We start from the raw sequence: 576,716 nt of genomic DNA, 5'->3' as shown, positions 1-576,716 counted from the left end.
ATTCTGATGTTAGCTGTTCTCCCACTGTCAATACAAAGCATTGCTGATACCATACCTCCCTACAAAAGCAGGAAAAACCCAAATCAAAAGCACAAGTTATACAGTTGTCATAGATGTAAGTTAATCCTCGAAAAACTGTTTTGAAATTTTCATGGAGAAGATAGTGGGAAAAAGTCCATAATAATAATTCCAATCCATCAGAGTAGAAAGAGGGTTTACATTGTAAAAAAAAATCAAATCTGTATGCAGGAACATTGAGTGAAATTGTCCTTTTCCAATTCTCATACAAAGCCCTGTAGTGTTTGTTCTCCAGTTAACAAAACAGAAACAAAAATTGTCACAAAGGGTTTATGAAGACCTGTCTTGTCTCAGTCAAAACTAAGGAAATCCTGCTGCTCCAAATGGATTCAGAAAGAGGATTTGTGCCCACCTTTAAGACATAGGTACCCAAGCACTGAGCTGTGGGGGCGCTGACCTAGCATGGCATTTTTACAACACTGAAACACATCAGAGAGGACATCTGACACCGGCAGATCTGGACAATGCCTTCTGAGGTGGACCTTCAAAATGAAGAGTTTCAAGTACTTATTTTGCTCTTAACAAGTTGGTTCACATGTTTCTGAAACACAGTCTGAACTAGAACACACTGTCAGTCATCTCAACACTGCATTTTTTATTATTAACTGACAAGATAATTTGCTTCAAAAATACCTGGCACTCAGACAGAAAAAAAAATGCTCTGGCTTCAATTATACCACACAACACTGCTCAATATCATAAAAAAAGGGCTAAAGAGACACTTGAGAAGGAACAAAATTAGAAGATGAACTCAACCTACAATTACCACAACACATTTTGATATATATTTTCAACCCAGCACATGCTATAGGGGAAAACATACCCATAATATGCATTTTTTTTAAGTGCAGTAAAATGTCAGTGCCTTTTAAATATTTCAAAACTATCCTGCAAGTTCCAATAATATTCTGAAAATTGAAACATATTCTTAAATTCTATTTTAGACTTGAAAAAGAATACTTTTTTATACAGATTTCCTCAAACCAAGAAAAGCATGTAGATTTTCCAGATATGACAAACTAAATGCATTTTAAAGCCTAGATTGTTACTGAAACCTCTAAAAAACCCGAGCTGGCACAAATCACATGGCCAAGATATTACTCCTTTTTTTATTTTTTGAAATCCTTCTGTATATCAGATATGGTTATTTTTATAATGAAAAATCTCATCTTTCCATGGTAGTTTCATTCTTTATTCCCTGTATTTATCTAAGAACAAAATCTATGCAGTGAGTAGTGAACAGCCTTTAATGTGCCATGCAGTCACTCTAGTCATACAGTCCCCAAACAAGTGAAACAACTGCTTCCTTTATATAGCCCACAAATTCTCTGTTTGGTTGTAAAATAGTCTCCACACACTTGTTTCCTTCCCCTGATCATAACATTAATTGGTCTAAAGCCTCACTTGCAGCTGGGGCTTCAAATACCATTATACCTAAGAATACTAATCAGATGTTTATTGCAATAGTAGATGCATTTAATTTACTGCACAAACCATGTGATTAAACTGCTGTGATTATATTTCTATTTAAAGCTTTCCTACTGTCTTTTTTAAGCTGGAGAATGCTTTTCCAGACACAAGATTAGGGTAAAGTTACAGTGATTTTTTTTCTGTCATTGTCACCTCAACCTACTCAGTATTTCCTGATCTGATTGCATAACTGGTTAGAAAAACAGATGGGCCCAAGTTTAGAAATACTGCTGAAAAGGTGAATATTTAGACATGCCAGTCATTATGTGGAAGGCATACTTCCACCCACCTTCACATATATGCAGGAACATATCTTCCCAGAAACATTAAGAAGATGAGAAACAGAATGAAGCATTGATGGAAGCATTTTTATCAACCAGAACAGACAGACTTATTCTTTTTAAAAATTTCCTTAAGATACGTTATGTTACATGGGGAAAGTACTAAGCTAGAGGAAAAATCTTCACTGCCCATACCACTATCCACAGTAGCTCTCTTCTGCAGCAATCTGCTGCAGCAAATATCTGTCTGGGGTGAGATAATGCTGGCTGGAGAGGGATGCCCTACACACACAAAAAAAAAAAACAAAACCAAAAACAAAAAAAAAGGCACCAGAAATGTAGGAGCCTACTGCTTAAAGGACTAATTCAGCCTTTTCAAACCTCTATGGGTTTTGCTGTCCAAGTGTCCTTTGGGAATCAGACAGCCAGTTTCCTTTAGATCATTACATGTGGGAAAAGGCCACAAAAAATTTAATGCAAACTGTTTCCATGGAAGGCTGAGATTAAGATCCTTCAAGAAACTGGGAAATTTGGACTATTTAGATTGATTGTTAATGACCACTGTTCCAAGTAAACACGTTGATTTAAAATGTGCTTGATAAAGTTTAACAAGATAAGCAGTTGGGTATCAGAAACAAAAAATAAATTACACAGCTTTCAGCTAATTTCTTTTGCTAGAGTTTTGGTAAAAATAACGTGAATTCCTTGAGAGAAATTAAAAATGAGAAAATAATTACACATAATTAAGATTTCATTATCTTAGCAAGGCACTCAGGATTATAACAAAAAAATTTCAGATTGTGTAACACAAATCTCTCTGTAGTGCCTATCAAAATACCCCAGAAGAAATATTTTAGGAGTATCTCCAAAACGCTACCAATTAACACCAAACACCTAAAACAAGCAGTTTCAGTAAGGTCACCATTTTTCACTTGTTCTAGTGCACTTTCCATGAAATCTCCTCAAATTATTTTGCAAGCACCTATATATTTTTGAAGTAGCTCCTATATGCTCACTATGCTGGTCTCCAGTTACTGCTGCTGACCAGTAAGAACAATTAGTAAAGAGAAAAAAGTCCTGCACTGTAAGACTTGCATTCAAAAGCAAAACACACGTGAATGATTACAAGCTCAGCTTGGCCTCATGCTTTAATGCCACCATAATTTTCTTAAGCACACAAGTTTCCTCTTGAAATTATGCAATTAATTTCTAGGCTTTCTCAAACCATAAAAAAGTATATTTTCTAGAATTAATTGAGGCCTGATACAGAGACAGGCATGACCCTTTACTTCAGATGTCTTTTCTGGCATACATTTAAAGCCTTTTTTAGTCTTACATTCTAGTCTATTCTAGTAGTTTGGGATTTTTTTCATTTTTAACAAAATAAATCAACATTTAATCAAATGTTTCAGTATTATCTACCAATACATTACATCAAAGTAGAGTCTCCAAACAAAGTAGTCCTTTGTTCCATCCACTAAAAAGCCTTTGAGAAGAAGCCTGAACTTCCTTGGGTAAAATTTTGCTTTAATCCCCATTTAAGGACCAGCTTTCCCTGTAGAAACAGGAGTTAACTATTAAGGGTTTTGATGTTTGTATCTGATACACCTGCAAGACTTCTGAGCTTCCTTCAAAGCTGGGGTCACTGATGAAAAAAAAAAAAAAAAAAAAAAACCCAACAACAAAACAACAACAGTATGTGTTGACTTTTGTGCAAAGGCTGTTTTTCCAAAGAAAGCAGAACTTGGGTCCAGTCTAATGGCCCTGTCAGCTTTCCACATGAGTAAAGAACTCAGCACCCTGCCAAGTAACATGGTGACAACAGGTCACCTTTTCTGCAAGATTTCCTCTACCTTCTCTTAATTAGCAGGGGATAATCTGGCAATATGTTGTGCTCCTTGCTCTTTCTCAGGTCCTTCAGGAAAATGGAGACCCAATACTTTGAATTATCTCTTTTTTAAAGCTTTCTGTCTTCCTTAAAGACCACTCCACATTTCTCAAGAAACCGCAAAGCAGATACTGTGTGTTAATAGGAAATAATGATGGCAGCTAGAGAATTTAATGGAAACGTACACAAGAAAAGTGAGGTCTGGGACAAGCCCTGGTCTGCAATGGTCTGTTTCAACAAAAGAAATGGGCCAGCAAAATAATATACATTGACTTCATGCTATTGTTTCTTCTACTTGTGAAATTGCTATACCCCTGTTTATGCTCTTCACAAAAGAGAAAGCAAGAAATTTCCTAGAAGACAGAACATTAATTATTATTTCTCTTCCACTTCTCTGCACTGCTAGTTACACAGAGAAAATGATAATGCTTCAGTAATATTCCCCACAATATGTCACATTAACATATCAATATGATATACTGGTATCACCCAACAAAAATGCCATGTTCCTCATTTGCTTATGAATTAGGTTATGCTCACTAGTATTTAAATGGGACATACACATACTATATCATTAGATACAGATTTTTATTTTTTTTACCCACAAAGCTGTAGTTAGATACACAAACTTATCAAGAAAACTTATTTCAGGCATTCCCATGTAAAATTACTAATCTTTCTCAGTATATAATGGGGTTTTTATTTTTTCTTCATTTCAAATCAGAGTAATATGAATATTGATACAGGAAAATAAACTAAATTTATTTAGACCTTGAGACCAGGGTCTGTCAGATATTTTTTATAATATTTCCAGACTGACTAGTAAAAAATATTACCCAAAATGTAATTGATTCAATTAAACTCCCCCTTAGAAAAAGGGGTTTTTATCTACAGAGAAAACCTTCTCATCAAGACCAGGGAAGGCAAGTCTTAGGGTTACACGTAGGAATGTGAGTTTTATCACATCACAGACGAAGGCTATAATCACATAACCAGTAGTAGCTCTTCAAAGGCATTCCTTGAAATGCTATTAAGAGACTAGAACTGCTATTTTTTAAAGTAATCAATGGGCTAAGCCATAGATTATGCCCCAAAACCAGTTTTAGTGATAGTCAGCAGGATCACACGCACATGGAAGACATGATCACATTGTGGGTTCACACAAATTAAGCAGCTTCAGATGGAAAAACTAAGACAAAACTTTCAAAGAATACCAGTAATTTGGTACTGAAGCCCCTTGTCAGAGACATGGAAAGCTCTGTAGAGCCTTTGCCATGACAGTGCCAGATGATATTTTAATTTCTATATTCTCAAAGATTTACCTCTGACTAGCTTCCATCTCGCCTAAAGGTGCTCTTGAAAGAGCTTAAAAATATTGAGTCCCCCTGAGACAGTATAAAAGCCAATCTCAAAAATTTTCAACTGCTTTGGCAGAGAATATTTAGCTTTTACATGTTTTGCACTATACTTAAATTGAAAAAATATCTCTCACAACTACTGTAGTGGAAAAAGGCAAATAAATTAGGAAGTTAGGCTTCATTTCATGTAGTTAGGATAAGCTCTGTATTTCTTTGTGTATATTTATATTCACTGTAAAAGCAAAAATGCTTCTCTCCATTGGTAGCATTGATTTCAATATTTTGTATTTGAAGGGCTCTAGTAAATACAAAAGTGATAGTGAATAAAGTGGAAAAAGATTTAGTACTCCAGACTGAGAGAAGAAACTTGCTATTGTGAGTAAAATGTTGATTGCTTAAGCCAATAAATGCTCTGTAATTCAAGTGTAATCACTAGATAACCCTTTTTAAAAAAAAAAAAGTTTTTTTTTTTCTGCTGTCTGATTTAACCTCAGCTGGCAACTTATGTATAGCACACAGCCTCTCACTCCCACCCAAGGAAAGGGGAAAGAGAAATAAAAGGACGAGACTCAGAAGCCTAGTGGGTTGAGTAGTTCAATAATTACAAAGAAAAAAGAAAGAAAAACAATTAACAATTGTTCACCACCATTTGAATGACGCCCAGCTGATTCCTTTCCCTGTCTTTATAAATGTTGAGAAATGACTCCTTAAGGTATGGAACATGCCTTTGGTCAGTTGAGGTCATCTCTCCCAGCTGTGTCACCTCCCAACACCTTATGCACCTGCCTGCTGCTGGCTGAGGAGGGATGAGAAGCAGAAAAGACAGTAACTAAAACATCTCTTATCAACCCTCTATTCAGCATGAATCCAAGACAGTTCATAACAGCTACAGTGAAGAAAATGAATTCTATCCCAGCCAAAACAAGCACACCTGCAAACTACTGCTCATAAGCTTTTTTAAATAACTTGAATTAATATATTTCTCCCTATAGAGAGGTTAAAGGATTTATAATTTATGTCCCTGTTCAGCAAGTCATTAAGGCAAAACCAATAAAAAGGGTTGTTTTCCTAATTTGGTAAATCAGATTATTTTAACATATTATTCATTATTTTGTCTTCTACCACAAAAGCTTATGATTTCTTAAAGAAATCTTACATTAAATCTTCACAACTTTTGTAGTGATGAGAAAGGGTTGACTGGAAAAGGAAAATGTGGACTGAGAAATGATGACAACTATGACAATGCCTTAAGGTTCCTGATGTGCAGGAATGCTGCTGAATGGCACTGAGCTAATTGCTCACCGTGGTTTGAGAGCTCTGAGTGAAGGATAAGTCACTTACTCATAGGCAGACAGTGTTGCTAGCTTTATTTCCAGAGTTTTTTCAAGTAAATTATTTGAATATAAATCTTAGCTTATCTATTGTTCTGTAACTTGATAGGAATTTATGATTATTGTATTATGCACAAGGCATATTAACTCAGTAACACTCAAAGTTGTTTGACTTAGGATATTGGATATATTCTTCTGCGGAACCTGAAAGGCCCAATCTACAAAATTTACAGGGGTAATTTCAGGTTCAAAACAGAGGAGCATAGCCAGCTGGTAGCAAGCCTGCAAAAGGAAAATATTTGTTTTTCTAAAAAAAATAATTGTACAGCAGAAATCAGGAGAGTTTGAGATTGCACTAGATCCTACTTGTCATGTAGCTGACATGAGGATCCAAGATCCGCAATGGATGTTCTTTAGAGAAAGATGATCTTGACAAGAACTCATATTTGGGGCATATGAATATGCAAAGAATCATCTACTTTGATTTAAAATAGAAATGTTTTAGAGGGAGAAAAATAAAGAATGGTGTACATCTTCTTATATTTTCCCTATGAATATGTGTCCCCATTCTGTCAAGTTTAGCTTGCAAAATTCCACTGGATTAAAATTCCACATGAGGTTACCAGTGAAATGAAGTTTACTGTTGTTAAAATTTTCAAGGGTAGGGAAGAAAGGCAAGGAGGAGAGGCAAAGTGGGGGAGCACAACTTCATTTCATTCAGTGTCAGAGATAGAAAATGTTTGCCTTTTTAAAGACTTTGCTTTTATTGATGTAATTGATCACTATTTATGTGCCTTCACTAAAATCAATCTCACAACTATGGCATTTTGATTCTTTATTTGCTTTTGACCAACAGCATTAATTTAAACAGCCCAATAAAAAGATAGACAATTTTTCTCATGGGATGTGTTTAGATTTTAGATAAAGCAGTCAGCAAAGATATTAAAGATTGATTTATAATATCCACCTTCTAAAACACCATTTAGGAATCTAAGTACGCAATTATAAATTCCAAAGGTACAGAAATCAAGCAGTTCTTACAAACTTCAGTTGCTGACACTTGTAAATATGGTGATTGTTTGTATAAGAGTGAAATAACCTGTGTTCAGGGACTGAAAACCCCTATAGTTTGAGTGTTTCTTGCACTGAAGTCCACCACCATCTTTGCCTTATTTCAAGAGTTTAGCTGTCACTGATTCATTCTGCAAAATTCAAAGATGGAATTTTCACAAAGGTTGGGGAAACTTTCATGCATTAGAAATATCTTGTGTTCATTAAATAACCCTAACCAAAATTATTCTAAATCACTGAAGGTTTATGTCAAATCCTGTGCATATCTTTCATGCAATAAAAGATTTTTATGAATGTCCTTTCTCAACATGTGAAGAACCATTCATAAGATTCAATAGTGTTAAAAATAAACATGGTGAAGAAAACAAATGTTTCTGTGGTTCCCTAGTGACTTTATCTTTTTGATCAATGATGCAACCCTGTGAAAAGACATAAGGACTATCAACAAAAGCTGCTCTTCTGACAGCACATTCTCCTGATATGCACACCTGCTGAAGGCAATAACACTAAAAAAGTTCTTTATGAGAACTTCCAAAATAACAAGCAGTTGCAAGCAGCTTCCCCTCCACATGCCCTGTCTTCTTCCAATGCTGTGGCAAGATATGGTGAGCAGCCTGCAGGCCCAGAAAAGAAATGTGGATCCTGGACATCTTGCGCATACAATCCAGGTGACATTTCTAACTTCTGCTCTTTTCTAGAGCCATTCTCAGTTTGAGACTAAAACATGGTTTGATGAAATTATGAGAGTTTGACCCCTTGCTCTGCTATCCCCTCTAAAGAGGGACCTTTTTTTTATCATTGCCTTGTATGCCCAGACTTGGCCCCCTGCCCATGACTGATCAGCACTCTCTGTAGCACACAGCCTCCTAGCTGGGTACATGAGGAGCTGGTAACCTAGAAGAGCAAAATATAGTTTTCTGAACACGGTCTTTTGTTTCTTACAGGGTTTTATCATAGAAAATTGTGTTTAAAGTCAGTAGCAAAGCAAGGCACCACTGACAGAGAATACAGAAGCAGTTTTTTTTTTACTGTCAGTCACTGACTTCAACCCTGTATTCCAGATGGAGTGGCCAGATGAGCAAGCAGGATCTATTCCATTCAGACCCTGGGTAGCCTTCACCCTTTACTATTTTAAGACAGACCACTTCACTTTACCTAGGTAGAGAAGCACCCACAGACACCACAGCTCAGTGTTTTTTTGTTAACCATCTGTGTACGACTACATGGTCACTTCCCAGACTTGGGATGCAAGACCTTGAATTTAGTTATTAACCTAAAGTGGTAGTGATAAATTATGGGTTGCCTTTCTGTAAGAACAAATAGCTTTCTTTCTTTTTGCAGTGGAACAAAGCAGCCAGAAGGCCACCAAAAGAATCTTCTCTCTGTTGTGTCAGCCAAGATTTGCCAACCTCCAGCTGGAACACGTCTGCCCATACAAAACTGGGCATGACAAGAATGGGATTCCAAGAGGTAATATTAACTCATGTACCTCAAACCTGAGCATGCAAAATGACCCCATCCATCATTATGCAATGTTCTTCCACTTCTTTGTATCCTAATGCAACGGGGTGGACACGTGTAATTCCTAGTATGTGCACATCCAAATCAGCGATAGCTAATTTTAATATTGTTAGTTTCTTTTGAGGTTTTGAATCTGTGGAAAAAAAATGTCTTTAAGTATTATTTTAAAATAATTATAATCTGCTCCTTTTCTTTGCTTTTTGCTATTGACTCTTTCCATTCACCTAAGTGAGAACATCTAAGTAATGGTAAAACTCAAGATTATCATAAGGGACTGCTAGACCTGGGTAATCATGTCATCTAATGGATGTCTGCACAAAGACTTGGCTGTATTGTAGACTAAGTCAGTATTTTCAGTTCTTACATTTCTACTTTTAATTTTGAAAAATGTATTTCCTGAAGAAAAAAAACATCAGAGCAAGGGAGTAGAAGTTACAAAAAAAAAAAAATCATTGCTTTACATTGAAATTTTGAAGGAGGAAAATTTCAATTTCTAAACATAAGGAGGAAAGGAGAAATCCAGGGGTGGAAGAAGCCAACAATAAAACCCCAACAAGAACAAAATAGCTCGGTACATGCATGAAAAAGAGGAAAGAAAAATCAAGGCATGTGCCCTTTTCATCCTGTGCATACCCATAAATATGGTGCTTTTTTGCTTTTTTTGGAATCTTCTAAACCTCACATATCTGCTGAGCTTCATCTCTGGCCTTTGAAACAGGGAGTTCAGCTGAATTCTGCTTGCATGGCAATATTTTAAACAGGATTCCAGGGTGCTGCAAAAAAACCTGTAAATGCTAAAATCTGCTTAAAACTAGGGAACTGTAAGCGTGTACAACTTCAGATATTGCAATCTGCTTTGGCTGAGTGCCCCATTTAGGTGCCTGTATAGTACCATAGTCCAGAATGGCAACCCCAATCCACAGTGCTTACATACCTGTATTCCTGCAGTACTCATAGCCTTTGCTATTACTCTCACCGCTCTGAATCCTGCTTTGCTAGGATGCATTACACTGCATTTCACCTGCAGAATTTTTGTTACAGGCGCAGTAGGAGATACAAAACAAGGCACAAAAATAGGGCAGATAACAGAAATGCTTCTTGCAAATGGGGAAAAATGCAGTAGGGAAATAATTTAGATTCAAGAGATAAGACTTGTATTGCCATTTTTTTCAGGATTTACTGTGGGAGCACAAAATATAGAAACTTGGATTCAGACACAGCACAAGTTCCACTGGAATAGAACGCTAATTAACTAACCATGAATTATTCAACATAATTTAGACAAGTATCCTGAAGGGGCATATATCACATAAGGATGCTTTAATGTGCCATTTCTCACTCTGTGCCTAGAAAGGTCAACAGGGCACCATATTAGCATGGAATTACTTGACAATATGACTTTTGATTATTTTGATTGCAGCTGCTTCCCAGCACTACAATTTAGGCATATTTTTACAGAATTCTGCAACAGATAAATCATTATTCTAATTGTACATTCATATATTTCAAAAATTTACTTTCTGCTTTTCCACGCATCTCATTCCCAACTAGCAGAATCAGGCTGAAAGCAATTAGATGATGTTGCCAACCACCTGGTCTGCTAACAGGTCGATCAACATTAGATACAAATCTAAGCTGCTTAACATTCTTCAACAGGAACAAAAGTTGTGTGGATCAAATAATCTCTGCCAGTCAATCTAATGGCTGGCCATTTGCTTCAAAGACTTTCGTATTATGGAAAACTACTATTATGGGTCCCATAAATTGAGATGCACGGGATGACCTGGTGGGTGACACCATGCTACAAACAGAATAAAAAAATTACCCCCCAAAAAATACAGAATTTTCATTTCTGAAAATTAGCCTGCTGTTAGCCCAACTGTCCTGCTGTTAGTAAAGCTGTGCACCAGCTCAGTAAGGGGGACCCAAAACCTCTTTCATTCAAACAGTATCCTTACACAGTTCCTGTTTATCACCCTCAGTACCAGGGGGAAAAAATAATCCTGTGCTCCACTTCAAAAGTAGATCATGGCCTGACTACATGCTGGGCTTTTGGATGAAATTCCCCTTTCACATCTAGATAGAAAAAGCCAATATCTTGACCAATAAAATTCTGGGTAAGATGTAAATGCTAAACATGGTAAGGGGTACTATGAGGAGGGGAAAAAAGAAAGAAGAAATACAGTATTTGAAAATAAGTAGCAGTGAAAGAATTGCTGGATGTTCTCCATGTCACCTTCGTTTTAATTTAAGCATATTGTTCTTGGTTCCTTATATACATAGCTGATCGATAAAAAGTGGTCTATCAGGGAAGCTTTATCTATGCACACTTCAAAGACTGTCAGGTTTAAAAGAAAAGTGAGAGTTATACTGCTCCATCTAGGTAAACAACAGATTAAGTTCAGCAGTTCCAATTTCAAGATTTTTAGTTTATTCATGAGGAAATATCTTGAAATCACACACACAAACAATTCCCCTCTCAAATAAATAAATGAAAACCCATTATAAAAAATGAAAACACAGCAGTGCTATCCCTTGCTCTAGAGCATTTGTTACAGAAGTGAGACTGTTGGTGAGCATTCCCTTATGGTTATTGCTGATATACCCTTGAAGAGCTATGAGCCAAGAAGCCATCTAGCCACATCAGCAGACAGCAGTGCTCACAGTGACAGAGGCTGGCTTCACACTGGATTTCCAGAGCACCAGTACAGTGCCATATCAATGCCTTCCAAACAGGACAGGGCTTTTGTGCCAGGGCAACACCAGTAGCCTTGGCTCACGTCTCTCAGCCTTAGAAAGCAAACACTCCACATTCATATTGTCCCCATAGGGAAAAATACAGCAAACCATCTTTCATTGATGCTTTACACACAGCTGATAATAGACAAAAACAAAATAATTCTTTTCTCATGCTTACAAAGCCTTTAGAGTTCTTACCTCCAAAGTGCACATTATGCTGTAAACCAGTAACTGTGTAGCCCAATACTTGCTAGCAAGATGAGGCAGCAGTGGAAGAGAAAGCATGAAAGATAATGATTAATATCTCAATTATTTGGAGGCAAAGCCCATAAAGCATGGAGTGCTTTAATTAGTCTGTAGAAATAGGGAGCCTCCATTCAGAAAACTTCCACTATGTTGTTATGTGGTAACCAAATAAAGCTGATCTCTCTCTTCAAAGACTCCAGCCTTAGATGTGTGCATGTATGTATATATGTACATATACACAGCCAGATAATTTCTGCTCAAACAAATATTGATTTTGTGCTTTAAAGTGTCACTCAGAGCAGAAACTCTGTGGAGAATAGTGCATTAATAGCCCCCAGCAAGCTGGCATCCAGAATAATTGTATCCTGTTTGTTAGCACATTTTCTTTTTCACCAAATGCTATGTCTTGGGAGACTTTGTCAGTCTGATATTAAATAAGTGCTTCTAATCAAGGAATCACAAATGAGTTTGCGCAAACAGCTTTGCCATACTTTTTTCTTCTAGGATGCAAAGAATATATTTTTTTAATCAAATAAGCGCACAGATGTCCCTGAGCAAGCAAAAGGAATAGCATTTTCCCCACTCCTTTTTAGAAACCACAGGGATTAGCATAACCACATCAGCAAAGCAAGACTCATGGCAAAGTTATAATGTGAAATGACAAGAGAGGAGCATAAGCTGTGTTACCACTGCGGGCATCTCTCTGCTGTAGCTGAAATGGATTTGGCCACAAAAAAAAAAAAAAGTAGAAAGCAGAAAAAGGAAAAAGTTAGGAGGCAAGAGAAGTCAATGAATTTTCATAGCATTCAAGTCTCCATTAACTGTATCTGTATTAAATGAACACACATGAATCTGCTTTCCCTTTGGGGATATAAATAACAGGAAAGATGGGATTCACTTCAACTAACATAACTAAACAAACAGAGAACATGAGAAATATGAGACCAGAGTACAGAAATGTACTTTTTCAGACTTTCAAACTATTAACAATATTCTTACTGTGTTGTTTTGGGTTTTTTTTTTTTTTAATTAGATCAGTTAGTACTTGTTTGAAAGGATGATGAACATTCTGTGAACATGATGTGTGTTTGCTTAGCCTCCTCCCTCACAAAAAGAAAAATTGACAGCTGTTCTTCAACATGGATGCTGTGGAAATATCAATTACTTCTAATTACAGAAAACTTAAATGACTAAAATTTTACTTTCCCCCTTGTTTTTTCAAGAGTACTTCCACAGCATTCACCAGAATTTTTCCAGCTTCTTAAAGCAAAATTAGGTGTGTTTTACAAAGAAGTTGACTGCAAGTGCTGGGAAAAAATTAGGTCAATGTTGAATTTCTTTACAATATTTACTCTTGAAAATTGTTCTATGCTATTGGTAAGTAACTGTGTGATTTTTCATACAATCTGCTTTTTTTATTTTGTTAAGAAAAGAATTGGAAATATCTCAATTAAGATTCACTATTTCAATTCTGAGTTGTCTAACCTTTTCACATAATTTTGTGAAAGAAACATTAATCTCCTGGCGAGTTACACTAAAAGAAAATGACAACTGAAGTTACTGAATAACAGAATTTTCCTTACTCTCTTTTTATTGCAGCTAATATGCTATGGAGGCTACAATGTAAAATTAATTATAGCAAAGGAAAGGAATTTAAAAAAAAAACTAAAATTCAGTATTTTACAAATAAAACTAAAGGCAACCCACTTAGATGTAAGATGCAAGAGGAGAGACCTTTCTGTTGATTTACCAAATTTGCATATCTGTCAAGTTTAAGCTTCCTAAAGTTCCCTAGCTAAAAGATTATTCAATTGTACTACCTGGAAAAAATATGGTAGCTCTTAAAAATTAAGCTGTCACTATATTTCTTTTCAGTTTCTCCCCCAGTGACTGAATAGTCAAATTCTAACCTCAGTTATGGAGATGGAAATGAGGGTGAAAATCTATCTTTATAACAGCTGCTACATTTCATTTCAATATGTAGCCATGCATTTTTTCCAGGGTATTTTTTTTTTAGAAATTACTTTACATTATGTATGTTATGCACTCCATGAATCAGTTCAAGCTCTATTTTGATAAGTCATCAAAAGATGCTTTTAGATCTATATATAAACAAAAAGTTCAAATTATAATAATAATCATCAGCAGCTTGTCTTACCTATCTAATTTATTAATTAATAACTGCAATTACAATGCATAAACGGGAAAAAAAAAGTGGTTTAAATCTGAATAGAATATGGTTCTCAATGGAATGAGCATGTACAGGAAGAACATTTACCTCTGTGCCTAAGCCATCATAGCTGCCAAGACTCACACCAGGACTACATGAAAGCGCAGACACAACAAAGGCTTAGCAGATGTAAAAAAGTCCCCACACAATGGAAAGCATCAAACCAAACCACAAAGCAAACTACAGAAGGTTAAGTAAAAGTTCAGTCTTCCAAGAAACTGATATTCAGCATAACACAGAGCAACATAAATAGTTCCCAAGATGTTCAGCAATCAATGATGGAAAACGTACCTGCTTAGCCAGAATTTCTTTGACTTTTCTCACAAAACTCAGAGTTTCAGAGCTCCAAACCCCTTGAGAATCTCCACCCTATAGTCAGGGAACACTACGTGATTATTGTGTCACAAGCTGACTTTTCACAAGCTCAAGGAGACCTTCCCACACTCAGTTCATGTCATGAAGGTTAGGAGATGCTCACCTGGCAGAACCCTTCCACAACTGCTGAACTGATTGTTAATGTCTGCTTTTCTTCCTCATATCTGCTATTCTCAGTCTCTTTCCTTTAGATTCCCTGGCTACTTGGCCCATCACCAGGCCACCCTAGCTGTCCCTGTGTTCATTGCTGAAAACAAGTATGGCAGTGTGATGTGACAAAGTTGTATCTCCTACCCAGCCTTACTTCCCCCTGTGGAATCAGCTGGGGAGGGAGAAGTGGTGCAGATGCTCCTTCTTCCACCTGCAGCAACTTTCTTTCATTTAGTATAAAGTAAATTGTTTAAAATATGGATAGATTCAGAGAGAAAGCAGATTCATTTCTCACTGGGAAAAACAGCAAGTTACTACATTGTTTATTTTCTGATTTATCAAGAAGCAAAACATACCTGCTTCCACGACTATAAAAATTCAAGGGAAAAATAAACAACCCTCAGTCCTCTCTATTTATGGTACAACCATAATGGGTAAAAATGCTTAAAGAGGATTACCAAAATAGTATGGATAGGTGAAGATCTCTTGTTGGTAAGTCAATATTGGAGAACAGTCCCCCCAAACCACTCAAAAACTTAAGGAGAAGTGATGCTGTGCTTGCATACATCACTGTTTTACACTGCCAGCTACCCATTATATGGGAAGGCAGGTCATCTTCACAAAAAAAAAAAAAAAATCTTTTCCATACTTTTGACCCCAGATATATTCCACTAAAGGCAGAAGAGGGGGAAATCCACAGAGTGGAACTTTAGGATGAGTTGGCTGCAGGGTGCTTAAACTCAGAAAGACCCTGCTTTTCTCATGAGTCAGCAAAGTGTATTTGAAAGCAGACATTAATAAAAATCTGCACGAGCATGGAAGCAAAAGAGAGGGTGGAAAACAAAGGTGTACCAGAAAGACTGAAGATGTGAGCAAAGATACGCTTTCCAATCTGTAGCAAGCCCTTCATTAAATTTCAAGTGCTTGAGCCATTCTTCACACATCTCAAAACCACATGTTCCCACACTCTTAGCTTTTGATTATAAATACAACTTTCACATTTTCCTAATGTCGAGTAGCTATTGCTTTAGGCAAAGTAGTACTTAACAGCATTCTTGAGTGAGTGAAATTTAGGGTAAGGGGAAAAATCATCTCTATTTTTTTTAAATTTCCAGCCCTGTTTAGAGTAAACATCAGTTGTCTCATCAGCTGCTATTATGACAAAGAACGTACTCCAAGTGCACAGATGTGGATCCTGGGAACAAATTAGGCCTAAAAGATTTTTTCTTCTTCTTTTCATAAAAAGAACTAAAAGACTGAATTATGTGCTGATTTTAATAACAAACAATATTGGATGACATTTTTTACTTAAAGTGAAATTTCTTCCCAACTGTTATTATTTCAGCCTGAGTTTTTTCAAAAGCATTAACCCATTAGTAACTGCTATATCTTCAAGCTGAGTTGAAGTGTAAGAGAGCATATATATGACTTGATTGAATCTAAAGTACTTCCATCACACCCTCTGAGGAGTTTTAAAAATAGTTTTCAAATGTATATTCTGCAGATAGTCTGATTTGCTCTAGTTGTTTCCGCCTAAACTCTACAGAGGAAAAGGAAGTGCTATAGCCAGCCTTAAAAAGCTTATGTATATTGACAGCTGGATATCACAGCCTGACACGAAGGGCTGTCAAAGGTAATAATTATTTTCTGAACACAGTCAATATATTGCTTTAGTTCTGAAACAACAGCCAACGCTATTTTCTGCATATAGGAAACTAAACTATTTATTGCAGGTATCACAGAGGTAAAAGACTTACAGAAATCGTGGTTTGTTTCCATTTTTGCCCAGGAAGTTTTTGGCCAATCCTTCACTCCTTTATCACCTATAGTTTGCTAATTGCTCGCCCGTATCAGCAGCCCCAAAAGTAATAGAAATTTAAAGACCCTAATTCATGAAAACCCCACAAATTTGCAACTACTTCTACTCAAATCAGATTCTTTTATCTCTGGGGCTCAAACACTGGGCTTGTTCATATTAAAGTATATGGCCTTTATCAGAGACAGGAAGGCTTATGGATACCAGTATTTTCTGTGGAAATCTGCACAAGAGGTTTATCTCTGAACAGCGTTTGAAAAGAGGAGTGAACTGATCAAAGCCTGATGAATATCAGAGCATAAAAGGAAGGCAATAGAGGGGAGGGGAAAATACACAGGCGGTGTGGAAGCACGACGAGAAATTAAATGGAAGTACATCCTAATTGAATCTCCCAAATTCCCAAGTTCACAACCTTATAATAAAAGTAAATACAATTAATATTTGATTAGTATTGTTATAATAATAAATATAGTGATAAAATATTATTCTAAACTAACAATAAAACAAAAAAATCACTACTTCTCACTGATCTTCCATTCCCACCCTCTCCCAGCACTCCTAAAGCACTCACAAGTGCATAAATTGTCTGTTAAGATGAGCTATTCTTATGCCTTTGGCTATGGCAAACAGATTTGCAATCAAAACAGAGCTGCTTATTCAAAAAAGCAGGAAATGATTCTTTGTCCCCCTGCTTTGCTTGGGCTTGGATACAACTGGTGAATGAATGCATTTTCTGAATGAAAAGTTACATACTGTTTGACTGAAGTCGATAATTATATCATAATATTAAAGTAGTTAATAAATGCAGAGCCTTATGTAACTATTATATATTATACACATTTATAAAGCATGACAAGTGTTTCCACACTAGCTATTGCAATCTCTCTTACTGTAGCTCAATTCCCACAACAAGGAAAAGATTTATAAAAGAATGTGTTTACATGATATTTCTCATTCCCGAGCAGGATGCAGCCAGGGTTTTTGATGCTTTTCTATCTGCCAAAATCCAGCAAATCTATGAATTAGTATTTTCCATATTTCTTAGGTATTCCTTTTCCACACAGTCCTTTCCCAAGTAAAGTACAATTAAACTGTTGAAAAATGCATAGCTCTCAACAACACTGGAGATGGCTTCCCTAAACAGCATGCTTCTACAACTTTTACTCCCTATATTTCAAAATATTCTGAGTATTCTGTCCAACCAGATGTTTGTTTACAAAAATGCACCATGTAGCAATCTCTGCTTATCACATCAAAGGAAATTTTGGGACATTGGATAAGTCATTGTATCAAGAATAATTTTAAGAAAAACTAATTTTTGGAATATTTTTAATCCCTTAAATGTGAAACAGCACAGTCCTTACATGTTCTTTTTTAGTCATTTGGTGGCAGTATTTGCAAAGCATATTCAAAGATTTTCTGCTATGTGAAAATACCATCTTTAACTTCTTATTCAGCACTCACACTATAAAATCCACTCTTGCTTTGCCCAATAAAGCCATATTTTGTACCAGTAAATTAAAAAATGTAAAACACAAATGGTTTTGCAGACAGTAGTGTCAAGGATCAAAATTAACCACAATTCCTTTGTGTTCTGTTAGATTGCTTTAAAGATATTGTCTTGCAAAACTGGCAGATCCAGCACCAAACACAACTTCTCATCCACTTCCCCAGGGGTCTCCTTCCTGCGCCATTCTCCCCAGACACCAAAAGCAAAATGCTGTCCTGCTGAGAGGTGTTTAACTAACTGCACTTCCTATTTTCAGAAGCATCTGTGGGTTCCATTTCTTTTTTCTGCAAACTATCTCAGAACTTTACAGTAAACAGGAAACAATCCCAGTGTTACTCTGAAATTCAAAAATATCAACACAGCCTTGACTTCTGTCCAAATGAGGTATGCATAGCATACACATCACAATAATAAGCATGTATAGGTAAATGTTTGTATAAAATTTTAATAAATTTTAAATCTAGAGCAATAAGAAGTTGCTAGCAAAATAATTTATAAACAGATATAATACACCAGGATTTGAGAAACTCAAAATAATTTAAACTAGAGCTTGAAAAGATCAAATTTATTCAAACTCGCATAAGTCAAATTTAAATATGTGCCGGTTTCTGCAAGTCTCACTGAGAAACACTTAGTGAGAACTCTTCCAAGTTCAAGATGACAGCTTTCCCATTCCTGTGCGATGAAACATATCTATAGATTCACCTAAACTGTGAGGAAAAATTCCAATATAACATACTGTAAGTTTAGGAAGTCCCTGTTAAAGCAGCAAGAACAGGAAAGGTCAAAAGCATTTTAGTTTTACCAACAGACACACCAACATGTAAACATTCACCCTAACAAAAACAAAGCCTCATAAGCTTATGAGTCTAAAAAGATGCTAGTAAAGCTATTGCAGAGCAGTAACATGAAACTTTATCACAACAGGATTCTTTTTAAACAAACTACCTATTTAGCAGTATAATTTAACTGCAGCATTGTAATCCCAGATTGTACCAGTTTGTTATTTCACTGCATAAAAAAGTGGTACTTTCACAACTTAAATAGAACACTGCCAGCTTCAGTGGCACTTGTCACTGCACATAAATATTAGTCCAAATTTAAAAAAGAAAATAGAAATTTCAACACAAGAAAACAAACAGCAGCAAACAACCAAGGAATAATCTCTCTGCCTTATACACATATTGAGACCCTGTAGAAATTGTTAATGATGATCATTCCTGCTTCTCAATAAATATAGCCCTTGAGAACAACTGCGTCACCTTAAGACAAGCTCCATCATTATCATCTTCATCTGCAGAAGCGTACCACACCCACTGAACATTGAATTCCATTTTTATTTTCACCTGGTCTCAATATTCTTTTTCCTTTTACATTCAGGATATGGATACATTAGTTAGAAGCTATGACACTTCAAAACATGGCAAGCAAGGAACTAGGGGTCACCCTAGAAGCACTTCTTTAGTTTTGTTTCCCATACAGAGCAGGTCTGACAGACCTATGTCTAACCAAGGAAGGGCTGTCTGCACACTCTTTCTAACAGCACCTTCAGGTGGCACTTCTTTGCATCTTCTCAACAGGCACAGGGTTGTGCCTCAAGGAGTTGGGGTATCAGCTGTGGATCCCTCATTATCATTCAGCAATCCTCCCAGCAGAGCAAACTCGAGAGTTCACTGGCTCTGAGAGATGTCCCAGGCAGAGGGGTCTCTGTTACTGTGGTCTGGGAGAGCTCTGAGGGTCTCACTTTGGGCTGCATTTTTGTAGAGCCACAAGAGAGGTGGCTTTAGTCATAAGAATCTTGCATCCTGGCCACAATTCAGGTCAGAAACTTTCTCTCAAAATTTGATAATGAAAATATTATCCCACTTGGGGTGTCACTTGGGCAAGCAGAAAAAGCTTCCAAGGCTGTCCGTAAAAATCCAGGCTCTCATTAGTTCCCGGGAACAGACAGTGTTTCTGATGAGCTCCAGAGGGGCTTAGCCCAGGTGCAATTCATCATGGCCAAGATCTAAAGAGCATTTCTCAATTGCAGTGCAGCTGAGGGTAGGTGAAAATGCACCACCAGAGGAGCAAAGCCAGTCATTCAAAAACAATGAGAAGCCAGAAATTAGATTACATTGTAGGGGCTATGTTTGTACCCATGGAAGGCAGATTCTAAGGAAAGAGCTAACAAATCTGGTGTAAGACTGGACACTTCTTCAGTAGTGGGAATGGATTTTAAGTCAGCAAAAAGAAGCACAAAAGGAGCAACTAACAAGCAGCAAGTTGAAAAGCCCAGAGTAACACTTTTTTGATAAGGACAGCACATCATTACCACCAAAAAGTATAGCTAAAGTGGTGTTCAACAGCACACACAGCTCTGGCAAACAATTTGACAGTCAACTCAGAACAAGTATAATGTAAGATTCTTTGTACATAAATCCCCCCTAATAACCATTTTCTTCCAGAATATGGTTCTTTCCCTCAGCTGGCCACCTGTGCAGCCACTTTCATTGTATTTCTGAATCCAAAAGAAAAACTTGGGGCCATATTCTTAAAGCCTCAAAGACCAGGCATTTTCTGTCACCTCTGAGGCTGCTCTGTATCTTATTCATTAGAAAAATTCATTTATCAAATCACATCTAAGTATTTGCAGATACCATAGGCTGTTGCCTTGAGAGTCTATAGTTGTACTCTCAGTCTTTAAATCCATTGTGAAGCACTAAACAGCTGTTTCTCATTTATTTAGTATAATCCATTTACATATGTGTTATGGAAAATCCCACCACTCAATGTAAAATCCATAGGATATTTTATATTTAAATACTGTTTTCTAAACCATCTATGAGTGCACTTATGCAAATAATAATCCTTGTATCACCTAATGTCTCAGTTCAAAAAACACAGAGGCACGTGCTAACTACTGAAAGCTCTGAGGAAGAATCCAGAGGTGGGCAGACTCTGACTGTGAGATAAGAACATTCAATTTGCAGGAAGCTTTTTGAAACATCATTTTTCTTAATTAATTATTAAAACTTTCTGGGTTCATTGCTTTCTTTCTTTGGAGAAGAGGTGATGACTATTAACTCCAGAAAAAAATTTATATGGAATTCTGTCCTTCTAAACAGATTTCTTCCCTTAAATATATTCATTTTCCCGTAACTACAGAAACCCATTTTAAAGGTACATTATGATATCATTTTGACTTACAAGCATAGCATGAGCATTCCTTTGAATTTCAGGGGCAATACTCATCTTTTATTTCAATTAAAATTACTCTCAGACATGACATATTTTTATATACATAAATTAAAAGACAACACAAAGCAACTTCATGAACTGCAATAATGTTGCAAACAACATGTCAAAACCACCAAAATTAAGACTGCTGGAACCATTAAAAGCCAATTTCTGTTTCACAGCCAACAAATACAGCCCCATCAAATAAAATTTAAAATTTCTGGCTATGCTTGGCTCATGTATGTCTTTCTCATTCTAATTGGGTTTCTCTCATTTCCTTCCTCTTGACCTCGAAAAATAGGTATTTACTACCTCTGTGAAATGCAGGAAAATGTCGTCATTTTCAATGACCTACAATTTTCAGTGACTTGCTACATTGATGCCTTCAAAAATTCATCACTTTCTGTAAATTTCCAACATTTAGTCATGATCCAATTTTCTTTGTAAATTAAATATCAGTCTGTCTTTAACATAAGCTGTAAAAAGTAATTTTCTTGCACAATTTCTAATGAGTTAAACTCTGTCTATAGATTAAAAAAATAAAATGCACAAGTCATCATTCCCAGCTTGTGTAAATCAATACATACTTGATAAGCAGTCATTTATGATATATTTTGGTCATTATTTTGACCTGATGGAATAGTCTGCTGCTTAGATTCAATAACAAATGTCAGGCTCAAGTTCCTTTATCAAAAAGTTGAATTTAAATTTGGATCTCGACCAAAGAACCTCTATAGATCTATAGATTTCATTCAACTGAAATCATTCTATGATTTAAATTATATTCTACTTAGTAGAGAATATTCTTTGTATTTCTTTCTTAAGTCACTTTGAAGACTATTGATTGAAGTATTTCTCATGAGATCAATTTTGATTCAATAAGGCTATTTGAAATGTTTCACGTTGAAAAACAAGACCAACTCTGAGGCCATTTAGTTTTGAAAGGTATGTTAAATATTCAGGCCATTAGTTAAGGATAACCCAAAAGATTTTAAACAGATGTTATGAAATCTATAATATTCCACTTTAGCACTCAGAAGAGATGACACAATATAGAACAAGAAAAAAGTTTATGTGAGAAATACATACTAAGATCCATTTCAGATGCACTAATGCATATTTCAGTGTAATCTGAATTACATAAATTCCTCACAGACTTCTAGATTCTTGGAGAAAAACATGCTTTCCTGCTGACATCTACATGAAGCATTTTGATGGACACGAATCCTTTGAGTGCAGAGCCTCCCATATTAGACCAGTAAAATGTCCAAATACAAAGTTTAAAACCTCTAAGCTAAAGCTAATTGATGTAGCAAAAAAACCCAAACAAACACAAAAACTCCATCCAAACTGAGTATTCAATTATTCAATCACATCTAACTTTCTTTATGAATTAAAAATAAAACCAGCAAAAATTTACTTGGCTTTACAAGATTCATTAAATAAAAAGAAACTATAAAGTTTGAAACATAGTTTCTTTGGCTAGATAAACTGAAATGTATGGAGTCTTTTAGTAAATGCTTTTTTGTTTATTAGAAATAAAGAAAAAAATTTAAACATCCCACTAATTTTCAAGTCTTTATGAAAAATACTAGTATTTCACAAAGTCTGACAATTTTTTCCTCAGAAGCAACACTCCTCAGATCACAGGATTATGGAGGTTGGAAAGACCTCAGGAGACATCTACTCCAAACTTATGCTCAATACATGCTTAAAAATACTTAAAGTAGAGCACATGACAGCATACTTTCCTGTAAATATATTGGCACTATTCAAAATTCAGCTGCAGAAATATATCCTAAGAAGAGCAGGTCTTCACCTTAAAGCTTCTTATGCAGCTCGACACCAAGGACAGGAATAGTTGCACCAACACCACTCACAAGATTTAAGGGGGGAAGTTAGTCCACAGGGACAAGGAACAGGGGAGAAAAAGAAAAAGGAAGCCTGGACACTTATAACATAACTCTGTTTGCTTTTCACTAAAGCTTCAAAAGAAAGGGAATCATTCCAGCTAAAATTGGGAACAGTACACATTTATACATGACTTAGGTAACTGTAGGAAAAGGCATGAGTCTTAAAGGACCTCGAACTTCAAAATATTTTATACAGTGCCCCATATTAAGCTTAGTTCTGACAGTATTGCTGCAAGTGAACTGCACTTCATTCCAATTCCTAAAATGCAATTCTAAGGTATTATTTAGGTAAGGTATTAACAGCATCATTTTCTACTACATAAAAATAATCTCCATAATAATGTATAGAAACATAGATTAGATGATTTTTCATTTTGAGAAGTTGTGTGCATATGAGAGGAGAAAATTAGATATTTTAAATAATGTGTTTGTTCAAGCCAGCAACTGCTCTTTTTAGAGAATTTCCCACTGTGCATATATTGCACAGTTCTCTTAAGCAGACTAATTATCTAGGCCCTGGTTTTTTAAACAAAGTGGTCACCAGAGGAAAGAGTGAAGACATGAGAGTGCCATCATCATTACACTTAGTCCAAAAAATGTGAGAATTATTTACAGTTCTCTTTATCTATGCTAAAAAGCAACAGAGCACGGTATCCTTCGAATAGAAGTGTAGTTCAAAGAATTCAAATTAATTTATTTATATGAAATTAATATTTTTCTCAAATCTGTAGCATTTCAGATATTTGATATCATCATAGAATTTAAGTATTATTAGTAGAAGCCTTTAATTAAATTCTCTCAATAAAAATTAAATTAAAACTTTTATTATTTCTTCATGTTTTCTTGTGTTGTGCATCATCGACATACCGGGGGGGGGTTGCAATCCCCTTTAGTAGAGAAAAAATAAAATGGCAATAGAATGACACTGTAATTAAAACATGATCTACACTGAAAGATTGTTTTTATGATGATACTTTAATTTTACTCGGAATCCAATCTGTTTTAATGTTTCTATCATCTCAGTTTCCTGGAAACAGATATAAATGTGAAGGCAAGCTCAAGATGAGGAACTACCGCACCTGGAGTGGTGCTTAAAAGCAATTGACTATGAAGAACTGAAAAGAAGTGAAATTTAAAACATTTTTCTTATTTTCGTGAACTAGCCAAGATTATTCACACACACTTAGAAACAATGACTACCTCAAGAACTGAACAGGAGTTATTTCTCTGGGGAAAAAACAAACTCAGTGAGCAAGCATATCCCCTCTCACTGGGAGAGGTAGCACTTACCTAGAGGAAAGTTGCTGTAATGGTGACTTGATCCTACAAGCACGACCTTTGGGTACAGCTGAGGAAGCACAGCCAGTGGCCTCCTAAAGGAAGTTATCCTGCTGGTCTCTCCTCAGTCTCCAAGCAGCTTCAAGTTGGTTCAGGAGGTTTTTAACCTCCTCTTCAAATGCTTCCAGAAAAGCCCTAGGCTGCCTACCTCTTCATGCCAATTAAACAACTCACAACTCCCAGAAGAAAACAGCAACCCAAAGGCACCAAAGACATCTCATTTATATGTAGCTACCATCACAAGCACCTGGGAAAAGGTTGCCATAAGTACTGACAGCTGTGTAAGTAGGAGGGCTCAGTATGGCTGTTGAAAGAGAATCTGGCTCTAATTCTGAAAACCTGGCAGCTGTTTGTCCCAGAGAAGGACTAACAGGCCAGTTGATGGCCAGATGGAAAAAGTTAGGAGACAATCTAGCAGACTGACACAGGCAGCTTGTGATTTAATACTAGAACACGGAAGCCCATCAAAATTGTTCCAAATGGGGTCTTTATTTTTGTTTTAATCTCATTGTTTTGGCAAAGCCTTCACGTCACAATAATGCAGGCATTTCTCCTCACCATTTGCCTCTTGCTGAAGGCCATCTACTGCATGGTGGCCTTGTGGTCCCAAAAGCTGCAGGACTTCCAGGAAGACATCACACCTGGAGCAGTGAATTGCTGAATTTTTCCCATGGATGTCTGAACTAGGGCTGTCTGTGTGTAGTGCCAGAGAATTCTTTGTCTTCTAAAGATTGTTAACAGGCAGGAAATACAGCTCTGAGCACGCTGCCAGCATAAAAGAAAATATAGTTGGAAACTTAGCACCATAAGAAAGAAACTAGTAAATAGATTGCTATTGTTCTAACAGAGGTGGCAACCTATATGACAAATGGCAAGAAAAATGGGTGGAAGCAGATGCAATTTTTAGGGTGATATGCCTAAAATATTCCAAGTTCATTTACAATGCACTAATGGAAAAGAATGCACATTCAAACCTCAGAGAAGCTATTTGGGGTTTTGTTTAGGAAGATGAATGAAATCTGCCGTGTTGGCAGTATAGCATGATAGATCTTGCTACAGTGGCTCTGACTGTGCACTCAGAGTGTAGTTTGATTTCCAGCTAGATTTCTCTGTTTTATGCACAAGTTTAATAGTACAATTTAATGTACTACTACTACTACAATTTAAAATCTTGCTTTTCAGTTCTAGGCAAACCTGATTTTATGACTGCACAGTGTTTGCCTGCTATCCTGGAAGAGAGCTACATTCCCTAAAGGAGGAGATTATGACTACACATATAAGCCATTACAACAAGAAACATGGGGTGAAAATAGTCTGAAAAATAGCAGAGGACAAGCTGTTGTCAGCATTGCCTAAGAGTGACCCTCCCTCTGGAGGGATGATCCTTAATGATCATAATTAGAAAAAAAATGTTCCTTCATGAATAAAGTAAGGAAAAATAAAGAATTTTAGTATCTTGAATTAAGAATGGACATTTCCAGCTTCACCAAGTAAGGGCTCAAGTTTTAGAGCCATATATTACACAGAGAATATAATATGACTTTTTATTATGATAACAAAATACTGCCCATAGTTCAAATAATTAGTGAAACAATTTGACAATACTTTGAAAGATTCAGAATCAGCACACGTTACCTAAAGACAAGCTGAAAGATTTTAAAAACTGGGATCATTACAATTACCAGGAAAGGTTAATTTTCTGTTTTCTGCATATTCTCAAGCCCACAGACTTTCAAAGCATAGCATTTCCATACTTCAGATGATCAGAACAGTGTTGAACCTTTAACTGGAATCAATAAACCCACATGAAAAAGTCAGCCAGAATCCTTTACTGAGACCCATTTCTCTTATTTAATAGCTTTTATTTCCACAACTGCTACTGTATTTTTCTGCTATTTTCCCCTACAACACTGATTTTAAAAAGTGGTACCTAGGGGCAGAAAGATTAGAAAAGCAGATGGCTTTGAAAATGAAAGGGTAGCCTACAAAAATAGACAAGGCAAACAGCATTGGGAAAAAATATGACTGAGTTTAAAAGAGGAATCTATAACTGAAAGGAATCTAGAGAAAAGGACATAGAATGATTACAAATAAGAACATAAGGGAACAGCTGAAATTAATCAGATAAACCATTCTCATGGTCAGGATAATAATAGGATTTGCTATCAGTTTAAGTGTCTCAGCTGAGAATTTAATTTCATTACAATTAATTTTTAAAAAATTTTTCAGATTGGAAGTCTAATAAATGTCAATTAGTGCTCTTTTTTTAGAGCTCTTTTTATCAGTACTTTTTATATGCACATGTAAAATCAGAACCTAAGATTAATTCTTTTGTTGTAATTAAAAATTAAGGCATGATACTCAAAATACCTTTTTTTTTCCCACCCCTCTACCTCCCCCTAACTCTAATATGTAGCTACCTGTAGAATAAAAATTATCAACAATCACTGCCTAGTATAGATTTTTGCTGTTCACATCCAGCTGAATAGTTCATTCTACATTCTACCAACTAAATTGTCTGTTTAGCAGGAATAGTAATTTACACCTAGAATTTTGTAAGTATTTCCTGATTATCTTTCCTGATAAATCAGTGATATATTGAACACCAAACAATGAGAAGATACATAACTCACAATCATATTAAGTCTATTATTCCACTGCAGGTATAACATATTGGCATAGTCATTAAAATAGACTACTGCAGAACTTAACTAACTTTTTTAAAGGCATAAAAAATCCCTCAACAAAAATACTCTCCCTGGTTTGGGGTTTTTTCCAGACTTGTGCAGAAAACAGTTGTTTATTTTTTCCTAGGTAAAGCAAATTAATGTCTACAGTTTTCAACAACTCAGATAAGGGTTAAGCTTGTTTTAGAAAAACAAAGCTCCTAACTGACTTTCTAATGTAATTTACTTCATGTTTATTCCATGAGTACTGGAAGTTTGAACTGTTTTAGTACACGAGATAAGAAGGTCTTAAGGAAGGATATGTATCGTGTTGAAGCAGTAAATGACAAATTGTCCTTTTCCTTTTAATGGTACTGTTTTCAAACAATTCTTTTTTAGTGTTCAGTGTTGATATGAAGGAAAGTCTTAAAATGCTCTGGGTGTTCCTGCTGTTTAATCAGCTGTACTTGTGGCATGACTCACAGTCTGACTGCTACTGAGGTGTTTGTCCTTCACCCAAATTATTCACTAGATGACACTCTTGTATTACAGTACACCCCTTTGCTGTGCAAGACATCAAATGGACTCCTTATGAGAACATAAATTTTAATGAAAATAACTAAAGAAAATGTTTTATATTTTCATGAAATGCTTTGTAGAGAACAATTCATATTTACAAGTAAATATAAAAACCAAATTTTAAAAATATTTTAATAAGCAGGTACTACTAGAAAGCAGTCTTAAAGCAACTGTGCTTTTGTCTGAAGCTGAGATGTTGTGCTCAAGACAAAATAATGAGAATTTTTCTTCATTTTTTCCCATTAAATTATTGCACATATCTCTTTGTAGATTCAAAGTATTGTGAGAGATTTTGCAAGATTGAGTCACTATTTTTGTATATGGCCTGAAGTAAAAAGCAAAGAACAAATTAGAAGTAACTTCTTTGAACAAAGATCATTTCTTTCACCTAATTACATTGGAAGACTGAATTAATGAATACTGTTACATTTTTTTTTCCTCATTTCTACTCTGATGGGTTGGGATTCAAAGAGTTTGTCTGGTAACTTACAAGAACATCTTCAACAGAAAGGTGAACTAAATGCCTTCATCGGTTCAGGTTTATTTCTTCAGCCACTTTTCCAGTCCCCCTACGTGTTGCTGGATGTGAAGATGTAGAACAGATCCATCATACTTAATTTTCTCACATGAAGAAGGCTTGTGAAATTAGGAACAGCCAGTGCTGTTCATGTGGTATTAGAACACATGAGAATATAGTGCCCCTCTAAATTTTTAGCATGTGTACAATTTGCAAAAATGTTCCAGGTAAGATATCTACTGTTCTAGACCTTATCTAGCACAGATAGTGCTAGACAAGTGGTCTACTGTAGAATCTACTGTGAAGATTAAGTTATCATATCTCAGCAAGGACCAGCAGCAATTTTGTACCTGTAGGAATAGTATCGCCTGCATATAGTGCTCCTAATCTTGGAGTTTAACAGAATGCATTTTACTCCTTCAAATAAATCTGCTCTAAAACTTCCTTTCTGCAGAGAAGATCATGCTAAACAAAGTTTAGACCTTTGTTGTCTTTGTACAATGTGTTTGTGAGTATACATGAGCATAAGTTTTTGGTACTATACCTCTTTCTAACATGTGCGCAATGCCACTATTTTCTCATTTACTCAAGAGTGAGACTCAATGGTCCTTGTGGGTCCCTCACAACTCAGAATATTCTGTGAATCTGTGAAGATATCTCAGAAAACTAGTTTACATGTATGCCTCCATGAAGACTAAAATTCTTTTTTGCACTACCATATATCCAGTTTTCAAACAGAAAATATCAGCTTGGTTGTCCTGGTTCCAGCCAAGACAGAGTGAAGTTTTTGTACCAGCCATGAGAGGCAGAGCTGGAGCCATGTGGGCATGGCCAGGTTGTGTTTTTTACCATCTCAGGTCATTCCAGGGGTGGGGGTAAGGGACACTTATTTCTGAGAAAGCCATAGTGGGAGGGGAAAGCTGATTGCTGTTGTTCATTGTCACCTGAAGTCTGCAGTGAGCATTTTTACATGTGAATCACCCTCTCTTTTTATGTACTTCTGCCATTAATAATGTCACTGTTAATGTTGTAGCTCATTTCTGTTTCCAGTAAATTGTTCTTACCTGAACCCATGACCTCTGCCTTTTGTGCTTTCTGTGGGAGTAGGCAGGGACTCCTGGGTTTTGGGGTTCTTTTAGTGGTAGCACTAATTTGGGGAATACCATTTCTAAACCAAAAAATTAGGGTAGAAATATTTTACATGTTCAAGTCATATACCAAGTTGCAAGAAGTTCATTTGAAGCATTTCCCAAGCTATCTACTAGTATGTAAATGTTTCCAGCTCATGATACATCATGAGTTACATGACCTACTTAAAAAAAAAAAATAAATCAAGGATTGGTTTCAATGTTTTAAAATAACTGTGGTTTTCAAAACACTTATTAATACTTGAATTTTAAAAAAATCATATTATTACTGATTTTCAGTCAATAAAGCCCCAGTTCAGATGGTTGATATAGTTTGAAGTGAAATTTGTCCTTCTAAATATTTTAGGGGTTTCTTTCTACTTCTAAGCACATCATCCGCTCCATGCACTTCTGCAGGTCTGTTGTCAACACCGGTGCTCAAACTGCTCAATCTATTTTCCACCTTCTGAAAGCTGGTCCTCTTATCCTTCATTCCTGGTGGACAATTACTGTCAAAAAAAAAGGCAGAAAAACCTTCAGCAGAAAGGTATTTGACACTTGTGTGGAAAAACTGAAAACATTAAACCGCATAAAAGGAGAGACGCAGATGGCAGGAGAAGCAGCTGGAAGCATGGTTCATTTCTCCTGCTTTGTTAGGTCAATTAGATTATGTGAGTATGTGCCAGGTAATGGGCTTTTTCCCTGAGCCAGTGCAGTTTTCAATCAACCATCCTCCTCCAAGATACTTAATTATACATGTCAAGGATGTATGATTTTAAAGACAGCTCTCAGGTTGACAGTGCAAGCAGCTGTCTCAGTGATTCAGAAACCAGCAAAAATGTTGCTGATAACTAGGCATTAGAAAAGGCCCATACCAAATCTGCTATTAAAATTAAAGTTTGTAGCACCAAACTGTGAGAAAGAAAAGCTGATATACATCTACATTTATTCAGAAGAAGAGGACAAAAACAGGAATATTTTTAAGCTATAAGGAAAGCCAGCAGAGAAGATAACCCAGGTATCTTTAGATTCCAATGCCTGCAGTAAGAGTCAGCAGTTTGAGACAAAACCACTACTGACAGGTCTCACAATGACTTTTGGGTTTCTATATTAAATTACTCTGCTCTATAAAGTGTTGATTTTTAAGAAATATAGTTTGCTAACTAAGAGTTACTAATTTCATAATTACACTTCTCCCACACTGGTACACACTTAATCAGCAGGAAAGAGAACAGCCAAAGAGTAATGAAAACTCATAGACATTTTTACAATTAAAGCATACACCAGTAATTAATATGTGTACAAACATGAAATGTCACATCTTATAATGAGAGTTGTAGTCAGTGCTGTGAATTTTAAATGCTACTTGATGATTACTACCATAAGAAAGATGGAGAAGGACTTTTCACAAGAGCATGTAGTGACCGGAAAGGAGGAATAACTTCAAACAGAAAAAGAGTAGGTTTAAGATTTGAGGAAGAAACTTTTTATTGTAAGGTTGGCACAGGTTGCCCAGAGAAGTTCTGGATACCCCATCCCTGCAAGTGTTTAAGACCTTGTTGGATGGGGCTCTGAGCAACCTGGTCGAGTAAAAGTTGTCCCTTGGAACTAATGGTCTTTAAAGTCCCTTCAAACTCAGGCTATTCTAAAATTTTATGACAGATTCCTAGTAATATATTTCCTATTGGAGTATGCTTTTCTGAGAATTTCAAATGGAATGTATATATAAATCAGTGTTCATTCCTTAGTTATATCAGTCAAAGCTAAAAATTTTTACATAGGTGGCTCCCTAAGTAGCTCTTCAGGCACAAAAAAACTGTCCCACGGAAAAAAAACCCAAGATTATTAAATGAAAGTCTACAATTTTATCACAGCTGAGTTTCTGTATTAAAAAAAAAAAAAAAAAGCTGAGTAATGATATGGAATTCAATCCATAATGCTCAAATTCTACAAGAGCATGGTATAGGTAACTGCATGCTCTCAGAACCAGATTTATTTAATTTCTATGTTTGCATCATCAGCTAAGGGATGCAAGAAGGAAAAAAAGTCCATATATTACATTTTTGGAATGATATACTGACCACTAATCTGCCAGCCTTGAAGTCAGCAACATTTTATGAGTAATAACAAGAAATTCACCTCATGTATTGCTAGGCCACTCTGAAAGAGTGAAACTGGAGGGAGCAGCTGGTTGCATCAGGAGCATGTTCTGCTCTTTTCATCTCACCTGTGCCTCCAATGTGTGCAGCTTTCTCCCACTGCCTTGTTCTAGCTCAGGAGGAAACAAGTAATAGCAGGATATTACAGAGCTTATAGAGAGGAGGAGACCACAGCACTAGGCAGCTGCAGTTTTCTCCCTTTTGAATTCCACTTCACAGCTTCCCAGAGGAGTTCTGCTGAATCCAGACCCAGGCGTACAAAGTTAGTCTGGACTTTACCACAGTCTGCATCCAAATGATGTGTTTCAACTGCTGTTTAAAACAAAACACCACAACAAAACAGCAACAAAATAAGAAGAATCAAAGCATTTTCTATTAGGAATCCTGAGCCCAGTAACAAGTCAGATGCATGACTGGTCCTCAGAGATGTTTTTCTGTATTGTGTTAGCACAACATTTAATGAAAAAGAAAAAAGTGAACTGCAAATATCAAGCACCAGGACTGAAGAGGCAGGACTAATTGAGCCACATCAATTTTTCTGGAAGGGAAAGTTGTACAGAACCACTAGTGAATTACATTTTTACTGTCTCCAATGTTATGGCTCTTCCCAAGTAAAGTTCTATGATGAACATTTCTTCTTTCTTCTAGGAATTACATGGTCTGAAAAAACAATGAGGTAGCCATGGGGTTTTTCTGCAGATGTGCTGCTCTCCAAAGGCCACTTGAGACTTTCCTATTCTTATCTGAGATGCCAGCAGGTGTCTAATCACACTGAAATAACTCACTTATGAAAGGCTGTTAGCATAAGATGACTGCCCAGAGGCTCTTCACACCAGCTCTTGGAATGATGCTGTGAAACAACAGCTGTCCATGGTGCAGCTTGGTAAACTTATTTAAATTAGTCACCATATTGTTGTGACAGTAAATTGAAGGTAAAACTTTTCAAAATCACACGAGTGCACAATCCTATGGAACCAGCAATTATATTGTCGAAGAACTCACAGTAATTTTGGCAGTCTGAGCTTGTTACCAATTATAAACTTGAAAGAAAGAAAGACCACAAAACTTTTATTCAAGTCATATCAGTACCTGAGAAATATTTACAACTCTCCTTACCCCTACCACTACCTGTCAGTGTGTGCTTTGATGCCATTTATTAATGTTGAAAACTCAAATGAGGCAGAAATCCAGAATAGTATCTAAAATAGCATCAGTATCTTTCATTTCAAAAATACAATTTAATGATACATAATCCATCCAAACATTCCCAGCTGAACAATACCAGTAGCTTTATTCAGTCTTGAAAAGTAGTGACTCTTTCTGCTATCTTCATTCCCAGATGATCAATAAAGTAATGAAAGCCATTTGAAATCCTGTTTCACTGAAATAGAGATATTATAGCAAGTGAATTAATTATCATCTCCAAAAATAAAATCTTTACTGAAAACAAAGTTCAGTAACGTCGGTCCAGCAAATCACAAAACCATGCCAATAGGTTCTATTAAAATTTGCAGCTTTTTAGAAAAACAGAGACTTTTCAGGCTTGAGAATTCTGAATGACAAAAGTCTCTTGATTAGGGAATACTATTTTTTTACAGAGGAACTTGCAGCTATTTAAAAAAACAAAATATGATGCTTGTTTATTTGGGATATATATATAATTAAAATAATTCACCAGCATTTTTTTAAAAAAACATAGGCAAGGAGATCATAACTACACAACTCATGTCAGAATGTTTTCCTCACTTCAGAAAACATGGGTAATCAAGACTCTGTTTGGCTCCTATTCCTTTCATCACTCATGAGTTGCTCAATCCTGAGATGAGCTCAGTTGGCTAGAACAGAGTGCTAGTGATGCCAAGGTTGTGGTTTTGATCCCTGTATGGGCTGTTAGCTTAAGAGTTGGACTCAGTAATCCTTGTGTGTCCCTTCCAACTCAGAATATTCTGTGATTCAGAAGAAAATAACAGTAAGTCCTGTCTTGAAGACCACTGCTCATGAAAAAGCCTGCAGACGACAAAGGGAATAATTCACACAAATACATGGTCAGAGTTTGTTTCTGTCATATATGCATTCAAGAAACATAAATCTGCTGCTTTGAAGCAGGCCCTGTCAGCTTACACCTGGCTGGATATAAGACAGCTGAGGTGTAAAAAATTATGAACTCATCATTGGACTTTGTAAATCAAAACACTTATGCAGTGGCCATCTTACCTCTTCTGTGTGATGGTGTGAAACAGCCAAGCTAAATGGGGGCATCAAAATCTTTTCAAGTAACTCCAAATTCTGTCTGGAAAATACCAGAGGATGCCTTTTTCTCATTCCATCCTTCTCATTACTGTACACAGCATGGAGAACCCACCCCACTGTGATATGTACAACACAAACAGCACAGCGAAAGGTGATACTCTAAGAAATCTGCTGAATTATTTATGTGGTGAATGATGTGTATAAACTATTCCTTGGTCTGGGTACACTCTATATAAGTTAAATATAGGATGTCTGCTTTATAGAGAGTTGAATATTAACTGACTTTGGACTGAGATCTTGATAGTACAAGGAGTACTCTCTTGTAAAATTAGATGGAAAATTATTACAAAAACATTTATTTATAAAAATATATATGTATGTATATTAACAAATATCTGGCTTGTGTTTCAGTGTTACAAAATATTACAAAGAAAGAAACACATCTGTTAAATCTATTTTCTGATTCACAAGGAATTAAAAAGGTAGAACTACAGTGTGAAATGCTCCAAACAATTAGCCTGTGAAGTGCTCCAAGGCTTTTAATGCTTTTTCCCTGAAGTACTAAAAGGTTGTTTTTCTTTTGTGAATGTGATTTCAGAGAGGAACAATGTACATTAATTAACATAAAAACACGTTGTTCAGTGTTCACAGCTCTCCTAAAATCCGCTCTTTACATCTGGTGCTGAATATACCCTTTAATGTAATATACCCTTTAATATTTAAAAGATTTGACATCCACTGGAGGCTTATCATTCATTTCATGAACTCTACTTAGGATCTAAGCAGGTCATATGAGACCTGGCATCCTAACAAGGTCTCATCTTGAAAATACTTATGATGAATGGTACTGAATAATTCTCTTCTGGAAAGGCTCTGATCACAGCACTTGTAAGTATTATCAGGCCTGATCTATCAGCTGGATTTTAAAGTAGCTATTTCATTTTGTTTTCTTGATTGTCTTAACTTTAACCAGGATTCTTGGCCTAACTCATTTCCACACACAGCTGCACAAAATCTTGTGCCAACAAAAGAAAAGTGGTGGCACAGAAGTGGGGCTAAAGTAAGTGCTTCTTTTAGCTGCAGTACATACTTAGGCTGCTTGAGAGGCTTCCTAGCTGCCTTACCAAAATAGCACTAACCTTTCTGAAGTGAGAATAGGCTAAAAACCTTTATTTTCTTGGACAGTAGTTCCATTATCTCAAAAAAATAAGACAGAGCAGGAGCAGCACCAGGACAACAAATGGCAGCTGCAGCTTATTGCCCGCTCTCCAGACTGCTGGTCTGCCAAGCAAGCCAGAGAGGGAACAGACTGAAGGCAGCAGAGCAGCACTCCAGCAGCCCAGGGGGAGATGGGGGAGATACACTCCCACATTTTTAACTGCAGTGGAAGCACTAAGATAAACTTGGAGTAAACTGTTTGAAATATAAATAAGCTTCAGGTTTTTAATCAGGGTCTGCTGTAGTCTGAAGGTAAGTGTCACCATGATATTTTATGAAAATCCCTTTGCCAGGATTTTTTTCTCCTGGGAAGCTGAGAAGCCTCAGAGGGACATAAAAACAATAATTACCTGCTGTTGTGGAGTGCAACAGGTGCATCTTTGATTGGTCCATGTGAGTTGTTTCTTAAAGACCAATCATTGGTCCAGCTGTCTCGGGGCTCTGAGCAGTCACGAGCTTTTGTTGTTCATTCCATTCTATTCCTTTCTAGCTTTCTGATGTATTCTTTCTCTCTATTCTTTAGTATAGCGTTTTTAATATATCATAATATAAGAAATCAGCCTTCTGAAACATGGAGTCAAGATTCTCATCTCTTCCCTCATCCTGGGGACCCTCGAACACAACCACAGCTAAGGGCAGCTGGATGGTTACTAGAGTCCAAAAGGAAAGACATCTTACTGTGTTTTGTTACAGTTATTGTGAATATGTATTTGCTATATGTCTATAGCTTTCAAAAGTACTCTAACTGGGATAGTGAGAGAAGTGCTAAAGAAGTAAAATAATTTAAGTAAATGTTTTAGATTAGATAAGTATAGCTCTCCAAAGTTGTTAGTAATTTCTAATAAACAAAACTTGATTAAGAAAATACAAAACTGAATGTAGCACAGCTCATATCAAGCTATAAATCATAGCTAAGCAGGGTTAGCAAAAGACCCCTACAACTGAACATCTATTTATTTTCCATATTTTCATATTTATGTAAAAATATTTTCATATATTTATTTTCTATATTGGCAAAAGCTTTCCGAAATAGGAAAAGTTAAACATGCTAGCAGAATGACTTTCCATATATAACAGAATGACTTCCTGTTGTGGAAGTGTTGACTAAAATAAAATCTTGAAGGTATTTCTTGAAAGCTAATGTATGGAGCCCAAAAATTTCACCAGCCTTATGATATAGATTATAATGAAAATTCAATGTACAACATGGTTTAAGATATTTCTCATGAGTGAAAACACTGTGAAGTCCTAAGGGATTCAGTCTCCTCTATAATTCAACTATTAAACTTGAACAAATTATAATTGCTACTGTGAGACACATCAAAGAGAGTCAGTAATTTTATACTCTTATGTTAGTTTTAGTTTATCTTTGAAAAAAAGTGAAGGTTTTGAGGGGCACTTTTGTTGGAGCCAAAAGCTTAGTCTAGAAGAGGACCACTGAGTACCAGTAAAGCAAAATGCCAACGCCAGTGACACAGTATTTCCACTGAACTCTGATGAGACAAAGTAGGAAGAATTCCTTTTTTTGTGCCATGCTGGCTTACCCTTTAGCAGGTGGAGAATAAGCTACTTCATCCAAAATAGTCAGCCAAATAGCTATTTGCATGATTACAGAGAATTGTCTCATTAAAGCGTCAGTGCCCAGATTATCAAGTCTCTTTCCCCTCTTTTTTATTTTTGGCAGAAAATACATATGTGACTGGCATCATTAAAAGTCTAAAGAATGCTGTTTGGAACAACTGATGGAAACTATTTTCTTTGAGACAAGCACAGTTGAAAAGCATACTTTATCTGGTAACCCTTTTATTAAGGTTTCAGAATGTAGAGACAAGAGGATTTCCAAAAGACCTCAGAGTAAAAGGACTGGTGTAGAGAACTCACTCAATAAAAGCCCATACTAAACTCATTCTGTCTAGTGTTTGAGTTCTAATGTGAGTCACCAAGACATCCTCTTTGTATGGGTTACAAAATTGGGTTACAAAATATTTCAGTCAACATAAACATGCTTTAAGCTAACAATCACCTCAGAAAAACAATGAGTATAGCGAAAAAAGAAACAGATGCATCCATATTTCTGGTACTTCAAGCAATTTTCTAGTCAAATCTATAGTTAGTTTTATCAACACCTTCCAGATCTATAATTTCTATCAGAAGAAAGAACATTACTGATTTTCACTGTTAAATTGCCTTCCATGGCTGTTTTGACTTGAAGATGGAGTTATCTCCACTACAATGAATTCCTGGCTGCTCTTTAAGTGAAAAATTTTTTTATTCTGTGACGGAGATGTTTCGCAACGCAACACGTAATTCAAAAGTAGACTTTCCTAAAGTAAAGTGAAGCCCTCTGTGGATTCCTTCATACTTTGTTCTCATGTTAGAAGTTCCCTCTAAAAAAAAATGAAATGCCAGCCAAGTTACTTCTCCAGCTTTGATTCAGAAAGAGGGAATCAATCACCTTCCTAAAAATTCTCTTAATTGTAAACAGATTCTTTAAAGACCTCAGACAACCTATTTATGAAAAAAATTTGCTTAGTATTTAAAAATGCTTTGGTTCAATCATCAAGGTCCTAAATAAGAATGAGGTAACTCTAAGTGTAAATTTATGAACAATTGTCATTGCCAATTCCAGAACTTCTATTGACACATTTTCCAAACACCTACTACAAAGACTAATTTACGGAAAAGCATACCATTCATTACTTATCAACTACCTGAAACAAACAGCTGTATTAAAGCTCTTCAATGAGATGCTTGCAGCTCCTCCTAAGCTGTTCTTAGGGGGAAAAGTGCAATAAAGAGAAATGCTTATCTTGGCCTTGGAATTCCAATCAAAACCCACTCACTATTTCCCTCCAGAGCTTTTGGAAAAAAACTCTATTGTTTCATGGCACAGATCACAGTAATAAACCTTATGCTAAGGATTTTAAAACCACCAAAACTGTAAAATCAAGAAGTGAAATTCTTCTTAACACATATTTTTCCTTGACCACCATCTGTATAAATCAGCATTGTCCTATAACCAGCATAATACAGTCAAGTGAAAATAATGTTCCATTTTATCATCCATGAATGCATATTTTTAATAAGTCTTCACAGCAAAAATACAGATTCATGCTTAGTAAAGAACACAAATAAAAAGATTCAAAATATTTGTTTTAATAAAAATAGTGGTTTTTATTCAACTTTTTTGTTTCATTGTTTAAACAGAAAAGAAACTTATACACTTTCAAAATTAGTGGTTCCATTCTGATTCCACTGAAAACAGAGTTGTTTGGCATTGTGTTACATGAATAGCCATGAATACTGAATACAAGTATACTGAAAAATATAATTCCTAGCTTTGAAGTCCAGTTTTACAGACTTTTTTAATATACATTTCTATCACTTAAAGTTAGCTCATGGATACTTTAATATGCAGAATGCACATGAGGTTCTGATCCTTTTTGCACGATCATCAGAATGATGAGTAATACTGAATTTGTGGGATTAGAAGTGAGTCTAGAAAAAGTACTACTTACACAGCACTCCAAACAGAAGAACTACTCAGCATTAAGATTCTTATTGCAAAGCAAAAGAGCTGTTGAGGAATTAGCAGTGGGAAATGATAACTCTGTAAAATATATCCTGTAAATTGATATGAGAAATGCAGCATGCCTGTGATATACTCTCAATAGCTATACTCTGGAAACATTATTTAAAAGAACGTATTTGCACTACTTGTACAGACTGCTATTTTATTTCTTAAGTACTCAAGTTGAATTTTAGGTTCTTTCGTTCTTTAAAAAAATGAAAAAATAAAGGAAGCAAAATACTTGTCAAACCTGTTGTCATTCATTAAGCTCTTAAAACAGGAAAAGGAGAATACTGTAAAATTTAGTATTTTTCGCAGGGCGATCACTCCTAACTTCTAAATAAACTTAAATGTCCCAACACATTCTTCCACCAAACTTTTAAATATGAGCTTTCCAAAAAGTAATTATTTTGCATACACCAAAAATCCATTTTCTTTATATACTAACTGGTATATTATATTCAGTTATACTGATTTTTTTTGCCTGCAAAATGTAGAGCATTCTTTTAGAACTATTTTCCTTACATTAGTTATATATATTACTTACAACTTATAAAAAATACATTTTAAAAACAGAAAACAAAAAAGAGTTTGACCTGTATACATTTTTCAAGATACAAAAGACCAAGCATAACACAATTTTTTAAAGCAAATCAGGTTAAAATGTGCATCTAGAATATGCATAAATTGCTGTTTCTCCATTTAACCCAGCATATTCACTTACTTACTTTCCCAATCAGTCTGAACAGTAAATAAAAGGTAACAGACAGAACTTCAATATGTATGCAGAACAAAGTATCTTAAATGTTTGAAGAGCTTTACATTGTACATTCTCCTAGAATATGTGTTCTTCAGAGTAAAAAAGTTCTTATACAAGTGTGGTTTGTGATAAATTTCTATTTAAATTTTAGATGAGAAACACATGAATATTAAGGAAAATTCTTTACTAGTAGATTAATACTCAGCGTGTACAATGGTAATCCAGTTTTACTGCATAACATTTATTCTTATATTTGCTCAATTTCTATAATTAGCTAAAAGATGCTTAGAGTCAATTTCACACTGTTGTGTTCAGAAAATGTACATATTTTCAGCTTTGATCAGATTCAATAGTCTTCACACAGTTTGTATTTATCTTTCTAAACTATCAAGTGAATTACTTTCAACTTTTTAGAAAACAATCAAAACAGCTTTTATCTTCTCCATTTCATCATCTGTGAAAATATGAGTATTTTCTTAATTAAGAAAAGTACCTGTTAAAAAATCTAATTGCAGATGGAAAGACAAATGTTTGGTAAGGAAAGGTTCCAGAAACTGTTAAAATACTTACTTCTGTAATGCTTTGGCAGATGGATAAGATGATTGAAAATTTTTGAATCAATTATTGCTTCTTTGACGCATAAATTGCCTTATTAATTGCTAATTGCTCTGTATAGAAGAATTCTCCCTTCTTTTTTTCTTATATTTATTTGTTGGGTCCCAAAAGATTAATGTTTTTTCATTACTCTCAAAGGATCCATTATCAAAAATCAAACCATGTGACTGGAGAATTATTTGTCTTAATGCAATGCACTTCTTGAAAATAAATCAAAAAGTAGATTTTTTTACACCTGGATATGTCCCTGGTGTGGAGTAGGCATATAGGAAGGCTTACCTTTTATGAGAACACATTTTCAATTTTCGTTTTTTTTCTGAAAAACAATCTATTATATTCTTAGTGATAACACAAGGCTTTTGCCACACAAAGATAGACATATATATATATATATATATATATATATATATATATACACACACATATATTTCTATAGGATGAGATTTCCGTCATAATCAAAACAAGGATGTTTTACCTGTTATTTCCTTAATTTCCTTAGAAGCTTTTCTAAGATTTTTTTCCTGAGTCAACACTATTTTTGCCACTAATATAAAGCACAGCACCTTGCATAAAGAAAGTAACTTTCTATAAAGAAAATTAAGCCCATCCTGGGAACTAGTTTTCTTAATGGAATTATAGCATCTTACTCTCACACTTCTGATCTACACAGAGCATGTAAGACAAATGACTAAAAAACCCCTGTTTTTTTAAAAATTCAGCTCAAGCACTCTTCATCAATCTTTTATGGTGCTGATAATATGAGCATAAGATCTTTATTTTGTGTTTCTTGCTTTGCTCCAGACAAGATCTTTCATTTTCAAGGAGTGACCCTGATTGAGTACCTATGTGTGCAGTCCTTGCCCTAGGCAAACAGAGAATCCGCTCCTTGAGTGTGCTCTACCACGGGTGCCTAAAGCCTTCATTCTACACGACTTTCAGAAGCACTGAACACATCAATAGCATACTGTCCCCAAACCACCAGAGACTCCTGCATTTAAAGTGTGCTGAGCCTGCACAGACACTGCTACGGAAAACTCCCTGTCCAACCATCCAGGATCCACTCTGGCATGACCTGAGCTGGGATGGAAGCACCTTCCCAGCTACACTCCCAAACTCACCAGCTCAACACTGGGTTTTCCCAGCAGGCTCTCAAATGTCTCTACCCCTAAAACAATTTAATCTTGGTGCAATAACAAAGTAACAGCTCAAGCTGGGTGCCTTAAGGACCCCAAACAAAGGAGCCCTTGGGATTTTATACCCTCTCAGTGCAAGCACAGGAGGGTCTGGGTGTCCCCAGCTCCTGCTGCCCCTGGGTGTCCGGTCACTGGCCACAGATCCCTGCTCCCTTTGTTGTGCAAAGGGGCAGAGCTCCTGCCGGCCAGGAATCAAGCTCCAGCTGGTACTGCAGCTGCACACCGAGCTATCTGCACTACAGGGATTCCTCAACATTTCCACAGAGTTTGGGAAGGACCCTTCTCCAGGCACTGCCAAAGTAAGTGGTCTTACCGCTGTCCTTCCACTGAAAACGAACTTGAGTTAAATGATAACATATATAGTCTGTGTTCCTTCACAGTGACCTTACTCAACCACTTCCTCTTGCATTTCAGAAAAAAAAAGAAATAAGGACTTTCCTTTAAAATAATTTTTTTAAAAATGGATCATCATGCTATTAAACTAAACAAAGAACTGTTCTTTTAGATATTATGTGGGTGGCTAACCTAGTTATAATTCCTGAAAGGCCTGCATATGTGAATTTGTAATCTAAACTCCTTGAAAATTAGTCCATTTTCTGTGGAGTAATTGTTTCCATTAAGGAAATTGCTGTCTTAAACATGGAAAGAGCCAATACCTCTAATGGGTATTATTTCATGAAAACTTTTCTTTTTATTGAAGTCTTTTTTAAAAGTCTCTATAGAAAAAAAATAATTTCCTGCAACATATCTTCCAGATTTATAGAACAGGAATACATATCAATCAATACAACAGACATCTCTTTTTCTTTTAAAGTAATGGATTAGTTTAGGGAAAAGCCATTTGCCTCCTTCTCTCAAGACTGACACCTCAGGAAATTCTACTTGATTTTTTTTCTATTAAAAGAGGAAATAAATGGGATAATAGCAAGAATATTTGTCATAACAATTTTCGAAGTTTAGCAAAGTAAATTATATTTATTGTCTAAATAATCTGTACACCAGCTCACAGAGACATCACATGCCTAGAATGGTATATGGTAAACACACGACTCAAGCCTAATGTACTCACGCTATGACATCAACTAGAAAGACCACTGTATCCTGGTGGAAAAAATAAAAGTATTGCTGAAATAGCTGAACAATTTAATTATTTCCTAAAAAACATCTGCTGTATATCAATTCACAGCATTCTTTCCTGACCCACCAACAAAATCAGTGTAAGAGATCAAAGACTGAAAACTGCAAAAACAAACAGTGAAACACTAGAGTAACAGTAAAATGAGGCAAAACTTCAAACGGTACCAGTAGTAAAAGTTGTCTTAAAGCCATAAATGGTATTAAACTAACATAATATTTTATAAAGTCTACATTTAAAATATGCATGCAAACAATGCAAGGACTATGGAAGGAGGTTATGACTGCTGCTCTTCCAGGCCAGTTATACTTTCATATTACTGATAAATTTACTACCTGCAGTTTTGCTTTCAAAAGCACATTTCTTCTGATTTTAGTGCATCACTTAAATTTTATACTTTCAGGAATATTTGCAATAAGACATTACATCTGAATGGAAATGAATACTATCTGGATTTTATTACATTTGCCTCCAATTTTCATTATTTTACTTTAGTCAGGGTTGCTCTTGCCCACTTCAATAAAGTTTGCTTCGATACCTCCTTGATATCAATTAGATTGGATACTTCTGACACCTCAGATATATTTTATTATCTCAGCTCTGATTCACTGGTCCATATAGTAGCATTTTCCTTAATATTAATAAATTTAACAGAATCTAAAACCTCCAAAACACTCTGAGACAGTTCTGGATTCTGTTCCACTAGCTGTTTCCTGCCTACATTCATAAATAGTGTTTTATGTGTCTCTTGAATGTGAAGTAATGTTCAAAGTCAGTAATTAGTAGTGCAGTCTGGCCACACACTAATCTCTCTACAGGGATATAATCCTAAATAAAATTAATCAGTGAATCATAAGACCTGTTTTGTAGCCAAGATTTTATGCCGTACTTAAGGATCTATAAAATGAAAAAATAAAAATTATTAAGATTTTTGACCTCTTTTGGGTTCTAGTGTTTGCTAACATTGTTGTTTCTATTGATCTCCCACTGAGGATGAGATAATGAAAAACAGCCCCAGCAGCGACTACCAAGCCCTTTGATGAAGTACACGTTGGACCAGAACATAATTTGTCTGGATGGCAGCAGAGCTTATCTTGTTGCCAATTTGTAAAATGCACCAGAAGCTTTGGCACCTGTTCAGACCTGTAGTTATGCAAACAGCACAGGGTGTCTGCAGAGTGCTGTGGGAAGCCAAGGAAAGGAGTCTGCAAACAGAATTGTCTGCTTGTCTCCCCACCTTTTTGTCAGTAGGAGTTTCTGAGCAGGGCCATATGTTATGGGGGTCTGCCAACCATTTTTCTAACCCTAGGACCAAAGGTTCAATTTGGACTTGCTTGACTCCCACTGGGATAATAGTCTGGGAACTGCCTGAGGATAGATCTGCCCAATGCAATGGAACTATCTGAGCCAATATCTACTTTACAGATCTAGCTCCAAAAGCTGACCAAGCTCTCATCCATATGATATTATCTTGCTAAAATAAACATTAAAAAGTCCTATAGGAGGTTCTGATTCCCACATGTGAGTTTAACAAACAGCCCTTTCTCTATGAAGAAAGAAAGCCCTCTGGAAACTCTCATGTAAACACATTGGTCTTCCATTTATCTGGTAGATCAAGTATTAAATTAATATATTTAACATTTGCCAGAATAGGAACAGGAAAATCCTAGTCTGCTTCTCCAGGTGAATATCCTAATTACTAGGTGGGGGTTTCTTGCTAATTCTTGAATTTACTTGATCTGTGCAGAAAGAAGCAGTTTCCTCATGAAGAACAGAGGAATACCCAGCCTTGTCCCAGAATGTCATTTGACTCAGTAGTAGCGTTTATTCCTATAAATAGGGAAGCGAGTTCAAAATCCAGTAAAGTAAGCCTGTGTCTCAAAAGTGGTTAAATAATAAGGCAACACTACAGGGAGTTTTAAGGGGTTTGCTTTTTTAATCAACCAATTGTTTTGATGCTGAACTAATAATTGTGTTCTGGGACTATAGGTCACAGGACTTCTTGGAGTTTGGCCATCCATTCTCTATTGAGAATTGAGAACTTTTCGTTCTTAATTATTTTGTGAGGCTTAAATAGTTTACCAATTTTGCATGTAGACAAGTATTCTCCTCACTTGTAATACCTGTTTCTTTACCTATCCATTCTTTATCCATTTCCTGTCCTGTTTCCCTGTTGTAAGACCTTTATGTACAAGAATTCCTGCTATGAGGCTTCAGACCTATTTTGTATTTTCTGAAACAATAGCATCAAAATATTCTTGCCTTAAATGGACAGGAGGTCCCATTAAGGAGGGACAGGGACTCTATGAGTACCAGAATTCTTTTTCCTCCGAATTCAAGCAACCACTTTGCATTTAGTTTTTACCTCTTTTTAAAGTAGAAAAAGTGTTAATTTCTAATACATTAAAAAAAAAAAAAGGAAAAACAGCTTTAAAATTTATTAAAATGCAACAAACAATCCCCCCTGCCTTTGTTACTTCAAGTCCACCTTGAAGAAAAGGGTGTAAGCATTCAATTTTCATTTAATTTCTTATTTCCATTCAGGACAACACCATCATCTGTGAAAGCCGTGAGACTGTCAAATACATATAAATTAGATCTGAATCTCCTTTTTTTTTTCAACAGTAAATGCCCTGAATATGTCATTAACCACTGTGCATCATCAACTACACCAGCAATTTGTAACTATTCCCTCATGTGAGGTAAGAAGCACGAGGGTACTTTATATCATTGATGTCAATGACTAACTCAGTTTCCTCTGTAATTCTGTCAGCTATGTCATGTCAGCTTTTGAATAAAGCCTCCGCTATAATTAACTGGCTTCCTAGGGTGAAATCAGAGTTTTAGTCAATATTGCTTAAGTTTAAACAATAGCTCTTGAATTCTGTATAGCACCTGTCACTGTACCGTCTTTGAAATGCTTAACAAAGGTGCTCAGTCTTTTTCAACAGCCATTAGGAAGAAAAGCCAGCGTAGGTGGCAGCCTGTATTATCATATTCCAGATAATTGCCTTTCTGTATGCAATTTTCCTCCTAGCTGTTTTGCATGCAGTTATTATGAACCCATTGCATTCTGATAGCACCCAGATGCTCAAATTGAAATCACAAACCCTTTTGTTAAGAGACTGTACAAAATATTCCTAAACTAATTTCTGTCCTCAAGAGTTTGGATTCTAAACACACAGAGCAGAATAACAAACTCATATAAATGGAAAAATATCCTCACAGAATGAGAAGGATAATTTCAAATGTCGCACTTACTAATAATCACAATGCTCAGCAGTAACTCATTTCAGTTTTGGCTCCTACTTTCTGACCTTACTATGATAATATTTTAATGATAGTTAATGACAATTTTGCAACTGACCTCAAAGAAATTATGATTTTACTTTATGAATCCAGATTCTGTAGAAATCAGATATGTGTGATGATAATATTTTAATGCTGACTAATGTCCTAAAGCACTATTTCACAGACTTTATTAAAATGCTCCCAGTAGGTGGTTATAACCCGCATTCTTCATTTCTTGTTTTTTTCTTCACATCTTTTGTTCTGTGGTAGGGCTTGAAATGAAATCTAACACTAAGTCATTTAGGAATTATCCTTAAAAGCAGAACAGGTTATTGGTTATGTCATCATGCTTCACACATACTGAAAAATCTTACCTGATGACTGTAAAAAAGTTATATCTGATGATAAGTTACATTCAGTGTCTATAGGAAAAGAACTCTATATCTTCCAAGACTGATACCAGTTGATGGCTCACCCTTGCACAGAAGCAAAGAAAAAAAATAGATCTACATTAATAACCACTGAAAATTTGGGGTAAAAAATAAAGACAATTGTTATTATTTCTTTTCAAAAATGGAACCAGAGTATTTGGAAATTGATACAGAACTATCTTTCACTCATTATTGATATCTAAATTACATTAAATATTACACAGTAATAATGAATATGATTATTTTAAATTCGCTCAGTTAAAAATATGTATCAAGTCCAGTAAGCATCTAGAAAAAAAACCCCAACTGTTTAGTGCATCTGTGCTTTACAAATAATTGAGCATATTTTACCTGACAGATCTTGAACTAGAAAGTTCTTAATAGTGGGTATTGCTTTATATCTCAAACAAAAAGAAAAACACTATACCCCAGTGCATCATCATGGAGAGAGACCGTAAATTGCTCTTTGCCAGATCTATACAATTATGCTGATTTGTAGCACTAAGTACTCCAGGGACAGTTTCCCAAATATACAATTCAATGAACGATATGAGAAACAAATCAGCTATGAAACATGAGATTGTTATTTGGAGAACTGAAGAAGATTTTTTTTACAAAGATACTTTTAATAAATTGCAGTTGCTGCTTATTTGTCAATCCACTGACTAAAGTTAAAAAAGCTTCTTGTGATTAATCATGCCAAAAGTACATCTGCTTGAATAAGTGTTCCTGTACATATTTTTATTCTCATTCACTGGGCATTCCTTTTTTACAGTTTTGGTATGTTATAGAACCTCAGTAAGGACTGAGCATTTGCATAACTGCTTTCCTGAACAGACTCATTTGGCATGATTTATTGACATAGAAGCTTTAATAGAAACCACCATGAATTCATACAGGAGAAATAAATGCAAAACCAATTAAGCACTCATCAAAATGGACCATTTTCATATTTTATGCCCCAAAGGGCTGCGGGAAACAAATGAGAATCTTCTTCCCAAAACTATGCAGGGTGTCTTTTACTTCACAGAACCAAATTACCATAGCTGTTTTTCCATTTTAATGATCTCTCTTTTTATTTTAGTGTGAAATATGTGATAACACCTAGATTTCATATAAATCTATATTACTACTATCTCTTTGTATTTAAGATAAACTAATAGAAAAATATATATACTAATAGATAAACATAAACATCCATTTCATTTCAATAGGTCATCAAATCATTTTATGTTCAGAGGTCAAGAAGATTTGTTTAATTAATTTGACTTTGCTTATTTTGCCTTCCTACTTCAAAAAGGCTTATATAAAGTCTTATATTAAAGAAAAAAAATTCTACGTCTCATGACATGACATAAATCATATGCTCCTCACTGAAACAAAATATTTCAAAAGCTTAATTTCAAAATATGTTATTCGGGATTTCTAAAGTGAACCTTTTTCTGTCATTATGGAATATTTTTTTTAAAATTTATCCTGATTTTTAACATAAATTATATTTTTATTCATGGTACCGGACATGAGGAAATGTCATTTATTTTCCATAGGTAGCAAGAAATCAGGTGGCAAGATATTAAAATGCAGAGCTATGATAATTCAATTTACTGTGTTTATGACAGTTGAAAAAAACACACATTCCTGTTTGGAATACCACACTAATTTTTATCTTTGCAAGTTAGGATTTGTCATTTTTGATTGACTGATTTTGTTTTGGAAGAACACACTGATTGGCATATCACATAGCTACTCAACAGCATGGGACACTTGGATATGGGAGATCTTAGATACATAAAACTGCTTTTGTGTGATGTTTACTCATCTTTATCTATCCTGTCTCGTTTCATTAAGGCCTGCACACAGAACAAGTGCAGATTTCATGCCTTCTGAAATGCTGGTACTTGGGCTGCCATGGCAATTTTACGCTTTAAAAAGATGAAAACCTGCGCTGTAATAGTAGGAACATTTATTTTCTAAAAGTTATATAAATATGACTAGGAATGTTAGAGAACTGCAACCAGGTAAGTCCCAGTATCAACCCAGACTGGGGGATGAATCGATTGAGAGCATCCCTGCTGAGAGGACTTGGGGGTGCTTCTGGTGGATGAAAGGCTGGACATGACTCAGCCATGTGAACTCACAGCCGAGAAAGACAAAGGTGTCCTGTGTTGCATCCAAAGCAGTGTGGGCAGCAGGGGAAGGAGGGCACTCTGCCCCTCTGCTCTGCTTAGGCCCCATCTGCAGTGCTGCGTCCAGCTCTGGGATGCCCAGCACAGGAAGGGCTGGAGTGAGTCCAGAGGCCATGAAGATGAACACCATTTCAATGAACACAGGCAGAGAGAATCAGGCTTGTTCAGCCTGGTGAACAAAAGGCTCCTGGGAGACCTTATAATAGCCTTTCAGTACCTAAAGGGGCCCTCCAAGGAAGATGGTGACAAAGATTTTACCACGGCCTCTTGCAACAGGGCAAGGGGTAATGGTATTAAACTGAAGGAGGTTTAATTTTGATTATGTATAAGAAAGAAGTTAGATTGTTTGGTTTTGGTTTGTTTTTTTTTTTTAATGAGGTTGGAAACACACTAGGACAAATTGTCCCAGAATGTGGTAGATGGTCCATTTCTGGAAACATTCAAGGTTAGGGTCTCTGAGAGTCTAGTTGGGGATGTTCCTGTTCATTGAAGGGGAGTTCGACTTGATGACATTTAAAAGGCCTCTTCCAACACAAGCTAATTTATGATTCCATAACAACTACAGAAAACTATATTAAGATCTTATTATGCACCAAAAACTATGACAACCTTCCCACTCACAAATGCAACATGTGGGGAAAAAAAATTCAACCCTAACCTGGAAACAGGTGGGATATGAACAACATCAACTCCAATATTGTTTAAGGCAGGCAATTCTCACAAAATGAGGAGGACAAACAAGCCCACAGTCAGTAGAGTTACATTACTACTCCAGATTGCAAAACTCTGCATGAAGTCTGCAGATTTGCATATCAAAATACAAAAGCTCATTGATTTAGTTTGTCATACTCCATATCACAGGTCATTAGATCTCAATCATGTATCTCTCTGTTCATCTGCAGTAATTGGTGTTTAATTAAGGGAAAATTTTGAGAAAACAATCCAATTTGGCTTTGGCACATTTACTACAAGAAGTATGAGGGAGGCAGTTGCATCCTCCTCCTCCCCAAACAAGCAGGATTTCAGCTGGAAGACATGCAGAATATCCTACATTATTACTCCTTACGGCCATGCTGAGGACTTTAGAGATGGTTAATTTAGCAACCCTATGGTAATTTTTTCCATCATTTAATTATCATCATTGTTAAAAAGTGGTCCCAAATTTCTGATGCAAGTATCTGTGGCTCAGCTAGCAGGCTCTAATTACATCTTTCCCTGCTGAATTTAGGTGCTTTTTGTTAACCACTATATACTCATATGTTGCAATCAAGTGACATCCCAATTTTATTTCAGATAAAGTGAACGGATTGAGCTCAGTTCCTCACAGCAAGATACTTTCTAATCATAGGAATGTGTCAATAGTTTTTTTTCTTCATCTGCCCCAGTTTTTCAACATTCTTTTTAAATTATGGATTTCATGAGCAGTATCTCAGTGCTATATATGAAGATCTAAGACTTCTTAATTTTTTTCAGATTCAAAGATTTCATTAGTCCCTTTTTTTCTACCAGACTGAATTGTGTGAAAGAATTTGGAATGAGTTCTGCTCTTTCCAAAAAAAATGTTCAGTGTGGGGATAAGTGAAAAAAAATTCTGCAGATTCAGGAAGGTAATAACTAATTAGACAATTCAAGAGTCAGGCAATCTGCAGAATGAGCCAATGAACCATGATTAAACATCATTAAACATCAATTCTTGACTGAAAACCATATCTTCCCAGAGTATATTTTTCAAAAAAAGTTATTACAGAAGGAATGCTACAAGTAATTTCCAACGTTAGCACACAGTGTACCTTATGGAATCACAGAATATCTTGAGTTGGAAAGAAACCAGAGGAATCATCAAGTCCAGCTCTTAGCTCTGCATAGGACTGCCCCAAGAGTCGCACCATGTGCCTGAGAGCCTTGTCCAAATGCTTACTGAATTCTGTCAGCTTTGGTGCTGTGACCACTTCCCTAGGGAGCTGTTCCAGTGCACATTCTCAAAGAACCTTTTCCTAATACCCTAAACCTAAACCTCCCCTGACACAGCTTCAGGCTACTCCCTTGGGTCCTGTCACTGGCCACCACAGAGAAGAGATCAGTGCATCTCCCTCCACTTCCCCTCCTGAGGAAGCATTTTAAGTGCTTAGACTGTTTTCTGAACTATTTCTAATATTTTAAATAAAATATTTTTGTAGCATCCACTTGATATTTTTTCATCTACTTTTACTTTTTTCTTTACTAATTACTGTGAAGTTTCAAATATCAGTATGCTGTTACTGTATTTTATGAATCACAAAGTCCAGCGTCTGGAAAGGAACACAAGAGATAAACTAGTCAATAAGCCCTTCCAAAGGCAGGATCTATTGAAAACAATCCTTCAAAATCCTAGACAAAATATTTATTTAAGATACTTAATGGACTATCATAAGGATTGAGGAGATTTTCTGAAAAGTCTTACTTTTTCATCATATTTATTTTGACAATGCCTTGGCTCCGTTAGCATTATATACAAAGCACTGAGAGAACTAATTCTTCCTTTTCTCTTCTCCATTGCTTTTTTTTTTTACACATTAATTTCCCCTGCTTTTATGACATCCTACAGTTTTAGAAGCTTGTTAGAATTATGCTTTGCTTATGCAGATCTGCCTATACCCAAAATGAAAATGTCTGGAACTGAGCTGTTACAGCTAAATAGTTAGAGCTGGCTAGAGGCACTTCAGCATCCTTGTGAACTCAGCACTGCTGAGAGTTACAGAGCATTTAGCAGCCTTAATGTAGCTGTCCATGAGATTTTCATCTGCATCAACCTTTCACTGACTTTTCACTGAAGTAAGCTGCCAAAACCGTTTTTTTTTCCTGAGAAGATATATTATATAATTTATATGTACCTCATAAAATCAGATTATGACTTAAAGCTTCCAAATGAAACTTATATAAGAAAAAATATCCTGACCAAGCAAAAGGTTTTGAAAAGGAAAAATGGCACATATTTCTTGAAGACACAAAAGGTGAGATAATTTCATGGGGTTTGGTTTTTCTTCTGGGTTTGTTTGTTTGTTTTACATTTCCATTTGTCAACCCAAACTGAAAAGCTGGTTCAGAAGTCATATGGGATATGAGATCATTTTTAACTCATCATGTGTCCCTCCCAAAGACAGACTGCTGATATCATCAATATTAGTTCTAAGGTTTTGTTCCTTTTTCAAAGTAGATATTTCATTCTGACCTTGCTTTGTTAGGCTCTGTGGGGGATGAATTGAACATGACCCTAGGATTTTAAATGGAAAATCAGATCTTATTAGGTTCTCTATTTTTGAAATTTGAAGACATACATATTCATGTGGCTGATATTATCAGAGCTTAGAAATACTTTGCAAATGAGTTCCAGTTCTGTATAAACTTGAATGCACAGGCTTAGGAGTCTCTGAATTTGTACGTAAGAGTTTCGCACAAAACCAATAGAGGTATGCCTCTGTGTACATCTTGTTTGTAATATTAACAGCATGTTAGAGAAACAAACATAATAATACATCTACCCTAAAAAGTATCTTCAAAGGCTTTTTCTGTGGTTTAAATGCATGCAAATGGAAGGGATCAGTTACCACTACTCAGCAACAGGCTTGGTTGCAGCTGATCACATCAAAATGTTAATTTCTGCACAGTGAAGTGTTGTCTGGATTTTCTGCTAGGAAAACCTGAGTAACACAGCTTAGTATTCATGCATATCCACACACAAAAGGATTTGTAGCAGAAAATCTCTGGATGCTTTAATCCTCAATTACTTTTACTGCAAAAGAGAGAAAAAAAATAAACTCAGAAAATACTGTAAAGGAAAGAAGTAGAGAGGGAGCCTATGGAAAATATTGAAGATTATTCTAAATTCTATGAACTAGAAGGGAAAATGATTGGTTGTATTTGAATTTCTTTACTTTAAAGGTACACTGATACTCCTTTGGAAGTTTTACAGAATGCCTCACAGGCCAGAATGAATACCAAAATTCAGAGTATCTTGTAAAGACATTTCATTTTGACAATGTGTGTAATTTTCTTCTAACTCGCTCTTTATAATAGTCATTTCCTGGCTTTTGATGAACACTAGTTTAACTGACATCTTTTTTCTTTGCATGAAAATATATATGATATTATTCTAGAATAGTGGAATAGATGAATTTTCTCCATTATTTTTTCCCTTATAACCTTCTTAACCCAGAATAACTTGTTCATTTTACAAGTCCCATTAAATGTACATTTCTGCTTTTGATTTGAAAGCTATTGACTTAACTAACTATTGCTAATGGAGTCTTCTTAATAGCAACACAAAAACATGAATAAATTGCCAACAAATGGAATTCTTCTTTGCATGGAAGATGAGACTATCTTTACCCTTCTTAAACTCACCTGGGTTTGCATCAAAGGCAACTGGGCAGTGGGCGGTGAGTCAGGACCAATGAACCAAAGAGCTCTGCAGGTGGGGAGAGGATCAAGGGTTGATTTGAACACATGATGTGGGTGATTGACAAGCAGTCTCTCAAGCACTTGTGCTTGAATTGCCAGGTTCTCCTGAAATTAAGGCAATACTGTTAGCCACTAATGAAATTCAGAGTCATTAGCAACAGAAGGAAAAGTCTGAGAAAACAAAATCTATGGCTAGCACACAAGAACAAGAGAAGTAGAGAGATCTCTGAAATTATGGTGACATTCAGGGTAACTATATGTTTCAGCAAACATACAAAATGAGGTTGCACACTACAGGGGAGTTCACTTTCACCAAGATCTCTGTGAGAACTTTTCTATAATTAACAAAATAAGTTACAGCAAGTCAACCTCCAAGCAGCTTTACAGTCTTTCAACTTGCTGCATTTTAAAAAAACCAGCCAATGTTCAGTTAAGTTTGATTTAGTGACACTTTAATTCAAACAAGTTCTTTGAAGAATTTTCTTCTTGTTTTGATACGTATTTGAAGTATTTCATCAAAAAACTCTCTGGGAGCTTGTCATGTTAGCTGGGAATAACACGGAGTTACTTGACAGTGCCCAATCAGACCATTATTATCAAATTTGCTCTTAAACACTAGGGCAACAAGGGGAACAGACTAAAGCCAAAATCTAATCCTTAAAAGGGGTGCAATTAAAATTGCCACAATATGGTTAATTTCCAGTATTCCCCAATTTATTTACTGTGTACTTTAAGTACTGTGTATTTTCCCTATGTGCTCTGTTACACATATGGGAATATACTTAATTTGAATCTGTTATTCTCTATATATTAACAATATTTTTCTGATTCTCTGTTTTAGGATTTGTTACGGTGTTCAGCGCTGTTGTATTACAGTGATGGATACTTCTCTAACCCAGCAAAGCAATGAACCCTTAAGAAGTGATTCATCTTACTTATGTCACTCAGCATGTGTGCTGTGGTGGTGTTAGCTATCCTGAACACATCCAGGACTGAAATCTAGCCAACTAAGATGTCTAAAATTAAAAGTCCTGTGATGGTTTACTTTCATAACTTGCTCATGTAAATTCTGCACACACTATAGTGCCCTGTTTCGCTCTCTGTTTCATCAGTTGAACAATCAGCTAATTGGTAAAGGCATGTCAAAACCAACACCATTAAAGAGCCAATGAGACCTGCTGACCCCTGTAACAGCCAGGAATCTTTGAACATTTCTCTGGGACTCAGATTTAGTGAAGCAGTAACAGTGCATGAGAGGTTGGCACTAGCGTAAGTCACGTCAACATGGACTGAGCTGCATAAATGGAAGAAAAAGGAAAACATAAAAATTTCTCACCTAATTCCAGCTTCCCCAGCCCACAGACAAGAGAAACGACATAATACAATTTCACACACTTTACACTAGATCAGACTTGGAGAACGTTACTGAGGACTCCACATTTTTGTGAGAACCTTCCTCAGCCTCCAGGCCTTGTGAGCGGTCTTTACTGGCATTCACTGCTGCAAAGGTTTTGAAATGTTAATAAAAAAATCTTGTTTGATCTCAAAGAGTATCTGGAGTTCAGTAAATTCCCCAATCCCCACTCCCATGTGGGCCTACAGCAAAGCAAAGCACACCTTTCTCAAAAAGTTACATTACTTGAAGTGTGTGGGAGAATTACCAGAGAGCCCTAAAGCTTCAGGCACCAACAGGTGTATATATCAGAGATAGAACAGAAGTTTTAAATATCTCTTTAGTTTGACTAAATTAAGCTAAATGCCTTTTAGTTTATCAGCATGCTCTTCCTGGTAATTGCATTTTGTTTTCTTCTCCTCCAACAGCGATTTCTTCCAGGAAAAAAAAGTAGCCCCTCAGGAGCTGTACCTTCTCTCGTCTTTTTCTAACTCCATGCCTATCCTTTTCCTCCAGTCCCTCAACACTCTGAGTTTCTTAGAGACCATAAAAAGCAGTGTTACAAACAGGCAGGCATCCCAGCAGTAAAAATAAGCTGTGATCAGAGCATTTTTGACAGCAGGAATATGACAGAGGAGGGAGGCTAGCATACACTCATACAAAACTCTGCAGGAATTGTATCTGAAGAAAAATGAAAAGTGATCCTGCGCCCTTTTCAATGTGGTGATCATGTCAGAAACACCTGGGATATCAAACTTCCTTAGAGAAATGAAGCTTTCAAGATCCAGTGTTTGGAGGTCACCCATCAGTGCTCCTAAGCCAGGTACCCCACTTGTTCAAATGTGACTGCAAGATGTCTGTGATACCTATACTGTTAAGACCCAAAGAATGGAGGTTCTTGATACAAAGGATTCACACCCAATAAAAGGATTACATCTCTCATACTTCTCATGTTAAGCTAGATGTGTATTTTTACATTTGGGGAGAGTTATAAGATCTCACGGATATGAGAAGAATGCTCGTCCTATAGGTTTGTTTCCTTATTAGTGATTTTGAATTTAGTAGCCAATTTTCTGCAAATGCCATAGAATATTAAACACTAAGTCTGCAAATTTTCCTATTAAAAAATAAAGAGAACTTTTCTATAAAAATTTTAAAATGTAGAAATCTTGTCACTCAGTTCCCTTTCCTTTGGAATAAGTTTATGGTAAATCAAAATAGGATAATAAAATCATACTCTGTAAATCCATTAAGCTGATAATTTACAAAACTATTTCCCAGCTTTTTCTTTTTTTTTTCCTTGATACAATGTACCTCAGCTTTCATCTAGGAAAGAACTCATATTCTGCAAAAGTACCAAAGTTGCAAGTATCAGATTTTTCCTTTCCTCCTTTTTTTTTTTTTTTTTGTAAAGACATTTTAGTATTGCCTTTCTTGTCTTTGTTTTCAAACCTAACAAAGGCAACTAGTTTATAAATTCATTATTATACTTATTATGGAATTGTTAATTTTTTAGCATATTAACACACTTTGTTCATACCAGCAAACTCTGTCTGGAAATTAAGAAACCACTAAAAATAAAGTCAAGATATCAAGTTCATCTTCTGGTAAAAGACAGGAAAGTTGCATCTTTCTTCATCATATAAACAGAACAAAAATATTGCAAACACAATGACATCTATCTTGAATAGTCATACTGAAAATGCTGTTCCTCTTGCAAAATTAATTTTTTAAGCAAGTGAAGGTATTATTTTTAGTATCTCACACGCTACTCATCTAATTGATCCAACCAATGATAATCACAGCCCATCTGCTTCCTTCAAACTCCCTTTCAAGGGTATCTGCACACTTCAGCTGCACTATGCCACAGTTACTAAGGCAACCAGTGTGCGAAGCAGGCAGAAGCTGTGCTTATTCACATTAAAATATTCTCCTGCCAGAAAAACCCTACAAAATGATGTATATCAAAAGCTACACATTTACATGCAAGAAATGTATATGAAAGAACTTTGGAGGAGGGGGAAATGCATGCCCTATTTTTATTTCTTTCTTTTCATTCTTTTTGAAAATACTTTTATGTTTGTGGAATAAGGAAGTAGAGATTTCATATGACACAAGAAAAATAGGAATTATCTGGGGCAAGGTTTGAAGATTTCCAAGTGTGCAGTAGATATGGAAGTTGCTTCCTCAAAGTCCCTGCTATGTAAGTCTGAAGCAATGACACAGATTTATGTTCATAGGTATAGTTCCTCACATGCTCACTGGGTGATGCCAGCTTGGACTGCCCTGTGACTGTCAGGCTACTCCATATTGTGTGACCTGAGAGTCCCTTCCCAGTCCCAGGTCTGGATGATTTTGAGCCTGGGGGTGGGAGGAAAAGCCCCATCCCTTTTCTCATGTTCGTTTTTTCTCAGAAAAGCATGACAGGTACTTTTTATCTAAATATTTTGCCATTTTTCTTATGCTAAATTTATCCAGAAGTGAAATTCTTCAGAGGAGACAACAAATACAAGGGTTGTAAAAGGCTTGAGAGGGTACTAGATAGAATCAGAAGATTTGCAGAACAGAAAATCAATTCTATGTCCTTCAGCAATATTCGGAAAAAGTTCTGCCCTGATCTCTAATCCATTGCAACATAACAAATACAAAACCTATCCCTCTCTTACTGCTTTCACCAAATGCAAAACCAATTAGAATCCTGTGGAGGAATAAAGCCTCTGGGGTTATTGCAGGCGAATAATATGTTTTGATGAGTTAGCTGAAATATTAATGTACCAGAAATAATCACATTGCACACTGAAGGCTGAGACACTAATTGTATCTTGCATCTTTATACACAGCTGACACTATTTAAAAAGGCAAATAGCACAGCTTTGAGGAGGCAAAATCCTTTACTGGGAAAATAGAAAACATCTTCCAATTTGAATGGGGCTGCTAGGATACCTCACCTTTGGAATTGTCCCTCCTATAGTGAAATGTTAGCAGTTTTGTTCAGAGCTAGACAGAAATTTTCCTGTGAAATGAAGTTTATCAGAAGTGGTAGATTATTGAGTTCCAGATTATTCATCTGATTGGCCATGTTTCTTCATCTGTGTCCCATTTGAAAGTTTTATTCTGCTTTAAGCACCAAGGAGAAGATTTTCTTGCCTGCTTCCAAATTATTCATACAAGCCTCCTTTTGTGGTTGGTAGAGAAATTGACAGTTATAGACAAAAATTTATCTGCATAAATTTATTTAGTTTTATCAGTGTCAGGGAAGTGGAGTTACAGCCTACTCTTCACTGTTTCTCTCCTCTGATTGTAACAGAAGCATAGACATCTGCCCAAGAACAGACATCTCTATTTCATCAGGCAAATCATCCTCCCCTTAAGATCATGATCTACTGTCTTAGTATATTCCTGACCTCAGAAAATTATTAGTCTGGGCAATATCAAATTACCTTCTCAGTTATAGGGAACTTGTATATTTGAGAATATACTTAGTGGAAGCCATGCAGTGAAGGACAAAAATATCACCTAATCTGACCTTGTATCAATGAAGCAGAGAAAGACTCAAGACTGTATTTGCTATACTGAACCTTAGGAACCTGGCAACCAGTTGCAATTCTGATTTACATCCCAAAATTTAGGAACGCCATGGTCAAATTAACACACCTAGTGTACACAGCCAGTTGTGCCCCAACTCACTTTTTTTCCTTGCAAAGCCAATCTAATCCAGACTTGAGAACAAGGATCAATATTATACAGGCCTTCCAGAATCAGGAATTATTTTAATGTAAAAGAAAGAGAAAAAAATCACATTTTTCCCAGAGATAACTATGGAAACCCATGGATAAACATATTATATTATTAGGTGTTGCAGCATTTTCCTAAGCATAAAGATGCAACACAGTAAAAGAACAAAAAATTTCTAATACCTGGTATAACTTTTTCTTGATGTGTGTTGTTAGATTCACTGAAAAGAAGTGTTTATTCTGTGCCATGTGAAAGATTTACATGCTCCAAGCTTTCAGTTCCCACTTCCCATGTGATTTCTGCTCAGATCAATCAGATACCTCTGGAATCTCCTTGCATCTTTCACTTGCATTCCAGGCTTTTTTGAAGTGAGCAAGGATCAGATTGGATGATTCTGTAAATGCTTTAAGTTACAAAACCTAAGGTATAAATACATTTTTCTTAAATATTGTAGAGTGACACACAGTCCTGACTAGCACAGCCCCAGGGAAACAAGAATACAGTTTATCTGCACTTAGATTACAGTCTTAGCATAAGTGCAGCCTCTTGCCTCATCAGATTTCTGCCACCAACTAAACCAACTTTGTCATCCAATTGATGGCATTTGATACAGCTAGGTTAGCTCTGGGGGAGCTGTCCCAGCACTATTGTAGCTCAGGGTAGAGCAGATTAATCCTAACTAGTTGCCTTACCAGTCAAGCTCAGAATGATAGAAAGGTGCCAGAAAGTTCTCTTTCTGTGAGCCAAGCAGAATTCTGACCCAGCAAAGTTTCTAGTCCACAATAATTGCTATATATCTGAGTTTTCACTTGCAGAGGCTGAAGTGTTGAAAAGCAATGAACATTTTGTAGCTTGCCTGTGTGAAGAAGCAGGATGAAAGCACTTAGAGCTCAAAAATTCAATACAGTGTCACCTTACAGCTGCAAATGATAGGACTGGAGAAGCCGTGCTGCAGCTACGGCTTCTGGTAAAAGAAGGAAAGTTCCTATCATTCCTATCATTCCTATCATTCCTATCAATAGCTCTCATAGGCTTCTAGTAGTAGTAGATGGATACATTGATTAAGATGACTCGACTGCCTCTTGCATCAGTGGTTCCAGTTGAGATGGCTGCTTACATAAGCTGGATGAAAAAAGTTAATCTGCTGGGCAATGTGAGAGTACATCAACAGCAATCAAACAAAAGTAAGAGAAACTAGACTGAAAACAGCAAGTTTTGCTGACTGAAAGCTGACTGCAAGCAAGCAGTGCATGAGAGCATTATTCTTCTACGTATTTTAAAAATGGAGAAGGAAATAATTTCCCACTGGATACATATTTTGGAGTGTAATTTGTATTTTTGTACAAGCATGATAATTACCATTATAGATTGCACACAAGCTTGGTGGACATCACATAATTATCTCCTTAAAAAGTAAACAAAAATCTGCTAAACTGCAACCACAGCCCTTTAGGTTTCTATAAATACTGTAATAACAGCAGAAGTTCATTTAAACAAATATAGCTGGCTATCTGCAGTTACTGTTGTTTCAAAGCTTTCATTGTGGAAACACAGTTCAAAAAGTTGCACCCACATGCACACACTGAAAACACAGCCATTATATGCACTAATAGATGTGACTTTTGAATATTCTAAAGGAATTTTCTCAAGCAAAAAAACCAGGCCTACAATTATTTCATAAACCAGACTAAGCCTGTGCTTTGAGCTCTACATAAGCTATGTAAAGCTATGAGCTTTACATAGCCAGTTGCTATGTCCAAGCCCATCATGAAATGTTTTTGACTCAGATAGCTGCTCTTCTTCCACACATCTCTCTTGTTTCTAGGGGCAAACCACTCTTCCCCAAGGGCAACCCATTTTCCCTTTGATGATGTAGTTCCACTTTGCAGAGTATTGTATAAGTGGATCTAAGTCTTTCTATTCCTTAGCATCTCTCTTTATTCCTGTTTTCTAAAATATTGTATGTGATGTCAGAGAGTTGCAAGCTTAAGATGTCATTGCAATGGTTCCCATTATTATTGGTCAGAAAGTGGGCACTGGAAAAGCCAGACTTACATCAGACTCCTAAGTCCAAGCAATTTTTGGGTAATACTGATACATTGTGAAGGGAGCACTAGTGCAGTCATATGAGATGTGCAACATAAAAGAAAATGAACATAAGAAATTAGCAATCTTGTGATATTTTCAAAGAAAAAACAAGTTACTTCATATCATCTCAAGTTGATAACCAATGACATTAGCTGCTTAATTAATCACAGGGTGATTTTGATCCTGTGACTCCTGTTACTTCTGTGTATAGCGTTTGCTAACAGTGTTTCTGCATCTATTCAAATTGAAGTGTTACCTGCTCTTTATGGGGGGAAAAAAGCCCACAGCTCAACAAACCTGTGTGCCATCTTGCACACCTCTGTACTTTGTGTATAAATAAAGTGATGCTATAAAAGAAATTCAAAAGATAGCAAATTTGAATATTCATACATTTTTATCTCTTTCGTTTCTTTTACTGCATGTATGAAAACATGCATGCTTATTTGCTCTTTGATTTATAGCTGTGAAGAGCTAGCTCAATGACTCACTGCTCCCACGCAGTAAAATCTACGTTCTTTATGTCTCTGTCGCACCACACATGCAGACACCAGCCAACATGTACAGAAGCTGCATCCATCTATTTTCTTGTATATGAAACTGATCTGTGCATGCCGAGTGGCTATATAGCCCAAGATGTCCAAGGTGTTATTTAACATCTCAGGAAATCTCAGCCAAATCTCAGGCTGCAGTTTTCCTTCCAGCATCCAGAAAATATCCCATAGCCTATACTTATTTAAGAGATGCTTCTGTGAAAAATAGGACAGATAAAAAAATATTGCAGTCTTCTTACATGTCTGGAACAATAATTGGAAGTAAATTTTGAAAAGAGAGAAAGAAGTAACAGCTTAGTTCAGAGCTACTATGTAGATTTCCAGGTGAAAAAAATTTATATAAAATGGACAAAAAAGTGACCAAAGCTGATGAAAATCAGACTTAGTGGAAAGAAATTGAGCAATAAAAAAAGAGAATCAGAGAAATAACATGTTTCTGAGGTTAAACAGTTTCCTGTGGGAAACAAGAACCAAATTATTGACACACAAACAAATACACCTAAAATTATCGTTTGAGTCCTTTATAAGCATAATTTTAACAAATGAAATTCATTAAAGTTACATTTTGGTAAACTTCCTAGGTCATCATAAAATTACTGATGGAACCTAAAAAAACCCAACTCTTTATTTTCAATTTGGAGAAAATCTGTATTGAAAATCATATTTCAGAGCAAAGACTCAAATTAAAGTGTTACTTCACTTCACTTAAAAGTTTCTAAAATATAAATTGGGTGCATGTGGAGACTTTTATCTCTCGTCAGCCAAAATAACATTGCAATGTTGACATGAATTCACAAAATATTTTGCTTGACACCAATGTTTCCATCAACATAAACTGTACTTTTCTAACAAGAGAAGATCATTTTGACCAAGGAAAAAAGCTTGACCTCCATGAGATGATCTGTAACTTGTTGAAAACAAAACTATGACACTTTCCAGTTTTCTGCTAAGATGTCATTCTCATCTAATTCTTGGCAACTGCACATCTCAGACATAAGAGACATATTGACCTCAATACAACAATCTTGCTTGGAATTGATAAGAGCATGTGTATTCAGACCAAGAACACATCCTAGAAGGTGCTTCAGGGTTGACAATCAAGACTCTTTCATAATCCAGCAATAAAATCGAGTGTCAATATTTTTAATCAAGCCAGAATCACAAATTTTTATAAGACACAATGCTAAAAATAAAAGCAGAGGTTCCGTCAGCGAGTTTGGCTTCAGCTGAACATCCAAGAATATCTAAAATGTCTCCAGATACTCAAGAATGTTTTCAAAGTTTTCTATGAAAAGCTAGCTATAATTCATATACAAAATGATCAGCAAAACAACCATGCAAGTATAAAACACAGATAAATGAATTGCAAAATTTATTAAGTTTTTTTAATAATAACTTATCCCCAGTAGAAGAAAGGGTAGATGACAAGAAAAAGAAAATAACTCAGAAGATAGAAAGCTCTGAATATGCTAGTCTCAGCTGACAATTACTGCTTTGGTTCAGTAATGACTCTAAAAAATTACCTTTATCTCAAGGGTTAGAGATTTCGTTCACAATTATTTATAACTCTTTATAACAGATGTCTCTGAATAATTCTTTAATTCTTTATAACAGATGCCTCTGAATATTTTGCTGTCATTACTGCATGGCTAGACAATAAATTTGTGAGACTCTGCTGCCTTTTCACAGTTAGGGTCCATAATACTAAGAAATTAATTATCTCCATTTGTACTAGACAACACTATTATTACAGATTTTCAACTATAACTCAGTACAACATATAATGATGAACAAGAAGCTCAGAGGAACTTTATAGATGTATATATCTCAACCGCTTCTATGATATTTTATGTCCTAGACAAATTGGAACATGATTATCTTCCTAAGAAATGTATATTATTAAGTCAGAATATTCTTCAGGCATGTCAGCAGCTCTTTCCTATTAACATAATTTCAAGTCCTGGAAGCATTGCATCTGACTCCAGGGTTTCTTTCAGAGTGGGAGTTGAAAGCAAATTTCCAGAAATAACACAGGGCAGATGGATTTGAAGCTGTTTAAAAGTCATTGCTACAATTAATTTTTTTTAATATATAATTTTAAGAAAATCAATATATTAGAAATAAAGTAACTTGATAATGAAGTACATGTCCCTAATTATTTCTGTAGTTTACACACTCTGTAACTGTATGTATATATATGTGTGTGTGTGTGTGTGTGTGTGTGTGTGTAAAATATATCTAGCTTCCAGAAGAAAAATGAAGTTTAAAAAGAAATAAGTTATAGCATCTTTTCTCAGAACAGCCTGACTTCTATTGTTGATCTGCTTGCAAGAGTACTCATATAAGGCATAATTTTAACAGCAAATTTTTATGTGAACAGGATCAATTCTTACCTTCAGCTCAGTACAGTTCAGAAGTTCGTTAGCTTTACAGATACTGATGATGAAAACCTTCACTATCACTTTTGAATATAGGTTGTCATAGACTAAGATCATGTCTATACACCAATGAGTAAAAGTGAATGCTTGGTTAAAAGTATTAAATAATTTTCAATAATATTTATCAACTGAAAATAAAAGAAACTATTTCTTATTAAGTAGTACATGAACATTCCAGTAACTGAACTGGAGTAAATATATGTAAATCTATTCAGAGTAATTTAAACAGGCTGAGGAGGAGGTTCCCTCTTTGAGAAGAGCCTGATCCTCTAATAAGAGTTACTAAGTGAACATTCAAAAGATCTTTATGTCCTTCATTGTCCTTCACATCAGTAATGAGGGTCTGCTCTCCACTGCTGAAAGAAGAGCTGGCAGCTCTATAGCAATTCCTTTTATGTGGGAAGCACACCTTTCAAAAAATCTGAAGGAACAGAAAATTCAGTACACGTGTGCCCTCAGAGCTCACCAGGTGTAGGCTGCTCTCTTGCTCTCCTCTGAACAAGGATTTGGCTCAGTTAAGAGTTTGTTTTATATATATAGTGTCTGTATTGAGTTTCAAAGTCTGCATTTGTGACCTTTCAAAATGACACTGCAAAATTAAAGTAAAATTTTTTTCTCTAGTACGTGTGGTCTACAATTGGAAAAAAATTTGGGAAAGGACTTTGTTCTTAAAGTTAGTGCAGTAACTATTGTTACTGACAATCAATTTGAAAACATCCACTTTCTGGAACAAATGTAAATTGAAAAAAAAATCAAAGACAATCACTTTGCATAAGCGATTTTGGCCATTTCTTTTGCACGTTAAGGGACTATAGAGATTTTTACATTGTTTCTATATTAAGTACATGGGATATGAAGAGAAGCAAAGTGTAGAATGACCTAAATAATTAAACACATCTATAGACAGGCAACCCCTGCTAACATTCTGCAGTGTTTTCACCTGGTTAATCATTTGCTTATTCTAAGTACATGTTCACAAGCCAGTTTGATTAAAACCAGTCAATAAATATGTTTCCATATGTGTTCTTAAAATATTCTGTTGAACTTTCAAGCTCTCACATGAAAGTGAAGGAAAAGGTGAAGAAAAAAAGGGCTGGTAAACCTTGTGTAACCCACACCTACAATCAGGGAAAATTACCAAAATTGCCAACATTGTTGTCACACCATAAGTGAATGTGCAGGAGAAGTATTAATGACAAACAACAACAGCTTCTCCAGAAAAATTGCTAGTCCTGCCACCAAGAAAGATGAGCCACAGTATCATTTTTGTCATAAATAACCACAGACTTGTTTAATGGCAACACATTTGTAGCACTGTTTGGAGTCTCTGCAATGACCTTTTACATGGCATCTCACACAATATTGCCTGTTGCTGTGCTGCTTAAGCATGCTGGGAATCAATATGGTTAGCAATAGCAATTGCAATGAGCGTGCATTATGAGTAATATTTTACTGCCAAAAGAATCAGCAATCATAATTTGTGCTTGTGTTAATTATATTTCGACTATGACTGGTACATAACTAGGTCAGAAAAATAGTCTGCAGCTTATATTTAGTAAACAAAATCATTTTAAATCCTTTCATTCAATACAGAATACAAAGCAGAGATTCTGGTGGGAGGGCCTTTTGACTCACATTTCCCTTTAAAGATTTAGCCCAGACTAGAGAAAAGTTAACAGTGTTTTGAATTAGTCTGAAGATGTTTAGAAGTGCCTCAGACAAGGATGCTTGAAGGGAAGCAGCTCTTTCAAGGACTTCCTGCAAATACACTTTTGAAAAGGCTGTCAAAAATCGTATACACACTATCACAAAGTCCTACAGCTGCACTTACACTTCCTTACAAATTAGCTATCAACTGCCACTTTGCAATAGTAACTTGTCCAAAAAGAGGTAAAAAACCCAAACATACTAGAGGAGAAACTAGGGGTATGATATGTTTAGAAAAACCTCACGTAATTCCCAATTTTTATGTGCAATTTTGCACTGCGTATCTATATGAATCTGTGTGTTTAGATTCATCATGCCATTTGCAAATTATCAATAAAACAATAGTGTGTTTTGTCCAGATGTGCACATGTCACTTGGCAGTTAAACAGTGCTTCCAGAAAAGTTCAGGCCTAAGTGATATTTCTTGGAAAAATATTCAGGCTTGACTTCCCCCCTATTCTTCAGACAGAATAAATTCTTTTAACACAAAGATTATCTCAGCTCAACAGGAAGTGCTCGTGCTGTAGCCCCGCCTTTTGAATGGTACCTGGTGAAGACCATTTCCATCTGTGCTATCAATTAACTGCTGTAAAACCAGACCTCAGTGACTGGAAGGGCAGTTCAGCAGTAAGAAACAAAGTTTGCTGCTCAGTGAAGCAGGTGTGCTGAAGGTGACTGCTCCTACAGACAGCCATGCCTGGACAGTGATGATCTAGACTATTGTTTACATGGAGCCTTTCCCCTCTAATTTGATTTACCGTAAGGTTTATTGTCCTTAAGGAGTGATTATGCCAGCAGCTCCTCTTTATCATCAATATTTGAAAGCTTTTCTAACTATTCTTGCACAAATTACAAGACATAGATGTTAAAATGCATATGAAGTAACTTTTGCCCCCTTTTGCCTTAGCAAATTCTTTCTATTAGTGATAGAGTTATTGAAATACTAAACATGAAGTTGAACTCCTGTTAAGCCTCTTATAAGGGAGTATATCTCATAATAGCGGGAACAAAAATAAGAAAAACCCCTGAAATTAATTTAAAAGATTCCACAAAAACAAACAAACAAACAAAAACTCAAACAAAAACCAAACCAAACCAAAACCCAAAAACAAACAAACAAAAAACCACCAAGCAACCACAACAGCAGTGGGTAGAAAATAATGAAAACATCCAGACTTTGCATAGTCATAGAGTGGCAACAGTTAATTTATTTTTCACTCAGCAAGCTCTGGCAGCTATGTGGTTTCATCCTTTGGAAAAAAAAAAAAAAAAAGACAAAATAAAGGACCTGAGACACTGGAGTGAGCATCCAGCAAAATAGAACTTCTGCTTCCATTTTTCAACTTTAAGCCTTTTACACAAAACATTCATATAATTTATGAGCTAACACCTTTCAGCAGAGGAGAAAGGAAGAAAAAAATAATAATTCTTCTTGGCTAGTTGTTGTCATTGACAACTCAATTTATATCTGATGCAATGATGGAAAAATGTCATAAGTCATGCCATTAGTCTGTCATTAATAAACAGTTTGCCTCATTATTTTACAGTTTCTTCAGGCTAACAACACATTGATATAGTGTGTTTTCCCACTCTGAAAGTAGTATTAAAAATGCATCAGTGGAAAAGCACTCGAGAAAAGAAAAAGACAACGACATCTTCTATGTTCTATTTCACGGGTTTTTTCAGTTCACCTTGAAATTCATCCACTAAGAAGTACATCCTAAAAACTTGCTGAAAAAAAATTTATTGCAAACCTAAGGACAGCTTGTATACCTGAACTCAATAACTTTGTTGTGTCTCATTCTATGCAGCAATTCTCTTTGAGATCCTCGTGCCTGACCAATCCTTAAGTATTCGATGGTATCTATCCCAGTACAGAACATCTCTACAAGCACACTGTTCACGTGCATCTGCTGTACATAAAGCCACACATGGACAAATATTTAGTTTTAATCCTCTTAATTTTTTTCTGCAAGCTTAAAAGCAAATAAGTAGTCAGAGAAATTAACCTAATTCTCCTGTAAAGTTAATAGTTTTCATCTAATCACCTTATGTTCTGGAATTCTTCCCGCCTTTAAAGTTCCATAGATTATAACTGTAGGTTATCATCTTAGATACACCAGGACATAGGAAAGTTGAGGTTAGACACAAACAAAATCAAGCTCCTACCAACTACACTTCGAGATATTCTATGGCATTCTGCAGAAAAATGAAAAGCAAGGCTGAGCCACTCATCACAGAGATTCAAGTAACATTACCAATGCTATGCTTTTCTTTCTCTTCCTAAGTCCCTGCACTGTTACTCAGCCCACAACATCATTATTAAGGTAATTCATTGGTACAACTCTGTACTTACACTGCATGCTGTCTTTCAATAAAAGCAAATGTAAAAGCAATGACAAATTGCACTCAGCAAATAATTTTTTTTAAATTACTGGCTCCTGATTTCTGTAGCTTTTGAACACAGCTCCTTCGACAGTCTAAGAAGTCAAGGCAGCCATCAACATTTAATTTAAACATTGAGGGGTTGTAACCCCAGGAAAACCTTGGCAGTCTGTACAAGTTCCAAGAGCTCATAAGTGAAACAGGTAAAAAAATTATTTTTGGGAGGAAGCTATGATAAACCATCTGCTTTAAAACAATAGAATAAAGATAGTCTGCAATAAAGCAGACTATCCAAAAAAGTGTAAAGAATATCCCAAAACTGGTCAATTGCATTCAGCAGCAATATAAGGAGCTGTTTATAAGATGTATCAGAGGCAGAAAGACACCTAATACCTGTTTCAGTTTCCTGATAGGAGATAGAAGTACCTGGCTTGAATGGAAGTTACCTAGACTTGTTGGGGAAGATTAAGCTGTGAGCTCAACAATTACAAGGAAAGACCCTTCCTGCTTTAAGAAGACATCTTACTCTCTAATTCTTTTTTACTTTATCCCAAAAGCCAAGAATATCATTGCTTTGATAATATATCATGGGCAAGAGAAACTATACATAGACTTCTTCCTCCTGTTTTTTAATCCCATCTGTGAGAGACAGATATCCGTTTGGCTGAGGAGGTTAATTTGTTTCTGAAAATGCTTCTGAGCCTTGTTATTCAGCTACTAGCTTTTGGCAGCCAAGAAAAAGCAGCAGAAGAATGTGAATTTTACAGAATTTTATAATATTAAAAACTGCCTCTTTTGTTTGGGTCAAGGATCTAAAATTTGTACAGAAAAGGGAATAGAACCTGAAAATTCAGGGCAGTAAGTAGATTTCTTTAGATCAGTTTTCTTGAACTATTCTTTATTCTATGCTGGCAATCTACTTTTTGCCTCTGGCAATCCCAGGAGATTTCCAACACCTGGAAAAGGCCAGCTTGTTTGCCACACACAAGTTTTTAAGAGAACCTGAAGGAGGTGAACCAGCCACAGCTGCCAGGGCTGTTCAGCAGCAGAGGTCCTGGAGCTCCCACGGTCTGCAACATTGCCCCACTCTAAGACAAAAGCATATGTCCAAGGCAATATTCAGAAATTTCTCACCTTCTACCTCAGCAAGAGACAAACACAGGAAACATGCCACCAGTAGGTCCAATGGAACCTGCAGAGCTGCCTATGAAAATTGCCACTGCAGTCCCACAGAGACACATTATTTACTGCCCAGCAGATACTTCCTTTCCCCTTTCTGCCTTCTGCTCTAGTTCCAGTACATGAGGAGGCATGTCCTCACACTTTTTTGGAACTTTCTTAAAGTCATTCCCAAAGTGGCTTATTAAGTATTTCCTTCAATGTAAGAAGAAAACCTAAACAGAGATCTGCAAATACACCTTCTTCTGGGAATGACAAAGGAGGCAGAGTCACAAAACAAGTAAACACCTTGGATACTGTAGGAAAATATATGATTTATGGAAATAGTTTATCTTAAAATAAAGTGATTTCCCCTAATTTAAAAAAGGAAAACTTATATGCTCATAGTCTTCTTTACCAAAATAGAAGGAATATGCACGGGGTAGAGGTGAGAGTAAGGACAAAAGGAAAACAAACAAGATGTCTATGTATGCCCAACAATTCTAGGAAAAATATATTTTTACCTGTATTTGACTACACTGTTTTGTTGTCAAATATTTCACCATAATAATACAGTTTTCTTACTTTTATTTTTTTCCTCTCTAATCAAACAAAACTATGTTATTAAAAAGTAATGACTGCAGAAGATGACCATGGCCAGAGACTCCAGACAAATCTGAAAAACACTGTAAACCAAAAACATTATAGAGAAGAAGAGTAAGTTATTTTGATCAAAATATCAGACCTACAAGGGAAGTTAACAGAAGTCATTATAAGCATGATTGCCTCCAGAGACTGGGAAAGGTCATAAATGTTCCTCAGAGCAGTTTACCATGAAGTAAAATATGTATTTAATGATTTTGTGTGTATAAAGAAATTTAAAAAACTATCTAAAAGAAATATAGAATTCCAAAATGTTTTGGTTTGAAAGGAGCCATTCAAATTCATCCAGTCCCACCCCCCTGCCATGATCAGGGACACCTTTCACTAGACCAGGTTGCTCAGTGCCCCATCCAACCCGAGCTTCAGTGAGGAAGTGTCTACCACCTCTCTGGGCAACCTGTTCCAGTGCCTCACCACACCCTTAGCAGAGAATTTCTGATGCTAAAGGAAAAGAGATTTTGAGAAATGTAAGGAGACAGAGAAAGCTGAGCAGAAAGGAGCCCACAAACCAGCCTCTTTGCCCTGTCACCACCTCATTCATCCTGGCAGTGAATATTTCACATACAAGCTGAAAAGATTGTTATGTTACCCTGGGATTGCAATCTCAGCCCCTCAGACAAAGGTGCCTAGGAGCAGAAGGAGCTGGCACTTTTAAAAGCAGGATAGTTTTAAGGCAGATCTGTCTAAACAGCAAAAGGTTAAAAGGGCTGAGACCTGGGACATCGTGTTCCCAGGACAAAAATAGGCACTTACAGCAGCCATCCTAGCATTTCAAGGGGGATCCTCAACCCATCTGGTAAACCTATCCACTCTGGGGTTCTTGTGCAATCCTCAAAGCAGAGAGGAGAAGGGAAGGGCAGCTAAACAAAAGAATTCAAAAGAAAGAAAGGCTGTGCTCAGAACTGACTGTACTTCAAAAATCCTTTGTCAAATTGAAGATTTTGCTGTAAACCATTTCAGCCTTGGTGAACCAGCCTTTACAGATTTTCACTTTTCCTCTAGTGAAGTTTTCACTGGTTTTTGCTAGCCAAAATATCTCAAGCTAATATGCTTAACCTTACCTAGTAAAAAACAAAAGGTTGTTGAAAGGTATTTTTGTAGCTTCAAAAAAACCAGCAAAATGATCTGTCCTATTGGAAGCATCTAGAGGGAGCAAATGGCAGTTCCCCTTTAAAGTCTTCACAAAGGTATTAATGTAAACACTTCTTCACTTATGGTACCTCTGCTCTCCCCCAGCACCCCAATGCAGCAGGTGGTCTAGCTCAGCTATGTACATATAGCAATACAGCTTCAAATTCCTCTGCCTTTAGTGAAGTTTAACCTAAGTTGCACTGTTGCCAGGAGGAACCGGGTCAATGACGTGGGAGTATATGGTCATATTGCAAATATCTGTCTAATTTTTGTTGCCCTAAATGTTGTTTTGTGTCCTCTCAATTCTCCAGCCACATCGCAGAGGATGAAGCAACACATCATTTTCCACTCAAGTAACCTTGGTTATTTGGGAATTGAGATTGATTTTCCTGATTTTGTACTATGAAGATGCAGTGTGGGCCTGCTGTACTACAGTATGAGGTGGCATCAGGCACAAAGGCATTTGATGTTTTATAGCAGCAGTTGTGAACTGCAGAGCTGGCAGCTTCAGGAGCACAATGTAACATGCTGCTCAGGGAGATAAGAAATCTTCCTCTAGCCTATAGATCCAAAGTATTCTTTACAGGCACTTCTACCTGTTGCAAAGAGTATTTTTCATTTCTTTCTGTTGTGTTAGTACTTTTGCTGGTTTGATTAGAATGGTTTCTATGTTTGCATCTATCAGATCTGCTTAGTGAATAGTTTGGTACTCACAGAAACAATTCAATAAAACAAAGAAAGTTTACTCTGGCTCACTCTGGCTCTTTCCATTTGCAAGACAGATGGGTCAGAAGGACAGTGAACGCACCGTTGAATCAAGAAGACATCAGTAGAACAGCTCATTTTATTTTTATTTAGTAGAAAAGTTTATTTTTGCCTATGCTAAGAGAAAAAAAAAGTTCTTACTCTGATTGTTATACATTTCCTTTATGGATCAGTGAAAATTCTATAAAAAACACTGGCTATAATATATTTTATCTTCCTTTCACTAAGGCTAATCTTTACACCAGCTGGTATAGAACATTCAGTTAATGTTTTCTATCAGTGACTTTTTCTGAAAACACTTTCATTTGAGAGATTTTTAGACATTTGTGATAGTCACTAGAAAAGGCCATATCTTCTGTTTCCTAAAAAGCCTTCTTCATAAAAGGTTCCCCCTAATGGTGAGAGAGGTAAGAGAAAATGGTCTAATTCCTATTTCATTGAGGTACACCTGGAGAAATTTGCTTAGCTTCTCAATAGGAAATATGGTTAGCTTGTCAAAAACACACCTGCATTAGGCCTTAAACTTTTGTATATAAATCAGTTAGAAGGAGCAGTTACATGGAATGGAAGAGATGGGAAATTCATTTAGTAAACAGGAAAAGGTGTCAGCAGGAATTAGTAAATCCCTTAATGAGAACTGGAAGTCTGTACTCTGGTATTTTGAACAAATAAAGCAGTTTCAGCAAAGGAGAAGATTTCAAACTAAAGGAGAGATGTTTGATGCTTAATGAAAAAAAAATGCAGTTGCATTAACTTCCACATTTAGAATGCAACTGTGAACTCTGTTAGCAGTTCCTCTACAAATGTCTACAAATAGTGTACTTCAGCTGAATAATGATGACCCAAATCAAGTAAGCATCACACCGTGTCTTTATCACTTTTGAAATCGACTGATCAGAATATATTTTTGATTTTGTAAATTGAAATCTGTTGCAATAAATGTAACATCTTTCCATCTCAGGAAAAAAAAAATTTGTCTTGCACTTTATTTTTGCTAGGCAGTCACTGCTAGGCCACTGTCACTGTCAATTGCCTTTACAGAGCAAGGAAAAGGGGATCTTTTCTAACCTGGTTTTCACTCTTTTTACTTGAAACCACCACATTCCCCATTATCTCATAAATATGTGTTGGTTAATGGCATAATTTATTTTAAATTTTCAGAATTGAAAATAATATTTCACAAATTTCAGACCTCAATTTTTGGAAATTATCCATATACAATTTCTGTGACCATGTTCAGATGACATATACATATGATTAGTCTATGATATAATATCAAGTTGAATTATAAGGAAAGATTGAGACAGCAGTTCTCCAATGGGGAAATAAAAGATTCAAATAGAAGTATAAAAATCCAATTTTAAAGCAAGCATCAATGGTCCTGCCCAAGTGACTCAGATCATGTTTAAATTTCAAGACTGCTTGAAGAAATAACCCTCTATAGATTTTTCATTGCCATTAAATGAGAAATTTTTGTAATTATCTGAAACATATATCAATATATATCATATAGGTCTTTCATGTTATTTTGGTACCAAAAATCATGGGACATTTCTCGCAAATCATGTAAGTCCTTTACACCTGGAGAGAAAATTTCTGCCCATATATTAATTTTAAAGATGCCAGTTAAGGCAGAAGTATTCATATGTGTGAGATGAAATAAAATCATAGTAAAATATTAAGAACCTCCTGTAAGTATCATTGGGCTTCAAGTGAAATTTAATATGTTTTTTCTCCTAAAAATTAATATATTAATATTTTTCAATCAAAATTAAGTCTGATATGAATCCTCTCACACTGATATCACCTCATATCATCAGGATTTATGAGGAATTACACGTTAGTCCTATGCATAGCATTTGAATAAAATATCTTTCCATACAGCTTAGGTTCCATTTTGAAATATTTCACATCTGTCTGGTATTATTAAGATTGGAATTTTGATTAAAATACATCAACTTATTTTTGTTTACATTGTTAGTATATAAGTTTGGTCTTTGAGAAATGTATAAACCTCTCTAATCTGATTTCCAAACCTAGGAGCTTTCAGTAGGGTTCACCAATTTCATAAATCCCATTTCATAGAAAGTTATCCAAACCTGAATGCTGGAAATTAAACTGCTTACTTTGAAAACATTAAAAATTAATTATTTTTAAGTGCAACAGTAACTTGCTTACAGCTTAGCATTAATGGGCCATTCTCAAAGTTGTAGGTGAACTTGAAATGAACTGTTAGCACAAATGGCTGAGCTGAGGAGAGACACAGGCTATCTTCAGATAAGGGCTGAGCCAAGGCTGGCCCAGGTGGGAAGATAGGAACAATTAATAACCTGTCCATGTAGACATGGAGGAAGAATCCTAAGAGGCGTTAGAAGACCCCAGACCACAAATCATCATTACACCAAGAGGCACATGCCAAGCAGATGATGACTGGGTGCACGTACCAAGAGGGTATATATTGTTCAGGGAACTTCTCCAGAAGCACCCATCTACAGCTGGCTTGCAATTAAACATTACCCTACACAATTAATTTCTAATATTCAATAAAAAAATTGATTAAATCCCAAAAAAACTAAATAAAAATGAATGGTCCTTATATACACTAACAGCCTTTAAATGCTTACAAGAGGAATTTTGTCCTCTTAGTGCTTTGAGAGGCAATCAAAAGCTTCTTTTTCTCTTTAATTACTGTCTTTTCATCCTTTCCAGGAACACAAAATTAGCAAAATGTCTACATCCTATTGAAGCAATGAGACAAATTATTTTCTACATACTAAAGTGTTTTGACCTTAGATAGGAAGCCTATAACATCTCCAAGGAAACACTAAGTTGAAATCTAAACTTCAATTAAAATTATATTTGAGGGTAATTATTTGGGCCACAAAATGTAATTTGCTTTATCACTGGCCATTACTCTTTCAAAGCTGTAGTTACCGTGCCCAGTGGCCTCAATCAAAATCTATTTGTGTACCTGCCTTGCTTTGAAGCTCTAGCTGGATGGATAGTCTTCATTACCTGGTAGGTTATAGATGTGTTCAGCTGCTCTGCTGTAGTTTCTGCTGGCAGAGGGCACTACAGCCCAAAAGTAAATCTCTTTCAGTGTACTTCTGGTTGCAGACTAAGGTTCTTTGGGAATTCCATGCCTTGAAATGGTTTATGTGAAGGTCACAGTCTTTCATTATTTTTTGAATAGAGAAAACTAAATATTAATCACTTATGCTAAAATGCTTACTATCCTTTAATTTTTTTTTAAATAAAAATACATTAAAGAACACCTGAGAGACACTTGTTGGTGTGTTTGTAAAAGGAAGAGAGCCTCACTTTCAAACCTCTAAAAGTTTGCCATATTGCAATTCTGAGTGGTCTTTCAATGGCAAGAAGGTGTCAGTATTTGTGAGCTTCATGCTCAGGGACTTGACAGTAGTGTAAAGAAGGTTTCAGATAATAAAATATGAATATAGGAGGGTAGGGAGGGACTGTAGGAAGCAAAAAAAAGAAAAAAAAATTGCAGAGTCTTATCAAGAGTTCATCCTGGTGAAACCTAGCAGGAATACCCCAAAACCAAGACAGGAGAAAGCTAGCTATTTGCAATGCCAGCAAGATTCAGAGCCTGAGTTTAGTCCCTACCTTTTCAATTAGTATCACCACCACAAAGGTTTATCCTAGGAGTTTAATAGGATGATGTAAATATTGCAGTAGACAAATAGTATATTTTAAAGTAGAAATGCATTCTGATGCGAAATCAAGGTGTTCACACTTGGTAATAACTCAGAAAAACTTTGGCAAGTCATTGTTCATTCTGCTCCTCCGCCTACACTTTCAAAAAAAAACCAAAAAACAACAACAGGTATTTAAAACTAAACTTCCTGCTACTTTTTGTTAACCAAAGATGGCAACAAACGACCCTTTGGCTGCTCAGAAATAACCTCTTCGGTTAGTCACTTGAGTTAACATTGTTCCATAAACAATGGTTTCTTATATAGCAGTCACCAACAGGCAGGAAGGTAGAGAAAAGACACAGATCTGTTGGAGCATGTCCAGAGGAAGGTGCTCAGAAGGCTGGAACATGTCTCCTGTGAAGCTGGGCTGAGAGAACTTCAGTTGAGCAGTCTGGTGAAAAGAAGGTTCATGGCAGCCTAAAGGTGGCATAAAAGAAAGATGGAGACAACATTCAGCAGGGCCTGTTGCAGCAGAGCAAGGAGTAACAGTTAAAGTAAAGGGGATAGATTTGATCAGCTCTGAGGAAGAAGTTTTTTAAGAATAACTGCACAGTGAGGTGGTGGATGCTCCATCCCTGGGAATGGTTGAATGGGGTTCTGAGCAATTGGATATAGATGATGATATCCCTGCTCGTGGCAGGAGGCTTGGACTTGGTAACCTTTAAAGGTCCCTTCCAACTCAGACTATTCTGTGATTCTATGACATTTTCTAACTCTGTAGAGTGACTGGAGAAAAAAGGAATTTTAAAAAAAATTAAAAGGAAGGGAAAAATAAGAAACCACTTAGAGAAACGTACAAGTTTACACAGCATAAGAATATTACCAGAAGGCAAAATATTGTTATTATAGAAAATCTCCCTAGTGGTATAGCTAGAATGGTTGTTTTAACAGTCTAGTCCCTAAAAATTTCTGGTGCTGTAGTAGAAAAGTTATGAATTTAATGTACAGCACTATTACTTATTTTTATATTACACCAGTATACTGGTGAAAATACTGCACCTTAGAGGAATGCTACAGCTGAGATCCCATATGAGAACAATATTACCACGAACAGAAAATATTTGCTAGGAAATCCTTATTTACAGGGGAATTTGCTGTGCTTAGCTGGAGAGAATTCTTGAACCTGATTTACTTACAGGGTATGTGGTTCTGTTGGCAACTATTGACTAGGGAATAGACAGATACACTGAATTTTCTAAGTATTATTTTTTGGTTTGAAACAAAAAGGCTTTTTTTCCTTCAGGCATTTCTCTCAGGAATCATTCCTCTGCCATTCCTTTTGCAAGATAAGTGGTATATGTATGATCTGTTACTCTGAAGGCTTTTAAAAGGAACACTATTTCTACTGCTTGGGCATTGGGCTGCTGTTTTGGTTTGGGGGTTTTTTGTTTGGGTTTTGTTTGTTTGGTTGGTTTTGGGTTTCTTTTTTTGTCTTGGGGTTTTGGTGACTTTGTTATTGTTTTGTTTTTATGTAATTTGAAAGAATAACTTTATCAGAGCAAACAAAACACTTCATCACTACCTCTGGAGGGGCCTTAAGATTGCTGACAAACAACACCGTAACAAGCATCTATAAATACTAGAGGTCACTTTTTAAAAAGAAGCAGACGTACCAATATATGATGCATACAGAGTAGGCTGATAGATAGAAGGCAGCTGCTAACAGTCTCTAGCAATATCCCAGGTAACAAAGCCAAGGTTTTTCAGCACTTTTCCTAAACGTTCACTCTACTCCAAGTAGAGTATTCAAAATTAGTAAAATATTTTAATGAGATGCAAGCTAAAATAAATCATCATCTATATCAGAAATACCACATGAAAAAATGTCCACATTACCTTATTAAATATGTCAAAAAAGTTAGCTAAAATCACCTGGTTTGGTAAACAAACTTGGTTGCATATCCAGTCTCTCATGTGAGGGCTGGGAAGGGCAAGGAAAGGGGTGGAAGAGAGAAGAAGGGAAGGGAAAAAAAACCAACCATCATTAAAAAAAACCCCAAACAAATCACACAATGAAAGCTTTGGGAAAAAAAAAATGTGATTGGTAAAAAACAAATAAGCTTGGAAAGGGAGCAGTTTCATTTTACCAATGAGATATTTAGTCATTCATCTTCCTTTAGTCCACTAGAGCTAGACCAAAAAGATATATGAATATTCAATCACATATTAATTACTTCATTTGCATATATCAGTACTTAAATAATGTTTTCAACCACCAGACTTTGTCCATCAAGCACATTTTGGCATATTGAAATAAAGGAGTATATTAGAAGAGCCTTATTCTTTCAAGCAAATATGATTAAAATTGCACTAATACAATAACAGATAATAGGCAGGATCTTTATGATTAAAATTAAGTTCTCTAGTTCTCCCAAAGTTATATGAAAAATAAAAAGAAAAAAAACACACAGAAAACCCACAAACAAATAACCAATGTGTCTAACTGCTCTGCAACCTAGTCTAGCAGAAGGAATCCCATGGCAGGGATGATAGAACTAGATGATCTTTAAGGTCCCTTTCAACCCAAACCAATCTATGATTTGTTGGTGGGGTGTTCTTTTAAGTAAAATATTACATGCCCAAACAGAAATACCATTCAATTTCAGGTGTGTGTGATTTCTGCAGTGACAAGCCTTGCTGGAACTTGTTTGTGTTAGTAGCATGAATTGCCACCACCAAAAGCAAAAGGCTAAAACAGAAAACGATACTGCACAAGAAAATATTTTATGTGCATCTCTCTCAGACAATCTTCACAACTCCCCTGCAGTTAGGTCCCTCTTATTCATTACTACTATGAAGAACTATAAAAAATAGATTGATTTCAAGCAAGACAATTTGCCTTACTATCACCTTCGACTCCCAACTTGTCCCTCCTTGCAAAGCAGCCTATGCCTGCTGCTCCCAAACACATTCAATTTCATAAACAGCTCAGGAATTATTTTAGAAACTGCTTATTAAAAAGCAGGATACCATACTCTTCAACACATGGTTATCTCTCTATTCTTTCCTCTGTGCTCTAGTTCCAGCTTGAGTATGAAGTACCTATCAATACAAATGCACCTTAAAAAGTCCAAACACAGATTGGTACTTGTCTTTTCATGGTGGCAGCATATAGCAGAATAGCTTCTAGCCATCACTGAGTCACACTGACCTTCAGTTACACAATGACCTATGAGCTTCTTACATTTTTAATAGGAAAAAAAAAAACCACCCAATTCCAGTGGCCATTTAGCTGCAAGTTACAAAATCCTTTTAGCATTTGGGAGTTTTATGTTTTTCTCTCCAAGAGGTTAAGAAATGGCAATAGGAATCAAACCACTGTTTGGAAGTTGATTGTACGGGGTGGGATTATGCAAACAAAAAAAAATGTGACTTGTTTACATATACACAAATATGCATATGTGTGAGTGTGTATCAGATGAAAAAAACTTACCTACAAAAAGTACCACTTCAATTTCAAAGGCAATTTCAATTTCTCTGAGGAAATTAGTGTGAATTTTCTGCTATAGTTGCTTATTATTTTAATAATTTAACACCTAAAGCTTTCAAGCAACAGACACCATAGGACTTTAAGAAATGAAGAAAAAAATTAAGCAGAAGATCAGAAGAAAGGATGGGAAAACCAAAATTATAAAGAGAACACCAGTAATGTTTGACATATAAGGCAAGAATCCACGGAGTTTTTCCTGCCATTCATGCACTGTATGACCTGCTTTATTATCTCACATCATCTCCTGACCCTTATGAGTTGGATTCCAAAAAACTGCTCTGGTTTAGGTACTATTAATTGGTTTTCTATAGGATTTACCCATAAGTTCATAATTATACAAGAGATCTCTAAAATAACTTAAAACATTGTTAAATATAGAAATAGAAGATCCTTCTGTACTTCAAATCCATTAGCAGGTATTTCTCTTATAAAGTTCTTTTTTGCTTTTAAATTTGACAGGTACTGTCATAACAGCTTGGAAAGCATTAGCAACCTTTGAATTATGATGTTTCATTTCTATAGTAAGTTGTTTACCTGGGTGGCTGAAAAATATAAACTTTCCTTTTTATTTAGAAGAATGACTCTCAATAAAAGTGTTGCTTTGCAACAAATGGTGTATTTTGCAGCTGACTTCCTCCGTAGGAAGAGCGCCTGCAGCATCAGCCCCATGTCAAGCTGATAAGTGCAGAGTTACGAGCCTGCTAAAGGTTCTCTCTGGCCAGTTTTATACAAGCAAACATAAGGAAGAAATGTCAGTGGGAAAGATTTAGGCAGACTTTTAACATAGGCAATTTGTGTGATAACAACACATTGTCATCAGAACGTGAGGCTGAGTCCTTCCCGAGGGCAGCAGTGCCACCAGCCCTCCCAACACAGCTCCCAAGCCTCTCGGGGTGCCCTGGGTAGCTCCTTAGCTCTCTATCTGCACTCCTTAGCTAGTTCCAGGGTTCCAGTTTGTGACCCAAATGATCATGCCAAGAAAACTCTAATGAGGAAAAAGAGTTTGCATAACCACACACTTAACGTGACAACATTAACTCTCATGGAAATCCACTAATAGCTACCACCTTCCCTGGTAGAGCTACAGCACGTCTTTTCTTATTCTTGTATTAAAGCTTCCCCTGGCACTGTGTCAGCATCCTGAATACAGGCAAAAACTGCTGCAGTGTCCCAGAGCTCGAGAGGGAATGATGAGTGCTGAGGGAAGGCAGATGCACTTCCCAGCCCCAGACATTAAGGTCACTGCTAACTCAGTCCAGGGTGGGCAAGTTTTAGGACCAGAAAGTGAAACCAGCTTTCCCACACACACCAGCTCAAAAATGCTTTCTTGTCACAATGTTGTGTCAACTCAGAAAATTTTAATCTGTTTTGGATATGTATATGTGAACAAGTGTACTAGAATGCATCTGAGATTGAGATTTCTTGTTTTATAATTTGAGAGGTTGATGTATTTACTCAAAGAACTACTGGTAAGTAAGCTGTTAGAGAATCTGTTTTGTATCAGTGACAGAACATAAATGAGACTCCTTAATATAAGTATATATAAGCACATATATAATTTATATTTATGTAAATTTAAATTACCAGTTCATAAGCTGACAGGAAGTTTTTGAAGTGACTAATGTTCTTTGATTCCAGTCCAAAGTCTTTCATGTTAAAATATTATGAATCTTTGATTCAATGAATGTGCTGTTGGGTTATTAAATTTTAGTATATTTGGTATTAGAAATAGATGAAGGATTTCTACATCAAGAAATTTAAAATTAATTTGTAAGTGCTGGGTATTTTAACTAAGAATAGTTGCACATTATTATTCTAACATTTTCTCTTTTAGAGGTCTGAGTCAAGTCTCAACTACTGCATTTGTGGCATAAATCAACCAAGAAAATATTCCTCAGAGTTCAGCTTAAAAATAAAGCTACTTTGCAATCCGACACACAGACTGTAGGTCAGAATTCAGTGTTTCCACCAAATAAAACCTTCTTCTGTCAGTGCAAGAGACAAACTTCGGTCACGGCACAGCTTTAAGAGAAAAGCTGCAACTGCTTTTCCTTCATTTAGAGCACGTACAAATGCAGAGCAGACATGGCTTTGGCGGTAGAAGACTCTATGTATGTATTTCACATGGTTTAGCCTCAAAGTTCTTATTTGGTGAATATGAGAAAGAAGTAAGTGTGCAGGGCTGCTGTGGTGCTGCTGCTAGCTGCACGTTTCTGGTTTTTTACACCGTACTCTCATCTGGGTGATAAATTATGGTTGAAGAAAACACAAACCAGACAGGAGACATACCTGCTTCTCAGGAGACCTCTTTGGCTGATATAAGTACAGGAAATCACAGATGGCCACTTTAATCAAATCTGTCCTTCCTGTCAATTTAAAGAGAAAGTTATGACTCCCTAAATAATGAAAATATCCTGTTTTACACTGATAAACAATCACAGATGTGAATGCTTGTTTTTGTATTCAGCACATTCACCTGGAAAAGATCTAATCATTGCAAAATACCATGGACCTTCGAAAGCAAATAAGCTTTTCTAATCACACTGTGGATGCCAGATGAAATAAGTGATTATAACATGCTAGGAGAATATTTATCTGTTCTATAAACCCTGGAAAGGCTAGAAAATCAATGTATTGGAGACACCCATACTCTTCTGAAAACACCTATACTGGAAAAGTAACTGATTAGAACCACAAGACATTTAAATTCATTGCAGATGGTCAAAATATCTTTTTCTAAGATTATTGTCTTTCCTCATTTTTTTATGAAATTGATAAAAATCATTATGTTTGCTTGATCTCAGGGTGTTCATATTTATTTTTCCATGCATGAGAAAATTTGAAACCAACAAAATAAACTAATATCAAGATGAAGACATAATTGATTACTGTCAGATGTTTGTCCCTTCTGATTTTCAATCCTACAACAAAAAAATTCTGTTATTGTGATGGACATAACTTCATAAGTGAAGGAGGAAAATAATTTTCCATTTGTTATTTTTTGTCTAGAAGGACAAGATTTTAAACAAAATTAAAAAGAAATTGTTTTATCTTTCAAGGGAATAAGCACTTGCATTTTCGTACTGGATGTCTTTTTAATGCTGTTACACAAATCTCTGAGGTTTCATAAGCCAAATTCCAAGATTTTAGCAATAAAATCTAAAGAAAATAAAGATAAGGTTCTCTTAAAAATAGCTGTACAAATTTTCAGATCTGAATGTTCAACATGTACCTATCGGGTTCTTTAGAAAATTACTTGACAGTGGGAAAAAAAAATCAAAACCACAGAGAACTATTCCTATTTAAACCCAAATTAAGCTTGGAAATAAAGCTGTACTCCTTGTAAAATGTTAAAAAGCTTTTCCAATAAGAAAGGATTACAGCTTTTCTTTTTTTTACATGATTTCTAAATTAATATAATACAAAAAAGTCAAATATGACAAGAGTTGTCTATGGTATAACACTTGGAATGCAAATAATTATCTATAGTGGCTAAGTCATTGGAGTTTTCTTTCATTTGACTTTTTAAAGTCAAATATAAGCATTTTAAATGTGCTAGCATATGTTGAAGACAGACACCAATTAAGTAAAAATGCAAAAGCAAACAAAAAAGCTTCAGGCTTACCAACAGGATCTGCTGTAAAAATAGGATTAAACAAAGGCAAAAGCAACCAATGCAGTTGTACTAAGAACAAAAGTTAAAAGAAGTGCCAGACTGCTAATATTGCACAGCTCCATCATTATTTTCTTCTTAATCTACCACTGCAATCGTTACATTTCCAAAGATATAAAAATAATACAAAAAAAGCAATCTCTCTAGTTCCAAATGGACAGCATGTTCTGAAAGAATACAATCTATTCAGCCTGTTAGTTGACCTGCAGCAACATTGCTGGCATGAATGAGAAGGGACTCAGCTGGATCCCACTATTTCTAACATTTTCCTCTTTGGATGGTTCAAAGAGTAGAAAGAACAGTACCTAAGATTGAATCTGACATTTTCGATCAAGAAGGGAGAGGACCATGCATTTCAGCACAACTTTAAATAACACTGTAAATACTTTGCAACCTTGAGTTGGAAAGAGAAGAAATCCTGAGTCCTGCCCCAGAACCTTACTGTATGCCCAATCTATTTTTCAAGTTGGATGTACTGGCAGTGACCACATCCACTCAATGTTTGGCCCTTTCTAACAAGGTAAAGGGCTAAATGCCTAGAAAATAAAGATGAAGAGAGCAGCAAAGTAGAAGTCAAATACCAGAACAGAGTAGAAATCTTATAAAATAAGATTATAAAATAACCTTATAAAAATAACTTATAAAATAAACATAAGGAAATTGCATAATTCAGGTCTCTCAACCAACTTTTGCAGATGGCCTCAGAGACAGCAATAATAAGAAAGCATAATTTGACCCAGTTTTTGTAAAACTAATAAATTATGATAACTATAGCTAAGAAAACCACAGAGAGAGGTGGTTAAATGTTTTTTCTTACCTAAAAGGAGGCTTCTAAAGTTTAACTGTTCTTTTTTAAACCATTGCAAACTGCAGCCATCAGGCTTTGGATTCCCATGTTCCTGCTGTAACATATATGTTATATGGAATATATAGCTGGCTTTCATCCATGCTGTGCCTTGTTATTTTATCATCTACCCAGGATAAATAATCAAGAGGGTCATAAAGCCAAATAGTATCTTCCTTTATCACAGAGTTCAGCAAGATGACAGGCAAGGCTAGGGAATTTTTTTTAGATATGAAGACTATAAATATTTAAATTTGGTGGATTTATAATTTAAAAAGCAAAGACCATTAGAAACCATGCTGTTGGAGAGACTAATTTCCTCTTTTTTGCTTTATAGACCTTGATTTCATTCCAAAGCCTACTGATTTATTTTACATCTAAATGTATTTCAATCAAACATCTGGAAAATGTAACTATACTTCATTAAAATCTGTAAATATATTTCTCCAGGATTCAGTACTTTGAAAGAAATCTCAAGAAATTTATCTTGTTTTTTCTGTTGAGCATATATTCTAGGTTCTTCTGTATTAGTCTAATAGTTTATGTTAGAACATGGTGAAAAATAATCAGAGAACATAATTTCAAAGACTTTTTTTTTGTTCACTCCTCTATCATTAGTTCCTAGATTCTTTATTTTTAAACAAATTTAGACAGTTTTCAATTAATGACATGCATATTTTCCCCTTAAATTTAATTCAAATTGGTATTTAACATGCACTCAGTATTCTTAATTATTTTAGTCATCAGTTTTTTAATCTACTGCTAACTAGATCTCATCTATTGTGTCGCAGAGAAGATGCTGCTTACAAACAGTGCAATGTAGCACAAAGTTTTGAAACAAGACAGCAAGTGACTGAGTCAGCTCTAGAATAACTGCAAGAAATGCTTTTGCACATTCTCAGGCTTTGATGGTAAACCATGAGACAGATGTACAATTGCAGCACTTAGAGATAGAGGCCTGCCTTTTTTGGTAAGTGGTGCTTCAACAGGAGGCTGTGTAGCAGAATCTGATAACAAACAAAGAGGCATTTAAAGCTCTTAAACACACCAAATCCAGTTGTTCTGGACATTTCCGTTCCTAACAGTTATTATCGTTAATGATCTGTAATATTTTTTCCTCAAGTTGTCCTAAAGGATATTTTCTATTTGACTTTTTAATCAAAGTTAGCTGCATTTCCCTTCTGTACTCAATCATAGGAGTGTTTGTTCAGAACCAATATACTTTATCATCTTTCCAGACCATTTTAATACTGCAGATGCCGACACTAAAACATCACTTTAAAGCATTTCTCACTCTTAGTCATCGCCTTATGAGAAACAAGTATATTTTACTATTTAAAAAGTCTGTATTACTGTCTACACACACATAACAAACATGCCTGGATGTCTCTTAGAATTTCTAAGGAGTCGATATATATAGATACAGCCAACACATACAGTATTGTATCCTTGGTTATAGAACATCTGAGCACCTCACACTGTTTACATGCCACGAGGTCACCTTGGGAGCTCTCACATATTAATGAAGATTGGGAAACAAGGGAAAAAAGTTGATTTTGCCACCAATCTATTTTAGACAATAGTGATCAAAATACGCCTTACAACCCAGTGTTGCATTTTAATCACTGATGTTAAACTGATCCATTCTTTGCACACCTTAATATGTAAAGGCAAAATTAAAAAAAAAAAAAACAACAAAATAAACCCAAAAACATACAACCAACTACCTATGACCCTGTTTAATACCTTTTCTTTTAAAAAATAAGACAGAATGTTTCAGTGCAAGAGCACAGACTTTTCTGGTTCTTAAAACTGCTGACAAAAGAGCAAACTTCTGCTGTCAGTAGAAACTATCCCTTGAAGTATGACTAGAGACTACAGAATGGTAAGAACTTTTCTCTCTACACTGCCATAATGAATAGGGAAACAACTAAACCTCCTGACATCTAAAATAACAAGGCACAAGTCAAGTTGTACCGACTGTGAAACTTTGTGATGCCTCGAAGCAACACATAAAATTCAGCTCTGCACTAGTGGTGAACTTTTAGTACTTGTCATATCAGAGTGGAACCAGCAGGCTTTTGATTACTTACTTGTCTCCACACAACCTCTTTTTTTCTTACATTTTTAAAGGCTGAGCCTGCTCATCTGCATGCAGCTGCAATTGCCTGAATTATTCCAGCTTTAAGCTTCAATTTTTACACCCCTGTTCACAGCCCATAATCTTGGTGCGACTCAGTTCCCTCAAAATGGTTACAGATTACTCAGTAGTACATAAATGGAACTGGCGGAAGAACTGTGAACCCAAAAAAATCTCAAAAATTAAACTGCAAAAAGGAGAAAACATGATCCTGTGACTTAGAAAATGTGTCAGCTATAAACACATTGGAATAAAATTAACTTAGAAACCTCAGGAGAAATAAATGTTCACAAATTATCTCAGCAAATACAACCACACTTGATTCGTCTTACCAAGGTGAGCAGATGAGAAGTTGTTTTGTTTTTCTTTTTAAGAAATAATGTGCCCTTCAGGCACTGCTTCTGAAATAATGGTACAGTTTAAAACCTGACGAGATTACATAAAACTAACATTGCTCGTAATAACTGTGTTTTAAATTAAAAGTCTGATAGCTCAAGAGCTGTTGGGCTGCAAATGAAGGCTTGTTCCTGTAAAGAGTGATCTTTGAGGGAGTCCTTGGTTTCTGTTTTCCTGAAGCAGTATGTGCACACAATCTGGTCCCTGTTGGTGCAAACCCCTCTTCCTCCGCAGCTTCTGGCACACGAAACTGTACTTCTGTCTCTCATCCAAGCTGTGTATTTACACATCATTTTGAAACTTTTTCCTCTCTTTTTTCCTTTCTTTTGATCACTTATTTAAATGTCTTGCCCTCTCTTTCGATTGTGTTATATACAGTTCAAACTTTAGTTCTCTTAAATGCTGCAGAGCGGGTTTTTTGCTAATGAAGTTTACTATTGGTTACCAAAATCAGTATATAATTCTCTTGACTTAATGAGTTTTGGGTTAGGTTTTCAGTTCTGTAAAAGCCCCAGCATACTCGGAATCCTTTTGGTCCTCCTGTATTTAAGTGGAATGGTTTGGTAAACATGTAATCAGAAGGCCCTCATCAGTTTTCAGATGCCATGACTTGGATAAAATCCCTGTACCAGCTATTTCAGTTTTATTAGCTTTGAGAGCACAGTTTGCAACCCTTGCAAAAACAAAACAACAAAAAAAAAAAAAAAAAAACACCAAAAAACAAACACAAAACAAAAACCCACAGAAGTTTTTCAAAGGTTTTTTGAAGTGAGTTATAGCGGACATAAAATCACTGAGTTAGGTCAGTGGATTCTGCGGTGACTATTACCAACAACAAACCAGACTCAAAATACGAAAAGCTCTTGGTTATCAGAAAGAAAAGAAAATCATTCAAAGACAACAAGTGTCAAACAACCACTAAATATATACCGACCCCTGCTTAAATCTTTTACACAAACACACTTTTTTATGACTAGTGAACATAGGACAAAAATAACCTGGGTCAAAACACAGCTGCTAATCTGCAAGAAAAGCCAACACGTCCTCTCCAGGACTAAGACTGTTGCTGAGATGATAAAGGAAGCCTGCCCTACTAACTCTGAACTCTGCAGATGTAGCACAAGTTTTGCTTATCAGAGTAAAACAAGCCTTACAGCACCAATAAATCAAATTTCCATATATTGTGGCTTAACCTTGCCAGGCAGCTAAGCATCACACAGTTGTGTCCATAAATAGATTTGGTATCATGAAATTACCTTTTGAAGTAACACATATAAAAGATTGAAATAGAACAGATCGGAGCTTGTTAGACAAAGAAATAAATGTTAAAAAATGTTTAATAATTTTTTAAAATTTTGTGGTAGAAAAGTATGGTTCCAAAGTTAAAATATAACAGTCGTGAATCACTTAAGCAGAATCATTGTGATGTCACATCCCTAATTCCTGACAAATGTGCAGTGCATTTTCCCTAGGTGTCTGCAAAATGGTCTAACGGGAATTTAAAGAGCTTCAAATTTAGAAAAGGTTACTTTCTTCCAACTAAGAAAGTGAACAAGAGTCACATAACAAAATGTGAAAATATCAGGTAATAGACATAAAGCAGTTTCATTGCACAGGCATTTTATAGATACAGGCATTCTTTTTGCAGAACCCTAAGACAAGATGCACAAAAAGAAACAAGCAGATACAATCCCTTTGGACCTTGAAATTCCTTCTGACAGGGTCCTTGGAAAAAAGGGTTTAAGCCATAATTAAGCCATTAATAGCCATATAGTAAGAATTATGGCTCACACTCTAGTCAGGCAAAAAGAATGATAAACAGCACTATAAAAAGAAAAAACAGCATTTTGTACCAGAGATAAAGACTGAGCTAGTTTGGTTCAAGTTTTTTACAATACGAACATACAAGAGACTAAATTTAAAGATGGACATTATTAGATGATTAGGTAGAAAAACAACACCTGGTATTTTTAACCATTCCAAAAAGATTTAATTCAACAACATGGTTGAAAGTACAATAAATTCAATTTAATTCAACTTATTAAAAAAAGCCCTATAATATATAAAACAAGAATGGTTTTACAATGACTGTAGATGACGTGTGTCACGTGAAGTATCACACGTTGTGAAGGAGAAAATTAAAAGTTATATGGATGTAAAGCAATATTTTAAACTGAGTTATCAAAGTTGCTCTAGTATCCTGAATACTTCCTACATTTTATCTTTTGTCTGAAAAAATTGTTCAGAAGCTGTTGAAGAAAAAATTTGAAAATCAACCACTCTGGGAAAACATGCAGTTCAAATTTTAAATTCTTTGCCTGAGGAAAATGTATCTCTTTTTCTCAGTGCTATGTACTAAGATCTATTGTACATTAATGCTGCTGAGCATTCTGATGTACTGAATATTGGAGCACTCGAGGCGTGACTGTCGTGAAAGAAGAATGGCATAGATCAAAACAAAAACTGGGGTACTCTATTGTTTTCTAAAGACTCAGGTTTGTGTCTTTGCTTATTTCTTCCTCTCATCTTTAATATCCCGTAAGAACACTAAAGGAAATGTAATCAAATTATGTGAAAACAGAAGGAGGCTACAGGATCATAGCTGGAAACTACAGCTCTTACTGCATCATAAGTCAAAGTCCTCTGTCCAGGTTTGCTTCTCACTCAATGTCCTTTGAACACCAAGGATTTCAGTAGAAAATAAGAAATTCAACTAATGGACTTCTTGGTACAGCATATTTGTTTTTCCAGGGTAGCATAATTTTACATTTTACATTTTATTAATAAGTTTTAACCTCAAAGTTCAATTTTAATTAATTAAATGGGGGGGCAAGCCGGGTGACTTTCATCCCTTCAATTGCAGCTTTAATTTAATCCTTTAAAAGCAAGTGTAAACATCAAACCTAAAATATAATTGTTCTACCAGTAACAGCTAAACTGAACATAATAACCTGCAGTCCAAATAACCTTGAAAGCACAGAATGCAATTTGAGCTTTAATACAACTATGTGCATGTGTAAGCAGTCTTAACTTCTTCTGCTCTACAAATTATTATTTATCTTCCCATTAAGAAGCATAATAAATCTCCAGGACAGCAAGCTTTGAAGATTCAGTTTTCTCTGGAAATTTTAATCCATGACAAAACATTTCAAAAAGTACAATAATTTACATTTAATCAGGTGTAGTTCTTTCCATTCTTCAGTTTTAAAATAGTAATATAAAAGATTTCCACTCCTCAATTCCTACAGTGTATTCCTCTTTGTCACAATAAATGGCAAAGCTACAGTTGTTCCTTCTCACAGGGCTCTGCTCTGTATCCATGTAGCACCATTAGCAGGCTCTCTTAGGTTATTATAGTAGTTATTGATACCAATTATTGACATGTGAAACATTGATTACAAAGTAGAATTTAACAGAAAACTTCATTCCACAGAAGGCTTTGATGTTAGGTACACTTTTCTTCATAAAGTAGGGTAAAAAGCAGCTTCAAACAAGACCCCCATCCATTCCAGATACAGGCTAGCTAATAATGGGTGATGGAAATGTGGGTAAAGAGTAAAGTCTCTGAGAATTGTTTGGTGAAACAAAGTAAACACTAACATAAACATAATAAAACAGTGATATGCCCCTTAAATTTGTGTTCTATTTTATCACCCTAATTGGGCACAGGCCTCTAAAGCACTGCCAAGGAACTTTGTTTCATAAACTGTTGAAATTACTGCCTGCTTTAACCTCTGCTAGCAAGATGTTTTGGGAATAACAAAATCCATTGCATATTAATTCACTACGCCATTACACAGACGCCAGCATTTTGCCACCAACGTATGTTAGAAAAGTTCAGCTTCAAGTTCAAAAACTTCCTTTTCAGTTATCAGAGAAAATAAAGGTTTTCCACAATATTTTCATATATCTTATATTCCAAAAAGAAATGTTGCATATACAATGTGGTGGGATTCAGTCCACTTCATGCAGTTTCCCATGCACCAAAGCCTACCTAACTCTCCAAAGTAGGGTGCAATTTCTGATGTGCTTGGAGGAAGGAGGAGTGGTTGTATAAACCTACTCATCAGTTTCCAGGGTGTTTCATTAGAGCATTTTATCTTTGAAATGCTGCCAAGCTGCTTACCTATCACCAAAGGAAAATGTACTATGACTCAAAATCTCTGGTCTCAAAAAGGCAGCAAACAAATTTATAATAAATTTCTATTACATTTGCAGCAGGAAAAGGGGCAGGGTTCTGTGAGTTAAAAGGCTTATCCACTCATACACTCTTTGATTCTGTTTTTTAAAGTAAATCATGTAGTAAATATTTTATGGTCTATATATCTCTGAAAAATCACCTGCAGGAATGTTGTGTTTTGCAGCCACATCCCTTTGGCAATTCTGCATCTGGGGAAGATTTCTGTTTACACTGAATTTATTTTTACTATTGCTGAAGGTCAAAACTGCAGAAAATGTACCTTAAATCACAGTTTGAAATATCTGAATCTGGTGGAAGCAATCGGGGTACCTAAAGCTGCTTAAATGCATAACATAGTGTGGTAAATAGTACTTTATATCTTATTTAAACATTTACTTTCATAGATAGAGCAAATGGAAGGAAAAAATCCCCCCAAATATAAAGTTATACAGAAAGAGAAAAATGGAAAATTTTGGGATTGAAAGAATTTTTAGGCTTATATAAACTATATTAATTTATACATTTGCTGTGAAAATTAAGTTTTTTCCTTTTTCTCTTTATTATAAAACATCTACATTCCTATAAAAGGAAGTAATGATAACCTTAAATAAAACTTCCACTATTTGAAATGGAATTATATTACACACATAAATTGTTTATGATATGACAAGTACTTAAAGAGCTGAAAATACCTACCAGGACATGCTAAAAAAAAAAAAAAAGTGATTTTATAATTATTTCAGTTGTCTTGTGCAGTCACAAATACAGATTATCAGTAAGCAACTATCAGGACGCTATTAAAGTTAATAATTTTTCAAGACCACCTATATTTGCAGATTACTTTTGGGGTTTTTCACAGCTCCAAATCATGTTGGCAATTTTCATTCAAAGTTCATAAACTCTCTCTGGAAGCACCTTCCCTGAAAAACTGTCTCACATTATAAAATTAGAACATATTAGAGGTGAAACCTGGAGCACCAGACCACATTTCAGCTTGTTTGTCTCACCCTGGTCATTTGGGCTGTAAAGAGAAGCCTAAACCAGGAAGATCCAAAGGGGCAAGAGGCAATGCACAAAATGCTGCACCTAGACAACTACAGAAACCTAAATTTGTTAGGTCTGGTGTGTAATACCTAAGAACTTCTGACACAGGAAGAAACACATATCTGTATTTCATACAGATTGAATGCATTTCTGCAATTACATGGATAGGACCATTCTGCCACCTTTGACTTTTGGAAGGTGAATATATGCCTTACTTAAAGTAAATTTACAATGTAAACATATATAAGGCTGAATTTGTTCACAAGTATTTCATGTGTTAGTTACCTGTAGTGAGATTCCAAGTCAAGGTAAAAGAGGTATTTTCTCTGTAAAAAAAAAAAAAAAAAATCAGTTGACATTTTTTGTTCTTCATTTCAGAATATTGATTATTTATATACCAGAAAATATCAGCAAAAGCTTACTTTTTCATAATCCTGAGCAGAAAGAGGAAAAAAAATATGCTAAAAATCCCATGAGGTTATGACTAATAACTCCACTCTCCATATATAACAGTACTTTCAAGCAGAAAAGATAGATTTTCTCAAATTCTCTGCTCAAATTGTAGGGCCAAGACAACAGAATGAATTCCCCTATTGCAGCTGAGACAGTACAGACCTCATTCCAAGTGCAAGGCTTGTTCCCTTGAATTGCCACCTCACACGCCATGCAGACTATAGGTACATAAATCACATCTGCCAAAGGAAAACAGTAAATAAAAAAGCTCTATCAAAACAAGGCATTTCATTTTACATTCCCTACGTGACAAAGAAAAAATAATAATAAAAATAAAGGCCTCATGGCAGATGCTGGCACATTACTAAATGACGATTAAAATATACCATATTTTTAATGGAATATGATAATGAGTAAAACAGAAATAAGACTAATAAGAAATAGAAGATCGATGGACACCATCCCTGTGGGTCCAACCTGGTTTCTAGATGTAAGAGAAATTATTAAAAATCATTGTTGTTTTCACTGATCATTTGCATGGTTCAAACTTTCAGGAGAAATAAAAGTAGAGTCAGCCAGAGATAAGGTTTGTACGGTAATGAACATTTCATAAATAGCCGGTGTGCTTTTCTTTTGCAGTGAGCTTCCCTCAAAATCAAGGGAACCTCATTGCTTACAAGAAATACACTGCCTAGTGCTTCTAACTGGGACATGTAAGACTGTACTCCAAAATGAATTCATATAAACAGTGTGCATTGTGGTATATATGTATTTAAAAAAATTTGTCATGGTCCCTTTGTTGGTAGTTGAAGCACAGGCTAAAAGAGCCAACTCAGAATCCAATGTGAGCAATGTCTTTGATTTTTCAAATTAAAAAATCAATATATTGAGTTTGCAGAGTTCCCATTAATAGAATAAAGATCAAAGAGACCCATTGGGGCAAGACTGGCATTAAACCATGTTCACATTCTCATACAAAATTACTTCACAGAATGGGCAACCCTTTGAATAACCTCCTCAATTTCAGTTCAAGCCTGTAAGAGAAAATTCTATTTCTAAATGTTTATTTAAAGTAAATAGAATAATTGTACAATAGCAAGGATTAGTCTTTTATTTCACATGTGTGACATGTGAAGGCTTTTTAAAAGGTGAAATATTACTATTTCTATTAACAATTTGAGTTTATATCTCTAGGTGGGGATTTTGTTATTAATCAATAACATGGCTAAACCATAAGCAGGTTTTGTGGGTAACAACTTCAATTGTTTCTATAACAAAAACAATCACTATTCTCTTCCCCTTTCATAGGAATTAAGAGTTGTAAAAATGTTAGTTAGCTAAAGGTTTCCCCAAAAGGTCAATGGAAGAAGCAGCTAGAAAAGCCAAGAGATACATTTTGCTTTCTGCTTGTGCCCTGAGTCGTGTTTTTACTTCTGTCATTCAACAACAGAAGCTCACAGCAGGTTTTCTAAAAGCCCCAGATGAAATTTAGTAGGGTGACTTTATTTGGGCAGCTCCACGTGGAGAGCTGATTGACAGGCACAGTACTCGCTCTGCAGGGCAGGTGGCAAAGGCCATTAGTGCCTGCTTTCCTTCACACTGCCCTTCCACAGCAGCACCCCTGGCTTCTGCCTCCAATTAGTCCATAAATAAATTATTGATCTGTAACTTCTAAGTTCACACTGCTTTCTAGCCTTGAAACCTCATTGTTCTCAAATATGTGCTAGGGATCACTAAGTTTGTAGAGTAACAAAAAAAAAGATACTGTATATAAATCCAGACATTTTTTACGATACCTGTGTCAATTCAGCACTCTCCTGTCCAGATTTAAACCAAGAAATTATTGAGCAGTTTTTGTATGAAATGTGTTTTCCATCTCTTGACCAAGGAGTTACAAATAATAGAAAAGCAAATCACAGTTGTGCAAATGCTCATGATGAATTTTAATTTGCCAATAACAACAACCATTATATACTTGATATCTACAGGAACAACACAATGTCTATTTGGCTAAGAAAATTCTACAACATTCTAGCCAAATATCAGTTTTATTGTAACTCACTGGGAAAGGTGGCCCAGGAAAGGTCCCAGATCAAGGACAAGAGCACCAGATTAAGGTAAAATATAAATGATTAAATGACTGCAAATTACAGCCAAAATATCTGTGTATGTAACATACACAGAAGAATAATATCTATATACACAATTACATTTAATTTCCCTATATAATATTACATTAACATCTACAAATACAGAGAAATTGTCTATGGAAAAATATATGTGGTCTGTATACGGAGTATGTATAGAAATATTGTGCATTTAGAAAATAAATATATATATAACAGAATACAAATATTACAGAAATACATATAACAGAATACATATATAATATACATCTAACAGAAATGCATATAACATATATATAACAGAAATACATATAACATATCTAGAAATATATATATTATAATGTTTCTGTATATAAAGAAAACATAAGCAAAAATAATTTTAAAAAATTATGAAATAAAAAATAATGCACAACAGAAATTTGACAAATAGACATCATCAGATAACAGCAGAGAAGAAGAAAATGTGATACAAGACTGCACTGCATCAGTATCACAAATCAAATTTGAATCTGTAAATCTGGAGAGGTTTCCAGATCAAGGAACAAGGTAACATTTAAGTTGCATAGTTATTTCTATCATTTTTCATCATTCCAATTTTTAATTCTCTTCCTATCATTTTGCACTTTTAATAGAGCAAATAATTTCACTTTCTTTCTTTCCTGTTTTTTTACGCATTTTTAGTACATAGTTTGATTTCTAAGCCCAGCCATCACTTCAGTTACTTTTTAAAAATACTTTGTGCTTAGTTATTTTAGGTATAAAAATTATAAAAACCAAAATTATTATCCTTTTTATATTTTGTGAAATGTCATTAAAAAACCAATAATCAGTCTCAACCAATTTAATATTCCTCAGCACTTCTGGGTCATAAAAGTCATTTCCCTGACTTCCTTTGTTTAGTGCAACCTAGCTGTTCTCACAATAAATGCAAATATTCAAAATCCCTTGTTTGTTGTTCTGCATTTTCTTCTTCTTACTCATGTAGCTATCTTTTTCTAGAATCTACAATTCTGTGCAAAAATTACCTAAACAAACTAAGCATTTATATAATCTTGATCTGCATAAGCTGTACTTGGCTACTTTTCATTACTATTGCCCTACTTCAGAAGGTTTTTTAAGTATTCAAGCAGTGACAGCAGTGTTTATAGCCAGATATCTTTTTCCTGAAAGAATATAATGACTTTTGCATAAATCTATTTTCCATTCAAACATATAAACAAGAAGCTAGTGCTCAAAAAAGGCATCACTTGAAATATTCCAGGGCTTTGCAATCAAAAGTTCCTGGACTCTTTTTGTGCTTCAGAGACAAAATGTTGGAACATTCATCCTAAGTCATTAATAGAGGTTGCTGGTATTTTGTAGATACAGCTGTATTACCCCTGTTTTGAACTTTTTGGAACATATTCAAACTTAATGAAAGCTGTATTTTTTTCTCACTATTCTGATTGTAAACAACTTCAGATGATTCTTTCAACAGAAAGCATCTGGCCACTTCTGAGAGACAAATAACTCTTTTAGTCCTTCCCCAGACTGTTCCTTCCACAGTGCCTGCTCTAAAAATGCTATAGGTAACAATGCTGAAGAAAGAAGCAAAGCAAGACAGGCAACATCACTCTTGGCAAGGTGAGTGCAGGAAGGCACCAGGTAAATGGGGAAAAGAACAAGAAAATAAAGTGGGACCATCACAAAAGGGTGTAGGTCAGGGGGCTGAAAAGTGAGGAGGATGAAAGCAGCAGGCTGATGTCCTCCTCTGAAAGGAGAGAATAAGACTTGAAATTGTGCTATGTGAAAGGAAAGGGAAAGGGAAAGGGAAAGGGAAAGGGAAAGGGAAAGGGAGGAAGGCATACGATTATTTGTGATGACATACAACCAACTTATTCCCAATTATACTGCTTATTCTTGCTAATGACACCTAAATAAAAAAACCAAACTCAAAACAAAAAACTCAATGAGGTTGTGAGTTAGAGCCTATTAATTTTCAGTATTTTACTCATCCTGCCAACATTCTTTCCTGGTCACAAAATACACTGGAAGACTGCAACGTTGTACAGAATCATATATTTGCAAGTTTTGTGCTCAACTGAGTTGTACTCAATTGATAGCACATTCATATGCTCTTTAGATCATTCAGGGACAAAAGCACAACATTTGTCACATCAAGACACAAGACTATCAACTTCTAAGGAGACAAAAACTCAGATTTTTGGCCAGCACTACTAAATGTCATTTTTAAACACAGCTGAAAGTCCTGCCCAGACAGTCTGTAAGTTCTTGTGAAGCCAAGGCTTAGTGACATGACTTAAACGGGATCAGAGTGAACCTGAATTTACCTCCAATTTTGAAGCATAAGTAGAAGACTGAACCTCAGTAACCACTTGCTCAAATTGAGAAAGCAGAGGACAAAGTATTACTTTTCCTTTTGTTTGGACTATAACAATACTTTTACACTCAGTCCCTCAAGAATTGTTCAATTTCTTAAACACTTAGAGGACTAAAGCCTAAATATCTTTCTCTAGGATGCCATAACTTCAAAATTCAGTGTTATATTTTAAGTGCAGAATTACTACAGCCAGGATTGTAGTAAATTGGTCTTTGACAGGTTGCTTTCAGTCTCATTTAATTGTAACTATAGCAACAGAGTTCTGCAATTATCAATCGTGAGTTCTATCGAAACAAATAAAGATATAATCTGCCTTAAGCCTTTTATTACATCTGCATAATTTAGAGCTAATCACAAGAAATTTAAAGGGATATTTGCATTATTAAATTTTCAATCACGTAATGATATTGATATTTAGGTAGATGCTTAACTGCAGTCTGAAAATACATTACAAGCAGAGATAAGTGTCTCAGTCTGAATAGGCACTGCAAAAGTTTCACCACTGGGAGGAATCTGAACCTATGAAAATTACTTCAGTTTTGGTTAAGAACCTGTATGACAAATATGGGGAAGAAGAGTAATACAGGTTGTGTTACTATGCAAAATCAAAGTTTCTAAAGCAGTCAGTTGTGAAAAAGCTGTATTAGCTGCAGTATTCTTAATAGGCTACTGGTGATAAACACTGTGATATTTTAAGTTATTGCTAATGACTTAGTCTTGTACTTAACAAATTTTATAATACTCAAGAAACTATCAAATATTGTTGCTATAGGTCAAAATTTTACCTTTCAAAATGCATCTATTGAATCCAAACTCTCATGCTTGTTATCTAAAATTTTACTTTGACTTCTGCTTGTGACTGCATGACCTTGCTCATTTATTGTCCTGGAATCTATAAAAGGCTCCATAGGATGAAAAATGCACACTTATTGCTAAGTTTTCAAAGATGCTTCCTAGCTGTGATGTGCAGAAGTATTTTTTTAATCTCTGTATCTTCTCATTACTTGTAGCTCTGTAAATACATATATACTGAGAAGTATAAGTTTCACCACTGAAAAATATTAGTGCCTTAAGCAAAAAAATTCAGATAAAATTTAAAAGATCATCACCTAACAGGACATTGTTTTTCAGAGATTAAAAAAAGCATCTGGTTTGAGGATCTTGAATTCTTGACAGTTTCTTGGAGAAAAACAGAGCTTCCATGTAGTCTGTCTGTTTCTCTGATGCTGAAAACTGAATACCAAAAGTCTAAGTTAACATCTGGGGTATGTTCCAAAGATGCAAATCTTTATTACATGCAATTCCAAGCTAACTTTAACCATCCTATCTTGGATATTAAAAGGAGTACAGATGAAGGTACCAGAGCCTGCAAAGTGACTGCCACAAACCCACTCAGCTGAAGTCCTCACCACCTAGACTGTTGCTGAAATTACAATATGATTTTAAAGTTGGTATAATTTAGAGTTGAGCCTCTTTTAAAACAGAGCTTTTTATTTTATCTATGCTGCATTCATATCTGCCCATTCAATTACATATTGAGGAAGAAAACTTCATTAACAGAGAGAGGTGATATTCAACCATCCTTCAACATTTCAGCTTCAAGTGAAAACCACGGCTTTGTTTCCTTCCTCTCTAACATTGTGAAAATTGGAGAAACACACACAACAGGATAAGCACAATTTTTAGCAGGTCTTATCCATACATGCTGTTATAGAGACCGTAGGTCTTTTGAATGATTTAGAGACATTCTCTTGCTGAAGAACTGCCCCATTTGCTGCTAGAAAGCACGCAGTATTCAAGGCACAACTGAAAACATTGTTGATCTGAGTGCATGACTAACAGCAGTGGCTGTTGACACAACTCATCCTTTCAGAAAGGTGTATGGTTGTTAAGAAATAAATTCACCTTGCACTTTTATTGATCTTTTTACCCTTTGCTGCTTGCAATTCCACCTAATAAATGGCTATAAGTAATTGTTAAGGGAACATCAAGGCTTCTGTTTCCTGTCAGGTACATTTAGTTAAACGCACAAAACATGAAAGCTTTAGAAAAGGATGGAAGACATCAAGCCAGAAAGAAAATTTTAAAATTTCTTTGATAAAAAAAATCATTCAAGTACTTCTTGTCAAGACACAACAGCACCTGTTACTCCTGAACTCGTTCAATATCTAGCCCACCAATACAGTTGAACCCAGTTATTGCTGTATTATATATTAGTGCTGCCATATCACTAATACTTTAGCTGAAAAATTTCAAGGTAAAGACTTCATCACAATTAAAACACAAGCCTCAGGGCAATTCACCCAAAGAAATAGTTTCAAAAGTAATTGGTTGGCCACCACAATCTTAATACACTCTACATCTGCAGACCCATTTTAGAGCTTCATGACATTTTCACTGTGTTGAAAATCTTTTAGCTAGTTTTGATTGCTAGCTTGATTTCCTAGGATTAAAAGTATAGAAATATTAAGGATTTTATTCAGTATTTCCCACCAATTCCAGTTCCTTGAGTTTCCACTTGATATTGAAATTAAGCAATCAGCACAGGTCTAGAGAAGAGAGTGAGAGTGAGAAAGAAAAAGAAAGAAAAAAGAGAAGAAAGAAATGGAGAAAGGGAGAGAGAAAGGGAGAAAGGGCAAAAGAGAAAAAGAGAGAGAAAAGGAGAGAGAGAGAGAGAGAAGGAGAGAGAGAGGGAGAGACTCAACACAAACACCTAGAAACTTACTTGCACATTTATTTAATCTTCCCTTGGTTCCCATATCTGCTTTGTAATATATTTTAATTGACATAAATCTGTGTCTCAAATGCACGTGGTTCAGCTTCATTAAAATATTGCAACAGTGACAGAGAAATACAACAGCCTATATAGTCTGCTGTTGTATTGAATTAAATTAACTTTCAGTTTTAGTCTTCTTTACCATTATTTACTTTATTTCAGAAACACAACATTTAGGACAAAGGGCCTTCTGTGATCAAGAGTGCAGATTCCTAGGAATTCCAAACATGAAGCAAGAGTGGACCATGTAATAGAAAGCTGCCAGAAGTCTGCCTTGGGGACATGGTGGAAGGCCCATGATAACACATATATCCATTTCATAGTATTGCATGGAAGTCTCAAAGCATCTTCCAGTGAAATTAGATTCCCCATTTCAGTGATGACCTGAGGGGAAAAAAATAAACATTGTGTTGCACATATAAACTGAAGGATGGAGCCAGTCCCCAAACAGGCATATTTAAAAGTTGCAGGAAGAGAATACTGATCCTTAATATGTTTTCACTATCTTTAAATTCCAATTCCACAGAGTTTTCATAAATTGAGAGTTAGGAGCTTTATTAGATTTGTTTTCAAATGAAAAGTTCTCATGATTTTTGAATCATAAATATTTCACAATATTTATTCATAATATTATCCTTTTTCGCCATGAGGTGTTCATATTAACTTTTTTTCCCTTCTCCCCCCTGCTTATGGCATTGAATCTCATTTTAAAATAGCTCTTATACAGCCATAAACATTATTAAAGCAGGCCTTTTGCACATATATTGAAATTTATTTTTTGTGCAGTTGTATGTATTAACCCACATTAAAAAAACATTGCATAATCACTCTTAAAATGAAGACTTTGAGATAGTCAGAACTAAGCCTCAGCGTACATTTGCAGACTTTGTTGCATGTGTAACAGCTAAAGCTATGACACAGATGTAAAGGAAATGTCAAATACTTTTTAAATCATAGTAACAATAGTATCAAACAGCATTTCTACCCAAGGTAAACTGAGCAGAACTTTTTATTGGATGGCACTGATACTTTGATAATCTTTCTGTTTTGAACTGGAAAATATGAATCTTATGACAAAAATCAGTCATGCCTTTAACTGAAATGAAAAAAAAAATCACTTCTTATACTTTCACCTGACAAACACAGCATATCTTACAAAATGGTTCACCAAAAAGTACCGGGGAAAGAAAAAGCTACAGCCTAAAGAAAATCAGAAAAATTATATTTTGGGTATGAGCAGATAAAAGAGAGAAATCAAGGTACAAAACAATCATTGGTATCTCAAGGCTGACTAGTTCATTCTCACATACTAAAAATTAAGACCACAGTTGATTAAAAAAATTCTTAACCCTCTCCAAAAGTTTCTTCCAATTCATGAATATTACAGAGATTCTTTAGCAAGCTCAATGAAAGGGATTATCTTCTTGCTAATGTCAAGAACTTCATTTTTTTTTTCATCTGAAACTGAAATAGGTATGACAGGTATAACATTTGACTCTCAGATATGTTCATAGTCAGGTAAACAGACCTTGGCAATGCTAAGAGGTTTTGGGGTATACCCAAAAATTATTGTGAATTAGGGTGTGCTCATACTAAAACACAAGTCTAAGTATTCAAGTCATGGAAGGTAAGCCAGTATCACAGTACATTGTCAGATGATCATACTTAATGTACTGTATAGGTCAGGTGGAATCGGAGTGGGAAGACTCCTCAGTGGCCCAGCAAAGCTGAATTTAAGAAATGCTGCACCGGATACATCCCGTAAGCCATACTAAAAGAACAGACTAGACGCTCTTCTGGCATGCCTTCAAGACCTTCCATCACAGCATCCCAGACCCAGCAGGCTTAGTGAATGTTTGTGTCTGTTCCTAGACAAGGCAATTTACTGCCTGTGCGGGATGGACACACAGACAGCAAATGAGTCTAGGTCAGTGGGCAGCACCACAGCGGAGGGCACCACGAAACCCTACACGATCATTCTGTGGTGGCCAGCTCCCATGCAACTCAAAAGGATTTCCACAGTGGAACTGGAACTTTCAAAACCAAAATGCCACTAAAGCTGCTTTGTTCTCAAGGTAAGTTCTCCTCCAGACGGAAGGCAACCTTTCACCAAGAAACACAACATTGTGAGTCTTAGGATGGCATTTGGACTGTATGGATCTGAGGTGTTTCCACCCTGAGCTTAAATGTAAGTAGCAGTAAAGGGAAAGATGTTCCAATATTATGTTATTTAAAAAACACATTTTCCCTTCCTTTTTTTTTTTTTTTTGACATGGTTCTGGTAAGGCTGCAGGATAAGACATCCAAGGTTTACAAAGATTTTTATCAACATAAAATTCACATATGTCTATTGTATTACTAATAAAAAAGTATAATTACAGTTTTTCAATTTTGCCCAAGTAATAGAAATCCATTTACAAGTGCTGATTTTTATACTGACATCACTTATAGTGACTAAATTTGGAATAAGTGGATAGAGCACATTTTCAGTCCTCTGAGAAAGGATTAATAATTCTCTTCTATTAACAAATCATCATTTAATTAAGCACAAATAAAGATAACAGCATACATTTTCATGAAGAATTTGCAGACTTAGAATTCTCCAAGGGTTGTCTAAACCTTACAAATATTGAATCCAATAGCTTGAGAAGTGGGGTATGTAACCCTAGTATTTAAAATTAACAAGTAAGTGATAAAGTCATTTAAATATTTGTCACTTGGAAAGCTTTCCTGAACAGCCCTGCTAGACGACAAATTAAGACTATTTTACACTAAGAAAATAAGGCATAACTGACAATATTGTACAGACCTCGTATAGATGATGACCTGGAAATATTTTCTGAAAAAAATACAAAAACAATATCTATATGATTCTTCATATGATCACACTTTGCTGTTTCATCTGTGTGAGCATTCAGGTAACTGTACATATGTCCATGGATCCACATATCTGTGTTTACAGTTCCATTAATAGCTTATAAAAATTGCAACTTCAAAGTAATTTTTTAAACATCATATTTAATATGAACTCCTTCTAGATATAGATTGCAATGGTAAAAAAAATCAAAACAGCAGGCAGAAAAATAAAATTATATATATATAAACTTTCCTACCAATTCCTTAAAATTCCCTTCTCTGTACAGAATTCCATTGTGTCATGCCACCTGGAAGATAACATCTCATTTTAGAAACATCCCAACCTTCTTCTGTAATAGTCCCTATTCTCTGAAATGTTTGAAAATAATTCAGAAGAATTCAAAGTAGTTGTCTTATATACATTGCAAAAACTATTTCTTGCCTCAGTCACAAAACAAGCAGTGTCACATATTTTTTAGCTAGAGGGCTCTTTTTCTTGTCATGAAATAAATTTACATTTATTAGCTCTAGTAGTAAATAAACTGGTGACTGCTGTGCCTTGCCAAAACAAATTCCTCCACATCTCTGTCAGCAGTCATTTTTAAATCCAGGAAAACATGTTTTTAAGCTGGGAAATACATGACACCTGAGTACATGGGGGATTTTTCAGTCCCTTGGCTCTTCAGGAAGCAATCTGTCAGTGTAAATATTATCACACAATTTTCTCAACAAATTGCTTTGCCATCCAAAAAGATCCAATCTCTTATCACTTCTTTGGGAAAGGGAGGTCTCTAAGTTTGTCACAATACAAATAAGTACTTTTGTTTTGCCTCTGCTACTTGGATTTGTGCAAGTTTTATAGGCCAGCAAAAGTAAATTACTTCAATAAAAAATTTAGAGAAGAAAGGAAAAAACCACAAAACCCCCACAGTGAACTATGCTATTTCCTAAGCTGAGGTGCTCAGTACTAAATGTCACTTTTTTAGAGGTGTCTGCACAGAAAAGGGAAAGAAACACTAAGCTGCGACACGTATGAAAGGTGTTATTGCAATTTTTATAATATCATATCAAACCTTAAACTTCCATCCTTCATCTTGCTTGCTTTAGCTCTATACTACGACACCATTTTTACAACTGTTGCTGAAATTAGTACCCAGGCTTCAACAGATTCTCCCATGAACAGAAATCGCTGCTTGGGAATTAGAGGAGACCAACATTAATTGCAAAAAAATTCTGAATAAAAGTAATAAAGTAATAACAAGCCTACTAAAACTATGTATTTCCCAGCAAAAATACTAGATACCACGGGACAAAAAAATAATTCAATAACACATGAAAATATGAGTAACCCTGAAATATTTCTTCATGTATATATAATATACTACCTTCTAGAAACAGCAAAATCTAAGAAGGTACAGGAAGCAGAATGCCAAGACCAAACTCATATGTCTTTACCTTTTTTTTTTTAATCTTCAGGATGAAGGAGAAATTTGACAAGATAATGCAAGCATATTCTTGACTTCTATTTTTTTGTTGCAGCCCATTTTTCTGTGATGTCTGAATTATATATTCGTGATAATATTCAGAAAGTGTTAGCAAAATAAATAGATCAAATCAATTCATCTTCATTTTTATTACATAAAATTGAATACTACATTTGAAGAAACACCACTTGTTAATGAAGGCTGTGTACAAGAAAGCACTCTCAGAAGTTTAGCCTTGTTTTTCACTATTTTCCACATCCCACCTGCACACACACCACCTGCATTACTCTTTGATTTTAGGATTCAGCCAAGTGGCAACCTGAGTGGTTTCTGCAGCTTTAAACAAAATCATGACTCCCTGCTGAGAAGCAGCCTGACACAACAGTCTTATATCAACTGTGACCCATGCTGCAGACACTTTGGCACATCCATAGAAGAAACTGGGGTGCAACTGGCAGAGTAATTGAGAGGTTTGCTGGTTCAGTTGCTTTTGCTTGAGGGCAGGGTATATTCAACTGAAAAAGGAATTGATAACATGCACTTGAAAAGTTCAGTGAGGGAACACAGATTTTAAGAAGCATGATGCTAAAAACATGGATTTATTTAATGATCTTACTTGCAAATCAACTGTCTGAAAATTTAACGCGCCCATTTCTTCATGCCACACAGTAATTATTCCACTCAGCAGTTAGAGGCCTTGAGAAATTTACTCTGTGAAACAGAACATAAAATCTGGATGTAATTAAATCAATTAAGAACAAAAACAAAACAAATCTCTAAAAACATACTCTTTCTATTTAAAAAGAATCTCCTGAGGAGCATCAGCATTTCATTGCAAAACCACTTTCTTACTGCAATTTAAAAATACTCTATGAAATTTCTTCTTTCAGAGTAAGATTTTCTCCCCAATTTCACACCTCATAAATAATGCGAGAAAATTTCTTCTCCTTAATCCTTCAGACTCCCAAGCAGTTACCAAACCATCTCTGCTTTACTTCTAACATTTTCTTGATGAGAATTATAGGCACATGAAATGCATTTGCACTCCATTTAATGCCTCCAGTGATTCAAGAGGTAATTTTAAATACCAAGCCACAACTATATTAGATAGTTTTAGATAATTCAGAGCCCTCTTTTGTGTTATTTCAAACAATTTCATCACTCACTGCAAAGCATTAGAAGAAATAATAACAAATGACAAAGTCTGTGCCTGAGGGATTTTATGTGGGCTTGATGACTTCATTGTCATTAGTTTCTGTTAGAGAATAAACACGGCACAACAAACTGATGCCTCTTTAAGAATTATAACTACCGTAACTGTTTTGTTGTGGAGAATAAAATAGACACAACATTCATTTTGTCATTAGATATATACCACAACTCAAATTTACATAGAAATGTATTAATAGAATTTAGGGTCAGACATTCATTTCTCCTGCAGAATCAAGCTAAATTAACCAATATATTTGATAAGCGCTTTGGCTTTGTCTCTATTACTTGGACATGTGCGCGTCTGGTCTTCTATCCTGACCAGAAGAAGCTTCCAGAAGTCTTCCCTGAAGACAGACAACAATGGGAAAAGGGCAAAAGGTTAATTAAAAATTCAGTTGTATCAGACAGTGAATTCTGGGTATGAATAGTGAATATGTATGTGTGTGAGAGAGGGAGAAAGAGGAATTAACAGATTCAGGACATTGCTGAGAATTCAAAAGAACTTCCTTAGTGCCCTTCTCAATACCCTATAATCAGCTGTAATCAGCTTGAAGTTTGTTTCACTAACATTCCCTTTCCTACTCTCCTACTGGCCTGAAAAAGCAATGGAAGATTTTGTGTGTGCAGAGAAATTATTCATTTGTGGGAGCAGTACTGAATATAAGAGAGACTTTTTGATATCTTCAAATCTTTATCGTGTCATTTTAACATCATGTGTGATTAAACATTACATGTATCGATGTCATTTATTTGCATGGATGGAAACTCCGTGGCCCCATAATTTCAGCTTCATTTGTACTGAGAACTCTTACATTATTTCCCATTCTGCTACAAACTGACTTTTTCATTCAAATACAGATTATGTTTTATGAAGCAAATAGATAAAAGCCACCTCATAGATCCTTTTATTTCCCCTGCTCAACTCCAGCAAGCTGCTATTGGAAGGTGATAATCCAGAGCAACTTTTAATGATTCATAATCTGAGCCTTTGCTCCAATCAAGTGTGAATAGGAACCAAAGAATACAGAGAAAAAAAATCAAGAAAAGCACTGTCAACAATTAGCCAAGTCTGTACTACATGTTATCTTTTGCTATTAAAATGAATACTAAGGTGAAATTAGTGAAATTTGCGAAGGGTAATTTGGTTATTATAGGCAGTCCATTCAAGTACAACAAAAATTATTTGCTGTTTCTTTCAGATTTTAAAATTGTAAGAACTCTTCCTATGGGTTAATGAAAGATCAGTATTAATAAAAAATATCAAGCTGGATTCTTCTCTCAGAAAGTTCGCTTTATCTGCCAAAATAATGTTTATGTCAACTCTAAACCTTGTTATTACCAGTGACTTTCTGACCTGTTGATTACAGGCTCTCACAATCTGTCACACTATTATTTTTCTGATTCCAGAATACTCCACAAAGAATGGAGGTTCAAGACAAAATCGACCTTAAATCTGCTGTGAAAGGGTTTCAGCATCACTTATTTCCAGAAGACAAATGTGAATGTATTTTCATTGTGCTTTGAGAAAATGCATTAGTGCAATTCTTTTTTTGCCTCTCTCAAAAAACCAAATATTTTTTTAAAATAAGTCACATCATGAAGGGAGTGAAAAAACAGATAAAATGAAATCATTTAGAGGTATTCACTCTACTAGTTGGTATAATCTTCCTATAAAAGGGTTGAATTTGGGTGGATATTGTTCGGTAGTTGAAAAATAATCTCCAACATATTACAGTTTTCTAGCTGAAAAAAGATGTTTGGGCAAAATTTTAAGGGTTTTTTTGCTTGTCCAGTAGCATATAAAAACATGAGAAAATATTCGTCTTCTGGGTGCTATAAACTGAGGGTAAAATTTAAAAAGAAATGACATTCTACAGAAAGTCTCAGGAAGAAGGAACATAAAAAATCTAATTTGAAAAACATCTCTTTGGTATTTTATATTGGTGCATAACGCTCAGAATACTAGTGAGAACTAGATGTTTAAATACCTATGAGAAACGGGCTTAAGTGCCTTCTTCCCTTCCTAATTGTATTAGTAACTTTTTTTAACCAACAATATTTTCCTACTGTTTTTAAAATAAGAACAGTAGAGACCTGACCTCCTCCTCCTTTTAGTGTTTTAAGATCTAATTTCAATGGTGTTTCATTCAGATCAGTAGAGACCTGACCTCCTTATTCTAGCCTTTTTTTTAGAGCAGGATTTCCAACAATTTTTAGTTCTGCTCTGTGGAAAGCAGCAAGTCCTATTTCTATACCTACTATTACTGAAGCTTGAATGGTGGGTGAATAGGTTCCTCCCACTGTTAATTACTTGGGGCACATCTCTGAAGAGGTGATCTGGCTGCTTACTGACCTCAGGATCTACATGTTAGATCTTGCACATTGCTTGGTAGTGAGTGCCATGACTCCTTATTAATAATTCCAGCTCTTGAAACAACATGGGACCCCCTGAGAACAATTCTTGGCCTACCTTTAGGCAGCCACTCCTCCTTCTCCCAGGACAGCCTGGCTGCTTGTGCCTTCCCATCACCCAGGAAGTCTCCCAGCCACCTCCAGGGCTTAGAGTAAGCCACCATATTCCTGTTTGTTTAACTTGCACATGACTAGAAGCAAGCTGGCAGAACTTAGGAGATCAGGATGTTGAGAATAGAGAGGTAATATTGGAGAATGACAGGAAAATTATTCTGTCTGACCTGTCTTATTCTAAAGCAGAAGGTTGGCATCTGCCTTAAAGTAAAACAAAGATCTTCACTTAAGTTGAACATAAAGACTTTGTCCACAGAGTCTGATAATTTCTGAAGTTTGTTATACTTTCAAAGTCCAACAGAAATGGAATTAAGGTAAAGCCTTAATTAAACAGGATTGTCTTTCACATCCTTGAGGCACACAGAGTAAAGCTTCATAAATATCTTAAAGTTTTCTTAATTACAAAAAAATACCTTTCTTCACCATGTTGTAAAATGTGGGCAGTTATTTGGGATATCATTCTTGGTATAAAATATGTGGCCTTGCTTACACTGATCATAATTTAAATTATCCTTTTATGTTGTAGTCAAGTAAATATATACTGATGGCTGCACCACATTCCAGTTTTGTACTACACCATCAATAAACAACTTATGGAATATATTCTCAAAACTGATTCTCTAAAAAGAGGTGGCAACTGGAAAAAAAATCATCAACACTACGAGGACTCAACTAAGATAGGACTGCTAGAGCATGTGACAGTTTCTGTGTTCAGGTTTGTTCTATGAGGTCCACAGCACACCACCTAAGACTGGGGGCATCTAAACCAGAACTTATTTATGAGTTCATGTCATTTAGGAAAGAACTGAGATTATAGATATATTTGCTGGCCATACAATACTGACATTTCTGACAGTTCAGACTTCCTTTTGAAGCGTCAAAGAAGCATTACCTGTTAAACATTAATATACCTGAAAATTGAGAAAAATCAATACACCTACAGCAAGAAATACCCTCCTGTGCATCAGAAATTGGAACTTACTGTTAGAAATATTCCAGATAATTGCATTACTATACAAGCATATCTTCTAATTGGAACTTAACTTTGCAGTCTGGGAGCTCTGACAGAAAATCTGCCTTCTAGGGTCAAAGCAACATGAAATTGAGCAGATCTGAGTATTTTACAGCTCTGTAAGCATACTCATTCTCTAAATTTCTTGAAGTGGAAAAGGATACTATTGGTGGTGTTAGATTTGTCCCCTAGTGCTGCAGATACTTAGCATCAAAATTTTAACACTTTACTGATAGCAGGATTGCAAAAAGAGTAATTCAGTGAAGTATAAAGCTAATTGTTCTAAAAATATCCTAGGATGTATCAATAAGTCATCTACAGATGTGTAATGGATATCCTACATAGATGCAATTAATTGAATTCTGCAGATGAGGAAAAGGACAATAAAGATTCCGGAGAATCCCAAAGTATCCTGAGATGGAAGGGATCCACAGGGATCATCGAGTCCAACTCCCAGTCCTACAAAGGCTACTCCAAAAAGTCACACCATGTGCCTGAGAGCATTGTCCAATACTTCTTGAACTCAGGCAGACTTGGTGCGTGACCACTTCCCTGGGGAGCCTGTTCCAGCACAAAATGCTATTTGCAAAGAAATATTGAAATGTAAGAATATACAAAAGTCTCAACTTCTGTTTTGCGAAAAAAACGATGCCAGTATAAAAAGAAAGCCATTGTTTCACACCCTCAATAAGGTGGCTTAAAGATTTTTAAAGATACGGGAATCTAATACATAGAAAAACATAACAAAAACAATTACTTGGAGAGCATTTCTGAAACTGACTTTGCTAGACTTAAACGAAAACATAAACAATTTTAAGGATTTTTTTTTCAAAAAGAAGGTACAACCCTAATCTCAAGTTTGATCAAAGCTGCAGAACAAAAATCTCACAGGAATAGATTATGTTGGAAGATTTGCATACATAAAATTCAGTGAAACTAAGTGGTTTTGTTACTTTTTCAATATATCAGCACTACAATAGACAAAAAAATTAAAATCACCACTTCTCACCCACTGAAAAAAACACATTTGAGTTTGCCACTACAGATTTCTTAATTTTGGAATGAATCCATGGAGTACTCATATCCATAACTTTAGTTTTAACTTTTTGGAAGGTTGTATGGTATTTTTAACATCCACCTCAAGCTTAGAAATGACCATTGTTTTGTAAGAGCCTGAAAGAAAGCAAAGCTATAACATTATTCTCTCAAGTCTTTGGAGAAATTTGTTTCCCAGCATCTAGTAATAAGCAGTAATGAGCTCCAACCCAACCCAAAATGCATTTCCTCATAGCCTTCAGTTCACAGGATGGCAATCAAAAACAGAGGTGGGTTTACAGGCTGTTATTCAAAGGTACCAGGAGATTCATCACTGATCTATAAACATGAAATGCATGAGTCTAGTGAGTAGACCCTTGACATAATACTTAAGCCTTCTTCAAAAACACCCTGGAAACTGAGTTCATGTAGCTGATTGACAAGGATAAAACCCAAAAAATAAACCATTAGCAAGATAAGTAATTTAGCACTAAACTGAAGAAAATCAAAAAGACCCCATAGCAATAATCTGACAAACTCGCAAAACAAATTGAAAATCTTTTATGCAACTATAAAAAGTCCGCCAAAGCATAGACTTTTGAATTTGTTAAAAATTTAAATAAGTCTCTAGGAAACATCTCACAGAGCAATATTCATTACTTTGAAATTAATCTAAAGAGACAATAAAAAAAAGATAATTTGGTTACAGACTGCCATCTGAACAGACCGGTGTATAACAGCTGAAATTAGAAAGTTCATTGCTATTGATGATGATGTGTCAAGTCTCCACAATGTTGTATACATCAAACATTAGGAAACGCATGGTAAAGCATGCATTTTTCTGATTAGGAATATAGGAAACAAGCTAAGCAGATACCCAGCAGCATCTAGAGTAAGTTTACAAGGAAAGAGGCCATTAACAAAGACCCCTAATAATTATCTTGAATTATTGACAGTAATGCCTCTAAAATACATTCCTGCTGCTCTCTAATAGATTCAGTTCTGAAGTTCTTTAATTCAATATTATGCCTTAACTTTTAAGGGGCACTGGAGAGGTCTAACATGGTTTTTAATTACTTAAGACTCTAGAGCTTACAAAAAATTTAGTTTTCTACATTTCTCAACATAGCATGAGGACAAAAGTTAATTAGCTGACTACATTTTCTGATTATCATGAAAAAGCATATGCTGCAGTCTCCAAACAGTTTCCTCTTAGTACATAAAGTTTAAATTTAAATTACTTTTATTTATATTGGGTATTTCCTATCTCTTTTTCCTCCTAACCACACAGGACTCTCATTTGCTGTGTTAGTACCAGTTCTGCAATTTTAAGATTTTTTTTTTTCTTAAACTAAGCATTTATCATCTTGGACTATTTGCTCCTCTTTCACTGGATTTTTTTTCTGCAGAATTTACATGCCATCTCTGCCATGGTAATTTTATATTGTATATAGAAAAAATATAACACAGCATGCATAAGTTTTTACCTGCTGACATGAATTTTTTGTTTGAATGCTGCAGATGAATTGGGCCTTAATGGAGAACTGTTCAGATGCATCACTGTTTGTTAATATAATTTAAAAATATTATAATGACATTTCATACTATTGTATACAATTCTTTTAATAATAAATATATAATAATTAATAATAAAATTATTACTGATATTATAGTTGTTTCTTTCCTCCTGCAGGTGGCACTGACAGTACCTGGTCCAAGACTGAAGAGTCCAAATACATTTTATGCATCATGAGGCAGAACACATTTTTCTGTAACAGCCACTACCATTACCCCACTCAAAAAAATTGTGCTCATATGGGGCATGGTTCTACCCTGCACCTCTGGACTCTCACAAGACAAAATTAGTACCTTAAACAGAAGAAACAAAAATCAGTTGTGAATATAGGGCAAGAAACAATTACTAACAGTTATTATTAGTCTTGAAAGGATCCATCAGAAAACATAGGAAGAGGAATGGTGTTTCTTCAGTGCTGCATCCTGCTCAGGCTTCAACAGGCCACATGAGTTAATGGAAGGGTCCATGGTGATCGACAGAAAAACAGAAGTTTGTCAACTTTTAGCTAAATCAAAATGTTTGAGTGGCAGATTCTTGTTAAGGGTAATTGTAATACTGCATTCACTGCTCTCAGCCTAGGTATTTTGGGGTTTTCCTCTTTTATAATCAGAATTTGAATCCTGGCTCAAACTTTACTACTGCTGGAAGTACATGGGTTTTTATACATAGCTGTTCATCCTCTGATAATGAGTTTTCTATGTTTAATCGTCTATGCTACACAAGAATTTATTTATGGAAATTGACAATTTACATCTGGTCCATTTGCTGAAATCTTCCTTCAGCTCTTGCCATCCTGGTTCACAATATTTTTCTATATAAATTGAAATATGGTAGATATTAGAACAAAATTACTCAGTGATATGAATATTGTTTGTGAAAATATGACATTATAGGGATTATTTATGATAATTCTGTCCTTACCTAAACCTGGCATGGCAGATCTTTTCTTAAACTCTGTATCAGCACTGAGACGCAGAATTGTTTCTCTGGCTTTTATTTTGTAGTATATCCAACAATAACAATTTTTTTCATACTGACTCTGGTAAGTGAGCCCAGGCCAAGACAACCCCCAGGATACTGAAGTGGCTCACCAGCAGTCATTTACTCAGCCTGAAATCTTCCTTTTCCCCAGCACTTTCTGATGTGATAAGTTCTCATCGATATCATTCACTTAATGAAATTCAGCAGTTCATTTTCACCTCCTGGATTTTCTTACCACTTGCTACAGGTAGCTCAAAGGCTTTACCCAAACTGCCTTATGGAGAGGGAAACCCAGGCTACAAGCATGCTGTCCCCAGTGTTGCCACTCTTCAGAACTGGCAACCTGTGGAGATGACTGATGTAAAAACAATGCACAGCACTTGGCCTGGTCTCCTCAAGGTTTTACCTAATGTCATTACATCCCCAAAAACAGCAAGATTTTTTTTTCTCCTAAGTATGTAACATAATATTGAGACAGCACTGCATTTACTATCATAGTTTGGAAGTTTGGGGTTTTTTTAATGGATATTATTAAAATGTTAATGTATTATTTATCCTTATTGTCAAAGTTAGTGATAAGATTATTCTACAGCTATAGAATTGAAAAAGAGACATTAAGAAAAACTCTGCAAGGAAATCAAAAACACATTATGTCTGAAAAAGTATAGTCCATGGAGTAATTTGACTGTGATATTTTTCACTTTGAACCTTGATTATACCTACAGTCACCATCACTAAAATAAGAAACTCCTTGAACATTAATGCTGCTAATCCTAGCCTATATCAACTCTCCAACTGGAAAACTTACCATAAAGAGACAAGGAAAAAGTACTCTGCACATAGACTGTAAGGGTGGTGAGGCACTGGAACAACTGGACCAGAGAAGTTACAGATGTCCCAAGCCACAGAAGTGTTTTAGGCCAGGTCAGATGAGGCTCTGAGAAACCTGGTCTAGTGGAAGGTGTCCTTGCCCATGGCAGAGGGGTTGGAACAAGACAATCTTTAAGGTCCCTTCCAATCCAGGACATGCTATGATTCTATGATTAGCCGGTATTCAGACAAACAGAACAGAGATTATTAAAGAAAAGTGAAAGCCTTGCAAGTTTCCTAAAAGATGGCTGAATTTTTTAGACTATTTCACTGATACGGCAATTTTATTATCTGGGGGGATAGGGTGTTTTTTTGGGTTTGTTGGATTTTTTTATGCTAGCTTTTTAAAAATTCTTCTCTGTAACCCAATAGTTATTTTTAAAAAATGAACAAAATAACAATCTATCCCTTTCATTTAAACCCTTTAGGTTTAAATAGGCTGACCAATAGATTCATCTTACTATGATCATAAAACTTTGCTATGTTGCTTATCCTGTGTTGCAGAGCAGAAAATCTGCATGCCTATAAAAGTTTTGGCCAATTTACTACTCCAAGAAATACAGTAGGAAAAATATGTAGCATGCATGATGTGCTTCAGATTCTTAGAGATACTGAACTCTCTGAAGTACCTGATTTATTCTCCAGGTTCTTGAAATACAGATTATCTACACAATAACAAAATTACTTCAAGGACTAATATGCAATACATGCCACACCCTTGTGACAGAGCACTGGACCTGAATACTTGCCTCCTCTGTTAAATACATCCTCCAAAATGGAAATGCATATCCACAGTTGACTGAAATGTTAAATACTCATTTCAGTCTTCATCCAAGACTTAATTAAACAAATATTTATGGTACTAGAAATGTGTAGTACACAGAGTCTCCCAAGACTTCCTATGAGGAAAATTCTAATAAAATAGGTCATAGAGAAGTATAAAAGGAGAAGGATAGAGGCTTTAACAGACTATAACTTCCAGAGCTATCAGATGTTGCCATTCTACAGTATTAAAATGTTCCCATGCTGATATTTTAACAGTAGCTTGAAAGGAAAAAAAATCTCTAAGATGACAGATCAATTGTGCAGCAAAACTAAGTCATGTTATATAAAGATATCCAATCTCTTTTTATCACTGAGATTTTTTTCTTTGTGATGTTAACATATGGCTTTCCTTGATGCCAAGAAACAGACAATAAAAAGAAGCCTTTGTTCTTGAGCAGCACCTTTGTTCTTCCCAAGCCTTAGCAACTGTTCATGGATACAGTAAGGGTAAAATAAGGGAAAATATTTAGTATGGATGGACTCTGTATTTCTTACCTGATTCCAGATTTAGTTTCTTATCTGACAGTAACTCATAGTGCTGGAACTGTTAAATACTGCCCCTAGTGACAAAATATCTAATAGGAAAAGGCACCTTCCCTTTTTGTTCTTTATTTCAGACCACATCTCTTGACCTGAGCACATTTTCTGCAAGCATGAAAGATGTAAATTTTTTTATGAATTTTTCGTGGTGAGCAAGCTCTGTTAAGCAGCTAGATTAAATATAGAACATGAAACTTCTTTGACAGGTTTTACTGAGCAAGGAAAGAGCACAGTTCCACTAAGGAAAAGCAGAATGAGACCAGAACACTGTGCTATAGCAGCCACAGCTGAGGAGGGCACCTGATGACATTTCTCAGTTCTCAGGTTTGGGTGTCGTGTTGCCATGTCCAAACAGCGTATGAGGACAACATATGGGATAAAACAAATTCTCCCACGCACAATAGATTTCTCATGTGGAAATCCTCAATCAGAAGTCATGGGACACTTCAGCAGGTCCCCAGGGCAGGGCAGGGCAATTCAAAGAGGATGGAGAAAGTGGAGGTTTCAGCCAAGGGGAACATCTGCCACAGAGCTAATCTTTGTGCATCAGAGCATTCTACATTTTCCTATCCATACTTTGGCATGAAAGCTTGGGTTTGTGTCTCACAAAAACCTATATTATTATTTTACATCAGATTTTTTTTTGCACAAATCTACTTTTGACAAAATGTGCTAACCAAAATAGCCCACCAAAAATTACTTGGATTGCAAGGTCAAAGCACATGTTAAAATTGAGGCAATTTTACACAGAAGCAAGTGTTGGGGTAGCTAATTCTTCATTACTTGAGATTTTTGCATCAAAGCCAGATATTATGGCTATGTCAAATCTTATAGGCATTGTAAGTGCTATGGAAATTATTTGAAAAATTGTTCTACTCTGTGTGATGCCATAAATCAGAGCAGGATCTAAGAACAGGCATTTCATGTTTCAGAGCACCTTGATTTAATTGTGCAACATAAATTCTTAACTAGCTCTTTTTTAGGAAAGGTACTCAATGATTTATATTTCTCACACAATGAATATGACTTTGTCATTATAAATATGTTTTTTAGTTTTAAGTGACAAAATTCCAAATTAGGTGACCTGTAGCCCAAGAAATTGCTTTGTTTACTTTCTATAGATAAATTATTTCCATCTCTCTCTCTCTCTCATTTCATGAGAGTATTGTGATTTTCTTCTATTAGTACAATTCAAGCAATAATTAACTTATTCTTCTTAGGATGAAAACAAATACTAAATTCAAGTTTATCAACAACATACTTAGCTTGCTATAATAAATTCTTTGATTACTAGAAATGTTAAGGGTGTCTGTTACATTTCCAGTTCATTTACACTAGCTAGCTTAGGATCTCAGATGTCATGTTGAAGACATACTAATGCTCTTCTTCTACACATAACAATAAAAATTGATATTTAAATCAGTGTTTCTTCACTTTACGGATTTTTGGATGACCCCAGCTATGGGATGGTCACTGCCTGAAAGCTTCAGACTCAGTTTTGATATTTCCAGCAGAAAGAGTTATTTCATATTACACCAAGGAGATTAAGAAGCCAATTCATAGCCTTCAAAGAGAAAAAGCCACTTACATTAATCTTAAATAGCTTTAGATCAGACTCATAATTTAGGTATGTGCTGAGGCTTTAAGGAGTGTGACTTTTTAAGAAGCTTCTCATTTTAGTTCCATGAGGACCACGGGCGTATAACATATACAACATTTTGAATCAATTCAGTCTCAGGTCATCTTTCTAAAGAACTGTGTTTTTGCTCTCATGAAGATATAGTTTAAAGATATGGTCATGTCTACTGATGCAAATTGCAAGTAGGCAACAACTGTTACAAGAGGATCCTCAGCTGTTGAATTTCTTTCACTATGATCTTAACTTCAGCAAATTATTTAATTTTTTTATTGTGAAGTTATGCTTCTTCCTGAAAGCACCTTATATTTGCAGAAGACAGATTTCTGTTGAGACTCTGGTTCTGAAAAGGCTTGTGAAGAACAAGGTGGTGTCAGCTGAGCACCGTGCAAAGCCTTAAAAGGAGCAACAGGAAAGACAGCTTGGGATGGACTCACGCTCAGCAACCCTTTATTTTACTACTAAAACATTTTTCAAGCACAGAAACACATGATTATTCTGCACTGCTTCTGGTTACACTGCCAGTGCAGATGCTTATATACACTGCAGTGGAGTTTGAAAACATGGATCATGACAGAAGATACTGTCCTCCTATGGAAAGCACCCAGCGTGTCTGCAATCCCATCACTTCTAGCAGGACATCCACCCACATTATCACTAACTGCAAAGGCTATACAACCAAACTTCTCCCCAGCACAAAGTGCCACTCCCACATCTCACCTGCCCAGCCTGCAGCCCTCCATCCCAGCACTCCATCCTGGGATGCATTCCACCAAGTCTCATCAGTGCTGGTGATGCTGATGATGTTATAGTTCTGGGAACTGACCAAACCTTCCAGTTCATCCTGTTTCTCATGCTCCATGTGTTGGAGTAAAAGCATTTCAGATGTGGCTCTGAACCATTTAAAGGCATTCAGGTCTGCTCCTCAAAAAAAAAAAAAAAATTAAAAAATTAAAAAGAAATTAAAAAAACAAAAACAAAACTGGCAGAATCCAAATCTCACAGTGATCTTCTTCAATCTTCCTGCTTGTTTGTAGCCACCTCAGAACACAAAATGGATCCTTAGGAAACATCATTATGGAATCACCTACGAAAACAAAGCTTCTCACATCTTTCCTTATGAAAAGCATTTTATTTTCTATATTATTTTATTTTGCACCTTAATTATAAATGGCTTAAATGCTATTTTTAATAGTGTTGAACTGCCCCCTGCAGCTGAATCAGAGGTAAAACATGTACATAAAATTTTGTATCATGACTCATAACCTATGTCTAAGGGTTCATGAAACCAGGCTCAGTCTTCTAGATCTCAAACTGTCTGAAAAATAAGCTGATGGGAGCTTCATGAGCAAAAGGCCTAGAATACTGAAGTGATGTTTATTGAAAGACTGACGTTTTTGAAAAAATTGTGAGTACTTGTCTTTTCCTTTTCAGGAACAAAAGGGAAACTTTTTGTTAGGAGACCAAAAAAGTTTGGGTTTCGCTATTTACTTTTTGATCCTGTGAGATCACAGGATTAAGAAAACATTCAGAACAACCTATACAAACATGTTCACCTGCAAAAATAAGAACAGTCTAGCTGGCACCTTCCCGAAGCAAATTCTTGTCCAAGAACTGAGTGACTGAACATATTGGGGTTTGGCTTATGCTATAGATAAAAGACCAAGTGTCTCCAACTGAAGCAGTTGCTTTTTCTTCTGGCTCAACATGGATAGTATATTAGAATTATCCTTCCTACTCACTTGGATTTAGTGCCATTCACAATATTATGTAAATTGTGATTCACTATTCTACATTCTGAATAAATACCAAATAAATGCCATTTTCTGTGAAAAAAGATTATAAAATTTACCAGACAAGAAGTAAAAGTTGTCACAGGATTGATTAGAGTGGGGGCACAATGGTTAAACTGTTCTCAGACACTTTGATCAGTACTAATGTCTAGTTAAGAAATCACACACATGCCTTCATGAAAAAAGGACAAGGTTAAATAATGAACATTTCAAACTAAACACTGCCTTATTTGCCAGTGATAACAAGGGGTAATGAATGATGCATCCACAAAGACGGAAATTTCCATTTTCTGCCTCTGCAAAAGTGCCTGCAAAACCATAAGTGAAATTCAAAAAATAATTCCAATCATACCTTGAATTTAATATATTGGGCTACATCTTTCAAACAATAATATCTAACTATGCTGAATCAACACCTGCACAGCAACAGCAAGAGGGGAAATATTGGCACTTACAGTTCCAGTCAGCAAGTGTAAAGGAGTCAGGTACCTTGGTAACAGTGGTGAAAGTAATCTTTAAAATTTCATCCATTTAATTCCTCAGGGAGAGAACTCTTAGTGAGCTAAAGCTGCTGATAAAAATGATAGCACAGCACCTATAGTCCCTGTTCAATATAAAAACGTAATAAAAAAATTTTCAGAATTATTAAAAACTATAGAGAAGTTCTGAAAAAAGTTTGTTTTTCAGTTGTTGTTGTGATGATTAATTAGATTTGAAGGTTAGCACCGAATACTTGTTACTTAGAAGACCCTGGAAGGTATTATTCCTATGATACTGTACTGCTGAATTCTAGCCTTAGTTTGGGATAGGTTTCAATTCTTATTTAATTTCCTTGAAATATTGGCATTTCGGTAGAATTATAAAAATAAAAACCCAAAACAAACAAAAATCACAGTTTGAGAAAACAGCTTTGTTTTGATTTATAAAGTTAATTTCCAAGTCAAATAACTTATACACTTTAAAATTTGATAAAATCTATGAATAGGATGGTTTATAACGTACTAGATATAGTGCATCCATATTTATAAATACAGTCAGCTGTGTCAACCATTCTTGCCAGGTCTCATTGGACACCAGTGACAAGTGATGTCCCTCAGGGGTCCAAACTGGGACCAGTGGCATTTAATATCTTCATTACTGACATGATAGATGACGGGATCAAATGCACTGTCGGAAAAGCTGCAGATGACACCAAGCTCTGAGGGGTGCAGATGACACTCCTGAAGGATGGGACACCACCCACGAGGACCTGGACAAGCTCAAGAACTGGGCCCATGGCAATCTCATGAGGTTTAGCAAGACAAAATGTAAGGCACTGCATCTGGGTCAGGGCAGCCCCTGATATCAACACAGGCTTTGGAGCGAACAGATTGAGAGCAGCCCTGCTGAGAAGGACTTGGGTGGTGTGGCTGGAGCAGTTGCCGCTGAAGACTGAGGCACAGAGTCATTAAGGACCTCAGCTTTCTCTTTTCCAGGTCTCCCGTTTCCTTCTGGAGAGGAAGGAAATTATCCTTCAGACATTATCCCTAGGCTTTTTTTGCTTGCAACATATCTATAAAAGCCCTTCCAGTTACCATTAAATCCCTAGCCAGACTCAATTGTAACTGAGCCTTGGCTTTCCTTACCTTGTTCCTAGCTTCCCATACAAGTTCACTGTATTCCTCTTGGAACACCTGTCTTTGTTGCCACTTCCTGAAAGACACGAACCAGCAATGTGCACTTGCAGCTCAGAAACCCAATCAGGTCCTGGGCTGCATCCAAAGCAGTGTGGCCAGCCAGGCAAGGAAGGGGACTGTCCCCTCTGCCCCACTCTGATGAGCCCACATCTGCAGTGTTGCATCCAGCTCTGGGGTCCCCAGCACAGGACAGACACCGACCTGTAGGAGCAGGTCCAGAGGAAGGCCCCAAGTGGACTAGAGGGATGGAGTATGTCTCCATTGAGGAAAGGTTGAGAGAATTTGGTTTGTTCAGCTTGGAAAAAAATGCTTAAAGGTGACCTAATTGCAGCCTTCCAGTACCTGAAGGGTGCCTGCAAGAAAGATGGAGAGAGACTATTTACACTTGTCCTGTAGTGACAGGACAAGAGGGAATGGCTTCAAACTAAAAAACAACAGGTTTAGATTAGATATTGGGAAGAAGTTCTTTAGGTGGTAAGGCACTGAAACAGGTGGACCAAGAAAAGCTATGGATGCTCCACTCCCTGGAGGCGTTCAAGGCCAGGTTGGTTGGAGCTCTGAGAAACCTGGAATAGTGGAAGGTGTCCCTGCCCATGGCAGGGGATTGAAAGCAGATAATCCTTAAGGTCCCTTCCAACCCAGGAATTCTATGATTCTATGATTTATGTATTCCAGGAAGTGGTTAAGAAAGTGCAAATACTCTAGAGACCACACATATGGGAAAAATGTTAAAAATAACACTGTGCAATGAATTTTACTGCTGAATTTTGAATGACATTAATACTACATTGCAACATGCAATTACACTTATTACATGTGCAGAGGTGGTACATTCAAATGTCCATAAATTTAACTTTAGCCTTATGACTACCATTTGCACTTGCTTTCATGACATCTTTTAATAACATTTCATTTTAATAATAATACTTCTTGAGTCTATAGATTCCTAACAGCACAATCATGCACATTTTTGCTGAGCTGTGAGTAAAAGTTGTCTGAAAGAACTTTTTTCTGTCCATCTGCTTAAAAGACAGCCCCTCTCCAGACCTGGTATCCATGAGAAAGCATGGGAAGAGAGAAAAGCTGAACCCTGAGGGGTAGTGGAGAAAAAGGTCAGAATGGTTTCTTTCTCTGCACTCTTCCCCAAATTGCTTAAAACCGCCTCCAGTTCGTGAGCAGAAACTTCTAGTTTTTCTCCATGATTGCTGTCTCAGGGATAAAGGTGATGAAATGAAGACCTCTTTCTTGAAAAGGGGCTGCTATGGCTGACAGAGCTAGAGATTCTGATGTCGTGAGAAAGCCGCCAGCTCAAGTCGAAAGAATTCGACTCACAAATACTTTGAAAGCCGTAACTGCAGCTTGCTGGTATCACTTAAAGAAAGCATCCTTTGGGAATTCAGCGCTTACGAACAAGCAGAGTATGAATAATGTCATTGCCACTTGTAACAGAGAGCAAATCCCAGTGAATCAACTATATGGGAACCAAAATATCACAGTGACAGGCACTTCAGAACTACATCATAATGCCTCTTTTGTAAATATGATGGGTTATATCTTAACCCTATTGAAATGAAAGCTCACCAAAAAATCAAAGAACAGCGTAGCGTAGCTTCTAAGGGAAGTAAATTGTTCAAAGGCTCATCTTCCCAGCAGTGTCAGGATTCTTCTCATATCCTCTGACCTTCTGAGCACCCCTGAATAATTCAGTCACCTCTCAGCCCCACCTATGAACGCTCTCTCGGCCTGAAGCTGTGCTCTAAAAGGTTGCTTCTTGTAACACAATGAAGGTCAGCAGCTGCTACGGACTCAAATGCTGCTGCTATATTACATCCAACTGCAACAGCAAGTGTACTGTATTCTGTCTTCAGAGAGATGGGACTTCCGTTGCTGTTGTAGTCCTTTAAACACCATCTTCATTCCATTTAGGATTCCAAGTGATATAAATAAAGAAAGAAAGAATTTTTTAGGCAAGAAATTGCCTAAAAAATTAGAAACCAAGAAAGGACTAATAAATCTAACCACCTGGATGGCAGCATGCCACAAAATGATGCAAAGCATTCTGAATTATAGAAGAAAAGCAGGAAATTAAAGAAAAAAAATCACTAAGGCTTGCAAATAAAAGCTATTTGGAATCATCTCAGCTTCCAAACAAGTGATAAGTTAATTGCTATAAAACCCAGGTAAAGGTAATCAAAAATTCACAGTTTTACCTTCCAGCACTGAACACACAATCTAGGTGCTCTTAGAACAATGCCAAACTCATAGAAGCAGGCAAGAAATAGCATCTTACCAAATACATAGGCTACTGACCAAGGCTACTGAGTAGACTCAGAAGGGAGGACGGAGCCAGGCTCTTCTCAGAGCTGCCAGGCTAGAGGACTAGAAAAGCAGACAGGAACTGATGCACAGGAAGTTCCAGCTGAACATGAGGAGGAACTTCATTACTATCCAAGTGACCACACACTGGGACAGATTGTCCAGAGAGGCTGTGGACTTTCCCTCACTGGAGATACTCCAGAGCTGTCTGGATGCAAGCCTGTGGCACACTCTCTGAGATGACCCTGCTTGAGCACTGTAGTCCCTTCCAACCCTATCCATTCTGTGAGGACAATTTCAGGAATCCATAAGTCACGGCAAAAACATCCTATGGAAAACACAAAACATATTTAAAAAGCAAACCGACCCTCTGACACTACATCTTGAGGCCATGCAAAGCTGTGGAAGGATTCAGCTCAAACATCTACGTAAGAGTGATGCTCCTGCATTTATCATACTCATGAAGCCACAAGTGAGCTCCTGAACAGAAATTACCCACTATTATTTCACACATTTTTTCACAGGCATCTGTGAGAAACTAATCTTGTAGAGGATCCTTCTTTTGCCAGATCTTCTTCATGATCTACACCACAGTCGTCATTATGGAACATTTCTCATGCCTAAATCTGATGTCTGCTATATCATAAACTCACTCAGAAAGGAAAACTGGGCTACATATTTTGGAAAACAAGCACAAAATACTACATGGTAGTTACAGTCCAAAGGAGCAGAAAAGCAGAATTACATTTGGCCCAGATTAAGTGAATAGTGATTCTCTTGGCATGAACTATAAAGGAGATTATTTTCAGCAACAGGGAATCAGTCTGATAACTGCTGATTTTCTTTTACAGGGGTCCACCCAAATACATGTCAATGACCATCTACAGGGCCCTTAGAGGTAGCACAATAAAACACCTACATACACAAAATTTCAGTCCATAAACTTATAGATAAACTTGAATAACAGGGTGTTGTTTGCATGGCAAACATGATTAAAATAAAGAAGACACAAATCATAGATTAAGAAGTTCAGAGAAGAAAAACTCATAACACCTTGGAAAGGGTGGGGCAGGAATTACCTTGGTAGGATTAAAAATCTGTCTCAAAAATATTAACTATATTATTAACTTTTTTCAAGTCCTTTATTGCTCAAACTTAACGTTAATATAAGTTTATTTTTTAACCATCTCATCAGAAAGGCACTTTGTTCTGGCAAAGTCCCAAGACTTGTCACTGTAATGAAAGCCATTTTACCAGTACAATATTTATTGTTATTCCTTGAAATTATTTCTTTGATACCTTTTTAAGGTATCATTGTCTTCTGAAAGGTAGCTGAGTTTATTATGCACAGGATTATATTCAGATGTTATATGTACAGCTTCATCAGATACATAAATGGTCCACAGCTCCTCTTCTGCAAATACCCAGGAGCATCTTAGACAGCTTCTCTTTATCTTTTTAAAATTCTTTTAACATCTCTGTGCACCTGTCCAAGGTAAAAAATTATTTTTTCTTACCTTTTCAGTTTTATCTATTTAACTAAAGCATATTACAATGACTCTCTGCATTTCAAATCTCTGTGTTCTCAGGTAAGGATTCTATTTTTTTTCCCTTTAAGAGCTTTCTTCAGCCTTCTGCTCTGCTTCATCCCTTTGATCTTTTGTTTGTTTTATATCTACAGGAGTCTTTTAAGGGCAGGAGGATTTTTTTTGTGTGTGTATGGAGGATTTTTCCTCAACTCTGGTTTACCTGACAAAGATCTTATCTGAGATTACCAATCTATGCATCTCAGTGCAGTAAATGACACCATTACCAAACCGAGTAAGCAAAAATAGTCTTCCTTTACTTTCACTTTGTTTACAAAGGTGAGTTAACATAAAATATGCTCATTTTTCAAACAGATTTTACTTTGACTCAAAAAACTGACTTAACACACTTTTCAAAGCCATCAGAGCACTGACTTTTCTCAACAAAATCCAAACTGATGTCTCTTGCATCATGCAGAGTTTTGACTGCACTCAGAGCTACTGACCATGTGACTTCACCAAAGAGTAGTAACAGTAGAGAAAATAAAAATGCATATTTTGAAGTTACGGTTCTGGCTTAGAACACATATTGCAACTACTTAGATAATTATGATAAGATAATAAGGTAACAAGTCTTGAATATTGCATGAAAACTCAAAAGATATTTAAGTAAACTGAAAATAGCTTATTTTCTTTGTTTTCCTCATGATACCAGTATCTACCTCCCAGTTGTGGTGATTTGGTTCTGCCTCATAGATATTTGCTTTTGGATATAAGTACTGAATACAATAGGCACAACAAATTTCAATATATATTTTGGAAATTTTTTCTTCTATCCCATTTCTCTTCTCTTACTAACACTTGAAGCTATGTTGCTCCCAGTCTTTTCCGTATGAAGCAGTAGAGTTAATACACCTAGTAAATTTTAATCTATATTACTCCCTATAGTTTAAACACAGAGCTAATATGCAAACCCAGTTCCTTTTCAGAAGAAAGCAAAATTACATGTTGTGTCAGGCATATTGCCCAGTATTATTTTATTTCTAAATAAGATAATAATAAAAATAAGATCATATAAACTTCTTCTTCCATGAGGAATAATAACAGTAATAACAATGCATTCAATCTTATTTCCCAGAAGTCTATATCTACAATCAAAGATGCAGTTCGGTGTATAGAAATCCCCAAAGCTGCCACTCCAGAGAGCCATATGTCAAGACAAAAAAATCTGGTCTGTTTTTATTACTTGTTACCACCTCTCCTGGTCCTCTGTGGTTTCTCTGGCTCTAACCCTACATGCATTAATGCTTTCCTGATTCACTCCTTGCTCTATGCTAGGCCAGCACAAGCATTGATACACTTATGCATGAGTTAGATGGGGCACTAAGGAAGCTGAAAAAGATTTCTAGCAGCACAAAATGGCATGTAATACTAGAATTGCCCCTGAAAAGCCATAGGCCAAATTTCGTCATAGAAATTTTCATCATAGAAGAATGAAGGGTTTCTTTTTAAGGTTTCTTTGGTAGTTTCTGGTTGGTTGGTATGGTTTTTTAGTAGGTTGTTTTATTTATTTTGTTTTTATGGCTCTCTCTGTTGCTTTGAGGGTTTTTTTATAATTTGTTTTTTTTTAACTGAGTCTTGCTTTTGTTTAGACCAAAATCTTGCCTATGGCACTTTCAAGCTTACCTATACTTACACCATTCTTTTTTCAGTTTGTTAGCACTTTAATCCTCCTTCTTTAAGTCACTTTGTTCAGCAGCTTCTACCAAGTGCCAAGAGACTCCACAAACCAGGATACACAAAGTTCAGAAGAACACAGCAATTATTTACTTACCAACTCACACAAGAGATGCCAAGGTGTAACAAGCAATGTCCAGAAGTTAATTTGCTCTCCATTTTCGTGGCAGTCATCACTCAGTGGAAAACAACTGATCTCCCCAGAATGGGATAATCCTCAATTTTACTGAGTCATCAAGTTCTAATTCCCTGCTTCTTCTCTTAGTATTTAATAACTTTTCTTATCAGTGTTTTTCCTCTTTCATTCTTTCAGGATTAAAATAATTCACATTTTAATAATTTTCAGAATAGAGCTAAAACAACATCACATTGCTCTGCGGCACCAAACAACTTCAACCAGAACGATCAGGGGGTTGGGGTATCTATTGTTCAGGCATCTCAAGCCCTTGTAAAAGTGCTTCTTCTCCCTAGGATGAAACGGGAATTTGTTATAAGGTTCATACAAACAACTCTAATCCACTCCTGAACATCCAGCTGAACTTAATCACAGCACAAGCAGACATTTCCAAAATAGTCTGGCCTCAGTGCTGGTGCTGCCTTTTGGAGTGTGGAAGAGCTCTTCCTTCCATGGAACTAAGTGCCAGTGCAGGCAAGAAAGAGGAGAGCAGTCACACACAGAGGGAACCTCACACAAATCCAGCACACACAAAGCCTGTCAAACTAATAGGCAGAACATGGCAGAAGATTTTAAATTTTTTTCTCAACCAGAATTTTCCATCTGTCAACACTGAAAATCTCTGCATTAAGTTCCTGGAGGCCTCTGATGGAGCCAGGTAACTTTGCCACACAGCTGCTTCAGGGCCTGCCACCTCCTCTGCCCCATTATTGGCCACAAAACAAACTCTGAGCAGTACACGTGGTTTTCAGAGCTTCCAAGTTCTTTCAGAATATTGTCCCAGGAATTTGTCCAAATGATACTTTTTCAATAGATGCATCCATTTTGACAGATTGGTATTTTCAGATACAAACCACCAATCTCCACTTTTAAATACACATTTTAAAATAAGGTTTTATACATTTTGTTAGATATATACTACATAGAGATATATTATTATATGTAGATATTTATTACATATATCTCAAAAAATATATCTAAGACATACATACATATATTTTTGGTATAGAGAAAACAAATGTTTCCTTTATCTAAAAACAAATTTTGCCATCCTTGCAAGTCAAAACTATGTTTGTGTGCATATGCACATATGTATGTGGATATGACTAAGAGCTACCCAACATAAATCTAGACAGAAGTCAGGCCCTTAAACATTCTTGAGGTGATCTTGCTCATCCCTCTGGTTCTGGCCTGTACTCTTGACTTCCCATGTCCACAGAAGTACTAAGTCACAAACTGGACTACTGAGCTTATCAATCTAAAACCAAATACCACCCTAGTACAAACACCTGTCTGCTTACCGAAAACATACCTTAGATACTAGTTCTAGTTTCTTGTTTTGTCATTACAGGAAAACAGTGGCTCATACTGAGGTACTACAATATTTAAAATGGATTGCAGTGTTTTTTTAATACATTGCATAACTCTGGTGAGACTATGCAGGCTTTTCCCTTTTGAAAGGGTTATTTCTTCTGATTCTGAACCAAAAGGCACCTCATAATTATTCAGCCCACTAAAATGCAAATAGCAAAGATGGGCAAACATAAATGAAAGGGTTTACAAGCAATACAAACTCTGTAATAAATGAAAAATGGACAAGTATCTTTTTAGAATAGTAAACCATGTGACCAATTTTCTATGCATCATTTTTCAGCTTAAGCGTATTCTGAAGCATTTATTCATAATGCTCATATAATGATGATGCTTCCAATTTTCACCTTTGAGAAGTGAAGGTGATCTGTAGCCATTGTATTTAAAGGCTATCAAAGATAGCAGTCTGACATTATGCTCTAACAAAGCTCATTGCTTTCTGTTTTAGCCACATCAAAACTACTCAGCATTAAGCCTTAAGAGCTAGATGCTATTAGTACTTGGACAATTTGTGAGTGCTAACAGAAATTTAAAACATCAGTGTTGGTTGATGGTTATTGTGCTTACAGCTAACAAGCTCTTTAATGCACTCCATTCAAAATCCATTTCCACTTTCTTGTCTTCTGCACAAAAGACATTTGCATACAAAACATTTGTAGTGTGTTCTGTAATTTGTATTTATTAGCCTACACAAGTAAGAATTCAAGAGGTACTAGCAAATAAAGATTACTCACAAGTATGTGCTGTCAGTTGCTTTTGATTTTATTCAAAATAGTACAAGTATCTGATCTCTCAGTCATATTCAACTTCCTTAGGCCTTGTTCAGATAACCCATAGAGAAAATCTGTTAATTCTTTTGGACTGGATTTAAGTAGAGATCCCTTTCTTTTGTGTTTTTATCTCATATATTATTGTTTCAGAAAATTATTTCCATACCAGAGGAGGGAGGAAGGACTTCTTGAAAGAATAAAAACACTGAAGTTTGATTCTGATTCTGTTGCATACAAAGAAAATTCTAATAAACATAAAGGGATGCAAAATTTCATGCTAAGTAATGAGCAACATCAGGAATGGGTTTTTGTAGCTCTCTTTCCTTGCTGAAATTTTGAAGTGTTTTACTTACATGTCAAAGTATGTGTTTAACTTACTGTCTTTGGCTTCTGCATGATATTGTAAGTGAAGATAAGAAAATACTTGACAACTGGTGTTTTTAAAAATTGAGATTACTTGATCATCAATAGATACTGTAGTTACACCTGGAAGTTATTAAATTGCTTCTTGAGTTTTAAAAAACTACTCCTTTTTAACCATGATTTTAATGGAATTTGAAATGGCACTAATACATGCCAAAAGAATTCAATGTAGGAAACAAATTATGATAGAGAAATTAAACTAATCACTTTAAAGGTGCAGAAGTCAAGTTAAAGCTCCAGATTATTATTTTTTTAATCACTAACATTTGACAGTGCTAATAATTTAAAAAAAAAAAAATCTAGTACAACAAAATTGTGGTTTCATTATAAAGATCTGTGAACTTTGAAAACTTCCAAACCAAACATCATCTACTTTCATAGAATCATAAAACGGTTTGGGTTGGAAGGGACCTTTAACGGTCACCTAGTTCAACTCCCCTGCCACGGGCAGGGACATCTTGACCGATATAGGGACATCTTTAACGTGATTCTCAGAACCCTATCCAAACTGGCCTTCAATGTTTCCAAGCATTGGGCATCCACAGCTTGTCTGGGCAACCCATTCCAGTGTTTCAGCACCCCCATCATAAAACATTCCCTCTTTACATTTAGTCTGAATCTACATTCCTTTAGTTTAAAACCCTTAGCCCTTGTCCTATTGCTACAGGCCCTAACTAAATAGCCTCTGATTATCTTTCTTTTAAGATCTCTTTAGGTGCTGAAAGGCTGCAATAAGGTCACCCTGGAACCTTGTTTTCTCCAGGTTGAACTACTCAAAGTTCTCACCCTGTCTTCATAGGAGAGGTGCTCCAGCCCTCTAAACATCTTAGCATCTCTCCTCTAGACCCACTCCCAAAAGGTCCTTGCCCTTCAACATAGTATGGGAAGCTGCATTATCATCCAGATCCCTCATGATCTTTTGTCTTACAAGTAGGTCTGCTTTTCAGCTGGTTTAGAAAACTGATCCCATTGAAACATGACCACTTATTTTTAGAAGAAATACAGTAGCATAGTGGACAAGCAACAACCACCTTTTCAGTGCATTTTTACATCCACTTAACCATTCATTAAACGTAGCCTGAAAACTAAAAAAAAAGAAAATTAAAATGCAGTCAGGCAGAGCTCCTGTATGACAGTAAAACCCTTATGTGACAACATATCACATGGAGCAGACAATGAATTACCTCAAAGTGACTTGACAGGAGCGTGGATTCCTCTATCTGTCATTTGCACAGGGAAAACACAGGGCACAGCCATCCTATTGTCACAGGTAAAGCACGGAAAATAACAGATTCTCCCAAAAAATAAGTGTTTTCTCTGACTCAAAAGATAATTTAAATTAGCATTTGACTTAACACAATGCAATGGAATAACAGCATTAACATGCTCAATTACTTTGATTCAGCAGCCTTCATGTAACTGCCTAAGCAGCACTAACTTAACAATTTTCTGTCTGCTGCTAAGCTAGCATGAAGCAGGTAAAATTACAGTAGTTCTGAATAACTAACAACTATTTAAACTTATATACTCACATATATAATTATTAATGATAATTTAATATTTACTAAACACATGTACTATAAATTTTTATATTAGATATACATGCAACATTTTCCTTATATTGATACTAAAACTGTTGCCTGGAAATAAAACATTAGATGATAATTAAGACACTATAAAAAAAAACAACTTCCTTGATTAAAAGATTTGCCTCCAAAGATTACTTCTTAAAATTAGAATGTAAACAAGACATAAAACATAGTTTCAAAGATTTTCTATGTCTCCTTTTAAATTACATTATAAGCTAGCTCAGTCAGTCATAATTACTGTTTACTCTTGTCCTCTATTCTGAGAATGAAGAACATCACAACCTAACTGGATTAGCTATTGACCACCTGTAAGAAGGCAGCCACTTGTCTAGGGTTTTGGCTCAAAAGAAAAAAATATTAAAAAATAAAACCACAAGAAAAAAAAACACTAACTAAAAACATTTTATGCTCATTTCTATGATATTCTTGCATTGCACAGAAGGGTAAAAATGGGACTTTAAAAGTTTCTTAACTGGTTTAGACTCATGAGCCTGAGGTAGGAGAATCCTAGTGTCTGACCCTGAGTTCTCCCTGAAATGCAAACTGAACTCCTCTCAAGATCCAAAGTTCAATGCTTTCCAGACATCCATACTAGACTAATTGATTTTGCCTGAAATTCCTTTTCTAAACAAAAAATGCTAATCCAGTCACAGAGGAGAGGAGAAACTAACCTAACTTATGCCTAACTAGAACCACCTCTTCTCTAAAATGACAATCCCTCTATGGTTAATCATAATGAAGTCATCATACAGCATGCTACATATTCCACCAAAACAACTTCAAACTAAATAAAAAATACTTTGCTGAGAAATAAGTATCTTTATAAATGCTATACCTTTTTTACCACTGCTTCTCCAGTGCAAGAAATGGCTTATTTTCTTGAGATTCATGGTGGCAATTAGATAATCTGAATGTTCTACACTGTCACATCCATACGTGCCTCAAATTTGGAGGGTATGATAATCCTCTTCCTGCTAAGGTCAACAAGTCTTTCTTCTTCCACTACATTGGAATTGCAAAATGAAACAGCAAACAGGATTCTCTGCTCCCAGACAAAGGAGCATCATGACCTACATAACTTACCCAAGGCTGTATTTTCCTCTAGGGAACAATTACTGTTTCCATCTCAAACTCCGATATCATCACTTCATCATCTTATGCTGGAAGGATGGAAATTGTTTATGTCCAAGGGTCAGAATGGTGCTGAGAGCAAAAATGAGGTACACCATAAAGAGAGTATAACCTGTATATATGGGATATATTCCAAGGGGAACACCAAACATGCAGTAACCAAATACAGAGTACAGAGTATCAATGCACGTGGTACTGTACCTCTTTTGGATACAGTAGTGGCAAAGATGAGTGTTGCAGAGTGTCAAAGAGTAGGAAAAAATATACACCGCTCTGTTCACATCCCTGCAGAAAGCATTTACCAAGACAAAGGTCAAGTGCATCACTATGTGACAATGCCAAGCTGTGGAGACTGCAAGGTATCATAAATAAATGTAAAACTATGAATTAAACATATCACAGTGAAGAGTATAATCAAGAAATTAGACCAGACCATTATTTCTGCTAAAAGTGCTCACAAAAATGTAATTTAATAAAGATTTGCTTCTATATAAAGGGGCATACTGTTACACAGGACAGCCCAGGAAAGGTACAATTGAGAGTGAAGATCCAGTAGACAGGTATAACAACCTTAACAGTCTAGGTATAATTTTCAATTGCAAATTGAAAGCCTCCCTGAGGTTAAACATTCACATAAACGAGTCAACTGGAATGTCACAGAATATACTCTTTTCCTGGGTCTACACTGAAGAAAATACTTCGGTTTTTTTGCAGGTTTCACATGCATGCAATTCTCACAAAATAGACTTGAGACCACCTAATTTACATACTAAAAAAATTGAGTAAATAGTATTAAACAGTTAGCATTCTTCTTCTCTTCAAAGAAAATATTAGCTGTACTCTTCCAAAAGACAGACCTTCATAACAACTAATTCTGGTATCAAGCAGCAGTTTCATTCTGATGATTAAAAAGTTTCTAGATTTTTGTTTCCTACTTCCTATAGCAGGAAACTGAGAGTGAAATATTCCTACTTAGAATGCAAAGCAATAGTCTTTGAGACTTAATATAAGCAAAATTAAGACGCTTCATAACTATAATTGATCCCATAATAGTTTCAACCTTTTGCAGGGCAAGTTATTTTCTGCCCATGTACTCGCAACTACTCAGATGGGCACAGAAGAGTCAGAGAGAAGATTCTGTGTCCAAGTTCAAAGCCGGAGTGTGGACAGGGCTCACTCCCACCCCTCTGTGTAACTGGCTGGATTTCTGCTAATAAATAGCAAGCATTGTGCACTAAGCAAGGCCAGACTGGACAGGGCTGTCGTCTATGGGAAGGTGTCCCTGCCCACTGCAGAAGGATTGGACCCAGACAGTCTTTAGTAACCCCCTCCATTCCAAACCATGCTGTGATTCATAATTTCCACCCAATTCAGACCTCAGCAGCCAAACAGCAAATCCAAATAAAGCATTTTCGCAAAACATTGCCTAAAAAATGCAGAGCATCAGATTCACAGGAAAATCAACAATATTATTCTTCCATAGTTTCAACAGATTTCATTTAGGGCAAGTGAAGGCCACCCCACATTCAGTAATTCTGAATAAGTCATATAGTGATTATGATAAAGAAAGATCATTATTCATGCTTTCCAAATTATGTATTTGCCTTGACAGGTAAACTGTTCTGTAAAAGCCTTGTCATCATTGGCAGTGTTTTCCATTTTTTCACCTGTCACTATAACAAATTTATTACCAACTGTTTTGTGCAGATTCATCAATCCTCTAAATCAGATTATGAGCATCACTAAATTCACTAGGCAAGAATAACTGACTTTACCTTTGCATTGCAAAGAAATAGAAAATGGAACCTGGAAACATCTAAATATAACCTACAAAAAAATCTGCTTATTTCTTATTTTCATCTGCATGTCATTAATATGCATCTTGGCATGAGTGCCTTGCATTATTAAAAAGGTCTCATCTAAGGGAAAAATCCCGACTTTAGAGAACATCTGTTAGAAATAACTCTCAGGGGTTTTTTTTTGTTGTTGCATTAAAAAAAAAATGGGTAGGTATTATTTGATAACATTCTCAAAATAAACTGTACAATACAAAATGCTTTACTTTACCCCCTAAGGGAAAATGACAGCAACTAAGACTCTCATTAGCATTAGTTTCCAAACAACTAATAAAGGAACAATTCTTCAATTCATCTTACATCCAGTGAAATTGAAGCACTCATTATTTTCTGCAGCAAGTCCAACTTTTAGAACAGCATGATAATTTGTTTATAAAAATCTGAGGTACAATGAAAGAATACAATAGCATAAATGAAAAGCTAGGCTTCCCAAAAACCAGTAATTCAGGCTAGGCTATTCATGTCTCTTAGCATCTAGAGACAAAAAAAAAATCTCTGGTGAGAAAACAGAACTCCAGAACAATGACAGTAATGAAAAGATTAGTTTGGGCTTGGATGGATTTGACCGACCACCTGGTCCACCTCTCCACTCAAAGCCTTTGGGCATTACATCCCACAGGCCATTGTCCAAAGTCAAATTCTGAATCCCTCAAGGACTGGAGATCACCATCTTTCTAAGCAATCTATGGCAGTATGGGCTTCCCTGCTTCCCACACCACTTGTCAGAGTTTTTCTTTAAGAAACCTGTTTGTCCTTTTGCTGTTCACCTCCAAGATTAGCCCATCCCCTTCCTGCTGCTGACTCTTGTCTAAATTAAAGACCAGCAAAAGTACCACTTTTTTTTATAAACTTAAGAGGAATGCTGTCAAATGTGTGATTACGTTCTCCATTTCCCATGTTATCAGTCACAGTAAATAATACAGACCAATAGTTTCCTGCATCCATACTTCTATTTGTAAACTTCAGCCCTTTGAAAAATCAGGGCAAATCTTCCCCTAAGCCTCTCTTTTCCTCAAGTCTCTCCCCTCCATCCCATGCCTTAAGCTTTCTCTGGAAAGCAGTTCATGAAGAAATACCACAAAAAAGGGGAATAACTAAAAATATTACAGTAGTGGCAGAGCTCTATTACAGCTTTCCAGGTCAAATGTGAGAACAGACAACAGGAGTCAGAAATAGAGAAATTTTCAACTACTAGAAAATATTATTTTCTATACTTTCTCTAGCAGAAAATACTTACATTTGACCAATCACAGCCTAAAGCCTAGCAATCAGGCAAGTGCACACAAAAACAGTATTGCAGTTAACAACCAAAAATTAGTAAAATGCCTTAGATTGCAGCATATTTGTCAAACTACACTCTGTAACCCAGCTTTATAATGGGCTTTGCTACATGCAAAAATATTGTTATGGGGAAGGAGAACACATCTTCATTTAAAAATCTTAACAGCCTAATCAAAGAATTATTAGTACAGATCTAATTATTGCAGTAGAAGGTGAACATTACTATACATAAAAAAACACCAGTTGCAATTGTAGTAATAATTCGGACTGTTGTACCTGCACTTCCTAGTACCTCACTCCTGTTCTTGGTGTTAACTCTTCAAATGCCCCTTTGGATCTTGAGGCTGATGATATTTGTGCCAGGGACATACAGCAAGGCCACTGGCATCCCAAGTCCAAGTGGGATGTTGGCAGTTCCTTTCTCTTTACTACATAATTGACTTGAAAACACTTATACATTTGGTAATTCACTCGTAACATCTCTATCATTGTACCATCCCTTATCACTGGGAATGGTCATGTCTGGGTTACTGCTGAGACAAACAGAAATGCAGCCCCTTCTCCTTTCCCCTGAAACATTTACAACAAACTAGAACCGGGCATTCTTTTTACTACAAAAAAAAAAAAAAAATAACATGAATGTCTGGAATGCTGCTCTTCTGAAACTATTTGTTGCCACTGCAGAGTACCTTAACCTTAGCTTGCCATAAACTGACATCTACATAACCTTCTCAGCTGCACACCCATGAAACAGTAGTTCTAGATATATCAAAGAATATTATTGCTCAAATATATTATAGCAAACTTTCAAGTCCGAAATTATATTTTAGTTCTGAGTTGCACCATCTTAGACAAGGGGGTTCCTTCCTCTCTGCATTAAATTTTTTTTTCATTCTTAAAGCTATTAGGAATTAAAGTCTAAACAACACCTGCACAGCTTACTTAAGACTTTACATATTTCAAGTAATAAGGTCAAAGCGAGTTTGAGAATAGAAATACATACACACTTTTATCGGTTCAAGGTGACTGTACTGGTAAAGATTCAAAAATTGTCACAACTAGTAATGACTTCAGTTGAAAAATAATCCCTAAGATGACTATCCCACAAGTTTAAACAGTTTTCCTCCTGTTTAAAAAACATTGATGCATTGTAAGGTCTTCCCTCCTAGTCAGGCAGAGTCACTTCCGTAGAAACTAGGGAAGTGCAACTGTAGGACCAGCTCTTTGGACAGGTGGCAGCTCTTCCAAGTGTTCCTTGGTTAAGAACTTCACCTCCCTCCCAGAAAAAGCTGGGAGAATTGATGAACCTCATAATTTCAGAGGACAAAATAGCAATCTGGTGCACTTACAAATTTAAACAAGGGAGTTCTGAAATAGCTTTCTCTCCAACAGACCTGATGATTTCTTCCTAGAAAGGCTGACTGCACACTCTAGTAGGTATTTATGAGCATCTCTGTATTAGGAGCGAGAGAAGCTAGAGCCAAGCCAGAGAAATTACGCTGGTTTTAGATTCTCAATTAAATGCAAAACATGCCATGAATAGGCTGATCTTCCACAACCATTCCCACAACACTGAATGTGACACAGCAAGTCAGCCACTGGTCCAGCTCAGATCTAGGTACTCGAGATATTTTTAAAAAAAGAACCATCCAGATGTAGTCTTTTAGTTAATATGAAATTAGTGAAGTATTGAAAGCTGGGTAGTGGTTTATGCTTTATATATAGTGAAAAACCTAGCTCAAAATTTACATGTCAGATTTTCAGTTCCCATGTAGGTTTCAAAATATACAGAAATTGAGAAAAATGTTTTAGCATAGCAATACACCACCATTCTGAAAATATTATAATATTGTCTATGTGAAATACCTTCATTGATACTTAACAGTAGTTATATAAACTGTTACATTTATTACAAAATAGATTTCCACCACTACATACCAATCTCCATAAGGTTTTTATTTATCATCTTTAAAGCAGCAGATATTATAAAAATAAACTATTACTCAATATTCAATTACTTTTATCATATAAATTTCTTTTTGGAAACAAAAAAAAAACATACATAGAAAAAAATAATTTCCTACAGATGTCCCACAAAGCACAAAACTCTGCATTTGTTCTACCGCTGCAGTAAAAGAAGGCATCTCCAAAATAAGGGAATGCAGTCCTGGCAGACTGTTCTTTCTCCCTGTAAACTGCAGTGCTCCACACGGACCCGTATGGAATCTCAGTAAGGCCTGAACTGAGGAGGATGGCTGTCTGGAGGAGGAGGTGGTGGCGGTGGTGGCGGTGGTGGTGGAAGAAATGAGTAGGATGAATTGTGCATGTTTGGGCCTGTCCACATCATATTCATATTTGAAGGTGGAGGGTGGAATTGATGCCAATCACTGACATAACCAAAATCTGGAGGAGGAAAGCCATACTGTTGCATCATTGGATTTTCTCTTCCGTGAGGTGGTGGAAACGCTGGTGGTTCCTGGTGTGTCCTCCAGTCTGAAAAGTATGGCGGTGGCGGTCTTACTTGTGGTCTGAAAAACCCTCGAGGGCCTGATGGAGGAGGAAACAGACCCCTGGAGAACCCTCTGCCACGGTATCCCCTTGAGTAACTTGAAGCAGGCTGTTGCACTGAGTGATGAAATTCGTTATTCTCACCTAAACAAACATAAGAAACCCCCCCACACACAGCTGTAATATTATTCTGGAAAGATCAGGTTTAGTCTTCACAAATCTTTCAAGCTGAAGTCAATGAAATTAGTAAAGTAATCTTATCAACAATTAATACTGGCAACTAATACATGAAGAATAAAATAAGGGCAGCTAATCTACTGTTTAGTAACTAATCTTGATTGATAGAAGTAATATAAAAAGGATGATCCTGAGAGTTGCAAACTCAGTCTTTTAAAAAGAAATTTCATCTTCTTTCCCTCTAGACTTTCTATTTGTATAAATGCATCTCAGGAAATTTTGAGTATTTTGGGAGCTTTTAAAACAAGATTTTAGAACAACACATTTTAAAACTAAAGACAAGTCAACACTGCATTACACTGAAGGGGTATCCAGCTTTCAGTCCCAATTTGGTATGACAGCATAGACACAACACACAATAAATTATTCAAGCTCACATTAATAAAATTAACTTACTCTAGAAGGACAGTCTCTACCTCTAGCCAATTAGCTTTCAGCATTAATCTTTCTAAGACAAATTCTTCCTTGTACAACTCACTCTTAAGCAAACATTTAATGTTCATAACAAAAAGGATTTTATGGCTGGGAGCAGCAAGGTATTCAGGAATGTAACACCGCATAAAATCACTGAAATTTAAAAACCTGGGTGAAACTCACCCTTGGCACTAGACTACATAGATTTTCAAAGGTGAAAATGTTTTTAAGTCTGGAAAGGTAGTTGGATACCAGAACTTCTACTCATTTCCAGGGGGGGATTAGGAGTAAAGATTCCTTTCGTACAAGCAGGCCTCCTGGAAGCACTGAAGTAAAGTACTTGAATAAGTGTTTTTGTTCTTTCATGTGTACTGTAACTACTGTAACAAGGAACAATTTTAACATATTCATGTAAGTCTTTATCTGAGACCGACTTTGTGCCTCAATTTGTGACATATATCGTTGCTGTTGAATTCTACAGCCAAAACAAATTGCACACAACTTCTATGTGCACCATTTTATTTACAAAAAACCCACAGCAAATCAAAACCTGTCTTCCTTGACAGAGTACAGCAGTTCCTCCTGCTGCATTCTCAGTTATGGAACAGCCATAGTAACAGTAACATCCAGTAACAGCCTCAGCAAAACCTAGGCAAAGGCAGGTCTGCAATAAACTGGCAGAACAAGGATGTGGTGGAAAACACACGTATGCTGGATTAACAGAAAAAAAAACCATCAGTAATTAAGAGAAAGTGCAGCACAATTCAGATCCATCTCTTAAGGGAAAAAAAAACTGTCAAAACCATAGGGCAAAAGCAAGTTCAAGAAAGACTGTGGCTTTATTTGATTGATACAAGGGAGGATTGCACTGCACAAAACGTATTAAAGGACAGCTACTGATCTCCCAGATCAAGAGAAAAGGGTTTCAGCAGGGCACAATGCATATTAGCTTTACAAAGGAAGAGCAGCAAGCTCACAGGAGTCTGAGAAATTCAATGGGGGAAGCACCATGCGGCAGATAACTGAAGCAATCTGGTAAGTTAGCAGTAGAAGAAGGTAAGGAATGACAGTCATATATAAAGGGAGAGGTATAAAAAGCATGCACCCAAAGCAGACCAATGAGAACAGAAAAAGAGGAATGAAATATGAATTATTCAAACAAAATGGCAATCAAAAATCAAAGTTTTGTCAGTAGAGAGGCATGAGAGAAGAGAAAATTTGATTATGGTAAACAGAGCACAGCTGCAAGCATGCACCTGGAACAGATACAACAGCAGGAGAAATGAGAGTAAAGAAGGCTCTCTTCATATTATGAAGATCTATATTCATCACAATTCATATTATGAAAATCTATACACAGCTTTGTTCATCTAATGACTGCATTAGGTAAACAGAAAGGTTCTCAGCAGGCTACAAAATAAGAGTTATTTAGAAGAGTATCTATAGGTCATGGGTGAGGAAGAGCTTCCATTTAGACAGAGTAAATTCTTCATCTAAGACCTGTATCTCCTCCCTTGATTGCAAAAAAGTAGATTTCCAAAAACTGCACACAGCCTTCCTCTGTCTTCTCCCAGCACTCAAAGGTTTTAGATGAACCCCAGTCCAAATGGTGGCATCTGTTCAGAATCCTCACTGTGTGTCAATCAACACTGTTCTAAGAGCCTTTGACTTTCCCCTGACAATTGCTCTGCTGCTACACCACCTCCCTTCCACAGGGCTTCCATTTCAACAGAATAAAATCTAATTTTAGTTCTAAAATAATAAACATAGAATGTGGCCACAAACTCAAATGTAACTTGAAAAAGTACAGAATTACTATTAACTGTAGAAAAACTCAATCACTAAGATAGTTATAAATGGGCATTCCAAACTTAGATTAACAGACAAAAGCATTCACTCACTTGGTGGAAGTGTTTCTGATCGGACTTTCTTCCTTCCTTGACTTAGAGGTTTCTTTTTCTTCTGTTTTGCCTCTCTTTCTTCTTCATCATCACTGAAATCCAAAACCTGGTAAGAAAAACAAAATCAGCTAGCTTCTCAGCACAAGAAAAAAATTAACACACCAAAAATTTATCATAACACAATTGATGCATGACTCAATTATCCTTTCTAATTTTCCTGAAAAGAGCAACATTCCAGTGCTGAACACAAATGTTTGATTGCCTAGATGATAGTAAGAAAAGAAGCTGGCTGAATAAAAGCTTTCAAAGATTAACTGCAGATAAAATGAATTAAAAAATGAATTTTTAAAATAAATAAAAATTAACTTGGCAACCAATACATAATTCAGCATCAAAACTACATTAAAAAATCTCTACTCTAAAACTGTCACTACACTGAAATTTTCTGCAGTATATTTAATAATACTTCCTGTTGAATTTAAAATAGCAATGTTATTCCAAAGAAATTTTCAGCTTTGAGGAATGTTGTCATTTACAACAGATTCAATGTCCCTGCAATGTTTTCTTCTTGATACACAAAGTTTTGCTACCTTTTGAATTCTAGCTTACATGACTAAGGATAAGTTATCAGGGACCAGGAAGAAATCTATCAGCATTAATTAGTTCCCTGAAAAAGAGCTCTTACAACTTAAAAGGGGTAAGATTCGTTCCTACCCCTACTTCCCAATTCTGAAAGTATGCTGCTTAGTTCTATCTATCACACACACAGAGCATGGATCTCAAAAACACTGCACCAAAACAGTGCTTCAAAAGCCTCACAGAAGTTAATTTTAATACAGTTATTTCTTCTACTACATAACTAGATGACATATTCAAAAAAGCTGTAAGAACTACAGCAAGATGATGTATACCATGAAGTAAAATCTTTCACTGACTCCTGCTTTTTAGAAGAACTCCAGTACACCATACTCCAGTGATGCAGAAATAATGAACAGCAAATTGAACAAATTATGCTCAAATTATTTGAGCAAATAATGAACACCTTTTACTGCTACCTAATTTCCATGTAACATCCCACAGAAGCCACCCCACAGAAAAACTGCAGTTATCTGCTGCTGCCAGCCTTGCAGCATACAGACCACATTTTGTCATCCTCTGACCCTAAAGACAGAGCTAGGAGAGATTGCATTAGTGACTCTACAAATAAGCTGGGCTAGTTAAAAGCCTGCCAAAAAGGAATGTTTACCATATAACTAGAAGTAGCAAGTAAGAAAAGCCTACCATAGATTAATTTAACATTCATACAAAAATGAAGCTTCACACTATCAGAAAAAGAAGTGACTCCAACAATTGCACACAGCTTACTACAGGGACTGGCAAGAAATCAGCTGCAATCTGAGGTCTCTAAAAGGGTCTGCCTCTAAGAGACAATTTCAAGCATCAGCAGCATAAAATTTGATCTGCACCCCTATCAGCAGCTATTACCTTCACAGTAAAAGCTACTTTCTATCAGCCCATCAACTCTCACAGCTTGGGATAGCATGGTATAAACTCTAACTGCTAGAACTAACTAAAGATTATTCTAATTGAGGATTACAAGATGTTAGATGTGGTTTTTTTCCCAAACAGAGCACACAGTCAGAAGAGTGTCCACCCTTGTCATCACTGACTTTTTTCAAGCTTCCTTTGTTCCTTCCTATAGTGAGGTACAGCAAATTTAAATTAAGGAAAATCTTAAAGAAAAAACAAACAACTTTGGAAAAGGCAATGAATCTCTACCTGCAGATCTGACTGACTGTACTTGGCCAATAAAATTTCATGGGTTCCTACAAACTCACATTACCTATCTACAAACTAATCTCTTGAACAGGTTTTATAACATGACTGAAGAACAGAAGAGCTCAAAATTAGCCAATAAGCCCATCTGGTATCATCACCACGAGAAAACGGCAGAACAAAAGCAAGTTAAGACTAACCAGAAGTCTCAAAGTACAGTCTTTCAAAGCTCAATGGATAACATACCTACAGTCCAATTCTTATACAACACTTCTAATTCTCAGATTATGATTCTCTGTGAGATTATGTCTCTACAAGAAAGGAAGGCAATTTACAGTCAGAACTGACAGACAAGCACTCTTTGAGAGAAGTTAGCACCACACGGCTCTGTTTCATTTACAGGAAACAAAAACTGTACTTCAAAAGGCATCATCCTCACTCAGTACTGTGGAAAAAGCAACATTCCAAGTTGACAGACTGATAAATCCTTACAGGATCTTTGAGCCCAGAAAAGATCATGTTACTACATCTCTCCTTCAAGCCAGAACAACTATCCTGGAATAAGGACTGTGAATGAAAAATTTAATACTGTCCCTAACAGCATCCTCCTGGACAAGTTGTCCAGCGCTGGATGAGCAGATTCATGGTGCAACGGGTGAAGAATTGCTTGAACGGCAGAGCTCCTCAGAGCTCAGCTCCAGGGCCAGTTCTGTTTAATGTATCTATCTATGATCTGGATGCAGCATTTAGAAGCTGCATGAGCAAGTCTGCTGATATCAAACTGCCATCATCTCTCTTGAGGGACAGGAGGCCTTGCAAAAGGATCTAGGTGGATTGAGGCCCTGGGCAATGATTAATGGGATGAAATGTAATGAGTCCAAATAATGCACACCTAGGATGAAGTAACACCATGCTTAAGTCTAAACTGGGAGAGGAGTGGCAGGAGAGCAGCCCTGCCAAGAGGGATCTGGGGGTGCTGGTCAGCAGCAGCTCAGTGTGGGTCAGCAAGGTGTGCCCTGGAACCCAGAGGCCAAAGCCCCATCCTGGGGTGCATCAAGCACAGCATGAGCAGACAACCAACAGAGGTGACTGTCCCACTGCGTTCAGCCTTGGGGGCCTCACCCAGAGTGGTGTCTGCAGTTCTGGGGCCCACACATCAAGAATGTCAAAGTCGTTGGTTGCATCCAGAGGAAGGAAACAAAGATGGTGACAGCACTGGAAGTCATGTCCTGTGAAGAGCAGCTAAGGACCCTAGACTTGCCTCATTTGGTGGAAAGGAGGCTGAGAGGCAACCTCATTGCTCTCTGCAGCTTCCTGAGGAAGGGGAGAAAGAGGTGCTGATCTCTTCTACCTGGTATGCAGTAACAGGATGAGTAGGAAGGTCCAAAGCTGTACCAGGGAGGTCCAGACTGGAAATAATGAAGAAATTCTTTATTGAGAGGGTCATCAAACACTGCTAGAGACTTCTTAAAGAGGTGGCTGACATCCTGAGCCTGGCAGTATTTAATAGGCATTTGGACAATGCTTTTGACAACACACATCAGCTTACGCTTCAGCATCAGCCTTGAACTTGTCAGCCCTGACTGCTCTAGGTTCTTCCAACTGAAATAGTCTATTTCGTTCCATCCTAAAAATCAGTTAGAACACTGGAGAAACAAAACCAAACCGTTACCCCCTACCAAAAAAAACCCAAATCCCACAAAACACCCTTTCCTACCAAATTATAGAATGAGAAGCATATATTACATAGAAGAGAATTATGCTAAAAAGGCAAGCATTTGGAAGATTCAAAACAAGTAGACAGATCTCTTTAGAATACTATGGTGGACAGAAGGCTTCTAGGAATTTCAACTACTTTGTGTATGTTTAAAGTAGAAATTGCAAGGAAAAGTGATTTAACTGTTGTGATATAAAACTACCAGCCTTGTGATTCTTATTAAATACTCACAAAATGTATAGCTAGAGTGGAGTTAAGGACCACTGACAGAAAGTCACTGAAGAACTATTTACAGATCCTATAGCAAACAATGTCAATGGTCACAAGAAGCTGCTAATTCTACATGACCCTGTATGATGGCCTTTTTTATGGAAGAAAAATTTCCATTTCCTCCCATGGAACTCTTGTTTTATAACAGCAAACTGTAGGGTAAGCTTACTGCGAAGCCGTTTAAGGAATGCAACAGAGATGTCAAGTTAATTTGGAAGAACAGACAGCTTAAATGTCCAAGTAGTAAGTTTGCAGAGTACTATGCTTGTGGCCAATTGAAGACAAAGCTGCAGTGAAAGAATGCAGGGACAAAAATTTCCTAGCAGAAGCAAAATTATTAGGGAAGGTAAAAGCACTGCTACCTGAAGTTAAACATTCAGGTTGTCAAATATGTTCTTGAAGGACTAGAGGAACTGAAGATACACATTTTTGCCAGCTGCCAAAAAGCAAGCAGAGAGACAGGTAGTTCTCTACATTCACTATGAGACCTCTCCAAGGTCCACGATCCTTTCTTTCAGTGAAGAGGTACACTCAAGTCTTGCCTCCATAAAAAAATAAGCTCGCTAATTACTTGCTCTGCACAGAATATTTTCCACATATGACTTGTGTAAAAACAGTAAACAAAAAGAAACCCTCTATAGTTACTTCAGGTGGTGGTTCTTGGTCATTCTTCCAAGATGCATCTGAACCTTTTTCCCTGAAAGAAAAAAAACACAAAACACGAATTAGACAATCCAGATAAAGGAAGGCTAGCATCTTCTATAAGTTATCATAACAGAAGCTTCCACTTTTCAGAGTTACTTTGTTTTTAATATTGTTTATAAGCAAACAGTAACATATAGGTTAACTCAGGGCTTCACTACTCTTGAAAAATCTTCCTGCTTCAAGCGATGACCGAACATTTCAGTCAAACATCCTAACGCTAAGTTTTAGTCAATATTCTCTACACAAATCCTTTTAAACCTGAACTGAGGTAGTTCACTGCAACTTTCTAATGCTAACTGTTGACTACAATCTCAAGCATTCTTATTCTTCTGGTTTCAGAACATGTATGTTCAGTTAAAAAGAACCTACTCAGTCAGTAGGACACATGAACTCATTCAGCGGGACACAGGCTTTCAGTATAACTACAGCAAAGTAAATTCAGAACCAAAAGACCCTCAGTGCTTGGCTTACAATCTTATTAAGACAGTGTTAGCGAGATAACTAGGTTTCACCTTTTAATTTTTTGTAAACATAAAATTAAATTGCAAGGCAAAAGACATTTAAAGACACAAAAACTCAATTGTCTTTCCTGACAAGCACCAAAAATAAATTTGGATTAGTCTAATTCAGTTAACCCACTGCAAAGTCCTTCACTAAAGATCAAGTAATTTCTTTGATTAGCAAAGAATTTGTGAAACATATTTAAATTACATTGCCAATAGTCTGTTGAAGGTTTTTTCCATGCTGCTCTCAAATTTTATGTGTTTTGGTCTGAAATGTCAAGGTACAATCCTTATCTATGCAGAAAAACTATAAAACAGTGCAATACTGAAAATTTTTACTTGCAAAATGGAACCACACAGCTAAAAACATCTATGTGTTCAGTGTAAAATGCCTTCAGTCATTGCTCTAATAACCGAAAGATTTTAATGTATTCATCAAGTCAGCAACTACAAAACAACTTGTATTCATCAAGTAGCAGTAACTACAAAAAACTACATAACCATCGGCACCAGCAGCCTGTACTTCAGAGGTGCTTAGTCACACTCATGAGAGCACTGGCAAGTCATCTGGAGGTACCTTGTGCCTCAATCCCTAACTATAAAACTATGAAGTTCAACATGTACTTTTGAGACTATGAGTAAAAAGGAAGGCAAGGAAGACATTTTTAAGTCCAATTAGAAGAAAACATTACAGGGAGGAACATAAGGATTCTATACAAGTTATTTCTCAGCTGCAGAAAACTTATTATTACGAACTGAACTGTTTCTTCCTTTCATCTTGTTATTTTGGAGCAATACATGCCTGCCAGAAATACCAGAGCTCACAAGAATTGCCAAGACCTGCGGTCATTCAGCAGTATGTAACATCACTGACTGCAAACTTTAAACCATTCAAGGTCAGGCAGCTTATCTCACTGTCCCAAAGCAGCCTTCCTCATTTCAGCAAACAAAAACTGCTTTTCATGCTCCAAGGTATTTAATATCTTCTGCAAAGAACAATATAGTAATTCTTTTGACTTGTGAAGTTGCATACTGTAAGACCTTGAAGTCTAACAAAAGGTAATTCAGAGAAATCATGAAAATACATGAGCTTTTTCAGAACTGGGTTTCAGACAATACAACACAAGCCTATCTTTAGCAACAAATTATTTTGCATTCAGAAAGTTTTACACTACACTTTCACTTATTTTTCTATAAAGTGTAAGGCTTATTCATAGTACTGCAACTTTGTACAATGCAAGCAGATTGCATTTCAGATTTCAGAAAAAGCTTCAAACTCAGAATTTCTTTCAGATCTTAATCTTGATTCCTTTCTTTTCCAAAGAACCATCACAGTTTTGAAACTCTAAGCCTGTAATACTCCACAATCTGGTCTGCACACAGACAAATTAAGAAAAAGCGGAAAAAATTATTTGTTATCAAATTTGCCATCTACTAAGGTGCAAAAGTCTTCTAGTGGATCACTGACCAAAACTTGACTTTTCTACAATTCACGTCACATTCTTATAGCATTGAAGTGTCTTCATACAGCATTACAGCACAATTCAGAAATCAGAAATTCTTCATCCGTTTTTAATGAAAACTATTTCGTCAAAAGGCAGCCTCAATAGAACCAAATGGTTCATACAAGCTTAAGTAACGGGACTGACAAAACCCAGAAATAAATTACTGTTTTAGTGTACTGTAACTTAAGTCACACTACTCATCCTAATCAAGACAAGAAACAATGTCTGAAGCACTGTTCAGCTGTGCTGGTAAGCCTTGGAAGTCTCAAGTATCTTACCCAGGTTTCTACCACCTATGACAATGAAGTACTACCAAATGAAAAATGGTTTCTCAAACTATTTCCAAAGCATGAAACAAAGTAAAACACAAGTTTCCCATCTCAGATGCTGAGTACAGCACACAGTTATTGATGCAGCAAGCAGATGATTAGAGTCTGTGCACTTTACAGTGCTAAGCAACAAAGTTTAATAGCGCAAATCAAAGACCAGCTGGCATCAAAATGCTGCAGAAAAACAAACACGCGTCAGAGCAAGAAAGTGATCTATTTTGGTCCTCACTGAAGGGAAGAAAATATGCTTGTTGCTTGCACAGAAATGAGGAAGTTAAAAAAAAAAGACTCCTGCAGGTCTCACTAAAGAAAAGAACTATTCAGTATGAATCCTGGCACAGCTGTAATGAATGCAGATAATTAACCAACCCCTGAGAACTAATCCTAATAAACAGAAACTAAGTCACTTGTATGACAAAAGATATCTAACCTATAGTTATTTCAGATGATTGCTCATCAATAATTAGAACATTAATATCTAGCTGTCATTTATTATGTTTTATTTCTTAGTCTGTATCTTTGAGTACACTTTCCTCTAAATGGCATCAAGTCCTATTTATGCATGATACTTTCCTCAGTCAGACTGGGATACACAAACACTGCTGAGAAGTTTCTGAACATCATACTACATTGTCACTCAAATCCCTCCTCTCTTGCAAATTTAGAGGGTAATTTTTATCTAGAATTGTTATCCTCCAATTGTGAAATAGATTTATTGATAACTGCATTTCAATTTCAGCCTTATAATATGAAATAAAAATAGTAAATTAATACAAACTTGTTCAGAACGCAAACTAGTTTATTATCAGTTCTGAAACTATACAGGAATCTAAAGAACAACAAAATCTGGAAAGTTCATCTTGAAAAACTTTTTCATACTCATGAATATGTGTGTTAGAGGGTATGGAGGAAGTACCAGTGAACTTTTCTGGTAGTGGTATTTCAGTTAACAGTACAAAAAGAAAGCAAGCTTAGTATATTAAGTAGAATAAACTAAACTTTAGTAATTACAGCACTTTAAAGGTTTGCAGTTTACAGCTACTCCTCATTGTTCTCGAAGGCAAAATAGTACAGTCTTGTTACTACAACATAGTTGAGAATATCTCAAGGAAATATAAAGTGTTAAGCTTAGTACTAGAGTTTCTCACTGAAGACTCAACTTTAATCCAACATTTTTAGCTATATAAAAAAAACATTATAACCAGATTAGAAAATAAATCAGACTCACTGTTTTAATTTTTCAGCAAATATATACTGGGTGAAGTCCTCTACTGATGGAGCAAAATACATGCTATCTTGCACATTAATACCTTTCTCTTTGATATGCTCAGAGCTGTTAAATCTTATCACATAAAAAGGATGTGAAACAGGACCAAATATCTCAAATATCTGAAAGAAATAAAATTAAAATGTTTAAGTAAACTACAAGCAGATTAGTAGTAGCTAATTTCACTGTAGACTGGTATTTAAGAAGTCTAATATATTTTCAAAATGCAGCATCAAATAAAAGTTCCTTTCACACTTTTTTTATTACCAAATTTTGTTTGACAGTGTATTTCCCCAACTACTCTTTTTCATGATGTGGAACAGTAAGTTCTCACATCCTCAGTAATCCTTCCTTTTGTCAAATCTCAGTTTTTCTGTGTCTGTTATGCTTTCAAGTCTCATAATGCTGGGAACAATCTCCTGATCATTTTTTCCTCCAAGTTCATCTTAACAAGATGCCTTTACAACAGTTACTGCTTGTCCCCCAATTCCATGGAGAGCAGAGAATTCTGCCATGTTTTACAGAACATCTGCAATTCAGGCTAAGTTTATTCCACCCACATCCAGCATTTAGAGATATTTCAGTAGTAACCATTGCAGATGATGGCTTTCCTTCTATAGAAAACGGAAGATTCAGTACAACAACCCTCTCAGCAAACATTCTTCACTGGCCTTAAATCAGAACAGTACAGCATAGAAGAAAACATTCCCTATTTTTCATAAAACTTCACTCTAACCACTGCCCCTATCTGGTAATAAAAGAGCACACAGGCTGTTATTCCAAGATATTATACATCTGAAAACTATCTCTTCCTCTCCACAAGCCCTCTCAAACACTGGAAACTCACCCGACAGTGCAATTCTGCAAGGATGCAATTAATTCCAGGTTTTGGAATTCTTGAGATTAAAAAAACAGATTAATATAGCAAGAGTCAAAGGCACAGAGAAAAACTACATATCAAGGAAGCATTCTCTTTCATTTAGTAGACTTCAACTCTACTTTCTGGAGCACTAAAGAATACTTTCAATTTTATATCAGAATAACAAGTTTTTATTTTACACCCACCTTTCCTACTGCTTGCCGATCTTCTTTAAAAATTATGCTTTCCTCATTTACCGGAGGCAGGCCTCTCAGTGATTCAATTATTACTAAAGCAGAAATAAAAAAATAAATTAGAACTTTAGGTTTCAACAACATGTAGTTAATTGCAGTATAACTTAACAAATCACAGCACTACTTGCCTACTTCAGTTTGTAGAGCTGCAACCAAATATTCTTGCACACAAAAGTGCTTAGAATCACATACCCCTTCTCCAACGCTTATATTACTTACAGAATTATTGTTCTCTGGGGTAAAGAGAGAGAGTCCTAAGAATCACACCAGAACACAAAAGCTTTCTGGCAGTTCAGTCACAGTAGCAACTGATGGTGTTTATAAACGCATATACCCAATCTGTTAGACATTCTGCAATTTAATGCCAAAGAAGTCTCATACTTCATTTGTGCCTAATGATGATTGAACTTCTCTACCTGTAAAACAACAAAATGCTCCAATTAAGCATTCTCAATGCCTGTCCATCAGCAAATAAAGTCACTCAAGTACACAGTGTCACTCAGACTCCAAATAAAGCTCAAGATCATCACTGCTGAACTTCCATAAAATGACTTTCAGCAATCATCATGTCACCAAGCTAAGTTACAGCTACTACCACAATCTGCAAAAAACTTAACATGCCAAACAAGGATATGACAATCCTACAGGCTTAATAGTTCAATGAATTTCAACAGAATTTGTGAAACCAATTTCTTTTGTGCCTACCTTTAAGATAAAATATACTGTGAAACTACCCAATGTGTTGTTTAAACCTCATGAGAAATATACGTTAGCAAAAAAAAACCCACCAAAAACAAAAACAAAAAAACACAACAGACAAAACCCCCCAAATATCCACACAAAAAAACCCTACAAAAACAACACACCAAAACCTCTCAGATAATATTCTCAACTTGATTCACCACACGTAACTCCCAGCATGCAGTAGGCTGAGGAAAATATATTCTGAAAATGCACCAGTCCCATGAAACTTAGGAGAAACATTACCCCCTCCAGCCTATCTGACTTACAGCTTCCCCTACCCCAACCCATCCTAAATTATCAGTTTCTACTCTTGCAGGGCCCAAAGTATAGCTCCAGGTAAAGTTTCTCATGTACACCAAAGCTGTTTACTTTCCAGGTCCCAACCCACACAGTGAATTTTTCTCTTCTCTTTAAGTACCTTGAAGCAAAACACAGCACAAGTTTTATTAAATTCTGATACGCTGAGCTGAAGTTCACAGAAAGTACTGTCATTTTGCTTTCAGCTACAGCACAGCAAGCATGAACCTAAACCGTAGTAGCCTCAAATGTACTTCAGAGGATGAAATATCCACTCACAAGTATCACTCACTCACTGCACACTGATGAACTTGGAAGCTTGCTACAGAGAACAGCAGAGATTCTAAGGAATATCAAAGGGACAGAAAAAGAATACTGACTGTTGTGTCAGAGTATTGGTGGCTTCCAAATGAGAAATCAACTCCCTTCAGACTAGATACAAACCTGGTATACAGAGGCATCAATTTAGTTCAAAAATTAAAAAAAAAATTAAAAATCCCCAATTAGCTGACATCCCTAATGTAGCCACAAATCAACTGAAATTGATGCCTGTTTTCAGAAGAAAAGAGACTAAAATGTGGAGAAAGAAAAGTCATAAAGCAAGGTGGTTAAAGCAAGGAAATAATCACAGATGTCCTGGGGGTTTACACCATTCATATGGTTTTATTTCATTATGATTATTAGCTTGTTTTCTAAATTTCACCAACAAATCTAATTCAACACTTTATACATGTACATTACATAAAGTAAGATGCAGCCTGAAGAATTCACCTACCAGTAAACTGGTATTTGAAAACATTATACTCACCAGTGAGGATTACAATTAAGGACAGTTTTCAAAACTGAAGTCTTTAAAACAGTTTTGTTTATACCTTCGCATTTTAAACCAAAAGTAAGAATAATAGCAAGTATGATTCAACTTGGTTTTTTAAAACTTGTTTTCAAACTACCATTTTAGCTGAAGACAACCTTCTTGAAGTCCCCATTATTATCAATAAGCAAGAAAGAGCAAAGTAGAAAAGAACAGATTACTACCTTCCACACCCTCCTCCCAGCCTCCTGCAAATGAATGAAATTAAATCACACTACAATAAAATAATGAAGAGGAATTGCCTGTATTACCTGAAGTCTTTTAGAAGAAAAATTAATAGCAAAAGTTACATACTTTCTTTCATATTACATTCAGCCTAAATACTTTAACTTCAAAATTGAACTTAATTTCTAATTTTCATAAGCAAACTGCTTGGAATGCAATTCAAGCAGAATGAAAACTTGAAATAGCTTAAATACAAACATACTGTGGATGTTTTAGTAATATGAGCTTCAGCAAAACTTTCATTTCATTTATCAAATACTGAGGTCCCACACAGATCCAAAAAGATCCCTAAATCTCTATGCCTGCAGTAAACTTACATCCATTCTGTATCTCAATCCCATTAAGCTTACCCTCCACCCATAAATCATGTTAGTCACACCATCCTCTGACTGCTGACAATGGGCAGCCTTCATTGCTCAAGGTGCCAAAAGTGGAATGAATGAAGACATAAATAAATAAACAAACTTGCACTATTGAAGAAACAATTATTTTGCCTGTCCTTATCTATTAACAAGCAAGCACTTGGGACTGCATTGTACTGCATCTGTGCTTTCAGTTATACAGCTCCTATATATTCAGGGATTATTCAAAAATAGCACCTACGACTGGAAAATTTTCTTAAAACACTTAAAACACACTAACTGTGGGCAGTATCAATATAAAAACCATAATACATAGTAGAAAAAAGGGGTTTGAATTAAAAGAAATTGAACTAGGAAGTCACATAGAAACACAGGCATACAAACCAAATAAAAGATAATTCAACACAAACTTCATCTGTTAGTTCAAATTCCAATTCAGCAACCTGCTACCCCCAGAAACAGGACACTGCAGGACTGACATTTTGAAGGAACAGATAAGAACATAACTCATGCAGAGATATACAGAAATTATAATAATGAAAAACAAAGCAAACATATCTTGCCTACCTAGCTGCTCAATGACGCTGGAAACTGTCCCAAAGAGCTTCAGTTCAACGTTATCTGGAAGAATTATTGATAAGTCTTCAACAGGAGGCAATTTCTGCAAACATCAAGTCTATGTTTAGAATATAATATCACACAAAGGCACTTTGTCACTGCAGAAATTTGACAGTTTGGAAAAATCCCCTGGCATTTTTAAGATTTATTTTTAAAAATTTAGTTTGATTTGCATCTTTCACAATCATCCTAAATGAACTCATCTTGAGGGACCACCACTTTTCAGGAAATCTCTCCTATAGAGACACTACTCTACATACTTCATCACAACTCCAGCAAAAGCTAATTTTATTTAACTGGAGAAAGCCAACAATTGACAGGCATTTCATCCAAGCTCAAAGTACAACACAATACTTCATAATTATAATTCTTAATAATTAATAATATTTATTAAATATTTAATTATTAAATATTTATTTTAAATTAAATGTTAAATATTTATTAATTATTTGCTGAGATTAATAATAGTAATTAAACAATCAGAAATCGAAAAATAAGACCACTTCCAAAAACATTCAATGCATGCTAGAAGAAAAATGTAAGCAGCAAGAGGCAATATAGGATAAAATACACCAGATGCATATAATCTGATTTAACAAAATACAGTCTGTACACTTATACCATGATTTGGATCATTACAGAAGATGTAAACATCACAACCTATACAAAGAGAATTATTTTTAGCTGAAAGTTGCATTTGGTACTAGAAATCAGAGAGAACACAAAAAGTCAAACTTCTGATACAAAAATGAGGACTACTACTACTACTAATATTCAAATTAGGCTTTTGCCCATGTAAGGAGCAAGATCTTCTATCAAAGACTGATTAACACCAAGTTCATCATCTACCTCAAATTTACCCATAAACTAAGATTCCTATATAGTATGCTGCTATGAATTCAGTAAAGACTTTATGACACACAAGGCAAATGGAGTAAGCATTATCTTCAACTTCAACACCCTGTGAATGCTAAGAGTTCAAATCTTAGCACTGAACCTCACTTTTAAAGACCACAACTAGAAACAAAATCCCACACACACAGAAGGGTCTCATCCTGGGTTATCAACACCTCACCTTATAATCTTCACTCTAAAGTGTTTGGCAAAGGCTTAGAGAGCAATGCAAAGATGAAATAGGCCAAGACTTTCCCAAATGTTACACCTTTGAACACAAACATGAATTCAGATAAAAACACCACACCCTTCTACTGGCAAGTGTTTTTTCCAACATTAAACCAAGTTCACTGCTAAGACTTAACTGAGTCACTTTTGTAAGAGAATTGAAAGGCCAAAGACAAGCAGGAAGGTAAAATTCTGATCCTGTATCTCAAAATAGTACCTTCTGCCTCACTATATACAGTATCTGCCAATCCTTGTTTCAAAGCAAGAGATTTCTGAAACAATTCCATTAACACTCCTTAATACATATACCCAAAACACATGACTTTCTAGGTTATTAACTGTGGTGGGTTTCACTGCACAAAAGGCAATTTTCTTCACAGTGGCTGTTACAGGGTTGTGTTTCACATCTGTGCTGGAAACACTGCTGACAATATAGAGATGTTTTTACTATTGCTGAGCAGGGCTTACACAGAGCCAAGGCCTTTTTTGCCTCTCATGCCACCCCATCAGTGAGGAGGTGCAAAAGGAGTTGGGAGGGGCACAGCCAGCACAGGTGACTTTCACAGACCAAAGGAACATCACACACCACATAACATCATGCTCAGCATACAAAGCTGGGTGAAAAAGGAGAATGAGGGACATTTCTAGTGATGGTGTTTGTATGTCTTGGACATAACAACAGTTACGCATGGAGCACAGCTTTGCTGGGGATGGCAGAACTGATGAACAGCCTGTCCATGGAAAGTGGTAAATTAATTTCTAGGTTTGCTTTGCTTGTGTGGGTGGCTTTTGCTTTACCTACTAAACTGTGTCAAGCTCAGCCTTGGAGTTTCTCTTTTCCTATTCTGATTCTATCCTCATCCTGACACAGGAGGACTGACTTAAAATATTGATTTTTAGTTGGGTTAGTAGGAAAGGGTTTAAAATATACCACATTGTACTTACATCAATAGGCAACTCATCCTTTGTCCTAAGACAGTAAGATCTGTTATCCTTCTCATTTGGATGATCATCTTCATCAGATACTGCTGAAGATGAAGACGAAGATGAAGAGGAGAGTGTACTTGATGAACTATCTGAATCTGTATCACTGAATAAAAAAAACAAACACAGGAGTTACAATACTGCCTTCTTACAGTCACAGTTCTTGTAAAATCCCAACATTAGCATAACACTGAGTGAAAGTTAAGAAAATACTTATTCCAAGCAAAGTATCTTGCACAATGAAGGGGAAAAAGAAACTGAGTTTTTGTAAATAAAATGGATTAGTTTTGTAATTCATGTCCTGTCCAAATCCCCTGGTAAATATTCCCAGAGTAATTCAGTATTTCTCACTATCACATGTGTACGAGATGTTTATTGTCCCAGACTCTTAATATTTCAAGTAAAGAGTGGAGTAAGAAACCAGTCCTTATTCATATCAACATGTTCATTTTAGCAAAGGCCCAAGTTCTTCAAGGGCTGGTGGAAGAAAAAAATGTGGAGCAATTAATCCTACTAACTTAAGAAACACAATACAAACCTTACCAAAAAATACACTGAGATAAGCAAACTTTTGCAAAATAACCTTTCTTACCTGAAAAAAAAAAAAAACAACCTCACTCCAATCTACATTCCTGTAATACCAGTCTCATTCCCAAGTAAGTGGATGGCTTTCTATTGCTCCTTTCTTTATTCCAACAAATGCTAATAGTAATGACAAGAAATAAGAGCACCTCTCCAAATAAGCCTTTTGAAAAGGTCCAATGTAGACTTCTTGGAACAACATCAATATAGCAGAAAGACAAAAAAAATCAGACTAAGAGACTGATCAGTGGAGGGAGTTGAAGAAAAAACAAAACAAAGACTGAGATACATGCAAGACAGATAAGTTAAGAAAATTTCACCTTTAGGGTTCATCAGCGCAACAGATTTTGGAAGTAAAAAACACTAGACAGAGGTGAAGCCCCTGGAAGTCAGGAATTTCACTTTCCATCACTTCATGATATTCAAGGAAAACTTTGAACCAACAAAAGTACTTCTGAAGTCAAAGTTGAATCAATTAACTGTTAATGAAGCTTTAAGAGGAGATTATTAGACTTCATTTTAGCCTCCTCTCGTCAAAAGAAGCACATGGCCATCCTGCTGCACCAGCCAAATAAGAAAACACAAGTCTTATTGCAACAACCAAAGTGCAGACTTCTAACACTGCAACAGAGCCCACATTTAACTAGTTACCTTTCACCAACTACACTGAACATCAAAGCACAGATGCAGCAAGCAGAAGATGGACCCATTAAAAAAGAAAAAAAAAGAAGCCGAGAATGAGCTTCGCCACTGAGATGCGAACATCAGAGCACGTGGTACAGTGTGCAAACTCCCTACCTTGTAGGAATATACATTCGGTTTTTCAGCAGTAACACCGCCGGTGTCCCTCCCCAAGAGCCGCAGGTGCATTCTGTGAGGACCACCTCAAGCCGGTGGGGGGCCCACACTCTCCAGGCCACAACCACCAAACTCATGCTTTCGTTAAATCCTACACCTTTACAGCACTATTCTGGAGACTAATTTAACAGACTCCTAGCAACATGTAACTGAAAATTACACCTTTGATGGGAAGCTCCAGAGGGTGAAACACCGGGGCGGGGGGAGGCGGCGGGCAGGCACACCGGGCTCTGGGGCGCTCAGCCACGGCGCCAGCGGCCCGCGCCGCCGCCCGACGCCTCGGCGAGCAAGGGGCGACCCGGGGGGAGCGCCGGGGTGAACCCACCTGTCCGAGTCCGACGAGGGCACGTCGGCAGCGGGAGAGCGGGGCCAGGCGGGCGGCGGTGACCGGCGCGGTCCCGCGGCTGGGGGCAGAGGGGCCTGGGCTTCCCCACCGCCCTCCGCAGGGCTCTGCACCATCTCCTGCTCGGCCGCCCGCCTCCCTCCCGGCCCCACGGCCAGGTTCTCCAGCTGCTCCACCACTTCCCGCTGCTCGCCCGGCCCCGTGGCCAAGCACTCCATCTCCTCCACCACTTCCCGCTGCCCGCCCGGCCCCACGGCCGGGTTCTCCAGCTGCTCCACCACCTCTCGCTGCCCGCCAGGCCCCACAGCCAGGCTCTCCATCTCCTCCACCACTTCCAGCTGCCCGCCCGGTCCCACGGCCAGGTTCTCCAGCTGCTCCACCATTTCCCGCTGCCCACTCGGCTCTACGACCAGGTTCTCCCGCTGCCCGCCCGGCTCCACGGCCAGGTTCTCCAGCTGCTCCACCACCTCTCGCTGCCCTCCGGGCTCCACGGCCAGGCACTCCATATCCTCCACCACTTCCCGCTGCCCGCCCGGCCCCAAAGCCGGGTTCTCCAGCTGCTCAACCACTTCCAGCTGCCCGCCAGGCCCCAAAGCCGAGTTCTCCAGCTGCTCCACCACTTCCCGCTGCCCGCCAGGCCCCAAAGCCGAGTTCTCCAGCTGCTCCACCGCCCCTCGCTGCCCGCCAGGCCCCAAAGCCGGGTTCTCCAGCTGCTCCACCGCCTTTCGCTGCCCTCCCGGCTCCACGGCCAGGCTCTCCAACTGCTCCACTACCTCTCCCTGCCCTCTCGGCTCCACGGCCAGGCTCTCCAGCTGCTCCACCACCTCTCCCTGCCCTTCAGGACCCCCAGCCAGGCTCTCCATCTGCGCCACCGCTTCCCGCTGCCCGCCCGGCACCACAGCCAGGTTCTCCAGCTGTTCCACCACCTCTCGCTGCCCGCCCCAGCCCACGGCCGGGTCCTCCAGCTGCTCCGCTATTTCCCGCTGCCCGCCCGGCCCCAAAGCCGGGCTCTCCATCTGCTCCACCACTTCCCGCTCCCCGCCCGGCTCCACGGCCGAGTTCTCCAGCTGCTCCACTACCTCTCGCTGCCCACCCGGCTCGACGGCCGGGCACTCCACCTGCTCCACCACCTCTCGCTGCCCGCTCCAGCCCACGGCCGGGTCCTCCAGCTGCTCCGCTACTTCCCGCTGCCCTCCCGGCCCCATGGCCGGGCTCTCCAGCTGTCCCTCCATTCCCGCGCCACGCGGCCCGCAGCCCCGCCCCCGGCGCGCGCCACTTCCGGCAGCCGCGAGCCGCCCCCGGGCGCGTGAGCCGAAGCGAGGCGGGGCCGGGAGAGGGGCGGGAGCGGCTGTGGAGGGTCGGGAATCGGGGCTCCGCTGTGGACGGTCGGGAATCGGGGCTCCGCTGTGGAGGGTCGGGAATCGGGGCTCCGCTGTGGACGGTCGGGAATCGTGGCTCCGCTGTGGAGGGTCGGGGCGCGGCTGTCCGTGACAGCTTCGTGTGGGCTAACCCGCCCCCGGGCTTGGTGTCTGTTGGGCCTGCTTGAAACACAAAGCTAAAGCTTATATCTGCTTTTGCTGAGGGCCTGCTGGGAGAGATTAGTTTTTCCATTTTGTAAATGTGCTGACAACACACAGAATGATGTAATTGAAACCAAAAATAAATTTAAAAAAATAAAAGCTGTATAATATCAAATTACTGTACTAATAGTAATTTGTAGCATTCTGATACAATGACTGCATAATGATAGTGATTGTATAATAACGCCAAGGTCTTCAAAACATAAATGTCTGTGTTCTGCGTTCACCATAAATACTTACGGTTTTGGAGCTTGAGTTTTTTTGTGGTGTCTGTCTCACACAACTCTGTGGGGATAGGGAAGGACTCTTGGCATCCCAGGATCTGGCACGTGTGGTGTCCCTGACCCATAGGAGAGAACAGTCCCTCCTGACCATTCTGTGTGATGGGTGTCAAACAGATAAAGCTTTTGCTCACGAGGATAATATAGCAGAAGAAGCGCCATGTTTTCTCTTTAGTGTGATTTATCCGTGGGAAATGCCAGATGTTCTAAAGACACACAGCATCAGGAGGGTGTTAGGGTGACAAGTCCCTTTAACCCAGCCTCCGAAGTGTGGTTTGACAGCTCTGCTCCTGGGCCAGTGCTGTGTATCCCTGAGCACATCACACTGTCCCTTGGACAGGATTCCAAATGGTCCTCATTACCAGGCAACAGAGTACAGCATAGGCCCGAGGAGGATAAGGAGATAAAAATAGATAAATACTTGAAAAAGTTGGATGTGATAATGCTGGAAGTGCCAGAGAGGCCTGGAACTTGAATATCTGAAGAGAGCAGAGAATAATATGTTTTCCATGTAATAACCTTCTCCTCCAGCTCTGAGAGGAGCTGTGCCCCACAGCTCAAATGGCACCTGAAACATTTTATTCTCATCCAGCATGGCAAAGCTACATTGAACCCACTGACACAAGAGTGCTTCACTAGTACCCCACACATGCTGAAGGGAGCATCTGATGGCAGAAGATTCATTCTCTGGTTGTTCCACTCTCCATTATGACACAGCAGATGCAACCAGCAGAATTTCATTTAGAAGGAAAGTCATACATGTCCAAATTTTTATACAATACAAATTTAATTCATCAATAATTTTTTTCGGTTGTCTACAATTACATACAGGTCAAGCAGAACAGGTACGTTGTGGGCATTTGACAGTTTTGCACTGTCATACGCAAGGAGCCTGTATGGGCTGTACGTGTAAACAGCAGCAGTAAACTCTCACTGCACAATTACCCAGAACATCTAGGGTAGGAATCATCTCCATCTTCAGTGACAGCATTAGGATCCTGAGAAGAGTGTGCGTGGGAAGCGTGTTCTGCATATTACTGACCTGTACTGTGAGCTCTTTAACAAAAGAGATCTTTAGAAAATCATGCAATTAAATGTCAACAACAATTAGTTGTCAATTGCTTGGAGATTAAATATTGAACTATTATAAAAATGGTTTCTATTGAATCTCACTGGCAAATATATTTTAATCCCTAGGAAAGTGACAGAAATGAAATATGTATCTGATTAAATAATGAATAGATGCAGAATTCCACTAAAATCCAATTCTGCAAAACCAGATTTCATTTTAAAACTAAGCAAGGACAGTTTATTATTAGTCTTGGATTTTTTAAAAATTTATTCATTTGTTCTGTCAGATGTATCTGAAATAGACTATAATACAAGATCTGTGAGTTCATGTGAAAAAGTTGATCAGTGTGACTGGGAAAGGAATAATTTCCCCAAAGCAGACAAAGCCCTTGCATCAGGCAAAACCTTTCCTAATAAAAGGTAAAATAATTAATGCCATAATGTAGGATGGAATTAGTTGAATGAAAATTAGTTTTATTTGCTAAACACACATGACTTATAAGTGTAAAAAGATATTCAGGTCTCTATGTTGCATTTATGTAAGTAAAATTCTTCAACTGTTTTATGAACTATGTCTTTCCTGCTTTTTAAGGTATTTTAGTAACTGTTTTATAGCTTTACTCTGGCACATAGATTGTGTTATGACAGTTTCCTCTGTGTTTGTGCAGAACTGGCAGCATCTTTAAAACAAGGAAGATACTTTATTTCATCTGAATGCTGCTGCTTAGCCCTTAACATATAAAGTAGCGTTGCTCTTAGAACGAGGATTTTGAAAGGCTTGATGCAGAGTAAAAACCGTCATCTACTCAGCGAAGGCATGCAGTAAATAATCTGCAGCGTAACAGCATGAGCAAAGAGATGTTCTAGGAAAAGAAACATTTCAGAGATGAACACTTGAATCACAGTAGTTCCAACGCATGTTTTCAAGGTCTGAGCAGTTAAGAAATGTCACTGCTGGGACTGGAATCTGACGTCATCTGTCAAGGCTGGGATAAAAGGTACTGTAAGCCCTGTTTTCTGCCTCCAATCTTTGATGAAGCTCTCTGGAGGCGTTGTTTCCTGCATTTATTTCTTCATCCTTGCTGCTAAGACAGGTGTACATAATTGTTCCCACTGCAATTTAAAGCTAAAGTGATGGCACTCAAACTATTATTACAATGTTTTATTGCATTTCTTTGGATGCAATAAAGGAGTCTGTTGAAAAAAAATAGTATCATGATATCTCTCCTGGACTTGAATGTAGAAAATAGGTTGGAGATTTCAGTGTGCTGCCTGTTATGTCTTGGGAGGAAAAGGTATGAATAAGAAAGGAAGTAATGTTTCTTTATATATTTTAAATATGAAAACAAACACTGTTCACTGTGATTTTTATCATTTATATATTTTATGCTGCCATATACTAGTGACTCTACACAGTGATATCACTAAATCACTGTACTGTAGGTAGCATAAGCAGCTGGTAAGCCAGTTGATATAATATTTTTTGATATAAATAAAGCTTTCAGTCCTGTCTCTCATAGGATCCCTCTGGACAAAATGTCCAGCACACACCTGGATAAACATGTTGTACAAAGGGTGAGCAACTGGCTCGCGAGTTGGGTGCAAAGGTTCATAGTGAATGGGGTGACATCAGGCTGGTGACCTGTCACTGAAGGGGCTCTTCAGGGTTCCATTGTAGGGTCAGTGGTGTTCAGTGTCTGCATAGACAACTTGGGCACACAACTCTAAGGGCTCTTAAGTTTGCCCCTGATACTAAAATGGACTCCCTCAAAGTCAGAGAGGTCCTGCAGAGATACAGACAAATTGGAGGGCTGGGCAGTCACCAATTGTATGAAGTTTAAGGATCACAAGTTCTGGATTCTCCACCTGGGATAGGAAAACCCTGTATGTATGTACAAACTGGGGAACAAGAGGCTGGACAGCAGCACCATGGAAAAGGATCTGGTGGTCTGGGTCAATGGCACTTTGAACATGATTCAGCAGTGCCCTGGCAGCCAGGAGGGCCAACGTGATGGCATCAGGCACAGCATCACCAGCCAGGCAAGGGAGGGGATTGTCCCTCTGTGCTGTGAACTGGGGTGGCCTCACCTCAAGTCCTGTGTGTAGTTTTGGGCACCACAATATAGGAAGGATACAAAGCAACTGGAGAGTGTCCGAAGGAGGGCAGCAAAGATGATGGAGAATCTGGAGGTGAAGCGGAGGTCACTTGGTCTGTTCAGCCTGGAGGAGACTGTGGGGAGACCTCATTAGGGTCTACAGCTTCTGCACAAGCAGAAGGCAGAGGGGCAGGTGCAGATCTCTTCTCTGTGGTGACCAGCGACAGAACCCAAGGGAATGGCATGAAGCTGTGTCAGGGGAGGTTTAGGTTGGATATTAGGAAGAGGTTCCTCTCCCTTAGGGTGGTTGGGCACTGGAGCAGGCTCCCCAGGGAAGTGGTCACAGCACCAGCCTGACAGAGTTTAAGAAGCATTTAGACAATGGTCTCCGGTACGTATGTGACTCTTGGGGTGTCCTATGCAGAGCCACATGCTGGATTTGATGATCCTTGTGGGGTCCTTCCAACTCAGGTTGTTTTGTGATTCTGTGAGATTCTAGAGTGGCATAGAGGAAGAAAGAGAGTAGTACCACAACACTAGGGAAACCATGAGCTTAAATTTGCTACAGTTTTGAAGCTACTGCTCCGATCACAGAGCCTTTTTTTTCACTCTTCGGCTGAACTATTAGAAGCTAAGGTATTCATGGTGAGGAACAGTGGCCGGGAAAAGAAATCAGATCAACAGAATTTTCTGTATCCCTATTGCTAGTCATATTTCATTCCACTCAGATGAATCAATATTGTAGCTTGCACAGCTGAGCTATCTAGTACAGAAATAAGATTAAAATAGCTACAGTACAGAATGTTTTACTCATTTCAAAGCTTAAAATTATTGTACAGAGTTAAATGACACAAATTTCTTAGTTCTTTCTTCATATAAAGAGTTGGGCAGTTTATAAATAGATGAAAAGAAACAATCGATTTCCTTTTTCTAAGGAATTTTTTTCCCAAGAATACATTTTTAAATATGGAAAAAAATATACGATTTTATTTACCATATTCTTATTTTAGTTTATTTTTCCAAATGTAGCCAGTAATCTTTCCATGACTGAGCTGCCCACAACCAATTTCAACAGTAGCATTCTAAATCCCCTCACAGAACAACGGACAAGTTCACCTCCAATTATTCTAAGACTTTGTACAGTTTGTTTATCAATGACATCTATTTATCACTGTAGTCTACTGCATTCTTTTTCCAGTTTATTTCACTCAATATTTTGAATTATACCAATATAACCGTAATTCGATTAGTTACAAAACCAACTGGATCCAAGCTGCATCTATAAATGTGATTTATTCTGGTATGCATAAACAGCTCAGAAATTTCAACTGTCTATATAGTCAGTGTATTGGAGTTTGTAGGGACTCACATTTGGAGAGAATAACTCAAGTAAATTTATGAGGCTTCCCTGTAATGACCTCTATATAAGAAATAAAAGAAGTTTTAGTGAACTGGGGTTTTATCTGATTATCATGGTTCAGGCGTGTCTTCCATAACCCTGGGTGAAGTTTTTGTAGCTCTCAGATGACTTTACCGACTGTCCAGAGCCAGGAAGGCCTCTCTTTCTGCCCTGATATATGCTTTCAACCAATCCATCTCATCTTGTCTGCACAGTCTAACATTCTTTCTGTGCTTGTAATAATGTTTTGGGTAGACAGGCACTCATTAAAGTGTCAATATATGACAGGCATTAGGCACAAAATCAGAGAACAAATCAAAGATTGTAATTTTTAATCCACTTATGTCATAATTGTCATTTTATTCAGATGTTTTGCTGTAGATTTCTGCATACTTCACATCTCAGACTGTATTTCTTACATTGTATTTGGATAACTTCAATCCAGCATAAACTGGCACTGCCAGTAGAACAGGTGGTTTTACCTTTTCTCCAGTTCTCATTTTTTGACTGTTTAATTGTGCCATCCTTTATGTCCTTGCAGACATGTATAAAACTGAGAGTTTTACCTCCTTGTACTCATGAGGAAGAATTAGTTGGTTTGTGTTGGATTTTTTTTTCCAAAAGATAAGTGTTAAGAAACAGGATATCAGAAGAAGTATGAAAAATTCTAAAAAGTCCCTCTGAAGCAAAAACTGATTTGCATGGAAAACCAAAGCAGGCACTTCTTTAGAGTTTGAAGAAAGCACTAGCATAGGGTAAGAAGAAGATACAGGAGATCAGCAGGTGAGAAAGTTGCATATCTAGACTTGTTGAATGGCTTTTGGGAAATCATTATGTCCTCAAGAATTTTATGCATGCTCATTTGGCCTTCATATTTCATTTGGTACCGAGGGAGTTCCTTCCACAAAATACACTGTTTTCATCTTTCCGTTACCTTCAGACTGAACCACAGAGAATCAATTAAGCTTTTGGCTTAATTATAATTCTCAGTACTCTTAAAAATCAAATTAACAAAAAAGTTTCCAACACCTAAAACTTACAAAAAATAAAAATATTCAGGAAATGCAAGCATGCCTGCCTAGCAAAAATGGCTACTGAAAGCACATTGCCTTGGTGCTCCACTCTCATTACTGATTTCTGACTGATAGGTAAGGTGTGCATCACACTGTCCCTTGTGAGATCTGCAAGTCAGTTCCAAACCTCAAAAGTAAAACTGTGTCTATAGAAAACAGTAATTCTGAAAACCTGTCTGATGAAATATCATCTTATTCTTGGAAGAAATTACAGTGCCTATGAGCTCAATATCTTTGACAAAACAGATTCTAGATGGAATCTTCTCATAACATCCCCAAGAAGGCACAAACACAGTTGAGATCACTTACTCAGTGATTATTCTGAAAGTAGTCATCAGAAAAAGCAAGAAAATTTCACATTGCGTACATACATTGTACCCAAAGTGCCGAAATGATCTAAAGAAAGTGGAAAGAGAAACAAAAATTAATATATATTGCACAGGGCTTTTCTAAATTATTTGCCTCTGCTTTTCCTCCTACAGTCCAGTTTCCCATTCAAGGAAATAGTATTTCATGCTACCCCTTCATCTGTCCCAGGGGTTCTCTTATCATGCTCCTTTCCTTTCCTTTCCTTTCCTTTCCTTTCCTTTCCTTTCCTTTCCTTTCCTTTCCTTTCCTTTCCTTTCCTTTCCTTTCCTTTCCTTTCCTTTCCTTTCCTTTCCTTTCCTTTCCTTTCCCTTTCCCTTTCCCTTTCCCTTTCCCTTTCCCTTTCCCTTTCCCTTTCCCTTTCCCTTTCCTTTTGTTTGACTTAATCCTTCTCTTTTGTAGTAATTTGTTGTTGTTGATAGGCTCTTTGAGAACCAAGGAACACAACTGTGGAAGAGATGTGGCTCATTATGTTCAGACTGCAATCTCAGACAATCATGTGAATCATGGTTGGTCCAGAAGGACTAGAAAAACGTCCATTCTCCACATCACAAAATGGAAAAATATTTCTTTTTGTTTGATGAACTGTACAATAAGATGAAAAGCAATGCTACTACAGTGCCTCAGAAAGAAAGTAAAACAGACCTTATGAAATTATCAAAACCTTTCTCCCTGTAGCACTGAGTGGCCATTTGTTAGGGAAATTACCTCAGTTTTGACCAGACAGCCGGAGAGGTACCGTGCAAATGGGATCAGCAGTGCCAGTATTCAGTATCCACTTATTTAGGCTGGTGGAAAGTAATCCATATTGTTATTGTTATTATTATTTTCATCATGAACCATGAGTCCAGAAACTCTATGGGAGCTTCTGAATTCAGATCTCTGGTATATTTGCAGATTAATTTTTTTAGATGAATTTTGAATATGTAGAAGAGCTGACATGCTTAATCTGCCTGTAATACTTCTTGGCTCAAATGAGGATGGATATATATGGACATGGACAAAATTTATATGAAAACTTTGTTTTATCTATTGTCACAAGAGAACTGGAAAGCAATAAGGTGGCAAAATGTGCTAACCTTTACACAAATAACAATAGTAAACATATGGGTGACTGTGAATAATTGCAGATAAACACTGAAAGATTGAGTGCTTGGGTGATAGAAGGCAGGAAAGTATCAGAAACAAAATTTATAAAATCAAACATATGAGACAAAACAGTTCTAGCTTTACAGAAACTAAAATAGATCCTTAGGTGTTTACTACAAATCTTGAAAAACACCTTACGATTATAATAGGTTTATGAAACCGGTAGCTGAGTGCTCTGTAAAAATAAAAAATAAAAAAAAAGGAAAAAGAAAAGGAAAAAGAGAAAGACAAAGACAGAAGGAGAAATAAAAAGATTAAAAAATAAACAGAGAACATAATATAAAAAATATTGTGCTGCAGAATAAATTGACTATGCTTCTGTATCTTGAGTACCATATGCAATTCCTTATGTCAGAACGGATACAGCAGAACTGGAAGAAATGTAGAGAAGATTCTGTACTAAACAGACAGCCTTCTTCAGTCTGCAAAAAGACAATCCAGATGTACTGTCACAGAGATTTAGGAGGAATATGAAAAAGAAACAACACTTGGCAATGACAAGAGGCTTAAAACATTAAAACCTTCATGTGGCAGGTCAAAATAAAAAAAAAAAAAGAAAGATAGTCCTTTACACAACATAGAAGAGTGAGCTTTGGAACTTCTCCCCAGAGAATGTCTTGGATCCCCAAGGTTTTTAATAATTATAAAGATAACATTGCTGCCTGCAGAAAATTCCTGGCCCACAGATTGCTGCAGAGTAGGAGCATCTACACTAGCTTTGTTAATTACACTTTTCTTTCAGATGAGCACTGTCATCTTTTGCTGCAGACAGGATATTCACCTTAAATGCATCTTTTGTCTAAACAGAGGTGGTTTTGTGTTCTCTCAGAGCTGTAGTTCCCAATTTTCGTGAGGCATTCTAACATACAGGACCCATGAAGCAATGGCTAGTGCACAGGAACTCTCATCATGATCTGCTTGGGTTCATTAAGTGACATACAGAAGGGATGCTCCGAGGTGTTGTACACACTTAGAGACTTCCCAGTCAGCTTATTAATATGTGCATAATTGTCCTGAGATAGCCCAAGAGACAGATGTAATCCGTGTGTCTGCATGCTGTATCTATTCTTTTTTATGTGCAGAATTTTCCCAAGAGACCTACAGGAATCTTATCCGACAGTAACAATAAAGTAATCCTTTTAAGAAATGGTTTAATTTTTCTAGTCAAAAGGCTTATTTCAATGACAGCATGGCACTTAAAACACTAAACATTTTTATTGAAAAAAGGAATATAGCATTTGCATTCCGTGTTGCATTTCTATGATGATTAGTGGCTGATTGCCACACAAAAAAAAAAAAAAAGTGTGCTACAAGATCATCCTGTACATTCAGATTGAATTTAAGTTTATTTCAGGAATTATTGTATGTCCTTTAATAATATCTTTTTATTATTGCTTATATTAAATTGTCTCAAAATTCCACTTGTCAGTCAGTATCTTCTGAGATAGGCTTTCTGAATTTTGGAGATATGCCATAGAAAAACTGATTTTCCTATTAAAAATGAATTTGTAGAAAACTGGAGTATTGGTTGCTTTATTGATTAAGCTAAGAAAAAAAGGTCATGTGCTGCAAAAGTTGCAACTGAACAGATTTATCCTCATTTACTATGCAATGAGTCTATAGCTGGAAGGTTAGGCCATCAATTTTTATTTCAGATTCTGTTTTCTATCAAGCTGCTGTTGAGAATGTAGAGATTTTAAGACTTGTTTTCCACATGGATGCCAGTACCATCATTACCTTATTTTATGGATAAAAGCTTCTGTATGAGCTGGCATACTTCTATCAGAAACATAATTCTGGGAGAGGGTGGAAAAGGGAGCAAAACTTTTCTAGACATTCAGTCCCTCCCACTCAAAAGCAATGTGTTCACTACAAACCAATGTGTACTGCTCCTATCCAAGATCTTCCTTTGACAGATGTTAGAAACTAGATCACTTTGTCCTTTGTTTTCTTTGGGGGCAAGAAGAAAAAGAAGTGAGGAAAGAGCTGATCCAAAACCAGACTGTTACAAAAAAAAAAAAAAAAAAGAAGTTGGAGTAGAGGAAGAAAATATTAGCAAAACATTAGAGAGATGGGATGTATGATTTCAAACCCTGTGATTAACTCCTTGGTAAATAATAAGAGTTGAATTGCATCAGGGAGAAATACTTACTTCAGCCTATGGCCAGAAAGTGATGCTGTAGAACTTTCAACAATTGTGGCTGTTTCTGGTAGAAAACAGAAAACTGGATTTGTCTACTGGATAGCTCAATTGATATATTAATATCACATATATATCATATGTATAGATTAAAAATATACCATATTATATGTATGATATATAGACATAAATATAATATCAGTAAAGGAAATACATTCTACAGGTGCTCAGCTGTTTTCCAGTCATCTGGATCTGCCTCTTTATTGCGAATGATTTAGCTCCTTATTCCCTCAAAGCTGAATAAACCAAATATATGGACACACACAAAGGAAAGGCAGCTGTGTATCCCTGCTCTTTAGCCTTCTTAGGTAACCATCCTCTTTGCTCAGTGTCAGAATAGAGGAAGGAAGTTGCATTTGAAAAGGAAGAGAAGCTTCAGAATGTGAAGTTTATAAATGAAGCCATTTCCTCACTTGCTTCCTTGTATCTTTTACCAAAAATGATTAAGATAAAGGAAAGCATGAAAGGGCAATTACTTCCATAGAGAAAAACCATTGGACTTGGGATGCTAGAACATCAAACAGCAGAACGAGACAGTGCCCATGGTAACAAGGGGAAAATCTTGCTACTGGTAAAGGCTGGAAGAGAAGCAGTAATTGTAAAAGAGAAGGGGATTTAGACTATGACATTATGATGCATGTCACAATAACACATGAAAACCCAGTTTGTGGGTTTTTAGCTAAAAAGTTATTTGGGAAAAAATAATATACAACAGCGGAATGGAGAAATATTGGAGTATTTAGGGAGGTAATGATCCAGTTGTGGAATATTTGTTAGTGGTCCATGTAGCCATAGTAGTCACAATTTTTAAAAATCAAAGCTACTCACAAGACTGAGAAAATTTGAACTGAGAAGAAAAAGCAGAAATTTTGCAACTAGATTATTTGAGTGCTTATCTCTTTTTTATCTAAATAAATTCTATTTTTGTATTTCATATATATTATATATTTTTATTTTACTCTTACCAGCTTATACATAAACAAGAAAATCAAACACAGAGGTGCTTGGAAAGACAATTTCTAAACTAAAAAGCAAGCCTTTGCTTTACTACTTTATTTTTATATTCATGTAATCTTCACTCAATTACTTCTTTCTCATCTGTTGTTGCATAGCATAGTAAAATGACTTTGTGATTTGTCTTTGTATATTTGAATTATGTATTTAGTAAACCAAATTTCTCAGAGCTGGTATCCTTTGTGGGGCTGACCAGGATCATTAACAATATTAACAAAATACCATGTTGCAAAAAGCGTTTGTTTAGATAATGCAGTGACTTCTCTGCTTGATATTCCTAGATGCTTCATAATTATAAGATAGGAATACCAAAAATAGAAATAGCTAGGTGGTTTTGTTAGGCAGTTTTTGTTCTGCAAAAAGCACATTGTGATGTTAGTCATGAATCCAAAATAAAGTATATATCAAATAGATTACAGTAGTATCAGTGAATTCAAAATTAGAAATTTGGCCTTTCATCAAATTGCTGGTAACTCCAGATGGTATGGTCCAATCTGAAGCATGTTCAGAAGACAAGACCACCAATTACAGTTATTTGTTCTCATTAAAATCTTTTCACAGATAAAGTGCTTAATTTTGTGATCTCCATTTAGTTTTAATATGTCCTAGATATTTTTTTTACCAGCTATTCACCTTTTGAAGATTTATTTATCTATTAATACACTTTTCAGATTTTTGTAATACTGTGTTTCCTGTTTGTGAGATACAAAAGCTTGCCGAGAAATCTTCTCAGTGTCCATCAAATAAAAATATGTACTTTAGTCACATATTCACTGGCATCCAGCTGAAAATAAAAAGTCAAGTAATAAGGAAGTTAGCAAGCAATTAGTCTGCTCGCAGCCCAGCATGGAGGTTTCAATCAGTGGTGAACTGGAGATTCCGTTGTTTCCTTACCACTTATATGAACAGGAGATAAAATCCTTCTACACTGGAATGAGGGGGATTCATTGATTCTAATGGTTGATCTGGTTTTCAACAGAAAACTCATACTCAGGCTAAACATAAATACTAGGAATTTCCACAGCAACACATCAGTGAAAAGTTATATTCACTGACATCTGACATCAGTTTTTTCAATGTGTTACAGTAAGAAAACTCACCTTTTTCTAAGTTCAATATTCCTCAATGCCATGTCACAGAGAATAGGTTAGACCAAGAACATTAATATCTACTTCTAGTATTTTATTCTGACCCCTCAAAGAATGCAATCAGCTTCTTGACCTCCATAAATAAGATTTTGATCTATTTGCCATCTGAAGTGTTGATATGCATCAGAGGCACTTGCTTAACCCCACATCTCTCTTATCTTTCAGGAGTGTGAGAGACTGAAATGGTTAATGGCTCAAACATTGTTAAAATCACCTAAGGGCTTTGCCCACTGCAGGAAACTGTGCAGAGATGCAGAACTGCTCTTCTGTGGCCACCAAAGCCACCTTCCTTACGCAGAATATGCTTCCTGATATGGGAACTTGAGATAAGCTTGTCCAATTATCTCAGGTCTAAGGAGGAGTAAGTAAAGCTGGGGGAGAAGAGTGTTGCCACAAGGAAAGCCAAACCTTGCAGCTGTGCTGAAAATCATCTCTGGCTGAGTCCAGCTGGGGCTGGCCATGGCCCAGAGACTCATCTGCTGAGGCTAGGTTTGCACACTCTCCCCTCAAAAGAGGAGGAGGAGAGTTTTTGGGTGTGTGGTAGTGAAACCTCTGGTCTACATAAGACAGAGGGGTAAACACCCATCACTGGAGGCTACAGGCCAGATAAGGAGCAGACCCTGCGGAGAATCTTCCCTGAGACACAACAAACTCAGTTGGCTCAGTTGTACAACTCCTCTGCCTCTGGAGGGTGGCATCTACAGAAGACACTGACATAAGAGGCAGCTTTCATGTCCTACAAAGGGTCATAAACTATCAAACACCCCTCAAGTTCCCTTCAGACTCAGTTCTGAGGCCTTCCAGAGGAGGACTGCATGTGATCTCCAAGTGTTGCAACAGATCCAGAGTCTGTTGCAAAAGACAGTGTAAAATTCCCTCTGCAGTGTTCCCACATATACCTGAGCCTGTATTAATCCATTGAACTCTATGGTTTGAGGGACCCTCCCCCAAACCAGGAATACCAGAAGAGGACTGATAGGACACCACTGGATCCACAGGGATGATGACACTTCCACCATCTTTATCTCCACTCCTGTCTCTTTTCTATTCCTTTCTATGTCTCTACCTGACGTTTACTGTTGACTTCGGCATATGGAATCATTTGCACTTTAATTCTGGTGGAGCCATCTCTCTGACAATCATAATAATCAGACCATAACAAGCGGTTTGCTATTTCATAATAGAAGATGGGTTTTTTTGTTCTGGGTTTTTGTAAATCTACAGGCCTATTTTCCTGCAGAGTAATTTATGGATAAAGTTTCTTCAGTGGAACATTTTCCTCCAGCATTTCTCAGAATTTGTAACAGTTCTCCACATATAATTGACTTCAGGTCAGCCATAACCCCTCAGTGGGCGAGCTGGCGATTTGGAACAACCATCCTGAGGCTTTTTTACAGAGGATGCAGACAAGTTTTAATGTTACTGGCCACTGTAGACTCTTGGCTGTATTTTATACAGATGTTCCAACATGCCTCTGAGGTACAACAGGGCAGGGTGTGTGGAGGCATTCAATTTGCAGTGCCACAGGCAGAATTGCTTAATATTCTAGTATTCAAAATTCAGTAAGTCCTCAAGACCCTTTTGTGTGAGTTTTCCAAGGGGGACAAAGGAGGTGTTTTGGTAAAATGTGCTGGATTGTAGGACAAAATGCTGAGTCACTTCAGAGGCAGAGAGCACTCAGATACCTTGGGAGCACTGAGATTCTTCAGGTGGGTGGGATGGGCTGCACTGTCTCTGGGGAGAGCGGGGGCCGTTCTATGGGAAACACTGAGGTCCTTTAGAGGGCTGGGGAGGGAGGTGTGAGACTTCAGGGAATAAGTTAGGTGGGAAAGGCAAGCAGTGATGATGGAAGCCTTGAGTGAGGTTTGTCACAAGTTTCCTGCAGAAGGAGCTGTGCATGGAGGGGACACGACACAACCCAACACAAAATGAGCTGGGTGGTGGAGATTTTTGGCAGGAAACACTGAGGTGCATCAGGGTAACAGACCATTTTTTTAGGAGAAAAAAAGGTATCTCAGAGGGAACACTGGAGGTTCTTGAGGGTAGAGGACACACAGATATTTTAAGGGGACACAGGTAGGAAATGCTGAGATACCTCAAGAAGATAGTGAAATTTAGGAGTGTGCTAAGCATCCACAAATACCCGAAGAAACAGTGTAGGATTTGGTTAGAAGTGATAATATGACTCAGAAAGAAGAATGAATAGTTTTGGCTAGTAAAACATGAGCTAATTTATGGGAGACGTTATGAAGTCTCAGATTGGATGCATCAAAGTTCATCTGAGGTGACAGCAGAATGTTCTATTTGGAAATGCTGAGGTTTCCCAGATGTGAACTGTTGAGGATTTCAGAAGCAAAAAGAGGTTTACTCTCATATGGGCATTTCAGTTAGGTGGGTAGAAGTACTTTAGAAGTTGTAACAGTGGGGTTTAGGTAGAAAAAGACAGGGTTGCTAAACAGCAGGAGACTTGAGGAAGGGAAGACTAAGGGAAACTAGCTTTGACTTTGTGGAAAAGCATTGAACTACCTTCAATAACATATACAGTAGCACCCAGCAAGAAAGAAATAAGTAGACTAACACCTAAGATGTAGCTGAGTTCCCAAAATGGCTACTGTGGCAAGGAGAGTGAGAATTTACTGGGAAATTTTAAGTGTTCTGAAAAAAAAAACCTGAAAGGGCCTTCAAAAAGACTCATTTCATCCTCAGGGGTTCCATACAGAAAGCAGACAGAATCACTACAAGAGAACTGGAGAAAGGTACAACTGAGAATGAGTTAGAGATTAGGTGGGAAAAGCTGAGATAAGAACGAGCTAGAGAGTGGAGTCAGTCTTTCCATACAATAGTAAGTGAGGAAACAATCTTGTGCAATAATATCCTGAAGTAGAAGCAAAAAAATTACTATTTAGCAGGAAATACTTTAAAACCCTCTTTGCTTTAGGAATTATTTTTGCTCTACATGAAAAGCTGCCATACAAGTCAATGGAGAGTCATGAATGCAGGTTTGGAGCAGGTTATAAAAAGAAAATTCAGTGATAGTCACACAGTCCTTGGGACATGGATTTTTACATTTTAAACAATTTTTTAAACAGGAAAGGTTGTTGGAATAAGACCTATAATGTATATGATTACAAAATAATCTATATCTTAATGGAACTATGAAAAAAAAAAACAAAAAAACAACCCAACTTACAATGCTTGAGTGTAAGCATTGGGAAAGAATTACGTGGTAAAACACCCTGAGAGCAAAGTTCTGCACAGAGGTGCTTCTTCTGCCTGTCCCTGTTTACACGGCTTCCCCTTTCATGCTCTAAAACATATGTCTAGAGTCTCAGCCAAGTTACAAGACTGCTAACCTGTGCTGTATCTCTTGCCCCAGCAGCAAGAGCCACTGCCAAGGAAGGAAGTACAGGAAGCAAGGGAGGAAAGACACAGGCTGTGGAGAAGCAAAAATAAAGGAAGAATGATGGGAAGACTGCAGGAAGAGAGTGTGTGAAGAAGGGCGGATAAGAAAGAGTGGGGAAGGGCAGAAGAAGAGAGGTGCTCTGGGCATAGGGCTTCAATCCCAAATGAGCATCCTCGTGGAGAGGCCTGTTGGTCCTCTTTCTTGCTCAGACCTGGGTGATCTCCCTGTAAACAAGGTGAGGTTGGAAGTTTGGGGGCCATTTGCCACGTTGCTCCTTTGGCTATGTGGGGAGAGTGATGGCTCTGTAAGGAGGGTGAGAGTCTCTCTCCTGTCACTTGAGGGGGAATGTGAGCTCACCCCAAGCCCTTGTTCCTGTAGAGGAGGGCACTGTTCACCTGTCAGCTTTCTGCCAGCTGGTCCCATACCCAGTATAACAGGCCTATAATCAGGATTTACCCCAGCAGTGACCTCTTGAGACAATATGTTGGGAACTCTGGCCTCCATTAGCCTGTCTGGGAGGCTTGGACTGATGTCTCTGGCTGCCCAGGTTGGTCTCTCTCTTCAGGAATTCCCTTTCTGGTTTGTACTTGTAAGTGCAGTCTGCCTGTGGTGTGCCTGCGGTTTTTTTGTTTGATTTTTTTAAAATAAAATCACAGCAGTATAGATTAATTTGCCTTCCTAGGCTTGGAATACAAACCTCATGCATGCCTGCAGGTCAACTTTGCCTTCTGTCTGGCGTCAAGAAGCATTCAGGCGTGTTCCTGCCCACTTGGTAGGAAGGCTGGTAGTGCCACCCTGGCTGTCTGTCCTTGTCAGAGTCCATCAGCATGACAGAAATTGAAACTGAAATTCCTTGCTCGTGTTGTCTCATTCTTTCAAAACTGGAAGTTAAAAGAACCAGTAGATAGCTCCCATTCAATACATGTACCAGAGATTGCCATTAATGTTAAATACAAGAAAATGGCCTATGTGCCTACCTTTTTCCAAGAAGAACATTCATTCCTCAGCAAAAGGCAAAGCAATTTGCAACTCTCCTTTAACTCATGCCATCAAAACTGCGCTTCATATTTGCATTTAATTTGTCCCCTGTATTATCTTTTTTTGATTGCTCTAGGTTTTAGGTTTCTTTGTCTTCTCAGTCTTCTCAGGATTCATTTGGAAGTCATCAGTTAGTTGTTTATTTTGAGGACAACTTTGAATTTTTTTTTTTTTTGAGGAATTTTCTGACAGGGGAGTTTTTTTCTGTAAGTCTGGTGGTTTTTATCAGATTTTTAGAAGCTCATCTTTCAGTTGCAGCATGGAAAGTCTATAGTGTGAATGGGTAAAAATCATAATTTTGTAGAGGACACTTAAGAGCAGCATAGGGGCAAAGCTGAGATGTATGGTTCAACCTCACTGATATGGAAAGTTAATAGGGGTGAATTTTGAAAGTTGCTGAGACAGTTAACATCTTACTGGCAACTTCAGCCCTTTTTCCTCTGCCTAGGTGGGGGGGCTGACAAGGGCAACATGTAACTGAAGGTACTACAGTGGACCTAAGCAAGCTTCAATTTACATGAATTCATAAAGGTGCAAGAATTGTACAAAAATCCAGTTCTGAGCTGTAACTTCTGTTTAAAAAATGCAATTCTCCCTTGACTAGAGCTCACTGGAATAAACATGCTACTTGTTTATTTCTCAAACTGTCAAAAGGTTTAATTTCCCTAGAAAGTACTGTGAAATAGCAAATAAAATTATTTCAGTTTTGTTATGTTATTTGAAACTAATCCAAAGTCAAAAATTCAGACAGATTCTTTTTTTTAAGTTTTGCAGGTGTGTAGCATTTTTTCTTGTATAACTACAGTGAAAATGGGACAAACACCTCATTTTCATGACCTGAGAAAACATTATTGTAATCTCTTAAGTCCTAATTTACTTTATGTAACAGAGCCTTTAAATTCAGAAAGTTTTTTCATGACTTTGGACAAGTCCTTAAAAATCAAATATGTGTTTTTCTTTATTTTGATATTAAAAATTATTTAATAGGGAGAGAGAAGGTAGTTGGAAAGTGGTAGGAGGGAGGAGGTGCACAAGGGTGTTTGAAACAGGTACAGTGAGCTTGCCTGTACAGTCTAATCTGAAACAGTTGTATGTGCTTGTCCCCTAAGGTTTCCATTTCGCACTGGTTTAGCTGTGCATTTGCAAAGAGAGATGTATACAATGGCCTAAAGCAATAAGGAAAGTGGAAGGTTAGAGACATTGAAGAACGACGGAGCTCTGCTCCTCTTTTTTGACTATGAAAAGGGAGTAATATCTTGGTTCCTGTAATATTCATCATCAGAAACTTAGAATTCAGTCTTATATGTCAGCTTGTATTCAAGAAGTTAAGCCTCACCACTTATGTATTTTCACATCCTAGTTTTCCATTAGTGCAAGAGAAAGTAGCGTCCCGTGAATCCTGAGATAATCATCCATTGCTGTTGGTACAGTTTTTAAATATCCCCCAGCCTTCCTCTCACTCCTGGAAACAGCATAACCTGATGGTTTCCTTGCAGTTGCCACAACATATGCCTGAGCCTTGCCCTTTGCCTCTCATTGTGAAATTTCGAGCACTCAAGGCTATAAACAGACCTTGCTGGTGGAGCTGTGTCCTGAGAGAATCACGCTGTTCAAGATGAAAAATATTTTGATAACATATTTAACACTGCACAGTGCACAGACCGTCTGTAGTCATTTACTCATGGTCAATTCAGAGATAAGAAGAAATGAATGACATTTTAGATACCGGAGAAATTTTTCCTGAGTAGAATGACTCGCAAAAAGCCCTTGAGAAAAGGACTGATCTTTGGCCTTATGAAAGAGAATATTTGTTTTCTAATGAAACAAACGAGTAAGCAAAGCCTTGAAAACAGAAATATATGTGTTATGCTAAGAATTGAGAATACTGATATTTCATGTCAGCAGAAGACACTGGACATAAAAAATTGCTAAATTACACATAGATATGGAGTCATATTTCAAACACTTAGGTGAAGCCTGAAATTAATGGGAAGTATATATCCAATAATATGATATTGTATAGACTGATTGTAGTATCAGTTTGTGATATAGCAAATTCAGTATCATATTGTAACCCATAAACTAAATTGGATCCTAATGATAACATAACAGGAAATGTTGACTCAGCAGCCACTCCCAGAATGCTTTAATTAGGTTGACTTTTCAGATTTTCAGGTTTCTTTCAAAATGGGGTTGAGCTGGTGATACCTAGGCAGCCACTGCAGTGGACCTGCCTCCTCCTTTCATGACACGAAAATGTGCTGGGTTACACAAATGGGAAATTCTGCTGGCTGCTCCAGCAGTGTGTCAGGGAGAAGCACAGAGGACTTGTCTTTTCTGATATTCTGTCTGCCTTTTCTCCATTGTGGAGCTCAAACAGTCAGGAATAAGAGCAGGCTTGAAGTTTCTTCTCCCAGTGTTCCCCTCAAAATCATGGCATACTTACTACCTTCCTTCACCTTTTCTATCATCAAGAAGAGAAATGTAGTAGTTAAGTGAAAATACCTGCAAAAAGATGAAGACTGGTCCTCCTCATCTGCATGCTCCTTGAGGAAGGCTATTGCCTCCACAAGAGTGGCAGGATTTTTATTATTCAGCTGGTCCTATTTCTGGTTAAAATATAAAATTTAGGTTAGCTAGTAGGATGCTACCAGAGGTACTGGGAAAAGACAAATGATTAAATGATTGTGGAGTGCCATGGATGTCAGATTTAGCATTATGGGGCTCTTTTTTTTTACATAGGAAACACTGCATACGCTTCAGCTAACGTAAAACCCATTTTAGAGAAATGTTTCATTGTATTTTAGCAACTATTTGGCAGTCATCCATTGTTCTTTTTTGTTTCTGTAGCCTTGGAAGGCAGCATGTTTTTTCCCTTACATATATTTTATAAATAATCGGTTTTGATTGCTTGCAATAAATGCAGTTGGGTAAAAGATTTTGAAGCTACATGAGGTTGTGTCCAATGGTAATAATAACATCAACTGCCACAGAAAGCTCTGTTTCATTATGGCCTAAATTGAGAGAATACTCATCCAGAATTTTATTTCTTCATAAGGGTTATAAAATTAATACCAGAACTGTATGAACCAATTTTTTTTTCAAATAATTAAATACTGTGTTAAAACTGAATTTTTAAAAGATGTAGACATATTGGAACTTCAGCAGAAACCATTGTTTCCCACTATCCAATAATCAGAGATGCCAAAAACATGTAAAATACATGTTTCTCGTTTTGAGGTTTCTGCATGAAAAATCATGTGTTTTGTCTTATACCATTTTTCACAGTATCAGTGAACCTTCCTATGAGTGCTGCAGGAGTCTTTATGACAAAAAATTATTTACAGAGCTTGGACAAAAAAAAACCCCACAACTAAGTGTGATCCAATTAGTCTTTGAATAGAAATTATCATCACTATAAAGCTATGCCACAAAGACAAAATGGGCCATTTGTTACACAAATAAAATTGTTCTACATATTATTTAATTGTTCTTTTTCATAAACAACAATGAAAAGATTGAAGTGTGTCATGAAATTTAACCCAAACTGCCTTATCATCATAACACTTCAGACTGAGGTATGCTCATATTACTGCAATCATTAAATGCCTGTCATTCAGTTTCTGAGTTCAAACCATGGCATTTGTTCCTGCAAGTAAGTACAAAACAGGGAAACTCATTATACATTTCAAATAGGTGCATGCTGAAATACCAGTATGCTCTTTGGCCAGCAGCATTCCTTTCTGAAAGTACAGGTAGACAAAAGCTGTTCTTCCTCAAAACTTAGGTCCTTATATTCTTGACTGGATCATCAGTTTTTCCAGCAGTGTCCACATAATGCTATTAGGAGCCTGTGCACGGACCAGCCAGCAGTACTTCCCAAACAGCAGTGAGCTGTGTGTCTCATCATCCCCACCTGAACAGCGGCATCCCGTAGAGATCTTTGTGCAACTTTGACATGGCAGTCATCAAACTTGAAAAACATTTTGAAGGACTAGTGGAGAGAAACGTTCCCCTTCTCAGACAGACATAAGCTGCGTAACTTTTCAGAATATCTTTTCCTGTTCAGATGCTATACCTCATTTAAAGTGATATCTATTAATTAAGCAGGATTTGAAGCCTGTTGACTATCTTCAAATAGAAAGGAGTAAGGCTTCTTAATTTCTAGGCTTGAGGAACTCGCAAGACAGACACAAAGGTATTTTTTAATTGTTGAAGATGACTGCTGCACTGCAGAGGCTGTAAGGACTAGCATGGCATATTATAAGGACAAGCAAAACTTAAAACATTAGCATTCACAGTGGATCTCCTTGACAGGATTCATTATTGCTGAGATGTAAGATCTCAAAGCCTGGGAGAGTGTCCCCAGAGATATGTTTGGAGAAAATACTCTAGATGCAGCATTTCTGCTTTGTTTAGAGAAAAAGCATTGCATTACTTGACACTTGTGATTTATATGACCACAATCCCATGGATACATGATCAGCTCTTCTAGAGGCATCCTTGCTGTAAAATTATGAACATATATAAAAAAACCAAAAAACCCGGACCAAGCTAAGCCAGCAAGCAAGCAAGCAAACAAACAAACCAACCTCCTCCCAACCTAAATAAACCCTCCCCAGCCAGGATCTATCAATACCTTTCAGTCATTTAAAGTTATACAAAGGGAATAATGCTTCCAAGTGTTACACTGACACCCAACTTGGAAAAAATCTACAACATGAAAAAAGGCAGGAAGGGTAAAGAGGAACTTTTCTGCATGATAAATTATAAATTATGTTGCTTGCTACAAGCTGTATCTATAGGATACTTCGTAACATTCAGAAAGTTCTTGTTGCATATTTTCTATGGATAACACTATGATTTGTAGTTGTTCTTATGTGTATGCATTGTTTTTCTACTGCACTTTATACCATAATGATAAGAACCACAGAGGGGACTCTAGGGGCACATGATGACAGATACCAGTTTCAATAGGCAACAACCAGTTCCAGATCTGGAACTTAGACTTTGGCAGAAATACAGATGGAGGTATCTTAATCTCTGTTGTAGGACTAAAGAACAGAAAGAAATGAGACAACTGCAGGTCAGAAAGTTCTCCTCTGTGTGGAGATTACTATTTCTATGGTACTTTGGCCATTTACACTTGCCTAGACTATTCCAGATGACTTCAGACAAATTTTCTCAGACCAGGTCTAAAAGGTGAATTCCTTTTGATTCAATTACTGCAGAGTAAGGCATATGATTCCATAGTCTTGAAAAATTCTCATTTGCTGTAGCCACACATCAGAACACCAACAACTTTTAGGGATGACAGATACTTAAAAACCCTCAAAGAAAAAAAAATCAGCAATCAGTACAGTCCAGTTAACAGTTTTGTATAGATATATATTATACATAATATTAAAAGCTTTTCTGCTTTCTACCACTTAGAAGTGTACACCATCCTGTGTTAAAATCATTTTGCAAAACTAACTAGATACATAGTCATGTTAATCATGAACTCCAGACTTACACAAACTATGAGGCTAAACTTGTTTATAAGCAACAGCTTGCTCTCAGAGATTAAAGAAAACTTGGATGCTTTTATATTCTTCTGTCTATGTGCTGGTTGCATCAGGGAAGTGTGGACTTTAACAACCATAGAAGAATGAGAAAAAAATCTGGAATTTGTATTCTTTATCATTTTGGCATGATTAAAATAACATAAAACTGAACTTAATTAATGGTCTGCTTCAATTCCTATCCAGGCATTGTTAATCAAAGTACTTGGGGACATATTTTTTACATGAAATAAGATTTCTTTGTGCAATTTAGGGCCCTGAAAATCAATTTATTTTCACTCTCATTTTTTTCTTAATAAAATAATCAGTACATTTGAGACATATCAATATCAAAATATTCATTTTAGACTCTTTTAAGAAAAGGATTACCTGCTTGTAGAAAAGTCTTACACAAAATACAGTCTAAAATAAGAGAAGATTTGCTTATACTATTTTTTTAATAGAGTTACAGTCCTCCAAGCTTTCTCTGAAAAAGGAGTTGAGTGAAGAAGGCAGAAGTTTGTGGAATAAGGAAATTCAAGTAAATTTTAGAAAAGTTAAAAATTATTTTAAATTTTTTTTCCAAATTAAAAAATACATTATTATAATCTATTAGAATTATTTAAAAGGTGCAAGTAAAAACAAAATAAGAATTGTTATTAAAATTATTTTTGCCATTAAGTAATTTCTTCTTGCAAAGTACAGTCTCCTAAGTTATTCCCTGACCTTTCCCAATCTGAGTAAACAAATATTGTGGCAATACTTATCTCACACAGAAAAAATGTTTTTACAATAATGGATTCTCATAATTTATGATTTAAAATATTCTTGCTTCTGTTCATTAATTCCAGCAGCTACAGCAGTCAAACTCAGAGGTAAAAAAATAATTGAAGTTTTGCAGTGATGAAAACAGCTGGATTTAGGGAATTTATAGAAGTAATTGTCAGTAGCATCTCTTAAACGTCCCACTAAATAATCATATTAAGCAATAACATATATGACTGTTAAATGGAAATATTCCCAATAAAATACTTATAAACTAAATCTAAAGCTCTAAATGAGTATTTTTTAAAACACCATAGCCAGAGTCTTGCATTTATAAAAGCCTATCAAGAGGAAGCTTTGAAGAGTTAGAGTTCAACAGAGAAGTTCAATTCTGGCAAGTTAATGGAATTTTAGCATGTTTTTTTCCTGAAAACTGCTGCAATCTTTTTGCCTAATGTAACCTATCTCATTTCAGTTAATGGCATTGAAGCATCCTAAAGCTAAATGACTGAGGCAGGATTGAAATCAAAAGTAGCTCTTAGACAGGAAAATGCTAAGTGCTGTATTACAGACTTCCATCATTTATTTGCACTTACAAAAACTGAGGTGAAATAATTGAAAGTCCCTCTTTGCTACTTGTTGCACGTTGCCTAGAATAATAATTTCTGACTTGTTTTATCAGCTGGTGTACAGCACAGCTCATGGAGTCAAAAAGGTGCAAGTGATGGAACAGCCCTAATCCATGCCAAGTTTCAGAACTGCTAGAACAGTTAACAGAGCACCACACAGCCTTTCTCCCTGAGGAATGCAGTGTCCACCAGCACGTGGATGGGCATTGTGCATGAGGGGCTTATTTCAGCACACTAACTATGCTAGCTTTTGGATATATCTAATTGCACATTATACACCTATTAGGAGAATGAGGATAATTTTTAAGGCATGGTCATCAACACAATCACTGACGAAGGAGAGTCAAACTCATGCTGTGAATGGTTTGGCTTGAAGCCCTGGGTATCTTATGAAGATTTAGATGTCATTAAGAAAAATCCATTGTTTTCAGAATAATTATTTCCCTGCTGAGAAAGCATCTCCCAGTCTACAAAGCCAGTAATTAACTTAGCATAAGAAAACAATCCTATGACTTTTTTTTCCACTAGGATGGTAGAAACACTAATAAGAAACCAAGTGAGCAAAAATGCTTATTGATGGGAAGTCAAACATGCTTAGATAACAAAACTTTTTTTTTTTTTTTAAAGTAAGGTATCAGGAGTTTCATATGACTCCACAAACACATACTGTTTAATAAAATATTTAGACCCCCACTCCCATTAGGAGTAAATGATAACCTGGAGTTTTCCTGGCAGTTATTACTGAGAACTTCTTGGTCTTGAACAAGACTGAGTTTGGAGCTACTGACACTTTGCAAGTGAACACAAGAATCTTATGCATCTGTGTCAAGGCTGCCTGCTCCTTTTCTGAGACACACTGACTTAGCCAGGCAAACATGTATTGTTCCAGACTCGTTCTCCTTGGGGCTCTTTTGAGCCCTCCACACATGGAAACAAGAAAAAAGTTGCCTTAGAGCCATAAATTTCCTGAACTCCACTTCTGAGCTGATTTATGTTTCACCTTAACCCGTTCTGATGTTAGCCTAGGGGGTGTGACAGACAAGGCTGCATGTGCTGCATATTTTAATTTTGCTATGCTGTTATAACCAATTACTCTGAACAGCAAAGACAGTGAGTAGTACTGATACCTACTGTAACATTTGGTTTGAATAGAAAATGGTTGGTTTTCAGCAACAGGATGAAGAGTAAAAGTGGGTAAATGAATTAAATATTTGAAAAATATTTTAGCCGTGGACCAAAGTCTTGTTTTCATTGGAAGGGAAGCCCCTACCTTGGCTTGTTGTCCTGTGGGCTCTTCAGCTGCATCGGTAACAGTCCCACTTGGGGTGATCAGGCAAAACACAGTCTTTGAGCACCTAAAATCCTTACTTTTTCTCCTGAAATATTGAGTACTTAGATATGGATCCTGATATGCTGAAGGCTTTTTCCTGCAGGATTAACAGGAGGTTTTTAGGTGCTGAGGGTTTTAATTTCTATAGTCTTCAGACCTTGTACCACTTTCATACCTTGTGTTGCATGGTGAAAAATAATCTTGTCTAGATGTTTCCTTATGTATGAATCAGTTGGGGTTTAGAAAACACAAGTTTTTCAAGTAATTTCTTCCAGTATAAAGGCAATTAGGCACATTAGTGAGATGCAAGCCAGACTGGATTGAAAAATATGTATTTCAAACAGGAAATAGTTTAGGTTAATAATAAAAATAATTTCAAATATGAAATGTAATCAAGGAGAGGGAAGCTAAGATTAATGCAATCATTTTTTGAGGAGACAGGTAAGACAGTTACATTATCTCCATAAATTCTGCTTTGCTCTTTCCTATCAGTTATTTAAGCTTTGAGAAAAGTCATAAAGCAGGAAAAAATCCCTGTGAAATTAGTGGGGGATGGTTTTGTTTTTTTCACATTACTGAGAGCATCATTTCCTAACCTTCACCATCTGAATGCTAGTTAATACATTCATTCATGAATCTAAAAATTTAAGATTTTGGATTTACCATTTGAGCACTGTAACCAATTTGAATTTCTATTACATTTCATTTTATTATGGAAAACAGAAAAAAATATGAATTTTTAGATGAGAACCTTAACTTCTCTTTAAACCCTGATCACCCATCAGTTTGCTACTTCCCATATAAGTAATGAACTATTTGCCTCAAAACCATCATCAATAAAGGATTCATGTTACTCAGCCTGCAATGAACTTCTTATTGCTTTTAGTTCAAAGGGCTTTGTGGATGTGTGGGTTCCTTTAGGTAATAAAAGATTTGTGAGAAAACTATCTAAGTCATTATGGTACATAACAAGAAATGGGAGTTGTAACCTTAAAAGGAAAGCAATGGCTATTTTACTTAGATTTTTTAAAACTGTGTCATCCTCTCATAACATGCAAAATACTGATTTGGTGGGTTTTGATTCATAAAAGTTCCTGGTGGTCATCATCAGATCAATAACTTATTTTCAACTTTAAAAATTTAGTGCCTAAATATTGGCCACTTGAATTCTGCACTGATAAGCAGAGAAATCAATTTTCCCCAAATGGGGCCCATGGATTTGTGACAAGTCATGTTCACCACGCTCAGCAACCAGCTTCCCTGTTACCTAATGGCATCTCATCAGTATAATGAAAACAGTAGTTCCGTGGAAAAAAAGGAAAATATTACCTGTGGGTAATATTTGTGTCCACAAATAAAGGAGATAAGAGGGAACAAGGCAGTAGGTCGGACATACAAATATCACTGTCCTTACTGACGCACTGCACACGCAGTAGCCAGGGAAACAAAGGAGATGAAGGACAGGTTACATTTATTTATTTTAGTAACTGACAGTCCTGATTCTATAAATAATCATTTAAGTCTAAGCAGAAAATAATACTATAAAAATATGCACTTTCCTCAATTTAACTAAATTAGACATTCTTTATAGCTGTTCTTTTTGAGTGCTGATTATAGCATTACTGTGGCATCTAAATACCTTCCAGCAGCTCACTGGCAATGTGGTTACTAATTGCTATGTTATATTTTATTAGAGTTTGATCTTGCAAAATGTTGTAAGAGTTGCATTTGGAACAAAGACAAATCACCATTTGTCAGCAGCAGAATTTCAGGAATGGACTGAAAAGTTCATATTTTCTTCAGTCTGTTATATTTCATTTCACACATGTATACATATTCAGCATAGTCTGGTTCTCTCTCTCCCCATTAAAAAAATTTAGGAAGAGCTTCTAGTATTGTAAAACTGAGGATTTGTGTCACTTGTTGGAATGAGCTACAATGTTCATAATGCTTCATCTAGGGGTTTTTTCCCTTTTCAGCTGACATACAAAAATTAAATTGTTAGTAATACAAAAGGAATTTGTTATCTCATAGCTACTTTTGATTACCTCTAGTGCTTTTGACTAAGCTGTTCAATTTACAGCAGCCACAGATTTTTTTTCCTATGAAATCAACAGGGAGGCTAATATGTAGAACAATCAACAACTCTGCTATGGCAGAGGACTTGAATGGATATCCCAGGTGGTGTCTTCTAGTATTGTATGGTATGAAAGAGCCAAGAGGGAAGCACAACAGCTTGGGAAGCTGCATTTTTAGGAATATTATACTGCATTTTTTTTCATTGTTTAACAAATCTAAATGCTAGTAATAGGTATGGTCAAATTTAAATGACATGAAGTAAACTAGCCTTGGATCTGAAGTGCATTCAGTTTCCTAAAAAAGTAAGTGATAAGAATTGTTATGGTTTGAAAATTGATCTTGGGAAATTTTTACAGTGGCAGGGTAGTCAATCAGAGAGCATGTGTGTACAGCATTGCATTACAGGGTTATGCATTCATGGTTATTAATGTAAAAGAAAACAAGAAAAACTCTCCTATAACATTGCATGTGTGTATATCTGTCTATATCTCTATCTAATCTCTATCTAAATCCACACACTTGTACATATGCATATATTACATGACACAAAATCATATCATCACCTTTATTTTACTAACTACTGGTACTGTGGTCCCACTAAAAATTCATTATTACTGTAGCTCAGCTTTAAAGACAGAACATGCATGTTTTGTATACATCCTGTCAGTTGCTTTCATCCCACTGAATACTTTATTGAATAGCTGAAGGCTTACCAGTAGTCCTATGAACAGTCCAAACAGACTGTCCCAGCTTTCAGTGGATGAGTTATGACATCCAGTCATGTGCCTGAAACTAAGCCATAAGTAGAAAAGCCTTTTTAATTTCTGCAAAGTGAAGTCAGTTAAATATCTGCTGAAAAAAAGTAATTTAAAGTTTATACCAAGCTAAAAGTAGTATTGTCAAGAAAAACTGATAAAGTATTCTGAATTTATTCTCATTCCTTCCTCTCATTTTTTTCTCTTGCCCTTTCTGTTTCAGTTTTTCTTCATTTTCCAGCACCCAAGGATCTGTGCATTGAGCTTGATGTAGTTAGAACAACTGGACTGTAAAATCAACACTCACGTGTTCCTTCATTGTTTGTATGTTTCATCTAAAAGAAAAAAAAAAAGGAAAAAAAGAAAAATTGAATTTTAAAAACCTTACGTTGGTACATGGTGATTTAAGTTCATTGCCATAGTGACTACTGCTTATTTCTCAAGCTTAGTCTTTCTACAATAACAAAGCTATCACCCACACATCTCTCTGCTTATTCCTCCTCAAATAAACACTCTAATACACATAGTACCAGAGAATAAGTACAGTAGATACTGTACTTTGGTATTTTTGTGAAAAATCACAGAAAAGAATGTGACCTTTGTGTTTGGTGAGAACTAATGTGGAAAAATGTGCAAAGCTAGGAGTTAACTTACTGAAAAGAGAAATATCAGTTGCAAGGGATTCATGAATTTCTCTAATATTCATCTTATGTTTTAAAAAAGTGAAGATATATGACTTTTGTTTTTTCTGAAGTCATACTTATCTTAGGCAATTTGCAAACTTACTTTTTAAAGCAACAAACATTACAGTTTCTAAAATGAATCTGGTCTAAAAGTTATGTTCCCAAGCTTCCCTACTATTTTTCACTTGCAGTGCCTCCAGCTATTCAGGTTTTCACCAGAATTATGACCTCCTTTAGGAAGAGAAGGTAAAAAGTTGTTACAGACACTCCATATCCTTTTCTAATTCTCTAGTCCCATTCTCTATAGAATTATTGCAAAGGGACCTCACAAAATTATGGAAGAAGACAAATGGTTTTCATTTACATTAAAAGGGTTGTAATTTATTGTGAAGTCACATGGAGCATCTAGGATGTTATGAGAGTAAGAACTGGAGAAGTTTTATCAGTGGTACTTTATAAAGTACCAGAACCCCCCAAAATGTCATTTATTTGGAAACATGTAATTCATAAAATTTGGCTTCTTTCATGGGTTTTTTCCCCCAGAGGAGAGGATTTTAGATGCCTCATAGTGCTTAATTTCATCATCATATCAAAATGTTACAGTTTATTAGAAAAAAAAGCTGAATCAAAAAAATTTGAACATTTAACGGCAGTATGTAATTTTCTTATCTCACAATAGCATTTTAGAGCAAATTTTATCAAGATTATGAGAAAAAATATTTTAAAACTTTTTATAAATCTGAACAGTATATATTTTTTTTGCAAAGTACAAAACTGATGTTCACATACAACCCAAACCATGTATTTCCTTGAATTAACTTGTTTTTGATCTTGAAAAAAAAAAAAAAAACAGCTATTATTTCAAGTCCAATTTCAGTGTTCAGTGAAGCTATTACACATTTTCCTGATCCATTCACCACACTGGAACTTTACCAAAGCATTTGCAAGCTTTGTTGCCTCTCTTAGCAATCTGGTGCCTGGAAGGGAGATAGCTGCAAATGTTGTTTCTCTCTCTAACCCATAGTCAAAAAGAACATTGGCACTAAATCAGTAACTTTGTTGCCAAAGCTACTTTTTTTATCCTCAGTGCTCTACCAGCTTCTTACTGTTTTTCACCTTCGTTGACTTTTGATTTTCTTTTGCCTTCTTTTGGACAGAAATATTGTAATGGGACTTCATTACAAGCACTTGCCCTAGCAGATTGACCTTACTCACCTTACTTGGATATAGACATATTTCTTTCCGGTTCATGAAGACAGATTTTCCAAAAGAGCCATTACTTCAAAGGCAGGCTTTCTGTGTAGATACCTCCTTGTCCCTTGGAGAACAGTCCACTACATCTATACATTCTGCCCATTACATCATACATACATACACATACATATATATATATATATATATATATATGCGCTTTTTCAGCAGCTGGAATTATCTCTTATATTTCTCAGCAGATTCATCCTTCCCAGCCTCCCAGTTTTGTCTAGGGGGAGGCAGCTGAAGATTCTTTCCAAAACTTTATCTGCAGGGCTGTATGCTAATTGTCATTGAAAAGGGGTAGCAAAATTCTGAGCAGGCTTTCTGAAATAATCAAGACACAAGAAAATGCATAGCTCCTATGCAGCAACTCCATAAATGTTCAGTGCAGTAAAGAATGCAGATTTTATATTGCAATGAAAGTTTTTTCTATGGATTTCTATAGGCCTCCCAGCAGGGCCCTGATATTTATTACTGAGTTGATCAAATGTAACCTTGTATTACATCTAAAACTCCCAGCATCACAAATTATTAATTCAAAACAATTCTAAGAAGCTGCTAAAGGGGATCAGCAGGGAAAAACCTAAGACTGTGATATGAATGGCTAGCAATGACAATAAATTTCTACTATTAAAAAGTTGTGTTATAGTATGTTGGGTTCATTTCATATACTGTATGAGTCAGACACTTCCATGACTGTAACAAAAATCTTAGATTTTAGACAAGTGGCCATCAAATTCTTTGCATGTTTTAAGTGAGAGAGCTGGTAAGACCATCTGAAAGGCTGGCCAGAAAGAGTAATATACTTTTAAAAAAGGAACAGAGAAGGAAAACCATGAAACAAACTCCACAGAATAAAATGAGAACACCCAGGAGTATACCAGTATTAGCAAAATACCAATAGGCCTGGAACACAAAGGAAAATCAGCACCTCCTACTACCCTTTCCTCTGGCAAATTTCATAGTGAACCCAGAGAGGAGCTCCACTTTGATCTCCTAGATTTTATAGCCATCTTATGAAAGCAAACTTACTGAGGAAAAGGCTGTTAGTCGTCAGGTCACGTGGTGGGGGAGAGGCACAGGAGACACAGAGCACTCACCCCAATGTTCATGTGGCACAGGGAGATTTACCTCCCAACCCCTCCCTTATATAGGGCATTCGAAAGACCTGGTCTGGCTGCTTTCATTGGCTTGAACCCCATAGCCCTTCAGGTCCTGGCCAGTGAGGTGGCTGCACCTTTGGGAGATATTTGGTTGGCCAACACCCTTGTCAATCACTGTAAGAGTTAGTCAAAATACCAGGCTATAGCCATTTCTTTCTTGAAATGTGACAGAGTACACTATATCAAAGTCAAATTATATTTGACTGTGAAAGTTTGGAAAAGTCAAGAAGTTACTGTATTCTAAAAACCTCTAGATTTTTAATTCAGTCACTTTATTCAAAGTAATCTTTCCAGTATGTCTAATAATGGGTTTATATGCATTTATTACACATCTATATGGAAATGTTGTAATGTGGAAACCAGATATATGTTTGCTAATACATTCAGTTAAAATATCTCCAAAATGGATATTAATATAAAGTGCACATCTATATCTTAGGAACTCAGTTAAAACCTTAGTAAAAACAATTTCACATCTCAGATCTTAGTTATTATTTCTTTCTTTCAAAAAAAATGCTGCTGTTCAAACAAATTTTTGATTCAAACAAGCTTCAGTGAACACAGTAAATAAGATCTCTCATTTTATGAGTATCACATATCACAGTCTCTGAGCATTTTAAAGGGGAGCATACAGGTTGAGTCATATATGATTTCATAAGTCAAGCTTAGCTGAATCAAGGCAATTCCTTCTAAGTTCAAACTTTGAAAGTGAGTTGAAAATTAAAATACACAGTGATTCAACACAGCAATATCTGGTAAAACTGACTGATTTTAGCAAGACAGTTTGAACCTACTGGCATGCCAGAATTTGCTTGAAGAAAGCTCAGATATCAGGGCTAGTGACATTGCTTAGCTTAGTCATAGAAACAAAGACTCAATGGAGTCTTGACCACAGCAGTTTCTTGAATTCAGTTTTCACTCAACTGCACAAAACTTTCTTTTCTCATTGGATGTAGCCCTGCAACAATCTGTCTCTTCCACACAGTTTCCAGATGAAGAAAAAAAAAAAGGAAAAAAAACCCCACAGAAATACCAGGTTTTGGAATCCAGAGACTCATGCCACAGATCACAGCACATGGTTGTAGGGTTCACTGGAAAATGCATACTTCCATGATTATTATATTTCTTGGAAAAGAGCTAACAGCCTCTACAGCTCAGTGTGCATGAAAGGTGTTTCTATATGGAAAAGCAAAAATGGTTGTCAGAATGCAAATCTTAAATCCTAAGACAAGAGAAGGCTCCTTTAAACAGCAAGCGCTCAGGATCTAGGCAAAGTCCAACCAAGCCTTTTTGTTTGGCAGAACCAGCGGCTCACACAACGGGGGCCACCCAAAATAGTTGACCTCATAGCAGGTCAGACGTAACACTGATGGATTAAGAAGTATTTTCCTTATTAAAAAGTTAGGATGCAGTTCAACTAATATATTTACATGGCCATGCCAGCCCAAGAACTGTGCATTCCCATCTTTATACATTCCCTCATTCCTCCCACCAACCTCTGCCTTCACACCAGAACAAGTGTTTGTGTAACCAGCTGACAAATGGGACCAGTTCCCCCATTCAAATCCCTTCTTTATTGTTAGGTTTATTGTTCTTAAGCTGGATCTATGCCACAGTTTACCTTTTAGTCTGACAAGTGCTTGTGATGCGTAGGCGTGGGAAGAGAGAAAGGTGGGGAGAGGGATTTCTCAATGCTGTGCCATACCTACAGGAGGTCTGTGTGATTGTCACTCCAGTGGTCCCAGCAGTGGCTGCTTGCAATGAGAATACAGAGGGTCAGTGTAAAGAGCTGCAAACAGAGCACTTAAAGGAAGCAGAGATTGATCTTCTTAAACCCAGGCTCGCTTGGGCTTGGAACTTGTCTTCCTGTTGTTCTGGAAACAGCACAGTATAAAAGGTGTTTTTAAATAGCATTGCATAAAGAACATGTTTATCTCAGCTTCTGTCTAATCAAAGCAGCTTCATATGATCTTGAATTCTGGCTAACTATAGGGCACAGTAGCAGAATACTCTGAAGTATAATTAAATACTTCGCAGGGATCTACTTCCAGAGAGCACTGAAAAATCAGCATAGCTTTCAGATCGGGTCAATAGCAGCAAAAGCCTTCTGTGAGATTTTTAATGCATCAAAACTGTCTCTGTGCTATCCGGAACTAAAAACACAGGTTTGAGTGGTGTTTGAAGGAGAGAGGGTATGGTTTAAGAAATCATATAAAAATATATGTTCTGAACAAAGAGGTTTTGTCTGGCTCTTTTTTTTTTGCCTAACTGTAATCATAGTCATTGTACAAACAGCAGCACATTTCTAAGAAAACCATCCAAGAAATCAAATGGTAATACCCCATGTGACAGGGCTAGCACCAATTTTTAACTAAAATATACAAATAACACTTGTGTCTTTAATTTAAAACTAGTAACATGGCATAAATCATCATCAGAATAATTGCTTCACCTGTAGCTTTTTGAAAAAAAATGTATCATACCTAGTAAGCCAAGTATTTTAGAGCAATCTGAACTCTTTCAAATTCATCCAGCTCTAGAGTGGCAAAAGAATAATTTGTAATATCAGCACTTTCAATTACAAGTTGTCTGTCTAACACAAGAACCATGCTAAACTGGATTTTACTATTCAAATAATTCTGTTTTATTTAAAAAATAAAAATGCCCCAAACACAAACTTTGACAAACACATGTTCTAAAGCTTAGCCTAGGAATTTATAATTGTCCTACATTTCCTACTGCAGGTTATTCTAAATACCAAAATTATTAACATTCAGATTCGATGTCTCCATGCAGGCCTGTTCTTGGCCTGCAAATTTGCCTCAACTCTCCCCTCATATTTCCATAGAGACTAAAACTGCATTATCACAACTCTTGGTTGTGCTCCGTAACTGTTGGGCCCCATGGCCCTCCTTCCCATGCTGCACTGCCTAGCTCAGACATAAGAGCATACTTGTTGCCCTATCTATTGATAATGTGCCTGGATGGCTGCTGCCAAATGTAGTAGGCAAGTGTGGCTCTTCCATTATTTTCCCTAGTTGGGCATTGATAAAAATGCTTTTACCTGCATAGCTCCCAATCTCCCCCAAACTTGTAAGAGTACAACTGCACCAAGCTACTATTATAGTCAGTGCTTTTCTAACAGTGCTTGTATAACTCAAATATAGTTTAAAAGGTGTGTCTAAAAGCTTATTATACCAAATTTGGTCAACAGAGTGAAGTAAATGGCAATATTTCTATATGAAAGTTTACTTGGATCTTCCTTAATGCGTTAATAAAAGCAACACATGACAATGTGTCAGCATTGAAAGAGTTGCAAAGTAAAAAGGCTTTTTTAGAGAATAGGGCTGCTGTTCAAACTTAAATATGCACTGACTGAAGTCAAGGTAGACAATATCCACTGCTCTCCCCTCATCTACCGTGCTAGTAGTTTGCTTGGTAAGATAATCATCTTCATAGAAGGGTATCAGGTTGGTTAAGTATGACTTCCCATTTAAGAGCCCATGCTGACTACTCCTGATCACTTTCCTGTCCTTCATGAACCTGGAAATGGTTTTCAGGATCAATGGTTTTCAGGATCTGTTGTTCAATAACTGTGAAGGAAGGCTGCATCCAGATCCAATGGATTTATTTATGTCAAGTAGTTTAAGCATTCCCTAACCCGATCCTTTTCTACCAAGGGTATGCCTTCCTTGTTTTTTCTTTTCCAGGTCTCCAGGTCCTAGAATATCTGAAGGTTGGTCATAGTAATGAAAACAAAGGAAAGAAAGAATTCAGTACCTCAGCCTCTTCAATGTCCCGTGCCCCTACTCCACTTAGTAGCAGACCCACATATTTTGCTGCTTGTGTACTTACAGAAGCCCATCCTGCTGCCTTTGTTGTTGCCTTGTTCCCTCACCAGACTCAACTACTGTTGAGCTTTGCCCTTCCTAATCCTGTCATTGCATCCTCAAGAATTGTTTCTATGCTCCCCTTCTGATACCTATCACTTTTCCACCCTTCTGTATGCCTGCTTTTCATGGTTTAGTGTTCCTAGGAGCTCCTTGCTCATCCACATGGGTCTTGTGGTATCATTGCTTAACTTTCTGCTCATTGGGATGGACTGTTCTGGAGCTTCGAAGAGATGATCCTTGAATATCATATAGCCAGCCTGGTCCCCTCTTCCCTCCATAGCCATATCCTGTGGGACTCTTTCAGGCAGATCCATGAAGAGGCCAAAATCTGCTCCCCTAATGTTCAGGGCTGGGATCTTGCTGTTTGCCTTGCTCAGTTCTTTTAGGAGTCTAAACTCCACTGTCACTGAAGCCAATATTGCCTTCAGTTGTCGCATCCCTGACATGCTCTTCCTTTTTTGCAAATGTGAGCTATATCAGATCTTCTCCTTGATTTCTTCATCATCTCTATCAGGAAATTTTCATCAGTGCTCTTCCAGGAGCTTCCTGGATTTCTAAATGCTCTGCAATTTTCTCAGGGTGGTTAAAGTCCACCACAAGGATCAGGGCCTGTCTGTGAACATGAGGCTTCTTCTGGTGTCATCTACTGTTTCCCTGAGCAGGCAGCCTGTAGCAGACACTCCCTACAGTGTCATCAGTGCTGGTTTGTTGTTTAATCCTCTCCCATAATTTCTCATCAGGCTCCTCATCCATCTTTAGAAGGGCTCCATATACCCAAACTGCTCTCTCCCAAAAGGAAGCCTTAAAGGCCAGCTCTAGCTCTTTGAATTCCTATCCTGTCCTTCCTAAAGGGCCTGTATCCCTCCACTGCATTATTACAGTCATGGGAGCCATCCCACTACATTGCCATGATCCCAACAAGACCACAGCCCTGGAATCCCATGCATTTCTCTGCTTACTCACATTTATTCCCCATTCTGCACACATTTGTGTACAGGCATTTCAGAGACACTTGGAAATGTCATTTCCCAGAAATAATCAGGGAATTTTTCCCAATTTGGAGTCTTGTAGGAACTTCCTTGCTTCCTGAAACTGTTAAAGGTCATTGAAGCTCTTTATTGTGGTTGTGTTTGCCTTCACTCACACCACTCTAGGCCCTTTGCTAGACAGCTCTGTCCCTCACTTCCTCACAGGCTGCTGGCAATGGTCTTCATTTCACATCCCTCCCAGTTTAAAGCCCTTCTTAGGAAGTCAGAGATCCTACTGGCAAAGATACTTTTGTCTCACTTAGTGAGTTATATCCTATGTCTCCCATGCAGGTCCTGATCCTCAGACAGGATCCCAGGGGCAGAGAAACCAAAATCCTCTTACTAAAACAAATTCCACAGTCAGCACTGCCTGGTTTGTTTATTCTATGAACACAGTTCTATGAAAACATAACAACTGCTAAAGGTTAAAAGTTTTATGTAAATTGATAAAAGTCACTTGAAGTCAGAATTTTAATGTGCTTCTGTAAATGATACTAAACATATATATCTATATTCTACTGTGTAGAATTTAAGACATCAGATGCTAACACCCATAATTTGTATGTCCTGCTTAAAAGAACAATCTTATTTACAAAACAGGTACTCAGCTTAACCAATACCATTTCACTCTCAGAAAGCTTCAGCAAATCTGTCAGGACTGAGTGAAACTGATCAAGGAATTCAAAAGCCAAGGTATTTTATTTCCTTATGTTACCCTAATCCTAGGCAAGATAAAATCTATGAGTCTAAAAACCCAATCTGACAGCTTCAGAGATTGATCTCATCTATCTGCCTCATCCATACCATAAACTTCTGAACAATTATCAGAGATGTTTCTGCAGCATTTGACTAATATGAATGAGACCAGGCTCAGGCTTTATAATTTCATGAAGTCACTTGGTTATTTGAATGTATAAATTCCGCTACAAAGATCATTAATATTTGTAGTCAAGTTTCTGTATGTTGACTTAAATGTGCCCTTACCTAATTTTGAAGATACTTGTTTTTAAGCAATGTCTTGCAGTGGTTTTATTCATGACTGCTTATATTCCTGCTTAAGGTGCACCTTTACCAGGTAAATGCACAGCCTGTGCTGCAGGCTGAAATTCCTTACTGCCTGAAGTGAATTTCAAATGTAAACTAACGTATGCTGTCTGGCTGTTAGTAATTTTTTTTGGATTTTTTTTTTATAAGGTGAAAAAAGCAGCAGTAGTAGTAATCATCATCATCATCATAATCATCATCATCATCAAAAAAAAAAAAAAGCCCACACTTTTGCTAGTGATGAATTGCTAGTACCCTCTTCAATTTTCTGTGAAGCAAATTGGTTTAAATCAGTAAGCCAGGCAGCTCAGCGGACACATTTAACTTGTAATTGTGTCAAGAAAATACATCAGAGTAAAACTCACAGAAGAACTTAAGAGGATAACCATACTGTAAGAAGCAGCTGAAGATGACTTTTTAATTTGTCCCTTGGACAAATGCAAATGTTCAGATCATGTATTGCACCTTAGTATCACTTAAAAGTACTTCACCCAAAGCTGATTTAAGTCAATGGGAGGCTTTTCATTAACCCTCCTGTGTTTTAGGTGAGGCTTTAAGGCTTTTACTTCTGCACTTGTCTAAGTACAGGCATATCAGCATGGTGACTGACATCCAGGCAACGACCACTGTGCCCAAACTGATAATAAGTCAAAGCTTAATTGAAGAGCCTCAAACTTTACAGCCATAATGGAAATAAAAATCAGAGAAGGCAATCCAGTCCTGTCTCTTATATCTCTTAATTATACAACTTTTACTAGTCTTCAAGAGAAAGAAGTGAAGACTTTTCCATACATATCTTCAAGTATAGTACAAATAATGAGATGCTTATGGGCAAGTGAGAGGCTGCAAGGCTAAGTAAGGATACAAAGTGGATTACCCAGTGTCTCCTCTTGCTGAATGTCTGTGGTGGCTGATCACCAAGAGAAAGTTTGCTCTAGATGTGTAAGCTAAGCTGACATTTAGATTACATGAATTAAAATTATAAAAACAGCTTTAAATGAAAATGGCTGAATAACAGTATGCAACAACTACATTTTCAATTTCTCTATTGCCTGAAATATCTTCACCTTGCCAGTCACATTTCTACAAGCCCTATATGGCCTCTCACCCATAAATTCAAGCACACATTGAATAGGATCTTTCAAGGACATGTTTTCACAGACAGCTTTTATTAAGAAACAACATAAACAGTGTAATAAAAACTTGGGAGAGTTTCATAGCTTGGGAGAGGCTGGGGCAGGTGGGAAGATTGCAAAGGGAAAAACAGCAGCACAGTATTAGTATGGATATGAGCCAAGAGAGTCAAGGAGGTCTTGTTGATCAGGTTACTCCTCCTTCCATAAACAAACCTTCTCCATGTTGTGCAGAAGAAGCAGCAAATAAACTCATGTGCAGTAGGTGGGTGCAATGAAAAGCTGTTATTTTTCAATTATGCCAAAACCATTTCATTTCCTTTGTTTCAAAGAGCAATTTAGATTAATCCAAGGTATAGAGTAATAAAAATATATATTTTCAGAGTTATTTATAAAGGTCCATATTATTTTTCTGGAAATGGGAGCAGAAAACCTGTTTATCATTTATACTTCACTGACCACCACTTTACTCAAAAAAACCATTTACCTGTCAGTCTGTTAGCCCCCCAAAATAAATAAGTATCTGATTCTCCCTTTGAGTCTTTTTGTGTCTGACAGAAGGCATCAAGACTTCATCTAGATCTTCTGCTTTTTGTCTCTCTTCCAAACTCTGTTTCCCTGTATATCTGAAATGTTACATAATTTGTAGCAAGCTAGTTAACCATGCAGAGCATCTCCTGCGCAGCACTTTCAAACATGTTTTCACCTGGGGCAAATTCTTGCAACTAAGCCTGACCTATGATAAATAACCAGATCATCAATTCAGCTATTTGGAAAACACAAGACAGTGTGTGCTGGCAGTTTTGCTGCAATGAGCTGGATGTTTTCTATGGACATACTTCCTACACAGGCTTTGTAAATTATATACTTCTAAATTTTGAGAAGCTTGCCTATGAAACACTTGCCGGAAGATAATTTTAATGAAAGAAACTATTTAAAGCACTGTCCTGAATAGAACTGGATTTTATCATATACTCAGGCACTTTACAAAATCAGAGTACAAATTTCTACAGCTTCCTCAGAAAGCAGCTAACAAGGGGATGAAATACAAAGTGAGAGCAGAAGCTCCGTGGAAGACGGAGGAAGGGAGGCAGTAGTCACCAGGCCCAGTGCTGCCCTGGAAGATGGCAGTCCTGGCACTTAGCAGCTGTATAGACACTGAGGGAAAGACATTTTGGTAAAGCACAGCACCAGAGTAGTGAAGGTGTGAGTGCCTTGGAGACAAGGAAAGAAAGCTGAAGTTAGTCCTTGTGAATGCACTCCCGAATATTTGAAATATTGACTTCAATCCAAGCATTAACACTGTTATACATGGGCAGAAATACTGAATAGAAGTGATTTCTGACCACAGGTTAATTAAAGTGTAAGAGCCAAAGCTGATCACGTTTTTTCATCTTGTATGTTATACTCAAGCATTAGAAATTCTGCAAAACCTGTACAGAAGAATTTTCTTTCATATCAACTTTAGTAATGACTTGGTTAATTAATAATAACTGAGGGAAGCAGATACCACATATTAAAGAACACAAGAATGAAGAGGGCATGGTAGATCTTGGGGCTGTATGCATCCTTCAACTGAGAAATGCCTGTCAACAAAATTTATCATTTGGTTATAATTATTATTCCTCTCCCCTTTCCACTCAACTGAATTAATTTAATCTGTTACAGACAGAGATGTTGTTTAAGCTCATGTTTTCTACTGTTTTACATGTTTTAAAAATAAGAAGAGAAGATAGGAAATCTCCTTATTGTCTTCATTCTCTATGCACTGCTCTGGTAAATTCTTTGATACAAAGAAGTAGGAACTGAAGCATTACGAGGCCTAGAAAAAAAATCCAGAGAAGAATCCAGAAAAACAAAAAACCAAAAAAATAACCGAACAAACAACTATATGTCATTAACTTATTTCTGTAAAAAGTAATATCCAAAATCTGATTTTTAGGAAAGAGTGTGAGCTTCTAGCCAGCAATGCAGTTTTATTTAGTAGAATGCCTAGGCAAATGGTTAACTTTAAGTTCTTAGTTTCATTAATATGAGAACATTTCTCTGAGGTCCAAATGAGAATTTGCTATGCAGGCTTGGATTGAAACATATACTGATTTACAGTCTGAATACGAATCAGCATAAAATTTTCACTTTAGGATCCATTAATAATAGCTGGTACTGTAGTGCAAGACAATAGAGTCAGAATATATGAGCTCTTAGCCATTCACACCTTCATCAGTGATGAGATGCAGTCAGCATCAGCTGAAGTCCCTTAGGAGTTCTGTCATGTTGATGTCTTTTCCTGGTTTAAATCTTTTCTCTTTATGTGGTCATAATGACAGGGTAGATTATATACATACAGATATATATTTTTAAATTTCCAGTCCTCTCTTAGCCTACCAAAGGCAGGTTTTATTGTCAATTAATCACTTCCTTATCTTTTTTTAATGTTGATGTAAAAGTTGTGAATTACTGTGCATAGTAACAATAACACAACCATTTTTTTGAAAAATATAAAGCAAAATGGGAACACAGACATATTTATTAACATGATATACAAAGATGCTGGTTTATTTCGATTATGCAGAAATGTTTGTGGTTGATCAAAGTGACGTTTAAGATGCTGAAATAACTGACAAATGAAGCAAATACTGATGCTTATTAAATAGTTACATTTGTCATTTAAGGCTGGAGATTTGACATGAAATGTATGACATATAAATAATAAGATACATTATAGATCACTCACTGTTCTGTTTTTCTGTCAGTAAAACTTTTCTACAAGTCTGAAAGAATGAAAGGGATCTTCAGGCTTTTGAGACAGGAATCAACATGTGCTGAAGTGTGGGACGTTTGACAAAACAGCACGTAGAAGAAATAAATATCAATCCAGAATGATTGAAAAATTATAGTGAAACATGAAACCTGTCAGCTTATCCTGTTAAGAAATTCAGCATATAGAGGAGAAGCCATGCTGGTGCTCTGAAAACAAAAAAGAGGATTGGTACTGTAGCTGGCTGTTGGTGGGAGAAAGCCATGGAGAACTCCAGCATCATGTCATGAAACCAAAGACAAAAATACTGCTCTCAGTAGATCTGAGCTGAACCCTGCAGATGTTAGGTCAGCACCTCAGAGAGACTACTTTTATTTCTGTCCTCATAACAAATTCTTCAGAAGAGCCATGATTTTGCCTCTGAAATTCTCCAAATGCATTTTCCTGCAGAACAGTCCTTACATTGTGTTCATTTCCACTGTCATTACAGGCAGTGTGCCCTGTGCTATTTGTGTGACAAAGCACTAACCTGCGTCTTCAGCAGAGGCTCAGAAAGGCTTCTTGCAGGGAAGTGAGGAAACATAGAAGCCTGATCCCAGGACAGCAGTGCAGAGGCAAAACAGCTCCTGAGCTTAACGAGGATGAGCAGGAAGAATGCTCCCATTTACAGTTCACCCTGTTGATCAGGTGCTGGGGGCAAAAAACACCTGACGTGCATTCTCAGGAGAAGATATGACAGTGTCAGATGGGCTGCATGATTTAAGGCTGTACCTCAAGCAGGAGAAATGTTGACATAGGAAGAATTATGTTGCTATCCCACTGGAGACCTCCAAATCTTAGGACACACCTGGTTCAGGTCCCTGAGCACCAGCAGGCTCCTCCTCTAAGGTTCCTCTACATGTACTCTGTATAAGCACCTAATTCAGCTTGGTCAAAAATTTCCAGCAAAGTAACTGGAAAGTTTCTCAGCTGAGTGAATTTTCTTTTCGCACTACATTGAAAGAAAGGGCTTTAAAAAAATTAAAAAAAAAAAAAAAAAGAGGAAAAGAAAAGAGGAAAAAAGCCATAAAATTCACAGCGACTTTTTGCAATGGGAAAAACACACTGTGGTAATCTTAATTAAAAAAAAAAAAAAAAAAAAAAAAAAACGTGGCTGTTTTTGTACATTGTATCTCATTGTGAAAATACACATCCTTTGAAATATGAAAATTGTTGCAAAGTGAGAGAGAAATAATTTCGGGAAACCCCTGTCAAGTTATTAGCAACACATTCCATGGAGAAGCACAAAGAAAAAGGAAATCTCATAAAATACAACAGGCCAAAGCTCTGAAAGAACCTTCTGTCTTATAATTAATTTTCTACATTCTGCCTCTGTTCTCAAGCACAGAAAACTCCTTCTAAATTAAATTATCTTCCAGCAGAGAAATACATGGAATTATAATGCACAAGAACACATTGCTACTTTAATATTCTACACTATTTATAAGACAGCACAAGGCACAGTGTTTCACTTTTAAATACTGGCAACCCAAATAGTTTTCATTTTTTAGGCATTTATCTATGTCAAATTTAGAACATATGAAATTCACCATAACATCCTGAGATATTTTTGCTTAGAAATATATCACATCAGTTTTCCATTTATGTTGCATTTACATTTATATCCATTTTTAAGACCCTCTTGTCTGCCAGAATGATTTAAATTGACCTTGCCAAAGGAAAGTAGGGTCTATATTGTATTCTTAAAAGCTGATTATTCAAGAAGACATTGATGACATAGCAAAGTACACTGTATGACACAGAACCTCAACTGGCTGATATTGTTGTAATTTCATTTACAGCAGTCAAGTTATATGGTTTCCCTCAACTGGGATCTAGCCACGAATATTTTGTTTAATTAGAGGATATATATTTTAAGCAGTAACAGAGGTCTATTGTATATATTTGGCAAATGTTTCCACACTTCAACCAACTGTGGGAACTGTGAATTTGGAAGTTAACATACCAGTTATACCAAACCTATATTCATACCCTTCTTTTAAATTTTGCAGGTCTTGATTAAACTATCCTTTGCCTTGGAGATTGTCCAGGTTTATGCCATTGCATCTGAACACAAAGTATTATGAGACTATACATAATTTATATAGATTAACACTAATTACTATGAAAAGACTCAGGTAGCTCAATCTTACTTTTTTAATACCAGACCTGAATTTCTCTGTCACCTGTGAGGATGGAATTGCACCTTGTCCAGACAGCAAATAGTCCCACCTCCCTCTACATTCTGTACATAGGTCTCAAGGAGCATTTACATGGTTCACAGGCTTGGAACAGATGGTGCATTTCATCCCAGTAACAGTAACTCCTGTCACTGATGCCAGATAAAAATGGGTTTTGGATTTTTTAAATTAAAAAGCCTGTGTTATTAAAACCAGCTGTAATCATTTGGGACTGAAGCCCCATTTATGTTTTCATTTGCTGTGCTGAAGCATCAGTTATCCCATTGTGTTCTGTGGAATTACTGTAGGGTTTTATTCTTGTAAATGAGAACAGAATTTCTTTCTTAATCCTGTCTTTGAAACTAAGTGATTGCAGCCCAAATTGCCTCTTTGAATGAGACAACTGTATGTCCCCATTTAAACATATTCTATAGGTCTCACATAATTCTTTTTTTTGCAAACCTACACTGATTTTACAGGATTTTAATGTTGATTAAAAGATGAATTTGAAACAAAAAAAGCGCCCTCTTCAAATCAGAATTTCCTAATTTTATTCTTTGGTGGATATCATCTGTAATGGCAGTGCCCCTGTGGTTCATATTGTTTCTAATGGTCTTAAATGCACACTCCTCAAAACTACTTCTTTGAAAAAAATCAATAAGTAAACCTTTGTGCTGAAGCACAGAACTGTACAAAGAAAACAGAACAAAAACAGCTGATGAAAACCATAGGTAGTAGCAGGTCTGGCTATGTCTTAAAATAAAATTCAGATATGACTTCTGCAAACATTAAAGCAGTAAAAGGGGCAAAAATGCACAGCGCATAATTTCAAAGTGACAACAATCAAAGTTCCTTGGAAAAGGAAGAAAAACATTACCCTTTTTGTACTTGTTATGTAATTTTGCTTGTCCTTGGACACACTTCACCTGCAATCACACTTCTTGCAGTTTGGTGTAGAATTTTTATTACTTCTTTATATTTTTTCATCGTCATCATTATTTATTTTTTTAAATGTGATGGGGCTTGCCTGCCTTAAAGAGGTTTTTGAAACATCTGTGTGCATGGTGGACATGGCTATAGTCTCATAATCCTCCTCACGGGAGTGGAAGTGACAAAAATGAAAAAAAAACTGCAGGTCCCTTTGGAAGTTCTTATTGAGAAACCCATAGAAGATAGGATTCACACAGGTGGAGATCATGGCCGTGAGGTGGCAAATCAGGAACAACAGGTTGTGGCTGCAGGTAGCAACGGGCAGAATTTCATGATTCCAGTCAAACACGATATTGAAGATGGTGAGAGGCAGCCAGCAAACTGCAAATGCGACCACTATTGATATCAGCATGATGTTGATCCTTTTGGTTTCAGAGGATCTGTACTTACTGTCTCTCATCTTGTCCATCATGTTGTTCCTTTTTTTTAACCGTATGTATATCTGCAGGAAATTCAACAAAGAGAAACACATGGGATAAATTAACCTACCACTGTCATCTTTGCAAGAATAAACAAACATCAGGTAGAACGAAGTACATATTGCAAGAGGATTCTATCTTACCTTCAGGTAGCAAATAAATATAAAACAAAGTGGTCCAAAGTACTGAATCACCAAAAGCGTTGTGGTATAAGAAAGCCTGGCAGTGTCCCAGGGGAACAGGTCCAAGCACACATATTTGTCCTTATATTCATCAAATGTTACATTTCTGAAGGGCTCATCTGTCAATACGTGGTAGATCAGGAAAGGCAAGGAGGAAGCTGTGGCTAAAATCCATATGGCAGCAATCCCCATGTAGGCATGTCTGTTGTTCGGCCTCCAGCCGCGGGGATTGATGATCAGCTGATGGCGCTCGATAGCAATGAGGACTAAAGAAAAGACCGAGACAGTGATGGAGGCACATTGCACGAAAGGATTCAACTTGCACATGGCCTCCCCAAAAATCCAGTGGTCCATTAAAGTGTACACAAAAGTAAAGGGAAGACACATGATGGTCACTAGGAGATCAGAAAAGGACAGGTTGACAATGAGGATGTTGGTAACGTTGCGCATCTCCTTTTGTTTTAAAATAATGACAATCAAGGCCAGATTCCCAGAGATTCCCAGAATTATCACAGTCCCATAAGCCAAGGCCAAAGTGAAGACCATGGCCAAAGGCACGTGGCAATCTTCGTCCTCAAACTGCAAGATCTGCGAGTTCATCTCCGAAAAATTCAGGTGACCGGAAATATTTCCCAGTGGGGCGAGAACCGAGGTATTCATGTTGTTTGCAACTCGCCGCCGACCTCCGCCGCCGCCGCGTTCATCCAGACCGCTCCGAGCTCAGAACGCGCCCGTCGGCCCCGCAGCGGAGCCCGGGCCGAGCCCGCTCCTCAGTGCCGCATGTCCCTCGCAGCACCTGGGGACAAGGGAAGCAGCAGGGCCCGTCACCGCCGGGCGCGGCGCCTGCCCCGGGCGGAGCGGAGCGGAGCCGCCCCGCGCCCGCCGCTCCCCGCCGGGCTCCCTCCGCTCCGCTCCGCTCCGCGGGCTGCGCAAGGAGGCAGCAGGCAGGACCGAGGCGCGGGACGGCCAGCGGGGACACGAGCCGTGCCCGGCCCGTTCCCGCCGGCACAAGTCGCACGAAACAGCGAGCCGGGAAGTAATTTCAGCCTTCCACCAGCGCAGACTCCACTTTGTGTTTTACGTCTCCTTTTCACAAGTTTGATCTGCAAACGTCTGCTTTCTTAAACTGCCCTAAGTGAAATTATATCCAGGCATCACATGAGGAGGAGGGGAAAGCCCATCTGACTAATGTGACGGGTGGAAAAATGACTCAATTGCTGCTTTTTTTTTTTTTTTTTTTTTTTTTTTCCCCAAAACACATACACTTGATGTTGAGCGGCCAAGTGCCCTCAGCAGCACTGGCACTGAGTCCAAGGTAAATCGGGAACTCTGAACACCTTAATCTTAGCTACCAGGGCTTTGCAGCAAAGAAAGAAAAATACAAGACAAAAAAACAAAACTCGGCAAATTTTAAACACCCCAGAAAATTTCTTTAGCCAAGCAAGGGAAATAGGCATGCTTAAATAACCACCCCTTTGCAAGGCCCTGGATTTTAAAAATCTGAAAATCAAGCATCTGTGTTCAGAAGGCAAATTAAAAAATAAAATAAAATTAATTAATAAACAATTAAAAACCAATTAATTGATAACCTGACATACCTTTACTTCAACTTGCCAACAGTGCCACTGAATCTGGGCATCATTAGTGGCTCTGCATTCCACATTGAGACTAGAACTTTCTCTCTGCCCACTCCTGTGAGCTAAATTTATTGCTCACTTAACCTTAGGTTGTGGTAATGAAAGTAATGCCACTTAAAATTCACACAAGTGGGTTTCAAATGTGACTTCATATGGCATTTATCAGAAAAGCTGTAAAAACATTGCCCACTAAAATGTACTTCAATAGAAGTTACCCTGAATAGGTGAGCTTTTGTTCTTAAATGATACTCGATATAAATCTCTGTACTATGTAAGTCTCTGGAAAAGAATTGTCTTTGTCTCTTACTGGTGGCAGACACCCTTTTAACCAGCCACATGCTGGGCACCAGAGCTGGCTGCCTCCTCCCTAGGGCAATGTGTCAGGGCTGGGCTTGCAGCTGCAACTCCTCCTGAGGGTCAGCCAAAGGATGACCAAGCCAATGCCATGCCTTCTCTCCGCTGTCAGGAGCTAACCCCTGCTGGCTCTTCTGGCTCTTTCAATCAGCACAAGGCTACATGAAACTGTGACAGGCAATGTAGCTTGCCTCTGAGTGACATTTTACTGTGAGAGTTAACAGCAGTGATTTCAGACAAAAGGCTTCTCTGTCTGTTTGACTACTCTGATTTTCAAGCTATCTAGGTATGCACCTGAGTTTACCTCTCAGACCGTCTGCTAACTAAATTTATCTGATTTCCTAGTCTACCAAATCTTTTTTAGGGTCTAATAAAGAAATTTCCACCCCCAAGGCCCCTTGAAGCATCACTTCTGTCACAGCCAGAAGTAGGTGCTTTACCCAAATGGAAAGCATGTGGCTGATGTGGAGAGCCAGGGCTCCTCAATTCCCACAGTGTAACTTTATCATAGTCTGAAAATCAACACCTGGATTTAATCATGAACCCCATCATCACTTGTATGGCACAAGGTGGGCACTCCAGCCCTGTGACTTGACAGAATGATGGCAAGAGCAGGCAAGGAGCCATGTCCTGCGAGGAGGGAACTGGACAGGTTCTTTCACCAGTCAGGACCAAACTGCCCCCAGCAATAAGGTGTCTAGGGTTTAATGCTCTTGGTTTTTCTACTTCCTTAGCCAAGCTCTGCTCTTGCTTATTTATTAAATATAAAACTCAAAACCAGAGCATGCTCTGCTCCTTCTCCCCTCATCTTTCCCTTAGCAGAGATGCAACCTCTCTGCTGTGTGCAAGAGTGTATCTAGGAACCAGCCCACTGCTGCCAAGTTGACAGGAGTCCTTCTTTCCTGTCCTTCTGCAAAATGGACCAGACAACAGAGGGGCATGAAGTGCAATCTCCCAGACAGCTGCACAGTTCCTTGTGTCCTAAGTCAGGAAGGAGATCCCTCCCCACTCTGAGTGGTGGCTTGGCATGGGGAAAACCCATAGCCCTGCAGACCCCTCTGGCTGATTGCACAGTCACACACAAGCACAGCCTCCTGACTCTCCAGGAGAGATTTTGATCAAAAGTTTAGAACCAGCAGACAAAAAGGGTGAAATAATGTACTGTGAGGTGAATGGAAATGTACAATAAAACTATGAGAGCTGTTCAAAAGCGAGAGCAAAATGCTGTCAGCACGAGCTGAAGGTTCACCCAGCTGCTCGGAAGTTCTATCTGGAACCTAATCCTCCCTTGGAGGATTTTGTCACTTGCACCTAAGACAGCGAGGAAACACCAGCCTAACTGGCACACAACTACCCAGAGTCATGGAAAAGCAACCACGGGGGAAACTCACCTTGCAACTGCTCTGCCCGTCTTTGGTCTGCTCAGGGGCTGGCCCAGGAGGCTGGATGGAGAAGGAGCAGGGAAAGGAGAAGGATCCTTTGGTATTTCTCCAGTCAGATCCTAAAGATTGGTGAGGAAGGCTGGAGACTCCCCCTTAAAGCTGAACTCCACCTTACCCCAGTATCACATGATGGTGCTCTACGGAGTAGATCCTGAAAACCACACTGCAAGCACATCACCTTTAAACTGCACATCTGGGGGTGGGTTGCCTAGTAATTCCGAAAGAAATGCAATTAAATATTGAAACAAAAGAGGGGGGGGTGGGGGCAGAGCGTTGGGAAAAGCTCAGGAAGGGAGACAATTTCAAATCGGTCTGCCTGTTTCATTTTGTCTGCAAGTTATTGCCATCTTGTGGCCAAACTGGAGATGGAAATAGAAATTGTTAGTGGACGAGGAAGCGATTTGCAGCATAAGGAGCAAGTTACAAAGTTTAGGTTTGGCTTTTTAAACCAGTAAAGCTAGCTTCTGCTCTGCATTTGTCATGAATAGCTATGACTGGACCAATAAGAAATATCAAGTTCCTGAAACATCTTGCTGTCTCGCTCACAAAAAGCACTGCCCTGATCTACTTCAATGGGCATAAAAGACACAGTAAATTGGGAAGTCTGTGAGAAGTTACCTAGATAAACATAAGAAACACTTTTAAAATGCCTTGACAAAACCTGCAGACTGTAATAAGAGCTTGTGTTTCTTGGAAAACAGAAGTTCCCTAATTCATCCAAGGTTCCAGATAGAATTTTCCTGTGTAAGGAGTTGCATGCTCTCACATTCTTACCCACAGTCAAGCAACATTGTTGTGTCATGAATAACTCTCAATTGAGAAACCAGGCTAATTAGAGCTAAAAAAATTCATTGCACTGAATCAATGATCGTGACATTTTTTTGTAGAAGAAGCCACAAAGGAATTCAGAACCCAGAATAAGGCTGATGTTTGCACTGTATTTACAGGAGCTCGGCTCAACTGCATTGTAATCGCAGTCCTCGATGTAAGCAAGACAACTGCAGGCACACTGCAAGGCTGCTGTAAACCAGTAGCTGTGGTGCTGCTGACATTTTAAGAGCAGCAGCCAGAAGGAAAGTGCAGGCTGTATATAATGCCTCTCAAGAACTTCAGTCCTATGTAGGTCATTAGCATGCGTGCCTTTGAGCAGAGCAAAAGTAGGTACACTCAGGCAGGGATCCAAGCTGAAGGTCTCATAAAGAGCATATTTCTGTCTGAAGCAGTGACACTCTGACACTCTTGGACACACGTACAACTGAAGTTCTCATTGCTTTGGATGTGGAATTATATATCCACACTGTCCAATAAAGCAATAAAGGCAATAAAGACATTTTTAAGGGCAATAGATGTATTGCTAGGCAGAGTAAAAGCTTTTTTTTTTTTTTTTTTTTTTTTTTTTTTTTTTTTTTTTTTTTTAATGCCAGAATGTTCCCACTACTTCCCTGTAATGTTCTTACCCATATGGCCAAGATGGCTATTTAAAAATTAAAATAAGCATTCTGTGATACAAAATTGTTGTATTTTGCTACCAGGTATCCAAGGCAGAGATACATTTTTAAGACCAGTTCAGAGTAAGAGACCTGAGTTTACATGGCAAGTCGGGGACCTGCTGGGGTTGCTTTTGTGAGAAGAGTACACCCACGTCAACCAGAACCATTTTCATCTGACTCCAAAATGCACCCACTGTTGGCCAGAGCAGAGATTCCTCTCCCCCACTGCCTGTGGTGAAGCCATGGTGACAAAAGTTGCTCCCTGGCAGCTCATGCAAGACCGTGGCAGGAGCAGATATCCATGTGTGGTGCACAGAGAGGAGTCCACACATGAGCAGTCTGTTCCTGAAGGACTGAAACCCATGGGAAGGACGCATGCTGGATCAGGGGAACATCATGAGGAGGGAGGAGAGGCAGAGAAAAAGGGTGATGAACTGACCAGAACTCCCATTCCCTACACCACTCAGAGGGGTGGGAATATAGAGCAGTTGGGAGACGAGAGTGATGTTGAGCCTGGGAAGACAGGGATGTAGGGAGTTGTGAATTTTGCCTGTTTCTCACATTCTATTCTATGTTTAGATTCATATAATGTACCACAGAGTCATTTGTTTACTAAATGCCAATTTTTTCAGAAACATCAGAATTTTCAGACACATATGATCTTCTTTCCCCTCCATTTTGTCATTAGTCATGAGGATCTCCATTTCAGCAGCAAATGAAGTGATTCATCATACTTCTCTTTTTAATGTTTAAAACACATTTGAATTTCAAACATTGCATAAACATGGGCAAAGCAAACCTCACAATACCCCTGTTATACCATGCAAATATAATAATTACCTATAAAAGACTGGAGATAGAACCTACGTGTCACTCAGTGACCTGAACTCGCAGTGATAACAACAAATATCCATGGTATTATTCACAATGCAGGCAGAAGCAAGGCCAGGCATTGAACAGTGTTTGTGTAGAGCAATGGAAAGCCCTGCCTCAGTCCCTGAGTCTCTCAACCATGTGTGCTACATGTAAGTGTATGTACATGAATACACCCACACCCACACCCACACCCACACCCACCCACACACACACACACACACACATATATATGTGTATATATATGTGCACACAGGCTATAACCCCAGCCTTGCTATAAGCTTTCTGCTTCACTATACTGCTATGTATTCAGCTCAGGTGACTAAATCAGTTGGAGCTATATCAGTCTTCTCTGAAGCATTTCACATACATGCGAGCACTAATAGATGTGAACACTAAAAAATAATCATGCTAAATTAATAAACAGATGCTGACTCTTTTCAAACATTCCATTATAACTGTATGGAATACATTTTGTGCATCAGATATGCTCCGCAGGAAAATCAGGCATTAGCAGATCCTGGTTGTTCTGTGCATCTCCAGCCTCAACACCAAGCTGATGGTCTCTTTCTGGAGCTCCAAGCTCACAAAGATGTCAAATAATTCCTCATAACTCTTATTTTATTGATGATGATTGTCAGGACATGAGAACACTGGAGTAGTAAGATAACCATTGTGTTAATGATTATCCTCTTCCAGGGAATAGATTTTTCAGTACATCAAAGGCACCCTGGATTGGAAGACTTCGTTTGTGTGCATGTGTTTGTTTGTGTGAAGGCATGACATTGCAAAAAGAGAGTTAGTACAATAAACAGAATACAAGTATTTCAATTAAGGAAATATAACAGCCTTTGAAGCAAAACATTGAGAAGGGAATGAGATGTTTTTTTAAAAACATATAGGAAAAACAGACTAAGATGTAAATCCATTAAAATTCTTTCTCACTGTAAAACTCAGAAAAGGTTTCATAAAATGAGGCTGTTGCTTTTATTGCAATGTATCTTCGTGTGTTCAGGCAATGCAATCCCTCCTTAAAATTTAAAATCCATTAAGTGAAAGAATACCAGGAGGGTGATTTCTATCTTCTGTTCTGTATAAAGCAAACTGAAGTCACCACTATGGAAATTAATGGAAACACTCTCCAAAGGGTTTTTTTAACTTTATTTTTTATTGGTTTTGTATTCTAATAATGAGCATCCGTGCCATTGAAATACTTGCATTTCACACTGCTCTGTTCAAAGATAAGGGAACTCATGGTCCTTGGGGCAAAAGTCTGTCATCAGTAGACTAAATAGGCCTTTTGCTGTTCAGTGTAATTTGAATTGCAGCAAATTCTCTCTTTGGCTAAGAACATGTTTATTCTGACATAACTGCATCTGACACCAAACATAACAATACTTCATTTGACTGCTAATGTCATAAACCAAAAAAAGCTGCATGAATGATTATGTGGTTCATCTCTGCTGACAGTCTTGCTGCTACAGTTCCATTTTCAACAATACAGCCAAGCTGACTAGTGTACATCTATCCTTATCACATGAAATATTGCTTAAAGGCTGCTTGAGCTATAACCTAAATTATGTCCACCTGGCTAAAGTACTAAGTCATGTTTTCTGCTATGGGCACCCCACTGTGTCCATTCAGGATTCAAACTCCTATACACTCATACAAAAGCTCTCATCTGGCTTCAGATGAAGCAGAAATAGGCCCCACACACGAACATCCAGACAGATCAATGTGCATAACATCAGCCAAAAAATGTGATGACATGTTAGGAAACAAAACTTACTATTCCAGGCTCACCCTTGGAAGTATTTTATTAGCTAACCATCAGGTGTCCTGCCTTTCATCGCACAGACATCTCAACCATTGCCACCTTCTCAGAAGTCCAAGGCTTGCTGTTTTATGCAAGCTAAGAATGTGTGGAAGGGAGGGACCATGCAGAAGCCAGACATTAGTGGTATTTTTAATAGTATTTTATTAGAATTTTTCTGGGCGTGAAGTGGTTGGGTGAAGAATTTTAACCAACACAAATGCTTTATATGGATCTCACAAAATCTCTCAAATTCTGTAGCAGCTATGTCTTACCACTTACACTGGTTTGCCCATGGATAGGTTCTCCATTGGTAGCAGACTTTACAATAACATTAGACTTTTTCTCATGGAAAACTTTGATTTTGATGATTGAGTGCATACTGTGGAATTGGATATTAGGTGCTTCAGACCTTTGGTTTTGTGGCATTTATCAGTTCTCATGGATTTCCATTAGGGGTTTGAGTCTTCATATCTTCCACAGTTTGCCTTTAGGGCAAAATTTTCTAAGATATTGGAATGATTCTCCCAAAAAAAGGATACGTTTGGGACTGTGGTAAGAAACATGACAAAACTAATTTGAATTCATATAGACACAGAGTTTTCTCCTGTATTTTCTGTTGTATGCTTCTGACTCAGGAATCCCAGCCTTCTCTCTCTGATGCACCATTTTTTCCCCAGCTCCCCAGAGGAGGTACCTTTCATCATCACCATCTCTTACTTCCTCAAGGACTCCTTTGTGGTTTCAACAATCATATGGTAGCTGGTTTCTAGGGAACCTGTACTATGATCTGCTGTCACTCCTGACATTTGATATCTCTAATGGACATACCTTTTCTATCTCTAGATTATTGATTTCATTATTCAGTAATATTACTGGCAAGACAGAGGTACATAAACAGAGGAAAGGAAAAAATTATAATAGTCTGAATAGTAATATTCTCTGATGTGTGCAAGTATCAGGTATGAAATGTACAGATACAGTTGTGGAAAATGTGGTGTTGTTTACAGGTCTGTGGGGAATAAAATAAATAATCTCACACCTGCCATACATTACTGGCTGATGAACCCTTTTAAAATAAGACAATCAACAACAACAACAAAAAAGTAGACTATTTTATTCTTAGAGAGAATTGCTTTGAGGAAGGAATACTTGTCTCACTGACTATTCCTGCTAAGAAGCACATATTTTCTGGAGGCTCCCTGGGAAACTGCACCAGGTGACCTTAGAAATGGCTTAACATGATGGTAGGATGTTTGTACCTTTATGAAGGTACAATGGCATCCCACATAAATCACACTTGTGCAATATAAGAAACTTTAATTTCCCACTGGGCTCTGCCAGCAAATTTAGACTACTTGTAAAACACACTATCAGTCTGCTGTAGCCAGCAGTTTCCATAGAGAGATGTAGTGTCTTTAAAACTTCACTTTTTCCAGGAGAGACCTTCCACTTCAAGCAGTGGAGCCAGCAATGTGGGAAGCTCTCCTGCAACAAGAGAAGTAGGGAAAGTGTTAATTGTGCCCATCGTGTGTTAGAGCCATGGTGGGTTTCTATCTATAGGTCAAAAATTTTCGTGAAAGGCTTCAAAACCATCAGTGTTAGGTGGGAAGATGGTCAAAAATGCTAAGAACAGCTACTCAGGCCTAAAAAGGATTAATTCTGTTCTCCGTTGTGACTAACAGGAGAGTTGTGTTAATACGATGAGATGGATTGGCACGTCACTTCCACCTGGCAGCTCCCTGTGCTCCACTTGCACATGCAGTGATTCACCAGCAGTGGGTGGTGAATTATGCAGAGGCAGGCAAAAGAAGATGGGATGAAATCTTCAAAAGAAGATAGGATGAAATCTTCTTTACCATCCTGAGCTCATCTGCTGAAGATGAAGATTATTTGTTCCTGGATGGCTCAATGAGTATTTTCACAATACACAAGTTAAATAAGGAGCCTACCTGGACTTTTCAAAGGTTGTTTTACAATATGATTGATCCACTTGTTTTGTCTTTGTGTGGTACAGTCTTTCACAGGCTAATTATAGGGACAGCTTTTCTGCAGCGCTGTGTTAATATCAACTGTCAAAGTAGCACCTTAGCAAATGGGAAAGTCATTACATTTTTGTGTCAGATTCTGCCACTTGTGCTCCCAGGGACCCACATGTCACTGAGTTCTGCCGTAGCTCTGTAATAGGACTATGATCAATGACTCTTCTTGTGCTAGAAGATAACAGCTGGTGAGAGTAGCAGAGTTTGTCTTTTCATGCTTTGTACTATGACATATCCAACAGTTTTTAGGCTTTAAATATTGCTCACACAAGAAAATGCCCTGTGTTCTCACTGATTGTTCAGATAAAATTAAAACCACCCTTCAGATATTTTGCTCGGTAAGAACCAAACTCAGCTCAGCAAGGGAAATTGTTTGGGGGAAAACTATTACCTTCCACCTATTCTAAAATAAAAATTAAAGGGTATTTGAGCAGCAGGGATAAAAACCTCCGGAGCTCTGCTCCAGCCGAAGCGAGGGGAGCTCTGATCAGCGTTCTGTGATTGCCTGTCTGTGCTCGCGCCTCGCTATGTCCCGAGACTCGCAGCGCGTTTCACCTTCTCAAAACGCCGTGCCCGGAGTGCCGGGTGAGGCACCAAGAGCATCCCCTAAGCACCGGGGAGCGCGAGGTGTATTTACCGTCTCGCTGTATTTCCATGGAAACTCTGATTGTCACACCTGCAGCACCGGGCTCCAGGGCTGCCTGGAGCGGCCTCCGGAGATGCGCCCGCGCTGCGGCCCCAGCTCAGCCGAGCGGGCGGCGGGTGCGGCACCGACGGCGGCACCCCCAGCCCCGGGGCCCGGCCCTCGGCCGCGGGCGAGCCCCGGCGCCGCCGCAGCACCCTCGTAAGATGCGGCGCTAGCCCTGGGGGCTGCGCGCCTCCCTCCGCTTCCTCGGAGCCGCGCTCCGCCCGCCCGTGCGGGAGCCGTGAGCGCGGACCGGAGCCGCCGCCTCGCCTCGCCGCGCCGCCCCCGCGGCGGGACACGCGCGCAGGTAACGCGGGGCGGGCGCGGAGCCGCCAGGGGGGCTCGGCTCGGCTCGGCTCGATTCGACTCGGCTACGCTCCGCTCAGGTCGGTTCTGCTCAGCTCGGCGCAGCTCAGCTCCCCTCCCCTCGCGGGGCGGCCGCGCAAGTTTGCGCGGGGCCCCGCCCTGCCACCAAGTGCGCCGGGATGAGGGAGCGCATCAGCCCTGCCAGGGGTGGGGGTGTCGCGGCGGCCGCGGGGCGCCCGGGGCTCGGGCTGAGAACGGGCGCGCGGTTTCGGACGCGGAGCGATGCACAGCGGCTCCCAAGGGAGGCGTGGAAGGGCAAAAATACCAGTCGTTCTCGTTTTGGGGTGATTTGGTGCTTTTGCGAGCCAGGAGTTGCTGTGCTCCCTGGAAAATAAAATGTAGCCAGGCGTTTCAAGTTTTCTGTTCTGGCCAGTGAATGGCCCGTTATGTTCCATAGCATTTCCTTGGAGCTGGACGTACAATCTTATTAGTTGGCTTTGGTATAATTTGGGAAGTTGTATTCTTGTTTTCCAGGATAATGTTGCAGTTCTCTTGGTGATTCAGAGAAATAGGCATACCATTAATGTGTACCAAAATTGGGGTCTTTTGACTTATGAAGTAATTTCAATCTGTTGAATTCTGCCAGGTTCTCAGACTAGTTTTTGCTGTTGCACATTATGAACAAGAAGATGAGAATCAGCAGCTTTTTATCCTTAGCTTGTGTAGTGAATGCAACGCTTCAGTAGTTTCAGATTTTGTCTCGGATGTTATCTCAGTCTGTATCGATGTGAGGGTATTATTTCTTAGGTTGTAACAGCACAGCTCAGTGTTTTCCTAAAGCTTTGGTGGTCGTGCAGTAACAACCACTCATATTAACCATTTACTTCTGTGTAGATGCTTAAAAACCTTCTCTGACTTTTTCTGTGCAGTCTTGATATTAGTCTTGATATTTCTCCAGTATTATGAGAGCAGAAGGGTTGTACTTCTTACAAATTTACACAATGTACTTCCTTTATGAGGGCAGAAAGGTTGTATTTCTTACAAATTTATACAATGTGCTTCCTCCCTGTATGTTTTTACCATGGGGTTTGGCGGGGGGGGGGGGGGGGGGGGGGGGGGGGAGTTTGCAATTTTTTTTAGCTTTTTTTTCCTTTTTTTAACATAGAGAAAGGTCACCCAAGACTGTAAATTGTACACAGCTATAAAGGTTAATTGCCCTGTTGCAAGGATAAAACTGACTGGGCTGTACAAGGACCAACCAGTCAGAGATAACTTAATAGGTATTAATATTGTGGTATATAAGCTCTTATCCATTAATAAACCTTAATATAAGTATCTCATCTAATTGAAGGAACATTTCCGGAAAAAACAATTGCCTTCAGAGGATGATGGTTGCCTGCCTAACTTCTGTGTTCTTGAAAATTTCCCTTTAAATATATAGAGAAATAGAAATATCCAGCCTATTCACTGTCCTAAATTATGATTTACGGAATTTGTAATTTAAGTGACAGCTTTAAGTGATAAAATGATGTTAAGCAGAAGATGTTAAACATGTTAAATTAGCACAGGTTTATCTGGTGCCTCTAACTCAGCTAAATGCTAACTAATGCAATCATTTGACTCTTGCAGTAAATGTTCGAATCTACCTTGGATCCTGCCACAAAACTGCAGTCTCTACTGCCTTGAGCAGCCTAGCCTCAAGCATGCCACTGAAACTACAGGAGACCTAGGCAAGCCCACACAGAGCTCATGGGTATGAGCTCCCACAGGTGTAGCTGAGCACGGTCAGGAATGTGTGATGTGCAGACCAGCATTACAGAATGGGGATCTCATTTGCTTGACTGATAGATGCAGGAGGTGAAAGTGATCCAACTTTTGGAGCTGACAGCTAGAAAACCTCCAGCAGATACCTTCAGATTAACTAAATCTGAGCTTTGAAAAGAGGTGCAAGCCACCCTGGCACTATCATGCATTTAGTTTAGAAATGCACTGCAAATAGGAGGTGAAGGTTTTGAAAAGAGGCTGTATTACTTAATTCTGTTTTCCACAATGGGATTTTCAGGAACTTCCATTTTTTTTGAAAGTTATGGCCATGTGCTGCACTAGGATTGACCAACCAACGTAAGGGAGGGTGAGCAAATCTCTGAGAACAGAAGCAGCTGTTAAAACAAAGCAGGAAGATAAACGCCGATAAGTGCACACAGCCCTGTGAAATCAGTGGCATGCTAAGATGAGTTTGGGGACTAGAGATCAATGATATGGGAGGAAAACTTGTGTTTGCATCTTTACTGCTGCTGGCACTCAGAATGACAGCAACTGGTTTCTTTTTGAGCAGGAGAAAAAGCTCAGAGAGCAAGAGATCTACTTGGCATATTTTGAAATTAGGGGGGGAGAGTCTGCTTTCTTTTTACAAACCCAAAATTAAAATAAAATTCTCTTTGGGCATTTTGCGAGGGGAAATTGTGTCAGCACAGCAGCTGTCTGTTGAAACCAGTAGATTATACTGTTATTCCTTCCCTCTCTGTCTTGCTGTCACTCTGAAACTGTGACTACAGGAAGATGGTGTATAAGGGGTTTCTATGCTCCACAGACTTTTTTTGTGCCCTGGGTGTCCAGCCAGAGTCTGAAGAGATCATGTTGTGACTTCTTCCAGTGCTCCTTCCTCATGGAAATGTAGAATGTGGTAGGGAAGAGTTTTGTCTCTCACCCGAGTCAGAAGGCAGCCATAGCACAGAAGGAACAGAGCTGGCAAGCCCATACTGGACTTCAGAGGCACTCCTGCTAAAATTCCTCAGTACTGATGCATCTCAACAAAACATGTCTGCTTCAGAAAACCAGCATATTTGCTTTTTGTTTTTAAAGACACAATATGTATTAAAATGACAATGAACCCTTCTGCTAAATCCACACTGCAAGAGCTTTATGTAGAGGTGTAGAAATCCACAGAACCTGGCCACAATCTTTCATTTAAACCTTCAAGAAGAATTTAGTAAACATTAATTTATTAAACATGTTATGACATAATACTACATTAAGTTTTATTCCGTGGTCTTATTCTTAGCATTATATTACCTTATCCAGGGCAAAGGTTATGCAGAAAAAGTTATGTAGTGTTACATTTAGGAAATAGAAAGAAATTGCAGCATATTTGGGAAGTCACTGTGGTGCACAGTTCATACCATTTTCAGTTGGTTATTAGCAACTCAGAAATTAGCTTAGAAAAATTAAGTAAAAAAACTATTTACTTCATGAGCTGAGAGTTGTATAAAGAGAAGCCCCCCAAAATGAAAACTTCTGATTGTATCAATGCAGAAATAGAGACATTAGATCACTTACAGAATCTCTAGTCTGCTCCTTTAAAGTTGGTCTAGAGGAAAATGTAGCCTCAGATAGCACTACTTGTCTGTTATATGGTTTTCCTCCATTTCATTAAAGACTAGAAGAAACTGAACAGAAATAATATGAATTAATGCCTCTCTGCTCATATGCACACAATTATAATATTTAGGTTATCTGATTTCATGTATTCAGTTCTTAATGCTGTTTTACCTGTTAAAAAGCACTCTAACATTGAGAAAATTGGGAAGGCTGATTTCTTTTCACCTCTTTCCAACATATTACCTGCAAGATCTTTTCATACATATCTATATCTATACACACACACACACGTATATATATAATGCATGTGCATATTTCTACTCTTACTTGGAGGACCTTCACATCACAATACAGTTAGTGAACATTCTCAGGTTGTTTTATGGTTTGAGCTTCCCTTTGGCTCAAACCATAACAATAGGAACACACATGATATGAAGGAAGGAGCACATCTGCATGTGTGGAGGGAACCATATAATATTATTGCACTTTGAAAACAGCATGGTACAGCTCACTGAGGATTGCTACAGTCTTAAAGAGCCCTGCTTTTTTAGGTGACAGAGATAGCCTTCTGCTCTATTTATGTATGCTTTGGGTTTTTAGATCTTTTTTTGTTTTCTCTTATGTAAGATTTCTAAACATTAAGCAGTTTTTTACAGGACATTGGCACTCTGGGGAATTTGGACTTTGAAACTCTAGTAGATGCAAGTGTTTAAGATAAATGGAGGTTTGAAGTGAATTCTCATGTCTTTCTGTTTGTTCTAAAATGAAGACTAATATATGAAGATTCAGTAGGCAGAATAACTTTGTGCTGAGCTAGGTTTAACACTAGATGATTCTGTGTTGAATAAGTAGCAGTTCACTGCTTAATTTTCGAATGGCTGTGTGGAGTTTGCTTCCAGTTAACACTGTCCTCTCTATATACCAAGCAATTACTTTAGGTGTTTTTTAGTTTTCCTTTTTGCTTGAGCACAGTTAGACTATATTCAGCACTTAGTAGAAGATGTTTTCTACACACATCACATCAGGAATTCCATCTTGGATTACTGACAGTGGATTTCCTGATCTGTTTTGAAAGCTCTCACCTATTTTGTGTTAGTTGTCTACTAGCAAGGTAAGAAATACTACTGCAGTTGTTAGGATATGCATTTTCAGGTGCCTTCTTTATAATTTGCAATGATATAATGATTAGCCATCTGCCCAGATGGTGACTGTAATTTCCTTACTCATATCAATGGGCTGTTATTCACATGAGTAATCTCACCGACTCGAGGTGTATTGCTTTTGTAGCTAACTGTTCCCTCATGGAAAGCCTGACAATATGTTCTGCAGCAAAACACAGTTAAAAGGCAGCATCATAATGCAGACCTGTAAATTGCCATTTTCCCACGTGAGCATCTAGGTAGGAGGCCTAGGAGTGCTGAACACGAAATGATAAAACCTACTTAGCTAATTCATGTTGACCTGAAGTTATTTGCCTCACAGTAGACTAACATCAATAGTAATTTATTTGCATTGAGGTAAAAGGTAAATTTATGTATTTTTATGTTCTGATTATCAGCAATATCATAATTTCTTCAGATGCTAATTAATGCCTTTCTCGTTCTAAGCAGGACTGTAAAATGGATTTAGAATTCAAAGACCGTAACAACAGCACACTTACCAAGAACACCTCTGCTACAACAAAGAATTTTTCTGCCTGGGAAGACTATAAGAGTAGTGTTGATGACATGCAGTACTTTCTCATTGGGCTGTACACACTTATAAGTCTGGCTGGCTTTGTGGGAAATCTGCTTATACTAATGGCCCTACTAAAGTGCAAGCAGAAGACAGTAATAAACATTCTCATTGGAAACTTGGCCTTTTCTGACATCTTGGTTGTGCTGTTTTGTTCACCTTTCACACTGACATCCGTCCTGCTTGACCAATGGATGTTTGGCACTGTCATGTGCCATGTAATGCCCTTCCTCCAGTGTGCCTCAGTCCTAGTTTCAACTTTGATGTTAATATCTATTGCTGCAGTCAGGTACCGTATGATAAAGTATCCCCTCTCCAGCAATCTCACAGCAAAACAAGGCTATTTCTTAATAATGATCATTTGGGCCTTTGGCTTCACAATTTGTTCCCCTCTGCCAGTTTTCCATAAAACCGTGGACCTCAGCAAAACTCTGAATTTAGAGGGACTGGAGAACAGGCTGCTGTGCATCGAGTCATGGCCTTCTGATTCCTACAGGATCGCCTTCACAATAGCCTTGCTGTTCATGCAGTACATCCTGCCGCTGGCGTGCCTGACCGCCAGTCACACCAGCGTCTGCAGGAGCATAGGTGCTAGGCTGTCAAACAAGGAAAACAAGTTTGAAGAAAAGGAGATGATAAACCTAACTCTTCACCCCTCTAAGAGCGCTGGCACGCAGGTTCAACCCTCCAGATACTCCAGGTGGAGCTGTGCCTTTGGCAGAAGGCACCACAGAAGATACAGTAGAAAGACTTCAAGTGTGATGCCAGCTATTTCAAGGCATCATCAGGATACTCATTCCAGAGATCTCCCAGAAAACTCTGACACAGAAAAAAGCCAGCTCTTTTCCTCCAGTAAATTCATCCCTGGGATCCCTATCTGTTTTGAAATGAAACCAGAAGAAAATACAGAGATCCAGAACATGATTACAGTATCCCAGTCCATCATCAGAATTAAGACAAGATCGAGGAGGGTTTTTTGCAGACTGACAGTGCTAATACTAGTTTTTGGCTTCAGCTGGATGCCTCTTCACCTTTTCCACATTGTCACAGATTTTAATGCCACTCTCATTTCCAACAGGCACTTTAAATTAGTATATTGCATATGCCATTTGTTGGGTATGATGTCCTGCTGCTTGAATCCCATTCTCTATGGGTTTCTTAACAACAGCATAAAAGCTGATTTAATGTCCCTTATTCCGTGCTGCCAAATACCATGATTTTATGTGCCCCAAGATAAAGTAAAACAAACAAGTATGGCTTTCAAGCCTAGTGGTGTGTATAGCTGTAAAAGCTAAATTAGTTTAGTTTAGTTTAGTTAGTGTGAGTTGGTTGTGATCAGTAACATTTTTTTGTGGATGGATAGTTCTATGGCTTCACGTATTTCTTGCATTGGGCAGAAATATATGCATAAGCTATAATATTCTTTTATCTGTTACATGTAGCGAATCATGCCCAGCGTACAAAACCAGAATACAATTTTCATTACCCAAATTGTTGGCAACCTGTACTTTGGAATTATACAGAATATATAATGAGTAATAAATGTGAGACAGACTACTTAGACATATCAGTATTAACTGTCATAAAACCATAATAAAATGCATATAATTTACTAAATAATTATTGTTGAAATTATTTCAGTGCCAACTTTGACTGTTTTCTAATATAATTAAATCTCTCTGGATGTTATTAGGAAAATATTTTTCCTTAGCTCTTTGACTCATGGTTTGCAATATCTTTGCAAGATGTTTTGCTGCTTATTCCTAGGTTGCCTTATTCCCTGGAATGGGTTTTGAGGGTCATTGTTCTTGCCTTGATAGGTTGTATTTGGTAAATACAGTGAGATGGAAACAATCTCTGATTTCCTCAGACAATTTTCACTCTGGCTTGTCATTTTATGTCATTTTCATCCAGCCTGAATTTATCTATAGTTATGTCTTTATTCTCACAGTGATGACACCCCTGAACATACAACACATTTCTGATCACAGTAAGCCTTCATTATCTAAGCAAATGATAGTGGAAAGAAAAAGAAAATGGAAAGACATCAGGAATTTTTCTCTTCCTTTGCCAAAATGCAAAAGCTTTCTGCACTTCATTATAACTTACCCACTTGCTTTGGAAAGGTATGACAGCTTTCAAATAAACATGTGTGTGTGTGCCTTGACAGATGGGGCAGGACGGGCAGAGTGGATTACTTTTAAATTCAACAAAGGCAAATGCAGGGTCCTGCCCCTGGGGAGGAATAACCTGTCCCTGCAGCAGGACAGGCTAGGGGTGACCTGCTGAAACCAGCTCTGCAGAGAAGGGCCTGGGGGCCCAAGCTGTCCATGAGCCAGCAGTGTCCTTGTGGCCAAGAGGCCAACGGTGGCCTGGGGAGAATTAGGAAGAACATTCCAGCTGGTCAAGGGAGGTGATCCTGCCCCTCTGGTGGCAGGATCTGGTGAGGCCACATCTGGAGTGCTGTGTCCAATTCTGGGTTCCTCAGGACAAAAGAGACATGGAGCTTGTGGAATGGATCCAGTGGAGCACAACAAAAATGATGACCAGACTGGAGCATCTCTCTTACAAGGACAAGCTGAGAAAGCTGGGCCTTTCACACTCAAAAAGAGACAACTGAGATAGGAACTCATCAATGTCTGTCAGTGTCTAAAAGGAAGGTGCCACAGGGATGTTTCCAGGCTCTGCTTGGGGGTGCAGAACAATAGGACAAGAGGCCAGGCAGTAACTGATGAACAGAAAGTTCTACCTGAACCTGAGGAAGAACTTCTTTACTGTGTGGGTGACCACACCCTGGAACAGGCTGTCCAGAGAGGCAGTGGAGTTTCTCTCACTGGAGATATTCAAGAACTGTCTGGATGCAATCCTGTGCCTTGTGTGCTGGAATGACCCTGCTTGAGCAGAGAGGTTGGATCAGATGTGACACACTGAGGTCCCTTCCAACCTGATAACCTGATCCATTCTGTCATTCTATGTGTGTAAACACGTGTGCAAACACACAAATACCCCCCCTCCCCCCACCCACACACACGTTTTCTGCATCTCTCCTCTCTCCTTTTCTCCTTTTTAACCAGACCAGTACTTAGGCTTCCAAATTTAAATCACAGGTATCTTCCCTAAGTCATATTATATTTCACAGCACAAATGCAGAGTGTATATTTATATATACTTACCTGCCACAGATTAATTTAATAATCCATCTCTGCCCTCAGGATTCAGTAAATATACAAAGCCTTTGATTTGAGTTTTAAGCTGTAACACCTCTCCCCAGTTATAGCTGGTGATTATTTCCTTTTCTCCACTAAGATTTTTTTATCCAATAGGCTTTTGTATATAGCTTCCACAGACTGAGAACCAAAGGGTTTTTTTATAAATGGATGTTGGAAACAGTCATTGTACATTTTTTTCCCTCAAGATGTGTCCTTTCCAGACAGTCTTTAAAGTGAAAGAAGAAACACTTTAAAGAGTTTTGAAGAATCATCAGCTTATTTTTTATCACAGGGTTATAATTCTGAGACCTTTCCTTCCCAAGCCATTATCTGCTTGGGAGTTTATTACATGCCAGTGGGTAATATCTTCTCTCCTTAAAGAATTTTTCTAACCTCTAGTTCCCAGTAACCCATTGTTCTTTGTTTTCAGTAGTGATACACTTTAATAGTTTCTTCCTGGGCATTGACTATTGCATTTTGCAGATTATTATCTTCTAAAACCCTAAAATATGCCACTTAATAGACTACAAATGGTACAGAATAGATACTGCTGGAACAATAGGTATTATTATAGCTTTTTAAATGTTTTAAATACTTTAAAAATATTTATGACTAATCTTAGTATATAAACTTAGGAAAAAGTTAACTAAATCTACAGTCAGAACACAATTATGTAGTCTTAAAGAAGTTACTGTAGCTTTTGCCCTCTTTCTGTCCAGAAATTTTTGCATCATTGTAATATATAATCTTATTTATACCATGTGATATAGACAAATAGTATAAAAGGAAAAGAAAGCAGTCACATTGTTTCAGCTTGAATATTCCTTCTGACTTAATTTTTTTTCAGTTTACTGTTGTCTTCCTTCCTACTGTCTGTTTATTTTCTATTCCTTCCATTCTTTCAGAATTGCAACTATATTTAACTCCTACATTGCCAATTGTTACTTATATAAAAATTAAATGTTTATTTAGTAATTATTCTTTCCAGAGCAAATTCTACTCACTCTGTAAGGCAAACAGAATCATGCTAGGACTGTAACAAGGCCTAGTTTCTGAGTTGCACAAAGATTAGTCTGTACACTGGAGATTTTACATTTATATCCATTTGCCTGGATGAAGTCAATAACTGTTCTCCCTACTCTTTACTGATCAAAGCACAACAAATTGTAATTTGGCAATAGAGAATTAAATCAAGACAGCTATTGAACTTCTTTAGTCCTGTGCCATATAAATCTGTCATCTTTTTTTAAAGCAATAGTGGGAGAATGTGTGTTTTCTTTTTATTTATAAAGCAATCATTAGCATTCTATTTGGAAATTTCCAAAATATCCTTGTCTTTCCTCTGAAATGTTAAATAAAAATAAAACAACTTTTCTACCTCCCACTTTACTTCAACAGCCAGTGTAGCTTGATCCCAGCAGCAGCAAGGAATACACACGAAGCAGACAGGAGCAGTAGCAAGTGAAACCAGGCATTAGGCAATTCCCAAAGGAGCGACTTCTATGAAAGGGATAAGAAACAACTGAACCATCCGTTTAACATTTTCCCAGTCTTGAACATTTAAACAAAAAAATTCCAAACACAAGGATATTTCCCCCCTGCTTCTTTACTAGGCCTTATCTGGTCTAAGCTGCAGTAAATGCTCCTTCATATGGTAGCTTCATACCCAACAGTGACTGGCAGTGGTGTTGTTTCCAATATGTTGGCAAAATGTTATCTCACCACAATATCCACTGACATTTTATCATTCTTATATGTAGACAGGTATATGTGCACATACAGATATAGATACTGCACACTTCCTAGAAAACAAAGCACATTAAAATGGATTTTCAAGTAGCACATGTAACCAAGTCCTTTGGTTAGCTAAAGTCTACCTCTTCTGTAACTAAAAATCTAAATAAATGGGAAGATAGGAGTTTTGTTTTGATAGAATCCACTAAAATGCAATCAGGAAACAGCAGCTGCAGAGCCATGTATCCATTGGAGTTAGAAGAATGGATTGTAATGGTAGAGTAATTCCTCTCTATTAATTTAGAAAAAAAAAAGGCTTTCAGACAGCTGGTCTTTGTGTATGATGAATGTTAAAATTCTTAGGAAGACTCACATGACATAAATTGGTTTTTCTAGTTCTACAAAATGTCATTTACAAAGTTGACTTTTTGCAAATGTCAAAGATTAAAATTCACCTTTGCCCCTTCTCTTTCAGTGGAGAAGAAACAGATGCCCTGGCATGTCCAGGTCACTCCTGAGCCAGCCAGGGCAGTGACCATGGCTGAGAGGAGGTCTGCACGGGCTGACACTGGAGTGTATTTAGTGAGGCTGTGGTGAAGGGTTGGAGCCTCTGTGGTTCCCTACAGTGCCCTGGCAACAGAGTCTGGGAGAGCTGGGCATGGCTGCCATGGGCCCAGAGCAGCTGCAGCCTCAGCAGGCAGCACAGAATCCTTGTGGGGGAACTCTGTCCCAGGCAGGTCAGTGGGACAGGAAAACCACATTATTGCTTGCCCTGTCCCTGGAGCCTGGAAGCTCTCATGACCAAACGTTTCCTTCTGTGAAATATGAACACCTGGGAAAAGGGGAAAAAACAATTCATTGATCTGCAGATGTGTAAGAACCGAGAAGAGGAGCATAGTCAGGAAGAAAAGTGCTCACTTCCAATCATGCTGAGATAGATCCAGTTCTGTTGTGCAAAAGTAATAATGAATTAAAAAAAACTTTCTGTTATCCATAGGGGTCTGTCAGCCTTTATTGCACTTTTGGAAAAAAAAAAAGTATCAATAGATTTTCACAGTAGTCCCAATATCTCTCTGCAGCATACAAGACAATCAGTGTTTAACATCACAATCTCCAGAAAGATGGCTTTCATAAATATTGTTGGGTTCAGGAATTTAACCTTTTATTTTGCTGAAACCTAAATTATGCCTATACTATTTGCATTTATAAGTCCTTGCCAGAAAATACATTAGTACAGTCTAGAACTGTCTTAGGGTAGTGGCAGGACTCTTGTCCTAGACATGTCAGTTCCTTTTTCCCCAACATGACTGGAATAATTGTGTAAAACCATGAGCCTCATGATTTTAAAGATGATTAAGTAAATTTTTGAACTGTTTTTGACCATATGTGGTCTCTGAGGTCAGGATTCTTGTTCTTTTATTTCATGGGATTTTTTTTCATATACAGTTAAATACAAACCCCCCATATTCTTTTTCTCCAAGAGCCTTTTACATGCAATATGTAATGAAGACTCCTGCAGTTGCTTTGTTTTGATCCAAAAATATATACACCTTTCTCAAAGTTACATTGTTTGAAGGTTGCCCCTACACTGAGAGTAGGTAAATCTGTTGTTAATTTTCATCTTCAGTTGAAGTAACTTTTCACAGGAAGATAATCAAAAGAGAGAAAGAGAACTAAAAGCAGATCCACACTAACACTACTTACCCACATTCTGCCAGTGACAAAGGAATGCATCAAAACCAGACCCTTCTGAAGCACCTGCCATGAACAGTGAGTGTGTGACAGTACCACTAAACATTATTAATCCACAGGTGACCCAGAAGCCTATTGCAAATTTTTGAGTCTCAGGAAGTAACAGCTAATAAGTGAGTATGGGTTTAAATGCCTTCAAAATTACCTCTCTCAAAATTTTCCTTTAACACAAAAGTATTTTCTTCCTAACCATTTGATAAAGATAGGTTTGCTGAGATCACTCAGAGTGCATCATGCTGGGCTATTAAGACAATCTGTGTCATCATACTAGAGCATGCACTTGGGCCAGTGAATCTTACCACAGCATCTATTTTTAAATCTCTCAAGCCCAGGGATACTAGAAATGTGTGCTCTACCAGGTTACCATGATTTCCTGGCTCCCTTATTAAACTTCATCTCAGTTAAAAGAAAAAAAAAAAAAGCCTGATACAGCTTGTCCTTGGTAAAAATTCTTAAATTCTTATTTCCTCAGAAAGACTACAACTGCAGGCACGAAGATGTGGCCACATTGTGTTTCTAAGAGCTGAGCAATGCATTAAGATCACAACTGGCACCATTGTTATGAAACTAATAGTACTATACAAGTCAGACTTTTAATACTTGTTTCCTTTTGAAGAGAAAATATTGTAAACATTTTTAAAGTTATTAAATTACTTCATTACATGCTAATCTTAGGAAACATCGTAAAACAAAATATTGCTACAATCCAAATTCAGCTCATTTGAACAAGTAAAAATGCTTCATTTTGCCCTTGTAGTCACATTAAGATGATCCTTTTAATAATAATGCTTAAAAGTAATCCTCTGGAAAGTTATTACAATAGTGATTTGACATTTGAGATTAAAGTAGGCTGGCCCTGCTCTTACATCCAGTTCATCAAATACTTCCTTTGTCTTAGCAGAAGGATCATATCTGTATCACTTGGGGATTAATTGGACATTTTTCAAGCAGGAAACATTTATTACTGTACCTGTGAACAAAATTATTTTAAAGACACTTCTGGCGCAAAATTTCTCCAGAGGAGTGACTTTGTGATACTCAAGCAATTGTTCATCTCTTCAGACTCAGTTGGAACCACAAAGACACAAAACCCATTTTATGACAGACTACAAGACTGTTAATTATCCATTTGGTTTTGTTTTTGTTTTTTTTTTTTGAGAGAAAAATAGATAAACTAGGAGATAACAAAAACCATCTCTACTACAAGTAATTTTAGTACCTCTTTCTACCAGATTTTCATCTGATTTTCATCCAGATTTTCTTATGTTGAACAAGGTGGCAATCTTACTCTATTTTAACAACTAGTAATTTCCTTGGATGTATGAGGCTTTCCACCAAATTGGGGTTCACTTAGCATTCATAAGGATTTTGACCTCTTGGCCAAAGGATTAAGAAGCTGCACAAGAGGTCAGAATATAAGCTAAATTTTTATTTTCTGCTGGTTTTATGTTGGTTTTCGGTTTGTTTGTTTGGTTGGTTGGTTATTTTTCCTTTCCTTTTTTGTGATGTTAGCACAACTGGGAGAAGTGCAAGTTGTTTACTGCAGGAAAATTAAACTTATTTTTATGTAACTACTGGGACCAAAACCAGGCGAAACAATTATGTATTTCTTAAGACTCCCTCAGTTCCAAGGCCCATCTCATAAAGGTAATTGTCTGAAGCCTCGATGATACATTCTCTCAATTAATATCCTGGAGTATGAGAACACATTTCAGATAGCGTAGCCTCATCTGATCCACACTGCACATCACAACGGGTGAATTCAGAACCTCATTCCTTCTGCAGAACTAAACTGCAATATGCTCTACTTGAGATTGCTTCTTAAGACCATTCAGGGACTGAAGCTTATTCAGGGCACAGCTTGTATCTTACTGGTTTTGTGGGATTCTGTTCCTCAGAAAAGCTGCTGCAAGGCCCTTTATGTCAGAAAAATTAGTTATTTCCCAGGAGCTCTCAGGAGCATGTAACACCAATCTCCCCCTCGCACATCATCACACCTGCAGTCAGCAGGGGCCCTCAAATGTTGCTCCTTTCACAGGAGAGATGGATGAAAAAAACAGTGAATGAGACTGAAAACTCTGTGGTACTTGTTTTTCCTCTTGATCTGAAATAGTCTAAATTTGGAGACCTTCCAGAAAGTTGTGGAAGACACCTGTGTGAGACTGCTAGAGAGGGAACAAGGAATCAATTCACAGAGATGAAGTGGAATGAAGAAATCTGTCTATGCAGGACCAGATAATTACTCCAACACATCCAGGATCCTAGAGTCTTAGTAATGGTATGGGAAAATAATAATAATAAAAAAGAAGATATTTGGATATGCAGTTTTGATTATTTTAAGATAAATTTATTGTAAGTCCTTGGAGTCTTATATATCATACATCACATACCTGATATGTGCCCTGACCGAAGCAACTTTACCTTGTAACACAAATCCAGCACCAAACCACCCTTTGCTTATAAGCTATTCACTCCATTTTTATTGCTCCATGTAGAGGTTTAACCCCAGCCAGTTGCCAAGTACCACACAGCTGCCGCTCACTCCCACACCAGTGGAACTGGGGAGAAAATCAGAAGGGTAAAAGTTAGAAAACTCACAGGCAGAGATGAAGATCTTTTAATAGGGAAAATAAAAGCCACACCACAAGCAAAGTAAATAAAGGCACTAAAATTCCCTGCTTCCCATGGCAGGCAGGTGTTCAGCCATCTTCAGGAGAGCAGGGCCCCATCACATGTGTCAGTGATTTGGAAAGAGAAGCACTATCACTCCAAATATTCCACCCTTCCTCCTTCCCCCCCACTTTATACATTGAGCATGATGTCATTGGATCTGGAATATCCCTTTGGTCAGCTGGGGTCATCTGTCCTGGCTGTGTCTTCTCCCAGCCTCCCATGTACCCCCAGTCTCCTCCCCAGTGTGGCAGTACAAAGAGCAGAAACAGCCTTGGCTCTGTGCAATCCCTGCTCAGCAATAACAAGAACATCTCTATGTTATCAACTCTGTTCAGCACAAATCCAAATCACAGCTCCATATCAGCCACTGGGAAGAAAACTGACTCTACCCCAGCCAAAACCAGCACATTCCATTACATAGCACAACAGGTCTGATCCTGATTAAAGATTCTGTTGAATTACTATCATGAAAATGATTCAAGAGAACAGAACTAGAAAAAAAAACTTCACATCTGTCAAAATGAGAGGTTGATTAGATCAAGACATCCCTAAAAGCTATGGGAATACTGCAACTTGTTGGCACTTGTTCAAATACCTGGAAGGTAAAGGTTTGCTTTCCATACTTTGATGGTTTTTTGGCTGAAATACAACTTCCAGCTTGTGCCCTTAAGTAGGAACATTGACAAAAGACAAGGTTATAATAAGAATTTAATGACCAACAAAAACAAGACACAAAAAATCCCCAAAACTCAGAAAAAAACCCCAAACACACACACACACACACAAAAAAAAAAAAAAAAAAAAAAAAAAAAAAAAAAAAAAAAAACCCAAAAAACCCCAAAAAAACACCAAAAAAAAACCAACAAAAAAACCCAAAAAAAAACCAAACAGAAAATCCCCAAACAACCCAGACTGGAAAAGGCTTTCATGTAAAGAACACAAAATAAATTGATAATGGTTTATTTTCTTTGGTTATAGCACTTCAAGCACTATAGCAAACCAATTTCTTCTTTCCATGCATGGATTTCATGAGCTAAAGCTTACAGTAAGCCCATAATTTATAATGGTAAACAAGCAGAGTTCATTCAACTATTGCTAGAAATGCAAATAACCTTGCTGTTGATTGTTTACAGCAGAAATAAAGACAGCATCTGTTACTTTATTTATGCAATAGCATTTGTATAAAGATTTTATACCTAAAATGAATGTCATACATTCATTTTTAACAAATAAGAGGTATAGTAAGAGGAGACACAGCAAGGATATTTGTATCACTTTATAAATTTAATCTTCATGATACATAATGTTATTTGAAGGATGGCAAAAAAGTAATAAACAATATGAAAAAAATCTTTTTCCTCTCTGAAACATTAACTTCTATTTTCATAACAGTGTTTAAATCACACTAAAGCACCCCAACAGGAAGGGTCTTCACACATCTGTGGGATTTCCTTGGCAAAGCCAATGGCAGTGTTAATCTGCATGTCGGTGGTGCTGTACAGAAAGTTGATTTCTATAATATTTTAGTGCTGTTTAACAACAGTCATACTAGGGAAGAAATAGAGCTAAGCTGCAACAGCATCCTTATTTTTCTTGGTTTTTTTTAAAGAAAAAGCACAAGTATAATCAGCCTTATTTATTTTAAATTAACATTTATAGTATCTATAGCACACAGATGGACATAACTTGATTTAAGCAGGTCTTGCATGACTTTTTCAGTAGCTTAACCTTCTGGTCTTTCTGCTCCCAAGTTCAGTAATAACAGAAGACTGTGAGAGCCCTCTCCTGGTGAACAAAATTTATCTCCCTCCAGCTGCTGCTTGCCAAGCACAGATTCTGAGACAGATAGTCTAACTGTAAAAGAAGATAACGCTTATAATGTACTCTTAAGGGTTTTTATTTGCTAATACTTTTCTTAAGTTAAAAAAGTCACAAAACAAAGGCTTATTTTCCAAATACCACCTTATAAAGTGAAGCAGAAAGTCTAGGAAAATACTTCTCAAAAAACTTCTATCTGCAAAGAAATACTACCTTCAATATACTTTCACACCAGTACAAATGTTGCATGGCTAAGGCTGACGCCCATCTGGAATGTTTCAAATAAAACTTCTTTAAAGATTTGTTTGTTAGTGATAGTTATTGAGAAGGTTGCGTGCACAGAGTCACTCCCCAGACAGGGAATGAATGACTGAGCAAAGTCTGGAGACCCTAAGGCACCTAAAGGGAGCCCTGGAATCCTCTGAGATGGGAGTGGAGAGGAAAGCTCTAGGCAGGAGCACTTTTTTTTTTCCTTCCTGCATAATCAAACACTGACAGCCCATGCTGGGTACGCAAGTTATTCTTTCATGCTGCCAAAACTAACCTTTTTCTAGGCATTCCCCTTCACTCCTAGAACATGTATGAGGTAGCCTGCCCACATTATTCAGAAAAGGGAGAAGTATATATTAAACACAATATCCTTTCCCTGTCTATAGTTGCTGTTATTAAATTTCGCACTTTCCCTAATACCTATACTTGTAACAGGAATTTGGTTTATTCTCCTGCTGTGCTCTCCCCTTTCCTTGTAGCAAGCACTCAATTTAGGTTGAAACACTGTCTCTTTCACTTGCACATCTGCTTATCTTGTTAGTCTGATTTACTGTATTAATTTTAAGGACGTTGTGTCTCTCTATTCTATGACTTTTGAGGCCTGAGAAGAATTTTAAGTTAAAAATATTTTAAGTTCAAAACAAATTAAGTCAAGAAACTACCAGACATGCTTGGGTCCAGCTTACCATCTAGACAGCATCTCAGTAGGCTGCAAAGGCAGTTTAAGTAATGTTGACACAATAAGAATGTATACTTGCTTAAAGCAAAGCTAAGGAGCTTTGAGACCTTAGAGCTTCACAATACACAGAAGCAACAAACACCCTTCCACTGTTGTGGGAGTGAAGTACTAGAGCTGTGATCACACTCCCATGTCTTGGGGAGCAGAGGACTCCACACAGCAGTTTCACAAGTGTTTTTCTGGGGAGCAATGATGGCCCAGGCAGCCTAAAATGAACTCACTGATCATTTGCATCAAAGTCATCTCAGCTGAAAGCTGAGCTTTATCCAGATTGAGAGCAACCCAGAGTGGTTTATGGGCCTGTTTTTCTGTGCACTAGCATAAATTGTGTTGCCTTATCTGAAGAGTTTGCATGGAGATGGCAGAGGTTGGCTGTGTAGCAACTGCTAGTGGAAGAAATGTTCAGAAAACAAGGAGTTTAATATATGTACTTTGCTCTTAATGTTGACACATGGCTGGTTAAGGTGTGGTGTGTAGTCAGTGTAGTGAGTTAGAAAAGCTGTATACACTGAAACTATTACACACTGGATAATTTTTATGATAGGCAATTTTCAATCAGTTATAAAAACAAGTGTTTCCCAATGTAGATTTTTCTGCTCGAAAAGGGAAGTTCTAATTTTTTAGCTAGCACACAGTTGTTTTCCTCAGCAAGAAGGAAAACATGAGCAGTAAGTTTTTATGTGGAAGAGCCTTCCATGATTTCAGAGATACTCCCAGTTCAGCTTGCACTAGCCCTGCTATCTCTTGTAGAGGTCAAAGTAAGGCCTCCTTATTAAAAGAACATACTTTTATATAAATACATAGCTTAGATTCCTATTTCAGATGATCTAATACAAGATCTCATCTCATCTGTTTCTTTTAGAGCATCAAAGCACATTAACCCTGCTATTTCTAGCTTCAGCTATAAGCTAGAATCCACTGCAGCAACAAGACATAAGTGTCAACTGGGAGAAGTAATGTTTGGAGGCAGAGTAGTGCCAGCCAATTTGATTCCTAGGCTGCTAGGGCTGAAATGTGCTGTAAAGATTCAAACTGACAGCTAGGAAAACACTTTAGTATGAGACAACTTTAAGATGACTTTTTTCCTTTCATTTTTCGCTGCCCTTTTTTATTTTCTTTTTTTTTTCCTACCTTAGTCTTTTCCTTAAATAAACAAACATATTTTGCTCTTTGAAATTCTCTGTTATTAAAGATAAGCTCAAATGACACCACTAGGAAGAGGGCTCATTGCTTGTCTGGAACTGAGTTATTCCAGTGAAATGCTGTACAGAGCAAACCATCTCAGAGCAGTTGTAGTCTAAAATGGAAACTGGGACATGTATTGTGCAAAGCTAAAAAGATCAGTCTGAGGACTTACATCACAAAGTGAGAGAACTCAAGAACTTGCTCTCAGCCATTGACCAACCTTGCTGCATCAAAAAAGTAATAGACGGATCACTGATAATACTGAATAATTCCCAAATTATCATAGGAGCCCTGCGGACCCTAAATTAATACACCTAAGTCGGGGCAAGTTTTCAGAAGTGGTAAATGCCCTGCAGACACCCCTGTAATCAGGGGCAAAAGAAACCACAGAAAAACCTCGAAGAATGGACATGTTTCTTGTTGACCTCCATTCAGGAGTTGAGAAGAAAAAGGAGTGTTCTACTGGCTGCCACTTGCTTTTTTGGAGCTGCTCTTACACTCTTGACTCACATGCTTCACTAGCAGGTACAGCAGAGTGCACACGACAACTTCCATTTTTCCACTTTTTTGAGGCCCTGGAGAAGTTTTGTCCCTCTTTCTCTCCATTGCTGTACTACATCCAAGCTGAAAAACCTGGGAACACGTCCAGGGTGCTTCTTGTCATGTCCCCACACCAGACCACAAGAGCAAGGCATGGAAGGTGATACAGGATAATAGGAGAACAAGGCACAAGATATTAATTCCTCAGGTAACTAATGTACCATTTTTAAGTACAGCCAAGAGACCTACTTCCAATCCAATTTATTTAATCTAGTAAAATTATTTTGAGTAAGTCAGTGGAAGCAGCAGCTCACCTAGGTAGCAAATGAAAAGAAAAAAGGAAAAAGAAGTGACTTAGTTCCTTCTCTAATTCAGTAAACTAATGAAGGGATTATATGAGATGATTATTTTTAATCAATTAAGGTGTGGCAAATATTGTGCCATGTAGTCCTTTAAATTAATGGTATGCTTTCATCTACAGCCACATGGATCATGCTGATCATCTGTATTTATATACAGCAGAAGAGAAGATGATCTCTAATTAACAAATACATTACTAGCAAAAAAGGTAAGCTGGTGAACTGCATAAAAAGACAGTGTTAACGAACAGTTAGTAGAAACCCCTAGTTATCCCTTTGAATGATACCTAAAGAAATGGGCTCTACATAAACAGAAACTGCAGACTGCAAAAGGACACTATTAATACAACATATAATTAATCTGTAAATTTATTGTCAAAAGTATTGCAAAGGTCAAAATCTTTGTGAACTGCATCACTTAATGACAACACAAAGGTACTTTTACACAAAGCCCTTTTTACACCTGCTAAGTGATAAACGTACTTAATCATGAGATCACAGGCTCAGTTGTAAATTAGTTGAAAAAAAACCCAATGCATGAATAAAATATTCTCTGACTGCCACTTGGAGTTTCTAAGCCACGCCAGTCCCTGGTCTGATCCATTTATAAATGACTACAAAAATCCATCTGAAACAGTTGAAGATTTAAGACAACACGTTACAAAAATCCCCCACCACATCTAATTCTTTCTGATACAATGTTTACAGAAAGCTAATGACAAGTGATCAAAACAAAAACCTGTAGTGGTGATAATTAATTATTTCTGTGTGCATTTACCAGTTCAGTTCCTCTGAACCAATTAACTGAAGATAACAATTAGGCAGATACTGTCACAAACAAACAGCTATGCTGCTCATGGTACCTGCCTAACAAGGTCTCCCCAGGGATTTAAAATTTTACTCACTAAAATAATTCTTGTTCTAGAGTAAAAATAGGGCACAAAAGTACATCATTAAGAGCATCTTTTTCTTGTAGAAACCAGTATAACTAGATGCCAATGCAAGAACTGGCTGAAGGAATTTATAAAATATTCTCATTTCTCTCATCAATCTATTTCTGGATTAGATTGAGGTATTGCCCTTCTAATATAAAACATTTGAAGTTTGATGTCCAGTAATTCTATTTTAGGAAGCATTAGGCACTGTAACCCAGACTTTCAAATAGGGATAACATGAATAGATCTCTTGGATATTTTTGAAGAAGTTTTAGATCTGTCACTAACCACTAAAAATCTTAAATAACTTAAAGCTACATGGAAGTAGAGAGGAAAAAAAAATCCTTATTAAAGATCCTGCTAAAACATAGTTTTGAAAGTTCACACAAAAGCAATCAAGTGTGTATGAGACAAGACAGCTCAATGCTTCTCCAAAATTGCTTCATTACAGAAGAAAAATAGCACAAACAGTTTTTCGAAGAGTGAGCCTCTTGCAGGAGATGATGTTTTTCTTTATATTAAGACCTTCACTTCTCAGTGGACAGGCATTTCAAACTGATTCTTCCAATTACAGTACCCCAGTGAAAAGCATCAAGCAACATCAGAGAGAGCTTCAGCTTGTCTTCCCATTTCCTCAGTGAAATGCATCTACCTGGTTAGCAATGCATCTGTCTAACTGAATTGCTCAACAGAGCATCAAGAATCAAGCTGAGGCAAGTCATAGTGGGCATGGAAATGCCTTTTCATTTAAAATTTATTGTGACAGGTATTCCTTGGTGATTCAAGGAAGCCATAAAGCTCTCCTGCCTCATGCACTCACCAATATGCTGCAACACCAACCTTGGCCCAAATGCCCAGCTTGCTCTCTCCTTCTCACACCTGTGGGACCATTCAGGTTACATATGGCAATGCTACCCCCCCTCTCATGTTCCTAGTTAGGCTAGTACTCATTTTAAAAATCCACTTTATTATGGACTTGCAGACTTGCTCTCTATCACCTCTGAAAAGGATTTTTGCCATATTCTAATTGTTCAAAATCTGTTTGTTTCTTAGTTCACAAAAATTGCAACCGTAAAATGTGGCTCATAGCATGCAATAAAGTTTTTCTTTTAAAGTGTCTCCTTTTGCCTCATCCTTAGGTAACCCTTCTTAAATTTTTCTTTTGCAATAGTGGATGGTAATAGCTGTGGATAAATGGGTTATTATTTGAAATGTCAGATGAATGGAAAGAAAAATTTCATAGTGAAAGCAGCAAATGCCCACAAAGTAAAAAACTGCTTTTCAATACATCAGACTTTTCCAAACTAAACCAGTTATTCTTGATAGAAATTGTCACATTTAGGAAAAGACTTTCTTTGTGAAGTTTGAAAATGAAAACGTGATCTATCAAAGATGATAAAACCAACACCTTCCCAAATATCCTTATTTTTGCACGATAGATTTTTGAAAGAAGACAAAATATGAAAAACCAAAAAACTATTATGCAATTATTGAACTTGCATAACATTGTGTGAAACATTAGGGAAAATCTTTTCTAAGATGATAAAGTCATGTTTTCTCTCTATTTAGAGGAAAACACCTGCAATACTTTTATGCTCATTATTACCAGCAGAAACTCCTGAAATTATGCTGATAAGTTGTTTCAACAGTTATTTAACAGATTCAACAAAATATGACCAACTTCCCCTGCCAAAAAGGGCAAAACTTCTCTTTCAAGTTAGTTAGCCTTGGTTTTTAAAGGGTATTCTTCTGTCATAAAAAAAGCTTTTGTCTATCTCCTTCTAACAGCTCTGCCTGCAGAGATGTCACCTCCCTATTTTCTAAGAAACATGGTTCTCATGATGTAAGAAAATACTTCTCCTGACCATCTGCTGCAGAAATGTATGTATAAATACTTTTTTCAGTAATATAAGTGCAAAATCTAAAGATCACTATGACCACGGGAGCTAAATGCAGAGAAAAGCCTCTCTGCACACTTCCTGTTGGCTGTTGTGACTCTTCAAAAGCCAGGAGCCACAAAAAGTCACAAAGTCCACGAGACATTCTGCTTACACGTGTACAACAAACAGTAATGTCCACACACTTCAGCATGAGTCCTCTGTATTGATTATTCCTACTCAGCTGCTGCTAAGTTAGGAGTAGCTGAGGGTGAAAGCAGAATCGAGTTGAAAGCCTGACAAAGAGAACTAATCCCTTGGTGAAGCCATGCTGGCTGCCTTGAATCATGTCCCTGTCTTCCATGGGCATAAGCACAGCTTCTAGAAGGAGCTCTTCCATGACCTTCTCAGGCACCAAGAAAAGAAATGCATGCAATAGGATTTAACACTGAAGCATCAGAAAGCAAAGAAACACTCCTCTTGAAGTCACTCAAATTCTACTGTGTTGTAATTTTTTAAAAAAATCATTAGAAACAAGTGTAGCAAGTTAATTTAGCTCCTAGATTCCCCATGATGCCATGCAATAAAACTGTATCTTCCTGCTCTGGCATTATTTCACTATAAACTAACTAAGAATGCAGAATGGCACATGCCATTTTGAAACTTCCAATTATCTCTGGGGAAAAAAAAAAGAAAGAAAATCAGATTAACTGCTTTTCTTCTCCTTTTTTTGTGATACCAAATGTACAGTCTGAGTAATTTATCTGGTTTGCTTTTCTGCCTATACAAATGAAATTGTTTCCAGAAGCTCATTAGGAGTAATAGCTCCTAATGTAATAGCAACAGAAATAGTAAAAGGAGGGAAGGGTCAGCCAAGGTAACTGACCTTACTAATCAGGACAAAAAAAAAAAAGTGAAATTCAAATTCATCTATGTATGTCTACACTTGCCCACACAATTCATTATTTAACAACAATATTTAATAATTAGTGTGACTTCAGTAGATTGTGCACTTCATATACCTAAGTAGACACAGAACACTGAGTCAAACTACCATGAAAAATCGCCAAGAGTTATACAATTAATATGTTTCACAACAAACTTCTCTTTGGGAGACATCCAGACACACAAGGCAGATTTCACAATAAATGCTTCTCTTTCTCAGGAGCTCTGAATTTTATTCTGAACATGGTATAAACTGATGCTATGAATAATTAATTGAAGACTACTGCCTCTATTCATTTGTCAGTAAAGTAAATAAAATGGTATTGCCCAGCATGATGAAGTATTTCAGGATTCCTTGGGGACAAGAATACAGCTATGTGACTATACAACTCAGTCATTGAATGGTGGACACTCCAAAACGGGTATGTTGTTCACAACCTTGTGATGAATTTCAAAGCTGACAAAGAATTTCATGCCAGACTTGTGCTACAGCTTTAACTTAGATAATTGTGATGCATAACAGTCCAGCTAGATTTATGGGAGTCAAGGTTCTATTTCTTCCCTGTATGTGAAAAATAGAAAGCAAATATAGTTTGAAGATATGTGGTTTTCTGTTTTCTTGACACACCAGGAATCAAATAGACAATGTGGTTTCAAATAAGTGATTGTTGTAAACAAATAACAAATCTCACCTACAAGTTTCTAGGCATGAATTTAATTGCAAGACTCATATAATTTGCAGGGAGAGACTAGATTATTTGCAAAACTCCTGGCAAATTTACTGTAGGGCCTTTCTGTGGATTGTTTGTACCTGACAGCAGCAGACCCTCAAAACCTTGAGTAAACTGCCAGCACCTCCAGATACAGTAAAGTCTCCCATAGTTGCCTGATATAAGGAGATTTACAGACAATAAAGGATGGTACCTATGGACCCTTTCCTATGGGTTCCTTTCAACCTCATGAAGACACATGGTCATATCTAAAATAGATTACAGGTTATCAATCACCATGCAGGGCATTAAGATTTCTGAATGGGATGAACCTGACCCTTTCAGTTCCCCATAACCCTCTATTTCCCTATATGTTACTACTGGACAGCATACTGTCAGCCATACAAACCAACTCTATGTAATCCAAACACTGGGAAACACCTATGCATTAATGTGTTTTAAATATGGTTGGGGACAGGATTTTTTTTATGGGAAGGAGTAAGAGTTTTGCCAAAGGTGGCTCCAGATTCAGCACTACATAATCGCTGGTAACTTCCTCTTGTATCTCACCATGATACAATGCAGCAACTGTCACTAACATTTTTGCACCAAAATGACATCAGCTCCAAAAGACATCATTCCATTTCACAAATTCACATCACAGTGACCCAGAAGAAGAATGAATTTTGGTGCAACTGTACAAGCACAGCATGGTTGGAACCAGAACTGGCTTCAGCATGCAACAATCCAACACCACACACCAGCTTTTCTGCCCTGAAATACTGTAATGGAAGATGGAACTCAAAGTCACGGACTAAATGAAGTCAATGGACTTTTATAGGGATGACCCATAGACTAAGGGCATATCTGTATACATTTATATATATGAAGAGATAGATGTAGATAGATAGATAGATAGACAGATAGATAGACAGATAGATAAACAGATATCTCAAATGACCAGAAAGATAATGGTGGTTAACTGGGATGTATTGGGAAGTGTGGGATATGGGCATGATGCAAATAGTTTGGAATAAGGAGTAGATCTGTCCTGGATTTGTCTAGTACAGTCTGTGTTTTATATTTCATATGAGAAGAATATTGAGGACACACTGGTGTTTTAGGTGTTGCTAAGTAGTGCTTACTTTAGGTCAAGGATTTTTCAGTTTCCTGTGCTCTGCCAGTGACTATGACATGCAAAAATGGTTTTGTACTCTAGACATATAAGTGTCTATCATACTATTTCAGTTATGGTCACTTTCGTTAATGTTGTTTTGGTTGTTTCTTAACCCCAGTTTTCATTATTTTTCCCTCTCTTCTCATTCAAAAACAAAAGGCAAGGTAGAGAAACTAGCATCTTGAAACCATAATTATATTCCCTTAGGAAATACTGTCAACAGTAGCTGCCTTTAGTTTGTTTAAAACCCAAGATATTTTGTATTACGAGAAAATGCAGAAATTATTTAGTTATTTCTGTACAGTTTTATGCAGCGGTACTTAATTTCAAAAACAATGGGGCTTTTCATTTTGCTTTAGCTCAAGCAGCAGAATTATGTTTCCCATGCATGTCATATTACACGATGAATAATAAAGACCTGAATGCTCAAGAGCTGTAACTTGAAATACTGGCTTGAATGAATGCTGTCCCTAAGGAAAAGTAATGCTAAATCTTATCCACACATGGAAACTTCAGCTTATAAAAGCTGAAAATTTGACTGGAGAGCTTTTTGAACAGACTTTCTGTTGCAATGATTAGCCTTTCTCCCACCAGACACAAACTAAGAGCTTCTGGATTCCTAGCCTGGCCATGCAGATTACAGCTGGTATACTGTGGAATTCAATACCAATGAGAATGCATCTGAGCTTGCAGCCTGGAAGGCCATGTAGCCAGAAACAATAAACAACAAACCACCAAATAGGTAACCTTTTACTTACCATGGCAGGAAATACATGCTGGAGACACAACTGCTCAAGAGCACTACAACAAGGACTCTGGGGCAGGGAACACCGTTTTTCCAGAGTCCCTCCAAAATAGCTTCCAAGTCTCTGCAGCAGTGAGCAAGATGACTCCAAGGCCTGATTTGTGTGACAAGCATCAGAGTCTAATTTTCCAGAATGTAATGTTATTTAATATAAAGACTTTCTGTGAGTTAAAATGAGTTAAAATTATTTCAAAATTGTTTTTATAAATAAGTTCCTTTATTTTGTAAAGAAGTATTTTTTTCCTACTTTTTATTCCAGAAACTTTTTGGTTTGGTTTGAGATTTATAATTTAACAGGAAAGGGAACTAATGATTAATAACAACACCAAAGATCAGAGCCATAGCCTATTAGGCATATCATTCAGCACACCTGTCTTGTAGTACCATGAAAGTGTTTCTACTCAAATATAATTTCTTTTTATCCTGTTTTAAATACCAGAAGCTACACAACAATTTTAAGTCCACTGAGGTTTTTTTTTTTAAACAAAGTAATTCTTAGTATCCCAAGAGTACAGTACCCATCTTGCAAAAGACGTCATCACATTTGCTGTGTCAGGTCACAGGCAGTGGGAAAATTGCCTTTGGTGGATGGGTGCAGTTATACCACTTCAGAGCTATTCAGGAACAGCTCTGAACATGGAAGCAGAGTTTTACAGGACTTCATCACCATGATTCCGTGCCATTAAATTACACAGAGGTCACTGAAGGTCTTTGCCTTGAGACAGTTTCAGTTTCACACAACAGAATTTCATTACACAGCAGTCACTATGGCACACGGTGATGGCTTTTACACTAATAGCATTCAGTAATGATTTAGATCACACTAATTGTCAAGTCTGTGCTCCCAGTGTTTCCTACAATATAATCAATAATTATATGATTTTTTTCCCAAATATTATTAATAAGGAGCTACTAGTCCCCCATTTGCATGATTGAGGCTCCTCTGCCAAAACAAATATTACTATTTAGTAGTGTATGATTTTTTTAAGGAATAAACACACTATTGAATATGGGTTGAGGTACTTCTCAGTCTAAGTGATTTTAGAGATTTTTTACAGTTTGCAGGGGATTAAATGATCCAAACTCTATGAATTACACACACCAAAAGCTGAAAACAATCCAAGCTCATCTTTATTTTCCTCATTTTCTTAAAAGTTAATTCCTTTAAATAGGCACTAATGAAATCATAGGAGGAAAAATAGAAAACATTAAAGGGGCTAAGGAGATACCTGGAATTATTAGGATTGTAGAAGGTTTACAAGGAGAAGTTATATTTATTTAATGAGGAAAGCTAAGCAATCAGCCAAATAAGTCAAAACCAAATTTAAAATAATGTTGTTTCGGATACAGGTATATAGCAGTAAGCCTGACCATGTTTATCTAGACTATGCCCAGATCACTCTTGCAGACTCAGTTTGAAACTCAGAAGTATGCAGACTATCTTCTGAAGAAAAAACAAACCCACAAAAACATTGTAGGAGAGGTGAAACATGCTTTTATGCTACAGAATTTATGGAGATTGCATGCTTTTAAATTGAAAATATCAGAGAGTTGAATACATGAAAATTTAAACTTTGCATAACACTGTGACATGTCTTAAGAACAGTAATGAGAAAGTCTATTCCAAGTTTGAAATAAAAAGGAATTAAAAATTAGTATGAACAACGAAATCAGAAATTATTTGTAGCCTCACAGGCACCTGACAACACAATATGCCTGCTAGAGGAGCTTAGGAAAACCTCCTGAGACCTGATGAAATCCCAGACAAGATTGAATTTCTGGAGTCAGCTCATTTAAAATATTATACAATATGTTCATGTAATAGCCCTCAACTGCTGCAGCTACAGGGCCTGAAGATTGAGAAGGACAAGAAGGAAAGAGACCACTCAAACGAGACAGATAGATTAAAAAATTATATGCTGTCACTCAAATTTTAATGAAAGCATTGAGATTTCAATCTTTTCATGTTTTTCTGTTTCACACAGTACTATGATTTTTTTTTAGGCTAACTCAGTAACCATCTTTTTATTGTCAGAGAATTTCATTCTTATTTTTCCATTCCTAGTGTATGTATAGTGAAAATATCCTGATATATCAAGGATGGGTCTGATGAATTTACCAGAGATTAGATTCTATTCACTATTGAAGAAAAAAAGTCAAAGTCTCACAAGAATAAAATTTTTGCTGCAACTTCACAAATGGATATATTTGAATGGTTATAAGGAGGAATTCTTCAAATGAATGCCCAGACAGGTTAAACAGAAGTCTAAGCAGAGACAGAAGAGTTTATTCTCTAAGCTTCAGGCATATTGCCCCGATATATCTGCCCCTACACTAAACTTTTGATCATTTTATCTGAGCATTAAGCCACGGGGCACATCATGGGCTCCAAGGAAACTGTGGGTTCCAGAGAATGTGTTGAAAATCTTTGTGTATTGACACACTTGCATGCACCCTGACTGGAGTAATTTGGTCCAGAAAGGTGTCTGCAAATCAGAGCATCTAAAGGATCCAGTACAAAAGATTTTCTTTTCTTTGCTGAACCTGCCATGCCATACAGTGACAGCATGTTATACTGCTACTCTGTAGGCCCATTTCTGGCTCTCTTCTCCAGAAATTTTTAAAGGTATATACTTCTATAGTTGATATCTTGATATCTTGAAATTGGAAACTTGCAGAGTATGCTACATAGCTCCTGTGTTACCACAGACTTGCAAAAGGTGAAGCATTGTAAGAGAGCCTCTGCAAAATCTAAACAAATGAAGCAGCCAGAGCTCTCATTTTAAAAGGTTAAAGAGATGGATACAAGGAGGCTCTGTCAGAAAGACTAAGTGGTCTTCTGATGTTCTGATTAGCAGCAGAAATCCATTAGGAAGAGCTTGAGTGTAATTAGAATGGAGAGAATAAAAGAAATACTATAGTAGAATCATTTAGAAAAAAAAGGAAGTGCAGAAATAGGCAACCTGCAACATAATCAGAGGAGCATATAGCAGGTGTTTTTAATAGTTTCTTGTGCAATATAGATTAGAAATTATTGTAAACCATGTAGGAAAGAGTGAGTTATGCAAACAGGTACTTCTATCACACCTTAGCTTGTCAGCAGAAAAATTAAGCTATCAGTGCAAAATGCATCAGTGTCAATGGAATAAGTAAACCCAAATTTACTGAATATAAGAAATGTAAAGAAAATTTCAGACAAATGCTGGAAAGTCTGGAACACAGGTTTTAGAACTTGGCTTTATTCAAAGCTTTCTTGAGTAATTTAAGTTGAATTTGTAGAAATATTACCTCTGCCACTCATGTTCACAGTTTGTAAACTGTGGACATAAACAATGGCATTGAATTGATGGGAATTTAATGTTAAAGCATAAGCCTGTCTAAATTAAAAGCAAATGGCATTCTATTTATGAACACAGGATACAGCAAACATTAAGGTCTGTCTTTAAACCAATGAATGCATACTCAGATTTGCTGAAGCTCAGTCAGTCTCCTAACTGTGACAACAATGAGCTCAATGGTCAGCTGAATTATACTCCTAAAGGTTGATTTAAAAATAACACAGGTCATGTATCATTTCCAGAACTTTATAATTTTTACCCAATTTATTTATATTTAAATAATATAGTTTCCTTCTTACCATCACTACTTGAGAAGTTCTGACCTCTGCATATGTAGAAAGAGACTAGAATTCCTAGGAACATATAATTAAATGAGGAAATTTGCAGTAAATATACATTAAGTGAACCAGGGAGCTATATCCTTTATTAGTTAAGATAATAGCACATGCCAAAATCACCTATTTAAGAGATATTAGCTTTAAAAATACACTAAACAATTGCAAGCATAACTGTATTTTCCTATTTCTACTGTACTGCTAGGTCTTATTGATAACATGTAATATACTCAAGAAACTCTACATGTATCTCTCCACTAATGCCCTACTACAAATGCATTCAGACTTTGGCAGATTGTGAGACTGACTGCCCACTGTCCCCTCACTGATACAGTTTTCCTTGTTCATTACTTGTTTTTTCTTGTTTCTAAATGCAGCTGTTAATTGCTTTAACCTTTAGCTGATTCCCTTGAACTCAGGAAATTTGTATTTTATTACAACTAATCTAAACACGATTTTAAAATCCATTCTTATTAATGCAGTTATAACACTGTAAATGAGATTTTGAAGAATATTCAGAAATCAGTCTAAAACTTATGCAACTTGGTCTAATTCACAACATGTAAAGTCAGAATTTCTGAAGAGCTGATACATGCTATTGTCATTATAATGGAGCCTCCTTCTTAGAATTGTATGTCTACTGTATCCTAAGTACCATACCGTATTCACGTCTTTATAATATTTAACATAATATTTAGTAATAACTAGAATTCTAGAATTTAATCAGTCCAAGGTCGAAAGAATTAAACTGTATTTGATAAACCTACTTTATTTTCCTCCTTTATTGTTTATTACTGAACACTGTAAGAAAGACTGTCACAGCCTGATAGCCCTTTATTTTAATTAATGCATTTGTAATAGCATCAGTAAAATTAATGCAAAAAATGCAAATTGAGATCCAGTTACTAACATGCCAAATTTGGATTCTTGTGTCTGTATCTACTGCCTCCCCTACAGGATAAATACATGACTTAGGAGAACTTACACAGCAATTACTCCACACAGCTGTCAAGACATTTTGCAAAAGATCCTTTGTAGCTGGATTCAGTGAAGCACTAAAAAGCAAGAAAAAGATTTTCCAGATTACAAACTATTTAAAGAACAAGAGCAGACTAGAAAGCAATGCACATTTAGACAGAACACTTTTTGGTCTGTAACTAGGTCATCAGATTAAACGCATCATCACCCAGAGGTCTCATTACAGTCAGTGGCAGAAGACCAGCTGAAAGGCCCCTTGGAGCTGCCCATTAAATTTAAGTGTCCACAGAGTCTGTGTTTCTTTCTTACAGTTCCCATTAAAAACTTACTGTGGGTGCCTTTCAGCTCCAACTTCTGCCCCAACCATGTCCTGCAGGTCAGAAGTGAAGCCAGTTGTACATCTGCTTCCCACCTAGCATTTCTCTGTGAAATGAAAGCTAGATGGAGACCACAGCACTTTCTCTGTGGGATTTTGATGAGAGGGCCACACCTATTGGCATTCCCAGGCATGCATGCTCTAAAGCCTCCAAGCTGTTCATCACAATGAAGAAAGAATCTACAAATTACTTTTTTCATCTTCCATTCGTATTCATGAGTGGGCCCCATTGTCAAATTGTTTTCATTGCCATTTTACCTCATTGCCTGACTTCCTCCAGCATCCCTCGGTTAAATGTGAGCTGCTGGTCCCAAGCAGATTTGAACAATATTAAAACAGAGCTATTCCCCAGTTTGCTACTATGATTCCTGTGCTGTTTGACAGCATAACTCTAAATCTATTTACTTGAATGGACTATTTAAATTCCATGCTCAGTTTCCTGTCTGTGACTGCTACATCCTAAATTATTGGATTAAAATCCAAAATTGCTACTGTCACTGCCATCTGTAGCAGTCCTGTAAAGCTATGAAACAGTTTTATTGCAAGTGCACAAACAGGTAGCATTCCAATACAAGCTGAATGAAGACTTTGCTTTAGACAACCCCACTTTCCTTATATATATTTTTAGTAAAAGATTTGTGGGATTGCTGTTTAGGGACGATCTTTAAAATTAATATGTTTCTTTATATATTATAAGATTTATCAGCATCTGAAGAGCAAGAAGTACTAAGACCTAAAGATGGTGTCTCCTTTGAGCCTGCAATGCCTGGAGCTGAACAGTCCTAAGTGCTTTTCCACAGGCCCATAGTGTAGGTGCTGAGCTGCTTTGAGGTGTCACAGGAGCATTGCTACCAGAGATGGTGGTTTTTTCTGTTTTGGTGATGTCTGTGAGTCTGAGAGTTACACTCTCTGGTAACTTTAAGTTTTGATTTTTCACTTTCCAGAGGTGTTTCTTTCTCTTACCAAGGGAAGGGCTTGTTTTCTCACACAGGATGTCACCTTTTTCTTGACTTTGTTCCGTTTTCTTCAGCTCAGAAAGGCTCCTTCTTTGCATAGGCAAAGCTGTGGAATTCCAGTTCTGGAATTTCTCCATCATAATGATTACCACGTTCCTGGACTACTTCTACTTTTTCTTTTATCTCAACCTGTGAAAAATGCGTATTTTATAATTGGCTTTTCGCAAATGTTAGGATGAATATTATATGTGTTATGTTAGAAAGTTATGCTGTATTAATTTTCTCAAATATAGTTTTAGGTTATAACATAATCTTAAAATAGAAACTACATATGTGGGATATTTTTTTAAGAAAGGAATGAGGTACTCGCACCAGACAGCAGCCACAGGACATCTAAATCTTTCAGAGAAAGAGGATTTATTGTTCCATTTTCAGAAGAAACTAACTTCTTCCCGCCTTGTTCAGTCTTGAAGACGCCGTTAGGATTAAGAGGAAGAAGTTGGTGCTGACCAGACAGAATAATTTGTTTGAATGGAATTTATGCACCATGTATGAGGTGTATGAACATGCAACAGGCTATTGCTTTTAAGGTTAATCCTCTGTTAACGTGTGTCCTTTTTTGGGCTTATTTTGCCCAGAAAAGGTACCCGGACCGTCCGTAATTCTTTGATTTTATTGTCTCGTATTGTCCTAATCTCAATTGTTCAAATTTTTATAACCATTTTATTAATATTAAACTTTTAACATTTTAAAACCAAGTGACTGGCGTTTTTCACGCAACCTCACGGGTAGCAGCATCTCCATTCATTTCAGCTACCAAAGCAATCACCGTAGCTGCTGCCAAGACATTACCCAGCACCCGCTCAGGTTTCATTCCGGCGTGGCCTCCGCCGTGCTGTGTGGCCGCACCTCTCCGGTCACACCGGGAGCTCCGAGCCCCGGGCCCGGCCCGGCCCGGCCCGCTCGGGGCGAGCGGCGCTGCGGGTGCCGCGGAACGGCCCGGCCGCGGAACGCCCGCCCGGAGCGCTGAGGCTGCTGCACCGCGCCGCCGGAAGAAGGCTCGCTCGCCATGGTGAGTGTGCCGGGCAGGGGACGGGGATGGGGACAGGGATATGGACAGGAATAGGAATAGGAATAGGGGTAGGGGTGCGGCTCCCGCAGCTTACGCTTCTGGGCACGCGGTGCTCGCGGCCCCTTCATTCCCTCCGGGAGCGGCCTCACCACGTCCCTGGAGAGGCGAGCCCGCTGGCGGGCCGGTGGCCCTGTGGGCCGATACCGGCAGTGAGCCGACTTTGCCCATAAAAACTGCTTCATTTCCTCCCCGGGGGATTCGTGTCCTTCTGGGCCTTCCCGGCAGGGGGGAGGCGCGGTCCGCCCCTGGAGCAGGGGGGAGTGCCGCCGTCTGAGGTTCCCCGAGGTGCTCAGAGTAGTTGTGTCTTTTACACCATCTTTTTTTTTTTTTTTTTTTAGCAGCCCTAAGCCCTGATGTTATCGCAGAGAATTCCATGTACTATAGTCTCCGTTTACTGATGGCCATTTATTGTGATGCAGGAAAGCCCCCTTGCTTTAAGGTGTTTCTTTTGGGTGCAGTTAAATAGCATATTATTTCATAAAGCCATTCAGTTCTGTTCAAACATTTTCTTACCAAAAAGTAGGAGTAGTAACTTAGAGTAATATCACCATGCCTTGGAAATTCGTGAGTGGTATTCCCTTTCTGTGCAGTATGAAGGGGTAGAGAAGGAAAGCCTCTGGCTGCTCCGTGGTGTGAAGCATTCCAATGATCTCTTGGGAGGAACAAGAAAATCACTTTTATTACATTGTTCAAATTACATGAGGCTCTTGCCAGAAACCCAGATAGGAGCTTGAATGGGGACATTTTTCTGGAAAGGTACAGAGAGCTAATATTAGTTTCCTAGCTGCAGAGTGCTACAAAGTAGGTATTCTGACAGTAGTCACTAGGTAAGAGTTACAGCACTTCCTGTGCTCTAGTGGTTTTTTTACAGCATGTACTGGCTTCAAGTAATTTTGTTATTGAAGTGGGTGAAATTGATAACATGTTACTGAAAGTTAAAGGCTTTCTTAGATATCAGTGCATGATCTTTTCAGTCTTTACCATGGTGTGTACTTCTGTCTTCCCTTTCATGTTTTACTCAGCCTTGTTACTTTGATATCTTTTCAGCCTAAGTTACGAAAACCTCAAGGAGGGAAGCAAGAGAAAAAAGTTATCCATCCCTACAGCAGAAAAGCTGCACAGCTTGCAAGGGAGGTACACAAACAGGAAAAGAAAGAAAAGTGAGTTGACTGCAAGACCTCTGTACAGATCAAAGAATAACATCACAAATGATACTTTTTATTTGTGGTAGTGGCATGCACTGTTGTGCTGATATAACCACATGAAAACAGAAAGGCCTGTATAACTTAGCACTGCTGCTGGGCCATGTGAAGTGACAGGTTTACATGCATTAAATCAGGTTATACAAAGTGCGTAGTTCTGCTGCTTTACTTTGGGTGTCGTCCTTACAAGTTAGATTTCTTGCCTTTGGTAATCTGAATAGCACGATGCTGGTGATTTCACATGAAGGTGAATCACCTAGTTTGGCTTCAAGTTCAGTAAGAATCCTGCTTCGGGTCTAGCTGCTTCTGCTAAAATGCTGAGTTAATAGAAAAGAAAACCCAGAAACCTGCCTGCAGAAGACAGACTTCTGAATAAAACTGTATAGTTAACTCCTCTTTGATGGTTTTGTGCTGTTCCATGGCAAGTTTGTTTTTCTGCTTTTAAGTTTTACCTCCTTCTCCCACAGAGGGAAAAGACACCTGGTGAAGACTGGCCTTTAAATTACATTATCTCAGCTTGCTTGTTGTTATGCATAAATATGTTTATTTAGGAAGTTACTAAAGCTAGCTTACAGCATTTTCAGTCTAAGTATAGTATAGCACTACATAAACTATATAATGCTGTATAAATTGTAGTGTCTGGATGGACCATGTGAGCTGAGCACAAACACTCATTTGTCTGAAGGTGTTACATTGGAAACTCCTGGTCCAGAGACTGTGCAGTTTTATTGTTGGGATTGATGTACAACCTTATGCACAGCAGTTGCACTGTTGCTTTCACTAGAAGGGGGTCCTTCGCTGCCACAGCAGGGTCATGTAGCCTCCAGCAGGGCTGCTGCTAGAATTCACAAACAGCATATGCTGATTGGGCAGTTTCTTAACGTGCGAGAAGTTTTCCCTGCTGTTTTGTATTTTTTTCTGTGCTCTCTGACTATTGATAGTAAGTTTTTATTGTAGATTATTTTCCTACTGCTAAATTGACCACTTTGTCCCTTAGCTCTCTCACCTTGTCTTATAAAAACCACTCACAGCTCTTAATCACAAAAGATGACTTAATCTCTTAATCTTACTTGATTCTTAGTACTTGCATTCGTGACTTCACCACAGAGAAAAATATGCACAAGAAAACTTATTGAGGGAGCAATACTTACTGATTATTCATTATGACATGGCACACTCAAATCTTTTAATGACAGTCTCATGTGGTTGGAGTTACGCTGCTATGGACAACAGTGCTGATGTTTCTTCTTGGAGTGCTACTTTTCCTTCCTCCTTCCTCTTGCAACAGCAAAAAGTTCAAAGGCCCTGCTGAAACTGAGATAGACAATACCCACTGCTTTTCCCTCATCCATCCAGGCAGTTGTTTCATCATAGAAGGCTACCAGGTTGGTCAAACATGACTTACCTTTAGCAAATCCATGCTGACTACTCCTTGTTGTGCATGTGGATAGAGATGGCCTCCAGAATGAGGTGCTCCATTGCCTTTGCAGTGATTTAGGTGAGGCTGACTGGCCAGTAGTTCCCTGGTTCTCCTTGACCATCTTGGAAGACCAGGGTGACATTTGTTTTCTTCCAGTCCTCAGGCGCCTCTCCTCATCTCCACAACCTTTCAAAGATAATCATGAGTGGTTTAGCCATGGTGTCTGCCAGCTTCCTTGGCACTCATGGATGCATCCCTCAGGGCCCATGGCTTTGTGGGTGTCAAGCTTGCCTGGGTGTTCTCCAGCCCAATCCTCCTTGGCCAAGGGAACTCTTCCCTTCTGACATTCCTTAACCCTGGTTATAGATTCCTGAGGGCAGCTCTTGGCAGTGAAGGCCCTTGCAAAGAAGGCGTTCAGTATTTCTGCCTCATCTCTCCTCTGTTGCCAGGGTCCCTGTCAATTCAGTCAGAGGCCTACATTAGCCTTAGTTTTCCTATGGTCACTCATGTGTTTGAAGAAGCCCTATCCTTACTGTTTCAATCTAGGCTGATTGTAAAAGATGTAAGCTTTCATTTTGCATAGGGAAACCATTCCACCAAGAATAGCGTGTCAGTTTTGACCGTCCACAGCATATTGTGATAGCAAAATGATCTTATAATTTGTATCTTTGTATTTTACAAGTAAGATTTCTACATCTTACACTTCTGGGGCCTGAACAGTTAACTAACGTTCTGTACTTTGTAGATTTACACACAACACCACTTTTGTTGTGGTGTTCTACAAATCAGTTGCACTAAAAACATTCTCCAATTCTCTATGTTCTATTCTCTGTATTGTCTTGGCTTGAAGAGCAATTTAATTTGAAAGACATGAATAATGTTGATGGTTTTTTTCCCCTTAGTGTTTTTAAAAGACTTGTTAAGGCTTCCAATTTCTTTTGAATCTCTATCTAAACTATCAGCTTGGTAAATTCTCAGGATTTTTTTTTTAATATTTGGAATTAAATACGTGTTGAACTTTTTGTTGTAATTACTTAGCTTTCAGTTTCTGTAATATAATGGTGGGACTTGGATTCATTTTGCATAGCTCTGAAAAAGACAAGACAAATTTCTGATGTTGTGAATGGAGGAAGGCTTTCCACTCTTGCACTCATGGGAAAAAGAAATAGCTCACACCAGTTTTATTCTTCTGCATTGCTTCTGCAGGTCTATTAAATGTCTTTAAGCAATTTTCCAAATTGCTTCTATTGAATGACAGCCCTGTTCTCTGGTGGAAGGTTAGTACATCATTTGGTGGTAAATAGAAGCTGCCCTGTAATCTCTACAGAATTTTTTTCCTTAGTCCCGTCTACAAATCTGGCATTTTTTTTACCATGCTTGTTATTGTATAGAAGTTGTCTGAAGTATGAATAGGACACAAAACTAGAAATGGAATTCTCAATGCGATCTCACTAGGTCTGAGTAAAGGGGATAATTTCTCTGTACAGGCTAGCGCACTTTTGCAGAATGGAAAAACTGGATTAGAGTATTCAATGAATGTAGGAAGTCCGTGGAGGTTATCTGTACTATTTTTATTAAGCTGTGGATTGATTTTCTTGCTAGAGGATGCTTTAATTGTGGCTGGCTAAATTTGTGCAGTAATACTTTTTGAACATACATACATTTTATCTGTTTACTGCTCAACACAAAGATGTAGGGTGTAGGAAACCCTTGAATAGTATGTTACTGGAGGGTGAGAATATCTTTCTTATAAAAGTATCAGTCAATGGTTTTGGGTTTGTGTGGTTAGTTTATTTTGTTTTGCTTGTTTTGGTTTAGTTGGGTTTTGGTTTTTTTTCCCTTTGGTGCTTGTCTGGAGACAGAATTCAGGACTGGAGACAGTTTAGGCTTCTATTTGCTTATTAACTTTCCTATAGGAGGGAGGGAAGGAAATAACTAGTGTGAATGTTCCTGTTTATGTCATACAGAAAGGAAAATTGCATTAAGTTATGAAATGCATATTGTAGTATCTTTTGCCCAAACAAGATATTAAAAAAGGGTAGACATTATCCACAAGGAATTTCAGTATTTAAAATGCAGCATTGGGAAAAAGAAGGGAGAAATTCTGCATTAAGTTGCAGAAGTCTTTTATGGGCTCCATTTCCCACTCTTCACTGCCAGCATTCGTAACGAAATATGACAGCAGTTATAAGTTTACTGTCCAGAAACTGTGACTGCACTGCAAAAGACCAATCTTAACCATAATAAGAGGAGACAGACCAATTGCTTTTAGAAAATTGGCTACAATCTTAAATCATCTTGTTCACTTATAAATTACACCTTTTTCCTGCCTGCGTCCATCTCCTCTCAATTCTCTTCAAGGTCTAATGAGCAGCAACAACTTCCAGTGTATTACTACCAGTTTATTCTCTCTTAATCTATATGTGAATTCTTATTCTGTTAGGCAGCTTGTTTGCTCTGTTAAATAATTACATGGATGTTTTTATCAGACAGCAATAGCTGCTTCACTGGCAGTAGTAGAACACTGACTTTTCTACACTTTAGGAAACCTGACCATAGTGGGAAATTAATGAAACTTCCCTAGCAGTGATGTACTAACACCAGACATGTTTTCCTCCAACTGCAGAAATACCTGTTGGTTTTGGTAGCTAAAGCTAATCTAGCTGTGCATTTTTTTTTCTGTTGTTTTCCCTCCTGAGTCAAAATAGACCCTTTCTATTGTGCATGCACGATAAATTTCTTAGTAGTCAGTGCATTTTCCTTACAGAAAAGCCAGTCTAATACTGACATGCTCTGAAATACGACATTTAAGGAGTTTTTACAGTGATGGGGCATGAAGTGACCCTTTGGGAGTAAGCAATCTTAAAATGTTTCCTGGTAGAACTCTGTGTGTGCTTTTTCTGAGGTTTTCCCCTGTCTAACTTCCTAATCTCTCTTGACCCACTGTGCTTCTACTTGCATTGCTTGTGGCAGTGATGCTTTGTGACATACTCTTGCAGATTCTTCATGAGGAACTGAAAAACTGTTAGGTTTTAAAATTATTTATTTTGGAAAGTCTATCTTCATTTTCAGAGCCATAGATGGCATTTGTATTTGTGGATATTATCGGGGAAAAATACTGAGTTCATAATCTGATTTCGAAAATACTCATTGCTAGTATTTAGAATGGAACAGTTGAATAAAATAGCTGAGATAAAGAGCTGCTAAAAGAACATGTAGAATTTACTTTTAAAGTACCTAGTAAACATCAAGAAAACAACTAATCATTCTTACTAGTAATCATTGCCTAAGCAGAGGATTTCTTGAAGGTGGGTGAAGAAGAAAATCATCAAGAAACAACAGCCTGCCACAAGACTGTGTCCCTGGCCTTACCTCTCCCTCCTGAGCAAAAGCTATTACTCATTGTGTGGAAGGAGAGGAGAGGAAGTTTCTTTGACTCACCTGATTTGATTAGCCTCCCTGCTAATGCTATTGTCTTCTAGCAGTCACTGAAGTGAGGTTTTTATGAAAAGTACAATAAGGCAACATCCGAGCCTATCATTCATTTTTTGTCATACTGAAATTAGTGTGTGCACCAGGAGACTGAAGGTTTTTTTGTCCAGAAGAAAATGGTGGTTCTGTACTTAGCTGCTTTGATAAATAAATGATTTAGTGGCCCTTAGCAGGTGCATATGGCAGTTTGTAGTGTTTTAGAATGTAGATGTGTGAAATGATCTTGTTTAGGCAGCTTTCCTAGATGCCATTCTCATTTTCTCCACAGCAAAGCTTTGCAGACAAGCTGGTCTGGGTCGCCTTGCAGGGTTCCCAGCAGGGATTGCTGGTGTGGAGTTCCACTGAGGGAAGTCTATGTCCTTTCTTGGGTGCTGTTACCATCCAAAGCTCCCTGCTGTAAGTCCTCTGAGGATAAAAGCCTGCCCAGCTTTAATTGAAGGCTTCTTCTACACATGCTGGGATATCCATAGAAGTAAAAATTTCTTTAATATATTAGTGGAATTCTTACCAGTTCATACATGCTGTGCATTTACTTGTACATGGCTTTTAGACAGTCTTCAGAGGACGAAATACTTCTTGAAAAATCTAATAGTTAGTTAATAATGTAGGTTTGTGGACAACTGACACAAGTGTGTTTGTCTCTGGAAAGTAAGGGTTTATCTTTTGATCCCAGTTTTTGTGGTAGGTGACAGACTTCTGTGCTCTGAGTTATTTCAGCTAGCTCTAAAATGCTCATTTAATTTTACAGAGTAAAAGGAATTTAATAAAGGAGCACAATAGCTTTTAACTGTGATGAATTTTAGCATTATTTATTCTTTGTCAATTATAGGCTTTATGATTTACTTAATCCATTATCAATTTTCATATTTAATAATAATAAGTCAATTTTATCAGAGATCCTTCAATATATACACTGAATATTCATGGCTATGGTATTTTTTCCAGTAAAAAATTTCATACTTTTCCCAATAATGTCTTGTTTTCCTTTCTGGATGCAACAGAACTTTGCAACATCCTTTGATGCATATTGAATCTAACACCTTCAGGACAAAAGAGTATGAGGCACAGGATTTCCTGCTAGAGAACTTCTCTTTTTTGAGAACTCCTAATTAGGATGAAAATTAATCCCAAATAGAACTGTATACCCACATCTCATAGAGTACAGAAGGCTTTTCAGTATCCTGCCAGAGATTCAAGTGGACTTAAAAGTACTGTGAGACAGAGTTGGGGAGTTCTGTAATGAAGTTGTTAATTTTGGTTTCTTAACATATTAACTTACTGTTCACTAAGCACAAACTTTAGTTATTACAGGCTTTAAGGTAACAGAATGGTATTTTTCACATTGCATGCTTGATTTGCATGAATGCAGTGCAGTGAAATCTCCAAACTCATTAAACATACCAGAAGAATATCAGAAATACTTAAGAAAATTGTGACAATGCAGCTCTTTGGTGTAATTCCTTTTGTTGCGCTCTGAGAAAAATGTTACGTCTTTTTTCTTCCAAGAAACTTTTTAGCTTAATAGGTAAACTGGACAAATTTCAGCTAGTAGTTTCACCAGAAAGTAGATCTTTTGGATGAAACAGAAAAAGTTTTACATTATTTGGAATTTGTCAAATATTTCTATTTGAAAGTATACCTTGACTTTCATTGTGACTTAAAAAAACCCAACTTTTTGAGAATAAAATTAAGGTCATTTTTTATATGGTACTCATTCCTGGCTAACACATCTGGTTTTTTTCTGCTAGGTTGAAGACTGACAAAGCTTTGCGTTTAAGTATTATTGGTAAGCAGAAACTTCTATTACTGAGTACAATATTCATTTTCTTAGAACAAATTCTAAGTTTTATCAGCTTTTTAGATGTCCAGTTAGAGCTTCTTTTTCTATAATCTGATTCTGCAATCTTGAAATAGATTTGGTTGAATTACTGAAGTACCTGACATGTCCACTTAATATATACTGGATTGAATTTGGGACTGAGCATAGCTAATCTTTAGTCAGTGTACACAACGGTGGGGCAACACAGACCACATGAGTGTTTTGTACATCTGTACACATATTTATTGTATATTTGGTCTCCAAGCTTTTTATAACTGCTTGTAAAATATTATGATATATGTAGCTTAAAAGATACATTGTGTTAGCAAGTAAATTCAAAACTTTGAGACACAACCTGGAATATTTTCCTCTTCCATATGATTGATCCTACAGCTTTTTAATTTAATGTGTTTAAAAACAGATGTGACGATCAGAACTCTTACTCAGCCACTGTGTTGGTTTTTTCACCCTTTCTAAGTTTCCTCCCTAAGTAATTGATATAGTGATATTTTAGTTAATTTCCAGTAAAACAAAGCCTAATTTTTTTTTTTTCATGTAAGGGAGGTGTAAAATAAATCTGAAATTATGTGAAAATGTTTCTATTACATCCACCTTCATAGCTGGTACCCACCATATCAGAGTCTGTGATGCCGTTCAAAATCATGAAAAATAGGGGGGGGGGCATTTAAAAACTTTGAGAAACTTTAATATGTATTGATGCTACAGTGGTGGTGTAACCATTAATATTTTTATTCTTGTAGGAGAAAAACTGCAATGGTTTCAAAGTCACCTTGATCCCAATAAAATTGAGTACACAAAGAAGGAAGCTGGTGAACTAATTGAAAAGTAAGACTGGTATTAAAAACAAGATTAAAAAGCTTGACTTGTCTTTAAAAATTATGTGATGATGACTTAGAGGAGGACTTTTATATATTACTGATTATAATAAGAAGTAGTTGATTTTGTTGCCAGTGACAAATATTGAGAGACTTATAGAGTCATACTAGAATTATTCAAATAAGTAATTTTGTAGTTGCCTTTTTTTTTTAAATTATTGAAGTATATCCCTAGTTTTGTAGTGTGTGGAGGACTATAAATGATTTGGACAGTAGTAATCACATGCATTTGTTTGTTGGGTAATTCTGTGACACTTAAAGATGCAGATTTCATACTACTTACTCCTTGAGTCTCCAATAAATAAAACAAATTAGAAAATAAATACAATTAGTAAAATAATTTATCAGAGTAATTCTGTTTTGCTTTTTTTTTTATGACTGCAACAAGCTTTTATGCATTTTATTTCTTTCAGTTATATGTGTCGATTCAATGCTGAATTGGAGCAGATTGAATTACAAAACAGTATTAAAGGCAGACAAGGAAGACAGCATGGTTCACGGGAAACTGTCATCAAGCAGACAATAGAACGTGAAAGACAGCTCTATGAGGGCTATGGAATAGGTACGTAAAAGTATTAGAAAAAATTCAGTCCTCACACCTGCTCACAAGGCCAGAATCTAAGCAAACTTTCTAGACATTGTCCTTATTTTTCTCTTTAAAGAAATTACCTGAGTGCTAGGTGCTTGTGCCTTGCAGAGTTATTTGGGAGTTATTGGGGAGGAGGGCCACGCATGGTGAAGAAAAGGAGAAAAAAAATGGTGGAGATATGACTCATATATTCTACTTTTGCCTTTCTTTGTGCATCTTTGCTAGTACTGTCTTTTCAATGCATGCATATATAACCTATTTTTCAAATTTAAGTGAGCTTTTAATGCACCTGCCTTGAATTCTTTACAGCAGCTGGTTGGACCTTCATTTGATGGCTGGAACTAGGCTGAAGGGAAGCAGCAATAATTTGCAGCAGCAATAGAAATAAGCAGCAATAGAAATAAGAAAGAAAGACAAAGAGATAATGAAAGTGCAAAAAGCAAAGAGTTGTTTGGAGATAGTCAAGATAAGCAGTGAAGGATTTGTATTTTGCTTTAGCCACTTTAGCCAATAATGTACAGGTTGAAGCTGAGTGGTGAACTTGGCTTTAATGCTAAACTATTATCTAGACATAATTGATCCTTCTAATAGTAAAATATGTTGTGGAAAACATGAAAAATCTACATTATTCTGTAGTTAGGATTCAAAGCACAGCAAGGTCTGCTCCTTGTGCACTCTCAGCCTCCTCACTGGTGGGCTGGCGTGAGGAGCAGAAGGAGTCTTATCTGTGCAAGCCTAGCTCAGGAATAATGAAAACATCCTGTTTTCATCAACACCATTTCCACCTAGTCTAAAATGCAGCCCTGTACTAACTACTATGAAGAAAATTAACTCTACCCCGGCCAAAATCAGCACACTCTGATATGTATTGTACAAACCAAGAAAATTAATGACTTTAAAATTTTGCCAGTGCAGACAGCAGAGGAATTTAAGAATATCTGTATGACTTCATGCATAGTCTTTGGTGTCTTAGACGGAGAGGGAAAAAGTCATAGGAATCTCGATTTTGTGATTGTCATCAAACAGCTTAATTGTAGAATGTATTCTTTTTGTTTTTTTGCTTTTAAATTTTAGTTCTTTTGTCCTTACTGCTTTGTGGAAAGCTGACAGAAAAAGGCAGTAAGGCTAGAGAAAAAGATGTCAAATACACAAGCACAACATAAAAATCATGAAGAAGCTTGACATATTGTAGGCAAAATTTGAGGTTATTATAGAATTAGTAAGTAAAGCATTCAGAGAGCACAGTGCAACTACACATATTAAATACACTTTCAAATTATTCATTATTTGTTATCACAGCTGCTGCAGGTTTTGCTCTCTGTCTAGGACAGTGCTCATTCGGAGAAAATAGTTGCTGCTAAGTACTATAGCAACTAAATACTGCAATTAGAGATTGGGCATAAATGGAAATCAGCTGGAAACGGTGCTTTTATGCCTCTAGCTCATTATTAATCCTAGAAGCCTTAATGAGTGGAGCTTTTATAACTGACTTAGATTTGTTGGGCTTTTCCCCCCCGTTCTTGAACTCAGTTATTTCTTGTAGGCATGTGCATTTGCTATGAGACTGCATAGTATGTATTCTTTTCATTTAGGGAAGTCTACTAAACTGATGCTGTCTAATTATATCATAGAATCAATTAAGTTGGAAAAGACTTCCAAGATCATTAAATCCAACCTTTGACCAAACACCACCATGTCAACCAGACCATAGCACTAAGTGCCACATCCAGTCATTTGTGGAACACTTCCTGGGCTGCTGATCCCTCCCATCACTTCCTTGGGCAGCTCATTCCAATGCTTAATCACCCTTTAAGTGAAAAAGCATCTATCCTAACATCCAGCATGAACCTTCCCTGGGTGTAGCTTGAGGGCATTTCCTCTTGTCCTTTCAAAGATATATGTAAATGAAAAACTAATCCTTTACAAAATGTAAGAATTTGTTTACAAAAGTGGTAGACATCCTGAAATATAGTAAATTTTAGTCTTTTTTTAAACAAACAGTAGCTATACAGGGAACATTATCAGTGATGTTGTTCAGGTTTAGCAGCTCCTTGTCACTTACTCCTTAAATACATCTACAGTAGTTTACATGCAGTTTTCTTCCTCTTGTTTTCATTTTTGTGTATTTGGGTTTTCTGTTTAATCTGGTCTTACATGTTTATAGCAAAGCTATTGAAAGGCAATACTAGATACTTACTTATTTATTTGTAACCCAGAGTTAGTATGCCTTCAGTGGAAAAGCATCATAATTATTTCACTCAAACTTCATCTATTTTGATAATTCGCTTCTAATTACCTTGCATGTTCTCTCAGATGCCTAATACTAATCTTGGGGCAAAGTGGCTTTTAAAACTAAATACACTAGTTTTATTGATTAGTTCTGCAGGCTTCACATTACAGGGAAATCAGTTTAATTCAGATGAAGGCTGTATCATTTCCATTTATCTACTAATGTAACTTCTGTACTATTCATTAGCTGCTGTTTTCTGTAGTGATCATTATTGTATAACTGAATAATTTTTTGCCTAAAGAGCATCTACAGTTTCCTTCTTTTTAACAGGCTGTTTGTTCATCCTCAAAAGAAAGAAAATTAAAACTATCTGAAAGGGTCAGAAACATTAAAAAATGTTTGCTTACCATCTTTCACTGCTGTTTTGCTAAATGCATAAATTGTTGAATACTTTGTCTTAGAAATACCAGACTCCCCAAAATACTGTCTTCATTTCTTTCCCACTAACTCTTGTTCTATATTTCTCTTACATTTTTTCTGTCTTTAGTTCAGAAAAACATGCTCCTATGACTGAACATTTTAAAGCAAATGAAGAAGTTTACAAGCGGCAGCAAAAACCATGACATTGGTGCATGCTAAGGAGATGCAGCTGAATTAAAAAGTGTTACTAATCCAGCATAATGTAGAAAATCAGTTACTGTGCAGTATATAATTACTTTATTTCTACACACAGCTCTATTCTTAATCTTGCGACTCAGTAGTTTTTATTGTGTAACATATTGTAAACATACATGTAACCGTAGCTTAAAAATTTTGCCACTGCCAAAGCAGTAAAGATGAATTTAATGTCAAATCTTGATTTGTCACAGAATCTTCTCTTAGGGTGCCTGCTTTCTCTTGGTGTTGGTGAGCCCTGAATGATAGGCTAGATAAAACTGTTAGAATATTCTCTTTGGAAAAGGTCTGCATAACTTAAACCCATTATATGTTTTCAGAAAAAAATGAAAACAAATGAAAGGGCTTAACTTGAAAGTCTTGTCATGTAGTCCTGGTTTGTCTGACAAGAACACTGAACTGTATGTTGAATCAGTGCTTTTATCAAAGGAGAAAATAGAAATCTCAGTATGGTGCCACTTCTGCCAAACTCACTCACTCACTGTTTACATCACTACATCACTGCTAGGGGCAAACAGTGTAGCTCTGATTGCCCCTTGTAAAATGCTGGGAGAAGGGAAAAACTTCTTTCCTTTGTGGGAGCTGGGATGTTCCAGCATTTGGCACTGTGCTGCCATGAGTGCAGTTCAGGGGACTGCAAAGAAAGCAAGAGCAACCATGGCTTTGTTTCAAAGCTCTATTGGGAAGGATGGACCTAATATGGCATGGATATTTGGCATGGATTGTGGCATGGAACCAAGGAATCAGCAGACCAAAAAAGCATTAGGTAAATGTTTCTTTGCCTTGCCTTGCTCAGCTGTGAGCAGTATCACGTCATCTGTTTACTGAGGAGCAGTCTGCAGAAATCACTGTAATAGTTATTAAAACATTTCACATATATTATTGTTCTTCAGTTAGTACCTTCATAACCGAATGTGAAAGGAAGGAATAGTTTTCTGAATAAAACTGTCTGGCCACAAAGATAAATGGCAGAGGTATCATCATCCTATGTTTTGTAGTAGCGAAATCATCCATAGTCCTGCATTGATAGCATGATTTTTTTTTTTGTTACTTTAAAACTTGAGGAAATTGATAGATGAACAAAAGCAGACCTGTTTGTTCAAGGACAGTATGAAAGTTGCTGAAATGTCACAATTTTAAGAGCTAAAATAAAGTGGATTTAATGTTAGAGAGGTAGAAAACATCTGTCTTGTTGAGAAGCCTGCTTGGCTGTGAAATCTGTACATTTCATAGACAGTATTGAGCTGTTTTATACTGTAGGAGGATGTCAAGGCTCCTAAGGTATAATCTCCATAAATTAGTGGTGATGTTATACACAGGCCGCTTGTAACACTGCAGGACTGACCAAGGAAAGAATGACACTGAATCAAGGCAAAGCAACTTTGGCATCCTATGTAAAAATCTGCCTAAGTTTATAAATTACACTGTAGTAGGAAGATTTTGGCTACACCAGAAGGAAGAATGCAAAATGGTCAGTTCCACTGGTCTCAATACAAAATATTTGCCTTCCTTTTTACTAGCAAAGGCAATACATATTTGTATTATTGTTTTATTTATTTTTAATTATTTTTATTTATTTTTAATTATTTTTATATATGTATGGCAGGTTTCTTTAAGAACAGTTTGGTTGCAATGGAAAGGATGTATGTAGCCATTTTTGTTAGAGGCCATTTAGCTCACATTTCTTTCTTTGAAATAAGACTCACTTGAATAATGTTACACATCTAACAGAATTTAATTTCTTTCCTATTAGAAATCCCAGACATTATGAACAGAAAGCATCTTAAATTTTTCAGGTAGGTTTTTTATTACCACTAATAATCTGTTTATGCTGAAGTTCACCTGTTGTATGTCTTTTTTCATAAAAAAGAGAACTTACACAAAACTGCCAAGGAATTTGTCATTTGAAAAAGCAGAGTAGGTATGGCCCTGCTAATTTGGCATTTCTTAGTTGTTACAAGCCGAACACCTCTGCCAGATATTAATTAGAACATTAGAAGATTTAGATTCAACAGTTAGAATGCCATTTCTGTAACTAACATAACTTTTTTTCTCAATATTCTCAGATAATATTTTACCTAAAATTCTGACTTCAGCTGTTCACAGTAGTGTTAGTATGTGTGTATAATATACTAGTTGAAAATCTTAAATGAATTTACAACTTGCATCCAGTTAAAAGATCTGGGAGCTGTGAAACTTGCTGCTGGCTCATCTGGGCCAGTATGTTGGTATGTCCTGGTAGTAGATTGAGTGAGCATTTTTGCTGACAGCTCTATCAAGTGAAATACTTTAAAAGAAGAAAAAAACCCAACAACTTAAGAATGCTTATGTTGCAAGGAATGCTGTATCACTGACTCGCAGGATGGTATGTAGCCAAAAGTCATACTTACAGGATGTTGGAATAAAGCCAGAAATTTTAAAGAGAGACTGCTGTATTTATAAATATGGAATTGACTTCTTAAACAGGGACATCCGATGGAAGTGTTGTTGTATTGCCTTGGTAAAGAAAAAACATATCGTATAATTGGCAAATACTGTCTTTGCCCTTGAGAAAAATTACCCATGAAGTGCACTTAATATAATCAAGAAAGCATTCTATTAAGTGAGTACGGGATTTGACTTATGTTTAAAACAACCCATTCTCCTTCATGCAGCCTTTTGAAATAATACACTCACCATGTGAATTAATGTTTACTAACCCTTTGTGTTCTCTTGAAGTCATACAACAAGTTAACATTTACCTTAAATCACCAGGGACTTATGCAAATCAATAATCCAGATGAAGAAACTCTTCTGACCTGTTTTTCTGTTGCTTACCAGACTGCAAGTTGAATGAGACAAACCTAAAAGCAGGTGGCCAGAAGTAACTGAGGGTAGAATAGGTCTGTGGGAACAATGTGAATCATATATTTTTGTTTCAGAATATCATATCTGAAAGTACTTACTTCTTCACAGAGAAGTTACAGCTTCTGTAGTGTATGAAATCAGGTGAAATCTTTGTTGCTTATTCATACCACAGTGGGACAGAGGATAACTTTGAAAAGCAGCCTCACTTGAGTTACTATCTTCTGAGGAAATGTGAATTAACTCTGCCATTCCTTCCTTTCTGTTGGTAACTGGTTTTCATTACCTATTTTTTCTCTTTAGAGAATGGGATGGTGATCTGAGGAAACTGCCAAACATCAAAATGAAAAAGCTCTCTGCTAGGGATGCTGCCTGCAGTCACCCTGAGGTGACAGATGCAGAAGCAAAAGAAGACTTGAATGAAGAAGAAGAGGTGGACTCTGATGAACACCAGCTGATCCAAGAGCTGAAATAGTGAAGGGAATTGTAAGAAATCTATTTTAATTTTCACTGCAAACAAAAATAAAATTTAACTATATTTCTAAAGGCTTTGTTAGTTGCTTTTTTATTGTCTGTTTACCTACAATGAAGAGTAAACAATGTTATTGGGTAAACTGTATATTACTGGATAAAATTTTTTTACTATAAATAAATACTTATAACCTTAATCATGTAAGTTTAAGTCTTGAAATCCCCCAACTAGCCAAGTATCTTTTCTGACTAGATTCACACCGGAATACTTTGTGGTCAGAAATCCTTACCTTTTTGTGGTAATTGCAATATCTGTTCAACATGAGGAACTCTACTCTTTGTACCTTTGAGAATCTGTGTCAGGATCATAGAGATCTGGAAAAGCTTCAATAAGCTACTGAGTATTTTATATTTTCTTCAAGAGAATTTTAAAGAGTTACTGTCCTCAGCAATCTGTATTGTAGAATTCAGATAAAAAGCCAAAGTCCCTGCAGTCTGTTTTTAAATATATCTTAGTTCGTATTTTTTCTCTAACCCTTTTGTTGAGAACTGAATTGAAGCCACTCAGGACTTTTCAACAGTAGGCTTGCTTTATGAAGCAACTCTTTAGATGCTTTTAAATGTGTCTTTCAGGAAAGTTCTTAGCAGATTATCACTTTAAAAGCTGTAAAATGAATTTTAAAAAAGAAGGAAAAAGGGCAAGGGCAGAACTAAGGTTAATTTCACAGCAGGCATTAAGTAGGGCATCTCAGTGCATGTTAGGTTGTCTGGGCACAGAAGTCACATTTCAGCTGAACTGTTTGTGCACATGGTAGTAGTCACAGCTCAAATGCCTGTTAATCATGTGGAAATAATTATTCCTGGTGGATGATCTTTCTGTATGTGATCCCTAGTACACTTCTGTGTGCTAAACAATCAAGTTTTTGTCATAGTAAATAGTTATGTGGGTTTCTTAGAATTCTTTTACAGACATCCAGGTGTGTATTTTCATAGCTGTGTAGCAAGAGTTACCGATGAGCGTTACATCTGTTAATGTGTATATTAAGTTCTTCCCTCTTTACAAATAAGCTTGTGCTATCCTTTCATGTTATAGGAAACCAATCTGTTTAGGTTATATAGAACTAACAGCTGTCCTCCTTAAATGATTCTAAAGAAGAAACCTGAATAACTTTTAACAGACTTGGAGCATGGATGGGTAATATAATTCATCTTCAGGTAGACTGCAAGTCTTAAACCTGGCCTCTGGTCTTGGCCTCTGACACCAGCCACATCTCCAGGTCATCACATCACTGCTTTGTGTTTGAGAGATCAGTGTGCTGAAGTTCATGGCAGGCCTTTGGTATTTTTATATCTTTGTTGAATTGAGCTGTGTGGTGGAATTTACCTTGTTTTGATTTATAAAACTTGAGGTGGTAAACTGTGGTAGAAGCTGAGCCAGAGTAATTGGATTGAACTAAACTTGTGTATGTGGTTGTTTCAGTGCTTTGACAGATTCTACCTTTTGGAAATTCATTTTGAATTTTTGCTTGTGTACAAAGTCTGAGGTTTGAAATTGCAAGTAGAAACATTGAGTCACTTTCCCATGACACTGTGTAAAATATGGAAGGAAAATGAGCAGATAATTCGATAACTGGGAGGTGTCATAGTAATTACAGAATATTAGGCTGACATCCTGGTGAGTGCTTCAAAAAGATTATCATGAAGTTATGAAGAATGAGATGTTCTATATTCCTTGAAACAATTCAGTAATAAGATGTTATGAAAATCTAGTTAATGTCTGCAATTAAGTATTTTTTAAAAATTTTTCATTCAGACGACAAGAGCGTGTTTATTGATCAGACCTTATTGACTTTTTGAATTTTTTTCCTTGAAGTTCATATAGTCATTGCTTGTTTAGCTGGCTTTTAAACTATCTTGTTAAACTACTGCACAAGTAATGAAAAAAGAACAGTGTCTGCATGTGAACTTTTTTACATTGAATTATCAGAAAAAATCCTATGTAGCTGTCAGGTATTCATATTTGAATTTAAAATAATCTAGGCTTAAACTGATGATGTGCAAGACTAGTTTATCAGATGAGTTGTTGCAAAATATTAATGTGGCAGTGGGAAAAACAAAAACAAAACCCCCAAAGCCATGTATTTATTTATAATTTCTGTGCTGAGAGTTTTTTGTCCTGACAGGCCTGGAGTGGTGGGTAATGTACAGAGTGTTTTTTGTCGCACATGTGTTACTAAGACAAGCTGCTGGAATCTCTTCCGTTAATTTCATAATCCAATCATGCTTTATAGCCAGCTATCAGAGTGTTGTATGTTAATGAGTTTCTTTCCTACAGGTGAAAAAAAGATGAATGCTCTCAGGAGTTCTGAATTGTTACTCTGTTTCTTTAGAATTTAGAACGTAGATGCTGGTAATAGTGGGAATGGGAAATAGTTATGTGATGTTCTCTGTTCTTACAAACTTGCTGTGGTAAATACCTTGAAATTCTGTTCTTCTGTAGCCAAGGATTTCAGATTTTAATGCTAAATCCTCTGTTCATATTCTCTGTAATTCACAGGGCTTTTTTTCTGGTAAAGGATTAATTTTAGGGACGATGTCTTTCATTCTAATTTGTCAAGTACTGTTTTGGAATATTCCTGTATTTTTTTTAGTTTTCAACCCAAAGCTGTAATAGTTAAAATTATTATTTCATTAATTATCATGGCTCATATTAAATATACAACATTTCAAACAAAAAAGTAATATTTTTACACATAAAGCCACTTTCATGTAAGAACTTCAGGGTTTTTTAGTGTACTTTCCAGTTTGTTACAATGTTCTTACTATGTTATGCTTTTACTTCATCCAGTGTTGGAAAGCTAAGGCTTCCCTAAGGAACTGGCTGAATTACATTCAGACTTTCAGTAGCAGCTGACTTGTTAGTTGTGAGACCTGTTGATGGTCTCAGCTGGAGAGAACCAGCTGACTTTTAAGTCCAGTAGAAATTATGATTTATTTTTCTTTCATGTAAACAAAGCTAATGTGATTTAAAAAAGGGGCAAACAAAAGATGCTGATGTTCTCAAAGCCACTTGTATACAGTAAATGTAAATTAATTTACAATTCCTTAGTATTGGAAACAAATTAAGCCATTTGTAAGAGGATATACCTATATAGTGTAATGATTTTTTGTTCATTAGTTTGTATTTCAGTGCAATAACATATTTACTCATCTCTGTGATGACACTGCTGCCATCTGTGAGGATAAAGTCTGGGACCAAAAATCTGTCTATTGGAGTTTAACTTTTTTTAAAACTAGGGTTTGCTACACACCTGGCAAATACAAAAGAGTAGTACAAAAAACCCTTTCTTTTTCTCAGCAGAAAACGTTCTCTGCTTAAGGAACCTTTCAGGTTAGTTTTCTAATAAAGGGCAATAGAATGCTTGCAGTGCAGAATTATATCAAATTGGCTTGTTTGGTCAGTCTCAGCATGATACAATGCATAAATTATTTCTCTATCTTCTAGCTCTTTCAAGAGCAAAAATTCATTATAGTTGATTCTCAAACATCCCCAAAAGAAGTAAGTTTCATGAAGGTCAGAGACTTTGCTAATGAGGTGTTGTGATTTATGCTCTGCAGTTTAAGCTGTTGTCTTAAAATCACCTGCCAAGGTCCTGTGCAGAGTTCCTCTAATGAAACTGAAGTTAAGCTGATGGTGAGACACTTACCATAATGGTGCTGTAATCAAGTTCCCTAAGCCTTGACTGTCCACTTTTAGTAAAATGGAGGGTTTAATATGTAACTAGTTACCTGTTACAAAGGAAAAGTAAAACTAATCAAGTTATTAGACTAAAATGACAGGATTACTTTAAAAACAGAATTGCTAAATAATAAATTTAGCAATAGCAATTTTGCTAAATAAAAATGGAAGCATCCTAATATCAGCTCTTATTCCAGTTAACACAATTAACCAAGACAGTACCATGCTGATTTGAAAACTGATAAAGGGATGATGCCCATTGCTAAGATATGAAGTGCTCAAAAAAATCTCATCCACACTTTTAATGACATATTCTTTTTCCCCAGCTCTCAAAATTTGGTAGCAAACCTAGAGGTAAGTGGCTCTTGAAGATTCATTAAAGCCTTTCCCTGAACTTCTAGACTGATTTGTTCTTTTGACTGTATCTTCTGGGCAGTAAGTAGTAGTTCTTCTGCAAGCCATTAACACTTGGGTTTGTCCTTATCTGAGCTATGACCCCATCTTAGTCCTGCTACTTCACTTTTTACTTCTATGCTATTTGTGAGCCACTTTTAAAATTTATTGATCGTTTTGTTCACCATGTTCCCTGTGCATACACAGATGTAATGGTCCACGTTTCATTATAGAAGTATCTCCTCAAATTATTAGTGATTTAAACACTTAAAAATTGCTGTGACCTATCTTCATTGTTTGTTATTTGGAATAGTCCTGATTACTGCATTTTTGTATACATTATCTTCTATGTGTTAAAAAAAAAAAAAAGTACTGTGATTCAGTTAGTATCAGTTACAGGTATTTGCAAGTAGCAAAAGTGCAAGTCTGTCCCAGCATCCACATTCTCCAATAGATTGGAATCATTTTGTTCTCAATCACGGTTATTTTCTGAGCTCTGTGTAGGTAGTGGAAATGTGGTACACCAGTGTTTTTGGCAAATTCTTTGACTTCTAAGAAAGCTCATGCAGAACAGCCTTAATATTTTATTGGCTGGGATGTGTGTATACAGACATTGAACTAAACAGAACTGTGCTTTGTGTTCTAAGGGTGCCCTTCATCAAGAGATTCGAACCCTTGTGTGCAAAGCAAAAAGGCTTAGGGACCCATACCTCTACTCTCTTAATTATGAAACCAAAATTGGCTCTACTTTTCCATATGCCAATAAATGGAAATTAATATATCTTTATTACTGTAACTTCTTTGTTTATGCTATTTCTTCTGTATCTTGTAGGGATTTGGCAATCCATTTGGATTTACATAGTGAGCTACTTAGGGCAGCTTTAAGAAAATGAACAAGTGGCTAGCCTTGGATGTACAGAATGAAATTTGTTAGAACATTACTTCTGTGTTTTGAACATACATTCTTACCAATCATCAGCCATATGATTCCAGCTAGAATTGTGGTATTTTGAAACTTAGCTCACTCTCTCCCCAGCTGACCATCTACAAGAAAGATATGGAGTAGGAGGATCTGTAGAAAACTAAATTTGGACCTTGGTTGGAACATTCTGTTTTAATCAAGGTAAGATATTTTCTTTGGTTTGACACTTGACAAAATGCACAGGCTTTTTTTATAATGCAAACATGCAATATTCCTTTTCATTTAAAAAAATGTTTTTGGGGTTTTCAAAAAGGAGAAAACCACCAAATCAAAATATAAAATAATACAAAAAGGAACAGGATCCATGCTGACAATCTGAGCTGGGATTAGCTTTAAAGTATTTAACTGTCCAGTCCATATTTAAAGCTTTTATGTGTTGGACATTCCAAAATCACTGTAACAGTTTGTACAAAGGCACTGCTTTCCTTAGGCAGCTTTCGTGCTTTTACCTCCCTGGAGCTGAAACCCAGTACTAGTCGTCCATTATTCTATGGATGCAAAACCAGTTGCTTTCTAGGATTCCTTATAGGGTTGAAGCCTGCAAGTTAAGCAACCGTAAGTCTTTTCAAGTGTTTTTGTACTATGAAGTATTTTCCTGAGCATTCTGCCAAGGCGGGGTACCCAGAAGTAGCCCCTTGCATCTTAGTACGTTTATCAGTATTAAGTAAGCAACTGAGTATATTGTTCACCTTTCTTGCAAGAGTGTGGTCTTGCCAATCCATGTTCAGCATGTGATGCTCTAGGTAACAAGGTGACAAATGTAGAATACTGCAGTACTTTGAATAACCTGTTTAATACAAATACATTTTTTCACAACATTAAGCAGATACATTACTTTTGTTTCCCTTACCTTCTGTCTTCCAGAACACATTCACCCACAAAAACATACACTTTTTCTTTTGCAAAAGAGAGGGAGTTAAACAACACAAACTTGTAGTTCCGAATATTATACACAGTAAAATATTTTCATCAGAGTAAGTTTCATTGCATTATTGGAAATTATAAAATGTTTGTTCCAGAGATGGGGAATTATTTTTTCTACACAACAAAAATAAACACTATCTTCAGATAGAGCAGTGTGTGAATGGCACAGTTGGACTAGTCCATAATCTTTGTAATGCTACTGATAGTCAAAAGTGGTATGTTTATGCCAGTTTGAAATAAACATTATAACGCTTGTAACCTAAACACAGGAAAAGAAATGTGCATGTTCACAGGAGTGAATACACGAGTATCTTGATCAAACTTCCAGATCTGACCTGACACCAAATTACTTCTACCTACCTTTATTAAACTTATGTTGAACAAGCTGTTCTTGCTAATGGCAGCTCAGAGCCAGGTTCTGCCCTTGTGGATTTAGTCAGGCCAAATTCCACTGTCAGCATATTTGCCAGAGCTGCACTGTGGCTACACAGGAGTTTGATATGTTTTTTTATTTGAGATGGTATCTTCGTTAAAAAGTCTTTAGACTTCATTTAAAACCTTCAGTATACTGTTCTGTTTAGTTGTGTGGTTTTGGTGGGGTTTTTTTTCCAGGATAGAAAACTGTGGTTAATAAATTAATACAGAAAATTGTACTTTGGAAATGAAAAAGTATTGGTTGATAAGGATCTGTCTAGGTTCTCTATCCATGTACTTTCCTTATTACTGAAGATCAAAACCCAAGGCATGGTGGTGTGAATAGCTCCTTGTCCTCTTGAAGAGGTTGCACTCTGCTTCAGAAACTAATTCCAATCCTGCATGAAATTCCTAAATTCCTGAAAGCTCCACTGAAAATCCAGTGCATCTAAGAGAAAGGGATTCACAGGCTAACACTGTAATGCTTTAAAAGGTTAAAGGCTGCTTCAAGCCAGCTGAAATCTCTCTTGCTGGTGACTTGTCTCATTTTCATCTCAGCAGACAATGTCCCATTTTACTCCTTTTCCTGCTGTCCACATTCAGTATTTCCAAGGGAGAGGAGGAATTTCAACTGAAGTCTTTTTGCTTTCTTTTATTTAATTAACTGTAAACTCAGTTGCATATATGGTTGGGTGCCAGAACAGTGTTTGAAGTTGAAGGCATTGGTATAGAAGTTTTCACATTGTCTTTTCTGTTGCTGACTCTTCAGTGTGTTTTTTAAAAAATGTAAAATCTTGTTGGATGCTACAGTTCTGCTTTCAGAATCTTCAGGTATTTTCTTCTTCGAGGTGGATTTTATACTTGTTCAAGGAAAAAACCCCAATGTGAATTACTCTCCAGTAAACTGACAAAATAGGGGATAAAGTACTTTCAATAGGGTCACGATGCTACCGCAGTCAAAGAACAAGCTGGCTAAAGCAGCAGGGTTACTTTCACTTAGTAAGAAACTATTATTTCAGAAAGCTCTTAATTATCTTTCCTCATAATGTTCCTTGTCAGTAAATTTTGCTGCGGTTTATTGTAAACATCCTTCCAAACATTCAGATGCAGTTAGTAATTTTATGTGTCTGATGTCAGATATCATGAGAGTTACCTTTTAACAAGCAGCTTTTTGAAAAGCATGCCATTGCAGACTATATTAGCATGTGCAGTTACTAGACATTCCTTAGTCGTGTCGTCATGCTATGAAGACCTTCTGAAATCTCCTCCACAATTTTAAATGGAGAAGTGATTTGGTTTCTCTTGTATGCCATTTCAAATAAGAAGCTGCTACAATTGGAAGTTGCAGTTGGATAGTTGGGAAATTATTTTATATAAAAATTGTGTGCCATGAAAAAACTTCAACATTAATCCAACTCACCTGGAGTAACTGACAGCAAATATTGACATGTATTAAGGACCCATTCAAGCACCAAGATTTTGTGTCCTGTCTAGCCAGATAACCATCACTTAGTCACAGCCAAATTACAAGAGCAATTCCAATACAAAAGAATATAATGATCTGATTAAAGACACATTTCTTGCTAACACTGCTACTTCTAGTATTCCCTGAGCCTTAAGCCAGTAAACATTCACAAAGGAATACCTAGTATATGAATTCCAATACATCTTAGGCCCTAAAGCCTGAGTATTTGCAAGAATGGGATGAGTCTGTTACTTCACTGTAAATACTTGAGTGTACAAAGAGAAAATTTACCAGTAGAAACTTCAAGGCTTTTGTAGAACTCTAGTTCACTTGTAATTGTGGCAGATACCCCTCCTTTAAGTGAATCTCTACCCTCTGTCCTCATTACTCTGGTTCTTTATTTGCTATTTTGCTTTTCCTCCTTTACTAAATACAAGATGAAAAAAAGAACTTTCAACTTCTTTTTAAAATACACATTATGTTCAGGCCTCAGACTTGTGCACACCAGTACATAACTACTCTGAGTCAATACTTGCTCTTGTGTCCTTATAGTAAACACCACAGTTTTGCAAAGTGAATCACAAAATTGGTTCCTTATACATAATTCACCCTGTTGGACATAGGATTATATCTACATTCATTTATCTATTGCACCTTTTAATGCTATTCACACTTCATTTTTATATGCCAGTGCTCAAAACACGAAATTAACAACTGAACTGTTGAATTTCTAACACCTTTAAGTTTACCTGTACAGAAGGAAACCATTGATCTGTTTTTTTCAGTCAGGAAGATAAAAACTAGCTTTTTAGAACAAGGAGATAAAAACTAATGTTTTCTTAAGATATGTGGGTAGGTATGTTCTCTTACATCTACCTTTCTGTATCATGAATCTTAAAAAATAAAACCAAAAGTAGCTTCCATCTTCAGTATGTCATCCTTTTTCAGACCTTTGATAACAGACAATTTACTTCTGTGTAATTCTGCAGTAAACTTTTTTTTTTTTTTTTTGCATTTACAATTCTGCCTCATTACTTTGTGTATCCAGTTTATGCCTAATTCACTCCTATAAAGTAAAATAAACAGCGGAGCTGCTCTTCTACATGCATATCTACATATTGTCTCCTTCCTGTACTTACTTCCCTGACATTAAAAAAAAACTATCTGCAGCTTATGGGGACGTTAGTTTATACTGGTTGGAACTGCTTACTTTCCAAAACTCCAGCCATAGTTAAAAACAACTGGTTCAAATATCCATAGTTGACACAGCTGCCCAAACATTCAGGCTCCACTACAGTCACATGAAGGTGTTACCATACAAGGCTTAGAGAGGGAGTGCTGCAATACAGCTCTCTGTACTTTGATTCTGTTAATGCATCTTACTTGGATTGGTACCCTTTGAAGTGTATCTTTGAAAAGGTAAATAGCAAATACAACTTCTAGTAGTAAACAGATGAAAGGTTTTGTGTCTTCTGTAAACAAAATCATTGTATCACTTCTGTTTTCTACTTTCCCAGCCAGCCCAGTTGGGGGGGGAAAAAAAAAAGTACATTGTTACATAGGTTTGGCATTGTCTGTTAAACCTGTTCTCTATTGCACTTTCTACACTTCCACTTTCACTACACTTGCTGACTAGTTGCGAAACCACGTCACGAACGGTCACATTCCATACAGTAACAAGTTGCTTTGCTGGATCCATTTTCCTTGTACTGTTTTGGGTTTTGTATGGGGTATTTTTGTTGTTGTTTGGTTGGGGTCTTCTTTAACTGAAAAAATGCACAGTCATTTCTACTTTCTTGTAGCATTTGTAGTGTAGCAGACACTACGGCTTACTCTGCAAGGAAGAAGCAATGCTGTCCGTGTCAAACTGGCATGACCTCCGATGTCACCTCTTCCGCCGCTGGCTGAGAGTTTGTACCTGTCTGTGCTACTGGCACCACCACCGCGTCCTTCACCTCCGAGGGCTGAGTGCACGGAGAGCTTTTCTCCTCCAGTTTTTTGATGGTGTCTGGGCAGTTCTGAACAAAGATCACTCTGTTGTAGGCTTTCAACCTGCGCCACAGCTGGACGTAAACCTTACACTGCACATACATGAAGACCAGACCTCCAGTGAATCCAATGGCCACCACAACAAGTTTTGTCCAAAATGGCCATTCGAGGACACCTTTAAAATAGAAATTTTATGTTATACATTGAATATCAAGCATTGTTTCAGTAATGAGTACTGAAAAGAAGCCACTAGCTAAGAATGCCTGGGTATGTGCACGCTATTGGAGCACCTGTGGCTCTAAAAAATAGATGGGGTTTCCTATTCCACATGCCGGTCAAGACACTGCCCATGGAATAGGAAACTGCTTCCTACTTTTTACTGATTTCACCACTATTTGGTCAAATAAATCAATCAAAAAATCAATGCCACTCTCAAAATCTTTCTTTCAGGATTTCTTCCGCCTTTTAACATTAAAGATAGGCTGCTGCTGCTTCTGTGGTAATACAGGAAGAATCTTTTTTTATTAACTGGTATGGGACAGAGAGTTTTGTACCTTTCATTTTTTTCCAGGATTGCCATGTTTTCAGACTTGAGCTTTACTAGTAGAAAGGTCAGCTGAACCTAGACCTGTTTCTTCAAGCAGAAAAAATTTATGTGAAACTTGATTCCCTACCACTTGTGCCAAATAAATTCTAGAATATTTAAAATATATTTTAAATTCACTTTTCTATAAACCAGTGTCAGGTTTAGCAATTAAAGGGTTTGCATCATTTACTTCCCTAAAGAGAAAAAAAGACCCCAACCCCTTAAATAATTTGAGATATCCATTTAAAATGGGATTTTTAAACTAGAATATTAACAAACAATACTAGTATTATTCAGGGTTTCAATTTTTCTCCTTCTCCATTATGTTTATAAAGTGTTTTTTCTCCAGTGCTTACTTGTCTTTGTCTTGGCAATTCCCATTTAAAGAGAGAAAATGGGGAAGAAAGCAAACTACATATATGTCCTTCTTATTCCCCACAAATACACGCTCGCTTTTGTAAAAATACTCTCCCCAGCAACAAGCAAATTTTGGAGCAAAAGTGTCCTCTTCGCACTTACTTGTGCATGTAAATAGCTCCAGGGCATCTCTTTGTCCATTTTTTAGTGTAAAGAATCAGCCATTACATTTGGCAAACACTAAATGCTATACAAATCATAAATACTTTTTGAGCCTACCAGGAATAATTAACACGATTCTTATGCATTGTGTGTAACAACAAATATCCCTGTTAGCTGTTTTGTTATGTAAATTCAGCTAATCTACAGAAATAGCTTCTCCCTTGTAATGAGTAGGGTGATGTTGTTGTACTCAAAAATTCAAAGCCATACCTAGTCCTGTCCTCTGGACCAGGATTTTGGGGATTAAAAACAAGGTTACCCATTTCAAAAGAATGCAAAACAAGACTTTGTAGTGTGTATTCATCTGTGACTTACTGAGGCTTGTTGCTTATTTTCCTCTCTAAGGCAAGAAAGGCAAGCATCAGGAGTATCATCAAATATTTATCTAACTAGCAAGGCACAAAGCTCCACCTGTTTTGTTTTCCATGTTAACTCTGGAATATAACACAAAGCTAGAGACCTTTGTTCCTCTAGGGTGCTTAAATTCAATTCAGATCAAAACTCAAAAGCTTTTTATCACCATGATCACATTTAAGACTGAATTTAAGATCAAATAAATCTAGATTTGAAATGTAAAACAGTAGTTAAATTTAGGGTGTATTTTCCACATATGCTAGGTATGGCTCTGACATTAGGCATGCATTTTGTTACACACGTCCAGTTGGATTTTCAGTACCTCTGCAGATGGAGCCTCCATGACTTCTCTGTTCCAGAGTGTAACCAAAAAATACAGCTGGAACATGGACATTGACAGTGAAATTCTATTTGAAAGGACACATGAATGGCTTTCCATGCTATCAAGTCCCACATGAAGGACTAACACAACTGGAAAACAGTCTCTTGGAAGTTCTTATTAGGAAGGCTGTTAATGAAGAGGCTCTATTGTACTTCACTTCCTATCAAGCTCCAAGTGATTAATAAAAATAAATTGCTATTTAAGGACCTGAACTTGCACTGAGCTGTTTGCATTTGACTTATCTTTTTGCCTGAGCTTTAGAATTACCTAGATAATGGGAGATTAACCCAGGAAGAACCGGCAGACCAGTTAAGCTGTTGTAATGATTACACAAAGTAGAGTTCTCTCTGCTTGGGCATAAGGTAAGATTTTCATACTGACGCATTCAGAACTTCTGCATTAAAGCCTCTGGTGTAGGCATGTGAGCTGCTTTTTAAGGACAGAATGTGACTGGTTACAGAGCTGCCTTTCAAAGCCAGGCACTGCATTATCAGCAGCACTGAAGAAGGTAAAAGATACTTACCGTTATCATTGCCTTGTTTAATTTCTTCAGCGGTTCTGTCAATTAGAACATACAATGACCAAACAACACAGGTAATTGCAATTATATGGAATGTGACTGAACACACAATTTTTCTCCTCTCACTTGTTGTCATCTGTAATTTCTCCCACTGAAATAAAAAAAAAAGAGTAATTTAAAAAAATCTGACTTGTAAAATTTTACATTAAACTGATTAGGCCACTGTGTCTCTTTCTACCAAAAACACAAGCAGTAATAAAATTAACAAATCCTTTAGTTTGGTAATGCATTACAGGAGTGTGTGCATTGTCCCTGTTAAATTCACAATGATCTCATTTTCACAGATTCAGAGGAATGAAGAATTCCGTTCTGTCTGCTTGTGAATGACATATCAAGTAATTTCATTACAGTACAGCCATAACATGTTAATAGACAGATAAAAAGATTAATATTTACTTTAAATTTGCATTTCTGGTGGTGAGAGAAGAAAAAGCCCAAACATCTGTTTGTAATATGTATGAAAATTATAGGAATGCAGCTATGTCTTCCCATAAAATAAAAGCGCAGGAAATGCAACTGCATTGAGGATTAAATTCAATAAACTCGAAAAGATGATTACATGGAAATGATCATATATGATAGCAGCCAAATAACCTCAGTAATGCAAGGAGGATCTTCCAGGCACGTGTTTGTGAATTATGGTGCTAAATCCTGGCTTAAGTTAAGGCTCTTTTAAGATGAAATATTCTCTGCAATTGAACAATGCAGCTCTTAAGGTGATTTTTTAAAATCTCACTTGTGACATGGGTTTTTTCCCCAGCACTTATTCAAAACAAAAACGTTCTCTCCTAAAACATTTGCCTTTGAAAACAGATGAAAGAACAGAGCACTTAAAAGCAAAAGGCCTCAATTCTGATAGATAATCTTGGAGCCAGTACAGGCATCTGAGGAAGGAAAGCAGTACAAAGCGTGAGATGCGAGTGCCACCTCCCTGTGGCTCTGTGAACGCTGGACTGAGCTGCACTCAGCTCGGTGCCACAGCACTGCTGCCACCTGCTACAGCTAGCACAGCAACCACAGCCTCTGCAGAGCACTGCCATGCTGCACATTTACTGCCAAGCTGTGAGTTTGTCTTTTCCTTGTTTGGGTTTTTTGATTGTTCTGGTTTTATTAGCTGTTTTCACGGTTTGGGATTTTTTTTAAATTTTGTTTCCGGGCAATAACAAATTTTTCTAAATTTCTTAAGGCTAGGGCTGGAGATGCCATCCAAACTAGATGTTTAGCCTTTAACCTGAACCAACACAGCCATTCTACTCTGAACACTCTCAGCAGTCATGTTACGTTTTGAAGGAGCACAACTGCAGTAAAACCTGACGAGGTTCAGTGCTGTGTCACTGGGGAATAACTCTCAGAAATACTTCTTCCTGCTTGTAGAGCAGGACATACCAGGCCAAAGAAACTTCAGTCTTTAATGGCAGTTAAATCTTGCATGTTTCAGAGCTGATGCCTCAAAATGCAATCTCTACAAAATTTTCTAGCTCTTGTCAAAATTCTGTGAATCACAGAATACTCTGGGTTGGAAAGAACCTTAGGAGTCATCCAGTCCAACCCCCCCTGCAATGAGCAGGCACATCTGCAATTAGCTTGCTCAGAGCCCCATCCAACCTGACCATAATGTTTCCCAGGATGGGGCACCTACCACTTCGTGGGCAACCTGTTCCACCGTTTCTCCGTTCTCATCATAAGAAGTTTCTTCTAAATGTAGTCTAGATACACCTTTTTCTTTTTTTTTTTCTTTTTTCTTTTTTTTTTTTTTTTATTATTAATCCTTACCCCTTGTACTACTGCAACAAGCCCTGCTAAAAAGTTTGCTCCATCTTTCTTACAGGCCCCATTTAGGTACTGGAAGGCCACAATAAAGTCTCAAAGCCTTCTTTTCTCCAGGCTGAATAACCTCTACTGCCAGCTTTTCCTCATAGGAGAGGTGCTCCAGACCTCCAATCATTTTTTGTGGCCTCTTCTGGACTCTCCAACATGACCTCAGTGGGCATCCCCAGAGTTGGATGCAGCAGTCCTGGTGGTGTCTCTCAAGAATTACTTCTCCCATGCTTCATGAACACAAAGCATAAATAACTGTTTAGAAAAATGTAAATATTTCCTGAGTAATACACAAAGAGTAAGAGCTATTGGTTTATTTATTAGCTGAGACCTCATTTCTGTTTCTGATACATATACTTTTGGGTGAAAACTAAGCCTGCTGGGTTTGGTATGGCTGTCTGGGAAAATGGGAGATTTAACAAAAGGTTTGTTTTGCTTTTCTTTTAAGTAATAAAACCCTAAAACTTTATATTCATTATAGTTCATTGAGATAATATACAGTGGTCAGACCAGACAGTATGTGGCATTATCACAGTCTTATTTCATTACAGTCACCAGGTTACACAGCCTTTGACCTGAAGACTTTCATTCTTTTTTCAGTGAAAATTCAATTCAAGTCTTCTAACAGACTTTCTTTCCAAAGAGAGAAACCTTGTCTTTGTCCACATGGAAGAAAGGGTTTTACCTTAACCCTTCACTTACCTGTGGATGCTTTGTGAGAGATAACATAGAACATAACCAAGAATGATTTGTTCTTAAACAGACTTTGTCAGTCATCTCAACTTTGATGCTACACCATTTGGTCTGTTGGAGAGAAGACTCTGCAAAATTTTCATAGTCATGTATATGTGCAGTCTCTTTATAGCCATTTTACTCTCTAACATACTCAAAAGCCCTAGTATAGATCTTAATGCCCAGTCAAAGACAAACACTGGTCCAGTTAGTCTAAATGTAAACATTTTGTAGATGGAATAAACCCAGACAAAAATCAACCAACCAACAGGCAGGATGGGTAAATAAAGGTTCCAGCTCACAGAGTTCTGCTGAGATTTACAAGAAAGGTATCTCAGGAGAGGAAGCCAGCAGAAATTGGCTGAAGCGGGCCTTGTTGGTAACATCTCATCAAATCCAGCCAGAAGGCAAGCCAAGGCCTACTGGACTCTGCTTCCTCCAGCTGGTCCCTTTTCTTCTGCCTGCCTGGCCTGCCCTGCCTGTCTGTCTGTCTATTCTATCCACACACACGTTACCACACCTGACAGAAGGTGGCTGCCAAGACACCGGGAGAGATCACCAGGGCATAGGTGATTATGGGACTGGGAGACTGTGGAATCTCTCGTACTCCCAGTTTGGGATACAGGAAAGGAATAAGGTCCAAGGAGAGACTCCGTCTATCATGGCCAGATACCTGGGAGCATTTTACAGCTCTTAGTGTGCTCCAAAGCTGCTCTTTTGTTTTGCCCTGCCCTTGCTGCAGTCATAATTCTCTCACCTATGGTGATGATGAACTGAATGCAGAAGAAAAAAAGCAATTAAACTTTGTGCTGTACTTCTGGTGATCCCAGTGGTAGCTGATGTAACTTTCCCATCCTACTCACGTATTTTAGGCCTGCTGAACAGGGAGTACTTTGTGACTAGATGAATCATGCTCTACTGGATGAGTGATGTTAGTAGATGAACCAGCAATTTATGTCGTCCTGGAGCAGAAAAGTGCAATTCCCTATTTTAGGATTTTTGCAATAGTCTTGTATCAAAAAATTAACTGTTAGTTTTAGCACAGACTTGCTTGGACAAAAGCACAGTTATGTGATATAAAAACTGCTTGAAAATCTGTAACAAAGGATGAGGCAACAATGTAATGAGCAATGAAAGCATTAGCCCCTTTTACTTGTGCTTTATAGTCCAGGACTTGATACAGCCTAAATTCGTGTGGGGAATTTTGGCAGGCGCTACCTTTCATGTCACACAGAGCATTAATGCCTCCTTAACCTCTGATAAATTCATCCCTGCTGTGTTTTGAAGCTCCTGCAGTTTTCATGGCTTTACACATTCATAATAGAAAGATAAAAATAACTTGTGTCATGTTTTATTATCTTCATCAGTGATCTCCAAGAAAATATAGCAATCAGGTTCATGACACTGTGACATGCCATGGATAGAATATCAGATGCTACCAAGAACAGAAAAACAGCACAAAATTAAGCACACAGATGCAATTTTCTTTGGAAATTTAGATCTTAATGCTCCAAAGGTGCTTTAGATTCTGTAATGACAGAAATAAATGGTAACAGCCAGAGGAGACATTTATAAATGGCTTGCAAATTATTGAGTCACTAAATTAATAGAAAAACCTGTAGCTTTTACCCAGCCCCCTACAAAACACCCCTTTCACTGTTGTACATCAAATTGTCACACGCACAGAGTCTGTAATCCTGGCAGCAATACAAACACAGACTGGAAGTCATCACAAATGCAGATGGTTTAATGTCCTGCAAAAGCAAGCAACCGCACGAATATCGTAATGCTTCACAGAACAGGTGTGCTAGAACACTTTGTAACATCTAATCACCAAATAACTCCAAAGTGTAACAAAAATCCAAATGTGTCCCCAGCAGAAAGCTTGGAATATCCCCAGCCCCCCTTTTATTTTCTGAATAAGCTTTCCAAACATGTCGCTTGCACTGTGCTCTGAAAACCACTGGAGGGTGGTAGGAGACTGCCTGACTCACAGGTTCCCACCAAGAATGGAGAGAAGCTGGATTGTGAATATGATCAGAAACACTCGTCCCACCCCAGCTACTACTTACAGCTGCTTCTAAGACACAACGTGCATCTCAGCTGGAATTCCTATGCCTCACTGCCAGAGAAGCTTGGAATAATCTTTAAAGTGGCAGCAGCTGTAAAACTGTACCTCGTTCTAGGTTTCTACCTCGCATTTTGCTTTTGTTTCCTAAAGAAAATTTCATTCAGAAACTTCAAGAGAGTGGTTACTGATTTCATATCCCACTCTTATAATTACAAAATGTAGTCAGAGTCTTCTGGGGAAATAAAAAAAAATAAACTTAAAAACCCCACCAAACTCTAAAACATACAGGGAACTTTAAATCATGTGTAGCCAACCACTTCCCTTTCCTGTAAAGTAGTTTGAGAAAATCTCTCATGTTTATTTTAAAGGACAAAAATCTGCTTCCCTGCATGCCACTTCTAATAAAAGCTTGATTAATCAATATGCAACAAATAATTGCAGATATTTTCTTTATTATCTTCTGAAAACACTCCTTGTGAGTGTGGGGATGCTGCTTCATGTCCTACATACCAACACAGCCTCTCTGCTTAACAGAAGCAAATCTGCAATTTTAATTCCCTCTCATGCATTACGCTTTCTGCAAAGTGGTTTCATGATGGCCAATGCAGAACTGAAAACTCCACACTGCTTGCACAAAAGCTGTCTCCACACCTCTCAATGGCACTCAGCAAACTCTGCTGTGCTTGTGTTTCCTTTCCCCACCTTTGCACTGTAGATTTGCTGCCTGCCTGCTCCCATCCACCACCCTCTGCCCACGTGTTGCCTCCTGTCCACGGCAATATTCTGTCAACACTGGCTACAGATTTTAGTCTACACCGATGTCCTGAGGCAACTGCAGTTCACCTGCAGGTTTGCAGATTCACACCTCTACAGCTGAAGGTCTCTCTGCTGCAGGGGCTCAGCACTGAGGATGCCAAATATTGAAGGTGAAGTTAATGAGCTGCTTTGCAACATATGACGAATGCCTGGACTTTTTAACCCCTGGGTATTTTCAGGAACCCTGTTTTAAAAATTGCATGTAAGGAGGCCTGACAGGGGAAGCTGGTATGGGGGGAATAGTGCAAATATTAAATATTTTTCATGACATTTTTCTCCCTATCCATCATTTAGCAGAAAAAAATGCCTATGTATAATGTAAACAACAGGCACAGCTGGAAGGATTTCTGCTCTCACCTAGAGCTAAAGTCATGATGTAATATTTTCTGAATTCTTTCTACAGTCTGAAGAAATACTTTTCAGCCAACCTTTATCTTAAAGTAATTATTCCTGCAAAATAAAGGCTAAAATTACTTACTAGAGGCTGTTGTAGAAACTGCACTCTGCACACAGACTAAAAAACAAAAAGAAAAAAGTCTTTCTTATCTGAAACTCAACCCAAAGGATTTAGCCAGCACTTCTGAAAAAGAACTGGTGTGGTGTATGCTGAAGTGAGCCGAGCAGTGAAGATATGTCAACAGTGTGAACATGTAGCTCAGAGTTATTTATATTAGGGAGGGTTTTCTGGTCACTTGTTGCAGTACTAATTGGCTCAGGCTCCACAGTGAGCGGTTCATTGCTATCAACCTACCAGCTGGAGGAAAGCAGCTGCCATGGTAGTTTGCAGAATGGAATTTGTGCAGTGGGTGGAAGAGGAAGAAATAATAGTAATAAAGGACAACAGGGCTCCACTCATGTTGGGAGAACAAAATAGCCTCACAGAAATTTGAAGTGCTCATAAGAGATGAGACTTCAAACCTTGTTATTTGAATAAAAACATTTTGGGCCTCTCTGTGCCATCTAAACCACATGTGGTTACAGCCTGTACCATGGGGACAGTGTCTTAAAGGACAAGGCACGTGTCCCCACATCCTGCTCCAACGTGAGAAGTGCCTCTCAGACAGCCCAAGAGAATGAGCCAGGTCTGACGGCTGACAAGAGAAGGGTTTGGGCCATGAAAACACCTACACTGTGTTCTTTCCCCCAAACACATCCAGAGAGAAGCAAGAATTGAGCAGGTTCACAGAAAACACAGAAAACATATTTGTCATTGCCTTTTTTCAAAAGATGTATCCCAGAGAAGAAACTCTTGTAAAGATAAAGAATAGAAGACCATAATTAGACCCCTGCTATGTTAATTGCTGAACAGGGAAATCAAATGAATTTTTAAAATCCCATGTCACCTGGTGGATCATATGGCCCTAACTATGCACAACCTTACCCCCACCTAGTTATCTCATTAGATGTTCTAGTGGAGATCATTGTCTGGCAAATCTATCTGAAGTTTGCTCAAAATCTATTTCTGTCCCTTTGGAGATACTAAACAAACCTGTCTGGAATTCAAAAGCAGGTCTGCAGTGTATTTAAAGCACCAATTAAAAATTTTATACTGAACCAGAAATGGGTGCATTTCTAAAGAAAAACACACTTATTTCACTTTTGTATGATATGCATACCTAGAGTAATAAAAGAAATACATAATGAAAAATCTCACTTTGATGAACACCTTAAGATTATCATCTGCAAAGATCTAATAATTCTGTTTTATCATAACCAAGATGGCACCTTATTTCTTTTTTTGGCGAGATTTAGAACAGACTTAAGTGATATAATCAGTATGAACTCTTCACAAGCTTATGCAATGTTTTGCTGTGTACGACATCAATTAGCAAACCCTTAAAAATGTAAAAGAGAAGTGTAAAAATTAAGTAATTCAAGAATATAATTTCTAAAATGAAGTAGCTGTTTTTGCAATATCAAAGTGGCATTGAGAATACTTGTCATTTACCAGCTAAAAGAACTTCAGTACTGGAATCCTAAACATCCCAACACAGACTAACAAAAAAAAAAAAAAAAACCAAGAATAAAAACCCCAAACCAAACCAAAACCAAAGCAATCTAAAAAACAAAAAACCACAAAACAAAACACAACACCTATGCTTTGGAAGTACAAGACCTCACGTCCCTCTCATCCAATGCTCTATCTCGGATAGAGGCCAACTCCAGATGCTTTGGAGAGATGTGCAAGAAACCCCGTGGGAAGTAATTACAGCACAGTCTCTCCATATTGGGAGTCTGTTTCTAGCTCCCATCTGCTGGAATTTGCTTTACATCAATATATAGAATACAGAAGTACGTGACCAAGTGTTTACTTTCCAAGCATCTTTTTCGAATGCTGAAAAGACATTAACCAATTTTTTGTTGAATAGAGCCTTCAGTGCTATCATGAACTCCTCATTCACAATTACTTTTTCTTTGTAAGACCTTTAAGAAAAAGATCACTATCTCCAAGCACACTACCCTTCAGCTACCTTATCTAAAAAACAATCCTGGCAGAGAAACTGCAGGTAAAACACTAAACCACTGATCAGGAGTGAACTATCACCATAATGTAAAACTGTGGGGAGTATCTGGTATTATGAACAAGAGGCACACATCTAGAACTCTAGAAAATATTTACTTCAGGTACCTAGGCACATGACTTTATTACTCAAAAAACAAAAAAGATGTTACATGTTGGTAACCCATAAAGAAACAGGAATAAAAGGGGTAGAATCTATGTCTCCATTAAATTGTATTCACAGTTAGGCAAGAACAGAAACAGATGCTACTGTTGTCTGCTCTCCCTACAGTATTTCCACGATCATTCTATCAAAGGATCTAGTTTGTCACTTTTGTTCTCTTTGCAGTTGTCGACTCCGGCCTCTGTCTACTCTGCATTTCCAAAAGAGCAGCATATCTAATTGAAGGCATGACATTTTTTTCCAGCCAATAAGTAGCAAATACCTTTAAATCACAGTCCAGCCCTCGAACAACAACCTTAACACATACATACACAAAGAAAACCATAAAAAAATAAATCAGTCAAACTGCCATACTACAAGAGCACAGACCTAATTTTGCTGCAACACCAGTTATGCTGAAGTTTCCCTTTCTGACCAAAGGTAGGGCTGCGGCATTTTGTGATATGTATTCTAGAGGCAATGTAAAATCAGCCATGACAGAAGGCTCAGTGGTGGACTTGAGATGGATTCTGCTGGGGTCAAAGCAGCCAGAAGTCCTTTCTCCACTATAGGAGCCATAACAAACCATCTCCCAGCAGTCTGGGCCTGAGCCTCTGTCTTTGAATACCAAGTAGGATTTCCCTTTGCACATCTGAGTGCTCATAGTGTGATGGACGTGGACAGAAGGCTCCAATAGCACGGCAGAAATTGGAAAGGGAGAGAAATTAGAAAAACTGATATAGCAACATGCTGGAGACCAACATCCTCTTACATGGTTTTGTAACCCTCTCCACTTCCTTTAGTTCTTCAGTCATGTCCAGTTGCAGGAAATTTCTCTGAAGATCTGTTGCTTTAGGGACCTAAAACAAGTTGTAGAATATGATCACAGTTTTGCTAGTCTTTACTTTAAACGCCTTCTCTCCAGTATTTATCACAGTGCTTCATTTCCTCTATTTCAAATTGTCCAGCCTGCTGAGAATCAGTTCAAATTGTTACAAAGATGAGGTTTGGTTTAAATGTCTTTGTTTGCCAAAACCCTGGTATTTGTAAATACATTGCTGTTTAAACATACCTGGACATATCCTTTTTTTGCAGCTATAGACACAGCATCTACACATACGTCTGAATTTCCACATAACAAAGATTTAAAAAAGGAGCTGAGGCTTTTAATTATCTATAAATATGGCTTTAGGAAGAATACTGACTTTCCAATGAATAGCTACAGTTGCCTTCTCTGTCTTAATCTTCCCACAAGAGAGATTCTTTTGATTCAATTAAATAAAAATAAAATAGAGGAAAGTTGTGCTGAGGAAAGCTATAGTAATTAAAATAAAACTACAGCCTAGTGCTCTAGTAAAGAGCTGAGGGAAAAGCTATTCATTCCAAAAAAAAAAAGGAGGAAATTCTGTTTTTTTCCCCAATAATTTTAATAAAATGCTACAGGAATAAAATTAAATAAACAAAAATCACCAAACCTGAGTAAAGTAAAAGTTATCCCATTTGGTCATAATCTAGATCCACTACTGGAATTTCTGTGTTTAAAGGAACATCACATTTTTCAAAAGAAAATCTATTTTTAGCATGCATTCCACCAACAAGCAAGCATCAGCCTGTGAACAGATAATTGTCACATCAATAGGTCCCAGGCAAAATAAATTTGAGGCAGGTAAAAACTGTAAAATTGTATGTGTTAATTATGTGACAGATAATTACCTGCATTAATCAGATCATGAATAGCAGCCCTCTCCCATGGGAGCTGGAAAGTTCCTAACTTCAAAAATAAACAGTAAAAATGGCATTTTTTAAAAAAACTCCATGAATCACACTGACTGGTTTAGGTCAATGCTTGGGTTGATTATGCTCTTTTAATTTCATATTACTAGCTATACATTTTGTGTCAGTAGTCCATTTACACTTCCTTTATTTGTAAAGCCAGAGAGTCTCTTAATTATTTTCAATGCTTCAGCCACCCAGTCCTTCCTTGGTTATAACTACTGAAGAGGTCAAGCTGTAAAACAAAACACTGAAAGGCCTGAGATAAGAAAATGAAAAGGAGGCCCCAGGTTCTTAAAAATTAAGAGAGAGGCTGATGAACAGGCAGGATTGAGTAGGGCTCTCTAACTAAAATGGGAATTGAATCTTTTGAAAGTTCCATCTGTAAAACAACTCAGATCAAACTGTTTATTTCAGCCTCAGAAAGCACAGAAGATTTGTACCTCCCAGAGCCCATGTTCATGGGTCTGTGCAATACTGGATAACACTACTAATACCCAGAGCTGAACATTCTCCCAAATTCCCTTTGCTTTTGCAAATACTGCTGAGCAGCACAGTAGCCAATTTGGTTACTGGCATTTAATTGGAAGAGGACACTGTTTTCATTTAATTTTCTAGAATAACATTTTTCATTTGTTTCTTAAAAGAATGCAAGTTCAAAGCAATAACCATACAAGCATCTCACTCTACCTCCAGGAAGGATGCTGCACATGGGGTGTCCCAGCAAAGTATCACAGTAAGATAGCTTTTATCAAGTCTAGGGGTATATTATGATGGTTCCAAGGTAAGAGGCACAAGAATATTTTGTCAGAAGTTGGTGGGAACTGGGAAAGCTGTGTGAATAAAGCTGGGTTGTGAATGGAAGAGAAAGACATATGGAAATGGCAGGCTAGCACAAATTCTACCACCATAACAAAGTTAAGCTCTAGTTTGTTCTTGTGGCAGAAAATGCAAGACAGCATTATTCTATGAACTACAGCATGCTGTCTATATACAGATAAATTAGCAGCAATACTCTATTATCCTCAAAAATTAGGAATACAACTGTCTGAACAAAGTAGTCCCTTGCATCTCCAAGGCATCACAATAGGATATAAATGCTACAGAATAATTTTTACTTTACAAGCTTTAATATACACATTGTCCCTTGAGCCCAAAGTTATTTACTATAATGACATGATAGCCAACAAGAAAGTAATAGCTTTGTGCCTTTGTGCATACTGGTGAAGTGTCTGACCCCACATATTGCAGGCAATTATTTGAGGCTACTGATGTTTTGAGACAGTTCACTGGAAGAAAGATAACAGTGGAGCAGGTTGCCTTGACGACACTATGTAGCTGCACCAGAAATGAAAGAAAAATAATGCAGGAGCTCCTTCTGTGTTGAGGACTGCAAAATATTCATCAAATTGGGTCAAAAGGGAACTAGTCCCACAGCAAGTCCCGTGCAATATTTGATGCCACTTCTTATCATGAGCATTATTAGAAAACCAACGACAAAGCCAGGTGGTTCATACTTCACAGCACACGGCAGTAAGAATTTAACAGCAAGCAGTATGGCAATGACTGCCCAAAAGTTTGGGGTTTTTTCTTTTGAGACTCTTCTGGTCATGTCTGGATCTGAGAGTCAGCTCAGGCAGAAGTAGTTTCTAATGGCCAGCACTTTTGATTTCAGAGCAGTATATCACAGAACTTTCACATGACTTTTGGCAGTGATCACCATACTCTTAAAAAAGAAATGTAAATATGAATTACCAAGCTAACATTGAATCAAAAGTAAAAAACACCCTCAACATATCATCAGTGAATGTTTCAGGCATGCTATGAGTTTTTTTATATCAGCACATAAGCAAATACAGAATACAAAAGGGATAAACATGTAGAAGATACATGTACACATTCAAAATAATTAAGACCAAGTTTATTTCATGATCAGCATTTTCTTTGCTTCTGTTTAATGTAACAGAAACATATCACTCTGTGATATTTCTATTATTTCTGTACTAAAAGAACATTCCCAGTCCTCTATTTTTGGAAAGGTGTAAATTCAGATACTCTATCAGAAAGAAAATTAACCTCAACTGCTACATAATGCTTCTGTAAACAAAAAAATTGACTTGCACTTCCTTAATGACCAAGAGCAACCACATGGTAACAATGAGCAATATTTCTTATGCCTCACATAAGACTTTATTTGTAAATCATTTCAAAAATAGAACTGGGAGAAAAAATAGACTTCTCTGACACCACCCAATAATCTGTTGGGATGATGCATCAACGTGAGACATCTTATCAGATACTAGACATCTTAAATAGACAGCAAAATTTAAATATGAGAAGTATTTTGAAGTATAGAAAGGCACTGTTGAGAATCTCCATTTAAAGATATTTTTGTGTTTAAAGCTCCTTTTAATTTGACACTTTAATCCATTTCATTCTCACTGTATTTTCATTCAATTCCCATTTCTACTAGTCTTCAAACACCAAATTGAAGAGATATGAAATGCAGGTGTTAGTATCTAGGATTGCATCTTTTTTAAAGAAGAAGTGTTTTTCTCAGGTTTAAGCTCAATAAGTAACTCACACAAGCTTCTTACCACTTTCTAATTCCTTCTGTGATGAAGTCACCTTTTAAATTCTGCATCATGGATTGCAGATACTGAGAGGCAAAGCTACAAATGTACCTGTATTATTTATAATGACAGCCAGATGTAACAGAGACCATGAGAAATAAACCAGAAACACTAAGAAATGCTTAATATTTAATCTCTATATTTATCTTGAGCTGAGTAATTAGACCTGTCCAATTACATGAAACACTTGCAATGTCTGTTGATCAATGCTTAAAAGGATTACCTCAATGCAAAGACTCACTAAAATGATTAAACTGAGTTTTATTTGATGTCTGGTGCTTTCAGGGATTCTCTAATTAAATAACTGTCACACATTGGCACCAACTTACTGATTTAATACCGATTATCTTAATTTATGTTAACTTTGTATGTTCTACATTGTCACTTATGGGTGCTAACAGATATGGCATGATATTCCAAAAGGATTGTGCTATAAAACCTCAGACTTCGACAAAAAATCTGTTATGAAACATTGAAGGTGCATGAAGGGCTGAGGTATAAATAAAGATGGTAATTCATTTTTTAATTAAATAGTTTGTTTTATATTTAAATCATGCTTTTGTGATTCTGCAAAATGCAAAACTATAAATTGCTGTAATTAAGTTTGCTAGTCTGTAATTTTTTTCACCTTCAGGAGACTAGCAGTAGGAATTTTACAAAGACATTATGACAAAATTCATCATAATGAAACAATGCACAGTCAGGAACCAAATTTTAGAATATTGTATCATAAGTGATGAGAGAGATTAAAAACCAAAAAAAATCAGAACTGGTAAAGAGATGTGACCCTTTCACTTGTAAAATGTCACTTCAAATCTAGGTCTAATCGCCACGGAAATTGCATCATCTGGAGCTGGACAGAAATTCACTTTAGAAGAAATAATTTCCTTTGTTTTTTTAATAAATTAGTTTCTTATGGAATTGAATAGGCACTCCTTTCTTGAAACAAAATATATGGTCTTCTGTTTAGGAAGCAAGGAAAAGAAATCTGTTTTCAGAATTCCTCAAAGCTTATTAGCAAAATTAATAACTTTTTTTGGTCAATTTTGCTGTTCCACTCATCATCCAAAAAAGTTGATAAGAATTTGTTGTTTTCAGATACATAACGTCCCTGCCATCATGCCAAAAGGATTTCAGAAGTTTGGAAATTTTGATTTACTGCCGACAGGCCAGACTTAGGGGACTGAAGGCTCTTGAGGTCTAGTACAGAACCAAGCTTTAGCAAAACCCGAAGCTTTCAAGGTCTGGAAATCCCAGAGCTAGTAGTGTTTTTCAGATCCTGCATCAAGGAGACAGGATTGTGGAGAGCTTTGGTGTTAGGCGCTTCCTGTCCCACAGTACTTTAGCCACCTTTTTGCCAGCCTTTTGAAAACACAGACTCCCAAGGAACACTCCAAAACTAAGATTCTGGGCTTCATAAAAGCTGCCAAGAAATTTGACAGTGTTTCATTGGGACTTTCCACTTCTGCAAAATATATAAGTTCTGACAAAAAAAATCCTAAACAAAACAGTTTCAGTGATTTTTATAAAGAATGTTTGGGTGGAAATTTACCAGTCAGCTCTACTCATATGGCAGGTCTCATGACCACTTTTTCCTCCTTTACCTTGGCTGTGCTACAGCTGTCAAAATACTTGGTTTGCAAAACAGCTTCTCATAAACTGTTTAGTGTTTCAAAAATTTGTGAACGATGGTGATGATGGTGCTCATATTTAGTAAGGATCACATGGTTAATTAAATGTAACACGTGAAGGGTGTCACAGTTGAATGCTGTAAATGCCAAAGGACAACTAATTTTAACTTTGAAATCTTTGGGAGCTTTGGTTTCTGAAATGGGTGTGACTTACAAGAAAGGATTTATAGTTAGGTGCTGGGTCAAGTCTACACAAACAAATATCTGTTAGCATTGCATTTGAAGGGAAGAATGTTGCCAGCACAGACTGCCAGGCAGATAAACTACTTTTGAGTAGTGCTTCAATCAGAAACAAAAATATCCTGCCTGAAAGAAGAGGTGAATCTTTTCTATGTCAGAAATCTAAACCATATCTGAGAACCAATGATAAGCTGAATAAGGTGGCAATCATTCAATTAAGAAATTGCAGACTTGTAGGAATTACATTACCACTCTTCTTAAGAGAGGGAGGAGATGTGGCACTGACCACACACAGAGTTAAAAGTGCCTACTTCTGATATCAAGTTATGCACCTTTTTTACTCCTTTTCTCCTTGGTTGCTATAAATTTTGTTTCCCTTTTATATAAGATGCTATTTTATCTAACAAAACCAGGAAAAGGCTTTTGTTAAAAATGCCAATATCTGTATATTCTCTTGAGAAAAGTAACTGTTGTGAGAGTACTTGTTAGATGTTAAAGCAATTTGGTTTGAAAATAGAAACACATAAACTGAAAAAATCTCCCAAAGATATGCAATGGGCATATAATATTGTAATTTACACAATTATCCCAAGCTGTCACATTAGTTAAAATTTATCTGCAATTATTAAGACTGAAGTCAATATAATTTTTAGCCATTTTTTTTTGTTTCAATTTCTAGCATACATGGCCAGATCTACCTGGCATTTGAGAACTTTGTCTTTCTCTATCACAAGCTTTGCTTTCCAAATTAGCCTGAATTCTCTCTTCAGAAATGGTTTATCACTATGGACTTAATAGAAAATTCCTCTGAATGGGGAGTGTGAAGAAATTGCATTGATTCTCCTTTCTCTGAACTACTGATACCTGTGTAAGGCCAACAAAAACAAAATATCTTTTGCCTTTAGAACACTACTATATAGGCTTATGCTAGTCCAAAGCAATAGCTGCTATGTGTTTTTCATGTAGAAATATATTTTAAATCAAAACTTGCTTAGCTCCAGATTGACTCAAACTTCGAAGATTCAACAAGACTCCAGAAGGATAAGAACATTTTAAAATAAAAATTCGAAGGGAAATTATCCACTCCAAAGAAAACAGAACCCACATATGTTTAATAAACTCTTCACCTTCCCTATACCAACAATCTGTGTAGCATTTTATTGATTTATCTTAGAAAACAGATGAGTGCAGATAACACACATTTGACATTCAGGATGCAAAGTCACCCTGCCTTTTAAATTCCATTAACTAATTTTAAAGTACAAGTGATTAATTTGCCCATGAGTGTCACAGCTACAACAGATGTAGATAAATTGACTGTGTTACTTCATAACTGCTGTCTCCACATGGGTATAAGCATCATTCTCAAGCAGAAGTTATGGGCTTCATGTAAAAATTGCTGGGTGAACTGGACTGTATTACTCAGGAGCAAAACATGAAAAGATTTCTTTCTGGCTTAAAAATACAAAGATGAACTCATAACAAAAAGCTGAAGACAGAAAGTCTAAACCAAAAGACTATTATTCGTGCATTTATATTGTATGTGTGAAGAAAGTGAGCCTTCAGTCAAATTCTCTGCTGCTGAAAATTAACCAGCTTAAATGTAAGAATAAAATCACCGTGACTGATTACCAACAGCAAATAGAAAGCCATTCGGGACAGATGTTTCCTTAACTGTGCTTGCAATTTCCACAGCCATCCTGGAGCTCTGACACCTGAGGATAATTAAACTCCAAAGCAGCCTACCTTCCGGAGAGGCTTGAGCTTGGTCTCCATGATGAAGTCGTACTTGCAGAGCTCGCAGCAGCGCGTGTCCGAGCTCTTGATCCACTGGTGCAGGCAGGCCTGGTGAACAAAGCGCAGGGTCCCCGTGCAGCGACACGGCGTGATGAGGGGGCTTTCATCATCTCCCTCACAGTGACAGATCCTGACAGGAAGGACAGCAAGAGCGAGTGAGCCAACCTGCCAACCAGCAATGCAAAGGCACTGGCTTATTTACACTGCTTTCTCATCTTCAGGCTTGACATTCAAAAGATGCCAGGTATATGACCTTTCAGATGGAGGCCCAGGAACATACTCCTTGTTCCTTTCTGCCATTTAGGAGCTTCACTTAGTTATTTCTCTTTGAATTTGCTACGTGGTCTGAAGGTGAATCAATAGAAATAACAGTTTTTCCCTTTTATGCATGGCAAAACCTTTAAGACAAATACCAGAGCAAAATAGTCCTTGGTCTGTAAGCAATGCCAATAAAACCCTCAAAGGTAGCGAACTCTATCCAAAGCTGAAAATATCCAGCATGTGAAGTACAAAAACTTCCTAGGATATGTCTTTGGAGTTACACAGTAAAAGAATCAGAGAACAGTTTTGGGTACTCTGGAGTCATGCATACGGCACAGTGTGTACATATATGCACACTTTTTAGGAGGCAGGTATTGAAAAGTCATGGTCATTTTTTTTTATTCCTCACTGTCTCTTTTAGGCAGACAGCTGCATTATCTGGGAAAATGAAAACTACTCTATAAGCAGGCATCTAAAACAGAGGCTGGTCCCAGAACTGCTTTACCTTATGATGGGATACAGAGCTTTTCATGTGGTTTTGCATAAAGTGATCAGTGTTCTAACATCATCATCTAAAGGGCTTCTTCTGTGACACATGTCCAAGTGTCCTGCTGATTTTCTCCTCTTCCAAACAGTCTCCTGATTACACCAGGAAAACATTCACCCATCAAAAACAATGTCAGATTTATTGGCAAGCATCTCTTTGAAGGCAGAGAAAGCTTTACAGAGAGCAGAAACCTCAACCAAACACCAGAAGTTAAGGAGGTTCATCTCAGTGAAGAGTAATTGCTTCCCATCCCCAACACAGAAAAACACAACAAAGCACCTAAGGTCTAATGAGTGTCTGAAGTGTCAAGCTGGCATGCAAGCAAAAAAAAAAAAAAAAAAAAAAGGAAGAAAAAAATCTGAAGCCTGAGAAATGCTATTTCAAAATAAAGAAGTAGCAATAACAGCACAGATCCTGTTGTCACACAAATAAAACTTGAGCCTTAGAAACTTAGGAATAGGCACCCTCAGACGGCCCAGATGCAGAAGTGTCTGAAGACACCTGAGGAATAACTCACCCTTTTACAGAGAAAACTGTGACTGCACCACCTCTGGGGTAGGAGAGCTTCAGGATAAGGCTGTCTTTCTACTGGGAAGACAGGTGAGCTTTCTAAAGCAGGAGCTCCTGATGTATGTCAGGAGGCAAGCTGACAAAGACATCCCAGGAAAGACTGGCTGCTGCACAGCTCTGAGGCTGCCAAGCCTGTAAGCAGGGGAGGAGGAAATTCCAGTGTCTCTACATGAAAGGTCTACAGATCAAAACTGCCAGCCCCACTATTCTTCCACAGTGTAGCCCAGAGCCATGAGAAAATCTATCTATGATAATGGGAAATCAGAACAAAGCTGCTTTGCTGGACATAAAGAAATAAAGAGACCAAAAAATTCCAACAGATAAATGAAGCTCTGAATATATGGTCCACAAAGGCCAGGTTTCAATTTCTGCAGTGGTGCTCGCACAGGATTCCATGCCCCACAGCATGAAAGAGGAGAACAAATTACCCACAACTTCCTTCTTGCACATGTTCATTTTTTGAGACACATTTTACAGGAACTCAATTTACAGTCTTGTCTTTACTAATCCAGCTGAGTTAGGTGCATCAGTATCTTAGTTCTTAGATGGGAATTGCCTATATGGTGATTGCTTACTGAGCCTCTAGCTTAAACAGAATTTTATTTTCAAAACACTGAATAGTTATTTTTCTAAAAAATGCATTCCCAACTGAGAATTACATAAAAACCATAATTTTCTTTTTAAATTAAAGCTATTCCCCAAAGGAAGACCAGCATTCTTTGTTCATTTAAATTCAAGCCATACATAATTTATTTTACAGCCTTAGCATTTAAACTATTTAGAAATTAGACAACTAAGCTATGGACCCAATAGCCTTTTTTCTACTACTGCCAAGATTGTTTAAAATTATTTTCAGAGCTAAATGACAAGCCTAAATTTCCACTGAGATCTTCAAATAAAGTGACACTGCAAATTTGAAATTAATAGAAATAATCCTTAGTAGAAATACTTCTACTTGAAAAACTCTTTATGCATTATACATTCTATTTGGGCTTTCCTTGTACGTAAGTCACAAGCCAATTGCATAAACAACAAGGTGACACTAAGAACTTATAGTATGAATAAGCTCAAATATTCTAATGGCCTCTTCTGGCTTTATAACCATGAAATATGTAAAGAGAATTAAAACAAACTTCAGTAGAAATTAAAGTCCAAAGAAAATGACCAAAGGCATGGCATTCATTAGCTTGAATGCTCTTTGGTATCTTTGGTGCAATTTAACTCTTTGTTATTTGTTTAACCAGAAGAAATTAGCTTAAAAGATGATTGTGTACCTAAATTCACAGTGACAGTCCAAAGATTTTCTGGCGCCCAGCACCTGTGGTAACAGACTGTTGGCTAAATGCTTAAACATCTTTTAAAGACTTGGAGCAGGTAACTTGCTCTGTCTTCCTCAGCCATTAGAATTGAACCACAATTTTGTGCATCTTTGCTCTTTGATATGTTCATTTCTAATGTACATCCTAATTATCACAAATCAGAGAAAGTAAATTGTTAATGATGGTTTTGAGAAGTTTGCTGTGCAAACAGAAGGGAGGTAGGGATACAAAGCACAGACATACCTGAACCATGTCTGAACCAAGCTGGAGGTGGAGAACTTTCATTCTAGTTTCCTGTTGTCAATGATCACAACTGTCTGAAACTTTCATGCATCGGATTGGTTATTTAGCTGGCTGAACTTGTCCTGAGAGTAAAATTTCTCTGCATACTTTAGAAATGAACTGAATGGAAAAAAAACCTCAAAAACACTCTCTATGATGAAGAAAAAAATAGAGAATTTGCTAAATCTATACTGATTTATTTACAAATTGTAGTACAGCACTGATCATTGTTAATAGCTGCAGTTTTAGCTGCTCAGACACACCTACAGAATTTACATATTCAACTTTTCTCAACTTTTTAGTACTTTAGTAGATAAATGGCCTTTATTATAGAGAAATACCTTTGACTTTTTTTTTTTTTGACAGCTTAGTGCTTTAAGGATTCCTGTCTATGAACAGGACCTTTCTTTTCTAGGGAAAAGATGAGCACAAGAGTCCAAAGGAGCTTTTGCTCTATGAATCATGTGTACACCAGAGATATGTAAGCCATTAGATGATCTTCTGATTTAGATATACAAAATTTTGTGTGTGTATTTGTGTACACCTACAAACATACCCCTACACACTGAGATCACAGAATATCTATATTTCTTTCAATAAAACTCAATGTGAATCCTCATGAAATAATACTCTGACAATGCTGTCATCCTTCTGCATAAGTTTTTGTTTTATATGTCATTATTTCAATTACCCAGCACATATTTTTCTAGCACAAAATTGTTTCTACAACCTTCAGCAAACAGATGTACCAAACACAGAAATTAATGCTAGCACTGGGCAACATGAGGTGAAAAAGAAAAAGCACAAAAATTCTTTGAAGGATGTTCTTAAACATCAGATTCACATATATAATGCAGCAAATTAAGAAAAATATTTTTCAAGGAAAAAAACCCATAATGTTAAAACTGAAGACATCAGTATTTGTGAAAGATTTTTCATAATTAATATACAAACTGTTGCAGAGCTCTGGTATGTTCCTTACAAAACATATTGCCACCACATATATATATAAACAAAATGAATTTCTTATCAGATCAAAATGATCACTTGCAGCTAAAGAAAGCACTCAGAAGTGAGGCATCTTCAGAATTTAGTGCTGTCATACTGTCTTAAATTCCATGACTGGTCCTGCTCATTGCAAAAGATAAAAGGTAGAAAGGGAAGTATGAAACCAGTCTACAACTTGCAGGCATTCCTAAGGTCATTGGATTCTGGCTGATTTTCAGAAAATCAACTAGAGTTATCTTGGATGCCATACCTTCATTTGTCATCAAATTAAGACTTTTTGTCTTCCATACAGACAAACATTTCCATTTTCCCTACAGACAAACATAATCTAATTTTAAAGGGTCTAAAATCAGTATGGAAGAAGGAAATCACTTGGAAAGCTTTCAGGTTTTCCCAACAGTTATTTATTCTGGCAAAATCATGGCAACTGAAATTGCAATCTAGATGGTTAGCATCTAAGCTGCTTATTGCAGGAGATACAGGCAGATTCCAACAGATTTGTAGCATTTTCTTCACATGCAGTTAACAGTTTTACTCTCATAAAAGAGAATAGCTGCTAATCTCCATCCTCACTGGAAACCCAGCGGTTTCCCTAACCTGTCATCCACTAATCCATCTGACTCTTTGGAAATTAAAAAAATAGGCTGATCCCTGTGCCTCTGTAGTGAAGTAGAAAACACACTTATTCTGCAGGAGTCCTGTGGGATTTCGTGCTCCACTCCTACCCTGCCAGCAAGTGCTCCTCTGGGACAGAATCTACCCAGCTGATTCCCATGGATGACTACTGCCAAAAGAAAGAGAAAAAGAAGAATCATTCAGCATGTCCCTGCTTTTGCTGCCAGCCACACTAAGAACCTTGTCACCAGGAGCAAAGTGGAGGGAAAGTGTTTGCAGTAATTCTGCATCACCAGAACTCTCTGTGGATCCCATATTTGCAACTGTCCCCCCTATCCAGTACCTGGTAAAAACTGCTAAGGTTTTTTGGCCATCACACACAGACCTAGGGTTTAGCTACAGAAGCTTTTATAGACTTCCTTGAAAATACACCAGGTCAAATTTCACCCTCATTAACAAATGTAAAATGTAGGGGAATGCCTCTGAGGCTTTAAAAAACAAAAATGTATTTGAGGGTACGGGCATACTGATAATGATGTGCAATAATGTTTAAGGGCTATAAATGATGTAATTATGTAAAACCTGTATAGTTTTTTAATTTTCTGGGAGCTGTACATCTATGTCCATGCTAACAAGCATTACAGTGAAATTGTAACAAATCTCTTGAAAAAAAAAACCAGCTGGTGCTAAAACCTGGGGTATCTACACCAGACCCACCCTGGTGGGTGTTTCTTTGATTTGAAACTGATTTTAGACTGGATTAGGAATACACTGAGACAAATTCTCAGTGTGGTCTAAACCATGGCAAAAGTAAGGTTGATCAGACGTGACTCAAAAGCAGGCTCTTTATCTGAACTAATGGAGGCCCCTTCACATCCAATTAGGAGGAGCTACAGCCTTGTGACTGTGGTATGTTTACACCAACTGTGCTGCAATTTATAGGCAAACTGAACTTAATTAACACAGATGCCTAATAACCACGCTGTCATTTTCTTGAAGATGGAAGAACACCAGTACAAGATAAATACTTTGGAACTTTTAACAGATTTCTTTAATAAAAGACAGAAATATTTTCTCCATATAAATATGCTCAAGAAAGATAATACTTATTCCAGAAATATTTTTTTATGAGAAATTATTGAAAATCTTGCCTTTCACTGGAAAGCATGCATGAACTCATAATGGTTATGCAAAGAAAAAGTTTTACTCTGTTTGATGGGTACATCTCATCACTGTATCTCACTGTTGCTAAACTGAGCTTAGTCAGGAAGAAACAGCAGAGCTGAAAAATGTTGGAGCAAGTGAATCTCTGGATTTGATTTTTGGCTGTGGGGATTATTAGCTGCCAGCATTAAATGCCATGAGCTCCTAGGTTATCTTAATTGGACCAAAAGGATCCGATTTCCCAGAACTGCAAAAGGATGCACAAAATTGCTGTTGCTACTGTTTGACTTTTTTCTCAGGAAAAGCATTCTGTCCAAAAAAGGTGATTTTCTCTTTTGCCAATTTATAAATTCCTTAACGTACTTTTAGGTAGTTAGAATCTAAAATTAAACAGCTTTATGAACAACTCACAGCAAGTAATTGTCATTCATAAAAAGAATCCACAAAAATATGGAACTCTGCTTATGCATGGTTCATCACTTGGAAAAAAAAGTTTAATTCACTGAATATGTTCACCTTGCAACAGGTTACAGAGTGCCATGTTTCTCTTGTTTTCATTTAACAGGCTTTTCTTTTTTTAAATCTCATTTCCATTCTTTCCACTTTTAAATCACAAGGTAATCTAAATGACAAATTGGTCTTCCTCTCCATTTAAACATGGTGTGAATGAGGAACATTAATTCTCCCCACCAAATGTAATCCATTTGTATATCTCTTCCCTGACACTCCTGTCCTTCCATTGTGCTATATGGTCAGCTGTCTTTACCTGACTAGAGGAAAAACCATTTTTAAAATGTTGTACCACACTAGTGGAATTTCATAAGGGCCTAGTTCATAAAGCTTTCTCTTCATTTCTGCAAAAGTGATGAGAATTTTTAAGAGCCCCAAGAGCAAACAACATTAGTGAAAGCACATAAATATTTTATTTTGTTGACATTTCTTGTCTTTCTATTAATCTTTCTTTACAGGTGATAAATAGGATATCTAAAGAGTTACAAGTAATTGCTGCCTCCGATGCACTGTTAGTGCAAGATACGTGTCTGACAAGATTTACTGCACTGAACAAGTTCCAAGAACTAGGGAATGCATCTCAAAACAGGAATTAGATTTCCTCCCACCCACCTACTGAAAGTCAAAGCTTTGAGAAACTGAACTCCATACACAAAATATGCAAGCTTAAAGTATTCAACAATGAGACCCTTAAAACCAAGGGTAACTTTCTAACAGGAAACTATGCCATTTCACTTATTTCCATTAAAAATAATAATAAGTTCTGAAAGAAACCAGCAGAAACAAGGAGTCAGTTCTCCCCCAGACAAGTGAGCCTTATCACAACAAAAAAACGTGCCTTACTTTGGCTCTCCTTGCATCCTTGTGAATCATGGAGAGCTTCCAAAAGAGACTGCATAACCAGATGGCTGAAGAGGTGACAGATGGGGATTTGAACCATCAGGCAGATAATAGAATTAACCAGAATTTCATACTGTTTCAAAGACTGATGAACCACCAGACCATCAAGCAGAGGAGGAGATTCCTCAAAAAAGTAGGAGATCCCTATCAGAAAGTCACTTTGCAAAAAATAAAGCTCTGAACAGGAAAGTAAGCAGCAGTCACAGTTCTTTTTGAGAAAGGGGTGAGGAATCAACATGCAGGACAAGATTCAGAGACTTAGATCACAAGGTACACACTAACATCTCAGGGAGAAACAGGTTAAAAACCCTCCAGTGAAACACCACAGTCTGGAAGTAGAGCATCTTTCATTTTATGGTGATTTTAGAAGGCTCTGGATGGTATTTCAAGTCTACATGTTCTGCATTAGTTTCTTCACTGGATCCAACATCAAGGCTTTAGCGTAAGTATTTAGAATGAGTGTTAAAAATCAGTGGTAGAATTTGAACCTACATATCTATCTTCTGTTCAGCTTTCTGTTTTTTCTTGCTCAAGGACTTCTTTCCTACCAACCAGTTTTCTGACTTGTGATCTCATGAGCACCCTTCTACCTGAATATTTCAGAATGTAGGTAATTTCATGAGAAATAGAATTTTTTGCATATCTTACTAAGTAATATTAAGAAAAGAAAACCCTGCTGAAATACTTGATTGCACAAGAGAAAGCTACATAATCATATTGCCTCTTCTCAGTAGAGAAACTACATAATCATATTGCCTCTTGTTAGGTGCAGTATATACTATTTCTTCCCATCTATAATTGTGCTAACACAGAAAAATGTTCATATTAGTCTTTTCCTAAGTCTTTAATGGCCTTTTAATTAACACACTAGATTTTGAAAACCGTTTTTAAAAAATTATGCTTGAAATATACTCTGCAGATCTCATCATCACCTTTACTTCTCCCCTTCCCTACTGTTGTGCCCTACTCCTCAAATGAGGGCCTGTCATTATACCTGACTGCAAAAAGAGTCATTCAGAGTTCATTCAACAAAATCAAAATTTGACTTCCAGTAAGCCTTTTTTTTTTCAAAATGAGAAACTCCACTTTATTTAAGTGCATGTGTTTTTGCTGAAATGACTGAATCAGCAGTACAAAAAGATTGTACACCAAAATCCTACTAGCTAAACAGAAAATATCTTTCAACTATATCATCAATAATAAAAACACCACAAGATATATTCAGAATCAATACACAAAGCACTTATGATCCACTAGAGGTAATATCAACTACTCAGTTTTCTTTTCTTAGTGATTTCCATGTCAAAATCCATGGGACTACCTTTTCACAATCCATTCACTTTGTCATATCCAATACACAGCTGTTCCCTTTGGGGAGATTATCCACATGCAGACCAAAGAAAGCTATTTCTAAGGCCGTGCCTCAAGCCACGGCAAACTCCTGGATAAAATATATAGGAAGAAAATCTCAGGCACAGGGCAACTTAGGAAAAGGTGTATCCAACTGTATGATTTAGAAAGCCTATCCTGTGAATCTTTTAAAAATAATAAATTTAATTAGGTGCCAAAACAATTCAGCACAGCCAGAACTTATGTTGTATCTCAGAAGAGGAAACCTTGCCTCCTAATGGACTCCAGGAGAAAGCAGTTGTCCAGAGAAGAGACTGTAAAGGTCAGGATTGATGCCATGACATTTTTTCAGCAGTTTGGAAAGAATCAGTGACACTAGAAGGGCAAATAATTCACTGAAGTGACCAAGAGGTTCCCCTTAGACTAGCTGAAGAACATATTGCACAATGGTACTGTACTTTATCTGACTAATGTGGTTATGCTGGAATTGAGCGTGCCATGTCACATTCCGGCTCAGGCTGACAAATGCAGAGTGAAGAAACTGTCAGCAATTCATGAGGAAATGAAGGAGAAAAGTTGCCTACCCAGAAACTTAAAGACAAAATAACTGTCGCCACGAGACGTTTATGATCCCTGTTCCTCCGCTATTTCCACAAAATACCATTTAGGTGAGGGCCATTCCTCTCAGCCAGTGCAGTCATATCAACTAAGAGACATGAATAGCTAGGATGAAAAGCTTGAAGAAATCTCCCAGGAAAAAAAAAAATTCCACATCACAACCAGCTATGCTAACCTAGTCTTAGCATAAACATGACAAAACCACCTTCTTTTTTCTATTTCTCATGCAGAAAAAAAGAAAAAAAATTGTGTATATGTGCACAACTACACTGACATGCAATTATTTATTTGGGTTGGAGGTTGTGAATTTTAAAAAGAAAACATACCACAGATCACAAATCAAGGAAGTGCATGGACATGTCCTGAGAAATACAAACTACAGTCTGTTCTGAATTGGTAGTAAAAAACATGTCTTCCTTTTTCTTCAGCTGTCTGCAAACTGATTAAGGAAGATAACTTATCAGCTACAAAAAATTAACAGGCTTTTGATTTTGCTATGTTTTTCCTAGATGTATTACAGTCATTATGATACATCTGATAATGACAACAACAAAAAAAATAATAGTATTTTCCCTGACACAGAAAAATGCATTTCTCACTGGCTTGAGAAATTTTGCAGAACAGGTCTCATTATCAACCATGTTAAGTTTAATGCTGGTTGTTCAAAGAACATGTCCACTGATACTGAGCCTAAGGGCACAACCTATCAAAATTTTTCAGCTTTCCTCAACTACATAAGAACCTGGCTGAAAAGTCTGCATGCACATCCAAAAGGTCCATCCTTGAACCAAGCTCCAAGTCTTGCAAAAAGTGACTGAAAAATTATAGTAAAATTCAGTGGGTTGAGAAGACAAATAAAAGACTGGGATTCACTTTTCATCTGAAAGTAAATTCTAATTTTGGTGACTTAGGCAACGGCTAGGACTAATCTACATAAGGCATTTACAGAACTGTGTTTTATATATAGTATGTGTGTGCATGTATCTATAAACCCACACACACCTTTATTTATTTATTTGTGTAATTTTTACTACAGTATAATAAAGCCCATATGAAGACCCATGCTGAAGTGGGGTTTTTTTTTCAGATTTTGGGTAGCTCATACTCTTAACAATTATCAAATTACCTGTTATGTATGTACTGCATGTACTACACTGGATCTTCAATCTGGGTAGCTCAGAAATAGAAAAGCTGCTCTAATTACATGTGTACACCCTGTAGATAAATTTCAATAACATGGCTTACCACTGTTGATGGTTATTTTCATTTATGTAAGGCAGAAAGAACCCAAGCCTGGTCCTAATACATAAACTCATGCACAAACACACTGGACTTTGAAGAACCTTAAATTACCAAGACAGACAATGGACAGACAGTGGAAAATGTGCTTGGTAAGTATAAAAGTAAATATAAAAAGGAGTGCATAGCCCTAGCTGTGTTAGTAATGGCTTATATCTTCTGCTCCAAAAAAACCACACAATACCTGCATATTACCTTTTTTCTTTTGAGAAATAAGATCTTTGCAGTGTTTCACTAGGTTAAAGCATATTGTGAGACTTCATGATGTGGCATCATGAACTTCCTCATCCTCTGTTTACATTTCCACGCAAATTCTTCCCAGCAAAGAAAAGTGAGAAGTTTAGGGTTACCATATGAAGAAACTAAGCCGGATTGTCACTTTGTAGATGAGAGCCAATGCTGGCTCACAAGTTTGGTGAGGGGAAAAAAAAGGAAATACTTGTTTCAGTTCTGTTAGATTTACGGGATGGTGCATTTTCATTTACCACTGATCTCAGTAACTCAAATGTTCCCAGCTGTGTGCTCCAAATTTGGATGTTAGCCCAGAAGTGGCCAGCTTCATCTCATTTCCAGAGTTAAATGCTCACCTTCTTGTTGCATGCTTCACACCAGGGCATCAGATTGTCAGAGGCCTAAACTTCTGAACTAGAGAACTCTTGGTGTTGCTTTTTCTTTCCCAAAACTTATTTTAATGCTTATTCTGCCCAATTACTCTTTTATATCATTCCAATTCCTTGAGAGGGGTGACTGAACTAACAGCCCATACACATTCACAGGGTGGAGGTGTTTGGCAGTGCAAAATCACAGGCAAATTATGCCCCACTAGAGACAATGTTCTCCAGGCACCATCCACTGGCTTCTTGAGGTAACGGCAGCTCTAAGACCATAAATTTATTTCATTTAAGTCCCTGAAAGATTACACAGGGGGACCAAAGCTAGATTTGAACTGATCAATTAAGGACAAAAAGCTCCATATCCCATTGTATTGAGCTATCTGGCATGTGATTTCATTTTCTGCCTCTGGCATTTAAAAAAACAATATTCTGCCAGAGGACAGAGTGGGTCCATCTTCATGGAGCAAAGACAAACATTTGATTCCTTTGTAAGATTACTCTTTTTAAATAAGGGAAGTATCTCTTCAGAATGAGCTATGCTAACTTCTCTGTAGCAAAGGTTCTTTGTTATTTCCTGCGGCCTGCTGAGCCTAGTTTATTACTGAGAAATAGTGATAGAAAGCAGTCAAGGGAAAGGCACTCAGACCATGGCAGGGAGAAACTCCTCTTAAGAATGCTAAATCCATCTTATTAGGGACTAACCTGCATACTTCTAAATCATCAGACCAGTCATCATACAGCACTGGAGGCTTCTGAACAGCATGAGGCACAGTGGGCCCTGCGCCAGCAGGTGCTCCATGATCTGGGACTGCCAGAGCATCGCTGCCAGAGCCTGCCTCTGCAAAGGAGTCCTTCGTGTGTCTAAGGAAAGGTGCAGGCTGCCGGTCTCTGTGGTAGCTTTTCCCTTTGCTTTTCCCACATTTTCTTGAGGAAATCCTTGCTTCCTGAGATGATGCTGAAGACTGTGATTCCTTAAGCCTTGGAATCCTTCGGCGGTGATTTAAAGTAGGATTCTCAGGGTCAGACACCTCTTGTTTCTCTTTTCCCATTGTCCCCAAGGTGACCAGTTCAACAGCATTATTGTTTGAGGACCCATCCTGGTTACTGCATGATCTATTATTTCTTCTCCCTCTCCTGGCCATCCTGGCCTTTTCTCTTGCTCTCCTCCTAGCCTGAGCCCACTGACTCTCATCTGAAGATGATGATGAATCAGATGCATTCCAGCTGGATCTCGGAGGCTCAGGATGCAATTTACAGTTTCTCCCCTTTCCTTGCTTTTCTGTGTGCTCACCATTGTCTCCAGTCTCTTTTTTCCGCCTAAACCTTCTTTTTATGACTTTCTTACCACCAGGCTCCCTATTAGAAGGGGCCAGCACTATGACAGGGGTTGCATGTTCAAGCTCATCTTCTGACAAATCATGCAAGGTAGTAGATCTAGACAAAGCAGTAAGCAAAGGAAAGGGATGGAAATGGTAAGGGTGGGTGGAAAGAGAAATCACACACACACAAAAAGAAAAAAAAAAAAAGCATGAGAATGAGAACATGAATTTTAATAGAAAAACGAGACTAAAACACAAAAACAAAACCAAAACAAAGAGAGATCAAAAGAAAACTAAAGTCTATGTCAATTATGAATAAAGTTAAGCAGAAGCAAGAACTACATAATATTTAATAAAAGCAACTAACAATTATCAGCCAGATGAGAGTATATTTTTCTCAGCACATACCTACAAATGTCCTGAGTGGAGGGGCAGACAGACAACCGAGACTGACTCCTGGGAGCTGTTCCTGTTGTAGGACTGCTTGCCTGTTGAAATAAGTTAGATAGTTTGGAATCTTTGTCCAAGAAATACATAGCAGATATTTTACTGCTTTGCCACATGATCACAAAATTAAAATAACTGTTTCTGCTGTTCATAGCGCACTGTTGAACACATAGAAGCTGGCAAAATACAGGAAGTTGGAACAAAAGTGAAACCAATTTGTGGAACTAAGTACAACTGAAGCATTTGCGTTCTCATTTGCTCATGACTACTTCTTGTCACTGAGGAAGCAGCTTTGAGCATTTGAATTTTCATTTGGTCTACTGTAAATGTCTGAAGGGAAAAAGTACTGGTTTTCTTTTGTGCAGTCAACCAACCATGATGATGCCTTTCCAAATCACGTAAAGTGCATCTGTGATACACTGAGTGATGAAGAACCCAAAGCTAACTTAGCTTGAGTAGACTGATGAAACAGTAGGAAGATTAAAGTGTGTTTTAAAAGGTTTTCAAGGCAATCAGATCTTTTAGAAGAGCTGAAAATGTTAAACTGAGATGAGCCAGAAAAATTCAAAGTGCAGGCTGCATCTCTACATAGCTGATCACATTCTCAAGCCGCAGAAGAGATATAAAACATGTTTAGTATGTGACATCTTGCTCATAAGATTGTTGCTACAAATTGCAGATTCAGTTACCCAATACTTTTACTGAAACCGTATTTTGATGGTATTAACAGCAAACCATTTCAATCTGCTTTGCTATCTACTGGCAGCAGAACTGTATGGAATCCAAATGTAAGTGCAAGGCATTGTGATTCTTCAGGATCCCTCCCAAAACACAGTATTGTGGGAAGTGGGTTCAATACAAATCACTCTTAAGGCTATGACCTTCCAGTAGCTGATCAGGGGTATTAGCTTTTAGTATGCAACCCCATCTACCCCACTGTGATCACCACTTCCAAATGCAGACAAAATAATAGAAGCCTCAGAATTCCACAAGATTGAGCACCAGATGCAAGGGAAGGATGACTATTAAGCAAGAGTACAAAGTACAAATCATACAAAGATGTAAAGCCTGTTATCCAAATCTTTTGTACTAGCAAACCAAATTCAGTCAGATGATTGAAATTATTTCTAGCTCAACTTTCACAGACATTTTTGTGGTGTAAAAAAGGTGTTGGAAAATTAGTAGTACAAGCAAAAATAATTACAAACACCAAGTACCTGCCACCTGCCAACACTTCACTTTTAGCCAAGGCTCCCAATATCCATTCTATTTAATGCGTACATCTTTTGGAAACATCAGTCACCTCTATGTGGATTTTTGCTTTTATATGGATACCAGCTGAGACTTAAGAATAGTGCTTTTGCATGAAAACATTCTTCTAGCTCCTGGAATTCAAGTAACCATTTTTACCTGTTGATTAATATTTCAAAAATACACCAAACCCACCAACAATACTACTAATTCTTTACTTCTAGTTCCATGAATGAAAATCGGAGATACAACAACTAAGCCAAAATGAGAAATTAAATTGATAAAGAAATTGATAAATTCACTGCACAATCCTTGTGTTCTAAGATTTTGCCATGTCTGGATTCACCATCAAAGGAGGAACATTAGTGTGTATACATGCAGTGTCATGCTGGAAGAAAAGGACAAATACCTGAGGGAGAAATTGTATTCTATATCTCCCTTTCCACAAAAGCACTATTTTAATTACATGCATTGGGACAGAGTATGAGTGTTCCTTACATATATATTGGAAACATATGTTAGATGCATGGTTGGGTATATAATATCCTTCCATCTCAGCCTCTGAGATTAGCATTAAGTAATTAGGCATGTCTTAAGCTACTTAATGAGGAAAGATGCAGCCATCAGCACCAATAACTAATGTTATTGGGTTACATGCTGCTGCTGAGTGAAGAAACATCCCTCCAAACTAAGCCCCAGTGGAAAGACTGCTGAAGAAATCCAGCCCTAGAGTTGAGTGTGGAATCCTGAATCCATGCCTCATGATGAGCTCATTTCTTTTTTTCCCTCACAGCTCCAGGACTGTTATCATTGCTTCTTTTGGGATCTCTGTACTACAGGGGTTTGGCCTGGTCTTAAATGGTGGTCAGGTCAACTCCATGCAGTAAAAGGAATTTTTACATCACCTTGCCACAAGCAGTACCCTTTGAAGGGATAAGGAGATTGGCTAAGCTGGCCCAGCAACCATACAGTAGGTCTGCACAAGTTCAAGAAACTTTCAGCAGCTATTAAAGCAGGAAGCCAGCGAGACGGTTTTTAAGAGAGCTGAAATAAAGCCAAAAACTAAACAAGCTCCTTGGAAAGCTTTTACACTTATGATTTGGAACTGCAGACCAGCAGAAATCTAATTATTTTAAGATAAAAATTACATTATCAGTTTGACTACTTAAATCTTACATTTCACTTTCAACTGTCAAGAGGTCTGGACTGTTTCAGCCCTGCTCAGTCAAATTTATTTTCTAGTTCCCCTGTGCAGGCATGATGCTATGTTTAGTTGTACATAACTCATATGAAACTTTATTTCCTTCAAAACCAATTTACATAAATATCTTTTACAAAATGAATGTTTTTTGCTTTTAAGCCCTATTGGAGCAAACATGACAACTGACAGGCAAAAAGCCAATGCACCATTTAAGTCTTCAAAAACAAAGCATGACAAGTTATATACAAGATAATTCAGATTCTTACCTGTGATCGAATATCATTAATTTGATTTCTACAACTTTGTAACACACATTTTTATCTACGTTATCTGAATTTATATGCTTAAATTAAATTAGCTTTTCATGGTAAAATCATAGATTCATAGAATACCAGATTGGATGGGACCTCAAAGATCACCTAGTCAAACCTTTCTTGGCAAAAGCAGAGTGTGGACAACATGTCCCATCACCCCATCCAGCTGAATCTTAAAAGTGTTGTCATGAAAAAAAAAAATAAACTGATGGAGTTATTTCTAAAACCAAAAAGGTTAGTGTTTCTGATAATAATTTTCTGATGTTGATTTGTGTCCCTCACAGGAAATGGAGGCCCTTCTTTTGTAAATAGGTCCAGTCTTCGTAAATTAAATAGGAGTTGAACGACCTGCTACTGTCAGGTCTGTCCTTGTTACCACATGTCATATGAATATAATAATTCACACTAGATGAGCTGTTTATAGGAACCTGTAAATTTCAGCTCAGCTGGATGCCTAGTCCAGATCTCTTATCCCCAGATACCTTTACTTTTTCATCCTACCTTGTTCTGACAGCAGTAACTGTAGCTGCTTTCTGCTACCAGCACTTCCTCTAGGTTTAGCCCAATTCTTTTGGCAATATTCCCTCTTTGCTATCTCTTTTACAAGCCATACATCCCAAACTAATTTTAAAAATTTAAATAATAATATCTCTTAAATCCAATTTGAGAGCAAAGATATCTAAAGGGGCATTTACTTGGGTAATGTGTTTACAGGAAAAAACTGTGTATTTTCAAGGCATATCTGACAAACCAGAACATGATAATTTGAATACATTCTGCTCACGTCTTATCGGTCCAGCTCTTTTGGGAATATATTTCCAGCAGATGTTGGAAACAGTCTCAAGCAGACAGATCTCATTGCTGTAATCACTATCCCATTGCTATTTTGCTATACAGCACACTGAATATTTTGAGATACTGTATTTAGTGAATAGAGGGATCAGACTGATGCTGAGTACTCCAATTCCACCTAGGAGGCCAAATAACAAAATTTTTTTAAATAGTATTCCTTGAATGAATGTCTTCTTCAGACACGTATATTGTAGAGCTCACTGGAATGGGAAAACTAAAAAAGCACTGCATTAATTTTATCATAACAAATTACATCAGTACCAGAATTAAATGTGGTAATTCAAAATAAAGCTGTCTCATGATTAATTTATAAGCAAGGCAGCTCATTTCTCTATGCCATCAGCACAAGGAAGAGGTCTAAGGGATAATGCCAACTCCAGCTGATCAGGTTTGGCATTTCGAGAAGATTGTTAGGAGAGAGAGATTCCCCAGTCACCACCTTCTGCTGTCTTGGCCAGTTTAGATGAACTCTCTTGTCAAGGATATGCAATTCAATTAACAGACATGACAGGCCACTCATCCATAATTATTTCTGGTATGTTTCTACTGTGCTTTTCAAGCAGAATACTGGTAAATACAGAGCTTTCAGGATAAGTGAGATTATAATCATTTACCAAACACAAGGGGACTTCAGTGTCACACACATGTGTCTGTGTTAGAAAACCAGCAAAGACAGAAGTGGGGGACAGAAATAAGTACAACTGCTGAAAACAGTAAGAATTTCAAATCAAGACTACCTTTACTTAGGTGTTCAGGATCTGACAGAAGTTTCCAGATAATTAAAAAAAAAAAAAAGTGGGAGGGGGGGAAGGTCCTTAGAGGCCATCTATTGCTTAACCTGCATGTTGAAACTAGTGCAAGAACATGAGTCAAGTTGTGCTTTTCCTAAGAACAGGGACGGGATCCGCTTCGGCTTAACTGAAAATCTGAGTAAGAACAGATTCCAGAAGTGCAAAGAACCACATAGCAAACGAGTGAAGCTTTAAATTGACAAAAAGCAGATGATGTAATAGGCAGCTTATATAAAATGCCCTCACAGCTACCACCAGAAAGGCCAATGAATCCTCTCCTGTCTCTGTTCTGAATAGAGGCATTTCCAAAAGCCGGTCAACTTAGAACACTGCTGAAGAAGAAAGCTGCAGACAATTGACAGGTGATAGGGCAGACAGGGAACATGTCTAATGCTTTTATTCTCCTGCTGAGTTTGCTCTAGTAGCAGTGATGCATCACAGAATACACCAGATCCCACCAGCCATTATAGTTAAAAAGCTGAAACTCTACCCTATTTGAAAAACAGCACACATAGGATGGATCCCTCAGAAGATTAGAGCAGTTTGTCTGGCTATAAGCTCAGCAGGAGACCCAGCCTGTGTATTTTAATCTGAAAATTTCTGCTTTGTAAACAACTCAACATTCTGCAGAAAACACCCACCTTTATGAACTTTTATGTGGACATTTCCTAGGGTTTAAAAAGTTTCAAAACATGGTGAAGGTGACCCAAGGTGCGTGTTATTTTACAAGTTCAGTCTTGATGGCAACTGAAATTTGTGTGCATGGGTTTGGGAGAGGGGGTTTCTGTTTTTTGGTATGTTTGGCTGTTATGTTTTTCTTTTCTTTATTTTTTTCTTCATGATAGAGTTCTTGCTTTGTGCTCAAAGTTGTTTTAATCTGATTGATGTCTTTACAGCAGCTGTTACATTAATTGGTAACTGAATTCCTGTTAAATTATCTTTCAAAGATTTTCCTTTTTTGTAAATTATTCCTTGCACAATTCTTCTCCAAACCTTTTCTTTCTCTCCTTTCCTCCTTCCCCTCCTTTCACCTGTCTCTGAAGAGAAGGAATTAAGGGAAAAGTAACACACAAGGAAGGAGCAGAAAAATCCGTATGATTCTGCCAAACAACACCATTCAGCACCTTTAAAAGTCAGTATGATCATGTTATAAAGTGGTTTGAAGTCTAAAATCAAAATTGCAAATGGCAAATCCATACTATCATTTAAAAAATGAAGCAAACGAGTAATTACAGCTTTAACTTGTAAATTCAATCAGCTTGTTTAAGTTGTTTTCTCCTGCCTTACAAATCTATGTTAATCTTAATTTTCAAGGTTTGACTAAAAACCACACTTTTTCTATAGGCATAGAAGCACTGCTAGCTAGCTAAGCTCTGAATTATCAGATGGATTATAGTATGCAAAAGTCTTTGTATCGTAGCAACACAGTATTTTTCATTCGTGATTCTCTTCAAGGATGCATCTTTCTAGTCACTATCACTTTCTTAATAAAAATGTTTCATACTTCTTTAAAAAATGGAGGCAATTGGAAGTAAGGATGTGCCAGGTTTTATACAAAAGGTGCAGAGCCATGAGACCAGCAGCTTTTGACTGTCTGGAGGGAGCTAAATGAAAATTTAGCCTATAGGGAAGGCGAAGCACAAAACCTGCATCTTCTTTGTTACTGGACTTTGCAGCACTTTAGTTCTAAAGGTAGGCAGTACTCAGAGAGCCATTTAGAATTTCTATTCCAAAGAGGGCATCTGTTTTCACACATCCCTCTATCTGCAAGACTGAAACCCTCAAAACATTCCTATATCCTAAACAGCTTCCACTCAGATGACACTCCTGCCATGCTCTCACAAGTGCATGTGAGTGCACACACCCACCATGTTCTTCCTTGGGTCTGGTGGACTGTGCAGGAGACAGACTGGATAAAATCCCATCTGTGAGGATACCATTCCTATGTTTGAACAACTACATTCTGGTGTGTATTTGATGTCTATTTATTCCAGCCCTAAGGGAGGAGAGAAGCCTACATGTGCCCTAGCAAAAGAGTTGTAGTAAGAATATTGAAATGACTAAACCGAAAGAAGTGAAACACTGAGAATACACCATTGTGAAAAACAAGAGATATCGTATTTTTATGAAGTGCATTAAACATAAAACTGCATGACCCCCTCAATGTTTTCCACTGTAGAAACAAAGTTTGGTTAATTGAATTTGTTTTTAGGACAAATATACGAAATGTGCTTCTGAGTGCCATGGTGAAAAAACAAATGCCGTGCAAAGATTTCCAGACTATATATGTAACAGGTATGTTACAGATAATAATTACTATTTATAATTATGTAAATAATTAAAATAATTCTATATAAGCATATGTAATAACTTGCACGCTCCATTTACTGAAAACAAATCAAAGCTGCTTCTGTATGATATTGGCTATCACAGGATAGGACTGAATTCTGTGACAACAGAAATTAAAATTATATATGGGCATTACACACTGAGTGAGCTTGTATAAAAGCATAAAAATTGTGGCACAACACATTTCACACAGATATGCAGTTTTATCTAGATGTGTCAATATGACACATTTAGGTATACTCAGAATAGCTGGTAAGAACTGAACAAATCAGAATCAGTAAAATTGTACGCATTCTTGTAGACATATAATCACACATTTTTATGCATTCCCTCTCATTAGAACAACAGTTTATAACAGGTCCAAAAAAAAGGTGTATTCAAGAGTAAACTGAAATTGATTTTCTGATGGTTGTCCCCATGTATTTAATACCATCATATATTCATGCAATTTTATTCAGCTCAATTTTCAGGCAGACTTAGGTAAATTCTGCTGCCATGCCTTTTGTTAAGCTTATTGTAAACAAAGAATAAATTGTATGGATGAACTAAAAAGCATTCTCCATACACAGAAATCAAACATTCATATCTAGGAGTTTAAAAAGTGCAGAAACAGTTACTATGCCATGGATCTACTTCTAGTTTCTGGTTTTCTGCCCCTTTTTTTTGCGTTCAAAATGAATTCTGTTCTGATGAAGAAAATCTTTTCACCAGCTTGTTTATTTTGCACTGTTGTTTTCAGTAAATGAGAGCTAAGTGCTAGGTTAGTCTTCAGCTTTCATAATAATGATTCTGTTTATGAGCAAGAAGAATGATTTGATGACTAATGTATCATTTATACATATATTTATTTTAATACCAGTTTTGTATAAATCATATTATCTACTGTAAAATCACTTATGAAGGCTGACATTTTATGCTTTACAAGAGCGAGGACTTTTTTTTTGTTTTCTTTTTTCAAAGCCCTAAGTTTTCCCTCAGTTCACTACAGTAATCTAGAACCTACACTTGGAAGGGATGGAGCTTCATGGTTCCTTGAAAAAAAGCAACCACCAATCTGGAAGATAATTTTCACTTGTGATTAGCATGAAATTGGCAAAGAACAGTAAGAACCACGGATCAACTTGGAGCATTGTAACTGCCTGTAGCAAAACACAAGGGGTCACACAACTGGTCTTTAGGATTCAGTTATGCAACAGGTTATCTTGGAAATGCTGCAATCCTGGTTCTGGCAAACAAAGTCCACTCTAAGAACTTCTTTAAAAAGAACACTTAAGTTCCTTTATGTTTTTTTCACCATAAAACCTACCAGGAGATATTACGTGCTCTCTGTTGGTGTCACTGCCTTAGACATGGTGATATTTGGCCATTACAAACACAGTGTGTAATACTGAGGACTGCTTCAAGCTAGGTAAACCATCCAAACTGCAATAAAGGACTCTTCATACAATCACTTCATACACAGAAAGGATGAAATATTTAAGAATATCAAAACCCATATAAAAGATTATTCAATTTTAATGGAAGAGATTAAATGGTAATTTATAACTATTATAAATATTGTATTACTTACTACTAATCTAATATTACTTTTATTACTATAAATATTGTATTACGTATTACAGAATTTGATTTCCAGTTTGTGAAATTCATTTCAGAGTCACAAACTGAGTGATTCAAATCAATAATCAACACATTGGAAATTATAGATTTTTCATCTAGATCGGCATCCTGGTGGCTTTCGGTTTTCATTTGTGTCTTTTATTGAGAAGAGCCCCACCCAACACAAGAGATCAGAAATTGCTAAGATAGAGTAAAAACAATTCTTTCCTTCTTTCTTTCCCCTACTGCTATTCATATTCTAAATTAGACATGTGAATATTATCACACAGAATATTCCAAAACAAGCACCTCACTTCCTGATATAACTCGACAGAGTTTTATTAGATGGAAGCTTCAGAGACTTGTAAATAAAAAGTGTTCTAACACCTGCTCCAGGCTTTTGAGAAGTAATTGAGGCAAATCAAAACTCAGGCAATTTGCTCCAAGCCTGATTTTCTCTGCACTGAAAAATAAGCCCAAGGTTCCCATCAGAGAATTTTAGATCTTGCTGCTGAGATAGCATCCTTCTCTAATGAGCTCTTGAATGATAATTAACATACAGAAAGATAATTACAGTGTTTTAGAAACATTTCTTCCAGAAAGCATTTTAACATAACCAGGCAGTCTCAGAAATACATATAGAGCATAGAGTCTACAGACTGCAATTCAGACAGAAAATTTGTTCCACTGGTTAACCACCACAGAAAACAATGAATCCACCAGATCCTTCTCTGCGTACCCTTCTTCATAAATTATACATCTATTTAGGAAGACATAAGAAGTTTAATGAGAGAAGTTACAGTCCACAGAAAACTAAGCAATGGCAAATAGGTAATTATCAAGGTCAAGTTTTTACTTAGATTTTAAAAACATGCAGATAGGATAATATCAACTCTGAAATCCAGAACACTGCACTATACTATCTCTTACAAAGAATAATTAATTTCCTTCTGCTGCCAGCAACATAGGAAACAGGTGGGAAAAAAAGTCTAATGCTTAAAAATATAGTAATAATCTAAAATCATCAAGGCTGGTTCATAACTCACATTTCCAAGTGTTTCATATTTTTCTTTATGTAGGTAGGTTTTGAAAGCCATAACTACTAACTAGGGCTACACTTTGTCAATACAAGGTAATGTGAAATACTGATCAGTCCAAAATACGACTTAATAATCTAGTTATTAAATTATGAATCATATCTAATTAAGTGCTAGCAGGGCAGAACACAAAAAGATTGTTTATTTATTGATTGCACAAGAAAAATCTAGGTTATTACCAGAAGTGCAGCAAAAATCAGGCACTGATACATTTTCCTAATTGTCTCTGATTGGAAAACTAACAGAAGCAGTTGCTTTTGGAGTTCCAAGGCAGTTTTCTTGATATAAATAAATAAAACGCTGAGGTGAATGAATGAATTCCCAGGTTGCTGTTCACTGAAGAGAGCCACAGCTGTCAGTCAAATATTTTAAGTTTTGTTCTTTCATTTGCCTTAAATAGTCTGTCACTGAAATCCTTGCCAGAAAATTACACGGAATAAGAAAAGTCCTTGCAACATGCTAAACTTCTACACTCTCCATAGACAGCAAAAGTGAATGGTAAAACTGAGGTGTTGGTTTCCACACAGACATCCACCTGTCTTGGGAATGTTTGACTGTAAAATTTCTAGACTGAATAGATACATATGCTAACTAGTATCTGTAAAATACCAAATCAAAACCATTCCTTCTCATTATAACTAGGTAAGACATGTTCAGTGTTAAACAATTCAGTTTAATCTGTAACACCACAAAATTCAGACTTAAAATTCATGTACCTAGCATGCAAAATTGCCCAAGCACACACTTCAAACCTCAGGTGTCCTGTCCAAATAAACAATTTAAGAGCATTATGAAATATGAATCTGCATTTACAGAATCTATGCTGTATTTCATTTCACAAATAGGTTGGTACAAAATCCAGTGGTATCTACTCTGGAGCAGGAGCTCTACATCCAACTAAGGGTGGAATACAGAAAACATGGTATCTATTAAAATATAATTCCCCTATTAAAATATAATTGGCCCTTTTAAACTTACACATACAGGCAAATAAAAACAGTGAAAGACAATGTTTTGATGACACAAATTTATAGCTTCACATAAAGACTATCTAATCTTTCTGCCCATTGAAATTTTTGTTGTGTGCAAGATCTGACATTGCACAGAACACAGCTCTTGCTCTTAGGCATGTGGTTTATCTGGCCTAGAAGATTTCAATCTTGTACTGAGGTGGAATATTTTTTATCATCACTTTCTGCCATGTAATATTAACCTGCAAAGTCAGGTGTTTGCTTTTCTATGTACACACACACACACTTAAAAACCTCTTTTACAAAGAAAGCATTTTAAGTCGGACAACAAAGGAAACTGAAATTCCAATCAAATGTCTTTCAGCATTTGAAAAACTTCACTGGCAGGTAGCTCCACATAGAAAAATTGATCCAATACAATGCATGATGCCATACATCAGAAAAAGATAAAATGCATGACTGAAAACCTAGGTTTTTAGCTTGCAACTAAAACCAGTGCAAACATCCCTTTCTAATAAGCAACTATATGGATTTCTGCAGAAATAATTTCAAAATAAATGTTAGTCACCAGCAAATTTCTCATGTCAGTGAAAATATGTATGCTTTGTCCCACTGCAACCCATGCATCTGTCTTTAAAAAAAGCAGAAAAAATAATATCAATTCATAACAGATTTACAGTAACTATTGCTAAATACACGCATTTAAAAATAGCAATTAAAATAATAAATACAAGTGCCAGTGATGAAGTTTGTAAGCATATAACTGTATGATTTCTAAGGATAGGCAGTAAGCCTAGAAGAGTTTCAGCCATGTCCTACAGCAGGCAGGATATATTCTACACCTTTTTCCCTGCCTTTTTTTTCCCCTTCTAAATGTAAGAGAGCAGAACCTAACATGGAGCTAGTATTTTTAACTTAAAATCACAGCTGGGGTCTGTTGTCATTTTTTTGTTTTATGCTGAGAAGAAAAAGTTTTACAGTGGGTACCCCAAACACAAAAATATTTTGGGAAGAGGCCTAAGAATACTGTGCTTGCCCTTAATACAAAATATTTAGAACCAAACATAATACATGGCAGATGTTTAGGCCTGGATTAAAAAAAAAAAAAGTTTCATCTTTTACCTCATGTACATCCTGGCTTTTTAAAAATTAAAAAAAATTATATATTTTTTATATTTATAAATTTCAGCCATATCTGAACCAAAAATACAGAAAAAAAGGGGTTAAAACCAAAGAACTTCAGTAAAAATCACATTTTGCCTTTCCTAAAGTTTCCCTTCTCTTTCCTAAAAACCAAAAAGCATCTAGATGTAAAGTCCTGGCTTCAGTGAACCATATATTCCCGTAAAAGGAATTCAGAATTCAGCCTGAAATGAACACAGATTTATAGCTTTGCACATTACACCTGTTATTATTTGGGTAGGGCAGGAGGAGAAAAAACAAATAGTAATAATATCTTAAGCTGAAGTGCTAAGGTAACATTAAACATTTGGGGAAAAGAGGTGGAAAAAAAGTGCATGTGTTATTTGCTTAGTATTGTTATTTCACATTTTACAGTAATGACTAATTGTATGATGGAGTTTACAGGGTAACCATAATATTCAGCAGCAAAACTTTAAAATCTTATTCTCATAAATACAATACTACATAAGGAATATAATGGATTGAAGTACTGGTTTATACTAGTTACCTAGCTTTCTTTAAATTCTAGAAAAAAAATAGATTTCACATACCTTTGAAATATTACTTGATCGACTTGTGGAGCGCCCTGGGGATTTGTCATTCTGGAAAACAAAATTAAAAGACGAACAAAAGTTATGTAATTTGGATCTCACCTAATCTTTTCTGTGACTGTGACTGCACAGAGGTTCTCTTTCTCTATTTTTCTTCAGTTAGGCTACTGACTGTGCAATGGAAGACAGTCCAAGAAACAAAACATCACAATAGTCTTGCAAATCATATGAATAGAATTTTTTAGGTTCTGTAAGAAGTTAATGCTAGCATTTAATTACTGTTGGCTTATTTTAGAGTTTTTCAGAAAAAACATTTCGACTCAAAGATCAAGGTATCATCGTAACTTCTCATGTAAACTGGTACTTATGTATGAAAACAAATGTTCAGTGACAAAAGCTTCCCAGTTACACTGAACGTACTCCCGCTTAAAAAAAAAAATTAAAAAAAAAAAAAAAAGTAGAATTAATCCACTAGGCAAATAAGCAGTACTAGATGACTTCCTGGACAGATATGTTCTGAGAACAACAAATTGTGACCATGCAAAGATGCAGTTCAGTTTAACATCCCCTCTCACTCTTGCACACAACACCACAGGCTGAAGTGCTTTAGTGAAGTGTATGTCAAAGAGCTACATTTCCATAGCACGTGGTCGTTGTGGGGTTTTTCCTAGCAATCCAAAGGAGGGAATGGAGAAGTGGTTCAAAAATTGGTTTAGTATTTACACTTTCCTGGCAATTGATTCCGCTTCATTTACACTGAAAAGGTAATGTATTTCAGAAACAGGGCTCATCCCCTTAGTACATGCGTGTATCTTAAGAAAATAATGAAAAATTTTTTTTCATCACTTGAGAATGTAGGTTCAAACACCCAAGTGAAACATTGACAGCATCAAGGCTGATTTTTACCTAGAAGGAGTTGAACTAGATATCATGTGTGTGAGTCTTTTAGACAACCTGCTTGAAGGAACAGGGTGCTGAAACCCAAAGCAGAGCTTTTGCTTCCGCAGCTTTATTTGCAATTCATGCATCATGCAAACACACACATGCACACATGTCCACAAGAAGCTTTCAACTTGACTGTGACCCATTTCTCCTCAACCTGTATTCAACAAACTACAGAAAAATACAGAAGGTGCCAGCAACCAAAGACTAAATTTCCTCCTCCATTAATGCATATCTAGTCTAGAAATTAGTGCTTCCTCCACACTTTGTGGCACAGAACAGTTCTATGGTGGCAAAAATGACCAAAAAGAAACATTAGGCAAATTGTTAGCAAACACTTAGAACAAAAAATCCCACTTTTATTTGTCATTTTTGTACTAAAAAAGCCACTTTGCACTCAACCCCAGTAAGCACATCCCTATGAAAAAATAGTTTTAAAACTACTTGTTTCATATACTTATGTATCTTCCTCCAGACTGTAGGTGGCTTATGTTTTTATTCTATCCCTCAGTGCCATCATTTCTTTTGTGCTGCAAACAGAAATATCCTGAATTATCTCTCTACTTTATCTTCACTAGCACTAAGCAGAACAATGGACACTTGTTATCAAAACCAAGCATCGCTGAGTTCCCTGATCCCACAGCATAGCACTCTACATTTTATTCTATCATAAAAACTAAATCTCAGGACTTAACAACCTTCAGGTTTGTTTGTAACTCTTTTTTTTTCTTTTATTTCCTTAGAGCAATTAAGAAAAAATATATTATTCAAGTTACGTATTAATTTTTTACATTTCGTCCTTGAGGCTGAGCCCACTTTGAATAGGGATGCGGAGTAGATGATCCTTTCTGACCTGAAGTAGCCTATGATTCAAATATTACTTCTGTGGTATATTATCCACTGTAGCTTTGGTAATAAATTCATAATTGCTTATCCTTTCTCAGTGGCATTAAATATATACAGCTTTGAATGCCCACATTTGTATCCATAGAAAACACACTTTGGATATTCTGGGTACATAATTTAGAGTAGCTCTGCTTTGACCTCAAAATAATAGAAGTTATGGACCCATGAAATTAGTTCCCATTTTGTGGTTAGAAATTATGAACAAAGATCACAGCTGAGAAACTCCCTGCTAAAAGCATGCAGCCTTTATTGTCCATCCCTTGGACTAAAAAAATACATTGTATTTTCTGACAGCGTAGTGAACCCTGGAACTCTAACTTCTTTTCTTTCAACAATCCATCGTTCAAGATTCATTTTCAAAATCTGTTTCTTGACTACAGCTCTCCAGGCTTTTACATGATTCATTCTTCTCTATGTCACATTATCTCCTTCACTTGGGTTACAATAAGATTCTGACTCTCCAACTGAAAATTCACAGCATCCACAGTCTGCAAAGTACTGCTCATACACTGAATCGTCTAAACTGAGAGAAACAGTGCTGTCTCAACATTTTTTGGAAAAACAAAGAAATAAATTGAATCATCAGGCATTTCAGGTGATTTATCATGAAAACCAGCATAAATAGAACAAAAAGTGTTGCACTAAATTATAGTACATAAATCAAATACAAATTCCTCACGGAAGTTCCTATTCAACTTGCACGACTGTTCATACAACAAAAGAACAGAATAGAAAAGTTACAGCAAAATCACTTTTGAAACGTGTCATTGAAGAGTGTCTGTGTGCTTGTGTTTTAATGATTTATGTTCACAAAGAGCTCACATTGTTAGGAATAATTGATTTTTGTTATAACTAAGTGAAGAGGAAGTGCAGAATGCTTTCCCTATAAGCTTGCTAAATAGTAAGATTATTTTTTTTGCACAGATTCAATACTAATTTACATTTAAAAGTTAACAACGAAACCTAGAATATGCTGAGTTGGAAGGGACCCACATGGATCATCAAGCCCACTTCCTGGACCTGCACAGGACATCCCAAGAGTCACACCATGAACCTGACAGAATTGTCCAAATGTTTTTTGAACTCTGTAAGGCTGGTGCTATGACCACTTCCCTGGGGAGCTGTTCCAGTGCCCAACCACCCTCTGGGTGAAGAAGCTCTTCCTGATATTGAACCTAAACGTCTCCTGACACAGCATCAGACCATTCCCTTGTGTCCTGTCACTGGACATCACAGAGGAGAGAACAGTGCCTGCCCCTCCTCTTCCTCTCCCAAGGAAGTTGTAGACTGCAGTGAGGTGTCCTCTCAGTCTCCTTTTCTCCAGATTGAACAGACCAAGTGACCTCAGCCACTCCTCATATGCCTTCTCCTCAAGGCTCTTCACCATCCTTGTCACTCTCCTTTGGACACTCTCTAATGCCTTAATATCTTTGTAATATTGTGGTCCCCAAAAAGGCATACAGGACTCAAGGTGAGGCCACAGCACTGCAGAGTAAAGACATAACCAAAGACATATATATTCAAATATTTATACATATTTTGGTGCATCAAGGAAATCAGATTCAATTTCCTTAATCTTCGAATCAGATTATTTCAAAGAAAATAACATTCACCTTTAAGAATTACACTTCTCAGCAGGAATTATTTAACATCTGTAAAGAGCATTTTTGACTTCTGTGACTGTTTTCTAAATTCACACACACACACAGTCCTGGCCCTTGAGCCAAGTGAAAACAAGATATCCAGAGTTAGCTCTCAAAAAAATTCTTAAACTGTGTTTTCATCCAGTCAACTGAATAGCAAAACAGCTCCTCCCAAGACTCCTCCTGGACAGGCACAAGCTTTTTGGGTTGTCTTATATATGAAAACTACACTGAAATGCCTCTTCTTAATACCAGGTGTCCTGTACCACCAATATCTCATCTCTTCTATCCTAGGCTACAGCCTGCAAACACTTATCAGGTATCTTTTCTAAAATGTTTTGGCTAAAAAATAAGTTCCTCCAACTATTGTACTTGAATATCAAGAAAAATCAGTTTGTGTTTGTAAATCTCCTAAGAATTAGGTTTTACCAAGATCACTTCTAAGGATATAATTGAAAATGTAACTCAGCCTTCAATATAAATTCTGTGAGGAAGACAAAGGAAAAAAAAATATCACAAAATTACAGATTATTACATGTTCATGAAAGTGCATTGGGAGGAATTTTCCATGCACCATATAAAAAACCAAAAAAATCTGTATGCAAATAGTAATTAAAATAATTTAAAATAAGTGCAAAATCTGTTTTTTTACAATAGTAAATGACCTCCCAAAACTTCATTTCAGCCCAAAATGAAGTGACATTATTTTCAGGGACCATCTTAAATCTAAACCCATTAAACTCTCTAATACTTTCTTATACTTAGATACAGCTTCTTCTTTTGGTTTTTTGTTTTTTTGCAAATGTCACTTGCACTGCTTACAAACACATTTTTGTTTTTAAAGCAAGAGAAAGCAAGAGAATAAAACCCTGACAGGGCAGAGGAAGAGGTTAGTAATAACAAATTTCTAAAGTACTGCTGTGAACAGTTCAGGCTCTCATTAGAAAGAGGAAAGCAGGAAATTAGCTAGTTACTTTCTGGTTCATATATAAATATTCATATGCACGGTTAACGATTTTAAGTCTTGCTGGGCAGCACAGCACATTTTAAACTAATCCATTTGTCTGGTTTCTTTCCTTAGCTGCCCCTTGTTTTGCTCAGGCTGTGAGGATCACCCGGGCTGACCCAAGCACCTTGCTAATGAATTGCACTTCATCTCCCTGAAGTGAGCATGAAAGCATCAAGAATTAATCAGAATATCTCAGCTCACAGGAGAATCTTAAGCAACAGCTTTTCTCACAAAAATACAGCCAACCCACCTCCCAAAAAACCCCTTTTACAAAATATTTTGTCTTGGTTTTTTTTGTGGACTCTAATCTTTGCATCCCAGCAGGGCCACGTGCTGCTTCACACATCTGCGCACAGTCCCCAGCCTTAGAGTTCCACACATGACTGCAATGACAGCTATCCATCTGCAAGTTGTGTCACAACATGTCACAAAAATAAATGCCCCCTAAATGTAAGCACAACACAGCCAAACAAACACAGTTTTGCCTGCCTGAAGTGCCTTTCCACGTAGTAGCCCCTCACTGGATCGGCACAGGAGCCTCCTCTCAGCACCTTTTCACTTCTAGAATTCTGAACAGAAATTGCTTTCCCGTTACAGGCTGACCTATCACATATGTAGATGATCTTAAGTAGGAACATCAGTTGCTGAAAGAGCAGGAGCTGACATTACTAAAGCTGATGTAGGGACTGGATACACTTATTTCAGTATCTCAACATGAAAACAAGAAAAAAAAAATCACAAATAAGGCAACATTTGCTTTAACTGTTAAACAAAAATGCCAATGTCCATAATTATCTAAGATATAAACACACTGTAATTAGTGGGCATCATGCATAATTTTACTGGAATGCAGACTTTTTTTCATTATGACAGAACTGCTAGATTCAAAGAGCCAAGTGACAGGAAAAAAAGCTCACTATGAATATTAAAGACTGTGATACAGATGCAACCATTAATTAAAAGAATAAAGTACAGATAACAGTAACTATTAATATATTAAATATCAAAAAATACACACAATATTACCATTTTTATTATTCATATATACTGCATCACATATATATAAATAAAACATCTAAAAATAAATACCTATCTCTTGATCTAGTTGTATGAATCGATGTGTAAATGTATTTACTGTCTACTTGTTCTCTGCTACTACAAACAGCCTGAGCCAGGATAGCACTGGATACAAGCATAATACTGTTTATTTAAAATTATTTATGCCAAGAAGATAATGGCAATTTTACTACTGACAGAGCATATACCCTGCCTCTTGGTCAGCTTGGACCTGGAGAGCCTTTCTCCATGGGAAAGAAGAGGGGGGAAATCAGCAGCTGGTGATAGCATCCGAACAAATTCAGAGTAACTGGCAATTTCTAAACAGGTTTGATGTGGGGAATTTATGTTCTGAAAGGAAGTCAAAGTAGATTTTAGCTCTAAAATAATACTGAGAAAAAAAGCTATCATCAGCTGACAGCTACCTTTTATTTTTCATGCAATTATTCTCTGTGCTGCTACATATTTTATCTATTTTTTTTCATATTTTCAAATATTCAACAGTCAGACATATAATTCCTCTTATAAATGAATCCTACCACTAAATCACCAAGTATAATTATGTATTATATATATTATCGGTAGTCAAATCTATATTTGAAAATGTAAGAAAATCTATCTCCCTTCTTTGTAAACAAATTACTAGCTTCTTCTAAGACATTTTAACTTCACTAAGAATTTCAACATTAATGTCAAGTCACCTACAAAGTCACTAGGGGAAAGGCAGAAGAAGATGAATCTAAACACACTGAAGGTACCTGTTGTAAAGCACAACTGTGCAAAACCAGCTAATTATCACAAAAAGGGTTCCGAGGAAGCTGAAGCATTTCAAAATGCCATTCTGACTGTAATCTGTGGAAGCAGACTACATATTCCAGTGTGACATAAAAAAAAATTAGTTTAATGACCTTGAAAGTTGTATATTTGCCACATTTATATATGGGCAGGAGAGTACATAGCAATGATCAAGGAACCTATCTCTTCATTGTCTATTGGATAACTTTAATTAAGAATAAGGTACAGGTGCTTTACTTGTCTTAGGCCCGGTGAAATCCCTGTTGCCAGATTTGCAGCACATAAGAGCATAAAAATTTTACATTGATACTTCCACTATAGTAAGGTTCGGAGTTAAATCTTTTAGGAAGTTATCCTCTTTCTCAGCATTTTATCCTTTAAACAAAAATTTACAATGCCACCAACTGCATGGCACAGACATATTGCTGTGTTACTTATGGCTGCTTCTTGCCCGGGTATCTCTACCTGGTATCTCTAGATTCCTATCTCCATATCAGTCTCAGTGTGTCAGGGATTTTTTCAGAGTAAGCTGCTAATAAGCATGATAAATACATCAGAATCTGATCCAGCATCCTTTCAGTTGAAAATGCTAATCACAATTTAATGAGGCTCAGGGCACTTTCCATCACAGGCCAAGATGAGTCAATAGCATGCTTCCTGTTAAGGCTTTCACAGTGATGCTTTTCCTGCAATTACATGCATATCTTCCATGTTTCAGCATTCAGTTACTTTCTCTATGTTGCACAGACAGCCAAAGTCAAAGCTGTTTTCTAATGGGAACAAATGCACCACTACAAAAAAAAAAAAGGAAAAATGCAGCATGGAATCAGCCTTGAAACAAAGCACAGGCATGCACAGAATGCAGTCAGAAAACACTATGCTAAACACTCACCTGATGTAAGTGAAATCCCTTTCACAGATCACAAAAAGGGCCAGATTTTAATTTGTTCTGCCACATCTAGCAAAAATGAAAAGTTCCTAGAAATCCTCGCCAAAATTAGAAATAACCATGAAGCTGGGAATTTGTTCAACACAAATCAGTTAACAGATAATGTCACGTAGCTGCCCTTGACTGATCACAAGGTAAGAATCTAGTCAGAGGCTTTTATTGGAAAATCATTTTTGGCTGTGCCTACTACAAATGAGAATGAGGTTAGTGCTGGTTTGGGCTGGGATAATTTTCTTCACAGTAGCTGATATGGGACTGTGTTTTGGACTGTGCTGGAAACAGTGTTGATAATTCAGGTACATTTTGGTTGTTCATGGAAACAAGTGCCAATAAGAAGTACCAGTATTTGCATTATTCAATACAGTGCATCCCAATCTGATAAATGTCTCCACTTGGCTCTACCAGAAGGTGAAACTCTGCACTGCTAAGGATAGACTTGAGCAATAAGCAGTACACTGCTGAGTGGCAACAGCTGGGCACAGTGGATCCTTCTGCTTCCTTGGTCCAGGGCAATACATCAGACTGAACCTACTGGCAGAGAAATTTGTGGCACTCCTCATTTCAAAATGAACCCCGTCTCATACCACCCAGCTCACTTCCAAATGACACAATCTATCAGAGACTACGGACAACAATATCCAGGTTAACATACCCTAAATCCTCCCCTAGTTTCACATGAGGGTTTTCATTCTTTAAATGGATACTAAATTTTCATACACCGCTAGCTTCACTCACTGAATCCATCAGCTGCCTGACAATACTTTAAACTAAGAAAAATCACAAGTATCTAATCCAAGGTTGTTCTCTACGATAAGTCATTCTAAAATACTTAGTATGCAAAAAGACAAATCTAAAATAGTATCTGCCCTCGTTGACTCAGGATCTGTGTGGTGAATACCATGCATTAAGCATAGCACTGCCCGAAAAATCTAGCAAAATTAGCTGCCCCTGCTCTTCAGATTATACCTCGGCTGCCTGTTTTATCCAAAGCTGACCACATAGCTAAAAATTAAAATCTGCAAAGAAAGATACTGGGCAAGTGAAGCTTGCCATTATTTTTTTATTAAAACGTCACAGAGAAAAAGCAAGGAAGACTAAAATATCAAGAAACTGCTAGTCAATATTGAAGTGATATACCCTGGCATTACCAAGATGTATGGAATACTACTTGCAAAGGGTACTAAAAAAACCGCAGAGGGATAATATTAATTACAACTGAAGAAAATATGAAAATAAATAAATTTAGTAAAAAAAAAAAAGAAAAAGGCAAATATAAGGGAAAAGTGATGGAATGAAAAATAAACATAGGAAAATGTGTCCCTTGTTTTGTCAAAATATGGAACCCTATAAAGAGTTTTCTCTGCTTCTCTTATAAATGTTTATCTATGCACGTAGGGATTTTAAAAAGCTTACTCTTTAACACAAAAGAGAAACCTACAGGGAGGGTGAGCAATTGCATGAATTTATCACTGTGAAGTTTTTCACCAGAGAACTGTGCACTTACTGACACTCGATACAAGGCTCCAACTTCTCTGACACATAGTGTCTGTAGATTTATTTGTCACATTTAGAAACACAGCTTGGCCTCCAAACATCTTATTAATGTTTTTATTTTCCGCTGCTATTTGCCAAGTTACTTCCCTTCAGCAACAACACAGAGCTTTTAATTATTATTGTATCGAAGTCTAACTGTACCCTGTTTAATTTCCACCATCTCACTATGTTAAACAGAGCACTTCGGCTAAAACAGGTAAGCCACAGAGTGGGATAGATTTCCACACGTCAAAACCACCTTCTGCTACTTGTTTGCTCATTTTTAAATTACCTGGCAACAACCTGCGTGATTGCACAAACACTTGATTTACATTGATTAAATACTGGAAACATGCTACGGGGGTTTCGTGCTTGGGTGTGGTTGATAAAGATACCTTACCTTGAAAAACTGAAAATGTTATATACTTCTTTTTTTTGACATTTCTTAGCTACAGAAAATGAAGAAAAACACCATGCCCTTTTTTTTTTCCCCCTCTAAAACACAAATGCAATGAACAGCCTGAAGGCTTTAATTTGTCAATCTGTTTTTCTAATGTAAGACTAGCAGTCCAGCCTAAGTTTTATTACTTCTGGACAGGTGTGAAGGGTCATTGTATGTCAACCAAGATATGTCACTGTACATATCTTGGTTTCAGATATGCAATAAAGCAACTCCTTAATTATCAATTATTTTCACACCATATTACCCTTTTTTAATGGGTTTGACATATAGAACAAGAAAGGGAAATAGAATCCTCCTCGCTCTGACACCAAGCTATCATTTTGTCTCTCTCTGGGATGAACAGAAACGCAACACAATAAATTTCACTGTAGCACTCTTAAATCACATGGGTCTATTACTTACACATTACTATCATTCACAGATGATGTATTTAGGCATTTTCATCCTTAATCAATAAAGATTTGTCTTTTCATTCTGTCTCATACAACATGACAGTACTTTAGTACACTGTGATCCCCTATCTGCTCAGTGGATTTAGTGGGAAGTGGTTGGATTTACTGTGGGAATTGTGCAGAACAAAAACAGTGTTCTCAGGAGGTTCAAAACAACTTTTTCTTGCAAACTTTAGACCATTCTGATGGAATAAGGCACTTCCCACTTGTTTTTTTTTGAGCCAATCAACTATTCCTCGAGTCTCCTTGAATACACTAGGCACTGTAGTTTTTTTCCTAACCTCCCAGTACAAGATGCAACTTTGCTTCTCTATAAGACTCAGTTAATCTGAAGAGAAGGCTTTTCATTGCCATGCTGAACTGATAATGTTTGTTCCATTATCAGTCTGAATGCTTCTAGACATCTGGTCTCTGCAGTTCTGTACTGTAAAAACACTCCTGGAGGTCAGTATAAGTTTCAGCCAAGAGTTTTAAGTTCTTTACAAGAAAGTAGATGTGGTGCATAGACCATGTAATTTGATTTTATTTAATAGTACGGTAGGCATTCCAATTTATCTTTGTTAAGCATGAAAATATGTTGATTTTGAAACAGAAAAGAGCAACTAACATATTTCAGAAGCTGGAATTCAGGGATCTCTTCGCAGTCTGTGGTTTTGTGACCTCCTGGATTCCAATCAATTAGAACCAGAGATGAAAGCCTCTGGGTGGTCAAGTAGTTTCCTAACAGCCAAGTGTTTATCAAAGGATAAAAGTTTAATTAAATACACAAAGTCAAAGTGCTTTAATTACAATAGAGCTATAAAACATTACTTGATTATGTTCTCTATGTTCAATATCACTCCTTTCATATCTGCTATCTAATTAAAGTTTTATGTCTTTATGTTGCACATTGGTGGCCAGGACTTCCACTTCCGAATGTGGACAAAATATCATAAATGTCACCAACTGACTAATTTATTTTGTACCAGCAGGCCCTGTAAATCTTGGTGCTACTGGCTTAGCATGTCTGAAACTTTACAATCACAGGATGAAAATAAAAATGTAAGAACATGAGGAAATTTTATGTCAGTTGAATCCAAGATGTACATAGATTCCATAGATATTATCATTAGCAACTCTCCTATTTCTTCAGGAAATCCCTAAATTCATCGTAATGTGAGATCAGGTTAATAAATTATTAAGCAGATTTTGGCTTATCATTTAAAATAATCAAATTAGTTATTATGTAGCTTGTAATTTTCAACATAAATGTGAACATTGAAATTCATGTCTCTTGAACCATCAAAAGCAAATATCAGCTTTAAGGCCTGAATGACAAAATTTCTATACAAGTATTTTCAACAAACCTCTACATGAAAGCTCCTGGAGTGATATATATATATATATATATATATATATATATATATATATATATATATATATATATATATATATATATATATATATTCACAGTAAAAGGTGTAGAAAACTGGAAGAAAGAGAGCCTCAAGTTAAACTGTGTCTCTACAGCCACTTTTCTGCTTTAGAACTAACACTGAAGTTAACTCAAATCTTCTATGTACTTCAATCCATCCTTCATAAAACACAGAATCATAGAATTGTTTGAAAAGACCTCTAAATTCACCAAGTTAACCCAGCACTTCCAGATCTACCACTAAACCACATCCACAGGCACCACACCCATATGTCTTTTAAATAACTCCAGGGATGGTGACTCAAACATTTCCTGGACAGCCTGTTCCAATGCTTCATCCTTGTTTCAGTTACCTCTAGAATATTTTAGGACAGCATTTTTTTTGCCCCTCTTCTTTCTGAAATATTGATTACATCAATGAAAGGATGCTGTGAAAATTACAATTAAGTTGGGCTTATTCTCAGAACTCACAAGCCCTAACTAATACTATATATTCATTTATTCAGTCAGGAGATGGAAGGAAAATATTACACAAAATATTTTTTTGGTTCTTTTCCTTTATAGCTACCTTAATGTTTAATTAAAAGACTGAAAGTTAGTTCTATTTTGCACATAAAATAATGCAAGTAAAAAGAAGTGGGTAACTCAGAATACACCTGTTGTTAGCAAACTCGCCAAGCAAGTTATACATATTCATGAGAGAAGGTTTCTACAGACAGACATGACCTACATTTAGACTCAAAGATATGTTGAGAGATGGGCACGTACAGCACAGCATTTAGTGATTGCTCCTTCTTAGCAGATTTTGTGTTATAAACAGAAATCTCTTAGATGTAAACAAGAACACCAAGGGGATAAGGAGGAGGAAGCCTGGGGAAAACAGATAATAATGACACTGTCCTGGTGTAGACAAATGTTACAATAGGAAGAGAAGATTTTACTGTTGAGAGCACGATGTGACAAATGAATGAAGAAAAAAATAAGACCAAAATATAAGAAGCAGCTCTGCCAAGATATCTGATAAACTGTAATGCAGAGACTTTGCAGGCAGTTATTAATTCATCCCAGTCAGACCTTCATGCCTAATAAAAAAGTCCCTGGCACAATTAGGACAGACAATAATTCAAACTTTCCCAGGGTGGCTATAAATAGCTACTTACCAGAATATGGAATAGACTACATTTATTTTATTAATATCTGTTAATTACCACACTTTGAATTTAGACTAATGTGTTGGGAGTAACATCCTGACACTGTAACTGATTTGAGTATTTGCCTACAATATTCTATGCATTTATGTGTGTTTGTCTTCAGGGCTGTAGCTGCTAAAAATGCCACTGAAATTATCCAGTCTCTTATTCATGAAACATTTTAATTACTACCTTATGCTCTTCATTTTTTCCATTACTTCAGGCAATAATGAAGCATGTGTGATTTCATTCTATTCTCTTCTGTGCTTTCTCACCAAAGAATCCTGCCTTGCTTAGTCACTACTAAGTGAAATAACATTACAGCCAAATCTCTAGTATCATTTTCTAAATATAATAATAAGAGTGATGATGAGGATGATAATAATAATAATAATAAAATAATAAATAATACCATAATTTCTCACATTTCAATAGATCTCACTGTAATAAATGTTCTAAATTTTCAATCTTCAGTACATAGACAGATTTCCAGCAGTCTATGTTCAAGCACAGTTATACCATTTTAAGAAAATACACAATATTCTGCCACTTATAGCTGAAGCAGGTGTTCAACTGCTGACTTACTCAGAGTCAAATGGAGACTTGTCCACTGAAGATTTGGCTCATTCATCTCAGGTAGTAGTCCACAATTTGCAATCTGATGCTCATACAATATCCTCAGCAACATGTTACCTTTCAGATTTTTGGAAACCTCAAGTCTCAATGCTGGCAAACACTGGCTTACACAAATATAAAAATGTAGACGGCATTCAGGTATTTTAGGTGAAAAAAACCATCTTTACCTCCAAATGAACTTTTTTCCCTTGTACAGAAAGAGTAATCTTGCCAAATATTACTACAAACAAGCAAAAAAAGGCTTTCACAATGTGATATTCTAGAGAAGAAATTATTATAGAGAAGAGCCTCAGAGGAAGGATTAAGGATTCGATTTTAGGTCCTGATATTTTTGTTTAGCATTTAACTGATTAGAAATTATGAGTAATCAAGCAGAAAACAAAGTAAAGGGATTAAATATATTTTTTTTTCTTTACTTGCTTCCAGAGTTCAGTTTCTTTAAAAATAGCAACAAAACCTAATTCCAAAAAACATATTTGTGTTTTAACTTAGAAGGGGCGTGGAAAACTACAATAATGAGCTGAAAAAGAAGACAGGTTAGAGAAAATGTCAATGGAGAATCAGTCCGTTTCAGTATCTTCTTTGCTGTTCCTATTTTACAATAAAGACCATGTATGAAGATGTAATTTCAATACTCTGTTTTCCTAACTACCTTAGTTCTTTCCAAGCTCAGCTGTGTGCTCCACCACTTCAGTAATAAACGTCTCCTTTTGTCTAATTCAGGACAGTGATAATTTTTCTGGATACCAATGATCCACTACTCCAATGTGACTCCCAGTAGTATTTAAAACATACAGCTTCTTGAGTATGCTTCAAATATGTGTCCTAGTTGGAAGGTTAATTAAACTATGATTCTATCTGTTTTTTCCAGTTGTAAAGGTCAGTATCCAGACTGAACCTACACTGAAATGAAATTAACCTTTTGCATTCAAAGAAAATAGATGTGCTGAAACCACTGAACTGTGATACATGCAAGCACTACAGCACATAACTCAGCTTACTCATCCATATTAGAGGCAAACTAAGGAGGGAAGATAAGGACAAACTGACAGAACTTCTGAAAATGGTGCCAATTAGCAGGATGATGAGTATAACCTCATACTGTGATTACACGGAGAAACTTCACTAGTCATAAAAGATGAAAATACGATCCCAAATAACAGCTCTAATATAATTTCTCTTTTAAAAGTAATGCACACATGATTTAGTTGGCCAGGACAGTGGAAGCCCCTTCCCATTATTTGCAAAAAGACAGTCATGACGACAGTCCCTGTGAATATGAACATCTCAGCCATTAAATTCTCTCAGGCTGCACTACTCACAGCGAGCATGAAGTGAGATCACTTCCTTCCCTGCATTATGCTTCAGGGAAATTGGATTAAAATGTGCTCAGAAGGCTCAGATAAAAGCAGAAGATTAAGTGCTACACAGGTAAAATATGTTAAGCCTCTGTGATGTAAAGGCTCTATAAGGCAAAGAATAACAGCTCTTTGTGTAAGGAGATCCATGTGGGAGAGAAGTCATGTAAATGTCTCAGCTCTTCTCATACAACAGGTAACACCATCTCCCTGGGGTCATTCTCTGACTATGAGATGTTCTCAGGGTTCAACTGCCTCTGCAAGTAAGTGGAAAGAAGAAATAGCACTTAGATAGATCTTCTTCCCTTCTCAGGTCTGTATTTGAGCAGCTCAATAACAATCTCCACAGTGTAAGGAGAGAGCAAGTGAGTTTGGCTCCTCACTGCAGAAATGTTAGGGAACACTTCCAGTAAAAAAAACCACCTAACATGGCCTTGCTGTCAGTCCCTCAGGGGTGTCATGGCAAAAATTAGCACCAGGAGCCCGAAGCAGCTACAGGATGTGAAAGCTCCAAGGAAGAAATCCCCATCCTGCCTCTGAGATGCTCAGTCAGTACCAAGAATCTATTGTTCCACTTTAAACATAAAAAGAACAGATACACTCCAGATCACTTCTGCAATGCACTCCTGCTCTTCAAGTGCCCTCGTGGATGCAGCTTTGAGTTCATATTTACATCATCTTCCCAGTTTAGTTTTTACTGTGCACTTCTCCAAGGGCTACAGCTGGTACAAGTTCTTTTGTGGTGCTAAGAATCTGTGACATGGAATTGGAGCAGTGAATGCAAAGCTGTGTTTTTACAACTACTCACTGGAATTTGAGAATAGATATTGGGATATTAGTAACTTTCCCCGCATCCTAAAATAAATTTGTTTTAACATCTGTAACTTATTTAGCTATTTAATGGAGTCAAACATTTACCTGATAATCCACTCAGGTGCTCCTTTTACTGGCACTGAATCAGGCATCTGAGTTGTGCACTGATCTCCATGACAACAAGCTTGTATATTTGGCAACTAAAAAAACTCAGGTAAATTAAGGTCAATTTACCCTCCTCTCTTACTCCTAGGTACTTTCAAAAGCATGAAGAGCAAATAATGAAAAATACAAGAAATGGCTCATGATATTTTTAACTATGAAAATAACACAAAACAGAACTGCCATTAAGATGTTTTCCAGTTAATTCAATCAATTAACTATAACGAGATTCATATTTATTAAATATACACTTAAAATGTACTGTAATCTGTCAGCTCTGCTCTAACAATTGCTGTACAAAAATTCCAGAATATAACATATTTTTTTACTTAGAGTAGACAAAATTTTAAAAATTGACAAAAAGGTGCTTTCCTCTCAAAGGTTCTTTGCCTTTCCCTTAGTCTTACCTTTGCAAACTCATCTTGGCCACCAGGAAAAACTATTTGCTTGCTTACCATTAACCATCCCTTGCCTTTTCTTCTATTATGCTCTAAGCTTCCTGTGAAACAGTTTATCAATTAAGCTAATCAAAAAAATCCTAGTTTCATACTATTCTGAACAGATTTATTTTTGTTGTTGTTGGAGGTGAGCAAGGCTTTTTCATCATAGCATTCTTTGAAAAACTCTGCTGAACACTCCAATATAGTTCTGAACTAATCTGAATTTAGACATCTTTTTGCATGAGATTAAGGAGAATCATAATCAGAAACTATATCCACTAAGTAAGTACCTTGCTAATGGGCAGGATAATCAAGAATATTAGTTCTCATTCTAATTTAATAGGCCATAGAGAAAACTATTGTGTAGCATACTAGTAACCCCTTCCTTTTTTAATGTCCTTAACTCACCCAACAAAAGTTTCAGAAAAGTTTATTTAAATACTTCAGCTTCTTTTTTAAAAAGATCTTTGGTGAATTTAGTAAAGATTTCCAGATACATTTTGATAAATGAAGCCAGATGCTAAATAGCAATGTGGGAATATAATTTTATATAATGCCAGCAAAGAAGGATGGAGGGGAAAGGGAGAAGAGTTATGCTATGCATGCCTCATGTTGTGACTCTGGAGAATAATTACACTGAAACCCTGATGAGTAGATTAGTGCTATAAAATTTCATTAGACGTTACACTCAGCACTGTACAGAAAACTGGAAGAAACTGAATGAAAAAGCAAGAAGTAAGAACAAGATAAAATACAAATAAAAGAAAAAGCTGATCTTTATTAGTCCTAAAGACCTCTATTGGTCCTAGAAACTTAATTCATAGCCTCACAAATTCTTAAGATGAAAACAGATTTCAGAGGAAACATTTAAGGAAGGATATACAGTCTCAGGGGCTTTGGGAAAAGAAAGGGAACTATCAACAGTATGGACAAATATTAATTGTCTTTGCAGCTTCTTGCCCCCAAGTTTAACTTAGTTTGTGCGAAAGAAAGAGAAGATTAACTCCACATAAAGAAAGGAAATACCTTTACACGTTGGTATTGACAAAAAGATAATTCAGCCCAACCATAACATTAAATCATGCACTCTGTACAGTACCTCACAACTTGTTCTTCTGGGAACGGAATTATAGCTCATTAGTCAACTTTCTCTTTCTGGAACTCTTCAGGTTTTCCACACTTACCCCAGCTGAGTAGCATCTTGACATTGTTAATCAGATCATAACAGAAAATCCTGCATTATGAGAAAGTTATAATATTTCTAAACCAGCTTTCTATGACATCCAGTATGTGCATGGTCTTCCCTTGCTGCTCAGCAATCTAACCTTATCTTTCCTTCAGATGAATGCTATTTCCCATTTTACTACTTTTTCTTTTTCTTTTTTTTTTTCCCCAAGCCTTGACAATTAGGCTCAAGCCTCAAGATCTAATCTACATAATCTAAATCTTTTTGAGTTGGATTTTCTGAAATCTAGACAAATGTATAGTGTTCTAGAATTTTTGTCTAGGCCTTAATACTGATTTGCATGGTCTCATTCTTGTGAGTTACTCTCATATTTATCTGTTCTCACACTTATAGTTTCAAAGAACATAGATTTTAATCCTGTGGAAGATTCTCCTGAGGAATGCATACCAGCACACTGATCAATTTTCTAATTGATCTTTACCAAAAAGTGTTTATTATGGATGCTATAAAACCTATTTTAAATGGCTATATCTAACTTTCAATATTTGCAGTGGTAACAAAAAATAAAGAAGCAAACAAAAACCTAACTAGCTTTGTACTAGTTTTTTTGGTTGGTTTTTTTTTACTTTTTGTATGATGTGAAGATTTTTATATCATGTAAATCTCATGGAAGCTCCTTCCTGAACATTCAGCTTCTGTATCTTCAAAAACAACTAATTTCTACCTGAAAACTTAAGTTCTTTACTTGCCTGAACAACTCCTTCTTTTCAAGATTAAAATGGCAATTGCTATTCTTATTACATGACACATTTGGTTTAGCACAGTATTTCATATACAACAATTTTTAATCCAAATTCTTCAATAGCAGGTTTCTTTATAAGCCTTTTATTAACTGACACTAAAAGAAATATGCATCCTTTCTGAAAACTATCAGAGAAATGTTATCATTGTACTATGCATTGATGAGATCACATCTATAATAGCATGTGAAAGGACATAAACATAAGAAAGATAAATTGAAACTGAACTGGGAGTAGAAAGGCAGTATAATCACTAGAGAAAGCCAACATTCCTAGAAAGTCTTAAAGACTTTCTTAACTGGTTTAGATTACCAAAATTATGGCCAAAATGAGACAGCTGATATGTATAAAGGTATAGCTGCAATAGGTAACTAGGGCTATATATATCCACAGAGTAAATTTAGGTAGGACACAGAATATTCTTAATTCCTAGAAGCACCATTTCCCAGTAAAAGGAGAAGAAAATATAACTGTTAACAATAAATTAAACAGTAACATGAAAATTATAACAGCACATGACAGGACTCCATGATGGAGTAAGTCACCTCTAAACATATATTTTATTTTGCAAGGAATGTTTTGTAGCTTTCATTAGAGAGAGTGATTCATTTGCACCAAAATTGGTGCTTAGTAGGAAATTTTTCTTTCTAACAATCTGCTTTCCACTAGAAACACAATTTTTTAAAACTTCAAATTATTCACATCAATAAAACATAAATTTTTGTCTCAAACTTGGCCAATATGTAGACTAATGAATGGCCTGAGCAATGCTGCCAATGCAAAAATTACCCATGTTTTGGGTTTGAAATGTGTATGAAGCACAAAATGACACAAGCACTTTACTGCCTTCTTCTCTCAAGCAACTGTGTAAGTAAGACCTCTCAGAGCTCAAACTACATGTTTTAAAAGGGCAGTTTATTAAAGATTTTGTGGCTGTAACATGCAAAATACAGCAGAAGTAAGGCAGTTGTGGTAGCTAACATGAGTATCAAAAACCTGGCTCTACATTCCCCTGTTTCAAACACAGAAGCTCAGTTTTCAACTGAAAGCTTAGATATATGTTTTTGTTTAACTGGGCAGAAGAGCTCAATTTTCAGCAAGAAACACATATTTTTTAACACTAGGTATTTTGCCAAGAGCGTTCTTCAGGAACATTATGCAAAATTACATACTGTATTCAAGACAGAAATCTAGTACTAAATCAAATCTGAGATTAATAGTTAATTCTTTTATAATTTATGATGTCCTGCCCACCAAATAATCCTTTAGGACCAACAGAACTTAGCCTTTTTTTTCAGTTAGCCAGTTCCATAATGATTAACAAACACATAATGCTTGACTCTGTATCTCCTCAGTGTTTTCAAAACCGCTCAAGAACCTTATTAGCCACAGAAAGGATTTTGGTTTCTCTAATCTGGCATTTCCCTTTGTTCATCCAAAGGTTATTTTCATTCATTGTTACCTTTTCTTCCTCAAACACATTTGTGACTTTTCATTCTGCCTTTCACACACTAAACACTCCAACAAAACTGTATTTGTGAATATTCACTCAAATGAACATTGAGAGTTTAGCTACTTCAGCTAGCTAAATATTTACTGCCTTGTACAGCAATTTCCTGTTAAATTTTAAAACTAATTACTAGTACTTGTAATAAATACGCATTTTGTCAATTTTTCTTTAGATTAATTGCCAAAAACCTATTCTTATACAGAGAAACATTTTTATTCTAAATATTCTCTATGCCAACCATTATCCCTAGCTATGACACATTTGCACCTTGCAAGATGTTTCCATTAAAATTGTATAACTCTATGAATCCTTGATTCCCTCTTCTTTTGAAAGTGACAGTTAATTCCATTATTTAAATCTTACTTTCAGAACTTATTAATAAAAGGTATAAAAATAAAGGAAATTCTGGCCTGCTCTTTTTTAAATACCACCATTTGAGTAAATACAGCCAACTGGACTGACTCCCAATTTTTGTAGTGAATTTTGCATCTTGTTATTACTTTAATACTTTGAAGGAGCACAGTTTTCAATTCAATCTATAGGAGAAATTAGGCAGCAAAAAGTCCATCAAGGAGACTTCACTAGAACACATTCATTCAGTAATAAAAAAGATGTATTTTCTTTATGGGAAAAAGTTTCTTCTTCCCCTGCAGCATTTCTGTACTTCACAGATGATTCCACAACTGCCAGCTCAGTTGACATGAAATTATAAACACAAAGGGTTCCAAAGTCTGTACCACTTCATATACAAATATCATGAACAATACAAACACCAAAATACATCAGCTTTGATTTTGTAACACCATGTATTTCACTACTATATTGATATAAAACATACTAAGTTGCAAGCTATACCATAAACCCTGTACCTTAGGATACTGGTGAATATCTAAACTCTCACCTCTTGTTTATTCTACTCAGCTCTGGTAATAGGATATAACATTGGATTTCCTCATTTCATTTGGTTTCAATGATGAGCACTCAATTAAAAAAATTGAAATCTGCCACGCTGTCAGAACTCTGATTGCCCCCAACCTAAACAAGAAATGAAACGAGAAACTCACTTAACTTGTGACACCGGCACAATATTATAAGCATCAAAGCTAATTTTACTGTCCAAATCAAACCATGTCCAGTGGCCAATGTGTCACAGCGCTCCTTTAACCCAGCAGAATTCCAAAATTACAGTCTCTGACAAATAAACAAGTTGAGCTAATGACATGTGTTTCAATACCCACAGCTGATGTGAGATTGCAATGACTCTGCAGTATGTGATGAGGTAAGAAACTGAAAAAAAAAAAAACAAACCACCAACCATTTTTGGTTATTCTTCCCTAAATGAAGGAGATCCAGAAAGGCTGATATTTTTTTCTTTTTTAAGAGAATCTTGGTTACACACCTGCAGCTCTGGAACTGACTCTGCTGATACGGCCTTGCTATGGTGCAGATTGCAATGCAGGACACGTGAAGATTCGTCCATTAGTGCATTATCTCCTCTCTGTGCTCAACATTCTGCTTATCTTATCAACCAAATGCAATGGTGCCACCAGTGATTCATTCAGGCTTGATTTACAATACAGAAAATAGCATCTAAAATTTCCATTCAATTTAGTAACGACATCAAAGGCTTTAATGCAAATCTACACATGGAGTGTAAAGCTTCAGCTTGAATGATGTGAATTGCTTATCATTGGTTTCTTTTAATTCACTAGTAAACTGAACCCTGGGATGTGGGCATGGCTAGACAGCCACAAAATTTTTATGAAGCCATTAGAATACTGGAAAGACACAAAATAATAGAGAGTGCCTGATGATGCACTCATGCTCCTGGTGAATGCTGCTATCAGTGCTCATAGTGAGTCCTGTACCAGCCCACTGTCAGAAGGCTGGAACACAACCTGAAAACTCTGAGATATATTTTTAAGTCAATTTCTGTTAAAAAAAAAAATTGTGACCTTGAACATATCCTAACCCCTACCCTAACAGCCTAAGCATGCTCAGAGCTACTAAAGTAAAAATATTAATTTTAAAAGTCAATTTTATTTCCCTAGTAAATAGAATCTTTATCTTTTCTTAAATTTTTTTTTTGTTAAAGGTTTTGTTTACCTTCATGCAAAACCGTAACTTTTCCTTTCTTTTTCAAAAATGTACTTAAATCACTCTGTACTTGAATTCCTGTGCTGACTGAACTTTAAAAAGCAGGATATAATTTGGCAAAATTATTTCTTATGTTCGTGGATAAATTTGGGAATAATTGGGATAATCTTGCTGGTGCCATGGGAGAACTGTAAGTTTCCCACCACATGTAAGCAATGTAAAATTTTTATCTTAGCTTGTTTTCAACTACTTGAGTAGTAGAAAAGAGAAGCAATGTATACCCAAGGAGTTTATTTAGGGTGTTATTTTTAAACCATTAAAGTATTACATTAACTTCAAGTATTTGATCACATGGCTGGATGTAGCATTACATGTAATTCAGAGCTGACATTTTAACATACACAAACAACACAGCATATGTTCATATTTAGCAGTCTATCAGGAACTTAATGTCTTTTTTTTTCAGCTCACTAAATTACTGGAATTAATAGGTTTTTATAATCTAGTATCTTAGTGCATACCTGAAAGAAGTAGTATTATGGTTAACAAGAACTTTGACATCTTAACTTGGAAGTTATGAACTACCTTCGAACACAATTCGGCATAGTAAACATACAACAAAACAAGAATTTATCACAAAAGTACAAAATTACTGAAAAAGATATTTTTTAAATTAAGTACTTGCATTTATACATCCTAGTGCCTGTGGGACAGAGAACAGCAGAAAGCACATTTCATATTCCTCCTAATCTATCAAGTCCCAAGCTATTCTGAACACAAGATGAATGTTTCAAAAGTGCTTGAATACAAAACCCAAGCATCTCATTGCTATTATCCCACTTAAAACCCTTAGCTTTAAAATATTCTGAGGCTGCTGTTAAAGGATACCAAAACAATATTCACACAGAACTTATGGAAGGCATAAATAAAAAACACCCTTTTAAGTGCAAATACACTAATTAATGGACTCCACAAGTAAGAAGAGGTAGAAAAATACAACACAAAACATGGAATCATAGAAAAACTCCTCCCTGTGATATTATATTACTTGCCTACTCAAGTTTAGCAAACAAGAAAAAAAAAAGCATGCCTCTAAGTAGGGAATAGTTAAGTTTAAAAGTATGAAAACTAAAGAGGTCACCTGCAGCCCTGGATTCAGAAGTAGTCTGACAATACTCCGCTGCTTTCACATAGAGCCTGCGTTCAGTCCTTTCTCCCTGCACAGCTGCACACCATGATCACCGCCCTTTCAGCTTTTCATCACATAAAAATCACATCCAAAATGTTAATTATTGTTTTCCAGTGAGAGAGCTTTCAATGGCAACACGTGACTCCAGTAAAGCCATTGAATATAAAGCCGTTTGCATGGTAAACAACCTGTTTGCCTAAATCATGAAGAAAAGGGAAAGACTACCTCCCATATAAATATGTAAGGTATAAAAATAACTCCTTTGAAATCAAACTAAGATTTAGATCAAACTTTGGGAAGTTGAATTCCCAGCAACTGTTACAGTGCACAGGAATTGCAGAGAGTCTGCATAAATTTGTCCCATACCAAAATAAAAATTTGACTTCTAGCTAAGTGTTCCAGGAACGCCAACAAATCTAGTACTCTGTAAGCAATACACAATGCTGAGGCATCTCAAAATCAGGTGATGTGAGGCACATCAATTACTTTTGAAACACATATGACTATTCTGCCCTGCTGGATTTACAGATTCAGGATGACAGAATGAGTCTTTTAGGGATGCTTTTTGTACACACGTATCACAGAAGATGTGTCTTCAAACAGAATCATGAACCTTTTAGTTTCACCTTTGATTAGGCCTGATGTGAGAGACTCTGCTGCCTAAGTACAAGAACTAGCCTGGGAACAAAATTATTAATTTAACTTCTTCCTGCATGTGTTCAGAGAAAGGTTTACAATAAGTGATAATCAAGGACAAAGACTCCTCCAGAGATTCTAATTGCAATAACCTTTCTCCCTAAGCATTTTCAAAAACAAAAAATTCTTAGTTAAATTTTAATCCAAAGTCATCCCCCAAAATCATTCAGTAATTTGATACTAAAAAAATTAAAGGGGGATAAAAAAATTAAAGGAGGGATAAAAAAAGTCAGCAGTTTTTATTTACACTGAACTTCCACCTCCTTCCCCAAATCACTCAACCTTCAAGTCAGCAGCCCAGGAAAAGCCGCTGTTCTCTTCCCCCTTGCAAAGAATGGTGGAAGTGACACAAGCACAACCTCTATGAAGGTCAAATACACACATTTGGGTGGGAATCCCAGATAAGCAATCTGCTATTCATCATGTCCTGGCCTCTTATTCCTGAAGTGACCAGGCACAGCACCAAGGCTGCAGTGAACAGTGGAGTTAGCTGAAATGGAGCAGTTAATACCACCTTCTACTCTTCCATTCAACTGGATTTTCAGCACCCATGAATTTGCTGACAGGTTTCATCCTGCTCTGGTTATCTGGGAATCCACTGCAGGGAAACCTGAAATTAGGAGAACCACTCTGCTTGAAATTCTTTTGAAGGTATTTCACAATATTTCCAAAAAAAACCCCAGGTGTTTCAAAGACTCTGAGTTTAATTTCTTTAATTTTGACTGTCAAAGAGGTAGAATGTATAATTTTGGAGATAGTGTCAGCAAGTGACAATAATTTTTTCCTTTGAAAAATTTACACGGTAGCCTCAAAACTGTATAGAAACAGCAAAGACATGTCAGGCCTCAGGGATTCATGCAATTTTTTTAATATGGCCTATGAAAGAGGCATAAAGGGCACTCTTTGTAAATCCATGTAGGATTTGACAATTTATTTCAATATGCATCTCAGTAGGAGCCCAGGGATTTCATTAACAATAACAAGCAGTAGTTCTTCACACAATCCAGTAATTAAATCTGGAATTCTGCCAGAGAAATTGGTAAACTTCAAAATTTATTGCTCTATAGATATTAAAACAAATGCAACTGACGAAATTAATGAAAGTAAATACTTTTATCATGGGCTGTTAAATGCCCTATGTTATCCACTCTTCAGTTTTGGGAAGCATGTCACAGAAATGTTGCGATTTGTATTCTTTTAAAGACATCAACTGCTTTTGAATGAGACAAGACTATTTTTATGTCCATCTTTTTTTAGATGGAGCAAGATGTAAAGCTCTCCCAGTTAAATGTCATTATTACTTTCTTATTGTTCAACACTTGAAAAAAGAACAATACAAACAAAACAAATCCAATAGCAGCACAATATTTCACTTTTAGGATCACAGTAATAATATCAACCTCTGCCATATTGAAGCATCTTTAAATACCAAAATACAATGTATGCCTTATTTTGTATCATGCACGCTTGTAGCTATCTATAGCAAGTAGTAAACTTAATATGAATTACAACATATTTGAATGCTACTTCATATTTTATACTCGGATGTACTCAGTATTACAAGAGGTAATGTCACTGCTGTCCAGGAACTGAGTGATGAATGGTGAAGTCTCATGATTTGCATTTTCAAAACAAAGCACCTGAAAAAGATAAATTAAAAACTACACAAGAATGAAATTGTCTAGGTAAAAAGAAAACAAATCTTAATCACAGAGGAGCAATCTGTTTTGCAGATCTACATTTTTGCTCCTTCCAGATCTCTAAAATACTGATTAGGCCCAGGTTGGCTTATTCCACAAGATCTGACAAGATCACACCTCATGGCAGTAAGAAAGGCTAATTTCCTTTGTTAATGTGCTCATTGCTACTGCATGGAGTGAGACAAATGGAACAGGGAAAAGGAATTTTTAAAAAAATTTAAGATTAAAGTACTTCCAGCAAGTCCAAGTATATTTAGCTTTTCTCATCCCTCATTTCACATGCACATATATATTTTAGAGACACACTTTAAACAAAATATGGCTAAGGAGTATTGTTATGAACATGTTTACATACCTTATCCATTGAAAAAGGCGCCCTTCTACAGCACAAAATGAACATTTGGTTAGATGTCTCATCTCAGCTCACCAACTATTAACATGAATACCATCTTGCAACAAAGAGGACTGCTCAGGTTGAAAGAGTTGGGTGCTCTATCAAAATCAGTATTGTATCTTTAATTACTGAACCTTCTACAGTGGATTTTCAGGCATGAAACTGATTTTGCCCAAATCTATTCTAATCGGAAAATTAGACAAGATTTTTCAAATTAGAACAAAAACATTTCTAATGTTTAGTATTTAAGCTTTGATTGAAGTGAGACTCATTTAAAAATGTATTCTTAAAAACATCATATCTGTGACTTTAAATTTGAAAAATTATACAGAGTTGATAAAATGAAAGGTAAAATAGTAGAAAATGGAGTTCAAAATCTTCCCCTCTGCCCACAAAGATATCTGTGCTGTCCATTACTGAGGCTTTGAAATTTGAAAACCAAACCCTACAATAATTCTCTCCTAACTGAAAAGACCTTTAGATCTGGGGAAGGCAGATGGGCACAGCTGAGACTGGGTGGGAAATAAATGATGGGATGGGGAACACTGGGAAATCAGGAAGGGCAATGTAGAACATTCTGAATGCGATTTTCAAGTTCAAAGTGTTTGAAAGGTTTTATTTTTTACTATTTCAAAGAAGAACTTAGAACAATTCCAGAAATTTAAAATAAACCTCGATTTCAACTAATTTTTTTTAAAAACTTTTCCAAGCAAAGGAGCTCAACAATGACTCAACTTCTATTAAAAATAAATTTACTTCTTACAACACAAAGCAGAAGTCATGGTTTTGTTCAAAAGGTAAGCTTTACAGAACACAATACAAAAATACAAGTTTCCAAGAAAAAAGCTTTTGCATGAATGTCAAGAACAGTTCATGATTGTAGAAAGTTTCATTACAGATATCTCTTGACAGCATAGGTTTTAGTGAGGATTATAAAGCAGTTTCAACTACACTGTTTCCATTAATATAACAATCTCAGGACATCCAAATCCAGAGGCAGTGACTGGAAGGCGATTAGAAAAAACTAATAAGCTTTCTCAAGCAGAAATGTTATTCACAGACATCCTGCTGAATCTAATTTTTTAATATTGTTTTAAAGATAACCTACAGGTTAAATGCATGGGAATACATTAAATTTTCACTCTCAGCTTTCTAAATAATGGATTTTAAAAGCTCTCATTTCTTAGTCTTGGGCTTCATTTAATATTGGGTCTGAAGGGGAAAGGAGTGAACATGTAAACTCCCTGGTTTTCACTATCACATAAAATAATTCTCCTCACACACCCCATTTAGAAAAAAAAAAGTGAAATGTATTTTCTCATTCTTTCTCATGGCACAGAAAACTTAGCAGTAATTTAATTCTCTTGTCTGATGTGGAAATATTCATCCTTTCCCAAAGTATTTATAAATTTTATAGTATTGAAAAAATAATGCAAATGTTCTGATTTCTTGTTTTGTGTAAATAATTATAACAGCAATAACAACAGTAATACTAGCAGTGGTAATGTCCTTGAAGCAGCCTGACGTGGCTAATGGAATAATGTAAAGACTCAGCCAATAAATCTTGAAGCAGTTACATTTCTTAGTGTCTGCAATCAGTCCAAGGCAAATGGAAGGTTTATGAAATAACTAAAATAGAAACTGCAAAACTTTACATCATTCATGTGTGCCACAAGTTACTGACTCTCGGTTTTATGTCATGTTTTTGTTTTTATCATTTTTTAGATTTCAAGGGGTCTAAGGACTAAACCTGAGACTGTGGTAGCGTGCAGAAAGCCCTAAACAAGTGCTCAGCTTGTTTGAACAGAGATGTCTACACCATCACTGACAATTCTGTGGTAACAGAGATGTTATTTTGTAGGTAAGGTGTTTGAGTTATTTAGAAAAAAAAATAAAATACTGTGAATCAAAGCAGACATTCTACTACCTGCAGTGAAAACCAGAAGCTACTAAGCTGCATTGGAGAACTGTCTTGCTTTGTTTTTAGAAATAATGAATTAAAAGAAACATATTTTGCTTATTATTTTACATAGAACCACAACAGAGTTTATCCCATGGAGTCTACTGCATTTATCTTTGGTTTTAAACTGTTACCCAATAAAATAATGCATAAAAATACCCAAAGGTGCATTACTTCATTTAATTCGAGAAAATACATTAGGTTTTAAAGAGAAGTTCTAACAGTTTAGGTTAAAAACTATATTTACTTTACCAGAGAATTATTGCTGCAAGTCTGCAAGCATGTCAAAATGCTTTTTAGCTTATTTCTCTGCAGGAGGCAATCTGTATTAAAGCAAAATAAAAACTTCTAATCAGAAAAATTCAACCTCTCAATTAAGAACACAGAATATACAGGTGAGGTCTCATCTAACCCACTACACTCTTTCTAATGTGAAAAAGTAGTGAACTTGGTCTGATCCCCTATGAGCTAACAGAAAACACAATTCTCAGATATTTTTCCACTTTTATACGTATATTGATAGAGTTTACCTATACCATGCAATTGTGTTTGAGGTTGTGTTTGAGGGGTCCCAGGATGAGGGAAGAGATGAGAATCTTGACTCCATGTTTCAGAAGGCTGATTTATTATTTTATGATATATATTATATTTAAAATGCTATACTAAAACTAAATGCTATACTAAAAGAATAGAGAGAAAGGATTCATCAAAAGGCTGGAAAGGAATAGAACAGAATGATAACAAAAGCTCGTGACTGCTCACAGCCTCGACACAGCTGGATCAATGATTGGTCATCAAGTAGAAACAACTCACATGGACCAATCACAGATTGGCACCTGTTGGTAAACAACCTCCAGACCACATTCCACAGCCATCAGATAGTTATTGTTTACACTCCTCTCCTGAGGCCTCTCAGTTTCTCAGGAGAAAATCCTAGCAACAGGATTTTCATAAAATATCACAGCGACACAAAATCTCCAGACAATGTCCCCTAGAAACAAAATTCCTAATGATATCAACTCTATATGACAAAAAATAAAAGATTCTAAAATTCAAAAAATAAAAAATTCCTAATGATATCAACTCTATATGACAAAAAATGAAAGAGGCTCTTTCCTTGTAGTGAATTTTTTTTTTTTGATTGCTGTTTAATTAAAGTACACGCTGGACTCCAAAACACATTTTAATGCAGACAATTTGCTGATCACTCTGGAATGCCTGAATGCACAGGTATGCACAGACCCCATTCTGACTGGCTTTTATGTAGTTAATTTTCTCCGAAAAATAAACATACAGATAGCGAAACCTTGTAGAATTTTCTCATGTAAGCTGCTTTCAGTTATTTACTTTTACCTGCAAGAAACCAACTGCTTTACCAACCACTTTGAATTGAGAATAAATAAGCAGAATTGCTACAGAAATTGCACACCTTATGCATCTGATAAGCTGACAAGCAGCATATTTTCCATGTCAGGCACTCACTGACCAAAGCATTAACTCATGTTACTGTAATCCACATAGGTTTTTAACAATCTCTTTGCAATAAACAAAAAACATTTAGGTCACTTACAGCATTAAAAGTTTTAATGTTCCACTTTGCAGAATTCTTTGTATTTTAATCTCTTTTTCCATCCATGGGAAAAAGGTTTCCAAAAAGCACATTTACATTAATTATGTCCTCCTGTATGTCTGTAAGTCTATTTTGAGAAAGAAACATGATCAACATAAAAGATCAAGCAGGAAAAATTAATGCTCTAATGACTAAAGTACAGCAAGATGACTGTTTGTGATTCCTGTCAATGATGGTGCACCATAAAAACTGTTTCCTTAGAAGAGACCTTCAAAAACAACAGATTAGTGATAAATATCTCAAAAAAAAATTTACACTGTATTTTAAACATACTTGCATGCCAAAAGTGTAGGCACCCACAGAACATTAAAACTGCACTTAGCTGGCAGTGTCATCACAGTGAATATTCAGCTAATTGATAGTGCTTATTACAGAAGCCAAGGTGAACTGCGAATATGGTGAGATAAAGCATTTGGAAGAAAACAAACTTTCTTTAGAGAACAAGTGAAGTCAGAGTTGTACAAGATACTTATCAAAGCGGAGTTGACATCTGTCAGTATTCAAGATACAGTATTCACTTTTTTCTCTTTTTTTTCTCCATTATCTTCCTCATTCCAATTTCTCTCTCCTTCACATAATAATAATTTTTTTTAAATCCTGTCTGAATCACCCTCTCATTATTAAAAAAATTCCATTGTAGGACCTGGATATCAACTCTGAGATGCATAACTTCACATATTCTAAACATATAATTTCTATTGGTTTCCTGAAAGGCAGACCATTTTTATTGAAATCCCAAAACAATGACTTAAATCCAAAATTTATCTTCACCCATTTGATAACTCCCCTTTTGATTACAGACCAGGATTTTCAGATAGGGAGCACCATTAGACATTTATGGGTCCCCACTGGGACATTAGCACTTCAACAATGACATGAGTGTCTTGAACCAGCTATTCACAAGATGAGACCTTCAGCATTTTATAATCTCAGTTCTACACAAAATGGCCTTAACCCACAACAGCAACAAAACTGAAGGGAAATCATACATAGTCTACATAAAATACACAACCTATCCCATACTACTGTACTTCAATGCACATAATTATTGATGTTTTGACAATTTAGTAATTATTCATGCAATTATAATTTAAATTGATAAATTGAATAGCTCATTTTTCTACATTCTGTTTGTATCAGCTGTTATTAACATTTCATAAGCATTAATATTTATAGATTACAAAGATTACATGAAGCAATTAACACATTCTGGAATATTATTTCCCAGAGAAAACAAACATCCAACACAATTCAATAAACACAAGTTTCCATAATACAAAAATTAATTCAATTATTTCAGCATCAAATAGGTAAAATATTATATATATAATATAAATACAGTTTTGATGTACCCCACTACTAAGAGAGCACCCTGGGAGCTTTCAGAAGCACCTGCACTGCTGCTGTTGTCTTCCTCTACCATGAGTTTGTAATTAGATGGAGCAACATCAATGCACTTCTGCTCAATGACCTCATTACCATAAATTTCACTATATGTAAGTTTATTCTGCCTGCCTTCAAATTTACTCAAGTCAGAGCCTGTACTTAAGAGCTTCTCTATGAACTAGAAAAGGTAACAAGTCTGCAGATATCTCAGTTTTGGGGGTTTTCCTTTTGTTTATTTGTTTGGGTTGTTCTTTGTCTAAGGAGAACACAAGTTCAAATTAATGACCTGTACAGCAAATGAGCTTTATCTACAACAACTTTTTATCCCACAATACACCTTTCCCCCTTCATTCACATATTTCTCTAACATAATTATTCCAATGGCTATAATGAAAATGCCAATTATGGACTGACTGACAGTAGAGACAGTGCTACAACAGATTTCTTCTCTGGGACTTTTGACAATGTGAGGAGCCAAATAATATCCAGGAAGAGTAAAATGGGATTGCATGAAATTAATACAATCTTCTATGTCCTTCAATTTATTTTTTTTTTCTCTCAGTAGTTGTTCCTTCACATTTTTGATTTTTTTTTCTTTCATTAACACAGGAAAGAAAAGGAGGCAACATTTCTACAAGATACCAAATTTTAAAAAAAATATTTTTTAATTAAAAAGGGATTTGTGGAAGGAATAAACGTTCATAGAAAAATGACATAATCTGTCATTTTCAATTCAAATATTTTATAGCCAACTACCTGTTCAAAAAAGAAATTTTAATGTGTTTTTTTAATATACAGTTTAGAATCCTAATCTTAAAACAAACAAAACCAAAGTCTTTCCAGGACTCCTGTTTAGTATCCTAGTAAATATTTCCTTTAGAAAGTGAAAAAAAAAAACCAAAAACCCTACATGGACAGAAAATCAGAGACAGAAAAAAAGCTAACAAAAATATCAGAGCAAATATTTCCATTTCCATTCCAAATTTCAAGTATCACAGGCATGGTATTTATGTAACCCCGAACACAAAATCACATAGCAACCTAAGTCATGTTATTGGCAAGATTATGGTCTTCACCTTCAGTTTAAATTTCCCCTTCTTAACCTTATCCTATTACTCCCATCTCATGCTTTATGAAAGGGCCATGGGGAGGGAATAACAGATTAACCCCAGAGGTAATCAGCCTAACAAGGTCACAAGCAGCTATTTTTCTCAGTCAGCAGAGTCAAGGCAAGTGATTATGGTCAGCATCCACATACGGCCAGCTTTGACCACATACCCATGTTACTGAAATTGATAGGACTGGCATTTCTAAGACAAATATTTGAACACCTCTGAAATTGCCGCAGGGTGCCTGGTTCATCCAGTTATCTCCATCTCCTGTGGATCTAAACTGCAGCCTGTCTGTTGATTCATCTTGAGAAAAAAAATCTAGGTCTCTGCTATATTTTCTCCTCCTTCCTTGTATTAATTATCCACAGTTATTAAATCCTTCCACTATCAACCAGGATAAGTCTAACACCTTTGTCTCTAGAGGATTGAAGCAGCTTACTATTTTAAGTGAAATTTCATCTCAAGTGTTCATTAGTTCATATTAATGAGGCTGAAATAATATAGTAGAAATTACTTCCACAAAGTTACACGGAACTTCATACAACAGAAGTCAGTGCTTTAACCTACACAACATTTATGATTCCTTTCCTCTCCTTCACTTTCTGTTGCTGTTTTTTGTTTAAGGGAACACCACAATTCCAGCTGCAATGGCAAGCGTTCGGTGTCACTGACAATACAAAACAGGGACACTGGATTTCAGAGACTTCCCAGACCATATTTTTGGAAGAATCTGCTTAAAAAGGTTATATTTTATTTGAGGGTATGACATCTCCCCAGACCCTATTCCACCTCAGTTCTCCATCAAAATCACAAAGAACGGGAAATCACACATGTTGCGGATTTCAAGAGACCTTACTTAATGTTCTATGCTAAAGTTGCCTCTCTATACGATAAAAGGAAGAATGACAGAGAGCTGCCATGAGGACTCAGGCTGTCTCTACCCAGGCTAGGTGCTCACATGACAGCCCTGATACGTGCAAGCTCATTATCTGATGGAAAGCCAGCCCCCAGCCTGGCTGGAACACAGAGCTGAATGTGGGCTGAAATGGATTCCAACGCTCTGGCACAGCAGTGCAGTGGAAGCACAGCTGCAGACACATTCTGCACTGCGTAGCCTCCTAGAACACAAAACCAACACCAAACCAATTTAGTGTTGGGAAGACTTTTATTGAGGAGAGCAAAGCAGAAGAATACATCAGGGATGCATCTAGGGCGATACACAGCTCCCTATAGCTTTGCTACTTTCTTCTTCTTCCCCCCCTGTCCGTAACAAAACTTATGTACCAATATGAATGCAGGAAATGGCTTCTAGGTGTGCATATACAACCTCTTAAGAATATATTCTGGAATATATTTTGCAGCAATCATTACTCCGCAAACCACTTCAGAGTGATAATGAATCCTGTTGCAGAAACTTAAATGATTAGGTAAAATTTAAACCAGCAGGCTTGAAATACACACAAATATATAGACACACTACACAAACTTACATGCATATATTCACATACTTGCAAGCATGCAAATGGAATCAGTATAGACTCCAAACAAATTATGCATAGATATTTCTGTTTACAGCACTGAGTTACACAAACTGCAGTAGTCAGCACAGTAGAGAGCTTATCCTTAAGCTGTGGCTGGATCTTGTAATTCAAATAGTATGGGACAGCAAAATACATACAACTACAAACATGTATAGTATGGGACAGCAAAATACATACAAATACAAACCTGAGGAATTGGAATATAAATAAACTTGCAATTTAACTTAAGCATTTCCTTGAGATTTTTAACACAATAAAGTGTACTATCATCTTCTACCACCACCTTTTTTTTCCCTTAACATGATATGCTTTCATAGCTGTCCTTGCTGGTATTACTCTGGCAATAAATGAATGAGCAGAGATTTCTTTGATGCTTCCTATCATCTTGACTTGCCCACTACGGTGTATGTGTTCACTTAATGATGGAACTGAAGGCTTCACTGAGCTAGAATGAGAATAACTCAATTTCACCTTATAAAAAACTTAGGTTAATTACTTGGCCCTGTCTGATTTTCTCATTTTCAAGAACTCATTTGCCAGATAGAAACTAAATGGTGATCTGGCAATTCCCTCTTGTTTCACTCACTACCTGTAATGCTACATCACATAACCTGGAGTTTTACATACTTTAAATGTAAGATTTTTATGAACATATGAAAAATTTCTAGAAAAATAATTTATTGAACTTTCAGTCAGAAGTTATGTGAAACAGTCTAATGCAGCCAGACATAGCTCTCATGCTCAAAGCTAAAAAATTAATAGGTGTTAAATTCTACATTGAAATTATGCTCCTTTTCCCTAAGTGAAAGATTAATGACAGCTTCAATTATACAGAAAGGAAACAAATTATGAATAATTTATATTAAATAGATTTGAAGCAATTTTGTGAGCACGTGTTGCTGTGAGACACAAGATGCATGAAATATTCTGGGGAAAATAAAGAGCTGAATACAACCTATTCAAACAGTTACACAGACATTTAACACATATTTTATGTCAATGTCTTTTTATAGTAATTTTATCTAGAGAAAGATATTTTATTGCAAATTTCACTGATAACAAATGCAGAAATCTAACAGCTAAAAAACCTGAAATATAATTTGAGTTATAAAGTTAAATAAAACATAGCAGTATAATAACAATAATATTAATAATGATAATGACAATATTACAGCCTTACTGCCTTATTGAATCCAGCATTCAGATAAGCTTTTCTTTTTTCTCCTATATTAAAGTTATTTTTGGGCATACAAATTGAAATTTTGTGCATACAAATAATTTTCTATGTAGCCTCCATTTTTTCATTAGAAAAAGCAAAATGAATACTCTTTAAGTAAGGATTGTCATTTTAAGCCTGCCATAGGAGAAAGCACTGGTCAAATATGTAAAAACTTGACCATATCATTGCCACTCATAAATAATTGAGTGACACTGGTGGAGACTTACTCAAAAGCTTTGGCCTACATCTACCCTGCTCTAATTGTTTATGTATGCATAGAAAAGGAACACAAATGAGCTCTTAACAACTTTACATCCTTATTATCACATTCATGGTGAGAATGTAGAAGGTGATGGTAACCAAGGTTACAACTGCTAATTGGCTTTAAATATAAGGAAAATCAACAAGATTGGGCTGGGGTGGCATGGCTCCTGAGGCCACTGCCAGCTTAGGCTGATCCTGTAAATTGTAAAGCAATACATTGTTAAAACAATTGCCCTGCTGGACAGCATGCTGCACGGGGCAGAAGGATGTGGAACACCCACAGTACAAGGAGCAGTTTCCATAACTTCACCATGAACAGATACTTAGGGGAAATCATGTAATTTATTATACTGGTGAACAATTCTGCACCTTTTAAAATTACATTTGTCTGCATAATCTCTCTCTTCCATAGTTTTACTCAAATGTACAACTGTTTGGTTATATTAACATTACTACTATATTTTTAAAACCAGTTTACAGAGACCTCTGTAGGTATGCTATTGTGGATGTCCTAGCTGGTTATGCAGCCTTATTCATAAAATCTACTTAACAGTTATAGAAATAACATGATAATTCAGAAGAAAACAACTCCATATTCCTAGATAATTACTCTTTTCTCACATCTGGTCTTTCGGTTTTAAATGATGTGGTTTTCTTATAACAAAATAAAATACAGATCTTAAACATCCCATCACTCCCAGTCAGATTAACAGTTCAAGGCTTGCAGTATAGAAGGAATCTTAGATGTACCCTATTTCACAAGATTTTCAAGGAATTACTTTATCTTGATGAAAATCAGGCAGCCAAACACTCCAAACTCAGATGAATCTTTCCTGTTCTGAAATTAACTTTGGGTGTTTAGATAAAGATCCCAGATTTAAAGAATGGTTAGGGTTAGATGGGACCTTTAAAGACCATCTAGGGATAAATCATTCTTAGACTATTAAAACTTTCACATAATTAACATAACTTACAGTTAAATCCCAGATTTTCACTTTATCATCACTGGAGGAAAACCTGTACTGGTTTTGGCTGGAATAGAGTTAAATTTCATCATTGCAGCTCGCCTGGGCTATGTTTTCAATTTTTGCAGGAAAGAGAGTTAATAACTCAGGGTTGTTTCAGTTTTTGCTAAGCAAAGCTCACATCCAAGAACATTCCTGTCCTCATCCCACCCCACCAGCGAGGAGACTGGGGTTGTACAAGGAGTTGGGAGAGGACATAGTCAGGAGGGTTGATCCCAACCGACCAAAGGGATAAATCACGTTCTGTGGTGTCATGCTCAGCATATAAATCTGAAAGGAGGAGGAGGAGGAAGCAGAAACATTCAGAGTGGCATTTTTCTTCCCAAGCAACTGTTACACATGATGGAGCCTGGCTTTCCTGGAGATGGCTGAACACCTGACTGCCCATGGGAAGCAGGGGACAGATAAATTCCTTACTTTGCTTTCATGTGTGGCTTTTACCTTCCCTATTAAAGTGTCTTTATCTCAACCCATGGTTTCTCTCACCTTTCCCCACTGCTTCTCTTCCCCATCCCACTGATCAAGTGAGAAAGCAGCTGGGGGGGGGCTGAGCTGTCTGTTGGGGTGAACAGCAAAAAACCGACAAACGCCCCCGACTTTTCCTTGTTTAATTGTCTTTCAGAATGACTACTGACTACTATTAGCTTGCTTAGTCAAAATTAGATGTGGCAACATGGGATCTACCTATGTCAAACAGATCATTCATAATCATATTTTACTTTCTCTTGGAGAAGCAGATGGCATCATTTGCTTACATAAAAAGAAATCCTGCCTTAGAGTTACATTAGATGCTTGATCATTTGCCATGACTTCTATATTTCATTTGCATGTAGAAACACAAATTACCTAGTTACTCACCTGACTACACTTCCACATATATTCACCTGTAATCCTGGTTGGGAATACAAGGGGGAAAAGTGGTTCACACTAATGGCGACAATTCAGCACTAAGTACATGCTCTTGTGCCATTAGCTCCATGTGTTTCACATGATCTACTGAACTAAGGACCAGCCCATGCCCTATGCAGAAGAGTCTGCAAATAACAGTTGGGAACATAGATTATAATAGTGCTCAGGTTTTGAACTAGGACCCAGAGAAACACTAGACACTCTGCAAAAATACTCAGACACAGAACTGCTTCTAGACAAATTGCTTATCAATGTTAATACATATTTACATATTCCCATCAAAATCATTTGAACTCAGCACATATACATATGCTTACAGAATCACATTATAAATAGATACTGTCAGCAACAGCCTGATTAAAGAAGAAATAATTTTAAATTTCTTATTTTCAATTATATTCATTATCTTTTCACAAGACAAAAACCCTGCAGATACTATTGCATAAAATGAGTTTTCAAGATCTAGATTCTTTTCAAATAAAGGAAAAAAATTACTATTCTTTCTCCAATTCTAGAAAATATCAGAGAAATGGAAAAATGAAAACGAGATGAATTTGCATATTGGACGGTGAATAGAAAGGATGAAAGAACATTAATAATTTGAATTGATACTATCTTCATATATTAAAAGTCAACACAGTCTAGAGGTTTGGTCTCAAAACTAAAATAGCAGCTACAAAAAAGTATCAATAAAGTGATGCTAAATCTATGCAGTATGATAAATGTGCTACTGGACAGGCAATAATATTACAATTGTTAGGAACAGAAAACTTGATCTGGAATACTGTGTAAAACTGGTCATTCCTGCTCAAACTGGAGCAGGAATAGACAAGACCTTCTAAGATACTCATGGGAATATAGAAACTATGACACAAAGGGAATGTTGTATTACAGGTCTCTCAAAATATGATGAACATTACAAAGGATGGATCTTCAAAGTTTAGAAACAATGTATACAGAAACAAACTGATAATAAATTCAGCTTGATAAAGAGATGATCTCTACCATCACAGAAGCAAAGTCAATTCTAGGTTTATGTTCTACTACACCAAGTTAACTGACTACATGAAATTGTTTTAAGTACAAAAAGAAATAAAATTACTTACTATGAATCTAAAACTATCAATACAAACCCCCAAATCCAATAAACTAAAATATTAAACAGTATTTTTTGAGAACTTATGCCTCCTTTGATGACAGAATGATTCAAAATTTTCAAGGTGTGCTTAGAACCAAGAAGCTAGAGTGCCATGTAAAAATGAACACAAGGTTTTAATCTTCAAATGAAGTAGACTAAGGTGACAAAGCTTGGGGATATTATAATAATTAAGTTGACAACAAAAACAGAAAAATCCTGACTCCTTAGTTGAATTCTGCTAAAATATTTCAGAATTCATTTGATTTGGATGAAGCTGGAACATCTTAACATCAAATAAATTGAAACGGTGCAACTGCTTTTATTAAACTCTTTAAATACATTCCAGTGTTTTCATGAGCTTAATTATTCTGTATTTTTTCTCCACTGCTGTTCAGTGTTCCACTTGCTTGCTTAATGAAAAAAGCAATTTCTTAATGATCATAACCTGCTTCCTGCTCCGTAAGCTCCCTTCTGTTTTTCACAGAGAAAAATATTTCTTTCCATAAAAATGGACTGGGAAGCCTGCCACATGAGGAAAGGCTGAGAGAACTGGGTTTGTTCAGCCTTGAGAAAGGAAAGCCTAGGGGACATACACATTATCATCATGTTCCAGTATTTCAAGGGTGGCTGCAAAGAAGATGAAGACTCCCTTCTACAAAGAGTTAGAAGCAAAAGATAAGTAATGGGTACAAGTTGGGCACACTCTGATTAGACACAAGAGGAAATGTTTTGCAATGAGAACAATGAGCCTCTGACATAGTCTCAGAAGGAAAGGTGCTAGATTCCCCAACACTGGATATTTTTAAGACTGAGCAGGACAGGGTGCTGTGCCATCTTGTCTATATGGTGCTTATGCCAAGAAAGGTTGAACCAGATGATCCTTGAGATTCCTTCCATCCTGGTATTCTATGATTCTGTGAAAAAATAAATGAGAGTCGCTTGCCATTTTCAGATAAATTTCCTTCAGAAAAGTGGCATTGTGAAATGCCGACTTTGGGGTTTAGTTTTAAATGGAAAGTATTTTTTAATGTCTTAGCTGAAATTCTGAAATAAAGCTATTATGCTGCATCAGAAGTGTACACAAAAGCATATGGCAGAAGTCAAAAAAAGATCCAGTCTACATTCCACTTTGCTTCCTTCCAAACCCAGACTTGTCACCTACAGAATAAGGAAGAAAAGAGCTGTGTCTTCATGACACAGGCTCACATGGGCACAAGATTCAGGAAATAAACCCATACTAAGGCAATCTGGTCCACAGAGGAGCTGCAATGCACTGAGAAATGAAGTTTAATTCAGAAAGAAGGGGCTTGAATAGCTCACCGGAAGTGGCTTTGTACACTTAGAATAAATAATTCTTTATTTTCTGCTGTTTCCAGTGCTAAACTCTGTATCTTCACTCAAGACCAGCCAGTAATTTTTTTGAATATTGAAAAGGCAATGACTACTAAACAAAATCAAAATTCATTTCAAACAAAATTTCAGAGTAAAAATGTTCACAAGTGAAATAAGGATTTTCAGTCAACATCCTGCAAGCTGGAAAGACATTGGCAGCAAAAGCTTATGCTGAATATCATTGCCTTCAGATGTGAGGGATAGAAGAAGTCATGGTTAAGAGAGTGGGAAGCAAAGAAAATGAAAAGGAAAGCTTGGCAGGCCTCAAGAGACGTTACTGTTTTATTTCCTGTTGTGAAGATTATTGTTCTACAGCCAATCATAGTATCAAATGACACACAGTATTGTCCCCAGTAGTTTGTTTTTCTGGCTTTCTAACACACTTCATCAACTAAGCAGCAGTCTACATGCAAACTTATTTTTGAATAAGTTTTAATATTAATAGAGTTAAAAGATGCCAAGTCTATGGATTCACCAGTTCTGAACTGTATTTCCAGTTCATCATTTCTAAATCCCATCTGGTAGATTGGAATGCTTATCTCATGAATATCAAACCAAATTAAATGTTGACTAGCAGTCAAGCAGAAATCAAAATATGCAAATTTCCACACATCCCAATTCCTAAATAGCTACCTCCTATTACTATTAATAACTAAATAGTAAAAGCAATTAAATAAAATAGCAATAGTAATTAAATGCGGGGATAATATACTTGACATTTTTTCACAGACTCATTGATTTTTAATTTCCTTTTATTTCTCTGAAAGTAAAGCATTCTAGATGAAAGTGAGCTATTCAACAATATTCTAGGATATATATTATAAACTATAAAATTTGCAGCTTTTAATGCTGCCTTTTTGTGTTCTCTTCTGTAGCAGAAACTTACATCCTATATAATTTACCACTGAACAAGATAATTTTGCCACATTAATTAGGGGCTTTATTTCACCAAAACTTCAACAGCTTTCAAGCAGACCACTGTCTTTTCATTTGGACTACCCCATTTCTTCAGTGGTTAGGAACAATTATTCACCTTTTAGCTTAGATGTCACCCTGTCCATGTTTCAAGAACTTCAGGGCAGTATTTCCTGATCACTCCTGTTTCTTAGGATAGGGAAATACAGCACCTATTTAACACTTATTATTGAAATTGGAGCAGGCATGTTGAACTGGATATATTTCAGTCTTGCTGTACCCTGAAAATGTCAGTTGAATTAAAACAAGCAAACAAGTAGACAATTTTTGCTCTTAGAGACAGGGCAGCTGGAAGCCTTTACATACAAGTACCAGTTGTTACTCACCTGGCCAGGTCTACTGATGTAAGTGGCTTTATTTCAATGAACAAAAACTGCGGGATTAAAATTCTTATCAATGAGGAACTTTATTCAGTTTCACATGATACATCTTAACTCCACCATGTAAACTGTCAACTTTACATTGCCTGAACATCTACTATCTATTATCATAGCTTTGCATGCAGAAACTCAACGATCTCTTGCAATAGCATGTTTAATGTATGAAGATAATTTTAAAATCCAGCTGTCTGACACAAGTTTAGACACAGGATACTTTGTTCCTGTTACAGGCAGGAACAAAGAGTAAATGAGGTGCCTTTAGATAATGTCCAGCTGTATTCATCACCAACCAAATGCATTTGCACTAATTAGGATCACAAAGAATGTAAGCAATCCATATTTGGTCATCTCCTGCTTAAAGACTTCACCTTCACAAAACATCAATACTGGTTTATAGACACAGCATGCAAGTCAGAATGAACCATGCATAACATAAAAGACCAAAAAAAGCAAACAGATGTTATATCAAAGGGTTTCACACACAGAGGAAATGCAAGCAATGTCAAACAGTACAATTTTAAAAATAAATTTAACACCTCTCAAGTTCTGAGCATGCCACCATCACAAAATTCAACTTTTCACTCACCAAAGTAGAGTTATGTGAAGCATCACCTGAGACCTCGGGTGTTCTTGTGCTGTTTGGAAGTCTGTGAGGGTTACGAGCTATCGCTTGGCACCAGCCCAACATTTTCTCCTTCCACTTATCCCTTCTCAATTTCTGAAATTCTGAAAATAATTTAGATTCCCTGAAACATTGACACTTTGAATTCATTGTGTGCATGTCTCTGGATGCATGCCTTTAAAAACAGCTTTTTAAGTTATATCTGAACAAGCTAATAAAACATATTTTTAAAAGAACATGTTTTTCTAAATTATTCCAAAGTGTTAAACCATAAAGGTTGGAAAAGAGTAATGCATTTTCAGCACACTTTACATGCATTAATACTATTTTAATGTCAGCAAATACAGTTCCTTCTCTCCATGTCAAATCTTCCTCAAGTTGTAACTTTTAAAATTAAAGTGTTATTTTAAAGGGATTTTATTACAGAATACCTTTGAGACTAGCACCATCCCAAAAACTATACAGCATTTAGATACAAACCCCCACATTCACTGAAACAAGAAGAAATAGTGCTAAAGCAGTAGCAGATACTCGATACAAAGAAACAGTGTGAAAACACACAAACCTGCATGTTCCCATGCCCAGACACTCCAGAATACCTGGCTCATCTTGAAGTGCTATGCTAAGATGTGTTGTAAATAGTAAAAACTAATGTAGGCACACCAGAAATAAATGCTCTGTGCCAACTACAAATTGCCTCTGAATTTACTTCTAGTTTGAAACAATAACAAAATACCTTGTAAGTCACACTACCACATTCTGGAAATGCAGCACTAGTACAGCATGCTATTAAACATAAGAAACCTTCGTAAGTATGTTTAAAATCTCACAATCTGTTTCTTCCCAACTGAAGTTGGCAATGGAGGCATTCAGTGCAAAACTTTGCTAATTAATTGCAAAAAACAACTTAGAACAATTTTATTCTCAACACCTGAAGCAATTTCTAATCTGGTTGTTTATAACATACTGTAATTTAAAATGTGTTATTCTGTAGAATAATGAAAAATAATAAACAGGAAGAATAACCTACCAGACTGAGTGCCTAGTACTCCAAATAAGGGTAGCACTAGACTGAATAAAACTGGAAAATCATGTAAAAATAAATACAATAATGCTTAAGATCTCCCATGGCACTATGCAGCATCATTGAATATCACTTGTAACTTAAGTTTATTTTTTCTGCAATACATCTCCATGCAGGACACAAATTATGCGTATATTTACAACAGATTTTATCTTTCCAGGTTCTGAGTCTGAGAAACTTCAATCTCTTCCTGAATAACGACAGCTCTACCATTTCCACACTTAACCATTAACAGACAGCTTTCCAAGTATGAAATGCACAAAGTTATATTCCCCACACAACCTCATGGAACTGAAAGGAATAAGTGGAAATTAGCCTTAGCTTTATTGCACTGGAGATGATTAGGTGAGTGAGACAACAGATTAACTGATTTTTTTGCAATTCTTTGGTCTCTTGAAATCTTAACGTGGGATAAAAAATCATGCTCAGTAAGTGATCAATCAATCCTTTCTACACTGTCTGTACCCATTAAGACAAGAAATCACTTGAATATAGGTACGCTCCTACTCTGGTCTCCTTGGTGTGCAGAACCCTTTGGAAGATTTGCAATTCTTCTTTTTTTTTTTGCCCTGAGCAATCAAAACGACTGCCACTGTCCAGATCATAATGGAAAGAAGGATTTTGCTCTTGCTCATACACATGAAGACCCACCACAAATAAATTTCCTGAAAACAATCTTAATTCATCATCTCTGGATGTGTTAAAAAAACAGAAGAATTACTTTATTCATATTTTAAAGGTGAGAACATTTTTACTTTTAAGTTAGCCAAGCAAAGGGACACACAATTATTGTTCATCTTGTACAATATAAATGCTGAGAAAAGGGGGTTAAGGATAATGTATTAAAAATTAGACACTTGTATGAAATAAAAGCATAATATTGCTTTAAAAAGCCACAAATCTAGCAAGAATTTATATGCTTCATTCAGGAGCACAGTCAGATTCAGGTAACAAAAGTTATGATTTTCAGTCCTTACAAGAATCTAACCGCTATCACAGAACAGCAGGAAATTGAACACAAGACACACTGTTCTTTATCTAAGCTAAGTTTTGTTCTCTGTGTTCAAAGATTCCCAACAGTAATCGAAGTGATGGTATTTGTCCAGCTGCATGATTTGGCAGATCATCAAAATATTCCTGGAGCAGAGCTACAGGAATACTGAAATACAAACAGCCTTCAATGCTGAGCTCTGCTAAGATAAATGCAGTCACTGTTATTCATTATGTATCTCTTGTCTGAGTCTTACCAAGCTGTGACTTCTAATCAATTATTCTAATTTGAATAAAACCATTAATTGAAGGGCTGGATGCAACAGCAATCTCTGACAGCTTCTGCTCTTTCTTAACCAGCCAGTTATTATCCTATGACTGCTGTGTTTCACAGGAACAATTCAGTGTAGCCACAGCGTAACAACATAATGACACTAAAACTTTCTACAAATCAGAAGCTCAACCTCAGGTTTTAAAATTACTTCTATTTAAAAAAAAAATCATATTAGAATGTATGTGATTGTGTCAACAGTTGTAGAAGTACAGTAATATCTCAATGCTGTGGTGGTTCACAAGGGGTTCTTTCAAGTCAGGGGGAAAAAAAATTACTTTCCACATACAAATGAGATAATTACCTGTAAAAATTTGTATCATCCAAAGTGCTGAGTACCTTCTGCCCCTCCAAACAGAGGACTAATTTTTTGAGTCCAGCATTGAATTAAAATAGCATGAAAGGCCATCAAGCTAGAGAAGTCTTATTTTCCTTACTGATACCTGCAGCAATCAACTAACTAAAGTACCTGTATAATACCTAATAAAATACCTAATGTTCTAGCCTCATTAAAAACAATGCAGAGACCAACAGAAAACAAGCACACATGCACAAGAATCATTAAGCTGACACCTAGAATGCTGGCACCAATCAAGACTATAATGGTACCAGCTTTCTGGTATAACTACTGGATATACACAATCAGACACCTCTGCATTAAGTGTATGTAAGATTGTGAATTCAAACATGTCATGTTTATTAATGACTGTTTTCAGAAAGGCTTCTAGGGCACTACTGGAAGAGTAAACCCAATTATGCACATCTAAATGCCTTTCCCTACCTGTAAAGACAAAATAGAATAGTCATTTAACTTCACAATGCAGCTCTTCCAAAACATCGCTGCAGAATCAGCGCCCCTCTCTAGAGTATGAGACCTTATATTAGAACCAAGTTTTCTAGAACTTATAGTTTGTTTAAGTTTGCAAACTGCTATCTACAGCACATTCTTAAAATAATACCTATATTATCTAATCAATTTTCAGAAATTACTTTGATGGTCCTGTACTGTAATTAACCATATAATTATTTATAACTAAATCCAGCCTTTGTTGATTTGTTCTTTTCTCTTATATTGCTAATATGCATTTCAAGTTGTCCTCAGTCCTTTAAGACTTTGATTCTTTTTTGTCACAACTAAGGATGCAAATTTCACTTATTGATTCCAATAATTCAACCACTGAAAATAAGTAAATTTAAGATGACTGGTACAAAAATTATTGCACCTAATACTGCTTTGTTTAACCACTCCATAACTACTATGCTCAAAGCATGACAAGAAAATTTTTAACGTTTTCAAAGAAAACAGTCTTTTGGGCTACTAAGGATTTAAAATTTGGGGGTATGTTTGCCTTCACAGTCATACTTGTTTTTTTCCCCCACAAGGAAGACTATCTTTTTTGTAAAGCAAAGGCAATTTTAAATGACTCAAGGCTCTTTAGAAAAACACCAATAGGGTTTTTTCCCCAGGGTAATTTTTTGCACTGCAATTATGCCATTTTGCATTTGTGAAGACTTCAAGAAGAAAATGTTGAGAAATGTACATTTATGGCAACTGATTTAATGTTTAAGAAACCCCCACCTTTTATACATTTAGATACTGCATAAACATCTGTATTTGCTGATGCAGTTTTTGAACTATTTTCATAAGCAACCTCTAATCCATCCTCAAGTATGACTTTGCTGCCTAAAAGGTTCTTGCTGTCAATATCACAGCTACTCTTCAAGGGAATGCTTTGCTCATCCAAGGTTAAACATCTCTGTTGAATTTTCCTCAGACCTTCAAAAAGCAATGCAACTGCATGTGCTACTGCTACAGGTGAGCAGAGAAAGGGTGCCTAACCCCTCCCTCAGGACCCCTCCATGTAAACTTCAGATGCATCAGACTCCCAAGCAGGAAGGACAACAGCTTTGATATCAACATGGAGTAGAGAACAAGAACAAAGTACATGTTTTTGCTTTGTGAATTTGCATATATTTAGCCATATATGGCTGCCAAGCAGCTGAAATCAAAACTTCAATCAACAATAAAGACATGAATGGTAAATGCACCCAGCACTTGGCAGATGAAAACTCTTCAGGGAAGATACAGAAATAGCAGAAAATGTTAAAACGCAAAAATCCACATGAAGTTAAAGCATTAACTACCTCATGAGGTTATGCATGCAATTATCCAAATGAATAGGGCATAAGAAGTCACAGTAAGTCTTGAATGGACTTTGTTCTGCTTATGAAAAATTATTTCTTAAGGTTTCCTCCCATTCTTATGTGATTTATTTACAGAGGAAGAGTACATTTATGCTGTAAAATCAAATCCACTTAGCATCAGGCAGAGCTCACTAATGAAGTACAATATGAAGAAAAAGAGAGAAGTAACTGGTTTTTTTTAAAAGCCCAATAAAAGTTAAATACCTGAAAGACTTCATTTAACCATTAAACACCTCTGTATCAAAGGAAAGGTCATTAATACTGAAGTTAACTTTTAAGAACAAAGAGAAAATCAGATTTCATTGCAATACCAGAAGTATACACACCAAAATGTGCTTAAGACCATGCTTGGTCCAACAGAATTATCTCCCATTTGTCAGAGAAGCATTTTTAACAGAAGTTTTTCTGTCAAATACAAAGTTCTGGGCAGCTCTAAACAATCTTCTTAAACATAAAAAGCTCTTGCTTGTGAGCAGTGCAGATACTGCTCCTGTTGAGAGGTCAGTCATATAGAACCCACACAAGACAGTGGTAATCACTGCTGGAAAGAAGGGCTTATCCTCTTGCTTAGGTATCATTGCTCTTTGTAACACAATCTGCAACAACTCCAGGGCAGGACAGGCCACTGCTACTTTATCTTTGCCGGTCTCTTCAATTTTTCTTACCTCACTGCAAATTGTTTTCAGAATCTCTTTTAGGGTAACTTCAGCCATCATTGCTGAAGTTAGGGAGTCATTAGTCATTTGTTCTCATATTCTACTACATCATTTTATAAACCCTAACTGTTTAATTGGTTTCTGGTTGCCATTGTTAATAATCACTGTTTACAAGACATTTACTCCTGGTAAGGGTGACAGCCTTCCAGTACCTGAAGGAAGACTACAAGAAAAATGGAGAGGGCTTTTTTACAAGTACATGTGGTTACAGGACAAGGGGGAATAGCTTTGAACTGAAGGAGAGAAGGTTTAAATTAGATATTAAGAGGAACTCTTCATTGTGAGGGTGGTGAGGCAGTGGAACAGGTTTCCCAGATAAGCTGCAGATATCGCATTCCTGTGCTGAAGACCTGGTTGGACAGGGCTCTGAACAACTTAGTCTAGTGAAGGTGTCCATGCCCTTGAGAGCTGGGTTGGATCTTTAAGGGTCCTTCCAACACACACCATTCTGTGATTAGTGAGAATTACAGGCATATCCACCAATACGAATCTGGAAGTATTCTCTGACTGATCAATATAATGAAATAGTTAATCTGAATGCTAGTTGATAGAAAATTCAGGGTCATATCTGGAAACTGAAGTGCAGCTATTTTCTCCTAAAAAACTAAAGACCTGAATTGTAATTAGTGAGAAGGTTAAAACTGATATTCTGTTGGAAGGTATTTAGAATACTTACTGAAATTAAGCTGTATGCATTATAATCAAGAAAATTCTGCTAAATATTTTGAAAAAGACTTTTGTTGTCATCAAGGGTATACCACCTAATGAGTTGACAGAAGAGCCAAATGTGGCAGGAAAACTTGTGACAGATTTACCAAAGGAGAAGATTTGGAATCCTTTTTAATAAAGATTAAATAAGCCCATTAAATAGCTGTTCACCACTAAACTAACTGAAATATACTATTGCATGTACCTCTTTTTCATACCTTCTAGTGGAAATTGTGATCATGACTTATGATCTGACCTCGGCTAGTAGAAAGCCATGACAGATGGCCTATTCAGGGTTTCTTCAGGATAAATGGATTTAAGTTATAAATAATTACTGGCCTACTGACCTAATACTACTGGTAACAGCTTAAATAACTAGTCCCTTACATAAGTAAAGATTACATGAACCTAAAAGCTAATAATTATGTGAATAAGCATTTGAACAATATTACTCTGATAATTTTTGACCAAAATTTCCAGAAAACAAATACAAAAGTAGGATTTAGAAGTGAATACATGGGAACAAAAGTATGACTCAAATAGCTGAAATAATTTTTTTTTTGAATGGTATTCTCATTAGACAATAACAATGGTGGCATAATTACTGTAAGCAATTATTCTTCTTGCTCTCGCTGCTGTCAAAAAATAACCTTGAGAAACTGAGTAAGGAAAAAAATTTGAAGCATTATCTATTCCTTCTAGTTTTTTATGTTTGTAGTTGGAAAATAAGCAGAAAAGTTTTGCTGAATAGATAATAAATCTAGAGAGGTGCAAGAAGATTGGATGAATATCAGTATGGCCCTCTAAACTTATATTAGTGGGATTCTTTAAAGTGTCTTCCAATAGTTTCAAATTAAGCCTGAACCTAATTGATTACAATGCCGGACCATAATGGTTTACTAATTATTTTCCATAGAGAAGACTGGGGTTTGCTTCTTTGTGAGATGAAAGCAATGCAGTTATCTGCAGTTAAAACCACAACTCACACAGCTGTCAGCAAGCTAAGATTCACACAGTTCACACGCATGTCACAGTAATATGCCATTCCTCACAAACTATTTTTAAAAAATTAAAGATGTACTATTTGTTGTGCTTGCTAATTAAAGTGTAAAACTAGACACAGCATCAGTTTCTCTCTTCTATTTAAAAATAACACTAAGCACACTGTAAGTATCCACCCTCTTGCAAGTCTTTCCAAAGAACCTCGAAGGAAGATAACATTGGCAAGATTACTGACAAAATACCAAGTTATGAAACTGAAATCTTGAGTGTGCAGCAGAAAACAAACACAATTCTTGATGGTACAGCATCGCTCCCTTTAGTGACTGGGTGAACACAAAGATTTCTAACTCTGGGGTTGCTCTGGTGCAGCAGCTCAGGCAGCCGAGTCTCATCCTGAAGGTTTGATCCCTACCTCTGACAGCCCTCCTCTGACTTTGCTACCACTCATACTGCTTTCTACTAGGTTACACTGAACCCTGGTGCTGAAACTGAGACAAGAGTATGCAGCACACCACGGCACAGAGATGCCCTTGCAGGTGTGCAACAGCATCTGTTCATGCAGTGCCATGCAAAGGCCCTGTAACAAAACCTGTTCAGCTGCTGTAGTGAGGAGCAACTCCACAGCTAAGCCATAAACCTTGCCCTCATGACAGCTTCCAATTATTTGTCCCTTCTACAGCTAGGGTAGAACAGAGACAAGCCTTAGCTTTCCTAAGATACCTTACACCACTGATGACAATGCAACTGCAACACATAGTCCAGGCACGGACACTGGGATTGAGGGCAACCTCAGCAAGTTTGCCAACACCACCAAGGTGTGTGGTTCTGTCAACACACTGGAGGGAAGGGATGTCACCCAGAGGGACCTTGTCAGGCTTGAGATGGGCCTGACAAAAAGGTTCAAAAAGGCCAAGTGCAAGGTCCTGCACCTGTCTTGGGATCCCAAGCAAAAACAAAGGCTGAGCAGAGAACGGATTGAGAGAAGCCCTAGAGAAAAGGGCTTGGGGATGCTGGTGGAAAAAAAGCTCAACACGACCTGGTAAAATGCACTGGCAGCCCAGAAAGCAACCACATTCTGGGCTGTATCTGGATCAGCATGGCCAGCAGGCCAAGGGAGGGGATTCTGCCCCTCTGCTCTGCCCTTGTGAGACCCACCTGGAGGGCTGCATCCAGCTTGGAGGCCTCCAGCGCAGGAAAGATGTTTGCCTGTTAGAACAAGCTAAGGTGATCACAGGGCTGGAGCACCTCTCCCATGAAGACAGACTCATAGAGTTGGGGCAGTTCAGCCTGGAGAAGCCTCAAAAGAGATCTTGGAGCAACCTTCCAGTACCTAACGAGAGCCTACAAGAGAGCTGGAAAGGAACGTTTTAAAAGAGCATGTACTGATATGACAAATGGTAATGGCCTTAAGCTGAAGGAGGACAGATTTAGATTAGATATTAGAAAAAAAATTCACTGCTGTGGGGATAGTGAGGCACTTGAGCCAGATGTCCAGAGAGGTTGTGATGTCCTATCTCCAGGACTTCAGGAGTATTAAAGGCCAGCTTGGATGAGGGTCTGAGTAATCTGGTCCAGAGGAAGACTTCCTGCCTGTGGCAGGGAGGGTGGATGTAAGTGATATTTAAGGTCCCTTCCAACCCAAAGCATTCTGGGATTCTGTGATTTGTACTAAATGCCTCCTCAAGGGTAACCATGTTTTTGAATCAACAAGATCTGGAATCAAAGCCTTCCATGGCCTTGATGTAATTCACTGACAGAATTTGCCTTGTGCATAATTTTTTGCCCTGGCTGGCTGTTTCTTCAGCTTCCCCCCCCCCCCCCCCCCCCCCACCAGGCACAATTATTCTCCCTGCTTTCTGAAAATGTCTTTCTTTTCATTTACCAACTCTGGCTTCTTCTGCTTTTGGCACTAAGCAATGTGTACTTTTTGTTTAAATCACTTGAATAAATAGCATTTCTCCAATATAAAATAGTTTCTTGAGCTGGTACATAGGCTATACCTTCTTTCTTTGGCTTCTCAGTTCTTTGAATTTCAAATTTTATTCATTTAGAAATTTAGATGTTTTAAGATATTTTTATTTCTTGAAATTTTTATTAAGGTTTGTATTATTTTAACACTTAGCTCTCTGTTATACCATTCATTTTCATATACATGTATGTATCTAATCACACTGTTTTTACATGAATCTTTCTGATTTGAAGTAAACAAGCAAGTAACCTTCCATTCTAGTGCTTGGTTTTTTATTATCTTCAGAAAAATAAATAAACTAGAAATACTTTTTTGAAAGAGTTAATATATAAAAATTTCACCAATACATTTCTGGCAAGATAGTAGAACCAACACACTTCTAAAATTATTTAAGCATTTAGAAAAGCACATCTACAAAATCACACAACTTGAACAAATGATTTTTACTATGTCATCACAGGACTTGTTTACAATTTTGAAATAGATGCCATGCTACAAGGTTCAACAAGCTAGCTGGAGTTCCCAAAGCCATTCCATTCCCTTGAGATTGAGAACACACACTTAGCAAGCACTAGCTCAATGGATAAGATTTTATTAAGGACCCTTTCTCTATATACAGCTCCAGAGAAAATAAGCATGCTCCAGGAAACACCAAATAATGGAAAACAGAGATGAATGCAAAAGCACATGTAGGTAGTTGGCCTACATTCAACTTTACCACTTAATTAGAAAGCTAAGCAGAGAAAAACTAACTTTTGAAGTAAAAACTGTATTTAACCGCAGGCCAGCCACCCACAAACCAGGGAGCACTTCAAGAACTTCTTAAGGGGAAAAGAAATGTACTGGTGAAAATTATTACATACAGACTATTGTTGTTGCTACTGAAGTACTCATTTTAAGAGTCTCCAAGCACAAAAGGAAGAGCCCAACCTCCCTGTCAGCTTAGACAATATCTGGGATATAACAAATCCAGGTCAGGCCCCTGATAATTGGGTAGAAGTGGGTGGGAAGAAGCAAAAGATAAATAGAAAAGTGCAAACAAGATACTCAAACAGTGAGGCCAGACACAAGTATCTGTGAGAGGAAAACTGGAAAAATGAAACATGCACTGAGCATGCAATAAAGCAAAGCACCTCAGGAATCTTAGAGTCCAACATGCAATTGGTGAAGGACAATCTTGTTCATCTCATGTCCTTGCTGGAGCTACGTCACATTTTGAAGCATCAGGATGTCCCCAGACCATCAGAGGAGAGGCACTGCCATGTTTACAATGACAATCCATTTCTCTGTGCCAGCACAAAGCACTATAATATGGTGTGGTCATGGTGGGGCAGAGTATTCTCAGACATAAAATATATTAATTCCCTGCACAAGTATTTAATTAAGTCTTTACTGGCAACCCATGGGACTCCAGTTTGCATAGAGAATTATCAGGTTTTTTAGTACAAACATTATTCATTTTTAATGCCTTATGTTTCCTGCACTGTAACAAAAAATACATTTTCACAAAAAATATACCTCCAGCTGATGTCTAATATCATAGTATCAAGTAAAACATATAATTTCAATTTTTTGCTTCTCTTTAAAAATGACATTTAAGTTCTATCATAAGACAGAAAGAAATACATCTTTCTGTTATCATCCATGTAAAATTTCATCCCAAAAAGTTTTCCCCCAGCAAGTAAAAGCCCATGACTGCAGTATAGAACGAAGGTGCCAGATCAAAACTGCTCTTCAGCAGAGGAGAAATTTTACTACAGAAGGATTTCCATACAGCTTTACACAAAGAACTCTACAGTCCTTAAATTTACAACAGTATAAAGAAGTCCTGGAACAGAAACAATACTGGGAATTAAAACACGTTTTGCTTCATGTAAGCTCAGTACAGCTATGAAGAGGCATGGTATCAAAAGTATGAAAATTACACTCTCTTCTTTCATTTGCCACTGCAGTGCTCCCATGCTGGAGTACCAGAATGTATGTTTTTCATATTTAGAGAGTGGTAAAACCAAACCACGACTGCCTGCTAGGTGACAAGCAAGATACCAGATTCCTTATTCCCAGCAACTGTGCCCCACTGACTTTTTTGCCATTTCTCTGTTCGTCTATTTTGTGAATGTTTAGCTAAAAACAGAGAAATCAGGATATTTTAGAAATTTCTGAGCTACTTATAGCAGGAATACATTGTTATTACTAAAAACCTGTCCAGCAGATTTTGTACTGATCATATCACAGAATCTGCTGAGTTGGAAGGGACCCATAAGGATCATTGGGTCTAACTCCAGCCCTGCATAGGAACATTCCCAACTCACACCACGCACCTGAGAGTATTGTCCAAACACTTCTCTAACTTTACATCAAGAACTGCTGAACTACATAATTCCAACAATATAATTATGATAAAAATATTGCATAATGAGTCATCACAGACTTATTGTTGTCACAGATCTATATTTCAGACATATCTGAAGATACAGTATATCCAAATATTTGTGTTGCAAAATCTAGTTTTTCACAACTTTATTGATATTAAGATACCAATAAACTCTGCTTACTGTCTGTTTTATAATGGGGAATATCAGGTTAACAGAAGATTGGCTTCACTTTGAACATTTGAAATAGTTTTGCTTGACAGTACTACTTGCTAATAGTGAGGCATAACTATATTCACAATCAACAAAAGCTACAAGTAAATTTTAATTTATTCTAGCCTATTGCATCATAGGGGTTTGATCAGTTAGAACTCACACAGAGATGAAACCTGACCTTGACTCTTTGGCTTCACACAAGAAGTGAAGGTTTCCTAAGCAATTCCTGCTGTCACTACCTTTAGAAAAAACAGCATTAATGGTCTTCAGAATAATTAAGCCAGGCACCTTCTGAAAGAGCTAAATCTAAAATGAAACAGATAACCATAAGGTAATAGGAAAGTATGGGCAGAATACTAATAAGATAAATTCTGCTTCTTTGACCCCTTCCAGTTCTTGGTGGAAAGTCAACAGTATAACGAACATGGAATAGAAATTTCTATTTACCTGGACTGTCAACTTTAGGTCATACCTTCCTGAAAAAGATACTTAAGTAAGTATTCATAGGCATTATGCAAAGTTTGGTGTCAGAAAAAAAAGTGTGTCTATTGAGCAACAATAGGCTGAAACAGGAATATATGAGCTATTTCTGTTGTGAAGAGGTGTTCAAGGTTTTACAGTAGGGTTTTCCTATTTTGAGCATTAGGAATTCTTGCTTGAGAAAAGTTGCTGAAGCTGACAAAGCAAATAATAAGTAGAGAAAAAGATCAAAATTGTAACAGGTTATTATACATGCACCATAGCTTCATTGATAGGATCACGTGCTGCTTTTCCTTGCATTACTTCATACTCAAAGTGGAAAATAAACACTTCACAGAGAGCAGAAAAAGAACCCATGACATGAAACCATGTTTACTATATTGTCCAGGTCCTTCTTCAAAAGATGAATTTTGATTTCCTCATAGGTTTTAGTATGGCATTAATCAACACTCAGAACTAAGTCTCATTTACCCACATGTCCCTCACCATACAGGTTACAAATTACTTGTGCCTCTTGAACAGTCACAGCATTGGTGACAGAGACAGCCTGGCTCCAAACACCTACTTTGCTGATGCATGATAGGACTGCAGACGTAGGTTCAAGGCCTGGAAGCAGCTCAGGTGTGAAATTGTTATTAACTAACACCACAAACAAGTTGGTTTCTGAAAAGCCATAGGAGCACTGCCCTTCTCAGGAGCCACAGCCTGTGAAGGCTTGTTAGCAAAGCCACAGCAAGAACATGTGAAGACAGCTGGGGCCACACTGCACCTGAGCAAAATACATCTGAAACTTGAGGCACCAGGAGACTTTGTGAAAGGATGCCCAAGCACTCCTGTATCTGTGTTTTTATTCTAATGAAAAACTCATTGCTTCCTAAGTTAGCATACATTAGTTTTAAAACTTCACAGAAATCATTTAGGCGACAGTTCAAAATTAAGCTTCTCTTATTGTGCTGATTCTCATGAAATACAAGTGCCTACCTGTACACCTTTTAAGAGAAAATGCTCCTAATAATTACTTCTTCAGGATTTATGCAATGAGCAACCTTTACTGGGACTGGATGGAATGAGAATTAGGAAGGAACATTTCCTCCCTGAAGTATTCTCCCTCTTTGGCTCTTTTACTGGAAAAAAATATACTGACATTTATTCTTTTATGACTTTTTCATTAATGTTAAGCACTCATTTTAAACTTGTGACATCCATAAACTTAATTTGTGAGGTCTTTCATAGATATGTGGCTTTGTTTTTCACCTCTGCAACACATGGTATTTTATATTACAAGGAAAGAGAATAAAACCTGCCTCACAATAACATTCATATCTTTCCTACCTACCACAACCAGAGGCTAAGGCAGTGCTACACATAATTTACAGATCTTAAGAGGGCTGATAGACCTGGAGTTCCATGTGCCAACAGCTCTGCCCTTGCCAATGCACCATGTGCCATTAGAAGATCTGACCCAAGCTGTCAGGAATCCTTCATTCACCAGTAAAAAATTAAGGTTTTGTGGCTTTCAAATCCTGTTAATCTCTAATTCTAGGTGGAAAACTTGGTGACAACCCTTTACATTATGTATCTTCCTCAGCTGTCTGGTTGCACTAGAGCCCTGAATTTTTAACTGGCTTTGTTCTATCTTAACAGTTTTGCACAGAGTAAGGAACATATGGGCTTAATTATTTAAGGATTCCTAAGAGTTTGGAAAACACAGACATCTCATCTTTCACAATTATATTTCACCTAATTAAGCAAAAATAAATTATTTGTTTCAAGAACTGACTCATTGAAATCTGTCATTCCCTAAATTTCAAGGATTGCATGAGTAGGGCAACTGACAATGAGTAGGGCTTGATAAACCCATGGGAACACAGCTGGTGATTTTACAGCAACTTTTGAAGGCAATGAAAAGCATAAACTTCATCACCTTTACCACATCCTACAATTTATGTCTCACATGGAAGACAAACATCTGCTCCAGATATTAAAAAAGAAAGAAAGGAAAAAATCCCCACAGTAAAGTTGATAAAGATATTTTTCAGTTTAGCAGAAGAAATGAAGCCAGTAACAAATCTGAATAATCTTTAGCATCAATAATTTTTAAAGACATGCAATATCCAATAATTTTTAAGAAAATTTACTGTTCTGTACTGAATTTTTTTTTAAAAATCCCACAGGAGACTCAAAGAAACACTAGTTTCCAAGACAATATATCCATGGTTTAATTTTTTGTAGTGATCAAATAATAGCATATATTATAATCTTCTGAGAAATCGCTTTATCATAAGCAGACTAATACACCCATTTAAATGTACCTTCTCCTGTCATTACACTCAACTTCAGCTCATTTAAAAAATATTTTCAATCATTAAATCTTCTTAGGGGGAAAGGATTGCATTCATAATTTTGTGTGAATTGGCATTTCTACTAGTGTTTTAGCCATGAATGTGTCAGCTTGATAGCCTTTCATTTGACACACCTTCTTTATTTCAAATATCAAAAAGATATAATGCTGATTTTTAAAAGTCACTTGGCCCCTCTACCATAAACTGAGAACTCACTGCCTCATGTCAATGACATTTGAAGAATCACAAATTTTAACAAAATAAATAATTACATTTAAATAATGTATGTTAAAGAATTTGAAGGAACATGTATCACAAGCGGTCACTAAACTTCATGCCTAATCACACTTTTGAGCAAGCAATTTGATATTCTATCTGCTATAACCACAGGACTCAGCAAGTCCAGTTTGCCTGATGCATGGTAAACCTCTCTTTATAAAAGGAATGGAAGCAAATACACAGTAGAAGGCACAGCATTCTAAATATTAGAAGAATCATCAGAATTATGAGCTATGATGTTGCTTGACAGTCACAGAATCATAGAATTGTTTAGGTTGGAAAACCCTCTGAGATCATCAAGTCCAACCATTAACTCAGCACTGTCAAGTCCACCACTAAATCACATCCCCAAGCACCACAACTACATGTCACTCCCTTAAATACCTCCAGGGAGAGTGACTCAGCCCCTTTTTGTTGGGCAGCCTCTTCCAGTGTTTGATCAGCCTTTCAGTAAAGAAGTTTTTTCCTAATATCCAATCTAAACCTTTCCTGGTACAACTTGAGGCAATTTCCACTGGTAAGGTCGCATTCTTCTTCCCAGGCTCCCCCGCCAAGCCTCCTTTACTCCAGATGACACATCCCCAGCTCCCTCAGTTGCTCCTCCCAAAATTTGTGCTCCAGACCCTTGACCAGCCCTGTTGCCCTTCTCTGGCCATGCTCCAGCACCTCAATGTCTTTGCTGTAGTGAGGGGCCCAGAACTGAACACAGGATTTGAGGTGTGGCCTCACCAGTGCCAGGTACAGGCAGACAGTCACTGCCCTGGTCCTGCTGGCCACACTACTGCTGATACAAAGTCTCTGAAACATGGACAATCGGAAATCAACACACAACCTAAAATACAACATGTCTTGTGGGATAATTCAGACAGTATCATAACAAAATTATTTGCTCAAGCTGCAAAATTCAGAGAGCATTTAATTGTAAAAGTCTCTTTTTTAAGGTAGTGTTGGTTTTGTGAAATATGAAGCTTTTGAGCTGATACTCAAGATCTACCCATCATTCTCTTGAAATCCTTTAAGTTTTAAACCCCTAAAGTAATTAAATAGAGTTTCTTGAGGTATATTTTTTCATCAATTCAAAGCCAGTGAAGGGCGGGTCCGATTCTGCAGGAAAGCACATCTTTGGTGAGGACAAACTTAGATTAGAAATAAAGAACAAGTTGAAATCTGGCCTGGAAAATAAATACTTTGCCAACAGGCCCAGTTGTAAAAGAATAAGGAACGGTCAGGAATAGTACAAATGTGATCAGACCTACTTCTCCCTTTTGCATAATCTATGTCCTTCCTTACAGTCATGACTATGTCCACATACATGTTAGGAAGGAAGAAAGCAAATCTTCTAGGTGGGCACAGCACAATGACAAAGGGAAAAAAAATGTAACATTTCTGTTGGTGCACAGTGACAGGTAAGAGTTTGAAGTAAGAAAAAAATAACCGGGACAAAATTGAACCCTGTTTCCTAGGCACATTTAGCAAGAGGATACTCACTTCTGTGAGGCAAATTTTTATAAATACTAGAATTAAAGATGCACTTTAGTACTTGAGGGATTTACAGATGGATAAAATGTTACCAAATATTTTGCAAGGAATTAAGTAATATTAAATTGAGGAGGGAAGCGACAAAACTTGTCCAAAAATGTAGAGGTGTGTGCTTTTCCACTAAGTGTTCAATTTACTGGATACCTTTCATGGTGTTCCTCTATCACTCTCTATACAGGATTTATTTCATATTTTTTCAGCAGTAGATGCAGATTGCTGAAAATAGGATCTGTAACACACAAATTTCAATCTGGTTTCAAATTTGGCATGCTGACAGCAGCAAGCCAATCCCATAGCGAAGGTGACTTTTTAAAAATCTCATACTTGAGATAGCTCACTACTGAATCCTCCCCTTGAGATAGTTCACTACTGAAAGCAGTCAGCTGGCAAGTTGCTAGTTACATATCACTAAATAAACACAGTACAAAGTTCAGTTCTACTGCAATTTGTTTCTGATTAGAGGCAATAAAAACGGTGCTGCAGGTTCAGCACTTCTTTTTTAGTGTTTGCTATGAAATGCTGAATACTACATAAATTTTCCAAATGCAGATGTTGATAAATCAGCCTAGGCTTTGAAAAGGAACTTCTATAATTTCATGTCTTATCCAAAAATACACAGCACATTACAGAACGCTCTCTCTTCCTATCTTTGCAATTCCACTCTTTTCCCCACAGATAAAAGTGTTTGGAATTTATTAAAGAAATATTAATTGCACACTAAAACCAGAATCCAGCCTATTACTTTGCACCATCTCCAGCTTTTTGCTGTGCAATTAAAAGTAATTAGACATGAATAAAAATTAAGTAACTTGGGTGTAAGTGCAAAATTTAGTCCAATTAAACACTTGGGGCTGAAATGAGAGATCTGCGGAATAACAATAAATGACTGTGTGACAGATGATTGCATCATGGGTAATAGGTAAGAGTGAAGTCAAGCAGAGACTGGAAAACCTATCAATGCAGTCATCCCTATACAAGTGGAACAACTGTAGGTGAGCTCTGCAGTAAAGTTGTTCCTTTCCATACTGGCCTCTTAGGGAAAGCTAAGCCATTGGCTGAGAGGCACAGCAAGTACTGTAAACTGTTTTAATTTAGTAATAGCACTACAATACTTTAATTATTTCGAGTAAAATTTTCACATATTTGTTGTTTTGTATGTTCTCTATTTACAACAGGATAATTCTACATTGCTTCCACACAGTGATGAATGTCAATGGGGGGAATTAAAGATGACAAAAATATAGAGATAAAATTATCACCATCACAACTGCTATATAGCTTATTCCTCCAAACAAAAATCAAAACTTACAGGTGCAAATAAATTCTTCAAAAAGTTATTTAAAAATTCTTTGGATCATATTAGCCTTTGACATAATATCTTCACCCTCTTCCCACAATCTAGTCCACCAGAAATTTTATGGTGAAAGTCTAAGAGAATTGGGATTGTACAGCCTGACAAAGAAAAGGCTTCAGGGTGACCCAATTACAGCCTTCCAGTACCTGAAGGGGTTCAACAGAAGAGATGAAGAGAGATTATTTACTGTGACAGAACAAAGGGGAGTGAAAAAAGAGTGGGTTTAGATTAGGTATTAGGAAGAAATTCTTTCCTGTGAGGAGGGTGAAGCACTGGCACAGGTAATCATCCAAAGAAGCTGTGGACTCCTCATCTCTGGAGGTGCTCAACCCAGGTTGGAGGGGGCTCTGAACAGCCTGGTCTAGTGGAAGGTGTCCCTGCCCATGGCAGGGGGGTTGGAACAAGATGATCTCTACAATCCCTTCCAACCCAGGCCATTCTGTGATTCTACGCTTATTCTTATTATCTTACCATTATTGAAAACTACCAAAAGTACTACTTAAATTGCCTAATAAAATTTTTAACTCCATCCTGCCCTTTATAAAACTCCAAACCTTGAAAAAAACAGATGCATTGGAGAATGATTTATTTCCTTAAAATCACATCCTATACTGTTTCTGATTCTTTTAATATGTTTTAAAAACAAAGCAAATACTGAAACCAAGGGAAGCAATGCTCACACACGATCTTCACAGCAGTGCAAATGTTTTATTTGAAAGGTCCTCGGAGAGCTGCAACTATACACACAGAAACACAACTGCAATCTAAAGCATTGAATGCAATTGCTCCAAACACAGAACACTTGATCCACTAATACCTGGATATCTGGTTTGAAAAAAAAGAAGTGTAATTTTATAAAGCCACAACTTGGGATTCAATGCAAAACCCAGGGGTTTGTCAAACAAAAGGTCCCACAGACATTAGACTGAAATCAGACAAACTGAGAAAATATGCAATCCCCTTTGAGGATTATTTTTGTTGACTCCCATCATCTTTGGTTAACTCTAGTACAGTTCTGTGTATCTAAAGAGGTCGGCCCTTTGTGGCAAAGTTAGTGACATGAAACAATTCTCCTGTAATTTCTAGTACCACCAACAGCTGTTGCTATCACTAGGATATGTCTATACTATGACCTATCAGAGAAGTTCAGAAAACAAGATGGATTTAAAAGTTCAGTCCAACTCCTCAAGAATTTGCCTACTTCCTAAATAAGCACACACAATCTGTAACGAATGCGAAGCCCAAGATTATCATGGTAAAATCAAGATCTTGGATTTCAGCACTTCTCCCCAGAAGGATGCATGAAGTTGTAAATGCAAAAGTTGTAAAGGCATTAATATTAATGATTTACCTTGTGCCAATCCAGACTGCTCAAAATAACTTCAGCTCACACAGAGCTCAGTAGGGGAGAAAACCTTCTCTAAGATGAGTACTGGAAGTACCCATCACAGAAAGCTGCATGTCCAATAATTGCTTTTCAAATAAATGCCCAAAGGAGGAATAGAATTAGCCATATGTGTCAACAGGAAATGCAGCTTTTTTTCTTAATGTTTTTTTATTTTTATTATCATTGTTGTGGGCTTCATTGTTGCTGCTTTTTAAATCAAAACTGATTTTATTAGTCAGCCCTCATCAGATCAACACGATTCATCCTAACAGCCTCTTTATCACTATCTTGGCCATTGGCCATATCAGTAAGTGTATACCTTACAGGAAAATATTCAATCTCAAATGCATACAGGAAGCAAAGAAATTCTAAACCTGAATGCCAATGTTGGGTATTGGTTCTTATACTTTTATTTTATACAAGAGAATTAATTCATTTTTCAAACATGAAAATAAACCAAAACCCAAGATAAAAAAGCAAACAAAAACTGAAACAGAAGCTTCTAAATAGGTTATATCCTAGCAAGAAAGCTGAAACAAAGGGAGACAGCACTTGCAAAGTCCTCATGTTTGTCAGATCACTAAAACTGGCAGTGTTCAACCACAGAGAAATAAAAATAGAATAAAAATCTTCCACTGAGCCACTGAAAGATATTTTAAGAAGTTCACACATTTCTGACTGTGTTTCTCCATGCACAGGGGCATGGAGAAAATGTTTTCCTTTTTAAAACAACTAACAAGAGCTACACTCATTGGATTTAAGGAGGGGTTTCTTGAATCCTAAAACTTAATGGGCTCTTTTACCAATATGTTTACATCAATAACAATATTTATGCCATTACAATGGCAACATCATACAGAAATTTTGCAATTAGCATGGAACTCTACACATTCAATACTACTCCCAGGTATATCAGGTTTTGCACAGCAGTTCCCCTTCCTTCACAAGCAGAAAAATAGCAAAGAAAACCAGGAATTTCTTCCTCCTACTGCTGCTTTCTACCATCCAATCAACCAGGTATCATCAGTTGCACAACCCCCCTCCAAGGAAGGGAGAAACACTCAGCTGTTCACAATCACCTTTTTCTTTCCTTTAGAACAAATACACACCCAAGGCCAAGCTTGTTGGAAAATTAAAAATGCCCACAATGAGCTGTATCAAAAAGAGGACATGAAAGAAAACCATATCTCCAGGAATAGTGGTATCTCTTATGTGCCTTTGAGAAAGAAAAGCAAATCTGCATATCTCCTATGGTTTACCAGTAGCCTTACTGTGAGATGGTATTAAAACATATATTATGTAAGTACACTAATGGGGATAAGAGGGTTGCCTAACCTCCCAAGATAATTATATCTAATCTAGTTTCTTGGAAATATACTACCACAGACCAATTAGAGTAGATTTCTGCTGGTTTTCCTGCTTATAGAAAAATCCCTTCAATATACAATCCACATTCTTAACTACTTCTTTAACAAAGAGGCAAATGTATTTCAGAGTAACCCAGAAATGGAGAACTTAATATCTTTTAAAGCATTCTTCTTTCCTTAAATATTCACTCTGTTAACACTTTCTGGTTGTTAAATTCTAGCAAACATGAAGAAAAGTATATATTGAGCACTGTTAAGCTTGGAGAATTTATCTGCTGAATTCAGTTCATTACTTTCTAAACAGGGAAAGAAAACACAGCTATACAAGTCATGCCTCCACATAATAATAGAAGCCTCTCCAAATAATTATCACTATGCCAAAACATCAGATTTTGAAAGGGATTTAGTACCTAAATGCCTATCACAGAACTTAAAGGTGTTTTGGCACCAAAATATTTGGCTCATTTGAGCTTAACTCTTTCAGGAACTCTTCCAGTTCCTGAAAATTAGGTGCAGTCACTTAACTTAGCAATGCACATTCAAATCACACCCCTCCATCTTCACTACTGCAGGTCCTATTTACTCCTCTTATTTTTGTGTTATTATATTACCTTAACCTGATTCTAGATTTTGGGATCACATCACATCCTGGATATAAAGTGGCAAAACCACTGTCACAACTCTGGCACAACTTGGAAAATCTTTCCAAGCCTGGACTTCGGTGATCCTGGCGAGGCCACAGAAGTTGCGTTCTGTACTGGCTGGGCAAGCATTTTTCTTCTCTGTTGTTTCATTCCATGTGGACTCCATGTTCACACCATCATAAACAGCCATGCACTTCATTTTGAGCAGAAAAAATGAGCTGCTTTCACGGGTACATTAGAAGCGACAATGAATAATGAGTACAGTCCCATGAAGGATGAAACATGGGTAAAAGTGCACTTTATAAGCAAGAATGCTCAAGGCACAATAACAAAGCTGTTAAAAATCTGTCATACTTGCTATATTTAATGTAACAGTAACATAGCAATTGCTATGTTTTAATCAGTATTTACTGAGGATGAGATATTAATGAGAAAAGAAATTACTGTGCATTAAAACTACCACCTCAAAATGAAAACTAACTAAACCCAAACAGCAGCAACAACAAAAATTAGGAAATGTTTTTTTCCTCATTTCTGCTGATTGCTTACACCGATAAGGGGAATCTTCAGGAATTCCTGAAGTATCTGCTTCACTAAAATCAACTAAATTCTCCTGTTTATCAACAGGGGAATGAAGGCATTCTTGCTGCCATTGATTCCCAAAAACATTGATTAATAAACTTACTCCTTTATGTGTAAGGGAAAAGAAAGGAATCTTGTAAATTGTTTTAGGATTCACCCCTTTTCAAAAGAGCTAATTATGATACACCTTTTTAACAACTGTTTCGTAACAGGACTTCAACCTTTTGTGAAGAAACATAATATTCTTGAACTTGAAACCATTGCTTTTCTCAGCTGAACTACACTATTTTAGTGTCCACACAGTGAACTTGTATGGTTTTAAAAAATCCTTTTAATTAATACAGTAAGGAACTAACTGAACGTTTTAGTAGCAACGTGGCTTGACTTACACCTTGATGCATAGGAGCATTTGAATTTTTAACAGAAATAAAAATCCTTATAAAGAACAGGTACAAGACACAAATTCAAAAGAAACAAAAATAAGCCTCTGCTTAGTATAAAGACTTTGGGATTGTCTTCATTTAAATACACATTCACATGTAAGAAGAAATAACAGATCCTTCTAAAATGAAGATATATAAAACTGCAAAATTGGCCTGAAGTAATGGATCCACCTTCCCTAAATTATTTTTTATTGTTGTTGCACTGCTTTTTCCCCTAATTCTTCATTAATTTCCTCTAAGTTTCTAAGCAAGACCTGTTTATATTTATCTTTGTGCCACTGTAGTTATGAAAAGTGATTATGAAAAAAGGAATACAGTGGAAATGTTTGTAGGATCAACATTATCATTACTGGAAAAGGACTCAAGGGATCTCAGAAACCATACTCTTTGTGCAGATGAGCAGAAAGTTTATTACTGTCTAGTTTAAAGACTTAAAGCTTTCTAGAGAATTATCAGTTTTGTATTTTTTCAAATAATATTTAAAGGAACTCAAAACTACCCAAACTGTATTCTGTCTTCATTTATTGCAATTCTGATTCATGGTAAGGAACTGCTGTAAGGATTACAGTGTTACATTCCTAGTGCAAGACAATAAAAATCTGTATCAGCCTCTCAAATGTGTTGTGGTTTATTAGGGCTGTAAATGTTGCTGGTTTACCTGTCCAACTATACTTTTATTGTTCACTCTTAAATGGCATCATGGTCTTTTGCATTTTGGAAGCAGATGATGTTGAAAGTCTTTGAATAACAAACTGTGGAGAGCAAGACAGGAGTCTTGCTCAAATTTAAACTCATACAGTATTTCCAAATGAGTACCCAAGAATATAAAATACTGCACACTTTTGTGTAAAACAACAGGGTGTCTGCTGAAGCAAAAACAAAACCTGTGCAGTGATCTGCACACTTGGAATTTTAATGCACACTTGGAATTTTAATGGGCTGGATTTACTGCATCTTCATCTGATTTTACTAAGGAAAAAAAAAGAAATAAAATGTGTATAACACCAAATGTTAGCTGGCTTTTAGCCTTCTGTTACAGCCTCTTCTAAAAGGAGAAAGACGAGAAAGGATAGGGGAATTAGATACAATTTATGTTAGTTCAATATCTTTTATATCTCCCAGATGATGGAAGTTTGAAGTACCAACCCTCAAAATTCAATTAAACTAATGCTCTTTTGTTATTTGGTCAGACAAATTCTAAAACTACTCTGTGTTAGAAACCAGCATTAAACTATCATTAGACAAAACAGAAAATGAAGGGCCTCACTGCAGAAACAAAAGCTGTGAAACTACACTTGGGTATAAGAGCACTCCTAATGAGAGACCTATGCCAGGAAACTTACACAAACAATATTTCTCCATAAACCAATCACAGGTAGATGGGTGTTGCTTTATTAGCCAGTAATATATACATCACACAGTAAATATCACCATTTTGACTCAACAGCACTACCTGCAATATCAGAACAGCCAATACACTGAAATTAAACCAGGAACTGAAGAGACGAACTTTTAAAGAGAAACCAAATTTTGGTACATGACTTAATACAATTAAATGGGAGTGAAGTAAAGGGACAGCACATAAAGTAGTCAACAGTTTGTAGCTCATACAACAATTTAAACAACAGTATTATCTTAACAGCCGTCAGTCACCACATGCCAAACACAACTTATTTCAGTGTTAAATTATGGCAAAAAGACAACTACCAAATTTAAATGTTCGACAAAAGAATCAAAAAGACAAATAACATCAGATGTTGCAGGAATCATACTGGAAAAAAAATAGAAGTAAAGAAAATACACCTTGAGCTGTTTACTATGTAAATTCATCTTGCCTATTTCCTATTCAGGAAACTTCAAACCACAAGAAAAATCACAATATAATTAATTTCAGAATTAATTTTTTTTGCCATTGTATGATGAAACTAAAAAAAAAAAAATTAAAAGTTAAGCCATACTTAGAGTGTATTCTTCAGGTATTCTGAAAGGTGGGTTTTTTTCAATTAATAATTTCAGAGGGGACAGTAAAGTTTTTTTTCATGGCAGTAATTTTTTGTTGTTGTCTTAGCAGGTGTACTTAGCAAATACTATCAACAAAAGGTAAGCAAAGACTAGAAACTTCAATTATGCTTTCATTTTAAATCTTTACCATGATCAAAGCAAGTAATTTTCCTATTTTTATTCATGGACATATCTGTTCCATCTCTTCTGAGCCTTTTCAACTGAGAGACAGTACAGAGCATTTGGGCCAAAGAGTTCAAGTTCAGCAAGACTTTTAGCACCAAAAAACACCTCCACAGTGAAAAGTGTCAAACATTAACTGAATACTGCCAATTTGTTATCTTCGCAAGCTTCATGGAAAAACACTTGCACATACACACATTTATGAGTGTGTCATGGGGTGAAACTTACTTAAAGGTGTCACTCAGATAAAAAAAGCATCTGAACCACAGGTTTGCCCACTAATTAGATGAAAATTTGAAAAATAAATATAGTTATCTCTGATGACACGTGTAAATGGCATGGGGAAGGCTGACCCAAATCTCTTCCAAATGAGAGGGTCTATCTTGTTTCCCAGCTATGCAAAGAAAGAAAACAAGGCAGACATACAACTTTATGTTGTTTTAATGTCTTCATGGTGAAAAGGCCAGAGAGTCATAGAAACCCAGGAAACAACCATGAACTGCCTTCAGATGCATGGGAAAAAAAAATCTAAGGGATGAGCTGGGGCCATACAACAATGAAGCAATTGGCATCTTAATGCGAGCACCCACGTCAAGAACTAATAAAAAAATGGAGAAAGGTGCTGCCTGTCAATGAGAAGCCCTGTATGGAGGCCACAAGCCATGCAGAAGGCTGAGTCTGATGTGGAACAGCTGGCTACTCAAAAAAGCCAGCTGCAAGCTAGGACTGGGCACATGGGCCCTTTGGAGCAACTGCCCTCTGCCCCCAACCTGTGGTGCCACTCAGCTGGGTCAGAGGGGCAGGAGACTTGGTCAGGGTGTGCATCCTTACAGAATCTGCCAATTGCATAGAAAACAGATCTTACAACAGAAATTGCTGTCAACCCACTCTCTATTCTGGTTCGCAATTTAGTCTATTTTTAGTATATTTTTTTACCAAATACTTCTATGCCATGTTACACTCCTGTTCTCGCAGGTCCCAACCTATATTCCTCTGGGAAAACACTCTTTTTTTCCCTCTAGAACCTTCTATTTTATGTGAAGAACTTTCTCACATTAAATCCACAATAATACCACTAGGAAATAAAAACTGAATTTGCACTCTGGGGGATCTCAAAATGCAATAACACATACTTCAAAAATCACTCAGGTTAAATACATCTTGCCATCACCACACTTTAAATATATTACTGAGAGGTGGGAACTACTGGATCATCAAATATTACAATATGTTTTAATTTATTGAATTAAAATAATATGTCCATATTTAAAGCAAATTAAAACATATGTGACATCGATTAGGTGGTATTTAGTATTAACTGAAAGTTCTGCAAACACCTCATGCTGTAATACAACTCTGCATTTAACAACTACTCCAAAATTTGAAAGCTAAGAAAACACTATGTATCATTAGGCTTCATTTCTATATGTCATATAGGAAAAGAGGTATTGACTTCATGCAGTCATGAACAGTACTTAAGGAGAATGCACAAAGATTAATTATTGATGTTCAGAAATATTTGAAAACAATTTCCCACTCATCAATTCCACATCCACTAAGTAAAAATAATACAGATATTATAAATGCTTGATCACCAGCTTCAATATTTTTTCTGTTTGAAATCGGAGTTTTCAATCTATCTTTAATTATTTAATGAGTTATTGCTACTTCTTTTATCCATAATTTCAGTCTTTCTTCAATAAAGCTCCCTATTAAAACAAACAAAATCAAAAAAAAAAGTTAAAATGCAATTACAGAAATAGCTACAGATGCCCTTTACACTGGGGAAAAGTAATTATGTTAGAGAACTACTTTATGCTCTGACACAAGCCAGACTCCTGCACACAGAAGTCAGACTACAGACTTGCAGGCACATATACCTAGCATCTTCCAGCTGCAGACTGCTGCTCTCCAGCAGTCATGAAAATTGTACAAATTCACAGTAATAACAGGATCAGTGTGGCTAGCTTTGTCAAGAGGCACCTTCTACCAGCTGCTCAGCTCTGTGAAGTGGGGATTTTTTGATAGCTTTTTTCCTTTAAACCTATAGTTCTTACACAAAAAAAATATCCACAAAATTACAGTTGGTATTTGTGCTGCACAGTTCTTTACAGCCCATGCATTTATTTCCTTTTGTGTAAGATAAATTTTATGGAGCATCTACTCAGTGTGCAAAGTGTTTAGAATTCATTTTCCTAGTGACACACTCTACTGTTTTTATATCCACAGTTTTACATGCATGACAAATAATTGCTATTCAGACATGTATTTTCAGGCGCAGAAGTGAAGGCCAATGTTTCATAATGTGGTTTTTGGTGGTCCTAACATTATACCAAATATAACTGACTTTATGAGGACACCTGCTAAGGGTTCCCTGTTGCTTTGTGCATAAAATAGACGTGTTCTTTACCCCGAAACTGCCACCCTTCCTCCACATTTTCCAAAACCAGCCCTTCTCATCAAAAAAAGGAGTAAATTTGGGCAAGTCTTTGCCCAAGGTTCAAGTTTTTCAAAACTTGATTCTCGGTCAGTCATGAGTAAATACCTTCCACGATTATCTTAACAGTGCTTTCAGCCCACATCTGATGGCCTCAATTTGTTACAATTTCAGAGAAATTATATCACTGCAAAAAAAAATCCCCTTTGGAACTGCCATGAAAAACAACACCTTACAAACTGTTGAAAGAGACCAAACAACAATCCATACACTGGTGTAGAACCCCTGGCATAGAATAGATTTAACATTCCTTATAGAACCAATTTTTTAACCAAAATGACTCCTACATACAGTACTCATTCAGAAGAAATAAACAAGCCCATTAGATAGAGCAAAGCTTCCAATGAGGTAAAACAGTCAAACATCATGTGAAAAAGAAAAAAAACTAAAACCAAAACAAACAAAACAAACAAAAAATCCCAAACACCACACGACCCCCCAAAAAAAATCTTTGTTTAAAAAATAGCTAATTATTGAGATAGTATATTGAATATAGCTTCAGCAGCCAACCTAGACCATAAAAGACAGCACAATTAACAACTGAGAAGCCCCCAGCACATAGACTGACATGCAAAGCAAATAATGAAAGAAAACATGCAGATGAATAGTGATAAAAGTTGGTTTTTTCTTCTTCATCATGGGAAGGACAGTACGTGAATCTGTTTCTACAAATTACATCTGAAGTGGTATTTCAACATTAAATATTTTAGCAGCAATTCAGGCAGAGTAAAGACCAAAGAAATACCATTTAGTTTTTCTCTCATTAAACTGAAGTAGCATAAAATTAGGAACAGTTATTTACACTGCAGATGTGAGAACTCAGACATGCTATTAGGTCTTAGAATGCCACTTAAACTTATGTGACACATAATATTACATTATTATTTTCAGTAAAATTTTCATACTCAGTAATGTAAGAAGACATAAAACGTATGTTGCAGTCAAAATGTTTGATTTCAAGGCTAGGTCTTCTCTGACAAATTACTTGATAGAAGTGCTAGAACATCAGTGGGGTTTGGTTGTTTTTATTTTAAACAGAGCAATACTCCACTAGTAGCAGAGGTACAGCATTTGTATCTTAAATGTTCCACCCTTCTGATTTTACTCAGTGCCAAACACTGCACTGCCAGAAAGTGAATGGCAAACAGAATATGCTTCTGCACACCAGAAACTATCAAGTCTTAATGTAGGGTTTCCAAAAAGAAAAAAACAACAACAAAGCAGACATCACATTGAAGAGCTCAGTTTAACATCAGTCAGACACACTTCACCTGCACTCATCCTGTCTGTACGTTGTTAGAACACAGAGACATCTATATTAATTGGAGTAATCATTTCATCAAAAAACATTATATGAATCAACAACCCCATCATCAGATGTTTAAATTTTTCCCTAATTCAGGATAAATTGAGTTTAGCAAAATGCTGGAGGTTAAACATTTTTTTCAGACCAGACACAAAATGATACCTCAAAGTTTTAAAGAGCAGGTCGGTCACTTGTGTTATGGAAGCATTGTGAAGTGTGGCAGCAGAGTAGCTATTCCCAGTCATGCCATAATCTATTTGTTTAAGCTTAGCTGTTTGACAATAAAGGTTTGAAAATAAACATTAGCTTCAGAGAGAAAACTTATTCTGTCATATTTCTCCTAAAACAGCTGGACAGCAGCAATTCAAAAGTAGAGAGTTCTATATTAAGATCTTAAATGAACTCAGAATCTTCTGTCCAGGTTAGCTGGTGGCAGATGCTGAAACCATGAAACCTCTGGAAATAAAAAAAAGCAATGCACATTCTTAGAGTTGTATTATTAAGCAAGAATGCCAAATCTCTCTTACAAGCCATTGCTTTGCATTTAAGATTGCAGAGAAAAAGTTTGATAACACAATCTTTGAAAATATGCAAAACCTATTCTGAATGGTTTGGCTTTTTCTTTTGTTTGAAATATTCTGAAGCAGGCAATTCTGAATGATGATCTTTCAGCCCACCACCTTTTTCAAAGGTGATTCTTTTTAACTTCTTACACATTTGGTATCACCTTTTAACCTTACCTCAACTTGATCTACCATTAGTCTTCCAATTTTTAATAATTTATGATTTTTGTTCTTATGTGTTAATATTCAGAAATTTTAAATGGACAGTGAAACAAGTAGTCCAAATTCTCAACCACACTCAACACATGCATAAGAGATAAGTGACTAACATATGTGCTTTAAACAAAGCTTAAAATGGCAAAAAACATGGAGTCTCCACATAAGAAATATAGGTTGATCCAAATTGTACCGTATGCACAGAACTCCCATGATTATGTGGGAACAGTAATAGTGTAAGGGCTTATTGTTTCCATGGAAACTTTTTACCTACAGGATCCACCCACAGGAAACAACACAACACATCCACATCCCTTAGAAAATGGACTTCACTGGGGGATTTCATAATGTTCTGTGAAAGTAGAAGGAGCAGTGCCACACTTACTTCAGAGGAGAAAAATGAAAGCACATAAAATTACACCTGGAATTAGAACCGAAGTCAGAGCACTGTAAGGTGTCCATCAAATGTAGTCCATCAAATTGTCAAAGAACAGCATTCATAGATGACAAAAGGGAGCAGGAAGAAACACAGCAGAAAAACTTCCATCAAAAATAACACTATTTTCCTGCAATTCCTTAAATGGTTGCCCATGGATCCTGTGAAGAGGACCATCAGCAAACCAGCATTCAGTGGTCTCACTGTGGCTCAGGAGGGCCAAACCACACTACCTGCAGACAGGGGCTACAGCGGCCATTCCTCACTAATGGGACTTGAAACAGATTTCAGGCACAGCATGTGGATAGGCTGAGCTCACAGCAGCACTGTCCTGTGCATGCTGTGACCTCCTTTCCTCACTGGAGGAGACTGCAGCAGCATTAGAGGGTCTTAACAGGCATTCCTGTCGCTGCCCATCTGTAACAGTGAGACAGCACTGTCAGACGGCTCAGGAAAACCAATTCACATTCCCACCTGTGTCTGAGCTCTGGTATTCAGAGCAGAAGTCTGGAAGTGGTTAGAAAATTGCAGATTCAGTGTCATTCCACGCACACAGTGTTCCCAGTCACCAAACTGATTCCCCTCTGGGCCACGTACACTGCCAAACCACAGCACTCTCTAGCTGCACCCAGTATGGGATACAGTATGCTCGGACATCCTGGTGCCTACTCCTTTACGCTGCAGGGTTCACTGCCAAAAAGCAAACATGTATTTCACCAACACAGTGCGCTGTTTTCACAAGGTTTGACCAATTACCTGTTTGCCCTGTGGCAATGTCTTGCCTACCACTGGAAAAGTCAAGCAATCAGAAGGATTTTGCTTTCCTCTCCAAGAGTGTCTGAAGTAAAACTAAAACTTAGAAATACTAACATAGCATTGCTGTCTGACTCTTAGCCTCATTTCATTTTGTTCTTGCGCTGAATACTTGACATTTATGTCCTATACTGAATTTAAAGTTTCTGATTTCTTGCTCAGAAGCACAGGGAGTATTAAGAGGGCGAAGTGTTTGCTGCATCTTTATCCCTCTCGAGACAACAAAGCCATTGCAACAGGCTACTGCAGTAATGGTAGACTACAGCATGGGAAAGCCTCCCTTTAAGCATCTGCAAGCACGATTATTTTAAAAGAAATGACAGCGTGGGGGTTTTCTATTTAGGCTGCCACAAGACAATAAATCTCTGTACTAAGACAAGCACTTCCTAAAAATCAATAAGACATTTCTGTAACTACTTTAAACTTTTTCAGCATGAGGGTCCTGTAAAATACAGCTGTAATCTCAAATATATCTAGTGAGTAAACTAAAAGGGCTTCCTTAGGATCACATGTCAGGGGGTTAAGACATATACCTAATCACTCCAGGAGACAATTTCTGTATTATTGACACAAAAATAATAAAACCTTTTATATTCACATAATCCTATGACTACATTGCTGGACACACTTGGCTAGTAACTGAGATAAATGAAGACATGCTAACTACTAAAAAAATTCATTCCACAACATGGATAATCCTAAGAAATATATTCTGAACAAGGAAACTATTCCATTGTCTACACATACTGTTCCTGCTGCCACAATTTTAAGAGGCAGCACTGATATGGAAATGAATTCCTGAATTTCACTTATTCCAAGTCTAGGAGAAGAGTTGAAAGATCTACTGAACTTCAAAGTAGGCTGATAGCCATCCTCCATCTTCTTATTAAAGTCAAATTATTCCACCATGAAATGCAAACCAGCTGATGTTTGTATTCCCATTAAAAGCAAGGTTACACTGTCAAATTACACTCCAATACAAAATCTTACCTTTTTACCGAAAACAAAACCAAAACAAAACAAAGAAGGGAAAAAAAGACAAAGAAGAAAACCTCAAAATCAGAAAGTTACAAATGTACCTATAAATAGGAGCTAAGAAATGTGTGTATTTTATGAAAATTGTTTCTAGACACAAGAAAAGCCTTTGCAGCAGAGGGAAGGCCAGGGGCTGTGACAGACCCTGGGTGATCTCTGCTGTGGTGGAACAATGCCTTCATGTCTAAGTACAGAATTCAGCAGACCTGCAATAACCACCTCATTTTAAAGGTCAAGAATCAACAAGCTTCGTGCAATTTGAGTAGTTTACACATGTGCACACTGCAGAAACTAGAACTGTATTTCTAATAGCTTATGACATTTATCTGAAGCCAGGAAGCTTCCAGAGCTGGTGATATGAGCTGAAAGTGTAGTCTCCACTAGACAGAAAATAATCTTTTCCTTTCATGGTAAGACTAAGGAATATTCAGAGTGTCTTTGAGAAAGACCCTCAAGTTGGGCAAGTGTTCTCTGCCTTAGGAAAAAAAAACATACCAAACTGAGCATTATTTTGTTCACGGTTATGAAGAACTAAATACTACTGTCAATAATAACAATTTTAGTATTAATAGTAATAATTTTATAGAATTCAATATGCCTGAATATACAGGATTTTAAAATTTCTTGTTCAGATAGCTAGATTTGGACAAAACTGGAGAAACCTATCAGGCTAGCATCAGTTTTGCAAAGCTGGCAGTATATTTAAGCAATTTGAGCCTCTATTATATTGTTTCTTAACGAATCAAATAGTTGCCAACAACCAGATTTCAATACCTGAGAGTCATCTTTAAACAGAACAAAATATGCTGGGGTATATGTGACCATGGAAGCTATTTTTAAAAGTGCTGACTAGATTCAAAAATACTTCTCTAAAATGAGTCTTGGGACACAGACTCTGCTGACAACAAAATTCTGCCTTCAATAACTTGTGCTTAAACTTCATTTGTAACACGCCAACCCCCCAGAAGAAAAGCACCTCCACCAGGGCAAACAGCTCACAGAACTGTTCATAGCATGAAAGGTACCTAGAGAAAATACTCTGTTTTTCAGCTTCCTGAAGAGTATCCAGTTCCTGGCACCCTCTTCAGCTACCAGGTTTAGACTACAACATATTCTGCAAACTGTCTCAATTACAGACATTGCTTCAATATAATGCAGGACCCAAGTAAGTCATTAAACTAAAGTATAGAATCTTATAGCTGAAGACAAAACAACCATCAATTAAAGATGGAAAACCTTTGTGTTCATGGTTTTGTGTTTATTTTTAAAAAACACTATTTAGCAGGAAAGTTCTGCAATTAATTTTAATATGGAAACTCTTTCTCTGTAAAACCTCAGATTAACTTTAGAGAGAAATCCAATTTAAATGAAATCTGAAGCCTAATATTTTAAACTCAGAGGCATTTTAGACTACGAGGGGAAAAACTACACACACAAGCCCAATTCAATTTATTTGAACAGTGAATTCCAGAGATAAAAGGAATTATAAAAGCTTTCTTCATGAGACTTGTAGTCAGACTTCAGCAGCAATAAAAGACACGTGCCAGCAGACTGTAAGCACTGGCAACAAATATAAAGAGGCAGAAGGCTACTCAGATATGGAATCTTGAGCTTCAAATCCTTCATCAGTGAAAAGATCAATTTTAAAATCAATACTAGTATTGGTCGCTTAGTCACTACACAGCAAATTGGACAAATATGCTTTTATGTACTTTTCATAACAAGCCTGACCAAAAAAAAAAAAAATTAACATGCAGCCAGCAGCCTTTGCATAATCTTATCAGGAAAAGCAGCCTATAAAGAATTGCATTACTCCAAAGCATGCTAATAAAAGCACAGCAAGGAATCTCTTATTTTCTTACTGGTGGTACAGTAATGTTTTTTATTCACAGAAATATAAAGAAGAAACAATGTCTCAAAATTATTATAACAAACTCAGCATGTTAACATTTCCCATTTCTCTCACTATCATGAAATTGCTTGTCATAAGCATCACATGGCAGACCAAAAGAATAACAGTTCCCAAACAGGGACCAGAAGACTTACTGATAAAGAACTTAATTTTCTAAAGGATCCTAAAGATAACTAAGCATGCCACAGGCTGATTTATGGGTGTACTTTGGGGGCGCTTCAACCATTGATCACAGGAGCAATCTATCACCACAAAAATACAGAAAAATTTCACTAGGAAGTGACTTAAACTGCAGATGCAGTTGGATTTCCTTGCAAACATAGCACTGAACTCCAAACAATGGTCATGTCAAGAAAAGAAATACCATATAATAATGATGATAAACAGGATGAGAGATTTTGTAATAAATTGTGGATGACATCATGTTCAACATGAGCTCTACATTAAGAAAAACTATGAAGGGAAAGCAATACATGTCAGAACACATCAGTAATCTGATTCATAAGCTAGAGTTCCCCCTCCCCATTCTCCCTTCCCTACATCTCTTGCTGAATAAAAAAATCATACCTCCTAAAAAGACTGTAATTACATGACTCTTCCCAGGCAGCTGTCATTGAAAAGAAACAACCCTACCCTTCCTGTAGAAAAAAAAATCCCAGCGTATTTTAAGTAATTAATGACCATCTCTATTTATCTGTTAAGTTATACCTACGAAATTTTTAGAATGTGAGATAATCGGCCACAAAACCAAAATCATCTATCTGGCTTATGTATTACTTCACCAATATCCTACAATTCTAAGATCTTTATTCCTTGCATTACATGCCTTAAGCTATTTTATTAGCACTGGTATAAGTGAAATTGTCACATATTAGAAGTTGCACTATTCTCAACCTTTGATAAAGTGACCAAAACCACCAACAAATTTAGCTACCCTAAATATTATGCCTCCCTGTGTAAAAGCAAAAATCAAACCCAAACAAAACACAGACACACACAATCCCAGAACCAAAACAACCAGATGAAAAAAAAAAAAAACACAACAAAACCCAATACATCATTTGGCTTAAGGTTCTAAGGCAATAAAATAACATCAACATGTAAAGAAAGCCTTTACCCTTTCTCCTTAATGACAGACATGTTTCAAGTATCAAATATCTCTGTATGTACTTCACAACTGCCACGAAAATCGCATAACAGAAATGTAAAAGCACTTTCTTTGTAACATGTAAGGAAGTCTAAGCCCTCAAAAATATTTCGTCTATCATTACATCGATTCAAAATTAAGTAGGTGACAAGTGAGATAACACAGATAAATGTAAAACAATTAATTCCCGTCAATAACATTTAGCTACTGCTTCCTCCTTTAAAAAACATGTCAATTTCTCCTAAACTACTTACAAGCTTTAAGGCAAACATTAGCAGTTACTCTAGTCTGGTGCTTAAAATAAACATTAGCAGTCACTCAAAAGTGCCATTCACAAGACCCCTGAGGTTTCAGTCTCAATTCTGATTTGAACATCTCCTTACCAAAAAATGCCTGCTCTCCGCAACAAGTGAGCATACATAATTTCAAGCAACATATTCTTTTTTTTTTTTTCCTTTAAGGTACAAACTGTACAGAAAAACCACCAAGTTCAAATTGAATTTACTATACTCCTTCATAAATGCCAAGTATTTCCCAGGTAGCTTAAAGCCTCCAAAGTAACAGGGCTCTTTCTGTCTTATTGCTTCTGAGAAGGCAGAACATGAAAACTCTACTGAAGAACAGAGAGGTCCCACGTTTCCTTCACAGCACAGAACTGTGCGGGGTGCAGAACTGAATTTCATGCCAAAGTCCAATACACAGTGGAGTAAGGATTCCTCCTTGCCATTTATTGCGTTCTGTGAACTTCTGTGAAGGAAACTAATACTCATCATCATCTCTGCCAGAATATTAAGATCAGAGAAACACAGTAGGCATAAGAAAACCATTTACCAGTTATAAGCAAAGAATCAAAACCAAAAATAAAACAACAATAGCATGGCTAATTTGTTACTTGTTAACTACAAAATATCAAATTTTGCACCATCTTTAGGATATTGGGTTAGGTTTTGGGGCAACAGAGTAAGACTCATCTCTATAACAAGCAAGCCATACTAGCATATGAATATGTCCGAAAACCATATTACAAAGGTTACTTGGTTGGGGTTTTTTTATTTAATTCAAAGTCTTGCAAAGTAACCAAATCAAGACTGACTGATGTTTGCCATTGCTGTCTTCATTAAGGTTATTTTCTACTCTAAAATTTTTTACCTTCAGGAGACATGTAAATTTTCCAGTACCATGTATTGAAAACTACCTAGGCTGGAGAGGTGCAGTATCTACACATTTAGTTTGGCATCAAGGAGTGTCTTCTCTACCATACCATGACAATTTTTGACTTTTACAAACTTGCTCCTACCACTCTAAAGTGTACAACATTCAAGTCTGGCTTTCCACAGTAGTCATGGCAGTTCATCCAATGACCCTTGCAAACTCTTTGTTAGTGTTAGTGCTTTCACTCACTGGGCCTGTCCAATTTTCTCACTGGATTAAATTTTCTTTCTGTACTTAACTTTCTCTAGAATAATAATTCATGCCTGTACAAAAGCCAATGTAAACTGAGGCTACTTTATGAACTTCACAGTGTATTTTCACAACTAAATAATAAAATTATGAGCCAGAGGAGGCACTTCCTCAACCATGTTCTTCAGGAATCATATACATTTCTTTTACCATTTTATTTACAGCGTAGAAAATAAACCAGAAGTTCAAAGTAACTGTTGAAATATTATATACATATAAAATGGGGGTCATATGTCACCATTACATTGGTCCCAAGGCACTGAAGTCTATGTACTAAAAAAAAAAAACTAACTAAATTTGTAGACCTGATGGCATAATTTGATCTTTAGGTTACTGACTTTATTCACTTTGAACAACAGTTCTATTAGTAAATTCTTCTGAAAACAGACACTCAAGGTACATCATGTTATGAATGCACTTTATACATTAGTCTTCATTTCTGCAACAAACTTTTCCAACTGCATTACTAAAAGAGTAAGAAAGACAGCTTGTACATTTCAATGTTTGGGGCAAAGCCAGTGGCATTAATGACTGATGAGCTTTCCTAAAATCAGTGAAACAAACTTGCAGAAGATTATACCTGTGTATGGAAATGCAGTGTACAGCTGCTGCAACAGGTTATTCAACATCTAAGCACCTTCACTGCTTCATTATGGAAAAAACCTACTTTATCTTTAGGCTACATTCAAAGAGGCTCTATAGCTAAATTTGATGTAAATTCCATTATTAGCTACAACTTCTGCTAATTATTGAGGCAAATCACTGAAGGACTGCAGGAACGGCCTGCACTAAGTTTTAACTCCCACAAAGGACACTGCAGAGAAAGTTTGCTTGTAAACACTCCTGTAGACATTGTTATCACACCTCTACTCCCAATATTGGCCAGAGGTCCACTATGGGCACCTGGGGCTCTGATGTGATACTGCACTTAACATCCTTAATGACAGATCAGTGTTAGGCAATCATCTCTAAGTGTATGCAGACACATAATAAAACCTTCAGATAAAGCATGTGTACAAGCATCTAAAAATCACAGAAAAGAATTACAGAATGAGTCGCATCATTAAGAACCTCAGTTGTGTATGACTAAGGCAGATTTACAAATTCACCATGAACTTGGAAACAGTCCACTGCATCCAGCTCTGCAATTAGACAGAAGATGAATTCTTCTTCATAAATTTTAATGCTGTTGTATGAACATAACATAAAATTCTTCAGCAATAACAGGATTTGGCATACAATCCTAACAGTAGTTAACCCTAGCAACTGGATGACCTTTTGGACATTTCTTTTTTCCATGTCTTCCTGAACCTGAACCAGCTTGATGCTCTCAGCTAGAAGCCCATTTAACTACTTAGCTTCCACCTCAAAAAGCCTGCTAATGGAAAGGCAGAGGAAGCAGGTACTTGCAGAAACAATATCAAAATACCATGAACCCAGAAGATCCTCACCAATACAAACACTGAGGACCAGCTAGGGGAGTCTCCCTTTGTGAGAACCATACAATGCAGGGGTAGACCACCATATACACAAGCCTGAGCAATCTCTGTCTAGACAACAAAAAGGTTGGTTCACTACTCCCAAATTACATCCGCAAAACAAACCTGAACATCATCATAATTTACATAACTAGATATTATGGGGAAAGCAGTCTTCAGTGCTTCGGCTACGAGCTCCATCAATAGCACAGGGGAGTTTTTACACTGCATGAATTCCAGCCAGAAGCCTTATAGGATAAACAGAAGTTTAAACAGAATGATTAGGCTCTGACCAGCAGAGAGCAGTTTGGCAAATACATTTCAATGAGTACCATGTACTTTAAGTTTGGCGTGGAGTTTTGTAGGGTTGGTGTTTAGTACTTTTTATATTAAGTTTAGAAGAGAACTTTAATGAAATTAGTTATACATGTCATTTTCCTCTTTTCTGCTATACAACTTCCACAACATTCAAGAAGAAACTGCTTCCTGGGACACTGGAGTCTTGCTGAAATGATGGAACCCAGCCCACACAGGGAAAAAGGAAAAAACAAAACAGAAAAGTGCATGATGTGATTCTCACAACTCAGAATCTCTGCAATTCCCCCTCCCCTCTAAGTTAAGTCGCACATTTATCTGACTTCTGTGTGAACACTGCATGTATTCTTCAGTCAACTCTAATGATCAAATTAAAACAAGAATGTCAGAGGACAATTTAAGGCAGGTAACATGATATCTTTTTGCTTTTCATACCTTGAGCCTTAACACAAAGAATGGTTTTCACCTGAAACTTCACCTTTAATCAATTAATGGAAGAATAAAACCAAACCAAAATTTTCCATTTCAGGACAGAAATCCCAAAATATTATAACTCTTATGACTGTGCTACCAGTTAACAACTGGAGACTACTTTCAGGGAAGGATGCTACTTATATCATAGTGCTCAAATGAAAAACAGAAAAATCATTTTCAGTGAACTTGTCATAGCTAAATATTGAGCAAAAATATTATCTTAAATTTAAAAATTTAAAAAAAGACAAACCACCAAACAATACTTTTCCACAGTCACACAGCCCTCTTACAAATATCAACCATCCATTGAACTTAACCATTTCTGGAAAACTATGTCACACAATCCACCAGAGGAAAGACTTCTTTCAGGGATACAGTTTGTCACAGTCTCTCAGACAGTACTTAAAAGACATAATGTTTGTTTTCCCAATAGTTCCTTGGTTTCCATACAGCAAGAGGAAAAGAAAAGCACAGAGACAAGAAACATGTTTGTAAAAAGCAGATGTCTACGTTACATACATTTACTGCTATATCTATCAACAGACTACTTATGTTTTGGGTTTGGAAGGAATGCTTTTTTTTTTGGTCTTGCACAACACATATTTAATCTATACACAGCCAAAGAGAATCCTACAGGTAAAAACACCATTAAAATTGCACAGATTTTCTGTATTTATTTTTGTACTAACCATTAATGTAATATGAACCTACAGTTTCTTCTTAACTGGCAGACAACAGGATACAGTTTTTACTGATGAAACAATGCTTTTGTATGTTTTTGAATCAAAGATAAAAAACAAAAAAAATACTGATGCCTTTTAAATGGTAAAAAGACTAAGCTTATACCTATAGGACACTTACATTAGAAAGACCGGATTTAGTACAGTATTTTTGATGGTTTTAAACAAAGACAGGAATTTTACTGAAACTACTTTTTTATCCAACCTATTGTAAAGAAACTGCTACTTGACAGCTTACAGGGAACAATGACTGCCTGTACTAGCAGGCTGCACTCACTTAAAGGAAAGCATTAAAACCCCCCGACACAGTTTGTAACTTCCTTCAGTGATTTATTTGACTTTTGAAGCAGGCTCCTTGTCCCTGTAAGGCTGAGGTGCTGCTCTCACAGCACCCCCCGCCGTGTGCTACAGCTGCACCCCGGAGCGCTCCGCAGCGCTCCAGCAATGCCGCATCCCACTCCGCAGCCAAACCCACTGCCTACCACAGGCACATCACCCTGTCCCAGCAAACTGAAACCTTCCTCTTACCTCCACCTCCTTGCTCTTCTCTTTGTTTGTGCCCATTGAACTTCTCCCATTGCTGGCAGTCTCCCGTGCTGGAACTACAGAAATCTGCTGGAGTGGCATTCTTACAGAGCTGCAGGTTGCCAGTACCTGTTTGGATGCCTTATATCTTCACTCCCCCCGAGTAGCCCACCTGTATAATTGTTCATATCCTCTCTTTGCCAAGCTCAGCTCTAAATAAAAAGGGGAAAATATTATTTGAGAAACGGTGTAGCCAGGGTCTTCCATCAAAAGAAAAAATAAATCAACAAAGCAGAGCAAATTGCAAACACAAGCGAGACACAGCAAAGAAAGAAGTAAGGCACAACAATCCTGGGAGTTTCACATGCTTAGAGTGATGAGTTGCTGCAAGTCTGTGTCCCTGGAGCACCCTGCCATACCACTATCCCCCAAGAGCACTGTGGGAGACAATTCAATTTCTGCGTTACCTAATAACTGTCATGGAAACCAAGGAAACCCAGGTCTCACAGGCCCTTATTAGCAATCGCTTCCCGCTAACGGCACCAGCTCCCACATTTGCAGCAGCTGCCACTTCTGCTTTGTCTCCCATCCGATTCCACAGGAGCCCACTGAGCACCCCCAGACACTGCCTCGTGCCCGCTAGGTGCGGCAGCAGAAGGCTGAAAAGCTTAGTGTCCTATTTTGGAGGCAAAATCTCCTCCTTTAAAAGCACAGGAGAGCTTGCTGTGTCCTTCATGCGTCTACAGTAATCTGCTTAGGTCAAAGGATCTGCCTTGAAGTGAGGAGTAGCGGTGAGCAAGCGAGGTGTAGAAAGGAAGACAAGACTGGGAGGGATTGCAAATGTGCCTTTCTGAGGTTGATAGTAAAAAGTTAACCCTTTGCTGTGCTCATCTTTTCCGTAGACTTGGCCAGAAGCCAGCTCAGCAGAATGAGCCAGAGGCAGAAACACACGTGCCTTTATAGGAGTCACACACACCCCGAGAATGTCACTTATGTGAGCTTCTCCCTCCCAACAGCTTCAGTGCTCTCAGTTACTGTGGAGCAAAACACTCAGGAAAACTGTTTCAGCACTTCCCCTCCCCTTAAAATGCAAAATAGTAGAAGAAAGTCACAGGTGTTGTACTACAAAAATGGATATGAAGAAAGGAAACTCCTACCATTTATACTTCTCTAAAAATTTATTATTCTTCATAAATATCAGGAATTCCAGCAAAACTGATTTTGATTAAAAATGGAAAAGAAATTATTAGATCAGAAGTCAAATTCTTAGCTATATAGATTATTCTGTATAAATAATGTAGGAATGAAAGAAAAAAAAAATTCCCCACCAGGCACCAACAATGTTTTAAAATACTGTCAATTAAAGAAAAAAAAAAATTACCCAAGCCCTGAAATACATCATCTTTATTTCCAGCTGTACAGAACAGCACTTATAATTCTGACAAGAAATAATAGCATTATAAACAGCCTGGATTCTCCTACAAAGCCAGTGGGGAGGATTTAAAATACTGTTGAATCACTACTCCACTACTTTAGTTACTATTTCTCAGTCTGAGTTAATAGAGCTTACAAGCGACTAGCCTGAGGTAAATTGAGATCTAGTTCAGGTTGCCATCCTGGTTTTACATCACTGATTTACACTAAGATATATTGACAGGCTGTAAGAGAAGAGTTTATCAATGCATTAAACAAAGAAACAATCTGTGCTAGGAGTTTAGAGATGCTGCAAGTAGTATATAAGTATATGTGCACATCTTTATAACATATATATTCTATATATCTATAGTCATGGAACAGATTTACAAAGAATAAAATTAAGTCTATTGCCATTCACACAGTTCCTTTTATACGTTTTTACTTACGTTTTACATGCTAATTCAATTTTTAATTTCCAATATTCCAAAATCAGTTTGAATGTAAGTTTAAATAACTGCTAATGTACACAGGGAGATTTTCAGTATAAATAAAGGAAAAAAAGACAAGCTCCAGCTCTATCAAGACAGTGGTAAATCAAAAATTTATTCCAGAAATATTCAAAGACAAGAAATTTTATATCCCAGGATAGTAAAGTTTAAGATTAAACTTGATTATAATGTAAAGGAAATTCCTTTTAGTTCAATAGAGTGTTTTAAAGCCACAGAAAAACTCTTTTCCTTCCTCTGAGGCACAACTAGATTAAGAATTCCTAAACCTGACTCTGCTTTGTCATGATAATCACTCACTTCCTTGACAAAAATATTGATAGAAAAGTAGAGGGTTTGTGGTATTAAAATGGACCCTTCCTGTAAATGCTTTTGTATCCAGTAAAGCTTTAAAAAGTCAACCTGCCTTTTGATACTGTGCCAATAATTCTGCATTTGAAATCATATGAACTTGAGATTTAAATCAGAGATTTCTGGGTTAACCAGTAATCTCTTCAATCCCATCTGTTTTAGCCAGAATAAAGACCTTACAGGGCGTGATGTACTTAGTTCTTTCTAAAATGATGCATGGCCCCTTTCCTCCCCCACAGTGAACCTATGACATCGATACGTGCATAACAAAAACACCTAGTTCCAAACAAGGGCTGTATTTTAACATTAGGTAGGTCCATGTGCATTCTGCTCAACTATTTCACTCATTACATTTCTCCACCATGTGGAGACTTCAAATTCATGCGGAATTGCCTCCCCTGTACATATGCTGAACATGGCTCTTCTCAGCGGAAGTGCTAAAATAAGTGGCAGAACAACCAAGCCTCATGCTGCTACACCAAGAAATACAGAGATCACCACTGCTCCATGGTAAAAAAGCTGTTAGAAAATACAGGACATCTACAGATGCATATTGTAAAAGTCAGTGGCAGAGGTGTGGCTGGAATCATTTTTCATTAGAATTAAGTTTAGTTTTCCGTCTTTGCTTTTTCAAGTTTACTATGATAGAATTATAAAACATAAAACTTTTGCACAGGTGTTAATACACATAAGAACTCAGAACACCAGAGCACATCTTAAAGAAACAACAAAACTATTGATTTCAGTGTACTATGTGTTTTTAGCTCCCAGAATCCCTAAGTTATAAACAAAGTGATTTTATATTTACACACACAACCCTTCTTGTTAGAAAATGTATTTACTCCCACTCATCCTCCAAAGTGAACAGGCTGTGGTGTCCTATTTAAAGAGCACTAATTTTGGCAAACGTACCACCCAAAGAGTCGTAATTTCAGTGCCGTGCCTCACCTGAAGGACAGTGTGACAGCTGCTCAGTGAAGTACGAAGCTGCTGTGCAAAGCAGCATGATAGGGTTTCAATCTCAGGAGGGTAACAAAAACAAAAGAGAACTGCTCACCTGGAGCACGTGAACATGATATTGGTGGAGAAAAGGAGTATGTGTTGTGTGTGGATTAGTAACTGATTTTCATTAATATAATTCACAGGTCTTGAAGCAAGTAACTACAGAAAAGAGAAGTACCACCCCTCCCTCCTCTCACTTATTACTTGAAACCCTACTAATCCCAACTCAGATAAGCCAAGGAATCCAAATCTTTATTTTCAGTTGCCCAAAACATTCCCCTTGGTACTCAGGACCCATAGATTCCCTGCACAAAACATCCTTAGAGCCACTTCCACAAGAATCTGACAGCAAAAAGGGATTAGAATTATAAGCCTACATACACATCCACACACACTATGATTTTAGTTTAATTTAAGGAGCACATCATGTTCTCAGCATACCCATTTACACAAGACTACTGCTCTGAACTGTGAATACAATCTGATCAGCTAAGGTTAATGGTTCAACCATGGTGATGCAAGTGCCGATGAGAGAATGAAAGACAGCAGTACAATTCTTTTGTAACACAATTGCAAGGAAACAATGTACTAGTGTACTGGCTGTTCACTGGCAGCTTATATATAATAGCTCTGCTTATATATAATAGCCCTGCCATCGCTTACAGAAAAATTTGTACAAGTCTCTTGAATTGAAAAAAAACATAATAAGTTTACCTGCATAAATAACACTATCATAAACAGGTAATTCTAGCTCTTTTTTACTCACACAAAATCATCTTTAGATAAAATGTACTGCAGCTTTTATATGATCTTCCAGCAAAAAGCTATATTGAAGTTTTAAAAAAAATCATTGTGGACATAAAACACTTTCAAGTTGGGTGTTTGGACTCCACATCATTTATCAAAAAACACACTGGCTACAAATACACAATATACAAAAAGGTATAGACATATAGTCTGTGGTCCTGAGATTTAGCAATGACTTTCACTTTCCCTAAAAATTAAACAAAAGAGTTAGAAACACTGTGCATGCTATGCTCCCTTTACCAACAGGGATTGCTCCTCTTTTAATTACAACTTAGGTACAGAGACAAAAGTCTGAACTCTACAGCAGCTGTGGAAGCCAATGAATACTAGTAGGTGATCAACTGGCATGAGTATAGTCACTTTATCTAGCAGAAGCTTCTAACACCTAAATTAAAAGTGCAACTAGCAGTAGTCTAATGCAGACCTAACAGGACTGTTGCAAACCAATCCCTTGGGCTTCCACAGCACCCTGAAGCTGACACTAGAACCAAATAAAGTACTCAGATCAATGAAAAATTCCTTAGATTTTCTCCCAAGCCTTAAGCCTACAGAAGCACAAAGTTAGCCATGGAATTAGGGCAAATATGAAAGACATCTTTAGCCAAACAGAAATAGTCCAAAGCAGCAGATTCCAGATGGGACTGGGAAAACCTGTTGCTCTCTTCTATCTGAATGAGTATGTCCTAAATACTGTTCTGCACTGCGGGGCTGGCTTCAAATGGAGGAGCATCAGGAATGCAAGTTTTCAGCAGAACTCATGTTCAAGTGAGTCCTTAGCAGAGCAGAAGCAAAATTCAAAAGTTATTTTAAAAACTTGAGTAGAATTTGCATTCCTCACAAATAAGAACGAGTGGCTGTGAGATATCATATTAGAAGTTGCCTTTTAAATGCCCCATGAAGCTGGTATAGACTGGAATGCAGCCATCATGTTACTAGATCCTTAGGGAGGTTTTGGCAGCTTTTTTCCTTGCCTCCTTCAGCTTTGCAATTGACTGAACTGCTGAGAAGTACCACGTAATGTGATATGGTGCATTAGAGCAACAGAGGTGTATTAAAGGTATCAAGGAAGCAATCAACTGAAAATTTTAAACTAATATCTTTGGATATTTTTCTACGTTGCCATTCACAGGATATTGTACTTTACTACACATAGTTTCATCAACAGCATCACTAAGCACAGGTCATCTTCCCCTCCAATGAGAGACTAACAGAAGTCAGTGTAAACACAGAGGAATCTATCTGCTGCTTGTATATTCGGTGCAGATATATTACCTAAGTAAAATATCTTAGAACATTTCTAGAACACCTGAAAATCCAAGGTCATGGAATGATACAAGTCAAAAAACAAGTTAAAAATAAAAAAGTAATAGCCAAAACTGAATTAAAATATGACTGGTACTTCAAATAAAAGTTGACCCAGCCAAAAAACTTAGATTGATGAAAGTGAGATATGAAACGACAGAATGGCGATAAATCAGGTAAAATGTTGCCCCCAGCTATTAAAACCAATTATCTTTGTTATCTCCAAGCAAAGAGAATTAAAACCAACTGATTTTCACTGCCAAACACAAAGACCTTCATGGATACCTTCAGTGTAGTGTTTGCATTAAGCTTACTTTATTTAAATTAAACCAAGCATACTATTCCCTCATCACACTACAGTGTCCCCTGAAATAGAGAACGAGGGAAGACTTGTAAAGGTCTAAAAACTGCCAGTAACTTGAACAGCTCTTTAGAATTTAGAATTTTTGTTTAAATGTAACTAAAGCTTATAAAAACAACCAAAAAAAGCAAATCACCAACTTTTAGGCAGAATGGGCAGACTATGTATTTAACCAATTTACACTAAAAAAGAACTGAAATTATGCTGTTAAAGTGTCCACTGAAGAAATTATTTATACTACAGTGACACTTAGCTACTCACTACACAGACAAAACTTCTACTATGTTTATTCTACTTTGCAATACACAACTTGTGTGTATGCCCACATGTACTCAGAGATCCTATTACTTCTGTAGTTCAGGTGTGAGGAACATAATCAACTTTCAGGCGCCCTTCTGCTTACAAATGTTGCTGACCTTTGGCAATTTAAAGGCAGCATCATTTCATAACAATATATATTGATATATGTATTTATAATATATAAAATTATGTTCCTGCATTTGTAGTAGTGGAAGTAATCTACACGCCATGCTGCCTAGCTGCTCATTTCCACCAGCACACAAAATTTAAATGGTGTTGTCCATATGCCTCTTCAGAGTAAAAGGTAAATAAACACACTGCCACAAAACTATTATTTCCCACTTCTAAAAGACATACACAAAACAGCTCTCTAACATAAAGTGGGGTTCACAGTCTTTACTAAAGACAGATGAAAATTTAGCAAGCAGTGGAATCCACCTGCTCAGTTTCGGGTTAAATGCTGCAAACCTGAATTCATTAATCTTAAAGAGTTCCAGCATTGCTTGGTAAGAGCTTGGTAAGACTCAAGGTCTTGGCCAGCTTTCAAAGCTGTCAGTCAACACAGGAGGATGGGGGCACAATCTTGGAAGACTTGGACAACCTTCTAGATGAGAACTTGAGAAACAGGATAAAGTTCAATAGTACAAGCAACCCAGTTACAGCACTGGTAGAACAGGAAAAAGAAATTGGGCAGCAGCAGGAGCACAGACTGATTTAAAGATCAGTCTGGATCAGCATATTCCTTTATGAAAGGATGACTGGAAAATGCTAGTTATCATCAGCAAAAACATAAACATTGTCCCAGGGTGCACAAACTAAGTTATTTCCAATTCTTCTTAGTGCTGAACAAAGTACAGGACTCCAATACTAGACTTCTTTTTTTCTTATAGTCTGATTACCAACATCAAAGAGATCCTGAACTTGAACACAGTAGGAAACTGTTCTAAAAAACCTGCAAAAAAGAAAATTATTTGCTAACCCACCTGCTTCTGTTACTAGTCACATATAATTATACTGGAAGACCAGGACTGTTTATTTTTAATGCAGATATTCAGGTACACAGTATTATGCTATGAACTGTGTTCTCAATTGTTATTTGATGAAGAAAAAAAGACAGATGAACAATTTGTGATCAAAAAATAAAAAGTCCATTTGTGTGAATACTGAAAATCTTTCAATTTAGAGATTTGCCATGCTTGATAAGCATTATTTGTTTTGTGAATCTCAGCTGCTAGAATGTTTAAGGAACATTTAAAAATGTAAGACATAATTTAAACCCGCAAATGAATATTCGTCCAAACCACTTTTTTAAAGAAATTTCTTCTCAACTTCCTACAGGTGTCTATCATTGATTATACCCTATTTTTCCCTTTATTTCACATGGCTATCTGTTCTCCATATACACACTGCTATTTCTCTCCTAATATCATCTGCTATGACCCCTTTCTCCTTCTCCAAGCAAAATTTTATCTTTGTCTAAATACCCATATTTCAAAAACTATAATTTCTCTGATTTTTGAGTATTTTATTCTGTAACCTGCTTTACTGACAATAACTTAATTTTAAAAAACTTCTATATCTAGAAAATTTTTAACCTTATGTCCAATTTGCACCTTGTCTGGCTTCAAAACTTCTCTCACTGCTTCAGAGAGAGGAGGTCTCAATGCCAGTATGATAAGGATGTCATTAAATTATAACAGCATGAAATTAGAAAGTATCTGTAGAAACTAACATTACAGGGGTGGAAAATTCATTTTAAATTTGCTGGTGGTTTTGACGCAGAAATTCCCCTGGTTCTTAATTTTAAGAAAACTATAAAAAGTGAGATTGTGCTTCTATTTAATACTATGAAATAGCTTAAATTAATTCTGTTACCAAGATTCATTTTAATTTGTAGTTCATCTACAGGATTAACCCACTTTAAAACCACAGATTTCACATTCTTGGATCATTTTCTTTACCATAGCATAGAATGGGAAGGTTGGAAGGGACCACAGTGGGTCATCTGGTCCAACCTCTCTGCTCAGGCAGGCTCATCAACATGAGACTAGACAGGCCTTGAGTTTCTTCAGTGAGGGAGGCTCTACACCTTCTCTGGGCAACCTGTTCTGGTTACTCACATAGTAAAGAAGTTCTTCCTCATGTTCAAAAGGAACTTTCTGTCCATCAGTTTCTGCCCACTGCCTCTTGTCCTATAGTTCAGCACCACTGAGCAGAGCCTGGCTCCACTCTCTCGGCAACCTCCCTTCAGATACTGACAGACACTGATGCCCTCACAGCTGTCTCTTTTTGAGGCTGAACAGGGCCAGCTCCCCCAGCTTTTCCTCATAAGAGATGCTCCAGTCCCTTCTCCATCTTTGTTGCTTTACCTCCAGTGAATCCATGCTGACTACTCCTGACCACCTCCTTGTCCTCCATGTGGGTGGAGACAGCCCCCAGGATGAGTCGTTCCATCACGTTATCAGGGTCTGAGGTGGGGCTGACCAGCCAGTAGTAGTTCTTTGGATTCTCCTTCTAGCCCTCTTGGAAGATTGGGGTGACATTTGTTTTCTTCTAGTCTTCAGGCACCTCTCCTCATTACCAAGACCTTTCAAAGACGATCAAGAGCAGTCTAGCCATGCTGCTCAGCTCTCTCAGCACTCACAGATGCACACCATCAGGGTCCAAGGACTTGTGGATGTCAAGTCTTCACCACTAGGTGCTCTCTAATCCAATCCTTGACTAAGGGAAAATCCTTCTTACAACATGCCTTTATCCTGGTCTCCTGAGTTGGAGATTCTGGAGGGCTGGTCTTGCCAGTGAAGGCCCATGGAAAGGTGGCATTCTGTAACTCAGCTTTCTTTGTGTCCTCTGTTACCAGGGTCCCCCATCCATTTAGTAACAGGCCCACATTACCCTTATTTTTCTTTTTATTATTGATGTATTTGAAGAAGTCCTTTTTGCTTTCCCTGACATTCTTGGCCAGATTTAATTTCAGATGGGCCTTGACCTTCCTTGTCTCATTTCTACTTCGACAACCTCTCCATATTAATTCAAGCAGCCTGACCCTGCTTCCATCGCTTGTGTGTTCCCTGCTGAGGCTCAAGCCTAAGCTCAAGGAGCTGAATAACCAGAGTTATTCATCCATACAAATCTCTTGCTGCCTATGCCCAAGTATCCTCATTGGGATGGATCGTTCTTGAGCCTAGAGGAGGCGATCTTTGAATATCAACCAACTCTTTTGGACTCCTCTTTACTGCAGGGCCTGTTCCCATGGGGTTCTTCCAAGAATATCCCTTAAGAGGCCAAAATTTGCTCTCCTGAAGCCCATGTCTCTGATCTTAGTTTCTACCCTACTTCCTCCTTGCTCATACTAAACTCCACAATTTCATGGTTAACATCCCAATATTTTACTTTAATATCCAAATATTTCCTAAGTTTAAGAACTAGCACTGCTGTAAGTGGGTGATGCTGCTAAATTACTGCCATCCACCTATTTGTGATTTTGACTTAGAAGGAAGTAATTTGGTTGTATTTGCTTATTTTGTTACCCAGTAGCTCTTTATTTATTTTGCTAACGAATTGAACCTCCTGTGCATTTAAATGCTTTTGTTTCATTCTGTAAGGAAATTATTGATGTTTTTCAATTAAAGTGTAAGTCCAGAAGGAACTGATGCCTGACTGATACCTGGGGTCAGCAGCCTTGTTTGCCTCAGTAAACAGATATGAGGAACAGAACCTCAATGTAAATGAGCCACCAGAGGGAGCTCATCCAGCCTGCTGAGTATAACAGAACTATATTGACATTGGCAAAAGTTAATTAAACATTTTTACAGGGGTCACTGACTGAGTTCAAAACAAAGCACATTCCCTGGCTGAAACTCTACATGCCTGAGAAGCTAATGAAATCAGAAAAAGTTGTTTCTTTAACAAACATGGAATGCATTTCAGATTAAATAACAATAATTGAATTTAGAAATCTGTGATACAGCAGTCTTCTAAACAAGTACAAGACTTTTATTCATCCATCTTTGTTTTATCCAGATAAGAACTTGAAAGTCTTATTAAACTAAAGACAAAAAGGAAAAAAAAAAAAAAGGATTAACTTTGTAATTGAATCTTAAAATTGAGAAAGTATACCAAAAGCAGAGTCACATAACTAGCTGAAAGGTATTAATTTCTAATCAAATACAGTTTGGCATTATGATGCTTACCTACTTCTGTACTCAGTTATTACACTTAGATGGACACTGCCATGCTAACTTAGAGTGTATTATCACAATACAGCTTTCTCATTTTCAATTGTAGTAGTTCAGAAAACAAATCCCTCAAGATCCTATTCTGAAGGATCCAATGGTTACTTTCAAGCATGTGAACATTTTTTGAAAATCAATACTGAAATAGAACTTATTCAAATTTTTGCATGTTGCTTATTGACCAAGGAATCAAGAGTCTGGCAGGAGGTTATTTCGTCTGTTACTTTTCCATGGAGTTTAGCATCTAACTGGTAATTCAGCAGGGCACATGCAGGAGAAAAAAGACAAAAAAAATTACAATAAAAGACAATAAAAAGACAATAAAATTATTTCCTAAAGGAAAAGCACCCTCCCACATTAACACCCAGGCTTATCATTGCAACTCTCCCTATGTATTTCCGAAGATTATGAGTCTTAAATATTCCTTACAAATTAACACGCCTCTTCCACAGATTTAATTCTATATTTGTGTTACCTCCCTTACCAGCTTTCTAAACACTGCAAGATTAATTTGTTCATACTTTTATCTTACCTCTTCCTGCCTGCTTTGCTTTGGAAGATAAGATTAAATATAATGTGCTATTTCATTTCTCTCTTCTTTCAGGCTTCAATAAAAAACTGAATTTTTGCCAATACCACATAAAAGTAGTACTTTTTGGAGTTAACTCCCGAGCAATGTGAGGATACCACGAAAAGCACTTGTTCTGTAATCACACTCCTACTTAACCACTGGAAGAAAATCCAGCCTAAGAAGATCCGATACCAGTCACTGTTCTTTTAAGTTCCACTAGGCACTTCAGAGTGCCCACCTCCTCCACACAGCTATTTCACCTTTGGTGAGCGTGATTTTTCATCATTTGCCCATAGCAATCAAAAACAATCAGGGAAAAAAGTTACAATTGCTCTCTAGTACACTTTCTGAAGTCATCTTTTCCAAGAATATTTTCAGATACAAGTAAGATTTTTCTTGTTTTTCTCACTGAAAAACTGCATTTTTAAAAAGACTCAGAAATAATTATTAAGAGCCTAAATTAACAAAGGGTCAGATTTGTCAATCTCCTGATCAAAAACAGCTAATAATTTCATTTTCAGGATTGAAATAAGATTTACTACCCATCCCCCTTGCACTACAAATATATGTAGTTTCTTCACATCACATACTGATTAAAAGATTAATTTGTACTCTTGAGTATCTTACTGATTACCATTACATTATCAATTGTCACACATGTTTTTATAGCACAAGAGTTTAAGACTCTCTAGGAGTGACTTCCAAATGCTAGCAACAGTTCCCATGCCATTTATCCTCCACAAAGGAAAACCCAATTTCATAAAGCTCAGCTTCATGAAAGTAAGTCTTCATCTCCCATTCTCTGAGCAGCAAAGATATCCCAGATCCGAAAGTCGGGATTACACTAAAACACCTCCAAGATGCGAAACCACTCCCACCTATCTGCTTCTGTGATTTAAAAGCAACCATTAAACACACAAGCAAACTCACAGGCAGAAAATCTACTATGATCATATTAAAAAAACTATCCTTTTCACTCTAGAGATGAATTTAATCTACACTGAATACCTTTAAAGAATTTCTTGATTTGTCCTTTGTTTTCTTCAGAAAGAATTTAGTGAAATGTGAGTTGTACCAGAGAAAAGATACACTAGATTCACAACATTAATGAACTGGTTCTGATTAAAATAAGAGAAATCTAGAAACAGAAAATATTTTTGAAGCAGAAACCGAGTATTTTCTAAAGTTACAAAAATCTCTGCCACAACATTTTTGGGGGAGATTTTAAAAACTCCTTTAGGAAAGCGTGCAAAGATAACATACCCATGTTTCCCAGAAGGATGAGTCTCAAAGCACCTCGAACAAGTCTGCACCTTAAAATATTCACACAAACTACTGAGGCACTTTTTTCTAACATCATTAATTGATAAACACTTTGTAGATACTAGTATTTTAATAATCATTTACCTTATAATAATATTCTATCTCATAAATAGATTGTAGAATTTCCTCCTACTTGGCTCTTGCTCCCTCTCTCCAATGTTCTTCAGCTGCCTGACAAGGTATTTTATCACCTAAATCTCATCCCACTGGACTTTTCCAGCTTAAGCAGTAAACTTAAACCAACTTAATCGAAAACCCAGAGCTTTCTTATCTCACTGAAATTCCCATTTCAGATAGAAAACACAGTTAAAAATGACCCCTTGCTAGATGATTTTCCCTCACTGGCAGGAAGGAAAACTGAAGTGACACAAAACACAATAAGACCTATAATTACAATACTGTAACGTGCATTTACCAGAAAGACTAAAAAGCTGGTGTCTGTAAGACACAAAGCAATGAATGAAGCAGTTCTCTTCTCTCCTATTACTCAGCTAAGAATGAAATACTTCCCACAGCCCTGAGCTGTTGCAGTCCCACTAGCTTAAAAAAAGCTACGAGATCGTGTCAACTAAGCCACAGCTATTAGTGGCACTGGGTCAAGAGTTTCATTGCATTTGTGACGCAAAGGAAAAATTTTCCCTTACTGCTGCACACTGTGCAGCCCACCCTGGATCCAATTAATAGCAGGTACAAATCCTTTTTTAGATCAAGTGCCCTACAGCTGCAATTTTTGGAACTGTTTGCTTTAGAAAAGCGTTGAAATTTCCCACTGTTGCCTAAGCATGAGTCCCTGGTAGCACATGAGTAACAAAAAGCTGAGAGCTGCCCTTCTCTGAATTGCAGAGCCCAGTTTACTCAAGGCACAGGATGACTACGAGCATGACGCACAAAGGGGCATCTGCCTTCTATGCTGTCTGCTCAGCTCTGCAATTTCTTCATTTCACTAATACCCTACTTTTTTTTGTTTGTTTTAAGTGACTTTCCTTGTAAGCTTCTTGACGAGCAACTTTCTCTCAACATGAAAATAGGGGATAAAGGGCAGAACAACTCAGCCATGTTTAAAGAAAAAAGCTACTACTGCAAAACTCTATTTTCAACCCACGTGTTCTTTGTATACTTAGGCACTCCTACAGGAAAAAAATCTTTCTTTATTATGTGTGCCATGTCTAGAAAATCAGAAACCCAGTCTAAATAAAATTACAACTTTCAGGCTATATTAACATAAAATTACATTTGTTAAAAACAGCAGTTAAAATTCTCTGATTTCAAAGAATGATTGAAACCCTTCCAACTACACAGTCCTTGCAAAAATAACAGTACTCAACCTATGTCTGTAAATACTATCTCTTCTTCCATCCAGGGATCACAATTCTGAAAACATCGAAGCATGGGTATTGGGGTACTTTTCTTGCAATAAACAAAGAAGACTATTGCTATGACTTATTCTAACATCAAGTAAGAAGATATATCTATAGATATGCTTATATAGGTGCAGCCTAGCATTGCTGCAAGGTCATAGACATTCACTGTGACACTCCCACCTCACCAGGTTTACTTAAACAGTATGAAATCTGCAAAACTTCCACTTGCAGAAATATTGATGAAAAGGACAGATCACCCCGCTGGAGGAGATGAATGATGAAGAACAAAAGTGAATAAAGTAATGCAAGATGCACATAAGAAGTAGGTCAGAAACAGGAAGCAAGAGCCTATTAAATGAAATTGTAAGGAATAAATTTCATAAAATGTAAAAGGCTGGCATTCTCATAGCCTAAAATCAACCTAAATAATTCAATTACAGGCTTAGTTAAAGTCATAATTACATTAAGAATCAGAAGATGTTTAGACACTTTGTTGATAGAATTGTTTATAGTATATATTAGCAAAATCCAAATTTAGGTCTCAGATGAGACTTACCAGAGCTAATAAGATAATTTTTAGTCGTTACTGGTTAAGAATACATCTCTCCAGATGAGTTCACATCTGTCTACTTCAAAGTGTTCAACACACCATTGTTCTACTTAATAATAATAATACTAGTAGTTAGTAGTAGTAGCACAGCTGTATGTAAATGCATTTTTCAAATATAACAAAATTCTTACTCATGGTGACATCTTTGAAAATTTATTTATGTGCACTATTAAAAGCATTACAATTCAGAGAAATCTTCCAGGGAGAAAATAATAATAGCTTCCTTTTATATATTTTTGTCTCGTAATTCTGCTTATGCATAGGTCTTCTCTATTTTGTATATTTAGCTCCATTAAAATACAGTGTGATTTACTTAGGGGAAAAAATAATAGGCAATGTAATTTAAAAGACACTCAATCTCTTCCAAAACAAAAAATCTCAGTCTATGGTCGGAAAAGAATTGCTGTGATTTTGCTTTCCCAAGAACAGAACATCAGTTTTCAATCTCCCTTTGTGAGCAATGCAGCTATATTTTGTCAGCTCTCAGGAAATGTCTTCATTATATCACGTCACACAAAGACAGCTCCAGTCTGACACACCAGCCCTGCCACTGCCGAGTCAGTACACGTGAGGGCAGAGCCCTCCACAGCTCCAGCCTTCCAGTGCCTCAGCTGGGCTCCTTCTCCACCGCAGGAGAAGGCTCGGCTGTTCTCCCCTCTTGGGGCTGTTCATGTGTGCGTAGATGGAAGCCAGCCTGTTACTGAGCTGGTGGAACCAGGAGACACTCCTGATGGGAGCACCTAGGAAACCGAGGCTCTAAGGGTCACTCCAGGGTCTTCCTGACTGCTATCAACAGAGCCAAAGCGAGTCATTATCGATAATTAATCTACTTCTTTAACATGCACACTGCTCTCACCTCTTCAACAGATCATTTCAATATGAAAGCCACATTTATTTCAAAATGGAAGTTGCTGCTATCCTGTTTCTTTGATAGATATACCCTGGGGAAATATTGTATATACACAATCTAACCCTCAGCCACATAAAGTGTGTACAGTCTACCTTCCAAAGCCACAACTCTCCTCTGCAAAGCCAGATGTCTGGACAAGTTTCATGCTCTGAAATCAACAGAGAAAATTAGTGCTGTCAATGCTAACAGCCTCAGGAATTAACTTTCTAGGCACTTTACACAAACGAGTTTATCAAAGGAAATTTTCACTTTAGCAGGAATTCTTAAATGATTTCTGCAAAACACTCCAGGAACGATATCTTCCAAATGAATACAACATTAATACTCATCATTCCTCCCTGACCTGTGCAGTGCCAGATGCCTCAGCAGGAAACCCTCACACACGAGGAATCACACACACCTCTAGTCCAGCCATGTCTCCAACCTCTAACAAGATGACCAAGACATGTTGCAGGGTGCACCTGCTAAGAAATTCTAGCTTTAACTACAGTTAAAACTATGTGTTTGTAAAACACAAAAACTAACACCTATCACGGCTATTCTTCCAATTTTACCACTAATAACAAGACAATTGAACATGGAAAGGCCAAGGATTGCAGCAACACTTATGCAATGCTAGTAATGAGAGGTGGGAATAGTACACAAAACCTTGTTTTCTCAAGATCTTCTACCCAGCTCTGTATGATGCAAACTGTGTACACTGCTAGGCTATTCAACCAAAAAAACCCACAAGCTGCTGATACATCCCAGCTCCTAGCCAACGGAAAGCTGCAGATAGCAGCACAAGCAGACAAGTTTTGCTTGTTTACTTACTTTTAGAATATAGACTTCTTTCACTGATTGATCACAAAAGCAGAAACACATCAGTATTCCTACTGCCTTCCTGTCTGTTTGACAGCAATTTCTAATGTCCCTCTTCAGGTTGTCTTCTGTTAAATAAACCTTCTGCTAATAGTCACAACCACAAAACAAGAGCTGCGCAATGAGGGTATCTTGAAGAGTGAGGGGCACAAAAGTCATATAAAACCTAAAAACACAAACAAGCTATCAGAGATTACTGCACAGCTGAAACTCAATGCTCTCACAATGCACACATGATTTAAAAAAAGAAATAAAAACAACCCCAATCTTGCAGCTACACAGACCTGACATTAATGCTAAACTAGTTAATTGAGGAGCAAAAGCACCTCTTGACATTCTAAATGTTTTCTAGCTAGCAATTTCTTATGATTCATGCAGCGTGGGTTTACCTGAAATAGACTACAACAAGAAACTGCAATCAAAGTAATTATAGAAGTATGAATTTGCCTCTCCCATTCAAATTTTTTTTTTCCAGGAAACAGTGAATCCTTAAACTATTCTCACATGAATCAGCCGATAAAACCAGTGCTGTCTTTGGTTCATTACATTAATTACCCTCTAGCTCTGTGGAAGGCACAAGGAGGCCACAATCATGACAGTCCTTCCAACTCTAAGTCTAAAACAAGAGTAATCCTGAAGAATGACATTTCCTGAGACAGTCACCTAAAACCTGCCTTCAGAGGAGGGAGATACACTACTCAGTGTTGTTGTCATCAACTTCTAGGCAACATGAAAGAAAAAAATGGAAGTTGTTTCTCTACCAATGTGAGGTTTCTCAGGAGTGTTCGGCTTTCAGTGGGTCCAAAGAACCACCCCAGAGAGAAGTGGGCTTGTAGGGGCACTCTGGAAGTCCTGATGCCCCCCTATGACAACACAATCCTTCCACACTGCAAATTATTGGTACTGGAGTTGAACCTTTTGTCTGCTGGGAAGCTGAAACAAAGTTTTCTGCTTAAAGCCAGATAATGTGAGATGTAGACATACAACACAATACCACACCTCACCTGAAATTGATGTATTTGTTAAATGGTTTGAATTAGACCATAAAGAATTCTCTTTGTTCTTTTTCCAGTATCATTATGAATCTCGCTCTAAAGTGCCTTATACTTTGCAGGACAAACAATTATTTGCAAACAGACTCAGAAAAAAAAAAAATCACTGTCTCTTAAACCCAGGTAACCTTTCCTGTCAATGGACTAACCGTGGAGTAATATCCAATGAGTATAACAAGCAGGCTGAAAATGACAGGCTACACACCAATGCTCATTCCTTCCCTCCCAAGCTACTTCTGTAGCATGGTCAAGACAGCCAAGAGGAACAGATGCAAACTCAGTCTTGAGAGAGGCTGTGAGGCCAAATCTTGCTGCACTATTTGGAAGCATATATTGTACCCACACTGTGCCAAATGAGGGAATCAAAACATTTATAAGTTTACCCATACATTCCCTAAACCTAGACATAATTAATCAGAGACTTATTAATGATAAAATATATAGAATTAATGTATATTTTCACAACACTGCAAATAAACTAAGAAGTTTCTTCTACTGAATTTGAAAAATTAGACAAATCAAAAAATAACTATTGTTCAGAGGTACTCACTGCTTGTATAATTACTTCTCTCTCATTCAATTTTTTTTATTCATTGAAACAGAGTGTCTTACCTTCAGTTCCTGAGAACTTTTTGCAATATTTTTCTCTTTTGCTTGTGCCTTTTTTTTTCCCATCAGCTCTTTTTCAACTTTAGCACTGCTTAGGTCATGAGGAGCAAACAAACTCTTAATTTTTATGGCATCTCACAGAATTCTCCAGCTTTCCTTGTGTTCAGCAGCTAATGAAGCCAGGCCTGGTGGACTACGAATGCTGTCTGTGCACCTGTTGATATCTACAGCACCATCTTGATATCTACAGATGCATTGTGACCTGAGATTTAGGAAGTTTATGCCTAGAGAAAATATTAACTGCATACTGACTGTAAAGAATAAAATATTTTGGTGTAGTTAAATCGATGCTCTTTACTGTGTCAACATATTTAACTTACAGGACACTCTTCCACAACCACTACTTTCAGTGAATAATAGGTACCACATATTTTTTAAAACAAAGACATTTGTCCTGTCCCCTTATTTCACCTTCAGCAAATCATAGTTAATAGGTCTGATTTTAACAAAGCATGAAATTACACCTCAGCACAGCAAATTAACAAGCAACAACAGGGACAGCTGTTGTATTTCTTGTTGTCATCATTTCAGATATATCTATTTATATTCCTCAGTATACCCCTTATTAAAAAAAAACCTACATAATAAGTAATGAAGCAAAACATGAAAGACCTTTGCAATAATTCTATTCTCCTTACTCTGCAATTCAGGTTTGTACAAACTTATGATCAGGAAGATGCTTACAGTATGCAAAAAATGCTACAATTAAAACTTGTATTTCCCTGAATATAGTGACAGAAGCTGACATGAAAACATATTCCAGGTAACACCTGATATTAAATTTCAAATCTAAGTTCAGTTCAGAAAGACAAGAGGCAGGCATGTGGAGAGCAGTGGAAGATTCACTCCCCAGTGATCAGTGAAACCTTAATTAGAGCTGTGCATGACACTCCTTGAAAATTAATGTGCTCTTAGGGTATTGGAATTTTCTACAGCAAAGAAGTTGGTGTTAGTGTTCACCAGGTTTTATAGACAGTACTTAAATTCTTACTACTGATTTTGGTAGTGTGGTTTTGGGATTTTTTTTCTGGTCTTTCCTTTTGCCACACTTTCACTGGACTCTCACTAGGATCTCCAAATAACTGACCCAACCCTGTAGCTGTGAATCAAGAGAAGGTATTCCAAATATATTTTTTTCCCCAGAGGGCATGAGAAGAATAGGAGAAAAAGCTACGTTCTTGAAGATCCAGAAACTGAATTACTCAAAGAAAATGAGGAGAAAATGTTGCTATGCATCAACAAACATGCCTTTCCTAAATGGGAAAAATTCACTGTGTAAACAGAACATTTCTACTCCTTAATTTCTGTCAAGGTGAATGACTATCACCTTAAGAACTTGTGGTTCATATTTAGAACATCTGGTTCTTCTATAAACATACAGCAGTAGACTTTGCGCTACTCCTTATTTTAGAGATAACATATTATGATGTGTATAATTTTGATCTTTTATAAGCACAGGACTGAAATATTAATTTGATAGTGACCAGCTGAACATAGAACATTCCAACTGGGGGAGGGGGGAGGAGGTAGAAAAATATTCTTATTTTCTTACTTGTGGCCTTTCAGTACTTAAAGGGAGCTTAAAAAAGAGAGGGAGAGTAACGTTTTATGGAAGTGGGAAATGATAGGAGAAATGGGAAGTGTTTTAAACTAAAAGAGGGGAGATTTAGATTGGATGTTAGGAAGAAATTTATTCAGAGCTAGGAAGACACTGGAACAGGTTGCACAGAGAAGCCGTGGATGCCCCATCCCGGAGGCGTTCAAGCCCAGGCTGGATGGGGCTCTGAGAAACCTGATCCACTGGAAGCTGTCCCTGGCAGGGGAGCTGGAAGGAGATGATCTTTATGGTCTCTTCCAACCCAAACTATTTCATGATGCTATGATTTGTTAGCCAGTTAATATTAACAGAAATAATACATGGAAACTCCTTTGGGAAGAAAAATATAACAATTACAAAACTGATCATAATTAATTGCTGCCACAATCTACAAATCTCAATGAGCTATGTTGTTGCTTGTCTGTGTACCATGACAGCCAATCTTACAATACTAATTAATTAATTCGGAATACTGGCAGGTTCATTAAATGTATAACAGAAAAGCTTCTAATCAATATAAAAATTAGCAGTATGGAATTATTTCTACCAAAAAGACAATTAAGTTGCAACTATGTAATGGTTAAAAATGCTAGATCTCTCTGTCTTGTAGCAACCTGTACTCATAAATAACTATAATAACAACAACATCCTTTTCTTTCCTATGTTGTTTTTTTCTGTTTATACCAATACAATGGTTGAGTGTGTGAATAGCAAAATCAGTTGCAGTCTACAGTAAGAAATATTATTGGATATTGCCAGCTCTTTAACCAGACTTCAGAATTATCTGTATATAGTAATAGACAATGTTTCAAAATATTTTAGATCAGGGAAAAAAAAAATCTGCTATTTTGTCCTCAAATGCAGTCACACTATTAAAATCAGCATGTTTGCAGGATTCCAAACAATGCATTTGTTGCCTGGGAGGCTGTAAATGTACTTTATTGCTCAGTGTGCACTAACACTCAGCATTTGCATCCTGTCAGGGACTTTTCTCCATGTTCTCACCTATGATTTTTCCAAGTCACTTCCAAGTACTTTTGTCCCAACTGTTGTCTTATCTTCACTGAATATAAATATCTCTAATGGATACACACCCACCCACATACATACATATACATGTGCACACAAATAAAATACTAAGATTTCTCAGGGAGATATGAAGAAAATAACAAGATAAATCAATTAAAAGAGAAGACAAAATTGAAATAAATCAGCCTATTCTACCTCAGTTTTTTCTTGTACCATTTGTGCTCTTTTAAGGCTACTGTTAGGATGCGGGAAATCCACCTGACTACTGCTAAGTAATTAAACCTCTCAAATAATACTGAAAATTGGACTAATTCAGTTATTAAGACAGCATTATCAGAGGAGCACTTTTTAGTCTCTCTTCCTTGACTAACTGTACAAGTCTCCTTCAATTATCCTGAAATATCCCATCCAGATTCTTTGACAAAACCTAAAGAAATGCTCCAATGTTGGATTAATTTTAATGCACTTAGGATAACACAGGACAATTGCTGATGTTGCACCAGTACTTTGTGAATATTTATATAATAAAGACAATAATATTCTATTTCTACTTCATAACTCAAAGTGCAGAATTAAGATTTTAATTTCAAACAGATTTGCTTGTATTGGTACTTACTTTATGGTTGTCTCAAGTTACATCAGAGTAGTAAAGAAATATTGAGACAAAGAAGTACATTTTGAAGAAAATAAATATCAGCAGGTTTTCTGAAACTTCTGATAAGGAGCTTGAAATGTGGAGGGCTAGTGTTTGCAAGTTTTTATTTGGTTGAAGACTTTATGTCAAACTAAATTACCTATGCTGCCCATGCACAGGCATTGCTGCTACTTTAAAATAGAGTGCTAGATAACGAAAAAATTCTGAAATTATTACTTTTAAAGGATTAAACACCTACTATCGGTTTTGAAACATTTTTCAATAGCGATTTCCCCCTTATAATTTTCAAGAGCTTGCTATCTAGGTGATGCATAGTTCAACTATGATAATTACATACAAAAGGGAAAAAATTAACATATCGCTGAAATTGTAGCTTGCAAACTCCCAATCTCCTTGAGGGTATACTTTTTTGGCATATTTACATATTTTCAAATTATATCTTTTGACAGGGACTAAGAACTTCTGTATTATGTTCTAAGCTCTGCCACCACCCACGTGAATCTGCCAAAAATCAAGCCTAATGGTTTTGGCTCTGTGTAAAATAGATCTTCTAATATTTTTCTTACAATTTTGCTAGGAGAGCAAGTTCGTATCTCCCAATTTAAGTATTCTGATGTAGACAACTAGACTCAAGATGAAAGCCATGGTTTAAATTCACAGGTGGAGTTTACTGTGAGATATATACAAAATTAAATGAGTTCATTTTAGCTTGAAGAAAATTCTTTGCCACCAAGTGACACAGTTGTAAAGGGCACTATCATATAATTTAATAACTCTGAATCCCAAAGATGTCTCAGTCACAGCAGGCACCCGCACATGAAATCTTTGCAAAGAGCTTTTAGTGGTAGTTTCACACTCTCATACAAGTTTGAATAATTGTTACCCTTCACTTTTAAAATAATTCCTGAAAAACAAGTAATTGCAGTTTAGAATGCATCACAGTAGATGTATAATCTGTAATGAAACATCATGAAAATCTTGCTCCTTGGATTCTAAACCTTAACAGGTTTTACGGAAAATGGGAGATTTAGTTATTTACTTAGAAGAAAAAATGTTTGTTTGGGCTTTACCAAAATACAGAAAGTGAATAATAGCACTTGTTACCACATAATGCACTTGGAAAGGTTTTCTTCACAATTAAACTGCAAGTCAAAATGCCAAAATAAAGTCTTTTTTTCCCCACCATGGGATGATATAACTTAACATTTAACAACAGAAAATATGAACTTACAGGTAAAGCAATCTTTTAGAAAATTTCTGCTATGACAGAGCTTCACATGACCTTTCACATTACTTCCTGGGTTCATTTCCTAGAAGAAATAGAAACAAGACACACACGTTAAACCAGTTGCAATGTTAAAATAGTGTCTATTTCACTGCCTTAAAACAGGTTATAAAGCAAGGTTTGGGTAAACTTTTTAGGCTGGTGTCTTCCAAAAGGTATAACCTAAAGCAAAAATTCTGGAATTGAAAGGTAAATAATAAATAATTTTCATCAACTCCTGTACCAGATACTGATATCCACTAATCTTTCTGCAGACTTTGAGACTGATTTGAGATTACTCCTTGACTTTCCTGAGCACAGGCAAACCACACATAATCTTCCCTCTATTAATCACACTGGTACAAAAAGCCTTTGCATAGCCAGGTAACCCATATGGCATTGGCAGGATAACATTCAAAAATAAACAAAGCTTAAACAAAAAAAAGCCAAAATATATAATTACTTCTCCAGCAATGTTTTTAGACATATTGGTTAACAAAACAAAGAGTAAAATGCATAAAACACTTAACTGAAATAGTTACCTCATAAGAACAGCAAATACAAGCTCTGCAAGGGACTTGAGCCAGCAAAAGAATGGAGGTGCATGGGCCCCTGTGGTGGGCATTTGCAGCAGGAAGCTCCCTGCTGAGGGGGCAGTGAATCCCACAGCTGCTGCCTAGGGAGGTTTGCAGCCTGCCGGAGACTCAGATCAGGACATTGCAAAAGGCTGCTGCAGACACTCTGCTGCTCTTCCATAGCAGCACCGAAAATGACGCCAGGGGCAATAAAGAAAGCACTGGGCATTGATTATGCTGCTGATTATGCGGGGAGTTGGGGTCAAGTGCATGGAGACCCCAGGCAGTTTTCTCCTCAATCCTTCCAGAAAGGCAGAAGGGTGAAAAAGGAAGTAACAGATCCCATAAGAATTTGTTGCACAGTTGGTGTGGGCTACAGGGTTTTAGATTTTAAATGATCACGGGACATTCTACAAGGACAGGGATGGTTTAGCAGAGATACTGTCCACATGAGTGGAGAAAAACATTTTGCCAACAGGCTGGCCAATCCAGTAATGAGAATTCAAACTAACAATAACAGGAGTAGGAGAGCATGACCAACAATCAAGAGAGGAAGTAAAGGACCAGGCTGGCAAGCAAAGAGTATGGGGTAACATCAACAGGAAGAAATTTGTAAGCAAAAACCAGGGCTGTAGGGGTCCCACCCCAACTGTGTACATGTAGATAGGGAAATGCCTTCCAGGCAGAATTATGGTAGGTATTCTATCTTTTCTGGGAAAAAAAGCATGCTTTTGTGCCTCTTCAAATAGCCCGTTTGCTAATGTACACAGCAGAGCAAACAGGACAAATTAAGAGGTCTGCATGCAGTTGGAGAATTTCAGCTTTACTGGGATCACAGCATGGGTAGATAACTCATATAAACTTGAAAAGTAAAAGTTTCAGCTGGTGCTGAGCAGCATAAGGAAGGCTATGGAAAATGGTCTCCCTGTCACAAGACACGAATGAAAAGATATCTCCTGAGGGAGACCTGTCACAAAAGTTATGAAGAAGGCCAATCGATACACTGAATGCCCTCTTCATCTCACTCTTCACTGATAAAAACCATCCTCAGCTATCCCAGGTCCCTAAAAAACATAAGAAAGCCTGGAGCAAGGCAGATTTCCTCTCAGTGGAGGAGAGACAGGTTATGAAGCATTTAAACAAAGTGGACACACACAGATCCATGAGCCATAATGAGATGCACCACACATATTGAGGGTTGGCTGATGTCATTGTGAGAGTACTCAGTCACTGAAAGATCAAAAAGGATAACAGAGATCAAGGTGAGGAAACTCTTGAGGACTGGAAGAGAATAAATATCACCTCTGCTTTCAAGAAATTCAGTCCAAGCCTCACCTCAACTCCTAGGAAAGGAGAAAATAAACCTGAAAGCCACTGCCAAATGGAGGAGGAATAAGAATGTATTTGGACATGGTAAGCATGAATACATAGAGGGGAAATTGTGCCTGACCAACCTGACAGCCTTTCACAATGAGCAGGCTGACCCAGTGCACAAGGACAGAACACTGAACATTGCTTATCTTGACTTTAATAATGTTTCTGTCACAGCCTTGCATTGTCTTCTCCCTGAAAAACTGATGAAACACACAACAGATGAACGGAGAGTAAGGCAAACAGAAAAGTGACTGAACCGCTGGCCAAAAAAGGTTGTGGATCAGCAGCACCAAGTTCACTAGAGGCTAGTCATCAAAGGCACACACCAAGTGTCAATACAAAAGCCAATAGGGCGCAGCAACTCATCAATAACTCACAAGTTTAATCACAAGTTTAATCACAAGTTTAATCACAAGTTTAAACAGAGTGCATGGATACTACAAAACTAAGAGTAGCTGACACATCAGAGGGTTGTCCTGCCATTCAGAAAAACCTTGACAGGCTGAGAAATGGGCCAACAGTAACCTCATGAAGTTCAATACAGGGAAAAGGTGAAGTGCTGCACTTGGCAGGAATAATCCCATGCATGCTGGCAGAAAAGGACCCGAGGGACAACAAGCTGGCCATGAGCCAGCAGTGTGCCCTTGCAGCAAAGAAGTTCCACAGCAACCCTTGCTGCATGAGGAAGAGCACCACCAGCACACCATCCCTCCTCTCTGCTCAGCACTGCTGAGCCATCCTGAATGCTGTAGTGGGTGGCCCAGAACTGGGCCCAAGAGAGACAAAGAGTTACTGCAGCAAGGCCAGCTAAAGTTTATGGAGGTAAGTAAAGGATTGGAACACTTTTTCTATGAGGTGAGGCTGTGAGAGGTGGGGGCCTTGACAAGGGAAGGCTCAATGGGATCTACCCTATGCTTACAGACACCTGGCAGAATAAGGAAGGCAGAACTTTTCTCAGTGGTCATCAAGTGAAAGGACAAGAGACAACAGGCACAAATTAAACACAAGATATCCCATTTAATCATAATGATTTTTTTTTTCCTATGGGGGTGTTCAACCAATGGCACAAGTTGCCCAAGATGCATCTCCATCCTTGCAGATATTCAAAAGCCCACTGGGCACAGTCCTGGGCAATGTGTGCTAGGTGACCCCGTGACCCTGCTTTGACCAAAGGGCTAGCCAGTCTCCAGAGGTCTCTTCCAACCACAACAATTCTACGATTCTGGAAAGCGATTATTTTAACTGGTCTCTGCTTAAAATAAATTGAAAAGAAGTTTAATTAATCACCCGTGAAATCTCTTCTCCACAATGCACAGGGGGAAAAAAAGTACAATCAACTTTATTGTGCTTTAGCTAGTGTAAAAGGCTTAAAAAGGTTATAGCTGAAAGCTAGAAATATATGGGAACCCTGTCGCTAATGAATGTCAACATGTCTTTTGGACTCCTGGATATTGATGGCAAGATTTTAAAGCCATAGATTAAAAGCAACAGGAGAAATTCAGATACTCTGATCCAATTAATTGTCTCTCTCTCTGCAGATATTCAAAGCCCAGCTGAATGTGCTCCTGTGTAAGCTGCTCTAGCTGACTCTGCCTTGGCACAGGGGTTGGACCAGATGATCTCCAGAGGTCACTTTCAACCCTAACAATTCTGTGATTCTGTCACTGTGAAAGATAAAAATTTTCCCCAATAATTCCTGCTGCTAACACTTCTAGTTTCCCATGAGAAAACAGAATGGAAATAAACATAGAACTTCAGGTATGTATTTACATCTGATGTTTAAAATTGATTAATAACAAATGCAGCAAATATATTTCCTTTCATAATGAAAAGATATAAATGAAAAGCAAACAAACTTTATTTTACTCTGACCACTCAAAATAGTTGGCTAACATGCACTCTAAAAATGTGAGTCACCCACATGGTGTTCAGTGGAATAGAATTTCATGGTATTGTATACTAAATGAAAACACCAACACTTATGTAAGCATTAATAGGTTTATGACAGCATCTCCCAAACAACTGTTCCACTCATGTGGAGACATCAACCTGTGGAATAAGTTTTATAAGTTATGAAGAACAGAAGCACAATTAGAGTGTAGAAAATCCAAATAAATATTTTATAATCAACATATTACTTAGAAGGAAAAAAAAAATCCTTTAGCAGTTGAAATCATACCTCTTCAAGGGATCAGATAAAGCTTTTATTTTTGCATAAGCTTTTTCTTTCTGCAAGTTTGAATTTGAGTTGTTGAAAAGATATGGCTACGAATTCTATTTTAAATTTTCTAATGACCTATTTCCTTAGAGAAAAAGTAAACAGCACATGCCTATTTTATTTGTGGCCAGGCAAAACAAAGCATACAAGTTAAACAGAAATACAGTGTATCTCTGCACACAGGTACTCATACAAAGGCATGCTATATGTAGACAGTCACATCTTTTGTGTTCACGTTGCTATGGAAACAAACTTGTGTGTAATCAAACATGATTACAAAGACATTCTAGCCCTTAAACAGAGTATGAGTCTTATCTTTTATTTCTTAAATCAAGGATAAAAGCTGGTTTATAAGGTTATAGAAGAGCTGCCAGTAGCCAAGAGCATGTGAAACTAACAAAATTATAACATCTTAAATACCAAGATTTTTCATTTCATAGTGTTTTTGTACTTAAATGTAACTTCAGAGACTAGCCCAAAACAGCAGTAGATTATGGCATAAAGTAAGGACACTACAGATTTTGCATTATACAGAAAGATGAAGCAGATAAACCTGGCATTTTCTTTGATTTCTTGGAAACAAAATTTACAGGAAACTTTCACTGCGGAACTACTCCTATCAAACAGCACACCCATTTAAAAAAAGGGCAAATCAAAAAACTATGTCATATACATTTAAGTTCTGGTTTTCCTATTTTTTTCACAGAGCATTAAACAATCTATTCAATACCTGTATCTGTTTTATTTATCTTGGTCCATCTGCTCTGCAAATGTTCTTGCAAAGCAGTTTCCCATGGCAACACCAAATATCACATAGTCTCAAGTCTTCCGTCAAAGCCCTTCTAACTGATCTGCTCCTGAATTTCAAACAGCGTATTTTTCTGCAGTATTTAAGTAAATAATAAATGGAATATTTCTTCAAGCAAAAAAAAAAAAAATCCACATGAAGGAAATAAATACCCATTAATAAGCTTCTCTCTTCAGGCATTTATTTTTTATTTTATTGTTTTAATAATTTCATTTTTCAAGAGCATTCCATTTAAATCATCTAAAGCAAGGTGGAAGACATATGTTATTTAAAAACCCTGTCAATCTGATGGTAGTCTTTACTTGATTAAAATGTCAAAATCATTATGTTGCATGTAACCAAACAAATTGTGCAAAAATTCTAAAGAATAAGGAAATAATATGTTGAAATGTAAGTTTTGGAATGAAAAGACCACAGTGGCTGTTTAATGTGGGACAACTTCTGATAGACATCATCACCTAGAAAATATTACGAGCCAGCTCCTCTAATTTTTTTTACATCCTCATATTTATTTGCATTTCTTTGATCATTATAAGAGGAAAATTTCTCCATACATTTTCATTCAAGATAAACTAATAACACCGATTTCATGAAAGTAGCTCCTGTTTTACCTGAGATTCTATCTCGAGAATCAGTTCTCCCTAACTTAAGACATGAAAGAAACATACATTTTTAAATGTAGTTCTTCTGAAAAACTCTCTTAAAGTAAGCATCAAAAAATCCCAAACTCTTCAGTAAATATCACCCTAGTCCTGAGCACACTGACTGTGAAACAGCAAGAGAAGCATTCTTCAAGTTGTACATTAAAGAAGAAATGTTCAGACTTAGGAAAATTAGACTACTGAATTTCTAAGTCTGATATCTTTTATTTTAGATTTGTCTGACCAAAACCAAGAACAGGTAGGAACAAACACTGTGGAGATATCGAAAAATAATCATACCTTCTGGGCCACTCCTATGCCCCAACACTTTAGTTTATGGTAGTTTATAGCCTAGAGCTACTTTCAGGACTACTACAATTAAGCAATCTCAGATCCACAGTAAAAAACAGGATTAAATTCCCACAATAATTTTCAGCAGCAGCCCCTCCTGTCCTGGCTATGGCTGGGATGAAGTTAATAGTGTCCTTAGTAGCTGGCACAGTGCAGTGTTTTGGATTCAATACAGAAATAATGTTTCTAACACGCTCCTGTTTTTGGTTGCTGCTCAGCAGTGCTTACCCCAAATCAAGGACTTCTCTACTCTCTCTGCCAGTGAGGAGGTGCACATGAAGCCATGAGGGAACACAGCTGGGACAGCTGACCCCAAATGGCCAAAGGGATATTCCATACCCCAGAACATCACACCCAGTATATAAACTGGGGGAAGCTGGCTGGAAGGGGCTGATCACTACTTCCAGAAGGGCTGGGCATCCATGAGCAGGGGATGAGAAGTTGTATTGTGCATTGCTTGTTTCACTTGGGTTTTAATCATAGAATCAGTCCTCTCCCTCCTTTTCATTACTAATATTATAATTAGGATTTTTTGTTTGTTTGTTTCAGTTATTAAACCCACAAACCCTTAATCCATAAACCCTACCTTTTTTTCTGATTCTCCTCTGATTCTCCACCCCACTGGAGAGTAAAGCTAGGGAATGGGTGAGTTTCTGCCTGATACTCAAGTTGCCAGCTGAAATCACCCTACCTCTCCCTATAATTTCCTTGGGTTATTCTCGGGTTTTCCCAGGCACACTCATCTGCTCACCTTGGAATTTGGCCCAAACACGTTTCACAGATTAGTCTAGATTTCTGGTCTCTATGGTGAAATTCTATACAATTATTCTGCTATTTTTAGTTAGAAAGGCTTCTTTACATGTTTTAGACATAAATGACACCATGGACTAAGGAAGCAAAATATGGCATTTCTACAGAGCACAGGGCAGATCTACAATAGGAGGATAACTCAGCTAATCTGTTGTGTATGCAGCAAGTCAGTCCGCTTCATGAATAAATGCAAATATTGCTGGAGGGATAAACTAAAATACAAATACAAGAGCCCTCTGCCTGCAAATAAGAGCAGATAAATACGCCTTTACAAAACCACCTGTATGCTCAGCTGCTACCTTTCCTGTGGTTTACTACCCATCAGCCAAAGTACATTGCCTACAATTATCTGTGTACAGACATGAAAAGCAGATGCATTTTATCATTCCACTCTAAAAACTTTTATTCTGCATTTTTAATAGGCCACTGAAATAAGCCTGTGAATTTATGAGTGACGTGTTTATGATTCTAATGCATTTTATTTTCCAAGCAAAGACAGATAGTAGCACTGATTCCATCAGTCACTAGGGTCATCCTAAAAACTGCTAATTCAATCCTCAATTGTGTAAGCCTAACCATGAGTGCGTTTTATTATTCTTTACTGCATACGAAGTGTTTCTCTTAAATATGTAGGTTGGTTTTCTTGGTTTGTAAGAAAAACAAAGTTAAAAATAGTTCAGCCAAAATTGCAGTGAAAGCTATAAAAAAGAATATTAAGTTTTCATCAAACTACACATACTTGGTGCTTTCCGGTCCATAGGAGGATTTGATTTTGACTCATTTTAAAATACCATAGTAAAAACACCAGTGATGAAATGACCAGTATTAATAAATTTCATCACATGCTACAGCCTGTGATACATGTGAGATGAACTGGCTACAAGCAGAGCATGTTTTGAAAAATATTTTTCAAATATGCTACTTCAAAAGTTACGATTTAATCAAAAAATAAGAGGACTAACATCCTGCTTTTTCTGGAAATCTGAAAAGCTATAATAAAGACTTTAAGTTATTACAATCTATTCTGCAAATGGCTAAGCAGCCAGGACCGTGTTCATTTATGCTTTGTCCTTTTAAGCTTTCAGGGTGCTGTGTAGCCATAGTAACTACGCTTTTTCTCTGCAAAATCCATTAGCTGGTTTCAATCTGGGATTCAATACTACCATAATCAAAGCCAAAGATTTAAAAAAAATTGTGATTAAGAAAAAGATTGTTGGTGACAAGCATTTATTTTAAAAGCAATTTCTGCATATCTATGCTTTATACATAACAGCAAAAGAAACCAAAAGATTAAAAGGACATCAAAAGATAAATTCAAAATTAATTTTAAAACTAGGTTACCATCAGGAATTACAAACTACTACCTCAAACTATACAGTTCAGAAGACTAGAATAAGCTCTATCCTGCATCCTATGTTTTTTTTAGTCACAACAGCACTAAACAACTTCAAATGCTAGCTGAGCCCTGACACTGGTTACAGATAAACTAAACTAATGACATTGTCACTGTTGGTTTGAATCCTGATTACAAGAAGATATACTTGGTAACCAGGAGGAGGAACATTTTTTACAAGCAATTGGTATATACTCCACAGCTGGATTTGAAAGTGTAGGAATATATTCCACTAACCATTAATTTAAAAATAAATGCTTTGAGTCTTTGTACTGAAAACCATATTCCTTAACTGAAAATTTTCATTGCCTCCTCAGCTATTTTACCATTAGTTCATCCTCTGCTGATTTTTCAAATTCCATTTGCTTCTGCATTATATTAGAATCAAACACAATTCAAAGATAAAATATCTGCCATGGCAAGAGTGTGCATATTTGGGCAGGGGAAGGGGAGGATAACCCCTAGTAAGAGAAAATTATCCATACTGGCATTTTATTTCTGTATTCTAGCTCCATATCCTGCCATAGCGCTTCTTGTAACAAGCAACAAGAAAGAATGGCAAGGCTGTGGTTGTATAGGGCAAAGAAAGACTGCAGGATTACTTTTAAGAGACCACAAAAACTGCAAAATGAACTCCTACTTGCATTCAATAGAATAAAAAAAACACAAACTTAATGAGTTACCTGAATCTAAACCTTCTCCTTTTTCCTTGTAATACACAACTTGTAAAGCCCTGACTGCACTGAAGTTAACAGCAAAGCTTCCATAACCTTCACCAGAGCAAAGATTTCACCCCATGTATATTTAACGACATGGATGACACAAGAGAGGATTAAAAGTCATGCTTTCTCTGTCACTACAGCAGAGGACAAAGTCACATCATCATGGCTCCTACAGCTAGCTTGTCCAACAATTCTGTGATCATCAGCTTGGCCCTGGTCTACACCAGAATGACAGCACTTTCTAGAAGTCTCAGCATAAAGCAACACTAACAGTTTCCAGGAGTTCAGCTCTCAAAGATGCATAAAATGCTTCTTTCCAAGTACTCTTGGTTCTGCCTTTCAGAGAAGAGCTGACAGAGGCTCACCTTTACTTCAAAACACGATGAGCATGTTGAGGAAGGCAGGGATGTCCTTAACAGATCATTTTGACAAGACACCCTTTGTCATTAGCAGTGACAGCACAATTTCATCCAATCAGCTATAGAACAAAGTACTTCTGTATATATTGGTAGAATACTCTGTGAACTGAAATCTTAGGAGAAGATATACAGGTCCTTTCCTTTTTCCACTCAGTCTTCTGGATGCAAAAGCTCATAACAGGAAGCAGCACTGATGGTAAAAATCACAGGAAATCAAATCCAGCCCTGAATAGTACTTGGAAAAGTATAATTACAAAAAAAAAAAACCAAAATAAAACAAAACCAAAAACCAGCCAAACAAAAACTGCAACCACAACAAATCAGAAAAGCTGGAGATTTCATAGAGTGTAAAGAGGTGTAGGTACTTCCAGCAGACTTGCAAGTGTTGCAGAATCCAGTGAGAGCTTTTGCAAGTAACACAGCTCAGAATGCCTTGAAAAACACCAATAATTTTCTGTTCCCACATGCTTTAAATCAAAATATTGCACAGCATTGTCTATGTACGTGCCTGTTTAGGGAACTTTAACATTCACCTACAGTTGCTCCATAAAATTTTCGTCAAAATTCAAAAGCCATTTTTCCTTCTTTTTCTCATTAAACTAAAAGAGATACCAAAATTTTAGGGCACATATTTTCATAGCTTTGGTTTTTCCTGGATTTGATTAAGGTGTTAATGCCTTTAAAGATCTAAGAATAATCCACATGTTTTAAATTATGAGGAAATACAAGCTAAACCTATCTTTAAAACCTGAAGTACCAATTAAAATAAACTTGGACAAGAATTGGTCATCAGAAGTTTTATTTTGTTTGGCATTAGAAAACGAAAGAACTTCCCACCAAAAAACGCCCATATGTCATCTTCATCTGAGGAGGCTCTCTAAGGATGTTTTCTGTGTCCAAAGATATTCTTTCACATAAACCTCCCTGCTTACTCTCCATTCCAGTATCTGCAGTTGCCATAGTTACCATTTTGCATGACCATGCTGTGAGTGGTGACCTCATATTCAATAAATCCCCAAAGACTCAAAGTTTGCAAAATATTTCAAGGTTTGCGCAGAAATTTTGCCACGAATTTTCACTAAAACACTAGCAAGTGTCAAGGCACATGCAAACAAATGTCTTTTTGAAGACTGGATTACTTTATTTGCAAACTTTCAGCCACAATGTGAATATAGGAAGTGAATTAAGGTATAGGAACCAGAATCACAGCAAAAAAGTCATTAAATATATTCTAAGAATTTCAACATGCAATTTTCACTAGGATTCAAACAGTTTTAAATAAGGAAGGTGACTCAAGTGGAATCAGGTTTCCTCTTTCCAAAATCCAAAAATCACAAAGAAAAATTGTTAAAAATTCCTAAACCACAGGCTAATAATCAGGACCCGAGTTAAAACATTTATGGATTCACCTTCCATAGATACTTTCATTATAGCTACCATGAATACAAAAGATGCAATCAGAAATCTTTCTCCTGAGCTTGACAGGCAAGGCAAAAACAAACCATGTCATGACCATAACAGATAAGTCACTTAACTACAGTCTAATAATAAACAAAAGCAGATATACTGGATTTCTGCATGAGGTTCCACATCTTAGCCCTTAAGGAATAGGGAATAAAAAGAACTCTGCTTAGTGGAATTCTGTGCTGTGTTTGAATCTTTAATGTGATACAGATTACTACTGACTGATATATAAAATTCAGATACACAATACATCTCTCCAAGAAGCAGAAATCCTATAAACTAATCTACATGTACTAAATGAAGGGTTGGATCTTTGGACCCTGCTAGAAGCTTCCCAAGAAAAACTCTTCTTCCTACTTTTCCTGCAGATGAAAAGCACACAAATGATTATGGAAACTGTCTTGCCTTCCAAAAATGTGATTGTCACAAGAAATACAAGGTAAAGATTGAATAACTTACAATATTTTCTTTCAATAAATTATAACAAATTACATCCCATTCAGTTTGCTCTATTCTGTTAGATCAGATGCCTTACATGCCACTCAACTTTTGTGCTTCCTACAGCCCAAATCAAAAGAGAACATGATGAGATGAAAAGAACCCATCTGGATTACATAAATATGCTGTTAACAGGGAAAGGGACCTAATGGAATTAATGAAAACATCATACCCATCCACTTATTAGCATACATAAAACTTGTAAATCAGAATTTTTTGTCACAGAGCATCTCTAGCTCAACAGCTAACACTAAGGATCAAATGTGAGAGAAGGTTATTTTCATACTCATCCTGTGATCTTTCACATGCAAAGCAGCATCACCCTGTTCTTTATCTCTGAAAACTCCACTCTTCTATGAACATACTTGAAGACTCCACATTGGTTTTAACCTTAGAATAACAATGTCTAAGAGCCATCTGTGACAGTCCAGCACCTTGCCATAGATGCATTTATTTCCCTGCTTGGTATGTTTGGCATCTTTCTCACTTCTATGTCGCCAGATTGTTTTAAGTTATTCTTCTGATGATCTAGGGTTTCCCCATCCAGACAGAGCAACTAGAAGGGTACTTGTCTTTTCACCCTGTCCCGACATTAAAACAAGAGGACACTGGAAGATCAGTGGATTATCTAGAACCAGATGAAGCAGATGTTAGTGCTTCCCATGAGCCTCAGAAACAAGGAAAACAGATTTCCATACCTGCTGAGTGGCTTTTTAGATGAATTATTGTTGTCAATGCACAGACTACTGTATTTCCATGCGTATTTAAAAATCCTTGCTCACACCAACAGCTAGTATTAATCAAGATTTCAATTTAAAATCAAGAGTGATGAACAATGAAAACTGTCCACAGTGTTGAGCTCAAAGCACTGTGGATCAGAAGCACCAAGTCCAGCTGTAGGCGAGTCATCAAAGACACAGCCCAGGAGTCAATAGGAGAGCCAATACTGTTCAATACTTTCATCAGTATCTTGCAAGGTGAGACAGAGTTCCTCTTCAGCAAGTTCACAGACAGTACAAAACCAGACATAGTGGATACAACAGAGGGTTGTGCTGCTATGAAGAAGAACCTTGACAGGCTGAGAAAGGAGCAAAAGACACAAAATGCAACCAAGAGGAAGCGCAAAATCCTGTTTTTGTGGAGGAACACCAGGCACCAGTATGGGCTGGGGGCCAAATCACAGGGAAGCAGCTTTGCTAAGTGGGACCTGACAGTCCTGGTAGACAAGCTGACTGAGAACCAGCAGTGTGCCCTCACATCACAGATGGCTCAGAGCAACTTGACCTCTCCAGGACAACAAAACCAGTGCTCCTTTATCTCTGTTCAGTACTACTGAGAAACATCTGGAGGGCTCACTCCAGCCTCAAGCTCCCCAGTACAAGAGAGCACAGTGAAGGAAGTTCAGTGAATGGCAACAAAGATGATTAAGGGACAAAATCATCTTTTTCATGAGAAACTGAGAGATATAAAGACCCTCATCATGGTGAAGAGAAGTCTCAGGGATGGGACGCATAAAAGAGAGAGACTGGCGTTTGCCAGTGGTGACCAGTCACAGGACAGAGGGAACGGGAGACAAACTGAAATACAGGAAATTGCAGTTAAACATCAGGAAAGCCTTTTTTCTTGTCAGATTGGGCAAACATTGGAAAACATCACCAAGGTGGATTGCGGAGTCTTCATTCTTGTATCAACTCAAAATATGACTTGATACAGCCCTGCGGTCCCTTCCAACCTCAACTGTTCTGTGATTCTCTCACGAATGAACATGTCTGGTTCTAAAATAGGGAACCCAGGTGAAGCTTCTCACCCACACTGAGAATTCAGAGTGTCTACACAGTGTTTTGTTATGATCCACACTATGTTCTTGCATAGAGTCAACTTCATGAGGAACTGAACCACTACATTCTCATTATGTCTGTCTGTTCCTTTGAAAGTAATTATTCTCATACTGATCAGCAACGATAGTACTCAATTATTTGTGAAAAGAAAATCTTAAAATAAATAAACTAGGAAAAAGTATTTACAGGAATGAGTGTTCTGTGATTTTTTTTCCAATTGCCTTACACTATAATTTTTTCATAATGTGAACACTTGGATTTCATTGTGTATATTTTTCAAAGTACCATCTGTTTTTCAAGTCCTCATAGATTTTGCCATTAATAAATCTAAATCCCTGCCATCCTCATTCAATATACAAAACAGGCATTGCATTTCACTGAAAATATGAAAAAAAAATCTCAAAGTTTGAAATTTTCTATGAAGCGAGCTGTATCTCTCATTTTGCATTTCCCACTTATCAGACAACTGTTTTACAATTTAAATGTTATGTCAACTCATCCATAACCTTCTTTTATGTTCTATTTCAACACTTTGTGAACAGAATATTAATCTATCATTTAAATTAATATTTAATTGAAGAAAACTCAGTTCTCTCAGTTCATGAATTTGAGAATTTATAGTACCTAGTTGTCAAGTGATATCCAGCAAGCTGTCATGAGGAAGAAGTACTACACATACCTTCCTGTCCCCAAATGCTGGCTCCTACTACAGACCTTCATTCCTAACACAGCAACAGGGAATCATTCTAACTCTCCCTGAAACAATTTTTCCCACATGTGAATGAAGCTAGAATTTTTTCCTCAATTAAAATCATCAATAGCTTATTTTTTTATGCCAAGTTCATTTAAACCTAGATGTCTTCCAAGCTTAGTTAACAGGAAGCTGCTAAGATGACCCTTTTCCTAAAATCAAGGAAGGAAGTAAAAGCGGAAGAAAAAAAAATAGAAGGATTTTTGAGGTATTACTGAGTTTCAACTGTTTATCAATCTACATCTGCAGAAACCAGAACAAAGTATAACACAGGGTGAAGGATACATAACCAGGGACAGGGCGCATAAACTTCACTAGGTCACAGAGAATCTGGTACTTGCTTCCTCATGACAATAAAATACACTGGGGATGACTTAAATGTAAGAGAGGTGTCATAACACAGCCTTCCACTTCTGTACGACGACTTCTGCAAAGAGGAAATAAGATTTGCTACCCCTGATGATGCCACTTGGAAATAGCATTTAGGTGACTGCCTCTCCCAGTGTGTCTCTTGGCTAAATTAACAGAGTCTAACCCAACAAGCTAAAGGAAGTACAACCACAGCTCCTGCATATCTAAGATGCAATATAATGCAAATGCTGTCCTGAAGTTGGAGTAAAACATTTCAGTTCATGCCTCAGGCAATTTCTGGAACAGGAGAAACATTCGAGGCACTCCCTGACCAGTACCAGCCTCACTAACTTAACATTTTCAGTCCACAATTCTGTATACTATATTCACAAAATCTCCACTGCATAACTTCTTTTCTCTGCTAGGGAGGGTGCAGAGGGTGCAGCCTTGACATTAATTAAACCAAACCACAATACTATAATTGGTCTAGAAAAATTGTGCAACATACTTTTCCAGACAAGATGTATACTCTAAATTCCTAAAGTGAATGGCTAGTGTTAAGAAAAATCTTAATTTAAAAACTGCCACAGGACCAAAAGCATTTTTAGCTGAAACTTTTATTTTCACCTTTCTTGGGAAAAAACCAAAGCCAAAAACAAACCAACCAACCAAACAAATCAACACCAGCTCCATTTTACATATGCACAAGCAAGGTACATCATCTCAGACTTTTTCCCTAGTAAATATTCAAGGAATACCAGCATTTCAACCACTGCTATATTGATGTATTCTACACTTCATAAACTCAAGATACTATTTAGCTACTGGAAACATGAAGATGGCATCATCAGTTTGTTCCTAAATTTTTCCAGTAGCTGACTTTTGAAGATCAAGGGAGCTTCACCAGAATTGAAAGAGAGTGTTAAGATCTTAAGGGGGGGAAGGGAAGAAAAGAAAGGTAAGCTCTGTAATTTAAACAATGGTTGGCATTTGCTTCTGCTTCTTCTGTGAGTTGCTGCACACCGCAATGGCCACTCCAATTTACCACAATCCAAAATCCATTCAGTGCATTTATCTGCACTACTACTTAAGGTCATCTATTGAAGTCATCAATTACAGTAAATTCTGATAAATTGATGCAGCACCTTTTTCTTGCAAATAAGTCTGAATGAAAAATGAAATCTTGGAGCAAGGAATTTGGTTCTAAAAGGTAACCAGAATGAAGTTTTGCACATAGTCATCTTCCCCATCCCTGCACTGCAGGTTTCTGGGTACTAGTCCCAGATCAAGCCTGAAATTCCAGCAAGAGTCTGCTTTGCAACAAACTCCAGGCAGTTATTTTTCAATCCTCAAGAATCTTTCTAACCATCTTTAAAAACTGAACTCACAGACGCCAGTTATTTTGCTTCTCAAAAGCCCATCTTAGCGCCTTTTTTTAGCCTTTCTAGCAGCTGAGTGAGTCTCTGACTACCTGCTCCACCCAGCCTAACAAAGCCATTCTCCAGGCAAGAATGGGGAGCTGCTTGCTGGCAAGGAACAGTCACCCCTTTGTTGCCATGATTTGTTCCAAAAAGCATTTCTTCGCATCTGAAGGATGGCAGCTCTCTTCTGCCATGCTCTAGCTACATCCCTTTCAGCAGAAGCAGATACAGAGCAGGTAATAAACTGTAAACAAACTGCACAGAGCAAGCATCACAAACTGCACAGAGCAAGCATCACACATCTATGCAGATTCTTAAGTGATCAGGTAGAGAACATCTCTACAGATGTGCAAATTTGGAATGATTTGAGGTAAAGTTCATATGAGAAACATATTTCTGTAGATTCCTTTTTGCCATCAAAACAACATTTGCTCTCTGCTGCTTACACATGTTTTTCCAATATGCTCTGCCTCACTGAAGCACTGCATGCTGGCTAAAATACACTTAAGGATCCCATTTTTTTGTCATTAATTACTTCAGACATCAAGTTCTGCAACTCAAAGCTCATCATCTCAAAACTCAATCACTGCACTGCACTTAAGTAAATATCCCCAAGATACATCATCAAGCATACTCTCCACGTCATCTGTAGAGGCTGAAAATCATCCTTCTATTACAGTTCACTTAAAATGGAACCAAATTGAGAAATAAAACGATCATCATCTTCCAGGTCCCTGCTGAGATGTAAAACCTCAGAGAAAAAACAAATTAGATCCTTCAGGAAAGGAAAACAAAACCAACAACCAAACCCAGCAAATGGAAAAAAAAATCCCTACCTACTAACATAGCTAGCACAAAAGCAAAGCTACCCAGAGTGCCAATCGGAAAGGCCTATGCAGTCTGTGTACAACAACATGCTTCTGCCCTCCAAGACAGAGTCCAATCAACAAGAGCAAGCATGGCAGGGAGTCAGGTCCTTATGGATGTAGTTTTCATGATCCTGTGGCTGCATCTTGCCTATCATCATATATTGGTAGATCTTGTCAAATTAAGAAAATATCTCTAATTCTCAGAGCTGCCATCAGGTGTCTTTTAGTTAACCCCAAACATTTTTGCTCACAGTAACCATCTATCTTGTTTTAAACTCTTAAGACTCTCTCCAACCATTAGGAAGAAAATCCTCATTTTACCCAAATTCTTTTCATGTAATCCAGAAAAAGAATGACATCATGTAACTATTAAACTGCTTTGAATATGGCAAAGAGTTTAATATAACAACGACTGGTGTTCTGGTGGGCCCTACCCAAAAGACCCAGTAAGTCTGGCAGGCACCTGCCCCACTACTGCCAACAGCCCCTCACAAAAATCACTGCTAAATCAGGTCAGGAAAGAGAAACCAGAAGATATCAACCAGGGAAAAAAGTAATAAATACCTTCACATTTGAAAGTCCCAGGTGACCTTCTGACATCAATTCCTACTGCTCTACTTTCTACTGATTTTTTAGTAATTTTTATATATATATATACACACACACATATATATACACATATATATATGTAAATAATTGAAAACCACTAATAGACAGATTATGGCTACTTACACTAAGGTAAATGATGTCTATAAGAATGCAGATTTTGTCTCCTGCTCTGTATCTACCAGAATACTACTGAGTGCCAGGTTTCAGTCCACAGCTTTAGGCAACCAGTGAGTGGTCTAGCTTAAAGAGAGCTACAAGGCTGTAAAAGAGGCTGGAATAAAAGAGAAGAACTACTCCGCTCCATAAGTGAAGTAGAACTGCCTGCACTGTGTGATATATTTACTTGTGCAAAACCCAAGTTTTCTAGTTGTAAAAGCCTCTAGCTCCTGACCCACCTAGGCTCATCAGAACTCTCTCACAGGCATTTAATGAACTTAAACCTTTCCACATAAGTGTAGTGCAAAACCAAAACCCAAGTCTTTTCTATCAAGAACAAGAAAAAATCCATGCACAAACCTCTTTCCTAAGGAAAGAAAAGGCAAGAATTAAACCCCAGACAGATGCTAGCCACCAGGCAGACTAACATCCCCAACTACTACAGTGAGGTGTTCACAGAATGCAACACACCATCCAATTGCCAACACAGCTGGAATAGCAAGCACAGAGCTCAAAATCTTCACAAATGGAGAGTCATAAATGGATGGTGAATGAACAATTAACCTATTGAAAAACCGAATGGAAGAAATAACAAGTCTGGGTAATGTTGAATCTAATTACTGTTTCTAGCTATTTTCATTACAAATCACTTAATACACAAGGGACAACTAATGACAAATTCATGACACATATCTGCCAATAAGAAACAAGACAAATCCAAGGACATGAATTGATATAGACAACATTTGTTTTCCTCTTTTAATCTAGACAGACTGACTGACCTGCCACGACAACACCAAAACCTCTGATATTTGACCTGTTGTACCTTGAGAAATCCCCCCCCAATAAGAAATTAAACTTGGTGCACACTAGTCCAGTAGATAGCTTGGATTTCATGGCACAGTCCAAGAGTTTATGTCCTTCTACTGCTTCTATTTGCTGCCAAGGACCTCCCTTTGTGATGAATAAACTTCTTGACAGCAGTATTTTATTTAATTTTTTTATTTCTATTCATTCAGATCCATGTTTTAATTATCACAGAAGAAAGAGCTCCAGTATTGCAATTCTTGCTCCTTTGTGAGTAAAAAAAAATATAATTGTTTTTTTCACTGCCTGGTTGATTAGATTCATAAACATACTGTATGGGGAGCCAAATTCTCCCAGGACTAGTCTAATTAACAAGCCATCAGCCATGCTGATTACAGGCACTCAAGAACTTAAAAATCAATAGTTCTCAAAGTAACTGCAAGTCTTCTGTGCTGTCTCAGGGAACAGTTATGCTTTTTGGTTTTAACAGAGTATTACAATGTTCACAGAAGAGTAAAATACTTACACAGATTTATTTTTTTTTAATTGCTTTCTAAAACCATTGTGGCCTATTACTTCACTCACATATTTACCATTGCACTTCTCAACTAAAGAAAAAAATTTATGCTATGAAATAGTCTCAGTTTGGGGGTGTAGATTTTGACTTTACATTTCAGAATAAAAGCTGAAGCTATACAGTTATGGGACTCTATGATTTTGTAACAATCACGTCAAATTGGTAGAAGAGCAACCTGCTGAGGGAGTTTGTTGCTTAGTTTATTCAAGTGCTGAAGGTTGTTGAAATGTTTATGGTAAAGGGCTAATTCAGGAAAAAAAAAATCTGCTTTCTTGCAATAAATAGATCGCAATCCAAAGTTCCTTTAGCCCTAACATTCAGACTTCCACAAAAGGCTAGAGGAGACCTCAGCTGTTTTTTCAAGTAATGAAAAAATTTCCCAGAAGAGACATACAATTGTGACAAATTTCAAGTTTTGCCAATGAAAAATTCTACTCTTCCATGAATGCTACTGTACCAGCATCCAAAACCATTGCATGTATGTCATTAGCCCAGTGATTCAGGGACAGATTAGTACTATTGTCAGTCCACAATTTCCAATTTATTTTTTTTAAACTGTAGTATATTCACAAAGAGAAAATCCTCCTTAAATAGGATACAACTTCCAAAAGCTTTCTATTTCACAACCACAGCTTGAAATGCAAGCAAGGTGAATCCAGCACCAAATAACCAACACATCCAACATGAGCCCCCCCCAAAAGTCTCCATCAGTAACGATGGTATTTCACTACTGGACCCATATAGTATGTATCTTTTGCTTCTCAGAGTTTCACTAATTAATAAATGAAGCTAAAACTTAGTTCTTTAGTCATCAGAAAACCAGAAAAGTTTCAGGAAGTAGCCCAAAGAAACACTCCTATCTTAAAGAAGAAAGAGAAATAAGATGATTATAGAAGAAAATTATTATTCCTGTATGATAGATACAAAGAAACATGGTGTGTTATTCAGGACATAACAATTATTAGAAATAATAGTCTGAGGTTAGAACAAAAAATAAATGGGATGCCAAGGAAAGCTTTTGTATGTTGATATTTATTAGGCTATAAAAACCTGCTAAAAAGTACCTAGCTGAAACAGCAAGGAATTTACAGTGTAACAAAGCAGATAAATATACAAGGTACTTTTATGCCATCCTCATGAAAGTGCAAATTACAGCTTAGTAAGTTTATTTTCCACCTCTGATATTTATTATTCATTCTGTCTATTTCTTCTGAAGTAAATATTTGAAAATAAAATAACAAAAATATTTCCTCATTCCATTAAACAATAAATCTGTATTTTACTCCTCAGTATTCAAAAAGTTATGAATAACACCCATGCCCTGGGAAAATGCAGGAACACTTATCATACTGAAATGCATACTACGCAGGCAGAATTTTAGTATTTGAAACAGTCCGATAATAGAATATGATATCCTTTTGAAAATAAAACTATGCAATTATTATAAAAATAAAGATTTTAAATACAAAAACATAGAAGTTCCAGCTTTAGTTTTGGCTCTAGAAATTTTTCTTTTGACTGTACAAGTTCCAGGTGCATCAAACAGACATACAATAATAGCAGCAGCACATAATTATACTAGCAGCAAAACATAACTGTATAAGGAGGAATTAGTTGTTCATCATTCTATGGCAAGTTTAACCTGTACAAGTTTGACCATATATCCTTACACCTTTTAAAGAATTTTCCCACTCCATAACTATTTGTAAAGCCAGGACTTCAGTGTTTCATAACGTTTTTGTAAAAACAAGCCTGACTTGCAAGCAATGTCACTGTTCCACACAGAACTCACTGCTGCTTTGTTGCTTTCTTTATTCCTAGAATTCTCTTAATCTGCTGGGAATAATATACTTCAGAGCTATGAAGTCAAAATTCTGCCATGCAACTACATGGAATAAAAATGTAAATGAAGAAACATATTTAATATTACATAGACTGCTGACAAAACTCTGAAATTTCCCTTCCTCCCTCTGTCCCACCCAATTCTTCTCACTCTAACAAGAGTATTTCCATCTGTGGTTATGGATTACACTTGGATTATGTTATTATAATCACTTAATAGCTAAATCTCCTTGTTAACAAAATCACTGATAAAGTTAAGGATCACATAAAAGCCAAGAATTACTGTTTTCATTTATCAGATAACAAAGACTCAAAAATCTTATACATAAAATCCGTGTTTCCCTGTCTTATTTTAAGGTTACTTTTCCCCCATGGAAGACAGCAAAACAATTCTACTATTCAATGTAACAACTTATCAGCACAATAATTAGGGTTAGCTGTCTAATTCCAAGTAAAATTAATTCAATCGATTTCTTCCTAAATTATTTATTTACTAACCTGCACTTCATAAAACTCATCTACAAATCTGGATGGGAAAAACATTTTTATGATTAAACCTTGTGCATTCCACCAGGGGAAAAAAAATATGCCAAAGAGCTGATTTTGATTATAGGTAAAGTTCTACCTACATATGAAAGATGGAAGTTTCTTCGCAAAATGTATTATTTGGTTTTTTTGCTGTTTCTATCAATACTATCACTTTAAGCTGAGACTAAACAACAAAAGCTATGAAAAGTACCAGGCTTAAAAAAAAAAAGTGTCCTACTCCATCTCAAAAACTCTATATCGAGAGTCAGTAGCCAACAGCACAATAAGAGCATCATATTCTTAGAATTGTGCATTTTTTTTTTAATTTGAATAGCTACAATGTAGTACATATAATCCAGGGGAGAGGTGGAGAAAAATCACCATTGATTCTCCGTCTGTTCAACAATAAGCAAATGGAGCCAGGAGCTGAATACTGAAGATTAGCATTAAAATACCAGTCAATTATTACTAGCTGTACTACAGCAATCTGAATGGACAATACTCTGAACAAATACATGCAGAGTTAACCAGAGCATGGAGGCCAACAGATGGCTGAATAAAAAGAGCCAGGGATTCTTGTTAATTTCAATTAGTGATGCAATTCACTCTTACCTTGTACACCCTTCAGATATCTGTACTATCCCAGCATGATGATAAAAACCAACAAACACATGATTACAACAGAGAAGGGCTCTGGAGATGCCCACAGCATGTACATTTTTTCCCCAGCAAAGCACAAGTTCACATTCAGAAAAAAGGGATAATCAATTTTGATGGAATAAGGACACACTTCAAGTATTCTGCAATTATGTCCTGTTCCTGTGAAATGCCAGCTCTTGTGGACTAGTTATAAAAGGCTTGGAGCTTGATACATTTCTTGCTCAATGGAAGGACAAGAGGGTATTAGAATGAAGTGTTCTAAAGTAGAAAGTCTCAGCTCTCAGCTGTCCTCAGTGAGAGTCCAGGGGAGTAGTCTGCCTTTGACCAAATTTTTGTAAGAAGGAAAATTTCAGTGTTCCTGGATCCAAATGCAAGAGCTCAAGGCGGCTTTGTATTAGCAACTGCCTTCATGGACTGACAGCACTGACCACCAACGATGCACTAAGAGAAATCACAGAGGCAATGAGGGAAGGAAATACAATTGTAATGGCAGATACCCCTGAGTATCAGGCAAGCATCACACCGGGACACAAAGCAGAGACGAAACTTTCAGCACTACAATAATCATTTCATGGAGAGCTGGTTAGGGAAACCATTACAGACGCAGTCCCAGAGTGTGTGCAGGATCTCGTTCAATTTTTTTCTATTGAAAGGCACGCTAATAAAGCATTCAGACTCAATACCCCTACAGGAGTTACAAAAGCCAAAAAATTCACCACAGCTGTACATGACTTCCAAAAGGAAAAGGACACAGAAATGAGGTAGCCAATTAAAAAGAAGATAGAACTGCTAAAAGAATTGAATCCCAATCATGTCCCTCACTGAAAGAGATCACACTGAAAACAGTGCCAGCAGACATCGCTCCTTAAGAAAGAATTGATTAAAAGGTAAAAGGAAACTGATGTGAAGGTACAGGCTAAGAGCACCTTTCAGAAACAACAAAACAACAAATACTTCATTCATTGAAAAGCTAAAGTTAATCCCAGATTAAGGTAAAAAGAATCACACACCTTGGTGGATTAAAAAAATAAAAACAGGTAAAGAAAAAAGTCTGAGTAGTAACCCAGAAATCGTAGGTACACACTAAATACAACCCCATCCAGAGCTAGGCAGAGCTTTTTCTGTTAAGAAACATATTGCTTGCTATTTTATCACATTCCTAAATGTTACCTATCAAGACATACAGTAGCTTCTGGTGGTTTTACTCTTGAAAACATTTGTCAGCTGAAATTCAGACAGTACCTTGTTTTGCTGAAACACAGAACGTGAAAAAGAAGAAGAATGGCTGGCAAAGATCTTAGTTCTAAAATCTAAGAAATATGGCTAGCTGTAAAACTGCATTTATGCAGAAGGTAGAAACAGTGACAAACTGTCTCAATGAATTTTTTGTTTGTTTCAAGAAAAAGCAAATCCAAAATTGCTTGCATTGGGGTATTCCTTCAAAGACTATTCTGCTTGACAAATCAACATTTATGTCAGCCTCATTGGTTGCCAGCTTTCTAGTCATTTTGTCATGGCCTTCTATTCCTGTTGCAATAAAAATTGGTAAAAATTGTTATCTAAGGGCATAAATTAAATCACACACCTATCCTACCCTTACAGTTATGTGATATATACTGTCAGATAACAATGTCTCCTGTAGTCAGCTATGGTTTTATTATTTTCATAGTTAGATTTTTACAATTTGCATTTTTATAAAAAAATAACAGTGTTGACCTACACAAAACTGAGGGTTTACCGAATAAATGCTGTAAATGCATTGGCTATGACAACAACACTATGATAGCATCAACTGTGTTCTAGTTTTCAATGGCTACATCTGAATTCCCTCTCTCCTATCAGACCTGAGATACGCCAGCAAGGACAGTATCTCAAGAAACCCTGACGTAGATGCAATCCTGGTGTTCATAACATGTCTGTCACAAACAAGTTGCTGATTTCTAAGTGTACAATGAAGTATGTTTTCTGTGCACTGCCTTGACTTGGTTCAGGTTTCCCCCAGTGACAGAGTCAAAAATGATGAAAAAATAATGAATAAACAAAGGTAAGGCTATTACCACACGTACACATAGAAGTATCTCATTGCTATACTGGTTTTGTGTCTGGATCTGAGTAACAAAAAGAAGTAACTATCAGAGGAAAAAACAAACCCAACAACAAGAAAAAAAACAAATGGCCAACCAAAACTCTCAAAATGAGCACTTCATACAAACAAACAAATTACTTGGGATCCCAGAAGAAAACAAAACCAAAACAAAGTGAAATCAACCAACAAACAAAAAATCCAAACAAAAAAACCCTCAAGAAAGAAACAAAAAACCACCTCATCAATATCAAGAGCAGTACTAACCCTCAAATCTGTGTATTGGGATATTTTAAAAATGTGACATGTTTTTACCTCCATGCAGGCATTAGGGCCCAGACAATATATTCTGTGCTCATTCTTCCCTAGAAATAGAAACATGGTGAAGATTCTTCCAGCTTCACTGATTCAGCTTCTTCAGGAGGAGCTCACTACAAAAATCTCAGGAAAGATTTTCAGACAGTTTTTTAAGTAAAGCCTAGCATTACTTTCACTCCCCAGAAGAGCTGTTTCTCTGCCAGCACTGCTCTTTACCAGTCCTCAGCTCAGCTCCCACAGTAACTCAAAAGAAATACTGCGCATTTTACAGGCACATTTGTTTTGTTTTGCTCTAAGAACTACTAAGAGTAAAAGAGTTTTTCCAATTATCTCAAACCTTAAATTCATTATATACTCTAACTACAACAATTTCTGATCAAAAAAAAAAATTAAATAATCAGTACACATGAAAGAGATGACAAAAAGATTTGGATCACACCAAAAAAAGCCAGCTGATCCAACACAAGAGCCTGTGACATGAGAGACAAGTCTTATGAGCACTGGTCCTCAGTGCTCCAAAGTGAAGTGGAGAGAGAAGATGGGCAGGGGGCTGGTTACAGTGAAGAGGCAGTTTAGCATGTAGCTCCTTAACTATCTTTTAATCCATTAATCATCAAATTTCCATTTATGTTTAGTGTGCACAAAAGCATAAAGCCAGGCATAACCATACAGGTGAGCTTTATAATGGTGACAGAGTAAGTGGACAAGAAAATTCCTTGGAATTCAAGAAATTCCATGGAATTCAAGAAATTCCTTGGAATTTCAAGGAATGAGTTCAAGGTTAAAAGCTTGGCCCCATACCCCTTATTTTGTCTCTCTCATTTATCCATCAATACAGTAAAATAGTACACAGTCTGTACTCACAGAAGAAAACCCATATTCCCAAAAGCTATGCTACAGCTTGAGAGAGGACATTAAGATAAACACCTCACAACACTCTCTGGAGAACAACATGGGAAGATACATGTTGTGTGAGAACAAGCTTGTAAATCAATTCTTTCAGAGTAAAAATAGTCTTCACACTGGTAATTTTCAGGTCAGGACTTCAGGGAAAGCGGGTAAGAAGAACAAGTCCTACACACAGTAGGGTTTTTTGGTTTTAAATAAAGTGCATTAAGTAGGAAAAATTATGCCATTATTGTAACTGAACAGCTTCAGTACCAAGTTCACAAAAGAAGAGTTTGGGAAGGAAAAGGAACAGTAACAACAGAAGTTGATCGATCTCCTCTATGAAACAACTTTGTCAAACTTAGTGTTATGAATGAGTGTCAAAATTCATATTTATTAGAGTAGAAGAATAGATTCAGAATAGTATAGAATAAGGTAGAAGGAGAGTTACGTTTGGACATGTTCTCAGGGAAATACACTAGAAAAGTCAGTGCAGCAAAGCACCAACGCCTACCACACCGATAGACTCTATTTACATGTAAAAACCCAACAGAGACAGTCAGTTTCACAATTGCAGCCCCACAGGGAATGATGCCATTAGCAGCACACCTGGATCCCCTGACTGAAGGGGGGAACACACTACTTAGAATTTTAAAACAGTTCTGGGAAACTTCGGTTTGCAAAAGAGATTTCCAGTAAGAACTGAGTATCGGATGATAAGGATATCTCTCTCGGGATGTGATTGTGTACTGTTAAGATTAATCCTGTCTAGCACAAGACCAAAAGTCGATGAATTATTCCCGAAGACATCGAGGACAGGACCACCTTCCATCAGATACCATTCTACTGGACCGGAGAAACCTTTGGAACTTGTTTGGTTATGAAAAGGACAATAGACTTCCGAGCCCGCGGCAAGAAAAATGGGATAAAAAGACCTACATGGAGAAAGCTGGTGTGCTCGCCGCACTCTGAAGCTGCCAGCGCTTAGAGTTGCTCAGGGCGTCACCCAGGGTCTATTCCCGGGCTAGACTCTGTCCGATCCGTGGCTTACCGAAATTTTGTCAATTTGCGCGAAATAAATTTTGTACTTTGTTTTTATATCATAAATTGGCTCTGGCAAATTATTGATAAAATTAAATTGGCAATCGCACCCATAACATTAGGAAATATGTTTTAAGTATTATACTTTAGTAGAAGGGTTTACTCTAACTTAAGGTGGATGTAGTAGAACACTTACTATATTTCTTTGTTTATTTCAACCCAAGTCGTGTGGCAAGTAGGACTGACAGTGTAAATCACAGTAGAGCAGCATGGTTAGCTACACATGTAATCTGAATTTATTCCCTGTGCTTAAACTGGCTCTTAAAACCAGTCACTCCATAAACATGTAGCATCCTAATCTTGGAAAAAAATTTCAGAAGAACACACTGACAGCTTTGCACATTTAAGCTCATAATGACTTGACTTACATCACTTCATGGAAGTCAGTGGAATTCAGAAACACAAACTCCTAACAGCTAATGAAAAGCTTCTCAGCAAAGAGCTGAAATAAAACATAATTAAATGCAAAAAAGAAAATCAATTTTAAAGTCTAATTACTAGGTGTCTGTCAAAATACATTTCATCTAATTAACCGCACACACTCAAAACTTTCATCTGCTCACTGTCTGCTGTGGCACTATAAAAAATTATACTATAATGCCACTGAATCACTACCATAGAAAAACAAGTAATATGTTTTATAAAGAGGAAAAGTTTGAAGAGACCATTTTTGTTAAAGCAGCAAGTGAGCCTGCAGAGAAACTTCTGGCCCTGCATCAGAAGGAGAGAATAAATGACAGTGCCTCACTAGAAGGAAAGTGTAAATGGTTAACTTATAAACATTTAAGGTGATACAGGAACAGAAAATAAAGTTTCTGAGGAAGGTAATCATCTAGGCAGTATACACTAGAATTCCAATCTTTTACAACAAAAGTACTCCAATCGGCACCTACTCCGAAGGAATCGCCTTTGTCCAGAAAAGATGTCAAACACAGGCTTGTTTCACAAGTACTCCGGCAATCAAAAGTTGTACTTCTGGTACACAATTAGCTACTAATTCCCCTCTACTGAGAGCTAAATTCTTCAATGATACCCAACAGAAAAAGTTCTTTCATTTCAACAGTTACAGTGCAAATACATGTTGGTTACTTAATTATCCTATTCTGACCATCACAGAATAACCTACACTCAGAGCTGAAATGTTGAAAAGTTGTACAGATGACTACTTATGTCCTTGAGTTTTCACAAGTTTAAAATTTAAGCTTGAAAACAAGATTCTCACCTGCACGGTAGCTGCTAAATTTCAGGTCAGCTGTGAGTTTTAACATTTTAGTTAAAAAAACACTGTGAGTTTTTAATGACAGAGAACCTGAGAACATAATGCTAACTTCAAGGGTGGCTGACCAAGTCTGGAAAGATTTAACAGACTTCCTATTTCTGAAATGATAAAAAAAATTCAATGTAATTCTTAATTCACTTTCCTTACTGTATTTACATCAAGAGGGACAAGAGTGCAGTGAGTTGCTTTATGTGCCCATAAATCCACACTGTTGAATAGGGGCAACCACTCCCATTTCTAAAACTACTAAAAGACTGAAGACACTACCCTCACTTCATACAACAACTCGGCATCACAATTTGTCTGGCTTGCCAGAGAACATTAAATTGCCTCCTGAACTTAAGACTAAGTCCATGTTAATCACATCCTTCACATCCTAGCAGACTGTGTTACTCATCAAGCTTCTGAAAATGGTAAGAGTTAAAAAAAAAAAAAAAAAAAAAGGAAATTGAGGCAGACTAGCAAGAATGTGGCAATCCAGACTGGGTAGAGCATAAATCAGGGAAAACAGGGCTTAGGGGTGGCTCTGAAGATTAGTGAGCTCTTTGGGACAGACCTCACCAAGGAATACTTTCCCAGGACTGAGTTTGTGTTTTTCTGAAACACAATAAACCACATCAGAACCTATGAACAGGAATCAGAATCTTTAGCTTCTTCCCTACAATAAACATTGTCTTAAGCAGATGCAGGCTAATTTTTGAAAAGTTCAGTGTCTGTAAAAAAGTAGCAGCAACTATTCTCCTGTACACTCAAAAGGTGATCTTAATAGGTCTCAAAGTCACATTGATGATATTAATCATCATCCTTTTGCTCTTGCTGGTCTCTTACATCCTTCACAACCATTGTATAACACTTTACAGATCTGTAAAGGTTCTATAAGACTGTATCCTCAGCAAACCTGCAGGTGACACTGAAGCAGAAGAAATGGCTGACAAAAACAGCAGAACTACAACTGAGAGAAAGCTCAGCAAACTTGAGGGCTGGGCATTATGTACCTCATGAAATTTAACACAGACAAGTACTAAGTTTTAAACCTTCAGCACTGCAGTGTAGACCAGCAGTCAAGGCCTCAGCACTTACAGGGGACACAGACATGAACGAAAGCCAGCAGTACCTTCTTGTCATGAACGAGGCAAACTGCACCCTGAGCATCATTAAACCGGGCCCAAAGAACAATTTATTGCCATCTTACACTTTGCAGTGATGAGACTGGCATCCCACAGAGCTGGTTTTTACAACCTCACAACAGCAGTGTGGAGAGGGCCAGCAGAGGACTGTCACAACAGTCAGGGGACCATGACACATGAGGAGAGGTTGAGGATGCTGGCCTTACTCAGTGTGGTGATTGGCAGGCTCCAGGAGCAAGCTGATGGGAAGGGGAACCACAAAGACAAGGAAGCCAAATTCTCAGTAGTAGCAGACAGCTAAGCAAGGGGAAACAGCCACAAACTGACATTTGAGAGCTTCAGGCTGAACACCAGTGAGTCAACATTTCCCTAGAAAAGTAAGGCTGCTCTTGATTTGTTGTCCATGGAGGCTATGGAATCTCCACATCCTTGAAAGTGTCCAAGACCGGAGTCCTGAGAGATCTGACCCAGGGACGGCCACAGCTCCACTCTGCCCAAAGTTTAGGCTGAATAACCCCTGAAATCCTTTCCAACAGACTTTGATTTCCTATGATTCAGTAAATGCTCAGCTGAGAACCACTTTCACAGATGCCTCTCAGTTCAGGTTTTTTCCTCCTCATTATCATAATCTGTATGATCACATGGATGTCTTTTTACCCTGATCCATAATATCCAAAGAACAAGTGAAATTAAGAAGAATAAGGCATTAGAATGATTTGAGCACAAGTTAACCATGAATGATATGGCCTTAGAGGGAAAACCAAAAGGTTTGAAGACACAGTCCTTCCCCTGGGAGATATTTTTTCCTGTAAGCACTAGATCTCTATGGCGTAAATGCAAAACAAATTTCAATTAACACCACGTGCTTTACTGAGTAAATAAAACCACACTAAGAATATGAGCATGTAAGAGGTTGTAACAAATACCTGAACCAATTTTTTGACCTCCTCTTTATTTTTGTATCAATATTTTCATTCTGTCTTTGTTCATTCTTACCTGGCAGTATTTATCAATTCATCTTCCAATTAGTTTGTAAAGTTTCCAGGCAGAAAACTTTCTCTGTTCCAAATTTATTTTTTGTTGTTGCTGCTGCTGCTTTGGGTTGGTTTCCTATACCTTTCTTTTTTTAAGGTCTTGGCATCACAAAGGCAAACAAGCCTCAGAAGAAATTCAATTCAAAACCCCCCAAAAATGCCTATGACAAAAAAAAATTCATATTTGGGTTAAAAAGGCAGGATGTAGACAAAGAAAAATCCTCAGTAAATTGGCTTGCCATTTATGCAGTCTTTAGCCCTTTATTCGAGGCCAAAGGCTGTTCCCTAATATTGAGACTTTACCAAGAAATATGCTCATAGTAAGGCAGTCACATGATAAAGCTGTAGAGAGACATAAAAACTTGTCTATTCTGCAGGAAGAGCTGTCATTAGATAAGTAAAGAAAAATAGCACAAAGAATTATAACTTTGCTTGTACCAGTTTCTTCAGAATCTTTTATAATCCATTACACTGAAAGACATTATTAAGGCTGTAGTTACATCTCCTTGTTTGGGAAAAATGCTTACAGCAGGAAAAACTTGCAAAGCAATGAAGCGATAAATAATTGGACTTACAAAAAAAGGCAGAGTATCTGAATAGAACAACCTGTATAAATTTAATTACTGCAAGCTAATAAAAAAAATTGGCAAAAAAAAAAAATCTGAGTTTCCTTTCGGCAAAGAAAATTGGAGTTTCGTTTTGTTAAAGGAGAGACTTGATAATTAAGTAAATTACTGAGCAAGAAAATGGCTCCAACATCATACTGCCCAAATGTTTCACTACAGTACAAAAGGCATGCATTGTACCCAATCACATGGCTCATCTCTGTTACACTAAAATTAATTTTAGCTGTCTCAGAAAAGATCTCACTCCTTGTGTCCATTTACTTTGCTATCCGGTAGAAGCAACATTTATTATAGCAAAGAACAGAATGAAGCATTTTTGAGAGAATAAACATTCTATAAGCAGAAAAATACCAGTAAATGTTAATTGTGATGTAAGCTGAAAATTGCAGACATACTTGTGGATTGTACAGGGAAGGACAACAACAATACTGAATCCCTACCAAAGGTATTCTCTGGGACTGTATTCTGAAAAGTATGTATTAAGAAGAAAGATTTAAAAACAATGAGGAAAGTGATTAAACTTGAATTTAAATTTAGTCTTTAGAACTAAGAAAACAGTTTTCTGAGAAACTGTTTAGCAGTAGCTTCCCTTTTTGTCTGCCAAATAATTCATAAAAAGCTACTATTAAAAAAAAAACCAAACTTGACATCACTGATGATGCCCCCATCGACAACACTACCACCAAAATGTACATTTCTCAAGTGTTCTATCTGATCTCCCACCTTCACAAGGTAATGACAAAGCAGGGTGACAAAGCAGCATTGCCCTCCAGATGAGCAGAGCTCACCTGCAAATCAGCTTGAACTACTGCACATAATGAAAAAAACTCCAAATAAATGAATAGCTTTATCAACAACATCACAGATTTTGCTCTATAAAGATTAAAGAACACAACATTTCACATTATTTAGTCATTCACCCACCAACTTTAGGACAATGCACAGAACTGCATGAATACCAGCAACAACTCTGAGGGTGCCAGAGGATCAACTATGGAAAATAATTAACATATAATTTTAAGAATGAATTTGCATAAATCAGACTTAAGTTTTGTCCATACATAACTCCTGAAGTTCCCCCTGCTCCTCATATATAGAAGAAAAAGTAAATTTGTCAGTGGCTCGAATAATCACTGTTTCAACCTCAGTGACTTTTTTTTTTTTAAATAATTTGAAACCCTCTGATTATCTTCTAGTAATGGTATTAAGACTAAAGCACTTACAAATCACACAAAAATTAAGTTTTGAGATTTAAGAGATACCTAGTCTGGACTGTATCTCATTGTAATAAAACAAAAACATGGGGTGACTCTGAATGTATGTGCCTGACCTACACATATACACTTCTTCATAGCTGTCAAATGAATAACTGTATTCAGGACACAGTAATGCAAAGTAAAAAGCATTTGCAAAAACAAAATATTATTTTTCTTCTGTCAGGACTGTAATGCATACTGTTCCTATTCTCTTAAAAAAAAAAAAAAAAACAAACCTAAGCTACATGCAGTTTTGAGTATTTGAATATCTCTTGTGTTCTAATCATAGAATAGATTGGGCATATAAATTAAAATTGATGATTACAAATAGCAGAGAGGTCTTACAGGATTGCCATCCCTTACCAAGCACATTTCTGGATGGAATGAAGCTGTCCATTTTGCAAGTGAACTGTCAGTTGACCAAGAGCCACAAGAGATTCAGACCTTACACTTCTGGAACTGAAGAATTTGCTGACCAGCACAAGTCCTCATGTTTCAAAAAAGAAGAGAAAATCCAAAATGACAGAATGCAGCCTCCCAGGGATTACATGAACTTGGCCAGTAGGTTCAATTAGAAGTTTTTATGAAATTGGAATTGCTTTTAGAGCTCAATATTTGCCAAAGTATTATGAAGTTCCTCCCAGGAAAGGAAAGTTGTTTGATTTAACTACTGTGTATTCACAATTTTAGCACTTAATCTGCTCAGAGACAAGATATCACCGAAGTGCATGAGGCAAAATACAAGATTATGGTAAATAAAACCAGCTGGAACTCCATAACTTAATTAAAAGATCTTGATTTCACTCTTGAATAAACACCTTTGCCATCTTTCTATAAATATTGTATCCCTTGTTTACTTGTCTCACAGTTCCAAATACCTTCTGAAAATTCTTTATAATGTTATCCATGAAAGTCAGGCTGATGTATGTCTCCCTAAAGTTTTAAAGAAAAAAATAAAATAAACCACACAAGAGTAATGTTATAATGTTCATACTCCAAAGCATTTCTAAAGGAGTAAGTCAAAACATTACTCTACAATCTGTTGCATGATAATAAGAGCAATAAATTACATGCATTACCATAAAAACATAATCCTATCACAATTGTGTTTTATAATGGAGTCAAATTTTCTCTAAATTGAGATGCTCTGCTGACTAAATTGAAGTTTAAATCAGATGACAGATGATTTCTGATACACATGCACAATAAGAGAGAGTATGCTGCCCACTAGCAATTTTCATGTTTGAAACATAACAAACAGCTTGGTGAATATGAATCAAGAAGCATTCTTCACAAAAAAATGGAAAATGTTATTAGAGAGATGATAATGTGCTATTCCTGCTAGCCATGGATTGCCACCTTCTCAGAACTGAGGGCTGATACAATTATATTACACAGAACTTATCAGAAACACTAGAAGAACCAAGACTTCTCAACATGTTAGAAGCTGAAGTGGAAGATGAACAATCTACTGATATTGCAGCAAGCATTTTTATGGGGAAAGATGACACTTGATGTTCTCCTCCTCTTTCAAAATACATCATTCTGTCAGAAAACTCTGCAAATCACAGGACCACAGAATGGGCAATGCTGGAAGGAAGCACAGGGCATCATTTGGTCTGACCACCCTGCTCAAGCAGGGTCATCCCACAGCACAAGGCACAGGATTGCATCCAGACAGTTCTTGAATATCTCCAGTGAGGACTCCACAGCCTCTCTGGACAAACCCGTTCCAGTGCTCACCCACTCATACAGAAGTGGGTTCTTCCTCATGTTCAGGAGGAATTTCCTGGGCATTAGTTCCTGCTCGCTGCCACTTGTCCTATTGCTCAGCTCCACTGAGCAGAGCCTGGAACTGACAGACATACATTTATAAAATACTGAAAAACCTTTTAAGGATAGGAACATTGTTGTATATACTCTAAGTATGAACATCAACCAAAAAAACTAACAATAGAAAAATCTGACATTCTAACCTTAGGTTACATTTAATAATACAAAATATTACAAAAATGTTTTGAGTCAGATTTGCTAAAAAATTAGAATAAATAACCTCAAGTTATTTTTTAAAATACCAGTTTTATATGGAAAGGAAATTTACCATTTTAACAAAGGTTTATATGTAGGTTATTCATGGCAGAATGGGACTTTTTGTCTCCATTGTTTTTAAACATATTTCTTGTTGGATACCAAATGTTATATTTATATGTAAATCAAACTGGAATGCTTGAGTAATGGTCAATATTTAAATTTTTTATCCATCTTTCTAGCTTTTGCAGTATTCCACAAACTAGTACAGCTATGAGGGTCTTTGGGAAAGTCCCCTCTTACACTAAGACTGCATGGCCCAAAAATCTGCTTTTGTTCTTTGTTCAGGTCCTGTTTCATCCTGCACACAGCCTGGGAACCACACAGAGATAAAAATTACAGAGTGCGGGTGGTCAGAAACTTTAATTCACAGCCCTGCTGCCAACGCTATGGATGTCAGTTCTCCTGGGACCAAATGACAAATGGAGGCAGTGTCATTAAGGCACACGCTCCAGCAAGAGGATAGCATGGATGTTTCCCCTGGTTTACACTCTTTGGAGACAGCTGCTCTAAACCGATGCATTAGAAGAGCAGAAATTTCTGTTTCACAGGTTGGAATATTAATTACACTAGAAAAGTTTCATTCCCTTTATGTGATTATACTCAACACTTTTACCTTCAGCCATCTTAAGTAAAAGCATCCCACCAATCCTTAGAGAAACTCTACAAAACATCTACTCGTTACTACAAGAAGCTAAATTTCTACTACACATCTCTGTGACATTAAATGAACTGAAAAAAGGTAGTATGGCAAATGCAATTCAATTCCAGATGTGTTAACTCACCTAACATCTAATCTTTTGGGAAGACATATTTTACAAGCTGGAAGATGCCTCTATAATTGAGAATTTTTATATTATTATACAAATGAAGCCAGCACACAGGCTTCAAATACAGTGTACTTCAATTCAAAATTCAGAATTGCAATAAAGGATGAAGAAAACCTGACTTTGTAAGAAAATAAAACCAGAGGACCTAAATCAGTAACATACCAGTAATCATAATGTCTCCTACTTTCAGCTCCTTGGTAAGAATTTAAAATCTGTCTACTTTTGCTGGTTGAGCAATGCAAGCTATGCACATGTGGAGAATATGCCCACAATGCCACCATGAAAATCAGCTGCTTTCACAAAGTACCCAAATGAACCAATAATGGAGACTCACTTACTTCATAAGCACATTATGATTCAGGGGAATGAAGTCAAGCAGTATCTTAAGTAGACTACTGTTGATGTTAAAACAGATCATCTCTTGGGCAGAGTAAGTTTTTGATTCATCTCTTTTGTTTCCTTCTCAATTTCCAAACTAACAACTTGACAAAACTTAATTCTACACTGATGAAAACTTTTGACAGTTAGATAAAATACTCAACATTTAACATTAATATGCATAAACTAGCCTTTGCTACCTACTTTATCTCATTTTCTTCCTCCAAGTCATCCTTTTCTTCAAATATCAGGTCACAGGTTTTTACATATCTTAACTGCTCTTAAAACAATTAATTAGGTAAGTGATGCTATGAATATTAAAACAGAATTTGTCATAGCATTACGTGTATTCCATTTAAAATATACATACTTACCCGTGTTAGAAAGAGCCACTATATCCCAGTTTGCCATGACTTTTTCATCACATGCCAGAAGCAGAAACCCTTTTCCTGGTAGTATTCCTGCACACCTGTCAGCCATACCTACAATACTCTACAGTGTAGCCATCCTACTTTGAAGTTATACCATCAATTCCCCAGAAGAAATTATCATGAGGAATAAATGGTTAAGTATTTTTAAGCCCTTCACAATTCATTCACAGCAACCTAACCATCCTGAAACCACACTATAGATGTTCTATGTCCTGAATTTTCAAAATCATTTTTCTTGAAAGCTTTTGTGCTACAGGAACAGAAATCATAAGGCAGAAATAATTCCCACCCTAAGCCCAGAACAGAGATTCACTCAACCAACATTTGGCAAACTTTACTGAGGTTTGAATTGTGCCAGCGACATTGCGACCAAACCCAGCACTACCAGGGGATGTGTTCCACTGTGCTATGCCCTCATTTCTCAATTGCAGATTTGTACTGTGTCCTTTGAGTTTAAAAAAACAAGCGAACACACATACTCCATCTCTGTACTGGGGGAGGAGGGGCTGTGAGTGTGTGTAACATTCATATGTATAGATAAAAGTCGCTGGGTTTAGAGGCATGACAGCAAAAGTAAACCCACAATTTTCTCATAAATTTTCATTACTGACCAAGATGTCTCTTAATACTTGAGAAACAGGAAAATTTTTCAGACATATCTTGTTTAAGCTCTTAAACAACCCGTTATTTTCACTGGCTGGCATTGTCCCTTGGAAAAAGAAGACCGAACACCCTTTTAAAACATAGGTTATCTTGAACATGTTTATCTTGGCAATACACACACAAGCAGGTTTGAAGTTACTCTGAAAAGTAAAACTGTAAAAAGTAAAAACTCTATCACTACAACATTGTTCAATGACTAAAATATTTACTTTCATACACTGTTTTTCCCTCCAGAGGCTAAAAACTATCAGTTCTGTCAGTGAAATCAAAATACAATCCTATATGCCAAGATAATTTCTTGTGCCTTCTCAATACCTTACCTACAAATGAAATAGAACCATTATGGACCAGCAATTGAACTCATTTCCTTCAGTGAAAAAAACTAAACAATCTGAGCTAGAGAATCAAAATTGAAAGTGATAGTGTTGCTGTAAACATTTATACTGCTGCTATTTGCCTTCTGTTAGTGTGTACAGAGTCTCATAATACTAATATGAATGATACCACACACTAACTTCATTATCTTCAAAACACCTGGATAATTTAGCTCTAGTTTTCAGTGCAAATTCAGGAGATTGCATATATCAAGGCTTACTGTCATTTGTTTTCATTATTGTAATCTTGAAATGAGTTGACTGGCCCTCCAAACAAAACACAACAAAGCTCAATAATGAAAAACCAGCCAAACATGTATTTCAGTTAATCTACAAGTACACCAGTATTCAGTCCCCCATCAATTTTAGAAACATTGTAATTTATTCTCAAAGAACCCATAAATACTATCCTTATCAGAATGACCATTTATAACACTCTGAAGGCTTTAATGCTTTATGGACACAGACACACAAAAGGAAGATGAAACAGGAATTTACTCCCATACAGTACTGACTATATTAAATGTCAGGTTTTCCTAGGAAGCCAAGTGATTAGTAGAGCATGCTTAGAAAAATCTCCCACCTCAGTTCAACTACCTGAAAATTGAAGAGTTTTGAATATACTTCTCCAAATTCATTTATAGACACATACAGAATGTGCCTCATAGTAACCAATATTCAACTCACGCAGGAATGTCTTTAAAAGACAAACCACTTTGTTTTTTGAAGCAAGCATCTCACTACTAGATCTGATGAAGCATCTCTGCCAAGCGAAACTTGTCACTAAAGTGATGGCTTGATACATAGATGAAGACAAAATCCAAATTGTAACCATCTTGAAAAAGTCATCTGTTTGAACCTTATCCCAAAGGCCATCTGGATTTGCATATGCAATTATCATTATTTTAGAAGGGCAGTCTTGGTAATCATAGTTTAAACAGAATTCATAGGTATTTAATATTCTCACAGGAAAAATTAATTTCTTTTTATGTATATTGGCCCTCTGGACGCAATTTAGAAAAATCAAACATGCCTCAAATACACTACTTTCCACAGTATGTAAATTCATCACTTTTAGTATTAAAAAAATTGCATAATGTAACATTCTCCCAGCTTATTTTGCTTTATTTTGCCCCTAGAGCAGATCTTTAGATATGCTTCCTGAAATACACGACAGACTTCTGTTTGTATCAGTATCTTCTGTTACCGTCACTCCTCTTATCAAAAAGTCTCTGTCACTGGAATCTTTTAGATTAAAAGGGCATGTAAATATCCAGGTTTTTTCCTTACAGAATGGGATCACAGAATATGCTGGGTTGGAAGGTACCCATCAGGATGATAGAGTCCAACTCCTGGCCTACACAGGACACCCCAAGGATCACATCACGAGCCTGAGGGCGTTATCAAGATTAACTAGCTAGAACAAAAGCAAAATTTTGATTCCTGTCTTTAAGAGGCATTTATAAATATTTCACAAAGCAGAAAATTTAAGAATGTAAGTTGCCTAATCTGAAAATAAACAACCTCAATTTCGAGTGATTTCTGCTCTTGGCATAGACTTACAAATATATTTTTTCAATACGTACTTAATGTTCACCTCAGGAACTAGACAATCAGTAATTAACAGCCCACACTTCCAATTTGCAACTTCAGTCATTCCCTTGGCATGGCATTATTACTTGATGCAACGTTTACTAATATTAATCTACTCTATTTTAATTAGACTGATATTACAACTGAACTTACATCAGTTTGAATTACACATTATGGAAATTAGGAATCACTATTATGAACATACCTACTTTCTTAATCTTTATTAGAGCTTCCAACTTTGCAATGTTTTAAAATTATAATCATCATTATATGAGGATAGATAGAAAATACACAAATGGAATTTATGAGGTACCAAGAACATACATCGAACAGCACATTTTACAGAATTTGAAAATGGCAGACGCTGATGGTTGCAGGACCTTCAAAAGATAACCCATTTCATGACTGGGATGCAGGCTTACTTCTTCCCCCTATTTTTATTGATGAAACTAACTGATTAACTTGCAGTATGTACACTCAGATTCAGTTGCTATTGATTAATCATATTTTCACAATGAGTTCTATCAAAAACTTGCGTTTAACAGTGTAGAGATCTTCAAAAATCAAAATATCTGAAACAAGTTAGGGCAAGCCATTGCCCTAAACAAATATTGTGTGTATTATAAACTTCACGCATCAGTTCATCACACCCAACTTATGTCTTAATTTTAAAACTATCATACTTAAATTTAGAAGTCTATAAAATTTTCTCTGAAAACTATCATTTTTCATTTCATAACAAAAAAAAAAAAAACATTTTTCCTGATTTAATTTTTTCTAGCTTTATTTGCTTCTCATTTTTCTTCCAAAGAACATCCAGACAGGTATGCAAATTGCTCAGCTGTCCATAGCCGTTTTTAAAGAGATGAACAAGTGTATTAGAATTTTTAAGTCTGTGGTGAGAAAGTATCTAGTTTAGAAATACTAATAAAACATACAAATGCTAACTGTGTTTCATGTGTAGTTTCCATAATAGAGAGAACGAAACTGATTCTGCAAGGTGATAAGCAAATATTGGTTTCTTACTGTACACTTCCACTGAATTCTACACAAGACAACATAGAGCTAAAAGAGTCAGGCACAACGGTCAAGGGAAACCAGACACAAAGACTATTTACAAGGAGTGGGAATACCTGTGGATATAAAGAACTGTCAAGCAAAATAGGACCAGACAGCCTGGCAACTTCAAGTCACTCTGCTGCTTCCAGCAGTATAAACAAACCATATTTATCTTGGATCTGGTGTCATTACTGTTTTGATTCTAGCTACTGAACTGTATAGCAATAGAGTTAATATTTTTAGCACATGCAGTTGAAATGGCAGAAGAATCAGTTCCTCCACTAACTGAATGCTCTGAAATACAGGTTCAGAAGAGTATCTGTTCTCAGTTATAGGTCAGAAGCTTGAAAGTTTATCAGCATCTTTCTGCACTACAGTCCATCTAGAGAATGCTCAGCATGAACTTCTTAGCAGTTTTCCCCAGAGGCAGTAGTGCCAGAAATAAAAATCAGGGATTTCTCTCAGCTTCCTAAGCATGTAATATTTATTTGAGATCTCAAATATTTCCATCTACACATTCTCTGGAGGCAACTCCACCATCTTCCATGACAGCACTATCCAATTCTTCAGGCTGTCTCATCTTTCATCACCTTTCTTTCTTCCTCTGCAAATACTCTCACTAAACTCTACTGCTTCTTTCTTTAAGTCTGTACTCCTTTGTCATTCTTTCTGCTAAAATACTCATCCCTCTGTCAGCCCGTCCTGAAAAAGACATTTTCCACCTGGTTTCCTTTCTCTGTTTCATCCAGAACTCCTCCCTTCAGCTGCTTCCCCAGCTACATTTTTTTAGAAGTTTTTCATTTGCTTGCTTTGCCTGCCATCCATTCTATACACTCAGTCCAAGGAGATAACAAATGCATTTCTGTGGTGTAATCCTGTTAAATTTTTCTCTCTGCCAACATCCCTAAAGTCTACTTTAAAATGAGGCTCCAAAGGCTTCTAGTTGCTCCTACCTCCATGGGGAAGACTAGAGTGTCAGCCAACTTACTGATTTGATTTGGATGTGTCAAAATCAATGTCTCCAAAGCCATATTCCTCAGAATCTTCTTCTCATGTGATTAAAAAATAAAATCACATTGATTTGGAATAAAACACTAATAAATTACTATAACATTTTCAGTCCAAAAATAGTCCCTCCAGTTTTCAATTAATTTTATGTTTTGGTTTTTTTTTCTTTTAACACCTTTTCAACACTCCAATTTTCATGGCAAACTGGATTATTACAACAAACAATACATTATGGTTACTTTGGGCTGTTTCCAAGTAACAAAATAATTCTAAACAAAATGTCATTACGCTAAATAATTTGTGGCTTAGAGCTGTAAGTCTTCTCAATCACTCTATGCATGTCCTAACACTGCTCTGTGGCACTCACAAATTGCAGTACATACAGCTGAAATGCTGCTAGATTGATACTGGTGCTACCTGCCCCTGCCTGACAAGAACAAACAAACAGAAAGGATGCCATTTACAGTCCCTAGGAATATTGTCTAAAACTGACTATAAATCTGAAGCCTCTGAAAAGTCACTGGAATTTTCCACAAATAGTTTATTTTTTCCCTAGTGACTGCAATAGGGAATTTGTGACATTTTGAGGCAACAACAATGCCCATGAAGAACAGAAGGAGACAGGACAGGAAAGAGCTTCAGCAGCTGAATATGGAGCTAGCTACAGTATACATCTCAACATGTTCAGAGACGAATAACAGGGCTGATGGAGTAATCAAGGCTACAAGCACCTATTTCATAGGACCTTTGTTGGCTCAGAAAGAACCAATTCTTCAAATGAAAGTTTATCAGTGGAGAAGAAAGGAAATTGAAACCTAAGACATGTTTCATAGTACTGAAAAGAGAGACCTCTAGCATTTGTTTTTTCTATTAAAAAAAAAGCCAAGCCTTTCCATTGTTAATGGCTGCCCAAATAGGAAGATGGAGTAATGGATTAAAGCTTTTTTCACTTTTTACCAGCATATTACACATAGAGATCCAGAAAGTAAAATTGGAAAGTGTCTTCTCGATCCTTCGCCACAATACTTTTATTCTTAAGAGAATATTTGCTTACCTATAAAGGGATATCCTAGAGAACTGCAACTTCTATGTCCGCATATATTTGTTCAATAGCTAAACCAGACAGTTCCTACCAGTAAGTTAAAGCAGGCCAGCCAATTCCTGTGAACACTTCAGCCAGTTGAACAGAACAGATGATTACAGTGCTCTAATAAGCTACTATATTAATACAAACCACCCGTAAATAGGCTGCAAGACTTCCATTGAGAGCTGACTCTCACAAATGACAAATTCCAAGAAACCAGAAAAAAAAAAACCAAACCAAAAAACCCTGTAGTATGTAGATAGATATTGATATGCAGATAATAGATATCTATATATGTAGACATATATAATTCCTGATCTAGACATATCTAGATGTGTAGATATATATAGATCAACAATTCTAACAATTTTTGCTGCTGTTACCATTAAGCAGCAACCTGAAACACTTGGCATTTTCTGCCGCAGAGAATTTACTACCTTTCAAGTAGAGCTTCAACAGGAGACAGACACTAATGTCTCTCAAATAGGCATAAAAACTGGGCAACTCAGCTTAAAAGATCTGAATTGAAATAAGCACCATGCTGGTTTATCAAAGTCACTAACCCATGTAGATTTATTGAGCCCTTGAAGTGCTCCATAATGGGATGACACATTGTTGTAGCAAGTTTTATCTATGTACACAACTGTGCTGCAGCTGATTTGTGCAGTCACATGTGCCTGACTTTCACTGCTTTATTACTGAACACAGCAAGATCACTCTTCTACCAGTACACACAACAGCTGTGAAGTGCTCTATAACTTTATTTAGACAAACATTTCACACTAGTCACGTAACAGAGGGTCCTGACAGCAAGTTCTAACCTATGTTATTTATCACACCAAGAAATCAGGAGTAACCCACGCCTAGTTGTGACTGAATTCAATACCTGAGTGTACATGAATTGTAAAAGCAGAATAAGGCAATTGTATGGAGACTGAAATCTTACCAATCATCCCTAACTACTGGAAGTAACTTGGAAAAGGACAAGCACCACCAGTCTAGGCTAGGAATGCCAACCAAAAAAGCACAGAAGACTACAAATATAACAAAAGCAAAGCAGCAGAAGAGCGACTTTATTGTGTCCGGGGGAACCTCTATGATAAAATTACTCTTCCATGTAATAATTTGGTCTTGCTATAGGAAATGCAACAGTTAACAGAATGAAAATACAACTTTTCCTTCTGAGCAGACCTTCAAGGCTAAATACAGTGGAGCAAAACACACTGTTCTTTGTTGCAAATCTGACTAGAAGTAGCAATTAACCTCCTCCTTGCCAGACAGCTGAGAGTTTACAGAACTTTCTCAGGGAGACTTCATAACTCTATCCAAAAAGGACACTAAATACTTGCCTGAAAGAGCACCTTCTCTGGCTCTCGTGCTGAACATGAGGCTGCACTTGGGCCCTCCAGAAGTACCTGCCACTCTCAGTATGTCTGTGATCCATCAGCTGTGAGGGCTGCCCCAGGCAGTTTCTGCTACCCACCTAATTACCAGTATCCACAGTGCTCATAGTGCTTTCGCCTCTTCCCCCTCCCTCCCTCCACTTGAGGGAATCAGACACTAGATTTTCCTCCCAGTGATGCCGAAAAGAGTCAGAAATAACTCATCTACATATAAAGAATTGAAAGACAGGTTTAAACCTAAGGTTTGGAAAGAGCCTAAGTGCCTGTTCTGAGCTAATTCTTGAATGAGACTGCCCATTAACACAAAAAGTCTGCAGAAAGACAAATTCTAAATTAAATAACAAAGACAGATATACGAATTCTCCTAACCCACTAATACTTAAAAGTTCTGAAAAGTATTACTGTTTTATCTCCTGGAAACTATACATCAGCTTGAAACCAACTTGAAATATAATTTACAAATATACCAGAAGGCCTCTAATTTTAGTATTTAAAAAATGTTTAGAAATCAATTGCTAAGAATTTCTTTCACCTACAACAGCATTTCAAAAATACAAAGCCACGGAGATTACAAGAAAAAAGTTAATCAAACTTTGAGATGTATCAAACACTTGGATACTGAAAAATCTGCTTGGCTACACAAGGCGTGGGAATTTTTTTACTCACACAGTGAGTCTTCTCAGCAGCTTCTGGAGCTTCAGATGTTCTCTATAAATTATTCCTTCCTTCAACAAGGAAACAACTGCATTGTGGAAAGCAGTGTGGCCAAACAAAAAAAACTGGAACAGCATTGAATAAAATAAAAAAGACTGAACATAGATTTGGTGGCAAACAACAACTAGTCAACAAAATTATACCCTTAAAAAGCATATTTTCCCTGACAGTTCATTGACCTCTAAAAATTTCCTATTTTGAATTAACTCTTGGATAACAGTAAGTCATCATACCAAGAGAATTTTCCTCTGTTCTGAACTGTCACATATTGGTAACAAGTACAGCAGGTTTCCCATTCAGAAACACAAGGTAAATTAGAAGAATAAGCTCTTCATGTCTCTGTGTTCTCCTTCTGTAGCATTAGGTAATCAGACATCAATTTATTCTTCCACAGCTCCATGCACTGATTATATGAACAAAATATACTGCCGGCAGAGAGCTTCTTGTTAGATTATATTAAAGGGCAAGAGTGCATTATTTCATCTCCTTGGTTTGCTCTATCCACAGAACAGTTTTAGAGAGTCTCTCTAAACTCTAAGGGAATCACTGTCTGTAACAGAAAATATAAAATTACTCTTCGGCAGAAAGCACTGCCATCTTCCTCAACTCTAAGCCTCCTTTCCATAGCAAAGCAATCCAAGTGATTAGTGGGGTTTTTTGGTTAAACATGACCCAGAATCAGGTAAGGTACCTCCATGCACATAACGCACAGAACTATTCCCAGGTATTACTGGAGCCTTGAGAATACGAATGTGTGTTTTTCAAGACAGTTGAAATGGACAAACACACCTCAGGTCAAGTTTCCAGCAAACTTTGGGAAAGGACAGACAGCTTGCTACGATTGATGCACACTTGTGCGTGATCTTACTCTCCACTCCATCTCCCACCCAAATTTTACCATCTTTATGTTCTTCATCTTTCAACATTGACAGGGAAGATGTGAGGGGAAGGGAAAAGAAAGGAAAAAGGCAAATAAAAAAACCTGAAATGTTCACAAAAATAATAAAATTATTTATTGCAGCATAAAAAGAAAGAATATGAAAGATTTTGACCTTTTCCTTGGACAGTATATAGAGGATCAACTACAACTGCATTATTTTACAACAGATTATGTTTCAGAAGAGATGTTCATACGGGGCAGGGCTAAAGCCCTCTACAGCCATTCATGCAGAGGCACTTTGTCCCCAAAAGGTAAAATCAATATACTATTTACCAGAAAGCTTTACAGAAATAGGGGTAAAAGAGGGACTTTCATGCAGCATGGTATAGTGTCAAATATAAATGTTATCTTCCCCAGAATGCAGCTTTTGATGGTTTTTTTTTGGTCTGCTTAGAACACACCATTAAGTGCAGGAAGGCAGAGGACTTCCATTTGATTCTCACTGTATTAGCATTGCCAAGAAGCTTGAATGCCTTAGAGTATAAAAAAAGATCAGTTTTCCAACAGCATTTTGGAATTCAGTGAAGAAGTCAAACCTCATGAATACCGTGACCAAAAAGAAACCCTAAAGAATTCATTGAATAAGGATGGGAATTGGATACAGCCTAGTTTGTCTGTTACATACTTTACAAGTGGTCATTCCAGACTGGAATTTTAAGCAACTTTAAACCAAAGCCAAAAAGCAGATAGTTACCTAACCAGAAACTACATTACAACATTGAAAATACAACTCACTCATAAAACAAAGAAAAAACAAATACACAATGGAAAAAGAAAAAGGATGCTTGAAATAACAACATAGACAATTTACCAAAAAAAGGAGCTGGATGGACCATTTTTTATTCTTTTTTTTCCTCCTTTGAAGTAAATAAACTAGTTCCACAAATACCAGATTATACTTTTTTCTATTTCACACAGCTTCAACTGTAACTTAACAAAAAGTGCAATCCTTTTGCTCAAATTCTTACTTGAATTTGTTTACATACTGGAGATCTCAAGCACACTCCAGGCTGAACTGTAGAAAAGTCAGTGCATACACTCGCAGAGCATCTTCTCAAAAGTCCTACCTATGTTTACACATTACACCTTAACACCCTCCATCACCCAAATTAAGGGTCATATCCCCTTTCCTCTGTAACTCTCTGAGTCACTTACTGTAGAGTTTGTTCAAGATTACCTTAAGACCTGACAGGACTGGTTTAAAGCCTGCTCATTTTGGGAGAAGCTGAAGGAGCTGTTATTGTTCAGCCCGGTGAAAAGAAGGCTCAGGGGATTCAATCCATCTACAAACATGATGGTGGGAACTAAAGAGGACAGAGGCAGGCTCTTGTCAGTGGTGCCCAGTCACAAGTTCAACAGACAGAAACTGAAATACAGCAAAATCCAGGCTGGACTGTGGAGTCTCCATCCTTGGGGATGCTCAAAATATGATGGGACACATGGCTCATAAAAGTTTTCTAGCTGAGCCTATACCCTAAAGGTAATCTGTGATTAAAAAACAAATTCAAAATTACCCCAAAGTGTACTTCTAATTGGAAGAAAAGTATCCATACTTTGTTTTACTCAGGAAGGTATTCCCAAATTCACCTAAATCAAACCCTAATTTTCCCGTTATATCATAAAGCATTATGAATGCTATGCTAGTAATTAGAGCAACAACAGTAACTTTCCCCTAGATATATCTTGGAGACCGAGTTCCCTGCCTCTAGATAATCTACCTAAAATATACCTTGTCACCCCTAAAGCAGCAATGAATCTTGATCTTCAGAGGGGCAGGAGAGATGCTACATATCTGGAGAAATTAATGAGGTGTTTTTGAGGGAAAGGATTATGCTTTCCCAACTGGCATAAATGCATTTCAGTTTTCTATTAAAGCATACGGCCTACGGAATAATGTAAAACTCAGGTATTATACCAGTATTTTCTAGCAGTATATATGAATAAGTTCAGGAGCTTGCAGTTGGGAAGGTAAATGGGCATCTTCCATTGACATGAACATCAGACTTCAACTGCTTCTGCAATCCCAAAGACAGATAACTTTCTTCAAAGCCCTATCCTTTTCCCGCATCTGGCGGAATCATTCTGGTAAATAGTGGAGTATACTTATTTCACTTTGCTTTGCATGGTTTTATGCTTCACATTGCCTAACACTGTGAAAAACACATGCAAAACATGTCCAGGTATTCAAAGTGCAATATCAAGATTTTGGGAAACTGTACTTGATAAAGTTACCTGGGAGGCAGAGGCAAAAAAAAAAAAAAAAAAACAATACAAGTCAGACAACTTTGTTGTGAGTTTTAGAAACAGAAAATGCAAACTGTTCCAAAACCAAGGTTGCTGCAAATTACCAATACTGCAGAGTTGGATATACAGCGTTAGATGCATATGAAAATGAAGTTTGTCTGAATGCCAAGACACAACAGAAATGTTTGACAACTCTCTATATTCAAATAGTGCTCTTCAGAGAAAATTACAGCAGGCCCTGGCACAAGTGCTCGGAAAGCTAGGAAGTGTGAAGGGAGTCATTGAAATGTTTCCCAACAGACAAAGAACAAACAAGAAAGAATTTTCTTTGCAGAAAATCCTACAATATATTAAGCATAAAGAAAAAGAAATAATTTTCACACAGGAAAAACATTTGGTACATTTACTGAACAAAAGATGTATGGTTTCATAACTAAGGGCACCAAATAACTTCTAATAAATAAAAGAAAATAACTCCCTTCTGAGGAAGAAACACAGAAGAAAGGGGAATAAAGCCGAATACTACCAGTGAAGAGCCAATAAAATGTTTGGGAAAGGAAATAACAGTGTGAGGAAACAAGCTTGGACTCTGCCACTTTACAGACAGCAAGGCAGAGACTGAAGACAGAAGGGGAAAGGAAAATATGCAGCAGTTTTCACTTCTGAAAGCATAGAAGAAAAGAAGTAAGTAGAGAACGAACAAACAAATAAAAAAACTAAACCAAGCAGGTGTCTTTGGAGTGTTTTTTTTTGTCATGAGGCTGTGGGGGTTCTTCCCTCCTCCTTCCAATTTAGCTGTTTAAAGAAAAGATAGCAGCAATACAAGGAAACACCTAAAGATTGTGACAAGCTTCCAGAAAATAAAGTTTACATCCAATTTACAAGATTTTGGAAAAGCTGGTAGTTTTTTGAGTAAAAAATTAAGTATAATTTTGTACATCCATACACAAAAATACTTAGTATCATTATTTGTTACGTGCATTTCTGCTAAATTCTGAGTTCTCAGATTCAGCAGCCATTTAGCAAACAGATGGATCAGAAAGATATTTACTCAATAATTTAGGAAGCATGTGCAAGGGAGGCATGAAAGTTTCTGATCACTTACCAAGCATTTGAAACGTGATTACAGTATTCACTGACCAACCATTCAAAAATCAAATGATATCTAAAATTAATTGCATCCATATACAGCAACTTAATGCTATTGCTACCATGTTATAATTTGTAGCTTTAGGAAGACATGTCTAGTTTAAAAATAAGGTGGGGAGAAAAAAGTTCTCAATCTTTCAATGAAGTGTCACAGCAATCAACAGCCTTAACAGCAGATGTTCCTCAAGCTTGTGCTCAAGTGAGGTGACGTCAAGGCTGACGTGTTCTCTTCCCACCCATTTGTTCTGTGACAGCAATGAAAGAATGCATCAGGCCAATCATGACCTAGTGTTGAGATTCTAAACTATTTTTAAGGAAAGCAAAATATCCCTAGGAACAGTAAACCTTACATATCACAGCTATGTAACTCAAAATTAAAATGAGAGTTCTATCTCAGAGTGCAAAATACCCTCAAGTTAACTAAAAATAGCAGCACTGTATTCAACAGATTCCCAGGAAGGTATATAACTGCAAGTAATGAAATATTGAGACATTTACAGGCAACATTTTGGCTGAAAATCTTTCCACCGCTTCCCACTTAGTTAAGCTTCTCCTACAAAAATCTTGTAGACTCTATTAAATATCTACCACTATTAATTCTGCTCATGAATTCCACTCATTACGCAGTACTTACGCTAACCAAGTCTTTGCAAAATTTTCAGCCACATATTAGCAACAGAAGTCAAGTGAGCATCAAAATTACCTTGATTTAGGAAAATGCCCATCAATTTTAAACTGCCTCTGTGTCACAGATGAGAGGGCCACAATACACAGAGTATCACCTTAAAATTTCAGAAGGCTTAAAGCATTTGCCCAAAAAGAGTAACGCCATACCACATCAGAAGACTTCAGGCAGCTGCCCATACAGAGTAACATCACTCCACTTGAGAAAGCTGTGTCCACCCTTTTTGTTCTTTACCCCCCACCTTTTATACCCCTCACCTTACATGCATTGCACCTGTGTGTCCCTTTGGTGATTGTTCAGTGCACCTGGGCACTCCATGGCTCATTGCTGTCAATGCTGCTCACCTGCTTCTCACAGCTGTACCCATTGGGGATGAGGCTCGGCCACAGCCCCTCTCCCAATTACCACAAACTGTGTGCCTACAGCTCTGTGCTTTTATTCAGCTTTGGTACTTCAGAAAAAAAATCTCTCTTGGTGGCTTCTGTAAGGATCTCCAAGAGGCTGAGAGAAGAAAAAAATCCACTGAAAAACTGTTTGAACTACTAAGAGAAGGAACCAGTCTCTGCTTTAGGAACCACAATTACAAAAAGGGAATGTGGTGAATAAACACAAACTATCTGAAATATACAATAACCAATTCTCCGAATAAACAAATACCACCTCTCTACTGATTGATTTTTTTTTTGTTATACTTGTTGTTTCAAAGACCAACTAAGTCATTAAATACATCCAATATTACTGCTTAAGTAACACAAAACTTACAGAAGGAAAAATACTTATATACAGCTTAATAAAAACACTAAAGACATTTCAAACAGTATTTTCTGTGTACTGGTATATAAAGATAAGCAAAAAGAAAAAAAAACCAGCATGAAAAACAAAAAGTAGCACTTAAAAGAGCATACCCAAAGCTTAGTTGATGTTGCTCAAAATTAATGTAACATTGAGGAAATGAAATCTTGCAAGTATTTTACTGTAACCATCTTATCTTATTCTACTGTTTCATCTTATTTGGAATCAGCAAAACAAGTGCTATCTCTGGTTATCTTATCCAGGCATACATTGAATCTATTCAGGTAAAGCCTAGGTATTTTGCAGAAATGCTTTTACCTCTGTGGAAGCTGGATAAAATAAATAAAAGAAATGCAACAGAATTATTCTAAACACTGAGATCTGCCAATGCTCGGGTAACAAATGAGAAATATGTCCAAAAACCTAAAACATTCCCTTGTCCCAGGGAAATGTTACATTGTTGTCGGGTTTTCACAGTCCCCTTTTTCCTCCTACTAGTATCCACATTACTATCATTCAGACCTTCCCCCATCATTCAATATCTACCAAAAGATTAAGTACTCACAGCGTAGAAATTCTAACCATAGGATTACAAATGAAAGCCAAGTGACATGTAAAACTTGAAGTCACCATTTGCTTTGTAACAGACTGCATTCTAGCAGCAACATAAATTACAGTCTGCAGGCCTCAACCATCAACTTCCACACAGTCTCTTCAATTTGCTGACCCTATGAGCACAAGATCAGTATCCTTAAAACCATCTCCTCTCAACAGTGAACAGTGAGAGGACATGAAGAAATGGAATGAAGCAGCATCGGGGTAACTTCAAACTGGACATAAGGAAAATGTTCTTCACTGAGAGGGTGATCAACAGGCTCTCCAGGGAACCAAGCCTGGTAAAGCTCAAGAAGCATACAAATATGTCACAGTCATATGGTTTAGTTTTAGACAGTCCCGTGACGAGCTGGGAGTTGAACATGATGGTTCTTATGAGTCTCTTCCAATTTGAGATATTCTATGATTACATAATTCTCTATTTAACACTTTCATAATGGGTGATGATGGGATGGAGGGATGATGGGATGAATGCATCTCATCAAGTTCACTGGTGATTGAGGGGAGGGGCTCACACCCCTCAATCTCTGTGCTTCAGGGAGATCGCAAGTGACCTGAGAAATTGGCTGCCAAACCTCGAGAAAAAACAGCAAAGAACAATGCACAATACTGTAACTGTGATAGAAAAGCCCCACACAACAGTCCAGCATGAGACCTAACAGCAGAAATCAGCTCTGCACAAGAGGACATGCGGGGTCTGATGGACAATTTGAACATAAGTCAAAAATGCACCCTTGCAGAAACTGAATGCTAAAGGCACACTAGGCTGCACTCACTACAGCAGAACCAGCAAGTAAAGGGAAATTATTATTATTCTAATCCACACCTGCCAGCCTACATCTTGAGTACCATATTTCATTTTATGCTCCCTAGTATATGACATACTGGTACACATGGAAAGCCAGCAAAATGGTTTGGGGCTGAAGTACAAGCTGTACAAGGAGCAACTGAGAGAACTGTGTCTGTTCAACCTCTACAGGAAAATCTAAGGGGAGATCATAGCACTATATTCAACTATTTAAAAACAGAGCCAGACTTGCTAGAAAATGCATGGCAAAAAGATAAGAGGCAATAAATGTAAACTGAAGCAAAGGAAATTCAGATAAGATAAAAGGAAAAAAAAACCATTCATAGTAAAGATGATCAAAACCTGAAACAGGTTGCCCAGAAAGACTGAGGAATATTCACTCCTGAAAAAACCCAGAACAAGCAGACAAGGCCCAGAGTAGCTCACATACCTTCAAAGCCATCCCTATTCCAAGCAGGCAGCAAGACACATCAGTTCCAGACACAGAAATGGTATGGAATAAGGCATGGCATTGGGTCTGGCTGAGATGGAATTAGTTTTTTTCAAGGCAGCCCTTAGGGTGTTCTGGTTTTTATTTGTGGCTGAAATGGTGTTGGTAACACACCAGTGTTCTACCTATTGCTGAAGTGTGCCAGCACAGTCAGCCAGCCAAGGGTAAGCTAGAGGCTGAGAGAGGACATGAGCAGGACAGCTCTCACACGCAGACCATACCATATGAAGTCATGCTCAGATATAAAAGCTCAGGGGAAGGAGGAAAGACGGGGAATGATCATGGTTATGGCACTCACAAAGCATGCAGAGACCCTGCTTCCCAGGAAGCAGTTGGACACCTGCCTGACTACACAAATTAGTCAATTTTTATTTTTCTTTTGCTTTGCTTAAGCATCATGCTTTTGCTTTTCCTGTTAAACTGTTGTTATCTCAACCCATCTTTCTATTTCCTCCCACAGAAGATGGGAGCAAGCAAGATGCTGGGGTGGAGTTTGGCTGTTGGATGCCCTTCAACTTGAATGATTCTATGATATTTCTTCATATGTGTTTCTCATATATACTATAGGTGTGAAAAAGCACTTCATAATGCTGTGAGAAAGAAGTTCTTAAAATTTTGGACTGTCCCAAATTTTCCCAAGATTTGTTTGGGTTCTTTCGTGGTTTTTATGTGAAAACTATGACAAATGCAGTATTGGCTAATATCCCAGGAGAGTCACAGATCAACTGCTATAAGTCAAGAATCTATACATTCATCTTCCTATCTCTCCCATTAATATTCACTCAAAAGTGAAAGGAGAGAGAAACAGTCCTAAGGAAGATGGAGCAAAACTGAGAAGAATGATTAGATGACACACTATACTCCAAGTTTCTATGTGGGTATGTGTGAATTCTGAAATATTTTAAAAATTTAAAGCATTTTTACTGTTGTGGGAGTTCATGGAAGATAGCTGAGCAACTGTTGTAAATTAATAAAAACTGAAATAGAAAAAGTTGTCAGATGCACTGGATTTCCTATACTCCCAAGGGGGAAAAAAAAACCTCAAGGCAAGTAATTGAAGAATAAGCCATTAAGATAAATCACAATGTTTGATCATTAGGATTAAGGGATTTTTTTTTTGTTTAGATTGGGAGAATTGTGGTGACTCTTTTCCCCTATCAGTTATTTATAGCCAACAACCTATTTTATCTCATGCAGGGGTGAAAACAAGGGTGTACAGTGTCTCATTGGTTCTGAAAAGCCTAATGAGCTGCTACAAATGCCTCAGACTGTTTTCTCAGACCTAGAATAGGATGTGTGAAAACTAAAAAAAAACTTTAACAAGCGTGTTTATTTTACAGAGTTTGACAGACATGCTGCGTTCACATTTGTGAGCTGCAGAAGGTTTGAAAGTATAGGCAGCAATGGACAACACAGGTACATTTACTTAATTTAAAACATTCTCCAGACAGGCTTCTGGGGGCTCTTGGATTATAAAACTTCTTTCCAACAGACCACCATATGCTATCAACATTATGATCTAATTTTATTGCAGGAAAATGCTGCTTATCAATACCAGACAGCCCTTCTCACAGACATCTGCAGAAAATCAAACGCTTTCAGATTTACATTGCCATATGTGGCTTTTAAGACAAATCACAAATACAATTCAGAAAAAAAAATTTAACCTGCATCAATAAAGCGTGTCCTTTTTACATTATTGTTGATATTACTATTATTAGATTTGCTCTTCTGGACAAAACACTTGGCAAAACCAACTTTAGTTTTGTCTGCCTGATACAGAAAAATGAAACATGAATTAAGAATCCTAAATTCCATTAATGATGACATCTACCAGGACCCCATAAAAAGATGCCAAGGTATGTTAGTCAGAGTGAATGTGACAAATGTGTTACATTACAATGGATTTCATATGGTATTCAGCTTTTCAAATTAAAAAGTCAACTGTGACACCATCAGGCTATTTTTAGAGAGGGCAGTGGGAATAGGTTATATTCCTGACTATGAAATCTAAAATAAGCATGTAAGAATGGGTCACTTTAGGAATTAACATGTTTAAAGAGAAATATAATGGATGAAAACTACTGTGCTCTAGATACTAGTGTGCTCTAGATTGTGCTATCAATCCATGCTCTCCCTCACTTTAGCATTTTGATCTGGATTTTTTTGAGTTTATGCATAGATATAAACTTTAAATATAATGCAACAGCTCTCTCCTAATTTTGAATTTGTCATAGTACCAAACGGCAAAACTTCTAATAAGCTCTTAAGGTTTTATTTCTTTTGTTACAGGGAGTTGTACTTGGCTGGTTTGTTCTGAGGGATGAGGGTTCTTCAGGGTTTTCTTGTTAGCTTGTTGTCTGGGCTTTTCTGGTTGTTCTTTTTATTGACTCAGCAAGACCAGGTAAAGGAGGAGCAGGAAAGGAAAAGGAGGAACTAAAATTCAGTGAACCAACAGGTGACAACCTGTACATCACTTGTCACAGAGGAATGGCGACCCCGTGCCAATGAAGACTTGTGCCTCAGAAAAAGACACACAAGTAGAGATGGATGCAAGAGTAAGTAGTAATCTGTGTTGGACAGTTTTAGTGATGTGACTTTGTTCTTCTACACAGCTCAGAACTTGAGTTCACTCACATCTTTTGTCAAGTCTTTCAAAATGGCTCAAATTTGCTGCCTTACTTAAAAACTAGGAAAAAAACAAACCCAAACCCTACCACACCTGTCCTAGCAACAAATAGTTTTTGAAAAAGACAATTATAGACTTTATTTCATTAGCAGGTGGGTCTAGAAATGCTCATAGAGATCAAATTAAATTCTCAACTAATATGTGACTTGAGCCACTCAAAATCCTTAACTCCTTCAGCAACTACTGAGATTTGGTTAAACAATATGGAGGTCTATTAATGAACGTCACAGATGGATAGGCATTCTCTGCCATTTCCACTATCCAGATGTGCTTAAATAGTACACAATAAAACATTCATAAACAGATAAACAGCTTTAACTAAGAAAAAAAAAATAAAAAATGGGATGCTTCTTTTCCTGATTAAAAAAAAGAAGAAAAAATAGGGGACCCCTTTTTTCCATTAAAAAAACCCTTTAATTTTCACTTTTTCAGCCCTTTCAATTTCATATGTGTGCTGTGTGACAATACTCCATTAAGACTGAAGAGTTCTTCCTTCCTAGACTGATCTTCCTAGTTATACAAAGACCAGAATGTACCAACCATTTGTTGATGAAAGGCTGTAATTTCTGCATAAGTCAGATATAATAACAGAGTCTAGAGATCCACTACCTTTTCTCTCCTTAATGAGCAAACTCTCAGAAAACCAAAACCACAGAAAAGCAAGATAATGTAATAAGCATTTCACTTATTCAGGCAGCTACACAGGGTCATTTCCCATGAAAGATTTCAGGAACCATAACTTATTTTTAACATAAGATTAGGTACGTATTAAAAGTCATGCTCTCTTCTCTTTTTCTATCATTCCTTTTAAAAGATAATGGGAAATATGACAGAAGGAAGAAAAAAAATGAAAACAAAATTTTTCTAACTTTCACCTTGTCTTGCCTTCTTTCGTGCTTCTCTTAGGAGATTCCCTGCAGCCACCAAAGATTTTTCAAAACACACCTCCTTCTTCTCTGGACTGAGCCATACAGATGTACGACTTAGAACAGACTCACTACTTGGAAGGATTCACTGGGATGCAAAAAACATTCCTAAGCAAAGAGTTTTGATGTTTTTAGACAGCAAGCTAGTTTTAGCCTTCAAATTAGTTTTTATGTCAAATCTGGGAGTAAGGGAGTGGATGGGGGTGAATGTGTCAAAACATAAACCTCCAGATTTCATTCAGCCCAACCAATTAATTAAAATACCAGTAAAAGAGGTACAACAAAATGGAAGAGCTACTGTCTAAAAATGAAAAAGAGGCAGTTAAGTTCCATACTTCAGTTTCATTTCTAAATACTTCATGTGAAAATGTGTGAAGTCAGAAAAACTTTACTTAAGTGGAACTAAACAAAGATGACACTGTCTTCTCCTGCAACAAGGAAAAGGTGCAAGCAGAAATATTTCTGGACTAACTCTTAAATAAAGAAGCACACCAGTGTCCTAGTGGCAGCCCAAATCAGTGGGAGGGGGCATGGCCAAGACACTGTGTTATTCAGTACCATCTTATGTTATGGCCAGGGGCAAGGGAAAGGGAAGAAGGGTTTACAGCCAGGAGCAAGTGAGGAGCGCGGTGCCACTGGCTGTGGCCACTTCACGTCACTGCAGGCTTTGGTGAGCATTTTTGCATATAAATCTCCTTCTCTTTGTATACTTTTGCTGATTGTATTGTTGCTGCTGCTGTTTATTTTCTTATCTCATTGTTTTCAGTAAATTGTTCTTATTTCAACCTGTAATCTTTACCTTTTCGTGTCTTCAATTCCCACCTCCAGCCCCAGAGCTGCAAGATGGCCAAAAAGTTTTCAGCTGCCAGTCAGGTGAGCCTCTGGTCACATGCAAACATGTTCACCAAAACCTGACCTGACATGACCACAGCTGGCAGCACCCCATCCCAACCACTCCAGCCACCATGCTTGCTCCCAACCAGAATCCATGCCTTTCCTTCCCTTCCCCCACCCCTAACCACAATGTAGGATGGTATCGAATAACACAATGTCTTGGCTGTGCCCCCTCCCAGTGATCTGGAAGACAACTAGGACAAAAACATACAAATATCACAATAGGGGAAAAAGATGACAAGAGTTTCCATGATGGGAGAACCTCATATCCCACTTTGCAGCTCAAAGCTCTCCCTTCTAACTGGAATTTCCACGTCAAAAATGTCTCAATAAGAAACCAAAATCACAGAAAGTCAGACACCTTCATTTTCAGGTATTTATGAGCATCATTACAGGAAAATTCTTAAGACAGCAACTAAGCAATGTAGGGAAGGTACTTTTATTTGCATGAGATCCTTCAGGAACAAGGAAGAAAAGGTACTACACAGCACTTTGGGAAAGAATTAGAAGAGAATAGGTCTTGTTATCCTATCTTTACAGGTGGCTGTAATAAAGGCTTCATAACCAAGGCTTCTATACTAATTTTAAATTAATGTAGAAAACATCTAGATTGTCCTATCTCCTACAAGCATTCAACCTACTTCTTTGGAAGTAAGGAATTTGACATCACAGAAAAACCAACCAGATTATTTCTTCATTGGGCCCTTAACATCCCCAACACAGCGCTTGAAAGCTACAGATCCATTATATTTATGTGAACACTAAGTCATATAGAAGTAGGCTTTCAAAAAAGACTCTTTACACTGAAGTATAAAGAACCTTTGGAATCTATCAAAAAGGAGAAAGGAAGCTAATTCACATGATAGATTTTATGAGTGGGAGAGTAAGCAAGTGCCAGTGAACAAAATCTCATTGTAGACAGAGCTTTCTTCATTCATTCAAGTACAATTCAACACTTATAGAACACAATTATAGGAATTTTCTCACTTTATATTAGAAATGCACAGATGTAAGAGCAAACATTTTTATGCATGATGCTTTCCTGCATCGTGCACCAAAACAAGAGAAACCTGTAGGATTTGAAGACTCCTTTATTCTTTGATCCTAAAAGTTTTTTTGCAACCATCAAAGAAATACTATATAATTATAAGCGCATGACAATAAAATGAGGAAAAAAAAAAAACCATAGATATTCCCTATCTCGATTGCTACAAATAACATTTCCTTAGACCATCTGTTCCTCTTTAGGTATAAAAGCTTCTAAAACAGATTAGGATATTAAACAACCATCCTGCAGAAAAGTTTCCTGTTGCTAAGAAACAGAAAGTAAAGTCATACAGCCAAGGTCAGCTATTACGGACTTGATTCAGGCTGATAACATTTTGGACCCAAACTGACATATTTCCTAAGGAATCCAATATACTGCTTGTTTAGGCTGGACTGTTTCCATATTCTGCTTAGATTTTTCATATTTGCATGGAGATGATGAGTAAAAGTATAATGGTGTTCAGTGAACAGTGACAGCAATGATGCTTTGGCTAGGCAAATCAGCAGGGAATTAGAGTACATGTTCTTCAGGAGTTAAAAAATTCATCACATTTTGTATAACCTTTCATTTCTGACAGCTGTGTCATTACACAGAGTTTAGTTCTAGGTTTAAGTCAAAGGTCAAGGCTTCTAACACACCACTTCTTTCAACAGGCAAATTAAAGACAAGAGTTTCACTTCTACCAGCATGAAATAAGGCATTATTCTCTTGCTACTCCCAGGTCATTGATTCAGCTGCACTCCCCCTTAGAAATTAAGAAATCCAAACCATCTCTCTACCAATTAAATCCAAAAATGTATTATTATAGTGAAATTACTGCACAGCCTCCAGTTGCGCAACTTCAAAAAGAGCACACAGAACAAGCCACAGGTTTGCTACATAAACATGTAGGAAAAAACATCTTAAAAAACACTAAGAAACCCAGTATCATTATCCATGAAGTTTAATGAATTATGATGATTTTTTTTTTTCCAAAAAGCCAAAACAAATTGCCATCGTTACTGCAAAGGCTTCCAAGAGAACAAGATAAGGGAAGATTGGAGGTTTGTTTTAAAAGTATTGTTCTTCCCTAGCAAAGCAGTAGGGACACATGGAAGCATCAGGTACTTTGCTGTTTCTCATTCTCCTCTCCCTACAGGTGTGCATAGCTCTCATCGAGTAGCACATCCAAGAACTTCCCCCCCCCCACCTTCACACCAGGGAGTTAATTACACTACATACAAGGCCCTGGAAAACAGCATGGTTCCAGGCACAAAAGTAGTAAGTTACAGTCTACTGAACATTAAAAAAAGATCCAAACCAAACATGTAAACTGCAATGGATCCTATAAACAACCCAAACAGAACTGCTAGGCAGTTAAGCCTGTCTGTCCCCTACGCAGTGTTTCCCACTGGTTTGCTGCATACGCTCCGACACACACCCAATATAGCACGTGCTCAAGCACAGAACTACAAATGTTTATCTTGATGCCTACATCTCTCAGTCTGAAAAGGCAGTTCCCAAAATTACAGCACATACCACACAGCTATTCTTCTGGTTCTTGCAAAATACCTCTGGCTTACCAAGCTTGTACCTGACGTAACTGCCTGAACTCTATAAAAATAGTTTCCTCTTGCTGCCTCCTATTTGTTCTCTGTATTTTCTACTTATTATCTCCCCTGAAGGTAACAGCAGTGATAACACACCTTTTAAGAAAAAAGGGAACCCGACAGTGATAATGCCACACATCAGAGCTGAAATAGCCAAGGATAAAAAAAGGTCAAACTGCCTCCTGCACTCCCAAGGTTTCTTAATGACATCAAAAGATGCTGGTACCCTTAGAGATCCTGTATACCCATTCAAAAATGCTTGTATTAAAATTAATTTTTATTAAGTTACTATTATTGATAATGTTGAGATATATGTGAAAAAAATAAAAATATTTGTATTAAAAAGAAATTGTCTAAGTAACTCATGGTGTTTAGTAATAAACACTGTCCAGTCATTTTCCTTCCCCTCTGACCCATTCTTCATTTATGGTTTAAATCTTAGCACTCTGGTACAGAAGATTTTTCTAAACTGTAACTTAGTTCAAGATGTTTCTTCCTTTGACACCTTCTAATGCTACCAATAGTTCTCACATTGACAATGAAATTGAAGGCTGTTCCAGTCTATAACTGGACAGTGGTTTCATGTCAGGAGGAAACTGGTAATAGGGAAAGTTCTAAGAGGTGAAAGTATGAATTTGAAAATATCCCACTTATGCTCATCCTTCCAGAGATTCAATTCACTCCCAATCCCAAACTCACCTACACACAAGTGACACATCTGTCCAAGTGGTCTTGCCAGGATCACCTGGAGGTGACAAAAAGGACAAGAGGTACCAGCAACCAAGCCCTCACTATTGGAAGACTGCCTTTCTTCTGTTGGAGTTTCTGGCTTTCTTCTCAACTGGCAACAATAAACTACAGACCTACACAGCTTCTAGGAGCCATTGTGGAGTGGTCCTCCACACCAGAACCTTACTTATCTCAGTCTCCACAAATCTTAACCCAGGCTGTTTTCCTTGATTTGTTGGGCAGGTAAGACAAGAATTAGCACACAGAGTAAGTTTTCACTGACAAATTATCAGCTCTTTCAGACAGCAGGCATCCTGGTCTTGATGTAAGCATTCCTCAATCTTACCTCTGACAATGGTGTCCTCTGCATTCTTGAAGAGCTGATCTTCATTATCACAGGCCTTTCTTTTAACCCTTCTGCTGTTTCTGATGGTCAGACACCATTTCTACTTCATTCATACCAACCCTAACATTTCTATTACAGCTCTCCAGAAAAGATTATCACAGTTAAGACAAGTCATCACAAACAGCCACAATTGTCATTCCTGGAAATCACAGCAAAGAAGCCAAAAGCTGATGAGTACCAAAAGTATCTGGACAATGCTCTCAGGTACATGGTGTGATTCTTGGGGGTGTCCTGTGGAGGTTTGTTTAAATTCTGTTTTCTAAATGTCCATCTGCAAAGACCATTCCCCATTATCCAGTAAATAATAGGCTTTAGTCTTTCATAATGACAAGGTACCATATGGGAAGGTTTCCAAGGGATAATTAAATACCAACACACAGTATCTTTATGGATAACAGCTTACATTTTTCTTCATAAAGGAAAATTTTTCCTCACAATACTTTTACTTCCTGCCTTTACAGCATTTGTCTCCTCTGTCTTGATTTTGGCCATGGACCAGAGAGCACACCATGTGCTCAGAACTTTCCACAATACCAAGACAGATACGCAGGCAGGGAATCCTCTTCCGCAAAGAAAATGGTTTCGGCATCTGGGCAACAACTGTTTATCAACTGTACATACTTCCAACAGCTAAGAGGCTTCACACTTAATGCTTTCCACTGAGAACTCAAGTTCTCAACAAATATAATTCTCTACTATACAGTACATAAACTAACAAAATTAGGAAAGAGGACTTACTATGAAGAAAGATGTTTTCCAAGCCAAAGTAATTGGAGAAAGATGAAATAGAAAATGAAGGCACAAGTAGGTAAGTCTTAATGAACGTCAAATTGATTCCAAAATCCTCTCATAAGCAAATAAACGCTGATGTGCAGAAAACGGATTAGACCATTTCTAGTTAGGTCTTTCAAAAAAGTTTTAAGTTAACCATTTGTAATTACTTTCTTTATAAGGTATGGTGTCAATCAAACAATTTCCAACCTAAACACAGAACTATTCAAGGCATTCTTTTTGTTACAGAACATTCCCTAACGGGAATCAAGCAATATTTCCAGGCAGAAATGCCCACAATTGTCAAATGTTTTGCGACCTGAAATGGCCTCTGTTACTTCCAAGTATTTGCAGTACCTGGCAGTTCTGCAATCCTTATAACATTTGTCACAGAACAAAACACAAAGCCTCAGCTTAAAATGTGGACTGAAAGCCAGAGAAAATGGCTTGATTTTTAACAGTCTGAATATTATGCCAAAAATAAGCAACCACTTAGTTCAACTTTAACACTGTCAAAACCAAATCCTGTTTAACATTGTAATAATGAGAGCTGTGGGGGAATATTCACATTCTAGCATTGCAAAGTTCAAGACAGGAAACATTGAAATCATGTCCTGTGAGAAGCGTGGTGCTTGTGCCCATTTATGCCAGACTCAAAGCTGAGGTAGGTGTTTGTCTGGTGAGGATGCTACATTTGTCCAACAAGAGGAAGAGTAACTACTTACAGCACTGACTGAGACTTGTATGCTCCTGTGGAGTATGACACCCTTGCCCCATTTGTTACCTACTGTCCTATAGTTTCTGTTATACATGGTACTGACACAGCAGCTGTATGATAGAAGGGATAACTGTCACCTAATTGAAAAAAATGGAGAACATGCTCTTTGTTGCTTCAGCATTAAAAAAAAAATATTATCTACCACAAAGTTATTTATGTTTCCTGCCTATGAGAAAGACCAACCCTCCCAGGGCTAGTTGAGAACAACTACTTTCATTTTGGGGGGAAAAAAATGTTCATGTTCACAACCAAAGTGGCTAGTACAAGTGAAGATAATTTGTAGGTTTGTTTTTAATCACACACCTGCTGCTTAACTGTTGATTTGTCAAGGATGTATATCTGGATATTTAATTCTTTGGATTCATTCAACTCATATGACTATTCAGATTTTGAGGCTCCTCTGCAGTCTTCTCTTCATTGGCTGTCTGTCTGAGCAGGTGAACTTACAAAGAAATAGGTATGTGTTGTGGGAAAACTGTGGAGACAGCATTGACTTCTAACTCCATGTATCTCATCTCATTCTAGACACAAGCACCGAGGACAGGCTGTGCCACTGTCACAGACTGAACAAACTTGATAACCATTTAAAATGCAAAAATGGAAGCGTAGCAACTGTGTTTGACAAGAAACCCTCACCCCTGCAAGGCAAAATGTTGCATTTAATTGCTATCTGATTTTATACTTGAAAGATGCATCTTTTTCACTAGATAAAGTCCTTGCTGGAACAGATACAGTCACAAGTATTTTCATATGCCTGTCTACTCCTAGATTTCTGCAGCTAGGAGAAAAATTCCAGCACTTAAACTAGGATATTTCTGATCACAGCAATGGCTGAGGTTTACTTCAGATTAGTAAATGCCTCTCCATTACACAAAAGACATTTGCATAGACAAGTACACCCAAACTGCTCCAGAACCAGCACTAGCTGTGTTTCATCTAATCAGGCTTATGAAAAAGAACCAACAAATTAAGTCACGCTTACAGTAACAGAGCATTATACAGCTTCTGGACTTCAGGCAGAGCACAGACAGCTCTGAACACTGGGAGAAGGACAATGTGTTAAACTAGCCAGTTGTTAAAATAAGGTAGAGATCTGAAAGATTTGACTTTGTTAAGAGAATGAATTTTAGAGTTTTAACATCCAAGAGTGCATTTCTTCACCAGTTTCTGTTCCTCTTTCTTCTCCTCCCTACCTCCATTCTTCTCTTTTCTCTGCAAGCCTTATAATTCATCAAGTTTTTCTGGGGATTGTTTATTATTTGGTTGAGGGTTTTTTAAGTCTTAAAAGAATTAATGGGATGAGAAAACAACTTTCTAGGAGCTCTACCCAGGATATTTCCTTGCCCATGAATAACTGGTTTTGAAAACAGCATTGCTCTATTTCAGTTGCTGAGCAGGTGGTCTCTTAAATCTTAGAAGTTATGTCTGTTAGTTAAGTGTTCATGTAAATATTTCATTAAGCTTCCTGGCTTATAATAAGCATTGCTTAACACTATTTTATGCAACACACATTGCAGAAATCATCCTACCAAGAGGAGAAAAAAGATGCATGAGATGTGAATAATTGCAGTTGGGGGGGGGAAGGGGGTGGTTGGCAATATCAAAGGGAAAAAAGAACATGAATTCTAAATTAAATGTGCCTGATTAGGGTAGATACATCTTGTTTAATCTCATAGCCCAGGCAAATAAGCTCACATTATGCCTATATTCTCTTTCTTATAATCTTAGTCAATTATTTTCAAAAATTTCCCTTAAACAATTACTTTATAAGTAGCTTAAGAAAGTCCAGGATGTGCTTTTCCACAACACCTTACCATAAATTAATTTATTTCTATAACGTACTTTGTCATTGCAAAAAATTATTAATCTCTTTGCATTGTAAAGCAATAAAGGTAAAAGATCTTAACCATGAGCAACTTTTAGCTGTTGAGATGTTAACAGTCACTCCATTTGAATTTCTGTGAAGCTGAGGGATCCTGTCAGGTTCACTGTTGCTCTCCCAGAATACTACCATTTAAACACTACCAGAAGTTGCTACTTTCTCTCTCAATTTTGCAAGCCATCATCTGTTTTATTTCCTGTCATTCCCCCCTTGTTATGTGATTTAAATCATCCCAAGATGCAAATAACACACAGGATATTCATTATACTTTGAACAGCATTTCTTAGTCCCCTTTTTTTTTTTTGCATTGAGAAAGGAAACCTTTCCCTCAGAATTTTAACGATCACGTTCTCAGATGTCTCTTATTTTATTTGTTCCTTCATGAAATAGAGAAACTATTCTATTATTATTTTAAAATATATTAAATAATTATATAATAATAATTATTAATATATTAATTATGTATTAATATATTGAGATATATTGATTTTATATTAATTATAGGTTAATTATACCTTAATTATATATTATTGTATATTAATTATATAATATTATATAAAATAATGTATGTTATATATTATATAAAGAAATATCCTATTAAAAAAGCAACATGGCCTGTCAGAATTCTTACCAGTTTGTCACCACAGAGGAGTGTAATTCACCGGCCTTGCACTAATGAAATTGTCTACACTTCAACAGTATTATTGTAGAGATGGTGAGCCAAAAAGTTGCAATTTAGAGATTCAAAATAGGCTTCAATTCTTATTTAACTAAAGGTGAAATGGAAAGGTAGTATCTGGAGAAAAAAAACCAGATCTGTTTTTTGTTTTTCTGTTTTCAGTAAAGTGTCTGCATTCTGTCTGTGCATTGGAAGTAATGCAGCAAGAACTGTGATGCTTGCACAAGGAACTGCAGCCACTGTAAAGCATGAAGCACCATTATGGGACTGCACAGCCAATACAGCAGTAAAGCAAGGACAAACTTCCAGCTCTGGAATGACTGCTCCAAGGGAATAACAGCAGAACTCGTACAGCTGCAGTCCTACGCAGGCCACAACAGCACAGAGTAAAGCAGAAGGGGAACTGGAGTAAGCTTTGCACTACTCCCCAGTAATACTTAAGTAGGAAGATACGTCTGAGGCTAAATTATTACAGGTGAGAGCAGAATTCTCTTTTATGAACTTGCTAAACCAAAAGGTACTTATTGTAATATAACATATTTCCTGAATAATACTGAATGTTACTTAATATAGACAGAACACCTGGCTCAGAAATATCTCCAGACACCAGCAGATAGAGCTGGTCCAGTCTCCACAGCAAGCAAGCACTAAAAGGCCTTTGGCTTCAGAAGCAATCATCCAATTCTTCTACAGATTAGATCCTGATTTCCAGATTGGGCAGAAAAGGAAAGAATGACACAATAAAAATATACATCTTCAAATTAAAAAAAAAAAACCTATAAAATTAAAAAATATTAATAAAAAATAAATAAAACCTTAAAAAATAGCTCCAGCTTCAAACAGGACCTATGCAGGTAAAGAGGCCATAAGCCATGTAAGCCATATCTCCAGGGTAACATTTAGCTGCCTAACTACAAATAACACTTTCCCCCATTGTGCATTCAGCATGCAGGTTAGAGCTCTACAGATAAAAATGTCATACATCTCTGATTTATCCCCAGCACATCAGAATTCTGAGCAATGGTTCTATGGAAAGAGGACAGAAAAGTATGGAAAAAGGTATTATATGCAGCTGTAATACACACATACACCAAGGAAACCTGCAGAGTAACTGGGGTCTGCTGAAATAGCCAAAGCAGGGAACAGTGGTGAGGTGTTACTACCCCTGTGATCAAGAACTCAAATCAAATGGACATTTTGTCTATACTGTTGTCCCACTAGCACCTTAACCTGACTTCAGCTGGGCACACCTGCCTGTCTGCCTTCACATCTCAAATCACAGAGGCAGTGTTGTTCTTCTTAACTAGCTCCTTGTCATCCTCTCTCATTAGTATGCTCATCTGAATCACGTCCTACCAGATTAATTCTTATTTTATTTCTAAGCACATCACTTTTCTAGCCTAGACTCTGAATATCACCTCCCCATTGTACAATCTGACTTCTCAGGTTTCAAGCATTCATCTCTTTGGGTTTTTTCCATATCATTTTCTCCTCCTTGTTTTGCTTCCTCAGGACTTTTACTTCCAAGCAGCTTTCTCTGCCAGAGCTCCAGGGTAGCAGGCAGTGTCAGTTTGGCTGCTCACACCCTCATCTCCCACAGCCTGAATGACTCACATTTGTGATTTTAGACTAGCCCTCTTTTGGCCCAGCCATTAAATGTTACAGAAGCTTCAGCCAATAAGGTCTAAGTCTTCCTAGCACAAAAACAGGTGTTTTTGAGGTCTGCTATTTTCCACAAGCAAATAAATCTTCTGAGGAAGGGGAGAAAATCATTCCTTGGACAAGAAACAAATCTATTTTATTTCAAGGCCCCTGTACTGAAGCATCAGAGTCTGTGAGTTTGCAAAAGCATTTGACAGTTATCTTCTGCCCGCCAGCTCAGCTCTCTAACCTTGCTGAAACCTTCAAAAATTTCTACTCAAAAGGCTGGCAGACATCACAGAGGGAGTTTAAAACCCAGCAAAGGTGCAAGTAACAATGACCAATGTCATATATCAAGAAGAGCTTACTTCAAATAGATGATTAGAGTAAAAGAAAGGTATTCATAATTTATCACACCACACTCTTCAACTATCATTTCAACTATCTATTTCAGAACTTTTAGCCAAGAAAACTCCTTTCTAGCAATTTGAAATTTCTACATGTTGAAATCACCTGAATTGGGAAAATGCCATTATGTCCAAATGGTTTTCACTTTGTTGTAGTTGTTGAAATTGGTTACTTCTGTTTGAAAAAGCTTTCTCCATATCACCACAGAGAGACACGTGCATCTGCTGTCAAATATACTTTTATGATATTGGTATATTCACTTTTTTTGAACATTGTTTTAGGAAAATACTACAGAAAACAGTGCCCATGCTCCATGAATTTAGTTTCTTGCTCTGACAGGCATCTCATTATCTTTATAGAACCTTCTTCAGAAATCTCTTAGACGCCATTTTAATGCAGTAAGATATGGCTTGATATAAAATTCCTTCAATTGGGAGGTTATTCTATTGATTAGAAACCCTACTCCAATTTCTAGAATTATACACATGGTTATTTGCTCTCCTATCAGCACTGTCTTATTCCAGGTAATACTTTCCTTGTGATTATCCCCACACATTTACAGAGTACTTACTCTATGAAGTTCATCTTGCCAAAGAAGTCAAGCTTCCAAATAATGACACAAGTCAAAAAAAGGTTGACAGTGTATTTTGTTTCTTAAAAACAAAATTTATCTTATTTAGAGTTTAGTGATGAAAACAGCTATATAAGCACAGCTGAGGCAAAGGGGCCTTTGATCTGCCACATTTCCTTATAGTACCACTCTCTTTGGTAAATTCCTAATATCTTTTTCTAATATTCTTTTACCATTATGCACAGAAATATCCCTTCCTACAAAAGCAGTTTAAGAACTTGATTAACACTGACGTCAAAACCATAATCCTGCAGTTCCTTGGATTAGTTTTTGCCCCTTTAAAGAAAAAAGCACGCTTCCCTGTTAATGCCTAATTAGCTAGACACCTCACTTCACAGCCAATCTACATTCAAGCTCCACGTATATTTCCATTTCCATACTTCCATTCCTTTTCCTGTAGGCAACTGGAATCACTTGGTGTAAAACATGGCACACAATTAAGTTTTTAGACAAACCTAGACTTTTAGTGTTTCCCATTCCCACTCTTGGAAACATCTCTGATGAACTGTGTGCTCCTGTCCCCAATATTCTTTGCAGGGTTTAACTCAGCTTCACAGTTCCCCAGTGCAGGGTCGCGTCTTCAGTCCTAAGGCACTGAAAAATCCTGTCGCAATGAGGAACACAATCATTCTTTCATGAATTCAAGTGTATCCTAGTGGCAGCTTTTCAGAACACACATATGTTTAATCGTGGTTCAAAAAGAAGTAATTATAGTATAGACTTTAGAAGTCATCTAAGCTCTGAAAGGCATATACAGAAACGCTGGTGGCAATTCTGGGGAAAAAATTAGTTCTATTCCATTAGGTACAACATCACCACATGCAATCAAAAGCACTCCCTCAGATTTGTTTTGTAACAATTACCATTACCTGGATTCCTCACAGATGTTTAAGTAGTGTTGTAACCTGTGCTGTAGCTTATTGCTACTGACTAGTCCTTTAGCTGAACAATATACTCTTTACAAGTTTTAAAACAAAAATTTAACTTGACTAGATTTCACAGGTCATACATCATACTTAGCATTCCACAGCATTAAGCCAAACAAGGAAGCAAGAAGCATGTGCTTTATAACCATTACATATTTTTCATTCCTGTATATTATTTAACAAAGAATTTTCATCACAATTTTACTCTTTAAAATTTCCATAGCAAATGAAGATGGTTTTATACAGTTAAGACTATATGATAAAAGCTCATTTGCACCTGACAACAGAGCACAGAGAGACAGTGGCAAGTGAGAAAACACAAATTATACTTTGCCCATCTTCTTCCAGCAATCAGCCCATTAAGGAGTTCTCTCAATAAGGCCAGAGGCCACAGGGCTGCAGAATGACACAAACTAGGGGACAGAAAAGCATGGGAAAAGGCAGGGACACAAATTAAGGGACTTGAAGGAAGAGGGGGAGGCCCCATCCAGACTCTTCTCAGGGCAGTCCCAAGGAGGACCTCAGTCACACTGTTCTGTTTTGAAACCCATCAGGAGTGCTCCCAGATGTGGGACATACTATGGGATGTAAGGGAGGGGCATTTGCACAGGACTTGCTATGATACGTTTTAACTTAACAAGAAAACACTCAGTTTATCTATATCCTGTTTCCTCTTCCCCTCTGTGAGGTTCCAGAAGAACAGAAAATGATAGAATTTAATTTGTCAGGCTTTGCTCTACCTTAAGTTGCTCACCTTACCAACTTCAGCATATCCTTACAAAATTGCAGAGTTGAATCCAGTTCTTCACTCTAGCAAGACTTTATCAAAGAGTTTTTATCTTTTTGATGCATTTTGCCTCCAGTGGACAGTCAGTCCCTTCTTCCCAGCTCCACAGAATACTGCATCCCACCGGCTGTGAATTCCAGCATTTGAGAAGCACGTGGAAGTGGAATTAATTTGGCCTTTTTGCAGGTATGTCATCTTCCAGCCAACACCTCATATTATCTTTTAGGACCTCCACTAACCTAAGGCACTGATGTTACTGTTTGATTTTTAAGGAGGTACTATACAAACAAGGAAATTTCAGAGTAAACATTTTCAATCCTCTAGAGTCATGTTTATCAACTTTATGGAAAAGCATGTGTCTCCACAAAACCCCATACCCATCAGCTGGCTCTTTAATGGCCATTTACCCACACAGAGAGCCAGCACAGGCAAGGACAATTTAATACTGTCATTACCTAAATAAATTTTCTACAAGACACTGAAATTATTAGTACTCACCACAGAAACAACTCAGTAGCATCAGCTGTCCTGTGCTTGGCTGCACTTGGCAGAGAGACCTTAAATAGATCACACCACTGTGAGGAGATAGTGGACATCTTTTGAAGTCAGCACTCAGAACCTGTGCTTTAGGTTTCTCTCCAAAGAAGCAGCACAGACCCTCTGAGCCTAAAGCAGCAATGAGGTAAAGTAGCACATTTTTTCACCACAGGCCCGGAGAGCAATGTGCCTGCATTCACAGATTGCACAGCAAGGACCGATGCCAGTTTCACATACTAGAAATGCTGAAGTACAAGGTCTTCCCTTGGGAACCATAATCATCCCTTTCTGATGATGACCCAAGACCAGGCAAACATGATTAGATTTCATGCTGTTACACACTGCTTTGTGCTAGCATGCAGAACTTCCACTCTTCAGCCTGCCTCTGAGCAAGGGTTTTTCCTTATTTCCTTACTCCAGTAGATGGCTGCCTCTGTACTCAGCCAACCCCAAAAATCAGATTTGGAGCTCAGCCCATGTCCTTTTGCTACAGAAAAAGGTACCAACTCACAGTTTCCAGCAATACACCAGGACTAATGCTGCATTCCATGTTATTCTCCCAGTCTCCTTTCATCACACTTAAGTCCTACAATGTCTTATACCAAACAAAACTTTGATCACACAGAATCATAGAATATCCTGAGTTGGAAGGGACCTATAGGGATCATCAAGTTCAACTTCTGTCTCTGAATAGGACACCCCAAGAGTCACACCATGTGCCTAAGAGCCCCAGCTGGCTTGCTACTGTGACTGCTTTCCTAGGAAGCCTATTCCAGTGTCCAACCACTATGTGGGTGAAAACATCTTCTCCTAATACCCAACCTAAATCTCCCCTGACACAGCTGTAAACCATTCCTTCAGGTCCTGTCAATGGTCACCAAAAAAAAAAGAGACCAATGCCTGACCCTCGCTCTGCTTCCTATAATAAGGAAGTTTTAGAAAGCATGTAACACATGCAACACCCCTGTCCTGGCAGAAGATAGCTCCAAAAATTCACTCCCCCACTGGCTAGAAATCTTATGATAGTCCCTATTTTATTACTACCTTATCTCATGCCAAAATTTTGTCCCTTAGGTTAGGTTATGTATTTAACTTGGTTCGTGTTATTTCAGTTTAACTTCTGAAGCAATTTATTAATAACTGGCTTCCACTTTGAACTTGTTCCCCATGCTGAAGAAGTCCCTTTGTTTTGAACTTGTTCTCCATGCTAAAGAAGTCCTTAACATCATTAGCACTTTTTTTTCCTTCTGGAAAAGACTTCAGAGAAGATGACCTTGGGGAAGGGAGAGAGAAACCTATCATCTACGAGAAGTCATCAAGCCATCACAGAGTCAACTACACTCCATGGAGGCCAAGGAAGATGCTCCCATGACAGCAAAGATGGCCTGGCCTTCCCTCATTGGGCTTTTGTTTGGAATGTCTTCTCTGCTTTAGAGAGCCAACAGGCAGAAACTGGAAAACTGGGGTTAGTAAGCTACTGACGTCAAAAACATTTTCACTCAATGACCCAGCGTAACCAAAAGAACCCTGACAGGCACAGAAGCTGCCCCCTGCATTTCCCCACTGGCAGAGCTAACCACACAATGCCACAAGGATTACATTTCTACAAGTTCCTGCAGAACTTGGTACCTTCTGCAGCGAGTCCCCCCTAAAGCTGTGTAACACAGCATGAAGTAAAAAAAATAACGTAATACAAGGGAGCAGTTATCATAATACTTCTAAAGATGTAAAAAAAAAAAAAAAATAGAGAAACTCTTCCTATAAGAAAAACAGAAAGCCTTACAGAAAATCAGTCAGTGACCACTACCCTGTTTAAAGAACTTCATTTTAGCAGTGAAGATAAACAGGCAAGGACGAATGTTGTTCCAAATCACAAATGAAACAAGCCTCTGGTTTTCAGACTGGGAAACTCTCCTGCTGAATAGCTTAGAAGTAATTAAACTTCTCAGTGCTCTAAAGTAGTTTTGGAAGTACACTGCCCACTATTTTGATACAATCAAATTGAACATAACATTTTTGCAGAAACCATGTTTCACATTTAATTTTTTCTACCTGAAAGTCAACTTGGAGGTACAAATAGACCAAACTTGGATTTCAGTTGCTGGTGGGCAACTGGAGAAACATTCTCAGTTCATCATACCCTTCTTGACCTTCCAGACTTAAGTTACATATTTTATTCTACTGAAATCTGAGGGTTTGGACCACGATTCTTAGTCAACAAAGCACCACCATTCTGCTACCAATGAAACAAAGTGAACTTGGTATCATGCAGTTTGCCTTTGCAAAAATGCACTCAGTTGTGACTAAGATGAAGTTCTAGCTCACCCCAAAGCAAAAAGGGTTCAGCCAAGGCAGTACAGGGTAGCAGCTAACAAGCCGAGGTTTCCCACAGTGCTGTACTTCCCACCACTGCCCCAAAGCAGGCAGGCTCACATGCCAGAGGGACAGGTATAGATGGGTCAATTCTGAAAGTCATTTTTGTGAAGAAATCTGGTAATGGACAAACAAACTTAATGGGACAAAATCCAGGCAGGAACTGCTCCTAAACATGAGGTACTAGAAAAGTTCCAACACCTTGAAAGCCACACTCCTCATGAAAAAAACATTTCTTTTATAAGATTATAAAAGACCTATAAATATATTATCATCTTCACTGCAAAATTAGACACTTTGTTTTTCAATAGTCACCTAGTCTGAAATTAACTTTACAGCTATCCACAGCTCAGCACTATGAAAGCCTCTCACAATATACTACAAGACCTATCTTGTACACCTGTCCTAAAACCATCAGGACAGCACCGTGGCAGTACAATCACCAAAAGCACCTTCACTGCCTCTGCATCCCAGAAATCTTTCCATAGAAGAAAAGTTATAAAATGTATGGAAATACACAAAGGAGCAGTGAAATTACACTGAATAATGCAATATTATCAAACTCCCCACTATTTCTAAATCATGAAACTCTAATTTAGGAGATTGAAGTTTCAGTGTATGCCTGGTTGCCAGTGAATTTTGGGGGGGGGGGGGGGGGGGGGAAGGCATTGAACCACCAAAATGGCACAGAAAACAACTTAAAGTTAGCTTACTACTCATTATTGCTTTAACAGTATCATTAAGTCTACTTTTTAAATAGGTGTTTATCCCTCTTTCCCGAAGAATCTGATATAAATTGCTGTAATATCACACACTTGCCAGGAACAAAATCCCCTTTTCAATTATCAATGAATTGGAAAAATACTACCCAGCAGAAGAGAGATCTTTTTTTCTGGCCTGTGATCACTCCGTTCACTTCAAAGAAATGCACCTCATTAACCCTGATAATTAACAAGGTTATTCTCATCACATTAAAGGTTTAAGTTCCTCTATTAAGTCATTATTTGAATTTGCACTGCCATTAAGATGATGAGACTATTCTTGATTTAATTTCATATAACAAGATGTTTCTCTTTACAGATCCTAACTTTTTTTTCAAGCCAAAGCATATAATTTCATTGTCTTGTATGCTACACTGAATCACAGAATGAGTTAGTTAGGTTGGAATGGATCCTCTAGTTCCAATCCCATGCCATGTGCAGGGACACAACTAGCACATCTACTGGATTAAGAAATGTATTACATACATACAAAAAAACTCCAAACAAAATCAAAACTGAAAAATTAGAAGGGGCATGGCAGCAGTGCAAACAGGCAGGAAAAACAGCAAACAGGCATCTGGCAGCAGCACGGCTGTGGCAGCAGAAACCAGAGAGAACTGAAAAGGGAGAAGAGGACCAAAATTACAAGGAGATGCATATGGCTTGGGGAAAGACTATCAGCAGATGAATCTACTCCTAGTTGGGCCATTCCAGTAAGACTTCACAGACTAAAGAGACACTTCCAATTCCCATGATGTCCCTCACCATGGCAGAGGGTTTTAAACTAGATGATCCATAAGATTCCTTCCAACCCAAATCTCTCCATGATGCCATACTTCCATGTAACAACACATGTTTGGGGCATTCTACTGTTGGGTTGTATGGACAACTGTCTAGCCAGTGAAGTCTTCTAAATACCTATTAAATGCTTTAATTTTTGCACATAGGTATTCCTAGTATGGAAACTTGCTTCACCCACAAGAGAAAAGCTAATTGTCTAAGACAGTTATTCTGAGAATGTTAAAAATTGCAGCAGCTACGTATCAACATCTCACATCAAATGTAAAAACACAGATGATGGCTTACCTCATTATCCATGCTGGCATCGCATTAGCTCATGTGCTCTGACATTAACAAACGTATAGAAAATCCTAACATGGAAAAATTGGTCACAATTATTTAGAGATTTGACTACACAGGTTCCAACGGCAGCATACCTGATACCAGGGCAGTCAAAGACCTTGAATGCAAATAGCTAGTGGTGGCAAATTAACACCAAAGGTTTTGCACAGAATTCAGTCCCTATGAAATAATAATAACAGCAATATCCTTTAAATGTCAGAAAAGACAAGAGAACTTTCTGCCATAACATGAGTATTATCACAGTGCTGACTCGGCCAAATACTGAATGCAAAGAAGTTCACAGAGTTAAAGTCAAGGTCAGCTGTCAGTCTACAGGAGAGTTTCAAGCACTGCAAGTTTGCCCCATCCATGCATCTTTAAAGGGTGTCATTCATTTAGCTTTGCATTTTCCAGAACTTCATTTTTTGTACTTTAAACCACCCATTACTAAATCTTGTCACAAGTGCTTAGCAGTGTACAACAAACATTGAACTCTTCCCATAAAGAGTGTCAAGACTACTGTGAAGTAATCAGAATAAAGACACTAGAAGTCTTATCAGCATAACAACTCCCTCAGGAATTCCCAATTTGCAAATCTCTCAAACCCCTAACAGGGTTTTTAAATGTTGTCTAAAATATACCAGGGTACCCATATATGAGCCATAGATTGACCCCTTTTTTTTTTTTTAAGTCTAATGCAAGTAACTGTTCTTCAGCAGAATGAAGTCTGAAGTACACCCATGAGATTAATAGAGGACATAATGGAGGATGATATTTAACCACCATGACAGCTTTATGTAAGTTTGAACGAGACTTTTGGTCAATAATATTAGACAGCAGCAGAGTTTTCACCATTACAGGAATCACCAAACAGAGCCCTGTACATGGTTGGAGCACTGCGAAATCCACCTGAGTGCTCACAGGTTATCCACATCCTTGTTAGTTAACACATTCGAGTTTTCCTTCTCAAATTGTGATTTTTCCCATTGAAACCAACGACCCTTGAACAACAAACATGTGAGTTTCATCGCCATTAGTTAATTTCCTCACTCTAATAACAAGATAAACATAATCGTCTCATCCCCCACACCCTACAGAATCAGGAACAGAACCCCAAACAGAAGTGTTTGTTTTTCAACATGAAGTACAAAGAGCTTAAAATTACTCAATTTTCCCTTTTTTTTACACAAACATTGAAAATAACCAGACTTGCTTTGGCATTGCTTTAATCAGTTTAAACTTAAAGACAGGAACTCTAATTAAAACCAGGAACTCTAGCTGTAAGAAACAGCTAATTAGCTCCCAACTTTTTAATGAAGTGCTGTGGCAGAGTACATATTAGCTGATCAGTATTAAAAAGAAATGCTTTGCAAGATAAGCTCATTCTCTCAGGTAGTACATCAGTTTGTCTACTTACTTCAGTCCACGCACCGTCAGAGGGATTTAAGAAAACACCCAACAATAACCATCAGATTTACACATCTCCATACACACTAAGATAAATGGACTTTGCAGGATTTAGAGAAGGCACGAGGCAGTTCATTACCTTTCTGCTAGGCAATGAAGACAATTTAAATTGCATTAAAGCACAAGATCGTGTTTCCTTCTTTTCAATTCGTTCCTGGCCACAACTTGCAAATGCAAGAAAGAATAAGACTGGGAAGAAGTGAGAGAAGGCATTTGACACTTGTGCTCACAAGAAGTCTGGACAAAATACATGGGGTAGAGGGAAAGTGAGAACTGCCAATTAGGAGGAACCTTGTCCAGATAGTCTCAGCAAGATATGCCGACAGCACTGGGAACCCGAACAACTCCGTACACATTTCCTCAGCTTTTACTGTCTCGTTTTGCAAGGACTGGTACTTCTATCCACCTTCCCGCATACAGAGCGACAACTAAACAAGAAATTACTTAAAACATGATTACAAACAAAGACCAAGTTCGCCTGCGCTCCCACGCCAGGGTTTTCTAACCTGGGTTCCCTCTCGTCGCGACCTTCTACCCTTACTCGGAAATCCCGGCTCCTTAAAGCGGCATTTAGGGTGGTGCCAAGTGAAGGAGGGTGTGAAATCGCCCCTGAGAGACCGGGGTAGCCGGGGCCGCTGCTGTCCAAGCTCCAGCCCGACGGAGCCGACGGGAACCTCCTCCCGGTGCCCGCAGCCGGCACCGGCCGAGGGGACGGCGGCGGCAGCGCAGCCCGCGCGGGTGCCCCGATGCGCTTCTCCCGCGACAAACCCCAAAACAAGAACAACACAACCAACCGAACGAACAACCAAACCAAACGGGCACTCCTCCCCACCGAAAAAAAAGAAATTAAAGAAAAAAATTTTTAAAAGGGGCAGCCCCCGTCCCCGCCGGGACCCCGCAGGTGCCGAGCCGAGAGGAGCCGCGCCGCGCTCTCACCAGTGTCCGTGCGAGCCCGGGTGCCGCAGGGATCCAGGCGGCTGCCGGGCCGGCGGCTCCGGCCGCGCCCCCCGCCCCATCCCGCGCCCGCCCGGCGCGGCACCGCCGCCGCGCCACGCCCCCGTCACGCCCCATGACGTCACCCCGCGGCCCCGCCCCGCCGCGCGGGCAGCGCGGGGCGCGCAGGTACCGGCGGCGCCGCTGCCCCGGCCCCGCTGCCGGCCCAGCGAACCGCAGAGAAACCGCAGCGAGACCGCAGCGTGCGGGGCAGCCGCGCCGTCAGAGCGTGCCACACCGCAGCATCCGACCCCTCCCCTCCGCTCCTCTCCCCCGCTTTCTGCTTCTCCTTAAAAATCAGTTTGTTGCGAGTGTAGAAATGGTGCGTGGAACCCCCGCGCGGGGGGAGGCAGGGGGCTTGTTTGCATGTCTATTTATGTCCGCGTTGAAAAGCGGAGTGGTCTCCCGGATTGTGCCTTACCACTCGGAGAGCTGTGCAGAAATAGCATCTCTCAGCCTTTAGTTCAGCACGGAGAATGGGGCGGGGGACGGGAGGGGGCACAGGACAACGTGTATCTCCATTGCTTAGAATCCACGTTGTGCCCTGATTCTCATTTCACCTTTGAAAAGAAGTCTTGAGTTTGAACGTCTTAGACAGCTTAACAAACTAAGGTGCTGAGGCAGCGGTCCAGAGTGGGGTTGTCAAAATAAAACAAAATGAAACAATCACCGTAGACCAAATTTCCACAATACATCTGGCTATTTACCTACCTTAATGCAGGCTTCATCACCAGAATGAACCATTCCAGGTTGATTTAAATAATGCCTCAATGTCTTAGGAGACAGAAACGAGCAGAAAGAGGGCACAAAGACTTTCTTTTTTCCTTTTTTTTTTTTTTAACTAGCTGTACTCAGTTGGCACATCTTGAAATTAAAGAAAACCTCAGCCTGAGCTGCAGTGTGGAGGGAGTGGTAGTACAAACCTCAGGCTTCTCCAGACATGTCCACTGTAAAGACTGAGGGCCATCAAGACTTTCCGTAATGGCAAGTGTCTAAACAAGCATCACCTTCATCATTATCAAAACATTAAGCAGATCCCTCTGTGTTATGGAGCTCACTGAAGCAGATTAAACTACTTTTTCTCTTTTTCTGGGTCATGATGCATGACCTGCAGATCAAAACGTGAGAGGTTTTCTAAAGTTACATCTGCTTGTTATGTATTTCTTCTCCTTTTCTGATAAATAATTAAAAGGAAAAAAAGCTGCTCAAAATTCTCTCACCTTCTGGCACTAGTTTAAAAATTCTCTTAATTCTCAGCTATACACAGGTACATTCACTCGTTGCAATTTTTATCTTGCCTTATTCATCTTTTTTTTTCTTATTGAGATTTCACCTATTCAGGCTTCTAACAGCAGTTTCTTTATCCTGAAAATAAAATTGAAAATGGAGGTACGGCAGCCTCAATTACTGCTGGTTTGCCTCACCATCTGAACACACTTTCACGACTGCTCTCCACATCAAAATTACATCCGTTCCTCCCTTCCAAAGAAAGTATTTGGGTGTTAAGTTGTTTCTTGTTATCTGCAGAATGATTTTTCATAAAACTGGATCAGTAAGAACACACATACAGGAATGAAGACTCTCCTTCCACAAAAGGCTTCCACCCACCTCGGATCCTGGAGTCCTAGGCAGGGACAGTAGTTTGAAACCTTTGCTCATTGCTCTGCCTAAGTAGATTAGTCACCAGGGTCTAGTAAAGGCTACTGATTTCATGAGTCCAGTGGAACACAAAATTTAAAAGACAAAAAAAACCATCTCAAACTTATACAGATAATTGATACCGAGTGAATAATGAGGCTGCTACCAACTGAAAACCAAGGGGCAGGCTGACATTTGAGCAGTAATGTTTAACTGGAAAAAAAAGATGTGCACCAAAGAGAAGATGCATAGTAGGCAATTAATTCAGAGAAGTTAATATAAAAAGATGAGCTCAGTTTGCCATTGCAGAGCAATTTCTTCAGAGTGAATGCCTCAGGAGAGCAGAGCATCAGTCTGTCAGTGGGAAAGGCGAGTTGCAATTGCTGCTCCTGTATCACTTAACACCAGTAGAAATACTTGTTTACAGGGTGCTGCAACTTTCTCCAGCAAAATTTTTTGATTCCTTCACATCTTAAGCACATTAGCAACTCTGTAACTGCAGCTGCCGTGATTCCATATGGCTAACACAACCAAGAACCACACACCAGAGTAATTTATTATGACCAAACATGTCTTGAGTTCTTTGCCTGCAATACCTGGAATTTTTTCCTCAGACATCAATAGGCTGCCTATTTGCAGCCAGTTTATTTAGAGTTTTAAAGAGGTATTAAAGTGGAAGAAGAGTTTGTACTGAAGAAGGTCCTGAAAGGAGTTATATGAGTACAGAACCATAGAATTGAAATACAAGAGTAAACTTTTCTGGTTTAATCCTTTCAAATGTGAAAAATTAATATTGTACTTACAAACATTTTCTATGTTTCTATGAGGACATGGTAAGCAAAAGAGAAGAAAGAATAAATCATGGTGTGCACATAATTGAAAGCAAAATATACAATTAGGGAATCAAAGTAGGAAAAGTTACAATGAGTAGTTAATTATAATTTTTGCAATAAAATTCAAATTTACATAACAATATGACATCAGCTTTTCCAAAGATACTAATTGAGTCACATCTTGCAGGCTTGATTCATGAAATGAAAGACAGCAACAAAACCATTCTTCTATTAAAAATTGCTGCTGTGTCCTTCTGCTCCTAACCAGAGGAGCAGGCTCGCGGCAGCTAGCCCTCAACACAGCCAGCATCGGGGGGCACTCTCCCAAACCTTGCAGGATCTGGAGGGCACCTAGCTGGAATGGCAACTGGCAGTGACGGCAAGAGAAAAAAACCAGTGGACTCCGTCCAGGGGCACAGCTCAAACTTACAGAGCTCCAGGGAAGCCAACCAGGCAAAGCCCCAAAACAGCGTGTGCAAGGGTTTATAAGGGGGGGAGGAATTGGGGCAGAGCCAATTCCGTGGCCAATGGGGAGGCAGGTGGGCGTGGAAAGACAAGGGAATGACATGGGGAAGGACCAATGGGTTTGACTTGTGGGAGGGCCCCTGGCCTCTGAACCAATCACTTCCAGAAAAAGGGGAGGGGCCGCTGAGTGATGGACAAAGGGCCAGGGAGGGATCCGGGGAGTGACTGAGCAAGAACACACAACAACAGGGGCGGAGACAGGGGGATTGACGTGTCACAGGCGGGAAGGGAGAACCAGGGCCGAACCAAGTAACCAGGGGTGTACAGAACATGCCAAATGTGAACTTAATTAATATATAAAACAGTAACACACCACAACAAAAAATAACAAACTCCATGGTGCGAGAATAACAAACATCATGGTGAGAGTTGTTGCCATACTCACAGAACGTGGTATGCTGCCAGTTCACAGCTCAGTAGGATGTGCTCACCAAAAGTGACTCTTCTTTCAGGTATTCCCAAGTTTCCCAACATTAATAAATATGTGACTGATGTGGTGAGCAAGATCAGTTTACTTATTAGACTGCAAACAAATCTGGATGTTCTGTAAATTCATATACCCCCTTCTCCAGCCGTCACCAATCACTGGTGGTCCTCGCAAGAGTAGCAAGGGCTCTGCTGAGTCTGGAGGAGAGAAAATGAAGGGGAAACCCTCCAGTAGAGATACAACAACACTAACTCAAGCCAGCTGCAAAACACATAGAGTGAAGTGGTTACCCCACAGGCAAAGATTTAGAGTTCTCTTGATTTCCATTTATTCTCCTTTCCCTACGTTGAAAACAGCTATCTGGGTAACCAGGTCTACTTTCCAGGAGAACATCTCAAAATTGAAAGGAGTAAGCTAATGCTTTCTTGGAGCTGACCACACCCTGCTGTAGTTAGGCTAAAATGAGAAACACAGCTTTTAATCCCTTCAGGCAGAAAAAGGAATTTAAGTTTAATGTTTAGATTGATGTTAGTCAGAGAGATAACAGATAAAAGGAGAGAAAAGGAGAAAAAAACATCCCTATCCTGACATTTGGTGACTATACAACAACTCTGCAACATCATAGTTTTCATTACTTTTTAATTTTTAGAAAAAATTAGAAATTTGATTTTAGAAAAATAAAGTCTCATTTCCATTGTAATTACTTTTGCATTGAAGATTTTCTTCAAGATTAAATAAAAAAAGTTGTCATTTTTTCACGTTGAAGGCCTCGCTGGACTTTGGATAAAAGCTAAGCATGGTGAAACAGTGCTAGAAATCCATATCCCCAAGACCAGGAAAAAGGTGTTTGTTAAACCAAAAACCCTCAACCTGAAGCCAGCCACTTATTCCAGCTTTACTGGATTGCTCCCCTAGCCTGCTGTTTGCCATGAGTTTACATGTATTCAGAAGAAGAAGGAGGTAAGAGGGAAGGCAGAAAGGTAGAGCTATTGCACATCCAAATTCATGTCATGTTTCCTGCTACACATTCACCAACAGAAAAGCATATTGCCCATTGCCTGAGCTCATCATGCTAACAGGAAATGTCCAATTACCTGGATGATAATATTAAGGCATAACTCTGGTTTCTCATTTTGACCTTGATTACTGATCATTAATGAGCCAGTTTTACTTTGACAAATGATACAAGTGATGTCCTCATGTGAGTGATCACCATCATAGCCCTATGCCTGTGAAGGATTGATGGGTTTCTTCACAATACTTCTTGGAATAGAGACATCACTTCACTAAGTGTTTTTAATACAAAGAATTAATTAATCATCTTTTTCATAAATAAACTTTCTAAATGTTGTGCCCAGTTATGCGGGTTTTTTCTGTTTCATCCTAACACTAGCTCCTTCCTTTTCTTTCTTCTTGAAACAATATAAACCAGTGCTCATGTTGGTGCATGGAATAGTGATACAGTGAGCTCGTAATAGCATCTGGTTTTATTAACTTTGTAGAACCCAGACATTTGTTTTCCCTCATTCTACGAATGTCTGCTGAGAGCCTAAGGGCCAAAATGCAAAAACATTGCTTTGTTGTTAAATAAATCACTTCAAACTGAGGACTAGAGGATATCTGGCTGTAAGGAAATATTTGAAGTGTAGCCATTCAAGGTCTGCTCTGAAGAGGACTGAGTCATCTTTCTTGTGCTAATATAAAACCTGTACTTTATGTTGTTTTATAGGTGAAGGTGTTACCTGCTGAAGTGTCCCTATTAGCAATTTGAAAAGCATTTCAATTAGAAGATACAGTATGAATATTAACTTACTACTGGAACACAGCACACATAAATCCACATATGTAAGGATTTTCCAACAGGAAAACAGTTTTGGTAGTGTAGAATCATGAGTGTGAAATATCACATCTCCTGCTAGCTGCCCTCCTCTTTTATCCTTGAAACACCGTGCCTACAAGCACTGCACTTCAAATTGCCTCTCTTACGATTTTAACTCAGACCTGCATATCTTCATGTTCTACACATGATGTGAAGGTGTCGCGCTGGTTCCCCACTAACAGTGTGTGGGAAATCTGTTGCTCACATTTAAGAAGGCATGAGACCTCCTTACCCCTCAGGCTGTTCCTGCTGCCAGTTTGTTCTCTGCTCTCATGCCAGAATTCACATTACAAATATTACACCAAGTGTTTTCTTCTCTGAGCTTTTACTCCTGGATTGCAAATATAATGGTGTTTTGGTAGCTTGCTCAAGATGACCAATTCTATGAAAACACCGAACACTTTAACAAAAAGGTATGAAAAAGCTGCATACCACCAAAAACAAGTTATAAAATTTATTCAAAAAAAGAGACTGAGCAAAACAATGCTATGAGGTAAGCACACTTTGGTACTTGTACTGTTTTCCATCTTGTGAACTTTCACTCCGTGATACAGTTCCTAATGTGTATTTTCTTCACAAAGGAAATAAACAGCAAATAAAAATGAGCAGATTTTACAAAACTAAAAAAAAAATTCATTATCATGACAATCCAGGATGAATGCTCTGTTCCTGAGCAACACTTATGATCTAATAGAAAGGGTAAGTTAGGTATTATCAAAGCTACTAATAAGTGTTTTCGTGTTCTGGTTTCTTGGTAAGGTAGATATCAAGTATGCTGTACTGATTTTTGCCCATGGGATTGTTTCTCCTCTAAATCATATTTAGCAGCTTAAGGGGAAGAGCTGAACTATGTTTCAGAAGAGTGGCCTCAATTAATGCAACAGATTGAAGGGTGTTGTCTAATCAGTCATTATATTTTTTGTATAAGTAGAGAGGAGCTGGGAGTCATTTGTGCTCAAGGGGAGTTCCTGTTATGCAATACACTACCATGCAGAACAGCTCAGGAGGCCCTGGACTCCCCTGTTCATGGAGTAAAAGAGAATGATTTACAAACAACAAGACATCTAGGTCATCATTCCAGACAGCCCTTGGCCACCATGTTGCAATCCATGCGTGGAAAAGGAGGATGTCTCCTCTAAGGAGGCACTGCCCCTCAACCAGACTATCAAGGATGTGGCGGCGTGTATATTCTCTAATGTTTAACTGTAGACTACCACAGCATCCCTATTGGTTTCATTCTTCACATTAAATTAGAGCAAGCATTTCCAGTTCCTATAAAAAGTGGATTTCACAAACACATCTTATTCAAGAATTCGTCAATAGCAGTTCTTTTGTTGAAACAATAAATGAATGCTCTACAGGGCCTTCATAACTCATTATAGGCTGTCATTATGCTGGAGCTGCTAAACACTTGCGTGCCCAAATTTCATGTGCAAATGTCAGATCTACCTTATTCTCTCAGGCACTTTCATTATCAGGATTAAGTCTCTATCTGGATACTCCAGTTTCCCATTCATTCAGATGTGGAAGACCAATTCCACGGTATAACTCTGGCCACTGAACTTTATTTAATTTGGCATTACTGTCCTGTGAACAGATGGGCTACACACCTCTGGAGTAGTTCACTTGGTTGGTTTCTAGTTTTCTCATTTGTACTTGAGCTGAAGATGCATAAATATCCCATAAAGTAGATAATTTAATTACTCTGGCAGTGGGCCGTTCTTATTTAAACTGTTGAATGCTGCTACTGCATTCACAGATTGTGATGTTTTCCTTTCTCTTAACTTGAATACTATTAGATCTACAGGAGCCAGATTGTCTCTTTTACTGCATTTCATTATGATTCAATACTTGAAATTGTTGGATTCTCATTAGATTTGATTTCCTTAATTAAAAGGATCTTTTTGGCAACAGAAACCCCTTCAGTCTTTCTTGTATATGTGTCTTGCTGATGAGACAGAGATTAAGTAATATTTTCCTTTATGCCTTGTTTTCGTTTCATTTTAAGAAAGGTAGTAATTGAAGCCTAATAACTTACATAACTTATTGAAGCCTAGTAGCCTAATCACCCAGAGTTCATAGGTCTGACTTGCTCACAACTCCAGAATTGAAAGACATAGCAGGAATCACTTTTTGTTTCAGGTTACTATGAGTATTTTAGATATAATTATTAAGATATTGTATGTCCTTGGCCAGGAGCTGGACTCGATGATCTTTGGGATCCCTTCCAATTCAAGATATTCTACGAATGGGGTCTTGGAAAATAAATTCATCAATTTATTCTGAATTGATTAAATATAATTGAGGTTCAATTCTTAATTTTAAAAGTACGGCATCCATCTTTACATGCTGGTGAAAATGTAACCAAGCTTGACAACACAATACTACATGAAAAAGAACTGCCTGCCAAAGTTACCTGTTGTGATACAGAAAAGAAAGGAAAGGTCAGTCAATAACTCGTTTAAATATGCTCAGATGTGTATTTTCATTGAGGTCTGCCTGTAGTGAGCATTAATGTGTAAAAATCAGTTTCCTTCCCACATTTGACAAGACTCATCCACTGTTTAGGCAGTGGAAGACAATAATTTTCAAACCACAACGAAATCTCTAAAAAAATCTATAATAACAATTTATCTGAAGAGTGAACCTGCCACACATTCATTGCTTTGATTGCTGCAATATCACTCACACAAGTAACTCTATGAAACTACATATGCTCATGCTAAAGAACAAATGCTGTAGGATCACCCTATAAATCAAGACAAAAGCCATAACTGAGTTGTGCTGGTTATTAAGACCGATGAGATGCAACTTTATTTTACACAGAATGCACTGACAGAGGAGTTATTTCACAAAGTCTAAATACAGCATCTGTGGCTTTGGATACCCACAAATCAACTTTCATATATCAGGCTTTGCTTATAGGGACAAGCATGTACTAACCTACATTACCTAGTTAAAAACAGGTTAGCTTTCAAAACAATTTTGCAGTAGCTGTCACTTCTGATGCTCTTACTGACTCCATAATTACTATTGTCATTACCTTAGAGTTTTCAGGAATAAGTTAGTAACTGTTTGTTTTCATGTAAAATAGATAATGCAGGTCCCCAATCTTTCGCAGTCTTCCTTCTCTGCAAAGTCCTGAAAACAAAGCTAAAGCTTGGAGGGTGTTTGTACCCAGGAGAAACCTTTGTTCACTAAGTCCCCAAAAGATCTAGTGCCTTATTAAGATTTATGTACATGTCTGGCAAAAATTTTTTTAAAAAAAGACAACTCTTCCTCATTTTAGGTTTAATTTTGTGCAGACACACAGCATCTTCTGGGTAATGCAAATATCACATACAGGTTTTAGAAAAGAAGCTGTGTGAGTGTTCTTTCTCACAGTCCCACTGTTAGCCACTTCAAATACATATTATTCCAATACACACTGACCGTTAAATCAAAGAGAAAGTTAAAACCCTCAGGAAAATTACTGCCCAGTAGTGTTCAGCTTTGCCAACTTATACAACTCAGTAAAAATAAACAAACCAACCAAAACCATCTTCTTAAGTAGAACACATCAATCCTCACTCCATTTCCATGCCCACATGGATACAGATAACCTCAATAGCTGAGAGAAAGGTTATTCAATGGCACATGGTGTTCCAGCAGTGGTGAAAGTCCTTAGGGTTTGAGGGGCAAGCAAAAGTTTTTTGGTAGAAAAAGGTGAACAGACCCATTTGGGGAATGGCTATTGTATTTTACTCTTTCAAAGGTGTTTTTTGTCCCTGTAGATCAAAGATTGGGAGACTGTAATAGTTCTGGACATAGAAAGCAATGCTCAAACAGAATGGAATAAAGACTATGTGAGCAGCATCTTCATGCTTCAATTTCTTGGTCTACCACACCTGAATTTTATTGAAGACCACTGGGAGGATGTTGAATTTTTCACATACTTGAATTGGTTTACATTCAAGTCTTTGAAAGCTAGGGCAATGATCATCAAATAAATATTTCACTGTTCAATTTTGTAGTTTCTTTGATAAGGAATTTTTATTGTTATTGCGGTAACATTGTAGGTATTCTTAGAAATAACATTTTAGTTAATAATTCATAGAGAAAACACAAAATAATTCATGCAGAGAACACAAAAAACATCCTCACTGTATACAAGTCCATTTTTCTCTTCATTCCAATCATTAGAAATTACTAAAGGATATGAGTTACTGCTTTTGAGGAAACATTTTCTTCAACCTTTCCTTTCCTCCCCAAGTCAAAAACCTGTTGGAGTACACTGAGACCTTTTAAGTTATTTACTCACCACAGGAAGGCTCCTTAGAAGGGAACTTGCTCCAGAATCCAGGTCCCAAAAAGTTGTTGAGATTAATGATGTGGCAGGCATTGTGCACAGCAGGTTACGAAAGAGGTGATGTGAGAGCAGAGCTATTACCCGTCCTGCAGAACTGTGGGAAAGAGCAGTAACTCTTACATTTTCTAGGAAACAGGGCTCAGACAGAAAGATAAGGTTTTTAATGGTATCCAAAGTTATACTCAGTTTAAAGTTTTACCGTTTTTCTTAGTGCACTAATGATAATTCAAAAAAGTCATTAAAAGATACATTTTATAAAGAAACAGCAGAGTCAACTCAAAAGATGCAGATACATAATTTATGCTTCTTGGAACCAGAACTTTTCTTTTTTTCCAGTTGATTCAAAAGAAACTATTATTCATGTGTATCAATTAAAATATGTATCACTGCATCCAAACTTTTCCATATGTATTTTCTCTTTTTCTCTTTTTTTTTTTGGTGTTTTTTTTTTTTTTTTTTTTTGTTTTGTTTTTTTTTTGTTTAATATGACAGCATATTTGATCCAGTTCATCCATTATGGTTGTATGTTGCTCACTACAAGGTTAAAACATGTTTTAAAACTGCATAGAGTGTTTACTTGTTAATGTTCATTGCATTTCTGTTCACAATTTCACTGTGGTGGTGTGCTTACATATAATTACTCTTGGGCATGCTAAACTAAGCCTATGCCCAACAGAAATCTAATTTAGAATACATGCCAAGCCATCACCTATGTGTGTAGGGGAAATTTTGAATCTTCTTCCCCGCAAATATATGACTGATGAACAGAAATATAGCTGCTCTCTCACAGTAAGTGATCTCCATGTAGGTGATGCATACCATTCTCATCAAAAAGATCTAAGTTGAGAAATCTAATTAAATTATATTTAATATAATGTTCAATTAATATATTTAATCTAATTTAAGTATATTTAATTTTATTATTGCCTGAAGCATATACAACTAAGTAAAGCTCCATCTTGGAGAATTAAAAATGAAGTACTGAAAATATATGGAGAAAACAACTGATATGCCAATAACATTATGACAAAAGGTATAAAGAGCAAATGACAGAAGGATTAATACAGACAGTTTTTCTCTAGAAAAAGGCTGTGTAGAAACAACCCTGAAAGAGTTAGTTGTGGCATGAATTAAAGCATTTTTTCTTTCTCTGGACTAGAAGACCTTTCAAAGCTTGTTTTCTATTACATAGCACATGCTGTTTTGAATGTTTTGTAGCCAGTTTTCCTCCTGTCCTTGTGCTTCATACATATTGAGAAACAAACACTAATTAGTTAATTGCTTGTTGATTTTGTCAGAGTACAATAGTACTAGTTTGCATGGCAACTGAAATGCAAAGATACTGATTTTCAGAAACTGTCTCATGTTCCCAGGAGTATTTTCTTTGTTTTGATTTGGGGAAATCGGTTGTCTAACAGACCCCATAATTAATGTAACAAGCATTTTATAAGGAGTGGGAGGCTTCTACAGTCATTAAAAAAAAAAAAAACAAAGAAACTGTGTTAAACTATGTGGGAACTTTTCAGATAATCTATTTTCCAATGTTAAAGCATTTTCTCAAATCTGTATTTACTTGGGTAACATTTAATACCACAGTCTTTTTGCAGAAAACACTCTACAAAATTAAAACAATGCACACAGATAAAAAAGAAAATAAGAATTATGCATGCAGTACTGTACTTTTAGTCAATCTCATTTGCTTTCTATAAGATGCAAAAGTAAAACTGCTCTCCATGTGTCCAATGAAGGCTGGTAAGGATGCATTTCCATGCTTAACACATGTAGTATATAATAGCCCAAGAAGATGAGAGCTTCTTGTTCAGATAATGAACAGAGGGAGAACTTCATTTTCATAGGCAAAGATGAAACACATGCCTTTTTTGCATGCTCCAAATAATTTCCTGAGGACAGAGTTCATTCTGTCTTTGAAAACCACTTGATGAGGAACTCCAGCATGAGAACTATGGTTTAAAGCCAAACAGGAGTAGGAAGGTGATTGTGCAGCCTGGCCAGAACAAAGCTTCTTCAAATGAAATTCCTGAATCTCCTGTCAGCAGAGGGAGTTTTATTGTTGATGTTAAACTGGCCTGTAATGAAACTGAGACTTGGATGAAAAACTTAAAACCAAAACTCAACAGATCTACAATTAAACTGAAACAACAGAGATTTAGAAATAAAACAAATGCTGGCATGAGTCATCTGATTACCAAACTGCTAGTTTGTAGTCTGAAGCACACATTTTCATCACGTGTCTGATACACAGAACAGCTCTAGAGGCAGAAGTCACAGTCTGGGATTTCATTGTCCCCTAACAAGAGACTAGAGAATTGCTGTACTTCAAATCCAGTACTGAAAAGTATCTCAGCCCACAGTTGCCTCTGACCGTGTTGAAAAGCAAGTTTGAATTGCTGTATCTGGGGGCAAGCCTTGAACCCCAGGCCCTCCTTTCCACTTAAAATAATTCCCCACTCATAGCATTTGTGTTGAAAAGGATGACCTGTATCGACATTCAAGTACGAGGGTCACTTACTATGTGATCTTTGCTGGAGGTAAGGCAAACTCTTTTCAGAGGGGTGATATTCTTTTTAGCCTGTGATCTTAAAAGTAGGAAAAAAAGGCAAGCATTTAAAGAATCAGAATTTAAGGGGCAGGAGATGGAGAGAAGAGTTTTGATTTACGGTTCTAGACTTTATTCTGTATGTTTGTCTTTGTTCTTTATGCTGAACTTTGCTTCAAGCACGTTCATGCTGCTCTATTCTATCAGGTACATGATAAGGAAAAAAATAACGTCAGAAGTGCCAGTTAATTTCACATTTCATTTGAAAAATGTATGGCTGATCTCTTGGCTTGTAAGCAATACACAGCACTTCATTTCCAGCCCCCACTTCATCTGCTGTCTTACAAGCCTAACATAAACTCTCTCTTGCCCCCTTATGGAAAACAATATCAAAATAAATGGCTTGTCATTAATCTACATCTAAAAATCAAGAGCTGTTTTTTCACTTATAGTACTTTTTAAGTTTTAAAAATTCAGGAATGATAGTACAGCTACCACAAAACTTCAGAGCACAGTCCTTTTATACTCAGCTAGGGACCAGCACCACATTCTTGTTAGGAAGAACTGATAACTCTTGGTAAACCTCTTATTAAACTGATTGTATTTTGACCCACGAGTTTTATTGAGTTTCCTCTTCCCTCTTCCTCCCGACCCACTGCTGGGATTGGGGGAGTGAACAGCTGCTGGATGGGATCAACTCACAACAGTTCTTTGCAGCTGAAATTGTCCATTTTTATGTCAAAAACCCTGGGTCAATTCCAAAGTCTGCTCAAAAAGAAAGTAAGAAAAAAAGAAATTCCTATGTTTGCTTTGTATATTGACTATGAATAAGGGATATAATAGTATGGAGAAAAATACTCTTATCTCCCTCCAACCAATTTATATTTAAATAAAATTATTTTAAGATATATGAGTTACAGCCACCCCCTGAAATTACTAATTGCTAAGATAAATTAGTTCTTTCATGAATAAAGTGATAAAGTGATAAGTTTTCCCTGTTTATTGCCATCTATTTCCAGTATCAGCTTGAACACTGGCTTCAAAGCAAATAAATGATTTTCATTAGAGCATCTTCCCTCTAATGTACTATAAATTCAATTAATAATATGGAAGATTTTCTGTATTTCATCACAGAAAATCTTTTTCCCTTTTGTGTAAAAGTGATGAATAGAAAACAGTTGTTTTTTAAAAAATGTAAGAACAGGTTCAAACCTGATTCAAACCCAAGCTGAACATTTTTTTATTTTTAAAAGTTAACATTAGCTGTCTTTTTATCTCAGCCAATTTATTTCTTTACCTTGCAAGTAAATCATTATTAACTTACAATGTTATTATCTATTTGCACCACCTACGTTTTGTCAAGAACAGCACTGAGATACCATAATATAACAACATGAGAACTAATATTAAAAAGAAACACCAGATGTTTAACAAACCCTTCATTACAAAGTACCAAGGGTATTTTCAGGCTGTGAACTGTCTGAGATGATTGAATCTGTTTTCTGAATCTTAAACTAATTTAATTTCTTGTTACACTACCCATATTTGTCAATCAGATTCCTTCATTTACAAGAGAGGATCCGTTTGGATCCTGTCCTCTCCAAATACTGGATTGTTCATTTTTTTCTCTTTTTTCTGTTTTTTTATACAAAGACTTTTTTTTTTTTTTTTTTTACTAGTTCGGCTGATGAAATAGTCTTTAGATTAGGCATAAGCAGTTTTCCTGATGCTTTGCATTTCACATTTCATACCGAAATTTCTGAACAACTGAAGCCATAAACCCTGAGGAAAAGACATTTAGGTGATGGGAAACATCAGCAGTCCCACTGTGCAGGGCGGGCCACAGTAGTTCACGTAGCCCAGCAGTCCCTCTGTTACAGCAGACCCTCTAAAGTGCACCCAGGGGAGCTCTTGCATTAAGGCTATTGAATTCTGCCAGAAAATAAACCCCTGAGCATTCCAGCTGTACTCAGACATGAGAAGGGCTGTGTGTGGCTTGGCTTCATTTCTATTTATGGTCAATTCGACTTTATCAGCCTGGTTGAGTTCACTAAGAAGTTGCACAAGTGCTGATTGACAAACAGTGTGGTGTCGTGGCTCAGCCCCAGCAGGCAAACAAGCACCACACAGCCACTTGCTCAGTCCCTCACCAGTGGCATGAGAGAGAGACCTGGAAAGCAGGAAAACCTGTGGGTTGAGATAAAGGCAATTTAACAGGTAAAGCAAAAGCTGGGCATGCAAGCAAAACAAGCAATTAATTCTCCATTTCCCATTGTGTAATGATAACTAGGGAGGACAAGCACCATCATTTTTAACATCTCTCTCTTCTTCCTTCTTTTCCTGTGTTTATATCCTGAGCATGATGCCATATGGTATGGAATATCCCTTTGGTCAGATGGGGTCAGTTGTCCTGGATGTGTCTTCTCCCATCATCTTGTGCACCCCAAGTCCCTGCTGCTAGACAGTACAAGAAGCAGAAAGGGCCTTGGATCTGTGCAAATCTGTGCAATTCTATGCAATTCTGATCAGCAAAACCAAAAACATCTGTATACTATCCACAGTGTTTCCAGCACAAATCCAAGACACAGCCCCTAACCAGCTACTGTGAAGGAAATTAACCATACTCCAGCCAAAACCTGCACATGTACCTTACCAATCTGGCACTGGTCTGGCTAAGTTCAGGAAGAACTTACACCCTCTAGGTTCATAGAAAAGGATGGTTTTTTGGAGAAACAGGAAAAGAGATTCAGGACTGCTAGTGATAAATGTGCTAGTTAGGGAATGTTAATATGTATTGCAGTGGGAGGTATAGTAACAGCCATCTACTGTGCTATATATGTATAAATTCATATTCCCAGGCCTACTCCAATGTCATTGGATATGCAAAATTCACCTAAAGGTGTTCCTACAGTGCAGGAGGACAGACACAATCCACCTACTGATCCTGAGAAAACAGACATTTTCTTATCTCGCTTTTTGCCCTGCAACGTCCCTTCTTTTTCTACTACAGATTTTTTTGGCCCTTCCCAACTGGATGGAAGGAAGGATTGGAAACCCTACCTATAACACGTTATAGGTAGGGTTTGGTGGCTTTGGTCAAACATGTTTTATAGGTCTCATTTTATTCCTTGTTTGCATTGTGAAGGGTGTGAAATTTAATATGCAAATAGATCTTAATGATGGTCTTGGTTACCTTAACTCTGAATTTACAGCTGATATAAGAAGTAAAATAAACACTTTGGTCCTCCTCCACCCACAGCAGTACAGGCTGCCTCACCAGAGTCATTGTGCACATCCTTGTCTTCTTAAAGGACCAGATTTGGAACAAGTCTTGCTTTTCAGGATGAAGGAAGGGCGAGGCCAATACCTGGTACAGAGCCATGGGTGCTCCTCTGTGCCTCACTGAGCCAACACTGGGCTGTGAGACCTCCACTTCCCTCTAGACATCATTCCATCGTCCAGCCTTCCTTGAGCCAGATGCAGGATAACTGAGGGGTCCAGCTCATGGTTTTCTCAATCAGCCTGATCAATTCACCACCAGCGTAAGGCAGCTCTGTAGCAAGTCTGAAAATTTAGCACAGGAGGTCCAGAAAACACTTGTACTTACTTTGTCTGAGAGACACCTTATGTGCTGCACACGTTTTTCACTTTGCCAAATGCTATGTAAATGTCCCTGAATAAACCAGAATTATCACAAGTGGTAGATATAAAAAGCTGGACTGCAAATTCAAATCAAGAAATCTCCTTGGATTCCAAATGGCCATGCCATGTATTGATTAAAAAGGCCAGGGGTTTATACAAGTAAGTGAATGCACGGTCATTTATTAAATACGGATATTATGCTATTTCTATTCTAGTGAAGAAGCCTAAGGAAAAAAATCTGATAGTATTCTACTCTAACTGGACACTTTTCTATATTTTTTGAGTGGAACACATAATCTATTAAATGAGCAAAGAAATTATTGATGCTGAAAAGTAACACTACCTCATAAAAGACCTTTTTTCTAAAGGAACTGACATGTAGTTGTATGTGAATAACATTCTTTGCTAAAAATATTTGCATTTTTGTTTGCTTGAAACTATTTTGTTGCCTTATTTCTTGTAAATATAAACAATACAATCCATGGAAAACAACTACTTTTTGCTTTCAGTGTATTGCACAAAGAGATGACTCCATAGGGAACAATTCAAGTTAGTATATTTCTGAATCAAAACGTGCATAACTCAAGGCCACGTTTTGAAAAACATGAGCTTCCCTTTTGCAGATCTAAAAAGAAAACAGTTAAAAGCGTGAAAACTGACAACGACTATATTGGTTCAATTACAGAGGCAGCAACTGTCTTTTCACTCATCTGTGTAATTGCCATACCATGGTTGTTTTCTAGGAAGTGATTTCAAATGTCTCATGTTAAATTAAAGCAAAACTGCCACCTCCTGAAGATCTGAATTAAATCTTATCAATAAGGAAAGCATCATCTATGGTCAGAGGAGCATAATGCTTTGCCTGTGAAGAAAAACTTCCTTGCCCCTTACAATCCTCTCTAGCAATGTGTCTTCATATTGTAGAACACAGCAGTGACAAAAGCCAATTAATTCCCTTTGTTCAACTGCATTTTGCAGGCCCTCTGTTCTGAGAAGCTCTTGCTTAGTGTGCTTTCAGTGCATTATTTGTAATGCAAATACTTGCAACTTAAGAGCAGTGGAAAACTGTATAAATCTCCCAACATGTGAGAAATTAGCAAGTGTTACATTGCTGTTTGATATGCAGCACATAGTCAAATTTACATCCTTAAGTTTTAGGTTGAAATAAAAAGCATACTCACGATCTTTGAAAATCAGAAAGTAAAACATTTAGAGAGAAAACCAGAGGCACCTCGCATTCTTTTTGAGCCACATTTTACAATAAATTGTTTTCTGAAGATTAGAAGTGGAGCAATTTGTATGATTTATTCTACTTAGATGCTGAGTCTATGAGTGGAAAGTGGACTGGTATGTGAGCTTTGTAGGAGCCCAGTTTTCAATCATGTTAAATGTAATGCTTTTAATTGTTACAAATATGCCAATTTTTGTTTATAAGGCTGTATAATGGTCTGCATATAATTGTATAAATGTCATTTGCCAAAGAGGATTGTATACTTACAGGAAGAAAGGAAGGTATCTAGGCAAATTGGGAAGACACAGCTCAGAGAATGAGAATACAACCAGGAATATTCCAGCATAGTCTCAAAAAGTAGGGGGAATTCCTGAAAAGTAGCATTGTCTTGGCACAGGAAATAGTCTGAAGTGTCAGTTACCCCACATATATTATATATACATAATGTTTCAATTACATTTCAAATTTTTTGTGAGGTACTACTACATTAATAATCAGCACAGGAGAAGCGGGAGCTGAGACCGAAAAGAGAGCTAAAATCTGAGGTAAAAAGGGGGCTGGGAGAAGGCAAAGAAAATCTTCAGCATGGTCTGAAGCCATTGCACACAGAGAATTGAAAAGGTTGATACTTAGTCTTGAATTCTGCCAATGCTCTGAGCTGGCCTAACATCAAGAACTTGACTGCAGGTGCCTGGCTGTTAAAAAAGCTCCAGAGCATCAATCTCACTGTAGGAAGCTTAGTAATAAGGGCAACATCTTGAGGTTTGAGAAGTTAAGCAGTATAGCACAACTAATTCTGACACCCGTTTCAAGTGTGATATATATTTACTTTGCATGATGCAGATGGGGATATTTAAACAGCATGTAGCTGGAATTACTCCCATAATGTAGAATGGAAAATGTACTGTTTTACAGAACATTTCACACCTGTAATAGTCTGTTAAAACACTATTAAATATTCATTAATTGTTTGACAGGCATAGGTAGGTAAGCAACTATCTTCTATAGTTAACAGCCACCCACGCACAGGCCTGCCAAATTTGACCTATCTCACCAAGAAAACAGACATTATCCAGAATTACAGTATCTAAACTATCAGTATTAAGTGTTAGCTTCTGAATAGAAAATAGCAAAATAAGTAAGAAAACCTCCTGTCAAAGAGAAGTGAAATCTTCTCCCATGAATCAAAAACCTGGGGTCTGCATGTGTGTTTGTTTAAAGACAAATTAAATGCTACCTTTGGCTTTAATCTTACAGGCACTTTCAGGAAAATCAAAAGATGTGGTGAAAACTCATCTGGAAAAAAATGTTATACCTTTGCTGGCTAGAAAGATAAGTTCAGGAGGTTAAAATGAGCATCATCAGAAAAAAATTCCTGACAGAATAAGCAAAACACATATGAATGAATAAGGTTTATAAGCCTGTATGTTGGCAGTGAGAGACAGAACCCATATCAAAGGAAGCTGAAGGCTGTTACACTGTATGCTAACTATTTCTATGAAAACTTGGGGGTTTCTGTGTTATTGATCATAATTTTTCAAGTGAAACTCAGAGAGATGAACTGCAATGAAGTAAAGAGAGCAACTTTTCATCCATTGTGAGAGAAAATATCAGAGCAATGTTACTTTGATCTGCCACTAGAATGATCTTCACTCTGTGGATGCAAAGATGAATTTAAAGCACTTTGGGATACATAACCTCTTGGTATCCATGAGGATTCTACGTAGTTGGCCAAATAAAGAGATGAAATGGTTACATCACTGTTTCAGAGCAAAATACATTAAACAAAATGGAAATTATAGTTGACAGTTATACTCAAGTCATGGTGAAATATTTCTGACATAATTAGCTATCAGAAAAGTGCCCTACCTGGACATGACTAATCATCATGATTATCTTTCTCTTATTTGATAGAATATACTGTGATGCATGTGTGCAAAACCCTTACTCCCTTATTCTAAATATTTCAGCACTATGTCACCGACAATTTAAAACCTAAGCAAAAATTTAAAGACTGTTTTTCAGAGAGACAATACCATTTCATTATGCTTGCAAAATTAAGGTGCATTTTAAGGGGAAAAAAATGCAAGGTATGCACTGGGTGGAAACTGCTGTTGTTCAGAGTTTTTACTCTGATATTTGGATTTCAGAGCAGAACTCAATATCTAAAACCTTTAAATTTGTTGCCTGGTTTTCTTCCAAATTTTTCCCTAGAATGAAGGGAATTGCTAGTCCAGCTTTTCTTGTTCCAAAACATTGGGAAAAAACTAGGGAAAGGGGATCTCAGAATGATTATTTCCTGTTCAAAATTACTTTTGACAGATGGCAATGGACTTTGTCACATACTTAGGAGTTCGGGGGGAGACAGTGCCCATTTAGAGTCCGAAAGACTCTGAGCCAGAGGTCATTCTAAGACCTGTACAGCTCCTCTCAGGGGACTGATCAGTCAAGGGATCCCACTCTACTCATCCAGAATGATGCCACATCTGGAGTGCTGTGTGCACTTCTGGGCTTCTCAGTAAAAGAGAGACATGGAGCTTCTGCAGCAGGTCCAGGGAGGGCAATGAAGGTAATTATGGAACTGGAGCACCTCTTACAAGGAAAGCCTGAGAGAACTGAGTCTGTTCAGCCTCAAGAAGAGACCGCTGAGGGGAGACCTCATGGATGCCTATCAGTGTCTGAAGAGAGGCTGACAAGAGGATGGAACAGTGCTCTGCTCAGTGGTGCTGAGCAATAGGACAAGAGGCAATGGACAGAAGCTGATGCACAGGAAGTTCCATCTGAACATGAGGAAGAGCTTCCAGTGCTCTGAATGAGCACTGGAACAGATTGCCCAGAAAGGCTGTGGATTCTCCCTCACTGTAGATACTCAAGAACCAGCTGGATGCAGTGCTATGCCTTATGCTCTGGGATGACCCTGCTGGACTAGATGACCCACTGTGGTCCCTTCCAATTCAGAAAAGGAATGTTCCAAAGCTCTCAGGGGATGACTCTCACTCTCATCCTCTCCTGTCCCATCTTGTCCAAGCAGCACATACTGCTGTCCTGGTACTGTCAGTGCTGCTGGCACTTCAGCCTTGCAGGAAGCCTTGCATGCTTCACCACCAAGCTCTTGCACAAGTCCTGATAGCAGGTTATTGAAACTGGAGAGGAAGTGCAGAGCAGGCCAGAGGTGGAGAAGGGGGAAGCAGGGAGGATCATGCACCCCACAGTAGTTTGCTGAAGGGGAGCCATCCATTTCCTTTCCAATGAAGGTGTGCACAGTGCTCACAGACAGTGAGCATCTCACTTGTGAATGTTTTCTCAGAAAGTTGTAATACCATTAACTGTGCATCAAGAATAGTGACTTTTATAATGCCACATTTCTGGATGTAAGTTTGTCTTTGATACTTTCGTATCAACACCTCAATTACATGAATGCCCCTTATGTTTAAGGCCGTAACCTGGACATGTAGAATTCCAGCCAGCCACAATTTTCTGTATGTTTCAGGTCAGAAGATAATATACTATTGGAAAAAAAATACAACCTTGTAAAGATAAGAGGTTTTTTTCTTTCATTACTCCACAAATAATAAGGATTTTTAGTTTCTTTGTTCTTTACAAGTAAGCATGAGGCTGAAAGGTGGCCTTTAGACTAACAAAGCACTGATATAACTCCTGGAAGAGTTCCCAATGCTTCCTTATTGGCTACTACAGTATATAAAAATCTAATGAACCACAAAATGATGATGGATAAATCCAGTCTGCTCAGACTGTCTTCTGGACACTGGAATATTATAAGTGCTCATCACAGTCATTATGGAGAGTATAATAGGTGGGAAATAGCATGATTATGAGATTATTAAATTCCACTTTTCTTTACTGTTTCTAGATTCAACAAAAGCTTTTTTTTTGCATGTTTAATTTTCTGATGTTTGCCTTTATTACATATTTTAATTATTCTCATATCTATATAAAAATTAATTATGAATATAAATGCATTATTGTTAAGTATGTATAAATATCAGTATATAGATGTATTAATAGATTTTTATCTAATTAATATAATAAAATCAATTATAAATACTGTTCTATTTCTGGGATTTCTGTTACACAGTATCTGGATTGCTAATACTACAAGCACTTTATTTTTGCTTACTATGTCAAATGCTGATATCATCATACCATCTTGTCCTTAAGAACTCAATTTACTGGATTTTTATCTTTTTTTAGTGTTATAGACATCTTTTACACTGCCAAATATTTGTACCAATGCAAATAATATTCTATTTCACTACAGATCAGAATGTTGGACTGCAAGATTTTGCTGTATGCAAAGCTTTATACCTCAGCTATTGCAGAGATTACTTTTCCAACACTGTGGCTCTCTACCCAACATTTTGAAGGAGTGTGGGATGGGAGATATGAATGTTAAAATACTCTTTTGGGTTTTTTCCTTGGCTGCTTCTACCCAGATGAAAATATGTCAAGAGTTACAGCATTTTTGCCTCTGTCTTCCACACTGTAGTTCAGTTCCACGGTGCAATGACTGTCATCATAATAGTGCTGCCCACTTGGTACCTAAACCATGTGTGCACATGCTAACATAAATTTTCAGCCTTAACATTGATTTGTGGCTAATCTGTATCACAGCATAACACAGACAGTGGCAAGAGAAAAGGATTAAAGACCAGCAGAAATGTTATCACAATCTCCAGCTGTATCCTTCATTGAGTACCCTGTAGGTGTTCAACCAAAGCTTCAGTTCACCTTCTCCCTCAGAAAAAGTCACTTCATATTTTTACATGGCATCCATTTGGTAATTAGCACATTTTTAGTTATACTTCTTAACCTAATTTTTAGACATTGATTGACATTTTCTAGACACAGAATGAGGTTGCAATGTTTCCCATATTCAAAAAGTATTTATGTTTTGGAGAGACTGAAGTGAATCAGATCCTCCTGTAAACAGCCAGAATACTTTCCCAGGCTTCAAAAGATCTGCAGCATTTACCAGTTACATTTTTAGCAGCTGAACCAGATGTGAATAAATTTGGTCTCTTGTATTAAATTGCCTAATTAGGATAGTAGCATCTTGCAGGGAAACTGGGGATGATTTATCACATTATAAAAAAATTTAGAATACATCAGACTTCTGATTAGTCTTTAGCACCCTTCTGGTGTATATTACAGCATATGACATCCAGAGTTTGCATTTACCTTCCTATCTGTTAGATACCTTTTCATGAAAGTACTCCAAGTATCACAGAGGGAACTTTTCAAGGTGTTACTTTAGGAACAATATTCTATATACTCCATTTCTCTTACTGCATTTATGTAAGACCATTATATGTAGGAGATCACTGTATAGAGGATTATAGAGGGCCCTATGTCAAAGTAGTCTCTTTTCTTTAGTCATTCACTTTAGATAACAGATTCTCTAACTCAGAGTTTCCTAGGGAAAATTTCATTTCCTAGGGAAATTCATTGAAATTTCCTAGGGAAAATTTCATTTCATTTCATAGGATTTTTTTTTTCCTTCTTGGACTATACAGTCTAGGCCTGATAGTTACTGCCACATGGACAGAAATATCTCTGCTTCCAGATACATCTTAAACAGAGATATTTTAAGGACTGCCATTGCCTATGCAGAGCTTTAAGAGCACCTTTTACATTCTTCAGTAATGTGAAAAGCAACCATTACTTTCAAATTCTTATCAGTGATCAGTACCACTGCCATTATAAACATCACTTATATTCATTAATGCTCTACTTGGCTTGTGCTGGCTACTGTCATGGGCACTTATATTCTGTTTAAAACACAATTCCTCGTTATATTCAAATCTCTGCAACATATGACACCAAACTAAATGTGTTTTCTGTTATTGAACTAATCATGACTTTATGATATTCGACAAGTACAGGAGGACACCTGCAAAAAGTTCTTGTCTGAAAGCTCATCCTGTGATAATGCCCTGAAATATTTTCCACTATAAGATAATTCCTGAGATTGGAACTGGGCAAGATAAAACCTTTTAAAAATACTCATTTTAATGGCATTTTTCAGGGGGAAAAAAATCCGGAAGAAATTTCACAGTACCATTTCACAGACCCATGGCTTCATCTTTTTGTATGCATATATATATACATAAAACATACATAAAAATGCAATGAATGGCATTGAGCTGGGGTGGGTGGGAGGCGGAGGGATGATGGGCAATGCAATGTGGAAGGAAAGAGGGAGAGGTTTCCCCAAGGCTGCAAATAACCACAACAGCCCTAACACCCAAAAAGAAGCCCCAGTCAGGCCAGCCAGTATAAACATCTGGCAATACAAAAACAAATAAACAAAAAAAAAACCCTATCAAAAACCCAAAACCACATTAAATGTGTTAAAATGTGTTAAAATCTTTTCTTTTTTTAAAGGAGGAACACACATGCATACAAGTACCTACTGCTGGTAGTTCACTCAAAAGATTACTCTACATTAAGTAAATATTATCCCCATCTGAGCAAATGACTTCATATCATCTTGTTTACTTTTACTAGCAAGAGCTCAGTGAGTCAAATACATGGTCTGTGAGAAGAAATTCCTACAAAAAAATATTGACTGCTCCAATGAATTTACTATTTCCATTTCAACCAACTGAAATCCTAGCAGAGTATTTGCTCCCCTTCTTTGACGTTTTGGAAGCCAGATATTTGTGCTTCTTTGTATCATTTTTGCCTGCTAGAGTGAGAATTTTGTCACAATTTAGAAGGCTCAAAACAAGTACTATCTGAGATAGTTAATTCAAATTTCTGTAACTCAAAACAGCCTGGCTCTCAGATGATGCAGATGGTATGGAGGAGGAGAAGGATCGTTTTGGCTACAGAATCACATTTAATCCTTTTTCTCCCTCTCTAGCATAATCACATAACCAAGTGATGACACAAGACTCTTGAGGCTACTGCTCTGTCCCCATTCTTCCCTTTTTTTGCTCACTACAGTGTGGGTGTGAATGTGCAAGGGTTTTCCCTTGGGAATGACTCTAGCAGAGAGGATGAACAAAGGGCTGTCATTCAAAGAGAAGGCAGAAAGTCACAGAATGACAGACGGACACTCCATCAGTCTCCACAGAGAGGCCATCTTTACTGGATTTCTTGCTGAAGTACAACCAGCTTTATCCCCAAAGCACGGGCGTACAATGTTAGCATCCGGTGCTTTTGATACAGCCAGAACTAGGATTTCAGGCAGCAATGAAAATAATAAACAGGATATCAAGGTAACTAGAAAAATTCTAAACCCACCCATCAGAAAAACCCAACTAGAAAAATCCTAAACCAGCCCATCAGATTGTCAGCCATGTGACAGTCATTCAGCTGTATTTATTGTCAACCACAACCCCACCACTCCTCAACGTGCTTCTCTGTTCTCCCTGTCATAATGTTACCCGAGCTTTGAAAACTCAGTGGATACCATGGCAAAAGTTTTGTACTACCTTCTTTTCCCATGAAATTGAAGATCTTTTGTTTTCATTTAATAGCTTGAATCTAATAAAAGTGATAGATACCTAAGAGAATTATTAATTGCTTGACGGTTAATCCACAGATCAATTTAAAACCACAGAGTGACACCAACAACTACTGCAGTAGCCAATAAAAGTAGGCAAAACATTGTATTTTCATCAAATCTATTAATCATAATAATTATTCACAAACTGCATTGCCATGGAGACAATCCTCCTAAAATCACCTGAATTAATGAGGTTGGTAATTAACTTTATTTATCTTATTTCAAACTGGTCCTTAGGTTTTGACATTTACTGATTGGATTTTGCAACCTTTATATTATTTACTTTCGAGCAATTTGTAACCAACTTTGCACAACCCTCTGACAATTTTGCTGAGCAACCACAGATGACAGAAAATCTTTTTCTTGCAAGACATTCAAGACATTCTTGAGAAAAATAGATACATCAGTGCATATAGTCATATAGCCAGCTTACTCAGGATATGCATCACTATTGACATTTTATCAGAGCTGAAAAAAAAAAAGCCACCAACATAACAAACTCCACCAGAATTATGAACAATGCTGACAGCTGGTTTTCTGATGGTACAGACCATCTTGCGAAATACAAACTATCTTTAAGTAGCCCTCCCAAATAAACAATATGTGGCATACACAGCTAGAAAACTCAGTTGTTGAAAGCTCTTATCCAAGGCAAAGTAAGGCAGATGCTGCATCTGTTAAATGCAATGCTCAAACTGGCAAAAAGGTGCCAGGATTTTATAGCCACCACTATGTATCTTTATGAGAAAAATTCTTTAACCCAATGCACATTGCAGCTGGTGGAAGAGAAGCTGTTTAGGAACTTTTCCATGGGTTCTCTTTATACAAGCTGACAGAAAATTTGCAGGCCAGAACACTGATAGTAGTGGTGCTGAGTGCCAAATTATTAATATACACCCAAGAAAAGAAGAGTGCTATTATGACTTTCTAACCCACAGGCACAGATTATTTCTGTCCTCCAACAACTTCAGACCTTCAGCTCTTGACCTATATGTTAAATCCTCTAAAAGCAAACTTTTTTACCTTGTACTTTATTTTATGTCTCTTGAACCCATGGTGGGCTGGAACCTACGTTCAATCTTGAGCTTAATTGTTAAATCAAGCAAGGTATCTTCAAAACACTTTGCCAGTAGAGCTGTTTACAAGCTAAGTGATAACTTTGGTTTTCAAGCACTTTTCTAACTCCGTACTGTTAGTGTAGAAGGTTTTAAAAATGCTGCATGTAAAACCAAATGCTGCAGGTAAAACCAAATTCTACTTGTAAAACCAAATGCTACATGCGAAACCAAATTAAACTTTCTTGCAGCAGCTGTTCTACCCGACCTCAAAATAAAAGTGACTCCTGCATGAATATTACATAATTTTAAAGCAATAATATAACAAATTTATACAAAATAACTATTGTTCTATGGTTCACTTCTCTTGAAACATTTCAGAAGTTTAAATTTTGTATTCTTTTGATGAGTGGGGATAAGCTTTCTACTTCAGCTGTATGAAAAATTCAAGAAATAGCAAATGTCGGAAGGTAAGCCTTGTCTCCTATGGTCACTCTTAAAGAATTAATAAAATATATATTTGCATAAATGGCTTGTTTTATAGGAGTCTGCATATAACCCAAGAGTGTTTATTTCTGGTTATTAACTCCAAACTTAATCTTCAGTGACTGCAATATTGAATTGGAGTGCTACCAGCATGGCTGCTAAAATGCAAAACGAAATGTGCATTTCGTTATAAATTTTACATCTTCTAGTGAAAAGCAAAAAACAGCCTTCCCATTCTCAAAATCATAGTAACTTTTTGACCTATTGTTTGCCTAGAATTCTTCATTTTTTGCCAGACTGTTTTTGACAAATACTTGGTCAAGGATGAAATTCCCACAATGAGTATGTGCAGCAGAGTTGAGAATGCATCAGCTTCCATCTGCCAAAGCTGAACATGTTTCCAGATAGATTTGGCCAAAACAATGGTGCAGATCTAAGGACTAGAATGTGGCAGTTGATAGCAGCACTGCTAAGAGCACCCTTCCCTCACTTCTGCCCAAGCCATGTAGAGTAATATCTTAGCCCCCCAATCCAATATGTAGGAATAACTTCATGGAAGTTGAGACAAAAATACTGTCTAATGAGGTGGTTATAAATTGGCTTATTGCAGCCGAAATAGCATTCATAGTAGTGCAGTTTGCAGTACTACCAGGCAATTGCACACAAAGAAGGGACCCCTGGATGGAACTCTCTGGCCCATTAGCTTCCAAAGTTGTTATATATGCTGGAGGATGTGTATTTAAATATTAACTGCTAGTAATCATTTTGCCAGAAGAGACTTCTAGGTGAAATTGCTCATAATATGAGAAAACTCATAGCCCAAGACTACCCAAGGATCTGGAAATTAACTTGATAACATCAGATTCTGGAAATCTTGTCCATCTCCAGATCAACATCTGAGAGATATTTATCTCCCCATTACCAACAAAATTAACAACAAAAACATTTATAATAAATCCATCCTACTGCAAAGTCTCCGGTAATACCATTTTAAACCAGGAATGAAAACTGATCAAAGGTTTTGAAATGAACAACAGGTTTATCTGAATGAAACCCACTTGTGTCATACATAGAGTGTTCCTAAGGGCACTATCTGGTTTCTAGCCTGGTTTCTAGGCTGGGTGGCACACACAGACATTCTGTATCTCTCCTCAGTAAAGAGCTCTAAACTGTTTGGCAAGCCAAGTTATGCCTTCTCACATACATCTGCCAGTTCCCACATAGTAAGCATCCTCTGCACTAAGCCAAGATGGTAAATCAAAATAATTCCCTACAAGATTCTGGAACGTCCTTTAGGACAGCTGCCATCCAGTAAACTCTAAAATACAGGAATCAGTGGTATTAAAGCCCTGGCAAGCCTTTCATTACTGACACAAGTAATGACGGTAGGTTCATAGCTGATCAAATCTCTCTGCCAAAAAGCTAACTAAAACGAAAGTAGGACCATTTGGCAAGTTTAAAAAAAAATTACCTAAGCACTAGCTGAAAATTGTTCAACCATGCTACATGGAACTTGGAGTGTAGATGCCAACAGTCCAACTGTGGTTGTTCTAAAAAACATTAACCTAAAAGAGCAATGAAAAGTAAAAGACATTAAAATATACTACTAGGTGCTTTCAAAAAAAAAAAAAAAAACACACTAGCCATGTAATGTATCATTTATTTGTTTCTTTACCATAAATCTACACACTAAAGTAAAAGAGGTATTTTTTATCAGTGCCCCATGCCCATTCATATCCAAATAAATAATGATAAATATTTTAATTTCTTCTCAAATACAAGTGAAATATAACCCTGCTTTTCAGCAGGCTGAAGAACCAAGTGAGGTTTCACTGTGAATTTCTAGAGGGTTTTAGTGTTGTACACCTCTAGCTTTAATTACTGAAATTTCTTTCTGGCTTTGTTACTAAATGACACTTGCTATAGTTTGTTGCTCTGAGCTCTGCCTGTGATTTTCCTAATAAATATGGGTTGAGAAGGTCTTGATTCAACAGATGAAAGCAAACTTGTTATCCATAATGACCTCACACAGGTGTCTCCAGAAAACTGAATCAGCGCAGGGATAGATAATCCCTTAAAAATGAGGCTGTGAAAAAGAAGATTGAACTATGTTACATCTGTGTAAGAAAAAATTTAAGTAACTGATTGCCATGTATGCCAGGGGTGTTATAAACCCAGTGTGACAAACAACAAATATGAACAGAATCAAAAGCATTGCATTAGACTCTAAAGCCTTTGTTAGCAGACCAGATACAAAAATGTCCAGACATTATCTTAGATACACATAAAAAATTATTCCAGTTCATTTTGTGCATTCAGTGCATGTGGATATCTATAGTACTTGTTTTTTGTACAGACATTCAGATCACATCTCCCAAGCAGGAAATATACAGGAGATGGAATTCCTCACAGAAGAGTGTCTTATCTGCGAGAACAGAAAAACAGAGGAAATGCCAGGTTTTGCCATGTCTTGCATTCCCAAGACACCAGGGCATTTAAGATAGAAGCCTGAGTTCTGGCTCCCAGACAGCCTGACTCCTGTCAAGAAGGAATGCTTCCTGGCTTGTAAGCTTCTTCTCTCTCCTTTGTATCTATCTCATCCATTCTATGAGAGAAAAAAAAATGTCATTCCTTTTTAGGATCCCTCCGAGTTGTCTCAATCATTTCTACAGGATCCAGGGAATCCAGGTGTGTTTTAGTATGCTCTTAGTATGAAGTTTTCTTAAAGGTTGTTTTGAAAATTGTCTTGTTTTTAATATTCCCTACAAGCATTCTTGCTTACTGTGATGAGCTGCTTTGCTAGTTTAAATAAACTTGACTTTTTATGTTATATGGTAATCTGGCAGCTGTTTTCAAAAGTGTATGTAGGACACCAGATATTTGCCAAAAAAGAACAATTTATGAAAAAATTATTTATGAAAAAATAATAATATTTTTCTTAAAAAAAGAACATGAGAATGTAAATATTTGTTTGGTTTTAGCTGTGCTTTGGACCAGGAAGAAATGGCTTGATCTTATTCCTGTTACAATACTTACTGAGTTATACAGCCTTATTATTTCTGGATAAAATATACTGCATAATTATCATGTATCCTAGATCTTTGTTGAAAGCTGTCACTTGTCTTTCATCTATATAGATTAATTGAAGTTTGTTCAGTCATGCTTCTTCAAAGAATTTAAAGGCAAAGATTATAGCAGAGCCTGAGACTTTATAAGAATATTCTTCCATACAAACTGAAGAGGGAATCTATGTAAAACTATAAGTTAGACAGAAATGCATACACAAAGTTTTGCTTCCAAAATTCCTACACAGTGCCAACAGTGGTAATAAATATGTCCAGATGTTAATGTCTTTATAAAAGTCAAGTTACAAAACTTGTAAACTCACTCAGTGTAAATGAAGGGGAGAAAAAAGTGCTTTGAATAAATCTGAATGTGATAGCCACATGGAGCAAAAAAGAAACAGCACAAAGAATTAGCAAAAGTTCTGTCAAAGACAAACCTTCAGCAATTGCATTAGAATCTGTGAAATCAACCTAACATGAAGTATCCTTAAATACCTTTGTATTGTCCATGCTTTTTTTTAATGTAACAAAAGCATAAAGTATTTGCACAAAATTTTGTGAAATGTGAAAGCACAAAATTTTGATAGATGTAATATCATTTGTCTATAAATCTTTAAGATCTGAAACAAGAGGGGATACTATAATGAGGATCGTACTTTTTTTCAAGTATTCATATCAAAAGTAAGACCTTTGCTTCAGCCTGCAAAACTGATGTTCTTCTACACATTAGAGCATTACTTAAAAACATTCTAGTTTTAGAATCTATTTCTTTTGGTGTGTTTTAGGGCAAAATAATACAGATCAGCAGGGTATGTTGATCCACAAAGTGCAGCAGGAGTTGCACATTTTTGAATAAAAGGATTACCCAAATTTAGAGTCCTCCAGATTCTGTGCTTGCATTCAGTGCTTTCCAATCTGTGCAATACCCCACTCACATTTTCCTCACAACTTTTTATGCACTGTTTTGGAGTTGATATTTATTTCCTCAACAAGACGTTGAGTGAGACTTTGTGAATCACCTCAAGATCCCAGAGGGTTGTTTTAGGATATTGAGATTGCAATCAAACTTCTTTGGAGAAAACATCTTCATGCCCAACACGAACACCAGTTTTTTAGCTCTCCAAATAAAGAACTTCTCTTTCGTACTACAGATGTAGTAACTAAAATTGCCTTACCTCATGAATATTACCCTATATTCAGGCACTTCCAAAGAACTTGTGAAAATTGTGGACAGCTCTACGGAAAAAGGAAGAACAGCAATCATCATATATATATATATATCCATGCAGGACACAGAAAGAGAATTATTAGATGTTCTGTACTCCACTGAATGGCATGGCAAACTGGGAGTGAATTATTACATTTTCCTGAGAAGTCATGGACAAAGATTAAAATCTGATGTAACTGTTTAATGCACAGAGTTCCATGTGAAACTGGAAGTGTGTACAGGGTTTTAAGGTGCTTTTCAATTGTAGCAAATTATTTTCTTCCTGCACCACAAGATGAAGATGTTGCCACACAAAGGCAGTTAGCAACAAGTTACAGCTATGAAAATAGACAGCAAAGTGAAAGAAACGCAAGTATATCGTGGTTCTCCTTTAGTAAACAAGCAGTCAGAATTATTTACACAAGTATAGAATTTCTTTTGCAGGAATTTTTAAGTCCTTCTGCCATCACATTCTTAAAAGGAAAGATTTCTAGAATCTTGTACTGTCACATACATATTTTATGCAAATCCTTTTGCCAGGATTTTCTTCTCCTGAGAAGCTGAGGGGCCCCAGGAACAAAATGTAAACAATAACTATCTGCTGCTGGGGAATGCAACAGGTGCATTGTTGATTGGTCCATGTGAGGTGTTTCTACTTAATAACCAATCAAAGATGCAACTGGCACAGACTGTCTCAGTCAGTCACAACACTTTGTTATTCATTCCATTCTATTCCTGTCCAGCCTTCTGATGATTCCTTTCTCTCTGTTCTTTTAGTATAGTTTTAGTTTGGCATTTTTAATATAATATCTATCATAATATAATAAACCAGCCTTCTGAAACATGGAGTCAAGATTTCTCATCTCTTCCCTCATCCTGGCTGCCCTGAAAAGCTACATTGTACTCCTTAAAATCTGGCTCTGAAAGTTATCAAGTAATCATAACTCCGATATAATCGATTTCAAATGGGGATCCAGGGGGAAAACAAAACAAAACAAACAAACAAAAAACCAAAAGAAACAAAAACCTGTTTTTTCAGCATTATGAAGTCTTTGCAGAAGAAAGTTCATAGATCCTTTCTCTGGAGGGTCTTTCCATATTTGATACATACAACTAATATATATAATCAAATTCACAGCAAAATCTTACTAATGAGTAACAGAATTTTTTACACAAATAGGAGAGGTGATCTCCACGGTTTAGTAGATTAAAAAATTGATTTATATAATTTTAATATCAATATTGTTCAGTAAAGCTTACAAATTCAAAAATAGGATGCCTCATGAAATTAATTTCAGTATTTCTGTGAAATAATTCTTTTTTATGAAATAATAAAGAAAAAATAGCTGATGTTATTTCATGAGATATCATGAAAACATTCATTGATCCATGGGAAAGTAATGTTTGAAGTTAGACATTAAAAAATCCTTGTCCTGAACACCACATTAATTTTGGTTCAGTAAGTTTATTTCTCAGCAGCAACTTTTATATGCTTCCCTCACTTCATTTCAGCACACCCTTTAGATGACCCAGAATGGCATCTTTATAACTGGAATATACCCCAGTGAATAATTTCTGAGAACACAGTTCTTGCTCAGCTAACAGTAACTGCCAAAAGTGCTCTAACAAATTAGGAAAATCAGAAATATGCAATTACTTTTATCTCCAGCTACTGATTAATTGTACTACAGCCACAACTAGAATTTGGATTAATGAACAGTAACATTCTGCTACCATAGAAAGGAACCTAAATCGTGAAAATGAAAGCTCTAAACAAGAAAGAAAATGCAGTCGTGACTTGAGTCTCATGCTGTCCTTTGCTTTGAAAGAAAACTGGATGATGTTTTCTTTTCCTCACAAAATAGATCTATATTTTGGTTTCTGGATGAATTTGATCTTTTGAAATAATCATGGGAAACTAGGGCTAGGAACAGGAGGTAGAGTATATTGCTGTTTCTCTTGGCATACAATTTTCAGAGATGAGATTTGTGTTCTCTCTTCGTATGTCAAGATGTAAAAAGTCTAGAAAGATAAAAATATATATTCATGGAAATTGTGATGGGGTGAAGGGAGGGTTTACTTGTGTCTGTACTGTGGGGCACAATCCAAAGTTGATCACTTTCCATCATAAACCTGCCTCAGCCACTAACCACGTGAGGTTTGTGATTCAGTCAATAGTAATCAAAACACACAGCTGGAAATGGACTCTAAATACACTTAGGGCAATCTCAGGGTGGAGCTTTGCATGGCATATTTGCTGAAGAGAAAACAATCCATTGTACCCTTTTGGTCCCAAGAAAGAGGTAGCACAGATAACCATGTTCGGGAAAGGACTGCGAGTTGCTCCTGATTACAGCTGACCAGAGGCAATTTAGACCTACCCCATCTCTGTTCCTGTGTTCAGTCACACACCCTTGCCAGCACATCTTGTGTGCCTTGTCCCAAATCTGTGTTTTGATCACAGCACGGTGAATAACCAGGTTGCACTTTGTAGCTGCAGATTCCTTTGGATTTGAATACAAGGGTGACTTAAATGAAGATTATCTCTGTGCTCCTAACCACTATTTTTTTCCCTAAAGAACACAATTTAAGACAAACAACTTTTCGTTATACATAACATTAAAAAATACTTAAAAACCAAAACCTGAAGTTATCCCTGTACCTCTACCTCACAAACGCTAGAGAATTTGTCCTTATAATGCCTACAAGGTGAGCCATTATTCAACATCTTTGTTTCACAGATAAAAAGCTTAAGCACAAAGCCCTGCCAGGGTAACATGAACACTTGCATTTATCTTGGTGGTATTAAAACAAGTCCTGGATTCAAAAGCAGCACTCAGGCACACAGATAATATATGAAATAGAAAAAAAAAAAAAACAAAAAACAGAGAAACAAAAGCCCAAACAAACAAACAAAAAAACCCCAAGCTTACCTACATCTCCTGAATCCCAAGGCAAAAAAAGGAGCATCAAGCTATAACTTTTCAGTTTCTATTGTAATCTGTATCACACTATCCTGACATCTACTAACAATATATGTTATTTACATTACACATCAAATGTTAAATATTCTTTCTACACATTCTAAGCATGCAAAGTGCAGAAAAATGCTAGCTTTCTTGAAAGAATAAATCCAGAAACACAAAATATTTTGTAAGCCCCAAGAGAGTCCCAAGTGTGTTACAATTAGCAGGCAATATTCCTGCACAGACAGGTCACATTGCTATTACACACAGCACAACTTCAAACTGAATATGATTTATTGAGCCCAATTCAAAACACATTTAAGCCACAATACAAGCATAACCATTTTATACAGAAACAAACAGCACTGTACACCTCAGATCAAGCTAAGAAAAAAACTTTGCCTTAGATGCTCCTTTTTTCTAAAGGAAACCACTCTCTTTTTCCTTATCAAATATTTTTCCTATATTAATGATCTAGAAAACATGATAATACTGAACACTGGAAAATACATTTTTATTTATAATAAATTGCATGTGACAATCTATTTCCAAGTCATTATTAACATCAAGCAGAAAAGTAACTATGATCCATATTTCAACTAACACCTCTGAGCAGTGGAACACGCTCTGTCAAGTGTAGTTACATTTTCCTGTCAGCCTCTTGGTTGTAGAGACATATATTGATTTAGTGTGTACAGAGACAGAAGGTGTTGCCACTAACACTAGAACTGAAAGGGTGGGAGGAACATGGTACAGGAATACCAAAGCCCACATGCAAAACAAGGATATATTGCTCCACCCAGGGGTGGCTCCAGTGCAAGCTGATACATGGAGAGACTTACAAACCTGAATGTCTGACAGCATGAGAGTCTCCAACACTAAGTAGAAGAGACATGCTATGCAGCCTTTCACTACAGGGAAAGACACCAGGTACTGACAATTTCAAGGTGTTCACGTTACTCATATTTACTTCAAGGTCAGGCTGGATGGAGCTCTGAGCAACCTGTTCCTATTGAAGATGTTCCTGCTCATTGTAGGGACATTGGACTAGAGATGGCCTTTAAAGGTCCCTTCCAACCCAAAATGTTCTAAGATTCTGTTTATACTGCATGCAGTGGTGTGTGGATTTTTAAATATTTATTCTACTTACTAGCATATCTCACAGAAGGTAATTCAGATCACCTTGGATTTCTTTAGCTATTGCCACTGGAAGAACGAGTGTCATTTTTGCCCTCCACAGTCTGAGTAATATGCCAGTTAAACTTACCCCACTTTTACACATGTATACTTAGTAATTACAAACTCTGAATCAGAGCCTTGCCCTCCCTTATTTTTGCCCCTCCATATTGATCTCTGTTTTCTGGGATAGCCAACCCATTCACAATGGTGTTTAAAATATTGAAAAAGTATACTGGAAAATACCTGGGCCTGGCAAAGATCAGGAATAGGCTCAGCCACACAGATAGTTAAAAATCAGTTGCAGCTTTTCTTCTTTTTTGTTTTTCAACCTGCTTTCATGCCACCAGCAATGTTGAGAGAGCTGAGTTAGTTGATGGAAGAGACAAATGCTCTGTGTCTCTCTTATATTTCATAAGCGTGACAGTGACATAATGTGAACCCATTGCAGTGTTTGCACCTCAAAAGACATTAGGTTGTTTTTCATTTCTGCCTTGATAACTTCACTACAAGGACTTAAAGAGCCAGTAGACATGGCTCACTGCACAATTTTGGCAGCTTGTGTTGTAGTTTCTTACCTTACACAGCTATGAAGACTGGGAGACTCACTCAAAGAATTAATTGTCAGTAAACATTTCTTCTCCTCACACAAGACAGAAAAGGGAAGAATAGAAATTACAACTATTTCACACTAAAAATAATATTTTCTATTAGGTAGCTGAATATAGATTATTATTGACATCAGCTATATTGGTTAAAAATGTTTTCATTATTAGTGTTCATGTCCTGGACCTGTCATTTATTTGCCTGCCCAGAGACAGTCTTTATCACTAGCTGACAGACCAGGCTTACAAATTTACCTGCCTCTGTCAGCGAGGGAGGACTGCAGATAACAGTTCTGCACCACATCTTCACCTGAGCCAGGAGGAATGAGAATAATAGAAAATACTTGAGAATTCAGGTACTTATCCTGTCCCTGTGGAGTGACCAGAGAAAGCCCAGCAGCACCAATAGCGACGCTGATGGGAGAGAGCATCACGGCTTTGAAGTGGTGTGGTCTACACTGCTGCACTGGCAGCTGTCAAAGCAGATTTGCTTCTTTTGTTCAGAGAATATCTCTCTCCCTCTTGCCTCTCTATGGGCGGCATTCAAAGAGCAGACAATTCTGTCAGGGAATTTTCCTCCCACTGCTGAAAACTACATACTGTATCAGCAAGAAAGTATGGCTAGTGTTTGCTAATGACTAACCTTGAATTCCTTCTAATAAATCAACAGTGATAGATAACAATGAGAAGAAGATGCAGTTAGGTAATGAAGGGGAGTACCAAATAGTGACTGTGACAAGAGCAAAATAAAATAAAACAACATATTCAGAATTTCATCCAATATTCATGTGAAAATTTCACTTGAACTAGGGGGAAAAAAAAGAAAAGCTTTCTTTTCCAGGAGAGCAGGTATTAGCTCTTAAAATTTTCTTAGAGCTGACACCAGTATGAAAAACTGAGAAACATTCATGAGTGTGCACACATGCACACTCAGACATGCAGAGAAATAAGGAAACATCTGAAAATAACTGCATGAGCTGACTCAGGTTACAGAAAATTCTAGAGATTTCTGTTATCACTCTAATGACACAAGGATGTTTTGGTTCATGGTGTCAGCATCAAGATATAGGGTCTAATTTGATGATAGTTTAAAGGTAGTAAAGCTTAAAATAAGTTTTCCTAAGACTGTACCTAGTACCATTGATCCCTTCTTTTTCTTTCCTATCCCTTCTCCTTGAACAGAAAAATATTTGGTTTTTATTAGTTATAATATATATAATATAATATTAGTTTTAATCTTTATTAATTATATATATTATATCTATTTATTCTTTAGAAAAAATTTTGTTTTAGGGAGAAACTGCAAACATTAAGGAGAATTACAGGTTTTTATTGGTTTATTATATACTCCTCAATAGGCTTAGAATTTGACAGGTACACGCCTAAGGGAAAGTGGCAATTTTAAACACAGACTTTAAAAAGTTTCATTATCAGTATCACTGTCTTCAAATACTTGCTTTTGAGTCGGTCTGTTAGGTTTCCATACATTGTTACCTGGCAAAGGGAAAAAGAGTTGCGCCACTCCTACAGCTGCCTTCTGCACTTAGTTCCTTTTGTTAATGCATTTTTAAGACAAGGACTGTGTCACCACTCATACGCAGAATGATCTTTGATGTTACTAGTTCTGGATGTATATAAAATTCATTATATACTTCTCGAGCTACTCCAATAAACAGAGGAAAGTTGTTATTACCATTTAAGTGTTGGTTCTCCCTTACACTGATTTCAGTTTTATTTATGTTTTAAAATTTATGTTTAAAATTTCAAGAGTGATCTGACATCTGTTGAAAACAATTCTTAGCTACAAAACCAAATCCAATCACCATGCAATGTTGTTTCAGATCTTTCATAAGGCAGGAACACTAGCAAAAAGATGCAATAATAAAAACACCCAACTGCTTCCTCAAAGAACACTTCTTCTGCACTTTGGCCTCCCACAAATGCCTCCCCATTAAGCTGCTTTTGAAGTACAGCTCGAAGGTCAAGGACTTATAAGGAGCATACCTAAACCACAAGTTTAGGTATCAGAAGCTGTTAGTCTGTGGCAGATTAGGTCTCCATACAAGCTAATTTACTATGCAATGCTTGTGCTCTCAAATATACACAAGCCATGGCTAATTTGTGACTGAGAATACTTGTGGTAACCAAGCTATCCTTTTTTTACAGGTAACTCATATATATAATCAATGCTGCAGGTTGCCAGATCTTGAACAATTTCAGAACAGGAGCACCCTGATTCAGGAACACATCCTTACTTCAAAAAGAAATAAAATCCATTCTCCAATAAAATCCATGAAAGGTCAGTGCATAAATCAATGCTTTCTCAAAGATCTCAACTTAAGGACCATTATACACTTCTTTTCCTCAGCTATCACCACAAAATATCCAGCCAGTTGCTCATTAATTGTACAACTGGCACTACCACTGTGCAGGGGGTTCCAGACCAAGTAAGATTCTTTTAGGATCAAAAATGTTACTTTTAGCTTCACTGGAAACTTTGTAATGAGGCAGACAAGGAGTCCTGAGCAAGGAGACCAGTGAGAAAGCCCACTAAATAAGGAGCTTATCTGATGGATTTGAAATTATGTGCATATGAAACACAGTAATGATTTCCTCTTGCTTTGGTGGAAACAAGTGGAACATGAGGTAGAGCACTGAGAATCCTTTCAGCTGTGCTGGTGCAACAAACACAAAGGGCTGTAACTAAAAAGCAAAACAGGAGTGCAGAGCAAAGCTTGTAAAGACCTGGAAAAGATAAACCTCTTCCCTTTGGTTTTAAATTACCTTGACATTTTTCTTTTATGTGGCTTTTCCTTTCCTCTTGGAGCTGTATATTCAAACCTTGCAAGTAAATAAGGAAAACAGCAGTTTTAATGATCGACACCATTTGTTTGATAAAGAGCAAGTTGTCAAAATTATGCATAGAAGCCCTAAGGCAGAAAAGAAAGAGTTTTCAATCACAGTGGTAAATAAAATCCTTGACACAGCCTGACTAAAGGGTCCAGCTAGCAAATTCCAGATCTAAGTTCTTCATTGTGACAGAAAAATCAAGGAAGACATGCGTAATTATTTTTTATCAAAACCAAAGTGACAAAAGCCTTAAACCTGCTGGGTTTTAACTCTGTCTAAAATAGTTTCTTCAGAATAGCCTCTCCAATGTATTACCATGCTTTATATCCAATCAAAATGTCTCGTTCGCATGCAATAAAAACCAAAACCAAGTTAGGTCAAAAAGGAATCCGTAAATAATTTTGATGCTGAGAAAATATGACTTGCATTACCACAATGCACACTCAAGTATATTGTAGCTTCCCGCAATAAAAACTCAAAATAAAAGCAGTATAATTATAGCTACTGTGGTCACAGGAAGTGTTACAGTCCCAAATTTGAAGCAAATTATCAAAACAAGCCACGCTGGTGGTCCTGTAGGACAATCCTGTCAGGCCCTGATATGCAGGTGGGACATGTGGAGGATGGATTTGACTTTTATCATATGCAAAGCCACAGTCTCTGCATGCATATGCTTTTTTAATAGCACAAAGCTTTCTATGCAGAATTTCTAATTCAGGAGGTATGGATCTATCCCACAAGCTGGTACTTAGTCCATAAAATACTTGGATAGGAATTCCATTATACTATCTGTCAGTAACTCCTATGTGGGAGTCTTCTATGCTATTGTAAGACAAATATCAGCTAAAAGAATTAGTTGTCAACTTCCTGTGCGTGCCAATTCACAGTGTTTTTCAGATTCAAGGAGAACTTGGTATCCCTACTTGGTATGCACATGAGCACACACAAACAGATTAGTTTGTTTATGACTTAGAATCCCATTTCGGGTTTGCTTTTTTTTGGGCTGATTTATTTTTAACAGATGCTGACTGGTGAAGGAGCACAATCAGCAGAAGCTTTCTGCATGCCTCCCTGCCCATTTTCCTCTCCTATATATCCTGGAAGGGATGGTTTTACGATCAATGTCACTGTCTCACTGAGCATGTAAGAAACAGCCAAAGCAAGTGAATTCACATTACATAAGCTCTAACAAACAAAGAAACACAGCCTGATACCCACCCCAGACATCTTTAGCCCTCAAAATCCTGCTTCACAAAATAAAACATGACCTTTTATTTCTGCTGACAACTGAGATCTTACATTTCCAAGTCAGCTCCTCCAAATCAGCTGCTCCCCGCAGCTATCACTTGAATGCATGACTGGGGAATGCACCTTTCTGAAGGCAAACCATCTAAATTTCCATTGAATTAAAATAAAAACATAAATGAGATATTGCATAAGTATAGAAAAACAATCTGAAGCTAAAAGCTTTGTTGGATATTTACTTCAGATGCAAGATGAAGAATTCTGAAAGTTCAATTTTTTCTACCTGTAACTAAAGGGGTTTCCACCGTTAAATGTTTTCAATTGTTTTCCATTTCTTGATTACAATAGAAACCATTGAAGAACATTAGGAAAATAAAAAAAGGAAACAAAGTAAATATTTCAAACAGTGGTTGTTCTCTAGATCTTAATAGGGAACAAGCAAATTTTTTAGGCAGATCAGGCATAAATCACAGTATTTGATTTGGGGTTTTATTTTTTAAACAATAAAGTAATTAAATATTCCTGCTAAATGTGAATTACTTTTGTATTATAAAGATTGTTTTCTGTTAAAGATTCTTTGACTCTAGGAGAATAAAAGATGAAAAACATCTCATAAAAATACAATCCTACCTCAAGGATTGTCTTTGGAGTGAAATGGGGATGTTTTCTGTAGACTCCAATTTTTTTTTACTTCAATGGTAATTGTCAGTATTAAAAAAATACAGAAGGGATTTTGCTGATTACCTCCCGCACAAAGCAGAAAGCCCTAGAAATATAATGTAAAAGAAATGGATTATCAGAACAAATGCATTCAGAAAATTTCTGGTCCCTTGTTCACACTACATTTACAACAGCAGGAAAAATAAAACTACTTTCTGTTCATTCACTTCAGAGCTCCTTTTTTAATGACAGCTCTAGTAATCAGGAATAAGGCAGATTTTATGCAGGCTGGTTGCACGCATTAACAGTAATGTAATTTTCTTTTCATGTGGCAGGGGATCAGAAGGATGAATAAGGGCTTCACATTACCGAAGTCGTGGACAATACTGAATGGTGACTGCCAGTAAGTGACATCCTGAGACAGTTTCACAAGGAGTCATACACAGGGAAGTGGGTTGAGAAAATTACAAGTTGGATTCCTTTTTCAATTGCTTGCCAGATTGAATGCAGATTCAGTTAATAACAGAGTCTGACTTAACAAATACCAGAATATACATTGCTGGGAAAAGAGTGTTAGAGCTAGATTTATAAGATTAAAAATACATAATGTCCCTATATTTATATGATTGACTGTGTTTAAATACTAATACTAGAAACTTAATTTTGAAACATGAAATGAAATCTCCATGTATTTAGCAAATGCATACAAATGTCCTGTATAAATTCATTCAGCTCTCACAGTTTTTAGAGCTTCTGGTCCAGTGCAAAGGGGTTGCCATGGCTACTGCTCCAGAGAAGGTCCATTGAATCGCCCTTTACAATAAGCTGTTGCTTTTCAGATGCTACAAGCCTACACATTGGAAAACACTATTTCCTCTTTCCTCCTCCCAACACAGCAAGCTTCCCCTATAAACTGAATGTTAGTGCACACGTATGTGAAGAGCCTCGCCTGCTCTTCCATCAGTTCTTCAGCTGTGACCATTTCACATTTATTGTTAGCATTAACAGGATGCAGGACCATGGAATCACAGAATAGCTCGGGTTGGAAGGGACCACAGTGGGTCAGTCTGGTCCAGCCTCCCTGCTCAAGCAGGGTCATCCCAGAGCACATGGCACAGGATTGCATCCAGACAGTTCCTGAATATCTCCAGCGAGGGAGACTCCACACCCTCTCTGGGCAACCTGTTCCAGTGCTCACTCACCCACATAATAAAGAAGTTCTTCCTCATGTTCAGGTGGAACTTTCTGTGCATCAGTTTCTGCCCACTGCCTCTTGTCCTACTGCTTGGCCCCACCAAGCAGAGCCTGGTCCATCCTCTTGGCACCCCCCTTCAGACCCTGACAGACGTTGATGAGTTCCTATCTCAGTTGTCTCTTTTTGAGGCTGAACAGGCCCAGCATTCTCAGCCTGTCCTCATGAGAGAGATGCTTCAATCCCCTAATCATCTTCATTGGCAAACACATCTTATTTGATCCCAAATATTTTGTTTAGAAACACCCCAGAAATGTTTTTAGTAAAAATCCACAAACCTGTTAAATCCACTGACCAATCACATTCAAATTTCATCCGGTCCAGAGGTCCCACCGAGTCTGGTTTCCACAAATTTCATAAAGTTCAGTTGCTGAATTGAGTACTGTCAGTACTTCAACTACAAAAGATTGAAATTTGGGCACTTGCCATCAGGGCATGGCACAGCCTTCTGGGGAGGCACTGCCGGAACCCTGAGATTGCAGCCACTGGCTGGCCTGATTGCCACTAGCCAGAGAACAGCTTTCATCAGCCCAGCTTTCCCCAGTAACAGCACAGGGAACATGGAGGCAGGGGACTCCCAGCATCTCAGGTATGGGCTGAAGGGGAAAAGAGGAGTGCTGGAAACATCTGGGCCAAGGTGCACTGAAAAGCAGCCAGGGTGCACAGGGGCAGCTCACTGGGTATTTTTCAGTGAGGAGTTACAGGGAAAGTACGGAACTCTAAGTTCAGCTGAGTTGATTTACAATTTGTTCCACACCAAAATAAGAGTGTCCTTCCAAAACTCCTTCATTAGGAAAAAAGCCTACTGGACAATATGATAACCACACTTATCTGAAAATGGGAAATTTATTCTTAAAATGTTTATTCAGAGTACCTTAACTCTGGTAATCCCTGCGTAGGCATCCTAGCAGTTATTTTTTCCCTTTGAGGTCCTTGTTCTGCTTTTAACTAAAAAGTAAATCCTGAGAAATCCTCCATTTAAACACCCACAGATATTTTCTGTTTGTATTTCATAACAAGGAAAAAATGTGAAGATGTCTTTTTGACAGGTTCTTTTGCAAAGACTTTTGGATTTTTGCAGTTAAATTGGGACTTCAGCTAGGCTAGTTTCAGCTAGAAACTAGCCAGGCTAGTTTCTTTCTATCACATGGTGTCATCAAGAAGCAATGTAACGTTCTAGTAAAGCAAATCTTACAACTTATAAGGACTTAAAAGGGATCACAAATAAAGAAGACATTAAAATATTTAATTAAGTCAAAGTTTATATAGTGCTTCCATGAATTATGGGCATTAGGAGTGGAAGAGTTGAGAAATACCATGTTTTTGGTGTTACAGAAAATATTTCAAACAATGAACTTCTACAGATGTCCCACAGTATTCTTGTCCTCCTGAATGACCCTCCTCTTCACAGTTTTCAGCTATATTGTTTAGGAATTTTAGTGATTAAAATCTCACACTCTCATAACAATTACAACGTTTACTGAACAAACCTCATATACTGCCTCAAGAATATGCAAAATTATCCTCCTCTAATGCTTTCCAAATACAAACTTTAACAATGGTCTTGAGTTTTCTTCAAGTTGTTAATAATCACATAGCTCTGTATCAAGATTTGCATGTATTCAGGAAGTTTTAGGAGCAAAAATGTAGGGATTTGAGAAACTTAAATTTCTTCTCCCAGTGTCATAACAACAGCATGTCCAATGTTTTCAGGGCTCTTTGAAAGTATTTCTTCATGTTGTTCTAAACTGGCTTTAATCAGAACACTTTATGTTCACTAATGCAAATACACTGTTTTGGAAAAATCTTTCCTGATTATATATTCTCAAAAAATCTAGTGTTCGTGATATTGCAAGCATCAAACCGTTTCCCAGTCAATGTTAACATCGACAGACCAACTCCAGTATTTGCCAGGATTGACAGAGTGATTTAAAAGCATTCTGTTCTGATCAGTACTAAAACAGATAACAGGGATGAGAGGAAGAATTGATTATGCACCCTAGGGGAGATATGTTGCTTTATATCTCTGAAGCCTCGCACATTTTTCAGATTCATATTTCTGTGCATCACAGTGGAGGGCACAACTGTAGGACAACCATTTTTGCCTTGTACTCTCCCACCAGGTTGGCCACTGACTAAGGCCCAATATGGTTTTGAGGTTTCAGAGCATAATCATGACCCACTCACCAGCTGTCACAGGACAGAGCTGGTGCTCTAAATGGACAAGGGACTTCAGCAGGAATTCCCATAATGTGGCATACTCTTTTAGCCACAAGCTGCATCACATTCTGATTTTCCAACTGTTCAGGAGCACAGGAGTGTCCATTAGAAACACCATTTTACCACAGGTGGAGCCACTCACTAAATAAAACTCTTGGATTGCTAAACAGCATCCTGCATTTCTGATTTCATTTTAACCAAAACATATCCAGTTGCTGGCAAGGTTTCTTGGGATTAATGTTTGAGAGAATTTAACAATAAACAAATGAATGAATGAGATAGAGTTAGAAAAACACCGTGGAGGGTGACTAATTCCTGGGTCCTCCTATTTCCTTGACTGCTCTGCTACCATCCCATAACACACAATAAAAATGCCATAAACCCCAAGTGCTAGACAGTAATCCATAGAGCATTGGCATTTATGTGCTGGATGCCAAATCCTTTGCCAGTACATCTTCTGATTGCTATGTGAAGTATTGGCAAAAGCAATCACACCTATGCCTTAGTAACCATATCTGCCATAGTAATGTGTGTATGCATGTGGCATCAGCCATGCTACTTCTGAAATTGTCTGTCACATGCCCGGCATTAGGAAAATATTTTTAATCCAGCGTTTGAAGTCCTGTGGAGGCTAACAAAAAAAAATTTAAGCAATTCCCTAAGTAACTTTTTTAAATGAGTAAAATGCAAAACAAATGCCAAGTTATCTGTTTCTCTTAATAATATTATGTGAGCCTCTCTGCGCATGTATATAAACATTAAAATAAAGTCTTGTAAATCAATAAGCACATATAGTTTCTTAACCACCCTGAAAAATGAATGCACGTCTAACTGAAGGAGAAACATAAAAGTGGAGTCTGTGGTCACCTTACATTTTATTAGCAATCCAGTCAGTTTAGTCATTCAAGTCACGAAAACAGCTGGTCTTCCTAGTGTGTTACAGGTATCTAGGAAAGAGGGAAGCATTGGCATTTCTGGTGATTACACTAAACAACCACTGACTAATAATATTTTTTATTTATGTGGTTTTGTGAAAGGGGAGTGGGTGGTCTGAGACTGTCAAAGTATTATGTGAGACTGCTGGAATTCTAATGAATAAGAAAAACGTACATATCCCACACACCAATCATACCTACATAATGTATGGCATGCTCTTGCTAAGTCCAGTCTGAATTTCTGAGTAAGATGCTCCTAGAAACTTAGAAATCAAAGGAGGTTAAATTACTACAAGTTCATGTTTTGGGTGTTTAAAATATGTATAGTGGAATCAGTAAAGAATGAATAAAATCCTGAGCACAAGTAGCTTTGAAAACTTCCAGGACTCTTTATACTGTCTTCCGCCCATCCATACAAGAAAATTAATATATACACTAATTGTTTTAGCTAGCACTGTGGACTAAACCTCTGAGTGCATGGGTTACAGTATGCCTATATAGGGCCCTTGGATTCTATGAATCATCAAAACTATCTCCTGAAGAAACAGATAAGTCTGACTACCATATGCATAATCCTATCTGGGTGATTTCTCTATGATATCTAAGTTATAATATGCAGGTGATGCATACATCCATCTACCATCAAAGAAAGTAAAACTTACTGGGGTAAGCTCCATGTTATCATAACTCATGGCAACTTCAGTTAGTTTGTTCTACCTAGAAACACACAAGACCGTGTCATATTTTGATTAACCCTTTACTCATTCAAAAATGCACAAAAATTCAGTTCCCATTGCCTGTAAGGGACAGGCACGGAAGATCTTTACATCTTTTAAATGCCGGAGTCTCTCCTATTCATTTCATGAAGAGGGTGGGCATGCTGTGAACGTACAGTGTAACTGGCCAGTTGGTTTGCAGCTGTTGAATTTATCATTTAGGCAGATGTGTGCACTCTGGTCTGTCTTTAGATAAGCTGAAATCATCCATACATCAAAATTCTGTGCCTTGGTCCTAAACTGGTCCTCACAGATCCAAACAGTGACACACAGACTCTACTAGGCAGCTCAGGATTTCAGTTCCCCAAACAAGCAAAATTAAACATTAATGTGGAAACTGAATTCATCTTCTTGACTTTTATTTAGCGCAAGAAAAAATAATTTTTCAATACTACACATTCTTGATAACTTTCAGGTGGTATACTGGGTCTGCTCTTTGCAACTCTGGTGACAGAGCAATGATGATTCAACAGGAACACTAAAAACTATTCCTGTGAAACCAGTGAATTTGAGTGGGGCTTTTTCCCATTCAGGAGCCCAAATATTAAACTATGTAATGCTTTGGGAGAAGCATTAAAAAAGATTTGGGAGAAACCTTTTACATTTTGAGGTGTCTTTTTTTCTGTCAGAACAAAACATTCAGCTGAAAATATCCTTAATAGCTGAGCAGAAATTTTGGTGACAAAAGGTCCATAGTAGCTAAACCAGCATTGGGGAGGGCTGCAACTTAAATCCTGCAGAAAATACAGAGGCTTACAGGCTTAACTCTTTATTACAGTAAATCTATTTCTGAAGTGTTTAGAACAGATGATGCTTTTTAAAGATGCTTTTCACTTTGCAGAAAACCAATCAGGTTTCATACTTTCCCTCAAATCTGTCACCTTGGGAGGTGAATTGTAGGTACCTTTGGATTGCTTTAGTCATATTACATTATGGCTCATTGTGACATGACAACACACGACAGATTAAACTAACAGCACTTGGCATGCCAGATCATCTCTATCTTGTTGCATTTCAGAGATTTTATTTTAGCTTTTACTCCTACACAGTACATAGGACCATGATTCAATCCTAGGCTTGCAAGGTTGGAAGGAACCTCAAGACCTCTCTAGTCCAATCTTCTGCTCAGAAAGGGTGAACTACATTGTTAGACAACTTTGCTCAGGGCTTTCTTTATGCATTCAGATCTTAAACTTCTGAGAGCAGAGACTGCACAACCTCTGTGGGCAACTGATTCCAATGCTTGGCTTTTCATCATGAGGGAATAGGTTTTCCGTCTATTCCAAAGTTCAGTTTACAGTCTGATCTCACATCCTCCCACCTTGCCCAGCTGTGAGGGACCTGGCTCCATTTTGATGGCCAGCTTGTTGTCCAGGCAATTGCTATTAGGTGTTACTCCTCTCCCCAAAGTCTCCTTTTCTCCAGGCTAAACGAAACAGATCCCCCCCAACCTCTCTGCACTCCCCAGACCTTTACAGCCACTCTTGGTAAGCTTAAGCTCTCCCCAGGCACTATCACTGGTGCCCACATGGACACAGAGGAGAATGAACAATCTGAGGTCCCCACAAACCTTTGCAGCTCTGTTCAGAGCCCTGGGTCTGAGCCCCTCGCCAGAAAAATATCTCTGAGGATGACGTGGTCAGGACTGCAGAGGACCATAGGTCCCCTGCAGGTCCAAGCCCCAGTAGTAAGGGCTCCTTGTGTTGGTTCATGGCCCCGATCTGGACCTGCCTTTCCTGCACTGCTGGACCTTGGCTTTCCCTGAGCCCACCCTGCAGCCACAGGTCTGTGGGCAGACAAGCAGCTGCCTCAGTTCCATCACAAGTCACAGGCCTCCAGCCTTCCTCCACATTCCCCCTGTCTCCCACCAACCCTCCAGCTATGCCAGTCAGCCTCTCCTCTCCCCAAATATTCCCATGAAGATCCCCATGTCCTCTGGCAGCTGCTTCCTGCCTGGGCATGCTGTCCACCTCACCTTTGTCTCATAATGGCAGTGGGAGGCCTTGACTGCACTGTGTTTTATCCTGGAGGTTTAAAAACTGCTTTTCGTTATCTAGAAGGTCGTAAAAATTAGGTGCAGGATCATTGATAAATGGTGGTCAGTAAGGAAGACAGTTGATCACTCAGAGGAGCAACAGAAATAATAAATAATACACTGCGTGTACATTTGGACAATTGAAGGCTTTGTAAATAGTCACTGAAGGTTTATATTGTAAATAATCACTGCAACTTTATGAAGGTTATTTTGTACACTTTTTTCAACCATTACTAATAAACCTATGAAACCCATGACAGAAAGAAATGCACAACTCACAATCAAAGGACAAATTATTCTGAAAAATTAAAAGCTTCAATCAAAACATAAAAGTTAAGCTGCTTTGATCTTGCAGTACATTTCTCAGTAGTCCTACAGAAGGTCAGTCAATAATGTCATAGAATTTCCCCAAAACACTACATCTCAAAAATTCAGAAAGCAATCTAATCCCTGCAAGAGGTCACAGTTCTAGTCTGTAGAGATTTTTTTCTCACAGCATGCATGCCACTGATACAGACATGGGTGAATAATGTGGATAAGATAGCAATATAATCAAGATTTTACCTAGGCTATGAAAGAATCTGTGTACTCTCTCAAGTTCAGGCAATATTGTCTAGCTGCCAATCCTTCATTTGGAAAAGAATAAAGCTGGTAATCTAGAAAAGATCTTATATAAAAAAATCAATCTTTCTGCTCCTGACCAAGTTTTTAGTGGTTTTTTTTTTTTTTTTTTGTACTTATCTCACACTTCAGTTAATACAGAACTAGAAACATTTGTATTCCGGCTTCAAATGCCTTTCAGAGGGGATGGTACTGGTCTGCATCCATTTATAACTAGACTATCATGCAATTTAATTTAATTAACTAACAATTTGATGATTAAAAAGTTTCTTAGATCCATTTTCAAAGTAATATGTTGCTACAGAGATTTTAGAATGCAGGGATTGTTTTAAACATATCACTTACAGATTTTGTTTCCCTTCCTGCACTTACCTTCTTCTCCTCACTCCTACACTTTCTCTGACCTGAAGAATTTGAAAAAGCATTTTTACTTTAAGAACATAAAATTAAATAGTGGTGTCTCTCATCATATATGCATATATGAAATAGAGATAATAGTATAAAAATTCCTTTTTTAGCAAAAGTTTCATACCTATTTGGTGTTTTCTGGTGAGCAGCTCCTCTGAGCACATCCTTCCTCTCTCACCAGGTAACCAACTAACTCCACTTCCCTTCCTGCTTTAAGGTGTGGCCTCTTGACAAGCCAACCCACTCTTTTATAGCTCCTATTGTTCTTACTAGTTACAGCTGTGGCTTGTCGAAGTTAGGCCTTCTCCTCATTTTGCTATTAGCCCAGCTGCAACTCCTTAGGGGTAAGATTACTTTATATACTATCTCCATTCTATTCCCCCACAGGTGTCTCCCCATTAAATCTAATGTTGAAAATGCTACAGATATACAGAATACTAAGTACTTCACTTGTCAATGTTTTTGTTCAACTAAATAGGGAAAGGTCTATTTTTTTCAAACAAGACCAGAATTAAAGTAATGATTCTGAAAGCCCTATAGCACTCCTTAGAAAACAGTTTAGTATTCCGGAAGAACAGAAATATGGTCATGAGGTTATAACTGAGCATTTTAGTCTCCTATAAAACGTCTCCTTTGTGATTTTTTTAAAATAAGCCTTGTAATTCTGATTTCCAAAGGATCGGCAGCTCTGCCTACCTTGGTTGGTAATACAGGCCAGTGGGAAGAGAGCAATGGAGCTGAAGAGCTGAGGTCTGTGCTCTGCACACCAGAGCTGCTTTATTTTGGACATCATGCAATGCATTGCCCAGTTGTAGCTGGAGTGCATTTTATGGGCTCACAGATCACAACTTGCAGTTTAATTTTGTCCCAAAGAGGTTCACTGCATGTGGTCCAAGATTGCTGTGAGATGTGAGCCAAGGCTTAATAGGGGAGAACGAGCAAGAGATGTGTTTCAAAAGCACATGCCTGATCCAAGCCCAGACATTAATACTAAAAATTCCCCGGTGTGCCTCCATTATCTTTATTTCAGTGGCAAGTGATTAAGTAATTTCATTACATTATTTGTAAGTTATTTGGACCTGGGGGAGGTAAAAGATTCCTAGTGTCAACATGCAGCGTAATAATAGTACACAGTGTTAATGCTTTTCAGAGCACTTGTAGAACAGAACAAATTTTATAGATCTAAAGCATTTGAATTTTCTCTCCCATGATGGTGTCAAGTATTGTCAATATATTATTCATGGGGTGAAAAAAGAAAACAGTTACTGGAGTAAGGAAGAAAAAGTGATTTTTTATCATTTTAATCTTTTTACTATGCATCTGGAAAATACACATTCTTCAGTTATTTGTTTTACATTCCTACTACACCTGAAAATATACAAACATATATATTGTTCCTTGACTCTTAATACATTATTTCAAGAAAGTAGGTAGTCAAAGAGATCTTTGCACTATATTGAAAAGATGTATGTGGTCATCAACACTAGTAAAGAGTGAAAAAAGTCATCAATTAAACATCTACATTTGCTAAGTATAAATTTTAAAAACCAAAATATTGTTTAAATGAAGACTGAAAATCTCAACAAACAGACAGAGAAATATATTGTAAAGGAAAAAAGACTACTAAAAAACATATAAAAGGGTGTGCCATAAAGGCTGAACATGAAAAGTGAAAGTAACTATAGAAAAAGCTCAATTGGACTGTGTGAGAGAAGCTTAAAGAAAGTGGTCAATTTACTAAAGAAAATAATAAGAAAAAAAGAACTGGGGCATTTTTTTCAATAAAGACAGCCTAGAACCTGAAGTTAATTGAGGTTTATGGTTTGAATTGAAACGAAAACTTTGCATCAATTTTTCATAAGGATCATGGTGTCCAATGACGTGTCAAAGGTGTAATAATACTGAAACCAATATTATAATACAGTAAAATCAAACTGGAGAGGATTTTATGTCTCCTGACTATACCATAGACGCTCCATTTCAAAACAATAAATGAATCCAATATAATTTAAATCACCTCTTAAGGCTTATAATAAATCTACCAAATTAGGAACTAGGTATAGAACTAACGAACAACAAGCATAGGAATTATAGCTGAAAAAAGGAACTGTGATATAGACAGCTGCATGTCTTGTAATGTGACCTTAGTAGTAGGCAAGTCTCAGATATATTGTGTGCAGCAACTTTAATTTTAGGTATAAAAGTAAATAGGGGAAAAGAATTAAATATTATATCACTTTTTCATTGCTATATTATGACAGACTAATCAAGCATCTTTGTTTGATAAACTGATCCTCTAAACAAAGAAAGTTCATAACCATCCTGACTGTTCTTAGGTATTTGTTGTGATATGGTGTGGGAATTTCTAGCTGCATACAGGAATTGCTAGAAGAATACGAAACAGAGGTCATGCCTGGGATAGGATTGGCATTAATTTGGTGGAAAAGGCACATAAGGGAAAAAATATGCATATGGAAGAAGGAAAGCATGAGAGATCAAAAAGAGATTACTTGTAAGCAATTGATTGTAAATAAAGCCACCATTGTGTCTGGTTTGTGCCATAAAATTAAGACATTAGTAAATTAAAGCATCACTAGTACCTCAGGTTGCTTTGAGCATATTAATTACCTCTGTCAGCCAGAGCCTCTTTTGGGACACAGTAAAATATGCCATTTGAAATGCAGCCTCAATTTTACTAAAAGTATAAAAATCTATTTATGTTTTGATTATAAGATATTTAAAAGGCCAGGTAGGAATTTTTTTCAGGGACTATTTCACATCATTCTTCAAGCAATAACTTGTTTGTAAAGATCTATCTTTGACTTCATCTCACTATAACTTATGTTGGAGTAATGTATGTAGAGTGCAGTTTAGTAAATATGAAAAAATTATTTAATCAGCTAAATTTTTATATGCTTTTTCTTGGACTGTGTCTGAAATTCAAAAAGCTGCCTTCTTATCAACCTCATTTATAAAAAAATAATTCTGGAGAACTCTGTAGCCTACCTACTAACATCCTACTCCCCAAATCATAAAGCTGCAACCAAGCAGAGATTACTTCCTGAAATGCAGCATTTGGTGAAAAGCAACTACCTCAGGGAAAATGCATTTTGTTGATGTATTGAAGAAAGACCTCATCGGGGCAAAACTATTCAAGAATAATTCTCAAGGCAGCTATTCCATATGGCCTTTTTCTTACTGCTGTTTAACATTCTCATTTTCCAGAAGAGAGGTAGATGGAAAAATACAGAAAGCACATTTGTCTAGTTGAAAAACTGTCATCCCTTCAAGACCATTTTGGCATTTAGTTTTTTTAAGCATTTCCTATGAAATTGTGCTTCATATAACAAAATATGTATTTTAGCAATGAGAACAAGCAGGTGTTGAAGAAGGCTTAACAAATTAAAATGCTTGAGTGATTTTTTGTGGCTGTGTGCAGAGGAAAAACAAACAAAATATTTTTTGAAAGAAGTTCTACACAATCATAGGATCATTCAGGTTTGAAAAGACCCTGGAAATCAAGTACAATCATAAACAACACTTCCAAGACCACCACTATATTGTCCCTAAGCACCAGCTCTACACAACTTTTAAATAACCTCCAGATATGGTGACAGATCTACATTAGTAGTTAAAGCAACTGCAGTAAAGCTAAACAAAATCTTTATTTTCTTGGTCAATGACTTTTCTCTAATTTTTTTTTCAGTTTATGCTAAATAGCTGCTACACAAGAGGGTTTGCTCCTAGACAGGAGATGTATATTTTCTTGGAAAAGACAGCAGGAAAATTTGCAAAATGTGGGGAAATATTTCCCTTCACTTTTTCAGATAAAACAGTTTACTCAAAAAAGTCTCAGATCTTACTAGTCACTTAACTGTATTAACCACCTCAACGCCAACACAAGCTTTAAACTTTACATTTTAATCAAAAGTTAGTCCTAGTTATTTTTAGCTCCCAAAATGTATTGTTCTAGTCACCTTTATTGGGACAGGAAAAGGGCAGGGGTAGGTACAGCTGTGAACAATAATTTCATTGACAGCATATTGTAATGTACAAGGGGACTAACCAATTCTTTCCTAGAAACTTATCTTGGTGCAGATTATTGTCATCAAGATTATGATTATCCAAGGCACATCTCCCTGGTAATATTTTAAGGCACTGGCGTCCTGACTGTTTCCAGACCCTCTGGCAAAATAGCACTACATTATATGTTTAGGAAAAAAGTAGGTAGGATTTTTTTGTCTCTCCTTTTGGTGCATGGATTAGCTTGCCATTAGCAGTCAGTCTCCAAAACCGCTTTATACCTGCTAAAAATGTGTATTATTTATAGAATCCTGAAACCACCTGCTAAAAAAATATTAGAGCCTTGTGTGGAAAATACATTTCCAAGTTCATTATTCCTGAGAACTTACAAAAATTTATCACTCAAGTCAGGACAAAATACACTGTATAAGCCTCCTGCAAAAATATAAACTGCTTTAGATAGGACATATATATAGTAAGTGTATTCTGTATTCTTTCAGTAAGGATACAATGCTTTTCACCTCAGTAAATCTTCTTGGGTAGAAACAAGATATAACAGATAGAGTCATTCTGTCAGACATAAAAATGGTGTGAGAACTGAAAAATCTATGCCTTCTGCAATTTATGATTGCTGCCTAGCAGCAGCATGGATACTTCAAGAAAATATTCTGACTCAAAGTACTTTGGAACTTTAGAAAGTTTCCTTGAACATCATAAGATCCCTCAGAAAAAAGTAGTTTCTTTAGGGTATTTGCATGTTCTCATCCTTAGGAATTTTGTCCTCTTGTTTAACAGCTAGTTAGCATAAGATCTATAGAAAACTGCTCATAAATAATGTTTTTGCTGGGGTTTCATAGCAAATGGAGGAGGAAAATAAGCCTTGGGTATGTTATTTAAATTGTCTTTTTTTTCTTCTTCTTGGTGAGTTTTTTAAAGCTTGCGTGGGATCTTGTGAGATATGGAGAAAAAACTGCAAAGCAACATAATGATTCATCATGGAAAGCAGAGTTCATCCTGCAGAGATGAAAAAACAGTAGATGACTTTTCACACACATATTTTCTAATAAGTGTTACTTAAGCTAACCATCCTAATTCTTAATCACTCTAAATATGTACAAACAAAAGTAGTGCTCCCAGGATATCTAGGTTTTGGTTCTTTATGTGTTCAAAGAGAATGTAGCAGTGACATTTGTACATTTACTGAGGATCCAATAATAACTTCAACTTCAGCTGACAATAAGTCAGAAAAATATGAACAGTTCTGTCTCCTATCTCAAGCAGAACAGAATGGTAGGAAGAAGTCATTGAGTTCAAAATGATTGCCTTTAATGCTGTGTGTTATCTAGTGCATAGCAGAAGGCACTTGAAAAACACCAGGGCAGGATTGCAAAGGAAGGTGAAAATGTGAGGTGATGAGTTTTTACTGACAAGGAACTGACCGGCATCACAACCTTGTTCCATAGGGAGCACTGGAACTCATACAGGCATCTGGGTAAAACAAGAAATGGAGCATAAGGCAGCCCTTTTGTGCAAAGCAGATGCTAACCCAGAAAATCCCATGCTAAGTTTTTTCCTTTAGGTTCATTTCTCACAGGATGCACCTACACACATGCATGCATATATTCACACACATAAGAACCATTTCTGAGCTCACAGGAAACTCCTTATGGTTTTAAATCTCTATATTGAACCTCAGGGCGTTTTGCATCTTTATAACAGATGAAAGGAGAAATAGATGTAGTTCTCCATTTCAGAGCAGGGAAAGCAGAGAAACATTTTGTGACAGTTTAATTTTGCTGCATGAGTGTGAAAATGGTGTGAGAAAGAACTGACTCACATATTTTTTTGAAAAAGCCCCTCTTGTAGAAATTAAAACAATGACACACAAACTTACAGTAGTTATCTACAGAAGTATTCTCATGGAGCTTTGTTGGACTGCAGGCAAAAAAAGACACAAGATGCTTAAAGGGAAAGAAGAACGACCCTGTGCACTCTGTGAGTTCCTCACTGTCTTGGGCCATGCAGGATTGCATACCTACAGGAAAAGGATTACACGCCTACACACCTACTCAAGAGAAGGCAGGCTAGAATCAAGACTAGACCTTGGGAAACAAAACACTAATTACAAAAAAAAAATTTTTGAGTACAGTTCCATCGAAATGTAGTTGTACTTCTCTTGCTTGTTCACAAGCTACCCTCACACTCAAGAACCAAATGTGTTGTAGTATGTTCCGTAAATCTTTTCTCTTCTCCACCTGGTTCTTCCATAGGTGGCTGAGATAGTGGGAACTTGCCACGCCACTAATTTAATTCATCTAAAATGACATTCTTATCTCTCTTGAGAAAGAGCATGAAGGCAAATCAACAAGTTTTCAAAATCTCAAAAATGCTTCACATATCATAAAACTTCATTTTAATACACCTCTGTAGAGGGCTGGCACAAGTTCCATTCCCATTATAATAGAAAGTTTAGGCGTAAAATAAAATTTTTTGTTGAATAATTTTTGCACCGTAAATATTTCAACTTTTCTAAGTGAAAGCCACAAACAAGCTTAGAAGTGTATTTCAAAATAAGGAGTGTGGATTAACTTGTCTTACTGAAGCCAACAATTTCTGTTGCTGTTCAGGAGAATTATCATTTCAATATCTTCTCTGTCTATTATCTTTTTCCAGGTTAGATTCTTTGGCTTGATTATACTTTTAGCACTGTAGTTGGGGTGACAGAAGAAATCCAATCAGGATGCTTAAAATACTGTATAATTACTTTGTGTAAAGTTCTTACCACTATAAATTGGTGTCAGAATGCACCTAAAAAACCTCACATGATTCAGAGCATTTTGGACCAGCTCCATCCTGGTCCTCTGGGATATGTGGCATTCCCAAGATTCTGCATGTATGCCATATACCCCTGAGATATATGCCATTCCTAAGATTCTATGTCAACTGTATGGCAGTTGGATATTTCTAAATGGACAGCTAAAATGGACAGTGCAAGAAGAGATGACCTGCACCAGATGACAACTTATGGGAGCTCCTTTCTGCCTTTCCACTCAACATTTAGCTTACTGTTAAATTTTAGCAGAAATCCGCAGCCCTGATGTTGCATTACCTCTTCACACCCTGATCAGTCTTTTACTTATGGGTGTGTGTTGGAGAAAAGTAACAGCATCCAGCAAGTGTGGAGCAGAGGAAATGTGGAGCAGGCTTTGCAGCTTGTGCCAGCAAGTGGATGTGGAATTCATCCAGGCACATCCCTTCACAGCACAAACTGCTCTCCTGTTTACCTCATCTCACGTGAAAAGGCATAATGAGCCAAGATAGCCTGTATTCTTTGCACAGGCTGACATAAAGATCTCTTCCTGCATATGTAGTCACAGTTTGAAAGCTGATATTATCATTTTCCATGGCCTGTTTAACAGAGGTTTCCTGGTGCTTCCTAGTGTAGACAACTTTTGAAATCAAATGGACATGGGAAAGAAAACCAGGGGTAGATGATGAAACTGAGCATATGTTCCAAGAATGCAGGAACCTCCTAGTCTCTGCAAACATATAAAATGAGTCAGAATGTCTAGATTAGGGTGGGTTTTTTAAATAGAAGGAAAGAAAATGTAGTTACAACAACTATTTAGCAAACTGCTGCAATATACTTATCATCCTCCAAATGCTGTTTTAATGCACGCAAAGAACACCTGCAACCAGCTGGATACAGGCCTAATCAATTCCAAAACACTAAAGATATTTTTTTCCTTCTCATTTTCAGATGCTTACAGAAACAAGGCTCTGAAACAAGGCTGGGCAGACTCTCTCATGCACAGCATCCTTCAAATTTCGTGTTAATCACAAGATTTGCATCAGTTGTGAGACTTTGTTCTCAGCACTTTCAGCTCCATTAAAGTGAAAAACGATGTGAGTATGCACAGTTCCTGACACTGATAATGTTTTACAGTTATCACACATCAAAATACATACCAGGCACAATTGTGTATAAGAACTACTGAATTATTTTCTAGATAAGGTAGAGTGACAGGTAGTACAAATAACTCATTATATACATACCTGTCTGACATTGTGATGTTGATTTAGAGAGTTAAAATCTCATTACAGATAGGTTTTTTCCCCCCACAACGCATTATTCCAATATTTTAGCAGAACAATAGATTTCACACTTCAAAGGAATTAGTAGTAAAAGGCTACATACACTGAAATGGAAATTACTATATAACAGAGGGGACCAGGTCTGCAACATAACTGTGCTGATAGAATCTGCCCCATATTTCAATGATGTTTTCCACTAAAGAATGAAGATAACAAGGAAAAGAGGAAAACGAGCAGCGTGGTTATTGGTAGAGAATGGTAGGACAACAGGGAATAAAAACAAAAAGGGTTGATAGAGGAGGTAAAAGGAAGATAGCAGGCAGAAACTTGATGAAGAAGTTAGACAAGCAATAAAGACACAACACAAAAAACAGAATGAAAAATCAGAGTGAGGAGGCATGTAAGAAGTCCAGGAAGAAAAGGAAATGAGAAAACCGGAGAGGCAACAGAAAAGAGCCGTTGGAAATAGAGTGGGAAGCATGGGTTGGTGATACCAGGAAGGCAGGGAAAGATTGGTGTAAAAAAGAAACAGGAAGGAATGAGGGGAGTGAACAGGGAAATGGGCTGTAAGTATGAATGAGAGAAGAACAAGAACCAAGATGGGTACAGGAGGCAGGATAGAGATGCAGAGGAAGGGTAATGGATAACTAAGGGAGGAGTCAAGGGAAAAAAAAAGAGAGACGAAGAGTGTGTAGGGGACTACTAAAAATGCTAGTGGTAACAGATAGAGCAGGATGGTTCTCAGCTTCAGATTTTGCTTTAGACTTCTCTGCCTTCTCGTTGCCTTCTTTTTTTTGTTTTTTTTGCTTTTTGTTGTCACCTTTTCCTTGTCTAGCAGGATAGATGCAGACTAAACCAATGTGTTTGTATCTGAGTGGATATAAGGGATTTCACACAAGAGATAACTGGAGGGCTACTTCAATCAAATGCACAGTGAATGATTCCTTTTTCTGTAACAGTGTGCCAAGATTTCAGTGTTTCAAGTTTTGTAAGAACAGACTATTTTCTGCATTCAAAAGGAGAGGAAATAGACAAGGCAGATTCTACTCTGCTCACCAAACCATGCTTCTGTTAAATTCTCTGTTAATGTCTCCTGGGGTTGTTCAGGTAATGTGTTCAGTATTTAAACCAAACTCAGCTTCTGTGACTTTTACATAAATTAAATTCACTACAACAGATCTGCACATTCAGAATCTGTATGTGTCAAATTTGAATGCTACTTGGGAAAATTATAATCAAAATGAAGGAATAATACAACTCCAAGTGAATGACCACATATATCTTCATCTATTAAATGAGATCAGTATAAAAATACTGTGTTCCTATGGTAACATTATGGGTTGTCAAAACAATTAGTTATGATTACACAGGTCAAACCACAAGTTTATTCATTTCTTAAGATAGCCAAGTGTTCTTTTTATTTTTAATTAAAATAATTTAAATGTTGTCCCTGAAATTGACTTAAATAGTTTTGTATTAGTGACAGGATTTGTAATAAGTCATCTCTTTTCATTTGTATTCTAAGATATGCTTGGTCAAGTTATAATTTTTCATTGCTCTGACATTATAGCTAACATTTTTATATGCAAAACTATGGGGTTTTCAGCATTATATAATCCACTAAATACACTGCAATGGTTCATAGGTGGTCTTTTGTTATTTGTCAACTAAGTATAATGTGAAAATGAGCTGCACACTGACATAAGATCAATCCACTCTGGGTGCCCTTTTGGATACTCTTGGCTTCCCTACATTGCTTTACTTTACAGGCATATTGAAGAGCAACATTTATTTTCTTGTCCTTAACTCCTCAGTTGAAGTACTTCAATTTGTTTGACCTTTGTTGGTCTGTCTTCCACCTGTGTATTTTTAAGCAAACTGCTGCTGAAGTGGGTGTTGAACTTAACACACTTAAATGTTGGGCTTGCAGAGAAATACATATTGATCAGTATATGCCTAGACTTAGAATTAGCCTACTCATCAAAGCTGCTCTTCATTGCAAACTAATTTTTGTGGATTTTGATGGCAAATTGTTGCTGGATATGTTAAATATTAAAGGGAGGCTCATGTTACGTGTAACAAGATTATTCTATCATATTTTATACTTAATATGGTAAAAACATATTTCTGTTTTAACTTTAGGGATGAAGATATAGCTCATTACAGTAATACATTAAAAAATAAAGGACATTCACTCTTCAAATGTGATTTGGTTCTGGTCACAGAATGTGCTGAGTTGGACCCACATCAAGTCCAACTCTTGGCCCTGCACAGGACACCCCAAGAGTCACACCATGTGACTGAAAACATTTTCCAAATATTTCTGGTATTCCATTTTAAAAATGGGGATTTCATCTCAAATATTAGATATACTTGTATAAACATTAGTTTAAGACTGAGGAGAAATTAACCCAATTCTTTCAGAAAGCTAGTTATAGAGAAATAATTACTCAGAATTCAAGTGCTTGTCATGGTGCAGAGCCCTGCAAAATTCCCAGCTGCATAAATCTGTGTATAAATCAATTTCAGAATAATTAAACAGCTTGTTATTTTAGCCAGAGCCCTCTGGGACAAGTTTGAGCCAACAGCAATATTTTTTTTTGGTAAGTTTCTCTCAGGCTTTCTCTCAGGAAAATTTTAACTGATGCTTTACTACTGTGTTGTTAGTTGTGGCTTTTTCATGCTATGGATTCTATCTCAAAAAAAAAGCATATAAAAATTACTTGCTTTACCTAGGTGATTTCAAGTCAACCTGTGAACTAAATGTCTGATTATGAACAGTCATTAATATGATTCTGATACTAAAACCCATTAAGATTTGAGACTTAATTTGTCCAAAGTAATTCTTACTTTAAAGCTGATGTATCTGCCTCCTTCTCAGGCTCAGAAATATGCTGCTACGGTGAAATGTTGTTCCCAGCTTCCTAAGGAAAGGAAGCAGGATGCAAAGCCAGGCTGCAATGCCATTAGTTTAGTTAGACAGTCTGATGCCATGCAGACAACTGATTCAGAGGGATCCACCAAAGCAATAAGACAAGCATGTCTTCTCCACATGTCTTCTATGAAGACTTTTTCTCAGGGCTATGTCTCAGCCTGGTGAGAAACAGGATTAGGACTCTAAATGAATAATTGTTCTTATTTTTTTCTATAAGATGGTTTGAATTCAAACTAGTGCAATGAATGTTTCTGTTCAGGGAGCTCTGTGAATCCAAATGTTGAAGAATTTAATCTGAAGATTAGATTATACAGAAAACTAGCAGTGACTGCTTAAAGTGTGTGCTATCCAACTTGTCAAAAAGAAAATTTACCATGAGATTTTTATATCTCATCTAGATCAAGTGTGTAAAACAGTCTGATCAGCTTTAAAATTCCTCATCAGGATCTTAAAAAACCTTCTGCAAAAGACCTTGAGACAGATAAAACATGCTCAAAAGAGATGGATTTATACAAAGTTCCGGACTTTGTAATCAGTCTTGAAGTCTTGGAAGTCATTCTTGGAAAGAATGTGCAGCAGAGAAAAATATGTCTCTAAATCCCACTGTTCGTTGCTCAAATATATTTAATATTAGCCAATCTGCTGCAATTTAATTTAGACAACTCATACATCAGCTTTTGTTACTTAACCATCTTCCAGGCTTATTATGTTCCTAAAGATCAATAAATAATATTTTGTTTTGAAAACTCTAACCAAAGTCCCTGCTATTTCAAAGTCATTACAACTCCCTGAAAGAGAGCCTGCAGTGGTAACTGAAACACGTTTTATCTGTCAGGTTCATCCCATAGAAAATGCCTGTGTCTGTATCTTGCTAGGTCCAAGTCATCAGTATACACAATCATCCATTTCTGTTTCCGTGCACAGGATTTGGAAAATCTGCTACAGAACAAACAAAACAAGGGCAGAGGAGTTCTAATTTGACTCCAGAAATTTTAGCCCTGAATGTGTTTTCATGGGTGACGTAAACAACCAAAGTCATTAAATGAATATTTTGACCAGTTACTTTCTATTTTGTCTCTTATTTATGATTTCACGCTATATCAAACTTTAACTTAATACTTGGCCTGTGAAACATTCTCATGAGATACTGATGGGACTGGCTTCAGTATTAGTAATCAAGTAATCATTAATTTACCTTGTATAAGGAAATTAAACTTATAGAAGTCACATACATAAATACATACTTTTTTTTATATGCATACACACACTTAAGAAGTGGCTAGGTTAGCATAACTGTATTTCATCTCTTCATGTGATGGATATATAGAAAAAAAAATTGAGTGTTAATATACTAGAAAGTTTAAGAAATTTACACTTCCCTTCTGCAATCCCCCCAAAATTCTATTCATAGTGAAAAACTATTAAACTTTGGAGATTCCTTCTCTATGAGATTTTTGCATTACTTTTCACCATTTTATTTTTAGCTGAGATACTAAACCTCTCTCTCTCTCAGTGAATGTCACCACATCCATATTCCTGGAAGTTTTTGCAGAGCATTAGGAATTTTCATCTTCTCTGAATATATTGCGCCACAAAATCGTGATCTTTCAAATGTGCTGTGGTTCTGAAGGAGATGATGGCAGGTGTAGACAGATGATCCTGACTGAGAGGCAATGCCCGTGCTCACAGCATGATTGCCAAGGTACCTGTGGCTCCTGGCTTTGTTCAATGGCAGTGTCCTCGCATCTTGCAGGGGGACTGTGGGGCAGCCTCCTGTTCTGTGCTGGTGCTGTGCTCTCTGAAGAGAAAAGCACTGTTGCTTTATTGGAGTAGCAGTATCTGCCACAAATTGCAAGCTGTGAGCACCATTATACTGGCATGACCACATGAAGTTCTGTTCTATTCAACTCTGCAGGTTATGTATCATGTGGTCCTGTTCACACTTGTATTTAAAACCAGGGTTTTTTTCAGAAAAGCTCTGTGGGATCTGAGGAATCTTTATGCCATATAAGTTCAAGATAGTACTAATATGGTTTTTAAAGCCACATGCAGATCTTACTCTTGATGATGCTGAAGTTGTTGAGATTTTGCCATGCTTTGATGGGATAGAATGGGGCTCATGGTAAGCAGAGGAAAGTTATTTTAAATGTTTAAAGGTTATTTCAAATTTAAACTGTGATATTTCATGGTAAATTTTAACTACAAGGAAACCTATATACGTCACATTCTGAAACTCTGGAGTCAGACAGGAGTGCTTGTAGGAATCCTTTCTTGCAGAGGGCAAGGTAAATGAGGAACTCATTCATGTGGATAACAGGGGGTCAGGAAGATGAGGTTTCTGTGTCAGCCTCAGAACATGAAGGCTTTGAATCTAGGCTAGGTCTCTGAATAATCATATTGGTTGAAATCAGGAAAACTATCCAGACACAAACTCTTTAGATATGTAACTTCTGTTCACTGACGTGGCCTTCTCAAAACATTGCAGTCTGTGTCTGCCGTCCAATCCAGGTGCCAAAGGATGAACTACTTAAGACAGCGCTGGAATATATTAGTCACTTAAAATGGCACTGGCTGTCCTGAATAAGGAGGATCACAGTTTGCTGAATCAGAAAATCTGGTCTTTCCCCCCCACACATATTTTCTGTCTCCTCATTATTAGTAAAGCTGGTAAGTATTAAGGGAGGGGGCTCTTGCCTACCCTTTCTGCAATAAATGTGTGATTCAGTGCACTTTTCTTTTTCCACAAAGGCAGTTATGAATTCTAATCAGACCCAATCTTCTTACCTGTAAAGGAGGAAAAGAGACCCAAGAAGGAGCTATGTAACTATAATTAAAGTGGGAGAAGAAAAGAAACATTCATGCTGAGTTCTGCATTTCACAGCTTTCCAGTGTTTGACTTTGCAGTCTTGATGTGTTCTTTAAATGAAGTTTGTCTTCAGTCATGCATGTTACAAAGCGCTATGCTGAAAGTTCAGATTCTTTCATTAACCATATTGAGACCTATATGTTTCATTACTATTATTTTGTAACTTTTAAAACACTGCACAGATCTTTCCTACTTGATCAGATAAAACAACTTATAGCAGTAGTAAATTTTAGTAGTAGACTATTTACTATAAACCAGTCATAAAAAGGAGATGGGGAACTACTTCTCCATATAATAAAATACTCTCTTGGACCAAATAAATGACAACTGAAGATTCAGGGTGCATACAGGTTTTGGATGTGAATACTGAATGCAGTAATGAGCCTTTCTGCTGCTTTTAACCCGACTCTGGCCTTTTTGAACATTTTTTCCTTTGCTGATTCCTTACTCCAGTCTCAGCACCTCTCCTTTCCATCTCTGGATCTGGACATATAGCCTCTCCTATTCCTGATTTCAAGCCTAAGCATCTCATGCTCTTCTCCTCCTAGCGCAGGCTACATGCAGGACCTGTTTTGCACTAAACCATTACTATACCATGGTGCTTTTGTCAATGTAAACCTTTCTTTCTCACACATTTTGCTCTTTTCTTCCTTATGGCAGTATGATAAAAGAGCCTTCTCTCTAGTGAGACTTACGGAGATGAGTAAAAGCAGGGAATACACCTCCCTGTTTTCAAGTGTTCAATAACATGATTTGCTACACGTATCAGAAGAAACAGCTTTGATAGAAATCCTGCTCAGTACCCACATTCTTGAACAAGACCTTGTTCACTATTGGCAATCATTCATCTCACATTCAACACATCTTTAATGAATATGTTTCAAAAAGGTTATTTTTAGACTGAAAGGCTATTTTTGAAAGACTTAACATTAGAAGGAAGAAAGTAAGTTGCAGAATAATCTCTTAAATGTCAGGCTTGTGAAATACAGCAGAGCAGTAGTTTTACAGATTTGTGCAAAGAAATGATCTCTCACCAAAAATATGTGCAGACAGATGGAAGCTAGGTGGATTAAAATGAAAACAAGTTGTCCAATGCATTCTCTACTTAAATCTTTGAAAGAAAGGAGCCATAATCAGGTATAAATTAAGAGACTTCCCAAACGGTTTATAATTAATTTCCAGTTCTCTCTGACCTCTATTTTTCAGCTATACAGTTGATTATTTTCTAACAAAAGTACTTTCTTTTACCTACAGAGAGACTATCCCTGTAGGGACACTATCATTCAAGATTAACAGAAATAGTTCACAACATCTCAGCAGCTGAAAATTATGTATTTAAGGAATATTTGCCAATTTTCAGGACAAAGAGTATTTGTCATTATTTTTATAAAGTGCACATATTTGCCTGTACTACAAGCTTATAAAATAACTTTGACAGCCCATGTCTAAACATGAGGGTAGAACCTGGATAATGCAAAAAAACACATGACACTGTGCTATTAAGCATCCAGAGGGGTTTTTTTCCTACCTGAAGAGCACCTACTGGAAGCAAAATGTTCTTCTTACATCCCAGGTGTGATGCTTTGTCTTTGATTGCTTCAGACATGGCATAGGAAGATTCAAATGGGATTTTGCTGATTTTTTCACACCTCCAGCTAATTCCATGGCAGGTGTGTTTAATAAGGCCAAATTTCATAGTCTCCAACAAATTGTACCTCTAGAGAGATAAACGTGATTGCAGAACCACCACAATTAACAGAAAGTTTCAGGCTGAAAACATCTCCCGCAGTCACATTTTCCAGAACGCTGTGGTAACACTAATAATTCCCCTAGATTGAACCTCATTATATCAAACTTTGAATAAAAATGGCTCTGATATCACAGCTTTCATATTGCTGGAACAGAGGACAGGATCACCTCAGGCTGTGACAATCTACATATCAGAAACTGATTGACAGCACTCATCAGAAAAATATAAATATACCTAAAAAAAAAGAGCAAAGAGTTAAAATGTGGTTTCCACTTTTATCTATGTAGTCAGGTGCCCTCATGGGTAACAGCTGTAAAGGTATACCTTGGAATTCATCTAGGAAAACGCAGAGGACTCAGTTTTGCTGTGTCAGTAAGGAAGATGAATGCTTTCTATGAAGAAATGACCAATATCAGCATTTTATCACAAGGTCCAAAGGAACTCATGGCTGCAGAAAAAAAGTGTTTCAAAATGCTCAGAAATGGATTTTGAAAGTCATGCTCTGAACCTGAAAAAATGTGGTAAAGATCCTCTAGCTCCAACCCTGCCATGGGCAAGGACACCCTTTACTAGACTGGGTTGCTCAGAGACTCATCCAGCTTGTCCTGGAACATCTCCTGGGATGGGCAGTCCACAACATCTCTGGGCAACCTCTCTGGCAAAATAGGAGATACAAATTCTAGAAGTTGAATTCTTATATAGCGAGCAACAAAGTTGTACTAATAATGAACCCTTCAAAATTAACTTTTACATATATCTATGTTGATTCAGCAGAGAGTAGAGGAAAAAAGCAGGGAAATTACAGTGACAGTCTAAAATTTACAATATCAGAAGCTAAGCATTTGTGGTAAAAGCTATTAATCAGTTGAGAAAGTAGATGTGACAGGTGTGTTTCAAAGATTTTCCCCTTACATGCAAGAAAATAAAAAGGTATTTCCTTGGTTTAGTGAAATAAATACAGATGCATAATGATTTTAATAAATATTTTTATGAACTTCCCACTCCCTGAAAAAAACTTATACCACCCTCTGCATCATACTTGGTTGTTGCTTGGAGGTTTTGGTTGGATTTTGTTTCTATTTTTTCCCTTCTGGATCCTAATATCATAATATCATGTTTGTATGGATTTATCAGGCATTATTTCCTTGCTCTTCCAAATAAATCTGAGTAAAACAAGGAGCCTGTCAAATGCAGCTGTAAGACCGAATTTTTCTTCTGACTGCATCTTCCTTTCTTATAAACAGAAACAGTAATTTGTCACAGAAAAAGAGTTTATCTTCCTAGCACATGGAACAAATCTGACCATGAATTCTCTTGAGAAATCAGAAACTTCCAACTTCCTTGGGCTTATTTCCTTTATGGTGTTGCTCAGATAAAATTAAAATATTGTAGAATTATTCTGTCCATTTTTGTGGTCACATTCTTTTACTTTATCTTCCAAACTGTAGCCATCTTTTGTATCAGCTTGAACCTCTAGCAAAATGGAGCTGGTTCCTTAGATTTGCCTTCTACTTACTTTTGCAGTATAAACAGCGAACAGAAAAAAACGTGTGGTGTTTCATTCTCACTCTGACTTTCCTTTCTAGGCACGTTTTTTCTTTCTCTCTGTTCTGATACTCTGATATCTAAAAAAGACACTAATTTATATTCAATTCACCAATTTCATTTTTTACCACTCATACATCACTGCTTGCATCATTGCCACGTGCAAGCACAGTAAGAAAAATGCCAGCCAAACAGGTTTTTTGGCCAACACAGCACAATTTATTCTAAATATTTTATTAACCTATGAAGTACCTTACACACTATTTTACACACTGAAGTACTATACACACTGTACCACCTGTGAGAGGTTCTGGCAACATAAAAATAGTCTAGTTTACCCATTTTTTTGATCATTGTAAAACTATATTTTTTATTTTTTCCTCCCAACTGGAACAGCAAAAACTTTGAATTGTTGAGATACCCCTGGAAAGAGAATATTCAGTGCATGAAGGGTGGGGGCTATTTTCCATCACTGAGAGGAGAAACAGTCTCTAGGTACCAGGAATATCTCCTGATCTTTTCTGTTGGACAAACTGTTGCTGAGCTGGAACACTGTTCCTGAAGAAAAAATTATGCTAGTTAAATAGTGTTCTCTGTTTTCTTCCAACAGTCTCATTTTCATTAAGCTAGTTCTGACATCAGAGGATTTATCCTTGTTTACATTGATATCAAAAAACTTGTATTGACTCAAGAAAACAGTAGGTGTTCTTTAATGAAATTTTAAAAAAAAAATATTAATCTTACTCTGTCTGACCTTGCTGTGGTAAATATGTAGTTATAGAAACTGAAAATAAAGTATTTGGGCATAGTACAATGAATGTGTTCTATTTCCCTATTTGCAGAAAATAGAAAAATTTAGGAGCCAAAGAGCCAGGCATATTCCACTTTGTTTTCACTTATTCTTACGGAATTAAAAATATTTTAAAATAATTCATAATGAGAGTAGAGAAGTCCTAGTGACAATATTCAGATTAAATTACTGAGAAAGAAAATTTGATAGTCCTGACTTGCTACCTGCACTATGGACATTACTGTATTTGATAGATCTCCGTATGAAAACAGGGCAGCATAACTGCATTTTCTTGCATGGTAGATAATCAGCTCTTCTCCAAAGGTAGACACAACAGGGTACCTCCCTGAATGCTTGATGTCACATTTTTTGTGTCTTTCTTATTTTAGAAGATCATTTAAATAACTGATTTACAATGTTTACAATGGTCTGGTGAAGGACATACACATTTATTTATTAAAATAATACCACTTTCTCAAATAACACACTACCATACTCTGCATTCAAGTCTCTAAGTTCTGTCACCTTAAAAAAATAAACAAAAAATATTGTCAAAATGGCATTGTCAAATAATGTTTTAGCTCTAACATAGCTCATCATTTCTTCAAATCCATTTCATCTTTTACACTCCTGTGAAACTCATTTCTTTGTTGTTTGACAATTCTGGTAAATTCTGCTCAAGTATTAAAAAAAAAACTCCCCCAGGATAACACAACACTGTATATGAGATAACTTATTCTTTGAGTTGGTATCTGATAATTGAGATTGATCTTGTTCATCCTTTACTATTTGTTGAAGGATGGTGCAGTAACAGCTTGCTCACCTACTATTTAAGCCAGAAAACATGATTCTGCCAAAATGTGTCTGAGCTCTCCAGAAGCAGACCTTGAGCCAAATCATAAGAAACCAGAGGCAAATTCATTAAACTCATCCCTCAAGGGTTCCAGAACACAGTTTGTCTGAGTGCTGCTACAGGATGTCACTGATGTTCCACTTACACGTCACAAACAATTAAAAGTGATCTCAGAACAGAATCTCCCACAGGTGTTGAGACACCATTAATAAAATCCATCTTAATGAGAAACCTAACAGATAAAGAGGTATCAGCTGGCTAGTTTAAAACCAAAAGAGTTGTATGTGGTTTATGTGGCAGGAGTTTGGTACCAGGGGGGCTACAGGGACGGCTTCTGTGAGAAGCTGCCAGAAGCTTCCCCTTGGAATGGCAGCCAGTTCCGAGATGGACCCACTGCTGGCCGAGGCTGAGCCCATCAACAATGGGATAACACATCTAAGAGGGGGGAAGCAAGCCACAGAAATGGCACTTTGAGCCAGTGAAGAGAGGAGAGAGAATACATGAGAGAAACAGCCCTGCAGACGCTGAGGTCAGTGAATAAGGAGAGGCAGGAAGAGTTGCAGGTGCCGGAGCAGAGGTTCCTCTGCAGCCCGTGGTGAGGCAGCTGTGCCCTTGCAGCCCATGGGGTTACATGCTGGAGCAGCCTGTTCCTGTGGAAGAGACCATGCGGAAGAGACCAGTGCTGGAGCAATCTCTGGAGAATCCTGTGGGAAGGACTTGTGTTTGAGAGGTTTGTAGGGGATTGTCTCCTGTGGGAGGGACCCCATGCTGGAACAGGGTAGGAGTGTGAGGAGTCCATGAGGAGGAAGGAGCAGGGGAGACAATGTGTGATGAACTGACTGCAGCCCCCATTCCCTGTCCCCCTGCACCACTGATGAGGAAGAGATGGAGAAATTGTGAGTGAAGTCAGGTCTTGGAAGAAGACAAGGCTGGGGAGTTTGCCAGATTTGCTTTTGTTTCTCATTACCCTACTCTGATTTGGTTGAAAATAAATTAACTTATTTCCTCAAGTCAAGTCTGCTTTGCTCGTAACAATAATTGGTGAGTGCCCTTATCTCAACTCATGAGCCTTTCATTGCATTTTTATTCCCTTGTCCAACTGGGGAGGGGAGTGGCAGAATAGATTTGGTGGGCATCCTGGTGTCCAGGTGTGTTCCAGCCCAGCACAAGAGTCAACTCTGTTGGAGAAAAAATTAGAGGTTGAATCTGCAGCTGGGGGGAATTCTCATTTACATTGTAGCATTGCCATGTTAGCAGCATGTTGTGATATGAGATCCTGACCTGCCCAGGTCACTGAATTCCCATTTCCAAAAGCTGCCCATTGGTAAAAGATAGCTGCTTTTCTGAACCTCTCTATTTGAGGCTAAGGGAGAAATTATTTTTTAAAAAAGCTATAATATCACATGCAGAGTAAAAACTGGGCTGTTAGAGCCAAAATAAATATTTTAAATAAATAATTCTCTTCATAAATGTGTCAAGGAGTTCATAACAGTCCTATTTTATGGGCTCTGAGCAGTTTCTGATTTTTCTTGACATTTTTATAACTTCTGTGGGAAAGAAAGAACATTTTGTCTTTAAGGGAAAGTTTTGACAACTTCATTATCTTACAAACAAGAAATGAGAAGCTAAGACAGCAGTATGAGAGCCTGTCTTTATTTAAAATTCAAACTTCTTTTCTTCTACTTTGTTCAATTTCCTCTTTCCATTATTACTTTCCTCAGAGATTCTTTTACTGATAAATTTTGAATTAACCATTCAAGACAGCAAAGTCATACTAAAACATAAGTTATGGCACACCATAATGACCTCCTTGCACTAACCTCACCCCGGGTTTAATGCAGAAATCCAGCTGTGCCTACCTTGGATTCCTGCCCTGAAAAACCCTGAAAACCATCACTAATCTTAATAAAATATTTTCACCTCTCAAGACCAGGTGCTTATATTAACCATAGTGTCTGTGTGGCTTGGGTCGTGTTTGCCTGTACGTGTGCACAATAGGATCTAAAACTATTTTGTTACAATATATGTATTTACCTATCCTCAGATATCTCAACCCCAATGCCCCACACATCTTTGTTTAGCACTTCAATACTGACAAGAAACCAAGAAGGATTCTGGTGGTATCTATATGGTACAATTACAACATCTAGACTGCTCCTTTAATCTGACCTCAGATTACATAATCCAGGCTACCATCAGGAATCAGGAGTTTTTATGGAAGACAGAAGTATATGTCCTCAGAAGCAAAGGGCCACTACTTACAACAACTGACTTTGCAAGAGATAATTTTTCATTTTGAGAAAACTCCTTGAAACCTGTTATAGGAGCCAAGACAAAGGGAGCAAATCAGATACCAGTTATTGCAGCAGCATTGCTATTTGGTTTTACTGGCTGCTTTATCTATCTTGTTGGGCTGGCAGTTGCACTGGCAACTGCTGATATTCTCAGTCAATGGTTTTATGTGCTTCCATGGTAACAACGAGCATCCACGTGCATTAGAGTTAGAAATGTTTCCAAAGCTGACCTCTTACACGCTACGATTGTCGCAAACCTTTAGAGGCAGATGGAAAAAGTAAATTGAGGAAAACAATCAGTACAATACAAGATTTAAAGTATCTTTTCTTCTGAAAAAGGGTTTTTTTCTGGTTTTTGAATGATTTGATGCAAACAGCAAAGAAAATGCTGGAAGGGGAAGGTCATGCATACCCCTTCTCCCTTATGGTAGGTAGAAAGAGAATATAATACTGAAAGTTTCTCTCTTACAGAGATATCTTTTTTTTTTTTTCCTTTTTTAAATGGTTGGAAGGAATCTGGACTATGTTCTGTACTTGTCTTTCGGAAACCCTTTGTCATCGATTGAAAAGCATTATTTTCTGCTATGATTTGACTGTTAAGGAAGAGATAACCCCTCTTCAATTGCCAAGAGTGCAACATTTGTCCTTCCTTGTACATTTAAAACAGTGGCTAAGATATTACTGCAGTTAAGGGATTAAATACTTTCACTATTCGTTTGGCCTTAACCTACCTAATCTGTGTACCTTCCTTTCTAGGTAAGCACAGGATATGGAATTGAATTTACAGTTTTCTAAATGTCTTTTTCAATCTCACATCAGTATCACTATGTACAGAATCCATCTTGTTGTTCAATAATTCAATTGATTTCTGTGTAGTACCCAAGGTATCAACAGGGTTACTCAACAAGACAACCAAACAAAAAGTACGCACAGCTTGGACACACTTCTGGCATGTGGAGCAGAGAAGAATGGGTACCTGCAACAAGATTTGGACCTGGGATCCTCCTGACAGGAAATAGGCTGAATTTTGATGGGGAAAAGACTTATAAATCAGAGTAAGTGTAAAGAAGCTCTTTGTAACACCTATGGAGTGTTGTGTGAGAGTTGTGCAGCTCAAGAAGCCACTGAAAAGCTGCTGCACTGAGGACAAGTAGCAACTTGCAAGGACTCAGTAGGCAGGGAAATTTATCCTTAATCATTTTTTGTTTCATGTCTTACTCAACAGATCTTTATTCCTTTTTCCCCTCTTAACAATAATTTTTCAAATAATGCTTTGGAAACTGGAAACATTTGAGCATGCTCACTAGAAGGAAAAGTTCTGAGTAGCTACCAGTTACAATTTGGGGAGAATCAAATGAAAGAAATTATCTTCTGCTCTATTGTGTGCATTTCTTTTAATAACTAAGCCTAGCTATACAGTGTATCTCCGTTCCACTAGTAGATGGTGAATACAGTCAGGTGTTCATGCCGTTTTGAGGGAGATTTAGAGACTCATATATAATTTAGAGACTCATATTTTAGTGCCAGTGGAGAGTTTTAAGATCATCCCTTAAAGTTCTATTTACCCTGGAGTATAAGAATCACCCGGCAATGCGCACCCTGCCATTTAGACCTGACATGGTAACATACATTTATCATTGGAGATTAGTGTAAAAAGTTAGGTGTTACCTCTTAAGACTCATTTTTGTAAGCTTCTCTAAATATAAAATTTTTAAAAGTTAAAAATTATACAGTAAACACCATTTTGACTTCCTATTTTTCAAGAAACAAAAGGACTTTTCTATAGGCTTGCCTCACATTGACCTACAGTGGCAGCCATTATCTTTATTGTGCTAAAAATTGCCCGCTTTGCTACAGTTGGAATCTACAGTGAAAATACAACTGAACATGGTGGCATGAAAAATTTTAAATTTACTTTTCTATTCACAAAGTTCAGAGATTCATCCACAACTACTAAAATCCCCCTTTTGTAATTAGTCAGACAATGGGAGCTACAGTAATATGGAATGTGAATGGTATTGCAGTGGTAGAGGCCATAAAACCAAATAGAACTAAGCATCCAAAGAGTTTAAGAGATTGAAACCTCTCTCTGGTGCCTAAGGTGCTTGTAATCCTTCAATTAAATTAATCAGTGTTAGAGAAGTTTCATGTCTTTGGGTAATAGTAAAAATTAGGTAAATTGAAAAATCTGTATTAGTAAAACCAAGAACAAATTTAAGTAAAGTAAAAAATGAATTCAATCTGAGTTGTTTTACCAGCTACCATAGGCAACCAAATGATAGACTTCAGTGGCATAATCTTCTGATTTACATAGGAATACTGAGACCCTATTCAGGATCCTCTATTGGAGTTGATGTGCTTATAAAACTGGAAACAATTTTCCAAAAATCAGCTGAAATGTGTGGCTTATATGTATGTATTTTGGAAGAGTTTTGATCAACAGCTTTTGGGACAATAGCAATTTACTCCCTCATTTGAGGTAAATACACAACATGGAATTCCCAAATGAAATCAAATGGAAGAGATGGCCCACAATGTAGCTAATTCTGCCTTTGTCTGACAAGTACTTTGTAAGCCTGATGAAGCCATCTCATTTAAAATTTTAACTAAGTCTTTATCCAAATAAAAATTAAGTTTTCTAAAGGGATGCTTTTCACCGTATGACTTTGAACTAGCTTACAAAAAGATAGCTGAATTGATCCTAGCTTGCAAAAAAGCAACTCCCACTTGATCTTCCCAGAAGTCATTCTTTTGGAAAATAATTTTGTGCAGAGCACAAACAAGAAGCAAGTTTACAAGAGCTATACTGGCTGGATCTGAAGTTGATAAAAAGAACATTTTATCCAGTGTGACAGTGGCTAGGGAATGAGTTACCGTCCCTGTCTTCAGAAAAGAGAAACCTGAGAGAAAAATGTTTCATGTTTAACTATAATAACAATAGTTAGACCTTTCCATCCTTCTGCTACTATTAATCTTTGTATTTTATTTCTGTGATGTTCCTTTTGTTTGGTCATGGCCCTTCAGCTGAACATCTATATTATACTTCTGTCATCTCCCACGCATGCAAAATTCCTTCACAGAGGCACAGATATAAAAAAGAAATACAAAATATTTCTGTTAGGAACCTCACCACTTTTTCTTGTCTTTTTTCTTGTGCACATAAGATAGAATAGTACAGTTTCATTACTCCAGCAAATGAAAAATTTGTACCCTTCATGAAAAATATTGGTAACTTTTAAAAACACAGTGTAGACCTCTGTTCCTTTAAATACTATCATGTCATGCGGGAGTAAAGAGATAAGCAGAGAGCTTAGGTAGCTTAGAAGTTATCAACTCAACCTCTTGATTCCCACTGCTCAAGTGTACATTTCTCTGGTGGAGCTGAGCCAGTGGCACAGATTGTGTGAGTTCTCCTGCCCCTCTGCATGGTTCCATCAAGTCCTGTGAGCCAAGGCAAACAGCTCTCCTCTGCCACAGTGCACAGCCCAGCTTCTGAGATCATGAGCTCGATTTGAGCACACAGAGCCACTTTCCCTCATATGGGGGGAATCCTCAATCATGAACTTCCAGACAAGAAGGCCACAGGGCCATTGAGCCAAGCCGAGGATGGCTGGATCCACTTTCTCAATGAGCCCCCCCATCACTACTTTGCTTGGTGACAGAGCTGCTCTCAGTGGCCTGGTGCTGAGGAAAGGAGGACTTGTCCCTATTCCATGCAGCCTGTGCTATGAACAAACCATGTCTGCTGGATATGGCACTCCAATGGAGTTAGGGCAGTCTCTGTCCTTCTTGGTAAAAAGACATGAAATAGAGCAAAAAGCCAGACTGTGCTCCACTGAATCTGCTGGTGCAGTTAAATCCAGCAGGGAGTCAATCACCACACAGCTGCTCACTCACTCCCCACGGTGCAAGGCAGGAAAGAACTGGAAAAAAAGGTAAAACTTGTGCCTTGAGAGAATGGCAGTGTAGCAGGACAGAAAAGGATATGAAAATAATACAAGTGATGAGAGAATATACAAAATTAGTGATGCACAACACAATTTCTCACCACCTGCTGACCAATGTGCAGGCAGCCCCCAACCCCTGGCCAATTCCCCCCAGTTTTATTGTTCAGAACAATGACATATGATGTAAAATATCCTTTTGTTCAGTGGGGGTCAACTGGGTTGGCTGTGTCCCCTCTCAGCTTCTCGTGTCCCCCACCCGCTCTGCTGGCAGGGCGGTGTGAAAAGCTGAAAAATCCTTGACTTAGAGTAAGCACTGCTCTGTGCCAACTAGAACAGCAGTGTGTTATCAACATTATTCTCATCCTATATCCAAAACACACCACTGTGCCAGCTACTAGAAAGAAAATCAGCTTTATCCCATCTGAAACCAGGGAAGTAGACACTTAGGTAATGTTTGGGTTCCAAAGCATGCAAATCTTCAGTGTAAAGGCCATGCACATTATAAAATCCATGCCTGGGAAAGGGAGGGAAGAAGCAAAAGATTTACCAGTAGCATAGCTGCCTATTCATATCTGTCTCTGCTCTATATCTTTGTAAAAAAAAAATGCCATTGAGGAGAAGTAAAAAAAAATTAGGTGAAAGAATTTTAATATTTCTATTCAACCATAAACAATCACCTGAAAGAATCAGATTCTACATCCAAACAGTCCTACCTTAAAAAACTCATGGGGAAATCTACATACTTTCCGGAAAAGAAGGAGAAAATACAAAATTGCACACGAGAAGCTTAGCTAAAATGGTATATTATTTAATACTTACTTGGCTTCAGCATTTCCTTGAGAATGTCAAAACAATTTTTTTCTCAAAATTATTTTTTATCTCTAAGTGAAGTCACCTGTAGCTCCTTTTCTTTTCAATTCAATGAATTGCAGTCTTTAACTCTCCTGGAATAAAAATGATCCTTTCAGAAAGACAAACGTGAATTAATCATGACACCTGAACAGGGGTTAACCACATAATCTCCCATAAATAGCAAAAGAAATTCTATCACTAAATCTCATTACCTCAAAAAGAATATTTAATACTAAAGTCAACACTCTAAACTTGCTTGTATTGTGTGAAAGTGTGAAAAGAAAAATGAAGTCGCTATGTCATCAGTGTTTTAAAACTAATTTTTCTACTGTATATACAGAGTAACACTTCAATTTATTTAAATTTATACTGTAGGTTGTACCCATATTAACATCATCATTTCCTCAAACAGAGAGAAAAGCAGCATAATGTCTTCTCAGGAGTTGCTGCAATGCATCAGTTTCAGACTGTGCCAGTGTGCTCCCTTATCAATGATTTTTGCACCAACATTTTTGTCCATTCACCATTACAGTGATTTTGAAGCGTGTCTAGGTTCGAAAATTGTTCCATCATATACTTTAAATTATTAAAAAACATTTATTAAAAATGTTATTAAAAAAACCCTGACAAGCCAGCAACAACAACAACAACAACCAAAACTCTGGTCTTTTGGAGAATATTTCCTCTTTTTTTCCCTTTCATTCTGTTCATTTTTACACAGACAGTGCATTAAAATATTCAAAAAGATAAAGCATTGTTTTCTTTAGGAATCTCACCTTAACTTCCTGAAGAAAAATAGGACTCAGTGGTGAGGAAACATTACTGACAGACAGAGAGGAGACACAGAATTGTTACTAATTTAGCCTGGAAATGCTCTGACTTTCAGTAAAATACTTGGGATGTACCTGAAATCTTACCTGAATAAGACCTCTTTTATGAAAGTGGTTAGATACACATGTTTTAGAAACCTGCAAATTAAAACTATCTATTTCTATTTTCAGGTTATTCTCCAGCCAACATCATATAGAATTTCACCGTGATAGCACCATAACACTGTAAGATCTATAATTTTTTCACTCAAAGCAAAACAATTAAACTTAAACCAGACTGAATGCTTTCCCCTGCAAAGCAGTGCCTGAAATAGGAAAAAAAAAATTATTTAAAGAATTTTTTAAAGAAATATAGTTCAGAATGTATTAATACCTTAAACTGACAGATTATATGCCCATTGATAGTTTGCAAGTGACAAGAGAGGAATATTGAATTTTCACAAGAATAAAAGTAACATTCTTTAAAAATAAATCAGTGATAATGCTCTAGCTTTATATCCCTTGCTATCCAAAAATAGAAAAAGCAGTAATTTAAAAATCACAATTCAAACCTATTCAAATGCTCAACCACAATTTCCTGGATTTTTTCCTATGTAAAAAATCAGTTTGTTTATAACCTGTCTTAGAAGGTTCTCCTCTAGTGATACTTTCATTGCAAGTGCACAGAACCCACATTTCTCCAGGAAAGTGATTCATTCAGCTCTGCAAAATCAGGAAGTGAATTTTTGGAGTTAACAAGAGCTCCCTCTTGTGATATTGTACTGAATTTGGATTCATTCTGAGGCATTAGACTGTACCATTACTTTATGAGTGCAAATGCTTCACTAAGCAGTTGGGGAATATGTGGATTGTGTCCTGAAAGTTGGAGATGTGTACAATTGTCCTAACTATTCAAAAAATGCAGAGAACCTGGATGTTAGGAAGCAAAACACATGCAATGACATGACTGTTCACATAAACATGAATTTTTACAAGAATTTATGAGAGTCCTCTACTTTTATTAAATAATTGTCCAATATAAATAAAAATCCAATCATTAAAGTCAGAAGGTTGTAAAGGAAAACAGCCTGCTATCAATAACATGGATGTTTTTATAAATATGTAAAATTGTAGTTATAAGGGTTTATTAATGACAATATCTTTGCTTGGAATTTTTTCCAAAGTGCCTATGTATAGACAGAGGTCTTAAACAACTGCTTCTATTTAAACTCAATTATCTTTTTGTGCACTTACCAAAATTATTTCTACTAACTTTTCAATAAAGTCATCCTTTAATTAATACCAAATTGTCTCTTTTCCCTTTAAAAATAATTAAAATACCATTTTCTGATTTCAGCAAATAGAAAAATATTGCTATATTGGTTTAAGTTAATTTAATTCCCTAAGTAAATATCATGGAAAACAAAATCAGTAATGTCCGTGGACATTAGGAAACTTGAGACTCCTAAATCAACATTTCTTCTAGTATTACATACTTTCTCCTCTTGGAGGTCAGAAACCAAGGAACAGAACTAGATCTCTAGTAGACATCTGCAAAACCAAATTTCACCCGGTGCCTGAAATGTAAACTAATTGAAAATGGAAATTACATACTGCAGGCAGAAGGTTACTCAAATACATGCTGCCCTTTCAGCTGGTTAGGGCCTGTCAGCACTGTAGGAATACAAAGTTTGTTATCCCTTTCAATTTTGGTTTGGTCATTTGTAATTATAGGTAGTGCATATGATATAAACTCTAAGGTATTAGCATAAAAGCCAAATTGAAAAGCTGCATACAGACAGCTCAGAGTAGCTTGAATGAATTAGTCAGTGTCAAGAAGCTTTGCATACCATAGTGTGTTTTCAAAATAATATCTAAATCTAATAGCTGGCTGCATGAAATGTAGGTGTCCTTACATTGTGCCATTATTGATTTGCCTCCCTCAAATGAGCTAACACTGGGACTATACTGTCTTCAAGGAAAAGAGCAGCTTTCATCAGATCCAGATAGTTATTTCTCACAACAGAAATATGAAGCGTGTTTATTCCTCCAACATATATATCCTACTACCACTCCTTATTGTAGCTTATTTGGTATCACTTTCTATAGTAATAGCTCAAAAATTATGACTGCACACAGAATTATCCATAAACTGGGTCAAATGGAAACAGATTTTTCTAAAAAATACCTTGGAAGCATATTTGGCCATAGGGATTTTTCCATAAAAACATCACCAGCTATATATTTTTGTACAAAATATGTAGGATCTGCTCAGATGCAAAAGAGGGCAACCACCTCCAAACAAATTTGTCATATGAGATTCAGCAGCAGAGCTAAAACAAGAACCAATCCGAAGCCCCAGCTATCTCAATCAAGTTTCTTATGGCTTCTCTTTTTACTTCACTGATTTCAATGTGCATATTAACCTTAGGACGCCTAGCTTAGCAAGGAGCCCAGAGTGATAGGCTGTCCCAAACTCCTTAAAAACAAATACCATGTATTTGTATTAAAGGGCCATAGACTGATATAGGAGGGAACTTTTAAAACACTCGCTTGGGGGAAATGGCAGACTGACTTCCTTTTGAGGTACCAAAATATATATAAAAACACAAGACTGAATTATACCAGGAATTAGAGACTTTAACATTCTGAGAAAACTATAAAGTACATGTTTATGTCAACTATTACTTTACCTATTGTTCCTAGGATAATGGCAATAAATGAAGGAGAGTAGATAATCTGGCATGTTAATTCACATCCTTGTATATTTTAAGCACCCAGAGAAGCAGATAAATGACAATGTCCCCTTCATATTCACTTACCAGCAAAACACCACCATTAAAATAGACAGAAAGGTGAAATCTACAGAATCCAGAGGTACAAGGCATAAAAAAAGTTTCCAAAATTTCTCCTTTAAACTTTCACACAACTGGAGCTAGTTACAAGATATTAAAGTGTTGACAGGTATAACAATGTTTTATAAAAGGAGGGATTCAACTGAATAAATATATTGGGACTGTAAGATCAAATCAGCATGCATATCCCACTGTTGGTTATTCAAATAATGGAAGCAGATGTGTGATTTCCACTGCCTTTTGACAGCATAGAAGGGTTCACTACTGGCCATATCCAGCTACTTTACGTGTTCTCCACACCCCTGAGACAAGCAGATGAGTCAAACTGAACCTCAGCCTCTAATTCTAAAGAAAATTCACCTTTAGGGCTTTTTTTTCTCTACCTCATCATTTTCATGATACAATGAGCCTTAAAGCTGGCACATATCTTCTTACTAACTCATTTATTTTTTTATGTACTACACACACATCACTTGCTTTGCATATGGATATGCTTGTGAATATGAAAATGGATCTGTAAATGTGTATTCCAAGTGGTTAAATACTTGCAGAGCTCTCCATGCATGCTCCAAAACTTAGTGAGACAAAATCAAATTTTAGACAAATGTGAGAAAACAGAGAAGGGAAAAAAGGAACCCAAGTGCAACTTGCTGTTACCAAGTCCTAACTTCATTTTAGCTGTGGCTTTAAACAGGAAACCACTGTACAGACAAGATGTGCTGCACAAATAAATAATCTGGCCATGGAAAATTAAACATAATCTTTCTAGTCATGTCAGTAGAGAAGCAGTCACCTGGTTTGGCAAAGTAAAGATTATCTGTTGATAGTACAGGCCATAAAACTTCACATCCAGATGAGTTATGTTGAAAAAAAAGTTGTTTACTGGAAAGTGAGTCATGCTTCCCATAAAGTGATGAACACCAACTCTTATTACAGATTCACAGAATCACTGTGGTTGAAAAAGACCTCCAAGAGTCCACCCTTTACCGAACAGCACCACGGCCACTAAACCATGTAATCAAGTGCTACATCTACTCATAGCTTTGAGCACTTTCAGAGATGGTGACTCCACCACTTCCCTGGAAAGCTTGTTTCAATGTTCAATCACTCTTCCAGTGAAAAAATTTTTCCTAATAGCCAGCCTGAACTTCCCCTGGTGCAGCTTGAGGCCATTTCCCCTTGGGCTATTGCTAGTTGCCCGGGAGACAAAGCCAACTGCCCACCTCACCACAACCTCATTTCATACAGCTTAAGCTAGAAGTGTCCTATACTGAGAAATGAGGTAATAAATCTATCTTCTTTAACTTTTATAGTGAAAGGATTGAGTAATTAACAGTGACTTGGAATGGAAAATTTTGTAGTTCCCCTTTATGCCTTCTAATATTTCACAAGATAGGATGTGCATGCTTTCTGATACGGCCTCAGTTCTCTCTCTCTATTAAAAAAGAAAATAAAAACCTAAAAACCAACACATAGAATCTTGAAGGGAACTCAGAAAGCTGTCCTTATGGAATTGCAAAATTTTTAGTTTGGTCTCTGTACCGAAGACCAAGAGATCATGTATACTACTCTAAAGCATATCAAATTTTGCCCAAGGAACAATCTAGAATCACCTATTTAATACAAATTTTCTGAAGAGAAATATGCAACGTGTCTATGGAGAAAAGGGACAAACCAAAGCCCTACCCAGGCTCTGCTGCACATGCAATTCACCTCTAATCAAGGGAGGGGCAGAGGACGAGCTGCAGTCCTGCTGTTCAATGGAAAGCACATGACTAATGTAGTGGGATAAGGATGATACATACACCCTGAAAAAAGCTGGACCAAAGAAATGGACACTAGAGAGAGGATGTTTCAACAATATCACAATTGTAAATATCACAATTGGCAAATTGCTGGGTTTCAGTTGTTGGTATATCCTGCGTCCCACAATTTACACATAGCTTATAAAAAATCATTAATCTTCTCTTAGAAATGCTTTCTGAGTCACTAAGAATCTCTGCTGAAGTAGAGCCATCCAGATGCTTAGATGCACAGGCAGAGTTTTTCTAATCATTGCTAAAAGGGAAGAGGAAACAACATAAAACCAAGAGATTTTAAAAACATTTTTAGCCACTTTTTTTTCTTTTTAAGTTGAGATTCTGAGTGAGGGCAAAATATTGTATTATAATTAGCATTTGGATTAACATTTTGAATCCTTTTTTTCCTGATAGTTCACTTAATCTAAAGTTATTATTTTGCTAAATAATAAGATATTTTTGCTAGTTCCAATTAAAGAAAAAAAAAGGGAAAACTCCTACCAATTAACCCTAGTTAAGTTTGAAAGATAAAGTTTCCCTGAAAGATAAAGTTTCCCTGAATGTCTTCTGTCTGCTATTTTGTTCATAGTATTTTAAAGAATATTTGTTGTACATACTTTTGGAAATACCACTCCATACAAATTCAATATAACAACATGCAAAGTAACAGTCCCAATGTTCACTTTGGTTAAAACATGTACTATTACAATATTACAATTTTATTTGTTACAGAGGACAAAGAAACCCTTCTCTTCCCCCTGCACACATATGTCGCAGAGCTTGGCAGACTGACTCTTCCTGGAGTAAAACTAGCTGAACATCCCAGGCTACAATGTCGGTCTCAACTCGGCACTGGTTTACCACAGGATGCTCTGGAAAGAGATGCACAGGGATGGGCTACACCCTCCTGGCCTCTGGAGCTGAGGTGCCCTGAGCTGATCCAGCCTCTGAGTGTACAAGCCCCTCCCAAATTTTTATGTAACGTGTGACTGACACTGGGATATAAAAAACTCCATTTTGAAAAACCTTTCCTTTCAAATGGCTTAAACCCCAACAATTTCAAGCCTGTGTTGGTTAAAGGAAAGCCCTGCTCCCGCTCCAGAAGTTTTGCCACACATTCACACTTCACACTGTACGTGTCTCCCCTTTGTAATAGAATACATATCAATTATTCATTGTTATATTCTTGCACAGAAAATGTCTTCGAGCATTATGAAAGAAATTATAAAGATGTGCTTAGCGCTACATGTACAGCTGTCATATGAGACAGAACAAAAGTAATCAAATTTTACATTGAACTCATCTGCATTCTGACCTATGAGGATTTCAAGCTGTTATTAACAAAAAATAATAAAAGTAATCACTCATACTTAGAATTATTCCTGTAAATCAGCAGCGTTAGGTTCAGTTTTACAAAAAAAAAATTCATTCCACTGTTGTTATGAAGTCATCAATATCACAGAAATAAATACAAAATACAGCAGGATCTTTCACCTTTTAAACTGTGCTAGTTCCTTAGTCAAAAACATGGAACACATGGACAGCAAAGTTAAAGTCAAATAGGTTCATTTAATATTAAAGACGTTAGCCACAGCATCTGGAGAACAAAAAACCCAAACCAACCAACCTAAACAACAACAACAAAAAAACCCCCACCAAACCAAAAGAAAATCAACAAACCAACCCAACAGAAAAACCCACAAAAGGGTAGCTAGAAAAACTATCTGTCACTGGCAATTTCTACAAATAGAAAATGCCCCTGAACTGAACACAGTCTAATTGCAAACATAGGTAAGAAAAAGGCAGACTTAGAGAAACATCAACATAATTTTTGTAATAGCATTATGACTATACAACTACCTTTTTTATTATTATTATTTACCAAGAGCTTTTTTATGTTCTTTGCTGACTCACTAACATTGTTGGCTCACTTCTTTACTGAGATAACAAAGAAGGATGTATGCTCTCAGTGGAGCTTTCCCAAATCATTAACCATGGGAGCAGCAAGGCCTAGGGAGAAAGCCAAATTTATCTCTATAATACCATTTATACATAATTGTTAATAAAGATAGATCCTATGAAGTTAAAAAATGTTTTACTTTACATAGCACTACTTATTTTTCAGTGTACCGTATTAAAGTTATACCTTATTGCATTCCTCACACTAACATAACTAACTTCAGTTATGCCTTGATAAGATTAAAACACAAGGAAAAAAAATGACCAGAGTCAACAAATGAGAATCTAAAACATACCCATTATGAACTTAGGCTATACTGAGATAACCAGGAAGCTTCAGATATGTAAGTTCAATGGCTGGGACTACCCTGGGAAGCAGTGAATTCATTCCTGGTTTTGCTTTGCTTGTGTGTGCTGCTTTTGCTTTTCCCATTGGACTGTCTTAATCTCAGTGAGTTTTCTACCTTTTACCCTTCTGGCTCTCTTCCCAATCCCACTGGTGATAGAGTGAGCAAGCAACTGCTTGGGGCTTGGCTGCTGGCTGAGGTTAAACTACTACAGACTGATATTTAGCTGTTTAATGATGTACAGGTAAAATATTCATTTATATAAATGAATGTACTACATGTATGCCCAGCAATACAAAATACATCACTTTTGGTTGAAGAAATTGCAGGCTATTATATAAAAAACCTCTCATCTACTGTAGCATGATTTCAGGAAACAGGCCCCGTCTTTAACTGTACATAAATTTATTTCTATCAGTTAAGCGGACCATGAAAGATTCAGCAGCTTTATTGATATAAGGGAAGTGGAAGAATTTAACTCTCTTTAGAGAAAAAGCTGTAAGTTTTGAATTCACATCTAACTTCAGGCAGATATATGAATATCTATTGCAAAGAGCAAGAAAGTATAAATATAGTCAATCAAAGATTTTTCAAAGTATACACAGGTGTAAGTTTTCCTCTGACTGGAATAGGTAATCTTTAGTTTATTTAATAAACTGGGGCAACCAATCCATCATACAGACAAAGAAGTTGAGTATGTGTAACTATCTTTTTACTACTAGAAAAAATAGAGATTTATAACAGTTGATTTGTAATAGTTGCTAATGAAATATTTGTTGCAAAGGTGATCCAGCAAAAGATATATTGGATGTGACAATGTTCAAATCATGTCCACAATTTAAGAGTGGTTTTATTTTGTGTTCTATTCTTATGTATTGACATGGGGTTTCATAAGCATCATTCCTTTTTCCTGTGATGGAAATACTCCTGCTTAGATCACTATACAAAAGATCAGAAATAGTAATGTCAAGCTATTTTATATTTTTAATAATAGAATAATCAGAATATTAAAAAATACAGTTTAGAGATCCCTTTTAATTAACATGTAGCTGATGCAATCCAAAGTGGCTGATGCTTTCGTTTGTATACAGTGTTTGTGTTTTTCAAACCAAGGCTCGACAGGAAAAACTTCACAGATTGATCAGAAAGGTCCTTCAAAAGGACCTTTTTTCATATAAGTTGAACGTATACAGGTTTGGGTTTTGCTGACACTGTGATGTCATTCTAGTAATTATTGTTTATATCCATATAGACCTGAATTTCACAGTTCTTGCTGATATATTTTCTGAGCTGGGTTTCTTTCTTATACTTGTTAGTCTTGTTTACAATCATGTTAATATTTCACAAGGGCTTAAAATCCAACACGATTTACAAGGTGCAAACTTCAGTCTTGACGGCCCCAAAGGCATTGCTACAACTTCTGCGCCTTCGGTTTGCTTTCACATGCCAGCATCCTGGCGGCAGGTACAGGAGAAACACGTGTGATGTCGAGCTGTGCCTCTCCTGACTCTTTCTCCACCCTCTGGGCTGATGTGGGCTGTACCTGCGGAGAGCAAGGCAGCGGCTGAAAAGCTTCAGGGAATCACGTTAGATCCTCCCAGCTTCGGGCGATTAACTCAGTCCATTTCATAGGACTGGGAGGCTTCTGATGAAAACCCAATGGAATATGTACACAAATCGCTGGCAATCAGTAAGTGCCAGCTTCTCTTTACTTACTAGAAGTGGTTATCTTTTTCTTTCTTTTTTTTCTTTTCTTTTTTTTTTTTTTTTTTAATTTTTCCTCCCCACAAAACTCCATAGAAATGTATCGGACTCCTTGGTTTTAAGATTTCTGGGAGAGTTTTCTCAGAGCTAAATCATATGGGCAACTTTAAACTTCCGCTGACTTCAGAATTCCTGGGCTATTGACTGGAATTTGATTAGCAATTTGGTGGTAATGTTCAGGCTTTCTCTCATACATTTTAGACTTTCCACTACACAGAAGGCGGGGGGGGAGGGGGGGGGGTTTACATTCTAGCAGTTTTTCTATTAAGAAAAATCTATGCTTTCCTATATGTCATTATAGATAATTTTTGTTTTAATAAATGGGGTTTAATACTCTTTCAGAGTCCAGGTATGTTTTTGTCATTAAATGCATTGCACACAAAAACATATAAAATAAATATAGCATATAGATGTATTTGCACATACAGTTAAGTGCAGCTGCTCTAAGTGTCCCCTAGAGCAACAGCACATTCTGAATCCTCCGTAAGAAGGGTTTGAGCTTACATTCTTGTATGAGCCAGCAGCATTGTTTCCCTCTTAACCACCGAAGTGACTTAACCAGTTTGACCAGGATCTAGTATCCTCCTGAGTAAAGACTTAACTGCTCTATTGAGAGCAGTCCCTTTCCACAGCCAGTCAGATGAGTAAACGCTTACACTTTTTCCTAGGCAAAGCAGTAGCAGTTCATGGAGCTGCCCTTCACAAACCTTGAAGTAGCTTTCATCTTGCTGGCTTTTGTCATTTTCACCTTGTTTACCCTGGCTTCTATCTACAGTGACTCCCATGACAACAGAGAAGGTAATGATCTAAAATAAATGTAGTACTTTACAGGTTTTACTAACTAATACTCTAACTACATGTTTTGTGATTTGTCTTGTCGATAGACTCACAGTACCTGACACCAGCTTTAGGAATACCATTCCAAGGGGCAGACAGTAATTGGTTAAGGCATCAGGAAGAGTCACTAGCATAGAAATTGCTTAAGGTGTGAGACCTTTTAGAGCCGGGTCTGCCCACTTGGCCGGAGCTGCACCGCACAGCCGAGATCTGCGCTGTGGGCAACCTCTGCTCTCAGTAGGGGAGGATTTTCTCCTGGCAGCAGTTCTGCTTCATGGTCTGAGCAGTTATAAAGTGCTTAGGCTGGCAAAACTAAGGATGTTCTTGTCATCAAGGTAAATGTTTGTTTTCGTGAGGCTGAAGCCAAGAATTTGATGCCTTTTAAGAGAGGGGAAATGCCATTAAAAGTACGGGTGGGGGTGTCTTTCTCCCATTGAAAAGATTTTCAAATCTGAATAAAACCCCAACCACATTCCCTGATAGTTCTACAAAGGAGATTTAACATAGCCTTACACCATCGGCAGAGAATTCCCGTCACAGTAGTGCTGTCACAGCCCCCTTCATGCCATCTAATCTCTTGCTGGCAGGAGTATCATCGAGGCTGCTGGAGTGGAGTGGGAGCAGGGAGCTCTGGCCATCCCTAACAGTAAAGGAGTTCCTCTCCTCTTCCCAGCCTCCCATTGGATCACCCTACCCCTGCTAAGCTTCCTCAAGCTGGAGAAGGGGGGAAGGAAAGGAGGTAGGGAGAAAGAGATTGCAATAAACTCCTGAGGCACAAAGCAATATAGCTGTTGGTTTCTGCCATATCTGACAGAAACTAATCCTACATTAACTTGATTTCTGTAGAAAATAAGATATTTATTTTATGGACATTTTTTGAGCAAGCCTAATGGATTGTTCTTAGTATATGTCTCATATTGTAAAACTCTGGCCTGCCTAGCAATCTGTGAAACAATAACTAACAGCATGAAAGGTAAGGAAGTGTCGCAGCGCTTGCCGCTTGCATGTCAATTAGGTTTCTTTCTTGCTCTTCTGCTCCCTCAGATCTTACATCATTTCTACTCAGAAGGGGAAAGTGCTTGAAAACAATGCACATTTCTGTGGATAAAATGTGGTTGCCATGAGAACTGACCTCATTCAGACAGCGTGGACACAGGCAGTTTTGCCTGGGAGAAGTCTGTTGTACTGACATGGCAAGAGCAGCCACTCCTCTCGCTCTGAGGAGGATGGGGGATGCACGTGCTGCAAGGCAGGCAGTCCTCATGGCAACCAACAAATTCTGCATAGGCAGGAACTTGGAAATGAAACCCTGTTTCACCAGTCTATAACTGAGATGTGTCTTACGAGGTCAAAAAATAAAGTTAATAGAATCATATTGATTTTAAACTTAGGCCTGCAGTTGTGCAAAGACAGGGTCAGGTCCCCTTCCTTGCCCTCAGCTTCCACAATAACTCACAACAGACTTGTAGAGTGACGACTTCTGACAGCATCTCCTTAGTGTCAAAACTGCATGCAAACTTCTCACTTGGCCTGTTTACCACAACCACACTTGCAAAGAGGAAACCGAATCTTCTGCTGAGCACTGTACGAGAGCAGAATCTTGATTTAAGAGCTCACAGATGCCGAATATCTCAAAAACCTTGTTATGCCCTCAGCAGGCCTAGTTCTCACTTTCCTAAACAGAACCATATTCCAAGACCTTTGTATGCAGTGATTTTGGACAGAACTGTTGTGAGAACAAATCATGCTTACTATTCTAGTTAAATAACCCCTGAATTCAGGGTGTTTCTGCAGTAGCAGAGCTTTGTAACCATGTTCATGCCTTTCTACTACTATGTTTTTTAAAATCTGCATTTAGAGGAAAGACCGGCAAGCAGGGAATCTATAAAAAGCCTTCTGCCTAAGTTACAGTGGCAACAGGAGGATGAAAACCATACACCCTCTTTGCACTAATGTTGACAGATGTCTGGTTAGAAAAGCTAAGCGAAATGTGCTTCAATGAGGTGCTGTCCTTCATCAGTCTTTTAGCACACTCATATGGCACTGGGCCAGTACATTCTACTCACAGCTGGAAGAAGTATCCTTTGATTTCCCTCTTGCATGTTATCTGAACAGAAAAGGAGGGCTACAGGAGGATTCTAATTTATATTTCAGTTCAGTTATTCAGGAGGAGATAATTGTACTTTTTTGTGGGAATATGACTGTGTTTGTTTTATTTTCTCCTGTGGGCAGGAAGTTTGCACATCATTTGCTTTTCCCGCAACACCAAACATAGTGTGTATTTTTCAGATATTTAATTATGTTAAGGAAATGAGAAATTGAAATATTATTCTGTATTTCTCAAGCTTCTAAGGCAAGCTTTGAGAGAAATTGTTCTAAAAAAACCAATCTCACCACATATTACAGTATTTTATCATGGTACTCTGTAGCAGAGGATACAGTGCAAATCAGCTGTTCCTGTTCTAGCTCAAAAGCCAGTGCTCAGATTTGCCAGTTCAATGGAGAAAAGGGACTGGGAGAGAGGAGTGTGCATGGCTAAGTGTGGCAAACTAGACACATCAAATAGAGTAATTAGGAAGTGAGAAGTATGCTTACCTTCTATTAGAAGATAAGTGTTTTCCTCCCTCAGAAAAATTAGGGTATGTTCTGTAAGATTATTCCACCTTTGAGCAAATGCAATAACTCATGCAAATGTAAAGAATGTCATCCTTCAAAAGTCTGTATCGTCCTGAAGAAGAGAAGGAGAATATTTGGAATAATGTTCTTTGTTCAGGGAAGAAAAATAAGAAATCTGAGAGCATTTATTCATTAACTGAGGTGGAAGTAAGAGAAACTCCTGATAACACGACAACCAAGATGCTTGAGGAAGGGCACTGAACAAGTAGAAGGGCACTGCTGAAAAATGCAGGAATGTTTCATTAGATTTGTCATAAGGAAACTTAACTCAGAAAGCTAGATTTAAAATAAGGCATGTATCATTATGTGTAATAGTAGCTCCTGGAAGTGGTACAGAAGCTTACAGAAAGCCTAAATGTAAAATCAAGAATATACTCATTGCCTGTGTTCTAAAGACTTTTTTGCTGGCATTACACATTGTTCTTTACAGTTAGATGCCAACAAGCTGGCATCTGGCACAATCTGTAGGACATGGATTAGAGTAAAATTTGGAAATCTGTAGTGGTGTGGTGTTCTGATGGAGGCTATAGCAAGTGTTTCCTGCTGCCCTTTTAGAAAAGGCTAAAACCACTGTCACAACTTCCATGGAACGTAATTTTCATGGCCCAGTGCCACTGTAGCTCTTTTATATAAGAAATAACTGTGAGAAAGCAGTCTTCTGATTTTCTAGGATCCTTTCTTCTGTGTAGGAGGTAAGCCTTGACTTTAATTCTTTTCCTATTTGACCAGTGTCCCTGTCAGGAACCAAACAACAGCTCCTTGAGGCAAAGT

General features: G+C 37.2%; 5 protein-coding genes across 15 annotated transcripts; 2 read left to right on the top strand and 3 right to left on the bottom strand.

The window, feature by feature from the left end:
• Nucleotides 1-134,036: 134,036 nt before the first annotated feature.
• On the bottom strand, nucleotides 134,037-154,636 carry NAF1 (nuclear assembly factor 1 ribonucleoprotein). 2 transcript variants are annotated; one of them, XM_038136256.1, is made up of 9 exons: nucleotides 153,733-154,636; nucleotides 153,335-153,630; nucleotides 151,531-151,675; nucleotides 149,413-149,506; nucleotides 146,299-146,381; nucleotides 145,195-145,355; nucleotides 141,570-141,621; nucleotides 137,162-137,267; nucleotides 134,037-134,753 (listed from the first exon to the last, which is right to left on the bottom strand). In XM_038136256.1, the coding sequence occupies exons 1-9, from the start codon at nucleotides 154,582-154,584 to the stop codon at nucleotides 134,329-134,331; spliced, it is 2,214 nt and encodes a 737-aa protein (XP_037992184.1). In that variant the 5' UTR covers nucleotides 154,585-154,636; the 3' UTR covers nucleotides 134,037-134,328. The 2 variants fall into 2 exon arrangements, with proteins under 2 accessions (XP_037992184.1, XP_037992183.1); XM_038136255.1 differs by having other exon boundaries at nucleotides 153,335-154,636.
• Nucleotides 154,637-192,412: 37,776 nt separating this feature from the next.
• Nucleotides 192,413-202,650, bottom strand: NPY1R (neuropeptide Y receptor Y1). The gene is made up of 3 exons (XM_038136571.1): nucleotides 202,420-202,650; nucleotides 198,999-199,833; nucleotides 192,413-198,878 (listed from the first exon to the last, which is right to left on the bottom strand). The coding sequence occupies exons 2-3, from the start codon at nucleotides 199,695-199,697 to the stop codon at nucleotides 198,420-198,422; spliced, it is 1,158 nt and encodes a 385-aa protein (XP_037992499.1). The 5' UTR covers nucleotides 199,698-199,833; nucleotides 202,420-202,650; the 3' UTR covers nucleotides 192,413-198,419.
• A 6,700-nt stretch (nucleotides 202,651-209,350) lies between these two features.
• On the top strand, nucleotides 209,351-217,922 carry NPY5R (neuropeptide Y receptor Y5). Its single transcript, XM_038136598.1, has 2 exons — nucleotides 209,351-209,759; nucleotides 214,668-217,922. The coding sequence occupies exon 2, from the start codon at nucleotides 214,677-214,679 to the stop codon at nucleotides 216,006-216,008; it is 1,332 nt and encodes a 443-aa protein (XP_037992526.1). The 5' UTR covers nucleotides 209,351-209,759; nucleotides 214,668-214,676; the 3' UTR covers nucleotides 216,009-217,922.
• A 24,609-nt stretch (nucleotides 217,923-242,531) lies between these two features.
• TMA16 (translation machinery associated 16 homolog) lies at nucleotides 242,532-258,350 on the top strand. Of its 2 annotated transcripts, XM_038136206.1 has the most exons (7): nucleotides 242,532-242,574; nucleotides 243,682-243,794; nucleotides 250,497-250,534; nucleotides 251,329-251,413; nucleotides 251,877-252,025; nucleotides 256,711-256,753; nucleotides 258,105-258,349. In XM_038136206.1, the coding sequence occupies exons 1-7, from the start codon at nucleotides 242,572-242,574 to the stop codon at nucleotides 258,274-258,276; spliced, it is 603 nt and encodes a 200-aa protein (XP_037992134.1). In that variant the 5' UTR covers nucleotides 242,532-242,571; the 3' UTR covers nucleotides 258,277-258,349. The 2 variants fall into 2 exon arrangements, with proteins under 2 accessions (XP_037992134.1, XP_037992135.1); XM_038136207.1 differs by lacking the exons at nucleotides 242,532-242,574; nucleotides 243,682-243,794 and adding an exon at nucleotides 243,833-246,533 and having other exon boundaries at nucleotides 258,105-258,350.
• A 5,810-nt stretch (nucleotides 258,351-264,160) lies between these two features.
• On the bottom strand, nucleotides 264,161-488,815 carry MARCHF1 (membrane associated ring-CH-type finger 1). 9 transcript variants are annotated; one of them, XR_005256861.1, is made up of 10 exons: nucleotides 488,717-488,815; nucleotides 413,962-414,040; nucleotides 352,665-352,804; nucleotides 311,815-311,865; nucleotides 299,618-299,697; nucleotides 298,593-299,324; nucleotides 286,783-286,963; nucleotides 279,532-279,619; nucleotides 270,603-270,750; nucleotides 268,220-268,353 (listed from the first exon to the last, which is right to left on the bottom strand). XR_005256861.1 is itself a non-coding variant. In XM_038136201.1 (9 exons), exons 3-9 carry the CDS (start codon nucleotides 391,912-391,914, stop codon nucleotides 268,052-268,054), a joined length of 1,593 nt encoding a protein of 530 aa, XP_037992129.1. In that variant the 5' UTR covers nucleotides 391,915-392,024; nucleotides 413,962-414,040; nucleotides 488,717-488,815; the 3' UTR covers nucleotides 264,161-268,051. The 9 variants fall into 9 exon arrangements, 8 of the variants coding, with proteins under 8 accessions (XP_037992129.1, XP_037992125.1, XP_037992130.1 ...); XM_038136201.1 differs by lacking the exons at nucleotides 279,532-279,619; nucleotides 352,665-352,804 and adding an exon at nucleotides 391,816-392,024 and having other exon boundaries at nucleotides 264,161-268,353; XM_038136197.1 differs by lacking the exon at nucleotides 279,532-279,619 and having other exon boundaries at nucleotides 264,161-268,353.
• Between the last annotated feature and the right edge of the window lie 87,901 nt (nucleotides 488,816-576,716).

Source organism: Motacilla alba, chromosome 4 (genome assembly GCF_015832195.1).
Source record: "Motacilla alba alba isolate MOTALB_02 chromosome 4, Motacilla_alba_V1.0_pri, whole genome shotgun sequence".
Taxonomy (NCBI): Eukaryota; Metazoa; Chordata; class Aves; order Passeriformes; family Motacillidae; genus Motacilla; species Motacilla alba.
Note: the sequence above shows the minus strand (reverse complement) of the source record. Positions and strands in the feature narration are given on the sequence as shown.

Bases quoted from the DNA above. Each gene is read 5' to 3' on its own strand.
- NPY1R (XM_038136571.1), bottom strand. From the start codon at position 199,697: ATGAATACCTCGGTTCTCGCCCCACTGGGAAATATTTCCGGTCACCTG. The intron at 198,879-198,998 runs GTAAGATAGAAT...AATTTCCTGCAG, and splicing joins TATTTATTTGCTACCTGAAG to ATATACATACGGTTAAAAAA.
- NAF1 (XM_038136255.1), bottom strand. From the start codon at position 154,584: ATGGAGGGACAGCTGGAGAGCCCGGCCATGGGGCCGGGAGGGCAGCGG. The intron at 149,507-151,530 runs GTAAGTACAATG...TGATGTTTGCAG, and splicing joins AGGATGAGTTGCCTATTGAT to AAATTGCCTCCTGTTGAAGA. The intron at 137,268-141,569 runs GTAACTATAGAG...TTTTCTTACCAG, and splicing joins ACCAAGAACCACCACCTGAA to GTTTTGGATTTCAGTGATGA.
- NPY5R (XM_038136598.1), top strand. From the start codon at position 214,677: ATGGATTTAGAATTCAAAGACCGTAACAACAGCACACTTACCAAGAAC.
- MARCHF1 (XM_038136197.1), bottom strand. From the start codon at position 352,766: ATGTTGGGCTGGTGCCAAGCGATAGCTCGTAACCCTCACAGACTTCCA. The intron at 299,698-311,814 runs GTATGTGAAATC...TTATTTCAACAG, and splicing joins GATCAAGTAATATTTCAAAG to GCAAGCAGTCCTACAACAGG. The intron at 299,325-299,617 runs GTATGTGCTGAG...TGCTTTGTCTAG, and splicing joins TCCACTCAGGACATTTGTAG to ATCTACTACCTTGCATGATT.
- TMA16 (XM_038136206.1), top strand. The intron at 250,535-251,328 runs GTAAGCAGAAAC...TTATTCTTGTAG, and splicing joins TTTGCGTTTAAGTATTATTG to GAGAAAAACTGCAATGGTTT. The intron at 251,414-251,876 runs GTAAGACTGGTA...TATTTCTTTCAG, and splicing joins GCTGGTGAACTAATTGAAAA to TTATATGTGTCGATTCAATG.